Source organism: Aotus nancymaae, unplaced genomic scaffold (genome assembly GCF_030222135.1).
Source record: "Aotus nancymaae isolate 86718 unplaced genomic scaffold, 86718_ANA_hifiasm-v0.15.2.pri h1tg000062l, whole genome shotgun sequence".
Lineage (NCBI taxonomy): Eukaryota > Metazoa > Chordata > Mammalia > Primates > Aotidae > Aotus > Aotus nancymaae.
Window position 1 is genome coordinate 11443865 of NW_026988476.1, and position 576716 is coordinate 12020580.

A 576716-nucleotide genomic window follows, 5' to 3' on the forward strand; every position below is an offset into this window, starting at 1 on the left:
TCCTGGAAATGTTGTTTTATATTTTTCTATGTTTAGCATCTGGTACAAGAAAATTTTTAAAAATTGTCAGAAGAGACTTGAACTCTTGATTAAAATAAGATCATGGGTCCCTGAGAAACCTTACCTGGTTACTTATTTAATTAACATAATAATGAAACACTTAAAAATAAATATAGTATACAATAGGTGAAACATATTGTATTTTTTTTTTTTTAAACAAGATGATCAAGGCCTTAATGAAGTCATCACAAAAGACAGAAAAGTACTCTGTGAAAACAGTTTTTGCTATCTAGGCAGATTACAAAGAGAGTAAAGAACAAGCATTTGCTTTTAGGCATCCATCTAAATACCAGGAAACCAAGCTTATCATAATTGAGCACGTTATGCTAAAATTTTAACACATTTTACAGTTTGTTTTCAGAGTTGAGTATTATAAACCAAGGCAACTACAAACCACTTTTAAGTGTTGCCCTTCTTTATGGTTTTTAATATTCTAGAACAAAGTGACATGTTGAGGACAGCTCTTAGAACATGTCTGCCTAATAGCAGTACCACTGGGGACTGCTATTGTTATTTCTATGTAACTGTTACACTATTGCTGTTTTACAGGGCAAAATAGCAAAACAATTTAGAATGTTAGTATAAATTATAGGAAATAATTCATTAACTAAAAAGAGTTTTTAATGCAGAAGAAATACTTTTATTTGAAAGAAAACCACTCCACAAAAAAAGAAATAAATCACTCATGTAATGATTATTTGTAACCCATTGGCAGATTTTAGTTAACCAGTAAGAAGACATGCAACAGAAAATTAGTTTAAAAGGCTGTGATTTTTTTCCAGTCAGATTAACATTTGAATCATAGCTTGGTCATATGTGTGCCAGGAAGTATTAAGTGCATAAAATACAGGTAAAATACTATTACCTTGCTTAACACACAGTGAAATCTTAGTACACGTTTACTTAAATATTGAACATATAATTGTGTAGGTAGAGCCAATGTGCTGGGAACACTGAGGCTTCTGGAATAATAGCATAAACAAAGGGTTATTGACTATCCTATAATGTCCTAAACAATTAATAACATTGTAGCAAATATCTTTTAATATATACTTATACTAAAAACAAAAAAAAGTGTATAGCTCTTTATTTCTCTCATGTAAGGCAGGGAATAAAGCCAACATTTAATTTCTTAGAAGTGGTTTCCATGAGGCACTTTTAAAAGAAATCTGGAGGTACAGAATGTTCTTTCTATGCCAGTTTAATCTACTATATTGAACTAAGCCTAAATTGGATATATTTTACAGCAGGTAAATTAACTTTTCACATAGTAATAAAAAGTTCTATAAAAATATTCCCATTAAATACTTTCTATGTCCCCAGGAAACAGTAAACTTACCTTCTCTTAAACTACCAAATTAAATTGGTAGAAACTCTATGAGTTGACAGTGACCAACTCTGTAGAGCTGTTGACTTAAGCCAATTACATTTGGGAGTACATGTATTAAAAATGATGATTTTAAGAGTGAATGCTCTTAAATAACTCCCCCTGACATAATTCAGTGATATGTTAAACTCTATGCCAAGGCCACCTCTAAGTCAGGGCAATAAAATTATATGAATCACTGAAAATATATTTATCTTGATATTATCTGTGGAGGCAGAAGAAATGGAGTCAATTCCCATAATCAAAAAACAGTTTAAAATGGCTAATATAGTCTTTCAACATTTGGCTTTGTTCTACACTAAATTAAGATATGATGTTATGCAAGGAAATAATTCCTTCTGTTCAGAGTACAGTAAGCTAAATATTTAAAGGAATAGAAGAGAATATTTAAATTATTTTTATATCATGTAAATTTTATAATTATTCATGTATAAATAATATTTATGTTTAGTTATTTTCTTCAGTAGTCCTTTTAGAAAGGAATCTGATTTAACTTTTCCTTAATAACCTATTGTTTCTAAAAGAGATATTTCTGCTTTCTCACATTCTTGAAATAAACCAATCACTATTCTTGAAGAAGTACAAGTGATTAATTTCCACCATCATCTTTATAACCATAATTTTTTAAATCTTGAGAATATTTTCTTCATACCTGACTATAAGATATTCTCAAATTTCAAATAAAAATTCTGACTGCAAAAAATCTAATATAAATCTTGGGCACTCGACGTCAGATTTTGTGTAATGAATTTGTATACAAAGTATTTTAAATATCTAGGTAAATATATCAATACCTTTAACTCTTACTGAATGTATGCTAATAGCTATAAAATACTCCAAATGTTAATGAATATTTTTCTCTTAATTTCCTTAACTGTAAATAAAACACATTTTCATAGTGTATTATAGTATTGCATGTGGTTCCTTATTGTTCCTATACAAATATAATTTATTTTATAAAACAAACATGTTCCTGGAAAGTAAAATAACTTTCAAAAATGAAATATTTTAAATAATGTTTGAAATTCATTAATTATATGCATAGTACAGTAAATTTGTGGGTGAAATAGGTGATTGTTATGTAGATAAAATATTTCAAACCAATGTTTGTGCTTTAAAATTTCTTATTTTTAGATAAAGAGAAAAACAGTGCTTACAGTTGAGAACACTTATATAGTTCTCAGATTGTAAGTTGTAAATCTTTTGAGATTTTTAATGCCTTATAATAATCGTGTAAAAGTGGTGTTCATTTAGCTTCTAAGTACATTTTTCCAAAATGTACTAAGAATGCCTAGATTGACAGATTGGTTTATTAGCAAGGCACAATAATAAAATATTTGATGAGTACTATGCTTCATTATCTAAGTTGACATCAAATCATATCTGTGATGATGTATCCTAGATTTCCTAATGTATAAATTATGTGCATATGTGTGTGTACATATTTTCAAAGTAAACTAACTTTCAAATTAGGTTTTAAAAATTAAAATCAATAGGAAAAATTGAATTTAAATGATTATGGTATAGCATATATGTTGATTAATCTGTTTTATGTAAGGAGACCTCTAAAATTCAGGAAGTGGAACAAAACAAGAAAACAAAATTGGTTACTACATAATATAGTTGTTGTGATATTTAATGTATTTACTCCTTCTATGGGCCTTTAGAAAACTATGCCAATATGCTAAAGAAAAGATTTTCAGCTAACCAATTAGGCAACCCTAGAAACCTTGCTTCACTTCTTTTTTTAAAAAAATTATTTATCATACTTTAAGTTCTGAGGTACATGTGCAGATTATGCAGGTTTGTTACATAGGTATACACGTGCCATGGTGGTGGTTTGCTGTCTCCATCACCCTGTCATCTACATTAGGTACCTCAATTTCCTCAACTGTAAATGCAAAATTATGATAATCAGACTTATACATTTGCTATGAAAATTAAATAAATCATGCATTTAAAACCGTTATCCTAGAACCTAGCAAGTTTTAGGTACTCTCTAAGTATTTTTTGTTTCTTTTTCTGTTGGTTGTTATATAATAAGTAGAAAACATGAAGACTCACTCTGAGACTTTTCTGGTTATTTTTTAAACAGAAATGCTCAATTTGTACCAATACAAATACATCATGTAAAAAAAATATCTAGTAGTTGATAGTCCATTTGGGAAATGACTGTCAAAGTTAAAGTCATAACTGGTGGTCAAGAAAAACAGAATATCTGTTAACAATTATGATAATGATGACTACTAAGCCCATTTATTGAATATATGATTCTTAACTTTTCAATCTTGATTTTATTTTCAGAACTTTGTGTCTCTATTTGAACACAATAAATCAGTTGTTTTCACCAACTTGATTATGTGATTTTGCAAGCCCAGATAAAAATAACTTGCCTAAATTTACATAGTTTTGCTAAGCTATCTCAGTCAAGACAAAATCTCAGAGACTACCTTTCAGTATTTTATTTGGAGAAGAATTATCTCATGAAATGTAAAAACAGAAATACAAAAGAAAGCAATATTGAGAAAGGCTATATTTAAAAATTTCGAGAGACAGAGGCAAGTATTTGTCTGGACTGATGACTGCTGGTATCACATACCAAATTAGTTTCCTTGTTTGCTGGTGCACTGGAGTGCGTATATTGGAATATCTCCAAATTTCACACAAAAACATATCCTTGAATATATAACAATATTTAATAATATTAAAAGTAGAGTACTTTTCCCAAATTTCTCATCTTTTTTATACTGAATTTGGTGTGATACAATATTTTGTAACATGTTTGTAACCTGTCATTACTACCTGAGCTCTGCCTCCTGTCAGATCAGCAGCAACATTAGATTCTCACAGAAGTGGGAACACTGTTGTGAACTGTGCATGTGAGAGATATAGGTTGCACACTCCTTATGAGAATCTAACTAATGCATAACGACCTGAGATGAAACAGTTTCATCCCCAAATCGTCTCCCAACTACCCTGTCTCATGGAAAAACTGTCTTTCACAAAACTGGTTCCTGATACCTAAAGATTGGGGACCACTGACCCAGAAGCCGGAAAAGCCAAGAAATGAATGCTTCCATAGAGCCCCAATAAGGATACCTTGTTGCTGACACCTACTGAGACACATTCTGTACTTCTGAATTACAAAACTATACAGTGATAAATTAGTGTTGTTTAAGTCATGAAGTTTGTAGTAACTTATTACAATAGCCTCAGTAAATTAATACAGTCATTTGTTGCTTAAAGATGGGGATACATTGTGAGAAATGCATTAGGCAATTTTACTGTTGTACAAACTTCATAGAGTGAGTACTCACACAAACCTAGATGGTAGCGCCTACTACACACCTAGGTTATATGGTACAGCTTGTTGCTCCACGGCTGCAAACCTGTACAGCATATTACTACTAAATACTATAGGCAATCGTGACACAATGGTCACACTTCAATGACTAAACATATCTACCATTAAAAGGGTACAATAAAATATGATATTATAATCTTATGGAACCAACATTGTATGTGCTGTCTGTTGTTGATTGAAACATCATTATGCAGTGAATGACTTTACAGTCTTCTTCACAGAAATATTTACATTTTCATTCAGCAAGTATTTCACATGTTATATCCATCCTTAGGTTTCATATAGTCTTTGCTATATTAAGAATTATGAATTTCCTACCAGTTATTGTTGAGCTATATTTGTTTCTCAATATATTATTGAGCTGTTTTTTTATCCTTTCCTATTTCTATTTGGTAATACAAGGCATTTTAAAAAATGAACACAATATTTAGATTAATAAGGGTAATCACTTTCTAATTTTACAAGAATCAGAATTATTTATATGCATTTTCTTTTTACAGTTTGATTAAAGCAGGGCCATTACAACCTTAGGAACCTGGGATTCATGTAACAGTGGGGGTCACTTATACTTCTAAGATACTGCCTTTAGTTTGCAGTTTGTCTGGGATGCAGTACAGGAAGAAAGCATGATGAGGTCATAGTAATAATAGCATCTTAACAATGTAAGAAGACAACCATAAGGTAACCAGCAAGAAAAGAGAAGCTGGCTGTGTTCTCAGGGGTCTCATGAATGTCATCATCTTATTGAACTTTCTAAGATAGGGGTTCTGACTGTAATCATTGTCAGCTGACTAAGTGTAGCTACTCTATAATTTCTCTAAAGAAGGGACTTTAAGGACAGCTGGAGTCTATGGGAATATCTTTAGGCTGAAATTTATATGACAAGAACACTGATTTTAACTGGACTTTATTATTTTGAAGATGACTAGGATCAAAAATTCTGAAGACTAAGCAACAAACAAAAACAACCCCCCCAACAAGCTAACCCTGGTTATAATCATAGATAAAACATCTTGAACTGTTAAGTTGAGAATGGGTTGCCTGCTTAGACTTAGATTCAAATTTATTAGTCCCATACATCTGATTTTAAAACTAAATAATACATCTTTTGTTGCCAGTATACAGAACAGAGTTGTCTGGTTTCAGTCAAATCTTGATAGTTTGAGACCCTTCTGTCTTTTCAAGATGACTTTGCCTTACCAATATTTTGATAATTCAGTTTTAACTCTCAGAGCAATTTGAGCAATTTTACTCCCCTTATTTTTATTTCTTAGAAGAAAATATGGTAGCTCCTATATAACAACTGCAAGTTTCTTTTAGTAAGCTAATATCGCAAAGTCATGAGTCCAATTATTTCTTTTCATCTAGTCTTTAAAACCAGCAGAAGTTGGCTTGACCACCAAATGACATTACATCTCAGGTATGTTTTTTACAGAGGAATGGTTCAGGGAAGATTTGATGGCAAGTAAACAAGGTAGCATTGACAAAGTAAGCTGCTGGTGTTCAAATCTCATATATCCAATTACTTAGGAAATACCTCAACATCTCTTCAAACTGTGCTACTGTCCCATTCCCATGGCCACGACATGGTTCAGGCCTCATTATTTCTTAGCTAGATTAATACGTCAACCTTCTAATTGGCATTCCCTGTCATCAATCTTATCCCTCCTCCAATCTACCTTCCTATGGTTACAGAGTAATCTTTCCTCAACAGGAAATGCAATGACATCCCTTCTCTGTTAAAAATTCTCCAAAGCCTGCAAGAGAAAAATCCAGATTCTAAACCATGTTGTATAATTCCTGTGTCACACAGTAACCCCAATAAGTCACTATATAACCTTAGTATACACAATTCTTGAAATTATTTAATTACTCTGAGTTTCTGCAAAGTATCTTGCTTTCTTTTGTTTGTTTGTTTGACCTTCATAGTTTTTTCACTCACTATCTGGACTATCACTTTTTTCCAAACTCTCCAGACTCATCTGTGATAACACCTTTTTCTTGTTTGGACCTTTCTCTTCCCTTATGTTTACTTTATCTGTCATAGGCCTTATCACAGTTATGTATTTATTTGTTAACTATTCTGCCTAGTTTGATTACAACATCTTTGTTAGTAGAAGCTTTACTTTCAGCTTCAAGGGAGTATCAGGCTTATTTTCTTTATTTTGGAATTAATGAAGAGATCCATGAATATACAAGATTCTAAAAAATTTATCAAAACCACAAAATCAAAGTGGTTTCCTGTATTTTGGATACTTGTATTCTCAAAAACATTCTCCTTCCTTGAGGTCCCAACAAGATGGCAGACATTAGTTTGGAGAGATTGGATTCTAGAAAGAAATAAATCCCAGTATTTCACTAGCATAATACAATAGGAACTTGTTTATTGTGACAGTCTTAGTTGAGTGGTCAAGATGAAGACGTGATTCTCCTTCATCTAGTGATCTAGGAACTCAAGTTCCTTCCATTTTGTGGCATGCCTCTACTAGGAAAACACAATTATGTGCAGAAAGCTAGTGGAAGGGGAATGAGATGAAGAAGTAATGTGTTAGGTGTCAAGAAGCCAAAAACTGGGTTACATCACTACTAGTCACATTTTAGTCCCACTGTGTGATTAAAGAATTCCACACAGCTGTACTTAACTCCAAACGAGGCTGTTAAACTTACACTTCTATGCCCGGGGATAGGAGATCAATTTTGGTGCATAGTATTGCATCTCTCATACGAGGACAAACAGCCATTTTGATGCTAGCTGGTTGTTTTGCCTGTTAGTTGATGCAGTTTCTTCATTCTGTCAATGCTCTTTACCATTTGGTACATTTTTGGAGTGGCTGGTACTGGTTGTTCCTTTCCTTGTTTAGTGCTTCTTTCAGGAGTTCTTGTAAAGCAGGCCTGGTGGTCATGAAATCTCTGAGTAATTTCTTGTTTGTAAAGGTTTTTATTTCTCCTTTGCTTATGAAACTTAGTTTGGCTGGATATGAAATCCTAGGTTGAAAGTTCTTTTCTTTAAGGATGTTGAATATTGGCGCCTACTCTCTTCTGGCTTATAGGGTTTCTTCTGAGAGATCCGCTGTGAATCTGATGGGCTTCCCTTTGTGGGTGACCTGACCTTTCTCTCTGGCTGCCCTTAGCATTTTCTCTTTCATTTCAGCCCTGGTGAATCTGCCGATTATGTGCCTTTGGGTTGCTCTTCTTGAGGAACATCTTTGGGTGTTTTCTGTATTTACTGGACTTGAATATTGGCCTGCCTTGCTAGGTTGGGGAAGTTTTCCTGGATAATATCCTGAAGAGTGTTTTCCAGCTTGGATTCATTCTCTCCATCACATTCAGGTACACCTATCAAACATAGATTAGGTCTTTTCACATAATCCCGTATTTCTTGAAGGCTTTGTTCATTTCTTTTCACTCTTCTTTCTCTAATCTTGCCTTCTCATTTTATTTCATTGAGTTGATTTTTGACCTCTGATATCCTTTCTTCTGCTTGGCCAATTCAGCTACTGAAACTTGTGTATGCTTCGCAAAGTTCTCGTGTTGTGTTTTTCAGCTCCATCGATTCATTTATGTTCTTCTCTAAGCTGTTTATTCTCATTAGCATTTCATCAAACCTTTTTTCAAGGTTCTTAGTTTCTTTGCATTGGGTTAGAACATGTTCTTTTAGCTCAGGGATGTTTCTAATTACCCACCTTCTGAAGCCTGTTTCTGTCAATTCATCAGACTCATTCTCCATCCAGCTTTGTTCCCTTGCTGGTAAGGAGTTGTGATTCCTTGGAAGAGGAGAGATGTTCTGGTTTTGGGTGTTTTCATACTTTTTGTGCTGGTTTCTTCCCATCTTTGTGGATTTATTTACCTGTGGTCTTTGTAGTTGGTGACTTTGAGATGGGGTCCCTGGGTGGATGACCTGTTTGTTAATGATGAAGTTATTTCTTTCTATTTCTTAGTTTTCCTTCTAACAGTCAGACCCCTCTGTTGTACGGCTACTGGAGGTCCACTCCAAACCCCGCTTGCCTGGGGCTCACCTGCAGTGGCTGCAGAATAGTGAGGGTTGCTGCCAGTTCTTCTGCTATCTTTGTCCCAGAAGGATACCTGCCAGATGTGAGTCTGAGCTCTTCTTTATGAGGTGACTCTGGATATATGGGGGTCGGGGAACTGCTTGAGGAGACAGTCTCTCCTTTATAGGAGCTCATGTGCTGTGCTGTGAGCTCCATTGTTCCATTCAGAGCTGCTGGGCAGGTACGTTTAAGAGAAATGCAAATCAAAACTACATTGAGATACCATGTCACGCCAGTTAGAATGGCGATCATTAAAAAATCTGGAGACAACACATGCTGGAGAAGATGTGGAGAAATAGGAACACTTTTACACTGTTGGTGGGAGTGTAAATTAGTTCAACCACTGTGGAAGACAGTGTGGTGATTCCTCAAGGACCTAGAAATAGAAATTCTATTTGACCCAGCAATCCCATTACTGGGTATATATCCATAGGATTCTAAATCATTCTATTATAAGGATACATGTACACGAATGTTCATTGCAGCACTGTTTACAATAGCAAAGACTTGGAACCAACTCAAATGCCCATCGATGATAGACTGGACAGGGAAAATGTGGCACATATACACCATGGAATATTACGCAGCCATAAAAAACGATGAGTTTGTGTCCTTTGTAGGGACATAGATAAACCTGGAAACCATCATTCTCAGCAAACTGACATAAGAACAGAAAATCAAACACCACATGTTCTCACTCATAGGTGGGTGTTGAACAATGAGAACACATGGACACAGGGAGGGGAGCATCACACACTGTGGTCTGTTGGGGGGAAATAGGGGAGGGACAGTAGGGGGGTGGGGAGTTGGGGCGGGATAACATGGGGAGAAATGTCAGATATAGGTGATGGGGAGGAAGGCAGCAAACCACATTGCCATGTATGTACCTATGCAATGATCTTGCATGTTCTTCACATGTACCCCAAAACCTAAAACGCGATAAAATACATATTAAAAAAAAAAAAGCAAACAAACAAAATAAAAGAGGACAAATTGTTATTACTCATATACCCTACTCATTTGCAGTTTTCTACCCCCTTTCTTTTAAAGTGTGTATCTCAAATAGCATGGGCTTCCAATCCGTGTTCTTGATCAAAGCCCAGGTTTTCCCTAATGGTTCCTAGAATTCACATATACTTGTTTTGTAAGTGTACATTTCTTGTTGGTCGCCTATCACTTCTTATTCTGAAAGTTTGCCTCAGGTTCATTTATGACTTTGGATTATCTTGTGCTGTCTTGTACTCTTTATTTGAGTGAGAATAAGGAAGGTATGCTATCTTCCAAGTGATCATTAAATATGTGTTATATGGTACAAAATTTTCATGAAATTTTTGCTATACTGGGAGAAAAGTATAGCAGAGTATAGTAACCAGTTTCAACAAACATCATCACCACTATCATCACCAATAAAATTTGTGGAGCCTATCCATCTTTACTGACAGCCAGTTATCTAGGTCTCTCCTATATTTTGGGGTCCTATGAGTACCTTTCAAGTGCTTGCTTTTCCTTGAATCCCTTTATCCATTTAGATTTTCAAGGCAACAAACTACAAAACATCAGCATAAAACTAGAACTTATTTTCTTTAATATGTAAATCAATCCAACACAATTAAGCTGTCCTAAGATCAGTGTACCTTGAGACAGAATCCTCTTCTATTACAGAATGTTGAATGGCTACAGTAGGGGTTTTTGTTGTTATTGTTGTTGTTTTTAGTTTTTCTACTGTTCTTACAGTGCTGGAAGTTTATTGTGAAACTATAACTCTATTGTGAATTGGAAGGAGAATTTGTTCTACTGCTATGTGATTGTCATAGTCTACTGTTCTTTCAATTATGAGATAGGTAGTAAACTCCATAAGTCAGGTCCTTTAAAAGTGTTGCTCAGTCAGCAATTTTATCAAGTGATCTGCTCTTCCTCTCTAATTTCTTTCCGTTTACATTATGAAAAATGAGCCCTAAACTCATTTATTATGGCGCTAGTATGAATGATAATTCCATTTTTCAGGGTTCTTATTATTTATCTCAAAATTTAGGAATTTCTCTTGTTCCCTGCTTTTACTGTTCGCTTTTCAGCTAGTGCAACATTACCCAATACAGACATCTATAGCTTTTGTATTGGAAGGCTTCATTTCTGAAGCAAAGGACATGGTATAAAAAATGGAAAGTTGACCAAAAATAATAAGGAAACAATCAAAGCAACCAAAATAACACAATTGTTCTTCTTTAGCCACTGTCCTTAAAATTCTATATGGCAAGCATAGAAGATTCATGGTCCATCAGTACATTATGACACATTTCAAGCAATGATTTCAAGACTACGCAACACAGACATTTTCTCTCTACCAGTCAATAATATTTTGGGTTGCTGTGAGCTCCAGGAAATGGATTATCATAGACACCTCACCTCTTTGATTATCAGAATTAATTGTGCTATTCTGATATGCCCTCTTATATAGCATCAGAGAGAGTAATGCTCCCTCAAGAATATAAAAGTCAGATTTCTATTCTTTATGTAGAAAAATACATGTTAGGGGTATTGCATACACTGTGAAGCAAGAGTTAATTTTCACAGTAGAAGAGAACCTGAATCATAGTCATTAATGGCCTTAGATAAATATTGAAAAATAGTTCTAAGCCATGTTCCCCTTTGTCATGCCTATCACATTCCTTTTCTTGTTTACTTATACTTGGAGGGATTTGTGCATGTATATATATGTGATTGTGTTCACCATGGATATCTGTGGCAGGGTAGCTGCTGTGCCAGTTAATACTCTTTTGTAATCTTAACCATTCAGTTTTGCAAGAGAATACTTTGTGACACAGTGGTTTAAATATAGGCCCCTTTACCCCCTTATTTAGTCTACATTTCTGATACTTTCCTTAAAAAAAATTACATGTGTCATGTCCTCTATTTCCTGCAGACTTTCTCATGCTTTCTTGCTTTCTTTCTTCCCTCTCTCTTTTTCTGACCATCCATACTTCTCTTAGTTTCTCTTCCTTGCCTTGAGAGAATGAAGGGGATAATTATTAAGAGGAGCAAAATATGTAATTGGTTCAATGATCATGATTCTCATAATTCTTTTATTTTTCTATTTTTTCCTTAATATTTTTGACCTTTTTGTCAAGTGGCAGAGATAAAATATAATTTCAGTAAATTTCCTAAGACTAAGAGATGTTAATGATGCCTATATTCTTGCATCTATGATTACATTTTTACTGTGATATTTCCATAAACCTAGAAAAACAAATATCTAGTATCAGCAGTTAATATTTTTAACTTAATATTTGAAACAATTTTTTTATTACCCAATTTTACTTTAAAATAAATTTTAATACTGAAGTGTATTATAGTAAAAGTCATTTTTGAAGTTAGGAGCCAATTTCATGATTTCATTATTTTATAGTAATACTTTTAACAACTTTAGAAATAATTAGTGGCTTTTCTTAGAGATATAAAAACTACTGGAAAAGGAAAGTTAACTTTTTCTTTATATAATCTTATATACAAATATTGAATTCTTGGGATACTTCAAAGAGAATACTAAAAAACATTAAAAAATAAAAACATACATAAGACTATATAAACATATAAATTGAATTATTTATTTATTATTAAGAAAACAACACAATTTTACTTTTAGATAAATACACAACAAAGAAAGGATGCTAAAAGACCTAAGTCCTGGCACTAGTGATGTAAACTTTGTGGATTTCAGTATTCTGCATGTCTGTAGTGCATGTGAGGGTGGGATACGTGGTATACATAGGAGGGTCATAAGTGATGTGGGTGTGATATATTTATATGTTGTGCATATGTGTATGATATAGGTTGCTATGTGGTATGTTGTGGGAGTGGTTGTGTGTGTAGTGTGAGTTTGGTGTATGTATATGTGCATTTTTGTTTATGTGTCTAATATGTGTATGTCTGGCCATGGTATGTTAGTATGTATATATACATGTTCTATATATACCCACACCTATTGTGCAGCAAGCTTAACAGCTTTAGCGATTTGTCACTTTTGATAAAACATAGCTGTTATATTTGCATGTCTGTGATGGGTAGAAAATACAATCACAGTCAGAGGAAGACTAGAACATCAGAGATAATGTGAGTATTGCATCATTGCCCCTCTTACTGCTTGGTGAAATGACCTTTTCTGTGTCTTAATGTCAAGCCATGTCCTCAGCCATTTTTTCGCCTGCATGCACTGCACACTTTTTATTCTGTCCTGCCCAGGCACCTCTCTCAAATGCCTAGTTTTGCCTACAGGGAAGGTTGTACCTATCATATTAATAGATGAGAATAATGCTAGAAAGCCAGGAAATACTGAACAAGTGTGATATAAGAACAAGAGTTACGGTGAGGAAATATGCAGGTAAACACTAATAATTAAAGATAAAAATAAATTGTGCTGATAGCAGGAAAAATATGTTCCACACTAGCTTCAAAAATAAACATGAATAACTACATGTTATGTGATGATTTTGGCATTATGTAACTGATTTAGTAAAATAGCTGGCTTAAAGTAACAACAGATTGAACTTTACAATGAGCTAATTATTAGTGAGAGGAAATAACAGTTGTGCAGTAAAAACTTCCATGAAAGTGTTCCCCTCAAAAAGGAAAGGAAGCATTATGATCTATCAAAAAACAATTTAAGTTAAAAAATATACCTTTATTTCTTTTTTTGCGGGGGGAAATGGAGTCTCGCGCTGTCACTAGGCTGGAGTGCAGTGGCACGATCTCGGCTCACTGCAACTTCCACCTCCAAGGTTCAAGTGATTCTCCTGCCTGGGACTACAGGCGAGTGCCACCACGTCCAGCTAATTTTTGTATTTTTAGTAGAGATGGGATTTCATCATATTGGCCAGGATAGTCTCTATCTCTTGACTTTGTGATCCACCCACCTTGGCCTCCCAAAGTGCTGGGATTACAGGTGTGAGCCACTGCATCTTACCATCAAATATACCATTTTTAAAGGTCTTGACTACAGGTATTTTTAAGTGAACCATATTTTTTTCCAACATTCTAATGCATCTTAATTTTCACTTAAGCAAAAAAATAAAAAACAAAAAAACAAAGTTGATTAATGCTTGAAATTTTCTATATAAAATGGTCTTGGCTTACTAGTGGTTATAGTAATAATTATTAAAACCAAAAACATTTAACATCACATAAAACTTTTATATTTGTTAGGAAGGGGAGTTAACATCCAGAATCTAATTCTGATTTTTATGAAAGAGTCCACTAGAGCTAAGTTAGCTAATGATATAAATGTATATTTATTTCTTTTTGATTAATGAGTCAGGACGGTGAATAGCAAATCAAAATTATTAATGTCATAGACTTAAATTGTAAGGACTATTAATATTTGTGAACAGGAGAAATAAACCATTTGATGGAGAAAGAATCTTGAGGGTAGTTTAATCATTCCCCCTCCCAATCTTTTTAATGTAGAGGGAATACCTGCTATTAATATTTCCAAGTTCTATCACTCTGAGTACAAATTTGGTCACATTTACAATATCTCACAGCTTGATACTCTACGTTAGAGACTTCCACTGTTCACCCATGACTTCCATTGCAGTTAAATGAAGCCATGTGACTAGAATTGGCAAAGATTTCTGAATGGAAATAATGTGTCATTCAGGGCCAAAGCTTTTGATTACTGGTTGGAGACCAGCTAGCACTCTTTCTCTTCCAAGTAGACGGAGGAGACAGCAGACTTCAGATGGAGCACTTATAAAGTAGTGGAAACTTCATTAGCCTCGATTGCTGAGTTGCTGCAAAAAGAATGGTTTCCCTGGAAAGCTGCTTAGGAGCCTCGGACAACTTTACAAAAACTAAAAATGATTTTGCAGTTGTTTACTACCTCAGTATATCATCTAGGTTTTCTTGACTAATAAATGTTCCATGTCTCCTATCTTGACCAGAAAGTATTTCAGGCATTTTTTAGAATTTCAAAGTGTGTCTAGAATATTATACTTCTTTTGAAACAGTTTTGATTTTTATCTAACCACACATGGTGGGATGGAAGTCCTTGAGGGCAAATTCTGCAACTTATATCCTTTTGCCAACTTTGAGAATGCGTTTTCTCAATATATTCAACTGCATCTGTTAATCTGGGCTTGTTAAGCATCCCTAATACCTGTGACTAAGGCAGGAAGTTTGATCAGATGTCACTGCTTCTTATACTACACCAAAAATGGGGAAAGACATCTGCCAAAATGAATGCCTTATATCCCAAGGTTTTATAGCTTCAGTGAGAAGACAAATGAAAGGAAGTGATTTGGGTTCATTTACCTATACTTGTCTTTAATGTAAATATAAATTTTAGGTAATTTATTGAGGCAGAACTTTTTCCATAAAATGACAATGCTCTCCTCATATCCTTCAGTAATTAGCTGAGAAACATATCACAAAGTGGCTTGTGGCCTGAAGTGCTGCAGCTACTAGTTGAAAAGTTGTTTTAGAGTCTCCAGAATCTTATGTGTCTGCAAATCATTTCACTTAACTCTTTGAGCTGCAGCTTGAGTGCTTCCTATAGCAATCTTCTGCACCATTCACACCTCTTGTGATTTTCTTACTAAGAATGATGTTCTTTTGGGTACTACTCAAATAAGTAGCTTGAGGCCTTCATTTTGTAGCTTGCCAGATTAAATTATCTACAGTTTACTTGTTCTGGGATCCAGATATAATTATCATACATTTTGATGACTAGAACTTTTAGATACCTGGCTCCAAGTCAAAAGCCTATGTGTGATCTTTCAGATCTCACTACAGGTAATTCCAAAGACCTTCTCTGGAAAACCTCATGAAGGAAAGCTGCCTTCCTTGCACCAGGCTTGGTACACAGCCAGTGCATTGCAGTCTCCCAGAGTTGCAGTCAAAGACTCAAGCTACCTGCCCACCTCAAGCCAGACGTGCTCATACCATATATAAGCATTGCTACCTCAAGAACCTCATCTCTGAGGCCTTTGTTTTTTCAGCCAGACACCTCCACTGAGGTACTTTTCAGGCAACTTTGCCTATACTTCCTTACTGGGGGCACTTGACTGAGATAGTTTGTGTCACACTGACTCAGTATTTTTCCAGTCCTAGGTCTCCCCCTCTAAGTTTGCTCAGCCACCCAGGTCCATAAAACTGCCAAAGGATTTTGTTCAGGGCTCCTCCACAGTGATATTTCTCATGCCTGAACGGCATGCCATCTGTGTGATCCATGCCTCAGATAAAACTAAAACATTTGGAATATTATACTTATATTTTTCTTTGACCCTTGCCTCCATCATCACAGTGAATGCATAAAATTTGATTGTTATTTTACTTTACTTCACTGTCCTAATTAACCAACTTGACACCTGGCAGCTCAGCAAACTTTTTCAAATGTTTTCTTCTAACTTTTCTTTTTTAGTGATACAAAACAAATAGGCTGGTTGGGTTTGGAAAGAGGAGGACTGAATGCTCCACCATTTTCACTGTTTCTTTATCCTCTCCCTTACTGCTTCTGCAAGAAGAGGACAAAACAATGACAACAACAAAAAAACTCACACACAAATAGAAAGAGCCAGTAGTTACATTCCTCATGATCAAAACAGCAAATCCCTACAGAATAACAGAGTGCAAATAACTATACTGATTATACATACAAAGACTTCTACATGCCAATCAGAGCATCAATTGTAATCTTGGCATTTGCTGAGAATTCACTAGTGTATGCAGTTTCTTTGTGAATCTCATCAGTTAACCATTTAAATTTGGGTGAGTATTTTTCATCAAAAGACTCTGTTTCTAAAATTACTAGGCCAGAATTGTTTATCATATCTAGCTAAAATCAGCTTTACTCTATTGGGACTCTGTAAATAGATGCATACATTAACAAATTCAGGTGAAACTGAATGATAGGCTAAAGAAATATTAAACCTGTGAAGAAAGTGTATCGCAATCACAAATATATTGGGTAGGTTTATATTCAAAGACAAAGGAGGTTCTTGGAGGTAGCAGGGTGAGATCTGAATGCATGTTTCTGGGAATGTTTGGTTCAATTTCCATGTTACTAATGTACCAACATTAGTAAACAAAACATGACTTACATTTAAGTAATATTTTTAAAATGAATGGATGAAAGAAGAAAATTGGTATATATTGAAACTATAATAGCCTAATATAAATATGTCTCTTAGAACTGACATTTTTTTCTTGACATAAAGATCATTCTCTATTGTTCCTCTGAAATGATTAGAAAATATTGAAATGTAAAACACCATTTCCATATCAAGAAATGTGGCTTTATTATGGGATCTTAAATTAAAAGATAGGTAGGGCCGGGCATGGTGGCTCATGCCTGTAATCTCAGCACTTTGGGAGGCCAACAGGCAGATTACAAGGTCAGGAGATCCATACCATCCTGACCAACATGGTGAAACCTCATCTCTATGATAAATTAATAAATACATACATACATACATGCATACATAAAAAGAAAGATAATAAGACATTATTTGGTATGAAAATATTTGCAAAATTGGTTCAAAAAAGGCAATATAATAACATTTAAAATGTGTAGAAAACACATATTGATGGCTGGAATTATACTCCATTTATCTCTTTAAAGAAATAAGATGATTAATACCAGAATAAATAATAAAAGTTTTCTCAACTAGATGTATTCAAATAGACTATCTACTTTCAAATGTCAATTGTGATAGGAACCAAATCCTAAATAAATGAACAAAACCCCTACATTTTTGAGCATTACTTTCTCTAAAGATATGTAACAACCCCAAATTCCTATTGAAGACATATTCTAAAAACAACATGCTTAACTTGAATGTAGACATTTTGGAGGATCAACATAGAGACACAATACATATTGTACTGTGAAACACATACATCTTGGTTTCTTCTTCTTTTTTTTTTTTTTAACAGATGGAGTCTTGCTCTGTTGCCCAGACTGGAGTGCAGTGGCATGATCTTAACTCACTGCAACCTCCACCTCCCAGGTTGAAGGGCTTCTCCTGCCTCAGCCTCCTTAGTAGCTGGGACTACAGACATGTGCCACCACCACTTGAACTCCTGACCTCAGGTAATCCGCCAGCCTGAGCATCTTGAAGTGCTGGGATTAAAGTTGTGAGCCACCGCACCTGGCCTCACAGCATCTTGGTTTATTATTCTAAAAGAGAAATAAGAATATGGCTGAAACAAAAATAAGTAGCCAAGCATAACAGCATCTCTAAAGCTTAAAAAACAAAGATGAATAGGTCAAGCGAAAGATAAAAACAAAAAAGAAAGAATAATTATATTTTTTCAAGTAATAGAAGAAAATGAGAACATTGAAGAGATAAATTATACCAGCTAAATGAAATTATAAAGATCAAAATCCCCTGATAAGGCTGATTGACCGCGCAAACACACACACACACACACACACACAGACACACACACACACGTGTCAACGTATGAAAGCCACATAACAATAAAAATATTCACCAGTTTCTGAAATAACTTTAATGCTGTGGCAAATCTCTTTGAGAATGCTCAGTTGATTATTAAAGAAATAAATCTTTTAAAAATTAACTCACAGTTCACATATAAAAAATTTGCAAATTTTGTGGAATTATGTTTTATAAGCAATATGCTTTTAACCAAAAATTATAAATTTGATAAGCCAATCACTTGATTGACACTGTATTCTGAATTCATTGCCAGATAGACGATATTATTTTTTTCATCCAAGCATCTCATGCTTTATTATGATAAATTTGTTTTTCCAACTTTTTGTATGACAATTGAAAAATGCCAATTTTGTAATTGGAAAGCAAGCCTATAATCTAAGAGGTAGCATTCATCTTTGTTTAGCTCAGTGCTTCATAGTAAACTTTTCTGGTATCACATAACTCCTGTGGTCCATTTCATGTACTTTTAATTTTACCTCTCTCCAGGGCATTAGATCACATGTCTGACCTGAGTAATAACTGCAATGAAAAATATTCATATGATCCAAAAACTATGTGAAGGCACAATCCAGTAAGAACTCACCTCATAATGTATGACACACTTACTGTTCCCTGCTCCCTGCTGATATTAGGTGTTGGAATGCTGTGAAACCTACTGGTGTCCCCATATGCCATCGGAATGTGCAAGGAAAATAGTGTCCTATTGCACAAACCACTGATCAATGTGAAATGAAACCTAGCATATAAAAAAGTATTTTCCTCCTTCCCTGGAATAGACTGTCCTAAGAAGCATCCATTTATATTTACTAAAGGAAGATGATCCTGATATTTAAGCAATTAGTTATATTAAATTGGTGCAAAGGTTTTTGCCATTTTACTTTTGCACTAACCTAATACTCGACAAAAAGCAGATTTGTAAAACTCCCTTGTTATTTTTCCTGTTTTACTTCCTTTTTTCTCCATTTCCTGTTCTCTAGGACTCACAACTCTATGGAGTTGTGAGGCTTTCTTGGCCTCAGATGCTACTGACATAGAAAGTAAGGCCAAGGTACTTGGAACCAGGATTACTCTAGAAAGTAGCCGCTGTGGATAAGATCTGAGGCTAGATTATTATGCACAGTGGTATAATGGACATTGGCAAGGCATGAGAGGGCAGAATTGCGGGGAATGAAGGAGAAAAAATTACCTATTGGTTACAATGTACCCTATTCAGGTGACAGTTACACTAAAAGTTCAGACTTCACCATTGTGTAATTCATCTATGTAACCAAAAACCACTTATACCCTTAGGTCTACTAAAATAAAAATGAAATTAATATGCAAGCAAAATTATTTATGAGTATGGCAATTAGAACCTTATCTCTGGTAGCAAGTGAGGTGGTGATAATACTTTTTATGTAGCAACTTTAATATTATCAAGGCTTTAACTTAAAGTTGATTGAGACAGAATACAGTTGCTAGGTATGCTATTAGGAAATGCTATGGGCATGGCATCTGGAAGATATTATAGCAATGATATCAAAGTATAAATCTGGATGGTTGCAGTTATAAATATTGGAAACTTTGGGAAAATTAAATAGAGGGCCCAGGATAACCAACTGTCAATGCTAAGAAATTATAAAACTCTGAATTACAGTGGAATATGTGAAAGGCAAAATGTGATGAAAAATTATTTTGATGATCTAATTGTACATTTGGAAGAGACTAAATGCATATCTCTCAAATCTGAGGAACATGTGGGTTTATAAGCCTGACAATCTAGTAACCTGAAACTTATGGGAAGAAAGAAGAAAAAAAAGAAATTATGATGTGAAGGGTCTTGAGGAAAATCATAAAACTGACCTTTTCTATCCCAACCAATATAATAATCAGAAACAGCATTGCTGTGCATTAGATTCCCAAAACTTATTTATCTTATAACTGAAAGTTTGTATTTTTTGATCAACATCTCTTCATTTCGCCCATCCTTCAGCTCCTGGTAACTACCATTCTGCTCTCTGCTTCTATGAGCTCCACAATTTTAGATTTCACATATAAGTAAGATTATGCATATTTGTCTTTCTGTGTCTGGCTTATTTCACTTAGCATAATGCCCTCCAGATTCATCTATTTTACTGCAAATGGCAGGATTTTCTTTATTTATGGCTAAATGAATACTATTCAAAAATGTAATATTAAAAAAGAAACAGCATTGCCAAGAAGGAAAGAATTTAGAGATTAGTGCTACCAATAAACTAAATATATCTTGAATAATAGAGGTAGACTACCATCAAAATAACCAGGTGATTGCCCTAATTACAGCTGCATTTTGAATTTTTATTGGAGCAAATAAAACACAAAACTTCTACTTCTTTATATATGGTCAATGATATGGTAAAAAATTTCTCAAACCTAATCAATGGAGAGGATCAAGTTGAATTTGCATCTACATGTTAAAGACAGTGATGCATAATCAATATTATATATAGATAATTTGCTTTTAAATTATCTAGCAAAGGACAGGGATTATTGAGTGCTCAGTGGAGTGAGAGTTTTATTGTTTTACTTTTAAATAAAACATTTGTCTTTTCTAATTTCATGGTGTCATGAAGGCCCCCTTTTTATTATTTCTTGACGGAAAGTTGTTTATTAGATTTCCATAGAACTTCCATAGTTATAGCCACATATAGAACCATGAGTAAAATTGAATTTTAATTTACTTCAAGAACCTCTGGGTTTAGTTTTCTTTAAAGCTATTTCAATAGATTTTACCCCATTCAAAAACATTTTTTAGAATTAAACAAAGATCTTTATGTATATTATTAACTATCACAATGGTAATCATCCTTTTTTAAGCAGTTACAACTACTAAAGGTATTGCTGTGAATATGTTGATATGATTTAAAGTCTTCTTTACTAGTCACATTTGGCACACTAGAGAAGTATCCTATTAATTAGTTAAGCAACCTGTTTAATTATTTACTTATCTTTCCTCAATTGTACTTCTTATTTTTAAAGTTTAAGTGACTATGAATGTACACCTGTGGGAGAAATGAAAGGCAAAAATATTTCAGCCTTAAAAACATATTGATGGTAAGAAAAGCACAATGAATAAAAAAGAAACATCAATTTTAAAATATCTGGGTTAAATTTGGGGCCCAAACATTTTATATCTTTGAAACTTAGGGAAAATTACTTTATCTCCCTGAAAGCTGGCTTTCTTATCTATAAAAAGAGATATACCTATAACATAAATTAGTTATATGGAATAAACAAAAAGGCATGTAGAACATATAAAATTGAAAACTTCTTCAGCATCAGCTTTAAATTGGCTATGATAATTTATAATTTTTTAAAAATATTTATCTGACCGTAGCTATGGTAGCGGTGAGCAACCGGTCATTACACTCCAGCGTGGGCACGAAGAGTGAAAGTCCATCTTCCCCAACCAAAAAAAAAAAAAAAAAAGTGATAGAAAATGAGCTTTTGTATCTCCTTTTCAAACTGTCATTTATTTCCACCAAAGAGCCAGAGTCAGTTTTTTAAAATAATATAATGCATAGGTCTTACCCTTCTGCCATCCAAAACTCCCCCAAAGTCCCCTACATGGCAGTTTAGCTGACATACAAACTCAATCCTCCACCTCTGAGACCCTGATTCCTCGAAGCATCTTTTACCATGCTCTCTCTTACCAACTCACTCCCTAGCTTTAGCCTGACTACCCATTCTGTGTCTCTGAGTCATGACAGCCCCTTTCTTGCCCCAAAGTCTTACACTGTGGTCTTTCCTACTCAAGGAATTATCTTCTTTTCCAAGTTTATCCAGAACTCTGATCAAGTATCAATTTCTTAGAAAGATCTTCCCTAAGGACTCTATCTTTTTACCTTACTTTTTAAAACATGGATAGCACTAATTCATTATTTAAAATCATTTTATGTATTTATGTGTTTACTTGTTCACTATCTTTTGACAAAAAAAAAACTTTCAGTTTTTGTTCACATCTTTATTTGCACAGTAAAGACTGTGCCTAGAAAATAGTACATATGCAATACATATTTGTTGAAATAATGTTTAGATATAGAAGTATCAATTTAACTTTTGTAACTAATTATGTTTATAGAAAGATTCAACAATGTAAAGGTTAAATTAATTTTCAAGTTTTGAGATCCAAATAAGAATTAGCTACTAAGATTCTTTTCTTGATCAAATTTGAGTCAGGCTCTTCTAAGCCCTCTTTTTGAGGCCTTGACTTTGGGCTCTGTCCTTAGCCTACTTAGTCCGGTTTTAGCCTCTGCTACGTCGGTTTAACAAAAATCCCTCACCCTTGAGACTGACCAAATTCTAACATAGACCTCAGCAGCTATGGCTACTTGATATAGGACAGTCTGGTATCATTTGAGGGGAAACACACATATACATATACATATATATATGTATGTGTGTGTATATATATATGTGTGTGTGTGTGTGTATATATATATATGTATATATATATGGTATATCATGTTTTTAAAAGTTAATTTCCCTGAGGTAAAAAAACAAGTCTAGATTGCTACCTCTTACACAAAAATTTAGTTGAATCAGAAACCTAAATGTGAAAAACAAAATGTTGTAAAAATTACAAAAAAAATTTGGAGAACAACTTTATGACACTGAGATAGAGAAGTCTTTCCTAATAAAGAAATCACACACACACACACACACACACACACACACACACACACACGCCATAATGGAGACAATAGATAAATTCAGCAACAACAAAATTAAAAACCTTTGTAAAGAAAAGACTATAAAAAGTCAACAGATAAGCAACAGTATAAAAAAAATTTTGCAATCCATAGCAATGAGATTAATTTTCAGGATGCCTAGATATCAATAAAGAAAAAAAAAGCAACAATAAACCCAGTATGGAAAAATGGTAAAGAATGTGCACAGGAGATTCATAAGACAGGACATGAGAATAGAAAATAATAACACCTGATTTTAAATGAATATATTTTTAGACCAAGTCATAATTATCAATCATTCTTCAGCTTGCTTAACTGTATTTTTATCAAGCAAAGAATAGCAGACCCCACCCTCACACCCAGCCGAAGTGCTCACTGTAGCAGGAGAGTGCCTTGTCTTTCAACCCTTGTCCTTTAGATCCTTTCTCAATGGTCTATGGCTCAGACCCACAGGATAATTAGCTGACAATTTAAGTTCAACTTTGTGGGTTAATTAGCTGATGGTTGAAATTACTGACTGACTTTTACTTCAACTAAAATTATCACAGGTATGTGTGTTCCCTAGCCTAAAGTAATTTCACAAGGACATTTTCAAAGATAAAAGAAAGAGAACCACCATTTATTCTGATATTTATGGAAGTGAGTTGCTGAGTATAATGATAATTTGTACAAATGTGTTAGTCTCTTCCCCCTTCTAATAGTTCTATTATCTACTGGGATACCAACTGAATATTAAAATTAGGAAATATTTTCATCCATACTAAAAAATGGAGATAAGTAGCAGCCTTTTGCTGGAAAAATCAAATTATATGTGTGTGTGTATATATATACACACACACACATACACACACATATATATATTTGTAAATTTCTTTTTCAGAATTGATCATAATGAAGAAAGTGTGACTTAAACAAAACTTGCTGTGAAGGCACAGCTTGTCTATAGGTTAAATGAAAGAACCACAATTTCAGTAATCTTCCCTAACCTGAAAACCAAGACAGAATGCAGGACAGTCAGGAGGTGTATCTGATTAGAACAAGTTACTTTCTAAAGTACACTAGGTTAAAGGCCACTCAATTTTTTATAAATGGCCTATTCTGGTTTAGACAGACATACTACAGTCAATACTATTGCTCACATCCAATGAAGAAGAAACTGCCAGACAAAAGGCAGCATTACCCCAAATAACTGCTGGCTACTACTGGAAACTAGGGAAGAACATTTCTGGTTTTACTTCAGCCTCAAAATAAGTGTCATGGCTGCCTTGGCTTATGCCACATTCCTTATCTGCTGCTATGGTTGCTCTGAACACTAAACAAGCAAATTCAAATAATGACAACTCTGATCTCTTCTCTTTCACGGAAGCTTAAAAGAATTGATCAGATTTACAAACTCTTATCTCAGTACTGGCTAAGACTAGTCTTGTTAAGGATGGTCAACAGGAAAAGTCTACCAAATTTAAAAAGTTTATGTGAATAATCAGAAAATGCTCTTTCTTATGTAATAAACCTACTGCAAACTTGTAGGAAAAGATTGTATAAAACATTTGACTTGTGATCACAGCAAGGTAAGAGGGCATGTCTTCTATGCCACTAGACTTGGAAGTTGTAAGTTATTCTGAAAGTAATTATTAAAGCAAGAAAAATTGTTTTGCATATTGAATAATTTATGAAAATTGTTTTGCATGTTGAAAATATTTTACTACAAATAGTATAATGGTATAAAACTAATGGATACCTCAACAAATTCTGGTGTGAATTTTGAATTTTAAGAATTAAGAAATAATCCCATAAAGAGCCAGAGCAACCAATCAAAACATAAAAGCATTTTGCCCTGCTGCTTCTCAACAAGTATAAAGGTCCACAACAGAGAGGTGTGTATAATAATGAAAATAACATTCAGAAAAACTCTGTTTCCCTTCTTGCCTGTGAATAACTGCTGCTGAAAGGTAGAGCATGGTTTCTTTTTTCTTTTGTGATGGAGTCTCGCTTTGTCACCCAGGCTGGATTGCAGTGGTGGTATCTCGGCTCACTGCAACCTCTGTCCCCCAGGTTTAAGTGATTCTCCTGCCTCAGCCTCCTGAGTAGCTGGGATTAGAGGTATGCACATCATGCCTGGCTAATTTTTGTATTTGTAGCAGAGATAGAGTTTCGACATGTTGACCAGGCTGGTCTTGAACTCAACGCCTCAGGTGATCCACCCACCTTAGCCTCCAAAAGTACTGGGTTAAAGGCATGAGCCACTATGCCCAGCCTGTTTTCTAAAGTTATAGTTTGTCAGTGGCAGAGTTCAGATGAAGTTCTCTGTCTTCAAAGTCTGGATTGTTGACTACTGCATTTCTCAGAGTTCTGTGTGAGGAAGATTGAGAATCAAAAATCCAATCTTCAGTAAATTGTTCTTCCAATTCAAACACAGAAAAATATATTTACATAATACCGTATTTCACAATTAAACTTCTCACACAGACTTTTGGATTAAAAAATGCAGACAATTAATCAAAATAAGTGTTCAGGAATGGAGATGTCAGGGTTTAATAATGACAGTGATTAAGAAAAAAAATTATAAACATTGCAAGATATAACGTAAATCCTAAATTAATCATTGCTAAATTTTAATGTAAATATCAGAGCAACTTCTTTGAGAAAAATTGCAGTCAAAATTAATAAAATTATTCTACATCTAAAAATTGAAATTAGATTTAATACAAAAGTTAAATGGAAGAAGTAAAGGAGAAAGGAATCAGTATGCTACACTTTTTGGAAAATAGATATAGCTTGAATTTTATTAAAAAATTTAAGTTCAAATATGTTCTTATTAATTACAGGTAATCACTAGTAGAGACAAATACAAATGTATACCTTTTAAATCAAAGATGGAGAAAAAAATAATATAATATGTTGGGGAAATGTCTATAATAAAATATTGTAAAAAATGTGCACTCTGTGATTTTATTTTTGGTTGCCTTTTCCTTATACTTTTCACATTATCTAAAATAAATTTTATCAAATTTTGAGTACAAAAAATATGTTAAATGATAGATTGCAAAAACAAGAGACTCAATTTAGTCAACTAAAACAGAAATTTAGAAAATGAAACAAAAAAAAAACAAGGGAGAAAGGAATGTGGGAAGGAATGTGTTCAATAGTTTATTTTGTTTTTTTGTTTTTTTTTTTTGAGACGGAGTTTCGCTCTTGATACCCAGGCTGGAGTGCAATGGCGCGATCTCGGCTCACCGCAACCTCCGCCTCCTGGGCTCAGGCAATTCTCCTGCCTCAGCCTCCTGAGTAGCTGGGATTACAGGCACGCGCCACCGTGCCCAGCTAATTTTTTGTATTAGTAGAGACGGGGTTTCACCATGTTGACCAGGATGGTCTCGATCTCTTGACCTCGTGATCCACCCGCCTCGGCCTCCCAAAGTGCTGGGATTACAGGCTTGAGCCACCGCGCCTGGCCGTTTATTTTGTTTTATATGAAAACTTCATGTCAACCTCTAAGGACAAATGAAAATTAAAAAGAAAAAGCTTCATAATTCCTGATAATAGTAAGTCTTCTCTCCTTATTATTTTAAACATTTAATTTAGGATATTTGTAAGTACTTTCTTTTCTCTTTGAAATGTATATAAATCTTTTTCAAAACTAGATAGGTCTTTGTGTCAGCTTTATGACCCAGGGATGTCTTTCTCAAAGATCTGAGAGCCATCTCTTTGACATGTAAAAATAAAGGAAGATAGCAGCCCAATCTCCAACTTTTTGTGGGAAGGCAGGAGCCTAACTTTAGTGCCCTTACTCCAAATTTTAAAACTACCTTCTGCCATAAAGAAATGACAAGATTGTTTCTCCAGAAAAAAAAAAGGCAATTAGCTAGCTTGGATGGTCCCCCTAATTACCAGGTAAAGTGAGGATGAGCTATGTGGACAAATGATGCTGTCAAGTCATCTTACTTGAGGACTAGTTAATGCTTATCTTACAAAGACGTTACATTATCTGCTTCTCTATATAAAAAGATGAGATTTCTTTCTGTCTTTGCAATTTCTTAGCAGATTGCCTGTACTGAGCATCACATTCTGATTTGATCTTATCTGGTAGTAAAAGAATTTTCCTTCTTACTACTTTTGTGGAGAGAATTTTTGGGCTGGGAGAATGTGTTATTTTTAATTATATTTTCCCAGCAACCCATAGCACTTCATCTGAATTATGAGTTTCAGGATAGTATCTCCTTTCTTTCTCTCTTCCTCTATGTCTGAGCAAATAATATATTAATTGATCTCTATTTAGTCAAGAAGAAATTTGAGTTGTAGAAAAAAAAAAAAAGAGATCCAAACAAAACTTTAGGTACTATTAATACATTACAAGCATTGCCTTATAAAGACTTCTAAGACATTCTTCCACAAAGTTCAGTCAAGCTCTAAATATGAAGTCTCTGATGCCTAGACATTCTTGAGATGATGAACAGTATGTGACTGCATACTTGAGTTTTAGAGCATTCATCTTCCTATCTTAAGGAATTTAGGAGTACAAGCTCTCTGGCAATCCAGAAAAAACATTGTCTGAATTCAATTTCTATGGACTTTTCTTATCTCTCTTAGACTGCTCTTCTTCTCAGACAAGGATCTCTTCTTTCTTTTTTAGGATCAGAGCCCTAGCAAAGGTTGATTGGGTTGACTTACTGTGTGTGTTTTCTTCCATAAGATATGTTTATATTGTTTAGACACACACCTGGGCTTATCTTTGTGAAAATTTAGAATACATTAATTCTAGGTCCTTCATGGAAGAACTAAATATTTGTCATTTATTCAAATGCCAACTGAAATTATTGATAATGAAAAGTTTGCTTGGCGCTCACAAAGAAATATATTAATCTAAAATATAAATACTGAAGAAACTTGCTTAGGAATAGAACTTGATGGCCCTGATTTTTTTGGGCAAATTTTTGGTGAAGCCACTCCTAATCCATATTGGGTCCCAGTACTCTAGATTAGCATTTCAAATGTTTCTCTTCCATCTCTTCCTTATGTCTAGGCACCTACCATTCTTGGAATCTATGTCTCAGATTGGATGAAAAATCGTGGCTCTAGATATTTTATCTAAGAACATATTCCAAACTACAGGGCTTATTTAAAAACACAGGGAATTGTGAAAGGTAAATTGCACTGAGGTACATTCAAACTCAATTATTACCTCACGAAGACTACTGAACATCCTGTTACAGGCATCTTTCAGAACATGTTATTCATTGCCAACAAATCAAAAATAACACCAGTATTAATTGTGCATTTTAAGAAGACTTACAGTCCCCATTTACTTGGAAGATCAGGTATCAAAAAAAAAAAAAAAGCTATGGTAGATTTAGTGGGTTATCACAAAATTGATCTATAAATCACAAAGCTGTAGTTTTGTTACTGTTGAATTAGGATCACAGTAAATATTAAATTAGCATCCCACAGAAATTCTGGGCGAAATGTATATGCATGCCTATGTGCACTGGAATGTGTATGTCTGTGGTCTGTGTGTGTGTGTTTGAGCCTATAATAAAGAAGATATCCTGGTATGCAAAACCAAGAACAAACTGCCAATAGAGCAGGAATGAACCCATTGCTGCTAGGGGACAGAAAGTGGGTAGGAGAGAAGAAGTTAAGTCATCTCCATTAACTAAAAGTCTTGCTCTCCAACTCTTCCAACCACTTGTTTCTTTGCAGAAGAGTGGAGATCTTAGACTTTAAAGCCAATACAGAAAACACAGATAGACTCTCAAACTTCATAAGAAAACTATTAACTGGGACCCTCAAGGGAGGAATAATTGGTAAAAGAAAAAAATCAGATACAATATGGATTAGACAAAATTGTGGAAATCTATTCAGGGGAGAATGCTTTTCTGTATTTACTTAGTCAGTCAACATTTTTGTAAAGGGCTTTGTGAACCATAAGATTTCTGTCCTGACTTCTTAACTCTATCGCTGCAGTGCTAAAACAGCCAAAGACAATGTGTAAATATGGGTGTGGCTATGTCCTGTAGGGCTAAGGGCCCCACAGGGTTGTGGAGTGTCCCTTATGCTGTGCTGAGGCGCAGGATCCGAGAAATAAAGAGACAGAACACAGAAGTACAAGGAAAATGCAGCTGGGCTCAGAGGGGCACACCTATAAGTGGAAACAGGTGAGGCCTTGAATGTCCAGAAGTGTCTGTATTTGTTGGGTACAAGTTAGGGGGCAGGGTAGTGAATGAAGTCATCTTTAAGGATAGTGATAGGATCGTGAGCAATAAAACAAGGAGTCCACCCCCATTAGGTCACCTAGGCTAAGAGGTAGATAGTACACAGCAAGGGGTCCACCCCCATTAGGTCTTCAAGGCAAGGAGGTGGGACGTGTGCAGCAAGAGGTCCACCCCCATTAGGTTACCGATGCATGGAGGTGGGCCGTGCGCAGTGAAGAGAGTGCAGTGTGGAATACCTCTGTCTATGGGCATGCTACTCCTAAGCGTATCTATAGGAGAAAGCTTAAGTCACACAGCAGTGACAGAGCTGTCAGGGTCTACTGCCACCTGCTGGCAGCTTCCAATTTGTTCTATAGGAGGATGCTTTTGAGCTAGCACAGTAACAAGAGCTGATAAAGTTCACAGTCACCAAAGCGCCATTATCCAGAGGGATTTTGAGCCCTCAGATGCTTGAGGGATTGCCAGTTTGAGGGCAGCCTTCCACAAGAACTGGAGCAAGGTCCTACAATCCTTTATTAGGAGAAGTGGCTCTTGCCCCAAGCCTGCCATACAGCGGGTAGCTTTATAATACTGAACGCTGCCACCTGGGCCATGGATTCTTGTTCTGGTATAACTGTTTTTCCCTTAAATCATGCTCTGCACTGTATTTGCTCCAGACATTCCTCCAACTCTAAGCTGCTTATTCCTTAATTCATGCTCTGTACTGTGTCTACTTTAGGCATTCCTCTGATTATGAACTAAGATATAGTTATATATATTAGTTATTTCCACATATATAGTTTCCATATATATAGTTATATATATTAGTTTTATATATATATATATTTCCACATACATAGTTTCCATATATACAGTTATATATATTAGTTATTTCCACATATATATATATGTGGAAATAACTGAGTGGTAAGATATTCTGTTTTTTGTAGAAAGTGATTTATTTAGAGAGAGAGAAACAGGAGAAGGAGAGAGAAAGAAACAGCTAACTTTCACACTGAGTGAGAGAATCCAGAAAGATGGAATCCAGGAGAGGAGAGCAGCTTCCACACTGAGTGGAAGGGAATAGAGATGGAGTTTAGGAGGGGAAGACAGGCTTCTGAGAGAGTGTGGAAGGGGACTCCAGAGGGAAAATCCAGGATAGAGAAAAACAGCTTCCACAAGAGTGTTCCTGGAAGGGGATCCAAACATGGAGTCCCGTGGTAAGGTATTCTTTAGGCACTCATTCTATGAACTATATATGATTATATATAGAGGATAATATAAAAGGAAATAACTGAATAGTGCCACTATTAATTGAGATATTTTTCAGGCACTAATTGTGCCAGGATTCTGCTTAGCTCTCCTTCCTCGGTGCCTATATGGGGGGTTACCCACATGTCCCAATAAACCTGTCTTTACAATAGCAGATGTTGGGTGGGATTTGACTCATGAATTCTAGCTTCTTTTTTCCTGTCCTACATCGAGATTAAACTAAATATCTCAACTGGGAATTAAAAATCCATGGTGTTGATTTTTTTTCCTCATACCAGGAATGTTAGGGAGACAAAAAACTTCAGACCTCACTGCTGCAATTGGTTCTAAGGCCATAAATAGTAATTGTCATCACCTTCTTCTACCACACACTCTAGACTCCTTCTTTTTTTCTTAGTACCTGTGCTGTTTCACTATGTGGCATTTCCAAAGGCGTGACCTAGCCCCTTATAACTCAAAGGTCTGAGTTCCTGGGTACCATACCCCTATCAAATCATGTACCCACACTTGTCCATTTACAGATAAGTGGAGAAAGAAGCTACAAAAATAGGACCCTGTAAATGACCTGAGCACCAAAAATATTCCTCCCTGTCCCCATTGTGAGGTGGCATCTTACTTCTCATCATGATCAAAGTCAATTACTTCCACAGTGTAGTAGCTCCTTTCTGTGCTTATTTTTCTACCACTGCAACAAGACCCACATGAATGGACGGAAGCTTAAGCTCTATGTTAAGCAGGATTCTTATTTTTCTCACTTTCCCCAAGAAAAGTGTTATCCATTTGAGAGCCAGCATCGTTAGGGCCATTGATCCTAAGGAGTAGGAGTACAAGTCATCTGTGTTGGTTTCTGAAAGCAATGGTGACTAGGGATACTTCTACTTCTATGATCTCATTTTAAGATCCAGGTATTCTACTTAGTAACACAACAACATATAATGAGGATCATTTAAGATGGACATTGTACCCTGAAGCCTAATACACCATTCTCAGAGGGTGTTATCTCCAAGCTGGTACCTAGGCTACAGTTGAAAGATGCCGCTCTAATTCTCTAGTTGATGGCAATTTCAGAATGATGCTGTATGTGGTAGGATCAATGCTTCCCATGGCAATGAGTCCACTGCCACTATAGTGGGAAGAATCTGGGTTTCTACTTGGCCTTTTGAAGAACCAGTGTGAAGGTTCTGTCAAATGCTATGTCCATTATAATTACACCACATTGACACTGGGAAATGACAACTGGGGTACTATGTGGGGAGCCTGCAGCTAAATTAAGGTTCTGGTACCAGAATAGATAGCAACCCTACCCTAACAGAAAACAAAGGGAAAATAGGCATAGGTGTTTACAATGTGCCTTTCAGGGGATACTTCTTTTACCTAGTGCACAGCCTAATGCCTAGTTGTCCTACATGAGACCAGGGGTCCTTCAAGTGCAAAATGTGTTCATACTGATAGATGCCCTTGTAGCTCTTATCTTACCCATGTTCAGTTTTATCTGCATGACTATTGCTTTGTTATTGGGAGAGCACAATGTTATCGGTGTTCTCAGTAATGAAGAATTGGAGGAGATTCCTGGGAAACTGCCTGGGGCAGTGCCTAGTTCAGATGGAGCACAAATTTAATACATCACCACAATAAGGAATAAGTTCAAAGGTGTTTACTTACAAATCCTGGGCAAGCAAGATGTAATTAGTTAGGAGGACATTCCTCCATTTCTAGGTCACTCAAAGCAGGAATAAAGAGGCAGCAGGCAGAAGGAGAGAGACAGCGTGCTCGTGAGCACATGCACATAGCAACTAGCAGTATACACGAGGGAATAAACTATGGGTCACTTTAAATTTGTGGGCAAGTGCCTGAAAACTTAAAGGAAATGGAAACCTGATGGCTCAGTCTGCTAGGTGAAAGAGATGCCACTAAGTCTTATCTCTGGCCACTGGCTTGAACCATTTGGGTGGGAGGGTTGAAGGATAAACAGAGAGATCCATGACCCAACTGCCTTGGAAGTTAGGGGTGAGGAGAAGGCTGTCTATGAGGAAGTGGTCCCTTACTAGATGACAAATCTTTTGGCTGCTTGATCTTAGACGTTTCACCCCAAGAACTGTGAGAAATAAATTTCTTTTGTTTATAGACCACTTAGTCTCTGGTATTTTGTTACAGCAGCTGAAACAGACTAAGACACTTTGCATCAAATAGCCTTCCAAACCCTACATGTTTTTGCTTTTTAAAAAGAATATAACTACCCAATAAAATAACCATATGGCCCTTTGTAGGAAGACGGGAACTCACTACTGCAAATGCTCCCTGTGGTGGTGCATGTTTTTTTCTCATGAGGTCTCAACCTCTCATTCAGTCACTGATTTCTAAGTCACTGATTTTCTGAACAGATTCAGTTCAGAAAAGTGGGTAATGGACATGTGAAATGTGAGTTAGTTTGGGAAGGCTTGCATCAACCTTTTGCTCATTCATTCTTGATCCTTTCTGTATATATAGAATATGTATGCAGAATCAATATACAGAGAACACACATAATCTATATGTACAGAAAAAATCAAGAATAGATGAGCAGAAGGCTGAGAGAAGCCTTGTGTTTTTGTGTGTGCTTGTGTGTATATACACGTTTAAATGTACATGTATTCTAGGCATATGAATGTATACATGTTCATATTTCTCTGTACATGTGTAGAAAAGATCAAGAACATATTTCATATTTGTGTACATAGATATACATACATATGTATGTCTGAAGACAAATACATATATAGAGATACAGAAAGATAGATATATAAATATAAATAGATATAGATGAAATAGCTAGATTGAGATATATTGATACAGATATTATTACTGGCTTCCAACATACTGCCCCTATGAATATTATATTCTCTATGTAAGTTTCAAAGATCCCTATAAGTCAGGACTTCCTTGCTGCCATTCATATATGCTACTTACAGTTACATCCACATTGTTCTGATGAATATATGCTCTCACTTGGCCCAACAATTCTGAAATCCTGTTATCTCTGTTGTTACTAGAGAGCCCAATTGTTTTATAGCATTTCTTATTATTACCCTAGCCTATAGACGATGACACCACTTAGCTTCTCAATAATGCTTGTGCTTCTTTTATCATGTCATTTATCACTAACTTGGTAAATGGAATGCCCTCCTGCCTTCATATAGAATATAATGAGCTGGGGACATTTTGGTCCTATACTGTACACTTATTCTAGCATGCAGAATTCTCTGAGCTTTTTCTCTTCCTCCAAAGGTCATAGCAGATCTGGCATTATTTAATGTGTGCTGTCACTTTTATACGCCCCCAGGATCCATCCAGTTTGTGTATTACAGCATTCTCCCGGGTCCTTGCCAAGATGTTAAATACTATGTCACAGAAAAGAGCCCCATATGTTTAACTCACAATGTAAGAAAAATCTCAACATAACTCAAATGGGGAACAAACTTTCTCTCATCTAGGAAGAAGTAGCTTTTATTTGTTTGTTTGATCCAGGCCACTCAAGATCTATTGTTGGGCTTGTTCTCCCAGTTTCTGCTGGTAATGTTAGCTAGGCCCTAGAGTTTATTTAGTATGTTTCCCCTCTCTACCTTTAATAGGAACAGAAATACTCTAGTTAAATTATGCAATTTCCCCTAGCTGTAGGAACCTGGAGGTTCAAGTATCTGAAGTACATATACCTAGTATCCCTACCCCAAATCTCACATATAACCACTTCCCTCTCAGGTCTCTGACTTGCTTAGGCTAAATAATAAGGTTTCTTTGAAATTCTGCCACTCCTAAAATTAATATTCAGCTCTGTTTGCTATCCAGATGTAGGAGAGAAGTCTTTTGCAATGCTGCCAAGGAAGCACTCTCACACTTTGCATGAAAATATGCCAATCTGAAAGAACATACAAATAATAAAATGTGAGTAAAAACTTAAAAACACTGATGTTTGTCATTGACACAGAGATAAGAAAAAGGAACTCATATGCTTTATGTTATAAATTATATATAAAAATATAAATTGGTAAAACACTTGAATAGAAACTTGGGGCTTAGTAATGCATTAGCTTTGATTATTATTCAGCAAATATTATTTCCCCTTCCCTTCTAACCTCCATAGAAAGAGTATCTTTCACCATGACTTCAGTATTGAGCTTGACCAATGAATTTCTGTAGTCAGTAAGATGTTGTCAAATGAGTCATAAGCATAGACTTTAAATGTGCTTTCCCTCTAGTGTTCCTTCCTTTTACCATAAGAAGAACATGCCTTAGGTAGCTGCTGATCCGACAAGGATAAAAGACACATAAGGATGACTTTGACCCAATCCTCAGCTTAAAGCAAAGTCTAGCCAAATGATTACGTGAACATCAACCAAGTTGCCTACATATAAGTGAAAAGTAAATGTCTTCTCCCACATGCCACTAAATTTTGCAGTGATTTGTTATATACATCTTTACTGTGGTAATGGATGATTGATACAACATCTTAATTAGAAGATGATCATATTCCATGACCCAGGATTTCATATATTATGATAAAATTAAAACTTCAGCTGGATTAAATTTAAAGGAGTTTAATTGAGCAATGAACAATTCGCAAATTAGGTAACCCCCAGAAGTTCACAGAGACTCCAGCACAGAAGATTTATACATAGAAAAAGGGAAATGACGTACAGAAATTGGAAGTGAGGTACAGAATGGCTGGTTACATCTCAGTGTATGCCTTATTTGAACACAGTTTGAACACTTAGCAGTGTATAAATGTTGGAAGTATGGCCACTGAGATTGATCAAGAGTTAGCTGTTGTTACAGGTGCATGCTCCTAAGTTAGGTTATAAGCCTTGTCTGATTGTTAAGCTAGGTTACAGTTCACAAGGACTCAAATACAGAAGCATGAAGTTCTTCTCAGGTCATATTTAGTTTGCTTTAACAGTGTCTATCCTGGACAAATTCTCATACATGTGTGTAAGGAGATGTAAAATTATGAAAATTATGTTCATGGCAGTACTATTTGTACTGCAGAAACTGCCTCACCCACATATTTAATATTTTTTAGGCCATATCTCCTTTTGAAATGTGTTAGCCACCCAGCCTTAACTTAGAAGGTTTTAACATTGTCCTGACCCTGGGTAATGTGACCATACTTTTTTTGTCTTTCAGTCTCATAAGTCAATGCTGTTAACTATACTTTTAAAAATTGATTGTCATCTCATGAATTCATAAATCTAGCCACATTTTAGTATTTCCATAACTTTATGGCATGCTGTAAATGTTATTTGAGCAATTTCTGATGTGGTCTCCTGTATAATTGGTGAATTTCCTCTTCCTTTTTCTGGATATACACTATTTTTGAATTATTAATATTGATCTCATGGCCAACTGCACTTTGTTCAGCTCAAGCCTGAACAAAGCTTATGTAACACATGTATTTTCTTTATAAGGCACTTCACAGCCTTCTTGTGCTTAAAATCTAGACAGCCAGCCTGTCCAGTACTATGCTTAAGAGGCATTTTCAAAAGCAAAAAAAAAAAAATCAACAAAATAACCAAAAATGCAAAAATGTTCTAGTAAATAAACTATAAAAATGACACGTATTTATAGTATGAGAACCAAAAGAAGAAAATAGAATGAGTGTCACCTTGTTCAACATCAACTAGAAACAGGCTCATTGGGTACTTAAAACTTCTTGTGCTTCTATGCAATTCTGTGAATGAGCATGAAAATCTAGTGAGTATCAATTGTGACATTACAATTCAGCAAGAGGACAAATTAACAAATATGCATTCTGTGAAAATAATAAGGATTAGCTATATTTAATTACACTAGAATGCACATATATGCGTGGAACGATATCATAAAACTTCAGGATAGTGCTTAAGTCTATCAAGGAAGGAGGTAAAAAGGATGTTTATGTGGGTCTTAGTTTTATCTGTAACATTTCATTTGTTAATAGAGAAAAAGTTTTCAAACAAATATTGTAAAATCCTGTCTCTATAATCTCTAATGAGTATAATTATTTTTGTACTCTTTTCTCTAGTTTTAAAATATTTGAAATACTTTTAACATTACATGTTAAACTTTAAGGACATTAACAAATTCTATTTGCAAAAAAAAATTTTTTTTTAATAATAAAAAGTTTCATGGGAAATGGAAACTTAACCCAGGCTGTCAGTTTTGGCACAGAAGGGAGACTTTGAAATATCTATTGGTTGAAGCACAAATCTGGCAAGTGAAGTTACAAAGGCTTAGATCTCCACTGTTTACTAAAAGGGTCTCTTTCAATGTATTTAGAAAATTGTTCAATTGTTGTAATTTTCAATACATATTTGGCTGTGAGATATTAGCATTCGTAATATTCAGTGACTTAAAATTTAATTTTATTAAAATATCGTAAGAAGGCCTATAAGGCAATCTCCAATTATTGGTAGCCTGCTCTTCATACATATCCCCAGTATTGGACCAGCTCTAAAATGGTGACTTCCTATTCCTTAGCAACATCAATTTCTTTCTTTCCTGCATATGCTATCCAAATAGAATGCCTGCTATTTTTCTTGGACAAGTGGTAACCCACAATTACTGATTAAATACTCTGAGGACCAGTATGGTTTTAGTTACTGCTTCTTCCACACAGATGATTGCAATACTTTATTATGAACTCCCTGAGGAAAAATAACTTTTTTTTTTAAGCATTATACCAAAACTATCTGGACGTTGACCACTATGGCTACAAATAATATTTATAACCCAATCTGCACAAGTTCAATAAAGACTATGATTATTGTCAGCAATCAGAAACTGCATCTTCTAGCTGTAGTGTAGTATCAAACATGGCAGGAACATTGCTTAAATGAAGCAGTGAGAAATTTCAAAAGGTGTAAAACAGATTCTCATCATCCTCCTTATTGCTTAAACATTATTTATTAACCATATTGAGACCAATTTATATGAGTCTCTATCTGTTAATAGAGAAAACAAATATTTGTTTTTATTATCTATTTGTTTACAAATAACATATCAGTATAAGTCATTTGCATGCATTATGTATTGATAATTGTATAAAAAGAAATTTGGCCTCACTCAAAGAGATATCTGACATTTTTTCTGGCTCCCAGAAGGTAAAGGCTAAAGCATTGGAATTTCTCCAGTGTTAAGAGTTTCCATGTTATTTCTGATGAGTTGCTGACATCATACCTAATAGTTGTTGTTAACAAAGTGGCTTGGGGGGTGCTGGACACAAATGATAGCCTTAGGGTAGGGGCTAGCCATGCCAGAAAGACTAACCAAAGGAAAGAATTAGAATGGAGCTTTTGGTCATGCAATATCATTCCACCTCTGGGAAGAGAGGGAGATGGAGACTGAGTTACATCATGTGAACAATCATGCTTAAGTAATGAAGTCACAATAAAAACTTTGAACACTGAAGCTTGTATGAGCTTCCAGGTTGGCAATGCTCTATGCTTATTTTCACATACTAATACTGAAGCATAATGTGTCCTGAAGATAAAGAAAACTTTCTGTTTGGAACCTTCCCAGACTCTGTGCTTTGTGTTTCTTCCCTTGACTAATTTTATCGTATCTTTCTCTGTAATAAACATGACCATAAATATAATAGTGTTCTGTGAGTCTTTAGTGAATTACTGAAACTGAGGGCAGACTTGTTTGTCTGCAGAAATGTCCTCTTATATCAAAGTTTGGCAAACTTTGAAATAATGATATATTGTTTTCTAGAAGAAGGTTTTATCTGAACAGAAAGCTAACATGTTAGTTTTCTGACAATTGGGAGAGAAGGGCTACAGATCAACTATTTCAAACCAAAATATATCTTATTGTATATATTCAAATATTTAAGAAGTTTATAATTAGTAAATTTATTTATAATAAGACATCTTATTTATATTTGTTGGTATATACTTTCCAAAAGTACATCCAGGATTGTTGTAAAAGAATGTTGCCCAAAGTGATACGCTCTCTACAAGGATATATTACGCATATGTTGTTTAAGTTGGGACAACATTGGATTATCTCTGACTTAAAAATCTTTCTGAGTAAAACCATTTCAGCAATGTTAAGTGGAAAGAACTTGAGTGTCAATTGCTCATCTCTTTATATATGGGAACAGATTCAAAACAATCATCTAAAAATAATCAAAGCTTGTTTTATAACTATGTACCAAGCTTACCTCAGACTAAGAGAAAAAATGCTTCTATTGTGGTATATATCTTAGTGAGTCACCTTGTCTTACCTTAAAATCAAAACAAAATAGTGTGGAGCAGCAGACATTGGAGATTCTGTGGAAGGATAAACGGGGGTGAAGGATGAGAAATTACATAATGCATATAATGTATGCTATTCAGGTGTTGATTACATTAAAAGCCCATACACTGAAAGCCCAATATATCCATATAATAAACTACACTTTTATGCCTAAAATGTATATAAAAATAAATAAATATCATGATAGCCAACCTACTTTCAGTTTGATTGCTTGCTCAAGGGTACATATGTGTGCAACTGGTACTATGGAATAATTATTTCCAGGTATCCATTAGTGAGTATGATTTTCAGCTACCAATAATCAAAGAAAATTTCAGTTAATAAAAGTATTATTTTTTTCATTATTCATATTATATAAAATATATGTATCACAACTGTCCTTTTGGTATTCTAAAATATTTCTTATATCAAGCCATACTCACAAAGAATAGGACACTGTGACAGAGACTACTTATTCTCTGCTAATCATTCTACCCAGTCACCAAACAAAAAAGAAAAAGAAAAAAAAAAAACTAAACAACCATGGTTATTATCTGGACACATCACTCCCCAGGATAAATATTATATGTCTTATTCCTTTAGCTCTAGATGTGCCTGTGTGATAGAGGCTTCTTAATGGCAGCCTTGAAAGAATAGAACAGGGCTAAGGACATGAATAGAAAGTTCTCAAAAGAAGATATACAAATGGCCAACAAATATATGAGAAAATCCTCAACATCACTAACGATAAGTGGATACAGTGATCAGAGAACACGTCTAGACTGCTGGTGGGAATGTAAACTAGTATAGCTGCTATGAAAAACAGCATTGAGAGTCCTTAAAGAACTAAAAATATAACCACCATTTGATCCAGCAATCCCACTACTGGATATCTGTTCCATGTGGGAAATGCACTAGGGGTGAAGAAAAGGCACACACACAATACCTTTAAGGGTAAACAACGTTTATCCTATGTAAATGGCAATGCAGATATAATAAGCAAATGATATAATAAGCAGATGATACAATAAGCAAGTTGCAGTGGGAAGAGGAGAAGGGAAAAGATATTTACACTCACCAGACTATGGAGGATTCATCACCAGACTGGGAAGCAACAGCCTGGGCTCCAGAGTTGGCCACTCATCCATGCACAGACAAGGAGAGGTGTCATGAACCTTTGGCATGGTCTGGGACTTTACCTCTTTTTGTAATAAGTTGTTTGGCATGAGATCCAGTCATGGTGGCCCTTCGTACTGGGCTCAAGAAACACAAAAAGGTCAACTTGTTTTTTGCCATCGTCTATTTTTTTCTTTTTTTACAATAACAAACGTATAGGAATAGATTGAAATAGAGATATCTTTAAAACAGTGTTAGATGAATGCTTCAAGGGGCTCACACCACCTATTCTGGTACTTGGTGACCATGGTTTTTGTCCATGTTCATTTGAGTTCAAATTTTATATTTAACTTTTCCTCCTCAGTTAAATATATCAACCCCAAGAAAAAGAAGTCATGATTTGAAAAGGATACTTGTACACACATGTTTATAGTAGCACAATTCACAAGTGAAAACTTGTGAAGCCAACTCAAATGAATTTTTGGGTTTATTCATCAATCAATGAATAAAGAAACTGTAATATATATATATGTGTGTGTATATATATATGTGTGTATATATATATACACACACACTATGTATTATGTATTCATAGTATATATACTGAGTAGTATTCTATAGCATATATAAATATTAGCATTATTTATATAATATAATATAAATATTATATTATAAATATAAAAATATATTTTATATTTAAAAATATAATTATATTTTTTATATAATTATATATAAATATATTTATATAAAAATATATAAATATATTATATTTATATAATATAATATAAATTTTATATTATAAATATAAAAATATTATATAATAAAAATATATTATTTATATATATATATATAATATATATTAGGATTCCATAGCATATATATATATACTATATATAGTATAGTTATATACATATTAGTATTCCACAGCATATATATATACACTACTAACATATATATATACACACACACACACACACACACACACACACACACACACACAATGGAATACTACTCAGCCATAAAAAAGAATGAATTAGCAGCATTTACAATAAGCTGGATGAGACTGCAGACTATTATTCTTAGTGCAGTAACTCAGAAATGGAAAACCAAACATTGTATGTTCTCACTGATATGTGGGAGTTAAGCTATGAGGATGTAAAGGCGTAAGAATGATATAATGGGCTTTGAGGACTTGTGGGGAAGAGTTAGGGGGTGAGATAACAAATATGGTGCAGCGCATACTGTTCAGGTGATGGGTGCACCAGAATCTCACAAATCACCAATAAAGAACTTACTCATGTAACCAAATGCCACTGGTAAAACAATAACTTACAGAAAAATTAAATTAAAAACAACAACAACAAAAAATAGAACAGTTACCTTGGCATACAAGGACACAAGCCTGCAGTCAAAGACAGGAATAAGATGTTGCCATCTCACCCAAGCCTCTTTAATCATATGGTTTCCAAAGACACTCTAATGATTTGGAGGAGATGAGTACTGGGATGGAGCTGAGCATGGTCTGTAAGGAAAGAACCAATCTTCAGACTCAACCTACATCTAGGCAAGATCGCTAGCTTTTATTAGTTATATATATCCCCAAAACTAAGTTGTCAAAGAATTACTTTCACAGAAAATCAGTCTTGGCTTGCAAATGCCAGTATTTGTTTAGTCCCTAAAGTTAGTAGGAATAACACTCCCAGTCTTCCCAGCCCCTACCCTACCACCATACCCACAATAATTGCATCAGCAGGATGCTGGCTAGGAATTTTGCAGTCCTCAAAAAGAACATTTTTAACACAGTTAACTTAAGATATGACCATGAAAAAATCAATAAGGAAGAACTTCCCAGGGAGTTATGGATTGCCAGGTAAGCTAGCCAAGAAATTTGTATTTTATAATTCATATATGTTAAGATTTGATCATTATTATAGACATATAAGTACTATACGTTTCTCATTATGCTTTTTCCCAAATTAGAATATCATGATTATCTTGTGTGTTCATGCATTTGGGGGTGGGTAAACTATGCCCCAAGGACAAATCTGACTTGCTGTATTGTGTGTGTGTGTGTGTAAGTATGGCTTTATTGGAACACAGCCATGCCCATTCATTTTGTCTCTGGCTGCTTTCACCCTTCAGTGGCCATTGAATAATTATGACAGAGACAATAGGAGGGGCCTGCAGCACTGAAACTATTTACCATCTGGCCCTTTGCAAAAAAAGATTGGTGACCTCTGGTTTATATTATCATTTTATATCGAGCATGTTAAGGCCAAATGAGTTGTTTCTAGACTAATCATAGCTGTATCATACTGAAAGGATAAGATTGTACATTCACTGGAGTATAAGAGAAAAATCCATTCTTTCTTCTTTCTATGAAAAGCAGAAACTTTTATACAGATATCTACACTGCATATTTTTGGATCCCTGAAAAAACATAGTTTTCTTCAATCATCCTTTTTAGTAATAAAATCTATTTATGTTAAGGGTTCTTGTAATAAATAGTCCTATGAGGTTTTTACTGCATATTATAAAGATATTATTGAGTTTTAAAATTTATTATGTTATATCATATTGCATATTCATTCTTCCCAAGAGAAATAATCATGGTGCCTAAGGATATTAAAAATCTTCTCAGAAGTTTGTTTTTATCTCACAAATATAATAAATTATATAAATGATATTAACTTTGCCCTTTTTTCAAATTGAAATTTAAATGACAAATTTATACTTCACTTTTGGTGAATTGGTAAATTCTGAAATTTAAAAGCACTCCAAAAGTCCATGATACAGTAATTTTTAATATTGCTGAAACTGCTGAAATATATGTCATTAGGCTGAGATAGGCTAAAAGAACGTCCACAGCTAGAGAGGAAGCCTACCCTAACACCTGACACCCAGCTTTCAATCCAGTTTTCTTCTTGTATTTACATAGGCAATAACTCATAAAAATAAAAATAAAATTGGATTTTTACAGGTGAAAAAATACCCAGATCTATGGCATTCAAAAACATATATAGTCATTTAATAAAATAGGTTTATGGAGTTTTATCACCACTGCAAAAGTTGCCCAATAATAGTGATAGAATTTTAGTACAACTTGAAAAGGCAAGTAACTGGTCCTTTGAAATTGTGTAGTCTCAGGAAACATGGGATTATTTGAAAAGGTTCTTCACATTTTTGAAAGCACAAGAAAGAAAAGAGCATTGGTATTTCTTTCTGACTAGGGAAAAATATTTAGCAAAGAAGGGGTATAACCAGAAGAAGAGACAGCAACAGTAATGAAACTCAACCTAGTTTTAAAGCAAGATGCCTATGAAAGGGGAATATCACATTTAACCAAGTACATACTCATTCTTCCATTGTGGCAATGTGGAATGTTTGCGCTCTGCCTAATCTATAGTCGTGCTAATCAAAATCATGACAAAAAAAAAAAAAAAAAAAAAAAACAGAGAAATCTTTTTCTTCCATTAAAATTCTTGAAAGAATTTTAATGTTTAAATTCTTTTAATATCCCATTAAAATTATTGCATCATGGCACAACTTATTTTAACATGATTTCACAGTTATATGTGTGCTAAGGTGGCAATTCACAAATGTAAGTTTTTGAAAAGACTGTAAGTGATTTTCCTTATGAATGTCAGAATTCTACTCAGGTTGCTTTTGCCAAAGTCACCTAAATTGAAAAGATCCCTAGCTAACTGGCATAGCTTCGCCATATCCAGTCTTTAAATGGTTTCATTTCAGCAATATCGCTGAAATCCAGCTGGCTCATACCCCAATTATAATAAAAATCCAAAGTGTTGCTAATTGGCTAGAGAACGGAATTTGAAATTCTGACAGGAAATATTTCCTCACCCTCGATTGAGAAAAGCAGTGCACAGATGGTCAAGGTGATGCACATTCATGTGCCCTTAAAGATTTATTTCTTTTCAATTTTTTGTTGAAATAGTGCTTAATTAAAAAAAAAAAAGGAAGCTCATCTTTAATCTCTGGTTTAAAGTGTGCTCATTGTTAACTCCTATTATAATTTAAGTTTTTAACGGATTCACTCACCCTTGCCTGCCTGTAGTTTAGATTACTGCATGCAATTCCAATTCTACCACAAGCAAAAGTTTCTATGGCAATTATAATTATTTCTGAGGACAAGAACACTGAGGTCACATCACATCAGAACTTTCTGCCCTGTACTGATACCGATCAAATTCTGAAAATAATTTAAGGTTTTGGTCCTTAGCCCTAGGGCACAAAACTTGATAGAATGTAGCAATTTCAGAAATCTTATCATGTTCGACACCACATTACTCACAGCAACTATTTTCAACAAGCAGTCTGTGGTATTGATCCTAAAACTGAAATAGACAAGATTCTAGGTCAGAATAATCCTTTAAAATCAATGGAATTGTAGAAATTAGTTTGAAAAATTCTATCAGGACATTAGAACATTCTCAAAGAACTTGGCAACAATTTAGCAGGTTTATTATTTCACTTATTTCTCAAAATATTCTTCAAGCCATAATTGTATGAAGTTCTCTCTCCAATTTTCAAACTATTTTAATTTCTCAAAGGCCCGTCCTCTATTCACTCAGCCTAATTCTCCACATCTTTATCACTTACTTGACAAAAAATCAAATGCCAAATATCAGGAACACCTTTGTCTGGTGTTCTTCTACCCAATTATGTCTGTATTTGCAAGTAACAACTCACTCAAAATTGTTTAAGTGGCAAGCTGTTTATTTAAAAATTAGCCTTATTTTTCTAATTCAATGCCTATTTCTTTTATCTGTTCCTTTCCATTTCCTTTCTCTTTTTCCTCTCTCAACAGTGGAACATAAAAAAAAAAGCAAGTAACTGTAAAATAAAATTAGATTTAGAACAAAACTAAAAATAAGGACAGCAAACAAACAGAGAGAACCTGAGGTCACAGTCGCCTGGGTAAGAGGTAGTCACCCTTACTAATCCATGAGACTATGTGCTTCAGACCAAACTGATCCATCCCAGAGAGTGGATCTCGATTAGTTGTAACCAATGTCTTGAGATATTACCATGAAAAGTGTACCTGGTGGCTCCTGGGAAGTTTTACTCACTCTTAAACAAAAGATGAAAAAGGAGGAAAAGATGGTTTCTGTTTATATCAGTCATAATATGTTCAGAGAAGCAGAGCCATACCCATTCCTGATTTCTTTTCAGTTGGGAGTAAGCAGGAGGAGTAGGAGATTCAACAAACTAAAAGTAGAAAAGAACTTCTTCAATATGATGAAAGATATCTACAAAAAAACTACATATTACATCATGTTTAATGCTGAAATAATGAATGTGCTCTCCCTAAAATTGAGAACAAGGCAAGAATGTCCCTTTTACCACTTTTATTCTACATTGTACTAGAGATTCTCTCCAGAGCTATTAGTCAAGAAAACAAAAGTTATGCAGATTGGATTAAAACTGTTTTTATCCTTCTTGTTCCACAGGAACAAGAAGACATGTTCCTGTGTGTAGGAAGTACACCCATACTAGAACTAATAAATATGCTTAGGAAAATTGTAGGAAACAAGATTCATACACAAAATAAATGAAAGTTTTCACCTTGAAAACTAAAAATATTTGTTTAGAGAAAATAAAAAGGATCTAAAGGAAATGAGAATTATTCCATGTTCATGAAATGGAAGACTCTGCTTGATTACAACAAAAATTCTCCCCAAAAGATTCACTGCAGATGTTTTTGCCAAAATTGATAATCTGTTTCTAGAACGTGTATGAAAAAGCAAAGGACTCAGAAAAGTAAAAACAAGTTTGAAAAAAGAATTAAGTTGGAGGATTTTCCCTCCTTATTCTCAAAAATTACTGGGAATCTACACTAATCAGGATAGTATGGAGTAAGAATAGATACACAGGTCAATGGAATAAAATTGGCACTCCTGAAATAAATCTTTATATTTCTGGTCAATTGATTTTCAACCAAGATTCAAATTCGTTGAAAGAAGAATAACATTTTCAATAAATGGTGCCTTTCTCTACCTCTCCTAGTTTAGAATTAGTTTCTTATATTCTATATTTTGGTGATAGTCTTCTATAGTTTATTATTATTTACCAGAAACAGACTCTAATACATTTTGAATACCTATTGTTTTTAATTCTTGGTTTCTAAAAATCCTTGATTTGATTGAGAGCTTCTTGAAAACTCCACCCTACAATTTCCTGTGAAAGTTTAGCAGATGTGCCTAAGTACATTTTTAATAGAATATGGGAGGAAATACTGGTCAGGACTTTTTTTCTTTTCTTATTTGGAGATAGAGTGTCACTCTGTTGCCCAGGTTGGAGTGCAGTGTCACAATCTCTGCTCACTGCCACTTCTGCCTCTCAGGTTCAAGTGATTCTCATGCTTTAGCCTTCTAGGTAGCTGGGATTACAGGCATGTGCCACTGTACCTGGCTAATTTTAGTGTTTTTAGTAGAGTCTGGGTTTCACCATGTTGGCCAGGCTGGTCTCGAACTTCTGGCCTCAAGTGATCCACCTGCTTTGGCCTCCAAAAGTGCTAAGATTACAGGTGTGAGCCACCATGCCCAACCTAGGTCAGGACTTCTAAAAAAGCTTTCTTTAAAAAGGGGTCTGAGTTAAGTGGGAGGCCATTTTGCTCTTGACACTTCTTACTAGCTTTCTTAATTGTCTTGATGTCTTGCAATTGGCCATGATGGGAGAAGGTGCAATCACTGACTTCCAATGAAGTGCAAAATATAACAGGAGAAAAAGTCTAGATTTCTGATGACAATATGGAGCTGCCATCTTTGCCCTAGACAGCCATCCTGTTGTTTTATTTTATATGATAGAAAATAAATCTCTAACATGTTTAAGTCAGTCATTTTGGATTTATGTTACCAGAAGCCAAACATAATTTCTAGTAACACTAAGCAAACTTTACTTTTAGTTACTAGCCTCACACCCCTTTCCAAAAGTTACTTAAAACAAGTGAAATCTAATCATCTTCATCCTTTATTGTAAGGTGTGGTTATCTTTAACCTTACTTAAACATATTTTTGGCGCCTTGTTTTATTAAGCTCACAAAATAGATTTCTTAATATTGCTTTATAACTCGATATTTATTTCAGTTTATTTGAATTTGTTTTCTTGTTTGTTAAAATGGCTTATATCTAAAAGACAGGCAATAACAAATGCTGGTGAGGATGTGGAGAAAATGGTACTCTGGTACTGTATTAGTGGGAATGTAAATTAGTAAAATCACTATGGATAATAGTTTGGAGGTTCCTTAGGAAACTAAATATTGTGCTACCATATGAACTAGCAATTCCACTACTGGGTATATAACCAAAAGAAAGGAAATCAGTTTATCATTTCTTCTTGACCTCAGATCTATCTTATGATTCATTGCCTTTCTTACCGAAGCTCATTCTTTAAAACTTTTTGCTGTGCATCTGTGGACAGTATACTCAGTTTTTATTTCAGCAAATGTTGATCTAGTTTGTGAAAGACAGATAGCTTGGGACTTGATTCAAAGTTGAACTTTTCATCTGTACTTTTAGGATATTATGTTACTTTTCTTTTTTTTTTTTTTACTTGGTGCTTTTCTATCTTCTATTATTTCACTTGAAAAGTCTGCCTCCAGTATAATTTTCTGTCCTTGGAAAATGATCTGCTGATCCTCTCTTCATTATTGAATTCACAGATTTTATCAATTCTGAAATGTCCTTAACCATTCCCTGTATTTTTTATTTTTGAAAATGGCTATTTAACTCTGTCCACCAAATCTATTAAGCTCCCTGCCATGTTTTGGATTTGATTTTCTCTCTGTTCTGTATTCCAAGAAGATTCTTCATGGAGTTCTTTCTTCAAGTTTCCAAATGTTATGTTTACCTATTCATAATCAATCAATTAACACATTCATTGTACTGTCTAATTTTACTTTTTTTCAGATTATCCTAGAAATGTGGATAAAGAGGCGTAAGCCATCGTGCCAGCTGTTATTTTTGTACTGTTGTTTCTCCTGATTTTCACTCATTGTTGGTTGTTTCTTTCTATGTTATATACAAGGGTACTTTAAACGAATAGAGGATTTTGAGAAAGGTGAATAGAGAATGGTCTACAAGTAATCATAAGAGGCACTTATAGCCCCTTCAAGATCCTGTGTATATTGATTGTGAAAAAAAATATGTTAAAACTATTGCTATGTGAGATGACTAATGGGCAAGAAGTGTCTCCAGGGGAAATCTAGGCTTCATTTAGAGAAAAGGAAGAAGCAAACATTCAGGGAAGAAGTAAGGGTATGGGAAAAATGTTGTACACATTATTAGGTCCAACCGGCACAATAGAGGCATTTACCAGAAGAGGGACAGCTTGGTAAGTGACTGAATCAGATCAGCAGATATATAGAGAAGTATGGGTATAAGTGAGTAACAAATAAGAATTTGCTGTATGCCAGCCATGATCTCCATTTATTTCTCCCAACACTTATGTGACAGATACCTCGTCCCCATTTTGCAGATGAAGATGTAAAGCACTGGAAGTTTAACTGCCCTCAGTTATAAGTAAGTTTGTCCTATCCTCACTTTGCCTGGTGTCTATTTTCTCCTTCCTTGTGCTTTCTAACAGTCTATGATGTATAGCTCCAGGTAACACAGGACTTAAACCTCAGTTTACCCAAGGTATGATAAATTTCTTATAGCTCCTGAGGTATGTTATTTTTTTAAAATACACAAGAACAGAAAATCAAACACCACATGTTCTCACTCATAGGTGGGTGTTGAACAATGAGAACACATGGACACAGGGAGGGGAGCACTATACACTGGAGTCTGTTGGGGGGGAGAGGGGGGGATAGAGGGGGGTGGGGAGTTGGGGAGGGATAGCATGGGGAGAAATGCCAGATATAGGTGAAGGGGAGGAAGGCAGCAAATCACACTGCCACATATGTACCTATGCAACAACCTTGCATGTTTTTCACATGTACCCCAAAACCTAAAATGCAATAAAAAAAAAATAATAAAACATAAGTGCTCTGTGAGACCCAGATATTTTCTTCTCAGCACTGAATGTTACTATAAGCTTGTTGGTCTCTGCTCAAGGGTTTTCACTGGTCACAAGAGTGTAACCGCCCAATGGATTCACCTTGCCAGCTGCCTAGACAGAACTGATTTATCAAGATGGGAATTGCAATGGAGAAAGAGTAATTCATGTAGAGCCCACTGTTGGGGAGACCAGAGTTTTATTATTATTCAAATCAGTCTCCCGAGCATTCAGGAATCAGAGATTTTAAGGATAATTTGGCAAGTATGGGCTCGGAAAGTGAGGAGTACAGATTGGTCGGGTTGAAGATTAAATCATAAGGGGTCGAAGTGAATTCTTCTTGCTGATTTCTATTCCCAGGTGGGTGGAGCCAGTTCCAGGTGGTGTCATCTACTGCACTGGAATTCAGGGTCTGCAAAGTATCTCAAGCACTGATCTTAGGTTTTATAGTGGTGATGTTATTCCCAGAAGAAACTGGGGAGGTTCAGACTGTTGCAGCCAGAGCCTGCATGGCCCCTAAACCAAAATTTGTTAGTCCTACAAAGGCAGACTGGTCCACAGGCAAGAAAAGGTTTTTCAGTAAAGAGGTATTATCCATTTTGTTTCAGAGTTTAAAATATAAACTAAATTCCTTCCCAAGGCTAATTTGGCCTTTACCAAGGAATGAACGAAAACAGTTTAGAGATTAGAAGGAAGATGGGATCCTTTAGGTCTGATCTCTTTCACTGACATAATTTCCTCACTTATAATTTTGCAAAGGTGGTTTCAAGAGCATGCTTACTTTCATACAGAGCAGGCTGTACTTGCCAGGAATTAACACTTTCAGGAGTATCCGTCAATCAAAGATGAACAGAAATTGGTGGATTGTTGGGAAAAGCAGCAAAGGAGAAAGGACTTACAGAGTGCCTACATAAATTGGTTATGATAACATATAAACATGGAATAACAATCTGTAGAAGGCTGCAGGAGACCTCTGAAGAGGAAGGCCTCTCTATGCCTCATGTTCCAGTGCAGGGTGACCTAGACTCGGTTACCATAAACATTGTGCTCAGGACATAAACCCCCTTCATAGCACTATGACATAGCCAGACTTGTAGGATCCTTGGAAGGCCCAAGTTCCACCAGCTGTTCATAGATAATAAGTTAAAGACAACCACATGTTCTTGTTTTGTGAAACTCCCAAACCGCCACTGTTATCAATCTTTAGGACGACACACCAGTTCCAGCTCACTGATTCACTTCCAGCTCACTGATTCACCCCACCATCACTCCACCCCTACCCTATAGATCAAAGTGATTGTAATCAATAAATAGAGTGGATGATCAGAGCTCGGGGCTTTCACTGCCTCCTCCAGAGTAATAAGTGACGGCCCCCTGGTCCCACTGTCTCTCTTAATCTGTCTTTTTCTCATTCCTTTGTCACCACTGAACTTGGGGTACCCACGGGTGATGTAGGGCTGGCTCCCTACAGTGGATAAATATAGCAGAATATTTGCTTACCAACGGGGCCAAATATTTCCCACATGTCCCAGTGGAATTTAACCAAAGTTGGGCATATTAGCTGCCTGCTTAGTAATATGCCTTGTACTGGTCTCCATACTTCCCTAATCCCATCTTGTTCAACTACCAGTGCTTGATGGAATGACCTCAAATAATCTACCTAAATTTAAATTCTTGTTTCAGACCGGGCATGGTGGGTCATGCCTGTAATCCCAGCACTTTGGGAGGCCAAGGTAGGTGGATCACCTGAGGTCAGGAGTTCAAGACCAGCCTGACCAACATGGCAAAACCCCATCTCTACTAAAAATACAAAAATTAGTCAGGTGTAGTGGTGGGCACCTGTAATTTTAGCTTCTCCATAGGCTGAGATATGAGAATCTTTTGTACCCAGGAGGGGAGGTTGCAGTGAACCAAGATTGTGCCACCACACTTTGGCATGGGCAACAGAGAATCCCTCTCAAAATAAATAAATAAGTAAAATAAATCCTTGTTTCAGAGTCTTCTTGTGGGAAAAAAAAAGTACAAGTCAAATAATGTTTAAGATTTTATTTCATCATTTGGTTACTGCTTGAGATTGAATACTATTCTCTACAGATATTCTCATTTATAACTAGACCTTAAGCTCTTCTTTCTTATGCATGAGATATTTCTGATTGGTCACATTTTAGGAGAATAAGATTTATGTGTTAAAAATGTTTTCCCACAAAAGTGTAACAATGCATCCTCAAATGGAGTATGTGGACTGAATGAGGATATCAGCCTTGACCAAATGAAATAAAAGTCACAGGTCCTCTTCCATATTTTCTTGTCTACATAGACCTACAGAGACTATTAAATGAGCTATGCATTCAATAATAATGTTTTGAATTTGTAAATTATCTTTTCATTCCACATTGAATTTTGGCAGTGATATTTTAAGTATAGATACAGATAAATAGTTATTAGATATTTGAAGGTGGTGTGGGATATTTAATAAAGAAAAAAGTCAGATTAAATGGAAAAAATTGAAAGCATTCCCCTTAAGTATGCTAACAGGACAACAATGTCACTCTCACCACTCCTATTTAACATAGCAATGTCATCTACCTATCACCTGGTTGCCCCCTTCCCCACTTTGAGTTGTCCAACATTTGCTTCAAGTTGTCCTGCCTTTCTAGATTAACAACTGTTCATCATACATATGTTGATTGATGTCTCATGTCTCTCTAAAATGTACAAACCAAGCTGTTCTCTGACCACCTTGGGCACATGTCATCATCACCTCCTGATCTGTGTCATGGGCACACATCCTTAACTTTGGCAAAGTAAGCTTCCTAAACTGACTGAGACCTGACTCAGATTTTTTGGGGTTCACACTTAAAATAACCATACTGCCCAAAGCAATGTACAGATTTAAGACAATTTCTATCAAATTACCAATGTCATTTTCACAGAATTAGAAAAAAAAAATCCTAAAGTGTATATGGAATCAAAAACAGAGCCCAAATAGCCAAGCAATCTTAAGCAAAAACAACACACCTGAAGGAATCACATTACTTGACTTCGAATTATACTACAGGCTATAGTAAATAAAACAGCATGGTACTGGTACCAAACTAGACACACAGATCGATGTGGCATGATAAAGAACATAGAAGTAAAGTCACATATCCACAAGCAACTGACCTCTGACAAAGTCAATACAAATAAACAAATGGAAAAAGGACACTATTTAATAAATGGTGCTGAGAAAGTTGGCTAACCAATTCTCTATACAGAAGAATGAAACTGGACTCCAATCTCTCATCACATACAAAAATTAACTGAAGATGGATTAAAGACTTAAACATAAGACCTGAAACTATTAAAATTCTAGAAGAAAACCTAGGAAAAGTTATTCTGAGTATTGACCTGGGCAAAGAACTTAAAACTAAGACCCCAAAAGCAAATGCAATTAAAACAAAAATAGATAAATGAGACTTAACTTATCTAAAAAACTTGTACACAACCAAAGAAATAAGAGTCAACAGACAACCTAAAGAATAGGAGAAAATATTTTCAAATTATGCCTCTGACAAAGAACTAATAATATCTGAATCTGCAAGAAACTCAGACAACTCAACAAGAAAACAACAACCCCAGCAAAAAGTGGGCAAAGGACATAAAAAGATATTTTTTCAAAAGAAGCCATACAAGCAGCCCACAAACATATGAAAAGATGCTCAACATCACTAATAATCAGAAAAATGCAAATAAAAATCACAATAGTTACAGCAGATAGCTAGTCAGACAGGAACAGAGCAGTAGAGGTCTCCCCTCAACTCTAGCCCCACACACACTGAGAGTATTAGGTGACCATCAGGTGATGGTCAGGCAGTTATTAACTATCTCTCTGAAATAATATTTGATTACAGCCAGCACCAGGGCAAGGCAGTCTCCCAATAGACAGAAACACCTGAAGTTTGTGATCAGCAGTTTCCAGACAAGATCTCAGGATCTGGGTGAGTGGGCTCACACATAGGAACTAAGAGGCAAAATGGTAGCGTTTTAGTGGTATATGACCTCCTAGGGACATTCAGCTGGTAAAGGAAGAATGTCTCAAGTAAGCATGCTTACAACTCCAGTAAACACTGCACATGCAGCCCCTCCCAAGTGCTGGCAGGCCACTACACATGCAGACAGCCCACCCCAAGAGAAGAATCAGGGAAAAGGGATGCAATATCCCGGAAGTATGCCAACACATAAAACACCAAGTCAGAAGGTCAAACCCTGCACTTGGCTTTCAAGTCACCTACTTGGCCCTCTTCCAAGTGTTTCCTTCCTTCCTTCTTTCCTTTCTTCCTTCCTTCCCTGCCTCCCTCCCTCCCTCTCTTCCTTCCTTCCTTTTGTTCCTTCTCTAAAGCTTTTTAATACATTTTTACTCCTGCTCTAAAACTTGCCTCAGTCTCTACTTCTGCCTTACGCTCCTCAGTCAAATTCTTTCTTCTGAGGAGGTAAGAATTGAAGTTGCTGCAGACCTGTACAAATTCACTGCTGGTAACACAATGACATATCATCTAACACCAGTCAGAATGACTATTACTAAAAAGTCAAAAAACAACAGATATTGGTGTAGGTACAAATAAAAGGGAACACTTATACACAGTTGGTGGGAATGAAAATTAGTTCAACCTCTATGGAAAACATTATGGTATGGAGATTTCTCAAAAAACTCAAAATAGAACTAGCAATCCCACTACTGAGTATCTACACCCCAAAATAAACCATTATATATAAAAAGGTACCTGCAACTTGTACGTTTATTGCAGCACTATTCACAATAGCAAAGTCACAGAAACAACTTAAGTGTCCATCAATGATTGATTGGATAAAGAAAACCTGGTGGATATACAACATAGAATACTATGCAGCCATGAAAAATAATGAAATCATTTCCTTTGCAGTAACATGGATGGAACTGGAGGCCATTATCCTAAGTGAAGTAACACAGAAACAGATAATCAAATACCACATATTCTCACTTATAAGTGGGAGCTAAACAATGGGTACACATGGATATAAACATGGAAATAATGGACATTGGAGATTCCAAAAGTAGGGAGGGTGGGAAGGGGTAAGGACTGAAAACGTACCTATTGGGTACAATTTCCATATTTGTATGATGCATACACTGGAAGCCCTAACCCCAACATCACACAATATATCCACCATGTAACATACTTGTACCTGTACCTTCGAATCTAAAATAAAATACAATTTTAAAAAAGAGAAAAGAAAAATGTCAGGTTTAGTTTTCTTTCTTTATATTAATTAGGTAATACAATATTTGATGGACTCAAATATAATTGAAAATAATTCATGGATGTTTTATATTGAAATATTCAAGTATTTCCATGTTTATTATAATCAAAAAATGCATTTTAGAAATAAATATGAATGCAGTAATTTTGAGGATTAAGTATTTTCTCTTGTCCAATGTTTAGTTCACTCAAAATTATGTTCATTAAACAATTTTATCACAGCTTTCCTGATGCATGACTCTGGGCACATCAATTTTCTTGTGCCTAGAGTCATGCATCAGGAAAATTGTGATGAAATTATTTAATGGACATAATATTGAGTAAAATAAATATAGCCTTTCTGCTCTAATTTAATTTTATAAAGCCATTATAGTCACTTTAAAAAATTGTATACACATGGATTAATGCTTTTACTCTCTAATAACTTCCCATTGTACTTAAAATAACCCAAACTCCTTATTAATTTATGATACTTTTCATAATGGTGCTTTTCTTATATCCCCAACAGATTTCAAGCTATGCTTCACACCGTAACCTGTTCTGGCCATGTGGCCTTCTCTCAGGTCCTTTACTATCCAGTCTCTTATGCACCTCAGGTCTGCACTGCATGGAGTGTTTCCTTGGACAGTGATCATGTCAGGAAATTTATTTAAGACATTTAAAAAGCAGTAAAAGGCAGTTCTCTAACTGAAACAGTAAGGAGTGCTGGTGTTAAAATAATCACCATAATTTGTTTGAAGAGGCCTATTTTCTACTGGTTAATAGTTATCTCAGGAAAGAAGCTTTAGGCTTGTTAAGATCTGTAGTACTTTTATCTGTGACTATAAAGAACATTTGTGTTTTTAGTTGGGAATTATCTGTAGTATTTCTTTGCAAGTTTTGTCATATATTTTCATTTCTCTGTAGGGAAAAACAGGTTCAAATTTATGCAATTTTAGATTCCTTTCAAGTGATTTATTTCTCCATATTCCAATTATTTTGTTATTTCATAGACACTCAGGCTAATATTTAATATAACTACCAGATCACTAAATTTAGCACTAGTTATCCCAAATTAAGCAGAATAGAGTGATCTTTTATATCATAATCATTATTACCAAGTTACCCATGGCAATAAAATACATTATCATTTTGAAAAAATAATTTAGCAATATTTCAATTTGTATATTTTTATACACCTATTACCTTGACCTATAAAATAGAGCCTGGAATTAAATGTTTTACTATGTTTTTTTTTGCTGCAGTAAATGTTATTTTGAACAAGTCATGATTCTTACGATTTTCTCATATAAATGGTAATGAATGTTTTAAAATTTAAAGTGTCAGTGATAAGGCAAAGTGAAGACTGGTTAGATGAGTTTGTTGACTGCGCTATTAATGCACTATCTCTATTGATTTCAAATTATTTATATGGAAGCAGGTGGCTTCTGGTAAAAATAACTCAAAGAATAACTGTGATTGGTGCTGAGTCTGTCTGAAAAGAAAAAGGAATTCTGAATTGGTGTTGAGTAATAACAGATATGAAGAGATTAGTTTCCTTGGTCAAAGAGAAACTTCAAAAGTTAGGTATAGTACATAGGAAGAGAACATATGAGCCTCTGGGTGCAACATATACTCACAGAGAGACAGAGAAATCTGTGTCAAATTTAGGTAGTTCCTAACACTCTCTAGTAGCCAATGAACTTATAGGAAGTTCCCATGACAATGAAGCTTTCAGTTTAAGCGATATTTGGAGGTGCCCTTAGTTGTGTTGCAGAAAATTAAGAAAATTAACGTATGTTTAAAAGTAGGACAAAGTGCTACTGTGCTTAGCAGCATCAGCTCAACGGAGACAGGTCTGCCATTAAGTGTTCTTTTGCTCGGAAGCAGTCAACTAAGAATAAAACTGAATTTAGAATACTATAATCAGCTGGCTAGCCAATGTAGTGAGCAAAGGACAAAATGGGTCATGGAGTTTTTATAAGCACTCCTAAAAGTAATAGTTTTCAGACTGTGGGCTCAGAAATAGCGGCATCAACATCAACTTGGAACATTAGAAATATGAATTCTTGAACCCAACCCACACCTACTAAACTGAAACTCTGGGGATGGGATCCAACAATTTCACTCTTTGGGAAATGTGAATGAATACTAAGTTTCAGAAACATTGCCCCAGAAATCTCCCAAAAAAGAATATGAATTTGGAAACAAAAAAGACTGGATTTTTAGCAGCTAAGCACTATAATAGCTTTAAGTAAAAGCCAGTGAAACAGTTTCAAGTAATAGATTGATAAAATGTTGGCATTTGAGTTTTATACATTAATATAACTTTATTTAAATAAAGGGCTTGATTGAATTTGGGTTGCAGAAAGTTACTAAATTTTTTCAGTTAAATACATAATAATCAAATTACACTCTTTAAAATTTCTTTTAAAATAAGAAATAAACTACTTTAAAAAGATTGTGTTAAAAGTTCAAAAATAGCCAGAGACATATACCTAAAGTCTAATTTTATGTATCTACTAATGAATTCAACATCTCCCAAAATTTACTTAAACATTTTCTTATTTCTACAATAAATGTAGGTACCATAAAATCATGGTAGCTTAGTCATTAACTCTTTACTCAATCTAATTGCTGTTCAGAAAAAAAAAATTACTAATCTTTATCAATAAATGTATGATTTTAAACAGTCCCACAAATTAGCATTGTGTCTATTGCCCACATGAGATATCTTAATAATAGACTTTAGAGATGAACAGCTAAGTTTGTAATAATTGGTAAAAATTATGTGCCCTTGCAAATGGTTAGAATATAAAATTTGATGTTATTACAGTAAAATCAGAGTCAGCTGCAAAGTTTTATTGTAACAGTTGCCAAATTATCTCAGCTGTACACATTTTATACCATGAAGCCTCATTCAGATAAAATAGTGCTAGCATCTCTCCCTTTTGTGTACTAATCAATAGATAATCCAGCTAGAAATTTTTTAGCATCTCCATTTTCATCTTTCCTTCACTGTGATTTCTATTTTAAACAATAATTCAATAATTCAACTGATGCAAATAGTTTTACCCAAACACTACTATATCATTCCCTTTGAGTAAAGTGTCTGCTATACAATTTATTTAGTATAATAAAACTAAATACAAAGCTAAGAATTTAGCTATTTTTTTCTTAACCTAGAGTTTTAAGTAATTACAAGTATTTTGTAGAAGAATATAATTAATTCTTCTTTTTCCTATATACAATTATTAATACATTCTAATTTGATTTTTGGACTTTATAGACATTTCTACTTTAATAACACCACAATATCTATTATATTATCTGCATTGGAAATTTTAGATAATATTTTTAAGCTCTTCAATTTAAGTCTTAGATAATTTTGGAGAGTAATCATTTTTTTAAAAAGTGGAATACAGTATTTCATTTTTTATCATGGCCAAAAATCTGTACCTTACACAAGGCTGCATTCATTGTAAGGTTTAATACAATCAAGCATGAATAAAAATTACATACTACACATATAAAAATGTATCACTGTAATTATTTTGAATTTTACATGCTGACTCTAAATCTTGGATTAGTAACAGAGTAATGGCTTACACTGTCATCAATACCGTAAAAAAGAAGAACACAAAAACAATGATAAAGCAGTTTTTCTATCAGATTCTCCTGTATTTGGGCATTTTTGTCATCTAATTTTATAACATATAAAGATCAACCACTTGTATTGCTAAGTTGCCTGGAAAGATGGAACTTACAGAGTTACAGTGGAAAAAAACACATGAAAATGACAAATCTAAGGCTGGTCCAGTAATGCCATTAATTCAGTAAAAATTGCTGATAAAACATTCATGATAAGAAACCAAGTTGAGGATCAGAAACCTAGGCTTTTACTAAATTTATTGTCCACTTTTGAGTTGGTCATATTTTAAAAAAATCTGAAAGTTCCTTTGGTAATGTCTATAATCACCAAATGCAATAAATGTAGCTATATAATTCTATATCCAACACAGTGCTAAGTAGTGTCATGTAACATCTCTAGAAAACGTATTTTCTGGTTGATTGTATTTTTGGATCATCTTGGAGCCTCTGATATATTTGAATTAATGAATCAACATTCAAAAATTATGCTCCCAAACAGTTTTCTTCATTATGTCTTCAATCTGACACAAGGGAATGCCATGTAGGAACCTAACATGACATGTAGGGGATGTTAAAATAGTGACCTGATTACTTAATTCATATTATCATTTCACTAGGGAGCCATCAGTCTCATAGATTAAATAAAAATAAATTGGAAAAAGAACCCACTCTTTTTGGTTGCCAACAGAAAGATTGCTTCCTTTTTAATTGTGTTCAATTGTCTTTGTCCTCAGGGACCATGCATTGAAAATATAAAAGAAAATATTTAGTTATTGATGAAAGAATAATAATTTGGTAATTTCTCATAGAAAAAAGCATTAAAACTGTGGTTATACAAAATCATTTTTCTGTCTATGAAGTTTTCAGATTTAAGATTCTAAATCCCAGTGGCATAATGTTTTAGAGTCCTCATTTAGAAAGAGGAAACTGAAAAAATTTGAAGCATATTTATGCTAACAGGATTTTCTGATCTCCCAGAAGTCAGGTAGAGCTACCATGAGTGATGATATCTAGGTTATCTTCACAGCATAGCTTTTTTTTCTATCAGAATAATTTGGGCAAGGAATCAGAAAGCTGGATTTGTAACCTCAAAAGAGTAAAATTGCCTTACAATAAAATAACAATAAATTAGATCATTTTTTCTTTCACTGTATGAATTTGTTACTATTGTTATGTGCCTGGTTTTAAATAAAAATATAGGCAGTTGTGGAATTGCTGATCCCATAAGGAGTTTCTGGTAATAATAAATAAAAGGAATAATTTTTATTTTTATTTTTTTATATTGTACTTTAGATCCTGTGGTACATGTGCAGATCATGCAAGATTGTTGCACAGGTATATTCATGGCAAGGTGGTTTGCTGCCACCATCCCCCCATCACCTATACCTGACATTTCTCCCCACATTACCCTCTATCCCTCCCCTAGCCTCCACCAATGAACCCCAGTGTGTGATGCTCCCCTCTCTGTGTCCATGCGTTCTCATTGCTTAACACTCATCTGTGAGTGAGAACATGCGGTGTTTGATTTTCTGCTCTATGTCAGTTTGCTGACATGACATATAAATTGACTCATACTAAATACCAAACCATCATGAGAATAATGGTTTCCAGATTCATTCATGTCCCAACAAAGGACACAAACTCATTCTTTTTAAGTAAATATCTATATGTAAGTCTAGCTGTATAATTTATAAAATAACCATTTATATTTAAAATTCACATACTTTCACCACAGTATTCTCATCAGAAGACTGTTGGAAAAAGATGTAAGTTAGTCATCAAAATAAAATCTTTATCTAAAAGCAGGATAAAACTCTATGTTCTTAAACAATAGTTTTTATACCTTAAGTGAAGCCAACCTAGTTTTTAAAAGAATTATTTATACTTTAAATGAACTGTACTTAAGTCTTTACATTTAATTTCAAAACTTAAATGATTTCATATGCACCTGTAATTCACTATGTATCATAGATTTGTTGTAGCACAGAGTTTATGTCTCTGTGCTTTTTCCCTATATTTGGTTCAGCACATAATTAAAAAAACATTCAGTTGGACCATTGGGTTAGATATTATTGCTTGTCTTCCCAAATAAAATTATTTGATCTGTTACTCAGACTTTGTAGATATCCAGAACAGGCTCATAGCCTTCATGAGGAATGTGACTGACCACACACCTATCTTTTTCTAAGTCACTACTTGATAAACTTTCATGCAGTTTGTTTAAAAGGGGCTGTCCCTGTCACTCCTTTTCACCAGAATACCACTTAAAACTTGGAGAAGGAGAAAATAGCATACTCATTACATTATATGCTATAAGAACCTTTCACATAGGTGTTATCATTATTTTAATTTTTTTTTACAAAATGAAACTGAAGCTTAGAGAGTTGAAGTGAATTGAGCAATGTCACAGAGCTTCTACATAGAACATAATAAGTCTGTTAACCTACCACTATCTGGAAACAAATTGCATGTTCTTGTAAATAACTACTTGGCTTTACACAAAGTTAACTCTCTGATCATTGGCATGAACTATAATTTTATCTAATCTGTCTAAATTACAATTGCTCTGAAGATGCTTCTCCATAAAACTACCTTGGTATCATCAACAAATACGTGATTCTCTCAGATTCCAATATAGCAATTAACATATAACAAAGCTGTTTACTTAAATAGTTTCAATGTATGTGACACTTTAAGAAAATCTAATTGAATTCTGGATTACTTTAGTTGTACAGAAATTCCCCTCATGGTTATTTACTAAATGGAAATGAAATCATTTTCACGAACAAATCTGTGTAAGAGCATTGAAATCAGCATTATTTGTATTAGACAAAACTAGAACTAATCCAAATAACAATAAAGAAGAGAATGATTAAACAAAGGGTTTTATCTTTACATAATAAGATAATATTCCACATAAAAAGATAAAATTTCTGAAACAACAGCAATACCTATGATATAGCTTGGCTCTGTGTCCCCACCCGAATCTTATCTCAAACTGTAATCCCCACATTAGGGAAGGACCTGGTGGGAGGTGATTGGATCATGGTGGGTGGGGTGTGGTTCCCATGCTGTTCTCGTGATAGTGTGTGAGTTCTTAAGAGATCTGATGATTTTAAGGTGTGGTCCTTTCTGCCTTGCTCTCTCTCTCCTCCCTCTATGTAAGACATATCTTTCTTTTCATTTGCCTTCTGCCATAATTGTAAGTTTCCTGAGGCCTCCCTAGCCATGCATAACTGAGTCAGTTAAACCTCTTGTTTATACGTTACCCAATTTTAGGGAGTTCTTTATAGCAATGTGAAAATGGACTAATACAATGTATAAATCTCAAAATATCATGTTGTGCAACGTAAGTCAAGCACACACACAAGTATTTAGTATGAGTCAATTTATATGTACTTTACATATTCAATTTATATGTAGTTCATTGCCCTGACAATAATGGTTTAGGTCTTTGGAGCGTAATGGTAACCAGAAAGAGACACAGAATGTCAGGATAAGAGAAATATTCTATGTCTTGATCTTTGGATTATGGTTACATAGCTGTATACATTTGTGAAAGCTAATCAAGCTATACATTTAAAATCTATGAATTTAACTATGTTTTTAACATACCTCAATAAAAATTCCAACTTATTTAATAATCAATTAATGTGTCCATCTGGGTACCCTAATGCTCACTTTATCTATAATATTTCTCATTAGTCAAAGAAAAAAAGTTAAACATCTATATTAGGTTTGAGGGTTTCAATTATTCATATGACTCACTAATATAATAATCTGATAATTTTATCATTGTTTGTTAGATTCATCATTTAATGGTACTGAAAAAATTTTCAAAGTAGCAAAAAAGCCATGTTAAGTCTTCTTACATGTCACAATTGAATTCTAGGCAGCTATACTGATCCTTTAAGCAACTTTTGCTACTTATTCTTTTGAATAAACAGCTTTAAATATATTGGAGCAGATCATAGAGTTCATTGATCCCTGACTCAGTTCTGGGAAGCAAATAAGAAAGGCTTCGTATTAAGGCAAATATTTTGATCACATTACTTACCAAATGCATTGTGATGCAGCCTTGCTTAAAGTTTGTGGATTACTATTTTTCCAAATGAAAAACCAAGTCACTCAGAAGAAACCTTTCCAGAGGAATGCTATCACAACAATTTTGGAAATTGTTAATGGTTTTCAACAGAGGAAGGTAACACAGACTGTGTATTTTACTAGGTTGTTTTCTAGTCGCAGAGAAAGATAATACATGACTGTGAAAAGGAATTATCTGACCTTACCTATCAACCAAATAATTTATTTATCTATAGCTTGTAAAATATTTTATGATATACAAATATAGATGCATAGTTGCCATCTTCAAAAAGGATCTTGTCTGATAAAAGTTCTTATAGAATATTTTAGCATTGAGATTTTTACTTTTCTTTACTACAAGAAGTTGAATAAGGCTGAATATTTTTGCTTTACTTTGTTAGTTGATGGCATTGGCAAAAATGGATGTGATAACGATTAGAATTTGTAAGATTCTCAGGAGTGGTATTGCTGTTATTTAATTTCTTTTCAGAGGATTTTGCTCCTAGCATAATTTTTCTCTTACTGTTTCATGATGATAATAGAGTTTTGTAGTTCTGATTTTTATAAAGTATGTCTGTGTCCCTATCTATCTATCTGTCTATTTATCTATGAATCTATCCATCATTCGTTCATCCATCCCTCCACACATACACACACATACATAAACACACACACCATGCATTGCATATTGTGCTATGGAATCATTATACAGATGCTTTGAAATTCTAGAATGGTTTAATTCCTAAGTAGATTTCAGGTTATGCTATTTATTAAAGCTTTTGTATTCTGTGGATGATGAACTAATTTAATCTGACACACTGCCTGGGATATGTAAAGAGGGTGGTAAAAAACTAAATAAGAATAAATAAAGTAATTGGCATACATGATAAATAATTTGTCATACATTAAATTTCATTTCAATTATCATTAAATAAGCATCTTTAACACAAATTAAATTCAAAAGATAATCAATTGAACGCTAGGTTAGGTACCGTTAGCAGTAAGTTGAGATTACAAGAAAATTCTTAACTTCAGGAAACTATATATTAAATAAAGATATGCCTCAAATAAGAATACGAAATATCTTCATTTTATTAAATAATAATTGTTTATTTAAAATGCACATTGAGTGCATATACAATGTGCAATGTATGTACGGTATACACAATGTAAATTATACCAGGTTCTGAAGCATCAACAGTAAGTTGGATAATTTTTTTTTTCCTAGAGAAGCTTTTATGGTAGAGGAGACAGCCAGATAAATTAGAAAGTACAATGTAATGTGGCAAATGCTCAGATGAGGCTCTTTATTCTAAGTATGCAGAAAATGCTGAGTGAATTATAGAAAAAACACCTAAACAAGTCTAGGCCAATCGAGGGCCATAGAAGTCTTTCCCAGGTAAAGGGATGTTTAGGGTTGAGTCAGAAATTCTAGATGAAAGCAATGAGGAATAATAAGAGTTTCAGTCAGCGAGAATGACATAAGAAATGTCTCAAATTTTAGATAAAAGAGAAACACATTTGTAGAACCTCAAGTGTAGGTTGAGCAGAAGAACACCTATGAAGAAACTTATAGACATTCTAATAAGTTTGCTTTTATACTTAAAATAGAGTGTCTTGGATGAGGTCTATGGGCATTTATAGAAGAAGCCAATTAACGATCCAGAAAGTCTTTATGTAGAAACTGAAGCTTAAGATAAGTCTTGAAATAATAATATTATTGACTGGCATAAATGAGAACAGAGAAAAAATTAGTTGTTTGGAAAAAAGCGAACAGCATTAAGAAAAGGAAGAAAATTCAAGGGTAGATTATGTTTGTCTCTTTCAATAGGATTATGACATATGGAAGAAGAGTGAAAAACAATGGTGAAAATGCATAAGATTTCATAGTATTTCCTGATTTAAAAAATACTTCTCTAACATAGTCTCTGACTGAGAAGAGGAAAAATAAAATTTTAAGACATGATTAAAATGATCTAGAATTTCATTTGTGTGATGGTTACACAGATGTATACATATTTCAATACTCATAAATGTGTACACTTTAAGATTATGAATTTGTCCCTAGGAAAAGTACCTCAAATTATAAATATATAAAGAAATGCTTATGTACATACATACAAATCAAGAGCAAACCCATGATTAAGGAAATAAAGTTGGTTTGTTTGATGGTTATCATTGCAACAATTTATGAAAAGAATATATATGCCTCTAGGGCATAAAAACATATTTTCTTAAAATAAAAATATTTTTTATCAAAGTGATAAATACTCAAAACTTCAAAAGCCAATTAACAGTAAGTCATATAACAAAAAATAGATCACTCAGATATTTATAAGGAAGACAATCAGGATTGAAATTCACCTTTGAGAACCTGAAATGTCATATTCTGTCCACTATGTCATAATTACTATCTGGTCAACAAATACTAAAAGTACCACAAGATTAGTCATGTCTTATTTTCTTTCAATCACAATTACAAAGTACCCTATAAAGATAAACCCATGAAAAAGACGTAAGTATAAATGAAAGACATATAAATATTTATATGACTAATGGCTAATTACTAATAACTCAGATGTAAAAATAGTTTTATTACAAATGTCCTATGCAATTCTGCAGATTCTATTTTATATGGAAAATACTATTATTATGGAATTTGAGTTCTACACATATGAATATATTTAAAATATACTTCACTATTGTGGTTGACAAAAAAATACAGAAAGACATCAATGGCTTGTTGAGAATGAGGTCAAGGGTTTTTCAATGTTATATTGTTTGCTAAAATGGGTTTATGTGGAAAAATAACTGAGACAAATGATTGTGATTTATTAACATTTGCCATATTAGTAGAAATAGGTCATTTAAAAAAAGCATCACATTTATGAAGAGGATGTACAGTTTCCCTCCTTCTGACAATCTGATGTTACCATAAATAAATACATCTATGTGTCTAGCTAACTATCACTTATAGAGGTTTATCCAGTTGTTTTTGCATATTTTCTCAATAGGTCTCTCAGAAGGGTGATTTGCAACCTGTAAATATGTGTGGAGCTTAACAAATGGCAGCATGCACTTAGGAAGTGGTTGGGTGAGTTAACTAGTTAATTAGCTAGATAAAACACAGGTACTAATGAGAAACTCTGATTATGGGATTATTAGCATGCAGATCAGATATTAGTGTTTTCTCCAGATCTAATAAATAATTGTGTGACCATATTCTCTAGCTTCTGGTAAACAAATCATAAAGTTGAATTGCCTTGAAAGGTAAACCAGAAAATCAACACTTAAAAGAAAAATCAAGGCTTTATTTCTTTGACAAATGTGATTTATAAAGGATCCTTATTTTAAATGTTCAAATAGGTCTCTCAGCATATACACTTATGTATAATAATCACCTAACCAAGAGCCATCTTTTAAAAACAAAAATTAGACATACTTGATAGCAAACAGAGAAAAGATTCTATTCAACATACACCATTGAGCAAACCTCAATCTCTCAGCAAAAATTGAAAATTGAAAGTGCATGAACCATAGCTATTAGGCTTTCATAAACCCAGTAAGTGTCATTATTGGGCTATTTAGGTGCTTTCTGTAATATATTAAATATTGTAATTGAAAGAGTAAAAGACAGATAGTCCTACTCATTCCCTTTAATATTAGATAGAATAATAATCTGAGGCTTTTCTGTGTCATAAGCAATCCATTAAAGGTTATAGAGAAATTGAAGGTCAATGAATAATGAAAAATATATCCATATAAACAGATGGAAAAACCTGGTAAAATAAAATAGTAACAAATAATACTAAAATATTTAGCTTTTGCTTTGTACATGAAATGTAAATTTAGAAAAATTATATAAATTGGATTTTAAAAATCAAGCACATAATTTTAAATGCATTAGGGGAGATGGCTTTGGAAAATAACACCACTCTGAAAGCCTGTAGAAAATGAGAACTTTTTCATAAACAAATGCTCTGAACCTTCCTACTCCCATCTATAGTTCATGTGCTTAAGAATAGAATATTCCTAACAAAGACACTATGAGGAATAATAGTAGTATCTGCAATATAAAAATCATTCATATTCAGTCTTATAAATGGGTTCCAAAGAATTCCTTAAATCAAGAAGTGTTACACTCATTTGATTTACAAAGTGTTTTTGTTTGTTTGTTTGTTTGTTTGTGTTTTAGGAGTACATATTTTACAACAAACAAAGCACTATTGTATGTAGTTTTCTGGAAGTAAAACTCTTCATTTTACAAAATTTAGGAAATGTCTTCTATGCATAACCAATTAATTTTGTGTGCTATATATGAATGAGATGGAAAATTTCATGAGCAGAAAGTACTATCACTAAATTATTATTTAAAAATACACAATGTATAGAAGTTGTTCTGTACTGTTTCTTAATGTTTCTACCAAGTCAACCTTAAATGGTCATATCTTAGCTCCCTTTCTTTATCTCCTCATGAAAATATTTGTTCATTTTACACATCTCTACTCAACCAATACTCTCCTATCAAAAAATAGGTATAATTTGAGTTTGTCATTGGAAAGGTTTTTAGGATTCATTTTTCTGGGTCAAATATCTCCAGGATAAAACAACCTTTTGCTTGTTTATATGGACTACATCTGAAGTTGATGCATACTTTAACAGAGTGTGTCGACTCTTTCTCCTGCATGGTTGAAGATGGGCTTTTGAAAATGGGAGAGGAAAAAAGGATAGAGATAGGAATTGGAATAAGTGTTCTTGTCACTTAATTGCAGTCATTGTGTACATGAAAGTGACTTGGAAGTGGTGAGTGGAATATTCAAGTTGGTTCAACCAAGACCAGAGATAGATATGTAACTAAATAATTAAAATTCAATTTGAGTAATTAAAATTCAAATTGTATTTACTGTTCTATGAGAATAGTAAATACAATTTATGAAAGGTCATTTTTTATTTGGAATGAGCTTCTGCACTAGAATCCAAAAGATCAAACCAAAATGGAGTCACTCATGCTAAAAGTTCCAAGTCATTAAGCTGAAATTAAGTTCTTGTTCTGACCTTCTGAGAAATCAAGAGAGACATGATAGCCAAATCCCCAAACAGACCAGTTTTAGCCAGAATGATAAATACCTCTGCTTTAACACTTACAACGAGAGTAACCCAAGATAGCCTGATGCTAACCAGTCAGCTTTTTATATTAGGTTGTTTCCTTGTCCCTGTTCAAGTTACCTTATAAAGACTGTTCTGCTAGGCCTAATGGAACACCTTTCAATTTTTTATAGATGGAGTGTTACCAGATTTATGAATCACTGATAAAAGACAATTACATTCTTAAACTCAGTTTGTTGAAATTTTGTTTTTTGCAAAGAAGCAGTACTGTGCAGGATCATCCCTACTATGAAGGACTAATGAAAACTTTAGGGGTTCTTGAACCAACCCTGAAGTACCCATGATCTGAGATAGTGAAGAGCAAAGTCATGACACTTCTAAATACAGAATATACATAAGATTACTAAAAAAAAAAAAAATTGATACACATATTGATCACTGAAATTGAATCCAAAAGACAATAAATATGGAAGAAAAATTCATCCATCCTATATGTATTTTCCAGAAAATCATGTGTCCTTACCAAGCAGCATCTACACAGCCAGCTCCACAGCATAAGAACTGCTCCCTATGGTGAGCATTTCTACTGTCTCCAGTCTTTCATCCTTACCTCCTGTTCTAAGTCCATTTAAAACAGAAGCTTCATGTAATCAAATCCAGGAGTGAATAGATATGATCATTAGACCATTCTAGAGATAGTTTACAGAGCATTAAACACTCAAGTTCAAGGACTACCTGGATTTAGGTTTGGCTCTGGTACTTGCTAGCCAAGTAACTTGGCAAGTTATTTAATCAGACTGTGCCACATTTCCTTCATTACCTAGTTCCTAGAATTGCTATTCCTAGAAAAATCAAAAGACTGTTTGTACCATTGTACACATGATACAATTTAGACCACCGTACTAAGTCTTTGAAGGTTTTAGTACAATGTATGATACATAGCTTTTATTATTTTAGAGCATTTGATGCAATAATTAGAAAATATGACCAATTTCCCAAATAAGGACCTGCCTAATTTATGATACTTAAACCATCTTTGTAGAAAATTACTATTTCTATTCTCCATGGCAAGGGAAAAACATTTAGTTCAGTTAATTGAAAAATGGCTATAAATTATTAAGATAAAAATCTGACAGAAAAAGATTCAAAATTCTCCCCAATGTGACACTCTTCACTGTGTTACCTCATCTATCAGAACACTACCACTGTACTGTATTGGCTTGAAGTGAAATTTCTAGAAAATTCTAGAGGTAACAGGAGTTCCTTGATGAGCTCAGTCATTGTAGCTCACTTTTAGTTCATGTCCACAGATTCAAAGTCAATACAAGCTACAAAGTATCTTATGCACATTTTTATACAAGGTCGAGATTACAAAAACTGACTGAATATTTATCAAAGCTAAAGATGTCTGCCAGTTGCTGTATTTTTGGGGTGAGAAATTAATGATTATGATTTGGCAAGGAGAAAATTGGCAAAGACTTCTGATATAGTTTGGATCTCTGTCCCTGTCCCAATCTCATGTTGAATTGTAATCTGCCACGCTGGAGGTGGGGCCTGGTGGGAGGTGTTTGAGTCATGGGGGCGTATCCCTCATGGGTTGATGCTGTCTTTGTAAGTTCTTCCAAGATCTGGTCATATAAAAGTGTGTCTCCCCCGCACCCCATGTCACTTGTTTCTGCTTTTGCCATATAACATGCTTCCTCCCCTTTCACTTTATACCATGATTGAGAGCTTTTGAGGCTAGAAGGTAAGCTGATGCCAGCACTATATTTCCTGTAAAGCCTGCAGAACCATTAGCCAATTTAACCTCTTTTCTTTATACATCACCTAGTCTCAGTTATTTCTTTATTGCAATTCAAGAACAGCCTAACACAAGTTTAATAGTAATGCCTAATAAACCAATAGAAATATATTTGGGTGGAAATGTGAAACTTATTCTTTAAAAGAATGGCATATACTAAAATCTAGATTAATTTTTAGGATCATCTATGCAGTTCCTTAAACTAAACAAAGCTACAAAGTTTGTGAGCCCCATTCAAAGGGAATGTATTAAATATGTAAGGCAAATAGCACAGTCAGTGGTGTGTTGCAAGATTTTAAAAAATGCAATCTCACTTCTAACAAATACATCTAATCTTTCCTTTAAGCATTAAAATAAAAGATTTAGGTAAAGCAAAGATTTATTAACGGTCAAAAAATATGTAACTCAGGAATAACCAACAGAAATCTTTGTTTAGTAGAAAAAATTCTACAAGACTGGTTATAAACTGAAAGTAGTGGAGTGAAAGAGAACATTTCTGATAGCTGTAAATGGTTGTATGTAACTTCTATATCTGTCTCTAAGGAAACAACCATTGCTTTAAATGCACATGGGACCTCCAAATACATAGATGTTCAATAGCTTGATACTGTTCAGTACATCACTAGTTTTAGTTAAACCATTGTGCTGTAGATTCCAATCTGCTGTTTAACTCAAAAGTAAATTTTTAATTTCAGATATTGCATTATTTAGTTATAAAATCTCTACATAGTTCTTTTTATGTTTCTAATTGTCTAAGATTATTATCTTCCCTCAGTCTTTTAACTTTACTTGTAAGTCCTTGAAAATACATTTAAGAACTATTTTCTGAAGATCTTATCTGCTTATTCCAATATCTGAGTCATCTTGTGTGTTTTTCTTCTGACCTTTTTACTATTGTTGGTTATGGTTATATTTTCCTTCTTTTTGTGAGTGATATTTTTTATTGTATGCTTTATATTGTGACTAATATACTTTAGAGAGCCCAGTTTATTGTCTTTCTTTAAAGGATATTAAATTTTAAGTTACAATACTTGTAAACTGTGTGATCTTTTGGACCTTTTTTCTTTTCTATACCGTCTGTTTCAGTTTTGCTCTTAAATCATATAGTTTACACAAAGACACAACACATTTTCCTAAGGTGTACCTTTTCTGGACTTTCAGCTGAATTGCCAAGATGCTCCTCAAGGTCTCTCTATATTCTGACTGGGTCACAATTTCAATGTATTTTATTTTATGTGATCTCTTATATGTCCATTTGAGTCTTTTGTTTTGTTTTGTCTTTATATTTATTTATTATACTTTCAGTTCTGGGGTACATGTGCAGAACGTGCAGGTATACATGTGCCATGGTGGTTTGCTGCATCCATCAGCCTGTCACCTACATTAGGTATTTCTCCTAGTGCTATCCCTCCCCATTTCCCCCAACCTCTGTGATCCCTCCGCTAGCCCCCATCCCCCAACAGGCCCCCGTGTGTGATGTTCCCCTCCCTGTGTCCATGTGATCTCATTGTTCAACACCCACTTATGAGTGAGAACATGCAGTGTTTGGTTTTCTGTTCTTGTGTCAGTTTGCTGAGAATGATGGTTTCCAGCTTCATCCGTGTCCCTCCAAAGGACATGAACTCATCCTTTTTAATGGCTTCATAGTATTCATGGTGTATATGGAATTTTCTTTATCCAGTTTATCATTGATGGGCATGTGGTTAGTTCAAAGTCTTTGCTATTGTGAATAGTGCCACCATAAACATATCTGTGCATGCGTCTTTATAAAAGAATGATTTATAATCCTTTGGGTATATACCCAGTAATGGGATTGCTGGGTCAAATAGAATTTCTATTTCTAGATCTTTAAGGAATTGCCACACTGTCTTTCACAATGGTTAAACTAATTTATACTCCCACCAACAGTGTAAAAGCATTCCTGTTTCTCCACATCCTCTCCAGCATCTTTTGTCTCCTGATTTTTTAATGATCGCCATTCTAACTGGTGTGAGATGGTATCTCCATGTGGTTTTAATTTGCATTTTTCCAATTACCAGTGATAATGATCTTTTTTTCATATGTTTGTTGGCCCCATAAATGTCTTCTTTTGAAAAGTGTCTGTTCATATCATTTGCCTACTTTTTGATGGGGTCGTTTGTTATTTTCTTGAAAATCTATTTAAGTTCTTTATAGATTCTGGATAATAGCCCCCTATCAGACAGGTAGATTACAAAAATTTTTTTCCATCTGTTGGTTGCCAGTTCACTCTAATGATCGTTTCTTTTACTGTGCAGAAGCTCTTAAGTTTAATTAGATCCCATTTGTCACTTTTGGCTTTTATGGCCATTGCTTTTGGTGTTTTAGTTATAAAGTCATTGCCTATGCCTATGTAACGGTGTTGCCTAGGTTTTCTTCTAGGATAACACTGGGAGAAATTCCTGATGTAGGCAATGGGAGGGATGGAGACAGCAAACCACCATGGCATGTATGTACCTATGCATGTGCACATGTACCCCAGAACCCAAAGTACAATAAAAATAATAATAAAAAAATTTTTAAAAATCAGAATTTTACATCACTGTCTGTAATATAATGCTTATGAATGTTTATTTCAGATATTTTCTCAGTTCTATTATAGTTAACCATGGAAGCATAATTTTAATATGCTTATTACATATATGTAATATAATAAGGTTAATATTCATATTCCAATTATGCTTCCATGGTTAACAACAACAAATGGCACTTTCTGCATCATAGCCAGAACTTTTAAAAATATATTTATTTATTAACCATTGAATTAATCTTATTAAAAAAGTAGGCCTTTAAATTGTAATATTTAAAAATGTAATTTAAAGATCTAAAACTATATGAAAACTTTATTACACAAAATTTATAATAAAAATACAATATTAAAGATTAAAATCCAGGAAAATGTCAAACCAATGGAATGTCAGGATGATAGTCTTAAGTAAACACTTTATGAGTATATAAGGATATATTGCAAACTAAAGAGAGGGAAATTTCAAAGATATTTCCGAGGTTTTTAGCTTGTGCAACTAAAGTTTTCATCATGACATTTATTTATGTGAGCAATTTTAAAAGCAGAACCCATGTGTGTTATTGTTTCTTGACATTGTCATGTGTGGTTATAATTGCTTAAATTCCCAGAATTACTGCAGCCTTTTTGCTACAAAACTCATCAGAGTCAAAGTCTCTCAGATTTTCTTAAATCTGAAGAACACCCAAAGTCCTGATATACAATGTATCCAACTCTTTATTTTGATTTTTGGTTGTTTGACGTCATAAAGTTTATTGCTTATAGCTAAAAACATTTTTGCTTGACAAGAGTTCTCTAGTCATTGCTTTGTGTCCACCAGACCAGGAGCTATAGATCTGCTCTTGGTGCTTAGGTTCTGCCTGGATTAACCCATGTTTGATAAATATTTTCTCTGGAATATTGTCACATAATAACCAAGGCTGGAAACTAATAAGTAACTTTACTGATATAATAGTTTGCAATGAGTTCTTGCAAATACATTTACCCAAGCAAAGACTATGGTTATCTGTGAAACACTGCTCACCTATCAACAATTTTTATCAAGATTTACCTCAAGATCCCCATCTCACTTTTTCCAACAATCCTCACCTCTCATGTCACAAACGTTGCCCAGTCCCAGAGAGTTTTCCACATTGAATGACCCAGCTTAAGAACATAAGCCCAAACTTCAAACCTTGATAAGCACCCTTCGGTCCATTTAGTCCTTTTGGGATATTACCAGAATTAATCAAGGTGGTGTTTTTCCCTTGCTTCTGTACATTAAATAATCAGTAGATTTCTCTGGTGGTATTTCAGGGGGCAAATAGTCTTAGAGGGCCCACTGAGATAAAGACTGGCATACTCACTACTACAGCAAAATCTCTCACCATGTAAATAGTATACTTATCAGGATATCATTGAATTTATAAATTTAGGGTTTCTCAGTCCTAAGACAAGTATCCATAGGAAATCATCCACATTGAGGCTGAGCTCTGATTACTTTTTTTTAGCCTCCAAAATTGCAAATTTATCTTGTATTCTTGGAATTAGGACTCCTTTTTTAGAGATCCTTAGATTATTTTACCATATTTGAAAATAATTTTTCTTGGTATTCATTTTTCCTGTTACTATGGAAGTTAGTAACTTTTCTGTTTGTCTGCCTGTCCCTGTTTCCTTCTATTGTGAGTCTATAAGAGCAAATCCTAGAGTGGAAGATAGGAAGATAGTTCTGGTAAATACATCTCTGGAACTAATCTTACAGACTGACTGGTAATAGTCTCTTCTAGACTTCTTTCATTATTGGATAGGTACATCTACCAAAATTTATGAAAACTTTCCTCAATCTTATCTTGTTTTGTGAAAGTCTAGTTAAAAGAAATATCTCATCTGAAAATTTCTTGTCTATCAGAATTTGCAGATTTATTTGGTCTGCAACACAAAATGGCTAGTCATTAGGTGGTAACCCACATATAAAATGCATACAAGATGTGACTGAATATTGCTAGACTCTCGTGGATTTATCTTAGCCTAAGGACACAATTTCTTCAGCACAGACTCCTGCTTTTTGTGCTATAAGACTCACTTTTGTGTTTATATTTCTAAATGGTATAATTTCATGAAGAAGAATTTACAATTATAGTGGTCACTTTAGAAAGGAAAATGAAGCAAAAGATGAGCAAACTTCCAAACATTCAATAGTCTGAAATTTTTGTATGAAGAAACTTCCAAAAGAAATCAAGATTCCATATTTTATCCTGAAGTGATTCATTGACCAAGCCAACTTAAAAAGATAAAAAACTTAAATCTCTTTCTCTGTGTATGCACTAAGGAAAGGCCACTCGAGCACACAGTGAGAAGCTGACAATCTCCAAGCCAGAAGGAGAGCCTTTACCAGGAACCTAATTGGTGACACCTGGATCGAGGTTTCCCAACCTCCAGGAATGTGAGAATACATTTCTGTTTAAGCTCTCTAGTCTAGTGTTTTGGTATGGCAGCCCAAGATGATTATTAATGCACTTTGCTACTCTCTTTTTATTACCATCAGGGGGAAGCTAATAGTAGCTTTTGTTTGTAAACTATGTTCTAAAGAAAGTTATTAGAAACCTTTCTAGAAAAACCAAAATCTAATCTCTTTAGCTCATAGGTCATACCTTAAGACTGAAACAGAAAAATTTCAAATTGTACCACTAAACTAGAAGTCTATTCAGCCATAGAAAAGTGTTGCTTTTCAGAAGCACATATCAGCAGAAATGGTAACTTCATTCATTTATCAGAGTTTGCCATTTGGCTAGTGATAGAAGAATCAACACATAAATTGGTAGCAACAAACTTTTGTGGAAGTACCTAATTTTGGAATGCTTAGGAAACAGTGAGGGTTCTTGACATTATCTAGGAAAGCTAATTTAAATGGTTAACAATTAAATAATTTTTTTTTCTTAGAATCTTCTTAGGAAGTAATAGAACACTTTGCAAAGTATTCTTTTATATATAAAGTTCTTTTATAAGAACTTTTATGCACAGTTCTTCATACTAGCTATCTAAGAAGATAGCTAGTATAAAGGTAGGAATGCATATATAAAAGGAAAGTAGGGAGGCTAAAGGAAATGCCCAAGCTGATCAGCGTGACAGGCAGGCAGTTGTTCCTAACATCCTGTCCCTCACTACATCTCAAATCAAAAGACCAAAACTTTGGAAAAGTTCAATGAGGCTATATAGAGTGCTAGTGATCTAGATTCAGAAATTTTTTTTTTTCAAACAGTCTGATTGCAATTTACATGATGATAATTTCTGGCACTTTCAAAATAGCTGCTGAATAGTACCAAAGTAACCCAAAAGAAATCATCCAAAATTTTAAATAAAATTGCCTACCAAATAAAATACAAATTGGACAATAGACTCAATGAGTATTGGTGGGGAACATTATAAAATTTGCTGAGTAAGTCTCTGGTGCCTGATTCACCCATCACGAGTATAATCTTGCAAAATGATAAAAACAAGGCACTAGCAAGATGCCAGGATTCTAGGTAACTTTAAAATTTCCAAACTGTTTCATAAAACTAACCCTAAATAGTTTTGAATACATCCCTGTCATTGTCTGCTGAGCCTCAGGATAGAGTGACAATTTTCCTTGCCAGAAAGCTACCCAGCAAACATCTGCACTCTGATCATAGCAAATAAATAAATAAATAAAAACTTAAATTTGTGTTTCACTGAGATGGTTATTAACAGCTTTGTAATAACTTTGCAATAACAAACTCAGAAACTTTGCTTCCTTATTACCCTCAATCACTGCAAAACGTAAGAGAATTGAATTCCCAAACTAAAATCAGCAAAGCTCAGAGATCCTCAAACTTTCATGTCATAAAGTAAAGCTATGGGCTTTAACAGCCAACTCAACTTCTGGAGTTAATTGACTCTTCCCTCATCATTAAATAATAGACCAACTCAATCCAAACATGGATGAATACTGAAAAACAATACATTACATATATTAATATTGGTTATATGAATACCATACAAGTAATATACCATATCTGATCAGCTTTTCTTCAACATCCTGCCAAACAACTCTTACATGACTTAAAGCTCGAAGACCTAGTCTTCTAGAAAAATGCAGATAAATACAGCTCCTGAAACACAGTTGAAAGGACCACATCAGGTAATGTCAACTAGTAGGATAACACTCCAGAAAGTTAATCCTTGGGTTCATATTTTTCAATATAAGAAACGGAAACCTTTCTCAGATTACTGGAAAACTGTCTCAACCAAACATCTCAAGCTGAAGATTTTAGTGATTGCTCAGAAGCAGATGATCTTTGGAAAGGAGATAGTGTGAAAAAAGAAAAAAGTCCTACAGAAATTAGATTGACATGAATTGAGCCACAGATTACCAGGTTTCAAGTAACATGTATGTGTTCTCTATTTTTACATCTTTTTTTTTTCCTTTTTATTGATTTAATGTCTTGAACTACAGCTTCTCTTACAATCAATTAAAGCACAAAACCAAATCAAATAATGGATTTATACTTCCTTTCTAAAAAAATTTATTTATTATACTTTCAGTTCTGGGGTTCATGTGCAGAATGTGCAGGTTTGTTTCACAGGTATACACGTACCATAGTGGTTTGTTGCATCTATCACTCCATCATCTACGTTAGGTATTTCTCCTAATGCTATTCCTCTGCTATCCCCTTACCCCCAGCTATTCCTCCCCTAGCCCCCCAGCCACCGACAGGCCTCAGTGTGTGATGTATACTTACTTTCTTTTAGAGTTCTTCTTTCCTTTTTAGGATTTACCTAAAAGAAAGGTGATATACATCTCTCTTTCTTTGGTACAAAGTCTGTTTTAATAAATGAGTTTACTTCTCAGGTAATTGAATTTACCTCAAATATGATTTTCAATTTTAAAATACACAGTAATAGGCCAGACATGTCATACCAGAAAAGAGAGGTTGCTATCTCCACTGAGATAACACTTGATACCTTTGAAACTTTGTAGACCTTAAAACTGAAGTTTCACGGAAATGGAGATTAGAAAGTATCCTTTGAAAATGTTGTCATCGTGGAAGCTTTCTTACTTTACAGACCTTACAAAGAAGTTCTTTACAAAGAAGTTCTCCCTATTTAAACTCAATCTCATGTTCTTTTGCTTCAATGTACCTACTTGGTAATCACTGTACTATTAGTCTCATCACTTGTGGACAGTACGCTTCTTGGTGACAACCAATCTATATAATACGATTTATTAATTCCATTGGAGTATTTTGGCTGAAATTAGATTATTGTGTATTTCCACCATCACTACCATTAACTGGTATTAGCTTTGTTCCACAAAAGTCTGTCATTCCACAAAAGCCTATTGGTTAAACTTTACAAGGAGATCAGTAATTTATTTTCTCAATAAATTGATGTGTGCATTCAATTTATTGTTTCACTTAGAGTTTGCTTTATCCCACCAACTTTCCACTCCTATCAAAGCAGCCCTTAAGATAATTTAATTTAAAAAAGAGAAAAATTTCCTATTTGAAACTCTGAAACATACCCCCTGAAAAGGAATTTTTTGTTAACTTTTCTGTATTGTATGTCCTTTATTTAATGCTTACAATCATCTGAAAATTGGAAAAAATAATTCTATGTGAAATTTTCATGGGAGGCATTTCACTAAGAGCACAAATTTTCCTGTCCTTGAAACCTGTGACCTTGAATAGGTTATGTTTCAAAAGAGAGGACTCCTAAATACAATATCAGCCTTTCAAGGTAAAATATAGGTGTTCTTCAGTGAAGAATGTTGTACCTAATTCTTGGATACTTTCTTGTATTATTAATATTAGTAAAAGATTGAAAAGTAAACAAAGAAATCAGGAAAATGGATAATTTGACTAACATCCCTATATTGTTTTCCTCTGGGAATTGGAAATGTGGACATGCTAAGTCTACTAACTGAAAGTACAAAGCAAACTGTAATAATAACAATAATCCTTTTCTTAGAATCTGTCTGTATTATTTAGCTTGATTTCATTTTTTTGGGCAAATGTGGACATGCTAGTCTGCTAATTGAGAGTACAAAGTGAACTGTAATAATAATAATCCCTTCCTTAGAATCGGTCTGTATTATTTAGCTTGGACGGCAATAACAAAATATCATAGGCTAGGTAAATTAATTGGCAGAAATTTATTTTCTGACCATTCTGGAGGCTGGTAAGGCCAAAGTCAAGGTACTGGCAGATTTGGTTATTTGTGAGGGCCCTCTTTTTGTCTTGTAGATAGCCACCTTCTCATTGTGTCTTCACATGGCCTTTCCTGGGTGCATGCTCGTGAATAGAGAAAGATCTCTTCCTCTCCACTAATTCCATCTTAAGGACCCCTCACTCATGACCTAATATAAACCTAATTACCTTCCACAGGTTCCACCTTCTAATCCCATTACATTGAGTATTAGGGTTTCAGCACATGAATTTTGAGGGAACACAAGCATTCAGACCATAGCAGTTACAGTTGTCAAAATGTTTTTGTCCAGAAGTTGTCCTATAAAATGATCCAATAAATAATTATTGAGAGAAAAAAATGACAGCAAGAGAGAGAGAGAAAGAAAAATAGAGAAAATAGAAATAACTTGATAATATTAAAGATTAAAAGAGCTGCTTTCTAAAACAATCCACAATCATAATTCTTCAGTCCTACAGCACATTATCCAAAAATCAGTAGCAGTAATGTAGTTAAAACCAATAGCCTACTTTTCGTACCTTCTATTTTCTTTAGTATCAGTTAATCCTGAGTACTACCCTTCCCAATTCCAGTGTTCTGGTGGAGTTATCATTCACTGTGCCAGGAAACAGGCCAATCAAATTCTCTCCCTCCATAGAATTTTAATCTCAGTCATCATGGCAAAAAGACAGGAAGGCTTTCGGCTTCTCCTTCTAACATCAATATGGAAACTAGTCATCGGCTCCTGACTTGCAATCTGGGTTATCCTGACTGCTATACAGGTTTTCCAAACTTTTTTAAACAAAATTTTTTGTAATCCCTAGTGTCTGATAATAAATTTGTTATAATTTAGCTTGAGTTAGATTCTGTTACTTGTGAAAGGCTCCTCATTGATTTCATATTAGCATGTGTGCACCAACATATGCTCATTCTCAAAGCCTTTCTATGCTCTGAATTCGTTTCTGAAAAAGAAAAGGGAAACAGTTCCAAGCCGCATTAGGCTTAGTGAATTGTATCAGCAGCTGCAGACCAAAGGGTTCTCTTTAATATTCTAAGAGCATACAGAAAGCTACTACAAAAGGCTCCAGGTTTTCAGCCACACCCCAAAACCTAGAATGATAATACCAGTCACAGTATCATTTTCAGATGCAAAGGGGACAAAGTCTTTTATTATTAATGTCTTTCTCATATCCTATTCTTAAAGAAAATCTATGATTAGAAATTCCTGGCAGACTAAATCCTACCCTGATCAACTCCTCACCCTCTAAAGCTGCACCCAGCCATAAATGAAGATAGAAAATGGCTGACTCAATAGAGCCCTCGTAGACCATCAGAGCTATAAATATTAATTCCATAAGGAAACTTGGAGGAAGGGAAAAAAAATCAATGACTAGCAATGGAGAGAAAAATCAGGTCTGGGGAATTGGCTAAGGAGGTTAACTACTTAAATTATCAATTTATGTGAAGAGCAATGACAATAACCATTAAAAAGGCTTTAGGCTAGCTATTCAAATAGAATTATTATTATTTAAATCCTCTCTCAGTCTACAGCCTTCTATAACTACTTCTAAACATAATCACAACTAGCATATGACCCAGTGCAGTTAATGCTTGTTGAAAGCATAGGTATAGGTTAGTGCTATGTTTTCACTTTTTGCTTCTTATATTTCCACAGCCTGGTTCTTTTTAAGTCTGGCCTAAAGTTTTTTCAAACTTTGGGCCTCAGGGTCTGTGCTAATTTACATAAAGGTATGAAGAAAAAATACTTCCTAAAATTTCTGTGTAGAAATTGAAAGACTTCTATGAAATGCACTAGTTAAATTTGGTGATAGATTCTTTTTTTTAGCCATCTGGTTTAATTCTGCAAAATGCAATGTGGTCTTCATGAAAAAAATAAGAAATGAAAATTCCAGAGGGGATTGTTTTTTAATAAGAAAATATGAAAAGTTGACAGATTTTGAAGAGTTCCCTATAAAAAGAACCCTTGATATATATATTAGGGCTCACTACAACCTCTGACTCACTGGTTCAAGCAATTCTCCTGCCTCAGCCTCCCGAGTAGTTGTTATTACAGGTACTCACCACCATGCCTAGCTAATTTTTGTATTTTCAGGAGAGATGGAGTTTCACCATGTTGACCAGGAAAAAAGATCCTTAATATATTGTATTAACTGTTTTGCTTACATTGAAGTACATAAATGATTGCATATATGATTAAGTAGAAAAGTACTCATAGATGTTCTAGCTAATCTGACTTTAATAGCTATTTCCTTAATCAGAGTTATAAAGGCTAATTTAGTTCTTACAATCTTCCCATTTCAAAGCAATTAATATCATACTAAAAATGTTTAAGAACAAAGTTGTCTACCTTAGAAAGCTTCAAAAATGTATAACTTATTTCTGTGCTTTTTGTATATGATAGTCAAATAAATAGGTTATTAAATCTATTGTAATCTATTAAGTCTAACAAAAACAGAACAATAGTTAAAAACTAGTAAGTTTCATTGCTTACTAGTTCTTTCTAGTTACTTTTCTTCTGAGACCTTCTTTCTCAGGATTCTAAGCAGTAGGATATGCAGTCAATACAATATTATTTAAACAACTTATTTGCATATTCCATATCACCACATAATATGTGGGAAAGAAATAGCATTCTAAGAGAACCATAAAAGTCCATTTTATTTGACTGAATGTTTGCATTTATTTTCTTTGTGATTTATTCTCTTAGCGTATTTCTATTTTATTGTTTATAATAGTAAACAACATGCAAGCAAGAAAAAAAAGAACAGCTTTGACTAAATCTTTCTCTGAACTGGTTCATGTAAAAATGGCTTATTTATGTAGCTTGTATGACAGAGGGAATTTCTTATGAGAGACTATGGGGATCTTAATGATTTTTCACATAGCCTCATTCAATCTCGTAAATAATAAAGGCAATTACATTGGATGTTATTTTATTTTATTGTTTCTTTAAAAACATGAACTGTTATCATAATGCTATAGTTTTTGATGCAAGATAAATTTTCATACTGCCCAATTATAAAATATTAGACAGCACAAAAGTACCTGACTTCTATTAGCAGATATGTTTTTAACCAGAATCAGTTCATTTCAACTAGTTTATACACCATCACCCCTGACAAAGACTTTCTTTTTGTTCAAACTAAATCAGGTTCTTCTGAGCTGTCTTCTCAATTAGACCTGTTTTTGGTAAATACTGCTCTATTAGTTTAGCAAGAACCCCTATCCTTTATTTCTGATCACTTGCGCCTGCCTTTAATAAGAATCCCCTTACCCTTGATGTCTCCTCTTAATGATTTCTCATCCTCTAATTCCCTCACTCTGGTCCTTGGCTATGAATCCCCAGTCTGTCTTTGCTTTATTTGGAGCTGGATTTACGTTCTCTTCCTTGTTACAGTAGAATTGACTTCTATTACAATAGTCCCGGTTAGAGCCTTCTTTACTCTTTTAATGTGTCAGAATAATTTTTTTCTTTAATACCATAGATGTCTGTTTTTCTCTTCTAATGAATAGTCGGATTACTGACATTACTTAAAGTTCTTGTGAGAAAAGGAGGCATTGGTTCTCACAGTTGTTAAGTGGTAGAACTTCCTCTCCTGCTATTTTAGCTTAGGATGAGAATTTGGGATTACTTTACCAAAAATTTAGAGACATCAAATACATGACTCAACTGATCTAGCATAGGATTATTAGACAGGCTTGAATGCCTAGATAATAAAAGGATAGTTAATACCAAGGGAGAGTATTGAAAGTTAAAATATAAACAAATCACATACAAAGAAACCAATAGTCACCTGATATGGGTACTATGAACCAGAGAACCAAAGAGACTGAAATGCATGTTTCTTCAAAAATTGAGAGTAGGGAAGTCAATTAATAGCTTCATTTCTTGTACTATAGACGTTTCCCTCTTTTTTCTTCTTCCCACCTGTTTTACACATAATTATAAGTATCCCTCACCACCACCACCCCTCAAATGAATCTCTCAATTCTCTAGTTTCAGTTTTTTTCTCTTCTCATTCACATACAAGACTTATGAAATAAAAATTCCCAGTTTTTATTTTTACACCACTTATTTACTCTACCTCAAACCACTGGACTGTGTTCTGCCACCACTAATTCGTTGAAACTGTTCTTACCAAGTTCACTAGTTCTTCCTTCCAAATACATTGAATGTCTTTGAGTTCTTATCCTACTTGCTATCTCATTTTATAATGCTGACAACTCTCTTATTTTAGGAATGTACTTTTGGCATCTATCGACACTGGTTCTTTTTATCATATTCTAGTCAAGGCTTTTTAATCTCCTTTGCAACTCCTTCCTCCTAAGATTATCCCTTAAATAGCCCATGAATTTTCCCCAGGTTTCAGCCATCAGCTGCCTTCTTTTCTTATCGTGTACACTTTCTGTGAGTATCCTCCATCATCCTGTATGATTTAACTGCAATCATTAAGCTGACAACACTCATATCTTTTTTTCAACAGGCCTTATATCACACCTGAAAATCAAAACTATATATCTATCTGTCTGTTGATGTAGTTACTTTTCAGATTCGCCTACCAAAGACAGTAACCTTTCAAATACAACTTTCAAATACATATTCCAGTGTAACTGATTATCCATGGGGAATAGTTACCTTAGTTATCCAGGGAGAGTCCTACAACTATAACAGCTTTGACTTTCAATAATGAAAAGCAGCCACTGCCTATCTGAAGAAAAAAAAAAAAGATGGAGAAATAAACATGAATTCAGGAAATAAATATCTAAACTTTACTTTCCTCTTACTCTCTGATTATTTACTGGTGCTTGCCATTGACTAAATCTAACTGGGATCCAAAGGGCAAGGTAGCTTGCTGATGCAATCTCTAAGGTTAAAGCTTCCCCAGTCACAAAGCAGAATGAAGCAGAGTGCATGCAGTGTGGGTCTGGAGAGTGAATCAGGAAGTATCTAGCAGAGTCCAGTACTTTTACCTGATGGTACCTATTCTTGTCATTTGTCTGAATAAACATTTCAACTCTGCAAGAAAACAAACAAAAACAAACAAACAAGAAGCATGGCCGGGGCAGCTGCTGCCTGTCAGCCTTGTACTCCATAAAGTAAAATGGGGGCACAATACCTGGTATCATCAATCCTCCTTTGTAAGCACTTTGAACAGTACAGCATGATGTCATTTTGAATTTGTGGGGATTAGCAGGAAATCAGAACTAGCATCTGTGGTCCTCCTGAAAGTCTCCTCCTTTCCCTTTCTCCAGTGCACAGTCATCCTAGTAAATGAAAAAACCATATATATATGGTTTTTTCCCCTTGATTTTGTTGCAGGTCCTTACTCAAAGCACTCTGTTCTTCTAGTTGTTCAAAGGGCTTCAAGTCTGTGAACAAACACAAAAAAACTCAGCAATAATCCTTAAATCTCCATTATGGTGACTCGAGTTAGGTGTCTGTCTACCAAATAAATGTACCAACACTTCCATCAAGGTGAGCCTAATTCTCCTCCTGTTAGTTTTAGGCTATATTTAGTGACTCCATTTGTAATGAAAACGTGGTAGAACTGATAAAGTATAACTTCAAAGACTAGATCATCAAAGACATTTTGGTTTCCTCCTTGCTGACTTTCTCAGATTATTCCTTCTAGGGAAGTCAGCTGTCATGTCATGACAGAAACTCAGGCAACCTATAGAGATTTCCGTGTGTCAGGAACTGAAGCCTACTGTCAATAGTCAAGTAGGCAAGCTATCTTGGAAGTGGATTCTCCAGCCTCAGTCAGGCCTTCGGATGAATGCATTCCTGACTGATGTGTTCACAGTAACTTGATGAGAGACCTGGAAACTAGAGCCATGCAGATAAGCTGCTCCTACATATGACCCTCAAAAATTATGAGTTAATAAACATGTAATTTTAAGCTGCTAAACACTGGGGTAATATGTAATGTATGTCACAAAATATAATCAATAATCAATACATCTATATAAGTCAACTATTACTGTTCCTTTTGGGGGATCTCATGATCAATTTGTCAGTGCCAAAAATCCCAACAAATCAAAATAGTCTACTATTCTGTTCCTATGGCTTATTTTAATAACTGTATTGTCTCCATCTATTTTTATCCCTATAGGTCTCATTATTTCCATTAAGATGAGGGCATACCCCATAGTCAACTCTAGCTTACCAGGAAAGCCACCACAGTACTCATCAAGGACCCTTGATGACTGCTTTTTATAATAGCCTAACAAAGAGAGTATTTTCTGGTATCTACTGAAGAGTATACTGAAGGAGTAGTTAAGCAATTTGCTCATAATCTATTCAAAAATTATCATCTTCCTAAGCATTCAGATTATTTTCCAGAATGACAGTGGAACATCTACTCTTTTATCCTCATTATCTCTGAGACTACCAATCAGTCCAGGCATCAATTAATCAATTCAGTGGATTATTAATACTACATCCAACTGCTCAAGCTACTGTATTAAGTCCTGAATCCCAGGTGAGGATACCCATGAATTTGACTCCGTCTAATCTAATATTTCAATCTTTTTCATCTCCTTCCCATAGAATTCATCACTATATACATTGCTTATATTAGTTTTCCAGGGTTGCTGTAACAAAGTATCAAAAACTGAGTGGCTTAAAATAACAAAAATTTATTTTCTCACAGCTCTAAAAACTAAAAGTCCAAAATAAAGGCGTTGGCAGAGCGGATTTTCTCTGATGCCTCTAGGGGAAAGTGCTTCTTTGTGTCTTAGTTTCTGAGATTTGCTCTAATTCTTACTGTTCCTTGGCTTTTAGATGCATCCTGCCAGTCTTGTGGCCATCTTCTATCACTCTGTCTTTACTTTATCTTTCCTCTGTGCATGGTTGGCTTTTTTGGTTCAAATTTCCTCTTTTTATAAAAATAACCAGTCATATCATATTAGGACCCACTCTTAACGACTTCATTTTAACTTGATTACTTCTGTGAAGACCCAATTTTCAAATATAACATTCTGAGGTACTGAGGGTTAGAACTTCAACATATCGTTTTTGAGGGATGGGTCACAATAAACCCATAACACTCTCCAGCCTCCTTCCAATACAAATTGATAAAGTCCCTTGTCTTTTCACTGTATCTGAAATCATCCCAGGCAATACCTTCCCATACAGTTCTGGTGCTTTGCTTTTGTCCATGCTGGGTTTAATTCTCTTGAACCTGGAGGAGGTGAAGATTGCGTTCTGAGAAAAAATTGGAATTCTCTTGTGAGACAAATAAGATAGCTAAGATTTTTAAGGAAAGAGAGGAGTAGGTTGCTCCCTCTATTAGCAAGAAGAATTCAAGGATATTTTGAATTCCAAACTTCTCAGCCAATTCTGTGGTGGCCCACACATTCCTTTCCCAGGTATCCTGCACAATTTAAATTTCCATCAGAAATGCCTGAGTTTCTATTACTTTACTCCCTAAAACTAGGCATTGCCCTTGTTTAATCTGAATCATTTTGGTGAACTTGCAGTGGTTTCACATTGTAACTTTAATCTGTATTTTCTTGATGTCTAATGAAATTTGATGAGTTTTCTTATATTTTTGACTACATAAATATTCTTTTATTCCTATTTAAAGTTCTTGCCAATATTTTTATTTAGTAATTTCTGACTTTCTCTTACTAATTATAGAAGTTCTTATTAGGTATTTCAATGTAATTTCTTACATGGTGGCTTGAATTTTCACTTTCTAAATGGTGTCTTCAGATATATAAAGTTTTTCTTTTAATCTTAGTCTAATTTGTAAATTTTTTTAGTGCTTATTACTTTTTATAAAGTGTTAAATAAATTTTTACTTATATCAATGTAATTAAGAAACTTCTTATTGTATTCTGATAAATGTATTATTTTTCAACCTGAAGACCATTTGTTTAGGGGAGAGTGTGAAATGATGTTAATTTTTAATTAATTAATTTACTGTTTTATACGAAATTACTTAAACTTGTCCTTAGTTGTTTGCTATTTTCTGTGACTATTATAAAAATGCCCATCGATGATAAACTGGACAAGGAAAATATGGCACATATACACCATGGAATACTATGCAGCCATAAAAAATGATGAGTTCATGTCCTTTATAGGGACATGGATGAATCTGGAAACCATCATTCTCAACAAACTGACACAAGAACAGAAAATCAAACACCACATGTTCTCACTCATAGGAGGGTGTTGAACAATGAGAGCACATGGACACAGGGAGGGGAGCACCACACATTGGGGTCTATTGCGGGGGTTATGGTAGGGACAGCAGGGGGTGGAGAGGTTGGGGAGAGATAATATGGGGAGAAATGCCAGATATAGGTGACAGGGGGATGGAGGCAGCAAACCGCCTTGCCATGTATGTACCTATGCAACAATCCTGCATGATCTGCACATGTACCCCAGAACCTAAAATACAAAAAAAAAAAAAAATTAAAAACAAAAGCATTTAAAAAGTTTTCTAGAAAAAAACAATACAACAATCTCATTATCATGATGAGAAAACCCAGGCAGAGTTTACTTCAAGCAAGTTATTTAAGGCCATACAATTACTTAGTATAGTGTATCCAAGAGTCACTCCCAAGTATTATAATTCTTCCTGTGCATAGTTTTCTTCATTACCATGTCATATCTGAAATATTATTTTAAATTTTGCCATATCAGATTTATACTGCTACATATAAACCATAACTCAATGATTCTTAATCCTGACTGGGACCAGTGCCCTATCCTGCTGTGGCTGAGCTGGTACCCAAGATGCAAGACAGAGCCCTCTCCATTCTTCTCTATCTGCTCTTAAGTGGAAGAAAGGAGTCTTTTTTAGAGCCACCAGCTGTGCAGCCTGGGGGTTAGGGGGTGGGTGATGCTAGCACTTCCTTAGCCACTCAGATGGTGTTTCAGTAGGTGGCATGCCTTGCCAGTCTAGTCTCTAGGCTTGGTTCAGCACTGGGATGTGCCTAAGAGTTGCAATCCTTATGGCCTACACTGCCTTTCAAGTTTCCTTAGAGACAAAGAGAATTGTAGCCTTCAGTGACAAGATTTGTCGGAACTCAAGTTTGGATCATTGGGCTAGACGATTCTCCTCTGGCTAGGTCTGGTTTAAATGCTCCCTCCATGAAAGATCATCAGTTGAGTTTGGCCCAGTCTTCCTTGCAGCTCCTCCAACAGGATCAAAGGGACTCTCCACACCACACTGCTGCTGTCAAGAGATGGGAGTGGTGAGAATTGTGGCCAGGGGGTTCAGGGGTGGCTGGAGGTCAAGGTCAGTGGAGCCTCCTATTCCTCCATCTTGCTCTACCTACCCTCTCTCATTTTTTACTTTCTTTTCCATTGATCACTTCTTCTTATTTTTTTTCCATTGGTGTTGAAAACTAATTTTAATGATTATCTTTGCAATTTTAACCTACACCTTGAATAATCAAAATCCAATATGAATTGATAATTTACTCTCTTCTCAAATAATTTAAGGAACACTAAACACTTTAACCCAATTCTCCTCCTTTTGAATTATTTGACATTATTTCCATGCTTTATTCTATGTATGTCTAAAATTCAACAGGATATTTTGTCATTTATTTACTCAACATTTTTTTAGATTTACTCATTTTGTTTTATTCCTTCCTGCATTTCTAAATTTTCATTTTAATTTTTGTGGGTATATAGGTGTGTATATTTATAAGGTACGTAATGTTTTTCAAAACATTAAAAATGGAGCCACTATATGATCCAGCAATCCCATGGCTGGGTATATACCCAAAAGAAAAAAAAAATATCAGTATATCAAAGAGATACCTGTACTTCCATGATTTTTGAACTTTCATCTTTGATTATGTTTCTTCTGCCTGAAGAATCTTTCTTTGTCTTTTGTTTAATGTGTCTCATGGTAATAAAGTTTCTCAGTTTTCTCTTATCTGAAATTAATTTTAATTCAATTAATTCTTGAGATTTTTTTGAAGATAATGTGATTTATTTTTCCCTCTGTGGTGGCTTTTAATCATTTCTGTTTATCTTTTTTTCTCAGCAATTTTAATGAATGTGGTAAGCAGTATTCTAAGAAGACTCTATCTTTCCTAGTCCCTGGTATACAAACACATTCTCTCAGTCAGTTAAACACTCAGCCAGGGACTCCTGTGAATCATTTTGCAAATGTAATTAAGATATCATATTAGCTGATTTCTTATTTGTTGATTACATTAGTTATAAATTAGTTGACTATTAGGTAGGGAGTTTATCCAGGTGGCTCTGACCTAATTAGAGCCCCTTAAAAACAGTGAACCCCTTAAAAGCAGAGTTTTCTCCAGCTGGTAGTGGAACAGGAAGTCAGAGATTTAAAGCACCACAAATGTTTGGTACGCTATTGTTTTCTTAAAAATGGAGGAACCCATGTGACAAGAAATATGGGTAGCCTTTGGAGAGCACCTCCCAGCTGGCAGCCAGCAAGGAAACAAAAGACCTCATTCAGTCCTACTATCACAAGAAAACCAACAAAAAGAATGAGCTTAGGCGCTTACTTTCCTTAGAACCCTCAGACAAACACCCAGCTCAACAGACACCGTGATTCCCATCACCTTGTGATGCCTAGAATAGAGAACCCGGCTGCACAGAACTGTGAACTAGGAAATAGTTATGATTTTAAGTTGTCAAATCTGTGATGCCACAATAGAAAGTCAATACAGCATAAGGTTCCTACATTAGGTTTTTTTTTTTTTTCTTTTAGACGGAGGTTCCCTTTGTTGCCCAGGCTGGAGTTCATTGGTGCAATCTCTGCTCGCTGCAACCTCCACCTCCCAGGTTCAAGGGATACTCCTGCCTCAGCCTCCCGAGTATTGGGATTATAGGCGCCCACCACTACGCCCAGCTAATTTTTTTTTTTTTTTTTTTTTGAGACGGAGTTTTGCTCCATGCCCAGGCCGGAGTGCAATGGTACAATCTCGGCTCACTGCAACCTCCACCTCCTGTTTTCAAGCGATTCTCCTGCCTCAGCCTCCCGAGTAGCAGGGATGACAGGCATATGCCACCACGACTGGCTAATTTTTGTATTTTTAGTAGTGATGGGGTTTCACCATGTTGGTCAGGCTGGTCTGGAACTCCTGACCTCGTGATCCACCCACGTTGGCCTCCCAAAGTGTTGAGATTACAGGAGTAAGCCACAGCGCCCAGCCTGTTAGGTTTTCTTTACAATTTTTCTGCTTAGAATTTGTTGAGGTTGCTGCATCTGAAGTACAATGTCTTTTAATGTTTTTTTTTTTTTTTTAAAAAAAAGAACAGGCATTATATTTTACATATTATTTCTTCTGCCTACTTTTTTTATCTTTCTGGTTTTCAGGATAATGTATATTAGATCTTTACCTTGTACCTTCTATGTCTCTTTTTTCCTTCTAGTTTTAAAACATTTTTCCCTGTACTTTATTCTTGATATTTTCTTGTGACTTATTTCATTTCCATGTATACAATCTTCTGTTTAGTCAATCCATTTGATTCTTTATTTGAGTAATGAATTTGCCAACTTTAGAATTTCTATCTTTTTATGTTTTCCAGTTTTATGCTTATATTCTTATTCTTGTCTTTTATTCTATTAAGCACAGTACATTCAGTTACCTGAAGAGTATGTGAAGTGGCCATTATCTCTTCCCCTATGTATTTGTTTCAATTGTTAGTTTTTTTCATTATCTAATGTTTACTGTGTTATGTGATTTTTGTTTTGGTTTGGTTTGGTTTTTCCCTCTTATCTCTTTGTTGGTCTGGTAATTTTTGTATGTGTGTCCAATATTTGTTTTTAAATATTTGTAGAAATAATTTTGAGAACTAGAATATTATCTTTTTCCATTACATATTTTTGTGTACTTTCTTGAGGAACCTGTTAATGTCTATAATTAGGATTATCTTTGTGTAACCCCCTAGATTTATATGTAAAAGCATATAGGTTACAGGAAATTATTCTGGTTTACTCCTAGTCTCAGATTACAATTTTTTATGTTCTCATCCTAAAGCCAGGTAGATCCACCAGCCATTCCTTCACCTTTGATAGACCCTGGACATCAATTTCTGTCACTTTAGTTTTTCAAAATCCTCAAAAGGGTCTCTCAGCCTCTTGCCTTCTGAATTACTCAGTCCAGCAACTATGACAAAACCCTCAATCTGGTTTAAACTTCTTGGTTCTTTCCCTTTCACCCAATTCTAATCCAGTATTTTTACTATTTATTAGTTCGCCAGTACTATCAAACAGATGACTTTAGTAATTGCATTTGTCAGGATTCTCTAGAAAAACGGAATAAGTAGGATGTAGATAGATAGGTATTTATTATAAGGATTGATTCATGTCATTACAGAGGATGAGAAATCCCAAGATCTCTAGGGTGAATAGGCAAGTCAGAGACCCAGGGGAGCAGAAACTATAGTTCCAGTATGAGCCCAAAGGCCTGAAAACCAGGAGATCCAATGTTGTGGTTCCAGTTCATTCCACTTTGACAGCTGGCACACTTGAAACTCAAGAGGAACCAAGATTTTATTTCAAGTGTGAATGTAGAGAAAAGCTAATGTCTCAGTCCAAAAGCAGTGAAGCAGGAAAAATTTTCTCTTACTCAGGAAAGAGTCAGCCTTTTAGTTCTATTCTGGCCTTCAGCAGATTGCATGAGACCCACCCACATTAGGGAGAACAATCTGCTTTACTCTAACAATTTAAGTATTAATCTCATTCAAAAACAGTCTCATGGGAACACCTAGAATAACATCTGATCAAATATGCCTAAATATCTGAGCACTCCATAGGTCAGTCAAGTACCCATTATTTAATCATCACAATAATTTTCCTAAGTTTTCTTTCTGTACTTGAATCCAAAAGTAAACATGATTTAAATTTAAGCTGGTATTTCTGTGCTTATGCAATATAATCCAATTTTTTTAGTATGTGAAGTTTGGAACAAATCTGACCCTAGTGAATTACTCTGACTTTTCATTAATAATCCTACTTACACCATGGCCACTGCTCAATGCTTGGTTTTTCTCCATATTCCATGCAATTTTACAATGTATTGTCATTGTTAAATATTCTGCTGTCTAACAAGAAGAAAGAATATTCCACCTTTTTAGCCTGACAAAAGTCTACTTACTCTATAAGGTCTCTTTCTCAATTGTTGCCCCATTTATAGAAATGTTCTTCAGTCCTCTCAAGCCCAGAGAAGAAATATCATTTTCCTTTCTTTTCATGTTACACATTTAGGGTGTATGTGTAACATGTTATGTCACACACACATATGTATATAATGAAACATAAAAATAATAAATGATCATCTGCTAGTTTTCTACTCAGTTATAAATGAGACCACTATCAATCCATTGAAACTATATATTGCTCTTATCTTATTTCATATCACTCTTGCCCTAGAGATAATCACTCTGACTTTCTTATTCATCTTTTTCTTGATTTATTGTTGTTTTTTTCTAAGTTTCTAGCCTTATATCATGCATTTATTTTAAACTATCTTACTTAATATTATGTTTATAACATAGCACTATAATTGTACATATAGCTGAAGTTGATTTATTTTCTCTACTGTATAGTTTTTCATGGTGATGAAACAGTACAATTCATTTGTCTAACTTCTTGTTAATGAAGATTTCACTGACATGACCTGAGTTTTAATATTAAACACATGGGTGCAGGATATTCTGGTATACATCCAGCAAATCTTGGTTTAGAATATTCTGGATACAAGAGATTCTCCTATGAAGGACTTTATCTAGAGTTTATTGTGAGAATTGAAATTGTTAGGTCTTAGTGTAAACAGGTGTTCAATTTTAGATAGCAGCCAATTATTTTAGATTATTGTCCTAGTTCACACTCACACATGAACCAAATAAGTTTCCATTGTTTGAAATAAAGCTCAGAGTTATAAGAAAAAATGAGCACTCAGACAAAAGATTTCTCAGCAAAGCAAATTTAATTCTGTGTAGAAGGGTGCCTCTCATAGGGCTCATTGCCACAAGAGCACCCTGAACAAAGAAAAGTGAAGCTTTTATTCCTAATGTGATTCCTGCCTTTGTGTCCTTCCTTATTGCCTTGGTTGGACTGCACAATCTAAACTAGACCTGATTTGCTAAACATTTAAGCTTTCTTAGATAAGGTGGATGCATGATGGTAGAGGGCAGAGGAGGAAAGGGTGCTCTGTGGTGGACTAGAGAGCCAGTCCTTTCCCAAATAGGGAAAGGAATGTGAGCTGAGTCTGTGGCATGCCTGGGCATGTTGTAAAATCAGAAAGAAAAAAAAGGAGAAGAAAGTGGGGTGGCTACTTGGAATTAAAGAATAAAAGGTTGAGCAGTCTGTTTGAGGAGAAACCTTGCCATAACTCACATCATTATTTTATATCATAATCAACATTGGTATTTTCAAAGTTTTAAACTTTTACCAATCTGGATCATGAGAATAGGAACATCTTGTATTAATTTCTCTTGATCTAATTACTAACAAAGTTAAATATCTTTTCATATGCTCACTCAGAAGTTGTTTCCTCTTTCTAAAATTGCCGTTTTTAATCTTTTGCCAATGTATCTAAAGCTTTAAATTATTTTTCTGTTGATTTACGAGTTCCTTTTATATTTTTGTACCAAGCATTTATCATTTCTATGCATTGCAGATATTTTATCCTGCTTTGTAGCTTATGTTTTTAGAGTCTTTGTGGTATGTTACTTAGAACAGAATTTTAGTTTTCCAGTGTGTTCTAAATTAACCATCATTTTATATTTAGCACTTCTGTGATTAGTAAATTCTTATGCATCCTGAGGTCATGAAGTTATTTTTTAAATATTTTATTCTATTTTCTTTAATTTCCTCATCTATTTTCCCTATATATTTGTTAAATCTCAAAAAAGGTTTGTTCATTTTAATTAAGAAACAAATTTACTTTTTTCTATGGTTTGGTTAATTTATCAGCACCATTACCTGAATGGAACTTCCTTTCCTCAGTCATCTACCATGTCTGTTGTATATTAGGTTTCTAGCTATGCCTAGGTTTGTCTAGGCTTTCTATTTTGTTTTGCTTATGCTAAAACTTCATGGCCTTTACTTGAGGTTTTAATAGGCATAAATATTGAAAGATATCTGGTAAACATGGCAAATCTTCCACCTTATTCTTCTTCAGGAGAATCTTGGTTCTTCTTAGGCCTTCGCTTTTAAATATCAATACTTAAAATCAACTAAATAAATTTCTTAGAAACTTTGTGGGATAGTGATTTAAAATCAGGCCGGGCGCGGTGGCTCACGCCTGTAATCCCAGCACTTTGGGAGGCCAAGGCGGGTGGATCACGAAGTCAAGAGATGGAGACCATCCTGGTCAACATGGTGAAACCCCGTCTCTACTAAAAATGCAAAAAATTAGCTGGGCATGGTGGCGCGTGCCTGTAATCCCAGCTACTCGGGAGGCTGAGGCAGGAGAATTGCCTGAACCCAGGAGGCGGATGTTGCGGTGAGCCGAGATCGCGCCATTGCACTCCAGCCTGGGTAACGAGAGCGAAACTCCGTCTCAAAAAAAAAAAAAAAAAAAAGTCATGGCAGACACAGTGTATCAACCAAATAGTCCCTATACTCTCTGCTATGGTCAGAATATTTTTGTTCCCACAAAAGTCATACCTTGAAACCAATCCCCAAGGTAATGTTATTAAAGGACAGGGCCTTTGGGAAGTAATTAGACCTTGAGGGGAAAGTCCTCATGAAAGAGATTAGTTCCCTTTATAAAAGGAACCAAACCCTTGAGAGCTCTGTACTTCTTCTACCATGTGAATACACAGCTGGAAGGCACCATCTATAAACTGGAAAAAAGACCCTCACCAGACACTGAATCTAACTTGATCTTGAACTTCCCAGCTTCCAGAATGATGAGTACATTTCTGTTGTATATAAGCTACCTGGTTTATAGAATATTGTTATAGCAGCCCGAATGGACTAAGATACTCTCATATTAGGGAGCAGTGGGGGGTCTATAAGAGAAAGTATTGCTTGATAGTTCTGGATGAAGTATTTGAGAGTGGGTGTGATTTCTCCACATTCCCTCTTCCCCAGACTTAGTGACAGGTTTTGTGTGGGAGATGGAAGAGTGTTACAAGATGGAGAGAGTTTGAATTCTTAAGGATGAGATTAGGAGGATGATTTTACTCTATTGGGATAAAACTCTTCTCCATTGGCCTCTTCCATTTTTGCATTTTTGAAGAGCATAGGCATTGATTTCCTTTGTCTGGATTATGTTTCCAAGGACTATGTATGGCCAACAACATTGGAGGACAGACAGGCTTATTCTCCGTATAAGATTCAGGTTTTCTAAGCTCATGATTCCTCCCTGTAATGCAGCCCCCTTAGTATGAGATACCGCCTGGCCCTCTTTGAATTTTCCTGGAGAATTGAGGCAATAGGAACTAAGCAAACATGATGTGCATGCTGCTTGCTGTCATGAGGAATAAAGTTCATTATTTCTGATGCATCGGGCTAATTTATAGCTTGCATGTAGGGTAAAATATGAAACCCTTGATGCTCTTGACCTACTGAATTCAATAGTATATGATGAAGTAGTAAATATTTATTGTGTTAAGACACTGGAATTTGGGGGATTTTTATGTTACTTCTGAAAGCTTACCCCAACCTGATATAAAATAGCATGAAATCCGATTTTGTTTTCCCCTTGCGAAATTTATTTATCTTGTCTTTCTGTACTGCTTAGGGTCTCTAGTATGGTGCTAAATAAAAGTGGGACAGTAGGTACACTTTTTCATAATTCTAAGAAGATTGCTTATAAAATTCCTCCATTAAAATAATATGTGCTATAGGTTTTAATAGGTTTCTTAGCAAGTGAATGGTATTTTCTTCTAATTTTAAGATATTTTTATCATAAAAGGTTATTGCAGTTTATCAGACTCTTTTAAAGCTCCCATTGATATGACTATACATGTTTTATCCTTTGATATGTTACATATGTTTCAATGTTAAATGACCTTTGCATCCTAGGACAAAACCAATTATGTCATGATGCACTATCATTTATGTACATCAATGGATTTGTTTTGATTATAATTTGTTTGGATCGTTTCATAAATATTCATGAATAAAATTTGTTAGCACAAAATTGTTTGTCTATCTTTTGCAGAATAATGATGGCTTCTTAAGCTAGGACAATATCTGATTCATTTTTTATCTTCAATACTTATATTTTACTAATAAACTTTTTTTAAAATGCACAATTGAGCAATTATATTCTAATGCAGAAATGAACTCATATAGGTTTGCAGTATTCTTAACTTTAAATGAGATAGCAAATATTCATCAAATTTCTGTAGTGACTTTTCCAATTCTCTATTCACTCAAACCACAGAGATGAAATAATTGTAACACCTGACCATACTAGACTTTTTAAATTCTACCTCCAAAATCTTATTGTAATATCTGCATTTTGTCGATTTCCATTCTCCCACTAACATAGAATAACTCACTATCACCTCCTACTCGGGCTATTGTAAATGTATTCAGATTGGCTTCTCTAATTTTTAATTTTTTTCATCCCCCAATCCATTACCTCATACAGTAAAAAGTCAAAGTGATCTTAATAAAAGACTAGTAAAATTTTTATCCCTCCATACCCCACTTAAAACCTGTCAATTGTTTTCCCTACACTTGGGAATAACTTCTTAAATATTACCTGACCATTAATTCACTACCTACCTGCGTAATCTCTTATCTACTTCTGCCACCTCTTCTCAGATGTCGCTTGTCTAGTTCACTACCTGACAGACACACTGACTCACTTTCAATTAAAATATAGCATTTCTACTGCAGCACTTCCCCCTTGGCTCTTTGCTTAGCAGACAGACTAATGCTTCAAACCTTAGATTCCTCTTTAGATTTCTAGGTCCAAACTAGCATGCTCTCTTTTTTTTCTGAATTTTGTTATTATAAGTATTTGTATTTGCACATATCTAATTTTCTAGTATTTTTTCTGTGCTTACATGATTGATGTCATAAATATAGAACGCATGTCTATTTTGCCTATCATTGTGTATTCAGTTTATAGCTGAATGACTTGAAGTTTTATATTGTCAATATATTTTGTGAATGAAAGAACATATAACATATGTTATATAACTGTTCATTAGTTTTGCTCTAGTTATTTCTCTTTAAAGATAGACCAACCAGCAAACAACTGAAAATAATGTTTTGCTACTTATGAAGATACAATTTGTAAATGATACCCGAAAGCTAAATAGAGAATTGACTAACTGAAATTCATTAAAATTTGTGAATGTAGAAACTAAGCTACATTAATAAATGCAGAGTATTTACACAATATAAATGTAGCAGATGTCTCTCCTATGGTCTAAGCTTTATTGGCAGCCCAATCTGGATATATCTGGGAATAACTGGCACATGCCCAGCTGAATCTCTTTTCACGAATAATTTAAGATTTGGGGTGAGATAACTCAATCTATTTGTTAAAGAATTGCTCAGATGAACTTGACTTAATGTCAAATTTTTAGTCTTAAACAGGGCCAGGTGACTTTGAAGAAAACATGGTGCCTGACATTTAAATTTGTCTCTCGGTCCTGACCTCTTACATGGAAAGACCAGCCTCATACTGTTATATTTGAAAATTTAAAGTCTTCTATTAAAATTTTTACATTTCTATTTTAAACACAGATTTGGTTATTCTCCTGCAGTGTGCATTATCAAATGCAGGCCAGGAGACAGAGAAGACAAATCAACTAGGGAGACAGGACCATAGCACGAACACAGAGCTTCTACTCTCCCACCTCCTGCAGTCCCAGGCTAACTCATAGATCAGGTATGTAGAGACTGGACAGCTGCATGGTCTTGCCAGAGTTAAATGGAGTTCACTTTTTGGTTTTAGCCTGGAGGTGCATACTACTACAATTTTTTTTAGATGAGGGCTCACGCTGTCATCCAGGCTGGAGTGCAGTGGTGCCATCATGGCTCACTGCAGCCTCAACATCCCAGGCCCAAGTGATCCTCCCAGCTAAGCCTCCCAAGTAACTGGTTCCACAGACACATGATACCATGCTTGGCTAATTTTTGTATTTTTGTAGAAACAGAATTTCACCATCTTGGCCAACTGGTCTTTAACTCCTAGGCTCAAGCAATCCATCCACTGCAGCCTTCCAAAGTTCTAGGATTACAGGTGTGAGCCATCTTACTCAGCATAGAAAATTGTGTGAAACAAAAAAATTTAATCATAACATGTCTCCATCTCCTCAGCCACCTTCCCTCATCCCTTATCCCTCTGATTTGACTACTCATTATATTCCTCAACTCCCTATAATCAGCAATCAGTTACACCTCACTTGTTTATAGATGATGATCTTTTCTTACATGACCAAATCTCAGATTGCTCATGACTATAAAGTTCTCCCAAATTGGAAACTACTTTATCCCTGAAGGCTGCAATGAATGAAGGAAGGAAACCACAAAGCTTGCCTGACAACTTGGTGGTTTATGTAAAATACAGTGGATCCAAATAATCCACCAGTGAGCAGGTAGGAGCCATGGCAAAAAGCAATAGGTTTGGTGTGCCTTAGGACCATGATCTGTCTATGTCCAGTGGGGCTGGGGAAAAGTATTGAAATAAAACCAAAGTTGCCACATCATTACTGAGAATAGTCTGTGACCACATGTTAAACAGCCTTCAGAGAATCCAGAAAATATTAAAGGTGGAATGAAGAAAGGAAGCAAAATGTGAATTCTATGTAAATAAATATGTATAACTATATCAACCACAGTTATAAGAGAAATAACATTAGCTGTAGTTTTATATAGAATAGTTTTTCATGGTTTCATATATTTTTTAAAATTTAATCTGCTTATATTTAATTATGTTTTAACTTAATTAAGATTATTTTATCATTAAAAGGGATATACACATATTAATATTTAATAAAAAATATTTTAAATCTCCAATATACAATCTTGAATATTTCCCCACTTTAGAGATAAAAGGAAAAGCTTGTCATTGCTGTTGAAAAAATGAGTTAATCAGGGAGGAAACAGCTAAGCAGCTGAGTCTATGGAGGTACGGAGGGCCTTTTTGTAAGGTTAATGCAATGTTATCAAAAATGAGTAACACTCTGGTGACAGGCAGTCTGAAAGAATATTCGGAGACTGACAGTTGGTACTAGAAATGAAATATCTATGAACTGGCAAAGCTGGGTTCAATCAGAAGGTATATATTGCTAAAGTGGTTACTTAAATGAAATCTATCTAAAGTAAGGGGCTTGTAGGTTTGCTATAGAGAAAAGGGAAAAAAGAATGGTTGAACATGTGCTGTGAACAGAGTGACTGAATAGAATTCTAAAAACGTATTATGATACTCTGCCAATACTTTACCAATCAAGTCAGATTTTGTGGACAAATATTTTATTTAATAGTTAGAGAGTTTATTTGTTGTCTTAGTCCATTTGTGCTGCTATAACAAAATACCATGGACTCGGTAGCTTATAAAGAACAGAAATTTATTTCTTACACTTCTGGAGGCTGAGAAGTCCAAGATGGAGGCAGATTTGGTACCTGATGAGGACCCACTTTCTGGATCACAGTTGGTAGTGGCTCCTTCTTTTTGTGTCCTTATATGGTAAATAGGAAGCTCTGGTCTCTTCCGCTTTTTATAAGGTCAGTAATCCCATTCCTGAGGGCTCCACTCTTATGACCTAATCACCTCTCTATTGCCCCTCTTCCTAATACCATCACATTGGGAATTACATTTCAACATATAAATTTTAGGGGGATACAAATATTCAATCCATAACACTCATTAACATTTGATGATGCCCTTTCAACAAATTCAGCAAATTAGGTGCTAGTTTATACATAATTCTTATTAAAAATAAATGAAATACAGTCCCATTTCCTCCTCCCCAATCTTATTATACGTAGTTACTTAACAGACCACTTTATTAAAGTAGTTTATATTTGTTCCTAGTTGGTATCATCATATGGAGCTGAAAATAGGAAATAGTCTCAGAAAATATCGAAAACAATAATAAATCTATAGGACAGATTATCAATTCCCAAGATATTTTTATGTAAATAATTATTCTTAATAATTCTTTAGTAATTGAGAGAAATGAGCACTTAACTCAGTAGTTTTGTCCTACAAAGCAGTAGTGGATAGTAGACTGAGTTATAATAACTCCCTTCCACCAATTTCCTGTATGTCAAGACTTTGTCCATAAAATGTCAAGTCACCCCTTCTTCCATTTTGATAAACCTGCCTGAACATACAAAATCTCAAAGTGTAAATAGAAAGGAATTCAATTCTTACACATTTTTGAAAAGAAAAATTGGTTATTTAAAATCTCATGGTAATACATGGTAAGCTAAGGCAGAAGATAGAAATACAGATAAAGAAGTTTTGATAAGGCTATGAGGAATTTTCAAGTGGAAATAGAATAATTATACTTTCTATCTGAATTGCAAGGTGGAGACTTTTCTATGCCAAATGTGTGAATCATATGGGAGAGTAATATGCATACTAAACTAAAATTTAAGAATCCCAAACCACATTCTAGTTAATTAAAAATAAGCAGATCTCCACATTCTAATCAGATGCAAACAGAAGCAAGGATTCAAAGATACAATGTGTATGTTAAGTGTCTTCTCTTCCATGCACACCAGAAGTATGGAGAATCCTAATAGGGATCGAGGCAACTTCTTTCCAGATGTTGAAGCAATGTTCTTCATTTTAGGGGTTCATTCACATATGATCCCAAATGAGAAGGATATCACTGAACACTCTAAGTCTAATTGGGTGATAGCCACTAGCTTCACAGCCTCAATAACATAAACTAGGGCTATTTATCAAGACATTGCTGAAACTTGAATCACTTCTAGAATGTTGGTAGCTCATAGATGAGAAAATGGATATGTAGTTTCAACAAAGAAGTTGTAAATGCAGGAATATTCCAAGTACTCTGAGGAATCTGCACAAGAAACATCAACTGAAAAATGGCAAGACAGATGTTTAATACTTTGACCACAGCCTGCTAAATTTTCTTCCATAATTTAAAATCATTTATTTATGAAATGTCCAGACACTATCCATTGATTATTTTGCTATTTTTTTCAGCTACTGTGCAGGTTAGCTTTTGTAAGAAGAAAACAGACATTAAGAAGAGAGAACACAAGATAGGCAAATATTGAATTATTTGACACATTATAGTAAACATTTCATGCTTATAATATCAATTTGGTTTTTTAAAAAGCACCGCCACCCCACAGACTTCCCAGTATATACATCCTTCCTCTTAAACTGTTAAGATCCAATTGATGTTTTTGTGTATGTGTGTATGTTTACAGTCAAGGGACCCCAAAAATACCAATATTAAGAATTTTGAATATTAGGAATAGAAATAATTCTATTTCATAATTAAGATTTTAACTTAGAAAAATGACTTCAAAATTAGAGAAATATTCCAAGGATGGTAAACAAAAATCAAAGAGAAAAATACTTAAAGGAGAGATCCAGTCAACTTTGATGAATTAGACTTCTACATCTCAAAGGCAAATGTTTTAAGAATCAGGTAGATAATACTCAGGTGAAACAAACAAGGTGAAGAGTATAGAAAATGGACAGTGTGGGAAGAGGCAGCCTAGTATGGTGAATTCAAAAGAACTTATCTCATTCAAAAGAGGCAAATTGGCTCCAATGAATTTTAACTGTGCACAAATAAAAAATCACTGTTATCCCCTTCTAATTTTTCAGTATAATTTATGACATAAATTTTCATATAAAATGTCAAGATTTAAAATATTGGCTTTAAAAAGTGAGCACTCTGCAGCCCAATTCAAACAATTTTCTGAGCCAAATTTTGCCCTTGGGCCATAGTTTGTTACCTCTACATGAAAATGAAGACACGCAACAAGATAAATAACTAATGCATCTAGCGCCTACCTAGGTGATGGTTTGATAGGTGCAGCGAACCATCATGGCACATATTCACCTATGTAACAAACTTGCAAGTTCTGTACTTGTATCCTGGAACTTTAAATAAAATAAAATTTGAAAAAATATTTTGATAGACTTGCTTAATGTAGGGTTGTCACAAATCTTCAACTTGTAAAAATCACAGTATCTGCAAAGTACAATAAAGTGCAATGAAACAAAAACAAAGGAAAAAGAAAATGGAGGCATACAAACCCATTTAGAGAAAAACTGAAGTAAGATGAGTACAAATCCTTAAGACTAATCAAAGACAAATGGATATAAATAATAATGAATCCAAAATTAACTTGTAATGGAATAACATAAACTGTAGCCATCAGCAGTAAATGTACATTCTTAATATTTTCTTTTGTTGTATCTACAAATATTTTAATACACAATACACAATAATATAAATATTTCTTTAATATGAAAATATTAAACACTTTATACATGTAACCATTTTTATTTTACTATTAGCAAGTCACAAGGATAGATCAGAGAATCTGCTTATATGTTCTGAAAACTGTTTTTAGTCAGTTACAACTATGTTATTCTCTCAAGAATCTTGTAACAGCATATTTGAAAAGAAGATTTTAAATAGTCTTTCTCTCATGATTAATTACTATTAGCATCTAAACTGGAATATATAACTCCCTTCATAAACCACCAAAGATTTGAATCAATATCTTAAAATTGCAACTATTAGAGAAATCCCTTTAATATTAACAGTTTAATTATAAAGGCTATTTCATAGTAATTTTGAACTTATTTTACCTATACCATTTTGTTTAATCCTCAAAACTATTGCATGTTCATGATATGATTATAAATAAATTGAGTTATGAATTAATAAATGAGTTCTCTAAATTAAAAAACTAGGGCTTAATTTAAAGTTTCTGACTGCCACTATTTTTGTAATATTTCACAATTCTATGAAGCCCACTTGAAGACTCTGAAGTTACATATAGGATTATGTGGTAATGCAAGACAAAAAGAATGAGTGTTCATAAGTCATTTGCATTTATTGTCTAGCATAATATTTAAACATCAACACTGAATCCTCTTCAGATATAGACAAAGTATAAATAATAAATACATATATTAATAAATAATGTTCTATAACAGGAATTGAAGGGATTTAGGAAGGCAAGTTGTATGTAAAAAATTGCATGAGGCCAAAGGAACACATAATATCTGTCATAGATAAAGGCATTTTGATGAGAAAAACCATTGTTGGAATGTAATTGTTATCTTGGCTTTGTAACGCCCTGTACCTCATCACTTCAATACTAAAGAGAAAGTTCATGTGGAAATAAGAGGCAATAGAGCACTGCAGGGAATTTTAATGAGCTAGTGATTAATTCCAATCTGTCTGAGCTTTGAACCAATCCAGAAATAACATGAGAAGTAAGGCAGAAGGAGACCATATATCATCTCAATTACTGATAAGGAATGTGACATTATTTTAAGATAATTTGGTCCCCCCACCCCAGGTCCTGCCCCCAAAATAGAATTAGACTAACTTACTCCCTAAACCTGTTGTACTAGACCAGGCTAGGGCCAGTCCCTATTTTTAGGAACTTTGCTCCTTACATTCTTTTGAACATGGAGAAAAGAATAAAACATGCTTCCCACAGGTAGCTCACTCCAAGGAAAAGGAGTGAGATTACATCATTTTCACCGAGGAGGGCGGGAGGGAGTGAATAAGAAGGTCCAAAAGTAGTAAACTATAATCTCCTACCACATGAAGTGAAAATTAAATTTGGGAAGGAATCCCTTCTGAGACACTCTAGTGGGGCCTGAGGTACAAATTACGATGAAGCCAAGAAAAGTGGGAAAGAGCAGAACAAAAGCTTAGGGTGTATCCACAGCATATAGAAGGAACACTGACATGTCTCCTTTTAGTTTTGATAAAATTGTCCTCCAAGCATTAAACTATAGATTCAAAAGGCAATTGATCAATTGAAGGTATTCAACTGTCCTCAGTGGGGAAGAAAACCTTCCAAGCTAGGTCATAAAAAGTATTGCAAAGTATTCCTTGGTCTTTTGCATCACTCCTTTTTGGGGCAAGCCAGTTACCATGCTGTGTAAACACTGAAGCACCACCATTGAAGGACTTGCATGGAGAGAAATTGAGATCCCCACTCAACTAGCAAGTCCCACAATCCCAGCCATGCATATGAGTTACACCAGCAGTTGACATTAAATGACAATCTCACAAGACACCCTCAGGTTAAATCTCTCTGCTGACCCAATCTCAAGTTCCACAGGAATCATGAGAAATAATAAATGACTATTATGATTTAAGCCATGAAATTGTAGAGTGATTTTTAATGCAGCATTAGATAACTAATATGGATTAATATAGTTTTCTAACATATACTTCCTCTCAGTTGTAGGTAGCTACTATTTAATAACTTAAAAAATAGTCTCACCTGTAATCCAAGCACTTTGAGAGGCCAAGGCAGGTGGATTGCCTGATCTCAGGAGTTCGAGACCAGACTGGGCAACAAACACAGTGAAACCCTGTCTCTACCAAAATACCAAAAATTAGCCAGGTGTGGTAGCGGGTGCCTGTAGTCCCAGCTACTCAGGAGGCCAAGGCAGGGGAAGGAGAATTGCTTGAACCCGGGAGGCGGAGGTTGCAGTGAGCTGAGATCGTGCTACTTCACTCCAGCCTAGGTGACACAGCAAGACTCTGTCTCCAAAAAAAAGTACAACTTTACACAGCAAATATTCTAAACTATATATGCATATAGATGTGAATAAAAATATATAAATTGATTTAATCATCAAACCTACTGTTACCTCCATCTTATAAATGTAGACTCGGAGGTACAGACAGTAATTTGGCCAAGATCATACAGGTAGAAATTATCAGAACTGGGATACATTTTCTTAACCACTAGGCTATATTACCTCTCTGTTCACATAAAGGAAGAAATAAGTCAATGTCTTTGAGCCTAGGACAGAGTGGAGAACTCACAATGCTAAATGTTCCCTTTCTACCGTCTTTGCATATAACCACCTGAACTCACCTAGCAGTACCCAAATTATTCTCAAAATACACATACTTTTGATGTACCAGGACTGACAGAGGAGGGACACAGTGGAGGGAGATTACTAATTATTCCCAATTATACCAGATGGCTACAGAGAGGAGGACAGGAAGAATCTGAAAGGCGAAGACAAACTTTTCTTCCACAATGTCAAAATGTGATCTTGACACATGAAAGAGAAGGCTATTGTACTGACTTTCATTATATTCAGTTTCCAACCTCATGACTCCTCTACACTTGGTCACTCAGTGATTCAGCAAGAGATTGGCTTCTTGAAATGGGTGGTTAATCTTTTCAAGCTTTGTATTTTTGCATTTCTATTTATAAATCTGGCCTACAGCATTTTGAGAGTCACAACCCAGAAAACAGAGAACCTTAATTTTAATTATTTGGTAATATTCTCAGGCATAGTTGGCTTTTTTGACAAAAATGAAAGTTTGGTTAAATTAGCAAACTGTGAAAAGAGCTGTCATATTAACCACTTACCGTTACCTAAACATCTTCTTTAATGTCATATAAAATGTGCATATGCAATTTCTGCCAAAATGAAAAAACATGAAGCAAGTTATTCATCTTTTTAAAAAATCAACATCAGTATTTATAATTAAGCATGAGCATGTCCCCTATGATAATGATTGAAATCCCAACTCTGTTCATTTTACCATAAGAAGAATGAATCAAGAATAATGCATATTTTATAATCTTATTTTATTCTTTAAAATAATCTATCTTTAAAAAGCAATATAATTGTAAATTCTACAGACCTAGATTAAAAATCCAATTCCATCATTTATTACTTTGAGTTAAACACCATGTGTAGCTGTTATTGTTAATAACTGTTTACTCCCTTCCTATTAGAGGATTACATTCCCAATGATTCCTAACAGTTGTATTGCCTAGTGTAGGAAAAGTATAAATGCCTACATTGACACTGAGCTTGACCATGTGACTTGCTTTGGCCAATGGAATGAGCAGATACGACATTTGCCAAGTTTGAGCAGATGCTTCAAAAGTTATTTTTACAAGATAACTTGCTCTTTCCCCTCTTAAATGAGAATTGCATGTTCCAAATAGAGGCTGATTGTTCATACTGGGCCCTTGAATAAGCAGTTGGCTCACACATGAACATATAATGTGAATTTAAAAAATCATTCTTATTGGAAGTCATTGAGTGTGTGTTTTAAACACATGAACACATGTGGTAAGAAATATACATTACTTTATTCTCTTTATCAAAGGTTAATAATAACCTCAGTCTTAGCATCACCCTAAGCATTAAATACATGTTCAGGAAATGGTAGATAATCTACCTGAAAACTCATATATGGCCTTCAGAAAAAAATACAGTGACTCAAGTAAAGAATTGTTATTTTGGGCCGGGCGCGGTGACTCAAGCCTGTAATCCCAGCACTTTGAGAGGCTGAGGTGGGTGGATCACGAGGTCAAGAGATCGAGACCATCCTGGTCAACATGGTGAAACCCCGTCTCTACCAAAAATACAAAAATTAGCCGGGCATGGTGGCGCGTGCTTGTAATCCCAGCCGGAGGCGGAGGCAGGAGAATTGCCTGAACCCAGGAGGCGGAGGTTGCGGTGAGCCGAGATCGCGCCATTGCACTCCAGCCTGGGTAAGAAGAGCGAAACTCCGTCTCAAAAAAAAAAAAATTGTTATTTTATTTGGTGTGAGATTGCTATGATTTTGAAAGATAGCTTGAGTGTATACACATGAATTCTAATTCTGGCCCTGCCACTAACCTTTATCATTGATTCTCTTTGTGCATCAGTTGTCACATATATGAGATGAAGGCAATAATACCAATCTTACCTACCATCACTGTTAGTGAATGGCATAAGTGAGAGGGCAGATGATAAACTTCTGAGAGAAGCCCTGCTGTAGAGGAGAAAGCATGGATTTAAGTAATGTTATTCCTTCTAAATTTGAGGTCCGATTCCACTTTTTAGAAATGGTATTAAAATAAGTAAGTCACAGCATCTATGAGTCAATAAATTTATTTATCTAAACACGGGGCTGTTGACTCACAGGTTGAGTCAAATGAGATGATGTGATTTATTATGTAAATATGAATTATTGACCTTATTGTTAATACAACACTTAATTCTAGTGTCTTAAAGTAAACATGTTGATCTGTTTTTATACCACTATCATACTGTTTCTGTTACTATAGCCTTGCAGTATAATTTGAGGTTGGGTAAATATAGTGACTCTAAGTTTTTTCTTTTTGCTTAGGATTACTTAGGCTATTTGGGCATTTTTTACTTCCATGTGGATTTTAGGATATTATTTTTTATTCTGTGAAAAATGAAATTATTATTCTTATAGGAATTATTTTAAAACTCTATATTCCTTTGGGCAGTATGGTTATGTTAACAATATTAATTCTTTCAATCTATAAGTATGTGATGTTTTTCTATTTGTGTCATCTACAGTTTGTTTTATCAGTGTTTTGTAGTGTCTTTCATGGAAATCTTTCACCTTCTTGGTTAAATATATTCCAGTAATAAAGCCACACATAGCCAACTGATCTTTGACAAAGTTGACAGGAACATACATTGCAGAAAGGACACCCTTTTCAATAAATGGTACTGAGAATATTGAACAGTCATATGCAGAAGAATAAAATTCAAATCTTATCTTTTTCACCATATGCAAAAATCAACTCAATATGGATTAAAGTCTTAAATGTAAAACTTGAAACTATAAATATCCTAGAAGAAAACCTAGGGAAAGCTCTTCTTGACATTAACATAATCAAAGAATTCATATATTTATTGCAGCACTATTTACAATATCAAAGACATGGAACCAACCCCAATGCCCATGAATGCTAGACCGGATAAAGAAAACATGGTACATATACACCATGGAATACTATGCATCCTTAACAAGGAATGAGATCATGTCTTTTTCAGAAACATGGATGGAGCTGGAAGCCATCATTCTCAGCAAACTAACACAGAAACAGAAAACCAAACACCACATGTTCTCACTCATAAGTGGGAGTTGAACAATGAGAACACATGGACACAGGGAGGGAAACAACACACATCAGGGCCAGTTGGTGGGTGGGGAGAGAGGAGAGGAAGAGCATTATGACAAATAGGTAATGCATGCAGGGCTGACAACATAGATGATGTATTGATAGGTGTAGCAAACCACCGTGGCACACATATACCTATGTAAGAAACCTACACATTCTGTACTTGTATCCCAGAACTGAAAGTAAAATTTTTACAAAAAGAAAAAAAAGAAAGTTATGCATTTATTCAATAAAGCAAGTACCATGCATACACTTAATCAGTATTTTGAACATTTTAATTGTCTGTATCCACTCATCCTTTCCCAACTACTCATCCAACCTGAAATCGAACTAAATCTGGATCCTGATGCTTTGTATTATGGGTGTTCCCACCCATCCTCCTCAGCCCCACACATCTATTACAATGTTCTAATTTCTTTGTGGATTTCAATAATAGTTTTCCTGGCACACGAATTAAGCACCTGCTGATATGAACAATTCCATTAGCACTCAGCCAAACAAAAATATTTAATAGTGACATTATGGTCCTCATATTAGAACATAACCAATAATTTTATCATCTTCTTACTAACTTGTAATTGGCAACTTAATCCATTATTTAGCTATAAGTAGAGAAAATCAGTGTTCATAATAATCTCCAAATCATATTTGAAGTATTATAAAGTTTTAAGTGTGATTTCTATTCACAATTAGTTGGAATTGTGTAAAGCTGTAATAAAAATAGTTTACTATTTTGGACCATGTATACATCTTGAATACAATTGATTATAAAGTGAAAATTTCGGTAATCAAAAGCTGTTTTTATCAAAAGCAATCATAAAGAAAAAATAAATTCCAGACTAATTTTTATTTAATCTAACCTACTTAGCCCCTTTGTGTTGCCAGACTACCACACATTTCTCTATAAGAACAAGTATGTGATGGTAAAGTTTAAAAACACAGTGTTCTGTTATCTTTTACACCTTCCTCCACTACACACACACACACACACACACACACACACATTCTACACTCTAGAGACAAGGTGGGTGTCAAAAAATTAAGTGATAATCATTCATATTTTCCAAGAAATATACTTTCATTTGACCAAAGACATTGTATTATTTTGAGCTTTCTATTGTCTTTATCACCTATCCACCCTCAACTATTTTCATCAAAACTGAAAGCCAAACTAGATCTGGATCCAGGTGCTTGGTATTATGGGTTTTGTGTGTGACATTTTTCTTTCTTTTTCCTGACTATTACAAAGCTCTAATTCACTGTGGATTTCAATGAGAGATTTCTTGGCACAGAAAAGAAGCACCTGCTGATTTTCTGCTTTATCAAGAAGCACTGCTGCTTTATCAAGAGTGAGGAGAGGTAAACTGCAAGATGAATCTGATTATCAGTGCACCCATAGTACATAATTAAGAAGTTTCCCTTCACTTAGACACACGTTCATTTATACAGTCAATGAATATCTATTGAATATCCAAAAGGAAAAGGTGCTAGGTACTGAGATAGTCAATGAAACATACGTGCCATTCACAAACTTCAGCAAATCCAATGAATATTATAAGAACTTTATTTAAATATGAGGGAGTGGGGACATCAAGTTGAGTAGCATGATTCTTTCTGTTAAATGGTTTGCAATCTAGTGCAAATGGAATTTTGTGGAAGTAAAAGCCAGGACAAGGAGTAATGCAAATTAATAATAAATGTAATAAAAGGAGAAATGTGGTATCATACTAAAGAAGAAGTTAAGAAATTTAAGCTCAGAAATAAGTGAGAGTAATTGTTTTGAATTGATGATTACTATTATTACTTCAAAAGATAATTGAGGAAGCAGTATATAAGTTAAATAACAGATAAGAAAGATTGCTCAGTAGAGGAGAAATAATACAGAGAAGATGTAGAAAGGATATAACATGTTATCAGACGTAAGAAGGGATGGAATTCTATATGCATGCTCTGAGTTTGTGTGTACACACAGACATTCACATCACTGTCTCCTAAAGAGCATGTCATAGCGAAGTGATTACCAGCTCTAACAGGTGGGTTCAAGTTCCAGCTCCTTTACTCACTGACTGTATAACTTTGGCAAGTGGTCATTTTATTCCTCTCATGCAATCTCAAGTTTAGAGGCATATTATAAGAATTAAATATCATAATGCATGAAAGTGCTAGGTTCAATCCTTCATGAGGTCAATATTCAAAAAGTTTTTTAAAAATAGTCTGTTCCATAATCAAAAACTAGAATACAACTTTAGAGAAGTAATTATTGATAGGATTGTTGTGTCATTTTAGTATTGTCTTACTAGGAATACTGAATAGATGAAGTGGAAATTTTTTTTCTCTCTTCCTATTTTGAAACAATAAAATAATAGTAAATTAAGGCCTTTAAGGAATCTAATTAGACATAATCTCCATTTTCTGTTAAAAGTTATTGTCTACCATATATTTAGGTTGCCTGGAAGTTATGTAGGCAAAATCTCCAAGGACAGCCTCATCTCAGTCATCCCACTTGCTGGAACTCGGCAGCATTTGACGCCATCAGGCTGTTTGGAATCCCCACTCATGTTTAGTTCTTAAAGGACTTTATTTTAGTTCACTTTCTACTTTCTTGACGACTCTTTCTCTGCATTCCTTTTTGAGGACTTTTCCTCCTCTCCTGCCTTCAGGGAGAACTTTTTTCAGATTTCTCTAACCTTTTTTGTAAGGTAATTATAAGATAATTACCCTTACCTTACACCTTGCAATCTCTCTCTCTCTCCATAGATAGATGATAGATCGATCGATCAATAGATAGATACATATAGCTATATTCACTCTCTCTCCTCCCCATATAAACAGCTATATCCCTTTATGATAATCTCCAAATTGTATTTCAAGTATTATAAAGTTTTAGATATACCTGTTTATATGGGGGAAGGGAGAGAGAGAATATAATCTGTATATGAGTGAAGAGGGACAATATATCTTTAAAAACTCAATTATATATATATTTATATATACACACACATGTATATTAAAGATGTAATATATATAATCTTAGAAAATTCATTCCCTCTAGTAAATTAAATTGTTATGCCTATGAGAATGATTTCCAAACCTTATCTCCAGTTGTTACTTTTTCCTCAGTACCCTCATTTATCAAGTGCCTATTAGACTTGACCATTTAAAGGTCCTTACTCCTGCCACTTCAGTATGTCCAAAGGGCAATTTATGTCTTTCTCGGAAACAAAGTTTTCATTGGATTCTCTTTTGATTTATAGTTCCACCTTTCTTCCATGCTAAAAATACGAAAATTGTCTTTTCCATTTATTTGTAATGTTCTTAAATTTTATCACATAGACACTTCATTCCCATTGCTACCACTATAATTCAAAAGCCTGTCACTTTACACATGAATATTGCCTTAGCATAATGAATTTTCTGTTTGTCTCTAGACTCTCCATAAAATTAAATTTGATCAGGAATTCTTTTTCACATCTACCTCAATGTCAGTATAGTCTTGGTACACATCTTGGACAACTATAAAATCCAAAACTGAGAACACACTAAACACAATATTCTGCCTAGGTCTTTTGTTAAATGACAAAAAGTGGTTCTCCAAGGGTATCACTGGCTGTGAAAGCCAGCAGCTTTGCTCGTGGAAAAGGAGCACATAAACTGATGTAGAAGAAGAAAAACCTAGCAATGCTTTCTGTAAGAGAGCGATCTTGGTGAGAAGCAAATGGCTCTCTTATATACAGGATTTTCCTGTTAATAATCTGACTTTCCCCATTTGCTTCTCACCAAGATCACTCTCTTACAGAAGGCAGTGCTAATCTCTCCATATATCCCTGGCTGACCAGGAGTCTGCATGTATGTGCAAGATAAATGCAAGAGGGCCTAGCAGAAAATAAAAGCCAGGGTAGATTTGAAGATGACTGAGCTTTGAAATGTGCTCCCAGCCCACACTAAGGTCCAGTAAGGGGTAGAAGCCTTCCTCTTTGAGGTGTTTGAAGACAACATATGATCATTTACTGTATGACCACTAAGCTAGGCAAAAACTGCAACAACCTCCTGGAAAACCAACGAAAAATGATTGAAAGTATTAAAAAAATATTAAGCAGAGGCATCAGTGGCTGCACACCATGGAGACAGGTAGATACTGCAAATTTAGTCTGAGTAAGTTATTAACACCAACCAACCAACATAACTAAATAAAAATTAAAAATCTCAGGAGAGCCGGGCGCAGTGGCTCACGCCTGTAATCCCAGCACTTTGGGAGGCCGAGGCGGGTGGATCACGAGGTCAAGAGATCGAGACCATCCTGGTCGACATGGTGAAACCCATCTCTACTAAAAATACAAAAAATTAGCTGGGCATGGTGGCACGTGCCTGTAATCCCAGCTACTCAGGAGGCTGAGGCAGGAGAATTGCCTGAACCCAGGAGGCGGAGGTTGCGGTGAGCTGAGATCGCGCCATTGCACTCCAGCCTGGGTAACAAGAGCGAAACTCTGTCTCAAAAAAAAAAAAAAAAAAAAAAAAAAAAAAAAAAAATCTCAGGAGAAAGTCCAGAGTTGCTAAAATATATTTTCAAAAATATGCAGGTTAAAAAATGTTAAGAGATATGCAATTAATTCTGAAGGCCTTCTCCAGCCTCTTTATATTATCTTCTCAGATAGTCTCATTAATTCCTAAAGTTTGTAACCAATATGCTGATAATAGATCATTAAGAATGAGTATTCTCAACAGATATTCACAACCAACTGATTGTCATGTCTGTCTCTTAACCAGTCCTGTTTTAAGGCTTCTAAACCAGCAAACGTCTGAAGTTTTTCATATTCTAAATTACATTCTAATATCTAAGATGAGCTTGTAATTTATCTGTTGTCAAATATTTTGCCTCATAATGAATGCAGAGAACCTAATACTCAAGTTCTTACATCCACTTTGGCCTAATGGTGCTTGTAAATAATGCATTTGCATAATGAGCAATATTTATAAAAGCCAATTACTTCTAATATGTATGACCTTTTGGCATCAAGTATGCTAATAACCTTTGAAATGTTGACTAGATTACATAGTGCCAAAACAAAACTTAGGTATAATAGGAACCAGGCTCCTTGTATATATAAGAATGAAGGTTAGTTTCTATTTTGGCTGCACTTTTAAAGAGGTGTTAATTAAGATATGTGATTTGAATTGAAAATGCTGGTGAATTTTCAAATAGAATGCATTAAAAATGAATTATGTTGAAATGACTACAACAGGTTGCAAGAGCCTTACTTTTACAAAATAATTTCTAATGAAATACAATTAACTTGTAACATAAATACTGAGATTCAGATATTTTCAAAGTGTTAATCCTCTAAAGTTGCTATACGGTTTATATTTATAGACAGAAGATTTTGCAGTTTTTTTGTTATGTCGTATGTACTTAATATAAATAAATATTAATAATAATAATAAATAAGGTTAAATTTTAACTTTTTTTAAAATGGCCATGACAGGTATCCTCAAACACTTAATTCACTTTTTTTTGTTATGTTATAAAATGAATCTATTTCATCTAAATACTGGTAGATTTATAGGTCATTCTATTAAAGCACTTTAGTTTCTGTATATTACATTTTAATTTGCTTATTTAAAACTATATATGCTTTAATATGGCAGCTTAGCCATAATGAGTTAATATAATAGAGCCATAGAACTGATTGTGTTTTGTAGCAACAAAATAATAATGCAAAATATACTGGAATCTGATTTCTGCTCACTGCCGTGTTCTATCCTACTTGAATTATTTAGAGATCCAAATTCAATTCTCCAAAACACAAATAACATTCAATTGCTTACCAAATTATTTTCAACTTTGATAACATTACCACAGGTCTGCTCTGATATATTAGCTCTAACCCTAGACAAAATCACCTAAGTAGAATTAGTTATTTTGAGTAATTAATTCACTTAGATTTTCAACTCTATATTCACCTTTTAGTGACCTTGTACTAAACACTAAATTCGTAACGTAAGCATTAAGAATTACTCAGTGATTATTTAGGTCTACTCGCTGGCCCTTAGTCATGGAATCCATGCAGTTATTTCATCTCCTTTTATCAATCTTTTTTTGTAACTTTCTTTTATTTTATTCCTAAATTATTATTTATATTCAATTTTCTCAACATTTTGTTTTTGTCAACTAATGTGACAAAATAATTGTAATAATTTAATTTTTAAAAATACAGAATGTGCAAGCCTACTAGGAGATTAAAAATACTACCTAAAGTAGTTTATACATTCAATGCTATCCCCATCAAGCTACCATTTACTTTCTTCACAGAATTGGAAAAAAACAACTTAAGTTTCATATGGAACCAAAAAAGAGCCCACATAGCCAAGACAATTCTAAGAAAAAAAAAAAGTTGGAGGCATCATGCTACCTGACTTCAAACTATACTACAAGGCTACAGTAATCAAAACAGCATGCTACTGGTACCAAAACAGAGATATAGACCAATGGTACAGAACAGAGGCCTCAGAAATAATGCCACACATCTACAACCATCTGATCTTTGACAAACCTGACAAAAATAAATAATGAGGAAAGGATTCCCTATTCAATAAATCGTGTTGGGAAAACTGGCTAGCCATATGCAGAAAGCTGAAACTGGATCCCTTCCTTGCATTTTATATAAAAATTAACTCCAGATGGATTAAAGATTTAAATGTAAGAACTAACATCATAGAAACCCTAGAAGAAAACCTAGGCAGTACTATTCAGAACATAGGCAGGGCAAGGACTTCACAACTAAAACACCAAAAGCAATGGCAACAAAAGTCAAAATAGGCAAATGGGATATAATTAAACTAAAGAGCTTCTGCACAGCTCTTTAGTTTAATTAGAGTGTACTGTTCACAAAAGCAAAGACTTGGAACCAACCCAATGTCCATCAATGATAGATTGGATAAAGGTGGCAGATATACACCGTGGAATACTATGCAGCCATAAAAAAGAATGACTTCATGTCCTTTGCAGGGACATGGATGAAGATGGAAACCATCATTGTCAGTAGACTGACACAAGAATAGAAAACCAAACACCACTTGTTCTCACTCATAAGTGGGTAGAGAACAATGAGAACACATGGACAGAGGGAGGGGAACATCACACACTGGGGCTTGTTGGGGGGTAGGTGGGTAGATCGGGGATAGCAGGAGAGTGAGGGGCTAGGGGAGGGATAGCATTAGGAGAAATACCTAATGTAGATGAAGGGTGATGGATGCAGCAAACCACTATGGCACGTGTATACCTATGCAACAAACCTGAACATTCTGCACATGTACCCCAGAACTTAAAGTATATTAAAAAAAAAAGTGGAAAAAAAACATAAATGTAATTTTACTTTCTCAAGGCTGATGAAGTCTAGTAGGTGAGCTGCAAGTATACAAGGTAACGTATAATAAGTGCTGTAAGTATCAAAGTTGATGATGCTCCTGAGATTGGACCTTATTTATTATTTTATGATTCAGTGATAATTATTGCTCAGATATTTTTACATGGAAGTAAATATTGGTAAAATGATTTTTCCTCTGAGTCGCCTGGAAAGGTGTCATAAAAAATTTGTTATTTACTCTTTGCTCTAAAGAAAGGCTAAAATTTCTATTGGTTGGTGCAAAAGTAATTGCAGTTTTTGCTATTAAAGTAATGGTAAAACCACAGTTATTTTTGTACCAATCTAATATAAATATAAAAGAAGTATGAAATAGTTCAGAATAAGCTGAAGGGAAATCATTATTTAAAAAATGAAATAAAATTTCTAAATAAAATCATGCAATGTCTATATTGAAAAATAATGAGAAGTCTCAGAAATAAGATTAGAACATTCTGTGCATTGAAACATGAAAATGTGTACTCAGGCAGGGTGAGCTGAGTCCATATAGAGCAAGAAAGCCTTATCATGAAAAAATTGTTACTGTAAGCATATTAGTAGAAATACTGTTTAACAAAGTAGCATAAAAACCATGACATAGTCCATCAGAAGAAGTAGATAAAGTATGACAGTTAGTGCCACACATTTGTATACAACCCCACAGACATTTAATGATCTGGACTGTGAGTTTGAAAGATAGAGTTTAAATACTACTATGGGCATGCTCCTTGACAATGAGAGATAGAAATTTTTGGAAGGAGATTATAAAAAAGATAAATGTAGGGCAAGACATGATTTTAGGCCAATAAATATTTAGGTAAATTGACTTTTTAAACAGTTTTAACATAGCCTGAAATCGCCATCTTTCATTTAATACATTTATGTATAATGTCAAACTCCCTCCGTTTGTAATTATTCTCCATATCCTGACTTTTTAGCAAGGCTTTGTTTTTGATAATAGTCAAAACATCTTTGTAGAATGTGCTGAAAATTATAAACTATCTCAATCAAATACAGTATGTGATATGATAGTAATTTTATCTTTGCCCCAAATATTTTCTTGCTCATTTTTCAGTTTCATAACCCTTTAGATTGCTTCTCCAACTTTTTATGCTTGAGGTTAGTAGGTTGAAATGCTGCAGAGACACCTAACTTATAACTCAAAGCCTGAAACCTATATTATACTCTCTCAAACAGATCAAACATCTGTAAAAATACAGTTAAAGGAAAAGGGGGGGAAATGGGTCAAACATTTTGTGTTGGTACTATTTTCAGTGGAAACATTCTTATTACTTAAAACCTGTGAACAGAAGTTAGCTATCAATTCTACAAGAGTCACTCATGACTAACAAAACACCAAGATCATCCCACAGTACATGATGCGTTCTACCTTGGTGTTAGTGAGCACTCACAATTAGTAGACATTAGACTCTGAAGGCCACCTTATGGACTGCACACTCCTCCCTAATCTCTCAAGCTCTATCCTCATTTCCTAAAGTTTTCTCCATGCACATATCAACACACAAAAAATCTTTTCTCTATATTTTCTTCCTTTTTAAACTTTTATATTAAAATATAATCTAATATAGAAAACATAAATAAATGTCTAAGTACAACTTCTGAGTAAACTGTTCAGTTAATTTTCACAAACTGAACACACCCTTGTAATCAGCATCTGGATAAAACAGAATATTCCAACATCCGGAAAAGAAACATGTTGAAAAGAAACATTTTTAGAAATGAAAAATAGGTATGTTAACTGAAATGAAGGTGAGAAAGGTAATGCTTTTCCCACGTATATGCACATGCTGACTCTACAATATACCATTTCAAAAAAAATGGGTTCACAGAAGACTTTCCAAGGGATTCATGTGTTATTGTTTAAGAGCTTTTGTCTTAATAATGATTTGGAGACATGTTGAATTAAAGCTAGTCCAACAAGTTTACTGCATAGGAGATCTTCACAAATTCAGACCTCAGGGACTACTCCCTGTTGGTTCTCAAGTCAGGAGAGAAATGAGAAAAATACTTCCTGTCTATTCTTATAATTATTTTTTTCGACTTGGAGAGAACTCAGTGTAAATTGTGGCATCTCCATCTTTTACGCTTTTTTCCCCAGGAGAGTGATTCATCAATTGATAAATTTGGGACAAATGAGTTAGACATGCTAACATGAGTTCTGCCCTTATAAACTGCCTTGAGAGTGAGCTACCTACAAGGAGCAAGCAGAGTTGGCTTCATAAATGTCTCACCTGTGTGGCCATATAGAACTTATTACTGAGAAGAGCCCTCCTTGGTTTAATGTTCTACTGTTGCCATCTTGAAATTCTTAATAATTTTATCTTTAAACTGTATTATGGAAATAAAGTCCAATAGGAAAATGGAGCACACTTAGAAGTAGAGTAGATAAATGCAATATATACATCTACCATTTTTTGCTGCTTCGTTAGCATAGGGTGTTCATAATGCCCCATGAACAAAGTATTTCTGTGGAACCACCATGCATGGGATTTAAAGATATTCAAAAGGAGTTCAAGGTAAGTCTGTTACATCTCAGACTGAAAAAGTGGGAGTGCTGACAACCTGGAGAGACCACGTTTTCCATTCAAATCAGAATTTGATTCTAATGCAGAAATAAGACGATGGTGTTTTCAGAAGCATGGACGACCAAGAGAGTTTTCATATACTTTATTACTCGTGTTACTTCTGCATTAGCCAACCACTACACTGAAATGATGACATAGAAGGAAGGGGGAGAAATAGAGAAATCCTTGTTTTTTTTTTTTTTTTACTTTCAACCATTCCCTACTCATCAGTAGACCAAAGGCAAAGTGTTGTTTAAATGGGTATATATCAAGAAGTGAAATAAAAACAGTTGAGTTAGTTTTGTGCATCATTTACATGGTTGCAATAAGAACAAAATACATAGGTTGTATATAAACTACAAAATACAGATTGAGTAATCGTGGCAATTCTGCTAATGAGTTAAATTCTCTTATGGTTTCATTTAAAACTGCCATTGCACAATATAATATTGAGCAGTAAAATTAATGCTAATAATTTAAAATTTTAATTTTCATTTAATTAGAATGACATTAACTAGCAAATAAAAATGTCCTAATTGGGAAAGAGAGATCATGAAAGAAAGAAAATAATCTTTTTAATGTTTTAATACATTTTCCAGCTTACTAAAGAAGTGGCCCCACATTTTCACTTTGTGCCGGGCACCACATAGTATGTTGCTCACTCTAGAGGCAAGCATTCTCCCCTGATCCTCAGGGACTGGATCTAACTCTCCAGCAGGGGAAGCCTGCTGTTATGACCGGGTAGATAACTCTACCTACTTCTTGGGTTTCATCAGTAAGCCATTTGGCTCTCACACTGATCTGCATTTCCTAACCTCACTTCTATGAATAATAAAGGTGATATTTGGGATTTTTCTACTACTTTTTGTTTTATTTTTCAACATCTGAATGTAGGAAGATACACAGATGTATCTGATATCCAGTCTAATTTTGGACTACATTACATCCATAACTCAGGAAATCTGAGTAAAATCTGTAGATTGTAGCAATGTCAATGCCCTAATGCTGAAGTTGTACTGCTTGGAAATTGAGTAGAGTATACCTGGGACATCCCTGTACATTCTTTTGAAACTTCATATGAGTCTATAATTATTTCTTAATAAAAAGCAAAAATTATAGTAATTTTAAATGTACTAATTTTATTTTAATTAAACTACTTTATGCTGGCTATTGCCTGAAAAAATGATAATGTTAATAATATTTAATAATAACAGTTAATATTGACCAAGTTTACTACATACCAACTATTATCTTAAGACAGAACATGGTACAGGTAATATTTAAGTAGTAGGTTTTCCATAAAGATTTGAATAAATACATGAATTAAAGGTAAGTAAGTTACAATATTCGAGGCTATCAAGGAGGTAAGAAATTACTATAGTATTATAGCCAGTGAAAAGAACAATATTACAAAATGAGTTTTGTTTTTAATGGCTGGAGGGAATTAGTAACATTAGACTTCAGTATAAAACTTGAACTATTAATTTAGTGCTCTGCTATAGTACAGTTTTTCCAAAGCTCTAATATAACTTTGATTAAACTGCAACCATCTTCCAGGAGTATGAATTTCCAATTAAAAAGTCAGCATTAGCCATTTCTTTTGGTTTATAAAGAACATCACAATGACTCACGAAACCTAATATTTAGATAACTGCTTCTATTTTAAAGCAGGATAGCCAATCTCTGCATCCAGAAAAGGCAACTCTTCAGTGAAGGCAATATTGGAAAACTAATATTAAAGTTAATCACTTGGTAGTTATTTTAAAAGATTATTCCATGAAGTATGAATTTATATGCTGATAGGCAAATAAAATTCAATTGTTGGCTCATGGTACATGTTTGTACATTTGGGAAAACCAAGGTGTTTAAAAGAAGTCAAATTTTCAGTCAATATTTAGAGAAAGATCTTCATTACTAGGCAGAATTCAGATTATGCTGTGATATAATAATCTTTTAATTTTAATTGAGATTCACTTTGATTATTGCCAATCCAGTTATATTCTTTCTACTAACTCAAGATCCTCTATTATGTGCCATCCCCACCTATCTACAAATGAGTTTTTAAATGCTGCACCCTGTATATCTATTCCTTCAAACATGGCATCTCAGTACTTTTCCATGTGATTTTCATTACAGTGATTTTGTTTGGAGCATTCACTCCACCCACATACCTTTTTCTCTTTATTATACCTAGTAAAATCTGCCTATGCTTTAAAATCCAGCTCAGCAAAAACAGTTTATAGGTATAATCACTTATGTGCCAGGCATTGTGCCGATATCCAAATTACCACTTACAGTGTGGTGGGTACAATTATTATTCTTACTTTCCAAATGAGGAGATCTAGGACTCGGAAATGTAAAGTAATGCCCAAAACTTCAATAGTAGGATGCTATGCATTTGGATTACATAAGAATTCTGGCTACCTAGCCACAGAGACTATATGAAGAGGCCCTGAGACTACAGAGAAAGGCAGAGAGGTCCAATCATCATACTCACCAAGGCTTTAGGCACATAAGAGAAATTGACTTTTTTAAAAATCAAGACCAGAGCAGCTGCTCACTAAGCCAGTCAATGTCCCATGGAGATGTTTAACTTTTTAGCTGGGCTTCGTCCAAATTCCTGACTCATAATATTATAAGATATAAGAAAACATAAATTCCAAGAGAATTAAACATCAAGCCAGTCCTCTAAACTAGCATGATAGACTATAGTCACATTCAAGGCTCATTTTCTTAATTATTTAAATTATTCATTTCATTGGGGAGGAGGTATGAGATAATTAACAATAACCCTTAGTAACAAATATCCTAATATTTCAGCAAAATATTTCAGTTCATTAATTTCTGTCTCTTGTCTGGAATCCTATATTAGTTGTAGTCTAGAATGCACAATTCTATGTTTAATTTTTAATCCATCATTTTTTCAATGGTTTTCAAACCTAAAAGATTAGAAACTCTTCTGCAGTATCCTTGAAAAGCACTCTGAATATAATTTGCATTACTTCATACTTTTGAGTCCTAACACCATTTTGACTTTCCTAATAGATTCTGTCATAAATGGTGCTATCCAGAGAACTAAAGGCATTTATTTTGAAAACCTGTTGGTGTAAAATTCATAGACAAAGTCAAATTTAGAAGTCAATTTAGAAGTTTTATTTCAAAGGTAACAATATCCCAAACTAGCTCCTAATTTTATCTTTCCCATTTTCTGCCTCTAGTTATTTTCACCTTCCTTTTATCTTTAAGAAAATATTTTTATTACCCAGTTATTTTTTAATGGCAGCTTCTTTAATTAGTGTATACAATAGCCTAAATAGGAAATTAGAAAAATATTGCTTAGCATGACAATAACATTAATATGCTAAAGCACACAACACTAACTACATAGAACCTCATTAGCAATACATGGAGTACTTGATACCTACATAGGTGCCAATAATATCTATTCCTGCCTATCCCAGAGCCTGAAATAACACTTTATGGAGTTGATCTTTCAATTTCTGAATGCCGTTCAAGCACCAAGAATTTTGTTCTGGTGATTTTTTTAAAAAAAATTAATTTCTTTGAACTTTTCTGATGTTATGAAGCGGAATGTTTATGTGTCAAGTGGTTGTACTTAGTGGGATTCAGAAATAGGGGCACAGAGTTATCTGTGGGTGGTGAAAGTTCCTTCACCACCAGGAATATTGATCCACAGCTCCAGTTTTAGGTAAGCCAGAGAATAACTACACACATATCAAAATCTACCTGACATCCTAAACTAAAATACTAGGGAAGATTGTCTAAACCATTATTAACAAGTCCAGCTAGATGCTAAGAGCATAGATTTAAAAATAAGACTGGGAGAGAGATCCAAGATGGCTGATCACTAGCAGGTCGGGCTCGTAGCTCCCAGTGAAAGCGAAGAGAACGAGAGGACGCCACACTTTCAGATGAATTTTTGTTGCTCATGGACCAAGAGATTCCCAGCGGAGGAGCCGCATGGGTTGCCAGGGCGACTTTTGTGGCTGGCGCGGCAGTTTTGCTGGCGCCTCAGCGCCGCAGTTCTTGGTGCAGAGTCCAGAGATTCCCAGGCAGAAAAGCACCATCAATCTTAACACCGCTGTTTTGGCCAGTGCAGTGGATTGCTCAGATTTCGGCACTGGGAATCAACAAGTTGGATGCCCACTCAGAGACCTACTTAGAAAGTCGGTAATTACAAAGATGACAGAGGGATAAATATATAATGAAGGGAAGAAACCAGCCTAAAAAGGCAGAGAATACTCAAAATCAGAATGCCTCTCCCTCTACAAGGGATCGCAGTTCCTCATCAGCAACTGAACAAGGCTTAATGGAGAACGAGTGTGTTCCATTATCAGAAGCAGGTTTCAAAAGGTGGGTGATAAGAAATTTCTGTGAATTAAAAGAACTTGTTCTAACCCAATGCAAAGAAACTAAGAACCTTGAAAAAAGGTTTGACGAAATGCTAACGAGAATGGACAATTTAGAGAGGAATATAAGTGAATTGATGGAGCTGAAAAACACAACATGAGAACTTCGCGAAGTATGCACAAGTTTAAACAGTCAAATTGGTCAAGCAGAAGAAAGGATATCAGGTGTTGAGGACCAGCTTAGTGAAATGAAATGAGAAGACAAGATTGGAGAAAAAAGGATAAAAAGGAATGAGCAAAGTCTCCAGGAAATATGGGACTATGTGAAAAGACCTAATTTACGTTTGATAGGTGTACTTGAATGTGACGAAGAGAATGAATCCAAGTTGGAAAATACTCTTCAGGATATCATTCAGGAAAATTTTCCCAACCTGGCAAGGCAGGGTAATATTCAACTCCAGGTAATACAGAGAACACCACAAAGATATTCTTCAAGAAGACCAACCCCAAGGCACATAATAGCCAGATTTATTAGGGTGGAAATGAAGGAGAAACTACTAAGGGCAGCCAGAGAGAAGGGTCAGGTTACCCACAAAGGGAAACCTATCAGACTTACAGCAGATCTCTCAGCAGAAACCCTACAAGCCAGAAAAGAGTGGGGACCAATATTTAACATCCTTAAAGAAAAGAACTTTCAACCCAGAATTTCATATCTAGCCAAACTAAGCTTAACAAGTGAAAAAAATTAAATCTTTTGCGTACAAGCAAGTACTTAGAGACTTCGCCACCACCAGGCCTGCTTTACAAGAGCTTCTGAAAGAAGCACTATACATATAAAGGAACAACCAATATCAGCCTTTCCAAAAATATATCAAAAAGCAAAGAGCATCAACACAATGAAAAATTTACACCAACTAATTGGCAAAACAGCCAGCTAGCATCAAATGGCAGTATTAAACTCATATATATTCAAATTGGATAAAAAGCCAAAACCCATCAGTATGCTGCATCCAGACCCATTTCACATGCAATGATGTACAAAGACTCAAAACAAAGAGAAGGAGGAAGATTTACCAACCAGAGAGTAAAAATAAACAAATAAATAAAAAGCAGGAGATGCAATTCTTGCCTCTGATAAAATAGACCTTAAAGCAACAAAGATCAAAAAAGGCAAAGAAGGACATTACATAATGGCAAAAGGATCAATGTAACAAGAAGAGCTAACGATTCTATAGATCAATGAGACAGAAAATTAACAAGGACATACAGGACTTGAACTCAGACCCGAAACAAGTAAACTTAATAAACATTTATAGAACTCTCCACTTCAAATACACAAAACATACATTACCACCTCACACCTATTCCAAAAGTGACTACATAATTGGAAGTAAATCACTCCTCAGTAATTGCATAGCATTTCATAGGTTTAAATGAAATATTGGTTGGCTGCTTGTTTGTTATTTTCTTCCCTTATTCCTTCCTGTCTACATCATTAAGTATAATTATTGGTACAAAAGAGGTTTTCAATACCCATTTCTAAACTGCATTCTAGCCTGGGCAAGAAAGCAATACTCCCATTCTCTCTCTCTCTTTCTCTTCCTTTTTCTTCCTCTTCTTCATTCTTTTTTTTTCTTTCTTTATTTCTTCCTTTTTTAATAAATAAATAAATAAATAAATAAATAAATAAAAATAAGACTGACTTATGCTGGAATCCCAACTTTGTTACTCACTGTCTATAATATTCTGAGACTCAGTTTTCTCACTTGTAAACTAGAGTGATACTGAGACCTACCATTCATTTATTACAAAAGAAAGGTATTTATTGAGTATGTGTTACATGGAGAACATTATATACTTAAGATACCAGTAAACACCTTGGACAAAATACATAGCACTTACATTCTTTCAAGAGAAACAGATGATATAAAGAAGACAGAAGTGATATGAAAAAAAAATAAGCAGAGAAAATCATTAGAGGCTGCTGAGAAAACAGAGTATTAAAATTGTAAGAAGGCCTGTAACCCTCAAAACTTTGGGAGACCGAGGCGGGTGAATCACTTGAGGTCAGGAGTTCAAGACCAGCCCAGGTAATGTGGTGAAATGCCATCTCTACTAAAAATATAAAAATTAGCCAGGTGTGGTAGCACATACCTGTACTTCCAGCTACTCAGGGGGCTGAGGCAGGAGAATTGCTTCAATGCGGGAGGTGAAGGTTGCAGTGAGCCAAGATAGCACTACTGCACTCCAGCCTGGGTGACAGAGCAAGACTCTGTCTAAAAAAAAAAATTAAACTGGTGTTAAAGCCCATATTGAGAATGTAACATTGACATTTGAACCACCTGGAAGGAGGTAAGAGAGAGCACCACTGCACTTCTTTATTAAGAAACAAAACAAAAACTACATGCTAGCTGGAAAGAACAGTAAGTGTAAAGATTCAGAGGTGGAAGGTTTGAGCATTCTATTGCTGAGCACTAGCAGGCAGGAGTACAGTGAATAGAGGAAAAGGGGATCCACACACACTTTTGCTGTCAAGCAGTCCCTATAAATTTTATTTTTCAAAAATAAGTGTCAAAAAACAACATTTTGACAAATTGAATTTAATGATCAAATTGGCTGTTCTAAATAATCCATGAGTCAGGTAGCATCCCATCTATAAAGTTGAATCGTGCTCCTGTGAGATGAACAGAGAGGATAAGCGTTACAAACAGAAAAGGTTGAAGAAAGCAAAAACAGGGAACAGAAAGGAGATTAGCCCTTTCAAAGTTCCTTTCCTTAGAGGACTAAGGCAGAGGGGATCTTCTTATCATGCAGACTCATATTGGCTGGGCTCCTTTTGATTGTTTGCTGTATCTCTCCTGTTTTTTGGAAAACTGGCCAATATCTAAGTCATATTTCATTACATGGCACCAAGCACAAGTGACTCTTAAGGTTTGGTCTGATGTCTTTGGACCTTGTGCAGGATCTCAGTTCAAGACAATGACTTCCCATAAATTTTATTTAACATAATTAAAACAAACACAAATAATAGGGGAAAAAACATTTTGAAAAAACTCAAGAATAACATATTGAAGTTTCAGAAAAATAATATATTGTTTTATTTACCTTAATACACATAATTTCAATATATTTTAACATGTCTGAAATTAGGACTCAACTAACAATATGTTAAGAAATTTTATGTTATAACTTAATTTGCAGTATTTTTTTCTCTTTTAGTTATAAAAAATGATGCATCATATAATTAACTATTGTAGATTCAATAAAATATGACAGCTATGAAAATTACTTGAAAAATAGCAGAGATAAAAAATTTAGAAAATTTTTACATTTTTAGTGAAAGGTGAGAGTCTCAATTTCTGGGAACATACACACACACATAAAAAAACAGGCAAAAGGACATAAAAGTTTGAGCTAAAATATATATATATATAATGACACAAACCAAAAAGAAAAGAGATAGAATGGAACAAAATGATCACAAGGAAATCTGTATTTCATTATGAAAATTAAATGCCTCCCTGGGGATGGTAAGGATTGGAATAACTATGGCACAGTGATGAGGATAAATTTGAAAAGCTACCCTTTTCCTAGAACAGCAGAAAAGAGCAAAGAGATAAAACTAATAAACCAGGAGGTGATAGATATGATGAAACAACATGGAAGCCTAACAGTAGATGTTCCTCAGGGTAAAAAATATGCAGAACAGGAACAAAAGCATTAATCAGAAGTAAAACTGGAAATAAATATTATTCATCTGAAAATGATACAGATAGGCTGGGCGCAGTGGCTCACGTCTGTAATCCCAGCACTTTGGGAGGCTGAGGCACGAGGATCACTTGAGGTCAGGAGTAGGAGACCAGCATGCCCAATATGGCCAAATCTCAACTCTAAAATACAAAAATTAGCTGGGCATGGTGGTGGCCACCTGTAATCCTAGCTACTTGGGAGACTGAAACATGAAAATTGCTTGAACTCAGGAGGCGGAGTCTGCAAGGAGCTAAGATCATGCCACTGCACTCCAGCCTTGCGGACAGAGTGAGACTCCATCTCAAAGAACAAAAACAGAACAAAAAGGAAATGATACAAATATATAAAAAGAATAATTTAACCATTTGTCTAGAACACAAGACAAGATTTTAGAAGAAAAAGAACTACATGTACTCAGTAAAGAAAAGACATAAAGGAAGTAAAACTGGATTATTAATATATAAACACACACCAGGAAAATGCCTGCTTTTTTTCTGCATTGGTAAATGCTTGAAATTAAAGCAACAATGAATAAAAAAAATTTAAGGAAAAATATGTTCGCCTAAGAATTTCATACTCAGACTAACTGTATTTCCAATGTGAAGGCTGAAACACTCCTTCCAATCAGATGATATCTGTTCTGGGTGCTTTTGTTATGCTCATAATGAAAGCCAATCCTACCCTCAGTAGAATGACTATACTTGAAAATTTTGTCAAAATATAATCTTGAACCTGTTTTCACTCAAGAAATTTAAAATACTTGATTGTAACAAGCAATATTTATGGAGAACTTTCTGTAGGATACACCTTCCAATTTCAGTGCCAAATATTCCTCAAGTTGTGTTCATGTGAAGATAAATATCCTCAGAATTATTAATAGAGAAATATAAAGGGAATTTTCTGTGATAAAATGTCAGGAACACACTAAGCTCCCATAAGATAAAAAAAAAAAATTATCTTCCACAAGACTCCTCAGAGCCTTATAACAAACTAAGGTGACTTGTACATCTGTGAGAGCAATATAAGTGTGTAGCATTCAAATGTATCCACTTCTGCATCCTCAAAACACCCACAAATCACTTGTCATGATTTCACATGATGTCAGTATTCCACAAACCATAATTTGTGAAATGTCATTTGAGATACTTTTAAAATTAATTCCTGCAAAAGCCATGTTTGTTTCCATCAGTGCAGTCTATTTTGGGAGACATAAAAATTTTAAGTATGAAACTCTTGGTCATATCAACTTTGTTGCACAGAATTGTCATCTTTTACAAAACCACAGGAGAAATGTTTCACTTGCGTTGATGTGAAGAGTAGTCGTGTTTCTCCTAAGAAACAAATCATTTGTTTATTTTGGTTGCTGTGAACCACATAATGTACTGAGTGTTCCTTTTGATGTTGGCTGCCAAAAAGGTTACAGAAAGAAAACAAACAAAAAACAAGAACACTGTGGTCAGCTTCTCTGGGTTGTGTAAAGAGGAAAGGTACAAACAAGAAAGGGAACAGTAGGCTCAGTGCAGTGGCTCACATTTGTAATCCCACACTTTAGGAGGCTTAGACGGTAAGATCTCTTGAACCTAGGAGTTCAAGACCAGCCCAGGCAACATGGTGAAACCCTGTCTCTATTAAAAACACACAAAAAATTAGCTGGGCATGGTAGTGCATGCCTATAGTCCTAGCTAAATGGGAGGCTAAGATGGGAGGATGGTTTGAAACTGGGAAGTTGAGGCCGCAGTGAACCAAGATTGTGCCACGGCACTACAGCCTGAGCGATGAGAGTGAGACCCTGTCTCAAAAGAAAGGGAACAGTAGCACAATGATGGGGCATGACAATGTCTGCTACCCAGATCTAGCCTTATTTCTGGACTTTGCCCTTTAAGTCCTTCTGGAGTGGTACAGAAAAGCTTCAGAAGCTTTTTCCAAGAGGAATCTTGTGAGACTCTGGCTATAAGCAATGCTGCTCTGGACCCAGGTGCCAATGGGAAACACATATTAGGAGACAATATTTATCCTGCCATTTGTGCTCCAACACACTGAGGATGGAGTGTACTTACTTTTTTGCAGTTACAGTAGGCTAAGTGTTGTACTAGAGAAAGACACCTTCTTCCCAAAGGGACAGTAGTAGCTGGCACAGCAAAGCACTAGTGGAGACAGCAAAGTTGCAGCCTGGTAAAAGAAAACATTGTCTTAAAGCATGTCCATCCTCAACATTGAGACATATGGAACCTCCAGGAATGCATGAGAAGAAATTCTTAGGGACACTAGTTCCTGCACTTATGACAGTGAGTGCTAAATAAAACTGTGAAATTTGCATGCAAATGCTAATGTTAGTGTATCTGTGCCCTTAGAGTGGTGGTGTTTTGGATTATTTGGGCTCTTTATTTAGTAGCTTTAACACTAGCTTGAATTTCCTACTCTTATTTTGTTTAACTCCACTTTTTTACATTAAAAAGTTTAATATTCTGATATTATTATACACTTTTTCTTAAGCAAAATTAAATATTTCTTAAAATAAGATAGTACCAAAAAATGATTAAGTAATTTATATTTTAAAGTAGAAGCTCAAATGAACAATAAACATGTTATGCAAAAAAGTTTTGTGGTAGACCAAGTAATGATCCCCCCAAAGATGTCCACTTTCTACTTGTATCTATGAATATGTTGTCTTACATGGGAAAAGGAACTCTACAGATATGATTAAGTTAAGGATCTTAAAATGGAAGATTATCCTGGATATATCAAGTAGGACCAACATAATCACAATGGTGCTTATAAGACAGAAGGTGGAAATAAATGAGTCATGAAAGGAGATATTATGGTGCAAGCAGAAATCAGAGAGATGCAGCCACTAGCCAAGAGATACAGGCAGGCCCTAGAAGCTGGAAGAAGCATTGAACAGATTCTCTCTTAAGAGCCTCTAAAAAGAATGCAACTCTGCAGAAGCTCTGATGATTTTTGTGCTGCAAGAGCCATTCTGAACCTCTGACTTCCAGAAATGTTAAGACCTTAAATGTACATTATTATATAATACTATATCTGTGGAAATTTGTTACAGCATCAGTAGGAGTACAGTACAAGACTTTATTGAGAAACACTTTATTTCTACCAAATTGCCTTTTTCCCCTAGGTAACACTAATTTTTAATAAAGTTCAGTAAAAATAATATGCACCACTGGTAAAGTATAAACTGAAACATTTCCAGAAGTGAGCAGCATAGACAAAGGTCTAAATCCTTTAAATAATTTTAATATTTTGATCAGGTAAATAAATATCAGTAATTTAATATGAGAAAATAATTAGATATGTATATAAATACCTTTACACAGTGCTGTGTGTTCAAACATTACATATGCTGAAAATAGATCAACTTAAATGGCTTAGACAAACTTTGCTGTATCCATGCAAAGAAATATATTACACAGTTGTCAATTGCATTAAATGCCAAGGGAAAGAGATAGACACCTAAGTTATGTATATTATATCTCTGATATAAAATATAACTAAAAATCAATAATTGTGAAAGAAAAATATTAATAGGAAATATATTAATATAACTTATTTTTGAATGAGATGTGTGATGTGTATTTTTGCCTTTACATCATCCTGATTTTTTTCATTTTTTCCTGAAGAGTTAATACATTACTTCCATAATCATGAAAAGTAAATATGAAATGTATATTTAACATGTTTTTATGAGGAAATTCAATAAGTAAAGCATACTGTCACTGCTATGCTGGAAGTGAATGTTGTAAGCCCAGAATCCTCACAATAAGACAACATCATTCTGTTAACTGGTGGTTGGAAGCCTATTGGCTGGTATGTCTGTGAATTCAATTGTTAATCATTTTTAATATTAAAAAATCTTTTTAAATGTAATCTAAATTATTGTTATAATTTTAAAAATTAACTAAGGTGCCAGGATTTGTGAATCATCACCATAGGGTTAACAATAAGAAGCTGTATGACCTTTAGTTCTTTCCTTTAATTTCTGGAATACAATCTTCTCACCTAAAAAACAAATACGTTTCACTAGGTGATTAGTCAATTAATTTATGGTTTTCCAATTGTGACTCTTGAAGGATCTAAAATATTTATGGCACATACCCCTTCCGAGATGAAACTGCTGTTGCTCTAATATTCCTGCCTAAATCTTAATAATCTTCCCCATAAATTACTCTGTAATCCTTTTTCACTCTTTACATGCCTTCACGTCTCTTCTAGTAGATTAAATAAGGATGTCTTTTCCACTGTGAGCAGGTATATTCAAACCTACCTAAAACGTCAAGGAAGCTGAGAGGCCAAAGAAAGGAACTGACAAGTCAAATTTCTCAGAAAGAAGCATTTAATAGGGGCTTATGAACAGAAGCAAGGTCTCGGCAGTGAGAAGGTGGTTCCCGTACCAACCTCCAGAAAGTATTCTTTATATAGCAAACTTTTTTGGTAAAATATGTGCAACTGGTCATGCCTTAGACCCTTTTGTGAAACTCTTGATTGCTGAGGAAGTTAGGTAGCTTCTTTATGAGGGATTATCTATGCTACAGTCATTGTTTTTTGGCCTTGCTGCAGGAATACCTTGTTAGCAGGAGTCGAACATCAGTCATTATATCTGCTTAATTTCAAGTTCACATCACTCCTGCCGTGCAACAGGCTGTTTTACTACGGTTCCTTTATTGATATACATTATTTTATTTATTCACATTCATTCAGCAAGAGTTAGCTATATGCTCAATGAAGTTATTTGTAGGTTATAATATACCATTTGAAAAAACAAATTAATGTTTGCAGAACAAGTCAATTTTCAATTGGAAATTGTGTTAGGCCAGTGAAAAAAATAAATTCATCTCTCAATTATCAAATATATAAGTATACATAAGTATGAAATTAAGTATTATAAAATTCCTGTGCAGATCCTTGCTTGCTACCAAAATAGGTAAGTGCATTTCTATGTACTTTTCGGAAAAAAAAAAAAGTGTAATTATATAATGAAGGGAAATTTGAAAATATTTTTCTGGAAAATTGTTAAAAAGTAACTGAACGTAATAGAAAACTGGACAGATGTTCTTAAGAATGTTTTCAAAATCCAGTAAGAAAACTATTATTCTAGAAAGAAAACTTGCTGTGCTACTAGATATCATTTTTAGTATATTGAACAAATAGATATTTCAGACTATAAGGAAAGCAGGGCCTTTTTTACCTCTATCGATTTGATGAAATGATGTTCATATCTAGTCTAAATAGTTCCATAGAAGGTCACAAAAAGAATACCCAGGAAGAGAAAGTATAAAGAAAATAACAAAAATCAGTGCTTGAAATTGTAGACACTTTATTGTAATCCCCAAAATATTATTAAATTAGATATTTTAATTCATTTTCCTTGCCATCTTATTAATCTTTGCAGACAATTGGGCATATAATCAATAAAATATTCCTAGGTGCAAGTTCACTTAAAATTGGCTGCAGTGTTTTATGCTTTTGAGATCATAACTCTAGGCTATTACCTTTTCTCATAAAAAGTCAGCTTTCAATGAAATCCAGCAGAGAAAATATGTATGCCTGGGGGTAGAATACTTTTCACCCTTATAGGCACTCAAATCGAATCTTTTTTACTCACCATCTATTGTTCATACTGCCATCATAAATTTTAAAGATTCACAAATTCACTTTTCAAATGAAACAATGACCATTTTTCTACTGAAATCCCTCAATAGGTCCCAACAGCAGGCACCATATTCCACATTTTCTGCAATCATTCTACGTATATGATTTTCTTGAGATGGGAAACAAACTTCACAGTAGAGAAAATAAATACTGTTCTACTTTTAGTTTGGCTTTTCAGGAGAATGTAATGTAAGAGGTACAGGTTCAGCCTACGAATGTACAAGACAAAAAAATATTTGTACGGTGCTTTCCAATGCAAACGAAAGGCAACAAAAATTTGGAGAATAGGACATTATGCCCAAAGATAAATAAAGGATTTATTCACAAAAAGGGAAAGCATTAAACCGGGTTTTATAGGAAATGAATAAGCCTGAGAGGATTTTTATCTCTAAAGACAGTATCATGGGTCTTGTATAGGACAGTGTGCAACTGGATTTAAGGATGACAATGGGATGGAAGACAGAAGTCTAGAGTCACAGTAAGGGAGAACAAAGGCCATCAGTTCCTGAAAGATGAGTATAGTTGGTATGAAGTACAGGAAATTAATAAATTCAATACGAGAAAACTTTTTAAAAATTTAAAACATTGTCTCCTCAAGCACACCAGTTGAATTGTCAGACAGGTTTTAATATTAACTAACTTTCCTGAAAAATAAAATGGAGATTTAAAGGGAGATAATAAAGCTACTATTATGATACATTTTAATTTTCATATTGAACTGTAAAAGATTATGGGTATGTCACCAATATTAATTGAAAAGCAGAGATACTTTTTTAAAGCAATCCTATTTTTAAGTTTAAATTTCAATATGTTGATTAATAACTGAATAAATAAATGGATAAATACATAAGAAAAAATCCTAGTATACATTTAAAATTATCTTAGCTCTTATTATTCTTTAAAAAGGGAAAACACAATCACAATTAGATTCTCAGACTCACAGTCCCCTAAATAATTTCCTCTGTTCTAATTGAGGCAAAAAATGTATTTTATTTATTCCTTTGCATATACTTGCAAGTGTGTTAGCTGGAATACTATATTTAAGCATGTACAATTACCAATTTGCTTACCAGTTACTATTGAAAATAACCAATTCTAAGCTTTTGGCTTCTTCAGTATCTTAGCTTAAACCAAATCTATGTGGTAGACCAGTATCCCATCACACTGTCTATTTTTCTTCTATTGCAATGATTTCCTTAAATCATTTTAATTTAGATTTTCTCTTTCATTCTTGTGGCTGCCACCTCTCAGAAGCCCTTTACTAAAGGTCTGGCTTATCTATCTCTCTGCTTTCAGGATATGCTTCCCCATTGAATCTTTCTTCCCTTCCTGCCCACCAAACCATCACCATTGTCTCTAAAGTCTTGCAAATAATCATTTCTCAAAAAATATTTTTTTAGATCAAAGACTGTTTAGTAAGAGGTAGTTCTCTATTCACAAATCCAAAACTGTTATATTTTTAAAGGCTTTTATTAACCTCAATTACTTTTACAGCAACCTAATACATTTGTTTATTACCTTTTCACCCAAATTTATTTTTTCACACCTTCTCAGCGTACTTATCCCATTTTAGCCAGGCTTACCTCTTCATTGTTTCTCAAATTTCCGTAGACATTCCATTGGCATTTGTGCCTTTATGATTTTGTTTTTGTTTTTGTTATTTTTTAAATGTTTCACTCTTTCCCAAATCTGTCTCCCAACTCTTTGGAATGTCTTTCTTTATCCTTCCTACATAACACAGTGGTGTTTATTGTTTAACATCTAAATAAAATTTCATTACTAAAGATTATAATCAGTCTCTTAGACATATGAATACCAATTGCATGTTAAATTATATAGTTTTGTACTTCACTATTTTCTGATTTGGTAAGTATACAACACCAAAAAGCATTTTGCTTTATTTCAAGTACAAGCATATAAAGACTCATCCAAAATAGGTATGCACTGTTCTTAGTGAATGGTTTACCCATACAAACTTATTAGATGTATTCACAAAGATAGGCTCTAATAACCATGAATGAAGTCAAGGTTTCTCCTCTACCTGTCATTCTCTTATAACCCCACCCTCTTTCTTAACCCATGCATCTCTGACATCTTCATAACAAAGAACTCAGAACTTCCCTGAGTGTTCTCTTTTTTTCTAACACTTGATATGTTTTCTTGGTGAGTCACTTCCTCTGTACCTATAACTCAACATATTCTTCCTTTCTACATTCTTCATAATTTTCATTCTTCTCTTATTACCTTCTTCATCTTCTGTCTCTGACCTGAAATTTTCTAGGGGCCTGCTGGTTCTCTGTGCTTTGGCAGAGTCAAGTGGTTTGTGAGGTATGTCTGCAGGTGGTCTGTTGATGTCGAGGGCAAAAGGCAAAGGATACCTAGGAAGCAGGAAAGTGTTGCTGTGGGTGGTGTGCATCTATTGTGGCACCTGCAGCCTAGATATTTTTGCCCTGCAGATGGCTGTGGGCACCGTCTATTTCACAGTGCCCCAATTGGTCTCCTTCCTGTGTTTGTCCCAGTAGCTGGCCCAACCAACTAGTTTTGTCCCAAAACTTCTGCACCTAGATCACCGGGCTGTTTGATGTTCTAGGCCACAGGGCTACCTTAGGCAAAGGCTGTGGATGGCAAACAAGCTACATCCTTCCTGAACCAGTCTTACCAAGGGAAGTACACCCAGCTCCTGGGCTGGCCCATGAACCCATGCCTCACTCTTCCCAGTGCACCAAGAGTGGGGGCTTCTCCCCAATTTGAGCTCCAGCCACAAATCTCAGCTCCATATTCCAGAGCTGAGGGATTGGGAACAGTCCTCACACCCCAAAGGATTGGGACCAGTCCTACAGTTTTGTCCTCTGGCTGCTCAGAGTCAAATACCAGTTGTGCTGGGGGGCTGAAGTACTCCCAGGTCACTGGCAAAGCATCTAGTTGGGAAAGTAGAGGCAGTGCTGTGGTATGCCCTTGTGGGAGCAGCCAGATGGGGTACTTTGGAGGGGCCAGTTGACAAATGGGACAAAGGTTGGATGCACATGCACCCTGGTTCCACAGGAAAAAGAGCCCTGCTATCAAGAGGGCTGGCAGTCAAGAGGGACTGGAATCCAGCCTTAGGGAATGGGTGCCTATGGTCACATTTTGCTCCAGTTGCTCCTCACACAAAACCATCTGGGCTCCACACAGGCCCCAGCTTTGTCTCTACCTGTTCTCTGAGCAGTTCCCCCTGCCAATTCAAATGTCTATGGGTGTTGTAGAGTCTCCTGTGGTAGACTCCCTGAGGCCCACAGTGGGAGTGTGTTGCCCTTCAGTTTCTTCACTTATCCCTTTTTAAGGAATTGCTCAGGGCTGGAAGCTGGTCCTGACACATGGCAACTCTGCATGCTTCCTAGCTTCCTGAAGCATCTACCTCAGTGTCTGCATTACCTCTCCATTGACTTTCAGTGCTTTTTCTCAAAACATCTCTTCAAAGTGTGAAGGTTTACTTGGTGTTTTGGTTTCTTAGGATTAGAGAAGTGCTTCCTGGCTATCTAGTTGCCCATCTTTTGCCCCCACCTCTGAACCTTGCTTTCATTGCCTACTTCAAAAATAAGGTAGGGTAAAGCAGAGTTTCATAACAATTGCTGTTCCTGGATTGTCAACCCAGAGCACTAGGATCGTGAAGTGAGGATATAGATATTACTATTAGATGTAATTAAAATTTAACTACCTTGAATCATAGTTAATTGTGAAAAATAAAATAAAAAGTGAAAATTTCAATGTCTATCGTGAGTTTCACTTTTCTGAACTGCCTCACAATGGGATAGATTTTTTCAGCCGGCATCATCTTTTTCTTAGTGCATGACTGTTATTGACTCTTCCTGATCAATGAGCCCTCTTAGAAGGCTCACATGACTCTCAGAGAATTCAAATACTACTGTTGCTGTAAGAGTACTGCTTCTCCAAGTGAAGTATTCCCAAGTTTTGTGAGAAGATGTGGGCTGAGATCTCCCAGAAGAAGGTATAATTATGTTACGTAAAACATCAGGTGGCTTTACAACATTTCAACTGTGCTAATTTTTGGTATCTATGTATATAATCTTAGCTCTTTACCACTCAACCTGAAATAAGCAGCATCTGTTCTAAGTGCTAAGAACAGGTCAGTAGAAGGGATCACTTCTTCACATGAGCTCCGTTCCTTTTCTCCCCAGGAGCAGATGACTCTTTCTGGGAGTTAACCTCTTCTACCTAAGTCATCAGGATAGTTCATATCCTATTATATACTATTCTATAATGTTTCCTCAGCTTAAGTCTCAGCATTATTTGCTATTAGGATGAGAAATCAAATACTTATGCTGTGTCTGATGTCAAGCCACTTCAAATTTACTGCATACCACATTGGGAAAAACACCTGCCTTTATAACCTATTCAGCCATTGCCTCACACTTAAAGGTGTCTCAGACTATTCAATATACCTGGTTTATTTCATAGAAGTGATTGTCATAATTTTACAGGATAAATGGAAAGGTTACAATGATACAAGAGTTGTCTTAGAGTTCTTAGATTTTATAGTTAACACCAATGCCTTCAGAAAAAAATGTAGCTATGGAGAATCAGAGCTTATAAGCTCTCATCTTACATTTACATTAACTCTTACATTTTACATAAATTTTCGAAGTAGTGTCAGATAGAATATTACCATTTTTTGGTCAATTTATTTTGCAGAGATACTGGGATACGAAGAACTGAAATTTTTGCCATACTTCTTTCAAATAGAAAGTTAGTTGTGTAACATGTATACCTATGTAACAAACCTGCATGTTCAGCACATGCATCCCAGATCATAAGCTCAAATAAAAAATAAATAGATAAATAATTAAATAAGAAAGAATTGTTTCAGAACCAGAAGTTCTCTTTACTGAAAATTGTCATGTTCATATTTTTTCACACATTACTGCATGATATAGCAACATTTTATATAAAAACATTGTGCATATTAGTAAAAACACCTCTTTTTCATACCCTCTATAATAATCACTGCATAAACAAACTATTCACCATCAAAAAAAAAAATACAAGGTAAGTAAATACCAAATGATCATTTCCATAGATGCAGAAAAAGATTTGATAATTTTAATATACATTCAGGATTTAAAAAAGTAAAAAATCTCAACAAAATAGGTACAGAAGGAAATTTCCTCAACATAGGCCATTTATAAAAACCTCATAGCTAATATTACAAACATAAGAAAGCTAGTTGCATAACAAGGCAATATTGTCACATGGAAAATAAAGAGTGACATAATGGTGCTTTTAAAATACTTTAATGTATTTATTTATTTTGAGTCAGGCTATGAGACTGGCTAATTTTTGCATTTTTGCTAGAGACGGGGTTTCATGTGTTGTCAAGGCTGGTCTCTAACTCCTGGGCTCAAACCATGAACACTCTTCGGCCTCCCAAAGTGTTGGGAGTACAGGTGTGAGCCACTGTGCACAGCCCTTTTTATTTCTTTCTAGTTATTAAATGTTTAACTCTCACATAGACCTAAAAGAGCAGAGTAATGTCTTGGGCATTTCCTCCATAGACTTCAATTTTCAGTACTTCCAAAGCCTGCAATTGATGCTCAGTATGACTTGTATTATTCTTTTGTTCCTCTTATCCATTTGTTCACAAAGTAATTATTTAAGCACTGAAAGGAAGACATAGTACTCTCCTCATGGAGGGGATCAGAAAATAATTCAGTGCATTCAGTGCTCTGCTAGAAGAAAGCACCCAGGGCTAAGAGACTACTTAGAAGAACATTTAGCCCTCATTTGAGAGGTGTGAGCAGTCAGGGAAGGTTTCTTAGACATAATAGTTGGGCATATACCTAAAGTCTAAATAAGAGTTGGAGAAATAATCAAAGGAAATAAGAAGGATATTTTAGTTAAAATAAGTGGCGTGACCAAGATCCAGAGGAGAAATTAATGGATCAGGGGGAAGCAAAGTCTATGTTCAGAAGATTTGGAACATAGCATACAAAATAAAGTGATGAGATAGTTGTGAGCAGGGGATGTAGGGGAACAATAATCAGACACTTCTTTTTCCCTGTCTCCCACTCAGTTCCAGGTCAGAAATCCAAGGTCAATTTTCCACAGTATTTTTGCTCCAGTCTTGTTCTGTGGTTTATTTCTTTTGAGTAGTCCTGTTAAAGCATTTTATAATTTTATTTTAAAAACTTTTTAATTTTTTAAAAATAAATTTTGTTTCTATTTATGGCATACTACATGATGTTCTAAGATATATGTGTGTATATATATATACTATATAATATATAGTATATATATTATATATACTGTATAGTATATAGTAAATTGTATTTAATAAATTATATTATATATTATATATAATATATTTTACTATATATTTAAATATAATTTATTAAATTTAATTATATTTATTTAATAAATATATTTATATAATATATATACTAAATATATATAGTAAAGATATATATTATATCTACACATATATATTTACCATATATACATATATATATAACTATATATTATATAATATATAATATATAATATATATTATTATATATTAGTATTATATATATTACTATATACAATATTATAATATATCAGATATCCTAAATTTGTTCAGATATCCTAAATTTGATAAACATATTTCATAAGTAGGAATAGGGTAGAAACCACAGGTGAGTATATACTGGAGCAGGATTTATTAACCTTGGCACTGTTCAACATTTTGGACCAGACAACTGTTGTGGCAGACATCCAAACATCCTGTGTGCTATAGAATGTCTAGCAGCATCTCTGGCCTTTACTTACTTAGTGCCAGTGTCACTTCACCCCCTACCCAAGTCACAACAATAAAAATGTCCCCAGACATTTCAGAAGTCTCCTGCGGGGGCAAAATCACCCCGTATTTGAGAATCACTGTGCTGGACTTTAGTAGGTATTTAAATGCCTAAGAAGTCACTCTTTTCCTTAAGGAACCTGTTGTCTGGTAGAAGAAATATTTACTAAAAACTTATTTTAGTTCACCTAATTGAAATCAGTTTGTGATTAGTATAAGCAGAGAAATTTCAGCAAAATTTTATAAAAATTTGGTAAAATAATTCAGAGGAAAAGCAAGTAAGAAGAAAAATCAGTAAATATTCTATAAAGGAAGTGAAGTGTGACTGTAGACTTGAAAGATGAGTAGACAAAAAAAGGTATAAGGAGACTGAAAAAACAATAGCACACACAAAGGCTGAGCAACATGAAAGTTAAGTAAGTATTTGAGAAATAGTGAAAATCCTTGATACTTTAGGGTAAGTTACGGATTAGGAGACCGGAAGATAGACCAAGGGCATATTTTGGAAGATCCTCAAGTCTAAGATAAGAAATTGGACTTTTTTTTCTCCATCAAGCACTAAACTGCTACTATGTTAAAACATACTGGCATAATATTTGTTTTATGAATATAATTTTTAATTGTAAAAAGTATATTTTATGATAATATTACAATAAAACCATATTTTCAAAGCCATAGCCAAGGTTGATGATGGTTTCATCAAATGGCAGGTCACACATCTCCAGTGGAATGAGTAGCTTCACGAACATTAGCCACATAAGCAATCCGATTCCCCATCATGATTTCTCCTTCTCTGCTTTCCTAATGAAAAGATGACTGCTTCAAATAACAAAGGCTGAAAATTATCTACAAGATTTTTATGACATGTAACAAGTAAACAAAATATAAATATAAATTTAAATAAAGACTCTGATTGCAATAGACTCTGTAGAAATACTTTGGGGTGATGAATCTAGCCAGCAACTAAATTAGGGTTGGCTCTTGTCTGTGAATAGCATAGAGAGCTACTTGTATCCTCCCAGCAATGACTCCCATTCTCAATGAGCATAAACAATGTTTTGGCTGTATGCACTGTGCTTGGATTTGGATAATATTTTGATAATCAAGTAATCAAAAAGATTTTATTTAGCACTATTCTGCTATGGGTCTTTAAAAAGCCAAGTAAACCATTTTTGTTAATGAAGTATTGTTCACAAGTGAATCTAAATAAGCCAAATAGTATTCTTTTGATTTAATTTGAAGGAAAGTGGTATATGAACAAAACAGTGAAATGAAAAATGTTGTAATAAATGTAGCTTTAAATGTTTCATCTGCATTATTTATACCCCTGCTTTTAAAAATAACTTATAAGTCTATTCTGCCTTTTCTTTTTCTATCATATTTTATTGCCAGAAAATTTTTTAAATTATAATCTAATGGGTAGAGATAGAAAATAATCAAAGAAAAAGCTAAATATCAGCATGTTAGTAAGTGATGAGTGATATGAAGAAAAGCAAAGTAGAGCTAAAGTGTAGGGTATACTGCTGGGAGATGGAAAAGAAGTGAGATCAGTGAAGTCTTTACAGCAAAGATATGAGGGAAGGGAGCCATCCACATGACTATATGATGATGATCCCTTTCCTCACCTATTATAACAGTGACAACCAACAGTCCTGTAACAAAAGACAGGTTAACAAGAGAAAAGAATGACAAATTTATTTAATCAAAGTTTTATGTGATATGGAAATCTTCAGAAATGAAGACCCAAAGACCCAGGGAAAACTGTCAATTTTTATTCTTAGCTTCAATAAAGAATGAAAAGCCATATAGAAATGTGATTGAGAAAAGGATACATCTAATGGTAGCAGTTTGGGGAGGAGAACCTGGTAAGGCCTGTCCATTCAGATGCTTTATGACCTCTCTGTGTGGCGTTTCTTCCTGCTAATAGGGTATAGGACCCCTCTGGAATTAGGGTCTTAAAACCTACTATCGGAATGGGAAAAAATTTTTGCAGCTTACCCATCTGACAAAGGGCTGATATCCAGAATTTACAAAGAATTAAAACAGATTTACAAGAAGAAAACAAACAAGCCCATTCAAAAGTGGGCGAAGGATATGAACAGATACTTTACAAAAGAAGACATACATGAGGCCAGCAAACATATGAAAAAATGCTCATCATCACTGGTCATTAGAGAAATGCAAATCAAAACTACACTGAGATACCACCTCACGCCAGTTAGAATGGCAATCATTAAAAAATCTGGAGACAACAGATGCTGGATAGGATGCGGAGAAATAGGAACACTTTTACACTGTTGATGGGAGTGTAAATTAGTTCAACCATTGTGCAAGACAGTGTGGCAATTTCTCAAGGACCTAGAAATAGAAATTCCATATGACCCAGCAATCCCATTACTGAGTATATATCCAAAGGATTATAAATCGTTCTACTGTAAGGACACATGCATACAAATGTTCATTGCAGCACAGTTTACAATAGCAAAGACCTGGAACCAACCCAAATGCCCATCGATGATAGACTGGACAGGAAAAATGTGGCACATATACACCATGGAATATTATGCAGCCATCAAAAACGATGAGTTCGCATCCTTTGTAGGGACATGGATGAACCTGGAAACCATCATTCTCAGCAAACTGACACAAGAACACAAAATCAAACACCACAAGTTCTCACTCATAGGTGGGTGTTGAACAATGAGAACACATGGACACAGGGAGGGGAGCACTACACACTGGGGTCTGTTGGGGGGAAATAGGGGAGGGACAGCGGGGGGTGGGAAGTTGGGGAGAGATAGCATGGGAAGAAATGTCACATATAGGTGAAGGGGAGGAAGGCAGCAAATCACACTGCCATGTATGCATCTATGCAATAATCTTGCATGTTCTTCACATGTACCCCCAAACCTAAAATGCAATAAAAAAGGTAAAATATTATATTAAAAACAAAAAAAATATTACTATCAGACAGGGTAAGTCAGACAATTTCTCTGCGGGCAAATTCTACACAGGAAGGCAGGAGAAAGTGCATATTTCTAGGTTTTATGGCTTGCTTTGGGAAAGAGGGGTTCTAGTTTCTATCACTCACCTTAGAAAATAATAATTCTGGTTTTTATGACTCACTTTTGGAGGGTGTCAGTAAGAGGGGCAGGAAACAAGAAAGCAGAAAAAGGGTGGAGACAGACTTTGATTATGAAACTGTTTCTGAAGTCTTCCAATCTCCTTCAGTTCAAAGAAGTAAGCATGTCAAAGCCTCACACTTTTGTATATCATTTTCTGAGCCCCAACAATAATAGAGTGTTTACAGGCAGAACTAGCAGATGCAAAGACCTGTGGTAGCAGGTGTGTTATATTTGAGGAAAAACAAGGAGGAGTAGTAAAAACAGTTTTTTAACTACTTTGTACTATTTTAAAAGTGCTTTGTACTATTTTAATAGGGGCTCGATAAATATTTGTTGAATCACTCCAGTGTGTTAGATAGAGTGCAGGCAGGATTTGAAGGAAAGATTGTAGGAGATAGAGCAGAGAAGTTCCAGAAGGACCTTGTCAGGTATTCTAGAAACTATGGCTTTCAGTCTGAGATAAATGAGAAGCCATTACAGGATTTGAGGAAGGAAAGTGACAGGATCTGGCTTGTTTTATTAGGACCTTCTAGTTTGAGTTTTCAGAGACTTAAGAAGAAAATAGCAGAAGCCGGGAGAGAAATGATTTTGGATCAAAATAGTAAAAGTGGATGTCATAGAAATGGCCAAATTCTGTATATGCTTTGAGGCTGCAAATTGTAGCACTTGTGACAGATTTATGGGTGTGATTTTTTAAAAAGGAAGAGTAAAGGAGGATCCCAGGAATCTTCCCTGAGCATCTGTATAAAAGGAATTAAAGTTTTGGAAATGGAGAAGATTATGAAAAGAATAGGTGGAGAAAAGTTGTGAAATAAGGAATTCATCTGAGAATGTGATGTTTGAAATGCATATTAGAAACTGCATAGAATTAAATAGACAATTGGAAATGCAATGCTGCTGTTGAACTAGAAGTCTGGAATTGTGTGCTCTTAACATAAATGATGCCCATGTGCAGTGGTTTATGCCTGCAATCCCAGCACTTTGGGAAGCCAAGGTAGGTGGGTCACTTGAAGCCAGGAGTTCAAGACCAGCCTGGCTAACATAGTAAAATCTTGTCTCTACCACAAATGCATTGTTTAGCCAGGCGCGGTGGTGTACACCTGTCATACCAGCTAATCGGGAGCCTAAGGCACAAGAATCGCTTGAACGTAGAGGTGGAAGTTGCAATGAGCTGAGATCCCTCCACTGCACTCCAGCCTGAGTAACAGAGTAACCCTGTCTCAAAGCAAACAAACAGACGAACACACAAACAAAACCCCCAAAACATGAATGATGTTTAAAGCCATATAATGAGATTATTAAGAGAGTGAGGATAAAAGAGAACTGTCAGCCACTGAGCCCTGGGCACACCAATATTCCTTCACAGGAACATGAGGAGGAATTCATAAATAAGACTAGGGAAAAATGGTCAATGAAGTATGAGAAGAACCAGAAGAGAACTATATGAAGAAGGAAAAAGTGATAAAGTCAATAGATTAACAAGATGAGGACTAGTAGGTTGAGAACTAGGAATTGATATAACAGCCATTGGTGATTTTGACAAAATCTGTTTCATTGTGGTTGTGAGAAAAAACAAAAGGCCTAGTTCAAGACGTTTCAACACTGAATGAGAGGAATTATAAATAATAAAACTAAAGAAATCTTTTAATAAATTTTGCTTTAAAATTAGCAAGGTGATAGGGTGGTATCTGGAAAGATATGTGTATTCAATGTTTTTGTTCATTAATATAGATAGTATTACATCATGTTTGAATGATCATGAGAATAACTCAATTGGAGTGGAAAATTTGATGTTGCAGAATACAGAGGGGGTCCATTGTCCATTGCTAAAGCTTAATCCTTGAGTGGATGAGAGCTGATATGACTTAATGAAGGGTGGTTCTTAAATATAAATGCTCTTAAATAAAAATATAACAAAAAGGAAGACAGAAAATATGACTATATTAGATAATGAGATATGGGAATGTGTATGAATAATTTCCTTTCTTCCATTTTCTCAGTGAAACAGGAAGCAAAATAAATATAGGGAGTCAGCACGAGGAAGGAAGAAGCACAAAGTAGGATTTAGAAGAGAGAGGCAAAATAGTAGTCTGAGAGTGGGAGCAATAAAAAAATAAGAAGTATATTAGACTTCCTAGGCAGCATTAAAGGCCAAACAGGTAGTACATTGTCCATTGATTTAAAATGAGACCAGTGGGCATGATTACGTCCTTTTCTCTGACCATGTTTGCTGCCTGATATGAACGAGGAGGAGAGCTAAGCATAACAAGGATTTTGAGTGAGGAGTTGTAATGAGTAAACAATATATTCTATGTGACATACATTCACACAGAAGTAACCTCAAAGTAAAAAATACCAGGCCATATACACATATATGTTTAAAAGGAAAATAGAATCTACTAACCTTAAGGTTAAAAATAACAAACTAACCACTCTTCTTTTGGCCACAAAATCCAAAATAATCAGATTTAAAATAATGTATACTTTATATATACATGCAGGCACTGACATTTAAATGATTGTCTTTTTAGCACAAGTCAATTCCCACCCCCCTACTTGTCTTTCTCTACTCAAACCTCTTCTCTACCTGCCCCCAGAATTTTATTTATTTACTTATGATGGGGAAATAAATGGTGCCTAGATCCTGATCAGACATCAAGAGTGATCCTTATATTTTCATATCTGATAACTACAACTACTTCTAGTGTGAGTTGTTTTCTTCATTTAAAGGGAGACATACAACAAAGTACCATTCTATTTAATTGGGCACATAGTCACTGTTCATACAACATTTAAAATAATACTTTCTAATAGGAGCCATCTATGCCAAACCCACACCACATTATACTGAATGGGCCAAAACTTGAAGCATTCCCCTTGAAAACCAGAACAAGACAAGGATAACCAGCCTATTCAACTTAGTATTGGAATTCCTGGCCAGAGAAATCAGGCAAGAGAAATAAATAAAAGACATTCAAATAGGATGAGAGGAAGTCAAAAATAAGACAAGAGGAAATCAAACTGTGTCTGTTGGAGGACAATATGATCTGTACATAGAAAACCCCATAGTCTCTGCCCAAAAGCTCCTTAATCTGATAAACAACTTCGACAAAATTTCAAGATACAAAATTAAGGTACAGAAGTCAGTAACATTTCTATAAATGAACAACATCCAAACTAAGAGTCAAATAAAGATGCAATCTCATTCACAATTGTTATAAAAGAATACAATACATTTCTGCACATTGCTGGCCAGTTTTCCCAACATCATTTATTAAACATGGAGTCCTTTCCCCATTGCTTGTTTTTGCTGGGTTTGTCAAAGATCAGATGGTTGTAGATGTTAACTCCAGATGGATCAAAGATTTAAACATAAAACCTAACACCATAAAAACACTAGAAGAAAACATAGGCAAAACCATCCAGGATATAGGCATAGGCAAGGACTTCATGACTAAAACACCAAAAGCAATGGCAATAAAAGCCAGGATAGACAAATGGGATCTAATTAAATTCCAGAGCTTCTGTACAGCAAAAGAAACCATCATTAGAGTGAATCGACAACCAACAGAATGGGAAAAAATTTTTGCAATCTACCTATCTGACAAAGGGCTAATATCCAGAATCTACAAAGAACTAAAACAGATATACCTATCTGACAAAGGGCTAATATCCAGAATCTACAAAGAAATACAAACAACTACAAACAACTCCATTCAAAAGTGGGCAAAGGATATGAACAGACACTTTTCAAAAGAGGACATATAAGAAGAGGCCAACAAACATATGAAAAAATGCTCATCATCACTGGTCATTAGAGAAATGCAAATCAAAACCACACTGAGATATCATCTCACGCCAGTTAGAATGATGATCATTAAAAAATCAGGAGACAACAGATGCTGGAGAGGATGTGGAGAAATAGGAACACTCTTACACAGTTGGTGGGAGTGTAAATTAGTTCAACCATTGTGGAAGACAGTGTGGCGATTTCTCAAGGAGCTAGAAATAGAAATTCCATTTGACCCAGCAATCCCACTATTGGGTATATACCCAAAGAACTATAAATTGTTCTACTATAAAGACACACACACACATATGTTCATTGCAGCCGTGTGTACAATAGCAAAGACCTGGAACCAACTCAAATGCCCATCAATGATAGACTGGACAAAGAAAATGTGGTACATATACACCATAGAATACTATGCAGCCATAAAAAACAATGAGTTCATGTCCTTTGTAGGGACTTGGATGAATCTGGAAACCATTGTTCTCAGCAGACTGACCCAAGAACAGAAAGCCAAGCACCATATGTTCTCACTCATAGGTGGGTGTTGAACAACAAGAACACGTGGACTCAGGGAGAGGAACATAACAAACAGGGGACAGTTGCAGGGGTAGGGGAGAGACAATGGGGGTTGGGGAGGGAGGCAGGGGTGGGGAGGGATAACATGGGGAGAAATGCCAGATATAGTATGCACCTAAAGTAAAATAAATACATTATAAAAAACAAAAAAGGAAAAAAAAATAATACAATACCTAGGAATACAGCTAACCAGGGAGGTGAAAGATCTCTACAATGAAATCAGAGATGAAACAAACAAATGAAAAAGTATTCCATGCTCATGAATAGGAAGAACTGGCATTGTTAAAATGCCCAAAGCAGTTTAAAACTTCAATGCTATTCCTATCAAACTACCAATGACATTCATTGCAAAATTTGAAAAAAAAAAACTAGCCTCCAATTCAAATGGAACCCCAAAAATAATGCCTAAATAACCAAGGCAATTCTAAACAGAAAAAGAACAAAGCTGGAGGCATCACACTACCTGACATGCAACTATACACAAAGTGACAATAACCAAAACAGCATGGTACTGGTACAAAAACAGGCACATAAACCAATGGGACAAAACTGGGAGCCCAGAAATGATGCTGCACACCTACACCCATCTGATCTTTGAAGAAACTGACAAAAACAAGCAATAGGGAAAGGAGTCTTTATACAATAAATGGTGCTGGGATAACTGGCTGGTCATATGCAAAAGGTTGAAACTGAAGCTCATCTTTACACCATATGCAAGCATCAACTCAAAATAAATTACAGACTTCAACATAAAAACCTAGAACTATAAAAAGCATAAAATCCCTGGACAATAACCTAGGGAATATCATTCTGGACATAGACCCTGGTAAAGATTTTATGATGAAAATGCCAAGAGCAATTGCAACACAAAACTGAAACATATGACTTAATTAAACTAAAGAGCTGTACTGCAGACACGTAGAGAAAACAGACAACCTACAGAATGGGAGAAAATATTTGCAAACTGCATCTGGCAAAGGTCTAATATCCAGACTCTATAAGGAACTTAAAGAAGTTAACAAGCAAAAAAAAAATCCATTAAAAAGTGGGCAAAAGACATGAAGACACTTTTCAAAAGAAGACATTTATGCAGCAAACAAGCATATGAAAATATCCTCAACCTGATTAATCATTCAAGGAATACAAATCAAAGCCACAGTGAATTATCATCTCCCACCCATCAGAATAGCTATTTTTAAAAGGTCAAACAATAAAAAATGCTGGTGAGGTTGCAGAGAAAAGGGAATGCTTATACCCTGCTGGTAGAAATGTAAATTAGTTCGGCCTCTGTGAGAAGCAATCTAAAGATTTCTCAAATAACCTAAAACAGAATTATCATTTGACCCAGTAATCTTATTGCATATATACCCAAAGAAATATAATTTTTACCATAAAGGAACATGCATGCATATATTCAACACAGCACTATCCACAATAGCAGAGACATGGAATCAACTAAATACCCATCAATGGCAGACTGGTAAGGAAAATTGTTAAGTATACACCATGGAATACTATGTAGACATCAAAAAGAATGAGATTGTATCCTTTGCAGCAACATGGATGGAGCTGGATACTATTATCCTAGGCAAAACATCACAGGAAGAGAAAACAAAATATCACATATTCTCACTTATAAGTGGGAGCTAAATACTGAGTACACATGTACACAAAAAAGGGAACAACAGACACCATAACCGACTTGAGAGTGGAGGGTCGGAGGAGAGTGGGGATCATAAAACTACCTATCGAGTACTATGCGTATTACCTGGGGGATGAAGTAATGTGTACACCAAACCCCTGTGACACACAATTTATCTTATAACAAATTCGAACATGTACCTCTGAATCTAAAATTAAAGTTAAAAAAAAAAGAAGGTAAGAATAATGTTGACTGAAGTCAGTGATCACTGTCTACTCAGCTGAAGAGAAATGGTAAATGGTAACCATAAAATGGGACTCTGGGTCTTCTAGGGTTGGAAATCTTGGAATAACAGATGGCTTGAAAGGAAGGAATGAAGAGAGTAACAGAGTAACAGAATAAGGGAGAGTGAGAAAGATGAAGGGAGGAAAAAACATTGGAGCTAACATATGGGAACTAACTCATAAGAATCTTCTCAAACACTAAAAGTCATGATTCACCTAAATCAACTGTTCCTTAGTTCTCCCTCTCTAGCTTTCATGTATTTACTCAATAAAGAAATCAAGTTCCTCCTATAATCCAGAAAATAAAATAAAATTAATATTTTTCTATCTCCAATAGCTAAGTTGCAAAATAGACTAAAGCCTACATTCTAAAAAATAATTAATCCTGATAAACAAAACAAAACAAAATAAAAATGACCTTTTCACAATTGGTTTTCATTGACTGGTTGAAATAGTAATTTTGTGAAGATTTTGACTGGTTTCTTTGCAGCAATGTGAGTGTGCCAAGAATGTGGCAGAAACTCTTCTCATTTGAAACAAACAATGTCTTAGAAAGAAAAGCAGGATTTCCTGCTAGAAATACATTTTTGAAAGACATTTTTGTTAATTGAAGTTTTTTCAAATATATTAGAGGCAATTTAGATATTTTGGAGCAAAATGTTTCATTATTATTCTCATCACAAACATTGATATAAAAAAGGGAAGCATTCAGCCATGAGCTGTGCAAAATTTAAAATGATTTAAATAATCCAAGTCCATGCTTTTTAGTACCAAAACAATTTGAGGTTCTGGCTATATTCACAAACTCTTTGGATCACTATTAGAGTATAAGCTATTTTAAGAAAAATGAGTTGAATAATTTGCATACTGCAACTGGCATTCAAAGATGAACCTTGAAGTTTTCTGAGACAGTAAGAAGACTCGAGTTATTATTTGAGCTTACCATAAATTGGCAGTGCAAAACAGAGAAACAAGGTAACATGTCTGTGTTTCTTTCTACCTCCGTACTTAATGTGTAAAATAAATAAGGCAATTATGAAAGCATCTTCTAAATGATAAAGGACCACTTAACTATACAAAATCAAAATTAATCTTTAGTTCCTCTTGATTAGACATTCTGTTTAGAGCTTGTTAATTATGTAAAAATGAACAATAATTTAATGTTTATATTGTTAATTATAAACATTTGAACAACAATGTAATGTTCAATCTATAATGCACCTCATTTTGACTTTAAGGAAGCATCACATGGCATACTTCTAAGTCCATTGCAGAGATATTCTTTTGTACCTCTCTTTATTTGTCTTATTGTCCCCTGCAATCTGGCACTAAGAAGTCATCTGGATTGGGATTACATAGCAGTGAACGAATAAACAATAGAGCTTTAGAAATAGTTAAAGCAGAAGATGACTTTGATCTTAGAATATTAAGACAAATGCTGCCATTACTATTAATATTTTGTTGTCAAATTCTTCTTAGTGTAATCTTAGGTATTTTGAAGGGATATTCTATAGGGAAGTTAATTGTCAAAAGGAACACACAACCTTAATATGGGCTATTATTAGATCTCATAATTGTGGCTTTCCAATGAAACATATTGTCCCCAACTGCAGAACTTTGAGTTGGAGGGTCACGGGCCAAATCACTAAGTTCTGTCTTAATCCATTTTTGTTCCATAGTCTGTGCTTTTCATCTGGCTCCTCACTATCTCAGTGTGTGCTTAAAGGTCTGGCCAAAACTTGATTATTCAAGCAATGGGGAAGGATTTTCTAGTCTCACACCTGCTCTAACATACACAGTCACCTTACTAAACAGATTGGAGGTGGAACTAGGAGGGCAGAGGACAGAGGTAGATCATTGGATGGGAGGCTAGATAGGTAAAATTTTAGTGAAGATATTTGTGGGAAATGTTTTATATATGATAACAAAATGGCTTAATGAAAATAGCACTAATGCCTTATTCTCCTGTTATTTCTGTTAATAAGAAATTATAAAGAAAGTCTTTACAAGAAAAGTCATATGGTAGATTTGTTTCCAGTGGGAAATAATTATAGGACAGGATTTTTAAGAAAAGACAAGAACAAGTTTAAAAAAGCATATTGATGTAATTAACTTTGCCTAAACGTCTTTTTTGCTTATTTTTGTGTTTTTAGGTTTTCTTCTTTTCATAAAAACCCTTCGGAAAGAACAGTGTTGTAAATTCCCCTGTGCTTTTGCTAGATGGCATTTTCTTTGTCAGCCTTTATTGTTCACCTGTCCTCTGCCTTATATCATTTTTACACAATTTCCCTTATTTTTCCTACTTTGTATTGTTACTATATCATTCTTATTAGATGTTAATCTGAATAACTACATAATTTTTCCTATATTGAACATATCAAGATAAAGCAGACAGGGTGAGCATGATCAGGAAACCAGGTGAATAAAATGAACAAAATGAAGGACACCAATTGGTTTGGTGTTAGAATGCCAAGAAAAAGAGAAGGTGAGAGATTAGTTTTTATGTCAGTAAATAGCCTGGTAGGTTTCTGAATACCGGGCAAATTGCCAGAGGACTCTGAGGGCCAGATCTGTGGTCTGACCCCAATGATAACGGTAATGGCTGTATTTGTTTTATTATATAATTTGATACCATAATGGTAAACTACATATAGGAGATAAGAGGACAAGGAGGATGTTCATACCTATTGGTCCTATTTAAAAAAAAAAAAGGACCAATATCTAGGAAGACTTTCAGAGTGTTAAGAGGACTAATTTGCTTGTCTTGCACTATGGACTGCTTTCTTTCTTTTTTTTTTTTTTTATTACACTTTAAGTTCTAGGGTACATGTGCAGAATGTGCAGGTTTGTTACATAGGTATACATGAGCCATGGTGGTTTGCAATAGTTCCTCTCACCCTATGGTAATCATTCCTTTCCCACTCTTGCAACAGTCTTCAAATAAACCTCCTTATCTAAGTCTAGAATTGTTTTTTTTTTTTTTTGATACTAGGAAAAGAACAATATTAGAGAACACATACATACATCTGTACAGAGGAATAAATGGTTCTGTTATTTATAGGATAGTGAAGAATTAGCCTAAGCAGAGCAAAAGAGTATATTTTGCAGAATACAGGGAAATATTATATGAGTAACCTGAAATAGCCTGACTTTGATTCATTGTCAAGCTGAATAATCATAACCAACAGCTGTAGTAAAGACACTGTCATCTATAATGCATTGAGTGTTTACACTGTGCCAAGTGAATTATGTGCTTATGAGGAGTGGCAGAATATGACATCCCAAAATATGCCACTTTGACATAAGGATTAATTCAAGCTAATAGCACTTGAAAAACAGCAGATGAAGAAGAACATGCTAATTTCTCCATTTCTTCCTGAAAAAGGGAGAGGGAGGTGGAAATACTCCTGTGTGAATGATGTCCTCCCTGTACCAGGAGAAAAGAAACATCCTTCAATGGGGAGTCATAGTCAAGATTATTCCGTGCAAACATTGTTAAAATAATTCTTATCATCATTTAGCCTCCTCACACAATTTTGTTACTTTTCCACCATAGCCTCGCTTTTTTCAACCTAATACAAAAGTGCATAGTTTTGCAATTTCTTCAGGTCTTCATTTCCTTATGAGTGTTCCCATGTCAAGTAAAACTTACATGAAATGCAAATACTTTTGTTCTATTAATTTGTCGTATGTCAACTTGATTCTTGGGCCCAGCTGGGACCCCAGAGGGTAAAGGTAAAGTTTTGCCTCTCCTATAGTTACCTTCTTTAAACTTAACATGAGCCCTGTTAATTACACACCACTTACTATAGACTGAATTTGTTTCTGTACCAAATCTAAATTTCAAAGCCCTAACTCCTAATGTGACTGTATTGGAAGATAGAGCCAATAAAGAGATAATAAAGATTAAGTTAGATCATAAGGGAAGGGTCTATAGGACTGGTATCTTTACAAGAAGAGAAAGAGACAACAGAAATCTCTCTCTTCTTCTGCATGCATACAGCAGAAAGTCCATGAGAGGACACAATGAGAAGTTGGCTGTATGCAAGCCAGGCAAAAAGCTCCCACCAGAAACCACTCTGATGGCATCTTGATCTGGTGCTTCTGGCCTCCAGAACTGTGAGAAAATACATTTCTGTTGTTTAAGCTACCCCATCAGTAGTATTTTGATATGACAGCCTGAGCTAATACCCTGGTATTATCCTCATTTTTAAAATGCAGAAATTGGAGCATAAAGAGTAAGTCCTTTGGCTGGTAAATACAGATCTGGTATTCAAACTCTATGATGGCAAAGGCTGGTTCTTAAACCACTCTGCTGATTTCTATCAATGAGTGGGAGGTGCCAACAGTGCTAGTGAGATTTCGGTGGAAGGGGTCAGGCAAAAACTGACCAACAACTTAACAAGACATATCAAGTCTCAGAAAGGTATATAGATAAGGTTAACTTAGAGTGCTTTAACTCCAGATTCTTTGCTCCTATAACCCAGATCAGGGTGACTAGATATAGGACAGGGTGATGATGATACAGATACAGCAAGAAAAATGTTGTGTATCAAAAACACTTTTAATTTTAAAGCAATGCAAGGCACTTATTGGAAAATGTTCAATAATATTTTAGTGGAAAGTTAACATACTTATCCATGTTGTCTCAGGCCTCAGGGTCATTCATGCCTTTAATTTAATATAATTCCATGGCATTTTCAATACATACTTATTCCTTAATTGTTTCTACTAAGCTGGGTTCCATTGGCTTCCATCACATAACACTGTATTACAGACATTATTCCAGGGTATTGTTTTCAAACCTACCAGATATTTGTTAGCTGTTTTCTCATATTGTATTTATCATATTATGTGTTATAGCTTACTTAATTTGAGATCTATCAATGGGTCTTTAGACTATTTTAAATTTTTCTTTTTTATAACTGATGAATGCAAATTCTAGAATTAAAGAAAACAAAATGCCTTTTAAAAATGTGTGTATAAATCCAAGCATACGTTTGTGCAATCTTATAAGAATTTATTCTAAGATTTTGAGGTGTAAACTTTCTAGGTTTAAGTGTTATATATATTTTAAATTGAGATAGAAATTGCCAAATCACTGTTTAAAAATCGATAAGCTTTATTGCTCACTAATAAGAAATGAAATGCTAATAATCCTTGGAAACATCAAATTTAGTCAATTGTTTACATTTTATTTTTCTTATATATGTAATAAGAAATGTATGATTTGTAAGAACATGTAATTGAAATAAAGAACCTGCTTTGTGGACTACTTAATTGGCCTTGTTTATAAAAAGGTATGGGAGCATGAAGTGAAAACTAAAAGTATCCTGAGCCTAGTCTCAGAATTAATCTCTGTGAATGGTTTTGACACTCTTTGTGTAATGAGTAGTGTTCAGCTTTTTTATTTACAATATCCTGGATATCCCTTAGTATTATTAGCACACTATTTTAAAAACATGAGGAGTATTTAGCTGAATATTTTTACAATATTGCATTCAGTCAGCTTTGTACTGGTAAATATTAAAGTTGTTTGCTATTTTTATAAAACCATAATATACATTCTTGTGTATAACATCTTTGAGCACTTTTGTGAGTATACCTATAAGATAATGAGAGATTATAAATGAGGGGAAAAAAGACTGACTCAGTGATGATAAACATAGTTTTGCACAAAAAGGGGCAACAATCAGACCACACAAATGTGATGTTAGATAAGTAAAAGGAAAGAGATGGAAAACTTTGGTGCACGGTACATGCAAACCAATATTTAGTTTGGTAAATGGTAATATGCTACAAAATGTATAATCATAATTTTTCTTGAAACCAAGCCTTTAATGCAACAAATATCATTCCTCATTTTAAGAACAAATGTTAATCAAACTCATGAAGGAAGGAATGTGTTTATGCAGAAATTCATATTGGAAGATATAACTGTCACTCAGACCAAAAAGCATTTGCCCATACAGCAGCCCAGAGACTGAGGGGCTTGCCCTGGCTCACAGCCATATTGGTAGTAAAGCAGATTAATTTTTGGCAAAAATTTATGTGGTACAGTGTTATTTTGACATATATATAGATTGCTGAGCAGTCAAGGTTTAAGGTATCCATCACCTGAATAACATACATTGTACCCATTAAGTAATTTTTCATCATCCATTCTCTCCCATTCTATTACCTTTCCTAGTCTCCCTTGTTTCCCATTGTCATGCCACTCTCTAAATTTGAATCCAGGCTGACCAATCCCAGAATCTTCCCTCTTTGGTACCATACTATACCACAGCAAAGAGGAAAGGTTGTCAAAAACAAGATAGACAGTATTCTTAGAAAACCTAATGCCCTGTCTGAAAATGTTACCAAGACAAGAATACAAGCATTGGGAATAAGGCAGATGCCCAGCTGTGAGAAACTGGAGAGATCTTTTTATACCCAGTCTTGTATTAATATGCTTCAAAGTGGAATTCCAGAGAACTACACCTGCATATGGAGGTCAATGGGCCTCCGAAAATATGAATGTTATATTTGCTGAATATAAGCAAGCCTTGAAAGCACTATACTTATTTAGAGAAAAATTTGCATTAGCAAATTTTAATCAATGTAAGAATAAAATATTGTAATAAAATTGCACAAGCAACATTGGTCATATTTCAGGCATTAAATATATATTTATTAAAATGTTTTATTATTTTATAAAGTTGTACACATTTAATAACACACTATGCTAGAAGTAGAATTTTAAAACATTTTATTAACTCACTGGAAACTATAAAATTTGCAAGATTTTCACATTAAATAATGGTAAATAGAAATATGAAACTTTTTAAAGTCATAACTATTGCTAACCCATAAATGAAATAGAATATTTAAATGTCACCCTTGTTGGGAAAACTAAACCAGACTAAACAAAAAATCACTGAATAATAAGTGTATTCATCTTAATATGTGTAAAGTTCTAAGCAATCACAGAATTTAAAAAAAATGTATCCAACCACCAAGTTCTATGTTACTGTGCTTCCAGACTTCACTATATATTAGATATGTATTTTATTAGTAGAGAATATAACAACTACTGACTTCAAGTATGACTGACTCTCATTAATGGAGGAGAGGAGAGATACCATAAGCCATTACTGTGTGTCTATTACAATGGAAGAATGTACTTTACACCACTGTACAAATAGAAACCTGAGTTTGTGTTTGTATATGTTTTTACAGTCAAGGAGTAAAATAATTATCTCATTTTAATGAAATGTAATTTTCACTATCCTGTCCCACAAATGAGTTCATAAAATGATGTCAGACATTCTTGTTTTGAAAAGAAATTTATCATACAATTCCCTTAAAGAAATGTGCTTGCTAGTACATTTTAAACACTTTTTTCCAGTTTACTAAAAAGTAAGCACAGTTGAATTATGAGACATTTGAAATCAAGTTATGGTAATAATATAATGATCTTTATGTATATATCAAACTGTTTCTACAAACTGCAAGTGAAGAAGAAGATTTTCATAAGCCTGTAAAGGGAAATTTATAATTTCCAGAGGGAAAAATGTGAATAACTTCTCCTCCTGTGGAATAATCAAAAAGAAAGATTTCTCCATGTTGTAACTCCAAATATTATTATTCTGGATCCAGAAGCTATACATTTTAATTAGAGGAAATACTATGTAATTTATTTGAGGTCAATCAAAGTTTGGTGAACTACTAAGAAGCACATATTGCATTTTACAGTGGTTAAGAACACAGATGTCAGTTTGCTGAGAATGATGGCTTCCAGACACAAGAACAGAAAATCAAACACCGCATGTTCTCATTCATAGGCGGGTGTTGGACAATCAGAACACATGGACACAAGGAGGGGAGCACTACACACTGAGGTCTGCTGGGGGGAAATAGGGGAGGGACAGCTGGGGGTGGGGAGTTCGGGAGAGATAGCATGGGGAGAAATGCCAGATATAGGTGAAGGGGAGGAAGGCAGCAAATCACACTGCCACGTGTGTACCTATGCAACAATCTTGCATGTTCTTCACATGTACCCCAAAACCTAAAATGCAATAAAAAAACACATACATTAAAAAAAAAAAAGAACACAGATGTCAGTCTATGTGGGCTGGGATCAGACATTTAACCAGCTGTGTGACTTCAGCAAATTCCTGGGAATTCAGTTCCTTCATAATTGTGCTTTAGTTTCCTCATCTGTAAAACAAAGATTAATACTAATATTAATAAAAATTCCTTAGCAGCATTAGAAGATTGTGGGTTAATTTATGCAAAGCACCTAGAATAGTGTCTAGAACATAGTAGGTGCTATGTAAAGATTAGCTGTTGTTATTAGTTTTGTTGAACTATATAAAGTAAGATTTTTCTGTTTAACAAGCTTATCATCTAGCATGTGTTAGGCTAGCTTAAAGAGTACCAGGAAGAAGTATCATTGTAGGGTGATAAGTACTAAAATTGGATAGCTTCATAGTGTCTCATATCTTGTTTTACAGGTAGGATGCTAGACATCATCAAAGATATAATTTAATAGTTATAAACCTCCTCATAAATATACTTGCCTGTGATAAGATATCTTTGTCAAAGTTATTTGCCCTTGAGCATTTTCTTAGACTCAGATATAATTGAATTTTCTCTTTGCAAGGCTTTGGAGAGTTCCACATAGAAAAGCACTAGTAGAATGTATAGTGTCACCAGCAACCAGTTGCTATACAGCTAATTTAAGAGGTGAGCATATCAGAGATTGATAGAGTCTATTGCCTACAAATAATAAGACATTATGTGATTACTAATGCCATTCATCTGTAGTTTTTCTCCAGTCTACAAAATATCAATGCTTTAATATTTAATGTTGGAGACAATACTTATGAAAATCAAATAATCTAAATGATATTTTCTAATTTTTATTTTTAAGGCCACAACTGTGCCAAACACCTAATCTTAAGCCTTGCCAAGCCTTTTAACTTTTTAGGGAAGTTGGTTAGATATTTAGGAGTGGACTGCTCCCTATATAAGTATAATTGTATAAGTATCTCTGCAATTGCTTTTAAGCTTTTTCCCCTAGGAAAAAATGGAAAATACGTTATTATTATTGTTAATTAAAATGCATAACTGACAATGTATAGTGTTATTCAGGATTCTTAGGAGGACAGTCCTCTTTCTTTCTTTTTCTTTCTTTCTTACTTTTCTTTCTTTCTCTTTTTCTTTCTCCTTCCTTCCTTCCTTCCTTCCTTGCTTCCTTCCTTCCTTCCTTCCTCTCCCTCTCTCTCTCTTTCTTTCTTTTCGACAGAGTCTAGCTCTGTTGTGCAGGTTGCAGTGCAGTGACACAATCTCAGCTCACTGCAAACTCCACCGCCCGAGTTCAAGTGATTCTCCCACCTCAACCTCCCGAGTAGCTGGAATTGATTACAGGCTCACCACCACGCCCAGATAATTTTTGTATTTTTAGTAGAGAGTTTCATCATGTTGGCCAGGCTGGTCTTGAACTCCTGACCTCAAGTGATTCGTCCACCTTTGCCTCTCAGTGTGCTGGGATTACAGGCGTGAGCCACCGTCCTCAGACAAGTATTCTCTTTCTAAATCCTAAACAATAAAATCATTTTTTTTTTAAATCAAGTATTTATCTTTTCTTTTAAGCTGCAGCATTTTTTTCCTGATAATACAACTTATTCAAGTTCTGGTCATCACCCTCTTACAACAATTAAGACTGTCCCTAGAGACTTCAGATTTTTCAATCCCTGAAGGAGTTCTGTGTGTAGAATAGACCAAATATCTACATCCATGCACATCATGAAATTGCAATTAAAGTCAGAATTATGCCCTAGAAATCTAGTCAGCAAGGATCTAAATCATATCTTTTGGCAAACATAAAACAGGTAACTTAAAACTCTTAAGGAATCATGATACACTAGCTAGGAAATGACTCAAGAAGCACAAAGACGTGGGAACCTACACTGAAGAGGGACCCTACATTGAAGAGGTCACAAGAAATTTGATTGAAATTGTTAAGAGATGCCGAATGAGGAGCAGATCCTCAGACTGCTAAGGAGTAACTACTCATGGAAATACAAAAGGAAGAGGTAAACAGCAAATGAGGGAGAACTCTAGAAGAAAACCATATTCTCTGCTTACTTTTCACCTGCTATATATGTAAATAGCAACAAAGTGAAGAGTCTCTGTGCTTTAGAACTCTTAGATTTCTTTCATAATAAATAACAATGTGAAAACTTCTCAATTAAAAATTGTAAGATAAAATATGTACCCAGAAAGGGCAGTTCATTAATGGCATTATCTTTATTCTGAGATGAAAATCTTGTCACTCTCATGCAGAGGAAAATGACTCCTGATAGCCTCAGAGACATCAGGTTTACAACATTCTGTGTCTCCCATAAGAGCTTTGAAGAATGATAGTGTTTTCAGATGAAAACTCAAGAATAAGTAAAATTAATTCTTCTCATGAGGGAGGTTGAAATTTTCTTTTTCTTCTTTATAGAATCTAAAGCTAAATAAATCTAAATTCAGTAGGAGTTTCTGTGAGTGTGTATGTATAATTACACAATTTTAGATCTAAAATGGTTATATTTTGGTCTTTTTATATTTTTCTAAAGATCATGTCTAGATATAATATTTCTACTAACCCCAAATTCACAGTTAATTATACATTATTTTATGTAATTCTCTATGTATCCTCCTTTGTACTTAGAAGGATGGTAGAGCAAAATGATAGCATTATTGAAAGTCAAGAAAGTTATCTGTTCCTCCTCATTTGTTTGATTTTCTGAATGTCATCTTTATTCTTTATACATATATTACACTAAGCACTAACTCAGTATGCCAGCTACTACATAAAATGCTTTAGAAACATTGTGTCATTTACTTTTCATGATAATTCTAAGACTTCGGTACTATCATTATATCCAATTTTCAAGTAGGGAAACTGAGATTAAGTAACTTGCTTAAGAATATGTCACATAGACAGTAATTGATGATAGCCAGGTTGACATCAGAGGTCACATGCTTAATCAATACAGAGTCTGCCCTTTCAAAACAAGAAAGGCCTTTCTATGAAGACTTCCTGTATTCTGGTGCCTTGAAGCCTCAATTCAAATAACATTCTTCAATTTATGTCCATTTTAATTCTTATGATGAGTCTATAAATACTGTTTTACAAAAGTGATCCCATAACTGTTCTCTATGCATATATCTGGTGCAGAATTTAAGGGGTGAAGTTACTCCATAAAAGATATTAGTCCTGGTGTTCATCTTGTATATGTTGTAACTTACATATAAAGAAAAGGCACCTCTCTTAGCTTTATTCTGAGTGTCCCTTTGTTAGTTCTATCTAGAGTCTGTGCTCCTCACAAACAGCTCAACATCACTGGTGAATCCATATTAATCAGTTATGATAGAAGAGCTGGTCAATATAGTTTGAGGGCAGGCAGCCTTGTTCCTGAGATCTGTTCATCTGTTTACATGGTTTGGAATTTCAGATACTTCTCCAAGTCTCTCAGTGTCAGTTTTATCTGTTATCATATTATATCTGATTTAATTTATGCATTGAATTAAATGGTCATGCTATGCAGTGACCACAAGCCTGCCAGTGATCGCTGTCTAGATCAGGGAAATGCACACAGACTCTGCTCCTCCTGCTAAAGCTCTGAGTACTACCTCATACAAAAGTGTGTGCCCACACTGTGGACTTGAGCCTCACTTTTACTGAGAGGATTTATGCAACCACACCCTTCTTGTACTCCCTCCTTGTTCCTCCAATTCTTTTAATATGCTTTTCCCTTTTCTGTCTTCCCTTAGTCCCTTTCATCAATTATGTGTCTATACTAAGCATATCTTTATTATTCTCTGTCCTTGATTGGTACTCAGATTTACCTTATTTTTCATGTCCATAAACCACATTAAAATTTATTTTATTTGCTGCTTTCTCTTAAAAGAGTACCTAACAAAGATATGTTACTCAATGAATATTAACTTATATTATTATTTTACTTCCACCCATTCCAGACCCTGGAAAGGTGTAGGGTCTAAGATTTTCTCTGAAATTGCCAGTGCTGTGTAGTCTAGCTCAAGTATCTCCCCTCTCTCTCACCTGAACATGAGTGTTTTGGGGATGGGGGAAAATAGGGAGAAGTGGATCTAAAGCTTTTTTAAAAATCTCCAATTACTTCAGACTCATATGGAACTGCTTACTAGCATGTGAAGATACTGTGTATATTAGTTAATTCTCACACTGCTATAAAGAATGACTCAAGACTGGGTACCTTATAAAGGAAAGAGGTTTAATTGACTCACAGTCTCACAAGCCTGGGGAGGCCTCAAGAAACTTACAATCATGGCAGAAGGGGAAGCAAACACCTCATTTTTCACGTGGTGGCAGGAAGGAGAAGTTCCAAGGAAAGGTGGGAAAGCCCCTTATAAAACTGTTAGATCTCATGAGAACTCACTCACTATCACAAGAACAGCATGGGTGTAACTGCCTCCATGATTCAATTACCTCCCATCAGGTTCATCCCAGGACACACTGGGTTTATGAGAACTACAATTCAACATGAGATTTGGTTAGGGACGTGGCCAAACCATATTAACGTATAAATTCCTACCATAGCTTCTCTGGTCTTGTGCTCATATTTGCCTTCCAACTTGATTTTCTGTTCATAAAACAGAACCTACCACTTCCCAAACTCTTCCCTATCCACTCTACACCTTAATGTTATTTTTCTTTAGACTCCTAAAGATGATCCACTTAAGTTGTCTTTTGTCTGATTACCACTTTTGTGGCAGACAAAGGTAAGCCTCTGTTTCCAATTTTAGCTCTCTTGAGGACCCCATCTATCTAATGGGATAAATGTACTGAAGCACACATACGCAAAAGCACATACTCAGGTTTGCACAGCAATGAATGAAAATTTTTACCTTTAATCCAGAATAACTAATCAGAATATAAGACCATATAGTACATTAAATCAGAATGAATAAACAAAGCCCAAACTTACAACTGTATCATAATAAAATCGTGCATGTTTAAAACAATCCCAGCATATGGACTGTTCAATTAGAGTTTTTGATGGTAAAATTTATTCTAAATAAAACCTCACCTGCATGCTGTACCTCTTCTACATAAGAATTGGAGAAAACTATTCATATCCTGCACCCGAGTTATACAGAAAACCTACAGGAAAACAAGAGTGCAAACACATGTGATTAAATACAAAAGAGTAGAATGAAACCTCAGGTGGCTATGATTTCTGCTGTTATTTTAGCTCTCCATTCTCCTGTACATCATATATCATTAGGGGGCAAAAATCACATAATAACAAATTACTAGCCTTATGCTCAAAGTTCTTAGACAATGCATATTAGGGGAACATCTATAGCTATTCTGAGCATACAAAATAATTAAACCAAACAGAAAGGTTATCATGTTGCGTTTACAAATTTTGATAACTAGTGGCCGTGTGGTACTCATGTCTGTGACTCTGGAGAGCAAATTTAGGTTCAGCCATGTGGCAGCTCCTGCCGGTGCTAATCAGGAGAGCTGCTGTAACTAAAACTGAAGTGAAAGTTGCAGCTGCCTGGGAGACGATTTTCATTCAAGCTGCCTGCCAGTGGCAATGCAGAATCCAGACTAGATTTTAGAAACAAAATGTGACACTTGCAAGGTACTTGGACACAGTATTTATAATTTTCTAATGGTGGCATTTTGTTTTTTCATCATGAATAGAAATAAAATCTTTAAGCAATTATTGACATAAAAGTTACCCTATAACAAACTGGCTAAATGTGAACATTTCCAAATTTTCTTGTAATACGTATGTTTGCTTTGCCATTAAATATAGATGTGTTTAGCATTTAAAATTAATTAAAGATCTAGACAAAGACTAGAGAATAATTCTGAATTGTGTTAATGAAAGTGTGGATTACTTTTTTCTTCTTTTGCTTTATTAAAATATGGTCATATCACTTTATCACAATGAAATTAATGTAAGTGATGACATACATTTTGGTTCATTTAAGGACAAAGGTTAATCTTGAGTTAATGTGTGTATATGTGTGCATGTATACACACTCAATACTCTGCATTTATCCTTGGTTTAAAAAAACAGAGCTCTATTTATGTAATTATTTCTAGTATGACAACATAGTTAAAGAAAAAATGACTTTCAGGAAACCTCTAATGTCTATAAGTCAGAATGTTTATCACTGTTAATAGATTTATTAAATAGTATTATCTTAACTATGTTATTATTAGTCTGTTGATTCTGGATGATGAGCTATAAAATAATCTCTATGTAAGACTTAAGTTTTATTGAGACAAATTTGATTCTTAGAAAGTAGGTCAATAACATGAAGACATGCAGTAGTATTTTCCAAGGGAAATAACGTGAAGATGAGTCACATAAGCTCTGTATTACAACATTGGTATTTGGCCTCAGACTAAAAGAAACATTCTCTTCTCTCCATTGCTATATCTCAACAAATATAATATTTCTTTCATCGCATGCATGTCTTACTTTATTTTTTTAAATAAGTGAATATATAGAGAGAAATAATTAAGACATGTCTTAGTACAAAACTATTTCATGCCATCTTGCCTCCAGGCACTTTCCTAGCTTGTTGGATATTCTTTCTATGCCTTTCATAGTATCCAATAGGACTTCACAATTGTGCCACATCTTTGCCATATACTATGTACTTAATAAATATTAGTTTACTAAATGAATCATTCTAGTTTTTACTACTATAACTGAAAGTAATTCAACCTGTTATCCTTAACTGGCTGTAATCCAGACAGCAGAAAGTCTGGATATTTGAAAGATTTTGAAGTAGTGGAAATTAAATATCTGAAAATGTATGATTGCTAACCAAAAAAAATAGATTGTTATTAAGAGCATACATTTATAATAGTATTTTTAAAGATAATCATAATAAAATGGCTCTTATTTTAGTCATTAGGATCTAAAATTGTTATGTTCTGAGCATCCAAAAGAAAAAATGAAATTAATCCACAAAAATCATGAAAGGAAACACCAAGAAAGTAGGATGAGGTTTTTAGAAACCTCTCATATTGCCACAAAATAGTGCCAGGTAAGGGCATTACTGCCTTAGACCATATGAACACCTTTACTTGTTTTTCAAACACAGAAATGCACTGGTGTCTATAATGAATTACTCTCCAGGTAATATAAGTTTTAGAGGAGGCATATGTTTTGAAAGAAAAAGAAAGAAAGAAAGTCTAGAAAGAAAGAAAGAAAGAAAGAAAAAGAAAGAAAGAAAGAAACTGCTTGACAATATGAAGCTGCCAAAATGCTGTAGAACTTGCCTCTCTCTATGGATGAATTTGCCACCTCTGCTTTCAGGTGCCAAATGATAAATTCTGAATGTTTATGTATAATTTCAATATATGTGTGTAATGAGTGAATGTAAACACAGGGGTTGCTCAATTCAATTACTGTTAAAGTTCTTATAAAATGCTAGTCATAATATCAATTCTTCTACTTCAATCCAAGAATAATTCCTTTAGCTTAATGCTTAGTGCACAACAACTGTCCCTGAATTAGTAGTTTATCTCCCAGTTCCAGGAATCCATGCTGTCATTTAGAACAGAGTTTCCTAATGCAATATCCAGAGTGCCTTTGTCAACAGCACATTTGTTTCAGCTTTTATTACTCTTTCTATATTTCTCCATATGGGTTCAATCCAGGTGCATTATTATGTAATCTGAAACATAATTATAAACTAAAGTTTTTGTAGTTTAAAATCATTATCCTCTCAGCTGAGACTAAGGGAGTGAGTAATGTGAGAGTGAAAGAGGGTCAGTTCATGCATCACCTCTCAAAATATATCTGACATAGCTGCATTTTCTGTACATGCCAAAGACTTGCTGTTCATGAAAATCCATGCTTACAAACTGCTTCCTTAAACTGTATATGAGTTTCTGTATGCATCTCTTATCATATAAATTCATGTAAGAAAGTGAGTAGACTTTTCACATGCATGCTTAAATTACTTTTTAAAGTATATGAAAAAAAAAATCATTTCCTAACCTGAAGGAATATGAGTGTCAATTTTGTGGATATTTGGATTAGGAATCATTTACTAGGAATAGTTATAACAGGAGTCCATGAAATTTATAGGTATAGATGCCCAAACTCCACCACCTATGTAGGCTCTGATGTAATGTTGAGAAGCATCAAACCATCTGTAATTGTTTAATAATCTACAAGTTAGTATTTAAATTTCAAAATCTATTTGATTTAAAAATACTATTTTAAGTAGGATCTCTTATGTGCACTATTAATATATTTAATAGTAAATATATTAAATGTGAATATCAGTAAGAGATGGAGGAGAAAGGAATGAAACTAATTAAGATGATAATACATACTTGGCAATAGGTTAAATGTGAAAGTTTTCCATTTATATACACCTATACTCTGCTAACCCTAACTTGTGTACATATGTAACAGCTGAAGAGATTTCTGCTGGCTATAATATCCTAACCTCAAAAATAAATTGCTTTTTTGTAGATGAGGTAACTAGCAATGATTGTCATTATATGTGAACTTTAATATCTGAAAAATCCTCACAGGAACTTCATGCCATTAATTATGAAAACGTGTTGAATTCTTGACTTTAAATATCAGCAAATGAATTTTGTACATTATTAATACTTCAAATATGCAATAATCTCCCAATACACTAATTCCTACACATACATAAGCAACCATTACAATTGGGAATATTTTTTAAAAAGAAGTCTAATTAATTATTTCTACTTTAGGCATAACATTTTTTTCAGTAATATAACTGTAGTACTTAGCCCATTATCATTTTACTAAAGTTGAGGCTGCAAAGTTTTAAGCAAAATTAAAACAAGTCTCTGTTCCCTTAAAAAAACAGAGAAATCTTAGAAATTTTAACAAATTTTTTATTTTAGTAAGAAAGAGCGGTGTACTATATTTTGTTTAGCATTGTGGATATTGTTACATAAAATACAAAGAAAACTTCTACAACTAGAATGATGGAAGAATGGAGTAAGAAAAAAAGAAAAAAGAGTTACAATTTAAAATTTAATTACGAGAAATCATGTAAACATAGCAGAGATAATCAGTGCTTCTTCAATGAATAAAAGACAAGAGAAGTATGTATAAATCTTCTTTTCTTTCTTTACCAGCTACTCAAAATTCCCTTCCTTCATCCAACACTTCAGCTTACATTTTTTTTGATTATCTACTTGGGATGGATACTAGATGATTGAAAGCTCTACTCTTAAGAAATCTGAATCCTTAGTTGGCCTGTCTACATTCTTCTTCTAATATTTACCAGTGATGGTCACATAAATGAAAAACCTCAGGGGCTGCCCTAGATTCTATTCACACTCTTCCCTGCCCCTATTCTCTGGCATCATGTTACTTTCTCCTCGATAGTAAACACCATAACCTCAGTCAACACCTTATACTCCTATTGTGTCTGTTTACTTAAGAACATACAGAGGCTGATATGAGCAGTTTTCCTTGGACACTTGGAAATTACAATCTCTAAACCAACTAATTCCCAAGTAATAGAAATGAAAACAGTTTTGTTGTTGTTGTTGTTGATGTTGTTGTTGTTGTTGTTGCCGATAGGTCATGATATATATGAATGAGAGGTACCACCTCTATTTCTGCCTTTTGTTTTCAAACTTATGTAATGTATGGGGAAAGAAATATTTTATATTGCTCACTGGCTTGGAGCGCATACCACACACTGCTAGAGGGTACCCCAGTATTGACAAGGTACTGTCTCTTAACTGTTTCCACATTAAGCCTTCAAGCAGTCAGTCCAGTTTTCTTTATGTCTAGTGACTTCTAGCTGATGGAGAACCTTATAGCAACAGTGAATTATCTGAACATTTGTCAATCATTTCACTTTGTTTACTACAGAATGAGCCAGTTTTAGAAAGTAGTATTTTATGAAACATCATGACATTGTATAAGCAGTCAGAAATTCAAAAGATGATTCTAGATGAAATATGATGAAAAAATAATTCAAATTTATACTATTTGTATTTTCACATGAGAACAAAAGACTAGCTCAAGCAAGTGGGGCTAATGTAATCAAACTTTCACCTGTAGCTTGCAGTGCATGTCCTTTCAAGGCAGCATCCCATTTGGTGGCTCAATATTGGTTGTTCCTGTTAGAAAGGCAGGCACTTAGCTGGAGCATTAGCTACATTAATCTCGTGAGAAATGTTGGTATTGAGTCCATGAATAGCCTCCAGTTTTAGAATGGTGTTTTTGTGGCCCTATTAAAAAGCACTGAATGGGCAAGTTATTTTTGCTTTACTTATTTTAGGACATATGGGTGGGAATATTTATGTAATATACAAATATTATTAAATTGTGGGTATAGGTCCATTACTAGTGGTCCACCCAAATATCTCTTCCATAAATCTTCTCATAATTTCTCCTGTTTTGTTTTTAATTCTATGCAACCCAACTTCCATGTATTCTCATAAAGCAATATAAATTTTAATTTTGGGCCATCTCTAATTTTAAGCAATGCAGGCAACAGGATTCACTACTTGATGTTCTGCATACTGGAACAGTTCTTTCCTGAGTGCTTCTCAGGGGCCTACCTGAGTGAGACTACAGCAATGTCCATTTGGCTGGCCAGCATATGATGCTGGATCCATGCTCCAATATTTTGCTACTTTGTCAAGATATCTTAGGAAATGCTATATAAGATCACCATTTTGGAGTAAGACGGAGAACCACTGTAGAATTAGACATACCTAGAATGTGACTTAAAAATCCAACGAAGTGGAAATCATGTTACTCAGGTATAATTTGTTACTCTCATGACTTTGAACCTGGAATGACTGCTCTAGTGTAGTCTACTTGATGTGAAATCCAGGAAAAGGTGATTTTTCAGAGATATAATTAGATAGGCAGGCAGACAGTTGTCATTGCATTGTCTGGACATAGTTTTCATTGCATTGTTTCCTCCAGTTATGGAGAAAAATTATATAGGCCACAATTCTAGTTCCTAGAGAGCCACGTCTGAAAAGTAGAACAATAATATCCAAAAATTTACTCTATAAAAACAGTGAGAACAAATATAAAAGCTGTCAAAATCCACAAATTTTGGTATCAACCTTTTTGGAACTCTAGAAATTAAAGACTTGCAACAATATAGAGAGCTTATTTTATTTATTTATTTATTTATTTTGAGACGGGAGTTTCACTCTTGTTACCCAGGCTGTAGTGCAATGGCACGATCTCGGCTCACCGCAACCTCCACCTCCTGGGTTCAGGCAATTCTCCTGCCTCAGCCTCCTGAGTAGCTGGGATTACAGGCACGTGCCACCACGCCCAGCTAATTTTTTGTATTTTTAGTAGAGACAGGGTTTCACCATGTTGACCAGGATGGTCTCGATCTCTTGACCTCGTGATCCACCCGCCTCGGCCTCCCAAAGTGCTGGGATTACAGGCGTGAGCTACCGCGCCCGGCCGAGAGCTTATTTTTAATAGCTTAATCTCAACAAGAATAGTGAGCTGTATGTTTTATGCCTTATTCCAATCTTCTTCCTCCTGAAATCTATAGTAGCCTTGAAAACTAACAGCCAGAGAAATTACAAAATTTGTGTAAAGTCATCACTTGGAAACTTGAAGGGAACAAAATAAGATTAGAGCACTCCAAAATTCCAGATCATAGTTGTTATTTGACTTATCTGGCATCTCACTAAAATTCTTCTGTAACCCCAGCACTTTGGGAGGCACAGGCGGGTGGATCACAAGGTCAAGAGATCGAGACCATCCTGGTCAACATGGTGAAACCCCCGTCTCTACTAAAAATACAAAAAATTAGCTGGGCATGGTGGCGCGTGCCTGTAATCCCAGCTACTCAGGAGGCTGAGGCAGGAGAATTGCCTGAACCCAGGAGGCGGAGGTTGCGGTGAGCCGAGATCGCGTCATTGCACTCCAGCCTGGGTAACAAGAGCGAAACTCCGTCTCAACAACAACAACAAAAAATTCTTCATTCTCAGGGCTTGTCTACATTTGATGTAACTGAGGGATTCCTCTGCACGAGTAGTTATATCCTCAAGAACAATTAGTGGAACTTGTTTGTCATCATAGCTGCTTGGATAGCATTACCAGTTGGAGATAATAAGAGGCTGATCAAAAAATTTAAAAGAATATACTGGAGAATAACATGTCCACAAGGGGGCTTTCAAAACTCCAACAAATTCCTGGTGATATGGTTTGGCTCTGTGTCCTCACCTAAATCTTATGCCAAATTGTAATCCCCACATGTCAGGAGAGGGACCTGGTGGGAGGTCATTGGATCATGGGGACAGATTTTCCGCATGCTCTTTTTATGATAATGAATGAGTTCTCACTAGATCTGATGGTTTAAAAGTATGGCACTTCTGTCCCCTCTTCTCTATCTCCTGCCACCATGTAAAATATGCCCTATTTCCCCTTCGCCTTCCACCATGATTGTATGTTTCCTCATTGTGTGTTCCCCAGCCATGAGGAACTGTAAGTCAGGTAAACCTCTTTTCTTTATAAATTACCCAATTACAGGTAGTTCTTTATAGCAGTGTGAAAATGGACTAATACACCTAGGAATCTAAAAAGCACATACTTGTTCAAGGCTGTGCACATACTAATGAAAGACCTGAGAAGGTGCTAATCTCTAACCCTTAGCTGACCTTGAGGGTCTGCACAAGTAGAAAGTGAAGACCAAGTCAGAGTTGTCAACTGCCTTCTACAGCATTGGAGATGTGTTTCCAATATAAACACATCACTCCTAAGCAATATCTGGCACATTCAAATTGGTTCAAGCTATTGAAGGAAATCTCCTATTCAATCATTAGCTGAGCACTAACTGAAGCAAGCAGAGACTTGGCTAACAAATGTGACAAAGAATACTTAATCTACAGAGTTTGTCCAGAAAAGTAACTAAACAATCAAACAGTAACAATAACAACCTCCAGAGTAGGAAGGGAGGTGATCTGATTTTCAGAGTTGAAACATCATATTATATAAAATGTCCAGTAAAACAAACAAACAAAAAACACAACTATGAGATATGCAAAGGAACAAGATAATATGAGCCATAAACAGGAATAAAAGCAACCAATAGATACCACTCCCAAGAAAGCCTAGATGTTGAACTTAGTGAAGACTTTAAATTAGTCATTTAAAATATATTCATGGAACCAAAGGAAACCAAGTTTCAAGAACTAAAGGAAAATATGAAATAAATTTCTTATCAAATAGAAGATATAAATAAAGAGATAAAAATTTAAAACATGACTAAATAGAAATTCTGGAATTGAAAATACAATAACTGAGATTTTAAAATTCAGTAGAGAGGATCAATGGCATATTTTAGCAAGCAAAAGAAAGAATTCACAATTTCAAAAATAGTTTAATTGAGATTATTCATTTTAAGGAAATGAAAAAAAGTATGAAGAAAAATTAACAGAGCTTTAGAGACTTGTTTGACACCATAAATTACACTAACATATAATGGGAAATTTTAAAAGAAAGGAAAGAAGGAAGAAATATTTGAATACATAACAGCTAAAAACTCCCCAAATTTAATTGATCTGCACAGCTAAGATTAAAGAACACCAAGCTGGATAAATTAGTATATTCACATGTAAACATATCATAATCAAAGCTTTGGAAGGCAAGTACAAAGAGAAACCCTTGAAAGTAGCTTAAAAAAGGACTTCACATATATACTCAATAATATTGACATCAGAAACCATAGAGGCCAGAAGGCAGTGGAAGGACATATTCAAAGTTCCAAAAGAAGAGACTGCCAGTCCAAGCATTCTATCTTCTGCAAAACTATTCTTCAAAATCAAAGACAAATTAAGACATTCCAAGATAAAAATAGAGTGTGTCACTAACAGATGAGCCCCAGGAGGAAGTTTGTTAGGCTTGAGTAAAAGCAAACTAAATATTAACTTGAATTTAAAAACAATAAAGTGAAAAGAAATTGTACTGGTAAATCTAAATATACAGGTAAGCAGATAGTATACATGTAGATTTTCTTTGCAATTGTTTTGTTTTACTTTCTGATTCAAGGCACAATTGTGTAAAGCAATATTTTGAAAACATTGTTCATGGGCTCATAATCCATAGACATGTAATTCATATGAGAATAATTATACAAAGGAGGAGGAGAAGAAGAACTATATTGTAACAATTTTTTTAATATGTCATCTCAATTAATTCAGCATTAATCTGATCTAGATTTGCAACTGATACATAAATTGTAACTACCAAGATAACCACTAAGAAAATGACATGAAAACACCTAGTATGAGAAACACCTAAAGCATTAAGATATACAATTAAAACAAGGCAGTTTAACAATTAATTAGATCAACAATAATTGATTTAAAGATCAACCATAGTAACACACTGAAATAATCACTTTACTATGTTGGTGTTTACCTTTTGATATGGTTTGACTCTCTGTCCCCACCCAAAATCTCATCTCAAATTGCAGATGTCATGTGTCAAGGGAGGGACAAGGTGGAGGTAATTGGATTATAGGGTGTTTTTCCACCATGCTGTTCTCATGATAGTGATTGAATTCTCATGACATCTGATGGTTTTATAAGTGTTTAACAATTATTTTTTCACACTCTCTCTTGCCTTGGCCACATAAGATGGCCTGCTTCCTCTTCTGCCATGTTTGTAAGTTTCTAACCATGAGGGACTGTAGTTCAATTAAACCTCTTATCTTGATAAATTATCCAGTCTCAGGTATTCATTTATAGCAGTGTGAAAATGAACTAATACACCTCTTTAATCTTTTTAAAAAATGTCCACATGTATTTATGTACACTTATTTATTTTAATTTAACATTTTTGGCATCAGTTTGATATTTGAAGTATGAGGCAGAAAAGTTTTAAACATGTTTTCTGCATAAAGTGAATTCTATATTTATACACATAGAAACTGATATTTTATATTACATATAATTAAAGATGTATATGGATTCATGGCATATGCTCATTTATGTTAAACATATAAAATATTTTTAAATAATTGCTTATGATTTGGTAATTGAGCAATGAACCTTAAAATTAAATCGCATACATGTTTGAATATTCTTATGATTTAAAGAGCTACCAATAGTATACATGATATTACTTGTCATTTCCCTAAATAAGTTGTATTCATTTAAAAACTATTTAAGCAATTCTTTAACCACAAAGTTTTAAAAGTATATTAATAAACAAATGTTGAAACAATTAAATTAAAATTAAAAATTTTTAAATAAAATGCTCCATTGAAATGCTTTTGGTTTGTGGGCATATGCAAATTGGTTTGGAGAAGTTTTTCTCTCAGCATTCCCTTCACATGGGGATTTATGTGATGTTTGTTTTCAGTAAGCAGGAGAAAAATGAAAAAGCTATTTCAGAACCTGATTTGATTGCTTTGAAAACAAACAACATACTTTTTTCTAGTAGTTTTGGCTTTGGGCTAATTGCTCTTCCCTTCACATATCTCTACATATGTATATGTGTGTTTTTTTACTTTTTCTATTGTCAAGGTAGACTTAATAGGTCATGGGAAAAACTTTCTTGATTTACTTCTTCCTTTTGAGAGGTATTTTCTTCTCTATATTTTCTTGTCTTTCTCTCTGAAGTCTCATTTTAGGCTTTTCATGTTGAGGAGTTAATAAGGCATGTGACAGATAATTTTGATACTTTTCAACTTTTAAGTGGTCTTATCTAATGATCCGATTATAGAAATGATGTGTCCTTATTGCAATTCTGCCCCTAAGAAAACTATATTATATCCAGAGAGCCATATCATACACTTATCCATTCATTGTCAATCCCGTTACCTATAAAATAGTGACGGGGGGGCGGGAGGGGGGGAAAGCCCTTGTTGAATGAAAGCACTTTGAGTTAAATTTTTTTAAAAGTGAAGGAATGTACATAATTAATTTTAAGGATTTAAAAATATAAGATATATACACTCATGCCATCAGTAATTGCTAACTTTAACATCAATGCTTATTCTTGAAATACATGTATCCAGGTTATCTCTTATGTTATTTTTCTACATAAAAATAATAGCTAATGTTAATTGAACACTTAATATTCACTAAGCACTATTCTAGGTCCTTTGCCTGTGTCAATTTATTTAATATTCATAATAACCTGTTAAATAGGTTTTATTGGGGAAGATATTTAGGTAGAGAGGGATTAAATAATCTGCTGCAGAATTTGAACTCAAACAACCTAATGGCAAACAAAGCCTGCAATTTTAACCTCTATGATATTGTTAAGTATGAAAAATTATCGATGAGAAAAATTCATTTAGGAAGAAAGATGGCTAATGTCTTTCCTAGTATAGAAAAGATAGACATATATGTAGTAACATGTGTCTATCTTTTGTATACAAGGAAAGATACTATACCTTTATACTAGTAAAGATATAGATATTTGCTTAGACTAATTTAATTTAGTGGAAGTCCAAGTTCCTCTGATGATTAAAGTTCTATTCACCATAATATAGTAACTTGGGATGAGGGTTGGAAGTAGACATTTGTCAAACATATTCTTGTGGCTGGTTAATTTAAAAGTGGATGTTAAAAACCTAAGTCTGAATTTTTTAAGTTGATTTTTTAGTGATTTAACAAAATGCAGTGTAATCTATATAAACAAACAAAAGGCAATGCTTTATTAAATATTTTAAAAATATATTAGTTAAACTTATTTTTATATTTTTATGAAAGAATGAAAAGTATGGCTCATTAAGATGTATAATAGAATAATATTTGTGGTTGGGTCAGAGACCTTCATGACTAAAGCAATAATTTATAAATTTAGGATGAATTTATACTTTTTCTAAAGACTGAAGAAAAACAATAATAACAGAACAACAACAAAAAGCCAAAACCATATACCATGATCTTTTATTAATACTAAATTTCATTGAAGTACACTTTAACAGTACATACTTATTGTATGTCAAATACTCTCCTATGAGTTCTAAAATATAACCTTACTCATCTTTATACCCATTGTGTGGTGGCTGTTGTAACCTGCATGCTTCAGATGAAGAAACTTAGAGAAATTAAACTACTTACCCAAAGTCATACCACTGAGATGTGACAGACACTGAAAATAAAATATAGGTTATAATTTCAACGCCTATGATCCTAACCACTACTTTGTCTTGTGTATCTTAGGCTTTTAAAATTGTCATCAGTTCTCTCTCTCTCTCTCTCTTTCACACACACGAGACACTGATTTACACTCAACAACTCTAATCACGCAATTGATAATAAAATATAATAAAATTTCCATTACTTTCATTTATAGCATTCAAGTCTTACAAAACTCAGACATTCAGATATGTTTCTAAAGTTTTTGCAGTTGTACAAAAGCATTGAATATATATTAGACCCATGCCTTACATAATTGCATAAGATTTGTAAGAAATATATTTTTAAAAAAGAATGCTAATGAACTCTAGGTAGTTTTTAGTGTCTGTAAGGTATAAAAACAAAGTACAAGCATAATAATGCTAATAACTTGTAGTGGTGCTTTTTATGCCAGTTCTTTTAAGTTAGAGATCAAATTTTGTGCTGAGTGAAATTTTAAAGATCATCTAGTCTATGTTACTGATAAGGAAACTATAGCTCAGAGATATTATGTGACCTTCCAAAGCCACAGAGCCAGATGGCAGCAGAGTTTGAATAATCTCAACATCCCAACTGTCAGATCAGTTTCTCTTCACTATTTATATAAATAGTTGAACATGGTTTCTACACATGGCTTATATGAATTACCTGACTAATAATATTTTAAACAATAGCTGTTAGTAAAAACAGGCACAATCTAAGTCTCTAAGTATATATATAACATCTTATTAAAGGGTCAGATAATCCAGGGGCATTATTATAAAGCTAACTTAATATTCAGCTAATGGAAAAGTTATATTACTCTACAGTCTCTCTCTCTCTCTCTCTCTCTCTCTATATATATAATATGATATATAACTTATATTTGTTATAATTTTATATATAACATCTATGATATATAATTTATATATCTAGTAAACCAAGACTTTATATATAGTTAGATATTTGTTATTTATCATATATTATATATTATATGTATATATACACACATATATATATATATATATAGAGAGAGAGAGAGAGACTGTAGAGTAATATAACTTTTCCATTAGCTGCATATTAAATATTGACTGCTTATGAGTAGGTTTTTAACTCTATTTAGAATGCCTCTAGGTTATAATTTATGAGTTAATATTTTTGTCTCAACATTCATCCTGTAGGATTAAAAAAAAATCCTCTACTTCTGTTTTTCCAACTTGGATTTACTCAAGTTTAATACATTATTCTTCTTGGTTATCTTTAAGAGGAATTAAGAGACTTGATGGATCTATCAGGGTTTTCAGGGGAAACATAACTAAATAACAACAGAACATTTATTTTTATACATACACATATTTTTACACTGTTCAGATAAACAAATTTTCTTCTGTAAAGCCTAGGAAGTCTTAGTCCAAAAAATAGAATGTTAAGCAATAGATACTGATGTTATAGAAATAATGGATACTTCGTTTTATACATATTCCTAGTAAACCAAGATTTTATAGTTGTAGTAATTGAAGCACTTTTAAAAACACAATTTCATTAGACTATAACCAGCTAAAATATCATTTACAAATGTTTGGGTCATCATTTTTACTACAAATGGTTTTAATCGAAAGAAAATGCTTAGAGGAATGGAACTGACCAGCATTTTCTATAATGCAACAGCTCCCCCATCTTATAGACAAAAGAATGTAAGCTAGAATTCTTTTTTTGATATATAATATTAACAAGCGCTATATTATGTTGAGTTAATTATATTTTCTTTTCTTAAGCTAAGTTGGACTTGATATATTTTCTTTTCTCTTGTAAAAAGACAAGTCTTGCCATGGATATACACATTCCAGAAGTATCTGTTATATGTACATAATCTTCTGAGAAGGTAAGAATTCATCTAGAACACTGAAGATGATAGCTCAGTCACTGAGATATTTAAAATTCATGTTATAAGGATGAATAAATACAGTATCCTGGATAGTCTGAGATTTTTGTGCATTTTCTGAGAAAATACGTTTTTCCATTTATCTTTTTGTATACTTTCAAGTGATGTGTTTCTTTTTGCAGTCTTTTGTAAAGTTTCTTATATTTTGGTCATTTAATTACAGTATTTAGAGATTTCTCTTCAAAATTAGTTTGACTCAATATTTGAGCAAATATTTATTCTCCATTTTTAGTCTTGATAAAAGCTAAAGATAATACTTAAGCAATTTACCTCAGATCTCCTTTATAATGATTACACAAATAATCCAATTAAAAATCCTAAAAGTTATTTACTCAAGACAACTCAGGTGAAAGGATTATTTTTGACATTCTAGAAACATTGTACTGCATCTTTATAAATTAATATTTCTGAGACAATTTTTCCATAATATACAAATTAAAATTTCTTACTCTTAAAAGTTCAATCAGACCCCATATACTACAGAGATTTTCTGTATTATATAGTATAAAACAAACACAAATGATATGAGAGCTAGGAAAAAAATGCCCACCACATATAATGAATGATTTATATGTATAAATTAAAGTATATATATACATATATATAAAGTATAATAAATAAATTAAAGGAGAATTACAGATATTTTTCATTTTACAATGTAGGTGCTTAGCCCACCAAATGTAAAGCAATTTTTTTGAAAACTCACATTTTAACACTGTCAACATTAATATGATTCCATTTTGAAAAACCCCCCACCTTGCCCCCACATCATCACCACCAAGATTTCTTGAGAGCATTTGGCAGATAATATATTGGCCAAAGTTCCTGAATATTTGATAGAGCCGTATGAAGACACTTTTAGAACGTTGTAGCCAGTGGTATACTGATTACAGCTTGTTGACTAGCTGAAACCAGTTATGCATATTTCTTCCCAAATCTGTATTCACTGACCTGATTTTCACCACGTCCATGTCGACATCTATTGTTTTCTGACTTTTTAATTGTGGCGATTCTTGCAGGAGTAAGGTGGAATCTCATTGTGCTTTTAATTTGCATTTCCCTGGTGATTAGCGATGTTGAATTTTTTTAATGTTAGTTGGCTCTTTCTATATCTTCTTTTGAGAATTGTCTATTCATGTCCTTTGCCCACTTTTTAATGGGATTTTTATTTTTTGCTGACTTGTTTGAGTTCCTTGTAAATTCTGGATACTAGTTTTTTGTCAGGTGCATAGTTTGTGAATATTTTCTCCAACTTTGTGGGTTGTCTGTTTAGTCTTCTTATTATTTATTTGGTGTGCAGCAGCTTTTTTGTTAAAGTCCCATTTATTTATTTTTGTTTTTGTTCCATTTTCTTTTGGTGTCTTAGTCATGAATTCTTTGCCTAAGCCAACATTTAGAAAAGTTTTTCTGGTATTATCTTCTAGAATTTTCATGGTTTCAGGTCTTATCTTTAAGTCTTTGATCCATCTTGAGATCATTTTTGTATAAGGTGAGAGATGTGGATCCAGTATCATCTTCTACATGTGGCTAACCATCTTTCCCAGCACAATTTGCTGAAAACAGTATCCTTTCCTTAATGTATGTTTCTTTGCTGCAAAAGAAAAAATACTTAGAAATATACTTAATCAAGGAAGTGAAAGATCTCTACAAGAAAAACTACAAAAAAAAACTACTGAAAGAAATCATAGATAATACAAACAAATGGAAACACATCCCAAGATCATGGATAGAAAGAAAGGATATTGTGAAAATGACCATACTACCCAAAGCAATCTACAGATTAATGCAATTCTGATCAGAATACCATCATCATTCTTCACAGAACCCCTCCCAAAAAAAATCCTAAAATACATGTGCAACAAAAAATGAGCATAATAGCCAAAGCAATACTAAACAAAAAAAAAAACAAATTTGGAGGCATCACATTACCAATTATGCTACAAGGCCATAGTAATGAAAACAGCATGGCACTGGTATAAAAATAGGCATGTAAAACAATGGAACAGAACAGAGAACCCAGAAATAAAGCCAAATACTTACACACAACTGATCTTTGACAAAGCATATAAAAACAAGATGTGCTTTATAATTCAAAAAAAAAATGAAAATTGTTTAATATTTAAATGAATGTAATATAAATTTGGAATATCTGTTTTTAATCAATTGGTCCTTTTTGGTCCTTTTACTATTTATTATAGGTAAGTTTTAGCCTTAAAGATAGTGGTTCTCAAAATATAAGCAGCACAGAATTACCTGGAAGGCTTGTTAAAAGAGATTCCTGAGTTTCTAGTCCAGTAGATCTTGGGTAGATCTGAGAATCTGCACTTCTAAAAATATGCCATTCTAAGGATCACACTTTGTGAAGTGCTGCTTTAAAAGTGCAAATCTTCTAAGTACTGACTTTGTCGATGTTAACCATCCTGACACTGACAGATCACGCAAATCTTTGAAATATGAATGCTAGTTAATAAACCTCAGTACCTTTTAGAAGTATAATTAAAATCTAATTGAGGTTATTACTCTCAACTAGTTGACCAACATAATGGAAAACACAAAGAGCTCAGATTGTATTAAAAATAAATCGGATATTTTCTGAAATTCAGCAAGTCAAACAATCATTCTGAATTTGCGATTTCCTGTATTATAAAATAATACTCCAATAATGTTAACATTTATCCATAAAGTATTTGTCCTTGGAATCAAAGTGTTTGTTTGTACTGTTAGAAGAAAAAGCTATACCTATCCAAAGTCTAGAAAATATTGTAGTAGTTGGTTAGGGGAAACCACAGTGTGCTTGAACTGCTTTGTTTTATTCTGTTAGTTTTTAAATTGAATTTTTTTATTGTGTTTTGTCATTTAGTTTTTTAAAATAGTTGTTGACTACTAATTTGTTCATAGATTTTACTTACACAGTTTGTTATAATAATACATCTATCAAGGACCTTTATGCCTCAAAAGTAAGACATTTAAATAATTTTACTACATTCCATCATCCTAAATTTAATTTAACATATCAGTAAGAAAAGTCATACAACAGTAAATGGAAATATTTATGAAAGAGCTTGTACAAGACAATATGTACCAGCCTCTGTTATTCTTCTAGAAAGAAGTGTTCTTTCTGCTTGGAGTTAAATCTCTGCTAGATACCCCACTAACTCCTAAGGTATCTTGCTTCAGCAATTTATTTACTCTTGTCTTAGTTCCTTTGTGTTGCCATAACAAAATACCGTAAACTGACATACTATTGTTACATTATAAACGATGTACTATTGATTTCTCACAGTTCTGGAGACTGGGAAGTCCAAGATCAAGGTCCCAGCAGATTTATTGTTCAGTGAAGTTTGTTTTTTTTTTTTTTCATAGATAGAGACCTCATTGTGTTCTCAGATGATAGAAGGAACAAAGAAATTTTTTCATATTTGAGTTTTCTTTTGAAAGAGCACAAATCGCATTCATGAGGTTCTGCCCTCATGACCTAATCACTTCCCAAAAGGCTTAGCTCTTAATACCATCTACTATAATTTGAATGTGATTTGTCTGCACCAAAACTAATGTTGAAATTTAATTGCCAAAATAATAATATTGGAAGGTGGGATCTGGTGGGAGCTATTTGGGTCATGGTGGTGAATCCCTCATGAATAGATTAATACCATCACATGGGAGTCATATTTCATTCTTGAGAAAGTAGATTAGTTACTTTGAGAGCAGGTTGTTATAAATCAAGTTTCCTTCTCATGTTTGGTCTGTTCACACACATCCACTAACCTTTCCACTTTTGCACCATGTCTTGATGCTGCACATTGCCCTACAGAAGTCAAGCAGATCCCAGCACGATGCTCTTGAGCTTTCCAGTCACCAGTATCATGAGCTAAACAAACCTCTTTTCTTCATAAGTAACCCAGTCTTAGGTATTCTGTTATAGCAACAACAAACTAAGGCAACATCAATGTGGGGGTTAGAATATTAACATAACAAATTTGAGGGGAACGCAAACATTTATGGTATAGTAATTCTCTTTTCTGTATTTTTATCTTTTATTTCTTGATAAGACTTGACAAATCCTTCAGCCCCATCCATCTGCACTTAAGTCTTCTCATTTGGATGAATGATTCATAATCTTGTCTTTGATTTCTTATCTATCATTTCTTTCTTCCCCACAATGAGGAGGACCTGGCCTCTGTTCCCATCACTCCATTGAGAGTGTTTTGCTAACATCATCAGTGATGCTCTATAAATCTTCTCACTTTACTTTTTATGTGACAAATATCCATCAATTTTTAATACTGTTTGCCAATCTGTTTCTTGAAATTCTTTATATCCTTGCTTTTCTTGATGTCATTATCATCTGTCAATTGAATTATATTGCTTTTCAACTTATTTTCATTATTTTAAAAATTAATTCCTTGGCTCTCTTTTACCTCTGGTTTCCATAAGTCAAATGTTTAATTCGCTAACTCTCATTTAGTTCCATGGTTTTAATAATCATCTATAAGTTAATAATTTTCCAACTGTATCTCTATCCCAGATTGCTCCCCTGTACTCAATTTATATATACAAGTGCCTCCTGATAATTTTTTTTAGAAAAACACATCTTAAAAGGGAATTAGTTCTACTTACCCAAATTCGCTTTCTTTCCACATCCATATATCGGTGTACCAAAGACCACAAAATGTTCTTTCTAGGGTTTGAAGTTGGAACATAGACAAAATGTGGTATTAGCAGTGGGTGATAGGAAAGTTATGTGAGATGATCATATATGAATCATATGCTCTGATGATCAAACAAGATAAAAGTATATCTGAAGAAAAGGTTCAAAAAACCCAATCTAGAGCTGCAGAAATGAGACACTGTGAAAATAAATATAGATATTTTCCCTGGTTCCTCAGATCACTTTAGTTCTTTTGTACAACCTTTTCTTGGATTACCTAAGATAGTCCTTATAGTTCTAGTAAATTCTGCTTGAGATAACTGGGAGTAAACCCTATCTCTTTAATAGTGATCTAATTAGACATTAGACCCTATGAATACTAACTTCTTATAAACTTTAAAATCTAATCTTTCCACCTCAATTGATGGTCATACCATCTTATTTGCTGCTGAAACTACTTTGATTTTCCTTTAGGAAGGCTTTTTTGTTGTTGTCTATTCATCTTTAGACATACCTCCATCTTCCATACTACTGCAGGACTATTTCTTCTAAATTAGAAATGTATATTTATTATTCTGCATGAAACCATTTACTACCTCCCCACTGATTATTAGATAAAGTAAATCTCCTTGGCAAGGCACACAAATCACTCTACATCTAAAACCAGGCCTCAAAATAATAACATCATACTATAATAAATGGACAAAAGCTTGAAGCATTCCTCTTGAAAACTGCAACAAGATAAGAATGCCCTCTCTCACCACTCCTAATATTGGTGCAATATCACATTTTCTTTATCTAGCATATCAGCTAAATGATAAGAACACATGGACATACTGAGGAGAACAACACACACTGGGGACTTTTGTAAGGTGGAGAGTGGGAGGGGGATCAGTATGGAGGATCAGGAAAATAACTAATGAGTATTAGACTTCATTAGGTGATGAAATAATCTGTACTGCAAACTCCCATGACAAGTTTACCTATGTAACAGACCAGACATGTCCCCTGAACTTAAAAAACATTAAAAAAAAACCAAAAAACGCCAACATAGTATCGGAATTCCTGACCAGAGCAATCAGGCAAGGGAAAGAAACAAAGGGCATCCAAATAGAAGGAGAGGAAGTCAAACTATCCCTTTTTGAAGATGAAATGATCCTATATCTAGAAAATCCCATAGCCTCAGCCCAATATCTTCTTAATCTGATAAACCATCTCAACAAAGTCTCAAGATACAAAATCAGTGTGCAAAAATCACTAGCATTCCTATAAATGAACAGTAAAGCTGAGAGCCAAATCAGGAGTGTATTCCCATTCACAATTGCCACATAAAGAATAAAATACCCAGGAATACAGCTAACTAGGGATGTGAAAGATCTCTACAAGGAAAACTACAAAACACTGCTCAGAGAAATCAGAGATGACACAAACAAATGGAAAAACATTTCATGCTCTTGAGTAGGAAGAATAAATATCATAAAATGCCCAAAAAGATTTATAGATTCAATGCTATTCCTATTAAACTACCATTGCAATTTTTCAAATAACTTGAAAATATTAAAATTCACATGGAATCAAAAAAGAGCCTGAATAGCTAAGGCATTTCTAAGCAAAAAGAACAGGCTGGAGGCATCATGCTACTCAACTTCAAACTGTAATACAAGGCTACAGTAACCAAAATAGCATGGTACTGGTACAGAAAGACACATAGACCAATAGAAGAGAATAGAGACCCCCAAAATAAGGCTGCACACTACAACTGTCTGATCTTCAACAAACTTGATAAAAAAACAGCAATGGGGAAAGGATTCCCTATTAGATAAACAGTGCTGGGATAACTGGTTAGCCGTATGCAGAAGATTGAAACTGAACACCTTCCTTATATCATACGCAAAAATTAACTCAAGAGGGATTAAATCCTTAACTGCAAAACCCAAAATTATAAAAGCCCCAGAAGAAAACCTAAGCAATATATTCAGGACATAGGTATGTACAAAGATTTTGTGATGAAGATGTCAAAAACAAATGCAACAGAAGTAAAAATTGACAAATGGGATCTTATTAGATTACAGAGCTTCTGCACAGAGCAAAGAAACTATCAACAGAGTAAACAGATAACCTGCAGAATGGGAGAAAAATTTTGCAAACTATGGATCTGATGAAGGTCTAATATTCAGCACTTCAAGAAACTTAAACAAATTTACAAGAAAAAATAATCTCATCAAAAAAATGGGCAAAGGATATGAACAGACACTTTTCAAAAGAAGATATACATGTGGCCAACAATCATATGATAAAAAGCTCAACATCATTTATCATTAGAGAAATGCAAATCAAAACCACAATGACACTATCTCATACCAGTCAGAATTGTTATTATTAAATAGTCAAAAAATAACAGATATTGTTGATATTGTGGAGGAAAAGAAATGCTTATACACTGCTGGTGGAAGTGTAAATTAGTTCAACCGTTGTGAAAGACAGTGCACCAATTTCTCAAAGACCTAAGATACAAATATCATTTGATACAGCAATTTCATTACTGGTTATATACCCAAAGGAATAGAAATAATTATATTATAGAGACACATGCATATGTATATTCATTGCTGCACCATTCACAGTAACAAAGGCATCAACCTAAATGTCCACCAACAGTAGACTGGATGAAGAAAATGTGGTACATATACACTATGGAATGGTACACAGCCATAAAAATGAAAGAGATCATGTCTTTTGCAGGAACATGGTTGGAAGTGGAGGTCATTATCCTTAGCAAACTAATTCAAGAATGGAAAACCAAATACTGCATGTTCTCATTTATAAGTGAGAGCTAAATGATGAGAACACATGGACACATAAAGGGCAAGAACAGACACCTGGGCCCATCAGAGAGAGAAGGGTTGGAGGAGGGAGAAGTTCAGGAAAAATAACCAATATGTACTAGTCTTAACGCTTGGGTGATGACATAATCTGTACAACAAACTCCCATGACATAAGTTTACCTATGTAACACACCTGCCCATGTATCCCTGAACTTAAAATAAAAGTTAAAACACACACACACACACACACACACACACACACACACAGAAGTGTCTAACCTCATATTATCCACAGTGCTTACTGCCTAGTATGTTTGCATTTGGTTCATGTCATTCTTGCTGCCTAAAATATCCTTTTCTACCTTACTGCGTGGGTCCTTCCTACTTATATTTTCAGACCCAACTGAAGTATCTACTTTTGCAAACCTTCCCTGATCTGCCATATAGTTTATTACTTCTTTTTTTTGTAATACACACACAGAAACACACTCACACTCTCACTCACATACCCATTTATTCTACTCTATTTCATTTATTTGTGTCTTTTTGCTTTCATTCCAGAATATGAAGTCATTGTTGATGGAAAACAACACTTCATTATTTATCTAGCACTGATTTGTTTATTATGATCTGCCTATACTTAGAGAGTGATAGGTTTAATCCAACGTACAGCTAGGTTTCAGGATCCTAACAAATAGCCACTTGCCTATATTTTAATCCATAATCCAATTCACTTCATCTTCAAGAAATAGTACAATTTAAAAATTATTATAATTCATACTGCACTTCATTTAATTGTGAAGGAACTCATAAACTCTGCCTTGTTCAGATTAATGATTCTCTTCACCGCACTTAAATTGTGACACATATTACTATGTTTACTTAGAACTATTATTTATCTTTTCCTACTCAAATTCCATAAGTATTTTTAAAACAAACTTCTTTTTTCTAAATGTGGGTGAATCTCTCCTCATCACAAGGAATCTCATTAATATGCTTTGGAGAGCAGAGAAAAGGAGTTAGTATAGTCTAGTTGATTTATTCCTTTCTCTACTGTTCTCCAAGCTTACAGTCTTTGGGCATCAGTTTTGTTTTGTTTTGTTTTGCTTTTGTTTTATTAAAAATAGCAGTTAAAATACCTAATCTAAAAATTCCTTTCTAATTTTAAATTTTATTCTTGGGAAATTCAAGCATTTTCAAATATGAATGAATGGAGTAATTTATAAAGTAATTATTACTGACCTTCATGCACTCATATTAATGTTTAAAGGCATATATTACTTTTTGTATGAGCATAAATAAAAAATGCAATCAATCATGTATTTATTTGACAGGCCTGGGGCAGTTACTGGATGCTGTTAAGATTTACACTACAGTTGCAAGAAAAGTGTCCCGCACTTTCTGTCTGTCTGATTGTGATAGCTAAGATTAAATGAGGTAGGACAGGAATTCCAGAAACATGGCTGGGAGGGAGATAATGTTTATGACACAGAAATAATCTTGTAAACAGTAAATATTTTTTTTTAATCCCAATAAAGGAATCTAAAATTTGAATTAAACATATATTTATAAATTATTTTCTTCTTCCTAGGCTGCAAATATCAGCAAAACATTTTGATTATAGTAATATACATATAAATCACAGGGGCTATATGTTAAATTAATAATAAATGTCAATTATGTCATTATAATTTTGACTAAATCAGAGATATCGTACAACTAAATGTCAGATTTGATAAAGTACTTATTCAGTTGGAGTTAAACTTAATAGATTGTGTACCAAGATTGTTTCATGATTAGTCCATGCTTATAAAGTCTGAAACAGAACCACCACTGTCAGAAACAGAATATGGAATAATCAATTGCTTTTTTTAACATGATTGCTAAATTTAAAAGACTTCTTATTGTCTTGGATTGCAGTTTCTTAAAGTCAGGTATTCTGTTTCACTTATTATACAGTTATTAGTTTAGAACAAATAAAACATAAACATATTTTCAAATAAATATGATCTACCTCTATTGAACAACATGCTCCATGTAACTTTTATGTATAAAAACATATGGATCTAGTTAATATTCAAATCAAAAAGGAGAAATTTAGGCAGGTGTTTGATATCACAAAACAAATGGTTAAAAAAAGCCTGGCACATTATCTTATGCATTGCAACACTTAAGAGATGAAATAATAAATACTAAATTTGAAAAGACAAAACAAAAATTTAAGGATTCTTTGTACTGACTACGTTTTAAAAAAGTGATCACCTTATACAAATGTAGTCTACATAGAATATGAGACTGAATTTACAGACTGGGTTAGAGCTGAAACTACAGACATATGTCACTATATTGTGGATTATGTTCCTTCATTTTTTTTCCCAAAGTTTAACAACTTTGTTTAAATCTGGGTTTTGTTTTTCATGGGCTGCACTCATTAATGTCACTTAAAAAAAGCAAATGAGCCCCAGTGAGAGAGATTTTACACCTAAAAGTCAAAACAAAACACAATCAAGAAAGTGTCCAAGACTTTAAACATTTCAAAAAACAGAAAAATATTTTTAAGGGAAGCATTATTAGCTTTCAAAGAGTAGTTGCTACTTGAAGTAAATATTTGCTCTATGATTATAAAATTTCCTTGCATAGTTTTACAAAAAAAGAATGTTTTCACATTTACCTAAACCAGTGTAGGCATGGCCACTCTACATATATATTTTTTCTTCTTTGACATTTAAAATTTCTTGGTAAGTTTCAACTGGCGTATTCTCTGCAATGTTTTCCAGAAACTTCTTTCATAACTTTTCAAAGAGGTACTCTCCTATTTCTCCAATGCCAAGAGAGTCAGTCTGATGCAGCGTAGGCAAGCCCTGAAGTTGGGCTAAGCCAGCCAGGGTTCTTAGCTTTGCCCAGGGAAGAATTCAAGGGCAAGCCAGAGGTAGAAAACAGCTTTATTGAGAAGGCAGGGTTACAGCTCCAGAGGTGCTGCTGCTTCCTGACTGCTCCTGCAGGGCTACCCCGCACTTAGTAGGCAGAGGGTAGCAGCTCAGGGCAGTTTAGCAGTCACATTTATATACACTTTTAATAACATGTCAAATAAGGATCTTTTTACCAAGGGTAAATCAGAAGTTTTTAAGTAACAAAAGCAAGAAAGAGAAGCTAGTTGCATATTATAAAGGCAGAACACAATAAGCAGTAATGAGTTGAAGAGGTTGAGAAATCCATCTCATAGCTCACTGGCAATTTTCTAAATGAATGAGTAAGTGTAGTACTACTGAATCCAATCAAAATTTCCAAGATGAGTCCACTAGAAAAAGAAACTGCCTTATTCTAGTTCACTGCCTCACGTAAGTGTCTATTTCAAAATTAGTAAAATTTTTATTTTTTACATTATTTTCACATTTTAGAAAAAGTTAAGATTTAAAATTGCATCTCACCATTCACCAAATTGAAAAATAAAACCTTAATGTGTTATAAAGATCCACTATATGTGCCTAGGGATAGGTGCATGTTTTTCATAATACTACTTGTCTTTTTAATAAATCATTCATTTACCTTCATCTTATTAAAAGTATAACCATCTCTGTGGAGTATAAGACAATGTTTCTGAAAATACAGAGTTTAAGTTTAAATAAAGCATTTTTAGATAACATACAGAGAACAGTTTATGTAGTACTCAGTAACCACTAACTTAGAATTTACCTTTATTATTTGCTTTTTCCTTTCTAGATAAATATTGTGATTTTTAATGTGAAAGAAAACTGGAGAGTGATAATATGTCTTAGTAAGTGAAGTCACTATCAGGAGGTACCAAATCCTAAAGCATACTGTTATGAAAATGAATGAATGAATAAATGTAATGCTAATGTTTTTACACTTTAGGCTACATTCTTTAGTATAAAAGAAAAACAAAATAGTTTTGAAATTTTTCAGCCAGAAAATGTAGCAACTCCTCAAATTTGTAAAATTATAAAAGGTAACTGATCAATGCTGGACACACAAATTTGAAAACAATATAGAAAAGACTATAATGCCATATTATTTTTCACAGTGATATCCCATGCAATTTCTCTTATTCACTATTGTTGATAATAAAACTATTATAAAATATATAATGAGTTCCCATAATCAGTGTCACATTTTTTAGCAATATAATTTTTATTTTAAAATATTCTGTTATATTACAAAATGTTAAAATACATCAAGTCAAATACAAAATAAAATGATAATTTGTTTTTGCATATCCAAGCAGAAATAAAATATATAATTTTATAGCTCAAATTAATAATTTATTAAATTAGTAGTTTAATGTTGACAATAGACAAATTTACTTTAAATAAAGAGGAAAAATACTGTATAGCAATATAACACAGTTTAAAAACTATTAGTTACATTTTCTACAAATATAAATGTTAATGTTTAATAAATGGATGGTAATAATTTAAAATCTTCATACAGGTGTTTCACAAACTACCTCCCAAGGCAGTCTGAATAAATGTGGGAAAAATAAACCAGAAACCAAGTGCAGTAGAGAAGCTATTATTGGAGTTAATAGGAGGTGGTTCCAGAGGTCTCACAAAAGAACACACTTGGGCTTGATAACAAATTGTAGTTGTGAAATAAAAACAAGATCATAATGTAACAACTAATTTGTTGGTCTATTAACCTCTACTAGATGGTAAGCTCTATTATGAGGGACAAAGGTCAAGAGAATTACGTTCAGTCTTCTTTCTCCAGTGCCTAGTGCAAAGCACTGTCTATAACAAGGCATTCAATGAATTTACATGGAATGACAAAACTGCAAGCAGAGAAATAAAGGCCACTGTGTAGAGAAAGACGTTTGGTGCTAAAGAGTCACAGAAAGAATTCCCATTCATTGCAGAAGTCACAGCCACTAAGAGCTGAGATATAAATCTGAAAGAACTTTGACACCAAGCTAGCCAGAAGGTTGCAGTCAGGTAAAGGACCAGGAATACTCTGGAAGTCAAACATGAGTAAAGAAAAGAACAGTAAATCAGTCTTCTCTCTAAAGAAGCCATGATTAAAAAGGGAAAGGAAAAAGAGCCAGTAAAGAGATTAAAAGGCAAATGACCTAATCATGTTTCAGAAATGTGTTAAAAAATGATTGATCTAAAATAAATTATCTGATTTCATGTAGATAAAACTTATCACATGTCAGTTATTTTAATGAAAAACATCTTTAATAAAATAAATGAAAATTAAATCTTCCTTCTAAATCTATGGGGGCTTGTAAGAAAGTCCAACCATGTGGTTACAACTACGTGAGAATGTCACAGTACTGCCCACTTGTGGTCACCTGCCTGAAATTCAAGGACAGATTTTGAAGCTGAATAATTAAGAAACTGAATCTGCTTCAACCTTGACGACAGATTCAGTTTTCTAATTTGGCACTGGAGGCCATTATCCTTAGCAAACCGATACAGGAACAGGAAACCAAATACTGCATGTTCTCATTTACATGCGGGAGCTAAATGATAAGAACACATGGACGCATAGAGGGAAACACATACACTGGGGCTTTTGGGAGGATGAAAGGTGGGAGGAGTGAAAGAATCAGGAAAAATAACTAATGGGTACTAGGCTTAATGCCTGGGTGATGAAATGATCTGTACGAGAACTCCCAAGACACAAGTGTACCTATGTAACAAACCTGCACATATGCATCTGAATGTAAAAGTTAAAAGCCGGGCACGGTGGCTTACGCCTGCAATCCCAGCACTTTGGGAGGCCTAGGCAGGTAGATCACCTGAGGTCGGGAGTTCGAGACCAGCGTGGCCAACATGGTGAAACCCCATCTCTACTAAAAATACAGAAAATTAGCTGGGCATGGTGGCAGATGCCTGTAATCCCAGATACTCTGGAGGCTGGGGCAGGAGAATCACTTGGACCAGGGAGGTGTAGGTTGCAGTGAGGTGAGATCACACCACTGCACTCCTGCCTGGGCAATGAGAGCAAAAACTTTGTCATAAATAAATAAATAAAATTAAAAAAAGAAAACCTGTAAAACTAAAGCTAAAAAGCCAAACCTTTGTTATATAATTGTACATAGATGTACTTGACAGCAATAACTCAAACATACCCTGAGAAGGTTCCTATGGTGCAAGAAGAATGTTTGTATGGAATTCTGACCTAAGAAATTCAGGAGTGGCTAACCTGGAGATTCACTCCTTAACTCTGAAGGACACCTGAACCCCTAGCCCTTCCCTTGGAACACAGGCCATAAAGGTGACTGAAGAGGTCGGGCACAGTGGTTGACACCTGTAATCCCAGCACTTTGGGAGGCTGAGGTGGGCGGTTCATGAGGTTAGGAGTTCCAGACCAGCCAGGCTGACATGGTGAAACCCCACCTTGACTACAAATACAAAAATTGGATGGGCATGGTGGTGGGCACCTATAATCCCAGCTGCTCCGCAGGCTGAGGCAGAAGAATCACTTGAACCCGGGAGGCAAAGGTTGCAGTGAGCTGAGATCATGCCACTGCACTCCCGTCTGGGCAACAGAGCAAGACTCCATCTCAGAAAAGAACAAAAAAAGGGGGACTGAGGACCTTTGTTTTGGGTAAAATGGAGATTGCTAGCTAGAGATGGTCCTAAGTGAAAATGCTATATATGTTGTATGCTTTTGATAAACAGTAGCAGTTTTCCTGTCCAGCCCACCACTCCCGGACCAAATTGTGTATCACTTCTCAATAAATGCTGTGTCTGATTCACTGGCTCTGGGACTCTCCTTCCACCTCTCAGACAGGGTGTCATCCCTATTGAAGTCAATAGGGGTCCTGCAAAACAATAGTTCTTAATCAGACTTTTAACATAAGTGTATTGAAAAACTGAATTCCACAGACATTCAAACAACTTATTACTTCTACCTAATATGATTTGGTGTGCCTACTTGTACTCCTAAATCAAGTCATAACCACAATTATTCTGATGTTTTATTTTTAAGATAATTGCTTTACAACTAGATTCATTTTAGAAAACAGTTTTCAATATCTAGTGGACAACTTTCTGAAATGCTATCTATATATACATACACATAAATTTTAAAAATGTTTCTTTCAAAGGTTAAAGCTAGGTGTAAATAATTTTCAATAGCATTATCAAAATACAACAAAAAGGAAAATATAAGATATAATACTATCCTTATTATTCAATTTGGCATATAAGGCTAAGAATGATTGAGGTACCAATACTTCCCATATATATTAATGCGCTTTTCTAGAAAGTCCACTTTTTAGAAGTTAAGTTGGCTTCATATTCCTGGTGTAGATGGCTTAGTCATTCACACTTTAGCTTAAATTAGTCTGATATAATTTATTTTTTCCTAGAAGCTCAATTAGATCTATCTACTGTGACTTAATGGGAGTTTTGACAAGAAGCAGAAATTGTAATAGCATAGAATTCTTTGGGTTAGATAGTCCTTCATAGCATGATGCATTTTGGGGCTCTTGGGTAACTAAATAGGAGCAGCAGACAAATATGAGCTGACATCAACATATAAGCAAAGAAGCAAGAAAAAATATGAATGGAGATGAAAGATAAAACTTACTTCTAATATTCAGTATGGTTTAAGAATTGTCCTTCCTCTATAGCAATGCTTATCTCTGAAATCATTCCTTTCCTTCAAGCTCTCTCAAAAACTCTCTGCTAAGGATATAATCTTTAAAACACATTGTATTTGTGTTTTAAAACATTAGGTTCAAAAATCATTTTTCTTAGTAAAATAAATGTCCACTTTCATCCAATAATTTATTGGGTTCCTAGTGCTAGTTCCAATTTTCATCAAGTAGACCTTGATAGTTGACTATTATCATGATCTATAAAGGTTAAAATGTACAACAGAGATTCAGAAAGAAAGGAGAGAAAATGTGTTTTATATAAATCACGTTTAAAACATCAAGAAACAATAAAATGAGAAAAAGAATTTCTGTAACTCGAAAGAAGATTAAATACAAAATACATTTGATTTTGCTGTTGTTTCAGTGAGGAATCTGTTTATCTATGTATCCCAGAAACATGTTAGGTCTTCAACTCTGTTTTGAAATCAGTTGAAATGTATTTTTGGTGAGATCTAGTTACCAAAATACACTGTATTCTAGTACTTTAAGGTCAGTTAAAACATTTGAAACATGCTCCTAAAATAAGCACGCTTCTTTTTACATTTCAAAACTACATAGATTAAGAAACAAAACTTCGATGTTTGGATTTCATTTATTCTGTTTAACTCATTTTTTGCAAATGATAGCCTTTCATTTCAAAACCTAGTGTTTCCTTGTTGTTTCTTCATAGCAATTCCCAGTTTTGAACTGTCAGAGAACTTAATATATTATATTACATTATATTAGTAAAAATAATCAAAGGCTTATAACTCAGTAGCGATTTTTCACCCAGGGAATTTGAAGGTAAGGTATTTCTAATTTATAATAAGCTTCTTCAATTATATATAAAACAAATTAATGAATTAAATGATAACTTACCACATGGTTTAATCCACATAATAAAATTCATGAGATGTGCAAACTAATTAATACCATTTATAAAAAAGTAGATCATAACTTTTTCTATCTTAAAAAGAAACTCAAATATTAAATAATAATATAAACAGAATCTCAGGTTATCTTTTGATATTCATCACTTTAACTGGAAAACATTCACATTTCCATTAATTACCTGAAATCTTGGATATTCTGGGAAAATAGGGAGCCCAACACTTATTGCCATTGGTCCTTAGAAAATGAGCTGGAAGAACAAGAAAGCTGACATTATTTTAAAAGTGATTTGGGATATACAGCAAATCAGGGAACACATTAACAAAGTAAGGCAGATATTCTATAGAGGTAAAGAGTTAAATCTAAATTATTTATGAAAAAATATTTCTCTTTAAATGTTAATGTTTAAAGGAACCCTATTCTACAAGGAACTTGTTCGAACTCTTGAAAGTATGCCAACCTCAGAGTGGCTAATAACGATAGTTTTATGAAAAACTAGAACTTGTTCTTGCAAACATCCTAGTTTTTGATCTGCTGGGGAATAAAATGTAAAGAAACAATAACAACAAAACTTTGCTAGCTCTGACATCACTGGGAAAGAACATTCCGGTCTCTCTTGAGGTCTTGCCATTTTCTAGCAACAATCACCAAACAAAATAGAAGCTTCCTCGTCATCTCTCTTTGAAAATTCTAATCAGCTTGTGTAGAAGGGAAAAGAGCAAATGCTGAATCTGGAGAGTGAAAGTTATCTGGCTTTAGCAGAGATCATTGAGATGAAACGGGGAAAGTAGAGGAAAGCACTTTCAAATAAAATGCATGATATTCAGAAAGGCTACAAGAAACGGAAAGAAGGTGTTTTCCTGGGCCTGCCAGGACTTGTAACTTGAAAGAACAATGAAAAGGTAAGCATAATTACTCCCAGCAGTAAGGAAACGTTGATTTCATCTTTCTCAAGCTCACACACACACACACACACACACACACACTTCTAGTATATTTGAACTTTGTCTTGTCCCAACTCCTGACTTCTTACAGCTGGCTCAGTATATCCCTACCCTACCTCAGTCTGGACGCCACAAAAAAGAAACACAAAAAGTTATTCAGCCCAGTGATGCAAGGTCTTTGGATTTCTCATTCAACATTTTATACTTTGATCCCCTGAGGGAACAGAAAATCCTAATGCTTAGACTTTCATTGGTTCCTATCAGCTCAAATGGAAAGGTTGGCAAATGGGACAATCCTGAAGAAAAAGGAGTCACCCCCACGTTCTAAAGTACTTGGAAATGCTCGCTGGGATCTGCTTGTACTCCAGGCTGGTGCAACTCCATCGCCCTCCAGTGAAGTCCCAGAAGCGATCAAGTTTAAAGTGAAAGGAGGATGGAAGCATTTTTTCTCCCTGTGCCTCCGGAGTCTGTGGCTTCAGTTTGCTGCAGATTCTCTCCGTGGACTTCTCAGAAACTTCAATTTTCCACTTCGAGGGACAGAAAGCTACAAGGAAAACGCTGATGGCTTTAGTGGAGACTCTCCTGGAAGTCAGTGGTGTCCTTTGGTTTATCTGTCCGTGGAGTCCCTTTGGTTTATTTCTTTGGTCTTGCTGCGCAGTCCCCAAGCTGCGCAGAATTTGGCTCTCCAACTTGCCGACTTGGATCCTGAACTTCCTAAGCTCCCGCGGAGACCCTGGAGCCCCGGATCTGGCGCCGCTCGGCGACCTGGAGGGGGGCTGTGCGGCTGGAAGTGCAGTCCCCGGAGCCGCGCTTCTCTGGAACAAAGCAGTCAGACGTGGCTTGAATGGATTCCTAAGCCCAGGATTGGACTGGGAGCATCAGGGGCAGAGACGGGGAGCAGAGGAAAGAAAGATGTGAGCAGCTGCCACCTAAAGCACTTTTCGGGTTCTTCCCGGAGATAGCTGTGTGGGTCTTCCTTACGCATGGGTGCACGTGTGCGCGCTTGGGATGAGCCCATGGTTGTGCTCGAGTATACGCGCGCTTGTGCACCTGCAGGGCAAAGGTAATGCCTGGCAGAGCTCTTTTTGGAATAAAATGAAAGAGCTCCCTATCCACCGAGGCCATCAGCGTGAGCCTTTGCCAAGTAGGCCAGAAGAAGTCCTTGTTAGCCAGCTTCCCTTTGCAACTTCCTACTCTTCCATAGCCTTTGGGTACAAACTGGTGTCTGGGCTGGTTAGGATCAGAGCTGAGAGCGAAGGTGCGTGCAGTGTCTGAAGACCACGTGCTGGTGAACCCACAACGAAAAACGGAAGGGTTTCAGGATTCTAGCAGAAAGGAACAGCAAGATTTCACTAAGGAGTTCTTAGAAGAAAGCATTAACTTTGCTTACTGGCTTTTTCCAGGCTGGAGGAAGTGGGGCTAGGGTCGGGGAGAGAAGCACTGGGAGTCTTGTCGGAGTCTCAAGCAAAACCAGGCGAGGGCTCCGGGCAGATCCACTCCCACAGGGCCCTGTCTAACCTCCTTTCCAGTCGCACCTCTCTTCTGCTTTAGACCCTGCGTCTGTGCCGGTGACCTTAGAGACCAGGTCTGGCTTATGAGGACTGTTAGGTTCCCTTTCTGCCCTTGACATACTAAAATGGGACCAGCTGCAGTATTCGTAATGTCTGATGCTGAACTGAGTTGATTCCCAAATGTAAATGTTCTTTTCAGACTCTGCTCCTATCTGATTAGTAAGCAAATCACCACCCACAACTAAGGGGACAGCGGAAGCCTGCCTCAGATGACTGAAACCCCTAAGTCAGTAGCGCTCCTCAAAATTTCCGGCGGGTTATAGCTAATGACTTTTCCCACCGCCCTAAGAAGCGGAAGCTTGACTCAGCGACGATTTTCTATCCAGTAACCGCGAGGAAGTGGGCGATCAGCAAATTGCCCTTTTGTAGGAGGCTGGGGACGCCCCTGGAAGTTCGCCTTCATCCTCCAGGTTTTCTGCCTTTCCCTTCCCCCTTCCTGCAACGCCCCCGCGCCTCCTCAGCCTGGGGATTTCCCGGCGCTTCGCCGGCCCTCTCCGCGTCCCGGGATAAATCGGTTTAGAACACGTCTAGCTAGGAGACGCGAGGGCTGAGAGCAGCTGAGGGGCCCGGGCCAGGGTCTCGCAGACTCTCGGGGTCTGGCCAACGCGGCCGCTCCCGTCACTGCGGCGCGGGCCGAGCTCACGGCCGCGCGCCCGCCGCCGCCGCCGCCGCCGCCGCCTCCATGCTGCAGCGCGGGGCTCAGTTCCACTCGGCCAGGAGGCCGCGGTTGCCAACACGCGCCGCCTTGGGAAGCCCGGCTTCCCGGCCCGCCCGGGCAGCGGCCGCCACCCCAGACCTCAGCTGCTCGCCTAGCGCCTGAACTGCGGACTCGCCCCAGCGCGGTGGCCAGCGGGCGGGGCGCTGTGTGCAGCCGCGCGCAGGGAAGCGGTGAGCGTGTGCAGAGAGCTGCCCCAGCCGAGGACTATGTATGTGTGCGTGTGTTTGCGCGTGTTTTTCCTTCTTCCCTTGAGGGTGTGAATTGTTTTGCAGCTGGCTGCTCCCTTAGGATTCTTGACTTTGGGGAGCTCTGGGCTGTGAGCACAACCCACCCATATAATCCATTTTGCACGGTCGGTTATATCAGGGAAAAAAAAGCGCAACTGAACGGGGGTGGGGCAGACCGACGAAACCTTCTGGAAACATACACACACTCACAGGAGAGATGAAAAATTGAAAGACTTGAGAAGACTTTGATAACCTCCCTGCTGGCCCTTCTGTTTTCCGGAAAGACCCTGGATGTTGGCTACCTTTTCAAGTCATCTTGGCATGTCTCTAGTGTTTTGTAAGCCGCTTTCCAGCTAGCTGCCTGTGTGTGTGCGCGCGAGTGTGTACGCGCGCGCCTATCTGATGCATTTGACTGTCTTTTATCCAACTGCCCAGAATGTGTTAACTCGGCGATGCCCCTTCATGCCCGGGTTCTTGCAGAGCTCTGAGGACGCCCGGACCCATTTTCCTGGCTGGATTTGGAGCAGCTGCTGGGCTGTGGACCCAGGTGTGTGGATCACTTTGCCCAGAAGCTTGGAAAGCGCCAGTATTAACCGGCTTCCAGGTACATCACAAGGTCAAGAGAGGGTCTTGCAGCCCTCTTGTTTCCGTGTATCCACACCTACTCGTCTTGACCAGAAGGATATTTACATTTTGGTCGACAGCATTTGAAGCCAAAAGTTCAGCCCTTCGAGCTGGTTTGCTATACAAAAAGAAAAAAAAAAGGTAATGAGGATTGCTTATCAAACTGCCTAACATAATCCTCACTCTTCCGCAGCCTTTTCCCGGCTCCCTCCTCCCCACCAAAATGTCACCAGCTCTTGAATTACGTGGATTCGGGTTGGAGGAGAACTTGAAGGAAACGTGATTAAAGGGCTATGCGAGAACGCTCTCTTTGCTGCCCGCGGTCCGGTGGGCTTCGAAGCCACTCGTGAGAAGGACTGCTTTCCTCCGTGCTGCCTTCCTCCCCATGCAGTGTTGGGTGTGAGTGTGCAAGTGTGAGTGCAAGTGCGCGCGCCTGGGTACGAGTGTGTGTGAGTGTGAGCGTGTCTGTGTGTGCGTGCGCGGCCGCCCTGCCTCTGCCCGCTCCCCAGGCGCGGAGCCGCGGGTTTCATGGGGCGATTGCCGCGGATCCCCCACCCAGCGCGACCTGCGGGCAGCGGCGGCAGTGGCAGGAGCCGCCTTTCCGACTCCCTAGGATGCGGGTGCTGAGCAAAGGGCAGCGAAGTGACGAGCGAGACCCGCGTACGACTGTGAAAGCCACCTGGAGCCACCTTGTCGGGATTGTACCTGCAGGCAGAAAGTCTTCCTACGACCGTCTTTTCCCCTAGAGGCACCAGGTAACAAGCCAACGACGATGCGCCTCACCCAATTTCCTTCTGATCTTGTTTCTAGTGTCTTATCTGCATTGCAGCCTACTTTACTTATTAATGTTTTGAAAATCATTGGGAAGGGTTGGGTATCCAAGGGCGCCTGCTCTGTGATTTTGTAATACAATTTCTAGTAGGTGAAATATAAATCTATATCTGAGCACTTAATCTAGTAGTGGATGCTGTGGGAATATGGATGTGCTCCACCCTGAGGATATTTTTTGAGAGCTAGGCGTGTGGAACCTGTCTGAAGACGCCAGAGATCAAAATTCTGTGTTTCCTTCAGGCTATGGTTGCCACGGACCATTTGGTACCCAACCCTCTCCAGATTGTGAAGTGTGAGTGGGTGTTTGGTTTTCACCCATCATTTAAGCCAAAGATGTTTTTTACACTTTTCTACCTCTGGTGCCAGGTTGTTTTCCTTTCCTTGTTGTGGAGGAGCTTCCCAGATCTTTTCAGTAGTTGTAAATTACGCATCTGGAGACTTTGACTGGAAATGGAGTTTTCTTGGAACTTGGTTTGCATGAAAGAGAATATATTGCCACGGGTGTGAGTCTTGAGATATGGTGTTTAATTGCCAGGGCGTGCTTTTATGTAGCAGGATAAATCCATGAAAGAAGTCATTTTTATATCTAGCAGAACCAGGCTAAAACGATAGCCACCACCCAACATCCTCTCCAGCTGTATTGTCTCCGTCACGGAGAGGAGCCCCTGTGCGCGCGCGTGTGTGTGTGTTTTGCTTTGTCTCTGTATAATAGGTATTTTGATTTTTTTTTTTTTCTGATGCCTTGATTTACAAGGAGCAGGTTGGATTTGCTACTGCCTAATTAACATATTGGGTCTGATGTGTTAAAAGGAGATTCCCAGGGCAGGCTGAAGCGCAACAAATTTAGTTAACTTACAAAGCCCCTTACCCTAGCGCCTTTTCCCCCTGAATTCCCTTTCGTCTCATCTCAGCACCCGCCCCCAACGGAAAATTTCACTCCCTTCTTGAAGACATTAGAATTAACAAGATAAAGCACTTCCAAAGTAGTCTCATCAATGTTTTATTCCGTAGTGAAGACGGTCTGAATAATTTAGCTAAGGAGTGTTCGTTTGTCTCCCGCCTTTGGGAGCTGCTTACTGGCTACATTCAGCGGAGGATTTTGCCCAGCCAAGCTCAGGGTGCCTTGCTCCGAGAGGCAGTGACAGGGGCTGCTGGGGCGCGGGGGCTCTCTTTGCTAAAGCCGCTTAGGAAGTGTAGGGGCGCTGCCTGATTTTCCTCCACTCGCTGCGTTTCCATAGATATCCATATGATGGCATTTGCAGACTTCGAGCTGACCGATAGCTGCTCTGCTTGTCCCTGCGCGCTGACGTCCCCAGCTCCTCCTCGAGTCTGGGCTCCGCTGCTGCTGCAGCCCTCGCAGGCTGGGGGTGCTGCAAGGCCGTGAATTCAGCGGGCTTTGGGGGGCTGGGCTCTGCCACTGCAACTGGCAGGTCGGCTTTAACACTTTTTTGGGGCGGGGCAGAAGAGCTCAGCGGACCCCCTGGCAGGCAGCAAGCGGATCTTGGCCGGGGTGGCCGCCTGGATGTGAGAGGAGGGAGATGCCCACAGCCACAGAGGAGCGTGGAGGGCGGTGGTGTCCTGCCTTTGCCTGCAAAATCCTCTCTCTCTCTCTTTCTCTGTCTCTCTCTCTCTTTCTCCGTCTGTCTCTCTCTTTCTCTCCCCACCCTCCATGAATATTCAAGAATATGGAAGGAAAGCTCGCTATGAAAATGTCCTGATATTCAAATACTGCATGATTTATCAGGATTAAAATCCTGAAGCTAAGTGTGTGTTTCCTGGATCATTTGTTCTTCTTTCTCCCCTTCCTTCTTGCTCTTCTGGGTTTGATCAGGTCATTTATACCCGTTTTGTTTCCAGTCGAAACACCTCTGTAAAGTCAACTAACCTTCCTCCCCCACCTGGTACCCAATAAACGTGAAAGAGGAGGACAGGAGGGCCACTCTTCAGATTTGCTTTGTGACTTCAAGCTCCAGGGGGAACCAAGGAATGATACAGAAGATATCTCGACTTCAACAGAACTTCATCCTGTGAGAACCAATGAAAAAAGAGAGAAATTGACTAGATTAATGAAATAAATAACAGATAATTGGTAATAAATTTAAAAAGGATTTTTTCCTCATATCTTCTCTTTTTTTAATTTTTCCCTTTTAGTGAATTTACTTCTAATCCTCCTATCACTCAGAAAATCTTAAACAAATCTGATTTGCTTATTCTAAACGTCTGACAATGATACATCTTTGTCCCCCTCCCCAAATTGCCCCAGAATACTATTGCGACAGTATTGATATCATACTTACAATATTTGTTAGCAAGTAAGTCATACCTATCTAGAGAGTGCCCAAGAAAAAAGAAATGCTGGTGAATATAGGTACTTGGAAAATAAGGTGTTTTCACCACCTCCCACCTCATTTCACTTTCTTCTGGCCTTTTCCCACTAAGGATTCCATCTTTTGCAGGTTAAGTTTTGTTCTTCCACCCTCAGCCTCAGGGAAGGCAAAGCAAATGCGTTAAAATGGATGCTGAATGCTCAGAAACCTAAACATAGATGATGGTGTGATGCACGCTTGAAAATGTCACTCATTGGTGCAGATTAGAGTTAGGTTAAAGATCATAACTAGAGCTCCTAATACAAGGTTGCATGGACAGAAGTTCCTAAAGTGGGGGAAAAGATTTCTGCTGCCTTTTTCTTCTCCCTTTTCTGGGAAAATGGAAAGGGTACAAGTTACTTTGAAAATCTGAGTCCACTGTCCTTGTTAAGAATTGTCTTTAGACAGAGCTGGCTTCACTCACTGGCCTGGCTCACTGATGAGCTAACACTGTCAGATATTGATAGGAAATTTCCAACAAAAAGCCTCCATCTTTGTAAGCCCTCTTTTAGTCATTATTAATAGGGACAGAACAATAGAGTATCTATAAGAACAGGCATAAGCAGATAGGTGGAAAGAAGTTGTCGCTTGATTCCTGTGCCCTGGATCATTTCTTTTAGTCATTTTTTTCCCTTTCTCTTTTCAAGAGGAGAATGACCTTGAACACCAGCCTTCTGTTCTTTCACACATCTCTCTCCTTCCCTCATAGAGGTAATGTGTATATGAACACACACACCTTGTTTTTGAAATATGAGATTCCTGTGCTGGTGTTTTGGGAGAAGTTCATAAAGGTTTAGTTCTGACTGATACCAGCCAGAAGTGATTTCTTTCTTTTTTCTCAAGAGGGGATAGCAAGAGCTGTAGTTACCTGTGGGAGAATTCCCCACCCTATTCCCTCTTCAGTTATTTCTGTCTCCTCTGTCATTAAATGGATTCTGGGTGTGAAAGCAGTATCTGGTTATGACATTGGTGTTTAAATGATCATCATATGTCATATCATGTTTTATCGCCCTTTCTTTCATCTTTTCATAAATGACTGTCATTTTCCTTTGTCCATTTAAATCAGTGATCTGGTTCTTGCTGTTTGAAGCACTTTTGGCTTAGTAGTTTTGCTGAGTTTTCTTGCTGGTGAAATTGAGATCTTGCTTTCTGCTGATCTATTGCTGTGTTGTTACATGGTTGGGATGAGATGCTCACAAATATCTAACAATATTCCTGCCTCTACATGAAACTACTACATGATATCTACTAAATTATTTATTTAAAAATAAATTTATCATGAGATTGCTAATAAGTATTATTGCCAATTTTGAGGTTGGAAAAAGGAAGCTACCAGAAACTTCCTAAAGGCTTAACTGGCTAACCTATTAGCTTATTGCAGTGATTTTTATTTTCTGTTTACTTACAAATGTAACATTTTGACTTTATCTTCAGGATTTTGTATATAGTATAAGAATTTTATGTTTTATGTATTATTGAAGAGTAAAACTAGAAATTTGGACCTTATAGGTGTGTGAGCCCCTAGAATAAATAACTGGAAGATAATTTTACTAAATTATTCCAATGATACACATGTGCATACTCTGCCTTGTTCACCAAGCCTTGAGAGTGAGACTACTTATTCTGATTCTAGAGCCCACATTTTTATTCCCCTGGCATCCTTCAATAATTGAGGACTATTTAGAACCTAAGGCTGTATAATTTGTTCATTACATGGTATGTGCATGGTGAAATTAAGAAGTATTATGTTCATAATTATTGAGGCTATTCCCTTTAGAGGTGAACCATTTTTATTATGCTCTACCAACATAAATTGTATGTTATTATGAAAATCCCAGTTTCATATAACAGAAGATAGAAATATAAGAATGTAATTCAAATATAGCCAGTGCTACTTTTAAGCTTTTTCATCATGTTGCTGTGAAAGATACTGTGTTGACAAAATGATTGTTACTAAACATAATTTATTTTTATTTAAAAAATTTACATGACATAATTTAATGCTAATTATGAAGTTAGTTAATAAGTAATAAAAATTTCAATGGAATTACATGCTTATATAACTGTACTGTCATTTCACTGATTTCAAGTAAACAACATGAAAAGGATTTATTGTCTAAACTATAAACTAAATTTGTAATATTTCTCAGAAATTGGTTTTTATAGCCAATGTTTGTTAAGTTACATGGTCACATTGGCAGGAAAATTTCAATAGACAAATTTTGTACTTCTTAGAAAATATGTCCTTCTTTGGGCATATACCTAGTAATGGGATTTCTGGGTCAAATGGTATTTCTGGTTCTAGGTCTTTGAGGAATCGCTACACTGTCTTCCAGAATGGCTGAACAAATTTACATTCTCACCATGGCACATGTTTACCTATGTAACAAACCTGAACATCCTGCACATATATCCCAGAACTTAAAATAAAATAAGAAAATATATCTTTTTACAGAATAAATCTGTCAAAACTTAAAACTCACACTGTTCTTGCATTTTCTTTGTGGGAACATATATATAATGTATTGCTCTAAAATATCTTCCAAGAAATATTTCAAAAAGGTATTATGATCCTTGTGGAAAACAATTATAGAATTTTTGTAGAAAATTGAATCTATTTTAGATTTTACAATAAAAAAGACACTAGAAAAGTAGCAATATGATAAATGATTAAGGTTTTAGCATACTTTTAACAAACTCTGAGAGCAGTTTCTGAATTCTTAGAGAAAAACAAAAAAAGCCCTAATTCATTCAATAGATGCTGAATCAGAAATAGTATATTTAATCAGGAATGGAAGCCTAAACAATGCTGTTTTTCTCAGTCTATTTTCACTCCACCCTGTGCTGCTCTTTTGAGGAAGTGCTAAAGAGCCTTGAAGGACGACCTTCAGTTTCTTTCTTGATTGCAGTCTTCATTTTGACTCCTTATTTTCTATCTTTAAGTAGGTTTTTCATGGATTTTAGTGGTATCATCTCCCAAGTTATAAAATATTTGCATTCAAGTGATTTACTAGTAGGGACATATTAACTACATTCTATGAAACTTAACTTTCTCTTATCTCTTTTGGAAGTATAAGATGTGGTACTTTTCTTATTAATTAGTTCTCCTTTTATTATTTTTTTCATGGTGTGAATATTTGTTAAGTTTTTGAATGATTTATTTGCACTTGTTTTTATTAGTGATTAGTCATTTGTATAACAGCATTAAAATATTTATAATTTATATGGCAGCATTGATCACTACATGAGTAGTACATATGCTTTATTTTATGTAGATAGATATCTTGATATTATTAATATTCACAGATATTTGAATTTGGAATCCCACACTCAATAAAAATAGCCCCAACTTTAAATGAAAAGTTTAAAGTCATTTTTAGGAATTATTTAGGATATTTGCTATGTATTGACTGTTCAAATGTCAGGCTCTTTAGCTGTCTGTAACTGGACATTGGGTCCTGACCTCAATAACTTATTTTCTTAGTAACATGCAAAATAGAAACAAATACAGAAGGTTGAAAGTAATTTATTAACTGAAACTTTTAGTTCTATTTTGGTGTTCTGTGCTTTGTAGTAGGGAAGAGAGAAGAAATTAAGAAATCATGGCTGTGTTTTATAGGGATTGTATTGTGCAGTAGTTAGAAAAAGGAAGTATGGGATTCTACCATCCTTCGTCTCAGCCCTGTATAACCTTGAACAAGTCTTTGAACTTCTCTGAGCATCAGAATCCTCATCTAGGAAATGGGGCTAGTAACATGACTTATGCAATCAGGCTGTCTGGAGGTTTCAGTGATACAGTTCATTAGGTACCTGATTGTTATTATCATTATCACCATTACCATGATCACTTCATCATTAGCTAGCATGAGCATGATTAGGGAAACCATAAAGGAGGTGATAATTGTATGGCTTCAAAAGCTCACCAGACCAGGAGTCATATTCTTCAAGAACCAGGCAGAAGATGTAAAGCAGAAAATCTTGCTGAGTTTAATAAATCATAGGGTATATCTTTAATACACTGGAGAGTGCATGACTTACCCAAAGATGTTCACATTTATATTCACTTTAATCTCTGGTGGACGTGGCATTCGGCAACTTGTTAGTTCTCCTGACATATATATTCAGTCTTGAATTTTTTAAAGCATCTCTGCCAGGTGGTCATCTTGACTAAGCTTCAGTAACTTTAGTGATTCGAAACTCACTCCAATTAAAATAGATTATTTCATTATTATATAAATGTATTATAATTTTCTCCTTTAACTTGAGCCAAAACTCTGGCACCTTGTAGCTTCTAATTATTTTTAACATGGTAGAAGGAGGCACACAAGTCTAATTCCTAATGATAGCACTTCAAGTGTTTGCACTGAGTTCCTTGAAATTTCCAACCCACAATTGCTGTGCTTGTGACTAAACATATCTTGGCCCGAAACTGGTTTGGGACAGTTTTCAATGTATCATGATTTCAAGTACTTTTTCCTTGAATTGTCATTAAATATTAGCTATTATTGGTCTTCATCATCACCTTCTTCTGGAAGGTTTTCACTTATTATCCAGCTTTTCACTGAAGCATGCCAACAACCCACATGGGTAGACTACTATGGAGTTAAGCAGGACCATTACTTTCTTGCTTTTGGAGCAGAGAAAGCAAGAAAATGCTGTTAACGCCCCAGCTTGCACTCATTTTAGATGTTACAATTTGATCAATGTTTTCTTTCCTGCTGAGACTTAGCAAGACATTGGAGTTCTTAACATATAGAACCCTTTTTTTAAAAAAATTAAAAATTATTTAAAAACATTTCTATGGGTAAGTAGTAGGTGTATATATTTCTGGGGTACATAAGATGTTTTGATACAGCCATGCAATGTGAAATAAGCACATCATGGAGAATGGGGTATCCATCCTCTCAAGCATTTATCTTTTGAATGACAATCAAATTAAACATTTTAAGTATACCTCTTCAAGATGTGACAAATGGTCTATCCAAGTTTGATCACAGGATTAAACGTATTGCTATTATGAGTCTTGACACTTCAAACATTTCAGATCATATGATTTACTCATGATGACCAAGTTACTTAAATTTTTCCACTAAATAGTGAGAGAAAATTCACTAACATATTTTAATGTTATTGTTCATAATAAATATGAACAACAATGAAATGGAGCAACACAAGAAGAGTAAATTTTCACCTTACGCTAAAATGATTGGCTGACTGCATCGTGATCTCTCTGTTCTAAACAAGAATGACTCAAGCCCTTTCTTTAATTCCTTTAACCAACATTTATTTGGCATTTAATGCATACTTAGATTTTCTGGTAACCATTTCTCCTTTGAGTCACAGAAGCCAAAATAGCATAGATGCCACTCTAGAAAAGTTGCAATCTAGAGTGAGAAATAAATATTATTTCAGAGAGTAGCCCTTGTCCTGAATCAGTCTTGATGACATTCTCACACCTTTTCCTCTAATGCTCTTGATCTCTAGAGTATTTACCAAATTAATATTTGTTACCTCCTCTATTATTTAATAAAATTGATGATTAAGCTCCTAGCAGTTTCCTCAGCCTCTATATCAGGTTATCTAATTTCTAAAAAAGGGGGAAAATAATGTAAACACAGAAGAAAATGACATGTAAACTTTCTTGACTAAGTATCCTTGTAGAATGAGTCTTTTGGTTATCCATATTATCCATAGTCTTGAATGTTTTCTCTTTAGGCATCCTTTTTAAAAATTATTAAAAGTTTTACATTTAATGTGAATTCAAATAGTTGTCAAGATCAACATAACACATCAAAACATAATTATTTTCTTAATGACTCATTTATTGTATATGTTAGTGATTGCAGACGACCCTTGGGGACCAATCCAAGACATGTTTAAGGCAGTTTATAAAGTTGCCCCTTCCTTTATCCTTTCTGTCTTTACTGTAAAGTGTTTCTTTGATTTTCTTTGCTCTTATATAGCTATTTTTTTTTTATCAATGTACTTGCTTTCCTTTTAAACTTACTAATAGGAACTTAGTAGGAAAATAATAAGATTTCTAGTTATGTTGGTAAAATAAGAACCTGAAGCTGAATAAAAGTCTAAGGCTTCATCCTCTGAGACAAGCACATGAGCTTTCCATGTATTTGATGAGGACAGCACTGAAAGATGCTAATATAAGTTGGATAATATATAGTGGATGATGATGGTGATCATCATCAGCATCATCTTCATAATATTCTGAGAAGGTGGTCTTTTCCTGGCGCTGTAGATTTCTACCTTTCTCTACTCTATGCAATAACCCTACAACTTTTTCATGATTGTCTCCATTTTTTAGAGGAATGTATTGTGGCGCAGGGTGGTTAATTTGCTTGTCCATGATTATACAGTTAAGATGATAGGGCTAGACTTAAATTCAAACATTTTTTATTCTAAAGAAGATGCTCTGTTGGCTACACCTAGGGGATTTCCCTTTTCTCCTACTGCTTATGGCTGTTTTTCATTGATTGTTACAAAAAACACATTTTTAATCTTCTGCAAGAATGATGAGCATCCTCTGAACATATATCCTATTTTTTGTTTCTCATGTGGTTATGGTACTCTATAAAGTGCCATGTCTTATATCTGGATGTGTATAAAAACACTTTATCCACTAGGAAATTCTGTAGTTGTTTGTATTTAGAAGGTGTTTGCATCCTGAGTCTGGGATATACATACATACTAAGACTTTTTGATAAAATAGACTGTGCCATTTTGGGTGATTTGCTCTTTAATTTTCAGTTCCCATCTGCAGGAGTGACTGGCAAACCATTTAAATGGATTGGTATGCTGTAAGTAATAAATACATTTTCAGGTTAACATGTTTCCTAGTGCTGAAGAATCAGAACATACTGCAATATCGGGATGGGGTAAAACTTACAGATCATTCTGTCCATCATTAACATCCTGGCATTTGTCTCACCATGCTCTACCTTCCACTCACCTCTTCTTTTGCTGTGTTATTTGTGTAGACTGCGGTTGATGCTCTTAAGGAGTGCTTCAGGTGTTAACTCCTGTTACCTTTTCCCTTTGGGAGAGGGCCAAAAAGAAGGCACTTGATAAACTCAATTTCTGAGTTTGAATCACTGCTATTATTTCCATGACAGAGGGGCTTGATGATGGGCAGTCAAATTCTGGGCTTAATTCTAGATAGACCTGTTTTCAGGACAAATCTTTTCCAGAATAAGCCCTCTGATGTTTTCTTATCTGTAAGCTATGTTTTTATCTCTTGAGGTGAAGTCAAAATGGCCACTGACTTATTGCAGTGCTTCTCATCAAGAATAGATGTGTGTTTCTCTTCCTTTTGAATCTGGGCTGGCCTTTTTACTTGCTTTGAACAACAGGGATTGCAGAAGTGATGTGGTATAATTTTCAAGCCTAATCCTCCAGAGACCATGTAGCTTCTAGTCTTGTTCTTCTGAAAAGATGTTACCATTATGTGAAGAAACGTGGATTTCTCTGCTGAGGACAAGTGGCCTGTCCAACAGCCAGCTCCAATGGCCAGACATTCACACATAGTTGAACCCCCAGATAACTGTAGTCACAAGATTGACCCCAGGTGAGACCAGCAGAAGAACTAACCAGCTGAAGCCAGCCCAAATTGCTGACCCACAAGTCATAAACAAAAATAAATGGTTGTTACTTTGAGACACAAAATTATGGAATCAGAATAGACAACTGAGACACCTATCTTAGGTTCTGAGACATAGCCAACCACCATACCTCTTTGAAAGAAGAGCCTGGCTCTCTTTTTTAAAAAAATACTTTCAACAAATATTTGTAAAATATCTACTATAGCTAAGCATGATGCCACTCAGTCCATGGATTCATATATTTTTGAGGCAGAATATATTCTTTTCTTACATCTTTGGAAATGTTTGCTGATTTCTCAGTGGGTAACTTTTTCTATGATATTTCCTAACACGTACATGATAAGTAATTTTGATTTGTCTAATTTATAATGTAGTGACTTATCATTGCATTAGAGAAGCTTCTCTGAAAAAGTTGTCCTCTTGTGCTAGGAATCATACTATTCACCTAAAACCCAATGGAAAAATTGGCTTTTTTTTTTTTTCCTCCAGGATGCATTTGGGCTTGTTTTAGTTCAGTGAGGTATTTTGCCATTTCTCCAAGATTTCATTTTATCTTCTAATTATATTTTGGTGATTCATATTTACTATTCATTTCTTCTGCAAATTAAACCTAGACTGCATAGTTACTTTATTCTGGGCCTTGATATATACCTCCTTTTGTTTAATAATATTCTAATTTATGGATCAAACTACAGGAATTTGACATACTGTTACAGGTATAATAAAGTACAGGGCATAGGTCATGGGGCGTTAAAATGATAATTTCATAACTTTCTGATTATTATTTGTTGGCAAAAAATACATAATTAAAATGAGCATATTTGACTTCAGTGTTTGTATTTTTAGTAAAAGAGATAATTTGTGAAAGGGTACGTGAAAATGCATGTCACATTCACTTAAATATTTTCTTCAAAGGTATTTTTCTTCAAAAGTATTTTGTAATTATGGATCGAAAGCCTCCCTGGATTATGTTGAATATAAAATATTTCATATATATTTTCTTTTCGGTACTTCTTAGTGTGATCTTAGAGTCTAATGTAATATAGGTAATGTATGTTATGCTTTTTATTTGAAATTTCCACTAGTAAATTCTAAAATAACAAGTTCCATATGCCATAAATGGCAATATATGTATACTGCAATGTGTGTACGTATGTATATACACACACATACACACTACATGAACTTTGTATATTGCATACAGTACATAAACACTGATTTTCTTAGCATATTCCTCAGTTTCCTTATCTGTAGAATGGGGCTAATGTTGGTGACCATCCCAAAGGCTGTTGTGGGGAGTCAGTGAAATAATGTATGCCCAGCAACTCACACATCGACTGACAAGTAACGGAATGCTCAAACATCACTAGCAATTATTATATATCTAAAGTGAGAAAATTACAATTGAATATGAAGAATAATTGCAAATATTTTTATGCATAACATGATGACTCTTTTCCAAAAATACATCTGTTAGACTGTAGTATTTGGCCTTATTAGATTCTCAGCTTTCAAGTCTATTTCCAGTTTATTCTATGGAGACATAGGACAAAGGAATCTTATAAAATAATATCAAGGCGGTAATTTTCCTTGAATATTGATAAAGAAACTAAAAAAATAATTAAAATAAAAGCAAAGTTTTCTACAGATCTATAGTAACTAAACATTTTTACACTAACTGGGATAATATTTTAAAAGCAATGTTTCAATTAATGTTTGGTCTTTGGAACATGGTTCTAATAGGCAGGACAAATCCAGGTTGCTTGGGGTTTTAAAGTAATACAATTTGGGAAATACTTTAAAGAAAAAAATATGTAAAGTTACAAACACAAAATGTAGGTTAAAGTGTCTTGGAAGGGGCTTGTGTATACAATTGGTTTTGTGGTATATGTGACCCTCTTATTAAGGACATGTTTGAAGAACTGAGGAGAGATGAGTAACTTGATTTTGTTTTCTATTTGGGAAAATTGACCATATAGTAGTTTAGACTAATTTGTGTAACTCTTTTTCCCATTGATGTCTATCTCTTTAATAGTTATATTTCTTTGTTAAATTGAAAATTAAAATATTGTTTAAGTAGCTATGTGAGTGTATGACTGTTGCACTAATTATTTTATTGGGATCAAAATAAATGGACAAATTAATATGTGTAATTAATGGCCAAATTTTCCCAATAATGTTGGGAAAAGCAATTTTTTTTCAATTCTAAGTGTTATCTATACCATTATATTTTGAAAACATGGAATAAATTATTGTCTCTATTGTCTTCCTATGTTAAACAAAGGAAGCAGATTCAAGGACAATTTAAAACCAAGATAGGAAGTTTAAGTGAAAGATATCACTCTTGGTATAAAGTGTGTATTCAGGAGGTGCTGGTCAAATACATGAATTGATACATCAATAAATAAATATTGATTTTTGAATGTGGCTAAAAAGCACTAGAATTTATTTGTATGTACCAATAAAAGGAAACTAATTTCATTTTTTATAGTCATTACCTCTATATTGGTGTTTATACTTTTAATGATAGTATTTTGTAACATTTGGAATACACAAAAAAGGAAAGGATCCTAATTTTTGAAATATGAAACACCTTTGAAAAACAATGTCATATCATTCTGAAGATTTATTTCTATACTCTGTGTCCCTATATCCCCTGTGTGAAATACAATCTATATTGGGAATGAGAAGTTAGTATCAAGTCTCTCAAACTGATTCAAAGCCCATAACACAAAACTTTCTTGAACGGGGTAATCGGTATAGTAGGATTATTAGTGACTCTTAAGTGTGTAAGCTGAATTTAAATAGAGTTAGCACTCACTGTCGCCGAATTGGTGCTATCAATAGTAATTTGAAGATATGCTTTGTCATTTTAAACTGAAATGATAAATTGGCTATATAGTAGTACAAGGAGGAGTTGACACCTACAGGTGAACAATGTGTAAAAGAGTGAGTCAGATGGAATCATATGATTGTTCCAAACTTGTTGGGGTTCAGGTTCTGTAACTTGCATGTAACAGAATATTTTTGGTTTCAGCATCTAGAATTAAGGCTGAAAAATAGGGTTGTATCACTTAAAATTCATTTAGCAGGAAGTAAAAAATGCAACCCAAATTGTCTCAGCATCAAAGGAATTTTTTTGTTCAGACAACCAATTTCAGGATTATCTTCAGGCATAGCTTGACTCAATATATAAAAAGCTGAAAAATCTGGATCCAACTTTCAGCTCTAATTTCTTTCCATAGTTTCCTTTCCCAGATTTGGAAAGGTGGGTCAGTGTCACTTTGCATCATAACAACACCATGTCCAAAGGCAGATGGAGAAAGACCATGAAAGAAAGGAAGGGAGAGAGAAAGTGGAAGACAGAAATCGATTCCTAACAGTCATAACAAAGATCCTTAAATTGATTATTTTCAGCCCTAGTTGTTTGACTTGGGGCATGTTACCATTTCTGAACTTGGTTGGGAAGAATCAATGCATTATTTGATATATTTAACCCTTCCTTCTTCTTGTCCTCTCTTTCTCTTTCCATCCGTGTCTATTTTCCTTTCTTTCAGAAATAGTTTATCTGAGAAGCCACTTTTCTGTCCCTCATGTGAAATTCAAAAGCCAGTATACCATTAGTGAACTTTTAATATTTTGGCTTGGTAAATAATGTTTCCTGGTTTAAGATTTCTTATCATGCTTTGTTATTTTAGGGAAACAAATGGAAAATTGTCAAGCCACAGTGTTGCAGTAAAATATTAGAAATGGCTGGATCTAATAGAATTTTATAAATAAAATTGCATCTATTTTTCATTGAGAAGCTCACAACTGTAATATCTGTATAAGCTAAACTTTGTCTTAATATCATAAAAGAGTAAAGGAAGGGAGGCCGGGCATGGTGGCTCACACCTATAATCCCAGCACTTTGGGAGGCCTAGGCGGGCGGATCACGAGGTCAGGGGTTTGAGACCAGCTTGACTAACATGGCGAAAACCCCATTTCTACTAAAAATACAAAAATTAGCTGGGCATGGTGTGCACACCTGTAATCTCAGCTACTTAGGAGGCCAGGGTAGGAGAATTGTTTTAACCCAGGAGCAGAGGTTAGAGTGAGCCAAGATTGCACCATTGCACTCCAGCCTGGGAGACAGAAACAGACATCATCTCAAAAGGAAAAAAAAAAGAGTCAAGAGCCATATACATGTATGAATATACAAATAATTTCAAATAAGCTTATCTATTTATATCAAATACTGAATATTAATATGCATGCTATATATTGTACCATTCATAATTACCATGCCTTAAAATAAGATTACAAATAAATTATAAGCAACAAGGTTGTGGAAATATAATCATCTTTTATTCATTTTAAAATGAAATAAAGCATAGTAAAATTATACAAGAGAATATGACAATGGCTGCACTTAAATATAATTTTTCTTTAAAGTCTTAAGTAACTTCTTTTTCTTTTTGATAGAGATCATACAAGTACTGAATAATTATTATAGCTTTATATTTGTTATCATGATTTATTTTTAAATAATCTGAAATATGGAATTATCCATTGTGATTTATCCAAGTCATACTCTTTTTTGATAGGGATAAGTCTATATTTTCTTATCAACTGCCTTTTAGCTTTGTACTATAATTTAATTTTAAGCTTATAGGAGACAAAAATAAACTCAGTTTTAAATGAGTTATGATCTACCATATTTTGTATTGATTTCTGGTAGGAAATAATAAACCTTTGACCTGGTGAGGGCTAGGTCAGTTTGAGAGCCTCTGTTTCAGCATAAGGTCAGCTCTGCTGTTAAAGCTCAGCTTTCCAACCTACTAAAGGGTCATTAATTTTCTCTCAGGACCACAGCATTTCTACAATCATTGAATAAAGAATTCCAGCAAACCACCACCATGACACATGTGTACAGACGTAACAAACCTGCATGATCTGCACATGTACCCCAGAACTTAAAGTATAATAAATACATTTTTTAAAAATTTCCCATTTGATAAATAAAGCAGCCAAAATTAACCTCCTGTGTTAACTTTGTGTTCCCACCTGAATCTAATCTTGATTTGTAGTCCCTATATCTGCCTCCTTTTGAAGAAAGTGCCTTGATTCCCCTTCGCCTTCTACTATGATTTTAAGTTTCCCAAGGCCTCCCCAGCCATGCTACACTGTAAGTCAATTAAACTCTTTTCTTTTAAAAATTACTAGTCTTGGGCAGTTCTTTATAGCAGTATGAAAATGGACTAAAAACATTGGGATTTAAAAAAAATTATCTGTGTTTGAGTTCCCAAGTGGAGTGTCAGCAAAGTAATCAAACCCACCTGTGTTTTATAAGCGACTCAAACATAGTTCAGTTACTTGTTTATGCAGTCTATATTAAGTGGTTTTAAGATGATTAGTTTTAATAATAAGTTTTCAGTGTCTTTGCTATAAAGCTGTGTGAGAACATTAGAAATATGTAGCCCTCTCTAGTCTTAATTGAAAATTGTAGGGCACTATCAACTCACGTTGTTATTATTATGTTTTAATTGCACTAGGCAGTCTTAAAGTCTAACACATTCTTTAAAAGTTGTATATTTATTTCATTTCAGCTTGCTTCAATATTGTGGAGATGGAAATCTGAAAGTCCCCTTTTCATAGTCATTTTTTGGTCAGAGTACTCTAAAATTTATTAACTAATTATGGTGAAATCACAGCTCAGCATTCCATTTGGGAGGAAGTTGCTGGCAGCCTGTGAAGAAAATAATGCAGTGTGGTTAACTAATGTTCTTGTTTCCTCTAGTGTAATGTAACTAGTTTAATAAATTATATATGCTACAATAATTTCCTGAATTATCAAGAAGGAAAAGGTTCCTAGGCCTTTACAAATAAGATATTTCAGAGTCAAATACCTTGAGCTTCAGAAATTCAGATTTTGAAATAACCACTCTTCCTAACTTTAGCGTGAGTAGCACGTAATTCATATATTTCACTAGATAAACATAATTTGAAATATTTAATATTTTAAGTATAGTCCAACACATTATACTTTTAGTCATTTTAATCAATGTGGACTGAAATTTCAATGACTGGTTAATTTTCCTGCAATTTATTCTTTTGTGAAAGTTTCATTGCTATTTAATTAAAATCAACAATAGGTTGTTCATAATTATGAACAAAAAGAATATATTGTAATGTAATATTATATCATTTGTAGCCTCTTCAAATAATTCTTCAGAGAAGAGAAACATTTAACTAGAAGGTTAACAGCAAAAGTAGCATATGGCAAAAAGCAGAAAAATAGAGTCTTTTCCAATTTGGATAGAGAACATTTACTGTATGATTCTGCAGGGAATCTGCAAAGTGCTCTATAGACTCGCTTTTAATTGAGATAACCCTGAGTTTCTTGAAATGTAACCAGGACAGACTAAAGTAACATTTTGATTAAGCAATGTTGAATTATGAAATACTATTACTCTATATTACTGCTGGGAACCTTAATTGGAGTGCAGGGTCTGACTAAAAGCAACAAAGGTAACTAAGCAAAAACAAAGAAGGACAAATTCTGAATCATGCTTTTTTTTTTTTTATCAGTTTCTTCACAGTTTACCCCCATGGGTACACGTATGCACATACACATTTACAAGATTTATAAATTTTCTCATTCCCTTCCTTTGTTCCTCTATTTGGATTAAATAAAGACTGTCCCTCATGTTCCTTTTTTTTTCCCTATCTTATTTGCAAAAGTTGACTATTTTCAGATAAAATATCCTACTCATAGGCAGTCAATTGCCAGTTTAATTTTTAATGAAGCAGCTTTAAAGCTATGCTTTTTTCTAGTATTTTTATTCATGTTTTTCTAAGATACAGATTGCTTTATTATCTTCATCATGATTAATGAATGTTTAAAGATAGATAATGAATGAAAGAGGATAGTACAATTATAGTCTGCTGTTCTTCATATAGTACCCTGTGTTGTACTCCAACATTGATATGGTTTAGTTTTCTGTTCCTACCCAGAGCTCACCTTGAATTGTAATTACACCCATTTGTCAAAAGCAGGACCAGCTGGAGTTAATTGAATCCTGGGGGCAGTTTCCCCTGTGCTGTTCTTGTGATAGTGGATGAGTTCTCACGAGATTCATTGGCTTTATAAGCAGCTCCCCCTGTGCTGGGTACTCATTCTTTCTCCTGCTATGAGGCAGGAGGTGAAGAGGTACCTTCTGCCGTAACTGTAAGTTTCCTGAGGCCTCCCCAGCGATGCAAAACTGTGAGTCAATTAAACTTCTTTTTTTTATAAATTACCAAGTATCAGTTATTTCTTCATAGCAGCATGAGAATGGACTAGTACAACCTCATTAGAAGTAATAGTATACAGGTGTGGCACTGGAATTATTGCATAGATACAGTTGAACAGGTAAACTGTAATTACAAGAAAGTTTATTGTTCTGTGACAATAGAAAATAGCATAGGCTGGCCTTTAATGATCATTTTTAAAAGTAATTTTTAACTTTATTTGTCCTATAATAATTTCTATTAAAATGTATATTTTTATTATGAATTTTTACATGCACAAGGTAAAAAATGTCAAGTATAACAGCAAAAATACATTTAAAAATTAAACAATTGTATACAACCTAAGTATTCATCAATGGTGTGCAGGTTTCTTAACACTCTTATTCTGCTGTTTAATGAAATGAAATAGGTCTATTTTGGTAATACAGTAAGTTGCTGAAAATACCTGGTTACATAAGAATGAAAGCCATTGTGGGTATAATGTTTCTTTGTGTAAAAACATATGTGCACACACATATTCAGATATACATAAATGCACATTTATGAATTTACATTTTCTGGAGGGATACCTAGGCAAAATAATAGATGGTAGTACTTTATAGGGTGGGAGGTTCTAGGGTAGGAGGGTCAAATGATATGCAGCTTTATCTTTTTTATAGAGTTTGACACTTTTTACCTTGTTCATGTAAAAATTCATAGTAATATAAACAAATATATGTTTTAATAGAGATTATTATTGTAGGTCAAATAGAGTTAAATATGAGTATTTTCAAATGATGATTGAAGGTCAGTACATGCTACTCATTGTACTATTAAATATGTATGTGCCAACTAAAGCATCAGTGATATTTGCAAATTTATTTTCTATAAATAAATTGTAGAAATTTAGCAATCATACTTGTCTACAATGTAATTCATGCTATGTACAACAGATGATATGCCTGGCTACTAATGGGAATTTCACTAAAAGTGTGAAACACCAAAAATACCATTTTTTTTGAGAACTTTTGCTGTGACTTAAAATGTAATTTTATGAAGGAGAGGGAGTACCTGTAGAACATGAACATTTAATTTAATTAAAGTAATGCTAAACTTTTGACTTATGTGATAAAGGATATGTCATTCTGGGGCTCTAGTTATATGTCCTTGGTCTTAAGTTTACAGAGACAGGAATGTTGACTGTATAGTGCATCTCTATGTCTGGCGTTGGCACAATGTTCACTATGTATATTAATGATTACATCATTAAGTTAATATCAAATATTTTGTTCTAAAATTTTAACATAATTTTAAGATTATGTATGTTTGAATAATACAACTCTGTATTCTAATTTACTCTAATTTATTAGACAAATGAAAAGGATAAAAGGTTCTGCTAAGATGCTATTCTAGAAAATTAATAATAGAAAAAAACACTGAATTCCATATTAACCAAGATAAACGTTTTATTTGGGTTTTGTACAGAAGAATGAAGCTACACTTTTGAAAACTATTTTATCTCATATTTGACAGAAATGTGTTTGCATCAATACATATTCCTAGAACAGAAGAAATACTCAAATCTTGTCTCTCCTCTGTACATTTTCATATAAACTTGATCAATAGTATAAAAGGATACTTTTCACATTTAACTTTCACAGCAGAACTCTAAGGAGGTTAGCTTTTAAAGACTAATCTTCAAACTTTTTATTCAGATATAATTCACATAAAAATAATTCATTATTTTAACATGTACAATTTAGTGGTGTTTATTATAATTACAAGGTTGTGCAGCTAATATCACCATCTATTTTAAAATGTTTTCATTATCCACTCTATATTTGATAAGAGTCACTCCCAATTCCCCCTCTCAGGAGGTCATTTCTGGGAAACAAGCAACAAGCAAAAGAAAAGCAAACACACATGCACAAACATTAAACTTTATAAAAAGTTCGTTTTCCCAAGGGCCTTTTAGAAAACTTTTAGGTAACTAAACCATTTTTGAAGCATCCCTCTAGGTAGTTTTGTCAAGTGGTTTGATTTTGCCAGATTCTTATTTATTAGCAGCTGTAGAGTTGAGTCTAGGAGTTATCCAACAAAATTCTCATTGACTTCATGAAATCCTAACCTTTCTAAATGAAATTTCCATTCCACTTTTCTAACACTATGTTTATGTTTGTAATGCAAAAGTGATGACAAAGGAGTTGACAACATGGTCAACGATATGGCTTTCTCTATGTTGATTTATTCATGTGTCCATTTTTCTGTACTGGTATATAAGGTGAAGAGACATTTGAATAGGGCCAATTATATACATGAGTAATTCCTTAGTGAATATTGTAGTGACAATTTTCTGCTGTAAGCAATCTTATTATTTCAGAGGCTCCAATAAAGAATACTAGGTTTAAAGCCCCTTTGCATATCACTTGAAATTGTTTACATTTTTTTTTCTGTCTTGAGAAACAGTGAAATGTACTTAGTTTCCATTTGTGCAATTGATACTTGAGGGAATTCATTTTATTTATTGCAGCTAAGGAAATTTGCATTTTCTTAGTATTTATTATTCTAGGTTTTAGTGACATTTGACTGATAGGTACTTTTGAGGATGCTGAGTTAATGTTTTGTTTGTTTTCACAACTGCTATTGTAATATGTGGCACAAACTCTAGGAAGAGACTGTTCTGTAAAGGTTAAGCTAATCTGATTATTCAACAATGAGTTCTTAAATCTTCTCTATAATTTTAAGTTTCTTTTCCCTATCGTTTATTCTTAACAATATCTTGCTTTTTTCTCACTGAACTATCAGTGAAGTCATTCATCAGAGGAGGCAAAAATAAAAGATTTCTATCTTTAGGCTGGTCCTCCTTTTCTCTTGTCAAGTTTTGCATCTTTTACTCATTGATTTATTAATTCAGCAAATATTTATTGCTAAATGTCTTCCTGTGCCGTAAAGAGTGATAGTATCTAAAGACTCAGCAACGGTGTGATACCTCATGTCTACAAATAAATTTAATAACTAGCCAGGTGTGGTGGCATGCATCTGTAGTTCTAGCTACTTAGGAGGCTGAGGTGGGAGGATCGCTGGAGCACAGGAGGGCCCGGTTGCAGCAAGCCATGATTGTGTCACTGAACCCCAGCCTCAGCAATAGAATAAGACCCTGCCTCAAAATAAACAAATAAAAACTTAGCAGTAAACAAGAGAGAGATGATTGTTGTCCTGGTCGAATGTACAGATTACAAGGGAATCAGATTCCCAATAATTCGTAGATTCAGTGTATTGAGCACCAATCTGATGTCTGATATGGATAGTAGCACTGAAGATATAGAATGAATTTGCACATGTGAGGACTGTGATAAGACAGGTAACTTAGTGTGTCCTGGAAATGTGTAAGGTGACATCTCAACATCAGACTCAGTTTCTTTTTTTTTTTTTAATTTATTTATTATACTTTAAGTTTTATGGTACATGTGCAGATTATGCAGGTTTGTTACATAGGTATACATGTGCCATGGTGGTGGTTTGCTGCATCCATTGCTCCGTCATCATCTACATTAGGTATTTCTCCTAATGCTATCCCTCCCCAATACCCCGACTCCCTCCTATTCCTCCCCTAGCCCCCCACCTCCCAGGCCCCGGTGTATGATGTTCCCCTCCCTGTGTCCATGTGTTCTCATTGTTCAACACCCACTTATGGGTGAGAACATGCGGTGTTTGGTTTTCTGTTTTTATGTCAGTTTGCTAAAAATGATGGTTTCTAGTTTCATCCATGTCTCTGCAAAGGACATGAACTCATCCGTTTTTATGGCTACTTAGACTCAATTTCTTTTGTGTCTTCTGTCAGTGCATTCTACATGAGGTACGAAGATGGTGCATGTTGGACTCGCTGTATATGTCAGGTCTGCCATTCTGACTCTCCTAACTTCCCATTTACTGCGTAAACTATTGAAATCCAGTTGTTGGGCTAGATTCATCACCAGCAGCTTTTAAAAAGTAGATATTTGCAGATATTTATAGATCTTTAAAGGTGTTGAAGATGCCATATGTCTGTGTATTTGCAAAAAATACATTCTGCAGTTATAAGTTCTGGGGATTTTCCCACTTTTTATTGTACATCATGTATACTGCTCTGGCTCAAGTGCCTGGTTGAGAATGTCTTTAAAGAGTGTTCTTCATTAATCAAAAACTTACTACCCTAAGGTTGTTTCTTGTATTGTATCATCAGGTAATTTATCCAACAACAGGAGCCTGGGATTATACTGTTCAACCAACTTCATACTTACTTATTTGTGGGCTACATGTCTCTGCATCTTTATGGACTTGAAAGAGTTTTCTTTACTTATTTGTAAAATAATTTCATTGTTTTGCTTCATTTCACTCTCTTCAACACACTTAGATATTCAGAGTTTCCTGTATTTATTTAGGTTACACAAATACCATTTTATTTCTCTGAATGAAATTTCCTAATTGTATAGTCAGTGTAGCTGATACAAATATTGTCCAAAGATTACTAAGTTGGTTGTAGTTCTCTAAACACACTAAGCTGTTTCATGTTTTGGTGTCTTTGCTTTTGCTCTTCATTCTGCTAAAATGTCATTTTCATCATAACTAGTTATTCAACAGGATTTCCAAAATCTCCTTTGGAAGGAAGCATTCCAAAGTACTTCAAAGTCGAAGTCAGTGTCATGTGTCTTAGTTCCCATACTGCACTCAAATCATATGTACTGGTGAGACCACAGGTGAGTTTCTTCAAAGTAGCTTCATAAGTTGCAGAATCAGTTTCAGGATCTTTGAGAAGTTGTTTTTCTGAGACCTTTACTTTTTTTATGTAGTGGCTGTTTTGTATCAGCATTATTTCATTGTCACACACATTATATTTAAATCATTTATCTTTCTATTTACATATGAGACAGGTACTAATATCTTTGAGGACATGATATATTTAGCTTATTTTAATTATTTTATGCCAGCACTTAGAAAAGTGTTTAAAATATTATCAACATGAAGCATTCAGTTATGTGTAAAGGCATTAATGATGTCATAAAACATAGGTGACAGTTTTCTTAGAGATTTTCTCTGAGCCTATTAATGTTAAGCAAAGGATTTACCATAGAGTAATATCTGGAAAAAACTTGTATCAATAAAGAAATAATAGGAAGAGCTAGGAAGGACCTATATACTTGTTAAATAAAATTAAAGGAAAATATTCCTCTGAATTAAATCACTTTAGGGCAAAGACTATTTTTCAGATATGTAGATACCTTTCTGAACTGGTAGGTGGATCATGTAAATTCAATGAACACTGTTAATATTTATTGTTTCAAAAGTATAATGTGAATTGATCCTTTATAGGGGTTTCTGAAGACTGCTTTTGAGAAATGCATGGCCTTAGAAAACATGTTCTTGTATTACATGCTTCTCATTTGTTTAATATCAATCCTTATTATTTGCTTAGAACTTCTAATTTTCTGTTGTATATTATATACTCTACTTATTATTTATTTGTTGTAAATTTAGATGTGCAGTAACAAAACGTTGAGTATAATTTCATTTCTTTAAGAGCATTGCTCTTTTGTATTATATACTTTTGAGTGAAAATAAATGGGAAAAGATAATTTTCTTTTACTTTATCATTTAATACGTATCACTTTATCATTTGATATGTAAACTTTATCATTTAATACGTATCATTCTACTCAGATTTTAATTGGTAATTTGAAAAGTCTTTTATATATGATTAGAAATTATATTTTCTTGAGAGTTTCCTTTGATATATATATTAGTTCTTTATCATTTTGTTAATTATCATTTATATTAAAGGTATTTTCTTTTAATTAAATGAATTTAACTGGAAGACTTAGAAATTATAATCTGGAAATCTTTTTTGACTTACCAACTGTTGGAGTGAATTAGGTTGGAATGGCTTATATAAAGCTCTGGACTCTCTTCTTATAATCTTCCCTCTTTTAATTCATACTGTATACTCCTGCAAGATAAATCTTCCTAAAGTGCTTCAGTTAAGTAATTTCCCTACTCAAAAACCTCTAGAGGTCCCTCATTGCTTATTAAATTAAACTCAAACTTGCTCTCTGACATTCATAGCCCTCCAAACCCCAATACAATCCAGCCCTAGTCTCAACTATTACTATTCCTCTGTTTACACTGTTCACAATAATAAGACTGAATTATTGGCTTCCACAGACTCTATTTTATTTTTTTCCACTCTGTGTATTTTCCTGAGCTTGTTCTTCCTGGAACACTTGCTCCAGTATCATTTCATCCTTCACAGCTGATCCTTCACAGTCCATCTCAGAAAACCAAGCCACTCCTGATTTATTTATTCAACAAGTGTGTACCTTCCCAGGTGTTAGTCAAGTGTACTGTGACTAAAAAGGACAAAAATCCCTATTATCCAGGGCTTACTTTTTAGCTGGGGAGATAGATAATAAATGAAAAAACATATAAAAAAATAAAGATTTAAATGTATAAAATATGAAGTGATGAGAACTGTGAAGGAAAATAGTGAATATAAGATATCAAATGTGGCTTTTGAGAGGAAGAGCTGACGCTTTATTGAGAGTGATCAGGAACATGCCATCTCAGATGAGAAAATATTTTTCAGAGATGCCTACTGAGAGAAAGAATAAGTCATGAGGATATCCAGAAGAATAGAGCCTGAAGGAGGAGTGAGTTCAAGAACCTTGGGACAGAAGCAAGCTTGGCATGGTTATAAAATAGCCAAAGGGCACATATGGCTAAAGAGAAATGAGTGAGCAGAAGAGTCACTGAAGTCAGAGAGGAGTAAGTCCTGGGGACCAGTCAAAAGACTTTGGCTTTCATTATGAAAGAGATCAGAAGCCACGGAGAGTTTTGAGCAGAGACATGACCTGAAATGGCTTATATTGTAAAGGCTTGCTCTGGCTGCTGCCCTTGAATAGCCTCTGAGGACACAAAGGAAAAACAAAGGAGGACTAAAGGCTATGCTAATCCAGACTTTCTTTGCTATTTCATAGTTAACAAAGTATAGAATTTGTAGTCAGACTTGATTTCAAATTCCATAACTTTGGGCAAATAATTTAGACCCTATGAATCTCATTGTCTTCATCTGTAAACAGAAATCCCAAGGTTTTAGACTTATTTTCAGAATGCAGGTTAAAACAAAATGACAGTCTTAAACACAATACCTGTTACATAATATGGCATAACAAATGACTGCTATTATGATGTCCATGTTATGTAGATGTTCAGATTAAATTATTCAACAGATAAGAATAAAAATACAGCACGATAATATATATAAAACAAATAGCTGAATATTATAACTAATAAATTACTATGAAAATCAGTTTCAACTCAAAATGTTAAAAAATTTCACCATTTAATTTGTCAATATTATAATTTGATTATAGACTTTTGTAGATGACATTCATTTTCATTTTTAATAATTAGTTGCATTCATTTCTTGTCACTTAGTTTTAAATGCCTTAGCAGATACATTTAAATAACTTTGAAAAATGTTGGATAATCTGTTCAGGATCACTTTTAGATACTGGTTTAACATAGGCCAGTGTTTAGTGAAATAATCCACAAACATCAGTTGCAAGCAGACTTGATGTCGGTGCCTGTTTTGTCTAAATAGAAGTTTTAGGATCAGGTCCAATTCCATAAAAATTATTACAATTACAACATTATGTGTGACAAAGTAAATTAAGGTATTCTTTGTTCAATTACATTTTTAAAAACATCAAACAAAAATATTTTCTGTAAATGTTGCCTTCTCTAGAAAATTTTTTAAAAATAGTATAAAACAAAACTGTTTAAATGCAATTATGTGCACACTTAAAATAATGTTATAGACCCTATCTTCCTCATACACAAATATTTCTATGTATGTTTTTTCCCCTATGCCTTATAGCAATCCAAATAAAAAAATACTAGATACCAGTTAGTGTGACTCAACTGCATTTTTCCCTAGAGATATGGAATGAAGTAGTAAAAAATCAAATCTTTTGTAATATATTTCAAAATTATCAGTCCTACTGAATTATTTTCATATAATTATATTATTAACATTTGCTTTGCCTCTATTATGAGTTATTCTCATTAGCTTTTACTTTCCTTCAGTGTCACAGGATTCTTCATAGTACAGCTACTGTTATAAAATAGACTTGTGCTATGTAATAGTTCTCAGTAAAACTGGGCTCAGTTTGTGAAGTGTATGCATCATAATGATCTTCCACTACACTTAATTTTAGATCTGTATGAATCACCGATGAGCCTATCTTTTCCTAAATTAGATCTTTCAGCATCTTCTATTAATATATTGGAAGCCATACTCCTTTTTGAATAGTAGCCAAAAATATGTCACTATGTTAGGAAGTTCTTCTAGTGAAGGAATCATCCAGAGATAGATAGCCCTCTGTCTAATGTAGTTTCTCCCCATGGAGTCTCCTGATGTTCAAAAAGCCATAAAGGCAAATAGCTTAATATAGAGAAAGGACATGCAGTGCTGTTGGCTAGACACGAGATCTTCTGTACTTCAACAGTAAAAATAAAATAGTGGAATCATGTAATTTGGTAATCAAAGAAGGATTTTGTAATTCTCCCTGATACACCATCTGGATAGACATAGGTCCTGAAAAGTTGAAGTATGAAACTTTCTTTTAGGGCTTAGTTAGCTATAATATATCTTGTAAACTGACTCTAAGACCTGTATGTTCCAAAGTATACTAAAGACCCTCTGCTTAAATTGAGTGATAAAGATCTGATTACCTTTAAGCTGTAGGATTTAGGTCTGTTTTAATTTGTATCATTTTCAGTTTTGATTTCTTTTTGGCATATTGAAAATCATTTGACAGTTAAGTTCATCTTTTACATACATTGGATCAACACTGTTTTAAATTATTCTTAAATATAGTGTATAATACAAAAAATGCATTTTTATAGTCCCCTGAGAAATAATTCCCTCCATAGCTGTAAGTTGCTCTCAGATAACAATTATAAGAGAAGGGCATGTTGAAGTATTTATAATTTTAGAACTTAGAGAAACATCGTTTTTGATTTATAGTGAAACTGGAACATATTACTCTCCAATACATTATATTTTGTCAATAAACCATGCTGATGACTAAGCATTGACCTAGATATATATATATCCTTCAAAATGAAGAAAAGTTGGAATGTGACCTTGTATTTCCTTAATGTTTCTTAGTTTTAATACATTATTTTTAAAACATAAATAAGTTTATGTATTCACAGTCCTCTGTGTTGTCTAGTACATATAATTTATCTGAAACTTTATAAACCAAAGAACCCAAATACTCAAGTGTCATGATTTTGAGTCCAGTTTTAAAAGTTAATACATGCAGTCAAAAGTCAAGTTGAAATGTCTAATCCCTTATGTAAATTCAATGATTTAACAAAGATTTGCCTATGTGTCAGAATATACTATGCAGCATAATGTAAGTGATTGAAAAATAGGGAAGGCATAATATTTGTTTTTAAGAAAGTTTTTATACCCTTGAGAACTATGACAACCTCACTTTTGATTCTAATCAAAGCAGAATACTAAGTGTGCAGGAAGAGACTACTGTGTTTATGGGGTTTAATGAAAGAAAAATAAGATCAAGTTGTTAGAAAACCAGAAAAATATCTCCAAGAAGGAGGCACCTGAGATTGTCCTTGAAGAAATCGTTGGATTACAGGGGTTTGAAAATAGATGCAGGTATTTTAGAATAAGAAAGCAATATGAATAAAACAACAATAGCTGAGGTCCAAATGATGTTTACCTATAAGGAGCAGTCTCAGTATTGCTTGAGTATATGACATAAATAGGATATTCATGCATATTTTTTCTTTTTCCAAATCTATTTTGCTTCTATGTAGGTATAACACAAGGTGTCATTATTAGATCCAGAATCTGCTCATATTAGTCTCTAATTCTTAAAGACCTCCATTCTAAATTTGCACACTTTACCCTTATCCTGTTATCCCAGCAGAGCAGTAAGGATTAGAATTATTATATTTACCCCTGTTTGGGGTCTATTTCAGTCAAGCCCAGAACTGACTGAGTAGACTCCATGTTAATGGGAAAAAAACACCTGAAATATTATAAAGGTAAGGAATTCATATTAGGTTTTCATGGCATTTGGGGGCCTGTGAGGTTTACTGTTGGGAAATTATATTGTTGGAACGTATAAGTATAATCAGATATTGGTTCAACTGATGAGTAAGAGAAATATGTGAGGCAATGAGACTGACTAAAAGTCAGTTAAAACATTCTGGGTGGAGGCAATGAGGAAATGCATCACGGAGTTGGTATTGTAAATGGAAATAAACATATGGCTCAGTGAGCTTCAGTTTACTTCCATTAGAATTTAGTAATTAGGAGTTCTAAAATTAGGAATTAAACATTTTCATTTTTGTTATCATGGAGATTAATAATGAACTCTCTTTTAATCTCAAACTTTTGGTCTGAAAGAGGAGTTAATTTTATGAATCTCTTGGACTGTTCCTTACTACGGATATTTAGTATGGCTTGCAGGCCCCTCAGCACCAGTTACATTGTTTAGGCCAGATAGAAAGTAGGTTCTTAGGATATGGGCTTCAGTAGGAGGTGTGGAGCAGGTTTACTGTGCACTGGTTACCAACTTGTCTGAGTCCAATAAGACAGAACACACTCATATGCAGCAAACTACATGAAGTGGGTTTATTACTTACAGATAAGCAATAAGGGAAAAAAGAAGCCTAGCATCTCATATGGGCTCATTTCTCAAGGTTCAACAAAGCTTCATAGGGCAGATTGAGTTTTGACTGTACAGATCCCACTTGCACCACAGCTGAGGGACCTCAAAAGCAGACTGCCTTAAGTTATATATCTCAGGGGCAGCGTGAATCACTGAGTAAATCTTTGGAGGATATTCTGCTTCCAGAAGAGTGAGATGCTAAGCCTTGGATGTTGCAGGCAATTCCTTTCTAACTCAAGATGTTGCATTCCACAAGAGGGACAAGAACAAGGCTTTAACTGTGTCATACACCTTCTCCCTATCTCAGGATATTCCATTTCCAGCTCATTCTGTAGATATGCTTGAGAACTATAAGCAAGAAAGAATGGAGAATTGGGTTAGTTCAAAGTCACCCAGAGAACTTTCTTGTAGGAGGCCCTATCCTAGTCAAGCTGTTTAATTTCATAACTGTAACTAGGGAGAGTTGTTCTCTTTCTTGTGCTCCCATCATCTTGCAATCAACCATTTACATGGTTTTCAGCTTGATATGTTGAGATATATTATTTTAATTTAGTGATTTAAACAAATTAAAACTACTAGAATCAAGCAAGGGAGGGAAGCAGATATTTTTTGTTCCTTTTTCCAAATCTGCATTGCTCGTATGTTGGTGTAAATCAAGGGCTCTTTATTAAATCCAGACTCTTTCTATACGAGTGTTTAATTCTTAAAGAGCTCCATTCTGAATTTGCACACTTTATCCTTATCCTGTCATCACAGCCAGTAGTTGGAATTGGAATGATTCTATTCACTCATGTCTGGGGTCTATTTCAGTCAAACCCAGAACTGACTGGGTGGATCCATATTATTCTTTGGCTCTGAGCTCTGTACCGTATTTGGAGGTTATTAATATCATAGGTTGCTTATAGATAAGTGAATTTTGCAGCTTGTGTCTAAGGATAAGCCTCAAAAATATGAGATCTTATTGATTTGCATTTTTATTAAGCACCTGGGATATGATCGCATTTTTTGCAATTTGAGGGTATCTTTAGGACCTGTTTGACAAGATTAGATTGTCATGTCAATTCAGCACCTTGAACAGTTCCTCTGTGCCCTTGGGCTCCACTGCAGATGTCTAGATAGCTTTCCAGGTTTTGCTTCAAATTCCACTTTCTGCTTAATCCCTTGGATTTAATATAAAAACCTTCTCTTATTTCCAGGCCCATCTTGCCTGTTGCAGCAACACCAGATCCTCTTGGTTATCACCTTTTGTGACTGAACCACACCACCCATAAGACTGCTGTGACATCCTAAATGCATGCTGTAGTATGAGAGTAAACTATTTATATGGATAACAGGACCCTAATTACTCAGCTCATAGAAATTATGTACCCTGAAGACTTTGGCATCTCTAGGATTTCTGCCATTAGTAGTGAGGACTTTGAAAATGTCAATATATTTTCAGGTGACATAAGATATAACTTTTTCCTCCTAATTAAAAAGATAGAGGGTTAGAAACCAAGAATGGCCCTACCAAGAGCTGTGCAATTCTTCTTAGAATGCAATGAAAGCATCTCTCTAGTGTCAATAATCAATTCTATATTGTCAGGGGGACCGCTGTGTGTACCAAGGAATTACTGAAGGATAGCCCTTCTCATTCTTGCTTGAATATAATTTTAGGGAATTAATGATGAAAACAATTTAGTGAAGAAAAAATGGACTGTGAACATGTCATATAACTTTCTATTGCTAAATGAGCAAAAGACATTTAAAAAATCTGATTTACCAACTTTCTAGCTTGTAACTCTCCTAGTATTGTGTATTGATTCTGCTTACTGAAATTCATGTTCTGTGAGAGAAAAATTTTAGTTCTTTAATAAAATAATTCTAGCCAATTCAATGAATAGATGTATTTTAAAATTAATGTCACCTAGTATGATAATGTATAGTTTTTAAGAACATAAACTAAGTTATGCAATGTATAAACACATATAAATTTTATAAAGCTTAGAAATCATGATAATTAAATGTGTTAACATCTCATATATTTTTATTAGAATTTCAAAAATATGCTTCTAGAGATACAATATCGGTGATAAAGCAGACATGTTTCAAATATAGACAGAAGTAATTTATATTTGTACATAACTTTGGCATCTGTTAGAAAACATTTATTTAACCCTTACAAAAATGCTGTGAGGTAGAAAAGTTTAATGTCATTATATTTACAGTAAAGAGAAGAAACTTGTCCAATAAAACATACCTGAAAAGAGACAGAAATGGAGCTAGAGTCTTATGACTCCTAGTATTAGTTTGTCTCTATTGAAATGCTCAAATTATATATTATGTATATATATATATTATGTGCATATATATATGTGTATATATATACACACACATATATATATATTATGTGTGTATATATATATACACACACATATATATGTATATATTTAGGTTCTGGCTTAATTATATACAAACTATTTATATATATTTAGTTATATAACTAAAGACAGAGCCCACGAACCATTTGCTCAATAGTAAGAATCTGTTGTGTTCCTTCTTTTGGCCAAGTATCTTGCAAGGCACAGGGAGCACAACGTTAATGAGCAGGTTTTCCCTCAAAGGATGGACAGTCTGATCAATACACTAATTTAGAATTCACAGACACAAGGAATAATTTATCTCTTTAACAGTATGATGCAGACTTCTCTTTTCCCCTACAATGTTATTGATTGACCAAAGAAAAGCTCATGGTTTTAGATCAACTTGTTTTATTTGCAGGTTAAGTGGAAGTTCTCATTGAAAGAGAACTCTTCCAATCGTGCCATTGCATTCCAAGAACTGGGCACCTAGATTCCACTTTTGCCTTGTTATTAACGTGATGTGCAACTTTGAGAGTATTATTTAACCTTTTTAGTTATTAGTTTGTTCATTTATGAAACAATCAAAATAAAACTTGACCTACCTACCTCACAGGATTGATGTGAGGAAGAAAAATATGATTTTATAGGTAAAATCAAAATTGAAAAATGTAGGAAGATTGAACAGATACAAGGTAACAATGTTTAATTCTGGATTGTATGGAGCAATTATTATCAAATAACTAGAGTTATAATAAAAACTGTTACATTGATGGTATCCAGCACATTTTTATCTTTACTTTTATTAATTTAAATTAACTAATCTTTTTATTTATTGAGATGTGATCTTGATTCATTGCCCAGGCTACAGTGTAGTAGTACAATCATAGTTCACTGTAGCTTGACCTTCCTCAAGTGAACCTCCTACCTCAGCCTCCAGAGTAACTGGGACTACAGATGCATGCCAACATGACTGGCTAATTTTTATTCGTTTATTTTGTTGTAGAGCTTGGATCTCCCTATATTGCACAGGCTGGTCTCAAACTCCTGGGTATAAGCAATCCTTTTGACTGGGCCTCTCTCAAAGTATTGGGATTACAGGTGTGAGCTACTGTGCTCGGCCCATATTCATTAATTGGGCCATATCTCTGGGATCCTGAGGGAAAAGTAAACTTAGGTGATGAAAGTATCAGAGGTTAAAACATATTTTATTGTCCCTCTGAAGACCCTGACAATCCAAATAAGCTTTGTCAATATGGATTTATAGGCTGGGGTAGATTGGAGTGCCACTTTTGCTTTGCCTTAGGCTGTTCATGTAAAACATACACTTTTTATGCCAAACCAACTGGGGACAAGTTATTGTTAGAAACATGTAATGATTTCAGAGTTTCAGAACAGTAATGGACATCAAAGAACTATATATTTGTGTAGTTCTATATGGAAGGCAAAACTCTAATTTTGGATAAGCAAAGTGAGGATGGATTTCCATTCTCAAATGGTTTCTATCATGAACTTTTTATATTACATTGTACTTGTGTTTATATCTTTGAAGGAGAAATACACAGGAAAGTTCAGGACACTGTGGAGCCGGAGTCACATGGAGCACTCATAAAAAATTAAATGCCCTCAGCATTCACAGAAGTAGGTCATTTCATTCTTAATTAAATTTATATATCATAGTCACTGATTAACTTGTACCTGGATATTAGATACATCTGAGCCTTCCTTATTGGCAAAACTATTGTACAAATAAATATATTGTACATACAAAACTATAAAAAGTAGTATCTAGTTAAAAGATTATCCAAGAAGTTTCTTCCTCAAGTTTTATTGCCCTTTATCCCATATTTCATAATTTCACGCTTCTGTCTTGCATATTTCTGGGATTCTCTATCTAAATGACCTATTTTTATCTTTGGTTGCTTATATCAGCAAAAGATGGGAAAACTCAGGTCTAAATAGAATAAAGAGGGCATTACTTTAACAACTATATGTGAATCCCTGGTGTTAGAATTTCAAGGATGAGTATTTAAAGAAATGTCACAAAAACCTTGATGTTTTTCAAAGATGTAGAAAGCCTGAATAGACAAGTAATAAAAAAAAAATTCACACTCTCTAAAGTGCAAATTACATGTACTGTGGGCAGATAAACCCCTCCTAATGTAAAAACCACAGCATAGTAACTTGAGACATATTTGATCATTCCCGGAGACAGGAAGATCTCTTTAGACGGCATTTGAAAACATTTTTCTGAAAGTCTAAAAGGACATTGGATGGGTCATATAAAATATTAACTATGAATTCAGGTATTAAATTAGAGCACTCTACAGAAATGAGAATGCATTTAGTGGTGGATTTCATAAAATGGATGAAAGAAGTGAATTCATGTTTCTCTTTCATCATCATTAAGACAGTTTCACCCATACCATTTTTTTTTATTACTGCTGGTTGGATGGGAAGACTAATATTTTGGTTAATTTACGTTCCAAAGTTTAGCTATTTTATGATAACATATTGTTCAATATTTTGAAACACCATCCTATAGTAATAACATTACTATTTCCCCATTTTACATAAGCATCAGTACTTTTAGCATTAAATGGCTTTTCTGTAAATTTCTATACACATATTTGCAGTTTGCTTGGGAAGATAATCAATAAGAAATTCAATGCCAAAGTGCTTTTTAAATTCCATAAATATACTGCCAAAGTAATGGTTATCAAATCCATGGTGTCCCAATCCAGATATTAGCATTGTTCCTTGTGGTTTGATACGGTTTTATGATTTAAATTTTAAATATTTTGAAAGATGAAGGGTAATTGTACTGAAACATCAGAAAATGAAGTTTTGAAAATTTATTATAGTCACACAAATCAACTGATTTCCCTTTGTTTTTATAGTGCAAAAATATTTCTTTTTTGAAAATGAGTACATCAGCATAAAAGCCTCTTAAGCAAGAAAAATGTATATTGATCACTATAAGTGCATTTCTGTAATATCTTGAAGTTATTGAAATTGACCCTAAACTGTGTTCTATTTCTGACAATGGATCCTTTTCATGTGTTATTTATTGATTTACAGCTTAATAGAGATCCAAAAGTAATTTTTGTTATGAAAAACACATGGAAGACCTTGTCTTACTATTTGAATTTGTTTGTAGCTTTAAGAAAACGTCAAACACATTATACTCAATATAAGAGCTAACAGATTAACCAACATAATTCTTATAACACTTTATCCTTCAATAATATATTGAAATAAATACGCATACTGAATCATCTATAGGACTGCAAAGTACAACCTGGCTAGTACACATGTGGAGAAAATAGATTCTAGAGTAAAAGGTTGTTTATGTTATAACCTAAATTCTACTCTTTCTCAGATTTACTATATCATCACTTTGCACCTCACAATTTCCATTTGGAAAATAGTGATAACATTAGTCTTCCTCTAGCTCAATGGCTGTTATGAAAATACAGGAAGCAGCATATGTGAACAGTTCACAGAGCTTTCAAAGAAAGCTGCTTTGTGGATTGAGGCAATGTATAGGTCAACTTTCATGACTGAGCAGGTGTTTCCTCACTGATATTTAGATTCTCCCATTCTAAGGGCAAAATGGGATGCCTGCCAAAAGGCATGGATTATCATGAAGTACTGGCATAGATTCTAGGACCTGACCCCTGACTCCTGCTTCTGCATTCCTAGTGACCTGGATTAAATGAAGACTGCCAGCATGGATTGACGGAAAGGCAATACATGTCAATGATTCATGGGCTTCCATTTGCTACTTCAGACTGTCTTTTCCCTCCCCTCCCCTCCCCCCGCACTCTCTCTCACTCTCTCTTTCTTTCTTTTCTTTAACATCTTGAACTGTAAACCGCTAAAGAAGATGTTCAGTTGTTTTATATAATATTGTACACAATGTAACATAGAGGTTTTAAATGCTAAAAATTAGAGACACACAGTTAGCTGGTTAAATGCAAATAATTTGTTATACCTGTATACTGTTACTTCATACCTCATTGTCACAATTTATACCATATATCTTAGCACAAGTAATAAAAATGAGATTAAGAGCTTTACATAATCAGTGTGAGACAGTCATACTGAATACAGTATTAAAAATTCATCTTAACTGATTCATAATTCAGAAGCAGAATACAGCATTTAGGAAAATTATATATTTTTGATTCCCCCCCATATTTTGTTGGTAAACTAATTGAAGATTACATAGATAGATGTTCTATTATTCTTTTATAAAATAGATAAAGAGAAAAAGGTGTAAATAGGAATTAAAAACATTCTTAATTCCATTACATTTTTCCGAACAGTTTGAGTGAATAAAGATAACTAAGCAACATCAGCAGAAGTTAAATAGTCAAAACCAATGGAATGTTGAATACATATTAGTGTAATTAAAGTTATACATTTTTACATATGCAATATCCTGTGGGGATATTGAAGTGAAAAATATTTTGGAATGATTTCCTTTCAGGGAGTATTTTTGAAATGAACCCCCTTCCCCCCACAACACACATATCTGCTTGGCACACAAACCACATATATTAGCTTGTAAGTGTTCTTGTGTATTTGAAAATCATTGTCTTTGCTCCTTGGGTTGATTCAAGATTCTGGCTCTATCTTCAGTAGCTCCCATGATGCGCTGTAAAATGTAACTTTAATACCATTATTTCACATTCATCTATAAACTGTTTTTCCTGGACACAGTCTCTCCCCACTGGCATGCACATGAAAGTGCACACACACACATACTTCCTATTTAAAGCTATTCACTATTACTCCTGTATATTCATTAACTCTCTGCTTTCAATGCTCTGATTTTCTTATCATTCTCTGTACATGAAACCATATTTCCCTCTCTGTGCCTATGCTCATGTTTTTCCTTACCATAAGACACTACCCTTCCTAATCTCTGTAAGTCTCAAAGTGAATCCTTTACTGAATGTGTCCTAACTAATCTTTCTGTACTCAGAAAGAGTGCACTGTAAGCAATGCAGTTTAGTAGGTTACCTTTATATAACATATGGTGATATAAAAATAAATTACTATTTTTTTTTTATTGCATTTTAGGTTTTGGGGTACATGTGAAAAACATGCAAGGTTGTTGCATAGGTGCATACGTGGCAGTATGATTTGCAAAAATAAATTACTATTGTTGAAGGTTGAAATGAAAAGTAATTAGAATGCTTTTTCCTGTTAGAAGTCATGGTTGAAAAATAAAAATTTGTTTTTTTTTATGTTTGTTTCTATACTATATAGTGGTTGCTTTATTTTGCCAACACCCAAGGATTTTAAAGTTAATAGATGCATTGAGATTGAAAAGTTTTATAAAATGACTATAATCAGTTTTGATAATTTAGATATTTCATGTGTGGATCCAAGATTCCTAATGGATTTTAAATCATCTGTATTTACAACATGCATGTAGGCAGAATTCAAGAGTTATAAATTGGTCATTGAATTTATTAGATAATGTCTTACATATTTAAGAACATAGGATGAAGACCATTTATGTTGCTTTCAATAACTGTTTAAATCTATCATGCATTTAAGAATTTAATTGCAAGCTGCTGTTTAATGTTTCTATAGCATAATATTGGAAAATTATACACATATCCTACTTTACTTAATATGCTTTCAGTTTTGTTATTTTTCATAAACCATATACCATGCAGTGTGGCAGGGTTGGGTAAGGAGATAGTCTGAGTGGGGTGTGTGTGTGTGTGTGTGTGTGTGTGTGTGTGTGTGTACTAGCAGAGGTTGAATTAAACCCTGTGATATAAAAGGGAACAAGGTTTATCCTAAGAAAATGTATAAAGATCTTTCTTTAGGATATATTTTATGTCCTTCCCCTGTGTCCTCCAACTTTCAGGCACTTCATTATTTGCTAGTTTAATTCTCCAACGTTGAGGATCAGAACAGATGGATGCAGAAATTCTGGGAGAATCTTGGCTGAAGATGTGGGTTTCTCTTCTGCAAAGAACACAAGATCAGAGAATCTTTAAAATGAGATGGGAATAAATTTCAGGGATCATATTTGACATTCTAAATTAAAACATGATTTCTTTTTTATGGTCTAAAAGCAGCTGTCTAGTTCCTTTAGAACAACCACAGTAAGGTGACTAAAGCATAATTGTTAAGAGCTTTTGGTATGGATTAGTCCAACTGGGTCTGTCTGTTCTACCTCTCCTAGCTCACTGGGCTTAGCAATTTTTATGCTTCGGTTGCTTCAACTATAAAATGAAGTTAGTAATAATACTTATCTTACAGAGTGGTTGAGGGGATTACAAGAGATGATGTATTTAAAGTATAACATAGTGCTTGGAAGGAAACCGTCAATGACTAGTAGCAATTTTATCTGTTTTTTGATTGATTGATTGAGATGGAATCTCACTGTGTCACCCAGGCTGGAGCACAGTGGCACAATTTCCACTCACTGCAACCTCTGCCTCTCAGGTTCAAATGATCCTCCTGTCTCAGCCTCCCTCGTAGCTGGGATTACAAGCATGCATCACCACACCCAGCTAATTTCTTTATTTTTAATAGAGATGGAGTTTCACTATGTTGGCTAGGCTGATTTCAAACTCCTGACCTCAGGTGATCCACGCACCTTGGCCTCCCAAAGTGCTGAGCTTATAGACCTGAGCCACTGCACCCAGCTAGTAATTATTTTTATATGGTTACATTTTTGAGAGTTTGTTAAAAAATTTCTTTCCTCACATTTGAAGTCTCAAACTAGAATCTTGTTATTCCTACGTGTTAGAAGAGTTTATGCCTTGTAGATGGTATGCAAAAGGACTGTCTCTCTCAAATGGGAGCCATTATAAGCATTTAAGGTAACATCTTTCTCCAAGTATTTTATTTTTGAAACTAACATAATCAGTTGTTTCACCTTTTCATAGGCCATGATTCATCTTTCTGACTATTCTCCTTTGGGAATTGAGCATGTGTTAATGTTATCCTAGAAATTAAATGCAGTATTCCCTGTGGATTGGAAGGGCATAGTCAAGTAGAAATTCTGCATACTCCTTTCTGTGTAATGTGCTTTTGGTGATGTAGGCTCTATTCTTATTATTTTGGGGCTACAATTTCTTGTTAAGTTGAGGCAGTTACAAATTAGGCTTTGAGCAGCATCATGAAAATTTAGCTTTCAGTCAACTCAAAGTCTGAAATGATTTTAAAATTGTTTTATTGTATTTCATATTTTAGTTGACATAATTTTACATGTTTTGGGGGTATACAGTGGTGTTTCAATACATATCATGTATAGTGATCAGATCAGGTAAGTAGAATATTCATCATCTCAAATATCTTTTTTTTGTGTTGGAAACATTCAACATCCTTCTTTTAGCTATTTGAAACTATAATATGTTATTGTTAATTTTAATCATCCTATAGTTCTATGGAACACTAGAAGTTATTCCTTCTATCCAGCATAATTTGTAACCTTTAATGAAATGATTTTAATCTCCTATCCAATTGATTGGATGCTGTTGTGTTTCATCATGTATATTTGTCTTTGTTTTAACTGATGTTTTTAAGTCTTATTACAGAAATTTCTCTCTGTTCCTATAAAAACAATTTCAGCCCCTGGTACCATCCTGTCTATTGCTGGGCTAGAGCAAACTTTGCCTCCTTTCTTGGTGAGGATATTCAACATGGAAGGAGAAATGATGCTCCCAGATGAGGGAGAAGTCTCAGGAACACAAACTCCTTTTCTGTATTCCATTTCCTAGAATCACTTATCCTTATAGTTAACTCTCAAAATGCCTCCTTTATCCTTGACAAGATAACACGAAATATCTTTCTATTAATTATGCCCTAATAAGCTTGCAGCATCATCTTACTTAGATTTTGTTTTTACTTTTTTCATTTTACATTAGTGTATCCTCATATTTGTAATAAATTTTATTCAATTTAGTATATTTATTAAGCATTCATGCTGTGCAGGACAGGGCTCACTGCTATTATGGGGATCTCTTTCCTCACAAAGCTCTGTTGATACTGGCCATGGATCTCCAGAAAATTTCTAGAGCCATCTTTCAAAGTACAAGTATGCGTGAGAATAGTCTTCCTAACAGCCTTCAAGTCTAAATCATCTTTGAGTCAGATCAAGCCACAGTCTGTGTGTTTCATCTTTAGTGTATCTAAATTGAGGCAAGTGTGGAGAGTATTCAGAGAATACCAGAGAGTTCTTTTGTTTTCCAGGCATCTATGAGAAAGTAAAATTTGGTGAAAAATTTTGGAAGACTAAATGTTTATATGACACCTTTATTGGTATGTATCCATTTATTCACCTAACATTAGCTCCAAGTCTTATCAAGTTCCCCTGGTGTTTACATTGTTAGTGTTTAACCAGTAACTCCTCTCATCCTTTTGATGTGATTTAGGTATTTGGATAACATACATAGATTTTGATTCTACATATTCTAACATTTTTTCAGATGTCACCAATCACCATACCACAGAAACAATATGACAAATGCCTACTCCTTGTCTAGACCCCATGTAATGGAGACCCAGCCTCTGCTTATCTGGGAAAGCAAATCAGTCATGAAATGCCATCCAAAGAAGTTTGGGCATTTTTTAATAAATATTTTATGTCATGAAGGAATTTAGGCAAGAAAAAACATGACTAGTAAAATCATATGGATAGCAGGATATAGAAGACAAGATATAGCACATCAGGAGATTTTTGTAGTGGGCATGAGGCTGATTCTGAAGAAGCCATGCAGCAGTACAATATGTAAGTGTCGGTAACTGAAAAGGGCAGAGAAATGGAGGAAGGAGTTATGTTAGTTGGAGGTCATAATATGATTTTTAATTATACTTTTAACAAGGATAAGAAAGGTTGATGGATATGGCCTATCAGGAGGATAATGAGTTGAGGTTTGGGCATGTACTTTGAGTTGTACATGGGATAAGAACAGAGATTCAACACTTAACAAAAGAAGAGAGCCCAAATCTGGACCAAGAGGAGACTTGAGAGTCATCTAGTTTTTGAGGTGATTAGATGGAGGAACTAATTAGTTGGGAAAAAACTGAGAGGACTAAACCAAGATAGTGGGGAATGTGATGATAAATTTTAAATAACAGGAGAGATAATATCTAAACTCAGGTAATTTTAAGAAGAATAAAGATTGCATAGGCAAATAGATGTTATTATAGTAATAGTTAAAAAGAATATGGTCAATTTAATATTTTCAGGCAGTATATATCTATGTAACCCTATACTAACATAGCTACATGGATATCTTTTTATATGGCTTTCATCTGTTGTTCAATATTATACTTTTAGACGTAACATATAAGCAACATCAGCATTTTGCTTAGTGGGAAATGACCAAATCTGTTATTGTTACAGTAAAACAATATAATAATTCTTTTTACCACCCATAATATTTTACATGGTTCTGGAATGGAATTTACCATTATTGTTTAAAATGGTTCTTGAGGTGTTCAAGAAAAAAAATAGATATTGGAAATGAAAAGTTGTATTTAATATTATTTCCAGATTATTTTGTCAACCCAGAAATCTTCCAAATCAATAAATATATTCAAAATCATGAGAATTGGGATAATGTGCCTGGTGAGAATATAACCATATACAGTTCAATAGCTTGCTTTAAATAATTGGCAATAATCTTAGCCTAGGTAACCAAGTGAGACACCTGTCTCTAAAAAATAAAAATAAATAAAAATTGGCAGGTGCCAATTGAAAAATAAAATGATTGTATCATCAAAATACTTTAAAACAAACAAAAAAATGCTCAGGATTAAGCTTAATAAGATATATATATAAACTTTATAATAAAACTATAAGTACTTCTGAGAGAAATTTAATAAGACAAATTGCATTAACAAATCTCTTGCATGTGATGACTCTATATTTTAAACACGCAACTTTCCCAAAACTCTTTAATGTATTTATTAAAATCCGCCTCCTCTGCACTCCTCCTTCCCCTTAGAGTGGCATCCTTTTTTTTGAATATAATGAAATAATTCTCAATTGTATTTGAAGCATAAACCTTCAACTGAAAGTATAAATCATAAAAATTATGGTAGAGAGAAATAATATTATAGAACCTGCCCTGTAAACTTCTATCATGTAACTGAAAACATGTGTAATTAAATATTGGTGAAAAGTTGACAGGTAATATAATGAGAATGAAATATTTTTAAAGAAGAAAGCACCAGTCAGCATATCAATTTAGTTTTCAGGCTACAATTTTTATAATATTGAGAAAAGGATAAATTATTTAATAATATTGTAATAGTTTTAAGTTCAGAAAAGCACTTAAGGAAATATCACCATGGATAAAAATAAGTGTTCAAATATTTAATATTTAGCTGTTAAGATACTGTAATAAATGGTGTAAATATAATACATTTTACATTTGTGACAAAGCTTATTTCCTTGGCTATGCTTGAGTCAGGCTTCTGAATCTTCTGCTAGGCCCGTCTGTGCACTTTATCGTAAAATTCAGTTTCAGCAAAGAACCCTGCTTAGTCAGTTTAGCAAGAATCCCCCATCCTTAATATCTTATCATCTTTGATATTTGATCAGGTTTCTCATCCTTCACATCACCAAATAATACCTGATAACCCTGGTCTATCTTCGCAAAAATCTTGTTAGGTGCCCTTAACCAGAATTCACCTTACCCCTGATGTTTCCTCTTGGTAGTTTTCAATTCACTGAACTCCACACTGCTCCTGGGCTATAAATTCCTACTTCACCCTACTGTATTTGGAGTAGAGCGCAGCCACCCTCCCCCATTGCAAGACTCTGTTGCAGTAGTCCCTATTCCCATGGTGATGTTATGAATAAAATATTTCTTATCGGGATTAAATAAGTATCATAGAATATATATATTTTTAACATTGATAGTGCTCAAAGGCAATAATAATTGAGAAAAAAATGTAAATATTTCATTGTTTAAGCATTTTGTTTTGCTTTTGTAGTTAAAAGAAATGAAAACAAAGTCAATAAACAAATGATATACTGGTAAAAGATATTTGCAACACAGGCCTGGTGCAATGGCTCATACCCATAATCCCAACATTTTGGGAGGCAGAGTCGGGTGGATTACTTGAGGTCAGGAGTTCAAGACCAGCCTGGCCAATGTAGTGAAACCCTATATCTACAAAACTAAAAGAAATAAAAATTAAAAAAAGATACTTGTAACATAGATGAGAGATAGATGTTTAATTTACCTATAATATTAATATAAATTGCCACTATTAAAAAGTCCAATGAATATAAGGTGATTTGTAATGGGTGAAATTATTGAGGTCTATCAGAGTGAAAATATAATTAAATTTGTTACCAATTAAAGGTGTGCTTCAGTGACAACAAATCTGTAAGCAAATGAAAATTTACATGAACTCTTTGTTGAAGGATAAATTGATAGAACCTTTCTAAGAAGTGACCTGACAGTATGTATAAAACTTAAATATTAGTAAGCCTTTAATTGAGAAAATCTACATTGAGAAATCTCTTTAAAGGAAATGATTGAAAAATTACATATTTGTGTATATTTATAAAGAATAAAAAAGAGGAAAACATATTGAAGTATTTTTGTCATAGTTAAGTTAAACTACATTGCTACACATATTAGAATGTGGTATAGCCATCAAATACTTAAATCAGCATGTTCACTAATATGCTCTTAAGGAAAAGTAGACATGATAGACTACATATGTAACGCAATCTCATTAAGCAAAAAAGAGAGAGAGAGGGATGGAGGGAGGGAGAGGGAGAGGAATGTGGCTTTTATGCAATGACTAAAAAGATACATATCAAAATCTTACAAAAAAGATACTGAGTCTAAAAATTCATTTTCTTCTTTGTACTTTTCTATAAATAAAATAAGCATGTTTTAAATTGAAGTTGGAAAAAGATAAAGCTATTTCTAAGTATTGTCTCATATACTTAGACATGAAGACAACAGATATATTATGTGCTCAAGCTCATAGAAAGGGAGGAAATTGTGTATATTATTTGCTGTCACAGCACTCTCATGGGATTTTTAACAACCACAAACAATTTTAGCTTTAACTTTAATGAACATTTAAATTATGATACAATAATGCCTGGTCACTCTGCTAACCTGAAATGGTCGTTCTCTAACTCTGGAGTTTTCTGTGACAAATACTGAATCTCAAAATGAGAACACTCTCAAGATGTGCTTCTGAGATGGTCCCCAAGAAAATGTCTGTGAGTTAAAAATGGAAAAACAAGATTAAATTTTGACATGTACACTCCCAGAAAGAACTTGAGATGGAAAACAAAAACAAAAACCTTTCACATTTATTACCAGGTATTTGTAGTGTAGGTAATTCTTTTAACGATTCTTTAATTTCTCCATGTAAGTATGTATCTGATAAGTCTGGGAAATGGTGTTGGAATTATCCACCATTTAGAAAGAATTAAAATAGACATCCAAACATTAATGTGAATCCTATCACTTTTGTTGCAAAGTAGTTCATTCCAAAAAGTGTAACTGAGCCACAAATTTTACTAAGCAAAACATATTATGTTGGATGATTCCTATTTCAGCTATTTTCATTTGCCAGAGCTAACAAGCTTATTTGCAAAGACTATATGGCTCAAACAACAGAAATTTGCATTTTCACAATTCTAGAGGCTAGAAGTTCAAGATTAAAGTGCCAGCAGGGTTGGTTTCTTCTGAGGCCTCTTTCCTTGGCTTGTAAATGGCTTTCTTCTCTCTATGTCTTAATATGTCTGTCTTATCATCTCTACTTCTTACAAGAATACCAGTCACATTGGATTAAGATCCATTCTAGTAACTTCATTTTAAATTAATTATCTTTTTTAAAGACCCCATTTTCAAATAGAGTCACATTCTGGAGTACTAGAGATTAGGACTTCGACATACAAATTTGAAGGGGGGCACAACCAAATTGTAGGAATGAATAATAGATGTATAGATGAATGAATGAGCCTTTATAATATTGAAATTGTTTTTAATATATTAGATTAAGAAATAAGCATAAAATATTAATATATACATTATCTGAAAATGAGTGATGATAATCTTTTCAACATCATATTTTTATGTTGTAGCATGCTGACAATATTATATCATTTCTGTGATATTCCTAGAAGTGTAAAATGTAAGAAAAAATTTTGGAGCAAGATGTATTTATTTTTGTGATATGTAATCATTGTTAAATCAATAAGTCAGTTATCAAATAATTATAGAGTAGTGTAGGCACTGTTCTCATTACTTGAAATAATGGTAAACAAAGGAGATTGAGCCCTTGTCTTCAAAAGGTTCACAAACAAATGGGAGTATAGTACATAAATGTGCAAGCCAATCAATAAAATAAGTTTAGCATTTAATATTCTACAAGGAAAATAATAAAATGGAAAAATCTGACAAAGAGTAACAGGCTGGTGTCTACTAGGACCAGGGAAGTTCTCCTTCAGCAGATGAGCTGGAATTTATGACCTACCTGATGAGTAGGCTTTTTAGGCAAAAATAGCAAGAGCAAATTCCCTTAAAATACAATTTTCCTGTCTTTAGGTCTTTGAGGAATTGCTACAGTGTCTTCCAAAATGATTGAACCAATTTATAGTCCCATCAACAATGTATTTCTGACCTTAGACTTGTTTGATAATTTATTTCGGATTAGATCCAAGTTGAACATTTTTGGTTAGGTCACTACTTAGGTGTTGTGTTCTGCCATGGGCATTGCATTAAGAAAATTATTGTATTAGTTTCTCTGATATTGGTGATCTTACATGCAATTATGTTGTTAAGGTGGTATTTGACTGATTTCTCCCATGAAAAGCTACCTTACCCCTTTGTCATTAACAAGTAAGCTGTGAGGTCATATTTTAGGAATGTGTGAAAATGCTGTTCCCCAAGTTTATAGGCTTTTGAAGAATCTTAAATGAAATAAGCATTAAAATGTCACGGCAAGGTATATATTTTCTAATTTGACTGTTCCTATGCCATTATTCTCTTCTGCACTACCTATGTCTCTTTGTTTTGTTTTCTACCTTTCACCCTTCACTAATTCCTCCCTCCCTTCCTCTCTTTCTTCCTCCCTTCTTTCTCGTTTCCCTCTTTTCTCTAATAGGATGATCACTGGGTACTCATGAATTTGGTGTGCTATACCCACTATAATCCTAGTTTTTTGTTTTTTGTTTTTTCCTGTAAATTCCATTATGTTAAAGATTGTATGGTGGGGTCTACTGGATATCAGACACATTTTTGGGTGGTAGGCCAATATACTTACTTCACAGAGTTGATCTGAAGAAAGCATATAGAATGATGTCCTGCACATTATACTTACTACATATATATGTATTTTTGACGTAACTCCATCAATTTTTGAACACTTTTAAATTTTCTGACATGACAAGCCCCATTTTGTCCTCTCCCTGACCCAGTCTTGTTATCAGCTATGTCTCCCAAGAATTCTAGTTCTTTTTAATGGGAAATGTATTTAGAGAACCAAGGGGCACTAGGTTTTGCAGTGTCTTTTTAACAGCAGCCTTATAAAAACAAGTAGAAAATAGGGAGGGTTGGGTCTTCTCAGTACTGATATTGTAGTAGCATAGGTATTTTTGGTCACAGATTTATTTTTAGAGATATACCGCATGCACAGTAGTATAGTTATGGTTAGCTGCATGCGCTCTGCAACCACATGGCACGGGTTTTCTTCAATATCTGCCATTCTATACTTTTGTGATTCACATAAGTTACTCTGTCTCTGGAGGCCACTGCCTGTGTCTCTTCATTTCTAAAAGAGATATACTATAGTGCCTGCCTTCTTTGGGTTAATTCAATCCTTTGTTCAACATGTTTATGTGACATATACTGGCATGGTATGTCACATATGTATGTGACATATGCTGGTATGTGACATATACTCTATGTGCTATGCACAAGACAAACTGTCTATGGGGCTTCATTAGTGTCAGGGAGATAGACTCCCCTCCTTTCCAAACAAACAAACAAATAAAATACATGTACAGCTGCTAATAGATTCTAGGGAAAAATGAATCTGGCTCAGGATGGGAAGCTGTTAGAAGGGTTATTATTTGTTATTATTTTATATAGACTAGTAGGAGAAGTCCTAACTAATAATATTGGAACAGAGACCTGAAGCAGATTAGAGACTAAATTATGAGAATTCTAAAAGAGAAAACAGCAAGCATACACCCCTTAGAAAGAAGCATGTCTAGAATGATTCAGGACAAGCAGCTCGATTAGTGGAGCTGGACCAAAGAGAGGTCTGGTCAAGATGTGCAAGTGAAGAGATCATGGAGGGCCTCTTGGAACTTTGTTAAGGCTTGTACTCTGTGTAGGATGGGAAACCATTAGAATACTTTGGGAATAATAGTTACACCAGCTGACATGGTTTAAAGAGATTATTCTGGTTTTGGGTTAGGGAATAGATGTAGGGGCCTGCTTAGGAAAAAAAAAAAAAACAGAGGGGTTTGGAGGCTATTGAAGTAATTCTGGTAAGAGAAGACAGAGGTGTGAGGCAGGCAGTGGGAAGTGGTTAAATTCTACATGTATTTTGAATCTGGAGACCACAGGATTTGTTAATGGGTTAGGTGTATAGTGTAGGAAAATGAAAGAAATCAAGGATGAGCTCACAGTTTTGAGGTCTGTTGTTGAGACTATGATCAGGATTACATAGTTAGTTCATAAAAAGCGTATTAAATTATGCCTAGCACATAATAAGTGCTCAATAAATATTAGCATTTAATATTTTTAAATGCTTATCAGTTATTTTACACTTTTATACTTTTATATATTGTTTTAATGCTTTTGACTTCTAGATTTCAAGTTGAGTGTAACCTTAATGCCATTTCCTTTCAGTGATAACCATCTAACTATATAAACTTGAGTAATGTAGTAATCTTAGTGCCATTGCCTTGGACTGAAATTGGCATATAGCTCACTTACTACGTAGCTATGGGCAAATCACTAATCTCGCAATTTCATCTGCTCTGAAATGAGGATAATGATATTTACCTCCTAAGGCTATTATGAAAATTTAAAAAATCCAGATTCAAAAATGAAAGTCACTGCAAAGTATGAGTTATTGCAATTTTTATTGTTGCCTACACTCTGAGAAGGCTCTTTATGCTAATCCTACCCACTTAAAGGCATGAAAGAAATGAATTTGAATACATTAGTTATTCACACCGAATTTTATTCTTGTTTGATAATATTTGAATCTTTTCCTTGGTGAGATTTGTTTTTATATTTCACAGTTTGAGATTTATAAGCAGCTTTATTGAACCACTTTTTAAAGATTTGATGAATTCAACTCTTCCAATCAGGATGACTATGGGGCCCAAGAAGGGAGTGTAGGGGAGGGGAACAATTTAGAGGCTCTGTCTAGGGCATTAAGCTTAAGTATGCTTCGTACCTTTGTGTACTTTAGATACTTCTAGAGTACAGTTATCAAACACATTGTTATGATGCAAATGCTGAGCAAATCAATGTCTTATAATGACTGGAACATAGAAAGCATTTCCTTTATGAGGGAGGAAGAGCCTTGATCACTTATGTAAAACTTGAGAAGGCTGAGTGACTGAAAGTATAATATTATTTTATGTCAATTATTATATTCGTATTGAGACTGAAGGTTGGAACAATTCTATATGTTTTTCCTCAGCCAGATGGGAATACATAGCATTATCTGACTCATTTTAAAGTAAAAACCCTTATCCTCAACCATTAAGTTATGTTTCTTAGGCAGATATTATTATTTGTAATTTATAGAAAGGGGAATTGAGATCAAGAAAGACTAAGTTATAGGATCATTTGTTTGCAAGGAAAAGAAATGGAATACAACTTTGTTTTCCAGCCTTTTGTCTATAACTTTCTTCTATGTTTCTAATCTATGTGTTTTGCATTATGAAATGCTGGTCATTTAGGTAAAATGATTTTCCTAATTGGCAGAAGAAAGGTTGCTATTTCAGCTTTTATATTTATTGATAAAAGTTTTATGGAGAAGTGTGCTATATTTTCATTTAATTTTATACACAAGATGGATACAGGATAATTTTAACATCTTGTTCTCAATAAAAGTTTGGAGGACACCTGTATATTTATACTGTCCATTTCGGTTTTATCTTGAATGACGTAAAAGCGAGTGGAAGATTCCCTTGGTTGTCACTGGAATTAATACTCTGCTCTGACCCATCTCAGAAGGACATCAGAAAGGCAACATTTTAAAATTAGTCTCTACAAAAATAGTTATTGCATTTGATAGGAAACTCATAAGGTAATTTGGAAAATTTCTTTGTAACTAAGACAAATGCCTTTTAAAACCTTTTGATTTTAGACACCTTTATAATATTTGGGAAATATTTAAAACCATTTAAAGCATTTTAGGACTTTTGACTTGTTAGGTACCTTTGTGATCATATGATAAAACCAAACTTACCTGTATACCCATAGTCATTGTAAAAGCTTTCTTATTAAAAGCATGAAATGATTTAATAAAAGGAATCCTATGGAATTGCTGGTGAATCTTAAATATGTTTGGCATAAGGAATATTCCTGCTTTCTCTTACATAGAGACTGGAATTGTTTCAATAAGGTAAAAGAGCTTGTTGAAAACCAGTTTAGGAGAAAAAAGGAAGGAAAAAAAAAACCTCTGACCTATACCAACATTTTTCAAGCCTTTATTATTAAATTCATGTGCATTCTACTTGTTTACAAAGCTCTAAATAATCAAACATTTAAAAACTATGATTAAAGGGATGAAAACATTTTTCTTAAATCTTGTAGCTAAAATGTTATTTATTGAAGGTCACATGCTGAAAGGGTAAGTCATATTACAGGAATCAGTAAATCCTTTTGGTCTCAATGCAGACAATAGCTTTTGTATTTGTTATTTAAACAAGATATTGGAAACACATTTGTCAGGAAAGGTTGACCTTGCAAAAACACCTGACTAATTTTCCAATGAAGAGGGACTGGCATTTTTATTCATAGGACTGTAAAGGGAAAATTAAGCTATAATTTTACATGATACATTTCTGATTAGAGTGTGATTGGCACTTACACCACTCCTTGAATCATGACTTAATTAATACATGGAACTTTGTCCAGGGAAAGTGATGAATAATAATTCATTGATGCTTTAGACCTTCACTTCTTACTTTCTTGAAAGTAATCTCTGTGAACTTGTAATATATTTTTCAAGTTATTTTTGTTTCCATCTGTAACATTTATTTCTCATATATCAAATTTTCTTATATATAAATAAGAAAAACTTATAATGGAAATAGTAAAAGTTTTACCTATATAGCCAATTATATGTAATTATCATGTTAAAAGGTTAAATTACATCTACTTTGAAATTTTTTAGCATATTTTTCCCATATACCTTAAAGTAATATAAAATTTTTCTCACTGATTAGTTTTCTTCTTGAAGAAGTGAAAATATATTTATTTACTTTTAATTAATATTAACTATGACACTCAATATGATATATCAATAGTCATTACATTTTAATATGTGTAATTTTTATTAACTAAATTGTTGATTCCTAATAATAGATCTGTGGATCAAAGCTACTTTATCGAATTTATCATAACTGCAGTTTCACTTATTTAACTCATTATCTCATTCCTTAGCTGTTCTCTTTTTCTCCTTGCCTCTCTGTATGCTGTATGCTAGCCCCTGTAACTTCCTTTAGCTCTCTTACGACCATCTTTTTTTTTTTTTTTTTTTTTTTTTTGAGATGGAATCTTGCTCTGTTTCCCAGGCTGGAATGCAATGGCACAATCTTGGTTCACTGCAACATCAGCCTCTTGGGTTTAAACAATTCTCCTGCCTCAGCCTCCCAAGTAGCTGAGATTACAGGCACCCACCAGCATGCCCAGCTAATTTTTGTATTTTTAGTAGAGAGGGTGTTTTCCCATGTTGGCCAGGCTGGTCTTGAACTATTGAACTCAGGTGATTCACCCACCTTGCCCTCCCAAAAGGCTGAGATTACAGGTGTGAGTCACCACACCCAGCCATATGATCAACTCTTATATTTTAGCGCTTCTATTTAGACCCCAAACCATGCTGGATCAAAATGTTTGAACATTTTCAGATTGTAGTTATGTGCTGGAATACAATTGTATCTTGGTCCACAAACCTGAATTTCCCATTCCTAACGTCAGAAAACATGCTGTTTTAGTCTACGTGGCTGTGCCAGCATTTTCTGTGCACATTCCGTAGACTGGCTAGCAGAGGATTTTAAACAGTTATCCCTTTATTGTAAACATTGGGAACAGTTTGTTTTTCGTGTATATTTCAACCACTTAAATACATCAGTGGTTCTGAAATGATAGATGAATAAGTATCTTGGAGTACTTGTAAAGATACTGATTGTTGGCTGAAAATTCCAATTCAGTAAGTATTGGGTGTGACTTGGGAAACTACAGTATTAGTCAGAACCTCAAGTGATTCTGATGCATGTGGCCCATGGATCACTCTCTGTAATGTATATTCTCTTTAAATGTATATAACATTTTATTTTTTATGAACTATTTAGAATGAGAAGCTAAATAAATTAAGATACTTTGGCCAACTTCAAAGAGTCATCACTGTTTTTCATCTACCTGATTTCAGTTTAATAGCTATATCTCCAATCTTGGATTTATTGTCCTTGTATCTTTCGTACCCTTGCATGACTTGGAATTATTGTTATTCATTCTTATGAGTTACAAATAATAGACACTAATTTCATATGGGTCAAAAGAAAATTTACTTGCATGTATAGTACTTGTTCTTTCAACTTATCAACACAAAAAATACTTTAGACATTAAAGAGATATTGTAGACAACTTATTTCTAATCCCTTGTTCCTAATTGAAACTAAAATCTCCTCTTATTAAAATATTTGTTCATGAAACATAAGCTAATCACTGGTATTGTCACTAGTAGAAGATAGGTCTCTTAATCTCACTAAGAACTCTTCTCATTCAAGCAATAGTTTTCAAATTTTGCTATTCACAAAAATCACTCAGGATGTTTTTCAAAATGAATATGCCTGAGTTCAACCTCAGAAATAATGCTGTAGTAAAGAAGCATATACATCTATCTTGTTAGCAACCTTCAAGTGTGATTTGAATATAAGTGGTTCAAGGACTACATTTTGTGAAATAGTGTACAATATTCTGTTAGAAGGGTTGAAGACTTAAATAAATAAATAAATAAAACTAAGGTCAAGTAACTAAGAATGAAGTCATTTAGCTGGGCTCTATGACAGGCCCTAGGGCTAATACACACAGTCCTTATGATTTAAGAAGCCCACTGATTAGAGGTGGTAACATAAGCAAATCAATAATTTATCATATTAGGTGATGTGGAGCACAGAGAGAGGAGCCTCCAGTAGTGGAGGATGTCAATAAGGCCATCGAGAAAAGCATACCAGGGAAGGTGACCCTAGTGGCAGGAGCAGAATGTGGGGAAGGGTACTCTAGGCATCTTTGAGAGTAATTTGTGGGAAAAAATAAAGCAACAATAAATCTAAACAGTGAAAAATTTGCAATAAGAGAAAGCATGACATAAGAAATTATTAATAGAAGTTAATACACGCTCTTAGCACTGATTATAAGCATTCGGTGACTACTTATCATTATTTGAATTACTTATTTCAGCAGTGGGCTGAAAAGAGAAGAGTATTCCATGAAAGGCATTGACGAGAAGGGGTAGGATTTACTGAAGCTTCAGACTGAGCAGCAAGCAAAAATTTAGGGTAGGTAGTGTCGGTAACTCTCTTTTATGAACTCACAGATAATAGGGCCAGCTTTATTCAAGGGTCTGGGCCTGAGCCTGAGCCTCTGGGGAGATGAAATTTCAAGGAGGGATCATTAAGAGTATCAAATATTGTAGAAAGGTCAAATGTGAATAAGAGCTGAGACGTCTCCTTCATATTTGGTAGTTAGTTATTCATCATATTATTCCTAACCACCTACATCAGAATAATTTAGGAATGCTTATACATATTCAAATCCCTGCCTTCTAATTTGGGACTATTAAATTATAATCTCTGGAGTATGTGACTTGAGGATCTCCATTAAAAAAATAAGAGATTATTTTGTGCCCTGAACTTAAGAACCAGTTAACTAGAGAGCTAGATATATTTTGGTATGTGATAGGGCTACAACCAACTATAAAATTTTAAATAGTACAGATACAAGAAGAAATGAAGATAAAGCAAGTGCCAACAAGATTTGTCATGAAAGCAAGATAGGAGGATAATTAAAAATATGTCTCTGGGTCCACAGTCAAGCATTTATTGTGGTCCTGGAGTTGCAGCTGGGCATCAGGGCCACCAATCAGGAAAAGCATCTGTACAAAGAGCAGAGGGGAGTGTAAACTACCTGGAACCCACAAGGCATCTCTGCGGCTGTTTTTCATCACATCATAGTCTGTGAAACAATCTTCAGGGAGTGCTGACAGTGGTTTCACTTCTGCTTTCTAAATTTTGTGAAAATTCCACAATTTACTAACTCTAACCTGGGGAAGGGAATTCAAATTCTGCAACCAGCATCCCTAGTTTAACCAAGTTGGCATAGGACAATATACCCATCACTGATATTGCTATCCATCTTCTTTACATTGCATTTATAACTTAGAGTAGTTGCACATATGGTATGAAATTGTACCTAAGACATGTGAATCATAAGGGTGGTTTACCATCACTACTACTATAAATAAGTAGCATTTATTAGCTACTTAGGATCTGCCAAGAACTGTGGAAACTGTTTACATGCGGTTTAATCTAATTTTGTATTCATAGAAACATGAGAGGTGACTAATATTATTTTTCTAACATGTTTTTTTATTTAAAAAATACGAATTTGTTAGGCCAAGGGGCATAGCCAACTAATGTGCTGTTGAGAGTAGAATCAGTATTTCATGATTGATCTGAATATTGGTGAGAAGAATGATCAGAGTCCAGATAGCTGTTTATACTCCTTCCTTCTCAGAGAGGACTCACTTCCATCCTTCGAAGTCAGTAGGTTGACGTTTAACAGAAAAACCAACCAGAAGGTCACAGCTCACCAAAAAGGACTTCGAGGTGTAGAAAGAGCCTCACAGGACTGTAAGACCGGATAGGAGGTGAATTGTTTGATTGGTGTTTACAGAGGGAAATAAGTTTTCTAACCTTTATATTTACTAGGAACCCTTTGTTTAAGAATAGAGAGGAAAGAGTGCCTACCAAGATTTAGTTATTAGAAAAAAATAAGTGAGGATTACCTTGAATGGAGTCAAATTTTCCTTTGTGAAGACATTGCTCATATGTAAAGTAGCTGCTTGTGAGACTTACCTCACTTTTCATTTGCTAGCATATCCTGGCAGCCCATACTTAGTTGTGCATTGATAGCCTAGAGATAGTTTGGCCATGAATTTATTCTTCTGCACTCTGTAAACTGGTCTCTATGCTCACAAAAGGGAACACAGAGTTATGGACTTGGAGTTAGAAAATATGCAAAGAGTTGCTAGTTTCAGAAGCAAAAATAATAACATCAACTAATATAAAAATCAAATAAATAGTTCTTTGTAAATGAAAAACCTCTCATATTGGAGAGAGATAACTTGGTCAATACACATTAAGCACTAAAATAGGTTTATATCAGGTTACAATTATCGTGTTCACAGCATGAATCGCAATGTTTTCTGTTTCTTCTTCCCTCACTGATTTCCTACTTAATAGTCTCGAGTGTTATAAACATTCAATATATACCCTCTATCTCACCTTCCCTCATTCTCAGAAACATAACTGCAAAATTAAACTCTCTTTACAAGTGTTTGCAAATCGTGTAGGTGAGACACGAGGGAGTAAAAATTACAATAAGAATTTGCTCTCACAGGCGGTTGCTAAATTTTATGAGTGATGTATCTTTAACTTAAAATGCTATCAAGAATAGCTAATAAAAATCCATTGTTTAGATTTAAAACTGCTAAACGTATGCTACTTCCCCAATTATAAATGGTAACAGATCATACACAACATTGCTTAAATCAAATTTCAGTTGTCTGTGCCATCATTTTGTACATTTTTCCTTGTGACAATTTTTCTTGGTGGTATCTACTACTGACATTAATTGGTTTAAATCTCACCACTTCGAGAATTAACTAAGTCGTTATTTAAAAACTTGGGGGCATGGTAGCACTAAAGCATTCTAAAATTTCCTCTCTAGGCTGGGCACAAAGGCTCATGCCTGTAATCCCAGTGCTTTGCCATGCTGAGATGGGAGGATTGCTTGAGGACAGGAGCTTTAGGTTACAGTGAGCTATGATCATACTACTACACCATAGCCCACACAATTAAGTGAGACCCTGTCTATGAAAAATAACAAAAAAGTAGATAAAATTTCCTCTCTAATCCAATGACATAAAAAAGGCAAAAAATTATGCAATATACATTCAATCACAAAAATGATTATTTGTCTACTCTGAGAGAGTTCCTTAAAAATTCTTTTCTGATTAGCTTCTTTCTCCTAACATGTTGGTATTGATTTATTTGAGATATGGGCCACACAAATCAATACACAAGAAGACAAGTTGTATGTGATGACAGTAATTCTATCCACAGGATAACTGCCAAATGTCTGGGTACCAACGATTATATTTCAGCCAGTGGGTCAGCACATGATAATTTTTCAGTAAACCATTTTGCTTTCTTTACTTCTAAAATGATTCTTATATTCTTCAAAAAATATATTTTGCTTATTATATAAATATGATATGTATCCAAGACTAGAAAACTTGAAAATGTTCATTTTTGAATTTGGCTTCCTTTTCTGGCATTCTTTAAAAGAAAAAAAATGGTCTAATACTTCTAATGCTGTCTGGTTTCCAAAACTGTTTTATGCAAGAAGGTACTTATGGCCAGATATAAGACCAGTGATACACTTGCTGTAATGTTTTCCAGTGGAGAAATTTGTGCATGTGAAGGATGAAGAAAACAAAGAAAAAAAGTAACAAATTAGAGATTAGAAATTTCTTGAACAGGCTAACAAAGGAGAGATGAGAGGTAACATACAGATAATTTATAGAACAATGTAACTAGGTAAAATTTAGAAATGTCTACCCTCCATCCAGTGCAGGAAACTCACCTGGGCATTTTCTGCCAGCATTTAATGCATTCCTTTGATTCACAGCATTATTAAGCAGCAAAATACATTTTATATGGGTCAAAAATTACAATTATCATAGCTACAGTACAAATATAATAACAAGAGAGACATATTTGGGATTTTCAGCTCAAGAGCAAGTCAACTTTACTATCATAGTATCCTGCTTAGTTTTGTGTCTCTTACTGCTCTGAAAATTTTAACATAAATATACAAATTCTTATTTCAAAAGCTAGTACTGGGATAAAGTTGAAACTCTATACAGAGAAGAAAAGAGTATTTTCTAAAGTGCTCGCTTCAGTTTTAATGTCTATAACTGATAGATATTATTCACTTAAATTACAATAAGCATATATTTAGCCATTTCTAATTATAATTTAAATCCAATTATATTAGTATGTAAAATTATATTTCTTATATCTGTTTTGAGTTCTATTACGACTGAATGTTTCATAAAACTGAAGTTACCAACTTTGTTGTCAAGGAATATTTTGTGTCCATATTAGTTTTGTATTAGTTTATTGATATTTTATTTTAAACAAGAAGATTTCTTTCAGAGATTATTTCTCCTTTAAATTTTAATTAGCATTCTCTTCTTCACATAACAATTCATTTTACTAGCATTAATTAAAAGGTAGCTAGAAGCAACAGAAGTCACATATTTCAAGGGTTTTAAAAATTATGTTAACTGAATTTGTCTAGGTGCCTTTGAAATAAAACTAATCAGTGATGTGTATAACCTGTGCTTCTACTTTTTTCTCATTTTATTGTAGCTTTGAAGAGCACTTGTGGTTAAAAGATATTAACAACTGTTTGGAAGAGTTCCACAATTTAAAAATAATCTCAAAAAATTCTAGCCTTAGTGATAATTACTAGCATTATCCCCATTTTTCAGCAATGGAAATGGATATTTATAATGTTTAAAGTATCCTACACTGGGCAACACTATTCAGCAAAGATGATCCATCTTAGTGTTTAGCATTCTTGATGAATATTTCAAATCATGATGACTACTCCTGCTAAATGGCAAAATGAATCATGCTATAGATTTTTTGCATTTTTTTTCTTTAGTTTCTCAAGGCTATTTTTAACTAGGAAGCATGCAAGTTTCTGCGGAAGAAATCCAAGATAGAGTTAATTTTCAACTTATAAAAAAATTTCATATTTGGATTTCATTCTTTTAAGGTTTCAGTTTTGTGGTGAAGGCATTGTCCAAATAACAGAAATAAAAAGGCCAAGATAAAGTTTTTTCCTGTTACAATTTTTTTGCAGAATATGAAGTTCTTTGGATGAGCTCTTCAGCCATTTCTCACTGCCGAAAAGTGACAGAAAAGAGAGATGAGAAGTGCTAACTAGCTCTAAGGAGAGAAGGCTAAGCAATAGTGACAGTTAACTTAAATTGCAATAAATGGACTCTTCCTTCCATTTGACCCATATCAATTAACAATTTATTTTTGATATTTCTTTACAAGAATAGGAACATAATGACTATCTAAAATCATAGAGTTTTATATGATTTTTATTGTATTTCTATTTCTTATTTCACACTTTAAAATGTCTACAGTCTAACATTTTATTTTAACAATTAGAACTAAAGCTGTACTTAAGCTTTAAGAATTAGTAATGGTTTATACTTTTGGTTAAAACAAGACATAGAATTAGTGGGTAGTAAGGATCAATGTAAGCAAAATGATGAACTGTTAGTTTAGAGAAGAATGTTTATGGCTTCAATTTGCAACGTAGGCTATCACTCTTTGCTTTTCTCTTTCTTAACTCTACATTCCTAAGTTTCTCATGGGTATTTTTACTGCACACATCTAGATTGCAGTCAATTCTTGATAAAATCTGAGATAAAGCAACAGATTCATCCTATATTCAGCAAGGAAGATTTCTGATAAAGTAGTTATATTTTAGCAGTGCTGTCTAATACAGCAGCCACAGCCATATTTGCTATATCTAGCAATTGAATGTGCCTAGTATGATTGAGGAACTGAATTGTCAGTTCAGCTCCATAGGGTTAGTGGGTACTATGCTGGACAGGGAAATGTATAGCTCTAGTGCTCAGAAGAGGCTACTGGTGTCCATGCTCCTGCCCCTTTCCCGAATCTGTAGAGTGCTAATTCTTTGGTGAGGCTCATCAATCCCTGCCTCAATGCTGAATGTAAACATTCCTTTTTTCACTAGTGTCAGCCTATTCTGAAGGGGTGGACCTCTATCTATAACATTCTTTTATTGGCCATCATCCCTTAGTGGTCCCTGTAGCTTTGGAATGCTTGTGCCCTGTCTGCTTTCTCTGTCTTTTAATGAAGATTGGATCCGATTATTTCCAATCCTGAATCACATTGACAGTTATTAAGAATGGCTTCTGACAGTTTATAGTGATTTTTAATTAGTTATTTGTGATGCTTGTACATATAAATATTTTTCAGTGTGCAATGGGCATCTTGACTGTGCTCCTTAAGGCTGTATAGCTAAGGAGTGTATCCTATATCCCAGATTACCAAACCTGGTGAGGAAGCTGCTGTTCTTCATTTTGTTATTGCACAGCTGGATCGTGACTGGCTGTAGAACTTTTTGAAAGCTGAACCTTGTGCATCAGCTCCCTCACTTATAAAGTGGGGGCAATAATATCTTGCTCATTTGGCCACTCTAGAAATAAATGAGTTAATATAAGGGAGATGCTTAGAATAGTGATTGCTATGTAGATGTAGCCATTATTAACAATTTTACTGTAGTTTGAATCAGGTGATCCCATCAAAACTATTTGATTATTTGCACTTAACTCTTCATATTTATTATGTGTCCAAATATCACAACATAATTTTTATATTTATTTTTATAATATAGACTGAACATTTTGTAGGGAGAATTAGGAAAGAGATCATATTTATACATTCAATTTCAGGAACTTGAAATTTGCTTTCAACACTCAATTTTTATTCCAAGTTTCCTACTTTATAACTTTGGGCAATCAAATATATCCATGCTTTCTTTTTTTTTCTGCTTCACTCATTTTGCATCACCCCTCCTATCCCACATTACTACCTGTCTAATAAAAAATCCTGGGTCAGCAATATCCTCTTAGGAAGCAGTTTCAAAAAACATCTGCTATTGATTATACATGCTCTTATGGGTTTTAGCCACTACTCTATAAAACTTTAGAATTTTTCTGACAAAATACTGTCCCCAAGACTGCTTTTCACATCAGCTTATATAAGGATACATTTTTTTCATGTAATTCCCCATCTGTATTAGAGTTAGTAAGTCTCAGATTTGATATAAGTTTTTTTTATAATTGAGGTCTTTACTAAGAAAGCAGCGTTTACATAAGAATTGGATATCCTGAAGAATAATGAAGCCAAGAACCCCATGAGCTTATCTTCATTCAGTACTATGGATTTTATCTGTTGAACCTAGTTCTGGCTTTTATTCTTCTAAAAATTCTATTTAAGTACAAATGTATATGCATATATGTCTTGGTAATTCCTTATGTACTTAAGCAATTAGGATCTATATGAAGAAGAGAAGAAAAAGTAAAAAATCAGAATGAATAATCTTGGCAACTATGTAATAGAAATGTGTAATTTTGTTCATGAAGTCAAATGACTAATTTGTATATAGTGTTGTGAAAAATGGATAGCCAACTGGTGAAACAAAAGGGTTTATAGCTGAAACCATAAACTCAATATGAATAGGTAAAATATTTATATGTAAAATATGAAACCTTACTAATTAAGAGGAAAACATGAGGACATTTGTAACCTTGAAATTGAATATAACCACAACTCCAGTACCGGAACCCATATAAATCAGTTACTTTAGAAGTAATCTGTATAGCTAAATAAATAAATAAATATCAAAGGAAAGATGGAAAATTATTTGCAATTCATAACACAGAAAGAGATATGACTAAAATTTTCTAGAAGTCAAAAACCAGACAAAAATATTTAAACGAATACAAAAAGGACAGATATTTAATACAAGAAGATGCAAAATAGTTATTTCATGTAGAAAATTATATCTAACATTAGGATCCTATTAGAAATTCAAATTAAAGCAACAATGATTAAACTTTTTTTTTGAACTGTTTTTCTGTCTGTTGGATTGCTAAGCATCTGGAGGCTTCACACATACTATTGGCGTGGTTATCAGTAGCAAAACAACACTTTTATATGTTGCCTGTGGGAATGTAAACAGTACATCCCACATGTAGGACAATTTTGAAAGATATGTAATTATTAAAACAATATGTACACATTGACCTAGCCATTTCTTATTATAGGAATTTATTGCAATTCTATTGCTGCATATGCATAAAATAATGTTGGCATAAAAATTTTCACTTAGCATTATTTTAATATCAGAAATAATTTAAATTTCCATAGTGTTTGATGATTAAATCAATTAAAGTATCCTCATAAAATGGAATGCTCTCTGACTCTAATAATTGAAAAATGGAATAGAGAAGCTCGCTATATGGAAATGTGGAAAAGCATTCAAGCTATATAGTTAAGTGAAAAATATAATTTGTTATGCAGTATATAAAATATAATAACACAATGCAAAAATGTCTAATAAAATGTGTTCTACTATATGTACACACACACACACACACACACACACACACACACACAGATAACCTCTGGAAGGAAGAATATATATTATTACAGGTGATACATGACTATTAGTTATATGAGCATAGAGATGAGATGAAAACTTTTCACTGTATTATTTGTGTATGTTTTTGATTTAATACAGTTTAAATGTACTACATACTTAAAAATAAATGAATTGTAAAATGTTTAATTAGGAAAGTATTCCTTTGAGAATTTAAAATAAAAAATATATCTATGTAGCTTATCTTTCAAGCCACCTATAATATTAATTTTATTTATTATATGGGTAGAATAAACCTTTTGGCCCCTGAATTTAATTTTTTGGCAATTCATTTTTGGTTATATCCGGTTGAGTTATAAAATTGTAATTTCTCACTGAAATAGGTTCAGGATTTATCCATCATTTTTATTTTAATAGGTAGCAAAATAAGACCCAGGAAGATTACATTTGCATAATGTCAGAAAGCAAGGTATTAGAAAACATACTAAATTTTCTATTTTTTAACTTCCAGCCATTATTCCTTTAATGATGATGAATTCTATTACATTACACTATTATTTCTTATATGTTCTATTTCACTTTTAAAAGCTTCTGTTTTATTATTTTGTAAAAACCCTGAGCTGACTTTTCTTCAAGGACAAAAATGTTAGCAAAATAGAATGTGAAAATTTCAAACTAAGATATATTAACATCCATTTTTAGAGTAAATATTAATATTTAGAATATAGTATTAATATTTATTTTTCTTCTAATTTATTATTAGACTGCAAGAGTTATCCTTGTAGAGGAAATTTATTTTCTAGTATTAGAATTATTTGAAAATAGAATGCCTATCTGTCTACTTAACAATGTCATGAAAAGACAATAGTATCAATAAATTTTATAGTTTAAAAAGTAATTAAGTTCTCAATATCATAATCATTTAAGATGAGACTATGGATTTTTCTTTCTAAAGTTGAAATATAATGTTAATGAGAAACTAATCATTATCTTAATCTTAAAAGTGAAGAAGGGCAAAATACTAACATTTTCCTTTTTAAAATATTTTCCCCACATTCCTAACAATTTGTTTGCTGCTCTGACATCTTACCAGCTATTTAAGTTTGTCATCTTTATTTGTTTTCTCCAGGCTCCCTTCAAGCAATTAATCCTTATTTTCATTGCAGTACCGCTTTGAACAATTCACTACTTTCAAGCCAAGTGGTAAATTAAATCTTAAAATATCACTTTGTAGTATCACTTCCAAGCCCAAGACCTTTCAATTACTCACCACTGTGTGGAGGTGAGCTATTGAAAGTTCTTGGACTTGGAAGTGATACTGCAAAGTGATAAGTTTTTTTTTTTTAAAGGAGTTTCGCTCTTTTGGCACAGGCTGTAGCACCATGGTGTGATCTCGGCTAACGGCAACCTCCACCTCCTGGGTTCAAGCTATTCTTCTGCCTCTACCTACCGAGTAACTGGGATTACAGGAAGGTGCCACCATGCCAGGCTAATTTTGTATTTTTAGTAGAGAGGGGTTTCACCATGTTGACCAGGATGGTCTCGAAGTCCTGACTTCAGGTGATCCACCTTTCTTGGTCTCCAAAAGTGCTGGGATTACAAGCGTGAGCCACCGCGCTCAGCTGCAAGATCAAATAATTCATAGCCAAATCTTGATTCAATACCTATTTACTAAGCATCTAATCATATACAAAGTTACTCATACTTATTTACCTGATTCTTAATAGTCCTCTTTCCATAAGCCAGAAGTTTAATTTTTTTTTTTTTTTTTTTTTTTTTTGAGATGGAGTTTCGCTCTTGTTACCCAGGCTGGAGTGCAATGGCGCGATCTCGGCTCACCGCAACCTCCGCCTCCTGGGTTCAGGCAATTCTCCTGCCTCAGCCTCCTGAGTAGCTGAGATTACAGGCACGTGCCACCATGCCCAGCTAATTTTTTGTATTTTTAATAGAGAGGGGTTTCACTGTGTTGACCAGGCTGGTCTCAAAGTCCTGACTTCAGGTGATCCACCTTTCTTGGCCTCCAAAAGTGCTGGGATTACAGGCGTGAGCCACCGCGCCCGGCCCAGAAGTTTAATTTACATTCAAATTCTGGGTCTACTAGGTGATTGAGTGCAAGGATTTCTTTCCTAGATTCCTCCTTCTGTTTATTTGTAAAATTGGAATAATAAGCATTTTTTCTTATCTCACTAGATATTGTTAGGAATAAGTTAGGTTAACACATGTAAGTACATGCTTAAAAATACAATTGGCATTAGGAAATACTCTGAAATATTAGCTATTTTTATTACCATCTTTTTTGAAGTGTCAAAGTTGAGTCTGATTTCTCCCTTAGGTTCCTTTGTGTCTCGTGTAAGATACAATTCTTTCTTCTCTCTATTTATTAAAATTCTATTCTTTTTCCAGAACATAGTTCAAGTGCCTTCTTTCTGACACATACTTCTTTGTGGACTTCAACTAGATAGCTAATGGTATTGGACTAAAAATTATACTTAGCTTTTAATCAAATATTTCTTAGAAGTAGAGATTATGTTTTTAGCTCTTTAATTTCACCTAATGTCTGGGTGCTCAGGCTTCTGTTACAAATAGTCGATGAGAATTGATAAAGTAACAGATTCCTTATGTGTTATGTACCCGTTTCATGGACTCAAGTTTTAAAAAGCTATAACCTTTTATCTGTTTCATTATCTCAACCCAAATATCTTTCTATTTCTACATGAAACTCATTGAATCTCCCTTAAATACAGGAATTCTTACCCTGGAATTTGTGGGTGGGCTTTAAGAGGCATAGAAAGCCTCTGAAATTATCATAAATTTTTGGGTATGAAAATACATGTATTTTATGCCAGAGAAATGTTGGACACACAATAGTAGGTATTGTTTTAGTGATTTATTATTTTTATCTATGCCTTTTAAATAGGGACAAGACTAAGAATATTCAATGTAATCAACACTGGATATTTTATCATATTATATAAATATATCCTGTTTTTCTTATACTCCATGCTTATGAGAGTTCTACTATATTTTGTAAGTTAAATATATGGGATTGTTATGTTTTGTAATTGTATTTATTGCAAATGAGGACATAAAGGAATAAGCCTTTTTTCCCAGTCCCCATTTGACAAAATGAAATTTCCGCTTTACAGAAATTAATGGTGGTTAATTGACTTCCAACATAATGGAATAATGAGCTTTGCAGACCTCTCTGCAGCAAAACAATAATTTAACAAGTGAAAATTATAAAAGTAATCACCTAAAGCCTGTGAAAATTACCTAAAGGGCATACAGCAAACAGATAAACATTCATTTGAGAAAATCTATAATACCTTGATAAAAACAGTGAGAGACTGCTTTGAGTAATGACTTGCTTCATTATTACCCTACCATCACCAGCAGCTCCATGATACAGATGCTTTACCATAGGTATGACCTACCAAGAAGGGAAAGCTCTGTTTCCCCTACATCCAGTCTGGGGCTATGGTTTCACCCTGGGAGGGGCAGGGTGATAGTGTTTCTCATCATCCTCCTGCCAAATGTTGCAGAAGTTATATATCAGCAAATGTTCCCTCAAGGACTGTATCTTCTTTTTTGTATGTAGTCTCTTGAATGTCCCTCTCTCAAGCTTCTACAGCAGAAGTTTCACACTTCTGAAGAGGCAAGCTGAGGAGACCAGGGGCTACTTCCTCTTGTGGTGCCCACTGCCACTGCCCCTATGTGGGTCAAGAGTATTACCTTGAGAAAATCAGCAGTGGCCTATATGACTTTGCCTAGAAAAAAAGGCATACCTTTTTTTAAGCTTAGAAGCCACTGTTGAAGGATTTGACTTTGAAAAAGAGAATGGAGAACTCCTTACCTAAGAGTGTGTCAAGAACAGTGGACATCTTGGTTGAGAGAAACTAAGAGAAGGCCTGATGCTTTGATATGAGAAAAATGTCAAAGAAACAAAGAATTTAGTGATGGTGAGAACCACAGAAAGAGACAATAATCCTCCTAGGTTTTCAGTCAACTCTCGGGGTCTGGAGAATGTTGTGCATGTGTGCTAGGCAGCATCCACTAAGAGCAATTAGAAAAAAATGTGGAACAAACTCGAAAGCCTTCACCAACCTGCACACAAGACCTATAAATACAGGGCAAAACTGCTTCCTTACCCAAGGGTTTAAGTATAAAAACATGGATCTTGCACTATTGTACAAATAGGCTATTCTGCCCCAAGGGTGACTTCCAAGGGGATAGTCTTAAAAATATCGCAGAAATTCCTGTCGATGTGGAAGACTGTGCATGCTCAAGTTGTGCTTTTTTGGAAGCACTCAGAGAGGGATGAAGTATGCTACACATTTTGAGATCCTCACCAAATGTGGGATCATAAAGTGCAATAAAATATATATTTTAGAAAAAAGAGAAAAAAAAAAACCTTATTGATATGTGCTATCAGCCTGCACAACACACATGCATCCAGTGACAAAAGGTAAAAATGTAACTGGGAATTAAGCATAAGTTTTGACCATTAAGTGGCTTATGCCAATCCAGGAGCAAATCCTAGGTAGCCAAGCAAAAAAAAACTAAAAGCAAGGGTAAAAATAAGGTGAGAAAACAAGAGGAAAAAATCTAAGCAGAGATTTGAGAGGCTAAACATAGTTATGGAATTAGACTTTGAGAATTAGTTCAGTCAAGTAACTAAACAAACAAAATGGCCAAGCAGACAACAACTACTACCTGCAAGGGATGAATAATGAGAGTACTACAATCTGTTATCAAAATATCCAGTTTTAAACAAAGACAATCATAAAGCATTCAAAGAAAGAGGAAAATGTAACCCATACACACACACACATGCACACACACACAAATCAGGCAATAGAAACATCCTCTGAAGGGGCCCTATGGTGGAATTAGTAAATAAACGAACCAAAGCAACTATTATAATTATGTTTAAAGAACTAAGAGAAACCACACTTTAAAGAATCACAGTATGGTATAGTGGAAATGCCTCATGAAATAGAGAATATTAATAAAGAGATGCAACTTGTTTGAAAGAAGCAAATGGAAATTCTGAAGTCAAAATGTAAAATAAAACAAGAACTTCACTAGAGGTGCTTAACAGTAGATTTGAGTTTGTAGAAGAGAGAATCAGCAAGCTACAAGATAGATAATAGTTATGTGGTCCAATGAACACAAAAAATTCAATAAAGAAAAAAGAAGGAAATGTGAAGCACCATTAGATACACAACATATATGTATTAGGAGTACCAAAAGAAGAAGAGAGAGAATAGGATAGGAAAATATTCAAACAATGATTGAAAGTTCTCACATATTTTTTTTAAAAAGTGATCTACAAACCCAGGGAGTAAAATTAACACTAAGTGTGATAAATTCACAAAAGACCAAATGACAATGTAGACCTGACTATATTGATAATAAATTTAAATGTGAATGAATTAAGCAATCTAATGAAAATATTGTCAGCGATTATCATAATGATTTAAAAAGCAAACTGAAAAATTCAACTAAACACTATATATAAGAAGCACATTTCAAATTAGGTTAAAAGAGAAAGGATGGGAAAGCTATATCATACAAACAACAACTTAAAAGAGCTAGAGTGGATATACTAACATGTGATAAAGTACACTCACATATGTTATTAGTAATACTGAGGGACTTTTTATCATGTTAAAAATATCACTCCACCTGGAAGATACATATATATCATATATATTTCATATATTTTATATGATAATCACATAATGGTTGAAACCATCTGACATTTGATTACAATATATATACATCTAACAACAGAGCCTCAAATTTATTAAGCAAAAACTATAGAATTTCAGGGAGAAATAGACAATTCAACAGTAATAGTTGGATATTTCAATATCCCATTTTCAGTAATGGATATAACAATAAAAGATCAACAAAGAAATACAGACTTGGATGATATCATTTTCCCACTTCACCTAACAGACATTTATGGAACATGTTACCCAACAATGAAAGAATTTAAGTTCTTATAAAGTGCACATGAACAATTCCCAGTATATATAATATTTTAGGTAGATAAACTAGTCTCAATAAATTTAAAAGAGGAGAGGCAAAGCAAGATGATTGAATAGAAGCTTCCAAAAATCATCCCTGACCCCTGTAGGAACACCAAATTGAACTACTATCCACACAAAAAAGTACCTTCTAAGAACCAAAAATCATATGAGCAATCATGGTACTAGGTTTTAACTTCATATTACTGAAAGAGTCATTAAAACGGGTGGAAAAGATACCTACACACCCTTCCCCCATCCTCTTGCAATAGTCTCATGGCACAGAGAAAGAATCTGTGACCTTGGCGTAGGTAGACTATGGCAATCATGAGACTTTGCATTGGAACTCAGTGATTCTCTGTTATAGCAGAAAGCAACACCAGGCAGAAATCAGCTGGTACCTACGGAGGGAGCATTTACCCCATTTCCAGCCAGAGGGAAATCATCAATCCCAGTGGTTGGAACATGAGTTCTGGCAAGCCTCATCACGGGACTAAAGTACTGTTGGGTTTTAAATAAACTTGAAAGGTAGTCTAGGCCACAAGGACTGCAATTCCTGGGCAAGTTCTTGAGCTGTGCTGGGCTCAGAGCCAATGGACTTAGGGGTCATGTGACCCAGTGAAACGCAAGCCAGGGTGGCTAAGGGAGTTAATGGGATACCACTTTCCCAACGCCAGGCAACATAGCTAGCAGCTCTGGGAAAGACTCCTTCCTTCTGCTTGAAGAGAAGTGAGGGAAGAGTAAAGAGGATTTGTCTTGAAACCTGTATACCAGCTCAGTCACAGTAAGATGTGTCATCACGCAGAGTCCTGAGGCCCCTAGGTCTCATATGATATTTCTAGACAAATCCTGGGCCAGAAGGGAACCTGTTGTCTTTGAAGAGAATGGCCCAGTCCTAGCAGAATTCATCACCTTCTGATTAAAGAGCCCTTAGGCTGGGAATAATCAGCAGTGGTACCCAGGTAGTACTTGCCATGGCCTTGCGTGGGACTCAAGGATGTGCTAGCTTCAGATGTGACCCAGCACATTACCAGCAGTGGTGACTATGGAAAAGGGACTCTTTCTTCTTGAGAAAAGGAAAAGGAAGAGTAAAGAGGAGTTTTACTTAAAGCTTAGGTACCAGCTCGGCCCCAGTGGAGTAGAGCATCAAGCGGGCACTTGGAGTCCTCAATTCCAGGCCTTGGGTCTTGGATGGCATTTTTGGACCTTCTCTGGGACAGGGAAGAGACCACTCCCCTGAAGGGAGAGTCCCAGGTCTTGCAGCATTCCCCATAAGCTAACTAAAGAGCACTTTGTCCTTGAACTAACATCAGCAGTAGCCAGGCAGTAGTGGTAGAGGGCCTGGAGTGGTGGTGGACATGAGGAGAGACTCCACTGCCTATGGAAAGGGGAGGGGAGAATTGGAAAGACTTGACTTTTGTGGCTTGGGTGCTAGGTCAGCCTCAGTAGAATAGAATAAGAGGTAGGAGGTTTACAACTCCAAGCCCTGGATTCTGGACAACATCTCTGGACCTGCCTGGGACCAAAGGGAACTTGCCACCCTGAATGAAAGAACTCAAGTCCAGTTGGCTTTCTCATTTGCTGATTGTATAGCCCTGCAGCCTTGAACAAACAAAGGCGGCAGCCAGGCATTGGTCACCCTAGCCCTTGGGCCAGACCCAGTGCTGTGCTGGCTTCAGGTCTGACCCACTGCATTCCCAATGGTGGCAGCCAGAGCGGTGCTTGTGCCATACCTCCCTCAGCTCCATGCAGCTTGGAACATATAGAGAGAATGTGTTTGAGAGAAAGAAAGGGAAGAGAAAAAGAATCTTTGCCTGGTAATGCAGGGAATGCTTCCAGATCTTATCAAAGACCACAAAAGTAGTTCCTCTATGAGTTTCTAAGAGCCACAACATTGCTGAGCTTCAGGTGCCCCCTAATGTAAATATAGCTGCAGTGACCAAAAGCTTAGATCACAACATCCAATTCTCTTTGAATACCTGGAAAGCCATCCCAAGGACAGGTACAGGAAAGCCCAGACTGTGAAGGCTACGATAAATACCTAACTATTTAATTCCAGACACTGATGAAATTCAGGTCATCCTGGTAAACATAACCTCACTAAATGAACTAAATAAAGCACCAGGGACCAATCCTGAAGAGACGTAGATATGTGAACTTTCAGATACAGTATTCAAACTAGCTGCTTCAAGGAAGCTTAACAAAGTTTGAGATAACAAAGAGAAGGAATTCAGAATCATATCAGACAAATTTAAGAAAGAGATTGAAATAATTAAATAGAATCAATCAGAAATTCTGGAACTAAAAATGCAGTTGACATAATGAAGAATATATCACAGTCTCTTAACAGCCAAACTGATCAAGTAGAAACTGACTATCAAATCGATAGCGAGTTTGAAGACAGGCTATTTGAAAATATACAATCAGAAGAGACAAAAGAAATATAATTTTAAAAATGAAGCACACTTATTAGAAAGTAGCTTCAAAAAGGGAAATCTAAGAGTTACTGTCCTTAGAGAGGAGGTAGAGAAAAGGATAGGGTAGAAAGTTTATTCGAAGGGATGATAAAGGAGAACTTCCAAAACCTAGAAAAAGATAGCAATATTTAAGAACAAGCAGGTAATAGAACACTAGGTAGATTTAACCCAAATAAAACCACCTCAAGACATTTAATAATCAAATACCCAAAGATCAAGGATAAAGAAAAGATTTTACAAGGAACAAGAGAAAAGAAACAACATACAGTGGAATTCCACTGACTCTGACAGCAGAATTCTCAGTGGATACCTGACAGACCAGAGGAGAGTGGCATGATATATTTAAAGTTCTGAAGAAAAACAAAACAAAACACAACAAGCTTTTTATCTTATAATAGTATATCCAACAATAATATCCTTTGAATGTGAGGAAGAAACAAAGACTTCCCCAGATGAACAGAATTCCAAAGGGTTTAATAAATAACAAATGGATCCTATAAGAAATGCTGAAGGGAGTTCTTCAGACTGAAAGAAAAGGACATTAATGAGCAATAAGAAATAATCTAAAGGTAAAAAACTCACTGGTAAAAGTACACAGGAAAACAGAATATTAAAGCACTCTAACTGTATATATAAACCACTTTTTTTTTTTTTTAGATAGAGTCTCACTCTGTTACCTAGCCTGGAGTGCAGTGGTATGATGTCTGCTCATTGTAATCTCTGCCTTGAGAATTCAAGCAATTCCTCCTGCCTCAGCCTCCTGAGTAGCTGGGATTACAGGCACATGCCACCATGCCTGGCTAATTTTTGTATTTTTAGTAGATACGGGGTTTTACCATGTTGTCCAGGCTAGTCTAGAACTTCTGACCTCACGTGATCTGCCTGCCTTGGCCTCCCAATGTGTTGGGATTACAAGTGTGAGTTGTCACACCCAGCCTAAACTACTCTTATCATAAGTAAAAATACTAAACAACGAATCAAAAAAATAATGGCAACAACTTGTCAAGACATAGACAATGTAATAAGATACAAATAGAAACAACAAAACATTAAAACATGGGAGAACAAAGTTAAAACTTTAGAGTTTTTATTAGTTTTCTCTTTACTTGTTAGTTAATTTGGGGAGAAAAACTAGAAAAGCAAAGCCAAAATTAGTAGAAAAAAAGGAAATAATAAAGATCAGAATGGAAATAAATAAAACTGAAATGAAGAAAATAATGCAAAATATGAAGTTTATGTGTTTTTTTGAAAAGAATTTACAAATATTTAGCCAGACTAAGAAAAAAAAAGACCCAAATAAATAAAATCATAGATGAAAAGACAGTCATCATAACTGACAACAAAAATTCAGAGGATTATTAGAGTGGCTTTATGCTAATACATTGGAATCTAGAAGAAATGGACAAATTTCTAGACACCTACAACCTGCCAAGGTTCTTCCTGGTTCTTTCTGAACCAGAAGTAATTAAAAATTTGAACAGAACATAGTAAGTAACAATATTAAAGACATAATAAAAAAGTCTCCTGGAAAAGAAATGCTGGGGACCAGATAATTTCACTGCTGAATTTTCCCAGACATTTAAAGAAAACCTAATATTAATCCTTCTCAAACTATTCCAAAAAATGGAGATGGAGGAAATACTTCCAAACTCATTCTATGAGGCCAGTATTACCCTGATACAAAAACTAGGAAAAGACACATGAAATGTGTGTGTGTGTATATGTGTGTATATATATATATATACACGTATACCTGTGTGTGTGTGTGTGTGTGTGTGTGTATTACATAGATACATACATACATAAATAAAACTACAGGCCAATATTCCTATTGAATATTGATATGAAAATCCTCAACAAGTTTTAGCAAACCAAATTCAACAATATATAAAAAATATTATTCATTATGACTAAATGGGATTCATCCCTGGGATGCAAGGATTGTTCAGCATTTGCACACTAGTCAACATGATACATCATAACAATAGAATGAAGGAAAAAATCCATATGTTCATTTCAATTGATGAGGAGAAGACTTTGATAAAATTCAATATCTCTTTATGATAAAATCTCTCAAACAACTGGGTATAGAAGGAAGATACCTCAACACAATAAAAGCTGTGTATGGCAGACCAACACTAGTATCATACTGAATGGTGAAAAGTGTAAATGTTTCTTCTAACATCTGGAATGGGACAAAGATGTCCACTTTCACTACTGCTATTCAACATAGTATGGGGAGTCCTAGCTAGAGCAGACAAGAGGAAGATATAAAGCCCATCCAAATTGAACAGGAATAAGTCAAATTATCTTTGTTTACAAATGACATGATCTTGTATTTGGAAAAACCTAAAGATTCCACTAAAAACTATTAGAACTAATAAACTATTTCAGTAGGTTTCAGGATACAAAATCAACATATGAAAATCAGTAGCATTTCTATATGCCAACAGCAAACAGTCTGAAATTAAATCACCAAAGTAATCTCATTGACAATAGGTACAAATGGCATAACATACCTAGGAGGAAACTTAACCAGAGAAGTGAAAGATCTTTACAGTTAAAACTATAAAACCTTCATTAATGAAATTGAAGAGGATATACAAAAATAGATATTCTCTGCTCATAGATTGGAAGGATCAGTATTATTAAAATGTTCATACTGCCCACAGTAATCTATAGAGTCAATGCCAACCCCAAGCAAAATACCAATGGTATTCTTCACAGAAATAGAAAAAAACAATCCCCCAAATTATATGGAACCTCAGAAAACCCAGAATATCCAAAGCTGTCTTGAACAGAAATAATAAGTCTGGTGGAATCATATTACCTGACTTCAAATTGTACTATACATCTATAGTATCCCTAACAGCATGGTACAGAGACATAAAGCAGTGGAACAGAATAGAGACTCTAGAAACAATTCCATATGTCTACAGTGAGCTATTTTTGACCAAGGTGCCAGAAACATACAATGAGGAAAGGAAAGTCTTTTCAATAAATGTTGCTTTCAAAAGGTATCCATATGCAGAAAAATTAAAGTAGACCCATATTTCTTGCTGTATTATACAATGTTCAGACTGCTTTAAAGAACTGTGAAACACCGGGTAATTTATAAAAGAAAGAGATTTAATTGACACATTGTTCAGCATGGCTGAGAAAGCCTCAGGAAACTTACAATCATAGTATAAGGTGAAGGGGAAGTAAGGGACCTTCTTCATAAGGCAGCAGAAAGGACAATGAACACAGGAGGAGCTACCAAACTCTATGAAACCTTCATACCTTGTGGAAACTCACTATCACAAGTTCAGCATGCGGGAAACCACCTCCATGGTTGCGTTACCTCCATCTGGTCTTTCCCTTAACATGTGGGGATTATGGGGATTACAGTTCAAAAGGAGATTTTGGGTGGGGACACAGCCAAACCGTGTCACTTGCCATACAGAAAAAATCAAATAAAATGGCTTAAAAATTAAGACCTAAGATTATGGAACTAGTAAAATGAAGCACTGGGGAAACTCTCTAGGACATTGGAATGGGCAAATATTTCTTGAGTAATGCTCCACAAGCACAGGCAACAAAAGGAAAAATGGACAAATAAGATCATAATGAGTTAAAACGCTTCTGCACAGTGAAGGAAACAGTCAACAAAGTGAAGGGATAACCCAGGGAATGGGAGAAAATGTTTGAAAACTATCCATCTGACAGGTCATTAATAACCAGAATATATAAGTAGCTCAAATGACTCTGTAGGGAAATATCTAAAACCTGATTTTAAAAGGGAAAAACACCTAATAGATATTTTTCAAAGGAAGACATACAAATAGCAAACTGGTATGTGTAAAGGTGCTAGGCATTATTGATCATCAGGGAAATACAAATCAAAACCACAATGAGATACTATCTTGCCCAAGTTAAAATGCTTTATATCCAAAAGGCAAGAACAAATGTGGTGAGGATGTGGAGAAAAGGGAACCCTCATACACTGTTGATAGGAAGGTAAATTAACACAAGAACTATGGAGAACAGTTTGGAAGTTCCCCAAAAAAACTAAAAATAGAACTACTATATTATTCATCAGTCTCATTGCTGGGTATATACCCAAAAGAAAGGAAGTCAGTTTTTGAAGAGTTATCTGCACCCCCATAGTTATTGAAGCACTACACACAATAGCCAAGATTTTAAAGCAATCTACATGCCTATCAACAGAGAAATGGATAAAGAAAATGTGTTGCCTTTGCTGTGCTGAAGCTCTTTAGTTTAGTTAGATCCTATTCTCAATTGTGGCTTTTGCTGCAATTGCTTTTAGCATTTTTGTCATGAAATCTTTACCCATGCCTATGTCCTGAATGGTATTGCCTAGGTTTTTTCTAGGGTTTTTATGGTTTTGGGTTTTACATTTAGGTCTCTAATCCATCTTGAGTCAATTTTTGTAAAACCTATAAGGAATGGATCCAGTTTCAGTTTTCTGCATATGGCTAGCCAGTTTTTCCAGCACCATTTACTGAATAAGAGATCCTTTCCCCATTGTTTGTTTTTGTCAAGTTTGTCAAATATCAGATGATTGTTGATGTGTGGTTTTATTTCTGAGGTCTCTGTTCTGCTCCATTAGTCTATATATCTGTTTTGGTGCCACTACCATGCTGTCTCGGTTACAGTAGCCTTGTAGTATGGTTTGAAGTCAGGTAGCATGATGCCTCCAGTTTTGTTCTTTTTGCTTAGGGTTATCTTAGCTATATAGGGTCTTCTTTGATTGTATATGAAATTTAAAATAGTTTTTTTCTAGTCTGTGAAGAATGTTAATGGTAGTTTTATGAAAATAACATCAAATCTATAAATTACTTTGGGCATTACAGCTGTTTTCATGATATTAGTTGGTCCTAAAAGGATTTTAAGATAATGCTATGGAAAGCATATACAAACAAATTAGATGACTTAGATGAAATAGATAAATTCCTAGAAAGACAGAAATTATTAAAATTAACTCAGGATGAAAATGAAGATTCTAATTAAGGTTATAACAAGTAAAATGATAAATTAGTATTTCTAAAATTACCCACCAAAAGGCTTGGGCCCCCAATAATACACTTTTGAACTATGGCAAACATTTAAAGAAAAATGAACACCAGCTTTTTACAAACTCTCTCATCAAAATAGGGTTTTAGAATTATCCTATCAAAGCCAAACAAAAACATTACAAGTAAATAAATTTTAAACTCTTCTTTATGAATACAGATGCCAAAATCTTGAACACAATACTTGCAAAAAAAAGTTGCAATATTTTTAAAAAGATTGTACTCCATAACAAAGTGATAGTCGTCACAGACGTGTAATTAACAGTTAAAAATTACCATCTCAATAAATGCAAAAGTAAATAAAGAAATAAACATTTTGGCCACTAAATAGATGAGTTCATGCCCTTTGGCTCATGCCTGTAATCTATCTCAGCACTTTGGGAGGTCAAATGGGTGGATCATTGAGGCTAGGAGTTTAAGATCAGCCTGGCCAACACGGTGAAATCTTATCTCTACTAAAACACAAAAAATTAGCCAGGTGTGGTGATGTGCACCTGTAGTCCCAGCTACTCAGGAGGCTAAGGGATGAGAATATCTTGCACCCCTGGGAGATGGAGGCTGCGCTGAGCCGCGATCTCACTACTGCACTCCAGCCTAGGTGACAGAGAAAGACTCTGTCTCAAAAAAAGTAAAAAGAAATCAGCATAAATCTAATGTCCTTTCAGGTTAAGTACCTTCCCCAAATAAGGAATAGAAGGGAATTTGCTTAAGCTAATAAAGGATATCTGTGAAAACCCACAGCTAAGTTTATATCTGTTGGTGAAAGAATAGTTTCCCTCCAAATCTGGTAAAACATTGGAAAATCCACTCTTTCTCTTTTTTTTCTGTTTATTTATTTATGTATTTGTTTGTTTGTTTGTTTGTTTTTATTATACTTTAAGTTCTGGGGTACATGTGCAGATCTTGCAGCATTGTTAACCTAGGTATATAACATGCCATGGTGGTTTGCTGCATCCAATCCCCCATCATCTACATTAGGTATTTCTCCTAATTTTATCCTAGCTCACCCACCCCCGAACAGGGCCTGCTGTGTGATGTTCCCCTCCCTGTGCCCATATGTATCATTGTTCAATACCCACTTTTGCATGAGAATATGCAGTGTCTGGTTTTTTGTTCTTGTGTCAGTTTGCTGAGAATGATGGTTTCCAGCTTCATCTATGTCCCTGCAAAGGACATGAACTCATCTATTTAGCACTGTATTAGAGATTCTAACTGGAGAAATTAGCTGAGAAAAAATAAATGAAAAACATCCAGATTGTTTATTTACCCTTAAATCAAACTTAGTAAGTTTCATTATTTAAACATTTTATCTTTTCCAGTTGATTGCTCATGTTTTGTGTGAACTCTTGTTTATATTTTTTATATTTTTAGATTCATTAGTGATAAGCCAATTTTCATTCCTGACACAGAATAAAAGAGATACACTTATGTTGTTTCTCTTTTATTTTTCATGTGTTTTATGCATTTAATCAATTTTATGTCTGTTTATAGAGGCAGATTTTGAGTTTGCTACTTTCTCTGTTGAACATTTATTTTCGATTTTATTAAATTTTGTCATTATTTATGTACTTTCTTCTGCCTAATTTTAAGTTTAATTTACTCTTAACATTTTTTTGATCTCTATACTTAAATAATTGTTTTTTAAAATAGTGTATTGTTATTTTGATAATATTCTATATTCAATTTGATATTTAGACATTTTGAAGTCACATTTACTTGTGTGGTTGATCTTTCATTGGTTGGTTCATTGTTTTGTTTTGATGAGAGAGGCTACAAAGTTTTGCTGGCCTCATAGAGGCTCATAAGAGAGTGTTCTTCATAAGGAAGCTTGTCACTATTTCCAAAGTCCTGGGAGAGTGTAAGTAATATTGAAACTTAAAGACCAGATAAAGGATACATAAAATCCAGCTGTGCACCTACCTGGACCTGGTACTGTTTTCAAAGGTAGTTCTTTACTCACATTTCTAGTATGTTCTAGGATTGTCAAAGCTTTAAGTTCATATATGAATCACTTGCAGATCTTATTAAGCTGTGGATTCGGATTCTGAAGTTTTGGCTTGAGCCTATTCTTCTGTACTTCTTTTTTTTTTATATTATACTTTAAGTTCTGGGGTACATGTGCAGATTATGCAGGATTGTTACATAGGTATATACATGCTATGGTGGTTTGCTGCATCAAATAATTGATTTTTTAAATCATTTTCCCATTCTGACATGGGCTTTCAAGCTACAAACTTCCTGATACAATTAATTAACATCTATTCCATATATTTTAAATTTTCATCAGCATTTATATTAAAATATTTTATAACTTTCATTAAGCCATCACATTTTACCTATGAATTCTATACATGTATATTTGGAACTTTTAGTTATCTGTTATTATTTCTAACTCTACTGTTGTCAGAAAACAAATACTTTGTGATTTCAATGCTTAATAATATTTAGAGGCCCATCTCTGGTCACTCTTGCTAACTTCCCATATGTATTTGAAAAGAATGTTTATGTTATTGGTGCAATGTGTGTATACATATGTATACACACACACACACACACATATACATATGCAAGTCAATTTATATGTAACGTTTAACAATTTTAGTCATAGTTTAGAGACATTAAAACACACAGTTTTTAAATGGTCAGTTTGGCCATTTTTAAACAATTATATACTTTATTTAACCACTGCACAATTCAACATATAAAACAATTTTATATTTTCAGTTTCCTCATTCCACTTTCCAGATTATCCCTACTCCTTACCATTCCCAGAGACTAATACTTTCTGATGTCTAACACTATGGATTAGTTTTCCTTGTTTTTGCCTAGTTTTGAATTAAATACAAATAATCATCAACATTTTTGAGTTTCATCAGTATTAGTGCATATATCAGTAGTTTGCTCATTTTCATTGCTAGATAATGTTTTGTGGTGTTATTATACCGTAATTTGTTTAACCATTCTTTTGTCAATGGATATTTGTGTTATTTTTCAAGAAAGGCTTCTTGTGGATAAGATTGATGTGAACATATTTTCTCCAATGTTTTCATGTATATATGTTTGCAGTTGTCTTGAACAAATACCTGGGAGAAGAAATGTTGAATGTAGGGTAGATGTATATTAAAAATTGTGAGAAACTGGTAATAATTTTTCAAAGTATCTGTGCCATTTTATACTCCCAACTTACACAAATTTTACAAGTGATATGGTTCCATATCATTGCCAATATTTATTACTATTTGTCATTATTTTTCTTTATATTTTAGCTATTCTTGGAAAAATCCTGTCTTCTTGTTGTTGTTGTTTAGTTTTATTGTTGTTTTATGTGAGTCCTTTATAGTTCTGGATATGTACCCCTCAATAAAGATATGTGTGTGTGTGTGTGTATATATATATAAATATTATATATGTGTGTATATATATAAATATTATATATATATGTATGTATATATGGCATTTTCTTCTTTTTTATAAATTATACTTTTAAGTCCTGGTATAAGTGCAGAACATGCAGATTTTCTTACATAGGTACACACATGCTATAGTGGTTTGCTGCACCCGTCAACCTGTCATATACATTAGGTGTTTCTCCTAATGCTATCCCTCCCTCAGCTCCCCACCCCACGTGTGATGTTCCCCTTCCTGTATCCATGTGTTCTCATTGTTCAACTCCCACTTATAAGTGAGAATATGCTGTGTTTGGTTTTCTCTTCTTGTGATAGTTTGCTGAGAATGATAGTTTCCAGCTTCATCCATCTCCCTGCAAAGAACATGAACTCATTCTTTTTTATGGCTGCATAGTATTCCATGGTATATATGCCATATATTCTTTATCCAGTCTATCATTGTTAGGCATTTGGGTTGGTTCCAAGTCTTTGCTATTGTGAACAGTGCCACAATAAACATACATGTGCATGTGTCTTTATAGTAGAATGACTTATAATCCTTTGGGTATATACCCAGTAATGAGATTGCTGAGTCTAATGGTATTTCTAGTTCTAGATCCTTGAGGAATCACCACACTGTCTTCCAGAATAGTTGAACTAATTTACACTCCCACCAACAGGGTAAAATCATTCCTCTCCAGCATCTGTTGTTTCCTTTTTAATTTTACTTTAAGTTCTGGGATACATGTGCAGATCTTGCAGGATTGTTACATAGGTATATACTTGCCATGCTGGTTTGCTGCCTCCATCCCCCTGTAACCTACATTAGATATTTCTCCTAATGTTATCCCTCCCTAATCTCCCCACCCCCAGCCCCCTAGCCCCTAATAGGCCCCAGTGTGTGATGTTCCCCTCCCTTTGTCCATGTATTCTCATTGTTGAGCACCCAATTATGAGTGAAAACATGGTGTTTAGTTTTCTGTTCTTGTGTCAGTTTGCTGCTAATGATGGTTTCCAGATTCAATCATGTCCCTACACTTTTTAATGATCACCATTCTAACTGGTGTGAGATGGTATCTCATTGTGGTTTTGATTTACATTTATCTAACCATCAGTGATGATGAGCTTTTATTCATATATTTGTTGACTGCATACATGTCTTCTTTTGAGAAGTTTCTGTTCATATCCTTTGCCCACTTTTTGATGGATTTGTTTTTTTTTTGTTTTGTTTTGTTTTGTAAATTTGTTTACATTCCTTGTAAAATCTGGGTATTAGCCTTTTGTCAGATGGATAGATTGCAAAAGCTTTCTCTAATTCTATATGTTGCCTGTTCACTCTGAAGATAGTTTCTTTTGCTGTGCAGACACTCTTTAGCTTAATTAGATCCCATTTGTCTATTTTGGCTTTTGTTGCCATTGTTTTTGGTGTTTTAGCCATGAAGTCTTTGCCTTTGTCTATGTTCTGAATGGTACTGCCTAGGTTTTCTTCTAGGATTTGTATGGTTTTAGGTCTTACGTTTAAGTCTTTAATCCATCTTGAGTTAATTTTTGTATAAGGTGTAAGAAAGGGATCCAGTTCTAGCTGTCTGCATATGGCTAGCCAGTATTCCCAACACCATTTATTAAATAGGAAATTCTTTCCCCATTGCTTGTTTTTGTCAGGTTTGTCAAAGATCAGATGGTTGTAGATGTGTGGTGTTATTTCTGAGGCTAAAAAGGAGAAGTCAATGCCTGGACAGGCTGAATCTCTTGTTGAGAGCTAATGCAGCTGGTGACTTGATGTTGAAGTCAGTGTTTATTTACCATTCTGCAAATCCTAAAACCATTAAGAATTGTGTTATATCTACTCTAACTATAATTTATAAATAGAATAACAAAGCCTAGATGGTATCACATTTATTTAAAGCATATTTTACTGAATATTTAAACCCAGTATTCATACCTACTGCTCAGAAAAAAGGGTTCCTTTCAAAATATTACTGCTCATTGACAATACAACTAATCATCCAAGAGCTCTGATGGAGATGTGCAAGGAAATTAATGTTGTTTTCATGCCTGCTAACAACAACATGCAGTTCATGAATCAACAAGTAATTTCAAACTTTGTCTCATTATTTTATATCTGTATTTCATAAGACTGTTGCTGACATAGATAATGATTTCTCTGATGGATCTAGGCAAAATAAATTAAAAATCTTCTGGAAAAGATTCACCATTCTAGATGTCATTAAGAATATTAATGATTCATTGAAGGAGGTCAAAATACAACTTGACACCCATTTGGAAGAAGTTGATTCCAACTCTAATGGACAACTTTGAGAAGTTCAAGACTTCAGTGGAGGAAGAAACTGAAGATCTGATGGAAATAGCAGGAGAAATATAATTAAAAGTGGAGCCTGAAAATGTGACTGAATTGCTGCAATTGCATGCTAAAGCTTGAATGGATGTGGGGCTGCTTCTTATGGATGATCAAAGAAAGTGGTCTTTTCAGATGAAAAGTATTCCTGATGAAGATACTGTCAACATTGTTGAAATGACAATGGATATAGAATGTTACATAAACTTAGTTGATAAAGCAGTGGCAAGGTTTGAGAGGATTGATTCCATTTTTTAAAGAAGTTCTGTTGGTAAAATTTTATCAAGCTGAGAAATCTTTTGTAAATCCCAAGAGCCAAATGATGTGGCAAAATTCATTATTGTCTTAGTTTCAGAAATTGCCACAGCCACTCTATCCTTCAGCAGCTACCTCCTTGATCAGTCTCCAGTCATCACAATAAAGGCAAACCCTCCACCAGCAAAAAATATATGACTCACTGAAAGATCAGGTTATTGTTAGTATTTTTAGCAAAAAAGTATTTTTTAACTAAGTTGTGTGTTTGGTTCTCCTAGACATAATGCTGTTACATAATGCTATTACACTTAATAGACCATATACAGTATAGTGTAAATATATGTATATGTACTGTATAACCAAAAAGTGTTCATATGACTTGCTTTATTGTGATATCCACTTCATTGCAGTGGTCTGGAACCAAACCCACAATATCTTTGTGGTATGCCTGGATATACCACATTTTCTGTATCTATTCATCTGTTTCAATATCTTGCCTATTGTGAATAATGCTGCAATCAATGTGGAAGTGCAAATATCCCATAGGCATGTTAATATCTATTCATTTTGATATATTCCCAGTGCAATTGCTGGATTATATAGTAGTTCTAAGTTTAGTTTTTTTGAGGAAACTCCATACCATTTTCCTCAATGGATGTCCTAATTTATATTCCCATTAATGGTGTACGAGGAATCCCTTTTTCCTGCCTTCTTGCCAACACTTCTTATCTTTCATCTTTTTGAGAAAAACCATTCTAATTGGTATGAGATAACATCTCATTGTGGTTTCAATTCGCATTTCTCTAGTGATTAATGATGCCAAGCATGTTTCATGAACCTGTAGGCCGTTCGTATGTCAGATTTTGAGAAGTTTTCACCACGTTGCCCATAGTTTAATCAGGTTATTTGTTTTTTAATGACACGTCTGCCTTGCATCCCTGGAGTAAACCACAGTAATATAACTCAATTCAACGTAATATTTTGTATGTAGTTTTTGTGTCTTTCAATTGTTAATCTGCACTTTTGGTATTAGTAGTATTTTTGTTAGGTTTTGGTATGCGAGTTATGATAACCTAAAATCTGTTAAGTATACTTTTCTTCAGTATTTTCTAATGTAATTTTCATAGACATTATTATTTATTTCTTATAGATAGGTTTGATAAATTCACATATGAAGCCATCTGGGCATAGAATTTTATTTGTAGGAAGATTTTTCTATCCTTGCTTGAGGTTTGTCAATTGTATTAATATTTTCAAGAAATTAAAGTTTGCTTTTTAATGTTTTAAATTACTTTCTTTTGTTTCAAAAATAATACAATGTTACTATGTTTGCTTTACAAATCAATAAAGATTATTCAAATCAGAAGTGGAAGTTCTTTTAATAATTTTGTTTCAGTAGTTTATAATTACTGTTAGACATGTGTTAAAATATGCCATCATAATCATGGATTTGTCTGTTTCTTCTTTGAGTTCCATCAATTTTTGATTAAACATTTTGTGACTGTCTTATTTAAAACAGAGATTTTGTTAATTTTAATATCTTTCATGTGAATTGACTCATCCATGTTAAATCTACCATTTCATTAAGAGTTTTTGTCCTAAACTATATTAACCATGATGTGAATATAGCCTCACTGCTCTTTTTTTTAATTGGAGGAGGGTTTCTTTTTTCCTGTTTATTTTCAACATTCCTATATCCTCCTATTGAGGTATGACTATTACAAATAGCATATACTAGTTTTGTAAAGAATGTCTTTGTATTTTAAATGAAATAATGGTCTGTTTACATTTTATGTAATTGATTAATATATTTATACAATTTTAATTTATATTATAGATATAGTGATTTATTAAAATATTTTTAGAAATTAAAAAATATGATGAGAGTCATAGAAGAATTAGGCTGTGTCACCGATGAAGGCAAGGGATGAGGTAGAGAAATCAGTTAGGAAACTATTACAATTAATACGTTTGAGATGCTGCTATCCTGAAGAATTATAGAGACTGGGGGAAAAATGAACAGAATCCTGCAAATGAAGGGGATAGTTGTAAATATTTTATTTTGAAAAGGAAAGGGCTATAGATTTATACTTAGATGCTGGACAAATTTAAGAAACGTGTAAAGCAGCAAAATCCTATTAAAATATAGGGAAAGAATCAGAGATTACAGGAGAACCTGGATATTATACATTCAGAAATCCTTCTTCTTGGACTAGATGATTAATATTACCAAATATGATAAAGCCTTCTTATTTTTAAAGTGTGATCCTAGAACAAGCAACATTGACTTTCTCTAGGAGCTTGTTTAAAATGTGAAATTTAGGCACTGCTCCAGGCATGCTGTATCAGATTTTACATTAAATAATTGCCAAATGATCTTTTTTGCACATTAAATTTGAGCAGTGTATGGAACAGTGGTTCTCTAACTTATTTGCATATTAGTATCATCTGGGGAGCCTTTAGAAATCCCATTGCCTGGGCCATACCCTAGACCAAATTGGAGTCTGTGGGTTTGGCACTCAGGCATCTGTATGTTTAAAGCTCCCCAGGTGGTTCTCTCGTGCAGCCAAGGGTGAGATCCAGTGCTGTAAGCACATAGAAGAGAACAAAGCAAAACTAGACAATTAATATGAAGTGGTGAGGATTTTAGATAATGGATTCTAGTCTGTTCTTTCTTTGAGAGATAATCGTTTATTCTCTATAAATCAATTTTATTTTTGTATATTTAAAAATTGTATTTAGCAAATATTCCCTTTCAGATCTAAAATTATGTGATTTTTCTGTGAATGGTTTGTAAATTAGGAGATACTTGGCAAATATAATAATGGGTGATAATTATTGGTATAGGATTGATTTGGAAATGTGTGGTAAGAAACTGTGCTTACTACAACTGTTCAGAAATTGAGTGAGCAGTTGTGATCAGAAAAATTAATTATATCAGAAACAGAAGAGCAATCAAAGTTGGTTTGCAGAAATAAAACTAGATAAGCCAATAAATTTATGAGAGTATAAGTTGAGGTCAGTTTGAGAAAAGACAAAACAGGCAAAGTACAGGACAGACTTGCAGATTTTTTTTTTCATTTTTATCACCACAAAAGCGAGAAGAACTTGATCAGTGCTTCTTGAACATTAATGTACAGAGGAATTGCCTGGAAGTTATTATTAAAATGAGGATTCTGACCTTGTAGGTCTCTGTGGTAGGTAATGAAATTCTGCTTTTTAAATAAGCTTCTAGGTGATGAAAGGCTGTTTCCATGGGGGCCATACTACTGCAGCAAGGAGCTGGAATTGTTATTGATACCAGTAGAGCAAAGGTCTTGCTGCTCATGCATTTTTCTTAGTTGCCTTAATAACTGCCCATTTTCAAGATAAGACACAACTTATAAAATTCAAATGAAAATGAGATAAACTTCAGTGAGAGATAGAACAACATGTTAAAGGGTTATGTGGAAGGAGTTTTGGGGGAGGAATTCCTGTAGTTTATAAAGATAAGACTACTTGAGGAAGAATTTGATTCCTCTTTAAAAAGATTAATAGAACTTAAAAGCTTAGGAACATCTAGTGTACAGCAGGACTGTTTTATCTGCAGCTGTCTTTGGTCATAGTCAATATAAAACTCCACATGCTTCACAAATGCATTTACTCATCTGTTTATGTGACACTAACACTCCATGGAAGAGAGTGTTACAGGGAACAGGATTATTGAGTCATCACCAGACACTACTCAGGAAATGACATTCACATTACATGGAGATATCATCAACAGAAAAATTGAAAGGGTATGTATTCAGGGAGCATTGAAAGAAATACAATACAAACATTAAAGTTGGAAGTAAAGCATGCAGGGAGAAAAAGACCAGTTTTTCTGTTTCAAGGATGAACAACTAAAACTGATTAGGGAAAGTGTGTAAGAGGGCTCTTTCATCTTGAGAGAACAGGAGCAGGGGATAGCTGCCAAGAATGAGAAAAAGAAATGAAGATTTACAACTCAGGAAAAAATAGTCAGTAAAACATTACTAAGGAGCTTTTAAAGCAGCATGAAGATCCTGTTTGCTACTAGACACATGAATTTGTGGTGGGTAAGGTACATAGCATTGTGCTGCAGCCCAGGGAAGGTAATGGAGAAGTAGATGATTGTGTGTAGTAAGGGACTTGTGACCACTGTTGATAGTAGCAAAGAACATAATTACAGAGGGGCAGTGAGGGTTACATGATGATAGCTGACCATCAGTGTTAGGAGAAGCACAGGTAGCTAGAAAGGAACAAATGAAATGAGTCAATTAGAAGAAACTTTAGTTTGAAATTTTTGATGAATGTAAAGAGGAAAAAACGGACTACTTTGTGAGACCTGAAGGCAAGAAAATATCTGAAGTTTTGGGTTTTTAATATGCCATGTGATGACACGTTACAAGGCCTGGTTATATGAAATATAAATGACTGATAGAGAGTGAATATGATCATCAATAGCATGAGGAGAGAAGATTTTTACTTTTTAAAAAACAGAATGATATGGGGTTTCGCAATGTATTATTAGAGGTAGTATAGATGTCCACAAGCGTAGGCCAAAAAAAAAAAAAGAGAAAACAAGAAACAAAACATGCAAACCAGTTGGTGAACTTGTCGAGTAGGGAGAAATGGATCCTAGTTTGAGGATTTGAAAAGAGGGATATAATCATAATATCATAGAGTAATAGGGTTGGGAAGAAACTTAGAGCTAATGTTGTACAATACTATAACCTATAGATGAGGAAGCTCATAATCAGGAGAGGAAATATCTTGTCCAGAAACACCTGTCACTTAGGTAATGGTTGGGACTAGAAGATGAGGTAGTTAACCTTCCTTCTTCTTGGTAGTAGTAAAGATGATGGCTGTGGTATTAATGATTTTGACCATAGTGGTGTAGGCATACATACCAAGAGCTTATTAAATAAGACAACTTTGTTCCTAGCTAAAACAAAATGGAAAGGTAAATGATTGTTTAGCTCTAATGTTCCCTCCAGAATGTTAGCTCTGTAAGGACAGGGGTTGTTCATCTCTTATTTCTTTCTTGATAACATCTCTGATTGAGTTAGTACTATATATTTTCAGAATACATGAATATCCACATTTTTTAAAATTTAGAATGTGTTTATCAGTTAGATGCTATTGTAGAACTATGAGTCTGCTAAAGGAAATGTTGTTTTATGAAACATTTATCACTCCAAGCGTTCACTAAGTATCCACAGACCATCAGAATACATAACACTTACTGAGCTCCTACTACGAACCAAATGCTGTACATACATTATTTTTCAATCGTCATAATAACTCTTGAAAGTAATTATTATTATAACATTAGGGACCTAAGCTTGTATTTAAACTGTCAATTTCTTACTGCTACGGCTCAGACCAAAAATACATAGTGAACTTATTGGGAAGACATTACAAAAGATAATTTCTGTTTGGTAAAGACTCTATTGGGACAGAATGCCTCTTTAAACAGAGAATATGCCAGGCCAAAATGGGTTCATCACAAAGCATTGATTAATAAGGGGATGTTTCTGATTTGGTAGATAAAACCTGTCCCTGTCCCCATCATACCTGCATGAATATAGGTGTGTTTTATGGCCAGAGAAAAAGGCTGCTGCAATAAATGCTGTAATACACAGGGAAATGTAGAATGTGATAGCAAGAGAAACTCCACCATCTCATTTGACAGAGATCACCAAGAAGATTCATTGTTAAGAAGGCTCAGGGTGATTGATGGTGACAGCATCATGGATATCAAAGGGAAAAGTGGAGACAAGCACTACTCTGAAAGTTGTGAACTTTTAAACTTGGCTGATGGATCAACAGCATTAGTATCACCTAGAAACATTTCAGAAAAGCAGAAACTCAAGTCCCACCCCTGATTTACTATTTGGAATCTGCATTTGAACAAGTTCCCCATCCTAAAGTATGAGAAGCACTGGTAGGTAGTGCTTTGGCTAAGCAGATAGTTGGAGCAGAACTTCCTGGAACAGTGGCAATATTAGAAACAGCAGACTTGCCCAGGACTAACCACAGGACTTATTCTGAAGATCCTGTACTGATTTGGTGATGAATACATATCCTATGTGAACAAATGAGAGAGAATTTAAATAAAATCTTGCTAATGTTATTAGCATGACTCCATCTGAAAATACAAGTTAGCGAAGCCTAGAGAAATTGAGGTTTTGTCTATTTTACAAATGAAGACACCAAGACTCAAAGAATTTAAGTAGCTTGCTCAAGGTGACATATACAGGAAATCCATGAAGTGACATACAAGGATGCTGAAGTGAAATACAGTTCACACTTTCGTGTCACTGGAACAGTACATTGTGTACTTTTTTATAATTCTGGTTATAATTAAAGGAGAGTCTATTGAAGGACCCAGTGTGATTCTTCTTGTTGGTGGTGATGGTTTTGTTTGTTTTTTAGAGACAGAATCTTGCTATTTCACCCAGGGTGGAGTGTAGTGGCACAATCATAGCTTATTACACTCTTAAATTCCAGGACTCCAGGGATTTTCCTGCCTCAACCTCCCGAATAGCTTGGTCTGCAAGAGTGTGTCACTGCACCAGCTAATTTTTATTTTTATTTTTGTAGAGATGGGGTTTTGTTGTATTGCACAAGCTGATCTTGAACACCTGACCTCATGCCATCTTCCTCATGGGCCTCCCAAAGCTCTGGGACTAAAGGCATGAGCCACTCCACCCAGAATCAATGTGTTTTATAAGCATAATCACACTAGTTTCCACAGTACTCTCTGGAGAGATGAATATACACTACTACTTAAACAATATATATTTTCTATCTCTGTTGAGAGGGAGAAAGAACTTGGTGAAGTAGTACTCAACCCTCTCCTTAGGCTAAACTAGTTCAAAGTGTATATTTGCCTGTATCTGTTTAAACAATGGCATCCCTGTATCACTTTCAAATTCTAATGTCTGACAATTATTAAAAGATCCTTTTAGATCTCCTGGTAAAAATGAAAGAGGAAAGAAATGAAATTTCAGGTTTTATAAAATAGGAATATTTTAAGACTGCCATGCAGCTATCAAAGTCTGAGGATAATGTCTATATTTATCTATAAATGGAATATCATTGTTTAGTTAATTAGCAATTAAACAATTTGATTAATTTAATTACTCCAGTTAATTTTTCAGCCTTTTAAATATAGTGATATTTGATAATGAGTTCTAATTTACATACCATGTGCATATGTTATAAGGACAGATATAGTAAAATTAATGGTTTCCTCAAAAATAGCTTTTTCTTGGAAGAGAATGTTTCTATAAACAAGCATTGGAATTTTTCCTCATTTTTTTTCCTGAACAATCAAAATATTCTCCAGACCCGTGAAGTGAAAACATTTTGTCTGCTTGTAAAAAACTGCATTAATTATTCCATTCTATTTAATCAGTTTTCTCAGTTTTTTTTTTTTTTAAACTTATTCCATTAAACAGAATGGCCTTCAAAGCAATGACATGTAAGGCAGTGTTTTTTTCCACAACAAAAGTGTTTTTTTTTTCTTAATTATACTTTAAGTTCTGGGGTACATGTGTAGATCATGCAGGATTGTTACATAGGTATACACAAGCCATAGTGGTTTGCTACATCCATCCGCCCATCACCTACATTAGGTATTTCTCCCAATGTTATCCTTCCCCAATCCCCCACACCTGGCAATCCCTCCCTTAGCCCCCACACTGCCCAACAGGCCCCAGTGTGTGATGTTCCCCTCCCTGTGTCCATGTGTTCTCATTGTTCAACACCCACTTATGAGTGAGAACATGCGGTGTTTGGTTTTCTGTTCTTGTGTCAGTTTGCTGATAATGATGGTTTCCAGCTTCATCTGTGTCCCTGCAAAGGACATGAACTCATCCATTTTTATAGCTGCATAGTATTCCATGGTGTATATGTACCACATTTTCTTTGTCCAGACTATCATTGATGGGCATTTGGGTTGGTTCCAAGTCTTTGCTATTGTAAACAGTGCTGCAATGGACATATGTGTGCATGTGTCTTTATAATAGAATGATTTATAATCCTTGGGTATATACCCAGTGATGGGATTGCTGGGTCAGATGGTATTTCTAGTTCTAGATCCTTGAGGAATCACCACACTGTCTTCCACAATGGTTGCACTAATTTACACTTCCACCAACAGTGTAAACGTGTTCCTATTTCTCCACATCCTCTCCAGCATCTGTCTCCAAATTTTTTAATGAGTGCCATTCTAACAGGTGTGAGATGGTATCTGTAATTTTGATTTGTATTTCTCTAATGACCAGTGATGATGAGCATTTTTTCATATGTTTGTTGGCTGCAGAAAGGTGTGTGTTCATACCCTTCACCCACTTTTTGATGCAGTTTTTTCTTGTAAATTTGTTTCATTTCTTTGCAGATTCTGCATATTACCCCTTTGTCAGATGGGTAGCTTGCAAAATTTTTTTCCCATTCTGTTGGTGGGTGGTTCACTGTATGATTATTTCTTTTGCTGTGCAGAAGCTCTTAAGTTAATTAGATCCCATTTGTCTATTTTGGCTTTTGTTGCCATTGCTTTTGGTGTTTTAGTCATGAAGATTTTGCCTATACCTATGTCCTGAATGGTATTACCTAGGTTTTCTTCTAGGGTTTTTATGGTGTTAGGTCTTATGTTTACATCTTTAATCCTTCTGGAGTTAATATTTGTATAAGGTGTAAGGAAGGGGTCCAGTTTCAGCTTTCTGAAAGTGGCTAGCCAGTTTTCCCAACACAATTTATTAAATAGGGAATCCTTTCACCATTGCTTGTTTCTGTCAGGTTTGTCAAAAATCAGATGGTTATAGATGTGTGGCATTAATTCCAAGGTCTCTGTTCTGTTCCATTTGTCTATATACCTATTTTGGTACCAGTACCATGCTGTTTTTATTACTGTATCCTTAAGTATAGTTTGAAGTCAGGTAGTGTGATGCCTCTAGCTTTCTTCTTTTTGCTTAGGATTGTTTTGGCTCTACAAGCTCTTTTTTGGTTCCATATGACGTTTAAGGTGTTTTTTTCCCAGTTCTACAAAGAAGGTCAATGGTAGCTTGATGGGGATAGCATTAAATCTATCAATTACTTTGGGCATTATGGCCATTTTCATGATATTGATTCTTTCTAACCATAAGCATGGAATGTTTTCCCACCTGTTTGTGTCCTCTGTTATTTCCTTTAGCAGCAGTTTTTAGTTCTTCTTGAAGAGTTCCTTCAATTCCCTTGTTCATTGTATTCCTAAGTATTTTATTCTCTTTATAGCAATTGTGAAAAAAAAGTGATTTTATTAAAAAGGTTGCCACACACAACAGTTTTTCCTCCTTGCTGTCTTTCTTTTGGGAGAATAACTATTTATAAATAATTGGCTACAATAACGTGCATATTTCTCAGAATAAATGCCCCAGATTTGTTGATCATTTCGTGGTAACCCTTTGAAAATCAGCACGTTTGACTCCGAAGATGATAGTGTCAAGTGGTATAATAGATGTAAGTGTTTTATCAGTACTATCATTACAGTTTTGTATCACACCTTGATAGTGTAGAAGTTTTTCTTTGGGGACTTTGACTTTCATGTAACTTCTTTTTATGGGACTTAATGCTCATATTTAACATGTCAAGCAGAGCATAAGGATGGAGAGATTCTTCAGAACTCTGTGTCTGACTTGCTTGTCACTCCAATCTAGTTAGCTCACGAGAATTTTTTACCCTGTTAATATGACATTCTACATTGTAGATTCAAGGTGATCGTATCTCCACAGAAAGAGGCTGAAAGAAAATAAATTTTTTAAAACAAGTGTGTGGGCTAACAGTGGCCAAAATAGACCTTTAATAATGACTACTGGATTGTGCTTATTTGAATTTAAATGAATGCTTTTTTATCTCTAAATATATTTCTCTAAGTATGGAGGCCATCTTTAGATATCAGCAGCCAGAGCTGTAGTTTGGGGAATTATTTGTAACTTCCAGTGTAGCCATATGATTTCCCTTTCTCTCTTTTCTCTGGCATTGTCTCATCACCTAGGTATTTTACCTCTGGTCTCATATTGGTAGTACCGAGCCTAAAATGACAATTTCACCTCCATTTTCTAGTCTCATTGTTTTGTGTGTGTGTGTGTGTGTGTGTGTGTGTGTGTGAGTGATAGAGTGATATGGGGGTCTTGCTATGTTGCCCAGGCTGGAGTGCATTGGCTATTCACAGACGCAATCATAGTGTACCACAGTCTTGAACTCCTGGGCTCAAGCCATCCTCCTGCCTCAGCCTCCCAAGCAGGTGGAACTACAGATGCATGCCACCATATATGGATAGACTTATTGTTATACTTGACATTATTTTTCCTATTCACATGTCCAAAATATATTGTCACTATATTGTACATTGCAGAAGTGTTTCTTAACCTTTGTATTCTTTTTGATAGTGAAGGATCATATCACTTTCCTATTTTAGTTCCTTAGTTATATATACAACAGGAAATAAATGTCTTTTAAAAATATTTTGGGAGAGGAAATAAAGAAGAAACCTATTATGTTAGCTGGAATATATTATACATCTATGGAGAAATAAGCTTACTGTAAGTAATTAGGTTTCTGGATTCTACCTGCTCATCTTTCAAATGCTCTTAAAGAATAGAAGATTAATATGAGATACAGTTTATTGAAGCTATGTATGTAGGCTAGTCAGCTATATTACTCGTCCATTAATTATAAGGATAAGTTATTATGTGGCTTGACTAGTTAACTTGTTTGTTTCTAGAAGCATTTAAATACCAGAATGTACCATTTTTCAGAAGGAGAGAGAAACAATTTTTCATATAAATTAAGTAATATAATTGCAGATGAGCCTCAAAATGTATTTGGTGAAAATGAAAAAAAAATCCAAAAACTAAATGATGTAGCACACTACTCTGTGCAGTTCTATGGCCCCAGTTGTTTTGTTAGAGACTACAAAGATACTGAAGTGACATGAATACTAATGTTATCACAGCTGCTGGTCCTCAAAGTACCTTGTTCGAGGTGGTGAAAATTCTTTAGGCAAATAATGTAATTTTTGAATTGTTTTGAAATGATACTATTGCAATTTGAAGTTATGGACCATATAGAAAAAATACATATTATTTTGCATTATAAAATATTTTTAGTAATCATTGTGAAATAACCGTTAATATTTTAGTGATTACTCTTATGTTATACACACATATACATGAGTGTGTATACACACACAGACATAATTATGATAAGATCATGTAAGACTGCATAGACTGTTTTATGATGGGGTAATACAGTTTTATTTTCTTTTTCTTCTTTGTCCAGCTCTTCTACTCTTTATCTGTATCATACTCTATCCCTACCCAAGGTAATGTTTATGGTTTAATGTCTCATTATGTTCGTATGTCATTTATATGGTATATTATATATAATTTATATACTTATAGTAAATGATATTTATATAGTTTATACAATATCTGTTTTACTTTTCTCTGCAATACAAAGGTGTTTCATATCTCTCAAACACACCCATACCCTTCACTTACACATTTTATCACTGTTCACTTTTGTAAACTTGTGATAATAATATACACATTAGTCATTTAAGCATACCTTGTGGAAATCCTGCCAACTTGACTACTGTACCTCCAATTTCTTCCTTTATATTCCATCATAATAAATCTGTTATAATTGATTCAACCATATGCACATTGATATCACTTATGCTGTTTGTTTATTTTTACTACTACAAATATGCTATAAAAAATTCCTGTACTTTTTTTTTGACACAGAGTTTCCTTAGCTCTTGTTGCCCAGGTTGGAGTACAATGGTGCAATCTCAGCTCACAGCAACCTTTGTCTACTGGGTTCAAATGATTCTCCTGCCTCAGCCTCCCAAGTAGCTGGGATTATCGGCATGCACCACCATGCCCAGCTAATTTTGTATTTAGAGTAGAGATGGTGTTTCTCCATGTTGGTCAGTCTGGTCTCAAACTCCTAACCACAGATGATGTCTGCTGCAGCCTCCCAAAGTCCTGGGATTATAGGCATGAGCCACCACACCCAGCTGTTCCTGTACTTTACCTTAAAATTTTTAGTACTTCTTATTTTTCTTCAAGGGAATAGATTCCCAGGAGAGGACTTATTGAGTCAAATATTCTGTTCATATTGTCAGCTTGATTTTTAAAAAGCTTACAAAAATCCACATTCCCTTATGCATATGTGAGTATGTCTTTTCATCTAGTCTATCAGTAGTTATTATCAGTCATTTAAATTTATATTAGTCTATCTGGTGGATGTTGTTTAATATCTTAGTGTTGATTTAATTTGATATTGAGCATCTTTTTATGTGTTTGTGGCCTTTTGTTTTGCTTTCATTTGAATTTTCTTTTCTTTTTGTTAAGTAGATCTAGATTTAGCTGCCTTAAATAAAACACTCTAAATAATAGTATGTAAAGCCATATAGAAAGATAAGTCTCTGTTATAAAAGACATCTCCAGGTTAGCAGTGCACATATTGGTGGCTTTCTACTATAACCTGGTTCCTGGGTCCAGTCTGTGTTTTGCTGTGCTTAGCATCTTCTTCTTGATCCACGATTATGGGCTAGAACTTTAACCATTAACTCTACATCCCCGGCATTGGCATCTGAAGTCAGGAGGAGGAGAAAGAAGTGCTCTTGCTCCTTTTCTTTAAAATAAAACTTCCTTAAAAGCACATATTTGTTCTGCCTGCCTATATAGTATTAACTGGAAGGTAGGTACTACCACAAATAGTTACAATATAGTTTGTGAAATGTAGTATTTTACAGTGTTGGCAGAAGGCTGCCTTAAATGCAAGTTTCTCTTACTAAGATGGAAGGCAACAATATATATTAGGAGGTCAGAGGCATTCTCTGCCCCTCGTATCCTTTTCCTATATTACTATTGAATTATTTGTCTTATTTATTAAATTTTGGGCACTACCTGCTACTGTCAAATCTTTTTCCTCTAAGTTTTCTGTTATGATTAATAATTCTTCCCCAGTCATTGAATGAATATGATAATATCATGTTTCTAAGATTATATATTGCTTTCTTTTGTATATTTAGTCAATCCGTGTATATTTTTTACAAATAATGTGATGAAAGGATTTAAATTAGGTTTCATCTGTGTAGATATTAGGTATATCAGCATTAATAAATGATGAAACTCATCATCCTTTACTTACTGAATTGAAATATGACCCTTGCCGTTTACTTTACTTTTATATATCCTAAAATATACTTCTGGACTTTTATCTATTTTCTATTATTCTGTTAGTATAATACTAATTTAAACTAAATATTTTCAAGTGTTAGCAAACTAGAGTGCATTGACAAATCCAACCCCCTGCTTGATGTTTGTAAATAAAATTTTACTGGAATTTACCCATATATGTTCATTTGCATATCATCTGTGGGTGCTTTTGGGCTACATTGGTAAAGCTCAATGGTTAGGTATAGTCACAAAGACTGAAATGTTAACTGTTAGTTCCTTTACACAAAAGTTTTTTGACTCCTAAATGACTAATTAACAAGGGTAGGTATTGACCTCATTAAAAGATGTTCAAAAACCATATACCTGCTAATGTTTAAATATCAATACATGTTAACTGTTTTGAGCAATGAATAAGATAACATATATATGCCAATACAAATTAGACTATTAACAAATTATCCAAACCAATTTTTTGACATTAAAAAAGATGATGAATTAAGTACCAAAATGTACAGTAAAGTATTTCATATTAGTACTTTTATTCCCGTATTCATGCAATTGCCACTTTTGGGAAAACATTTCTCATAGGGATTATATCATATTGCATATTAAATATTTTTGTTATTTTGGTTACAGGAAACTTTAAACATACATTTAAAAATATAAAAAACAGTATAATAAATGTCCAAGTACACATTACCCACCTTCAATAATTATCACCAAATGGCTAACCTTATTCATTCATCTGCCTATTCTCATTCAAAAACCTAAAATGTCTAACTCCAGCATTGTATTATTTCATCTGTAAATGTTTGGGCATGCATTACTAAGGATTAGTAACTTTTAAAAACAAATCTGCAATACTCTTGTCAGGCCTAAAAAGCTACTATAACTTTATTAATATAATCAAATATCTAATCACTGTTTGAATTTCCATATTTGCTTCACAAAGGTTCTTTTCATGACTGTTTTCTTCTAATCAACATTCAAATGAGTTTCAAGAATTACAATTAATTGGTGTTTTTGAAGTATCTTCAAGTCTATCAATTTTCATTTCCCACCTCTCTTGCCAGGAATTCCTGCTTTGTTCTATATTGATATCTCCCATTATGGATTTTGGTGAATTCCTTTTTAAAAAAAAAAACATTTTGTTGCTGATTGTATTTCCTGTAGACTAGTAGCTAGATACAAGATACAGAGGCTTGATAAGATTTAGATTCGCATATTTTAATCAATATTCTTCATAGATAGGGTTTAGTACTTCCAACTGTTTTTATCAGGAGGTACATTGTGTCTGGTTTATCTTAAGAATTGAGCTTTCACGTATTGGGAGCCTGACACATGTGTTAAACACTTATCCATCTGGTGTTCCCTAATGATATTTTCAGCATTATTGAGAGTCATTATTCATTAGGATTTGAAAGTGGTGATATTCTAGGTTTATCCTTCTTTCTTTATTTCTTAGCTATAAATCTGCTAGAAAGTAAAACTCATACCAATTGTTTGTTCCTATTAGGTACAGTTCATAATAACTGTATGTTTGAGTATTTTCCTTTGTTTTCAGGTTTTCATAAAGCTTGTTTTCCTAGCACTCGACAAACATAATCAGTACTTTTTATTTTATTTTATATCTTTTGGATGATTGCTTGTTATATACCACTATGATGAAATTACCACAAATTTGGCTAGTGAAAGCTTCCTTTGGTTGCTCCCTAAATTCTTTTGATTAGAACTCAGAAGACTTCCTTGCTTATATGGTAAAATGAGATGATCTAACTTCCCTTGTATATTTTTGGAATCAGACTTGGAATTGTATTGTATTTTTGAGGACTAGAACTTGAAATCACTTCTCATTTTTCACATTGTTTATTAAAGATGTTGACAGGGAAATACTTCATATATTTATCTTCCCATTCATTAATTCCTATTTTTAAAAATATTTTGCTGTAAATATTTTCCTAGTCATATGTTAAGCCTATTGAATATCTTACCTGCTAGTCCTTTCTATAGCATTAACTGTGATGTGGAATTTCTCTTTGTATGTAAACAATGTCACTGTATGTCTTCCATCTTAATTTATCTGTAGTATTTCATTTACTTGAATCTTCCTGGAATTTTATTACCATTTTTGGAACATATAGCCAAAAATTCAAAATAACGTAATAGGAAATATAAAATATAACATAAACTTATTTTGACTTACTATTTTATCAATAGTAAAATATAGATTTGTCTCAACTTTACCTAAACAGAAAAATATAATATTTTACTCCAATATAAAAATTGAAAGAAAATAAAATGTATTGCAGCCTAAGTGACTTTACTATAGATGTAAATATTCCTAAAGAAATAAACAAACACCATCAAATAAAAAGGATCAAACAATAATATTGAAATCCAGTGTCTGTATTCAGGTTTTTTTTCTCTGAGCACAGACTAACTGGAGTGTTTCATATTTAATTATTACCTATTCTAAACTCAAATATAAAGATTGCATATATTGTTGTGTTTTTTTAAAAATAATATGTCTCATAATTTACAGCAGTTGACTGCAGATCAAGGTTGTTTATAGGCAAAAATTTTAAAGCAATAATATGAATGTATTGAATTATTAATTTGTGTTCCAATAGAATACTGCATAAAAGTATCAATATATTTTCTTTGAAATTAGTATAAAACAGTTTTAGATATTGACCAAGATTCTCAGTCTCCAAACATTTTAAAAGGACCACAAATTAATGAAATATTTTTAGGGGGTATATTGCATGACATATGAAAGTTACTTCAGGAATTATTTTTTAAAAGCATTTAACATATTTTTTCTTAGTCTCTTGAAATAGCTAATGTGGTTATATCTTTTCAAATATGTATTCAGTAGAGGATTTCCTGTTAATGTAGATGTGTTTCTTGTTAATGTAGAGTAACAACATAAGATACTGTTTTATGAAGATAATAATAGTTCATTTTGTTATTACTAATAAGATTTCTTGATCTACTTTAGACCGAAAAGTGATAAAGCATAAATTAAAGCATATTTTAAAATGCTGATGAATTTTTTTCATCTGACTTGAACATTTAGATACTCAATAATTTGATGATTCCACTCTGAAAATAACAGTTGAGACTATGTATTTAAATTATATCCAGGAGTTTCTCTCTGTCAAGAAAGAAGACCAGATATCCTGAACAAACATCTTACTGAAAAGAGGAAAAAATAGTCTTAAATAGGCAATACATATGTACACACACACACACATGCACACATATTTGCAGGAAACTAATGGATATGGACTAAAGCGTAAAAGGCAAGTGAAAATGGGAAGCTAGAGTGGTAAGAAACTTATAAAGTAGTTATAGAAGGTTTTGAGCTTATCTTGTTTGATGGGTACATTGTGCAGAGGATAGGGTACAAAGCCAGGGTACATGTAGATGAGTGTCCTATGAGTTGCCAACCCTGGATAGTAACATCTTATTGAATCAGAGAGATAGGAAAAATGCTCTCCATAGGAGAGAACAAGCAAACATTTCTGCCTTGAACTCAGCACAGAGGACATATGTATATATCTCTTGATAATTCAAAATCTCGCCATCAGGATAGATTTTAAATAACTGTAAAAGTAAATTACAGTTTAAGATTATTTGGAACCATTAGTACAGAATATTCAGGTTCCAAATCTATTCTAGATTTTTATTTAGTCCCAGGTTTGTAGTGCTTAATGGAAAGCTTGCAGAAGCAATCACAATTTCTTTCTTAAAAAAAACCTCCTTAAATAGAATATTAAGTTTCACAGATTACATCATTTACATCATTAATGTAAAAATCACAGGAATACCTCTGAAAATGTGGAAAAAAGGCATTATGAATAAGACAATAAAATCAAGCAGAAGTCACAGAAAACAAAATTAGAGTCTCCGTGTTCTCAGATTTTGGAATGATAATGTTGGAATATAAAACCTGTGTGTGTGTGTGTGTGTGTGTGTGTGTGTGTGTGTGTGTGTGTACACATCTATCTGAATCAAAAAGATGTTTAGGAATAGTATACTATGAAAAATTGCCATGAGGATTAGGAAAAGAACTAAATGATATTTCATGAAATGAAAAATAAGGTTGTAATTAAAAATCTACCCAACAGCAAATTAGACACACTAGAAGAAACAATTGTTGAAGTTAACAAGAACTGAAGAAATGATACAACAAGCAGTGGAGATAATATCAGGGAATATACAAGAGAGATTGAGAGATATGAGGGACAGCTCAAGATAATCTAATATATGTCAAAACAGTCTTATAAACAGATCAGGTATATCACTTAAAAATTATGTTGTCTTTCAAGACAGCATTAAAAACTCTGTAAGGTTTATAATTTGCATTAAGGAAAAGATTTGGGCTAGGTACAGTGGCTTACATCTATAATCTCAGCACCTTGGAAGGCTGAGGTAGAAGGACTGCTTGAGGCCACGAGTTCGGGTCCAGCTTAAGCAACATAGTGAGACCCCATCTCTATGAAATAGAAAAAATAAAAGGTAAAATGTTATGAATTTTGAGTTAGTTTTATTCCTAGATATCTTCTACTAAAATTGATCCATGGATTAAATGTCATTTCAAACAAAATTATAATAGGTTTTGTTATATAACTTGGCAATTATAAAATTAATATAGAAGAGAAAGGATCAAAAAGAGCCAAGACATATTTTTAAAAAATGAACAGGTTTAGGTCTTCTACCAAATCACAATAATTTTTATATAACCTAAGCAAGTAAGAGAACGTGGTTACTATGAACTTTGCATAAGACATCTTTAAACAGGTTATTTTAAGCTGATAACAGCTTAAATTTGATCTCATACCCAAACTTTCCACTTTTGCTGCTCCTCCCATTTTGAAGTTTAAAAGAATAGATTTAAAATTTTTTCACCAAAAAAGATAAATAAGTGTGGTGAAGAATATGTAATTAGCTTGACTTAATCTTGTACATCACATTTACTTTACATATATTACATATATATATATTTTTTCCATGAAAATAAAATAAAATAAAACAAATGTAAAGAGAAATATAATTTATAAAAGGCAAATAACAGCATGTGGTATTAGCAAGGAGATATTCATGGAAGGGTCTGATTAAAAAAGAGAGCATCTACAAACAAATCTATGCAAATATGAAAGCTATATATCAGAGAAGTGTCTTTTCAGATTAGTGGGAAAGAATGGATTATTAATAAAGCTGTAGAACTAGCTACTGAATATGCATGTGAAAATATTTGAAAATGACTACAGTAATCCCAAATCAATTCCAGCTAAAGACTTAAATGTGCTAAAAACGTCTGTTTGTAATTTCAATGTAAATAGTGAGAGAGTCTTTATAAGGGAAAATTTTAAGCAACACATTAACAATAATAAAGAAAAATGTGCAAACCATGGAGAACAATATTGAGGAATTAGACTCTTATACAATTCAGATTTTTAAATCATACCTTTGATAAAGTACATAAAGTACAAAGACAATCTATGAACTTGTCTTTTAAATTGAAGATATATGTAGCACATAAAATGGAAAATAATTAGTATTCTTTATATAATCTAAAATCTCCAGAATCTCAGTGTAAAGTAGTTAAAAGGCATAAAGGGATATTTGCCAAAAGAGTAAAGAGAAATGATCAACAAACCTATACAAGTACTTTCAATGTTACTGGTAATCAGAAAATTACAAATTAAGAACAAAGTGAGGTACCATTTCAAATCTACCATACTGGCAAACTGTTAATCATTTATAATCAAGTTAGAGTGTATAGAAAACAATAATTTTGCCTGCTGATAAGAAGTAAATCGATACAATCTCTTCCTGAAATAATTTGTCATTATCTTGTAAAGTTGAGTATGTTGTAAAAATGTAACATTTCCAGATGAATTTTTCTTAATGTGAGAAAGAAAAGAAGAATGTTCATGCCTATATTTCCTGTAGCAACAAAAACAATCAAATGTCTACTGTCAGAGCAATTAATATGTAAATTGAGTTGTATTTTTAAAAGGGAATACTATACAGCAGTTAAAATGAAATGTAACTGCATAAATATGCAAAACTAAGTAACATAAGAGAAATGGCATTAATGTTGTGTATCTTTTGTATGGCAATTATATCTCAATAAATTAAGGACACAAAGAAATGGAAAACATAAGATTTAAAAAGTGCTTACTTTAAGTGGATGGGATATAGAAATTAAGGGAACAGAGGCTGGAGAAACAATTATCATCCTCTTCAGTTGATATGTAGAAGGTTACTTTTTTCTTTTTCTCTTGTCTGCTCACATAAATTTGATCATGCTTCTTCTCAAGGACTTACAATAAATCATGAGCTTTGCCTTAATGAATCAACATACTATTAATTTATTTACCCTCAATGCACAAAATATAATACTTGACATATAATTATCATACAAGAATTGTTACTGAACTAATATAATAATCCTTTATTGTTTCAAAATTATACATGGTTAACAAAATCAGATTGTTTTTTCATTTTACTATAATAAACTAGTAATCTTTTACTATAATAAGAACTAATTTAATTGAACAGACTTGTGGTATTTTCTAATGTATAGAGGACATTGGGATTTTAGATTTTTTTAGTCTAAGATTCTAAAAATCAGCTGGGTGTGATGGCTTATGCCTGTAATCTCAACACTTTGGGGGGCCAAGGTAGGCAAATTGCTTGAGCCCAGGAGTTCAAGACCAGCCTGGGCACATGGCAAAACCCCATCTCTACAAATAATACAAAAACTAGCTGGGAGTTTTGGCACACACCTGTAGTCCCAGCTACTCAGGAGGTTGAGGCAGGAGTATTGCTTGAACACAGGAGGTTATGACTGCAATGAGGCGTAATGATGCCACTGCACTCCAGCTTGGGTGACAAAGTAAGACCCTATCTTAAAAAAAAAAAAGATGCTGAGATGCTGAAAGTCATTATGACTTTTTAGATGTTTTCATTTCAACAGTTCTCGGCAACATAGTCCTCAAACTTTCAAAAACATAAACTGCTAAAGGGTTATATAAAATATTGGTGGTGGAAGATATGCAGAGGCAGGCAGATTTCCAAGATCTTAATATCCATAAGTAACATATTCATGAATTAAATGAATTTTTATAGTAAGGAATATGGTCGTAGAGAGAAAATTGAAACAAATTGGAGAAAAAGCGTCTTAAAAATCTAGTGCTTTCTCTAATGCATAGCACTGCAATACCATTCTGAAATGATTTTGTTTAAAAATCAAAGAGGAATTCTTCTTCAAGACCACCTCTTTGGCATTATTTTATTTTTGTTCTTGTATCCTTCCTTTGTATGGAGTCATCAGAAATTCTATCATTTCATCCAATAATGTGGAATGTTTAACATTTTGAAGAGTTTTTAATTAGGTTTATAATATAGAACATTCTATGGTTCCACATGAAACGTCAGAATTCCAGCTCTGCCTCTGTGTTCTTTTTAAACCTCTTCCTTTAACAAAAATACCTCATGTGGAATCTAACATCAACCTTAATATTCAGATGGACACTTTTTTCAGAAGCAAAGGAGGTTGCTGCCTCTGTGCCTTTGTTTATTTTCTGCTGCTATAACAGAATACCATAGACCGGGTTATTTATAAAGAAAAGAACTTTATTTGGCTCACATTTCTGGGGATTGGGAAGTACAGGAGTAAGATCAAATGCAAGACAGAGAGAAAATTAAGGCAAACTCATCCTTTTATCAGGGGTCCAAATCTCATGATAAATAACCCACTCCTGCAATAACAGTATTAGTCCATTCATGAGGGCTGAGCCCAGTTACCACTTAAAGGCCTCACATCTTGATACTGTTTGTATTAGTCCATTTTCACACTGCCTGATAAAGATATACCTGAAACTGGGCAATTTGCAAAGGAAAGAGGTTTAATTAGACTTACAGTTCCACATGACTGGGGAGGCCTCACAATCATGGTGGAAGGCTGGGAGTAGCAAGTAACACCTTACATGGATGGCAGCAGGCAAAGAGAGAGCTTGATGCAAGGGAACCCCTCTTTTTAAAACCATTAGATCTTATGAGACTTACTATCAGGAGGACAGCATAGGAAAGACCTGCCTCCATGATTCACCTCCTACCTGGTCCCTCCCACAACACGTGGGATTTCAAGATGAGATCTGGGTGGGTACAAATAAATCATATCATCCTGCCCCGGCCCCTCCCAAATCTCATATCCTCACATTTCCAAACCAATAATGCCTTCCCAACAGTCCCCCAAAGTCTTAACTAATTTCAGCATTAACTCAAAAGTCCACAGTCCAAAGTCTCATCTGAGACAAGTCCCCCAGCCTATGAGCCTGTAACATCAAAATCTAGTTAATTACTTCCTAGACACAATGAGGGAGGGTACAGACATTGGGTAAATACAGCTATTCCAAATGGGAGAAATTGGCCAAAACAAAGTTTGCCCAAGCTTGAAATCAAGCAAGGCAGTCAAATCTTAAAGCTCCAAAATGACCTCCTTTGACTCCCTGTCTCACATCCAGGTCATACTGATGCAAGAGGTGGGTTACCACTGTCTCGGGCAGCTCCGGCCCTGTGGCTTTGCAGGGTACAGTCTATTTCCTGTCTGCTTCCACAGGCTGGCCTTGAGTGTCTGCAGCTTTTTCAGGTGCACAGTGCAAGCTGTTGGTGGATCTATCATTTGGTAGTCTGGAATACAGAGGCCCTCTTCTCACAGCTCCACTAGGTGGTGCCCCAAAAGGGACTCTGTGTGGGGGCTCTGCTTGGGCAGTGTGGAAGGGAAGTGGATCCATGTTAAAATTCCTGAGTCTATCTGACCTTTGCTGAAGCTCATTCTCACCACAGCTTCCACTTTTGTTGACCAGTAATTCTTCTTATTGTTTTAAGTGAGTTAAAGTTGGGTATTCTATAATTTATGATCAGATCCATCTTAAGGGTTGCCTTAGTTTTTATCATTAAGTGTCTATACTGTGTTAAATCTTGAGGTTGACATTTTACATATTTTATAATTCTAGTGAACATTGGTAAAGGCAAATTCTCTCCATCTCGGCAGTCCTACAAATTTCCCCCAAAAGGAAAGTCTTTTTCCTGGTTTCTTCAGTCTCAAACCTCTTATTTATTTTAGAGGAGAGTGATAGGCCAAAAGTTACTAGACATGTTTTAGACCATTTATATTATAAATCCTATATCCATGGGCTACTCTTCACTATGGAATAAAAGTATACTTCTCATTGTTTGTTTTGTTCTTAGCTTAAGTTATCTCTCCAAAACCAAGACAGAAAGTATCCACTATTAGCATCTTGTTGTACAATATAGATACAATGTAACGATATTGTAATGCATGAGGTGGAAAAATAACTGGACTCAAGTAAAATAATTGGCTATGGTCTTGGATCTTCTCGTATTGACTAAGTGACTTTAGAGAAGTTACTTGACATTTCTAAGCCTTAGCTTCCTCATCTGTCAAAACAAAATACCCTATCCGTTATCTTTTTTTTAATGCTTGATAAATAGATTCACAATAATATGATTGTGGGATGTAACTATAGACTATGCACTTCTCTGTCTTGCAATTTAAAATATCACCAGTACAAGTGATGATTGAGCTTATTGAAATTAGCCAACCATATCATTAAGTGTCATATTAAGTACCTGCTCTCTGATTTGTTTGACATGGATTAAAAAGGGCAGAGAAATATCTCTTTAGCTACTAGCAGGCAGAAATTCTAGTTATTATAACCATTTTAAGTCTATATTTTACATGTACTTACCTATTATTCATGTATTTTAAATGAAAACATAAGATTCTTCACTTTTAGAATTTACATATTTTGAATTAGTTTCTCATGACACATGCGTATGGGAAAACTCTCCTTGCAGACAACATAGTTCCCTCAGACTCATCTCACTTCTTCCTGACTGCATATTTATTTAGATGATTGGCCAAAACTCCACATCTTGGCCCTGATTCATCTAAGCTAAAGCTAAGCTAAATCTCACCTGTCTTGTTAGCCATTGGCTCAGAAACTCTGCTTTTAACACTTTAGTGATAGACATTCCACTGGTGAGAGGTACTGCTTTATAGATATCTCTGTATGGGCATTAATAGGGATGGAAGTTTATTTTTCAGAGTTAGAAAGAGGCATTTGCCACCTCACTTGCAGCAAATAGGAATGAAGAAGCCCGTTCTAGCTTCCTCTTGTGACTATAGTATAGAAAGCCATCATAGAACCATAGGAGGATGCAATCTTAAGAGGAAGCTGAACACTCTGGACTACAGAGTACCAGAAAAGAAAGATCCAGGGTCTTTCATGACTTTTGAGAACTTTCCTTTCTCTGGATGTCTAGAGTTGTCAGCCAGTGGGATCTTTGTATTTAATTAACATGCAAAACACAAAAAGAGGCCCCATCTATAGGAGTGTGTTCTTTTCATTATTTTACTCCCATCCTGGCTGTGGGTACTCAAATCATTGAAAAGGGGCTTATATATCTATTTATTGAAATATAATGTCTTATTTGTTCCATTTAGGCTTTCCATTTTAGCAAAAGTAGTAGATTTTAAGTAAGTGGTTTATTATTTTTAAACTGATAACTTATATGATATATTTTAAATATAAAATGGATGACTATGGCATCCATTTATACTCATATTGGGTGGTATTTTAATATCTGTTATACATAATGTGTATTTTTTTTTTTATTGCATTTTAGGTTTTGGGGTACATGTGAAGAACATGCAAGGTTGTTGCACAGGTGCACACCTGGCAGTATGATTTGCTGCCTCCCTCCCCTTCACCTATATCTGGCATTTCTCCCCATGCTATCCCTCCCCAACTCCCCACCCCCCCACTATCCCCCCTCCCCCCAACAGACCCCCGTGTATAGTGCTCCCCTCCCTGTGTCCATGTGTTCTCCTTGTTCAACACCCGCCTATGAGTGAGAACATGTGGTGTTTGATTTTGTGTTCTTGTGTCAGTTTGCTGAGAATGATGTTTTCCAGGTTCATCCATGTCCCTACGAAGGATGTGAACTCCTCGTTTTTAATGGCTGCATAATATTCCATGGTGTATATGTGCCACATTTTTCCTGTCCAGTCTATCATCGATGGGCATTTGGGCTGGTTCCAGGTCTTTGCTATTGTAAACTGTGCTGCAATGAACATTCGTGTGCATGTGTCCTTATAGTAGAACGATTTATAATCCTTTGGATATATGCCCAGTAATGGGATTGCTGGGTCAAATGGAATTTCTATTTCTAGGTCCTTGAGGAATCGCCACACTGTTTTCCACAGTGGTTGAACTAATTTACACTCCCACCAACAGTGTAAAAGTGTTCCTATTTCTCCACATAATGTGTATTTTAAGAAGTTGCTGTTGAAATTTATACTATTATAAAGGCTATTATTGCAAGTCACCTACATAGCAACCTTTATTTCTTACTACTGTTTTGACTATGCCAAAACTTAACCCACTTAGTAATCTCATAACCTTCAGATTACCTCTAATGCAACTTCACTGTGTTCTGTCCAATCACGTTCTTGTTTCCAACGTAGCTAAGTATTTTTCAAATCATTTTACTCTTTTCATCTTTTAAGATTTTGATATAGACAACAAAATTTTGATATATTTTGAGATGCGTGTGTGTGTGTGTGTGTGTGTGTGTGTGTATCTGAACTTTCCATAGAGAGAAACATAGATATCTTTCTCTATTTATATTGATTTACTTAATAATTTTAACTTTCATTTTAGATTCAAGGGGTACATGTGTAGGTTTGTCACATGGGTATATTGTATGATGCTGAGGTTTGGGAAATGAATGATCTTGTCACGTAACTAGTGACTATTGTACTCAATCGTTAGTTTATCCCCCATCCATCCCTCTCCATTCTAGTAGTCCCCAATGTCTATTATTCCTATCTTAATGTCCATGAGTACCTAATGTTTAGCTCTCACTTACAAATAGAACATGTGGTATTTGGTTTTCTGTTCTTGCATTAATTTACTTAGGATAATGGTATCTAGCTCCACTCATGTTGCCACAAAGGACATGATTTCATTTTTTTTAAGGCTGCATCGTATTCCATGATGTATATGTGCCACATTTTCTTTATCCAATCCACAGTTGATGAGAACCTAGGTTGATTCCATGTCTTTGCTGTTATGAATCAAACAGCAGTGAATATAAGAGTGCATGTGTCTTTTTGGCAGAATGATTTATTTTCTTTTGGGTGTATACCCAGTAATGCAATTTCTAGGTTAGATAATTAATTAATTTGAGATATTTCTAACTTTTCAGTGTAGTTATTTAGAGTTATAAACTTTCTGCTTAACACAGCTTTCACTGCATCTCAGATATTTTTGTTTGTTGTGTCTCTGTTTTCATTTATTTCAAAGAATTATGTTTTCTGCTTCATTTTCTGAGTCATTGGCATACCACCTTACATTAATTCTCTCATTTATGCTCTATTACCACTTTAACAAGGTGGCTAGAGTTAGGATTCACATTTTAGGTGTGGCAAACTTGAGGCTTAAACATTTTGCCATTATCCTTAAGTGACATTGCTCGTAAGAGGAGATCTCAGGATGAGAACATGGGGCTATGTGACTTTGAAGCCCTTGCTTTAACTCTTAGATTTTATGCTTCACATTTGCTTGCATGGCTTCATCTGCTGTTTGGAGAGAGTTGACATTTCACTGCATCTTGATTCACAAGTTTAATTTCTACATATCATGTGGTAGTTAGATCAGGCTTAGAGAGATATCTTCCTGTCTCTTTTAACCCTTACTGGATATTGTCCACTGCACGGCAGATGGAAGCTAGTCATCTGTCTGAAAACTAAAAGCCAGAAGTCATTCTTAATTCCATAGTCATTGTACCATATTTTTAGGGACAGAACATTTCTTTAACTTATACATCTTGTACCCTCAACCAAATCTGTTTTTCAGGAGTTGGTCAATATTTGCCAGAATTACTATAAATTGCCACATATGTGTAACGTTTCCAGAGTGCTTCTGATCAAATAATATTTCTCAGTCTCCACTAAACCAGATTGCTTTACTTCTTGAAGTCTTTTACAATCTTCCAGGATGTGTATATTTGCTTCGTAGTATATATAGATTCCTGAATACAGAAGGCATGCTCTTTTCTGGAGTAGCCAGTATTTATTTTTACCTCTCCAATTTTATATATCTTTGCTTTCTCTTATACTAAGGTAAAAAAACATGTTGGAAAATGTTACTGTTCAAAGCATTTACCTCTTATCTCCTAAATAGGAAATTATGATTCAGTTGGTTTAATTTATCATCAGTTATTTATTTGGTAGTATTTTTCCTCATTATTAAGAATGTTTGCTGTCAGAAAACTAAGCATGTACTATCAAGTATGATTGATGATCATAATACATTAATTGGATAAAAGGGAAAATATTACTTAAGTAGCTTGGTCTGCTATTGACCATAGGACTGTTTGTATTTGGAGCTCAAAAGTAGGATGCATAGTCTTTGTTCCTTCATTTTTTTTTTTCATTAGGTATGCCCTAATTATACTATCTGGTAAACCTGGTTGTTCAGAGGCATCCAGGGAACTTTCATATTCTTTGTCTTTCCTATAAAGTGCCTTTATTTTTCCTTTCCAATTTGTGTCAACTAAAATTTTCTTAAGTTTTAATTTGGTGGAATTTAATCTTTGTTAAATAACAAATATATTGTGTGAAATGTAACTCTTGCTAAACTGCATCAGAGGAAGTAACACACATGCATCCTTTTAGGACACTCTACAAATAATAACCAAAATAATGTTTATAATGCATGAATTTCCATAGGGGCATTATGATGCTGAAACCAAAGGCCAATGTGCCTCTGAAACCACATTTGAACAGTAGCCTGTTCTACTTAGTCATACCTACTCCATGAACAAAATAATGGTTACTTTATTTTTTCTTTCTTTCTTTTTTTTTTTTACTTTTTAATGGTCACAGAAATCTGTCACTTTGAAACAACATTTTCTCTGTTACAGGAGCTTCAAAAGTATAAAGCACGTCATTCATTAAAGTTAAACTACCAAAATATGTAAATATACATATTTAGTAGCATAGGCAATATTTTAATGATCATTGATAGATATTTAGTAATAAGACTAAATCAACATAATGCTTGCCAGAGCAATATAGAAATATAGTAAGAGTGTGAACAGACAATAGGCTATAATTGTATGTATATATTAACGTTTTATGTAAAATTATTTAAGTTTCTATACCACTTACTTTTTTGTTTCTTACCCTTAATGTGAATTACATTCCAAAATGAGGTCGTAACATCTTGGTGTTTTATAAAACCTGTGCACTATGTGATTAATTAGTGCTTATACATAGATGAGACACTTCCATTTTAAGATGGAACCACCACTGACCTTTCACAGTGACAAAACTTTTTACTAATCATTTATTTGAGGGTAATGACTTCACACATGTGTGGAAGAATATAATCTCAATGTTGGAAACTAAAAGTCATTTGTAAGTTAAAGCCATGAACTATTTACTGGCAACTATCTTAAATGACAGTTAGTATTAAAACCAGTGCTTTATAAACATCAAATCAGCAATTGCGGTAAAACAGCCAAAGTCAGCCAGGCCTGGTTGCTCACAGTTGTAATCTTAGCACTTTGGGAGGCAGAGGCAGAGGCTTGCTTCAGCCCAGTAGTTCGAGACCAGCCTGGGCAGCAAAGCAAAAAAAAAAAAAAAAAAAAAAAATTAACCAGTCATGGTGCACACGTGTGTAGAACTAGCTGTTCAGGAGTCTGAGCAGGGAGGATTGCTTGAGCCTAAGAGTTTGAGGCTGCAGTCAGGTATGATTCTGCCACTTCCCTCCTACATAGATGAAAGAGTGAGACACTGTGTCTAAAATAAAATAAATATATTTAAAAAATGAAATAGTCAAAATCATCAAGTATTATGTATAATACAAAATAATAAGAGCAATAATAAAACAAATAGAAACGATATCAGCAAAACATTTGATCTTGAGTCTGAAATGTATGAATCTTAGTTCTGGCAATACCTTTGGCAGAATATGTGGCTTTGAGCCAAAATACTTTTATTTTCTGCATTTATAAAATATTCCAACTATGAAAGTTAGGTGAGTATTGAGCATGAAGTAGGGTGGTATGGGATTACTAAATTGCTAAATAGTCTCAAATGAAAATGCCCTCTCACATTTGAGTGTAAATTCTCCAGAGAGATCAGTTGCAGATGGGATAAAATTTGTCTGCTTTGTTTTCATGACACTACACTAACATACACTCATGCTTATTTTCAGGTCTTTCGGGTCTCTGCTCATTCAGTGGGAAAATTCTGTTGATGATTTTAGCAGTATCACTCCTTTGTGTGTGGGGTTTTCCAAAATCTAAAGGGTTGTACTTCACTTTGGGCAATCTTCCATTAGCCATATTTATTGGATAAACTTTCAGGGTCAGCAATCACTAAAAGCACATGGAGACAAAGTTAGTTGGTGTTGCTTCTGTTTGAAGAAAACACAAATAAAGTGGGCTATAACTATCTCTTTTTAGAGTTACAGACTAACAACTTAAAAAAGAATATATAATCCAGAGAAGAAAAGACTAAATATAATTGCTCAGCAAAAAAGTTTGTGTGTCTGAATCTCCTATAGATAGATCATCTTAATGAGTCCAAAGACTCTCAAGGGAAAATAAAAACCCACACATCTCTGTCTATCCATTTCAAAAATGACAGAAATCTTTTAACTATGAAAAATAAAGCAAATTGAAACCATCCCTCTTTCGCTTTTAATAAAACAAGAGTGAAGGATACTGCATAATCTTCATGAATGTTTGTAAATCCTTTAATTAACTCTCAGATTTCTTTTGTAATTAAGATTAGAATCTATTCAATACTAACTTTCTCTCCTAATTCTTTATCATTAAGAGAATCCATCAAGTCTACAAAATTGGGAAAGATTCCAAATTTTATAGCTGCCTTCTATCTTGAAGCCAAAACATTTTATGAGTCTCTTGGTTCTAATGTTTTTAACTCAGTTGAGTGTCTGAGCATTTTAGATGAGAGACGTTTTTATCACTTTGACAAAAATGGCATCTTTAATTTCAATGGTTCCATCAAAAATTGATCAAGCATGTTGTTTTTTTCAGGCCTTTTAGAAATGAATTCACTAACCAACAATTTTAAAGGTTCATCCATTTTTGTTTAAAAACTCCCCTTCAGCTCAATACATGAATTAACTATTTATTCACAGATGGTAGCTTTTAAAAGTAATTCTGAATTGTGGTTTGAAACCCAGAACCAAGGTTTCCAATGATAAGCTCAGGTTTTGCTGAAATGAGCAATGATTTTAATCAATCATTCAGTCACACCATCTGATATGGTTTGGACATTTGTCCTCTCCAAAACTCATGTTGAAATGTGATTCGCAATGTTGGAGGTGGAGCTTTGTGGGAAGTGGTTGGATTAGGGGGGCAGATCTCTCATGAATGGCTTAGCACCATCACTTTGGTGATGGATAAGTTATTGCTCAGTTCACACAAGAGTTGGTTATTTTAAAAAGTGTAGCACCTCCCTCATTTCTCTCTTGCTCCCACTCTTGCCATATGACATATCTCCTCCCTGCTTCACCTTCCATCATGACTATAAGCTTCTGGAAGCCTGCAATAGAAGTAGATGCCAGCACCATACTTCCAATACAACCTGTAGAACCATGAGCCAACTAAACCTTCTTTCTTTATAAATTATAAATTTATTTATGAATTCACTCATCTCAGGTATTCCTCTATAGTAACACAAACAGACTAATACAACATTATAGTATTATTTGTCCTCATTTTTATAAACAATAGTTTCCTATTATATACAGGAAATAATATATTATTTTGAGTAAATGGTTTTGCAATTTCAATAATTTCTTACCTTTTAAAAGTAATTCTTGTACATATTTTGATATCTTAATTCTTGTACATATTTTGGTATCTCAAGTTGTTCTATGGAAGACATTTTAAAAAATGGAAGTTTTGTGTTTTTTTATTTTCACACCTCTTTTAAACTGAATATGTCCAAGTTATTGTATTCTGTAAGTATATTTATTTCTTTTAAAAAAATTCAAATATTTAGCAATGATTTTGGAGTTTTAAATATTTTTAAATATACATGATTATTAGGGGAAAATTTAAGAAAGTAACACTTCGTTGTCAATTAAATGAAGAATAATTTATTTAAAGAGATGGTTTACTGGAAGACTTAATATTAAAAATTTTGAGGTGAAACTAAATCATATATAAACTGCAACTTAAAATATGAGAAATAATATTCTGTATAAAGTCTATACCTGTTTGTTCAAAATTCTGTTTCTGGTATTTTAACATAGCAATTGTTTTTCTGTTCATAATAAAGATGAAAGTGTGTATTCCAAATTATCAGTTATTTATTTTCTCATTATGGATGCAAATAAAACCATAGCCAAAAATAGACAGACTGCTTTTAAATGGCTGTCTTCTAATTTTCACCTTGTATTGCAAAGATGATATAAAGTACTAATTAAACTGTGTTATTTAAAAATATATAAATGTCCTTATAATTTACCACCACTTCAGTAAATATCAAACAAAACAACCATATCTCTATTCCTTTCTAGTCTTTGATAATATGAAGACTTACTTTATCAAAGTTGCTACATTTTAAACACTTTAGTGGCTTGTAAGTAACACTTTGCTAGATTTAGAATATGATGGACTTGCAAGAAGATGCATATTGTTTTATATTACAGGGAGCCTAAAATGTGATTTACAAACCATACTTAAGAATCTAGAAAGGATTTCCACAGGAAATGTAGTTTGAGCATGAACTTGATGTTTAGAAGCAGTTATAAAAAAGGCATAGATAATATTTTGTGATTTATTTAAGCTTAACATTGTCAGTTTTGTACATTATATAGTTTTCTTTTTTAATGATATATAGTGTTCTAGTCATCTCTATTTTACATAACCATTTTTCTGTTTTACAACCTTGTTTTTTTTTCAATCCTTTAATTTGCCATTATACATATGTCTAATAGAATATATATATATATATATCTGTATGTTTTGTATTAAAGCCACAAAAATTGTATGGTTTTGTTAACAAAAGATGAGAGTTTTTTTAAAAACAATAGTTAGGGAATTTGAAGTTGCCTTACCTTTCTCTGATCATTGGTAACATCTTACTTTATATCTGTATATGTATATGTTAATTGAATGAAATGCTCTCATCTGCCTATTTGATGGGTAGTATCCAATGGAGTGGTCTGTAAAAAAATGGACTTTTGGCATCTAGATGTTTATTTTTAAAAAGGGAAGGAAATTTTGTATTTATATAGTTTAAGAGTCTTAATATCTAAGATGTTTAATAATGCAATGTTAATTAATTTTCCCATAGACAATGACAACAATGACAAAAAACTGTTAAGTTAATTGAGTCTAGGACCAAAGCCTCATCACACACCAACTCTAGGTCTCTGTCATCCTATTTTCCTTTTGCCCATGGTTGAAATTATCTAAATCACTTGGGTTTTTAATTTAGATTATATTTTCAGATCATATGAATTTAGGGAATTATTTTTTTTCTATAAGTTTGCATCCAGTATCTGAAGGGCTCCCTCTCTCTTTCAAAATTTGTCACAAACTTACCAGAATTGATATTTTCAAAGGTAAGTCCCATTATTGGCTACCATCTGTGTTCTCCAGTCTCTTTTGCTAACTCTTCACTGATATTATCTTATTTAGTTTTCTTGTAAAATATGTGAGATGAGATAATTGGTACTTAGGTAAAATGATCTCTAATAATCATAAAGCTAATAAATGATAGAGTCAAATTTTAAAATATCACTCTTTCTAGCATAGTTATATTTTACAGTCTTATGTGAGACAGATTTATGTGGAGTTGCATTCTTGCTATTTCCACCATCCTACTCTAAAATTATCATCTATACCTTGCACTATGGAAATCATCCCCTAACTGATTATCTGCCTCAATTTTGGCCATCATTAGCCAGAAAAATATATGAAAAATATAAATTTGGTCATGTAATCCTTTCTCGATGTTTCTTTATCTCCTTCAGATATTTGAGCTAAATTTACTTGATAAGGAGGAGTTAGCTAGGCAAAAAAGAGGAATTAGGATATTCCAAATTGGCCTGTGCAGACGCCTCACATATCCAAAAGGCAAGTTTGCCGGAAGATTTGCAAGTATAATGAGAGATTTGAAGTCATTTTTAAAAGTATATATTTTAGCAGGTGATTCTGGAATGATGACATAGTGGGAAGCACCAGAAATCTGTCTCCTCACCAGAAGTCTGTCTCCTCATTGAGACAACAATTTTACTTTCAGAATATGTCTGATATAACTGTACTGAAATTCTGAAGCTTATTGAAGTCTTGAAACTTCTGAAAGAAGGATTGGACAGTAAATTGTGGTTAATTTTGATCCTCCAGTTCAGCTATCCATCCCCTGCACACAGTTCCAGAGCAGCCAGCTGTGTACATGCTCCTGGAGAAGCATGCACAAAGCTTGGGGAAGCCAGAATGTACAAAACGGACTTTGTCAACTATCAGTATCTGTGCTCTGCTCATTGATTGCTGCTTTTGATAATTATAAAGAGGCAATGGCCATTATTGTTGCAACAACCCCCATTGTTGTAAGTTTTTCTCCTTCTGGCTGAGGTGACTTCAAGGGGATTTAAGAGGTTGTTGCCTTGTTCCCACCTTTGTTTTTGCCTTTGTATCATTTTGGGAGTCAGACATTGATAAATAAAATATTAAAAGAAACTTCATATATTAGGTAAATTAAAAAGTCACCACAGTTGCTAAGAGGAAACTACAGGCACAAATAAGACATGGAAAGACCTTAAGTTTACATTTCAGGCCAACTCTGCAACAGAGACAGCCCAAAACATTCAAAACAAAATACACAAACAAAAAAGAAAGACGGGAACAAACACTGTGGAAAAGGGAGATTCTAATATTCTAGGGTTAATATATCATTAGATTCAAATGTATAGTTTTCAGCAAAATGTATAAGCAAACAAAGAAACAAGAAAAAATGAGACATTAAAGAAAAAAATAAACTAACAGAAACAATTTCTGATAGTGAATCTACTAGACAAAAAATAAAATAAAATATCTGTATTAAAAATGCTGAAAGAATTAAACACCTGGAGAAAGTCAACACATTATATGTGAATGAAGTAAAAAAAATCAATGAATTTATAGGAAACCTAAGGAGAAACAAAAAGTATAGCTAAAAATACAAGTTGGCAGTTGATCTGCCAGCCTCAGCCTCCCCAAAGTGCTGGAATTACAGGCATGAGCCACTGAGCCCAGCCTGGGTTTATACATGTTTATATTTGCTATAACTTATTGATGAATTGACTTTTTATTGTTATATAATGACTTTTTTTTTATAGTTTTCAACTTAAAAGTCTATTTTATCTGCTATAAGTATAGCTACCTTGCTCTCTTTTGTTTCAATTGGTATAGAATATCTTTTTCCATTCTGTTATTTTCAGTGGCTATATGTGCAAAGAGGTGAAGTAAGCCTCTTATAGGCAGTATACAATGAAGTCTTGTCTTTTTTTAAAAAAAAAAAATCCACTCAGTCTCTTTATGTCTTTCAGTTGTAGAATTAAACTCATTTACATTCAAAGTAGTTGCTAATAGGTAAGAACTTAATTATGCCATTTGTTCATCATATTCTGGTTAGTTTGTAGGTTGTTTGTTCCTCTCTTCCTTTCTTGCAGTCTGCATTTTGATGAATTTCTGTAGCAGTAATATTATCCCTTGACTTGCCCTACCCCCCGACAGACCCTGGTGTGTAATGTTCTCTTCCCTGTGTCCATATGTTCTCATTGTTCAACTCCCACTTATGAGTGAGAACATGTGGTATTTGTTCTTCTATTCCTGTGTTAGTTTGCTGCAAATGAGTGTTTCCAGCTTCATCCATATTTCTGCAAAGGACATGAACTTATTCTTTTTTATGGCTGCATAGTATTCCATAGTATATATGCATGACATTTTCTACTATGGCTGCATAGTATTCCATGGTGTATATGTGCCACATTTTCTTTATCCAGTCTGTCCTTGATGGGCATTTGAGTTGGTTACAGGTCTTTGCTTGTGAATAAACATACATGTGCATCTGTCTTTATAGTAGAATGATTTATAATCCTGGGGGTATATACCCAGTAATGGGATTGCTGGGTCAAATGGTATTTATGCTTCTAGATCTTTGAGGAATCACCACACTGTCTTCCACAATGATTGAACTAATAGATGCTTCCACCAACATTGTAAAATCGTTCCTATTTTTCCACATCATTTTCATCATCTGTTGTTTCCTGACTTTTTAAAGATCACCATTCTAACTGGCATCAGATGGCATCTCATTGTGGTTTTGATTTGCATTTCTATAATGACTGGTGATGATGAGCTTTTTCTTTACATGTGTGTTTGCTGCATAAGTATCTTCTTTTGAGAAGTGTCTGCTCATATTTTTTTCCCACTTTTTGATGGAGTTTTTTTTTTTTTTTTTCTTGTAAATTTGTTTAAGTTCCTTGTAGATTCTGGATATGAGCCCTTTGTCATATGGATAGATTGCAAAATTTTTCTCCCATTCTGTAGGTTGCCTGTTCACTCTAATGATAGGTACTTTTGCTGTGCAGAAGCTCTTTATAGACTCCTAGCCAGACTAATAAAGAAGAAAAGAGAGAATAGTCAAATTGACACAATAAGAAATAATAAATGATCAGGGATATCACCACTGATCCCATAGAAATATAAACTACACTCAAAGAATACTATAAACATCTCTATGCAAATAAACTAGGAAATCTAGAGGAAATGGATAAATTCCTGGACACATACACCCTCCCAAGAATAAACCAGAAAGAAGCCAAATCCCTGACTATATCAATAACACGTTCTGAAATTGAGGCTGTAATTAATAGCCTACCAACCAAAAGAAGCCCAGGACCAGAGAGATTCACAGCCGAAGTCTACCAGAGTTACAAAGAGGAGCTGGTATCATTCCTTCTGAAACTATTCCGAATGATAGAAAAACAGGGATTCCTCCCTAACTCGTTTTATGAGGCTAGCATCATTGTGATACCAAAACCTGGCAGAGACCCAACAAAAAATAAAACTTCAGGCCAATATCCCTGATAAACTTCTATGTGAAAATCCTCAATAAAATACTGGCAAAGCAAACCCAGCAGCCCATTGAAAATATTATCCACCACCATCAAGTCGACTTCATCCCTGGGATGCAAGGCTGGTTCAACATATGTAAATAATAAATGTAATCCATCATATAAACAGAACTAATGACAAAAACCACATGATTATCTTAATAGATGCAGAAAAGACCTTCAATAAAATTCAACTCGTCTTTATACTAAAATCACTCAATAAACTAGGTATTGATGGAATATATCTCGGAATAATACGAGCTATTTTTGACAAACCCCCAGTCAATCATACTGAATGGGCAAAAGCTGGAAGCATTCCCTTTGAAAACCGTCACAAGACAAGGATGCCCTCTCTCACCACTCCTATTCAACATAGTATTGGAAGTTCTGCCAGGGAAATTGGGCAAGAGAAAGGAATAAAGGGTATTTAAATAGGAGGAAAGGAAGTCAAATTATCTCTGCTTTCAGATGACATGATTGTATATTTATGAAACTCCATTGTGTTAGCCCATAAACTCCTTAAGCTGATAAACGACTTCAGCAAAGTCTCAGGATACAAAATCAATGTGCAAAAATCACAAGCATTCCTGTACACCAATGATAGACAAACAGCCAAATCTTGAGTGAAGTCAAATTCAATATTGCTTCAAAGAGAATAAAATATCTAGGAATACAACTTACAAGGATGTGAAAAATCACAAGCATTCCTATGCACTAATGATAGACAAACAGCCAAATCTTGAGTGAACTCCAATTCAAAATTGCTTCAAAGAGAATAAAATATCTAGGAATACAACTTACAAGGATGTAATACAACTTACAACTCTTCAAGGAGAACTAACAAACCTCTGCTCAAGCAAATAAGAGAAGACACAAAGAGATGGAAAAGATTCCAAGCTCATGGATAGGAAGAATCAATATTGTGAAAAAGTCCATACTGCCCAAAGTGATTTAGAGATTCAACGCTATTCCCATCAAGGTACCATTGATTTTCTTCACAGAATTAGAAAAAAAATGACTTTAAATTTCATATGGAACCAAGCTGAGCCCATATAGCCAAGACAATCTTAAGCAAAAAGAACAAAGCTAGAGATCTCTAACAAAGCTGCCTGACTTCAAATTATACTACAGGGCTACAGTAACCAAAACAGCATGTATACATCTCGTACAAAAACAGATGTATAAACCAATGGAACAGAACAGAGGCCTCAGAAATAACACCACACATCTACAACCACCTGATCTTTGACAAAGCTGACAAAAACAAGCAATAGGGAAATGATGCCCTATTTAATAAATTGTGCTGGGGAAACTGGCTAGCCATATGCAGAAAACTAAAACTGGACTGTTTCCTTACTCCTTAATCAAAAATTAAGCAAAGATGGATTAAAGACTTAAACTTAAGACCTAAAACCATAAAAACCCTAGAAGAAAACCTAGGCAATACCATTCAGGACATAGGCATGGGCAAAGACTTCATGACTTAAGAAACAAAAGCAATGGCAACAAAAGCCAAAATTAACAAATGGGATCTAAGCTCTTTATTTTTAAATGACAGGATGCTGTGTATAGAATTATTGGTCAGAAGTTGTTTTCTTTTTTCTTTCATTTTTTGAAATATATCATTCAATTATCTTCTGGCTTATAAGCTTTCTACTGAAAAATCCAATGATAGTCTTTTCAAGATCTATTATATTGTATACATTAAGTAGCTTTCCTCTGATAACTTTCAGAGTCCAGACTGCTCATCATTACATGATGGAATCTCTAATTGCTTTCAATATTCTTCCTTTAACTTTTGACAATTTGATTATAATATGTCTTAATGTAGGTTGATTTATATTCAAACTATTATATGTTCACTGAGCTTTATATATCTGTATTTCCCAGATATGGGGAATTTTCTAAACTATTGTTTAGAACAAATGAATGTAACAGGTATTATAGAACATTTCATCTAACAGCAGTGAAATGCATATTCTTCTCAAGTATGCACAGAACATTCTCTGCTATAGATCATATGTTAGTCTACAAGTCAATTCTTAACAAATTTAAGAAGAAAGAAATTATATTGAATATCTTTTATAATTAAAATCACAGAAAACTAGAAACCAATAATAGAAGTAGGCTGAACATAGTAGCTCATAACATAATCCCAGCACTTTGGGAACCTAAACTGGGTAGACTGCTTGAGCTCAGGGGTTTGAGACCAGCCTGGGCAACATGGTGAAAAACCATCTCCACGAAACTACAAAAATTAGCCAGGCATGGTGGTATGTGCCTGTAGTCTTAGTCATTTGGGGGACTGGGGTGGGAGTATTGCTTGAGCTTGGCTCATCAAGGCTGCAGTAAGCTATCATCACACCACTGCACTTCCAGCCTGGGTGACAGAACCAGACACTGTGTCAATAATAATAATAATAATAATAATAATAATAATAATATCATCATCATCATCTTTGAAAACTCACAAATATGTGGAAACTAGATAATATCCTTCTGAATGACCCATAGGTCAGAGGAGACATTAAAAGAAAAACTAAAAAATATCTTGAGACAAGGAAAAATGGAAACAAAATATATCAAAATTTATGGGATATGGCAAAAGCGATCCTTAGAGGGAAATTTATAATAATAAACACCTACATCAAAGAAGAAGAAAGATCTCAAGCAATTTAATGTTATTCCTCAAGGAACTAGAACAAAAAAGAACAAAGTAAACCCAAACTTAGTGGAAGGAAGTAAATAACAAAGATCAGAGTAGTAAGAAACAGAAGAAATAGTAGAAAAACAATATAAAATATAAATGAAACTAAAATTTGTTTTTTCTTAAATATAAAATTGACAAACCATTAGCTAGACTAACAAGGACAAAGAGAAAGAAGACTCAAATAAAATCCAAATGGAAGGAATCGTTATAACTGTTACCACAGAAATGCAAGGGACCTGAAGATTATCACACTATAGAATAAAAAATGAATAACCCAGAAAAATAAATCCATTCCTAGAAACATGCAATGTACCACAATGAATAAAAAAAAATAGAAAATCTGAACAGAATCGTAATGAGTAAGGAGATTGAATCAGCAGTTAAAAAAAAACAAAAACTCTTCCAAAAATAAAGCCCAGGACATGATAACTTCACTGCCAAATCTACCAAACACTTAAATAACTAATATCAGTCCTCAAGATTATCCAGAAAATTGAAAAGGAGGGAATACTTCAAAATTTATTTTACAAGCCAAACATTACCCTCCTATTAAAGCCATACAAGGACACTACAAGAAAAGAAAAAAACAGGCCAATATCCCTGATAAATATGGAGCACAAATCCTCAACAAAACTAGCAAACCAAATTCAAAAGCACATAAAATACTTATTATCTATGATCAAAAGGGATTCATTCCACAAGAGAAAGGATGGCTCAATGCACATAAGTCAATAAATGAGTTATATTGTATTAACAAAATCAAGAACAAAAACCATATGATACAGAAAAAAAAAACAACACATTTTCTTGATAGGTACAGAAAAAAACATTTGACTACATTTAACATCTCATCATGATAAAAGCTCTCAATAAATAGGTATTGAAATAATGTACCTGTACATAATAAAAGACATATATGACAAGCCCACAGTTAACATCATGTTACACAGTGAAAAGTTAAAAGCTTTTCTTCTAAGATTAGGAACTAGAAAAGGATGCTCACCTTAATCACTTCTATTCGTTATAGCATTGGAAGTCCTAGCTAGAACAACTAGATTAGAGAAAAGAAATGAAAGGCATCCATAAAGGAAAAAAAGAATTAAAATTTTCAGTGCAAATTGAAATTGTCATCAGGTTTGCTGATGACATGATTTTATTGTAGAAACCCTAAAGGGTTTATCAAAGACCTATTAGAACTGATTAGTAAATTTAATAAAGTTGTAGGTTATGGAAACAAAATTTAAAAATTTCGCTATTTCCATAAACTAACAACAACCCATCCAAAAAAAAATTAAGAAAATAATTCCATTCCCAATAGCATTCAAAAATAAAATTGAATAATCACTACAATGAAAACTATAATAAATTGGTGAAAGAAGTCGAAGAACACACAAGTAAATAAAAAGATAGCTCATGTTCATAGATTAAAAAATATTATTTTAGGCCGGGCGCGGTGGCTCATGCCTGTAACTCCAGCACTTTGGGAGGCCGAGGCGGGTGGATCACGAGGTCAAGTGATCGAGACCATCCTGGTCAACATGGTGAAATCCCATCTCTACTAAAAATACAAAAACTTAGCTGGGCATGGTGGCGCGTGCCTGTAATCCCAGCTACTCAGGAGGCTGAGACAGGAGAATTGCCTGAACTCAGGAGGCGGAGGTTGCGGTGAGCCGAGATCGCGCCATTGCACTCCAGTCTGGGTAACAAGAGCGGAAACTCCGTCTCAAAAAAAAAAAAAAAAAAAAAAAGAAAGAAAAAAATATTATTTTAAAAATGTACATACTACCCAAAGCAACCTACAGATTTAATGCAATCTCTATCAGAATTTCAATTTGTTTTTCATAGAAATAGAATAAAACAGTCTAAAGAAAAAAAAAAAAACCTGAATAGGCAAAGCAATTGAGCAAAAAGAATAAAGTGGGATGCATAAAATTCCCTGATTTCCACATGGATTCAAACAGCGTGGTATTGGCATGAAAGAAGATATATTGATGAATGGAAAATAATAAAAAGCACAGAAGCAAACCTGACTATATAAGGTCAATTGATTTTCCACAAAGATACAATGAAGAAAAGACAATCACTTCAATAAATGGTGTTGACAAAACTGTATTATCCACATTCAGAAGCATGAAATTGGACTGTTCTCATATACCATATGTGAGAATTAATTCAAAATGAGTAAAAGACTTAAATGAAAGAATGAATCAATAAATCTACTAGAAGAAAATGTGGGGTAAAAAGCTTCATAATTTTGGTCTGGACAAGGATTGTTGAGATGGAACTTCAAAAGCACAGATAAGAAAAGCAAAATTAGATAGATGATAGTGCATCTAACTAAAAAGCTTTCATATAGCATATACAACAATTTACAAAGTGGAGAGATAGCCCACAAATTTAGATAAAATATTTTTAAATGTATATATGATAAGGGGCTAAAATCCCAAATATATAAGAAACTCAAGTAATACATTAGCAAAAAGAAAAAAAAAAAGAAAAAACCTAATTTAGTAATGGACAAAGAATATGAGCAGATATTTCTTAAAAGAAGACATGTGAATAACCAGGAGATATATGAAAAAAAATGTTCAATGTCTCTAATCATCAGGAAAATGAAAAATGAAACCACAATGAGATATCACCTCACACCTGTTAGAATGGCTACTATAAAAAATGATAAGTGTTGGTTAGACAACAAGTGTTGACAAGGAAGGGACCCTTTGTAAGCTGTTGGTGCCAATCTAAATTAATATAATCATTTTGCAGAATAGTAAGGAGATTTCCAAAACTGAAGCTAGATTCCATATGACTCAGAAATCTAACTTGTGGGTATATAGCCAATGAATCTGAAATCAGTATGTGTACGAGATATCTGTACTCTCTTGTTTATTTCAGAATTATTCACAGTAGCCACAATATGGAAGCAACCTGACTTTATTAAAAGATTAATGGATAAAGAAAATGTGGTGTGTATATACACACATGCACACAGTAGAATACTATATAGCCTTAAAAACAAGAAAATTTTTTTCATTCACAACAAGTGAGTTCTGGCTGAATTCACTTAGCAGAAATTCCTCACAAACTGGAGGAATTTCTACTAAGTGAATTCAGCCAGATAGAGAAAGACAAATATTTTATGATCTCTTTTATATGTGGTATCTGAAGAACTTGATTATCACCCTACTGACTCAGGTCCCAACTTCAGCTGCACTTCTTTCATCTCTGCAGTTGTGGCAGGAAGGTGAGCTGGAGTGACTATTTGACTGGGGCTGGAGCCCAGCTGGGGTTGGGGCAACAGTAGCAACCCCCAGGGGTGGGGCCTGTGGGACCATGAAAAGTCAAGAAGGACATTCCCCAAGAAGAGCCAGAGCCAAGAAGAGACAAACATGAGTGGTGTACTACACAGGAATGCTCCAACATGGGAATAAATTTGATTTATCCCAAGACATAAACGAACCTTTCAAGTTCAAAATTGGTGAACAGGACTCATCAATGATTTTGAGGAGTACATAGTGCAAATTAGCTTGGGAAAGAAGGTGAAGCTGACCTGCATACCTGATGTGGCACATGGAGCCCCAGGCTACTCTAGTGTCATCCCTCCTAGTGCTACCCTGTCTTTGACATGGAACTGCTCAACTTAGAGGGAAGGCAGGAAGGAAATCAAGGTGGCTGGAGATGGCTGCTGCTCACCCTCCTAGCCTTCTCTTCAACTTGGTTGGCTTCTGCTGTTTGGGGCTCTTGATCAGTGTGCTAACCTCATTGTCCCATGGCATGATCCATTCTTTCTGCCCAAGTTGCTGTGTATGTGTTCATTATTGTTCATTCATATCCTTGCTTGAGAAAACTTCGATTGTGTTGAAACATTTCAGGTTGTGCATGTTTTTGTTAGACATGGTCTAGCCATTCCTGGTCACAGAAAATAGATGTCTTGTTTGCAAAATCTACACTGCCCTACCTACATGCAAGGTGATCAGACATTAAATATACATGGTGTATGCTAGGGACTTGAGCCAGTTACCTTTGCTGTCACTTTCTATCTTATAAATTCTGTTGGCTGCTCACTTAAACAATGTCTACTTTAGAAATGATATGTAAAATAAAGATGCAGTGCTTGACCAAAAATTAAATCAATAAAATAAAATTAAAAATTAAAAATTTGATCTCATAGAATCAAAAGTAGAAAGGTGGTTACCAGAGTCTAGGGAAGGATGAGGAAAATGAAGATGTTGATTAAAGGGGACAAAGTTCCAGTTTTTATTGGAGGAATAAGTTTTAGTGTTATATTCCACTGCATGGTAACTACAATTAGTAGGAATATATTGCATATTTGAAAATTGCTAAAATAAGAAATTTTTATGTCCTTACCACAAAAACTATGACAAATTATTAAGGCAGTAGATATGTTAATTAGATTAATTGGCTCTCTGTACATTGTATACATAAATCAAAACATCACATTTTACTCCATCAATATATACAATTATTATTTGTGAATCAAACATAAATTAATAAAATTTAAAAAGAAATATATTAGTTTATGTTTCTGGAAAAAATGTATGAAGGTATAATTTTGTGACAACAGCTAAAAGTGGTGGGGATGGAACTGTCAAAGGAGTAGAGATTTTGTATATTACTGAAGTTAAGCTGGAATAATATCAGAGTCTTATAATGGAGGGATGTTAAATTTAATCATCTGGTAACTACAAATAAAATACTAAAGAATATACACAAAAGAAAATGAGAAAGATACTGGGTGCAGTAGCTCGTAATTCCAGCACTTTGGAAGACCAAGGTGAATGAATTGCTTGAGCCCAGGAGTTTGAGACCAGCCAAGGCAACATGGCAAAAATCTCCTCTCTAGAGAAAATACAAAATTTAGCTAAGCATGGTGGTGACATGAACTTGTAGTCCTAGTTACTCAGGAGGCTGAGGCAGGAGTATTATGCAAGCCCAGGAGGTTGAAGCTGCAGTGAGCTTGTATCATGTCACTGCACTCCCAGCCTGGGTGACAGAATGAGGCCCCTGTCTCAAATAAATGAAAAAAAAATAATTAAATAATACATAAGTAAATTTAAACACAAAAGAAGATGGTAATGTAGGAAATGAGGAGCAAATATTCTATTATACATATGGAAAACAAATAGCAACATGACTGAAGTAAGTCCCACCTTATCAGTAATCACTTTAAATGTATACAGATTAAACACTCCAATCCAAAGACAGAGATTGGTCAAACACATTAAGAAACACACATGAACAGCATAATTCAAATATATGCTGTTCATAAGAGACTCAGTTTGGATCCAGAGACACCAAGAGGTTGAAAATAAAAATATGCAAAAATATATTTCATACTAATATTAACAAAAATGAAGCTGGGATAGCTATAGTAATATCAGACAAAATAAACTTTAAATTTATAAAGCTTACAAGAGAATAACAAAGGCATTATATATTAATAAAAGTTGAGCAAGAGCAATAGAGCAAGAAGATAAAACAGTTTTTAAGATTTACACATGTAGTAATCCACCGTAAAAATATAAGATAAAAACTGACAGAATTGAGGGAAAAATAGACAGTTCTAGATAATAGTTGGATACTTCAATACTTCACTCTCAATAATGGATAGAACAACTAAACAGAAGACAAAAACATAGAGGATTTAATCAGCAAAATAAGGCAATCAGATCTGACAGATAATACACAGAACACTCTACCCAACAACAACAAAATTCACATTCTTTTGAAGTTCACCCAAGACATTTTTCAGGATAGACCATAAGCTACAGATTAAGACTCTATACATTTTTTTTTTTTTTTTTTTTAAGACGAGGTTTCACCATGTTGGTCAGGCTGGTCTTGAACTCCCAACCTCACGTGATCCGCCTGCCTTGGTCTCCAAAGTGCTTGGATTACAGGCGTGAGCCACCATGCCCGGCCAAGACTCTATACATTTTAAAAGATTTATATCACATTAAATATTCACTCTGATGACAACAGAACAAAGTTACAAATACCAAAAGAAAAGCTAAAAATACCATGAATTTGTGGAAATTAAATAATACATATTTATGGAAATTAAATAATAGGAATGGGTCAAAAAAATCACAAGGGTAATTAGAAAATACTTAGCAATGAATGAAAACAAAATCATAAGCTATCAAAACTTGTGGTACTCAATGAAAGCAGGGCTAACTGGAAAACTTTTAGCTATAAATGCTTACATTTAAAAATAAGAAAGCTCTTCACTGAACAATTCAACTTTACAATTTCTGGAACTAGAAAAAGAGGACCAAATTAAACTCAAAAAAATAGCAAAAGAAAAAAATAATAAAGATTAGAACGGAGATCAATGAAATAAATAATAGTAAAATAAGAGAGCATCATTTAAACATTCATTGATTTAATGATGAATTGCATAAAAAGTGTGGTACATATACACTACAGAATATTATGCAGCTATTGTATTCCATGGTGTATATAGAGATGTTGTATTTTGTGGGAACATGAATGGAGCTGGAGGCTACTATCCTTAACAAACTAATACAGGAACAGAAAACAAAGTACTGCATGTTCTCACCTGTAAGTGTGAGAGAAATGATATGACCTTATGGACACAAAGAAAGGGGTCTACTTGAAGGGGAGGAGGAGAGGAGAAGAAAGAACACTATTGAATATTGGGCTTAATACCTGGGTGGTGAAATAATATGTACCATTAACTCCCATGGCACGTTTACCTGTGTAATGAACTTTCACATGTGCCTCCAAACCTAAAATAAAAGTTAAGGTTCATTAATTAGATGAGAAGATTTTCATCCTAACGTTGAATGTTCATAATCACTAAATCAATGCCAGAATTAAAAATAGGGTTACTGATGTGAGTTAGAAAACTAGCACATATTTAAATAAAATATCAAAAATGGTAACTTTTAGCTAGCATCAATAGGGAACCATGCACATTTTGAAACTGTCTCTCTAACTTTTACTTCTGTATTAAAACATATTTTCTGTTTGGCTCATTCATTTTGATATAAGTTTAAACATATATTGCCCTTAGCTCCAAAATAAACTAGAAATATTGTGCATAAGTGATTTTACAATTTGGTCTCTATAAATTACATTTCCATTTTGTTTCTTATTGTTTACATCCTTTGTAATGTTATTAGCTTTATTCTTTCTTAACATGATATAGTTGAAATTTCTTGACTCTGAGTAACTTTTCATACACACACACACACACACACACACAGAGGTATAACAGAAAGAGATTCTATAGTTTGTTGTTTTACCTGCCAGCAAATAGTGGCATAGACTTGTGCAAGAGCTATCATCTTTGAGCCTTGAAAATAAGAGCAAATGATAATTGTGATACTTGCTTTGTAATATTATTTCAAAGGTCACATAAAATAATGTCTGTAAAAAAGCTTTGAAAATGATAAAGTACTTACATGAAATATTAAAATTTGCTTTCATTTTACTGTGATCTCACTACATACGCAACATTATTTAGCTAATGCATTTGTATTAGTCCATTTTCAAACTGTTATAAAGATATTACCTAAGATTGGGTAATTTATAAACAAAGGAGATTTAATTGGCACAGTTTTGCATTGCTGGGGAGGCCTCAGAAAACTTACAATCTTGGCGTAAGACAAAGTGGAAGCAGGCACCATTTTCACAAGGTTGCAGGAGAGAACACACAGGGGAAACTGCCACTTTTAAAACCATCAGATCTTGTGAGAACCCCCTCACTATTATGAGAAGAGCATATGGGAAACTGCTCCAATGATCACCTCCCACCAGGGCCCTCCCTCAACATGTGGGGATTACAACTGAAGATGAGATTTGAGTGGGGATACGGAGCCAAACTTATCAGCATGTAATCTCTCTAGAGAAGAAAATCAAATTATGCTCTTGCTAATAAAGTTCAGAGTTAATAGCACTTACGGTAAAATGCAAATGCACATATATTTAGAGCTATACATGGAGTTACAGTTTCCTTGGTCATACCTCAAAATCACAGATTAGAACATATTGAAAAAAAAATAACTGAAATTTTAATCCCTCCACATATGAATATTTTCCTTTCTTCCAATGCACATATGTATTGACTTAAGAATGTGCTTCTAGATATGTTCAAGGAGATGAGATAAATATTCACACTTACGTTTAGTTTTCAATGTTTATCACAATCGCATTATAAGTTCACTGGTGATACAATACAGTCAGTTTGTCTTTGAGCATAGGGTTAGCCTAACCCTAAGTATCTTACTAAAGTCAGTCTCACAGGATATTAGCATTAGACAGAATCCTCAGGGCCATCTCATCCAAACTTAAGTCCTATACAAGAATGCCATTTTTGGTACCCATATAGAATGAGCCTTTCAGAAATCAATTCACTCACTTTCTTCAGGGTGGTTCATACTAATATGGGAGTATCCTAATAGTACATTCTTAGTGTAAAAGTAGAGCTCCCATGCAACTTTTATTCTTTCCAAATTATGCTTTCAAATTTCATTTAAAGATATTTTATCTTAGCAGGGCGCGGTGGCTCACACCTGTAATCCTAACACTTTGGGAGGCTGAGGCGGGTAGATCACGAGGTCAAGAGATCGAGACCATCCTGGTCACCATGCTGAAACCCCGTCTCTACCAAAAATACAAAAAAATAGCTGGGCATGGTGGCACGCGCCTCTAATCCCAGCTACTCAGGAGGCTGAGGCAGGAGAATTACCTGAACCCAGGAGGCAGAGGTTGCGGTGAGCCGAGATTGTGCCATTGCACTCCAGCCTGGGCAACAAGAGCGAAACTCCATCTCAAAAAAAAAAAAAAAAAAAAAAAAAAAAAATTATCTTTATCATATCTCTTTCTCAAGCTAAAATTTCCAGGGTTTTCCAACCATTTATTAGTTGCAATGCTGGACACAGAGTTTCCTTGTGTCTCCAGGCATGTTTCACCAGAATTCATAATGGGATGCATCGTATTCCAGATGTGGTTTGATAAGGATAAAATATTTCTATATAACTATTAAGCTCGTTGTTTTGGATATGTCTTTCCTATGAATGAATGCTGAGACTGCAGTCCTGAAACTATTGACCATTAAAGATCATAGAGACAATTAATCCCTTATGTGTATTTCATATAAACTACTTTAAAGACGTATCCCTCACGTGTACTTTAACAGTTAAGTTTCTAAATCTAAGCATCTTTACTTTGGCTTTACTATATTTCATTTTGACAGTCTTGGCCCATTCATTAAACCTATGGAGACATTTTTAAATCCCAGTTTTACGTCAGTCACAGATTTATGGATTTAACAAATAACGTTTCTTATGTCATTTAAGTCGGTGTTAAAATGCTGAACAAGAAAACACCAAGGACAGCAGGGTTATGGTCTAGTAAAATAATGTATCAGAAAATGGTTTGCAAACATTATTTTGTATTCATCTTTAGTTCTTCATTCTTCCTTCTGTCTTTTATACATGACATTTTATAACTGACCTTAGGGAAAATTCATCCTGCATAGCTTTTCCAGTTTAACTTTCTTTCCAATGATCTCTGTATCAAAATAATTTCTAATTGGATCATATAATTTTCACTTTTAAAATATTATTTTATTTGAGTTATTTTTTACTTTTAGAAACTTTCTCTTCAAGAGGTGACTTACTTGAATGTTTTTTAGTATGTGACTTTTCTTCATTTGCAGTTAAAATTTATTTATTGTATGTAGGTGAAGGTGCTAGAGGCTGCCAGGCATACAATTATTTGTATTATATTCCTGGACCTCAAAGAGCTTACAGGCCAGTAAGAAATCTAAGACATGTGATGTACCATTACAGTGGTACATTTCCTCTCACTTCTAATCTCTTAGTTCTTCCCTGTCATTGTAATGTGTTTTTAAATCCTCCTGACAAAAAAAGGTACTTATAATGCTTGTAGATATTTCTTACACCCATATTGCTTTTCAGAATATTTGTAGTTCTTCTAAACTCCCATACTCCATGTGGTCCTTAGTTTTTCTGAGTTTATTCCAAAATCGTATCTAACCAACTATGAATCTAATTTTCAGTTGCTCAATAGTTTCCCAGGACTTGTAGTCACAAATACAACCCACTGACTTTAATATTTATGTTCTAGTATTCTTAACAGTGACCATTATAAAGTATATTCTCTTTCAGCCTCTTTACACACACACACACACACACACACACACACATAAAACACCAGAAATCAGCATTTTATTTTATCTTATAGGCTAATAAAGGGAAATGCAATTAGGCAAGAGCAGGTAGAGACTCTGTTTAACACCAGTCCAGCAGTGTACTTAGTAGTTGGTCATTTTACCACATCACATACCTGGGACAAAATAAAATCTCCGTGCCTTACTATAATGCCATTGATGTGGTCTGGTACCCAAAGCAAACAGCAATTCAGTACTTTTCATTGACTGATGGATTTATATTTTTTTTCTAGTTTTCTGTGAGACACACTATATTTCAAATGTGGTTTAATAAGGACAAATAATTCACTGTGACAATTAAACTTGTTGTTCTAGATATTCCTCTTTTAGTAAAGTGCTAAGATTACAGTCCTGCAACTGTTGACACTTAAGGCTCACAAAAGGCAAATGATGCACTATTATATGTAGATTTGCATGCAGTTGTGGAAATAATACAGAGGGATTCCCACATATCTTATACTTGGTTTAATATCTTGCATAACTGTAGTACAATATCACAATCAAGAAACTGACATTCATACAACCCGCTGACCTTATCAGAGTTTTATTAATTTTACATATACTTGCATTTGCTTTCATTTAGTTTTCTAAATTTTATCACATATGTAGGTATACATGAACACAGTCAAAATACAGAACAGTTCAATTAATATGATACATTCTGCTACACTTGTATAGCCACAATGAATTCTCTCTCTAATCCCGAAATAAATAAACAAACATATATTTATTAATATTTAGAGACAGGGTCTTACTCTGTTGCCTAGGCTGGACTTGATCTGCTGGGCTCAAGCATTCTTCCCACCTCAGCCTTCCAAAGCAGCTGGGATTACAGGCATGTGCCACTGTGCCTAGCTTCTATTATATCTAATTTTAAACGAATAAAGTACTCATGTGTTACTTGTATTATGAATATTAATAAACAAATGGAACATGCTCTTTCTCATTTGCACATTAAAAATTGATCTGGCTTCTAAAAATTTACACATGAATCAGAATTCTGAAGAGAGGACATAATGTAATATAAATGTTTTAAAATTCTACTGAAATGTGTTTCTTAAAATGTGTATGTTTATAAAATGTACAGTATTATGATTTCTTTATGAAGTAATTTCTGATTTAGCAGGCAACAGAGGAGGTCTTGGAGGAAGGGAGGAATAAAGGAAGGAAAGATGGGAGAGAAAGGGAGGAAAGGATGGGAGAGGGAGAGGGAGAAAGGAAAGAAGGGAATCAGGGAGGGATAGAAAGAAGAGGACACAGGGACAGAAGGGACACAGAGGAGAGGAGAGAAAGAGTGAAGGTGAAAACTGGTAGATGTAAAGGGTCTAAATAAGGGGATTATATCATAGAACAAAATGGTTAGGGATCAGACGGAGATAAAATATCCAGGAATACGCTAATATGGAGGTTTGCTGTTATCTAATAATCAGCTAAAATGATGTTCACAGTAAGCTCCAATGTCCATTTGGATTAATAAAGACTTGCCACCTTATCCTGATATGAATTGTAATTGGCCTCCTGAGGGAAGGATTGATAAGAAGCCAAAAATTATGTAAAACAAATTTGAAATAGAGAAATTATTGATTTATATAAAACATTTTTTCAGGTTACAGTACTTGGGTACATATGCATACATACACAGGTGTGAGCATGTGTGTAATATATCAAATAACATTCACAGTGACACTGTGATGTAGGTATTATAATCATTTAAATACTAAGGAACAAAACGTTTATAAGTTGTTAATACTGAAGAAGAAGAGAGAGAGGGAGCAGGAAAAAAGAGAGGAAGGTAGGAAAGAAGAGGGAGGGAAGGAAGACATGGCGGATACAGGTGAAAAGAAAGAAGGGAGTGAGGGAAGAAAGAAGTATATGTAGATTAAAAAGTAATAATTATTCTATTGATAGGCACAAACTGATATTCTGTTTTACTTGAAGAATAGCATTACCAAAGAGATAAACTAACATACATATTAGTGTGGCCATAATATCTGTCTGCTGACTTTTGCCAAACCACGAAGAGCAACAAGGCTGTTTTATTTTACTTTTCCCTATAGTCCAAAGAACAGAGCAAGACTGACATTTACATTGCCAGAGCAGACCATGAGCTAGCAAGTGAAGAAGCCAAAGGACCACTCTCTCATTTCACCAAGGGATGAAGATGTGCCAAAGCTGTCTTTGGGGAAAAACAGTTTATAGCACTTTGAATTTCTGATAAATGTCAAGAAAAATTTTAGCAGAGTAAATTTAAATTGTGAAGTTATTATTTGAACTATTTTGTTACTATTTTGGATTGTTTTGATTCTTTCATTTGTCAGAATATTGTTGTGCAATTAAAAGTACTTTGATAGCTCTGGGGTTTTCATCTGGGCCTGCTCTTATTTTTCTTTTGTTTATTTTTCATAGGAATTTTACAATCACTATCTAATAAACAGAAATTTTGTAATTAAATTAAATTGTAATAATGGCTTTTGGTTTTCACTGAATCAATTATTAATTTAGTATCTGCTTTTTTTCATGGTAAAAATCTATTATTTCAAACTATCACTATGAAACATAGTGAATGAGTCAGTTCTTTAAAAACAATGAAAAGCAAGCACAACCTCTACTCACCTTCTGTCTTTATACCCTGAAAAAAAACCCCTTCACTTAGGTTGTAGCTTACTCAAATACAGTATCCCTTAATGCTATTTTCTGTGGGTTGTTAACAGGAAATTATAAATTCAGTAATAAAATTTTTAGGTCAGCAAGATTTATGCTTTATTTAACTGCGGAACTCTTGCTATTAGAGGAAAGGAATGATTAGTTGTTCTCATTTACAATGTGACATTTACATTAAGCAATAAATGCTCTAGTAGTGTATGAATTTATTTGTCGTATGATCTTGGATGTGTGTAATAATCTGTAAATATTTTCCTGTAGCAAAGGATATGGTGCTACATTTTTTCCAATAACAAATGCATTTTCATATTCAATCATTGCCTCTAAATTAATTTTTAAAGTAGGTTTAGCAATATTAATAGTGAGGCAAGCATGTTTTAATAATAGTGTCTATAGGAATTTCTGAATAATTATACTTTTAAAAAACTTATTAATATGGTATGATTTTCCATTTTTTTGTTTGTGTTCCAAATTAGTTTTCAAGTCATTTGTCTTAATAAAATAGCATTTCCTATCTTATAACCTCAGTTTTGGAGTAGTCCACTAAACATAATGGCTATATTATGTCAATGAATATATTATTACATAATTATTAAATAAGTAATTGAATGAACTTCAGTGAAATAATATTGTTCAATTGTTTGTATATTTTACAACAGCTGGTTTTTTGCATCATGTAGGCCAAAATATTTGGATAACTGTTTAGTTTTTAATCATTTTTAACACAAGGTAAATATAACTAAAGACAAATATAGAACATCTCACTCCTTGTTTATTTTGTATTATTAGGAATTCTAGAGATAAATGATTGGTAATTATACGATTTGATGGATTCATAATTGTTCAAATGTTATGAATATTTAAAATGAAGGGAAGATGTGAAATGATACTCTCGTGTCTTCAAATATTTCACGGATTTTCAATGGGTCAACATTTTAGGAAGAATTTTGTAAGAGAAACAAAATTGTTGCAATGCCTATAATGTATAAGGTATCATGATTAGTACTTTCACATACATTGTATCTTGAAATAATTACAGCTTTTTGTAACTGTTTTCATTTTGAAAGAGAAAAGTAAGCAATATGGTCATAGTTGTGATTTTAGTCTTTGTCTAGAAGACTTTAAAGTACTACCTTTGTTGATTGTAAAGTTCTTATCAATGTATATGTTAAGGCAATTCATGAATACTTAGTCAAGTTATCCTAGAGGATAAAAAAGTATCATTGGGTGCTGGGGAGGTGATGATTCTCACTTTTAAATACATATTTTCTAACACATTTTAGAATGTTGCCCATTTTTTCTACGTTCTTTCAGAGTTTAGTATTGGCACCTTATGTGGCTTGGCTGTATCCTCACCCAAATCTCATCTTCAATTGTAGCTCCCGTAATACCCACATGTCATGTACTGGGAGGGAAACAATGAGAGGTAATTGAATCATGGGGACAGGTCTTTCCCATGCTGTTCTGGTGATAGTGAATAAGTCATATGAGATCTAATGGTTTTATAAAGGGGAGTTCCCCTGCCTGCCACTGTGTAAGATATCCCTTTGCTCTTCCTTCATCCTCTGATATGATTGCGAGTCCTCTCAGTCCTTTATCAATTACCTAGTCTCAGGTATGTCTTTATTAGCAGCATGAAAACAGACTAATACAGCATCCGTGATAATTGTTGGAGGAAGAACTATATTTATTTTTATTTATTTATTTATTATAATTTAAGTTCTGGAGTACATGTGTAGAATATGAAGGTTTGGTACATAGGTATACATGTACTATGGGAGTTTGCTGCATCCATCCCCGCATCATCTACATTAGATATTTTCCCTAATACTATCCCTCCCCAGTGCCTCCACCCCCTGCTATCCCTTCCCTATCCCCATCCCTCAACAGGCCTCAGTGTGTGATGTTCCCCTCCCTGTGTCCATGTGTTCTCATTGTTCAACACTCATGAGTGAGAACATATGGTATATAGTTTTCTGTTCCTGCGTCAGTTTGCTGAGAATGATGGTTTCCAGCTTCATCCATGTTCCTGCAAAGGACATGCACTCATCCTTTTTTTATAGCTGTATGGTGATGCCATTACTGGATATATGCCCAAAAGATTATAAATCATTCTATTATAAAGACACATGCACAAGTATGTTTATTGTGGCAGTGTTCACAATAGCAAAGTCTTGGAACCAATCCAAATGCCCATCAATGATACTGGATAAAGAAAATCTGGCAGATATACACCATGGAATGCTAGGGAGAACTATATTTCTTGGAAATACATGTACATAAACAATAACAGATGCTGAATTTTCTAGACTATGCTAAGATGGTAACAACTTGCAACTAAGAAATTGACCATAATAATTTATAGGATGTTCCATTTCAACATACTATCAAGAAAGAATGAAAATCCTTGTATGGTAACACTAGAAAAATGTAGCATTAGAATCTCAAATCTGAACTTTCTCACTTTGATCATTGCATTGACCAAAATATATGGACTAAAAAATGTCTTTATTATAGAATACTTAGTGATTTTTCTGAAAATTTCACTTACACTATGAGATATGAGACATTTCATAGAGTGAGATAGCCCTAGGTGAGAGTCCTCACTTTGGTATTTAGCTGTATGACCTTGCCCAAGGTTAGTAGATCTTTCTTTCTCCTTGCATTTTTGTAGCACTGAAATAGAAATAAGTATTTACTTCGTTTGATTCTTAAGAGAATTGATTAAGTTAGCACATATTTTATGGTAGCTGGCACATAGTAAGTGCCTAATAAAAGTTATTATTACACAAAAGGAAATGCTGTTCTCATTAGTAATATGACTATACAGGCACTAAATTTTCTCTGGGGAATGAGAATTTAGGTTGGAATTTAAACTGTTACTATGCTTTTTACACTAAAATAAAGACATTGAAGTACTATTTTGGTCAACAGTATATTTTTAGGGGGAGTTATGGTGATACTGTGAGGCATTTCTATTTTGCTGCCATAATGAAATAATATAAAATGTAATTATAGAATTCAGATTTATTTTTTGTAATACATCTTTACTACAAAGAAGGAAACATGATCAGAACTGCAGGAACAATGAAGTGTTTTAGCCTACACAGTTTATGTAGCAGTATATTGTGCCTGTATTTACTGATATGTGTTCAGAATACATATATATGAATATATATGCAGAATACATATATATTCATATAAGTATGTATATATGAACATTTATTATATTATTTTCATAACAACAAAATCCCAGAAACTTGCACTTTTTCAATTGGGATAGTTTACAAGCAGATTATGCATATGGTAGATGTGCACTGATGGAATGGATGGATTCTTGCTAGAAGACAGAAATTGAATGATCTTAAAGCTGTTAAAGAAACAGGGCACAACAGAGCAAATGATTCTGATATATGTACAAAAATTTACACATGCACGCATGCACGCGCACACACACACACACGATTTCTGAAAGAATGTTCTATAATGTAAAATTGGTTTTCTCCTAGGAGGATATCTTACTTTGGAAGGAGATGTACTTTTGGATTTCTGATATTTTTATGCATATATGAATGTGAAAATTAGCTTAAAATATATTCATGGAAGGAAATAAATGAAAAGGCAAACAATTGCTGTATCAACGTGGTTGTCTTATGATTGATTTATATTTGTATGTGTGTATGTGGTCTGTCCTAATTATTCTGAAATGCTATAATAAACATAAATTTCAAAAAGATTCAGCACTGATTGACAGATTTAGATAAATGATTGAAATATAGAAGTTATAATTTAATTATTTAATGGTACAATTAATTTGTTTATTAATTTTTAGTATTTCTGACAATGTCAGTATTAAATTAAGCAATAGCTTAATTTTCCTCTTTAAATAAATTTTTAATATTGAGTATCTTAACACAATATAATCAGTCTTTTTAATTTTGACTCTATAAGATCATTCATATATCTTTACAAATGGAGGCAGCAGAAATAATATACTAAACTCAAGTTTTTGTTGTTTCACCTTAGGTCTGTTTTTTATTATTATGATTTGGAAATTCATTATCTCTCACTTTTACTTCTGCAGACAAAAAAAGTCATAGTTAAAGTCAAATTACAATGCTTTTATTCATTTCAAGAACAGTTTTACAGCTCGGCCTATTTCTGCATTAAAAATATCAGTGGTTTGCCGGGCATGGTGGCTCACACCTGTTATTCCCTATATATTGGGAGGCAGAGGCAGGCAGATCACAAAGTCAGGAGTTTGAGACCAGCCTGGCCATCATAATGAAACCCTGTATCTACTAAAAAAAACAAATAGAAAAAAAAAAATACAACAATGAGCAGGGCATAGTGTCACACGACTGTGGTCCCAGCTACTCTGGAGGGAGGCTGAAGCAGGCGAATTGCTTGAACCAGGGAGGTGGAGGTTGTAGTGAGCCAAAATCATGCCACTGCACTTTAGCCTGGATGACAGAGCAAGACTCCATCTCAAAAAAAAAAAAAAGTGGTTGAATATCAGTTGGTACTATTACGTAGATCTTATAGGAAAGAAAGTTAAATGTCGTGTCTCATAGAGCCAAGTTAACTGTGCTTTAGAGGAAAATGAAAAGCTCAGAAAGGTAGAAATCAGAAATCAATAATCTTCTGACATAAAGTTAAAAAATAAATGACATGCCTATGTATTTCTTTCATAGACATATATGTTACAATAGACAGATATTCTCCTTTGAATAAAATACAGGAAAAACAAAAAAAAATCAGTGGTTTAATATCAATTTGTACTATTACATAGATCTATTAGCTTCATCAGGGTGGGGGTTTTTCAGGTTCATTCACTGCTATATCCTAAGTGTCATGTGCCTGTTAAACAGTAGGTGATGCTTAAATATGTGTTAATTTATGCAGTGTTTTAACGTTAGACTGCAAGTTGAATTAATTTAAATATGATGAAATTGAGCTATGGAGATTATGATTAGTTAAATTATCCTGTTTTGATAAGAAAGCTTATTTCAAAAAGGAAAGGAGAATGCTAATATATTTATTGAAATCACAATATGTTGCACATTCCACTGGAAAGCTTTGTCATGCTAATATATTTAAATCCTATTGTATGATAGTCCTGCTATAATTTGAGATTGATCACCGAGTTAACAATCACTATATTGTTCAAAGATAGTTCATAAGCATTTTTTGATACACTCTTTTTTTGTGCTTGCCTCCTTTGAAGAATCCCTGTAAGCATTCAGCCAGGTGTTGAGAAGATATGTAGCAGCTGAGAACCCATCTTTTGACACCATCCTTAGAAACCCGCTTTGGAGATGCTTTCACTCTGTCCGTCTTCTGCAGCAGCCAGGCAGAGTGCTGACTCCTTCACAGCAGTGAGGAACTCTTCAGGCTCCAGAAGTAAGTTGATTGCACTCAGTTCAATCATTGTCAATCGGTTTAAAACACTTAAGGGAAGAAAACTAAAAATCTTGTTAACTTATATACAAATTAAACCTAGTATTATTCATCACTGATTATCTTGTTTCTTTTTTGAGTCATATATTTCTGGAGATGAAATGTCCACCATTTTTTGTGTTAATAACCTATATCCTTATGGAATTTTCTGGTTTTTCTTTCAGGATTTGTGTTTCACATGCATTGTCATAATTGATACTAACAACCGTAAGGCCTGGACAAGGAATAGATTAAAATAACAATGTTTACAAATGAATAAAAAGGTTCAAAATGGCCAAGTATTTTATCAAATTTGTTTGGCTAATAAATTATGAAACCGAAATACAATTTCTGGTTTTCTAATTTTTAAAAAATGAGTGCTGTGATGTTGTGATGGTTGTGATGACCGGCACTATATGGAGGGTAATGGGCTGGTGCCAGAAAGAACACTTTTCCTGATTGGTTGGTTTATTGAATGACATATTATCTGGGTCATTCAAGAAGCGTTTATGGAAGCCTTTAAATGTGCAGACTAGAAAAACAAAAGAAAATGAAAATCATATATAGGAAAATGAATTAAAATCAGGGGACATGAAGAGTCTGTAAAATGCATAACACAATGTACTGCATAGTACCGCAAAACAAATTCCCAGCCATAAATTTATGTATGGGTTTTCTAACTTCTAGATAAATCAGGTAAATGCATTAGTTTTAAAAGATTATTTATGATCATAAGATTTGAAAATAAAGACAGCATCTCAGGAAAAGTTTAGACTTCCCTTGTTCATACTTTTGGGCCTGTTGTTTTGCTATGTTTCTAGTTTAACCTTATGTTTGAGGCATGTTTTTTCTTCTCCTAAATACTTAACGTAGGCATTTCTTGTTGCTCTTGGGGATATATTTATATCACAATGTCACTGCACAGAAAATTCATTGTAGGTGCACTTTTATAAAGAGCAAAAGTTTGATATAGCTGAAGTTGTCTATCAGTGATTGGATGCTTGGCAATTAAAATTTTCTTGAAGTGAACAGGTAAGAGATAATAAATCCACTTTTACTTTGCAATATATTATACGTCAATGTGCAACATAAATGTATGTTAATAGAAGAATATAAAAAACTTTAGTTAAGAGTTTATATCTGAATCATGATGTTACTAATTACATAAGATTTAAAATAGGCAGCCAGTATGTTGTCGCTAGTATGCTCAAAGTGGTGTAGAAGGACTACTTTCAAGATACATACAAAAATAACGTATCTAGACTATACTGAGGTTAATATTGTAACTGTGATGGTAGTATAAAATGATGAATCTGAGTATGCAGATTCATTCAAAACATTATTTTAGTGTAGGTTTTTTTTCTCCTTATATTTTATTACTTGGTACTTCTTTTGTGCATGATTTATTCATTTATTTTAGGAATTGCTTTTGTTGCTTTTCTTCTTTAGCTTTTCATTAAATGAAGCAACTTGAGAAATGCAGTCTAAATTTTCTGTGATTTACATTTCTTAAGGAGACAGAGGAAATCACCCTGGCCAAGCCTGAGGTGATTTTATATACTGCGAAAATATAAAAATGAATAGTTTCTTTCTCTATGGCAACCCCACAAGAAACTCCTGAGATTTTATCTTCCGAAACAATTATTTAATTAATGATTTTAGTTTTATTTTGTTTTCCACTGGTGAGGCTTTTTCTAGATAAAAGCATTTACTTCACGAAAGCTGTTAGCAAAGAAACTATATTAGCTGATAGAGTCTCTAGTGTAAATCACAAAACTAAGCAAATTCAAACACATTTTCATTTACTAATTGCCAAAATCAAGGCCAAAGGATTTTCTTAATTAACCTGGAAATTAAAGGCTAACCAGAAATAATTTATATATTGAAAAAGACTCTTCCAAGTTAATGCTTGATTCAGTTTTTTCAATTAGCAGTCCATTAGTGTGGAGAAGTAGTACCTCCTTTTCTCTATTTTTTCTTTGGAGTAACATTAGGTTAAAGTCTCGCATGAAATAAATCACCCTGAAAAAAACAGAAAGTAAAAACACATTCCTAATTAGTTCCTCCAACTTCAAATAGCTCATTGAAAATTCATAGCACATCCATTAAAATCCCTTTAAAAATAAATGGAATACCAGGAACTTTCTTAGAGTGAAATAGTGAATGGAGTAGTAGTAGTAAAATAATGATGCAATGGAATATCCACTTGTGATTAAGGCAGGACAGCTGAGGTGGTAATGGCTGCGATTATGATTATTTTTCTCACTGTGGCATTTTCAATTAGTCTTGGACAATAGAAGAGTACTTTCGTCTGTTTCTCTATTTGTTCTCACTTGACAAAAGTATTGATGAATTTAAACAATGCATAATCATGTCTTAACAGCAAATGTGCCTGTAGGTACATGCTTTTGCAAATACATATGTATGTGTGTGTATTTAGGTGCATGTATGTGCATGTATATATTTATGTATATATGTGTGTATATATGTGTGCATATATATAAAGATAATTTAGTATATACATAATGATTATAATCATTCTACAAAGCTAATATGCCTTTTAAATATTAAGGTATCCTTAATGACATTAAATATATAATATTTAAGGGATGCTTTTATTTTTCTGAAATGAAGTCTCTTATATTTAAAGGTTGTAAATGATCACCTTTTGTGACACTATTTGAAAGTGGCTTAACTAGCTATCACAATAATGGTCAACATATTATCATTTGACAATTTCTAATACTCTTTACTAAACATTAATTTATTTGCTATGTATGCCATCTCTGTGAGTGAATTTTTCATTTGTCTATTTTCTCAACCATGTGTTAGTCCGTTTTTGCATGACTATAAGGAAATAGCCAAGGCTGGATAATTTAGAAAGAAAAGAGATTTAACTGTCTCAGGAACTGTGGTGCCAACATCTGCTTCTGGTGAGAGCCCCAGGAAGGTAATCATTATGACAAAAGACAAAGGGGGAGCAGGCACATGACATGGAGGGTGGGGAGCAGGAGAGAAAGTGGGGAGGTGCTGTACTCTTTTTAATGACCAGATCTCACATGAACTGACTGACTGGCAACTTACTCATCACCAAGGAACCATTCGTGAATTATCTACCCCCATGATCTAATACCTCTCACTAAGCCCTGCCACCCATGATGGTGATTACATTTTAACATGAAATTTGGAGGGGATAAACATCCAAACCTTGTCATTCCATCCCTGGCCCCCAAAATCACATGTTCTCACACTGCAAAATAAAATTATCACTTGCCAATAGGCCCCAAGAGCTTTTAATCATTCCAACATTAAGTCTGAAGTCCTAAATCTCATCTGAGACTCATCTCCTTCCACCTATGGGCCTGTAAGATGAAAATGAGTTATTTGCTCCCAAAATACAATGGTGGTACCAGCACTGGGTAAGCATTAACATTCCAAAAGGGAGAAACTGGCAAAAAGAAAGGGATAATAGGCCCCATACAACTCTGAAACCCAGTAGGGCAGGCATTAAATCTAAAAGCTCTTATATAATCTTTGACTCCATGTTCCACATCATGTTGTGAAGGATGGGCTTCCAAGGACTTGGGTAGCCCTGCCCCTGTGGTTTTGCAGGACACAGCTCACAGAGCTGATCTCACAGGTTGGAGTTGTATGCTGTGGCTTTTCTGAGCAGAGGATTCAAGCTGCCAGTGAATCTACCACTCTGGGATCTGGAAGACAATGGCTTCCATCCCACAGCTCCACTAGGCAATGTCCTAGTGGAGACGCTGTATGGGGTCTCCCTGCTTTCCCTCAGCATTGCCCTGGTAGAGTTTCTCTGTGAGAAGCTCCACTCCTGTGGCAAGCTTCTGCTTGGGCTCCCAGGCTTTCCTATATATCCTCTGAACTCTAGGTGGTAGCCAACAAGGCCCCTTTACTCTTGCATTCTGAGCATCTGTAGATAAACAACATGTGGAAACTACCAACGCTTATGGCTTCTACTTTCTGGAGCTGTGTCTTGAGCTGTATTTGGGCTCCTTTGAGCCGTGACTGTAGCTGAAGCAGCAAGTATATAGGGAGCAATACCCCAATGCTGCTCAGGGCAGTGGGGGCTTAGGCCTGGTCCCTAAAACCATTCTATTCTCCTGGGCCTCTGGGCCCAGATCTCCTTGTCCAGAGGCCCAGGAGAATAGAAAGGTTTCAGGACCAGGCTCAGTCTTAAAGATCTCTGAAATCCTTTCAAGGCATTTTCCCTATTGTCTTGGATGTCAGCACTTGGCTTCCTTCCAGTCATGCACACCTGTCTAGAACATGGTTGCTCTATAGGTTGTTTACATTCTTTCTCTGTCACTTGGCCAGTTTGCAAATTTTCCAAGCCTTTATCCTCTGCTTCCCTTTAAAGTATACATTCCAACTGTAAATAATTTATTTGCTCCTGTATCTAATTTAGGCTGTTAAAAGGAACCATGTCACTTCTTGAACATTTTGCTGCTTATAACTTTTTTCAGCAAGACACCCTAAGTCATCACTTTTAATTTTAAACTTTTACAGATCCCTGGAACCTGGATGCAATGCAGCCAAGTTATTTTCTAGGGCGTAACAGGGAGGACCTTTACTTCGCTTCCCAGTAACTTTCTCATTTCCATCTGAGACCTTGTCAGTGTGGTCTTCACCATCCCTCTCTGTCTGCATTTTGATCACAACCATTTAACCAGTCTTTAAGAATTCTAAACTTTCCCTCATCTTTCTATCTTCTTCTGAGATCTCCAAAGTCTTCCAAACTCTGCCTATTACCCAATTCCAAAGCCACTTTCACATTTTCAGTTATCTTTATAGCAATGTCCCACTACTTAATACCAATTATCTGTGTTAGTTCATTTTTTAATCACTTTAAAGAAATGCCTCAGGCTGGAAAATGTATAAAGAAGAAAGGATTAATTGGCTCATGATTCTCTAGATTATAGGAAGTATGGTTTCAGCATCTGCTTTTGGTGAGGGCCTCAGGAACTTACAATCATGGGAGAAAATGAAGCAGGAGACAAAGGGTCACATGCTGATAGTGGGAACAAGAGAGCAAGCAGGGAGATGCCACCTCTTTTTAAACAACCAAGTCTTGTATGAACTAAGAACTCACTCATCACCAAGGAGATGGCACTAAGCTATTGGTGAGAAATCCACCCTCATGATCCAAACACCTCCCACTAGGCTTCATTTCCAACACTGGGGATTACATTTCAACATAAGTTTTAAAGGAGACAAACATGCAAACCAAAGCAAATCTGAGATATTTTTTCATGGTTAATATCTTTAGGTATATACGTGTATGCTTGAAATCATCCTATAAAATATGATCCACAAAACATACAGATACAAAATAAAGATTATCAATAGAACAAAAACAATATGCTACCTATGAATGCTTATCTAGTTACATGAATTAAGTTCAATTAGTTTCAATGCTATCAAAAGTTATAACAAATTAAACATGTTAGGTTATGCAGTATTCACTTTACAAAGAAGGAAGAATAAAAAATTCTCAAAGAACAAAACATTCTTTATAATGGCTCTCACAAATTTGTATAGTATAGACCTTGATACTCGATTCCAAATCATTATATCTAATTACCTACATACCTTAAATTTAACTTGTGGAAAGCTAACCTCTTGGTTATCTTGCCATATACAGTCTTCTGGTATTTTTGAGCTCAGTATATGGCTCACCATTTACCAGTAAAATTCGGAATCATTTTGTCATTTCTCTCAATCTTTCATTCCACAAAAACAATTCATCACCTAATCTGGTAAGATTTACCTACAAAGAAAATTCTAATATTCATCTACTTTTCCCTCTTTTCACCATCATTATGCTAACCTTGACTACCTTGATTTCTCACCTAGACTACCCAAAGAGCCTCCTAAATTATCTACCTTAACTAGTTAGGTATCTATTCTATTTCCCATACACAGAGTGAGCTTACAAAACACGAAATGAGATGTCATCACCTCATTAAAGACCATAATTCTTAGACTAAAGACAAAGTTATTTAACATGGCTTACAATGTTGTACACAGTTTAACACTTTTCTAAATGCCCCCAAGTTGTCCCCCATCATGCACTTCTTCTTGCATTCAAGGCACAAAGACCTTTCTGTTCTTCTTCACATAATGTCACTTCCTACCAAGGTCTTTACACGTGTCTGTTTCTCTCTGAGCCACTCACTTTTTTTGCCTAGTATCTCATTGGGTAATCTTTCTGAAGGAAGTTTCATTGGTCAGCCAAAGGAGATTTGCTCTTTCTACTATATGGTCTCATAGCATCATATAACTATATTTCATTATAATTTTATGTTTCGTTGTTCAGTTGTCTTATTAATATTGTCTTCTCCTCCAGAATGTAAACACTGCAAGATCAGAATGAACATCAATTTTGCTCAACATTAAAATGCCCTTTTTATTATTTTTGTATATAATCACAGGCATAGAGTATTTATCTCTCTCTGTGTGTGTCTCTTTCTTTTTCTGTCTCTCTCCAGATTAATGCGACTGAAATTTTTGTGTAAAAAATAATTACAGACTTGGTGGGGAGGTAAGGCAGTATACTACAGAAATAACTACCATATGATAAACAGTGAGGAAAAGCTACAAATAGTCATGTGAATTCAGTGGAAAAGGAGATTACTTTCATCTGAGATAATGCAAATATGCTTATTAGAAGTAGAATTTTTCTGGCCTTCAGAGATAGGCTTCAGCATTATACTATTGTGGTTAATATGCTGATGTATTGTCTCTTTTAAATAAAATTCTAAAAACTAGATGCAGAGTCTTTCTGAAAGCTCATAAATACTGACACAACAGCTAAAAATGTCTTAGCTGACAGTTACTTGATATAGAGGAGTCTCCACTGTCTCTGCCTGCTGTTAATGTTGGTCTTTAGGTTGCTAACACTGTGGTTCTTACTGTGAAGTGTCCAGGGAAGAAGTCTGAATAAATGCTCTGCTTTATAAGATAATGATTAGTTTACATTTAGGACCAGGAGAGATTTATGTTATTTGGAGAGTACTCTTGGCAACGAACATTAGATGCATGACAACAATCTTAATTGCAAAGCATTGGCTATGAAAACCAATGGAAACAATCCAATTTGTACTGACTCAATGTAAGGTTATTAACTCAGTTATTGTGATGAGCAATCTATTTTCTGAATGTGCAGTTGATCTCCATATACCACTACCGACTATACTATGGAGTATTTTAACACATGTTAAATTTAGAATTTCTTTGTAAACTGAGGCATCTCTCATCAATATTAAACAGAATATTGGAGCCTTTACAGCAAGAAAAACATTGGCAGACGACACAAAGGCTTCTTTTAGGATAATTCGTGATTTACTATGGGAAAAAATTAGCAGATTGGAAGAATTGTGTATTGATTATAAATGCTAACATCATATTACTAACGATTTGTAATATGAAATTAATAAAACAACAAAATTTAATGTTGGAACTACATGAAAAATTGTATGAAAAAAGCAGGAATTTTATAGACATAGGATTATCAGGTGAAAACATTAATAGCGTAAGAAAATCTAGACTTGATTTTGAAAAGTATTAACTTAGATGTCACAGTGATCATAGATGTCACTTTGATCATACAGTTTTCACAAATAAGTATTTAATAGTTAGAATATTTAAGAATCCCAATGAGGCAGAAAAGATTATGACAGAGAGGATTCATAAAGCACACCTATTGGGAATGCTGACATGTAGGCAATATATAGATTGGCAAACAACAACCTCTTTCATCACTCCTGATTACATTGTAAGGCTGGATAATGACTGTGATCTTGCAGGGAGGTAGCTTGATCTTACATGTACAACTAACCTTACCTTTGGACTCTTAGGAATAATCAAGGATAACTGACTTAACATAAAAACACATTTCCCCTGAAGTAATACAATAAAAGACCAAGCACATTAGATGTGACAATTAGGTGAAAGATCGGGTGCTACTTTGTAAGCAGCTATTTTTTATAAGGTGATTTTTCGTCTTAAACCCAGGGAATCCTAAATCCATAATAAGAATCTGGCTTTCTTTTTGACAACTGGCATGCAATTATGGATTACTATGCTAAATCTTCAAGCCTTAACATACTGTTTAATATCTGGAAACAAATAACTTTTTAATACCTGCTTACTTATTTATGTCTTCAAGATGGAGTTCCATTACAGGCAAGTGAGCATCTCTTAGATTATTTCAATACCTACTGCAGTAATGATTTCAACACAGAAATCATCTACAATAGAAAAACTCCATTCATTATTTATGAAGTGACAGAATGATAGGGAAAACCTTTTTATAATGAGAATCTTTTACTTAAAAGAGGAGACTGAAGGGAAAATATTCACAAATAAAATTATATGTAATTTTAAATTAATGTTCTCATTTTATCAAGGTTATATTATGAGGCATTTTTCAACATTTCTTACATGCATCCTGCAATAAGACAGCAGGTGATCAAAATTTTAGGTCAGGTTTACTAAAAAGTGATTCCAAATGTAACAATTATACTGATAATAGTAGTGGACTTATGACTTTCATGGAATTTCTTTATGTAGTTATATGCAAACACTCCAGTCTGGAAATTGGTAAGCCAAAATGTGTCACAAAGTAGTGATTCCAGCAAACAACCAACATTGGAATCACTTCTTGGATTTGTGGTTCTATATTTATCATAACATACATTTATCATAACATCTCTTTTGAAAGTTAATAGAGATATTGTTTACATTTTTAGTGTATTTTATGGGAAGTTTTATATTGGTAATCCTGATTTCTAAATATTTGGGAGCAAAACACATATAAGTAACTTCTTGTTTAGTTGCACAAGGGTACTCATGTCAAGGGATCTATGCTGCCTCAATATGAAAAGTAATGATAGACAAGGAAGGTATTGAGGAAAATGTCAAGTAAGAATCTTTTAGTCGTCACATGAATGTCCCCATTTTGGTGTCTTCTGAGTGTATTCCTGGGTCTTATTTGGTGTGGGTTTATGGGCATTCTGGTGCTTACCTATGAAAATAACCCAGAGATAGTTTTTAAATATAATGACACAGTTATCATTTCATATATTGTATGGATGCCTTAATTTAGTATATTTTAATGTCAGCTTTTGTGAAACAATTTTATATTTAATAACTTGTCTTTAATTTTAAGGGAAAGTCCAGTGAGAGTGACAGTCCTTTTTACAAAGAGGAATTTTCATAAAGGACTCAACATTTTAGGGAAAGGATTATCTCAGAAACTCTTTACCAAGATAACAAGCTTTCATTTAATGTGGTGAAATTATCAATGATTTATTTTGGGCTGTGTGTGTGTGTGATTTTTGTTGTGCCTTGTTTAAGCTACCTTTCTCTGCTACTGAAGAAGTAAAGATATTTCCTTATGCATTCTTTTAATATTTTAAAAGTTTCTTTTCACATTTTTTTGTGTAATGTAGAAATTAAGGTGGATTTGTAGTACAGTTCAGTTCCATTTTATTTTTGCCATACTGATAACCAATTGTCTCATATTGTTTATTGAATAATTTATCCTTTACATGTTGAAGTGGAATTCTAGCACTGCCATGTACAGTTTTCATAGATAAATGGATATATCTTGACTTTTCTATTTATTACATTGTTATATTCATCATCTCTGCACAAATACTATACTGTAATGTATTTATCCTATTTGTAATATGTCTCAATAGATTGTGAAATAAATAACTTCTTCCATTCCTCTTTAAAATTGCCTTGCCTAATGTTGGGTTTTTATTCTTTATCTTTCTATTTTAAATTTAGGAGTAGACAAGTTTGGTGAAAAATTGGAGTCACATGTAATTTTCATTTTAGTTGAGTAGAAATATTTTATTTTCTATTTTTAAATAATTATTATATTTATCAATGTTCTTTTTTAGGTCCTATACTAAATTTTTATAAACATCTTGAATTTCTATTATATTTCTTCACAAATGATGCTTTTTGTGTTTTTGTGTATGGGTTTTTAAAGTATTATATTTTTTAATTGATTTTTCTGAACAGTAATGTTGCTTTTATTCATTATCTCTTCTGAGCAACTATGATAAAGTCTAACTAGTTTTAGTAGTTTTTGTTTGTTATTCCAGTTACATATTTGTAGTTATAATATCCATGAAAATAGCATTATTAAATTTTCCTTATTTTTTTATCATCTAATTGAGCAGGCTAGGAGCTCTATTACAATGATAAATGCAAATGGTGATTAAGGCCATTCTTATAATTTCCATGGCTTTAAAAATGCTACTTTTTGTATTTGCCGTAGTGTCTGACATTTGCTTTATAAATCATTTTATAGTGAGTAACAACTTGAGATATATACACTCTCAAACTGCAGAAACACAATTGTCCGTTTTATTATCTTCTTCATAATAACATTATGGAGTTTCTATTGCAGTAATCAGTTTTAATTTTTAGTGGGTAAGGATGATGAAACTAACCAAACCTTAACTCTGTTTCTAACTCAGTCTTCAAGATAGTAATTCTTCCCCACTTACGTTGCAGACAGGATTAAAGTACCATTAAGAAGATTCATGGGATACTTTTTTTGGGGGGGCAGTGAAATGGGAGGATTATATTTTTGAATACTTCAAGATTTGATAATTTTTTTAACAATATTTTTTCCAGGCTCAGACTAATGTCCCTCCTCAACTATTTCCCAGAAAACTATTTTGGCATATTTAAATATGTAATATTTACAATAACTGAAAATAAAAATTTGATTCCCAGGCTGAATCTAGAAGCAAATAAGATTTTTTAAAATAAATGAGCAATTAGGCATATATTTCATAATTGGATAGAATTTGAAACAGCATGACTCTTCATTTATACCTGAAGGATTGGGGCCATCAAAAGATTAATTTACCTGAGCTTATGCAGACAATTTGTGTAACTGGCTTATCTTCTTCTAGGCTATAACTTTAAAAATATAAAGTAATTTGGGGAATATTTTATTGCTTTACAGGTAAAATTTCTTGGTTTTCTTTCCCAGTTTATTTCTTTGATTATCATTGCTTTCTATATTGCCATCTGCTCCCATGCACAGGTTGTTATTTTTATCCCATGATTATGGTTTAATATTTTAGTTAATTAATGTGTTATTATTTTTGCAACATTTAATGAAGAAAGGTATAGAAAAATTATATAACTTCAATTAATAACTCCAATGTGAAAAACTATGGAGCTATCACTCAGTTCAATAAATAGAACATTGTTATTACCCCTCTCTGCCTCTGTCTGCAATATCATCCTTCTTCACTAAAGCTAAGAGTTGTTTAATGATCCAAGCTATATAAGAGTCATTTCTTTTTTTTAATTTATGGTTATTATAAAGTACATGTGAATTGTTGTGCATGTGCACAGATTTCCACATAAGAATCTTGTACATATTTTGTTAAGTTTGTACTCATTTATTAATGGCAGGAGTTTTTTAATCAATTCCCTGGAATTTTCTATGCAGACAGACATGTAATCTGTGAACAAAGATAGTTTTATTTCTTACTTCTTGATCTGTACAACTTTCATTCCCTTTTCATTTCTTATTGTACTATTCAGAATTCCAGTATACTGTTGAATAGGAATGCTGAGAGGGAACATTCTTATATTGTTGTTGATTTTAGAGGGAAGGCATCTAGTTTCACACTATAGGGTATATATTAGCTGTAGTTATTTTGTAAGTGTTCTTTGTCAAGTTGAAGTTTTCCTCTCTTTCTAGTTGACTGATAATTATTGTTATATAAAGATACTAGATTTTGTCAAATGCTTGTTCTAAATCAATTGGTATGTTTTTTTTTTTTTTTCTTTAGCTTGTGATGGATTGCACTGATTTTAAAATTTTAAATTAGCTTTACATAAATCTTATTTCATCATGGTATATAATTTTTCCTGCATTGTTTGTTTGATTTGCTAATATGTTATTAGGAACTTTTGGATCTAAGTTAAGTAGACCTATTGGTCTACAGTTTTCCATTCTTATAATGTCTTTATTTGTTTTTATTATTGGGCTAATGCTGTCCACATAGAATGAGTTAAGAAGTGATTCCTTGACTTCTGTTTCTGTTAGAATTTGTAGAGAACCAATATAATTTCCCCTTACATGTTTTGTAGAATTTGCAAGTGGAATAGTCTGGGCATGGTGTATTTTTTTAAGTTATTCATGAAACATTTATCATTAACTCAATATTCATTAACAGATAAAGGGATATTCAGATTATCTGACTCTCTTGGTGTGAGTTTCAGTAGTTTTATTTCAAGGAATTGATCCATTATTTCCAGTTTATCAAATTTGTCTGCATAGATTTATTCATAATATTATTTTATTGTCATTCAAATACAAATTGAATCAGTAATGTCAACTCCTCTTTCATTTCTGATATAGTAATTATCTCTTTTTCTTTTCTTGGTTATTCTGGCTAGAAGTTTATAAATGTTACTGATCTTTTCAAACACTAGATTTTCTTGTTTTCCATTTATTGTACTCTGCTTAATTATTACTGTTAATTTTCTTCAGCTTTGTTTATGTTTATGTTGCTTATTTTTCTCTAGGCTCCTAAAAGTAGAAAGATTATTGAATTTATATATTTTCTAATATATGCATTAAATGCTATAAATGTCCCCATAAGCAGTGCTTTTACTGTATCTCACTGCTTTTGTTATGTTTTAAGTTTTATTTCAAAATTTTTTTAAGTTTTCTTGAGACTTTGACTTGTGCATTATTTAGAAGTATATTTCTGATTCCAAATGTTTTCATATTTTTAAGCTATCTTTGTCATTAATTTAATTACATTTATTTCCGTAATCATCTAAGAACATAATATTTTTTCTATCCTTATATACTTCCCTTTGCATTTCTGTGAGTTTTTGCCGCACATCTTTTTTTTTTTTTTTAACTGTGAATATATTTCTTATTTAGTCATTTTGTTTACAATTGAAACTCTGGGAATTCAAAATTAACATCCTTGCCTGTGGGCTTCTTATAGACACCAGAAAAAGTTTCAACCTTGTGTTCCACATTGTTCTGCTGTGCTTTGTCCAAATGAACCTTTATGAGACAGCTGCCATTCAGTTTCATGAGGATTCTCTTGCCCACAATTTCGCTTGGGAAGATCAACTCCTCAAGGATTGCATCATGCACAGCTGTCAAAGTATGGCTCCTGAGATGCTTTTGCTTATTTTTTGTATGGCTTTTTCAAGTTGGCTTAGGCAGAATTCTCCTCTGAGCAATAAAGGCAACATGCTTCCCACTGAACTTTTTCTCCAATTCGCGTACTAGCCCGACTTGGAATTTCTGGAAATATTTTAGTTGAGGAACGGGAACAAAGATTATGATAGCTTTCCGACCACCACCAACTTCAATTTCCTTGGCTGCCATAATATTCAGCTCCCTGAGCTGAGCCTTGAGGTCCGAGTTCATCCCTAGCTCCAGAAGAGCCTGGGAGATGCCGGACTCGAACTCATCTGGCTTCTCGCCATTGGGCTTCACGATCTTGGCGCTAGAACCGAACATGGCTTTCTTCTTGGTGAGTGCCGGCTTAGGAAAAGACCCAAATCTGCCTCACATCTTTTATTGCTCTCTTCCATGAATTTATGCTAAGGATTGTTATGTCTTCCTGAAGAATTGACACTTCTCTTTACTAAATGTTCCTCTCTATTTTTAATAACTTGTATTGCTCTGAGGTCAGCTTTGTCTGAAATTGATACAGCTACTTCAGCTTTCTTTTGATTAGTGTTAGTATGCTCTGTATTTCTTTATCCCTTTAGTTTTAAGAATAGGGAAAATATTTTACCCGACCTTGTACCATTTCCGAGAAAGGATTTCCACCCACTTGAGCCAACCTTAGACTTTACTTTTTCTTCCTCACTTTCTTTATGCCAATTGAGACTCTGACTTATCATTTTTTTTTTCTCCTGAAACAACATTTTTAACATTTTTTGCAGGGCATGTGTGCTTGTGAGGAATTTCCTTAGTTCAAAGGACGAGTGTGGTGGTTCATGCATGTAAGCACAGCACTTTGGGAGGCTGAAACAGTAGGATTGCTTGAGCTCAGGAGATCAAAACCAGCCTGGGCAAGGAAGTGAGACCTAATTTCTTCAAATAATAATAATAATAAAAATAGCAGGATGTATGGCACCTGCCTATAGACCCGGCTACGAGGGAGGCTGATGTGGTAGGATCACTTGAGCATGGGAGTTTGAGACTGCAGTGAGCCATGATCATGCCACTGTAGTGAGACCCTGTCTCAAAAGAAAGGAAAAGGAGAGGGGGAGGGAGGAGGAGGAGGAGGAGGGGAAGGGAGAGGGGGAGGGGGATCTTACGTTTTTATTTTATTTGAGAAAGCCCTATTTTTTATTTTTTGCTTTTTGGAGGAAAAAATGTTGCATTTTATGTATTCTGTTCTGCATTTTTGTTGTTGTTGTTGTTACATGAATCCTGATGAGAAGCCCAATGCAATTCATATCCTTGCTCTGTAAGTAAAGTGCTTTTCCCTTCTGATTTGTCTGAAGATTTTCACTTTCTAATTTAAATATTGTCTAATTGTATGATTTTTGGCATTTGTACTGTGTGATGTTTCTCTGAGCTTCCTGGATCTGTAGGTTAGTGTTTGTCTTTAATTTTTAAAAATCCTTGGCCATTATTATTTCAAATATTTCTCTACTCCATTATCCTTGTCTTTTCCTTTTATTGTTTCAAACATTTTGAATGTTTAAACTTTTGAAATTGTTTTACAGCCCTTGGATATTCTGTTCTTTATTATTTTTTTAAATCTTTTTTTTTTCCTCTGGTATTTTAATTTGGGGAGTTTCTACTGACATCTCTCAAACTTGGTAAGTCTTTCCTTAGACCAGTTTACTGTTGAGCCCAACAAGTCATTTTTCCTTTCTGTTATAATATTTTAATTTTTAACCTTTCTTTTGATTCTTTCTTATAGTTGCCATTTCTCTGTTTACATTGTCATCTGCTCTTGCATAATGTCTTTTTTAGAGCTCTTAACATATTAATCATAGTTATTTTAAATGCCCTCTTTGATAACTGTAAAACCTGAGTCATATCTGCATCTTGTTGTGATGTTTGCTTTGTCTCTTTAAACTGTTTTACTTGCCTGTTGCGATACCTTGAAATTTTTTGTTGAACTTCAGACATGTGGCATTGGGTGATAGAATTGAATTAAATAGGCTTTTAATTTGAGGATTTATGTTAATTTGGCTGGAGATGGACATTGTTTAGCATTTGCTCTATTTGAAGGTGCCAGAGATTGTAAATTGTTTTAGTGTACTTACTTTTATCTTTCTTCTTACTGTTGGACTTCTCTAAGTATTTCTCCTCAGAAAGTGTCTGTGTCTTACAGCTCTTTCACCTGAAATCCTTTCTTACTACATTGGAGCCTTGTTGCAATGGTAGTAATGTGGGATAGGAGTCTTCTGCAATCTTGTGACTGAATCTGTCTTTTAGTGAGCTATATCTCTTGGCTATAACCTTTACAAGTGATCCTGTGGTGATATAGCTTTTTTGTTTTTTGTGTTTCTATTAGATGAATCAGGAAGTCTAATGTTGGCTCAAGTGGGTGGAAATCCTTTCTCGGAGATGGTACAAGGTCTGGTAAAATCATTTCCTTTGGCAAATAGGACTTCCTTGTGGAGAAAAATCTGGGTATATTTCAGAATGGTTACTTTTCCCCTTTCCCTGCCAGAAGCATGTGGGGATTTTTCTTGTCTATGAGATTATGGTGGGTTTATGGAGTAAAATACAAGAATATAGGGGGATACTTTCTAACTACACCCTCTAAGCCTTTCTCACTCTCAGTCTCATCTTTCAGCAAATCACCAAAACTTCCATATAAATATTCTTTTGTGTGACTCTAGCAGCTACTGCTTCAGGTAAGTAGGATGTCTTCTATATCTATCTGGATGTGCCTGAGTCTCCGGATTTCATATTGGCAGTTTTTCTTGTATCTTCATTTCTCTGATGGGTCTATGAAAAGTCACTGGTATTTTGTTTGGCTTTTTATTATTGTAAGGCCTTAAATGACAGCATCCAAATTATTTTACGTGTTTCAGCTAAAACCTTATCAATCATTTTTGGTGGCCATTCTGGTTGGTAGTTTAGAGGTTTTAATTTTGACTAATATGGCTGTCAGTTTCACTAATGACTGATGAACTCCAGTAATTTTTTGCATGCTGCTTGTCCTTTTAGATATCTTTGTAGTGCAGTACCTCTTTAAAACTTTTTACACATGCTTTAACAAAAGGGATTCTGTTATTTTTTCACTAATTTAAAAGTTCCTTATATATTCTTTACATAACTCCTTTGTAAATTATACATGTTATAAATATCATTGTCATGTATTATTCTGAAGATTACTCTTTTAGTATCATAATAGTTATTTTTGATTAATAGAGGTTCTTACTTTTAATGTAGTACCATTTATTAATCTTTTTCTAACTTTCAGTTTATGATTTTTGTGTTATAAGAAAAGTTTCATAGTCTCCAAATCATGAATATACTATTTAACGCTACTTTCCATAAGCTTATTTTACCTTTCATATTTTCATGTCCATAAACATTGGCTTATATATAAGGAGCTGTGTAGGATTTAAGACTTTTTCTTAATCAATAACTAATTGATCTAGAATTCTATCAATGCCAAATATTTTTTACACCACTGCTATGCTCTACCACTTTTATTTAAAATTATTTATAATAGATACTTGATATATTCCGAATGTGTCAGAGTATAGCAGTGAAGTGAATGAAGGTAGTGGTTTTTGACATTTTATTAAATGACTGTATTTTGTTACATTTGTATCTACACCACGCTTATAATTAGTGTATCTTTATAATAAATGTTGATATAGGATAGTGCCAATTCTCCAACATTGTTGTATTTCCAAATTTTCCTGGGTTTTCATGACCTTTTTAAAATTTTCTTTCTTTTCTTTTAGAAACACAGTAGTCATTTAAGTTAACCCTCATACTCATGTTGCCCTTTATTCCTTCTTCTATGTCTTTCTTCTGTTGCTTATTATTTTCTTCATCTGAAGGACTCTCTTTGAAATTTCCTTTATTGTAGGTAGGTAGACTGCTGACATAGTTTTTACTTTTGTTTATCTGAAAATGTTTTCATTTTTTCTTCATCTGTCTAAATATATTTTGAAGCCTCTTTAATAGTTAAATGCACATTTAGTATTACCATGTTCTCTAGAAGAAACTGACCTATTGATCATCATGAAATACATCTCTTAATCTCTGAAAATATTCTTTCTTTTGAAATCTATTTCAAATAATATGAATATAGCCACTCTAGCTTTGTTTTGAGTCTTATTTGAATAAGGTAGCTCTATCATTATTTTATATTATTTGCACTTTTTAGTTTAAAGTGTCTTTCTTTTAGTGGACATATTGTTAGATCTTGCTATTTTATTCAATTTGATAGTTTCTGCCTTTTCATTGCAGTGTACAGATCACTTATAATTCATGCAATTATTGAGATGATTGGTTTTAATTTTCCATTTTGTTATTTTTGTTTTATTTGTCCCTATATCTTTGGTTCATTTTTCTCCTCTTTTCTTGCATTCTTTAAAATAATTGAATATTTTTATGGTTATATTTTATTTTCTCTGTTGGATTATATACTTACACTTCTTTATTTATTTTTTTATTTTGCTCCAGTATTTATAAACCTTTACCTTACCAAAGCTTACCTTTAAATGTTATTATACCATATCATATTTGGCAGCAGTTCTCAAACTTTTTGGTACCAGGGACTGATTTCATGGAAGATGATTTTTCCATGGATGGGATGGAGGTGGCTTTGGAATGATTCAAACACTTTACATTCATTCTGATAGGGTTATTATTTTTATTTTAAATAGGCAATCACATTTTAAAGAGGCAGACAATGGGGAAAATATTACCCAGGAGATATTTATCATTTCTGTGACTTCATTCTGTTTTCATATTTCTTTTGCCTAAAAAAGTTCTTTTAACATTTCCAGTAGCATAAGTCCATAGGTGATGAATTTCTTGGTTTTTGTTTTTTCAAAAAGTATTTAATTTAGAATTATTTTTATATACACTAATTTAATCTTTTTTCTTTCAGTACTTTAAAGATGTTTTTCAACTGTCTTCTTTCTTAAATAGTTTCTGAAAACAGCGTACATCCAGACTTACCTATGTTCTTCTATAAGTAGTGTGTATGTTTTTCTAGCTGTGTTTGACTTTCCTCTTTTTAACTTTTTTTGTCTGTTTCTTTGCAGAAAGTTGATTATACTATGGCTTGGTGTAGTTTTTAAGATTCCTTTTGCTTGGGATTTGTTGAACATTTTGCATCTTATGGGGTTATGCTTTTTTAAAAATCATCTTTGGAAATTTTAGCCATTGATGCTTCAAATTTCTTTCTTCATGTCCTTATTTTTCTAGGATTCCAGTGACATATGTTAAACTGCCCTAATGTCTCACAGGACACTGATGCACCATACCTTCCCTTTTTCTTCATTTTTGTTTTTGTTCATTTCATTGTTTTGTAGTTAGTATATTTGTACTTTATTTTAGGCAGTTTCTGTCACTAAGTTTTGACGTTCTTCAAACCATTCTTCAACAGTGTCTAATCTGCTATAAATACTATTTTATTTTGTATATTGAATTTCTTATATCTCCAGGTTTTATTTGATATGTTTTATACATATTTCATCTCCTTCCTCATCATGGTCATGAATTCCTCTAAATTTTTGATCATGTGGAGTATCTTTAAAGCTATCTTAGTATCTTCATTTGCTAATTCTATTATCATTTTCATTTCTGCATTTTCTTCTATTGATTGACTTCTTCTAAATGGGGTAATATTTTCTTGCTTTTTTGCATTCCTGGTAATTTTAGCTGGATACCAGACATAATGAATTTTAAGTTATTGGTTGCTGCATTCAGGGGACTCCTGTGCAGATCTTAGGAGCTCTCTCTATGCATCTTCCTCCTCTCTGATATCTGCAGCTCTCTGAACTCTGATCATTATTCACCCAACCAAACCAAACTTCTAGATTCTATTTGAGTCACTCCTTCCTGTGCTTTAATACGACCTGAAAACTGCCTCCAAACAGAAAATTGAAGGAGTTTTAGGGATAATGTCATTGCTACTCTTTTTTTTAGCAATTATAATTCTGTGTCAATTTTTGTCTCATGTTTGAAATATATAGCACTTTTGGTCTATTTTTTCTAGTGGCTTGAGAAATGGGATAGGTAGATCAGTCTCTTCACATAGGTAGAAGCAGAACTCTCTATTTTTACCTTGATTTTCAAAGTATATTTTACTGGGTATGGCATTATAACTTCATAAATACTTCATTTCATTTCCTTGTTGTCTAGTTTATGTTTTTTATTTGTTTTGTCTTTGAAGGAATATAACTTTTTTTCTATTGCTATTTGTATTTTCTCTTTGTAGTTTTTCATCAGTTTTTTATTTTATTTTTTAATGACACAACACATTCTGTACTGAATGTTTATGTCTCCTCCAAACCCGTATGTGGAAACCCTAACCCCCAGTGTGATGATGTTTGGACCTGTGCCCTTTGGGAGGTAATTCAGGTTAGATGAAGTCTGGAGGGTGGACTCTACTGATGGAATTGTTGCCCTTATAAGAAAAGATACCAGAGAGCTTGCTTTGTCTCTCCTTCTACCATGTGAGAATATAGTGAGAAGGCAGCTGTCTGCAAACCAGGAAAAGAGCCCTCACCAGAACTCAACCCTACCAGCACCCTGTTCTTGGTTTTTCAGCCTCCAGAACTGTGAGAAAATACAAATAAATTTATGTTGTATGAGCTGCTCAGTCTGTGGTATTTTATTATGTGAGCCCAAGCAGAGTTATATTATTTAATTTATTGTGCTACAATTCATAGACTTAGTTGAATCTATTTCACGATACCGCCTAACAGCTTTAAGTGCTGTTCACTATATCTTTGAATATTGATTTTTTCCATTACATGGAAGTTAATTCTTCTGCCACTTCAATTACATGTATGGCAGATTCATTCACCATGTTCCTCTGATCTTTTAATTCTCATTTCTGTTTTTTTATTCTTATTCTTCTTAAAGTTTCATCTGCATTATTTTCTCCCAATTGTGTGAGGCCCGAATATGGCATAAGTATTGTTTCAAGTTGAATGCAATTGGGAAGAAGCAGAAGCAGGACAGCTCTCTGTCTTTCCTTTATTTACGTAAAAGAGGGGTATAAATTTAAAAAGACAAAAGACATTCCATCTCCTTTCACCTCCAAGGAGAACAAAGAGTAATCCCTGAAAACAACTATAGACAGCTGTTTACTTGGAGATAGCACCAAAGGAATCTACTTTAACATATTTTACTAACTAGCCTTTATCTACTGTTTATTTGCTTTTTAACGATTTATTGTCTCTAGATACTCAAAGTCCTTTTCTTCGACTTGTGCCTTTTCTAATAATTAACTGTTCTTTGTTTGAGATGATACCTAAGCTATAATTCAAGGACAACTTTTTTAGAATTATTCATTTCCCGGGTATTTCCCATGTGCACATAAGTGAAATATACACCTTAATATACTTCTGTTTTCTTTTCTCTAGTTAACATGGAATTACAGAAGTCTGTTCCAACTAAGAACTTGTAAGAGTTGAGAAAAAATTATTTTTTTCTCCTATACTATTTTCCTTTTTTTTTTTTTTATTATACTTTAAGTTCTGGGGTACATATGCAGATCGTGCAGGTTTGTTACGTAGGTATACATGTGCCATGGTAGTGGTTTGCTGCATCCATTGCCCCATCATCTACATTAGGTGTTTCTCCTAATGCTATTCCTCCCCAATCTCCCCACCCCCGATATTCTTCCTGTAGCCCCCCCACCCGCCAGGTCCCAGTGTGTGATGTTCCTCTCCCTGTGTCTGTGTGTTCTCATTGTTCAACACCCACTTATAAGTGAGAACATGTGTTTAGTTTTCTGTTCTTGTGTCAGTTTTTTAAGAATGGTGGTTTCCAGATTCATCCATGTCCCTGTGAAGGACATGAACTCACCTTTTTTTATGGCTGCAATAGTATTCCATAGTGTATATGTGCCACATTTTCTTTATCTAGTCTATCATTGATGGGCATTTGGTTGGTTCCAAGTCTTTGCTATTATGAACAGTGCTGCAATAAACAGACATGTGCATGTGTCTTTACAATAGAATGGTTTATAATCCTTTGGGCATATCATAAACCCAGTAATGGGATTGCTGGGTCAAATGGTATTTCTATTTCTAGATTCTTTCAGAATCACCACACTGTCTTCCACAATGGTTGAACTTATTTACACTCCCACCAACAGTGTAAAAGTGTTGCTATTTCTCCACATCCTCTCCAGCATCCATCTGTTGTCTCCTGATTTTTTAATGATCTCCATTCTAACTGGCATGAGATGGGATCTCAATGTGGTTTTGATTTGCATTTTTCTAATGACCAGTGATGATGAGCTTTTTTTCACATGTTTGTTGGCTGCATAAATGTCTTCTTTTGAGAAGTGTCTGTTCATATCCCTTGCCCACTTTTTGATGGACTTGTTTTTTTCTTATAAATCTGTTTTATTTCTTTGTAGATTCTGGGTATTATATTAGCCCTTTGTCTTATGAGTAGATTGCAAAAATTTTTTCCCTTTCTATTGGTTGCTGGGGTACTCTATTGATAGTTTTTTTTGTTTTTGTTTTTTTTTGTTTTTGCTGTGCAGAAGCTCTTAAATTTAATTAGATCCCATATGTCTATTTTGGCTTTTGTTGCCATTGCTTTTGGTGTTTTAGTCATTAAGTCTTTGCCCATGCCTATGTCCTGGATGGTATTGCCTAGTTTTTCTGCTAGAGTGTTTATGGTGTTAGGCCTTATGTTTAAATCTTTAATCCATCTAGAGATAATTTTTCTTTAAAAATATCTAATCTCCTACTGAACCCATTTATTGAGTTTAAAATCTGAGTTCTAATAATTGATGTTTGAAATTTCTAAATATGTTATATTTTCTTCCAGCATTCTAAATTTGTCATTTAATTTCTAGCTTATATTAATCAAATTTATTTTAAAGTCCATGTCTGGTAAGTGATAAGTTAAATATTTTCTTGTCTTTTACATGTTTTGGTATTACATCCATTACTTCTTTCTATGCAGTCAAATGTTACCTTTCATTTCATTGATTTTTGTAAAAAATTTGTTCCAACTATGAGATATGAAAAATTATGGAAATAATTTCAGTATATGGATAATACTTAGTAGATTAGATCACATGGAGACTTTACCTTTGCTAAAAAAGGGCAAGTAAGCTGGAGGCTGTTCACTTGAATCTAACTAGAATTTAATGGATACAGACCTAGACATCAGTCATTTTGAGGACTAGCCTATTTGTGATGCACACATACCCTTTGGAGTAGCCCATTTTTATTTCAGTCAAGATTCTGGCATTTCTGCATAGGTTACTCTACCTGGAAAGTCCCAAACTCCTCTTTACTGTTCTTCTAGACCTAAGGGACTCTCAAAAGATATGCTCTGCATCTTAGCCTCTCACTCACTTCTATTTCACTACAGAATCTTCATTTGTATCTAGGATTATGTGTGCTGTTCTTTTCTAATTTTAATTTTGCCCATCATTTTTTCTGCATCTAGTAAGATAAACATAATGATTTTATAATGTTTAACTGGCTCTGTATTACTGGGATAAATATTTATTGGTGAGGATATGGTTTTTTTTATATTTTTTGACTGGTTTTCTCATATTTTCATAAACAATTTACATCTGAGTTTATGAGTGATTTTTCAGGAAGTATCCTTTTTTCTATTCTCAAGGTTATGCTGCTTCATAAAATGCTCTGGGGACTTTTCCTTTTTCTGACTTTTTTTTTAGGAGTGCTTGTTTATAATTGAAATTATTTATTCTTTGAAAGCTTTGTCAAATTTAACAGAAAAGACATCCTAGCCTGGAATTTTCATTGTAGAAGATGTAGTATTATATATTCTATTTCTTTGACAATTAAAGGACTATTCAGGTTTTCCATTACCATTTAACCTAGTTTTGAGAGGTACTTTTTCTAGGAATTTATACTTCAAAGCTAAATTTTAAAATTTATTGTTATTTACTTGTGCATAATCAACTTTATTATTGCATCTGCATTTTCTGTGGTAGTGTTCTCTTTTTCATTCCTGATGGAATTTCTGTTTGAGTCTTATTGTTTTCTTAATCTCACCAGTGTTTTATAAACCATTTGTTTGTTTTGTCCTTTAAAAGTATCACTAATGACATTGTTGATATTTTCTCGGGTATGTTTGTTTTCTATTCAATTAATTTCAGTTCTTATCAAGTTATTTCCTTCCTGTTACTCCCATGACTTATTTTAATGTATTTTTTTCTAACTTCTTATGATTTTTTTTCTGCTAATTAATGTTTGGTCTTCTTTAATATACAGGTAAGGCTAATTTTGTTTCTTTTAAGGGCTGATTTAGTTGCAATACATAATATTGATATGTAGTATTTAATGACCATTCAGTTTAAAATATGTTCTGATTTATACAAAAGAAGTTTATTTTTCAATGGATCATTTAGGAAAGTTTCTTATCTTTTAACAGTTATTACTAATTTAAAGCTTAATTCATTTCAGTAGGGAACCATGGCCTTTATTATTTCAGATTGAAATATGTTTAGACAATGCCTTTTGAACTAGTTTCAGTCAAATTTTTAAATAAGCTTTTAGCATATGATATGACTATCGTATAATTGTTGGGTATTATGTACTATACCTTCAGCTATTAATTATGTGACTATATCCTTTATATATTTAATGGCTTTTTTCTTTTTAATCTATCAGTAACAGAGATATATGTGTTAAAATATCCAGCTATTGTTTTGGATTTACCTATTTCTCCTCATAGTATGACAGAGTTTTACTCTATATATTTTGTGGCTATGCTATTTGGTGATTAAAGATAGTGTTTATTTATGTTAAAAATTTTAGCATGATAAACCCAAATCACCTGTATATTGTTTTTTCCTTAAAATACTAATCTGATTAACTTTTTTTTTTTAAAAAAAAGTCTTTTGGAAACTATTCTTATTTTATTGAAATTATAGTTTTGATGCTTAGTGCACTGTGGATTATAAAATAAATACATCAACAATAACCTGGAGGCAAGGTGATAGAAGATCTGCTGTGGTATCCTTTTCCCTACAAATGCAGAGGATCAGTCAGCATCAGTGGAAGATTTCAGATATAGTTAGCTATCTGTCTTCTGAGCGTAATGAATGTACTTGCTTCTAAGGAGTGACCGATTATGTCTGATAAAAAAGTATGATTAATAGGAAGTAATAGGTAACAATGACTCAATTTTTTCCATATGATGTATTTTATCAAAGTAGACTGCTATTTATTTCCCTTAACTTTGCACCAAATATTTACTCATTTCTGATACAGGAAGTAAAAATTTCAAGACCTGAAAGTACTTAGGTTGATAGTTTTTGTCACAATCATGTCATTTTTAGAAATGTTTCCTGATAACAGTATCACTGATTAACTGTTCAGTTTTTACTGATAAAAGTGTCTTTGATGATACTGTGTTTCCATTAAGAGGATTATTCCATCTCAACTTTCAGGTAATACTGCTGCAAGATATGAGATAATATCTATGATCTATCCTTTATTCAAAGATGTGGCTATTCTGAAAATTTATGCTAGATAAGCCTTTTGAATATCACTATCAACTAAGAAGTAATTACTGTGGAGTCTTTGAATATGAAACATCACATAAGCAATACAGTTCCTTTACTTTGGCTATCCAATATGATAGAATAAAAATTTGTTTTACTTTTGCAGCAAATACGATTAATTTGATTGTGCTCCAAAATCATATGTAAAGCACACCAAGCACACAGGCTGGATATAAGTCAAAATGCACTCTGCACTCTGACATACCAAACTCCTAGGTCCAATAATGCATGTGTATTCTGTTTTCGAAATAGATCTTTTCCAATAAAATTTTATAATATTGTAACTTTTGGAATATAATTTTACTAGAAAACATTGTTTATTTTCTCACCTCATGGTGTAACCTTTGTTGTCTCTAATGCTTAAATATTCATTCAAGAGACCCATAAGTCCACTGCCTCCTGGTAGGGTGACACTACAATTTATTGTCCAAACTGAGACACTTTTACCTGGAAAAATGCTAATCCAAAGAGCATAGTGGGGTCCACAGTTATCAACAGGGACTGCCCCAGACATAACTATTATATACAATCATCCTACTCCTAGGGGAAAAAATAGAACTAAATAGGCACACTGCCTAAGGATGATCACACGAATGAGGAACATGGATCAAGCACAAAGGAAGATCAGTAACTAACTACTTTCTAGCCAGAGATTTTTGCTAAGTTCCTATCCTGGATATTCAGTTATTTTGGAGGTTCATCCACTTGTCTGTCCTAAATGTTCCTTACATGCAATATATCTGAAATTAAATTCATCTTTGAAAATCTACTATCCTGTCTTTATATTCCTTTGCCACATACAGAAACAAGGGAATTATTATAAATTCGTCCTCTCCCCTACTTCCATAATTATTCTGTCACCAACTTCATAGATTTTATTTATTATTATCTTTCTTTTTTCCAGTGTCTTGGTTCTTCCCATATCAACTCATATTTATAAACATGGCCCCTCTTAAATGATATTCTTGCTTACAGTCTACCTCTCTAACATTATTGCCAGAGTTTATATCTATATGATAGTTTTTTAAGTAATGAAAGTAATAGCTCCAAAGAGCGTTCCAGAAATTTTGCTTTTTACATTCTAGGATCTGCTACATTTATTCATTATTATATATTTCATCCATACTTCCATTTGACTATTTCTTCTTCCTGTGTATATGCTTTGTAATAATACTGAACTGTTCATAACCCCTGTCTAAAATATAATATTTCAATACCTTCTGTACCTGAAAATATGACATTTTATTCTTGTAAACTATTCTTCATTTTTTGATCTAATTTCTACTATATTTTAAAAATTAAGTTTAAATATTACCTCCTCTAAGACCTTTCTGAATTGTTAAATTTACACTTGTATTTTCATTGCATGTTTTACTAGTTTTATCTTGGCAATTAGTATACTTCATTCTAAGAGTTGTTCTATTTAGCTCTCTCCTCAACAGGACTGTAGCCTTCATAAGCAGGATAAACAGTGTTTATTTCATAGAATATATCCACTGCCTAGCAATGTAAGAGTTAATGGAAGAAAGTCATTTTATGATTTCATAAGTGCATAAAGGAATATAGAAAAGCACAATGTGGGAAAAGTTCAAGATGAGCTTAGATGTGAGGGTACAGACATCAATAAGTGAAGGTACCTTTCACGCGATGATTGTGCGCTGGTAGATAAAATAAATCTGTATATAGTTAATCATAAGAATATACAGTTCATACTAGTCAGAAATTGTAGAATATGCACTTTGAATTCAAGAATTTTTCTAGAATCAGTTAAGCAATGCGGCATATTAAAAGAGGTATAATCTGCTTCAAAATTGTAGAGTTTTTTGGTTCCACATTTGTTAATTGTGTAATGTGGTCATATCTTCCCAAGATGCACAGTTATTGAAAACTTTAATTATAAATATTTAAATATATATGTGTGTAGGTATGTATATATACAAATATAGAGTGATGCTATGCATGCCATGTATTCTAATTATGCATACACATACACATATATGTTTGGTATATGCACTATATGTTCTTATAAGTGGGTTATAAATGTTTGGCAGCTAGGTAGGTTAAAATTTATGTTTTAGAATATTTATTAAAATGTTCAGGCTTAAAACCCTGTCATCGTCATGGGATTTGTATTTGTGGGCTTTACAGATCCTTTTTATCTTAGGAATGGGCATAATGCAAATAATACACAATTTTATTCTTGTACATAAAATTAATTTGATACTTTCTAAAAACAAAAACAATAAAATATTTTTCAAAAATAAAAAAATTAATTTTAAGCTCATAATGTTCTTTATGTTTTGTGAATTCATAAATCTGAGTAATTCTTTGAATAAAAAAAGCTTTTGTAATTGCCTGTTAAAGATTGATATTATAATTTTACTAAAAACATCATTTTGCTTCATAATAGTCATGTGATTATTGTAGAGAAAGCATAAAATTAGGAAACGTAAGTCATTCACAAACTTATTATTTAGATATTACCACTGTTAAACTGTTTTTCCAATGGCTGTCCTACATTCTGTAATTTAATAAGCTTAGTGCATGTGAATACGTATGATAGATAAGCAAATAGGTTGAAATTATATTTTTTATAGAGTTTCAGATTTTTATAGAGTTTCAGATTTTTAAACTAAGTAAATGTTTCACAAGCATTTCCTCTATATTAGTCTTCCAAAATATGCTTTTAAAAAGCCTGGGTAATGTTTTGTTATTTGTGTATACCTTAGCAAATGTATCCTTTGTTGTATTTTTTATAGTTTTATATTATGAGTACTTTAATATAACACAATTTTTGTTTGCATCTTATTATATTAATGATTAATTAGGGATCATTTTATTATGTACTGCTATATCAAAGTATATTAATTCTACAATACTACATATTATAGAATTCCTCATGAATCTCCTATCTTATTGCTCTGTTTAACAACCTCAAAAGCATGGCAGCATTTTTGCCCATCTGATGGTTTTATTTCTTCCTTTGGGTATGTTTACTAAATAGGCACCCCTAAATATTTTTTCAACTGCCTGTTGAAGATAATAATTCTTTAGTATTTTTTTCATGTCTTCAACCATTAAAGGTTTTAAATATTTTCTAGCATTTGCTTAGATTTTTTATTTCTAATTGTATATTCTATTTGTATCCTTTACTTATATTAAAAATTAAATTGCCTTTAAATTGATTAGTAAGAATATTTATCTTGTGTACTTTCTGCTGGCATTTTCCTACTTGGTTACCAATATTATTTTGAAGAATTTTTAATCTATCAAATCTTAAGTATATATTAATCAAATATTTTAGTGGTTTTTAATGTCTTATGCATAGAAAGTTTCTTTTCACAGTGAGAACAGATAGTCAACTGTTTTTCTTTACCATATTTATATGGTCTTTGGAATTATTTATCTATTTGGGAGTTAATTTTTCTGAATACTATGAAATATGATACCCAAGCTGGATTTTTTTTCTCAGTATTTAGACAGCTTTCTGATTGCCATTTGTTTGTGAATATAATCATTCCTATTTTGTGAAAATTTTTAAAATTCTACACCTAAGTTTAGTCACTGGAATATATTTCTGTTTATCAACTTGGCAAATCTTTTGATACTGTTGCTCTATTTTAAATGTAAATAGCTTTATAAAATTATTTAATATCTTATTGGAAAAGTGCTATGTCCTTATTCTATTTCTTTCCTAAAGTTTCTTAGGTAAATGGAACTATTTTTTTCCCTTGTTAGAATTTGCTAAATTTCCATCCAGAGAAAAAGTTTTGGATTTTACACGTTTAAATGGTATTATATAAAATAATCAAAGTTTTTACATATTTATGTGTGTATGTATATGTGTATGCATATACCTATCTACCCATCTGTCCATCTATCTGTCTGTTCTTCTTTGAGACAACTAACAACCCAGTGATACTTATTTGCTCCATTCAGACTATTACTTCATTTTACTTTTTAAATATTTCTTACAAGAAAGTCTCTAATTTACTTGATATACCATACACATACTGCTTGATAATTTTACATTTTACTGTCTTTGGATTTCTTGTTTTTAAAAATTTCTTGGTTTTGTCTTTTTAATTGTCACTCTTATTTTATTATTTAGGGTTTCATACCTTTATTATTGATTATTAAAATAGTACAAAAATATAAATGTCCCATTATTTGCACAGATGTTTTCCTCTTGGAACTATCTCTATCCTTGCTTTAACTTAGACTTATTGCTCTCTAGACATACTCCAAACTGTTATCCTCAGACCACCCTTAATTACTCACCTCATTAGATCATGGCATCAACTTATTTCTTGGTGCATAGGATTTATTCTCATTTGAATTAATCATTTTATTGTAGCCATCTTCAGATACTTTATGAGACAATTTGGAGGAGTAAATCTTGTTGAGGTTTTCCAGGTCTGAAAATATTCTTACTTAATTTTGTAGTTTGGCCTACTGGCATTGTTATACTTTTTGCTAATGTCAGTGTTGCTGATTAGAGTCCAAGATTCACAGTGTGTGTCTTCTCTTTTGCCTCTCTAGAAAATTTAAGAACTTATGTTTGACTTATCGATTCATCCACTAAATAGTTGCTGTGTGCTGGCTATGGTTCTATGTTGTGTTCTTAAGACAGAGCAGTGTGCAAAGTAGACAAAATTCCTGCTCTTACATAGTTTACCATAGAGCTGGCAGAGAAAGACTAGCAATTTCCTAATGATTAGATCCATGAATGTATCTTTTTAAATTCATTGTGTTAGACATCTTAACCAACAGGAATTATCTTGTATTACTTTGTAATGACTGAATTCACTTTTTTCCCTGAAACATAGTCTCATTAGAGGTAAAAGTTTTATAGTAATCTTTTGCAACTTATGCCTTTTATCATGTTTTCCTTTGTTGTGTTCTGAAATTTGATTCAGTTTCACTTTTCACATAATCCTATAAAATTTCTTCTATTTTAACATTTTTGACATTTTTATTTTATGCCATGTCATTTTTGTCTCTGATCATTTATTATAGTGTTACATTATTTTCTATCCTTGTAATCTATATTTTAATCTTTCTGAGGCCACTCTAGTTGAGTTTTTTGTGTGTGTGTGTGTGGTGTGTGCTCTTTTTTCATTTTACCTATTATTACTCTTTCTTTGCTTTTTGTTTTAACTTGGTCTCTGATTTTCCTTAGATAGCATGGAAAACTTAGTTCTATGTTTAAACTTTAAAATAGAGTATAAATCCAATTGGGAGCACTGTGCATAATCTAAGCTAATTGGCTAGTGAACTTAGCTCACAGACAAGTACATAGATTGCTGGTTGTTGCACTGAGCCAAGGGATCACTAAAGGTCAGAATATGAAGACCTTTGCTGCAGTGTACAAATAACCAAAAGTCTGCTCTAATTCCTCTAAGGGAGTTCATTATGTTTGTTTTTTAAGGAAAATCTTTTCAACTTTTTGCCTGAAAATTTGGAAGCTGGATTGCCGTCAGGCATTATGTGCACAGCAACATGCGTGTATTGAAGTGGCTCACTGCTGATTCAAATACAAACTTGACGATTAACAGCACTGTTGTCTACTGCACATTTCACTTCTCCTTTCTCTCATGCCTAGAGTTTCTAGGTACAGTGAATTTTTCTGCTGTTCTGAAACATTGCTTGCTTCCATCTTCCATTACTATAACCTCTCTTCTACAAGTTCTACAAATCTGATTTGTAGACATTTGAACTCTTTCATCAGCTTTTTTTCTTCTATTTTTTAATATATTTTTCTGCTGATGGCTTCAGACTGGTTTTCCTCATCATTGTGGATGGTAGGGTATGTGAGGAGATAAATGCATTTGGTGGCATTCTCTGTCCTTTGGAATTGGAAGTTGAGGAAGTATGGCTCTTGCTGCTGTTTTTGCCATTGTCATTGTATCACTTATAGGTGATGGGTGGTATTTGGTATTTGTGTCCTAAAAATCCTCTTTATAAATAGTATAATTGATAAAAATGATATCTAAGGCTATGAATTAGAGTCAATGGAAAGGAAAGGAATGGAAAAGAAAGGAAAGGAAACATTTATTAGTGATCAATTATTTGTAAGATGGTGGACTAAATATTTTTACTTAAATGAATAACTCCCCTGTTATAACAAATATAATTATCATCAGCTAATATTTCTAAAGGACACTTCCAAAATTTTGACACCTTATGAATGTACCATGTGAGTCACTTAAAATTTCAAGTTGCATCACATCCTATAATTATTTGCATGTTTACCTTCATTTATCTTAAATTGGAGGATTTTAAATGGCAGGATTTATGTTTGGTTGATATTGTTGTTTTTAAAAATAATGACCACAATGAAACCAAAAGAAATTATTAGCAAATGTCCTTAAGTTAAAGCTAAATAGTATTCTACTTCCTCAAGTATAAGTAAACTAAAATTGGTAAAAGTGAGAAATTTGCATTAACATATAGGTTATCAACACGTATACTTTTGTTTTAGATAAATAATGCATTCCAACTTCTTAATATAAATATTTTATTATAATTGAATGAATGTATTCAATAATTAAGCAAAAATATATGAATAATTTTTTGTGTAACAAGTACATTGATAGTAGAGATATAGACAAAAAAGCCATAATTACTTTATTTAACATGAGTTTCCCTGTGCTCTATGTAAATATGAGATACAAACTAAAGTCAATAATTCCTAACAAATGAAATAATATATTTTAAAAAATTAAATGCAGAATAATACATGGCAAATCAGAGGAAAATATATATAATAAAAAAGTAAATCTAGATTCTATGTCTCTCCTAATTCATAAAATATTCCCCTAGAGAAAAAAAAAAACTGCAGTGTCTCTTCAAGGAAAATATAAAAATTAATAGTAATGCCCAAGCACTTTAAAGGAAGAGGCAAATTTGTCTTTAAAAATGTATTAGCTCTAGAGAGCAGGACCATGAAGGAACAGATGTAAGGCTTAAGGACTGCTTTACTTGTGAGTTAGATAAAAAGACTGGATATACATATGAATTATTTGTACTTTTCAACAATCCTGTGGCAAAATTAATGGGACACTCTTGTTTATATAATGGCAATATCATTCTATATCTAACAATATCAGAGTTATATATATTACCTAATATACATGTGAAAAGATTGGTAAAGGAGTAGAAAAAAACTGATTTTGGAACCTGGTATAATTTAAATTTAGTTTCCAGCACTTCACACTAAATGATGTGTATATTTGCACAAAAGTATTCAACCGCTCAGTATCTGCATATAAAAAATGAAAGAGCAATCCACCCTTAAAACTGTTACAAGGATTAAGTACATTTATAAAGCACTTAATCTGTGTATCCAACTAATGATTGGGATGCAATTAATGACAAATAAAATCTTGCAGATTTTAATTCAGTAGTAATGTAGAACTTTTAGTCATAACACATATCTACAAGGAAACAAACTACATATATCTTAGACAAAAGTCATTGATCTTATACTTTAAGTGTTCTTTTCCAGTACCACTGACAGACAGTTACTCCAGAGTAAAGGTTTTCAGTGCTCCATCATTGTTCCTCCATTTTTCTAGTTCTCTCTTATACCTGTTTACTTCTCTACAAAAAGAATCCTTGAGGAGCTTGAATCTCACAGCATGTGCCCATTATCCCAGACGTTGGGGCACTGAAGCACCATACAGATTGTGTTGGGGATGGTAAAGAGCTTTTATCTCACCATGCCAACTCTGAGTGATTGGTAGTAACTGCATAAATCGTTCTTCTGAGAATGAAAGAATGCCTTAAAACCTGCAGGATAAAAGCAGCAAGTTCCACAGAGTGGGAGGGACGAATCACATCTTATTTACTGGTTCCTTGACATCCCAAGGGGGTCTTCAGGTTGAGGTACACCTGCAAAGGGGTGTTCACAAGGAACTGGGAAGGACCTCAATGAGAGTTAAGAAGCAGAAAGAAGAATGGACTCTAAATTTCCAGAATATGAGAGTTGAGAACATCTTATGGTGGAGAAATTAGATGAGATAAAATGGGGTTAAGGTGGAAATATTTTGCGACTGATGTAATGCAACTTTCCATCCCCTTTGAGTCATCTCTCAGTAGTTTTAAAGTGTCAACAGTCAACCTTAATATTGTCAGAGAAAACCAGAGCTGGACAAAGTTAAAGCAGTAAATACAGATTTTACTTGGGGACTATTCCAATAATGGAAAATAAACCTAAGTATAAATATGGGTTCAAGTCAGAATACAGCAAAGACAAGTGCGGGTTTATACTCAAGGAGCAGGTTGTCAGGGATGGGAGTTGGGAGACGGAAAATTGTTAAGAGAAAACATCAGGGGAAGGGAGGATTCAGGCTAAACTAATTTGTCAGGATTCTTGCTGAAGGCAGGCCAGTGTGATCAGAAACGAAGTGTGGGAGATGCAGAATTCCATGAGATATGAGGGTAAGGGATCCTTCCTAAACTGATTTAGCAGGATTCTTACTAAAACTAGGCAACGCAAAGACAAACACAAAACCCAAAGGTCGAGTTGTAGTTGAGAAAATAGTTTAGAGGAGCCAGAAAATGTTTTGCCAAGAAAGTCTATCACCATAGAATAATTTAATAGGCTAGGATGAAATTTTCTTGGCGCAGAGTTTTTTGGTGCTTAAATTTTACATGCAAACTGAAAATCTTTGCTTCCAGTTAAGGAAATTCTAGGCTAAAATCATAGTAAAGATGACATTCATAGGCAGAACTCTTTTTTTCCTTTTCTGTAACTTTAGACTCCAAAAATATTACTTACTCAGGATTTAAATTGTTTAATAGAGAGTAGGAAGTGGGATGAATATATCTTAAGAAGGTTGAAGAATTACTGGACAATGAAATGGTGGCAGTAAACAGAAATGAAAGGGAATTGAAAAGACAAAAGGGAACTAAAGACAAATTACAAGACCCTTTATTCAGGATAATCCGTTTCTATTCATGTCTTCTGTATATGGAAAATAAATTTAAAAGTTTCTTGTGTTTTATTTAATAATACAAGTTGCCTTAGTGTTGGTTATCAAGTCAAAGTGAAAATTTCAATATATTGACCTATACCTCCCCAAACAAACAAAACAGAGTACTATAAAGATATTAGTGGTTTTCAAGTATGTAATTATTTATATGTAAAATCAGATGTTAATAAATCATAGCAGATATAAATTATCACCAGAACAAATAATATATTTCAGTATTTTTCATTAAGATTCTTTTGATAGCCAATGGATATGCAGTTTTTAAATTTTATGTATATTATTTTTCAAAACTTCATATGGTACCTGCAGTAATTGGTTTAGAAAAACTAATTGAACCCACTGAACAGTGCATTTATGTGCATATACCTTTTGTTTGTTTATTTGTTTTTCAGACAGGGTCACACTCTGTCACGCAGGCTAGAAGACAGTGGTGTAATCATACTTTACTGCAGCCTCAAGCTTTTGGGCTGAAACAATCCTCCAGTCCCAGTCTCCTGAGTAGCTAGGACTACAACTGCACCCCTTTGTGCCAGGATAATTTTTTTTTAATTTTGTAGAGATGGGTCATTACTTTGTCGCCTATGCTAATTTTGAACTCAAGCAATTGTCCTTCCTTGATTTCTCAAAACAATGGGATTACAGGGATGAGCCACCACACCTGGCCAAATACAGTTTTAGTTGTGTTTTTGTTTTAGAACATTTTTATCATGATATGTTTATAATAGTAACTGGAACATAGCAAGTTCTCAAAATGTAACTGCCCAGTGGATTCTTCTTGCCTGCTGTCCAGATAGAACTGATTTATCAAAACAGAGGAAGTGCAGTGGAGAAAGAGTTTTGCACATGTAGAGCCAGTTAAACAGAAAACCAGAGTTTTTTATTTTGTTTTTTTGAGATGAAATCTCACTTTGTCGCCCAGGCAGGAGTGCAGTGGTGTGATCTCAGCTCACTGCAACATTTGCCTTCCAGGTTCAAGTGATTCTCCTACCTCAGTCTCCCGAGTAGCTGGGATTGCAGGTGCACACCACCACACCTGGCTAATTTTTGTATTTTTAGTAGAGGCAGAGTTTCACCATGTTGGCCAGGCTGGTCTCAAACTCCTGACCTCAAGTGATCTGTCTACATCAGCCTCCCAAAGTGCTGGGATTACAGTCATGAGCCACTTTGCCCGGCCCAGAGTTTTATTATTACTCAAATCAGCCTGCCCGAAAATTTGGAGACTAGGGTTTTTCAAAGATAGCTTGACAAAGAGGAGGTTGCCTAGACAATGAGTTTGATGATTGGTTGGGATGCAATCATAGGGGTGTAGAAAATGGTCCTAGTATGCTGAGTCCACTTCTGGGCAGGGGCCACAGAACAAGTTGGCAGATCCTGGTGAAGCCATTCCATCAACAGAAATGCAAAAGTCTGGCCAGGTGCAGTGGCTCACGCCTGTAATCCCAGAACTTTGGGAGGCCTATGTGGGTGGATCAGGAGGTCAAGAATTCAAGACCAGTCTGGCCAAGATAGTGAAACTCCCTCTCTACCAAGAATACACAAAATTAACTGGGTGTGGTGGCATGTGCTTGTTGTCCCAGTTACTCAGGAGGCTGAGGAAGGAGAATCGTGTGAACCCGAGAGGCAGAGGTTGCAGTGAACTGAAATCGCACAATTGCACTCCAGACTGGGCGATATTGTGAGTCCGTCTCAAAAAAAAAAAAAAAAAGCAAAAGCCTGAAAAGACATCTCAAAGGCCAATCTTAGGTTCTACAACAGTGATATTACCTACAGGAGTAATTGGGGAAGTTGCAAATCTTGTGAACTTCGGAATAATGGCTGCTAATCATTTATGTTTACATCTTGGCAGAATTCAGGTTCAACTCATCCTCCTAACCTGGTGGTCTTTCATTAGTTTTACAAAGTTGGTTCACTTTTGGGGGAGGACTGTTATCATTTAAACTACAAACAAAATTTATCCCAAAATTAGCTTGACCCAAGACCTGGAAAGACTAAGGGAAGTTTAGCAGTTAAAGGCAAGATGGAGGTTGGTTAGATCAGATCTCTTTCTCGGTCACAATTTTCTCAGTTATAATGTTTGCAAAGACAGTTTCAAAAACATATATGTTAAATGAATAAATAATTGACTTATTCTCTTAATTTATTTTCTACTTTTTAATTGCCTTATAATGTCCTGAACAGAAACTGATATTAGCTCTAATACCAATAATCTTTCAGAATAGAAATGTGCATTTCCTTTTTTTTTTTTTTGAAATGTCAGCTCATTAATTCTAGAAATTATCATTGTATTAGCTATCACTTGTAAATATCTTTAGGCCATTAGCGATGGTAATGGTTTTACTGCAGAAGGAATGAGGATGGAAGATCAATGTCAATCAAGAAGCAGATGGAGGATAACATTACTAAAATTAGCTACAGAAGAAAAGCAATAAATAGCATCTGTAATTTAAATAAAAATTTGATTACAGCAAAATTATACGCCTGCCTTGCTTTTGAAGCAAAGGTTTGGATGTCAGCGAATGTCTGAACATTTTTATCAGAAAAAATGTTGGCCAGATTGATTATTGTGAAAGTGAAAAATATCAGGAATATTAGATTTTTATTTTTATATATTGTAGAATAAAATATAGAAGAACAAGTATATCAATTATGCAGATTTGGATAATTGAAAGTCCTCACAAAACCCCTCAGGGCATACTTACATAGGTTTTATTTAAGTAGAGGATACAATAGAGCAGGAGGAAGAAAGTGAAGACAAATGTAGGAGCTGAGTGACTTCCTGGTGCAGCTCCTCAGGCTGTTTTTCTTTTTGGTTGTTACACAGCATACCTTTTTCATCAGATTATGAATTATCAAAGTATGTATGAGGAATCTCAGTCAAACAGGACCCAGGCATAAGTTTTCAGTGGAATCTTTGCCCACTGGTCTTGCAGACAGACCTACACATCTGAAGATGCAAATCTCCCCCACAAGAGACAAACTTGCAGTGCCAGTTCTGTTTGCTGGCTCCTGGCAACCATCTCAAAATATATCAAAGAAATATATTTTGGGATAAAATATTTTTATTTCTTTCACTAGCTCATCTTGGCCTTACTTTGAGGTTCAATATTAGACTTTCAGGAGTCTAAAATATAAGCCTAATGATACTTTAGTTAAACTGTAAGATAACCTTAACATTAACCTTGCTAAATTAGATAGGTACATATCTAGATCATTCTGGATAACTTAAGATCCTCAGAAACTCACTGCCTTCATTGTGTTCAGCATTCAGGGAATGCAGACGTATGAGCTATCTGGTCAGCCAAAGACTTTATTGCTTTGTTACGGAAAGGGCTAAAAAATATAAAGTGAAAAGTGTGTAATACAATCGTCTGGAATAATTTGCTGATGTTTTAGGCATAATCCAGAAGTAAAAGGATAGATAGTTTATTGCTATTTTATTGTACTTTACCATTAGAGAAAAGGAAGTTTTGTTTGCTAAAGTAAGCAGAATGATATTCCTAGAAGTGATAGCATTTAAGGTAGATTTTGAGTAACTAAAAGCCTTGCTGTGATTACATGTGATAATAATTATTCTGAGAACCTTTAAATAATAAACCATGGCCAAAGCCACATCCTTTATACTGTGAAAGTGAACCCAGATGTTGGTGGATGATGAAATTGGAACACGGTATGACTGAGGTTTGGCTATGGATTAGGGCTTGGGATTCATTTCAAATAAACTGAGTTCTGGGGGTAACCGTGCTAAGCAGATACCCTCCACAAATGAACAGGAAGTACACCTGCCTACTTGCTGTGCACAGACAGGCCTGAAGAAGCACACTGATCTCACTGGTGAAGAGCTCCATCAGCTTACTGTTGGCCTGGACAACTCCTTTTTTATGGAGACTAAACCTTTCAGTCAAAATTGCAGCAGCCTGGGAATCTAGAGCTTTTCTGAAGCCCTACCCCTAAAATACTAAATTAAAAGGCCCAAGTCTGAAAGCCAAGGTGCTACTCTAGAGAAGCAAGTACACTACTATCTTTTATTACTTACCTAGCACTTTCCAGAAAAGACTAAATTGCATGGCTGTTGAAGGAATTCATACCATCTAACCAGTCAAAAAATTAATATAAGAAGTAAAGAAATATGATACATGCTGTAAGAAGAATGTGTAATTCAAACATCCAGAATAATTTGCTGATATTTTTATGTATTATCCAGAAGTAAAAGGCTATCTATAGACTTTCTTTTCTACCTGTTGAAGAAATATGAACTGGTTAGAATTGCCAATTAGTTTAAAAGTAAAACCTTTTTTTTTTTTTTAGCAGTATGGCCATTTTTACAATATTGATTCTTCCTAACCATGAGCAGGGAATGTTTTTCCATCTGTTTGTGTCCTTTCTTATTTCCTTGAGCAGTGGTTTGTAGTTCTTGAAGAGGTCCTTCACATCCCTTGTTAGTTATATTCCTTGGTATTTAATTCTCTTTGTGGCAATTGTGAATGTCAGTTCACTCATGATTTGGCTCTTTGTCTATTATTGGTGTATATGAATACTTGTGATTTTTGCCCTTTGATTTTGTATCCTGAGACTTTGCGGAAGAGATTTTGGGCTGAGATGATGGAGTTTTCTAAATATACAATTATGTCGTCTAGAAATAGAGACAATTTAACTTCCTCTTTTCCTAAGTGAATACTCTTTATTTCTTTCTCTTGCCTGGTTGCCCTGACCAGAACTTTCAATACTATGTTGAATAGGAGTGGTGAGAGAGGGCATCCTTGTATTGTGCTCATTTTCAAAGGGAATGCTTCCAGTTTGTGCCCATTCAGTATGGTATTGGCTTTGGGTTTGTCATAAATAGCTCATATTATTTTGAGATGTGTTCCATGGATACCTAGTTTATTGAGGGTTTTTAGCATAAAGCTGTTGAATTTTGTCAAAGGCCTTCTCTGCATCTATTGAGAGAATTATGTGGTTTTTGGTTTTGGTGCTGTTTATGTGGTGGATTATGTTTATAGATTTGTGTATGTTGAACCAGTCTTGTATCCCAGGGATGAAGCAGACTTGATCTTGATGGATAAGCTTTTTGATGTGCTGTTGAATTTGGTTTGCCAGTAGTTTATTGAGGATTTTCGCATCAATGTTCATCATGGATATTGGCCTGAAATATTCTTTTTTAGTTTTGTCTTTGCCAGGTTTTGGAATCAGGATAATGTTGGTCTTATAAAATGAGTTATGGAAGATTCCCTCTTTTTCTATTGATTGGAATAGTTTCAGAAAAAATGGTATCAGCTCCTCTTTGTACGTCTGGCAGAATTCAGCTGTGAACCCATCTGGGTCCTGGACTTTCTTTGGTTGGTAGGCTGTAATTGCTGCCTCAATTTATTTTTAAAGCTGTGAATTTACATAGATGATTGAACTTTATGACATAATTGCAGGCCAATACACAGATTAACAGACTCCATTGTGGTTTACTTCAGTGACATTTATTACTCTAGAGATTTTAGAAAATCAGACCTAAGAAGTTGATCTTCACTAGATTTTGCCTGAAGAGCTATAAGTAATGATAAATTACTGTCTAATTGAGACTCCGCAAATTGCACCAAGTTTCCTGGCCTACCAGGAAGACCATAGCTACTTGGGAAGCTGGATGCTTGTTAAGACACAGAAGAAGTGCCAGTTTTTTGGTCAGAGCTTTGTAGGCTTTAGTTTCATATCTATTCTAAAAGCCTTGGTTGTAACTGTGGGCTTAACAAGCTTAGTAAAATTAGAAATATACTTAATACGACACCCAAGGTATTCTTGATTGGATAATTTTTCTGTCAGACCCTGATAAAACAGGAGAATAGTTTTCCATTGGCCTATGTAATATCTACATTGATATTAAAAAGAAAGACTAGAGTGAAAACAAAATACTATTTTAAAGGTATTATTTTAGTTTTCAAAAGCATTATATTGATGGTTAAGTTGTATTGTGAAGAAAGTATGAATATTTCATCTCTTTCTCATCAGAAAATAAAAACAAAATTAAGATATCAATAACACATCCAAACAACCTGCCAACCTTAGTGCAGCTTTTTCTGTACTGTCCTTCTTAGTCGAAAACACTCCTTCCAGTATGTAGCTAATGGAAAAGCCTTCAGGCAAGCATGAGGAAAAGCAGAAACTACATGTTGATAAGACTTAATGGTTGTGGGTATTTTTTATTAAAATAAAAATGATATCTGAATAAAGGATATAAAGCCTTCTATTAGATTAAAATACAGAATTATTTCATAAGGATTTTATCAGTGTTTTTCCTGAGGATGAGCATAATATAGACTGCAAGTGCTTAATAATAAAAATATAAATTGCTCAATTATAAAATGTGCAAATAATCTGAACAGACATTTCTCCTTAGAAAGTATAAAATACTCAATAAGTATATGAAATAAAATTTAAAATTATTAGCCATTAGAGAGGTGGAAATTCTAACTACAATAAAATAGCATTTCACATCCACTAAGATGACTACAATAAAAAGACAGACAATAACAAGTGTTAGTGAACATATGGAATAATCAGTATCCTCATATATTGCTGATGGGAGTGTAAAATATTGCAGCTACTTTGGATAACAGTTGGTAGTTTCCCAAACTGTTAAATATATGGCTAGATATAACCCAGAAATTCTTGCCTTGGTATACATGCTCAAGAGAGATGAAAACATACATCCACATATATACGTGTACACAAAAGTTCATGGTAGCACAATTCATAGTAGCCAAAAAATGGAAATGACTCAGGAAATGACTGTCAACTAATAAACCTATATATAAACATGGTATATATACACAATGAACTATTGTTCATTAATAAAAAGGAAGGAACTAATGATATGTACTACAAAGTGCATGAATCTTCATCATACTAAATGAAAGAAGCCAGTCAAAGAGACTCCATATTGTAAGATTCTATTTATATGAAATGTCCAGAATAGAAAAGTCTACAGAGAAAGAAGAATTAGTGCTTACCTAGGGCCTGGTGGGTAAGTTGGGAGGGCTTGAGAGAAGTAGGGAGTGAATGCTAATGGCCTTGAGGTTTCATTTTTGGGGTGATGAAAATGTTCTGCAATTGATTGTGATGGTGATTGTACAACTATGTGAGCACACTAGAACTCTTTGAATTGTATACTTTAAAAGGTTAAATTGTATTGTTATTGATTTATATTTCAATAAATCTGTTTAACATAATTACATAAATAAATATGGAGTATAAGATAATTCAAAGTAATTCTTTGTAGCAAAACATCTTTTAAACAGTCAGCACAATGCATGAAAAGTTATTCTGGTGAGTATGGAATATCTGCTATCTAGGACATGACACAGAAGGTAACCTTATTCTAAACTAATTAAATACTCTGGACTAATTTTTCATTTAACCAGAGATAAAACTGAGTTCTTACTTTACACAAATCCATATGTACTTGTATATATTCCAAAATTATATCAGATAATACATAGATTGTTTTAAAACAAAATGATCAAAATAGGTCTTCATTCTTTACAGAATTTGGATTTATTATATGTTAAAATGATTTTTAACTAGGAATTTCTATGAGTTCTTTTAAAGACTAGCATATTAACAATATTATAATTTTAGTTGCTTTATTTCCTGGGAATTGTGAGAATATCAGTTTCCATAAACTAATCAGAACAGAGCTCTTTTGTTTTAAGACATTTTTAATTTCTTAATACCTTCTGGGGGTAGAAAAATGTTTATACTTGACCAACGATCGACAAAGATTATTCTCAGTTACATATACAAAGGCACACAGAAAACTTGCAGTTTTATTCTATAATTTCAGTCAGAAGTATACATATAACGTCAGAAGTATACATATATATATATATATATATAATCTAGTCAATATTGAAAAAGATCTGTTTTATTTTCCATTAGATTTGAAGTATTTTCTTAATTATTTGTGGTCTCAAAAATAAAATAAAAGAGAATATCAGCTTGCATTTTCTGTCTTCTCTTACTTGACAGAAAATAGATGCTGATCATCTGGAAAGATAACCTAGGGGCCCTATCACCAAGCCAGATTCCCTGTCAGACCTGTTATCAACAAGATATAATGTTTCTTCTATGTACACAATAGACTCCAAACATACAAACTCTGCTTTGTCAAATATGCAGTCAGACTGGACTTGTCCTGGACATGTTTGTCCTTAACCTGCTTTTGGTATAACACACAGTCCCATAAACCAATTGATTTGGCTAAGAACAAGGAAGAAACACACACAAAATAAAAGGATGTAGTGAAGGAAAAAAAGCAAAATTAGTTAAAGGAAATGTCTATTGCTATTAAATTTAACTTTAAGAACACAATAATTTATATGCCTGGGCTTAAAGGGCCAATGAGGCAAACTTCTTAGACCACACAATTTAATTGGTCCCAGAGAACAGGTCTTTTTGTTTTTATTTTTGTTTCATTTCTGCCTCAGGACCTTTGCAGGGTGAGTCTTTTTGGACATCTAAGTGAGAATTCTAGAACTATCAAAGCAAAATTTTCAAAGGGGAGCAAGTGTCAAAGATTTACCTGAGTAATAATTGAGGGAGTCAACGGGATGGGAAAACTGGTTCCTAGTCATTATTCACTGCTTCTCAATGAACTATGTATTTCATACTTTATTCAGTGGTCCTAACTTTTCCTTTCCTGAAGTTACCTTTCCTACTTTCCCAATTTATTATAGTATCACTTGTCTGTGAATGCACAGTGCTCTGTCTCACCTACTCTAAATTTTGTAATACTGTTTTGCTTTGTTTGACAGAGATTATAATTATTTTTTTCCTTGAAAAAAATGGGTTAATACAATAAAATTTGTCAAGTAAAGTTTATATAATGAAACAGTGTTTTAAATGATTGCCTTCTCAGCAATATTTTATTTAGTATAGATCAAAATTCTTTCAGGAGAGAACAAGGCCTTGTAAGTAGTGGTGGAAAGTTTTATGAAGACAGTTATATTGTGTTAGATCTAGGAATGGGGTGGTGATTTGAAGAAGTAATCACCTTCTAGAATACAGAAAGGACATACACAGATTCAACTGAGGAAACTAAGTAGAAGGTGCTAACTGCATAGAAAACACATGTTGAAAGTGATGAGAAATAAGATAGGAAAGCTGTTTCCAATCCTTTGAAATGGCTGTATTCCTAATAGTGATATACAGAGACAATTTGAAGATGACTCTAAATACTAAACTACCCATTTTTAATATAGTCCACTCCAATCTGTTTTTAACTACGGAGAACAGTTACATTATCAATCTCATTCCTTTGTTTTTCCTTTGTATTATACATTAAGTTCTAGGATACATGCACAGAATGTGCAGGCTTGTTACATAGACATATATGTGCCATGGTGATACACTGCACCTATCAACCCATTGTCTACATTAGGTATTTCTCCTAATGCCACCCTTCCCTTGCTCCCTACACCCCAACAGGCCCCAGTGTGTGATGTTCCCCTCCCTGTGTCCATGCATTCTCATTCAGTGCCCACTTATGAGTGAGAACATGCAGTGTATGGTTTTCCATTCCTTTGTTAGTTTGCTGAGAATGATTGTTTCCAGCTTCATCCATATCCCTACAAAGGACATGAACTTCTTATTCTTTATGACTGCATAGTATTCCATGATGTATACATGCCACATTTTCTTTATTTAGTCTATCATTGATGGGCATTTGGGTTGGTTGCAAGTCTTTGCTATTGTGAATAGTGCTGCAATGAACATACATGTACATGTGTCTTTATAGTAGAATGATTTATAATCATTTGGGTATATACCCAGTGATGGGATTACTGGGTCAAATGGTATTTCTATTTCTAGATCCTTGAGGAATCACCACACTGTTTTCCACAATGGTTGAACTAATTTACACTCCTACCAACAGTGTAAAAGCATTCCTATTTCCCTCCATTCTCTCCAGCGTCTGTGGTTTCCTGACTTTAATTTCTCTAATGACCAGTGATGATGAGCTTTTTTTCATGTTTGTTGGCACATAAATGTCTTCTTTTGAAAAGTGTCTGTTCATATGCTTTGCCCACTTTTGAATGTTTTTTTTTCTTGTAAATTTCTTTAAGTTCCTTGTAGATTCTGGATATTAGCCCTTTGTCAGATGGATAGATTGCAAAAAATTTCTCCCATTCTGTAGGTTGCCTGTTTAATGATAGTTTCTTTCACCATGCAGAAGCTCTTTAATTTGTCAATTTTGGCTTTTGTTGCAATTGCTGTTGGTGTTTTAGTCATGAAGTCTTTGCCCATGCCTATTTCTTGCATGATACTGGATTTAGAAAGCCAATGTTTAGAGCATGTTTTCTAATTCTTTCTTATTATTACCTTATTATTCTGCCCTAAAATGGGCTACCCTTCATTATAATAGGTCTTTCTACTGACAATCAATAAATACTAATTGAACAATAGGTTTTAATTAAATTGTATGAAAGATCAATGGAATGAAGAACATAGTTCTTTCCCTAAAATAGCTTACAATGCTTTTAGAGACATAAAAAGTGCACATAGGGAACCATGTATGAAGATATTTATAGAACCTACTTAAATGGTAAATGTTGTTAGGCAACCCAGATGCACTAAAGGAAGTCGGCAACCAGGGAATAAATCAGTGGGGACCCAAATAGACTAGGAAAGACAACCCTATTATGAATCACATACTGACTGAGCTTAATGTTTGCATTTCACAAAATGGAACATTTTAACAATCTTAGGAGCCAAATTTTTCCTGTTTCTCAGATGATTAAATCAACACTCAGAATCAATATTGCTCAAGGAGTGTGTGTCAAAAACCCTCAGAAATTTGATCTTTCTGACTCTCCATTCCTAGCTGCCTTCCTTTGATTAAGTTTCTTCCTAACTTAAAAACTGTGAGAACCTATTAGTTTGTGATCTGGAATTTGTAGTAGTGATGGGATTCTAGAAGAGAGGGGAAGGTAACAAAGAGGACATTTCAACAACCTGAAGTTGACATTTGCATCATGAGTCTTCTTTTTCATTTTACAAAGGAGAAAAATCAGTGCTATGTTTTCCTAGGTTTGAGGAGTTTTTAATGTAGCCTGTAATTTATTCTGCCAAATAATCCAAGAGGAAGGACACAGTCTTTATTTCCATCCCCAGGTTATTAGAAACTGGACCAGCTTTAGTCCTAAATATCACCACACATTAAACTCTGATGGTTGGCGAACAATTTCTTTAATAAAAATATAACATGGCAGTATAGACTTGGAATACCTGAATTTAGTATCCTCAATCTTTACTGTGCTCATTCAGGGCTCAAACTTTAGAGTCTTGGCTAGTCTCATATTCATCTCATTCCTTCTATATGGACAGACCACAGACTACTTAATACTGGGCTCCTCCTTGTATCTGGCCAATCCTGCTGCCTTAGGTGAATTTGAGAGAAGTAAATAAAGCACTATGCAATGAACTCTATGTATTATTATTATATTCATGAAAACCCTAGGAGGGAAGTTTTATTATTCTTATGCCATTTTACAAATGAAAGCTAGACAGAGTTCTTAGTCATTGTGCAAGTACTTCTTGCCTCTTAACTGCTATATCTAATTCTTAACTTTAGCCACCTTATGTGATTCCAACATAGAGAATGATAATGTGTAGTCCTCTAGATTGGGCAGAAATATGGCAGGTGCTTGGATTCCTGTCTACCCTGTCTACAAAGATTGGTAGTACCCAGTTTTCTCCTTAATTTCTTGACATAGAGAATTTGAGTTTATGTCTTAAACTCATATTCTGTAGAAAGAAGCATCAATTTATTCTGTTACTGTACTGTTGGGCCTATTTCTTGAGTATTCATCCTGGTCCAGCCTTGTTAGGTTAAGAGAAGCTTTGTGTTCTTCCTGGGACTATCTACACAATTCTTGCTTCTAATTACTGCTCCCCTCTGCTTTGTATTTTGTCACAAAGCATGTCCTTTTTATTGTTGGGTATATACTAAACAGATGAAAAGATTGGGAGACATCTATAGTGTTGGGTGGTGCTTTATATCCTCTGGTATTTTTCGAACTTTGTCTAGTTTTAAATTTTCTATAGCTTGAAAATGATATACCTAAGTATAGTGTTTTGGACATATGTACTGCTTGTTTTTCTCTGAGCTTCGTGGATCTGTGATTCGGTGTCTAAACATAATTTGGGAAAAATTTCAGTCATTGTGGTTTAAATCTTTACTATTTTTATTTTCTTTTTTATTCTTTTTCTATAATTCTTATGACATGTTTTATACCATTTGTAATTATTTATCAGTTTGGGGATATTTTATTCCTTTGTAACGTATTTTTTTTCTCTTAGCTTTTTAATGTGGGAAGTTTCTTTTTGAGATAACCTCAAGCTCAGATTCTTTCCTCTGCTGTGTCCAGTCATTGACAAGCCCATGAAGGTAATTATTTGTTTCTGTTGCAGTGTTTTGAATCTCTAGCATCTATGTGTGTTTCTGTATTAAAATAATTATATTTCTGCTTACATTGTCTCTGTTTTTGAATGCCGCCTGTCCATTAGAGCTCTCAGCATTTTAATCATAGCTGTTTTAATTGCCAGGCTGAGAATTCCAACATACCTGCAATTTGAGTCGTAGTCTGCTACTTGATCTGTCTCTTCATATATATATATATATATATATATATATATATATATAGCCTTTTAGTTAGCTTTGTACTTTTTTCTTGATAACTGGACATGATGTGTGAGATAAACAGAACTGCTATAAATAGACTATTAGTGACCTGGTGGTGAGGGATAGGGTGGAGAAGCATTCTCCAATCCTATGAGTAGAACTGTCTCTTAAGAGCTTGTAACTCTGAACTCAGAGCTTCAAACAAGCTTCTTAGTTCACCTCCACCACTCTGTAGGATGGGGTAACTAGAGGGGTCTGCAGTTGGGTATATCCTTTCCTCCAGGTCACTTAGACTCTGATGAAACTTAGAGGTTAGGATTTAGTTAAATTGCCTGTCCTGAGAGCACACCTTATTAGAAGAGCAGAATGTCTGACACATTACAAAAGGTTTATTTTCATCCTTCTCCTGCTGGAAGCACTGAGATTTTCTTCCACTAGTTACTACGAGAACCTAGACAAGCTCCTGGAGGTAAAACACAAACATGTGAGGGTCCCTGATGCCTAGATCTCTTTGGTGTTTTTAATTCTCAAACTTCATGCTGAGCCTCCAGAATTTTGTCGGTTATAGCGCAGGTTTTCCTATCTTGATAGTGGTTCCCTCTGAGGTTTATGGGCTTGGATTTCTGCTCCAGCAAGCTGTGATTCTCTGCATCCCGTCATGCAACCAGAAATTCAAGGCCATTTTGATTCTAAATACTTTTCTATGACTTAATTTTCCTCTGAGTATTTTGGAATATTCACATGTACTTAATTTTATTTCCTTTAGTTCTGGAAATGTTAAATTATTATATATATACTTATTTCCTCCTCTCTGTTTCTACTATTCTTTATTTCAAAAAATCACACTAACTGAATATTAATTCTCTGGGTCTTAGTGTTTTACTGTTTTATTCTTCTTTTTCTGTTTAGCATTCATTGCCATTTCATTCTACTTCCTGGATGAGATACTTGACTGTATCTTCATCACTTCTTTTACTTATCTTTAAATTTTATCTATTGTAATTCATGGTAATATTTTTTCCAGTTTGCTTTTTATATAGATTTCAATTTTGGTGTGTGAATAAACTTAAACAGGGAACAAGGTTCTTAATAACAGTGGCTTTTAATGGGGGATTTAAAAAAATCTCACTATTTTCTTTAGAGACCATTACCAAAACTTTATTTTGGTTTAGTAATTAAATATAATCTATTTATATATAGTCATAAATATATATGTGTATATTTTTTTATTTACATCCCTTTCTTTAAAGTGATATATGCCATCACATTGCCAATATTTCTTAAGTTCTGTAAAGGTTAATTAGCTATAGTATTGTAATCTTTCAAGTGTGTTGTGGCTACTTCTCTTGTTTCAGTTGTAACTAATGTATTGGAATATCTACTGTTATCTCTCCAAAAATTTGTATCTCTTTGTATTAATTCTTTATTTCCTTTCTTTACCATAATTAAAAAAAATAGATTTAGGAGCACAGCGAAGTTTTATTACATGGATATGTTTCCAATTGATGAAGTCTGAGCTTTTAGTGAATCCATCACCTGGTTAGTGTACATTGTACTCAATAGATAATTTCTCATCCTTCACACCCCTCTTAAATCTCCCACATTTTTAGGTGTCCAGTATCTATTAATCCATTCTGTACGTCCATGTGCACTCATGGTTTATCTCCCACTTATAAGTGAGAATATGTGGTATTTGGCTGTGTTTCTGAGTTATTTTACTTAGGAGAATAGCCTCCGGTTCTGTCCATATTGCTTCAAATTGCATGATTTTATTCTTTTGTATTCCATAGTATAAACATATTACATTTTAATCTAATCATCAATTGGTGGACACTTAGTTTGTCTTTGCTACAGTAAATAGTGCTGTGATAAACATACGAGTGCAGGTGTCACTTTTATATGATGATTTACTTTCCTTTGGGTACCTATCCAGTAGTGGAATTGTTGGATCAAACAGTAGTTCAATTTTTAGTTGCTAGAGAAATTTTTGTATTGTTTTCCTTAGAGGTTGTACTAATTTATCTCATCAATAGTGTATGTATAAGTGTTCCCTTTACAGTCACATTAACATCTGTTGATTTTGATTTTTTAATAATAACCATTCTGATTCATGCAAGATGTTATCTCATTGTGGTTTTAATTTGCATTTCTCTGATGACTAGTATATTAGTCCATTCTTGCATTGCTATAAAGAAATACCTGAGACTGGGCAATTTATAAAGAAAATAGGTTTAATTGGTCACAGTTCTGCAGACTATCCAGGAAGCATGGCAGCATCTACTTCTGGGGAGGTCTCAGGGAGCTTTTACTCATGGCAGAAAGCAATGTGGGAGCAGGCATCTCATGGCCAGAGCAAGAAGAAGAGAGAGAGAGATCAACTGCCACACACTTTTAAACAACCAGATATCATGAGAACTCACTATTATCACGAGAGCACCAAGGGCAATGGTGTTAAACCAGGAAAAACCACCTTCATGATCCAATCACCTTCCACCAGGCCCCTCCTCCAACAATAGGGATTACAATTCTACATGAGATTTGGGTGGGGACACAGATCTGAACCATATTACCATATTAACTATCGATGTTGAGCTTTTTTTCATATGTTTGTTGGCCACCTGCATGTCTTTTTTTGAAAAATGTCCACTTTTTAATAGGGCTATTTGCTTTTTTCTTGCTGATTTCTTTGGCTTTCTTGTAGATGCTGGAAATTAGTTGTTAGTTGAAAGCATAGTTTGCTGAATGCAAATATTTTCTCCCATTCTGTAGGTTGTCTGATACTCTGTTGATTATTTATTTTGCTGTGCAGAAGGTTTTTAGTTTCAGACTCATTTATCTATTTTTGTTTTTGTACCATTTGTTTTTGAGGTCTTAGTCATAAATTATTTTCCTAGGCCAAACCCCATAGTTTTTCCTAGGTTTTCTTCTAGGATTTTTATAGTTTCAGGTCTTATATTTAAATCTTTAATCTATCTTGCATTAAATTTTGAATATGATGAGAGATATGGGTCCAGTTTTTATTCTTCTGCATGTGGCTGTCCCATTATCCTAGCACCATTTATTGAATAGATTCCTTTTTCCATGGTATATTTGTGTTGACTTTATTGATAACCAGTTAGTTGTAGATATTGGCTTTATTTCTGAGTCTCTGTTCTGTTCTATTGATCCATGTGTCTGTTTTTATAACAATACCATACTGTTTTGGTTACTGTAGTCTAGTAGTATAATTTAAAGTTAGATAACATGATGCCTCCAACTTTGCTCTTTTTGCTTAGAATTGCTTTAGCTATTCAGGCTCTTTTTTGGTTCCATGTGAATATTAGTTGTTTTTTAATTCTGTGAACATTCATATTGATCATTTCAGAAGAATTTCATTGGATCTATATATTGCTTTGGGTAGTATAGTCATCTCAACAATATTGATTCTTCCATTCCATGAGCATGGAATACATTTCCACTTGTTTGTGTCATCTACAATTTTCTTCATTAGTATTTTACAGTTTTAATTTTACAGATCCTTCTCCTCCTGGGTTAAATATATTCTGAAATATTTTATTTTTCATAGCTATTATAAACGGAATTGAGTTATTGATTTAGTTCTCAGCTTGATTGTCATTGGTGTATAGACATGCTACTGAATTTTGTATGTTGGTTTGCATTATAAAACTTAAGTCAATTTTCAAATGTTGAAGTCTTTGAGAAGAATCTAGGTTTTCAAGGTATACAATTATATCATCAACAAATGGAGACAAATTGAGTTTCTCCTTTCCAATATGGATGTTTTTATTTTTTTCTTGCCTGATTACTCTTGCTAGGTTTTCCAGTACATTGTAAAAAAGAAGTGATGAAAGTAGGCATCTTTGTTTTATTCCAGTTCTCAGAGGGAATCCTTTTAGTTTTTCCCTATTCAGTGTGATATTGGCTATGCTTTGCCATATATAGCTCTTATTATTTTGAAGTATGTTTCTTCCATGCCTGGTTTGTTGAAATTTTTTTATCATGAAGGGATATTAAATTTAATTGAATACTTTCTTTGAATCTATTGAAATGATTATATGATGCTTGTTATTAATTCTGTTTATGTGTTGAATCACATTTATTGATTTGCATATATTGAATTATCCTGGAGTAAAACCCAGTTAATCATAATGTAATAACTTTTCGATGTGCTTGTTGGATTTGGTTTGCTAGTATTTTGTTTAGAATTTTTGTGTTTATGTCCATCAGGGATACCAGCCTGTAGTATTTTGTTTTTTGTTGTGCCATTGCCTGGCTTTAGCATCAAGATGATATTAGCTTTGTAGAATGAGTTACAAAGAATTCCCTCCTTTCTGAATTTTTGGAACAGTTTCAGTAGAATTTGTACCAGTTCTTTGTACATCTGTAGAAATCAGCTGTTAATCCATCTGCTCCTGGGCCTTTTATTGGGGTGAAAGGAGATATTTTTTAAATTACTGATTTCATCTTACTACTCATTATTTGTCTGTTCAAGGTTTATATTTCTTTCTGTTTCAATTCTGGGAGATTGAATGTTTCCAGGAATTTATCAATTTCCTCTAGCTTTTCTAGTTTGTGCATGTAGAGATGCTCACAGTAGTCTCTGATCTTTTTAGTTTCTGTTGTATGAATTGCACTGTCGCTTTTTTCAATTTTGATTATGCTTGTTTGAATCTTCTCCATTTTTTTCTAGGTTGATCTAGCTAGCAGCCTAGAGATTTTGTTTATCTTTTTAAATAAGAAACTTTTTATTTTGTGATTATTTGTACTTTTTAATCTCAATTTTATTGAATTATTCTCTGTTCTTTGTTATATCTTTTCTTTGCTAGCTTTGGGCTTGGTATGTTCTTATTTATCTATTTCTTTGAGGTGTAATGTGAGCTTGTTATCTTGTGATCTTTTCTATCCTTTTAATGTAAGCATTTATCACTATAAACATCCCTCTTCCACTGATTTTGCCATACCCCAAAGGTTTTGGTTGTGTTTCTATTTTCATTTGTTTCGATTTTTTTCCCCATCATTTCTTATTTATTTATTTATTTATATTTTAAGTTCTTGGATACATGTGCAGAACATGCAGTTCTGCCACATAAACTATCAATAAACTAGGTATTGATGAAACATATCTCAAAATAATAAAAGCTATTTACGATAAACCAACAGCCAATATCATACTGAATGAGCAAAAACTGGAAGCATTCCCTTTGAAATCTGGGAAGGGACAAGGATGCCCTCTTTCACCACTCCTATTTAACATAGTATTGGAAGTTGTAGCCAGAGCAATCAGGCAAGGAAAACAAATAAAGTGTATTCAATTAGGAAAGGAGGAAGTCAAACTGTCTCTATTTGCAGATGACATGATTGTATATTTAGAAGACCCCATTGTCTCAGCCCCAAATCTCCTTAAACTGATAAGCAACTTCAGAAAGTCTCAGGATACAAAATCAATGTGCAAAAATCACAAGCATTCCTATACACCAAAACCAAACTAACAGATAGCCAAATCATGAGCAAACTCACATTCATAATTGCTACAAAGAGAATAAAATACCTAGGAATACAACTAACAAAGGATGTAAAGGACTTCTTCAAGAACTACAAACCACTTCAAGGAAATAAGAGAGGACACAAACAGGATGCAAAAACATCCCATGCTCATGGTTAGGAAGAATCAATATCGTGAAAATGGCCATACTGCCCAAAGAAATTTACAGATTCAATGCTATCCCCATCAGGCGACCTATGACCGTCTTCACAGAACTGGAAAAAACCACCTTGAACTTCATATGGAACCAAAAGTGAACCCACATAGCCAAGACAATCCTAAGCAAAAAGAACAAAGCTGGAGGCATCATGCTACCTGACTTCAAACTATACTGCAAGGCTACAGTAATCAATATAGCATGGTACTGGTACCAAAACAGAGATATAAACCAATGGAACAGAACAGAGGCCTCAGAGGCAATGCCACATATCTACAACCATCTGATCTTTGACAAACCTCACAAAAACAAGCAATGGGGAAAGGATTCCCTGTTTAATAAATGATGTTGGGAAAATTGGCTAGCCATGTGCAGAAAGCATAAACTGGACCTCTTCCTGAAACATTACTCTAAAATTAACTAACTGCAGATGGATTAAAGACTTAAACATAAGCTCTAACACCATAAAAACCCAAGAAGAAAACCTAGGCAAAACCATTCAGGACATAGGCATAGGCAAGGACTTCATGACTAAAACACCAAAAGCACTGGCAACAAAAGCCAAAATAGACAAATGGGATCTAATTAAACTTCAGAGTTTCTGTACAGCAAAAGAAGCTATCATTAGAGTGAACTAGCAACCAACAGAATGGGAAAAAATTTTTGCAATCTTCCCATCTGACAAAGGGTTAATATCCAGAATCTACAAAGAACTAAAACAGATTTACAAGAAAAACAAACAAAGAAACAACCCCATTCAAAAGTGGGTGAGGGACATGAACAGACACTTTTCAAAAGAAGACATATATGATACAAACAAACATATGAAAAAATGTTCATCATCACTGGTCATTAGAGAAATGCAAATCAAAACCACATTGAGATACCATCTCACACCAGTTAGAATGGCGATCATTAAAAAATCTGGAGACAACAGCTGCTGGAGAGGATGTGGAGAAATAGGAACACTTTTACACTGTTTTTGGGAGGGTAAATTAGTTCAACTATTGTGGAAGACAGTGTTGCAATTTCTTAAGGACCTAGAAATAGAAATTACATTTGACCAAGGAATCCCATTACTGGGTATATATCCAAAGGATTATGAATCATTCTATTATAAAGACACATGCACACGCATGTTCATCATGGCACTGTTTACAATAGTAAAGACCTGGAACCAACCCAAATGCCCATCAATGATAGACTGGACAAGGAAAATGTGGCACACATATACCATGGAGTACTATGCAGCCATAAAAAACAATGAGTTCATGTCCTTTGTAGGGATATGGATGAATCTGGAAACCGTCATTTTCAGGAAACTGACACAAGAACAGAAAATCAAACATCGCATGTTCTCACTCATAGGCAGGTGTTGAACAATGAGTACACATGGATGAGAGGAGGGGAGCATCACATACTGGGGTCTGTTGGCGGGGAATAGGGGAGGGACAGTGGGGGTTAGGGAGGTTGGGGAGGGGAAATGCCAGATGTGGGTGAGAGGGGGATGGAGGCAGCAAGCCACATTCCCATGTGTTACCTATGCAGCAATCTTGCATGTTTTGCATATGTTCCCCAGAACCTAAAGTGCAATTATATATATATATGAAAAGAAGAAACTTTGGGAAAAGATGGATATGTCTCTTTCAGTTTTTTATATTTTCTTCTCCATTTTGTAATTGATGCAAAGATCATATAGGAGCAGGTTGTTTCAATCTACTTTTTTTATAGTGGTGATCGTTTCTCTAGGTATTGATTTCTAAGTTTTATTTCACTGTGGTCCAAGAAGCTGGTTGATATGATTTTGATTTTTTAAAATGTGTTGATACTTGGTTTTGGCTGAATATATGGTCTACTTTGTCAAATGCTATATATGCTAATGAAAAAATGTATATTCCATTGTTGGGAAAAATGTTCTGTAAAGGTCTGTTAGGCCTATTTGGTCTAGAGTCCAATTTAAGTACTTTGTTAGTTTTTTGCTTTGATCTCCATAGTGCTGTCCATAGGTGTTGAAGTCCACCACTATTATTGTATTGCTTTCAATATTTTTTTTAGGTCTCGTAACATTTGTTTATGAATCCGGATGCTCTGGTATTGGTTGCATGTATATTTAGGGTTGTTAGATCTTTTTGTTGCATTGATCTTTTTATCATTATATAATTATCTTCTGTGTCTTATTTTAATGTTGTCGATTTAAGTCTATTTTGTCTATTATCAGTATAGCACCTCCTGCTCAGTTTTGGTTTCCACATGTATGACATATTTTTTCCACCTCTACATTAAGTCTATAAATGTCATTACTAGTTATGTGAGTTTCTTGTAAGTACCATATGGTTGGATCTTTTTTAAAAAAATCCATTCTGCTAATATATATATTCTAAGTGGAGTATTTAGTTTATATTCAAGGTTAATATTTATTTGCGACTTATTGTTTCTGTCATAACGATAAGTGTTACCTAGTTGTTTTGTACTTTATATGTATATGTGCTTTATAAGACCTGTGAGTTTTCTACTTTCATGTGTTTTTATGACAGTGATATTAACCTTTGATTTCCACACTTTGACGTCCTTTGATCTTTTCTTGTAGGGCCAATCTAACTGTGATGAATTCCCTTAGCATTCGCTTTTTTGGGAGACTATATCTCCTTCATTTATGAAACTTAGTTTAGAAGGATACAAAACTCTTGGCTGTTTTATTTATATATATACATATATATGTGTGTGTGTGTGTGTGTATGGATGTATGGCTATATATATATATATAGACTGAAAATAGGACCCTAATCTCTTCAGACTTGTAAGATTTCTGCTAAGAAGGCCACTGTTAGTCTTTTGGGATTTCTTTTATAGGTAATTGGATCCTTATGTGTTACTGTTTTAGGACTTCTTTCACATTCCGTTTAGAAAGTCTAGTGACTATGTGCCTTGGCGAAGTTTGTCTTGCAATGTATTTTTCAGTAGGTTTTTGAGCTGCCTGTATCTTGATATTTAAATCTGTAGTGGCTCTAGTGAATCGTTTTCAATTATTCTCTCAAATAGGGAATATTTGAGGAAAACCTCAAATAAGTTTTCTAGACATTTTACTTTTTCTTTTTCTCTCTCAGAAATATCCATGACTCATAGGTTTGAACATTTTACATAATTCTTTATTTCGCAAATGCTTTGTTCATTTTTAAAAATTATCTTTAAGTGAGTTAATTCAAAAGACCTGTCTCTGAGTTCTGAAATAATTTATTTTGTTTGGTCTAGCCTATTCTTAAAGCTTTCAACTATATTTTGTAATTCCTTCAATGAATGTTTTATTTTCAGAAACTTTCTTCATTTTAAAAAATCTTTTTAGTGATTTTTTTAATGTGTATATTGATTTTTTTTCTGATTTCTTCGTGTTAGTTTTCAACTTTCTCTCTGATTTCGTTGAACTTCCTTACAAGACGTATTTTGAATTATGTATTTGGCATTTCAGAATTTCCATTTCTGTTAGAATTAATTGCTAGAGAGCTGGTGTGATTATTTAGAGGTGTTGTAACATCCTGTTTTTTCACACTTCCAGAATCTTTACACTGTGTCTTCTTACCTGGATACTCTGTCACTTGTTAGGTTTGCATTTATGTTTGCTCAGGTGGTTCCTCCTTCCTCCCAAAGGGTGTGATTATAATGTATGTTGTATATTGTCATTTTGCTTTGATTCTGGCTTTCAGGGGGCTAAGGCTCAGTATGAGTTCCTTGGTTGTAGATAGCTTCGGTATAGTGACCTTCTCAAATCTTGGTTGTAGTAGTGATGAACTTGGTTGTATGAGCAGGCTCACTGCCTTCCACAAGTTTGGAGTTGTGGAAGTCTCAGGAAGCTTTTCTCATGTTCCAGTGCTGTTCAGTTTTGTTAGCAAGTTTTTTTTTTTGTTTTTTGTTTTTTTTTGGTTTATGTAGTTTTACCTCCAGGCCAGCAAGTGAAGCTTATGGGTAAAAGCTGTAGCAGAAGCAAATGGGTATACTGTTCCATCTTTGTTTACCAGAAGGACCTCTCTGTTGTCTCAGGCAGTGGGGGTGTTCTGGGGAATGCATGCCTGGTGCCCTGAGTTTCCTGCTTAGCCTTGTAGAGGGAGACAAAGCTGCTCTCAGATGTCACAATTATAAGTACTGCCCCTTTTGGAAGTGGGATATGGAACCTGTGGTGAAATGCACTGTGGTCTCTGCAGGGGAAGAAGGGGCTGCACTAGCTCCAAATCCCGGGCAAACAAAAACAGCATCCACCTCCCTGTCATATCCCTGTCCTGAGATTCATGACTCTCCTTTCAGAGAGATATTGCCATTTATTTCCATGCTGCAATGCAGCTAATAGCTGTGGAAAATGCCTGTCCCACAGCTATCTTCTGTAATGGCCTCTGGGCAGGAGGCATTTTCTCAGCCCAGAACAGATAGCTCTGCAGCTCACCTAATCCCTGCTGCAGGAACTCTGCTGCTTCATGTAGAAAGGGGGAAGGACCCTACCCTCTGCTTAAGCCCTGGCCCAATGGGAACATTGCCAGTGTGGGTGCTGTCACCTTTCATATCCCTGGAATGGCCATCCACAGAAGCTTTTGAACCAAGCCCCTGGGGAAGAAACCCTAGTGGGTTGGGAGAGGAAAAAGTCCCCCTCTCCATTTTTATGCAAAGTACTGGTAGTGCCTGGCTGCTGGACCAGAACCACACTCCTCCGTTTCAGAGTCCAGAGCAATACTCACATCTCTGCCGGAAGGAGAATAGTTATCTTCAGTTCACATGCAGGGAGCTCTTGGCACAGGAGAATATGCATTCTGGATTTTGGTTTCCTTCTTCCCAAGGGACACTCATCTTGGAATGCTGCACTCAGTCTTTTTTTTCCCCAAAGAACTGTCTGCCCCTAGGGTCAGACTACCAGTAATTATGCAGTTCCCTTGGCTCCCATTGGCCCTTTGTGGCCACTGTAGTCTGAGCGGGTGTTGACATCTATCTCCAGGGATCAGGTGATATGGATACACTAGGGTTGACATTTCCTGGTCATGACAGTGGTCCATAATGGATGCATACTCAGTATAGTGCCTGCCACCTCCTCTTGGGTCTAGGGAGAGGGTGAGTTATCCTTTGTCAGCTGGCAGCTCAGTGCAGTGCACTTAAGAAGTTCTCAAACCGCCGCCCACACCAGTGCTTCGGTGTATGAGGGCAGAGGAGCTCTCCAGCAGTTTGGAAACCAGCAGTCTGCTGCAGGGATTTGGTGAGCCCAAAATAACTCCACCTACCTTTTCCATAGGACTCCAAGTTCTTCAGAGTTCCATCTCTGCCAAACTCCTGCTTCCTCCTTTCTGAGCACCCCATTTTCTTCCTGTGAGTCTTCTATTAAGCTCCAGCATTCTCCTTTCAACATTTAATTCAAGTTATGATATTCATCTGTAGCATTGATGATTCTTTCTGAGAACTGGCATCAGATATCCCTAGTCATCAATCATGAAATGGTCCCACTGCCATCATTTAAAAAGGATTTTGTGAGGTGGAGTGTGGAGAGAGGAAATTCTTTTTAGAATTCACAGTAACTCACACTAACTCACTTTACAACCCCTCAGAGGTTGCTCATTACATTATGAAGATTATGTAGATACTTCAAAAGTTACTTTCTGCTTTTTAAATTAGCCTTATGCCATACTCGCCTTTCACATGAAGTCCCAATTATGGTTAACTTCCTTTAGTTCTTCAAATGTCATCCATGTCTTTCTTATATTTGATCTTTTCTCATGCTGTACTTTTAATTTGAAATGCTCTTCTTTTCTTTCTTAACCAGGAATACCGGGTCTTCATTCTTACCAAATTTTAGATGTCATTTCATCAGAAAAGTGATTTACCATAACTGTCCCTGCTGTTAGTTTCAACATCTGCCTTGGGATACTATAGAAAATCCCAAATCTCTCTGTTGGTCCAATATATATTCAATAATAACTAAGAAATGTTTTGATGTTGGTTGACTATATACGTCATTATAGTGGGTTTATTCTTGTCACGCCAATCATAAAGCAGCGTGGATTATTGACTAGAAGCATGAAACCGGAGGCCAGCTTGTGTGGGTTTCAGTACCAGCTCAGCCAGTGCCTACTCATGTGCCTTTGGACATGTTATTTAACTAAATGTATAAGTTTCTTCAGCTATAATATGGGAAAATCATAGTACATAAGTACTATGGTTTTTAAAAATGAGATTAGCTAATATACATGTTTGATAGCATATACGTTTGATATGTTGCAAGAGTTTTATAAATGTTGTTTTAATAAGTAATTATTTTGATTCACATTGAGTTAAACAGTGTGATCAAATCAATCCAACTTTGCAAAGGTAATTTTTAATCATCTCATAAGTAACCTCAGAAATATGAATTAGCCTTACCTTACCTAATTCAAAAATCTGAAATTACAGCACTTATAATTAGAACAAAATTATCTATATCTAAGGGACAGAAATTAATTAAGGTTAATATCAAGTTTATTATTGTTGAATGGCATATAGTTTGTTTCTTTTCACAATTATGAAGGTGAGGATCATTTAGAGCTTTCTTTTTTATATCAACATACTGGCACTTTACATAACATAAAAGCATAGCTATTAAAACATAAGCTTATGATGGCAATTGCATTTCTCAGCTGCTCAAAAAGATCTGTATATTTATTTCTAATTTTCAAGAAGAAGTAAATGATAGGCAGTGCTGGAATATAAATTTGAATGCATAAGAATAAAGATAGAAATATACTTCAAAAGTTATTTCTTGAATTACTTGGAAACATTTACATTTGGTAAGTGTATATTTTTATGAGCTAGAGAAAATATCAAGCCAGATACATTGCAAAATAATCAAAGCAAAATGTATCAAAGGGAAATTAAAAAATGAAAAAATTGAATGGCACATTCACTAACCATTCCCTGACATTCTAGGCACCATCTGATCTTGTTTTACTTGACATAAATTCCAAAAACTATCACAACAAAACCATAGACCTTACGCTTTTTTAACCAATTAACACAAAATTAATTATATTTAAATAAGATTATTATATCTTTCCAAACTTAAAATTAAGAACTATTTGTTTTGATAATTTTTTGTTTGTTTATAATTGTCTGAAGTACCAACACATTTTATTTCTTATATGCTTCTAAATTTGGGAACCAGTTCTAGTTTACAACTTTCTGTTCTCTTACTTTACTTTAGCTGTGTATGGAAGCATAACAGACATGATCTTCCTTAACAATTGCCTTGATCATGTGCTTTTAGTCTCAAAAGTATCAACTGTTACCCTTCAGACTTGCACTTGCTTCAAGGTTGTGCTTAATGGTGAGTATTTGGTTCCTGTCACAAGGGAACTATATCTGTTCACAATAAAAAGAAGTATGTATCGTATCACGAAACTGAAGTAAGTTAAAGGGAAATAGTTAGGTCAGCTTTTCCAGTGAGAAACTTTATGTCAGTAGAACAGACAGTACATTTTAGATTTTAGAGATGGAGAAAACCTTTCAGACTCAATATAGTTCTTCTATTTATTTTTTATCTAAATACAACTTCTGCTTTGCTTATTTCTGTTATTATATGATATTAATAAAGTGTGTTTTCTCAAAAATAATTTTTATAGATCAATATTTGAAATTCAAACAAATCATCTATTTTGTAGGCATCAGATTAGCTAGAGAGGGTAGTGGTGCTAGGAAAATCAAGTTTGTTTGCATTCTTCACAGTTTCTAACCTAAAGCAAACAGATCAAGTCCTTAATGAAAAATGTTGCATTCTAAATAAATGGTTCCTTAACAAGCACATCCAAATCAGCATGTTAATACCGAACTCAAGATCTTTTTCTGAAATCGATTCCTTTTTCCACACTTTTTTCCATATAGTATTTCTCAAATCAGAAATCTGGTAGTCCTTTATGGTAACTGTCCATTTGTTTACCTATTCAAACTTAATGGGAATATAAGTCCTATTGATTCTCCACCAGAATTAACTCCCAATCTCTTCACTAAATCTCAGGCTTGATTGTCAACACTGTGATAGTCAGGGACACGACCATTTCTCTCTTTGAGTAATAATATTATACCTTTCTCCAACCCAGAGTAACTACCGGATCATTTTTCTTAAAGTTGAAAATGCTTACCATGCTTCATTTTATGACCTCTCTAGACTTACTTCATGCCATTTCCTTACAACAGGCACCAGATTCATGATCCTTTTTCAGTTGTTCTAAGCTCTAAACATTTCCTAATATGGGACATTACACATAATGTCTTCTTATAATAATATTCCCTCTCTCTTCATTTATCCTTCTCCCACATTTTATGACTCAACCATTACTCATTTATTAGCTTAAATTTTATTTCCTCAGAAAACCTTCTTACTTCTCTGATAATAAAATCACTCCTAGTTTTGTAATCCTGGAGTACTCTGCTTCTTCTTTCTATTAGTCATTTGCATAATTACATGTTTAATATTTGTCATCTCCACCTCCACCATACTCTGCCTTCTGTAAAAACAAAAAGACTCATTTTGTTACATTTCCTCACAAATAATATAAAACCAAAACCCACAAATGAATTTTTAAAGATAATTACATTAAATTCCAATATTTACAAAAGAGCCACAGAGATCATAAGTATTCAAAGCCACAAATAAGTCATATCTTCCCATTGATTTATTTTTTAAAGTATATTTCATTAAAATATTGGTTTTTAAATAAAATTTATGATGAGATGAGCAATTTCAGACAAATCATCCACACTATCTGCTAATCTATCTATGTGATTGACCCTATCTTGAATGAGGTAAGTTATAAATCATATTTTCCAGGTCTATTAATGATTGTTTTCCTCTTGATTTTTCTTTTTTTTCTGAATTAATCTGATTATTGCTGTCTTCCTAACAAAAAATGAATTTCATTGGTGATTTCAAATACATCTTTATTTATATAATTTTTTTCATTAAGTGATTATATTCATTTGTTCATTTCAAATATTACATATTTATGTGCTTTTAAACTTTTTATTAAACTATTTTTTTTACTAAACCAATATTTTTTGAAATTTAGATTTCCACACCTCTTTTTAGTAATAATTTCTTTAAATTTCTTCCTTAACATTTATACAACCATTTTTTTCTTTTCTCAAATTATTTCTTTGGCTCTTTTTAAGTGCATTTACTTGAATGCTTAGTTCATCTATATTTTGTTCATTATTAATTATGAAATCATTTAGAGCTTTGGATTTATTTCTAATTGTATCTCTTAATACATAAATTAACTTTTGACTTTATTCATCTTCTATTTTTAAAATGTGGATTTCATTTTATTTTAGATCATACAGTTATTTTAACTTGTATTAACTTACACATCTTTGGTTTATATTTCTTGTGTTTATGGCTGTCTTTATTCAATTATGTTAGAGTTATGTAGCTCACACAACTTTTCATGATGGTGGTGGTTGTTGATATGGCAAAATTTCTCTTTCTGGCTTATTTCATAATCAATATTCATATGTAATGATATTCATATATTTTGTTTTCTAACTTAACTTTCAAAAGTATGATCCTTAAAAGTCAAAGCTTAATCTATTAAATACTATTATTATATTTAACAGGTTTTCCTTATGTTTCCCATCAAATTTACCTTTGATTTCAATACTGCCGTTTGATATATTGAATATTGTGAAAGATTTATCTTTAGTGTACCTCATATGTTAATAAATACACCCTTCTATATTAGTCAGTGTGGATTAGGAAAGCAGAACTACTATAAGTTTTGAAGAATAAAGAATGAATTACAGGAAATGAAATCCAGAAATAGCACTTGTAGAGTCAGAGAAGAGTTTGTAACTAGCACTCCTGCAGTACTGGCTCAGGTAGATAAATCTGAGCTGCAGGGAAGCTGGGGATGCCGACTTGCCACAGGGGAACCATAAAGGGAAGGTGATAGAGATGTGTGGAAGGCTGTTGCTGCTGTCTCCTGGTGGGCCTACTGGTCAGCAGTGTCAGCAGTTGGAAAGAACTGGCCATGGAACAAGGGAAGCCAGGACAAGCTGCAACCTGCCAGCTCCTCTGAGTTGTCCCTTTCCTCATCTGACTGCAACAGCCTTCAGAGATTAGTAGCAGTTACTTCATTTCTCTCTCACACATCTCACAAAAGTTTCTCTTTAGGCAATCACTTTATACTAGAAATTCTGGGAAACATCGTTCCAGCTTACAGCTTTATACAGTCTGTAGCCACTATATTGTCCACTCTTGAAAACTTGGCATTTATATTTCATTTTCTTAATCATCTATTTATTTTGAACAAAGTGATTTTAAAAGCCCGTGCAGCTGTCCCTTATACAAATGAAAACATGCTAACCTTCTCCCCATAAGAGAATACAAAGAGGATACATATCACTTTACCCATCTTTTAATAATGTATAGTTTTTTTTACTATAGGAGTCACACCATTCTTTGATAGCTTGTAACTTAAATACTGAAATATACCTTAATCACTGCTAACACATTTTATAAATAGGAGAATGAGTAAAGCATAATAATTTTGCATGTATAATGTTTGCTTATACATACATAGACATATACACACATTCTATACATACCATACATATACTCTATGCATATATACATGCTACACATATATAATATAAATATACAATGTATGCAATATGTAGTATATACACACAATGTATATTGTACACTTATATACATATATGTGTGTATGTGTGTTTATGTTTGTATGTATATACACATATTTCTCTCTCTCTTTCTATGTGTATATATATATATGCTTCCTACATGCTAGAGAAAAAAGGACTGTTACCATATGAGTATTTCTTCCAGAACTGAATATACACATATACAAATATTAATATATTAATATGTTATAAAATTTTGTATTTACAACTACCACAGTCCTTGTTCTCTGTAACTAATCATATGGTTCAAGGTAGCATTTGCCTCTTCCTTCTTACCTTATGTATTTCATTTTCCTTTGCTCTTGTGTTAGTACATGAAATATCACAGACTAAGTGACTTCAACAACACACTTTTCTTTATTTATTACAATTCTGGAGGCTAGGAAGTTTCAGGTGCCCACTAGTTCAGTTTCTGGTGAGAGCCCTCTTATTGGCTTAAAGATACTGCCTTCTCCATGTCCTCACATAGAAGAGAGAGAGAAAAAAAAAACTCGACCTTTTTTCTCTTCCTCTTCTTATAAAGCCACTAATCACATCACGAGTACCCCAGCCCCATCATCTCATCGAACTCTAATTACCTCTCCAGACCCCATCTTCAATATAAAAGGTATATCTTCAATATAAAAGGTATTCTTCAAATGCCATCACTTTGGAGGTTAGGGATTCAAATATAGGAATTTGGAGAAGAGACACAATCCAGTCCACAGCAGTCCTCATCAAGCATCTCAGCAAGTCAGGGGTTATTGTCTAGTGTGGTGACCCAGACCATTATTCTGGAACAAATTTTTATTTCTGAATTGTCTGTGACATTTCTAGTGTTGCTTGTATTGAGTTGTTGACATTTTTCACTGGCTAATCACAGAATGTAAAAGTACTAAGAGGTTTCCAAGAGTTAGCTCCATTCCAGAATACCTTTTATGTTTTAAAGTAGCAATACAATGTTGGGTCACGGGCCTAAGGAGCACAAAGTGACCAGTGGCATTTCATTTTTCAGCTTAATGAAACATTGTTATACCCCTAAGTGGAAATATGCCTCCCTTCGGAACTAAGATTCTTATGCTAGTGGAGCACAGATTTGCAATAATGAGAAGCAGATTTTTCACTAGAGGGTCATTAGGGGTAATCATGAGAGGAGCTGTTCATCTTTGCACAACGTGTCTTCTGGACTTAACGCTGGTTGTAATGCATTAACCTTATATTGGTTATGGGTGCACCAAAAATTAGTCCATTTTTTCAGAACACGTATCTGGACATCTCACATCTTGTAAAGCATTGCCCTAGCCCCACAATGCATTACCACACCATTGCTGATTTTTCAAAATGCCATTCTACTTTTCTCTTCTGTGAGCTCTTTCAGGATAATGGTAGATATAGTAACTTCCAAGTGTGTGAGCTCATTGTCATACATTATTTTATTTAATCTAAGATGTTGATTTTAACAGAAATATTGTGGAAAGGGAAGGCAAATCTGTATCCACAATAAATATATATTCCCATGAGAGCAACATGCAGCCTTTTCTGTTTTAGATGTGGTCCGATGGTCCGATATATTCAACCTGTCACCAGGTAGCTGGCTTCTCCCTTTCAGGGAATCATGCCATATTAGGGGTTCAGTATTGATCTCTGCTGTTGACAGTTTGCCCATTCAGTAATTTCTCTAGACAGATAAGCCCCGATAAGTAGAAATTTACACTGATAAGCTCTATCATAACTGCATTACAGCTATTATGACTTTTTTTTACGAGCCCATTGATAAGAATGGAAGTAGTCACAGAAAGAAGTTGATTAGCCATCCACAATAAAAGTCAGTTTATCTACCTGATTGTTAGGATCCTCTGCTGAGGTGCCTGTGTGAGACGCATTCACAGAGGACACAAATTTCTTCATTCTCTGGATTCATTCAGAGAAGTCTAGCCACATCCTCCTTCTGTAGAATCTCTTGTTACCAATTTTCCCATCATATTCTTTCAAATCTTTAACCATCCAACAAAAATATCAGCTACTACCCATGAGTTACAGAAAATCCACACCTCAGTTTATCTCTTTCTAAGCAAAGTTACAACCAGGTACACTGCTCAAAGTCCTGCCTACTGGGGAGATTTTCCTTCATCATTGTCTTTCAAGGTCACTCCTATGTGATGATGTTTTAATGTTACAGCTGTTGTTATTCATGTTTGTCAAAGAACATTTAGTGCACCTCTTTGAACAAGATGTCTGTATTCAATATTGGCTTTTGGGCAATACCTAATTTATTATTTGCCTTTTCTACTATCTTAACTTTGTCAAGTTATTTTTTCATATGCCATCCATCTCCTGGTTTCTCCTTTTCCTTGGCATAAATCTCCTGGTAGGGAGAAAGTTGCTCAGATTCTCCAAATTAGTCTCTTTCTTTTGAACTACTGATTCTCTAGGAATAATTAACAGGATGAAGTTGTGTCAGTATTTACTTATTATTGAGAATCTGACAACTAAAGTGATTTTTGTACAGCAGTCTATGCCCCAGATATGTGAGGGGATAATATTTTGCATGAGTTTATAAATTGCTTATTTTAGTGCAGTGGTGTCCTGCTTTCCAGGGAAAGCAAGGAAGAGCAAGAGAACATGTTTATTTGTATGTCAGTGTGGCTTGTACTTGCCTCCAGATCTACATTGTGAGCTAAGGGTGTCAGTGAGATTACAGGGGAGGTATGTGCCACTTTTTCTTTAGAAAAAAGATATTGCACATTCAGGGATGCTCAGTGTTTTTAGGTTTCATTTTGGTCTCAGTTTGCACAATAATTAGCTAAAAGTCTTAAATATCTTTTGCAATGTTTTCTGTTACCTTCTAAGTTTATTCTTCTGTTTTATTTGCATGTATTGGATTATTCATTTTTTCAATTATTTTCTTGCACTCAGGTCATTTCATTTGGTTTTTTTAGAGCTAAACTCAAGGGCTCAAATCACCATATTGAATGAAATCTGTATTTACTTTTTGAACCCGACTACACTTAGAGCATTTGATCCTATTAACATTCACATGTCCTCATAGTCTAGCAAAATCTGCTGTATGCTAATTATATAACTTATTTTAATTAAATCTTTATTTCACCTTAACATTTCATAAGGCACACTCTCTATATCTTCATCTAATTACTTGATAATCATGTTAAGTAGTATAAAGGGACTGATATTTTTGTTTTTTTTTTTTTTTTGTCATTTTGTTTGTTTTGTTTTGTTTTTGAGATGGGTTATCACACTGTCACCCAGGATGGAGTGCAGTGGCACAATCATGGCTCAATGAAGCCTCAACTTCCCAGGACTCAAGAAATCTTCCCACTTCAGCCTTTGAGTAGCTGGGACTACAGGCATGTGCCACTATACCTGGCTGATTTTTGCATTTTTTGTGAAGATGAAGTTTCGTCATATTGCCCAGGCTGGTCTTGTACTTCTGTGCTCAAGCAGTCCTCCTACCTTGGCGTCCCAAAGTACTAGGATTACAGTCATGAGCCACCACACTCAGCCTGGGACTGATATTTGAAAGTTAGTCTCCAGTGAATTTCAGAAGAAATTGAAAAATATAAAATAGAAGAGAATCTTAGAAGCCCGAAGAATGAAAGCGACATTTATTCATCATTATATATTGTTTTTCTTGAATATAATGACTTTAAAAACAAAAACAAAGTGTGGTATAAATTTAAACAGAAAATTATATCAAAGTTTTCAAATGTTCTGTTAGTAACGAGAGAGAGAGAGAGAGAGAGAGAGAGAGAGAATCGAGTAATTGAGTCGAGTAATTGAGGCCAGGATTGTTAAACATATAGGACATAATTTTTACAAACCAGATGGATGGGTTGGTCATGATAAATAAATAAATACTTACTACTGTATTTCACTGCTTGTCTGTGCTACTTTGGCTACAGGCTAAAAACATGGAATGCTTTCTCTTTTGCCTAAGGACACAAAATTGTGCAGTAAACAAAAGTTCAAATAAACCTTTGGTCCGAACAATTTGAGCAGATACTTATGTTTGGAAATAGAACACTTGTCAAGTACTTTGAAGTCAAATAGACCTCATTACTTCCAGTAGGGTTAAATGTAGTCAAGGGAGCATCGAAAACTAATGAGTGAGATACATGGTGAAACTCTGTCTCTACAAAAAGTACAAAAATTAGTTGGGCATGGTGGTGTGCACCTACAGTACAGCTACCTGGGAGGCTGAGGTAGGCGGATCCCTTGAGCCTGGGAGGTCGAGGTTGCAGTACCACCATGGTTACGTAACTGCACTCCAGCCTGGTGTGATGGAGTGAGTAAGATCCTGTCTCGAAACAAAAAAACTGATGAGTTAATAAATGAGGTAGAGAGACAAAGATTCTGGAAATGTAGATAAAAACTTTGGAGTTTATTTTAAAGTAATAATTCCAGATGAAAACAGTCATTCATCAATGAAGAACATGCAAACCAAAAATGATTTTAATCAGGATAGAAAGTTTTCTTTTTTTTTAAACCTTCGAAAATGTGGCTTTCAACTGTCCTCAGAATTCACTATAATGCAAATACTGTAATAGTCCCGTCTTGTAAAGAGAGAACTTTCAAGATGAGCTCAGAAATTATATGATCCTCCACCTTTGAAAAATACCACGAAGGATATAAAAATCCCTTATGATTAAATTCTGCTTACTTGGACTCAGGGGAAAGAAGAATAGTGTATGTTTCCATGAACTCAGACTTTAGTTTCAGCTTTTGCATCCTATTTAAAGTATGAATTGTCACGCTTCCACTATTCTGAGAACATGAATATCTCTGGAAAAATGGGGAAGTATTCTTTGACAAAGTTTTCAAATATGTGCTGTGGAAAAGGAGACACCTTTTACTTTGACAGTCTTAGCAAATAAAGATTATGTATCTACCAACAAAACAAACTCGCTTGAAATGCATGAATTGCACATACTTGATATACATATATACACATGTCACTAGGCATGTGTATGTTTAGACATATGTATATATAATATATGCATGTGTACTTATGTGTCTGCTAATATGCATGTATAAATTTGTTATAATGTATGAATGTTTATGTTTGTTACAGGATGCTACAAGAAACTTTATGTTGGCTTTGATTTGGGGAGTGGGGCCCAAGGCTGAGGATAAAAAGAATCTAAGTACACTCATGTCCTGAAGTGATCCAGCAACAACTGGATCAAATATCACCAAGTTTTTGCTAATTGACACAGTCTTTGGCCCTGTGGAATTTGTAGTACTTATTCTGTGAGTCAGTTCCTTGTCTTCAGTATGAGTGTATGACTACACCTAAACAGATTTATTCAGAGAAATAGGAATGCCTCCCAGAGTGGCATTTTATTCCCTCTCCTTGGTTGCCCTTTGCCTCCTTGTTGGGTATCTTAATAGTCAGATATTTTTTTTTTCAGTGTGTTCATTCCTAAGGAGTTAGGAGGACAGTGGCAGCAAGACACAGAGAGGGAATGACAAAGAATCAGAGTGTAGTTCCCCGATTTGACAGGGCCGGGACGGGTGAATTTTATTTGAGCCTTTTGGTTACTTGACTAAGCTTGGGTGGTTTTGCCAGTTTCTCCCTCCCCACACAGGGAGATTGCTCCAGAGGAAAGAAGGTCAAGCTAGAACCTCTGGAAGATTGCAAGCTGAAAAAGGTTGAGTCCAGTTGGTTTCCCAAATCAGTAGACTGGGAAGTTGGAGGTGCTAAAGGGATTTTGAAGAATTCTATCTCACGCACACACATTCCACAAAAAAAGAAAAAAGAAGCCAGCATTTGAATAAATCTCAGTTACATCAAGAGCATCAGCAGTCAAGTTAGTGTTAAAGGAACAGCCTGTCTCCATACCGGAAGTTAAGAAAAATTGGCATTTGTTTTCCCTGCCCTCCACTCTGCCCCTGTGGCGAAATGCTAGACTTAGTATAGGGCACTGGAGAAAGATGCAGAAGGACAGAATCTACTTCCATTGGCTTCTTAGTCCCCTTACTCTGTCCTGAGATGTTGCGTGGAGAGAGCTGTGAATCAGAAATGAATTCATAGTATAAGCCGGAAGTACTAAATTTTATTAACTAAAAGCAACCTGTCAGCTGTACAATCTGGCCAAAGTAACAACCCACTTTAGTGACAAATATACATTTACATAAAGTCGTAAATAGGGAATGATATTTGCTGTATAAAGATGGAGAAGGTAGGCCAGCAAGGGGAAAAAGGACCATTTTTTTTAGTTATTCTGCCAGAGGCACTTTTAAAAACTGTATTTCCTGCATGTGCAAGCTCTCTGTCTTGTAGAAGAATTACTCTGTTTAAAGAGTGGCTGCTTTAAAATAGCTAAAATAATTTATCTGGGAGTTTGTAAAATGATATTCAGCTTTGAAGCTTGTAATGCAAACCAAGAAAAGCTAACTGCTGGCATAATTCTAATTTAATTCTCTCTTATGGACCAATTTGTCAAAAATATAACTCATTGTAAATGTAGGAATTGTGTGTGCTTGTGCTTATGAACAGACACAACATTAACATACCCACATGAGACTATTTTTAGTATCTGGAAAAAATTGTGCATCACCTAAAAAGGATGTAGAGCCAAATTTATGTGTTTTTTTTTTTTACATTGTAAAGTACACTAAATGTTGTAAAAAGGATATAAGTGTGCTTATCATTAGTGTAATATCAATGTAATACTATTTTTTAACATCTACAAAACACCAATATGCACTGTGTTATTCTATTCTGTGTTATTTATTACTAAGGCTACAACAAAGAAAAGACTTTGTTCTGACATATTGTTTTTCTTCTTTGATGATCCTTCACGTAATATATAAACTTGTATGAGATTTTAATGTTAAACAGTTTATTTTGGGAAGTCTATGATCATGGCATAGGCAATACTTGGTATCACATTCCCAAGGGAGATGCTAATGAAGTGGGACTGCATGGAATTGGAAAAGAGCTGCAATCCTGGAAGAGAGATCCGATGCTCTTCTTTCCTCCAGCAGCCTTCTATAGTATCTGCCTGCACTATATAACCTAGTTATGAAGTTGTTTCCAATTTCTGCATTTATGGCTATAAACAGAGGAATCTTAAGCAGAAATAAGAAGTGTGAGAACAATGTTTATCATTGTCCTAGCAGAGAGGTCTTATGTCTTACCCTGTTCTCCTTGAGGTTTTGAAAGAAACTCAGATGCGGGTGGAGGAAGTAAAGAAATAAAGGCAAAAATAATTAAATGAAACAATTATTTCTAGAAATAATATAGTACGATTTTGAAAAAGTCATTAAATAATGAGGGTCTTAGATATGAATGAATATTTAACAGGCTTGTAAGAAAATTAAACTTAGCCTGTCTTAGACTGATGTGGGAATGTTGACTAGAAAATTGATAGTGCTAAAATTATTGGTGGCCGTGAATGTGCAGGGTTTTCTTGACTCACTGCCACTACACATATGACCAAAGTTATTATTTATTTTAAGGAGAGTAAAAGGAAAGCAATTTTCAAGATACTGCAGCCTCTTTTTCCTTTTCTTCCTTGTGGATAGGGAGAATGGCTATTGGAGAATGTCATTTTGTTGTTGCTTATGCTATGTGCCTTTCTGGTCTTCAGGTTACAATATTGAATTGTGTCTGTCTCCTCTCAATGACTTTGGTAGCCTGAGACAGTCTATTCTGTCTACTACTGAACAGAGTTTTAATTTCATAAGTTGATCACAATGTCATACGTTTTCATAATTTCTATGATTTCAGACAGCTCTGTTTACTATAGCTATCTCCCCTTTACATATGTAAACAAAATAATTCTCAGAGTAGAAATCAAAGTGGGCAAATTTACTGAGTATTTGAACAAATGTGATGTCCTAGTCGAGTTGCTTTTGACTGACCATAAGAGTAGTTTTTTTTTGGTTTGTTTTTTTTTTAAAGAAGGGACTTCTTTCTGAAAGATGAAATGGTTTCAAATATATTGTTGGCATTCGGAAGTGCATATTTGATTTTTAAGATAGTGTAATAACAAAAACAATAATTTCAATATGATAACTGCATGATCAGTCTGTATACTAGCTCTGTTTTTACATTCACCTAATTATACTTATTGCCAGTCCTTGCAACCTGCTAGCAGCTATCTTATTTTTTGCCTGATGCTTTCCATGCAAGCAACCCCAGGTATTTTCTCAAAAAATATACATTCTGGGAGAAAGGGCTACATGCTCAAGCTAAATATGAACCGTTTTTTTCTTTATAACAATAATAGCTGTAAAATGTGTGGGAAAGACATAGCTCAACTCACCAAAGCTATTTCTGTGGAGGGACCTTGAAAATGATCAGCTTTTTCTTCCTGATCTAAATGCCTGGGAACCTACTGCTATACCCTTGCTGAGGTCTTTTGATTGAACTCCCCTGGCTTTAGCTAATTCAATTTCTAACCAGCAGGTATTGCTACAGCATGCTGTGTGCACATATTCATAGCTTTGATAATACAGAGGGGAACAGCCAAAGAATCACCAAATCAAGACAAGCATGCTGTTTGTGCTATAAATAGTCACATTATCCTGGCATTCTGTTTCTTCTTAATTCCTCCTCTCTTTTATTCATCCATATAATCCCAATCTGTAAATTTAATTTAATGATTATTTGGAAGAATAATTTGGATGTGTTCAATAACTATGAAAGGCAACTTGGGAATTTGCATTAATTATAGAAGATCATTCTTGCTAGACAGAATTATCTAGTCACTTAATAAATAATCCACAATGTCCTAAAAGATGTAGAAAAATCAGTCTGGTAGGTGGATTATATGACCTTCAAGGAGTTGCAAAATATTTATGTATTTTTTTTCTTACCAATGTAAGCCTATCAGTGTTACAAAGGACTTCAAGAAGTAAGTATGTAGATTAATGACTATATATCTCTAAATGCCTTAGTTCTCTTATAAAATAAATTAATACAAATACTATTAGTGAATGGTATTCTGTAGTTATTTTCAAAACAGCTATTTCTGAAAGATATTTAGGCAACAGTGCCATGGAGTGACTTCTGTTATTATTTAATCAAATCTATTAAATATTTTAGTATTATAATATGCACAAAACATCAAAATTACAGAAGTAGAATGTGAAATGTTTTATTGATGCTTAAGTGCAATTTAAAATAGCCTTTTACAATTATAAGAACTCTGGTGTACCTCTCCTGGCATAAATATTTTCTGTGTACATCAATAATGAATATTCTTTTTTCCCCTCATCCCTTAAGTAGGGAAAATTGTAACCTTGCCATTATATTATTTTATAGGCCAGTTGAGAGAGCCAAAAGAGCCGTATCCTTCAGATGACTGGAAGGCAACTAAAATAATTTTAAGAGAACAACATTGTTTTTTAAGGTTAATACAGTTAGCTCTTGTTGATATTAAATGATTTAATCATGTGGTGCCTATTTGTTTTATAAGCCTGAGATATAATTATTTTTTGATTCAACTAAAATATGAATCTACAAAAGGACTCTAAGTATTTTACTTTTTTTGGTTATACAAATGCACAGAATCAATGTATGTATTACTTATTTTAGTAGTCAGAATTTGAATTTTATTTAAAAATATTAGTATTCAAGAGATCTGTGTATAACCCAGAACCGACAATCAATAATAGTAGGGTATGTATCTGTAGCATTGTGGAAACAAACAATTTTCCTCTAAAATAGCAATTATGTAAATATATAAATAATACATAAATATGTAACTAAATACATAAATAGGGTACTAAAAATAAATCAGTGACCCTATTGTCACATTTTAATATATTTTACAGGCAATTATAGAAAATATATAAGGACATTATTATCTCTTACTATCCTAATTAGAAAACCTGAATATGAAAAAGAAATTTCTGGAATTATACTTTATATAGCAGAAAAGTAAAACTATTTCACTGGATAAAAATAGCTAGTTCTAAAGTTAGGGGTCTAGAGATACATTGCCTTGTTTTCCCCTTGGAATTAGTTTATTTCTTTCTTTCTTTTTTCTTTTTTTTTTTTTTTGTGTGTGTGTGTGTGTGTGTGTGTACTTTGGGCTCTGGGGTACATGTACACATCCTGCATCCTGCAGGATTGTTACATAGGTACATACATGCCATGGTGGTTTGCTGTCTCCATCCACCCCTCTCCCTGTTGCCTACATCAGGCATTTCTCCCTGTGTTATCCCTCCCCATCCCCCCAACACTGTCCCTCCCCTCTCCTCCCCTCCATCCTCCTACCCAGTCCTGTCAGTATTGTTCCCTTCCCTGTGCCCAAGTGTTCTCATTGTTCATCACCCGCCCATGAGTGAAAACATGCAGTGTTTGGTTTTCTGTTCTTGTGTCAGTTTGCTAAGAATGATGGTTTCTAGATTCATCCATGTCTCTACAAAGGACACAAACTCATCATTTTTTATGGCTGCATAGTATTCCACGGTGTATATGTGCCGCATTTTCTTTATCCACTCTATCATCAATGGGTATTTGGGTTGGTTCCAGGTCTTTGCTATCGTAAACAGCACCGCAAAGAACATACGTGTGCATGTGTCTTTATAATAGAACAATTTATAATCCTTTGGGTATATAACCAGTAATGGGATTGCTGGGTCAAATGGAAATTCTATTTCTAGATCCTTGAGGAATTGCCACACTGTCTTCCACAATGGTTGAACTAATTTACACTCCCACCAACAGTGTAAAAGTGTTCCTATTTCTCCACATCCTCTCCAGCATCTGTTGTCTCCAGGTTTTTTAATGATCACCATTCTAACTGGCATGAGATGGTATCTCAATGTGGTTTTGATTTGCATTTCTCTAATGACCAATGATGATGAGCATTTTTTCATATGTTTGTTGGCCACATATATGTATTTTTTTGAAAAGTGTCTGTTCATATCCTTTGCCCACTTTTGAATGGATTTGTTTGTTTTTTTTTTCTTGTAAATCTGCTTCAGCTCTTTGTAGATTCTGGATATTAGCCGTTTGTCAGATGGGTAGATTGCAAAAATTTTTTCCCATTCTTTTGGTTACTGGTTCACTCTAATGATTGTTTCTTCTGCTGTGAGAAGCTCTTAAGTTTAATTAGGTCCCATTTGTCAATTTTGGCTTTTGTTGCCAATACTTTTGGTGTTTTAGTCATGAAGTCCTTGCCTGTGCTATGTCCTGAATGGTGTTGCCTAGGTTTTCTTCTAGGGTTTTTATAGGGTTAGTTCTTATATTTAAATCTTTAATTCATCTGGAGTTAATTTTTGCATAAGATGCAAGAAAGAGGTCCAGTTTGAGCTTTCTGCATATGGCTAGCCAGTTTTCCCAACACCATTTATTAAACAGGGAATCCTTTCCCCATTGCTTGTTTTAAATATCACTGGTTTAAGTATGTTTGTATGTGTATTTGTTACATAAATTCTTGTAGATGGCATTAGATGGTTTGGTCCATTTTGTATATGATTTCTTCTACTCAGTGAAATAGTTCATGCTTTGCATATGTCAGTAATTTATTATTGTTACACTTGTGTACTATTCCATTGCATGAATGTTTCAGATTTTCTTGATGAATCCTCTTCTTGATGGTCTCACATGTTTTTATCCAGTTTGAGGCTATTATGAATAAAGTGCTTTGAAAATTCTTATGCTATTGTAGGTTTGTACACTCATTATTTGTGAGTATACTAAATATAGATTTTCTGTTCACAGGGTAGGAAGGTGTGCTGGGAGAATCTCGTATCAGCCCATTGGGTATGCTTATTAAATGTTTGGGTGTTTTGTGGGTTAGTTTTTACACATGGACGTTATACAAAATTAGATTATATAAATTTATATAATTATTGTGTAATTATTATATAATTATATAAAATTATATAATAATTATGTAAATATATATAATTTTATCAATATAATTTAAATAAATCATATCAAAACTAAAGGTAATAAATTATCAAAACTCACTATGCCCCAATTATTTCACTATATTTTACCATTATCGATACTATCAATGTTATTTATGTCTTTTATATGAGGATGGTGGAAATGCTGTGTAAATGTGTGTTATAATACAAATTCCCCCCAGCTTTCTATTCGGTGATTTCACAATGAATATGGTAGGATTAATTATACCACACAATTTGATATATGCTACAGGCAAGAGCTGGGTTTGTTGTTTTTGGCTTTTCCAGGCATAAGAAAATGCTGAAGAAGATTTTACTCATGCAGGTTAAAGTTAAACATTTGTTGCATTTGTAGATACTACATTTAGATTCTCACAAAAATGAAAAAATACTGTTTCAGTATTCAAAAACTATTATCTAAGTCAGAAAATAAGTTGTATACATCATTAAAGAAACAGTGACAGGCATCTTTGTTGGTTATATTTGCTTTGCTGATTAATGTACACCTAAATAACAACAAATAGTTGTGTTAAAAGTACACTTGAGTAATTGCAACCGTAAGTTGGATGCAGGTACTTAAAACAGTGTTGCGTTAAAACATGTTAGTTGTATATAATTTACAACAAATAGAATTTTGTATTTTATTAGTATTTGTACATTAAAAGCTATACTTTAATTATATCATTAAAATTTATAATAACTATATATACGCTTATTTGGATTGTAAGCATTAAATACACTGATACATTTATTTTCAGAGTGCTGGTTGTTAAATATTTCCCATATCACACACAACTTTAAAAATAGTTAATTTGAAACAAAGTGCTAAAGGCTTTATTCAGTGGCTGTATAACATTTTGTTACCATGAGAAATGTATGAATGTGTTAATTAATCTACATCTTCTCTAATATTTTATATTGTTGGTGCTGTAAATTGTAGTTATTTTGGTGTTTTGGATATTTTAATGCAGTTTTAAGTATGTTTCCTGTGATTTAAACGTTACCTAATGAAATTATGTTGAACACCTATTTGTATTTCATTGGCAGTACTTCTTGAATGAAGTATTTGATCAAGGCCTTTGCCCATTCGAACATATTTTATCTTTTTAGTTTGTTATCAGTGTGTCAGTGTTTTATATGTTATTCATATCATTTCTTTATTGGATATAGGTGTATAAAATTTTTCTCCCATTCTATAGCTTGTTAAAAACTTTCTTTTTTCTGTTTTTGTTGTTGTTGTTTTGTTCTGTTTTGTTTTTAGATACTGAGTCTAACTCTGTCACCTAGGATGGAGCGCAGTAACAAACTCCCAAAGTAGCTAGCTGGTACTGCAGGCATACCATCATGCCCAGCTAATTTATACATTTTTCTGTAGAGATGAGATCTCACCTTGGTTCCCAGGCTGATCTTGAACTCCTGGCCTAAGTGATCCTCTGGCCTTGGGCTCTCAAAGTGCTGGGATTACAGACGTGAGAAAAACTTTCTTAATGATATCCTTCATAAGCAGAACTTTTAAATCTGATAAAATTTTATTTACCGATTATTTATTTAATGGTTACTGACTTTCTGTGTCCTGTAGCCTTATACCTTTGGCTACCCTTCTGTTATAAAAACTTGTCTTCTGCGTTTTTCTCTAGAAACTTTGTAGGAGTTTATTTTTAGTGAATGATGCAATTCAAATCAGTCTTCATGTATGTTGTGAGTAGCACTCCACTGAGATTCATTTACCATAAGGATATAGTGTTGCTCCAATGCCATTTACCAAAAAGTCCTTCTTTTTATTCATAATACTTTCTTGCCTACATATACACATATATCAACACAAAATCCACTTATATCTGAATATATGGTCCGTGTATGTAATCACCTCATGAGAATGGATTTTACAAACTTGAAAGAAATCAAATTAATCACAAAGGAAAGATATAAAAGATAAACATGCATGTTCATAGAGAAGTAACAATATAGAAAATCAGATATGGAAAGATATTTGCAACAGCTGACACATAAAGATAAAATTCTAATGGCCACTGTTATACAAATAGCTTATGCAAAGTAGTAAATATACATGAAAGGGCCAATAGCTATTAGAACAATGGAAGTGAATAGTTACTTAATCAGGGGAAAAACAGATAAAAATCTCATGAACAATTTTTGGTTATGCTAACAATTAAATAAATGGAAAGGATAACAATGTCACAATTCAGCTCTCAAATGAATATTTTAAAAATACACAATTCACAATAATTTTGAAGTTGTGGTAAGATGGGAATTCTTAGAACCTCCTGATTAATTTAAAAAGCAGTCCAACATTTTAAAGGACAGTTTAGTGATATAAATATCACATCTTTTACCACATTACACTGACACTGATTACTATATACACATAACCATGGTATGTTATTAATTCGACTCTCTGGAAAAAATAAAGCCTGGATTTGTAGCATTTGCCAATGTTTATGATATAAGTACTCCCACCATGGTCAGTTTCAAGCTATTAACAGTTTAACAATCCACTCACAGAATTTCACAGTTATCTCTTGCAAGAAAATTCAAGCCAGAACAAGGATTCCACTATACATAGTATTTTTTAAAAAGTCATTTTCATATATCAGTGAATTGTTAAACAAGAGATTAAATTAGAAATCTGTCTGATATAATTATTTTAAGAAGAAATAGATTTGAATATGGCTTATTTTCCACATGTGAAATGTAAAATTAAAAGATTTTGGCTTTATGGAGGCCAATTTGTCAATAAGTATCAAATCTAAAGACATGCTTGTATTTTAATACAGAAATTCTACCTCTAGATTATCCTAAGAAAATAAAAATGAACATGCATGATTTTTTTCTAACACTAGGCTCATTGAAATATTACCTATTTTTAGCAACTGCTGGGGGGAAACATGAGTAGATAATAAATATTTTAATCCAATTATGGTTAAGCTAGATGATACATTAATAAGCATGCATTATATAAAATATTTCAAAATACTATTTAAAGGGTGTGACAAAATTATTGCAGGATACATATTGGAAAAGGAGGCAACCAAACAGCATGCATAGTCATTTTTATGTTTTGTTTTGTTTTTTCTGAGACAGAGTTTCGCTCTTGTTACCCAGGCTGGAGTGCAATGGCGCGATCTCAGCTCACTGCAACCTCCGCCTCCTGGGTTCAAGCAATTCTCCTGCCTCAGTCTCCCAAGTAGCTGGGACTACAGGCACACGACCATGCCCAGCTAATTTTTGTATTTTTAGTAGAGATAGGGTTTCACCATGTTAACCAGGATGATCTCGATCTCTTGAACTCGTGATCCACCTGCCTCGGCCTCCTAAAGTGCTGGGATTATAGGCGTGAGCCACTGTGCTCGGCCGATGCATAGTCTTATATTAGAAAAGATTGTATGCATTTAATAGATTATATCTGCATTTATTGTGTTAGTCATATGTATTTAGAAAACAGTGTGTATATCATATACCATACAATATAACTGCTATATTTTGTCTGCTGTATGCATCGATAGTTACATATTTGCATGATGTATCTAAACAAAAGCATTCTTCATTCTATGTGAAGATTGTAAATTTTTTTCTTTCTTTGTTCTTGTTTTTCTCTATTCTCTCAATTGTCTACATCATCTCCTTGGAAACTGCAAGGTATTCTATAATTTTAAATCTGACATCTAATTTTGACATATATAAATGTGAAGAGAGGACCTAGTTCTTTTCTAGGGTATCATATAATGTAATTTTATATTTTAAGATTATTAGGTGCAACTAGCAACAGATAATAATTTCATTAGTTCTCAACAATAAAAAAGTTGAATACTAGCCAACAGTAAGAGTATTAAAATAGCTCATATATATATTTGTGGGAGGGTATAACTGCTGTAAATTCATGTATTCCTATATAAAGCGAAAGTATTTAGTGCCAGCTGTTTCTGAAAATTAGTTAATTAAGTAATAAATAAGAGGGACATTTTCCCTGCATTCCAGAGCTAAAACTAATAGGCAAGTTTGAATCTCAAGAGATTAACACTTGGTGAAGTATTTGTTTCAGAAAGATAACCACTGTATTTTGAAGCAATTTCATAGCCCCTTCTATAACTGTTGTATAATTAGCAAGATGTACAGGTGACCATGTGTCTGGTTGCATGGCAGTCAATGCAATCTTGAAATTTTGAAATCCAGCAAACTAAAAATTGTGTCCATACATTGCTAGTGTGTATCTCAATTGGTACAAAAATATTGGATAACTATTTCCAGAATTTTCCAAAGGTGTGTATATGTATACACACACATACATACACACACCACACACTTTCCCATCTGACAATTTTAATCCTAGGTATGAACTCAACATATATTTGCATATATTTACAAAATGAGAAGAATGATTATAGTAGCCCTATTTGAAATCATCAAAAACTAGAAAAATTCTTCAGCAATACAATCCAAGAAGACATTTTGCTATAAATATATAATGTAATAATTTATAGCAATGAAAGTAAAACAATACAACATGGATTAACTTCATAAACTATTGAGGGAAAGCAGTCACATGTGAAAACATACATAGTATATAATTTCATATACACACCGTTCAAAAACTAACAAAAAAACTGGAATTTCTATTTCTTAATTTGGATGCTAGTTACAGAAATATGTTTATGTGGAAATTTGTTTTGTCACATTTATATTTTCTGCACTTTCCTATATGTATGTTTCTATAGAATAGAAGTCTGATATGGATCTCACTTACCTAAACTCCAGGTGTCAGCAGTGCTGTGCTCCTTTCTGTAAGATACAGAAGAGAATCTCTTTATTCTGATTGTTAGTTAGAATCCATTTATTGAGGTTGTAATGACGCTGATCCCTATTTCCTTGCCGGCTGACAGGTTGGGGGCTATTCCTAGCATCTCATGTCACCCACGTTCTTGGTCTATGGTCCTTTCCTGCAACTTCAAAGTGACAATGTTGGGCCCAGTACCTTCATGCTTCCTATAACTTTACTTCCATCTGCAAACTTCTCTTTTCTGTGTAAAGTAACATTCATAGGTTCTGGGGACTAGGGCTTGGACATCTTTGGAGGTGAAATTTTTCTGCCTACCATGAGATTAGACTTCAAGATAAAACCTTTCTGTGAATTGTTTTTAAAAGCATGTCAAGGAAGAACTAATTCAAGAGTAATTTATTATTATTATTATTATTTTTGAGACAGAATCTCGTTCTGTCGCCAGGCGCCAGGCTGGAGTGCAGTGGCACGATCTTGGCTCACTGCAACCTCCACCTGCCGGGGTTCAAGCAATTCTCCTGCCTCAGCCTCCCTAGTAGCTGGTACTACAGATGTGTGCCACCACGTCCAGCTAATTTTTGTATTTTTCAGTAGAGATGGGGTTTCCACCATGTTGGCCAGGATGGTCTCGATCTCTTGACCTCGTGATCCGCCCGCCTTGGCCACCCAAAGTTCTGGGATTACAGGCGTGAGCCACCGTGCCCGGCCCAAGAGTAATTATTTATATTTTTTAATTATACTTTAAGTTCTAAGGTACATGTGCAGAACGTGCAGGTTTGTTACATAGGCATACACATGCCATGGTGGTTTGTTACACCCATCAACCCGTCGTCTACTTTAGGTATTTCTATTTTCTTTAGCGCCCTCAGTGGGACCCATACTCTTTGCTTTCCTGCAACTTGTGGTTAATAAACTACCTGAGATCATTCAAGATTTCTGTTAAAAGTGAGCTAGTCCTCCTACAAAAATGTTTAATTAAGCATCGAAACCTGACTGCTATATTCCTTCATGGGGACTCATAGTATGGCATTAATATGGAAAGACTGACATATTCTGCAGTAAAGAAATTTACTTAATTTACTTGCCTGCATTGACCCAGTGTTACCAAAATATAGTTGGAATTTTTCAAAAATATTCTCTAAAAGCTCCTAACATCATGCATAAGAAATGTTTTTTCCTGGTCTTAAAATAGAACATAACTCAAAATTTTATAATTATATCATGTGGTTAGTATCTTTCTTTGTCCTGCTTTTTTACAAATAATACTTTTGATTGCTCTCACTATATTTTAATTGTTTATAAGTGCTTTTTTTCCCAGAATTATTATCCTTCTTTCTGAGGAGAAAATCAAAGCAATGTTTCCAAATTTCCAGAGCTGGTAATTGGTAGAATAAGAAGATTTTTTAAAAATTTTAACATAAAGGAGAAATTTAGTGAATTATTTTCATCTTGTACACAAAGTTGTAATTTTAATGCTTTTCACAGCCATGCTGAAAAAATTGTAATTAGATAAAAATGAAAGGAACATAAATTTCTCCAAAGGAATTTTTCGTGTCATTATACATAAACTTAATGAGGAAGTTTCAAACACTTTCTAATGATCATAAGTTACCAAGAAAATAAAAGATTAAATTTGTACACATATTGATCTATACATAAAATACATGCAAAAATGATGTAAAAACCTTACGCATTTTACTTTGACCTCTGTCCTCAAATATTTGCACGGGGCAGAAGCTTTTCTTATGTATAAATGACTGTGACTTTATTTAAAATATGAAAGGAAGAACCTCAGTTTAATCACAGTATTTTAAAAATCCTTTCCCAATATTAAAGGATCATTACCAAAATATAGCACCATAATACAAATATTGATGGGAGAGGGTATTCACATCATGCAGAATTAATAATAAAAAAAAACACTGAAAACCCATGTCAATATCGTAGAATAAGAGGTTGATAACAGCTTTAGCTGTCCTCATACAGAGCAAGAAAAAAGTGAAATAATTTAAACTAACTCCAATTGAGTTATACAATTGGAGTTATGGCTAACACATAAATCTCCTCTGCATTAATTTTATTTTTCCTGTTCGTCAGCAGTAGGAATTAGAGTGTGAATAATGAAGAGGACTTCAGGTTGTGTTTAGACTGTAAGAAAGTCCTTATCAACCTTCAGCTGTTGATCATGGGATCAAGACAAGAAATACTTTATGAACTGGGAAATTCTAAAACACTTAGAGCATGGTTTTGCTGTAGAATTGGAAGCTTATGAAATAAGCTTCATGGAAGCTTATACATGAGCATCTCATAGATTACCAGGACTGACTGGCTGCAAATCATATCTCTCCTGGTTTATTCAGTTCCCCATGGAGCCCCTGAATCCAAGGTAGTAGCAGAGTACACCATTCAACAGGCTTCTTGTGCCTGTATTGTGGAATTAGTCCTGGGTTTAATTCAGTGAGCCTGAGAATAAAGACTGCTGTAACCCTTGCTTTGGAATATTTCCTTTTTTTTTTTTTTATTGCATTTTAGGTTTTGGGGTACATGTGAAAAACATGCAAGGTTGTTGCATAGGTGCATACGTGGCAGTGTGATTTGCTGCCTTCCTCCTCTTCACCCATATCTGGCATTTCTCCCCATGCTATCCCTCCCCAACTCCCCACCCCCCCGCTGTCCCCCCCACTCCCCCACAACAGACCCCCGTGTATAGTGCTCCCCTCCCTGTGTCCATGTGATCTCCTTGTTCAACACCCGCCTATGAGTGAGAACATGTGGTGTTTGATTTTGTGTTCTTGTGTCAGTTTGCTGAGAATGATGGTTTCCAGGTTCATCCATGTCCCTACAAAGGACGCGAACTCCTCGTTTTTAATGGCTGCATAATATTCCATGGTGTATATGTGCCACATTTTTCCTGTCCAGTCTATCATCGATGGGCATTTGGGTTGGTTCCAGGTCTTTGCTATTGTAAACTGTGCTGCAATGAACATTCGTGTGCATGTGTCCTTATAGTAGAATGATTTATAATCCTTTGGATATATGCCCAGTAATGGGATTGCTGGGTCAAATGGAATTTCTATTTCTAGGTCCTTGAGGAATCGCCACACTGTTTTCCACAGTGGTTGAACTAATTTACACTCCCACCAACAGTGTAAAAGTGTTCCTATTTCTCCACATCCTCTCCAGCATCTATTTTCTCCAGATTTTTTAATGATCGCCATTCTAACTGGCGTGAGATGGTATCTCAATGTAGTTTTGATTTGCATTTCTCTAATGACCAGTGATGATGAGCATTTTTTCATATGTTTGTTGGCCTCCTGTATGTCTTCTTTTATAAAGTATCTGTTCATATCCTTCGCCCATTTTTGAATGGGCGTGTCTGTTTTTTTCTTGTAAATCTTTTTTAGCTCGTAAATTCTGGATATCAGCCCTTTGTCAGACGGGTAGGCTGCAAAAATTTTTTCCCATTCTGTTGGTTGCCGATTCACTCTATTGACTGTTTCTTTTGCCGTGCAGAAGCTGTGGAGTTTGATTAGGTCCCATTTGTCTATTTTGGCTTTTGTTGCCAATGCTTTTGGTGTTTTGGTCATAAAGTCCTTGCCTACGCCTATGTCCTGAATGGTTTTGCCTAGGTTTCCTTCTAGTGATTTTATGGTGTTAGGTCTTATGTTTAAGTCTTTAATCCATCTGGAGTCAATTTTAGTGTAAGGTGTCAGGAAGGGGTCGAGTTTCTGCTTTCTGCATATGGCTAGCCAGTTTTCCCAACACCACTTATTGAACAGGGAATTCTTTCCCCATTGCTTGTTTTTATCAGGTTTGTCAAAGATCGGGTGGTTGTAGATATGTTGCTTTGGAATATTTCTAGGGTTAAGTTTATAGGAAGATTTTTTTGAAGTTAAAGATTTGGGAAGTGTGAGGATGTCACTTTTACAGGTGGTCTCTGTATCATTCAAATATGATTATTACAGTAATATCATAATATCAGCAAAGTTAAGATAAATATCCAGTTATTTAACAGCTGAATTCACACATATTTGACACAAGAATCAACTTGCATTGATGTGATCTACATTTATGCCCCTAAAGAGTCAGTATTAAGAAATGGTGACATGCGATTCTATACATTCTTACACTAAAAAGTAACAAATTTTACTTCTATTAACTATTAGAAAATCTTATGTTATTAACCCCTCTTTCATAGAAGGAGGCAATTCAATGCTATTATTTCCAAAAAAAAGTCCAGCAATTTATTTTATAAAATATTGCTCTACTTTTGAGAAGAAGAAGATCTTAACCCTTCCTTAGGTCTTCAGCTTTATCTTCCCAAACTGTCTTCCACTCTGGTGAAATTTTTAATCTAACACACAATTTTGACTGTCTTGTTTAAAACATTTCAACACATTTTTATAGGTAGCATCCAATTTGCTAAGTGTGGTTAAGAAAAAAGGCAGGGCCTCTTTTCAGACTCTGCCAGACTGCGCTACAAGCACAGGTACACCTCCTTGTGAACATCCATTTGCTCACCTGCTTCTTCATACCTTCTTACCTTTCTATATATTATCCTACTCTCTCTGTTCCAATTGATTATTTAAATTTAAAAAACCACCTCAAGCATCACCATGTCTGTGAAGATTTCTCTGTCTCCTTTAGGTGGAATCACGTGCTCTTGCCTCTGGAGGGTGGTTTTAGTTAATGCATTGGCTCAAAGGGTGTGAATTTAGTTAATACATTGGCTCAAAGGGAAGTTGTGTGTAACTTTTATAAGTTTGAAAATAGTTTTCTATTTTTTTATACTTTAAGTTCTGGGGTACATGTGCACAATGTGCCGGTTTGTTACACAGTTCTACACGTGCCATGGTGGTTTACTGCACCCATCAACCCATCATCTACATTAGGTATTTCTCCTAATGCTATCCCTCCCTCTGCCCCTCCTGTCCATCTTCCCTTGTGAAATTCTAAATTACTTTAATTATTTGCCCCTGATAAATAAGTATTATATATTTACTTAAAATATGAGATTTTTTAATAGTGATTAGTCAACTTTGTTAAAATAAAACACATTTATGAAAAATATTTTATCATACTAAATTTGCAGTTATTTGTATGACATATCCACCACTTCCCAAAATTAGATGATGAACTTTTCAAGGATTGTGATAGAAACAATGACTTACTTAGGTTTTGGTCTTCAGCTCCAAGGACTATACATGCACATAATACATGTACTATACCTGCATGTACTATAAATAAATACACATGATATACTATACATACATGTATACGTGCATGTATAGTCCTTGGAACTGAACATGCATAGTACATTTACATACATGCATAAGTAGAGTACATGTAGGTAATACAGGTATGTACATAATACATGTCTGATACATATACAATAAATGCTTATTAAAGGTCTGACTAAAGAGTGGTTAATAAAAGTGATTGAGGTAAATAAGGACAAGGCTGAGAAGTGTAGAGATGATAAATCCAGTGACATAAATCTGCTTCAAAAATGAATGAATTGTTTGATTAACTTCTGCATCTAAAACACATAGTCACTTTCAAAAAAGAAAAAAAAAGTCTGTATTTAAGGACCAATGTTGACACTTCATACTTACTATTACAACCGAGTTATTAAAATATCATAGATCTGTGGATATTATGGGATTGCATACCACTCCAATGTATTTATTCTCATTAAAGTGAGAATAAAAAGAGAGAGAAAGTGAAATAGCATATTAAAAAGAATAACAGTTTAATGTCTCTGTGATAATTATAGATGGTATTTTCTTTATTTGTTGAATTAATTTCAATGAGTAATTTCAATTTCATTACCTTTATATGACCTCAGTCTGCTATAGGATCATCAGCTGGCCATTATTTTTGCAGTACATTGCAGTACAGTACCATAGTCAGTCCTCTTTCTTACACAGGACACCCTCCATACCAGAGACTATTTCCTGAAAGTTACATCTTGGCAAAACAATTTATAAGTTTGTTATTCAAATGTAATTGTAGTATTTCAGGAAAAATACAGGTTACTAAAGGATTCCTGAATGACAATATCTAAATGTCTTTTCAGTTAACAAGTGGGTAAGAAAAATGTCCATCATTTTTGCCAAAAGGTCTAGTAATAATAAATAAACTATTGAAAGGTGCATAACATATTATCTTATGCATTTGCCTTTCTTGCTGAAATACAATTAATATAATTTCAAATAGATAAGTGTTTCATTGATAACAATATCATAGTGCACCATATTTACTACTCCAAGGAAAAGTTATAATAATTCATTCTACTTTGGTGTCTCTTCTGCCTATAATTAAACTGTGGAAATTGGCACCTGAACACACATACTATATATATTGTGTAAAACAATGAAACTAGGAAACAATTCTTAGAGACTTTTCAGACTTACAATACTAACATGTGAATTATATTCTGATATATTACTACCCAGTTTACATGCAAAGCATTTTAAATATGATTATTACAGTAATATCATAATATACTGATTCCAAAGCTAATTCTCACTTCAAATATAACAGCCAATGAGTAAAGCTGGGCTTTTGATTATGTTACATATGATGTTTTGATATTTGCATAAAATACTTATGTAAAGTTTCCTTAATACGGAACACAATTCTGTGAAAAATTAAAAAACATTTCTAAAGGTACTTTTTTATGTAAATTAATTTAAATTAAACAGGTACATCTGTTCAATGTGAAAACTTATGACAGTTTCATTTTTCTGAAGTTGTTCAAAACAGGGTTATTTAATATAAATACCGTAAATGTAATTTTTAGTTTAATTTCCATAAACAGGTTGGGTGGCTTAAAGTACCAAATGTCATACCAAAGCTTATTTTAAAACATCAGTTTACATTACATAGGCAGTTTGTTAGTATTGCATATTTCAGTCCAAACATTTGACAGTCTCAGGCCTTTTCCCATAATGAATAAACCAATATTGATGGGTCTGTGGCACATAAGAAAAATCAGAAATTGGGCTGTTTTATTAATGATCAAACTTTAGTAAAGAAACCATACCACTATTGATGTATATGTTCTTGCAGTGATAATCCTTGCTCTAAATTAACGCAGGAAAATAAAGAGAATCTTTGTGGAAGCCACAACATCTTTATTTCCAGCTTAGTTCACATTACATTTTCTTTCCTAATGAAAATCGTGCTTATAGCTATACGCCTTTAAATTGCTATTTACTATAAATGATCATAATTAATGTACCATTTTCATTTTCTTCTTTTAACATGTTAAAAAGAAAAAAAGTTGCTAATGCAATCCTGTAAGAAAATACCCTGTGAACAAGATCAAATTATGTTACTTCACTCTCAGATGTTGGCAAATAACATAATCAAATGAATCTATACTTCTGTATTTTTGCATTTTGAATCAAAGATTCATTTGTAAAGGAAGAAAACTTTCTAATTTATCACTACCATCAACATCAATGCAACATTATTAATAATCTATGAAAAAAGCATGTAATGCACATTTTCCTTTTATATATTTATTTATTTTCACTTGCTCCCAGGTAGTTCAAAATTAAATTTGTTCTCTATCCTTGATCCAAGTGAACATTAAAATATCTAAAGCTAATTATGAAAGGCATTCACACTGTCAGATACTACATATTGACATAAAGCTTTGTTGCTCCAATTTCTGCTGCCTATCTTCTTTTTGATATGCTTTTTTTCTGAGCTCTGTAGTTATTTTGTCTTTTTTGAAAACCAGTGTTTCAGCTTTGCACTAATTTTATCCATTAAGTTATAAGGCCCTTGCCAAAACTTTAATCTCTTAAGCTCACAGGTTTTCAAAAACTTCTATGCTATCCTTCTTTCAGAGATTATTGCTCCATTGAATAAAACTACCTGACTCATGAAACTATATGCATATTTTCTTTTTCACGTATGAAATATCACATTGTGACATGTAGCATGAATCTGATCTTACACCTTGTCACATTCCAGCAAGATGCTTCGAATTGAGGGGTTTTTTTTCTTTGCGACTAAACTAATTTTTGCATTTTCTTGTTGCCAGTTTGTCCCATTATAAGATAATTTAAACACATTAATATGTCTCTTATCTACAGATACTATCTTTAATGCAAACTCAGTATTAGTCTTAGAAGAAAGATATGGAACTCACAGGCATAAAAAGTAGTAGCTAATGTATTTATAAAGCTGATGTAGTAGCATGCTTAAATTTACTACCTCCAAATTTAAAAATGAGGATGGCCTATTAAATATTTTCAAAAATTAGAATCCATTTAAATTTTTCAAATAAATTGTTTGCCTTGTGTGAGAGAACAATGCGTATTTTAGTCATTAATTTATATAACAAGTGCTACTTTAGAGCTAATAGTTCTCAGCTCTCTTCTGGATACAATAAATGGAATATTGTTGTAGACAGCAAAGAGACCAAGTAGTGGGAAATTAAATACTTCAAGCAAAAGATATTGGGGTCTTGGTCTGAAGAACTGACAATAGACATCAAGTTTTAATTGTGGAGATTTAGGATATATTTGATTATAGAATAAGACTTACCTGTGAATTGGATGTTGCAGCATGGGAAAGGTAAAACCACAATAGTAACTCTTAAGTGGACTTTTTCGTCCCTGAGATGAGGAAAATAAGGTTGTAGGGAGTAGGTTCCTTGGGTTAAATTAGGTTTCCATTTTGGATATTTTATATTTGAGATATTTATTAAACATCTAAATATAGATGCCAAGAAGCATATAGATATAAGTTCTGGAACTCAGAGGGGAAGTCAAGACAAGAGATATATTTGGAGAAAATAACATTATAGGAATTATTTAAAACCATCAGGAATGGTGAGATCACTTTGAGTAAGAATATAGATAAGAATAGAAGCTTGAAGAAGTACTGGATTCTGGTGTTATAGCAACATTTAGATAGCAGATAGAGAAATACACGACTGAGGATAGTGTTGGTGTTAGTTAGAACAGCAGTTATAGCAACAACTATAATTTATTGTGTTCTTTTTCTAAATCAATCAGTATTCTAAGCATTTTACACTATTTTAGAAAACTTTTAATTCTCATGACAACCATATATTTGTGTGCACTATTATCACTTTCATTTGACATAAGGGGAAAGTAAGATATGAAAGAGTGACTTATCTGGGTTGAAGGGTTTATTTTTTCGTGTATGTTTGTTTAATAAGAAGGCAACAGAACACATTTGTGTGCTATTAGAAATGGCCTAGTAGAGAATGAGAAATTGTTGATGTAGGAAAGAAAGAGAATTAACCACCCAAGCTATGCCCTTGAGAATCTAGAAAAAAAGAAAATTCAGAATCCAAAGCTCAAAAAAATAGGTTCGTCTTGGAGTAAATTAATGTAATTGGAGGAAAAAATAAAATGAGTAAATGTACCATGTGTTGAAAATGTGCAGTTTATGCATGGGAAGATGAGGAGCTCCCTTTGATTACTTCTGTTTGTTTTTGTTATTGTTTTTAAAGAGAGAATCAAAGGAGATTGATTTGTGGAGGAGAGCGTAATTATCTTGTAGGGTTTAAACTCAATACCCTTTACAAATTCACATCTCTGGTTGATAAGACAAATGCTTCATAAATAGTATGCACTTAAATGTATCTATGGCATGAGTCATCTGTTGGGAAGGAAACTTGACTGCAGAAAGCGGGGTAAGACATCAATTTGTTAAATGCTCCAGATGAAGGCTAAAATTCTATCAAACTTAAAAACATCTGCATTTAGACCCAGTGATCATAAAAGGTTTCATGGAGAAAAACATGTTTTAGTGGACACTTGTAGAATGAGTGGAATTTTCATGGGCCAGATTTTGAGTAAAGAGTATTCCAGGCTGGGCCCAGTGGCTCACGCCTGTAATTATAGCACTTTTGGAGGCTGAGGCTGGCAGACTACCTGAGGACAGGAGTTCGAGACCAGCCTGGCCAACATCATGCAACACCGTCTCTACTAAAAATACAAAAAATTAGCCAGGCATGGTGGCGAGCACTTGTAATCCCAGCTACTCAGGAGGCTGAGACAGGTCAATTGCTTGAACCCAGGAGGCGGAAGTTTCAGTGAGCTGAGATCATGCCACTGTACTCCAGCCTAGGTGGCAGAGCAAGACTTCATCTCAAAAAATAAAACAAACAAATAAAAAAGAATATTCTAGATGGATGTAGCAAGGCATGGTGAGGCAAGGCATGATCAGAGGTAATAAAGCTGAACTGGCTTAAACGTAGGTTGAATAAAGTTAAAATAGTAGGATATAACTCATATAGATATTAGGGCCAGATTGTAAAGGACTTTGAATATCACGCTGTGTATAGATTCATTATGTAATAAACTGGGGGACATGGGAGGTTTTCAGCAGTAGAGTGATGAGACAAATATATTTGGAAGTAGATAATGAGCCTTACTGTTTTGTAATTTGGTATGTATGATATTTTGATACCACTGAACATATCTAGCTACACTTGAGGGTGACATATTTTTTTCCTTCTATTATCTTTTCTATTCCAAGCCTAGGGCAGCACTTGAGGACACTGCTCTTTTAAACAGTTGGGCAAGAATGTCCTAGTTACAGGGGTGTATTTTTGTCAGTTAAAATATAGCTAAATATTTTAACCACTTAGCATCCCTGGCACATTTCCACTCGGAAAAATGTAACTCCAAAAGTGTTCTTGCCTACTAAGAAAACTCTTGATGACTACTGCTAGCAAGCTGCATAAACATTTCTATAAATGTTTAACGAGTCCTACTGGCTTAAAATAAATTTTTGATTCACCTATAAGAATCCAAACATAACTTTCAGTAAAACAGATGTTTTCACTGCAAAACTGTTTTACCTCTTAGGATCTAACCAAATGAAATATTTATTTTGTGAAATTATGTATCACTGTAGACTGTTGTCTCTTAGTGTATAGAGACCTTGTAGATACAACTTAAATAATCATCAATAATTATTTTTTAAAAGTCTTTAACAAATCAACCTGTTACCTTTTTTGTTTCCTCTTTTAGTGCCCTAATATCTAGGCATTTTGATACAGTTAATTTTATGCTATAAAGGAGTTGCGTTTAACATGAATGAGTAGTCAAATTTCCGCAGTCTTTTCATGAGAGGAATGTGGCATGTATACACAAAGACACTGTCTCTCTTTGTTTTTTTTCTTTCAGCACATACAGCAAATGGACTGTCTTTGTGAAACTACTGACCATGTTTAGTGATCCAGACAATAAACAAAGGGAATCATCTTCTATAAACATGATCAAAATTTAGATACTAAATGTGTAATTTTAACCTGATTCATCTATGCAGTTAGCAGATAGTCCTTGAATATATGCTATCAATTTGCCTTTGTTATATGTTCTACACATAGAAATGTAGATAATGCATAGCCTTTTCCTTCAAGGAACTTCTTTCTCCAATAGAGAAAGACATTTAAATAGTGGATAGCCCTTTCCTTCAAGGAGTTAAAGCCCTAGTGGAGGCAATAATAGAAAAAACAAAACAAAATAAAACAAAAAAAACCTATGGGGCATGTTTACTTCCTTGAATGTGAGCATTTCAAACTTTCACTTTCTGAACCATTTATTGAACATGTTTTGATCACGCAATACATGTAAGGATTTGAACTTGCCAAGTTTTGTTAATATTTTGTAATTCTTTCCTAATTATTAATGACCAATAGTAGCACTTACTATGTATAAAGTCTTTAAGAATTTAGTGTTATTTATTTTCACAATTAATTTAAGTGAATGTTAACCTTATTATTGTTGTTTTGTAGATAAAATCCAAGAAAAAATCATTTTGTAACATTCAAGCTCCTACAGCTTTCAGTGGCAGAGCTATGCTTTGATGGAGCCCAAATAATTTGGCCTGGATCTCAACAATTTTAACTAGTTTAATAATACTGTTTCCCTGGAAACAGAAAACAGAGAGATACCATTCATTTTGTTATTTATATGATAAAATATTTAGGAAATAAATAGAATAATATAACTCACAGAAACTGTCTTCTTATGATTTATTTCTGTAGTATATATGCTATTTATTTTTTCTGCCTTCATGTAAGCAAGGTTATTTACAGTTGATGGTACTGCTATTTATAATTCTGTTTTTTCTAGTGGGTGTGATTCATCTTTTTATTCATTTATTCATTCATTCTTAAGTCCCACATCCTGAACACTGTGGTAGAACCTGTACTACCTGTACAGTGATAAAAAATGTACAATACACACGCTCTGTACTTGTTCATCACACAGTTTGGAGAGAGACAGGAAGCTGAAAACAAATTACTATGTAGTCTTCCAAGTTCTCTTATAGAAGTCTCTAAAAATGTTATGAGATGATAAGAAGATAGCAATTTATTCTCAGGAGGAATATTAGTGAAGACCTCATAGAGATGAGAACATTTATGCTGAAACATGAAGTTTGAAAATGAGTCCAAAGGAGAAGGGAAAAGAGATAGTTCCACTGGATGTGAAATAAAAGAGCTGAAATGATTGGGAAAAGATTAAGTTGGCCCTGGTGAATGGGATGTAGAGTTCCAACAGGGAATGTTGAAAGATAAGGGGAATATAATACATTAGAGCCAAATTGGAGAAAGTTTAATCTTATCTTATACATTTACAAATATTATTATATTAAGAGATGACATTGTGAGTTTTTAATTTCAAACATTAACTTATGGAGCCCACTGTAGGAAGAATAGACTGGAGGAGAGGAAAAAAATTGCAAATAAATACACATTCAGGAACATTATGTTCACGTGACGTTAGCTTTTCCCTGGGCAGCATCCTTGCTCACTAACCCAGGAGCTATGCTAAACCTTTACTGCTCTCTTCAAGCACCACCCAGTTATTGACACCTTCATGTAAAGTTTGCAGAATGAGTCCCCTTTTCGCCAAGATAAAAAGACCTTTAGACATGCATTCTCTCAAATACCTCTTTCCAGTAAAAATTTTCTCTGATTCTACCCATAACACATCTTTTATTTCCCTGCCTGCCAATCAGGATTATGTTCTCAATTTCATCAGCTCTTGGCCTCACAGAGGCCTTGCTCTATCATGTTTCTTTTTCTGTCACACACTTATTTTTTTTCTCCTTTGGTACTTTTCCTCAGCCTTGTATGGGACTGTACGATGCTAAGAACTAAACCAAGAAAAACAAAGTAAACCTCTTCCTTTGATCCCGCATGTTTCTCTTATCTTTGTCCTCTCAGTCTTATCTTCAAAGCAGAATCTTCAGAGCACTCCGAAGAAACTCACTTTCACCACACTCTGTCCTTGCATGGTTTTACTCTGTCCAATGCACACTGTTTTGTCTCCACCACTACGCATACACAAAATCATGAACTATTGACCCTGAACTTGAGTGGATATTTCTCAATCACAATGTTTGGGCTCTCCAGGCATTTCCTCTGGCTTACTCTTCCTAGAACTCTCCACTATCCCTACTTTGTAGCATTGTTCTTTAGTTTTCCTTCCAAATGTTTCCCATACAAATTCTGCCCTAGAGTAATGGTCTATAAGGTCTTAATAATTATGTAAATTAAGAGAAAAATCATTTGGGTGGCAGGATATTACACAGTAGTGTTTTGGAAAATATAAATAGCTGGCTGGTGGTTGGCAGAGAAACCCTGATTTGTAGCATTTGTGAATTTCTATGGTGTAATTATTTCCACCATGGCCAATATCAAGCTACCTTTGTCAGGTGAACCAGCTCACATCATTCCTGAAAATTTAATAGTCTCTTATGTGCCTCTGAGAGCCATCTTCATTATACTACTGGATTCAGAAACTTTCTGGCTACCTGTCATGAAAAATCAGATTATATTTAGGACTAATTTGACATAGAAAGCAGTTCTAAATGATTTCCTTAGCCCCAGAATCTTATTCACTTTCCAAGTTCCCTGTCTACAAATTCAACTATCTCCAAATAAGACTCTGCAGGTAAAACCATAGCCATTTGCACCTTTTTGAGAGGAAGTAACCTCATGAGGAAAGGCCATTAACTCTAATGTTTGGTGAGGTTGTAACACTTTCTTTATTGTAAAAAGTAGGCAGTGGTTAAACTCTTTCTTGCCTCACACCAAACATTACAAATATCTATTGTGTAACCCAGAGGGGGAAGCATTCAGCGGTCACTGTGCCTACTTATAACCATATTTAGGGAGTGCTATAAATGAGTTCAAATGCTGGAAGAAGCTTTATTCAACAAAAGTTTTCTAACTCAGGACAGAAGATATTCAACCATTCTCCAAATATATAAAAATTCATGAACATTCTGGCACACATTAATTAAGAGAAAAGCTGCAGTTTTAACATTTCTTTCTGTTCATCTTGAAAATTTTAATATTATACCTTTTTAAAAATTACTGTTATGTATTAATACTCTCTCACAGTTGTCATCCTATTGAAAACATCATGTTCCCCTTATTTATGCCAGGTTTCTTATATGTAATAATCAAGCATCTATCACATCAGTCACTATACCCCTCCTCCTAAACTGGGTTTTTGAGACAGCGTGGTTCACAGACATATATATATATATGGAGTATACTTGGAGATGATGTGGCCATCATAAGATCCTATGATTAACTTTCATCCAAATATTCTGGACTTGGTTCCAAGAACAATGGGTCCAAATAGTTTTTGCTGCCATCATCACTTTAGGACAATGCTAGCTATCCAGAAGAAAAGTAAAGTCCAGAATTCCTACTATAATCCAGAAAGATAACAAAATAAAACAAACAAAAACATTCCAGGATATTTAAAAGCATAATAAGGTACTCAGCATAAAAAATAAAAATATTTTCATACTTTATCCACACAGCAATAAACAAGAAAATGTTGCTTTTATTTTATTTCATTTGCTTTATTTAAAAAATAATTATAAATATTTCAAACACTAAAGGATTTTAGAAAGTGAAAGTATTTCTCTTTTTTAATCTAATCTTAGTTTTGTTTTGGATTTATATTCTTTTAGATATCTTCTAATATAAACAAAAATAAATATAACCAACATACAATATTTGTAATATACATGGGTTCATCAAAGTAGACTATTCTGAAGCTAATTATTTTTCATTTAACACATTATCATGGACATAATTATATAGTATACACAGTATATATTTTTTCTACTGGCTCATGGCATACTTCTATGTTATATTTAACCAAGTTGTTGAAACTGCTATTTAAAAATTAAAAGAGGAAGGAGAATGTTTCCTTTACATTTTCATCTAAGTTCGGATAAGTAACAAAATGACCCTGATTTGCCTCCATTGGCTTACATGTCTGCCCCTGTGTTCAGGGCAGAAAGGCAGAGAATTGTAATGAGTTATTTCCTTCCCCAGAATTACCTGGAGTGATAGAGGCAGTTCTCCTGCAGACATGGGTGTTCTTCAGTAGATGAAGGAGAAAGGAATACTTAGAAACTGAAAGCTACAGACAGCCACCACAAAATGAAGACTCTGCAAATTTAAATGAACTGAAATGCATTTAAGGAATAATGCACTTTCAAAAAATACTTTAAAGCCAACTATTCCGATATTGTTCTTATAAGAAAAGTAATTCTGCTTAAAGTCCAATATAGGATTACTTGTTGCATTTATTTCTCCAGTTTTATTAGTCTCTATCTGAAACAGTTCTTCAGAATGTCATTAATGTTTATAAATTTTTAATTTGTTATATTATGTCCCAGATTTCCTTGCTATAAAGTAACTATATTTCTCTTTTGAGTTAGTGATTGTGAGGAGATATTTTGAGACTCTAAAAATGCCCTATTTTTCATCAAAATTAGACCCACCATTTTAACATTGGATTACGCCTGAATCAGTAATTACTATGGTCTTTGTCAAATGGTGGTTTTACTAGCTCTATTATTGTTTCTTCACTTATTCGTTGCCATTCTATTACTATAAAGACCATTTCTTTCCCTACTACTTGCTTATATATTTAGTTATATCTATCACTATTGACTGATGAATTTTAATACATTGCTATCTTGTATTTTGATGTTAAAATAAAAAATGCCTGTAACTCACTTTGAGCAGCAGGATTTTGAAAACTTTATTTTAGCAAATATTATGCTGCATTCAGTGTGTCTACATATCTCTGTATTTCCAATGTCTGATAAAATGCTTCGATAGTAGTAGTGATCAGCAAACCTTTTTTAGATGAATAGAAGGCTGCAACAGCTCTCATGTGAGTTACTTTAATTTTAAAGGTTTTATTGAAGTAGTGTGTAATATGCAGAAGGGTGCAAAAAGTAAATGTGCAGCTCCATTAATTATAACAAAATGAATGTTTATGTAAACACCACCCTGGTCAAGAAAAAGACTATTGCCAACAACCCAGACACTCCCCTCATACCCTGCCTATTGATATGGTTTGACTCTGCATCTCCACTCAAATCTCATCTCAAATTGTAATCCCCATGTGCTGAGGGAGGGATCTGGTGTGAGGTGATTGGATCATGTGGGCGGTTTCTTTCATGCTGTTCTTGTGATAGTGAGTGAGTTCTCACCAGATCTGATGGTTTAAAAAATTTGGCAGTACCTGCCCCCTACCCCCCAACCCTGCTAGTTCGCTATTTCTCTCTCTCCTGCTGTCATGTAAGACATGCCATGCTTTACCTTCCACAGTGTTTCCTGAGACCTCTTCAGCCATGCAGAACTGTGAGTCAATTAAACCTCTTTTCTTTATAAATTATTCAGTCTTAGGTAGTTCTTTATAGCAGTATGAATGGACTAATATGTCCATCTTTTCCTTTCAGAATAACCAAACCAAAGCAAACAAAATAAAACCCACTATCTTGAGTTCTACATTATTATTAATTTAGCTTGTTTTTACAAATTATACAGTAGAATCACCCAGTACTTTATCTATGTGATTTTATTTACCCAGTGTTACTCTTGAGATATTCATCTATATTTTTGTGTATTAAAAGAGATTTGATTAATTTTTTCTTATATAGTGCTCAATTATATGAATTCCAACATTTATGAACATTTCAGTTTCTTCTTTTTTTTCATGATTGCATATAATGCTGATAAGAACATTCCCATACGTATCTCTTAGTGTCTATGAGCATGCACTGGTGTTGGATGTATGCCAGGTGTGGAAAGGCTGGATCATAATTTATACATACATATTCAACATTAAGTAGAAAATGCCAAATTATGATTGTGCAATTTACAGACAGAATATGAGAGTAGCTGTTGCTCTATCTATAATTGAAAACTTTTTTTTGGTGAGGGTTCATTGATGGATATATATATATATGTGTGTGTGTAGTAGTAAAACACAGCTATTTTATTCTGTATTTTCTTGATGACTAGTAAGTTTGACTATCTCTTTATATGTATATTGGCCTTTTGGTAATCACTTTTAGTGAAGTGCTTATGTAAGTCTCTTCTTAATCAGTCTTACTACTGGGTAGTAAATTCTAATAGTTATCTTGAATAATATTTTTGTTTGTGATCTTTCCTATTTTATATTTGCTTTCGACTTCAATAATTTCTCTTCTTGTGTTTATTATACTGTTCTACTTCCTTAGACTCAATTTGTTGTTCCCTTTAAAACATTTGAAGATTGATGGTTAGTCATTGCTTTTCAGCCTTTCTTATTTTCCAAAAAATGTCTTTAACATTGACCTATTTGTGATTTTAGTTGTATCTCTATATATATTTGATATATAGAGTTTTCATCATCTTTTAATTCAGAATGTTTTCTAATCTATGCTATGATTTCTCTTTCTCTTTTGACCGATTGGTTATTTAGAGTTCACGGGCCAATTTCTACACAAATGCATATTTCACAGACATGTTTTTCTTATTACTTTCTAGTTTAATTGCACTGTAGTCTAAACAACTACTCTGAAAATACAGTCCTTTGAAATTTTATAGGCTAGTTTTAATTTAAAAAACGTTTTTAAAAAAATTTTATCTGTGTTAAAATGTGTATTTTGCAGTTGATACAGTCATTTATATAAATGTATATATAACATTTTTACTAACGCAACTAGTTAACCATGATTTTCAACTATTCTATATTCTTGCAGATCATTTTTAGTTTACATTGTCATATACTCGAAGGATGGAGTATTAAATTATATCTGGTTTTGACTTTATTCATATTGCTTTATGCATTTGAATGTTGTTCAAACCAAATAGTTTTATAATATGTATATCTTCCTGTTGAAGTATGTCTTTTTTACTCTAGATAAATGCTTTTAAATTTAAAGTCTATGTTTTATAATATTAAAGTTATACCTGTTTTCTTTTGGTTAGAGTTTGTATGTCAAAGTTTATTTATATTTCATTTTCAGTATTTCTATATTTCAATATTTTATATTTGTCTTCTGTAAGCAATATAAGGTTAATATTTTTAATGCAATGAGAAAAACTGTCTTTTAACTGGAATATGTGTTACTTTGCAAGGGCTTCTGTGACAAAATACCATAAGTGGATAGCTTAAATAAAAGACACTCTTTGTCCTGCATTTCTGGAAGCTACAAGTCCAAGATCACGGTATTGGAAGGATTCCTTCCTTTGGAGAGTTGTGACAGAGAATCTCTTCTAGGCCTCTTACCTAGCTTCTGTAGATTTGATGGCAACCTTTGGTATTGTTTGGCTTGTAGAAGCATCACCCTTATCTCCGTCTTCATCATCACATGGTGTTCTCCCTGTTTGTCTGTCTTCATATGTCCCCTTTTTATATGGACATGACCCATATGGGATTAGGAGCCCACCCTACTCCATTATGACTTTATCTTAACTATTTACATCTGCAGTAACCTTATAACCAAATAAGGTCACATTCTGAGGTACTGGAAGTTTAGGACGTCAACATAAGAATTTTTGGAGGAACACAATTTAAGCCATAACAGTGGGTATATAGTCCATCTATATTTCATCAAGATACTGATGTATTTTGGTTTATATATACTATATTGGTATTTACATTCCATTTCTCTGGTCTATTATACTTTCTTTTATTTTATTTCCTTTTCTGGTTATTTTTCCCTTGGGATAATGAAGAGCTTTTTCTATGATTTTCATTTTTTTCCTCCATGAGGCATTACCTTGTACCTTATTTCTTATTATTTTATAATATATACCCTTAATTTATTACAGCATAACTAATTTAGTTATTTTGCCACTTTTGAGGCAGCAAACAACATAACATTAAAAATAACTTATTTGTTTTGATAGAATTTTACTTTTCTATTTAAAAATATTGTTTATCATTATTTTTGAAAAGTTTTATTGAATTATAATTCATGGTGCCATACAATATACTCATTTAAGCTGTGCAATCTAGTGGTATTTAGGGTATTTACAGAGTTGTGCAATGATTACCATAATCACATTTTATAACACTTTTGTCACCCCATAAAAAACCCATACTCATCAGAGCAACTCCTCATGCCCCATCCTCAACCCCATATAACCATGACTCTACTTTTTATCTTTATGAATTTATTGATTGTGGATATTGCATATAAATGGAATTGTATCATATGCAGTACTTTTTGACTGGCTGTTTTTATTCATTATGATTTCCAGGTTCACTTGTGGTATTGCATATATCAGTACTGCATTATTTTTATTGCCAAATAATATGGTATTTTGTGAATATATGCCAAGTTTTATTAATCCATTCTTCTGCTGTTAGACATTTGGATTGTTTCCACATTTTTACCATATTGAGTAATAGTACTCTCACACTTTTTGTACAAGTTTTTGTGTCACCAGATTTTTATTTCTCTGGTGTATAATTAGGAATGGAAATGCTGGGTCATATGGTAACCAGCATAATTAGGAATGGAAATGCTGGGTCATATGATATATTGCCTATATCAGTACTGCATTATTTTTATTGCCAAATAATATGGTATTTTGTGAATATGCCAAGTTTTATTAATCCATCCTTCTGCTGTTAGACATTTGGATTGTTTCCATATTTTTACCATAATGAGTAATAGTACTCTCACATTTTTTGTACAAGTTTTTGTGTCACCAGATTTTTATTTCTCTGGTGTATAATTAGGAATGGAAATGCTGGGTCATATGGTAACCATATATTTAACATTTTAAGCAATTATATTTAACTAGTTACAAGGTGGCTACACATTTTTGCACTTCCAAAAGCAATGTATGAGGATATTCATTTCATTACATGTTCACCAGCACTTGTTTATTTTCATTTTTTGTCTTTCTCTTTGGCTATAACCATACTAATGTGTAAAGTGATATCTCATTATTGTCTTTTTTTACATTCCCTTGATATGTAACATTGTTTTCATGGAATTATGAGTGATTTGTATATCTTATTTGGAGAAATGTCTATTTAAATTATTTGCCTAATCATAATCAGGTTGTCTTCCTATTATTAAGTTGTAAAAAGTATTTATATGTTCTTGAATACCAGACCCTCATCATAAGTATGATTTTCAAGTACTTTTCCCATCTTGTAAGTTGTCATTTCATTTTCTTTATGGAGTCATTTGATACACAAAAGGTTTAAATTTTGATGACATCGATTACCCATTTTGCTTCATTTATTATTTGGGATTTTGTGGCATATCTACAAAACTACTCCCAATTTCAAGGTCACAGCAATTTACACCTCTGTTTATTTCTAGAATTTTTATAGGTTTAGATGTTACATTTGGATCTATGAGTTACATTTGGTATATGGTAAGGGTAGTGGGTTAATTCTACATCATCCATCTTTCTTCCTGCCTGGGAATTCTGACAATTATAGATTGTGTTTACAGGCTTTCTTGTACTAAGAAAGAGAACATAGAGAACACACCTTTGAAGGAGTTTCTCATCTTCTGTAGGCTCAGGGCAGTTATGGCTGAGGAACAAGTCTAGGTTACCATTAAAACAGCTGCAGAGATACTGCCACTATTAAATCCTCTACTCTTGGGTCTCTTAGGATGAGATAAAATAACTGGCAGAAAAGAAATTTGACTTTAGTGTTAGTCCACACTGGTGTTAATGCTTAATGTGTACCTCATCACAGTTGCTTCTCAGGTCACAGCAGATCTCCATATTAGATCCTGCTTATGTATTTTATCTCCATCAGATCTCTGTCATTCGTTCAGTGAGAAAATTGCTGAAAAAAATCTCCTCATTCAGACTTTTTATTTTTGTCACTTCACACCTTTTCTCACTTCCTTTCTACCCTCCCTCATATCTTCCTTCTTTGTCTTATGCTACCGGGGTATATTTTTTCATTTCTTTTTTGTCTCTGTTTGCCATGATTGCAAAAAGAAATTTTATGTGTGTGTGTTGGGGGTGGGGTGGGGTGTGGATATCTTCCAGAAAATCAGATGGAAATTGTAGGACAGATCTCCTAACTCCTAGAAATCATAAATGTTTTCACTTTATATTTATAGATATATTTCACCTATATTCACTATAGATTTGCTATCCATATGTATGTATTTGTTTTTGTACTTTTTTCTCTAGGCCACAATTTTTTAATCACCTCTTCTATGACAGAAAAGCAAACAAAAACAGCAGCAAACTAGGTGGGATAGGATATAGCCAAAAAGTTTCCTCAAGACCTAGGCCTTCAAAAACTCATAAAAATTAACTTTTCTTTAGTTCTTTTTGCATTTTCTCTAGGTTTTGACTACCTATTGAATAATAGATGCCAAGGTTCTAACTATTTGGCCAGTGGAAAGAATTAACAGTGGAATATGTAAAGAACTAGAACCGTAGGACAAAAAGTTACCATATTGAGTAGTATTTTAAATTATCATGCTCCTTCAAGCTTAGCACCAACACAAATAAAGCAATAAATGAATGGTGGTAGCCAGACTATTACTACTTCTAATTTTAGTAGTGATAATAGTGTTCGTTGTCTTTATTCATCTAACAAAATCTGAATAAGTGCTTAAAACTTGGCTTCTCCAAAGTGTACATAAATATGAGTCCCTGTTCTCCAACAATCCATCCCCAACTGATGCATGGCACAAATGGAATATATGCATGAAATGTCTTTAGAAGGCATCCTTCTGTTCCCTAACTCCTTCCACTGTGTTAGTAGCATCCAATTAGACAAAATGAAAAGAAGCATTTGAATACAGGTTATTATTAGTCACAGGACACATCAAATACTTTTCAATATTTTAAGCCATTTAAAGTATTTTTTGTGAAATGCATTATTCATACTGAAAAGTTCACAAAACAGACATGTCAGTACAATGAGTAATAATAAATTGACTGCCATGCAGCCTGCTTCTCAATGTAGAAATTGAACATGCCAATACCCTCAAATTCTATATGTCCCATGGAAACCACGTTCCCTCCATTCACTGGCAAATAAACATAATCCACACATTTATGTTAATCACTTAATTTGCTTTTAGTTATGATTCTATCACCATTTAACTATGTCCTTACTTTTGAAATGTATATAGAAATAGAGTCTAGAATATTCACTCATTTGTGTCTTTCTTTTGTCAACATTATGCTTATAAGCAACATGTTACTGCTGGAGCAGTAGTTATTCATTTCCATTGCTTTATGTATAATTGTTCACTCCAATTTATAGCTCTATTCTATTCTGAGTGGCCAGCTTGGTTGTTTCCAGTTTGACATGATCACAAATGACACTGCTGAAAGGAAAACATTTTTTGTATGTCTTCTGAGCACCTGTACAACACCACAGGTCTGTTAGGAAGTCTCTAATTTCATGGTCAGAAAAAGCTCTCAGGACAAAATTGTCTTTAAGAAATAACTTACCTCTATGGCATCTTGTGTTTCCTAAATGTCAATCTGTTACTTCTCATCATGTTAACTTTATGCAGCTTAAAGAAAAGCTTTTTATTAGTATTTTATTCAGCTTAAAAAGGTATCCAAATTATCTAGTCTGACATTGTTGAAATAAAAATTATATCAAGTATTATTTTAGTTTAACTTTTTACATAATTGTATTAGTCTGTTTTCATGCTGCTGATAAAGACATAGACAAGACTGGGTAATTCATAAAGAAAAAGTGATTTAATGAACTCATAGCCCCACATGGCTGGAGATGCATCACAATCATGGTGGAAGGCAAAAGGCTCATCTTATATGGTGGCAGACAAGAGAGAGCTTGTGCAGGGAAACTCCCTTTCATCAGATCTCATGAGACTTATTCAGTATGATGAGAACAGCACAGGAAAGACTCACCCCTATGATTCAATTACCTCATATTATAAAACATGGGAATTGTGGGAGCTACAATTTAAGATAACATTTGTGTAAGGACACAGCTAAGCCATATCAATAATTGTGACCATGGTGCACAGTTGACTTTTAGCTAAATTTTTTAATCTAAATATTTTGTATTTGTTTACTGTGGCTGTTAAATTAATAAAGACTGAGGCCTTAAAACAGAACACATGTATTATCTCCAGTTGCCATGGAGTAGATATCTAAACACATCTTAGCTGGGTCTTCTGTTTCAGGCTATAATAAATATATTGGACTGGTTGAATTATCATTTGGAGACTTAACTAGCGAAGAACTCAGTTCCAAGCTCCTTCAGGTTGTTGGTAAAATTCATTTTCCCACTACTGTAAAATTATGACAGTTGGTTTTTCAAAGCTATCAATTAAGAGAGGGAATCTTCTGCTTGGAGTCTCTAACTTTAGGAAAAACCTAGACCTTCCTTCAAAGGAAGGTCTAGTGTTGGCCCAATATGACATTCCCCCAAGGTAACTGTATTAGTTTGTTTTCCTGCTGCTAATAAAGAAATACTGCAGACTGGATAATTTATAGAGGAAAGAGGTTTAATTGACTCACAGGTTCACGTGGCTAGAGAGATCTCATAATCATGGTGGAAGGTGAATGAGGAGCAAAGTCAATTTTACATGGCAGCCCCAACTGGGTCCCTCCCACAACACATGGGGATTATTACAATTCAAGGTAAGATTTGGGTGTGAGCACAGAGTCAAACCATATCAATAACTCTCTTTTTATTAACTCAAAGTCAAATAATTAGGAGTTGTACATAAATCTGCAAACCTCCTTTATCTCCTGACATTTAATGTTGTTTAGAAGTTGTAGCTTTTAACTACATTCAATGAAATAAGCTTACACAAATGCGTATACATCAGGGAGCAGCAATAACAGGGACGTCTTACATTTATGCCAGCACACATTGTAACTCATGTTTCCTTATTCTTTGTAACTCTCAAAGATTTTTCATGACTGTTTTATATTATAACCTATCAGGTGTATTATAATTCACTTAAATACTAGATTATCAGTGATTATCAGTACATATTTAGGTTGTATATGTCAGTTTTTAAGGTTTGAAAAATTCCAATCATAGCTGATAAATATTTAGGCCTTGATATTCTCAGCTAGAAATAAGTGTTTATAAACTGGAAAAAATGAGGAATGGGACATTATTTAATTATCATCTGATTCTGTTTTTAAAACCCTAGAGACAAACAGTAGATTCTAGATTTATCTCATTTAAAAAATGCTTGGTGTCAATAGCCTTCCCAATTGAAAACTGAAAAAATAATGGTCAATTCAAAAATAATTATTATTTTGTATAATGACAAATAACAGTAAAAATACTCCCAAACTTATGCAATAGGGTGATGTCAATAAATTTCAAATAGCACGTACTAATTGTCTGCAAACCAGCCGTATCCATCCATCATATCCTTCAAGGTTTTTCTACTCACAAATTTTATTTAATACCTGTATCCTGTTTAATTCAACATCTCTCCAACCCTGATTTAAACCACAAAGTTACTTTCAAAAATAGATTATCCCAATTCATTTATTATCTCCTATCACATTCCAACTTCTTTTTTTTCTACATTCTAATTAATATTACTCTATCTACTCTTTTATCCAAGCTAAAGTTGACGACATTAGCCAACACTTGTACTTCCTCCACATATTTAACCAACAACCAGATTAGAAAGATTTTCTTTTTCAATTTTCCATTCTTATAGTTAGGGACTACTTGTAGGCTCAATGACTGTTTTTTTTTTTTTTTTAATAAGAATTTCTTTTTTTTTTTTTTTTTTTTTTCAGTGTAAAAATGTGTTTATTCACAACCATTTGTGAATTACAATTTGTTACCATTCCTTCAAAAAAGTCTTTATGAACAAAAAGCCAAGAAAAATTACAATAGTAGCTTATGCCAAACCAAAAATATACATCTGATGTATACAAACTTTAAAAAGCATTAACACAGGCAATGTGAATATAGATTACCTTAAAAATATTTCCAAGACACAGCTACAACTTAAATTATGTTAAGACAGATATAAATAATAGCATTACTTAGTTAGCTTGAAATAATAATCTCGCCTAACTATCTAACTTACTATCAAGAAATGCCTCAGAGACTGAATTAACAGTGCCTGTCTGCTGATAGATGACAGATGTAGGCTAAATGTGTTTACTCACTTTAATCATCATGTAATATTTGTTTTTAGCAATTTCATTATAGCTTAGAGTTATACCTGTAAAAAACTTCTCAATTAGTAGATGACTTTTATAGTTCTGACTAATCACTAATGTGGATGATTTAATATTAAAAGAATCCAAGTTAGTTTTAACTTTTTAAAAAATTTACAGAAAAGATGTACACACAAAAATTATCTAAATTATCTATAGACATGTAGAATTGAATGCATGCTATGTTTCTTTCTAATCATTTTAGCCTATTTATATTTGATGCTTTAATGATTTAGAATCATACTGTAACCAATTCAGATTAGTTTGGCTATAAATAACAGACTTTTCAAAATAACGTGTTGGAGAGTAATCCTAGACTGGTAGAGCAAATTCAAGGCAATTAGGAATGACTCCTTATCATCCTTGCTCGCAGCTCTCATCTTCAAGGTCACCTTAATGTCCAAGTTTGCTGCTGGAGTTCCAGACGTCTTATCCAAATTGTAATTTGAAAGAAGGCAAACAGCACAGGAAAAGTAGAGCAGATCCCATCTCAGTTGTCTTCTTGTAAGCAGCCTGCTCTGAAGTTCTCAACATTTTTGTTTATGTATCATTGGAAGGCACCATTTACATGATTATACATACTGCAAAAGAAGCTATAAAACAAACTTTATTCTGGTCAATGCAACAGGTAGAAATTAGGTTATTCTTCTAAAGAAGGGACAAGTGGATATTGGAAATGCAACTAGTACTTTCTCATACACATGACACAGACACATGTGTGCACACAGATATTTGTACAGATTTGCATACACAAAAAAGTATATACGAGTTTATTCTGTTTTTTGACAGAGCATCCACTTCTTTATGTTCATAAATATTTTAATAGTTCGATTTAAAATTCACTGAGGTGATGTAGCATTGTTCACCCCAAAATTGGTAATAGGCTGTTTCCATGTTGTTAATGTTCTTGCTTACTATACTGCTGCAATAATGACTGCTGCTGCTGCTGCTGCTGCTTATGGGGAATCTCTTCTGGGCCAGGCATTCTGTTAAACAGTTCATATTTACATTCGGTGAATAAAACCACTTCTTGCTCCTGTTTTCAGGCATAGTGCAGGATTTGAAGGAAACACAAACTCAAATCACAGAAACACAATTAATGTGGAGTTTACTTAAATTTTTCTTTAGGAGTGGAAGAGGAGAATGTACTTCCCAAAATACAATAAAATGTATTAACTACTCTTAAACCCCCATTTTCCTAAAGCAGAAGAGAGAGAGAGAAGAGAGAGAGAGAGAGAAAGAGACACACATTGCTTTCAGTGATATAAAATCTTCCATATGGTGTTAGTTTGTCAAAATATTTCTGTCGGAGCACTGCTGGAACTTTCCACCCACACACATACTTAGTATTCAAACCTTCGGTAAATTCACTTTTCTTCCTTCTATATGTGTATATGCCTTTCTTCTTCCACTTTTCATGTTAACAGAGTCTCAGCTATTCAATTTGATTTTCTGATAGAGATAACTAGGCTACCTCAATGCCCACAAAAATATGAAGAGAAATTTTTTTCTGAAGAATTTTCCATATTTCTAGATGACTGAATCCTGTCATACAGCATCTCTGTACTGATGATTATCCTTTCTGCATTGCTTTACTACTGTGCTGCTTTAATTGATGCACAGCACAACAGAGTCAATATAACCACAGGGACTTCAGTTACAAGAAATGTTAAGTAACCTAGGGAAACGGAAATACAATGGATAGTAATTCCATTACTGGGTACATACCCAGAGAATTATAAATTGTTCTATTATAAAGACACATGCACACGTATGTTCATTGTGGCACTGTTTACAACGGCAAAGACCTGGAACCAACCCAAATGTCCATCATCGATGGACTGGATAAAGAAAATGTGGCACATATACACCATGGAATGCTATGCAGCCATAAAATACGATGAGTTTGTGTCCTTCATAGGGACATGGATGAATCTGGAAACCATCATTCTCAGCAAACTGACAAAAGAACAGAAAACCAAACACCGTATGTTATCACTCATAGACAGGTGTTGAACAATTAGAACGTGTGGAAACAGGGAGGGGAGCATCACACACTGCAGTCAGTAGGCAGGGGGCTGGGGAGGGACAGCTGGGTGGGGAGGATGTAGAGGGATAATGAGGGGAGAAATATCTGATATAGGTGATGGGGGAATGAAGGCAGCAAACCACCTTGCCATGTATGTACCTATGCAACAATCCTGCATGATCTGCACATGTACCCCAGAACCTAAATTACAATTAAAAAAATTAAGAATAATAAAAAAAAAGAAATACAATGGATAGTATGACATCTCTATGGCTCAGAGATTCACCTTTCAGAATTTCAAGGAAAAACTGGATAAAGTAATAAATCACTTATTAGATTTGAAACACCAGTTAATAGCATTCGGATTTGTATTATAACCTTTTTTATGTCCTTTCACGTTGTCATACATCAAGGTGAATTCTGGGAAAGAGGCTGCCATATTCTTGGAAATCGGAAGAAAATAGGGGTCATCTACTGTGCTGAGATAGCAGGATGATAATTTCATTGCATTTCACATTTGTGACAATGTTCAAGGTGTGAACCTTTTTTAATTCCTGTGACCATTGAAGTATAATTATCCTGCAATGAGATGCAATAGAAAGAGAACCTGGTGCATTAATTTAGATTGGAAACTTAGATACCTAATAATGTCTTCTGACCTTCACTGACATTCAGATTCCTGATTATTCAATGATTTAGAACCCAAGATACTTTTACTCTGATGCTTTTCAAAAGGCACAGATATGTTGAGGCAAACGTCTTCAGGTTTGACATTGATAGGGAGCAACAGGACAATATCACAGCAACAATATACTGTGTAACTGAAATGTAGCATCTCTGCTTATTTATCTGAACCACATACCTACCCACATTTTATATAGAATATTGTTCTTTGCTATACTTTATTGAGTCCTTTCTCCTTTTCATCATAGTGCACTTTAATTTATCAAGTAGAGGAATTTGGCTATTTTTGTTTTATTGTACCTACAAAAGCAATGCCCTGGGGAATGTACCTTTCACTAATGAGTGGATAATCAAATTATTTATCTACACAGATAGATTAGTTCATTCTCACACTGCTAATACAGACATACCCAAGACTGGGTAAGTTATAAAGAAAAGAAGTTTAACTGATTTACAGTTTAGCAGGACTAGAAAGGCCTCAGAGAACTTACAATTATTGTGAAAGTAGAAGCAAACATGTCCTTCTTCACATGGCAGTAGCAAGGAGACGTGCCAAGCAAAAGGAGAAAAAGCCCCTTATAAAATCATCAGATCTCATGATAACTCACGCACTATCACAAAAACAGCATGAGGGTAACTGCCCCCATGATTGAATTACTCCCCACTGAGTCCCTCCTATGACACATAGGGATTGTGCGAACTGCAAATTGAGATGAGAGTTGGGTGGGGACAAAGTCAAACCGTATGAGCAAATAACCGTCTACTCCCCAGATTAATTGTATTTACTTCCTAGAGGTGCTACTGTTTTAATTAATTAAAGTTTTAAATATAAAATTGTCTTCCTCTTTTCTACACACATCACTCCCCTTTCCCAATTATTTCCCACTTATTTCTGAACATGCATAGGAAATGCTCGTGATCAACAGAATTTCATTTTAGGGAACCATTGCCACCTGTGCCAGCTGACTCAACTCCAAACTACTGTTGTTCCAGCACTGTAGGGAATTTTCACAGCCTCTTAGCACTGGCCTTTTCTAGGCTGCTTTTTCTTCCCAAGCAATTTTCTGCAATAAAGAATACATTTACCTTCACAGTTCCTAGTAGTATTTATTCGTAGGATCCATGGATTCTCAGTGTGACATAGTGTCTCTGAAGGGAGACTTTTGAGTAGGCAAGATAGGTGACAACTCAAGCCATAGAAATGAAAGAATACTGAGATTTCTTTATATACAGAAATCACTTTCCCTTTTGTGAGGTGGAATGTATACACCTGCAAGAACACTTAGCATTCTGAATTAAAGTATTTGGATGATTTCAGTCATGTCTTCACTTACCAAAGAAAAATGAACGACTATAGTTAAGTGTATCATTTTGGTTGCCTTCCAAGTTGTTCTGATGTCTTTACTGTGTGAAAGAAAATAGTCTTTAGGCTCCCACACTCACAACGCCAAAGGGAAAGTTAAGCTTGGAAACTGAGTCATGCAATACTGTCTTCCTTTTGTTTCCAGAAAGAGCTGTTATTTCACAACCCTGTGTCCTGACTTCATACGTAAATCAGGCTCCCACAATAGGTCATATATTTACCCAGCTGGCCTCCCTCACAAATTGCTCATGAGGAAATTCCTTGTAAGCTACTAAATCTTTCAGCATATGTATTTCAAGATACGTATGTGCCTGTATGTGTACATATAAGGGAGATATCCCCTCCTATAAACTAGCCCTAAACTCAAGTTCTGTTTAAACTCACCCTGACTATGTCAATTAGCAGCTTATCTTTACAGGTGCAGGACAAGAACAGACCAGAAATCATTCCTCCATCTACCCAGAGAAAAATGCATAATTGACTTTTTCTCTATTCTATTTGTTCATGTTTTCTATATTTTGTGTAAAATGTAGATATACTGACAACAAGAGGAATGCATAATTGACTTTTTGCTTTACTCTCTTTCATGTGTAAAATGTAGATTTACTGAGCATTAATCAGAGTATCACAAGCATGTGACCATTTGCCTTACTACCTACCTGCCCTCTCTTTTTTCAGCTTGCTCATTCTCCTTTAACTATTCAAGTTTCCAAAACCTCTTGGGAAAAAGTACACATTACAGATGCTCCTGGATCTTGTGTTTTTCCCAGATGCATCCTCAAATGTAGGCTAAATAAACCTCTATCAATGGAGACCCTTGTCATAGTCACTTTGGGGTTAACAACAATAATCTGCTAGCATCTTTAAAATATAATTTGATTGTAAAGAGAGACAAGGACAATAAAGGAGTAAATGATGAATGTAAAGTGTCATTGTTTACAATGTGAGAATTAACAGTCTTTTATGTGAAAGTGCAGCATAATCAGAAAAACAATGCAAATAATATTTACCACTGGAAACCTAACATACTATGAAAAACATGGGTTTGAGAAATAGATCTCTCTTTCTTAAAACTACCTTTTTGTTTACTTTCTATACAACCCTGAGAGTATTGCTTAGATTTTGTAACTTCAATTTTATCATATAAAGTGGAATAAAGTAACTATATGTAGTTGGGCAAGTATTAAATAGAATTTGGTATAAGTACATAGTATAGCAAGTCCGTTTTAGCTTTCTAATGTAAGCTAACAAAATTAATTTGTATTGAATAAGTTTATTTTTATTTTGTTTTATTTTAGTCAGGGTCTCATTCTGTTGCACAGGCTGGAGTGCAGTGGCATGATGAAAGCTCACTGAAGCCTCGAACTCCTGGACTCAAGCTATCCTGCCGCTTCAGGTTCCAGAGTACCTGGGATGACAGGTGCAGGCTACTATGCCTTGATAATAAATTTTCAAAAGGACATAAAACATATTTTTATGTAGCCTTCATCTCAATTTTAGAAAGCAATGAATTTCTGGAATATTTGCATATCTACAAGTTAGAGAGGCATGATCAGGACACATTTTCCACTCAGTCAATTAACTTAATTATTAATTATCAGTATGTTAAGCTGTTTCCTCATATATAAAATAAAGAAATCATTACTTACTTTATCTTCAATGAATGATAACTTATTTTAAAAATTATTTGGCTTGTATAAGTAATTGGTCACTTATCTGTAGTTAATTTATGTAAGTAATGTGTGTGTAATTTGTGTCATGTTAAAAATACATATAAATACACACACACATGTTGAGAACAAAAACTGCAGGATGCTATATTAAGAACTCAGAAACCCATTAGGACTATGCATATTTAAAAATCAAGGTATAACAAGTAAACATTTTTGTAGTCGGCCATCTATTTTAATTGTTTACATACCTGTTTTACACAGATCCTAACTCTCTAAGTTTGGCAGATTCCAGCATTGCACACTGTATATGTTGCAGTTGCTAAATACATCTTTCTGAAAATATTAATGAAAGGACAAATGAATGGATGTGTGTGAGAATTTTAAAAATTTATTTTCAGTGTACTTAGCAATATTACTAGTAACTGTTATAATAATATACTAAAATATAATTGTTCCAAGTTATATCTGTCATATTTTGAGGCCTGAATTTTAGAGGCTCAATAATAATATTCTTAGTATATATTTTAGTGGAGAATGCAGTTAAAATATTATCATTTATAGTATCTCTAGGAAAAAATGACAGAAAACCAAAAATATTTGAAATAAAACTATCAAAGGCATTTCAATAACTAAGCTGTATTATAAAATATCCTTTACAATACTGTAGCCATTTAACACATCCCACAACAACTCATCAATATCAACAGATATTAACATTTGCCACCAGACATTAGTGGAGATGAAGGAGCACTAATTGAATTGATAGAGTTCTATTGAATAATGGCAAGATAGCCAGCTACGAAGGAACCCAATAGCTTTCCTTTAACTCAACATATAAATTGCTACCATATTGGTTTCTGCAGGAAATAGATTATATTCTTGTTGGTTGTAAAATCTAGATTTGTTTTTATATTTCATCCTGGTTCCCAAATAACTATTGATACTTTCGAGCATATGTCATTTAATAGCCATGATGGAACGATGGATATAGTAATGGGAAATCATTTTTCAGTTTGTGTGTAATAGACTCTTCTATGTCTGAACAGAATTTGCTTCAAATAACATATAATGAAGAAATACATAAATATTATTTAAAGGGCTACAACTGCATCACTATTTGCTGAGTTATAGTTCCACTCAAATATTTAACAAAAACCTGTCTGTGTTCCTTACATTTAACTATTTAGAGAAAGCAATAGAAAGATAGTGCTTGAGATGGTTTTACTTAACTAGATTAAAAATAAGGATAGTGTCCTTCATATTTATGAATTCTTAAATTATTAATTCCAGCAAAGCATGAAAGCTATTCTGATCTTCCATTCACATTGATTTTTTTCAAGTGGTTATGTATTAGCATAATAAATATGTCAAGAATCAGATTGTGAATTGTAGAAAATGAAAACTATGCTTCTTTATATGAGACCTTACCTTTTATTTTTTATAAACTTTGAAATCTTCACTTTGTCCAAATCACTTGGGAAAACTCATTAATCACAATTTATATGTTTTTTTTTTTTTTTTTTTTTTTTTTTTTTTTTTTCCCGAAACGGAGTTTCACTCTTGTATTACCCATGCTGGAGTGCAATGGCGCGATCTCGGCTCACTGCAACCTCCACCTCCCGGGTTCAAGCAATTCTCCTGCCTCAGCCTCCCGAGTAGCTGGGACTACAGGCACGCTCCACTGTGCCCAGCTAATTTTTTGTATTTTTAGTAGAGACAGGGTTTCACCATGTTGACCAGGATGGTCTCGATCTCTTGACCTCGTAATCCACCCGCCTCGGCCTCCCAAAGTGCTGGGATTGCAGGCGTGAGCCACCGCACCCGGCGATCTTTTTTCATTACTCAGAGGTCTCAAACAGGAAACAGACTTGAGAGAATGGTCCAGACTTTACTCTACACTTACTCTTACTTTCCAAATCACCGTATCTGTAGTGATTGTATATATGTTGCCTGATAAAAAGTAAATCAGGCTATGTAATAGGAAATCTAATTTAAGTTGCAATGAAATTACATCTTTGAACATATATGACAAAGCTAAGAAGACTTATGTTCCTAAAATATGATTAAGTTTCGATTAACTACAGATAATGTGCCCTTTTATATATTCTTCCTTTGGAACAGATATTTAGAAACATAATGGAAAATCCCTCTTACCTTTTTAAAAAAATTTAATCAGCTACTCACAATTACTAAAAAGCGGCAAGAACAGCATGAAGAATTTCTGTATACCCTTTACCCGGATTCCCAAATACTCACGGATGTGGATTTAAAAACTACCGCAATAATTCAAGCACGACAACATTTGCTTTCCTCATCTTCTCCTTGTCTTCCTTCTTTCTGTTTCTCTCTCTTTCTATATATGTATTTACATAGATGATTATATATAAAATTATATATTATGTATTTAAATTGTATACATAACTCTTCATATACTATATATTTAAATTATGATAGATATGTGGACATACAGACCTCCACCTTGATCTGGAATTACCTTTATGAGAAGATTTTGATTTTGAATTCAGTTTCCTTAACAAATGTGATATTGTTTATATTTTCTATCTATCTCATTTTCTATGCATTTTCTTATATTAGTAGTTTGGTAATTTGCATTTTACAGTTAATTTGTCCATTTCATCTAATTTATTGAGTATATGTATTGATATGACAAGGGATTTGCATTGTCTTATTCTCCTCATTGGCAATTTTTGGTTTCTCTTATTTTTTCTTAATTATCTTACAGGGATGGGTCAATTTTATCAATCTTTTCTAAAAAATGCCTTTTGACTTTATGTATTTTTTCTGTTTTTTTTTTTTTTTTGGTCTGATTTCTATTTTATTAATTTCTGCTGATTTTAATAGTTTCATTTCTTCTATTTACTCTGGTTTCTATTTTCTAGCTTCTTAGATATCAAGCTTAGATAACTGATTTTAAACCATGTTTTCTTTCTAATATATTTAGTCTGAACTACCATAACAATTCAAGCACACTACTTTTTTATACCATAAATTGTGTTATACTTTAATTTCATGTTTGTTCTGTCAAAATATGAGTTATTTGTTCATATGTTTTTCTTTGATCCATAGGATTTTTAATTTCTAAACATGATATAATTTCTTAAATATTTTGTCTTTATTGATTTATGATAAAATACCATGTGGACAGAAAATGTTTTGGGTAATTTAAATTATTTTATATACTTTGAGAATTAAAGCCCATTTTACAGATAGTCTTGCTAAAGTTCCATGAGAATCTAGAAAGAATGTGTATTCTGTATTTATTGAAGTTGCATTTTATAATTGTAAGTTAGGTTAGGTTTGATGATAGTGCTGTGCAAAGCTTTTTTAGCTACTGCCTTCTCTTTTTTTTTTTTTGTCAGCTTATTCTATCAATTACTGAGAGAGAAGAGTTTGTTTCTCCAATTGTAACTGGATTTTTTTTAAATCCCTTTTTTTCTGTCATGTGTCATTTCATGTATTTTGAAGATCTCTTGGTAAGTGCATGTGCATTCACTGTTTTCATGGTTTCCTGATGAATTTATTCTTTTTCTCTATAAAATGCCTATATTTATCTCTGATATACTCTTTGCCTTTTTCTAATTTATAGCCACACCAGCTTTTTATGCTCAATGTTTTAATGGCATATCTTTTTGAGCCTTTTAGTTGTCCATATCTTTATTTTCAAAGTTTATTTTTCTAAATGCTTCAGGGATGGCCTGGCTATTTTAGGCAGAATAATAATCTTTGCCTTTAATTTTTGCATCCCAGTTGTGTTTAAAGTTTTTGATATAGTTTAAGATTAAATGTATTACCTTGGCAACAATTTTCTTTTTTCCCAGTGGGTTCATTGTTTCTCTTTTCCTTCTGTACTGGTGAACTTCTTTTGTTATATCTTGCACAGAATATCTGAGATAAATTTTTCTTAGATCTTGCTTAGCTGTGAATAATTTTTTTATGCATTTTGAAGAATACTGTTATTGGATATAAAATTCTAGGATATAGGATTTTTTCTTATACATTTTAAATGTATTATTCCATTTCTTTTGACCTTAATTCTTTATAATAATAATTCAGTTATAAATTATACAGTTATTCTCCACATATGCAATACCTTTTCCTCTGCCTCTTTTAATAATTTTTTCTCATTAATGTTTGATTTTCAGCAATTTGTTCTTTTGTGTACAGGTGTCTATCTGCTGCATTAGTCTTTTTATATTATCAATGCCATCAACTCTGGAATCTTTTTAGATATTTTTCCTTCTACTATTTATTCTGCCCTATTCTCCCTTTCTTTTGGAGAGGGATTGAAATTATGATTATATTAGTGTCATTTAAATATTTTGCACTCAAATCTAATACTTTTTGTTCTGTTTCTTCAGGCTTTTTTAAAATCTGAATTTAGATTTTTTTCATTAACTTGTCTTTAAGTACATTTATACTTTCTTCTGCTGTGCCTAATCTTCTGTTAATAAGATATTTTCATATTTTAGATCATATACATTTAAAAATTGTTTTTCCCATCTCCTAAAATTTTCCATCAAATTATGCATGATGTCCATCTTTTCCTGTAGACACTTTAGAATTTTTATTATAGTAATTTTATGCTCCCCGTGGTAATTGTAATATCTGGGGTGTCTCTGGGTCTGTATCTATTAATGACTTCGTTTTTAATGTTGGTCACTTTTTCTTGCTTCTTCAAGTTCATATGTGAATTCTCACCTGTTTGGGAATTTCCTATTTAGTAAAACCTGACATCTGTGCCCTATAGTGGTTTTGCAGATCTATCTCTATTTTACAGATGAATCTTTTGATTTCCAAATTTCTGGAGGCCTCATCATCCTACTGTATAGCTCTGGGGCCACATTTGTTGGTGGCCTAGGAGATTTTTTTGATCTCGAATATCACCCTTAGTATTTTTCTTTTCTTTTCTTTTCTTTTCTTTTTTAACTCTTTGCTGTAGCTACCCCATAGTCTACGAAGGGAGATATCATTTAGGAAGGATTTTTCAGCTGCCCAGTGTCACCCTAGGCATTTTGTGGTTAAAATCAGAAATATCTGTATGGAGATGAAGAGGGCTGAGCTCTCCCACCCCTCCGTCAGTCCTGATAGGTGAAATTCGTGAGTGACTGTATTTTTCTTACAGTTCCTCTGTGTCTTTCCCATTCTTTCCAAGCTGAAAAGCAGGGTTGCCTGAAAGACTTCTTTCAATTTTCCTTTCCCTCCTCAATTTTTTCTGAAAAAAAAAAAAAAAAAAAAGGCACATCTGGGAGAAATTTCTCTACTCTTTTTCTAATCCCATATTTTTAAAATAACATCCCTGTTACTTAATGAAGGTGATGAGAATGAGATAGGTGTTAATACTTTCTCACTGCTGCTATTGGGGCTCTTGTGGATTCTATTTTGTTATATCCACCCGCAAACACATTCTTAAATGTTTGGTAAGATGTAGGTGGGTTTCATTTTTATCCCAAGTTATGTCGAATAGGAAGTGCTAGTTTCTTTTCTGTTGGAGGAAGTAGAGCAGCAGCTATGTATTTCCTCCCTTTTATCAAGGACTGTCACTTCCGGAAGTTAGGTTCTTTATATTTCTTTGTATTTCAAATGTTATAATGTTACTATTTTTTAAAATATGATTTATAGCTTATCCAGCTTATTTTGTTTGTTTAGGGTGACAATAATGATTTCTTACTACTTTCTATATTTATTCCAGAAATAGTTTTTATAGACATAATAAAACACAACAAAAATATTGCATACATATCTACAGATGTATCATTTCTGTTTTTCTTCATCTATTTATAACGTTTCAACTTTGTTCCATCGCATATAATTTTCTTCAGCCTAAAGACACTATCCTTTACATTTTTATATAAGTGCAGGTTTGCTAGTGAAGAAACTCTGTTTCTCTGTTTTCATGTTTTATAAAAGTATAATCCCACCTAGGCTGGTAGGTTTTCCTTTCTTCATGCAGCACTTAGAAGATGTTTTTCATTATCTTCCATCTCACTTTATTTACAATGGGAAGTCAGTGAGGAGTCAGCAGTTACTTTTGTTTTGTTTAGCTTACCTTATTGTAATCTGTCTTATATCTATGTCTGCATTTAAGATTATTTTTCCTCTGGTTATCTGCAATTTGACAATGATATGTCTTCGTATGGTTTCATTGTGTTGTCCTAGAATTTATAGATTGGTATTTTTTTATAACATTCAACAAATTATTTGCTTTTATTTCTTTAAATATATTTCTGCCTAACAGCATCCTTCTGATACTGCAATTATGTGTATGTTTGACTTCTTAATACCATTTCACAGGTCACTGGATTTTTGCTTACTTTCCTTTCATCACTTTTCATCAGTATTTCAGGATGGTTTGTGCCTATTACCCTGCCCCCACTTACATAGATTACCAGAGCTCTTATTCAATAACTCTCTCTTCTCTGGTACGCCATCCCACAAATTCAAGCCACCTGAGACTCTCTGCTCTTTGTATTTTCAGTTTAACAAGAGTGTTCATATTTTGCCTTGTTTCCCCTTTTTGTGCTGTGATTTGGAAAATGTTTCTGAGTAATTATAGAATTTGTTTTTTAACTCACTATCTCAAGGATCACAGTTCTGTATTTAATCGTTTCCAATGTCTAACACTTGTTGTTCTATATATTTTTTAAATTTTATTTGTTAATGCTTATTTTGGAAACACTAGTTTAATGCAAGTTGACAATGAACAGAAGATTCTATCTTTATTTGTTGATAATGATAATTTTCATTAACTAGAACCACATTTCCTATGGCATCCAATAGGTGTTTTGCTGGATACCTATTAACCTCAGTAGGTAAGGATTCAGGTTCAAGAGGCCAAGGACAAGACCCAGAGCCAGCAAATGAGACATGGGGTTTGATTAGTGGATTACATACAGAGAAGTGTCCAGTGGTGGCAGGCTAGACAACATATCTCCCTTGTGTACAGTCCAGTGGCAGCAGGCTGGGCAGGAAAACCACGACTGCTTGCAATTTATATAGCATTTAACACCATCCCCTTAAGGATCTCCACCTGGAAGCCTCTATTTAACCCCAAATTCAGGGACCTCAATCCCCTGTGCATCCCATGTTCCATTTGACAGGCTGGAGGCTCAAAAGTTTCTCATAGACAAAGAATGAATCTCCAGATTGGCCATTCCTGGATTCCCTAGCTCAGGACACACATTCAGGTGCATGTAATCTGAGGTCATTCTAAGGGTATGTTTAAGTTATTGCTATCAGGGGCTTTTACCCTACAAAATGCATCAAATAATTAAGTCATAAGGTATGCTTTAATTAGAAAACTAGGCATGATATTTCCAGGATGACTTAATATTTCATATTTATATTGTTTTAAAGATGTATGATTTTCTTTTCTTTCTTTTCTTTTCTTTTCTTTTTTTTTTTTGAGATGGAGTCTTGCTCTGTTGCCAGGCTGGAGCACAGTGGCGCAGTCTCAGCTCACTGCAATCTTCGCCTCTTGGGTTCAAGTGATTCTTCTGCCTCAGCCTCCCAAGTAGCTGGGACTACAGGTGCATGCCTAATGCCCGGCTAATTTTGTTTTTTTAGTAGAGATGGGATTTCACTATGTTGGCCAGGATGGTCTCGATCTCTTGACCTCGTGATCCACCCGCCTCGGCCTCCCAAAGTGCTGCAAGATGTATGATTTTCTACAGCTATTTTCTCTCATGGTTTTAAAACTTCATGTAATGGGCTGAGTAAGGTAGTTCATGCCTTTTATACTTGAGCTCAGGAGTTTGAGCCCTGTCTCCAAAAAAACAAAAACACAAATAGCCAAGGGTGGTGGCACTTATCAGTAGTCCCAGCTGCTAAGAAGGTTGAGGTGGAAGGATCACTTGAGCTGGGGAGATCAAGGCTGCAAAAAGCCATGATTGCACCATTGCACTCCAGCCTCCAGCTTGGGTGACAGTGCAAAAGTTTGTCTCAAAAAAAAGAAAGAAAAAAAAAAAAAGAAAACTTGATGCAATGCATGAGAACTTTCCCCTTAATCACATGTATGCTATTATTTTTATTTTTGAAGATTGATTTCAATACCATAAACTCAAGATCAAACAGAAAAATGAAAATTGTCAAAATGTTAATTTGTTATATTTGGATACATGTAAACTTATTGAGATTTTAAAAGAAGGATAACAATATGATACCTTTTAGAACATACTGTTAAGTGAAAGCACTGGTGGCTGCTTTTCAGAACGTATCTTTAAAAATCCACGTTTATAACTAATAAAGTATTTTAACATTTAGGAAACTTGGTGCTATTGTGGAAGACTTTCAACCTTGTTATATCTGAGAATACAATTTTTGTATTTCCAGTTAAGATGTGAAGGTGGGCTGGCACAGTGGATCATGCCTGTAATCCCAGCAATTTGGGAGGCTGAGGCAGGTGGATCACCTGAGGTCAGGAGTTTGAAACCAGCCTGGCCAACATGATGAATCCTGTCTCTACTAAAAATACAAAAATTAGCTGGGCATGGTGGTTGGAGCCTGTAATCCCAGGTACTCAAGGAGACTGAATGATAATCACTTGAACCCAAGAGGCAGAGGTTTCAGTGAGTCAAGATCACTCCAACCTGGGCATCAAAGCAAGACTTGTCTCAAAATAAAAAAAATAAAAAAATAAAAATGTGAAGGCTGATCTATGCCAAGACAGTTTGTAAAGATGAAAAAAAATTAAACAAGAATTTGTTACCTTCAAAGGTCATTCTGCAAGCTAACAAATATTGTCCTTTATTGTTTCCTTTTAGGCTACTGAATTGACCTGCTTACAAATCTTTAAATATACTTTAATTTTTAAAATATCTTTATGTAAAACAAATGTCCTTTAGAGTCTAGGGGATGTTTTCCTGAACTCCCAGGCCTACAGTCTGAGCTGGATATCTCTTTAGTTCACCCATGGAGTACCCTGGACATACTTCAACAATGGCCCTTAATTTACAGAATTATAAAAATCCTTTGACTTTTTTGTTTTTCCCACTTGATTTTAAATCCCATGAAACTATCGATGATATATTATTCATCCCTAGTGTCCATTATAGACTCTACTACAGAATAAATTAATATTTGTTAAGTAAACAAGTGAAATTATTTCTTGTTCCAGATTGCATACAAATATTATTCTAGTAGAAATATGAATATGAATTAAATCATTGGATGCTAACATTCTACTTTGTGTCTTCTGTTACAGGCTCTTAAATCTGATCTACAATGGAAAAAATTCTTTTTTATCTGTTTTTCATTGGCATAGCAGTGAAAGCTCAGATCTGTCCAAAGCGTTGTGTCTGTCAGATTTTGTCTCCTAATCTTGCAACCCTTTGTGCCAAGAAAGGGCTTTTATTTGTTCCACCAAACATTGACAGAAGAACTGTGGAACTGCGGTTGGCAGACAATTTTGTTACAAATATTAAAAGGAAAGATTTTGCCAATATGACCAGCTTGGTGGACCTGACTCTATCCAGGAATACAATAAGTTTTATTACACCTCATGCTTTCGCTGACCTACGAAATTTGAGGGCTTTGCATTTGAATAGCAACAGATTGACTAAAATTACAAATGATATGTTCAGTGGTCTTTCCAATCTTCATCATTTGATATTAAACAACAATCAGCTGACTTTAATTTCCTCTACAGCATTTGATGATGTCTTCGCCCTTGAGGAGCTGGATCTGTCCTATAATAATCTAGAAACCATCCCTTGGGATGCTGTTGAGAAGATGGTTAGCTTGCATACCCTCAGTTTGGATCACAATATGATTGATAACATCCCTAAGGGGACCTTCTCCCATTTGCACAAGATGACTCGGTTAGATGTGACATCAAATAAATTGCAGAAGCTACCACCTGACCCTCTCTTCCAGCGAGCTCAGGTACTAGCAACCTCAGGAATCATAAGCCCATCTACTTTTGCATTAAGTTTTGGTGGAAACCCTCTGCATTGCAATTGTGAATTGTTGTGGTTGAGGCGTCTGTCCAGAGAAGATGACTTAGAGACCTGTGCTTCTCCTCCACTTTTAACTGGCCGCTACTTTTGGTCAATTCCTGAAGAAGAGTTTTTGTGTGAGCCTCCTCTCATTACTCGTCATACACATGAGATGAGAGTCCTGGAGGGACAAAGGGCAACACTGAGGTGCAAAGCCAGGGGAGACCCTGAGCCTGCAATTCACTGGATTTCTCCCGAAGGGAAGCTTATTTCAAATGCAACAAGATCTCTGGTGTATGATAATGGAACACTTGACATTCTTATAACAACTGTAAAGGATACAGGTGCTTTTACCTGCATTGCTTCCAATCCTGCTGGGGAAGCAACACAAATAGTGGATCTTCATATAATTAAGCTCCCTCACTTACTAAACAGTACAAACCATATCCATGAGCCTGATCCTGGTTCTTCAGATATCTCCACTTCTACCAAGTCAGGGTCTAATACGAGCAGTAGTAATGGTGATACAAAATTGAGTCAAGATAAAATTGTGGTGGCAGAAGCTACATCATCAACAGCACTACTTAAATTTAATTTTCAAAGAAATATCCCTGGAATACGTATGTTTCAAATCCAGTACAACGGTACTTATGATGACACCCTTGTTTACAGGTAAGAAAAATTAAGCAAATTTGTATACTTGCCATGCCTCTTAGTGTAGAACTTGTTAATGTACTACTGATTTTTTTTAATTGGCAGTGCTGTTCTGTGTTGTAATTTCATATTTTAAAGTGCATAGTGTAAGCCTTGAAAAAGGTGGTAATACAGGTGGGGAGATATTTTGAATGATATTAATTTTAGAGAGTTCTAATTTATATTTAATATTATGCTTACTTACTTTTTTTCCCCCTCATCTAAGAGATGTGACTATCAGAGAACAAGACTGATTTATTATAAAAATTCAAAAACATACCAGAACTTACACATCCACATGAGTGTTCTTTCCTTCAAGGAAGTCACGTTGGGAGGCTATACCATTATCCCAATGATGCTGCCATTGCTCAAAGCACTTTTGGAGTTATCTTTAGAACCTTCGTCATACTATTTTGAATATCCTCAGTGGTGGCAAATCTTCGTCTTTTGAGGGTGAATTTGAATTTTGGAAACAAGCAAAAGCCATTTGGAGTCAAGTCTTGTCAATAAGGTGGGTGATCAAGATGGATATTGCCATTTTTGGTCAAAAATAGGATGTAACTATAAAATAATGAGACTGATTTTTGAGTGATTAAGGGGTGTGTGTGTGTGTGTGTGTGTGTGTGTGTGTGTGGTCATGTTGTCTCATGTGTACTGGTTCTTAAGACAGTTCCAAAAAGAAACCTTATAAATAATTTGAGCAGTGAAAGTATCACTGGAATTAGGTATATAACCTCCAAGTAAGGATGATGATGGAGAATTTGCACCTGCTAAAGAATTTCTGGTATGTTTTTCTAAAGTTCAGCCTCATTGATTTATAGTCACATCTTGTCCAATTTTCAGTTAAAAATACACATTTTTACCCTTTCATATAATTCCACTTGTGAGAGACTATTATTACCCCTGGGAAATGATGGAAAACCATAGCTTTGAAAGATATATATTTATTTATTTATTTATTTTCTGTTTAAGATAGTCAGAAATCAGACCAGCTCAGTTCCTATGTTCCCAGGTGAATTATTTAATATAATTTTATTTTCATTCCTGTATGGAAATGAGAGTAATTAAGAAAAATGCATAGACTAGTAGGCAAAATTAAACCTATCCTAGCTAGTCATGTGACCTGTTCTGGGGAGGATTCTGCCTGACTGAGTTTCAATTCCTGATGATTACAAGGAAGAAATTAAACTAAAGTTCTCTAATACCCTTCCATCACTAAATATATGGTAATGTGGACTATGATACATATATATTAGCTTAAAGTAATTTTCTCTTGTCATACCAGGCTCTTCACATAACCCATGGGCTATTGTCAATGACAAATAACCCTCCTCACCCCTCACTTTTCTGTAGCTATTGGATATTCTATATATTTTAAACATTAGCTCTGTGAAGTAAGCCAGGTTTTATTTTCCAAATTCCAGAATTTTAATCCTGCTATGACAAGTAAAATTCTGTGTAACCTTGAAGAAATTACTTCAATCCATGACCTTAACTTTTTGTCATTTGTAAAATAGTGATAATGCCTGTCTCATAAGATAATTGTAAAAATTAAATTTTAATGTATACAAGATGCTTCGTAATGCCTGTTATTTATTTTTAAGTTAGGTCATATTCTGTTGCAACTGAAGAAAACAGTGGAAAACAGACATCAACAAGAAACTTTTAGAATGTAGTTGATTCAGAGATGTCTATAAACTCTTTTTTAAAATTAATTAATTAGTTTATTTATTTATTTTGAGACACAGTCTCGCTCTGTCACCCAGGCTGGAATGCAATGGCACCATCTTGGCTCACTGCAACCTTTTTCCTGGGTTCAAACAATTCTCCTATCTCAACCTCCTGAGTAGCTGGTACTACAGATATCTGCCACCACTCCCGGCTAATTTTTATATTTTTGGTAAAAACGGGGTTTCACTAAATTGGTCAGACTGGTCTCAAACTCCTGACCTCAGGTGATCCACTCGCCTCGGCCTCCCAAAGTGCTGGGATTACAGGTGTGAGCCACTGTGCCTCGCCTAAACTCTTATACTTCATTAAATGTGCTCTGATGGAAATTGGCGGTAGCATACTGTGAGATGAGGGATTTATGCTCTGGCCAACAGCCTTGCTTGCTCATGTTTCTAGGGTAATATTACTTACATATTTTCATTATGCCCATTTATAGATTAAAACATAATGGGTCCAAGTGATGATGGCACTAAAAAAGAATTAGATTTGTAAAGAAAATATTTTCATCTTAGTAATAATCTTCATTATTAAATATATATGTACTGGGGACACTTTCATTTTACTGGTTTGAGAAATAAATGCTATGAAATGCATTTCTATTCTGATTTCTAATGTGATTGTCAACATTTACCCTTCCTTCAAATTGGCTTTTAGTCATAGAGGTGTTGTAAGTGCTAAATGGATTTATTTAGTAGTCAGATAATGTCATAGTCACACCTTTCAAAAGTAATTTGTCATAAATGATTTTTTAGCAGTGTTTTTTATTAGGAGTCCTCCTTTGCCAAGCAATATAATTAGTAAGCTTGTCAAGGCCTGGTCCAGGCACCATTAATATAGTGCAGACCCTGACAATGACTTTTAGCCATTTTAACTGGGTAAATATGAGATTAGATAATTTTCCAACAATCCATATGTTATAAATATGCTTATCTTAATGAATACTAAAACGACACCAAACTAAAGTCATAATGACTTTGTGTGTATATGTTTTGTTTTGTTTTCAATATTAACACAAATTCCATTGTCCCTCAGAATGATACCTCCTACGAGCAAAACTTTTCTGGTCAATAATCTGGCTGCCGGAACTATGTATGACTTATGTGTCTTGGCCATATACGATGATGGCATCACTTCCCTCACTGCCACAAGAGTCGTGGGTTGCATCCAGTTTACTACGGAACAGGATTATGTGCGTTGCCATTTCATGCAGTCCCAATTTTTGGGAGGCACCATGATTATTATTATTGGTGGAATAATTGTAGCATCTGTGCTGGTATTCATCATCATTCTGATGATCCGGTATAAGGTTTGCAACAATAATGGGCAACACAAGGTCACCAAGGTTAGCAATGTTTATTCTCAAACTAATGGGGCTCAGATACAAGGCTGCAGTGTAACGCTGCCCCAGTCTGTGTCCAAACAAGCTGTGGGACACGAAGAGAATGCCCAGTGTTGTAAAGCTGCCACTGACAACGTGATTCAATCTTCAGAAACTTGTTCGAGTCAGGACTCCTCTACCACTACCTCTGCTTTGCCTCCTTCCTGGACTTCAAGCACTTCTGTGTCCCAAAAGCAGAAAAGAAAGACTGGCCCAAAGCCAAGTACCGAACCACAGAATGAAGCTGGCACAAATGTTGAGTCCCAAAACACTAACAGGAACAACTCAACTGCCTTGCAGTTAGCTAGCCGACCTCCCGATTCTGTCAGAGAGGGGCCCACATCTAAAAGAGCACATACAAAGCCAAGTAAGTTTCTCACTTTGCCTGCTGAGAGATCCAGAGCAAGGCACGAGTACTCCCTCAATGGAGAATTAAAGGAATACTATTGCTATATTAACTCACCGAACACATGTGGACTGTTTTCTAAAAGAAGCATGTCTATGAATGGGATGTTTATTCAGTCTGACTGTTCTGATGGTCATAGTGGAAAAGCAACTCTCAAATTCTGAGGGGCTACTGGAAAGCTCTGTGTCATTTATTATTTCTTTTTCATGAAAAATCATTTTGAGAACTCACATAGAAAATTGGAATTTGCAATTCCAATGCTGTCTATAAATAAACCTTCTCAGGTACAGTATATATATACATATATAACTGTATATATGTATGTATGTATATGTATACTGGAAGGAAACATAAATAAAATGGATGAGGGAAAAAGCATGACATAGCAGCAGTGCCTTTCCCTATTCTAGGACTAGCAACAGCAGATTAAAAAATAAACATTGTTACAGAAAAAGTAAGCATTGCATAAAAATGATATGTTCTCCAATTTTACCAAGGGCCATCTATGGATAATTGATATTTTTTAATAAGTAGGCTGTATATTTTCTTTCAATGGTAATAGTGTTGCCTTTGTTTTTAGGGAAATGTTGTAGAACAACTTTATGTTGCTAAATTATTTAAAATAAAATATTCAATTAGTATACCGAGATAATGTTAAAATAAGTTCCCTTCTAAACAACATCCTTGGTTCAGGTGCCTTAATGGTTCTAAGATATTTCTCCTCCATGACACAGCTTTTTCAGTGGAAAGGAGAAAAAAAGTACAATATATTTTGGATTCATCAACACTCTAATAATATGAAGGTGTTTTCATTCATTTAATACACATTTTCTGAATGAGTTTTATATTGTTCTTAATGCAAGATAAGAGAGAGACAAACACAGAAGACTGCCTTTATCAAAGGAGTGTTTATTTTTATCAGCAAGTACAATTTAAAAACTTCTAATGGTGTTCTCATTATATTTATAAGTCATTGCTCATTAAGCAGATAGTGGTGTTTTCCCTTCTGCACTATAGTTTTGCATTTGAATGTTTTTCTTTTAAAGTAAATGTGTTTTCTATTTTAACCAAAAACTGTGATAAATTCAACTAGAAATCCTGTCAATTAGTGGGAATACATCATTTTTTAAAACAAGATTTTAAATATAGTAGAAACTAATATTGCTCCTGGATAAGGTAGAATTCTTGGAAATTTCCTGAAATCGAGGTCTATAGATAAATGTTTCTATTCATTCCTTGAAAAACTTAATTATATGCTACCTTAATGATGTTTTATTAAAGATCTGTAAACAGGGTTAACATCAAAAAGGTTTCGTTTTATTTTGTTTTGAGAATAAGTCTCATGTGAGAACTTAGACCAATTCCTTTCCACAAAATAAATGACATTTTAACTGTGATATCATAAGATAAGTACTTTACTATCTTTATATTAACCACTCCTTGGGAGTAAGTTTAGCACACAGTGAAAGTTTATTAACTTTTTCAGATCACTTGAAATACCACTTAAGACACAAGTGAGGAATGTTGGATTGTTAATTTCCTTCTGTTAGAAGCATTTACAACAATTTCAGTTACTTTTAACTTGACAGGGCCACATCTTCTCATACGCAATGTATTGTGATGGCATTCAGTAGCATGTAAGATTAAAGCCGTTAGAGATTACTTTCAGTACCAGTGTTGAAAATAATTATCCAGTGGGCTTTTATTTATTTAGGTGTTTACTAAATCCCTTCTCTGTCCTACTTCTGTTTCTCAAATGTTTGCCTTTCACATTTGCAAGGTGTGATCACCCTTCACTGCTCAGTTATGTATTTCTTTTAAGGAATAGATGAGATCACATGTGGTAATAGTTTGTGAAATCAAAAGCAGCACTCAGAGTGAAATATGTTTTCAGCACCATTAATGTAGTAATGCTCTAATTCCACCTAAATATTTTTAATTAACATCAATTGCAAAAATTCATATTTTTAATGAACATCAATTACACAATTCAACACAAAGGTGTTGATTAGTAGAAGCTAACTAAATTTACCCTTCTTAGATTTATCAGCCTAGTATTAAAGAATATTGAACATACAAATGCTTTTAAGACTTAAAGAAATGAATCCCCAAATAATTTCTGGAATTATGAAGGTTGTAAGAATGCTCTGAAATCAGGCAACATTAGCAAGGTTAACATATGTACTCTAAGTTACTGATGAACTTTTTATTTTCCAGTATTTTTAAAAGAAAATTTCCTACTTATGTTTCTAATGAAACTTTGATTACATATCTTATATTTCTCATAGACATTTAAAACTACGTGATATTTAACCATATGAGATTTATTTTGTTTGACTAACACCATTGAAAATAATTTAATGTTATTTAATATATTTTTAGCATGACCATTTTTACAATATTTAAACCAAATGCTTGAATACTTGTTCTTAAAAATGATAGAAAGGTGAATATGTGGCCTAGATTTTGCCCTTCAAAAAGTCTATATTTTGAGAGATTAACAAAAGACTGGATTATCAAGAGGGTCACTTTTTTGTATTTGTTTATAAACATATGAAGACATTTTTGCTTAAAGTAATTGCACTGTGAAGTGATTGAAAAGTAAGTCTATGGAAAAGTTTGGAATGATATTACCTATCATGATATCTGAAACACAATTGTTGCTTAGATGAATAAATGAGTAAATAAGTAGATAAATAAATATGGATAGGGAGGAGGGTGTGGAAATAAGAATTTTCATTAATTAGATTTGTGATCTAAATATTATATTACCGTAAGCAACAAATTCTCTGTCCTTTTCTTGTTTTCCTTTCTGTCATTTATTATTGTATTCCTCGTTTAACCAGTCATCTGTATGAAGCATGTGGTTTGCTGTTTGTTGTGTCTGGCCATATTATGTTTTTTCCTTTTTGTCATTTTACATTCTAGTTTCAGCTTGTTCAATGTGAGAAACAAACACAGTAATGTGTTTGTCATTATGCATATTTTAAATGACATTTACTTCAAATATTTTTTAATTGCATTCCTGCATTATTTTTGTTCCTTTTGAATAATTGTCCCTCAATTGAAAACACAAAACTATTATTACAGAAGTGTCATAAATGGATAATGAAGCATCTAAAGCACCTAAAACTTTTAAGAAGCAGTATATTTTAGTTTGAAGGACATTATTTATTTTAGTCTAAAAATATATGAATACATAAGTAAATAAAGTACAATTTAAAGAAGAAACAGTGACCGGGTACAGTGGCTCACACCTGTAATCCCAGCATTTTGAGAGCCCAAGAGGAGCAGATCACTTGAGGTCAGGAGTTCAAGACCAGTCTGGCCAACATGGTGAAACCCTGTCACTAGCAAAAACACAAAAAACTTAGCTAGGCACATGGTGGCGGGAGTCTGTAGTCCCGGCTACTCGGGAGGCTGAGGTAGGAGAATTGTTTGAGCCCAGGAGGTGGAGGTTGTAGTGAGCCAAGATCCCCCAACTGCATTTCGGCCTGGGCGACAGAGCAAGACTCCATCTCCAAAGAGAAGACGAAAAAAAGTAAATAAATGAATAAATAAATTAGACACAGTAACACCCGAACTGTGGCCAATTTATTTCCTTTTTTTTTCTAACCATTACAGGAGTCAGTGGAGGTCTCAGTAAGTTGTTTCATGCTTTAAAACAGTGATTTTTACCTGCTTTGTAGATATATTTTACTTAAAATTTTGGAATGTAAGTTTTGAACGAGTCTAAGAAATCTCTAAACGTAACAACTGTAATCTTTGAAAGATGCATACTTTCTCCACAAATTTGTAAAGAATTAAAAAACATAAATGTGTTCCATTTGTCTCCAGAAATATTTTTCTTTTTGTTTTATAAAGTACTTTTTCTTCTATTAAAAGTACTTGCACTCATATGAATTTTACTATTTTATTTGCTTGTAGTTTTGAAAAGAAACTATATCATTCATAAAGCTAAAATTTTTAGAAGTTACCCTAAAATTTACATCAATTGCCTTTTAGTTCCTAAATTTTGTTATGGGTAATAAATTTAAGGATTTTTTTAATTCCAGGAGTTTTAAAAAATCCTTAAATATAAAGGATCATCTTATAGGTACAATTGTGAACCTATGAGACATTTCTTAAGAAGATAGCAAACACAAGCCATTGTCTTCTCAGCATAGTTGATTTCCAATTGCATTTTATAATGCTAACAAAACACTGTTCATTTATGTTAGATAGAATGAAGACTATCTGCTGTCTTTCCCTTGCTCAGCCTTCCCCTGTTTCAAGAACAGTCCAGTTATTTTATTTTAACAATGTATGCTTCTGTGTGAGTGTGAAATGTTTTGAGGAAAGGGCTTCTGCGCAGCAGTGGATTGTGTATGGAAAGGATACTTTTCTGATCCTCTTATGTTGCCAATAATAACACTTTACCTTAGAATGTTAGTGACATTTGATGAAATTTATAGACAAGAAATATATCATTTAAAAATTGGCATTAAGAAAAGAGTAAATGATTAAAATCAGTATTTGAATTTTTACTTTCAAAGGGCAGATTACTCAGTCTTTTTCTTCCCATGCTAGATAAATACACAATGGGATTATGAATAAAATTAGTTTGCTCATATCTTTCTTATTTATTCATTTATTATTATGTTTTCCCACAGAAATAATCAATTCTTGTAGCAGTATACAGAAGACCACTTAAAATATAAAAAGAGTGGTAAACATATTGTGATCGAGCCATCCTAAAAATGTGGTGTTATCTGAAGTGGCATATAGAAAGTAACAATTTATAACCAGGAATATATTTAAGTAGTAAATTACCTCATTAAGGTAATGGTAATGCATTGGGAAATTCATCAAATTACACATGGAGTCAATATAACAATGTAATCACTGATTACTTTGATAAGTGTAATGGTACACTTAAAATGATTGTCTTCTGATTACGTTCAGCTCTTTCAAAGTCAAAATTTGGGATCTAAAGTTAACATTGAATAAATATATACATCATATATATTTGTATAAATATATATGTGCTCAACAAATATCTGGCTGTATATATACTATATAGACATATAACTATCTATACTCATAATATTAATCAGCTAAAATCATAATTTTATGTCCTGCAATATAAATTAAATTGCAATTACATGAAAAAATATAGATTTAAATGGGCTGGCTATCAGAGAACTTCTTCCAGAAAAACTGTAAAAATTATACCTGTTACTTATTAGATAACAATAGAATATAAAGTACAAATTTAATTTTATGCATTTTTAATGATAACCACCTCTATAACCTAATTTCATCCATTTCAAACTTGGTGACTGTTATGTTCATGAAGTCTAAAAACAAAATATTTTCAAATTCATTCAGGAAAAAGCCATGCTGGCACCTTCATTTAAAGTATTTGTGTTTGGAAGTGGTTGTACATTTAATTTTACCTGACACATAGGCTATGTACATATTATGTTCTGCTCTAGAATATGTCTAATAAATAATTATTTGAGTAAAGTCAGGAGCTTATGAAATATACTATGTTGGCTGTTGGCTCTACCATAATACAATTGTGTAATCATTTTTTCATCTATAATGTGAACATGTCCTATTATTGCTTTTATGTAAAATCTAATCTCCAATGGCCATTGTATATTTACATGAATATCTATGCTGAAGGTTTTGTAAAAAACAATTTGTCTCAGTCTCGTGACACTCACCTGTGAATCCTAAGAAGGATTTAACGTTTACTCCTAGTTTTCTCTCATGTGTGGATTCTCAATGATTAGATTTGCTTGAGAAGAAGACATTTTGGAAAGAAATAGAATGTGTACTGCACAGGTTTATGTAATGGTATTAAACATTTATAGGCAATTGGAACCTACATATAAATATTTAAAGGAAGAATGTTTGTATTTAGAATGTTAGTGTCTTACACAAAGATGAACAGGTATTTGTTAAAACATGAGCTATTATTTGGGGAGTGGGTACTGAATGATGGTTAATATCATAAATGATTATTTTATACTATATATGGTGAACATAGTTAAACTATATTTTCTGCTTTGAATTCTTTTTTCCTTGATGATTTTTGGATATTAATCATATGAATCTATATGGTTGAAATGCCAACTGTGAATAGGGAAAATGAACAGAAACTTGATTATCTTATTGAACCCTGTCAGGAAAAGCAAATCCATACTGAAAATCACTCATTTTAGTTATTAGAGTAACATTTTTGAAAATTCTATATTTAAGCATTAGGAATAAGAAAGTAGTCATAGAGAACTGAAATATTATAAAAGTCAATTGCAATTAACCCATGAACTGGTAAGTTTTTTTAAAAAAAACTTTAGATGAATCTTTGTTAATTCTTGGTATAAAGTCCTACCAAGATTTCAGTAAGAAGTTTTTTGAATCTATTTCTTTAAAATATGAATGGTTTATGACAATGAACATTTTATTCCCAGATGCTTTGCTGACTAATGTTGACCAGATTGTCCAGGAAACACAGGTGAGATTCTTATTACCTGTAACATACTTCAACACTTAAGTAGGTATACACTTTTAGTAAGTTAATTTTAAGTAATTGGTTTGTTAATTTGTGTAGCTTGTTGAAATTTTCTTTTAGAATTTACTTACAGTGTTCAACAGTGTAGACTGAAGTTTAGTTTGGTTAAGTGAATTTACAATTTCTAAATTCAGAGATATTTTGGGTTAACTAAACATCTCTGATTTGTCCTCTAAGAAATAAAGTTAATACTAATAATGCATACAACTTTGGAATTACTCTTGTAGTCATACATGATGTAATATGCAGTTCTACAAATATTTCCAAATGTGAAGACAGTACTTTGATAAGAATGTGTTTACTCCTATCCATGACCTCCATATCCTAATAAGAGCTGAGATGACACATGCCTCATTAAAAACAGACGAACAGAAATGTTTCAATGTTATCTAAAATGAATGAAGCCTCTTTAAAATGGAGCAAAAGACTACATATGAAATATTCATGGTATTCCTTTGTCAGTAACCAATTATTCTTCTTGAGTGTTTTTTTTCTTATGTTTGAAATGAGTATTTGATTCTTGAATTTTAATTGGACTGGAGAGTGTGTTTCCAGAGCAGAGCAGCACTTTAGCAATCTGTTCAAACAGCTGGAAGCATCAGCCATTTGCTTGAGGTTTGGCACACACACACACACAAAATCTGCTTTTAACAGATCTAAAAAGGGTCATTGATTTATTTGCTGGTAGTAAAAATAGGGTCTTGGTTTTTAACATTTTATATTTAAAAGAAAAATAACTTTGTCAATTTTCAGGGTCTTCCCTAATGAATTCCATCCACAAATCAAAATATTTTCATGCATCATTTCTTTACTGAATTTAGAATTCCATTCTTATGTTGCAAAAAAGAGCAGATGGCTCATTGGAAACAATCAATAGCACAATGTCTGGCACATGCTTTGTGTTCTGTTGCGTGCAGTGAATTGACCTGCATGAAGGTGTCTTGTTTCTCCATCACCCCTTTTTTTTCAGTCTCAATTTTAGCCTCTTTTCTCATTTCTCTTTCCCTGTCTCTACCCATCACTCTCTGTTCCTCTTTCTCTTGCTCTCTTTCATTTTTAAAGTTCATTTATCATGTAACTTTAATAAATCATATGCAACCACCCTGAAATTTAAGATACCCTTAGATAGGGATTAGAAGAAGGTGATTAATCTATAAGAAACACAAGCCAAAATGGTACTAAATGTTGTATTAAAATTTGGAAGCAGGTGCGTAAATGTCTAAGTAATTTTTCAATTATCAGTTTAAAGAATTTCCTAAAAATTCACATTTGAAAGGGCATATTGTATATAATTATGCATGTTTTTATTTTTCTATATTATTAGAAATTGAATTTAGAGATAATTTCTTTGTACCACTAGATATAGCACAAAATTTACCAATGTGATACATACATAAGGCTTTTAATAATGACTATTTTAAAGTGATTAGTATTACAAAAAGTTAAGAAAATATCATTAAAAATAATGGCTGTCATAATATTATACAAAACTTCGCTTCCTACTTAGGCTACCTTGTTCCTCCTTCTATAAATATTAGCAAGTAAAACAAACCCAAAGACAAATAATAGTTTTAAGGATACATCCTTCACTTATTAACCAGCTCCTTGCTAACTTTCTATTATTAGATTTAAGTTACTGTATGACCCCCTGGTAACTATTGTTGATCCTTGGTAAAATGATTTGTGCTGCAGTAGGCCTGTGTATACCACTGTGAGCAGATCAAACAGTGATGCCTCTACTGACGACAGTGTGTGACCTGTGTGTTTTTAGCTATCTCATAGCCTTTCACATTGTCATTGTGTGAATGAACTGAGGTGGAGAGCAGGCAGAGACACTTTGTGATTGCAAATTTTTAGTTCTGGGTTTTCTGTAGCCAATCATACTGAGGTACCTGTTAAGATGAATTTTTTTCTAAGCATAGAGAATTAAAACACTTATTTCATTTCCATTATTCATAACATGCCCCATGCCAATTTTCTTTTTTAGAAGCCTTTTGGAATGTTTATAGAAATAGAGTGGCCTTGAAATATAATATAATTCTTTTATAATATAATCATAAAATTTTAATGACACTAAAATGAATTGAGAGCAAAGGGGAAAGGAATTATTGATAAATTTTTTGAGAAACATATGCTTTCATATACATGAGTACAACTTTTTTCTCTTTTCCATTCAAAGACAACTACATGTTTTCAACTTTCTATTTGGGGATTATAAAATGCATGGCACAAATGCATCATGAAATAGAGATGAGTTTATTAAATATTCTATATTAAAATGCTGATGTAGAATATCTTTATATAAATTTGTGATAAAGTTATTAAAGTATATTAAAGGTTATTTTGGTAACTTTATGTGAAGGTAGGTAAAATACTGCAAAGATATTTTATTTAAGAAAATATTTCAAAATAATTGATAACCTGAATAGTGAAATTGATTTTAGCAAAAATAGTTTTGGAAAGTTAACAAGAAAGGCACCATATATGTGAAGATTGTTAAGGGACCAGTGTATATCTTACTTGTAATAAAAAAGAATTACCTTGATAAAAGCTACTGAAATATAGATATCATTATCATACATCACCTGGAATATACTAAGAAAAACATTGCAAAATCACTGTGAAATGTAATGGTATATATTGCTAAATTATTCATTATTTGGATCATAGCACAGCTCATATTGGTAAAATTGGATATCAACAGTTTTTCCTTTTTATATTGATGTACTCCCTTTGATATAAAATGATGTTATGATACTATACCAAATGTCAAGTTAGAAAAAGGAATAACATAGTAAAAGTTGCAATATACCTAGAAGGAAAGTGACAGTGGACAAAATAACTAATTAAAGTTTTTAAGTTATAAATAGTTCCAGGGGGCTGGGCGCGGTGGCTCACGCCTGTAATCCCAGCACTTTGGGAGACCGAGGCGGGTGGATCACGAGGCCAAGAGATCGAGACCATCCTGGTCAACATCGTGAAACCCTGTCTCTACTAAAATTCCAAAAAATTAGCTGGGCATGGTGGCACGTGCCTGTAATCCCAGCTACTCAGGAGGCTGAGGCAGGAGAATTGCCTGAACCCAGGAGGCGGAGGTTGCGGTGAGCCGAGATCGCGCCATTGCACTCCAGACTGGGTAGCAAGAGCGAAACTCCGTCTCAAAAAAAAAATAAATAAAATAAATAAATAAATAAATAGTTCCAGGATAGCAAACTTTAATTTAGTATCAAGTTAATAATTTTATAAGCTCATATATCTTAAAGATTTACTTAAATTTCACATTAAATAATACTATTAACAAACTATGAAATATAAATGCTACTAATTTTGAATATTAGCAAACAGCAAAAATTTTGTAAACTATGAAGTTTGTGTGCCTTGAAGATGTAGCAATATTAAATTATTAAACAATTTGGAGCCAAATAAAAACTGGTATTTGATAGAAGATCCAAAATAACACTTTTTAATTTACTTATCAATAGGCAGCTCCTATAGCAATTCTATAAATATCTAAACATAAAACAAAAAATTACAAGAGTATTAAACAATAAAAATAATTCAGACTAAATACGGTGCAAATGTTACAAAAACTAAAAACAATCAAGTTTTAGTAGGTTTAGGATGTTTTGTCTATTGTCCTAATTTAATAGTGAGTGATATGATGCAAAAAACTGTGGATAGTCTTATTAACAATACTAAAAAATAAATAGGAAATGTAAGCTATCAGAACATTAAGAGAAGAAAAAAATGAATCAATGTGGGAAAACATTTATCACTGCCCTTATTCTGAATGTAATTAAGAACTGAGAGATTCTGATGTTTTATAGCTAGGATTACTAAACAAGGAAACGACTTCTAAACATTGCTGACTCAAAGGTTCTCCCCCTTTTTTAAAATTTGATTTAGCGTTCAAATACATGTGTTAAAAGCATGCTTTACTACAAAAATTGCCTAATGTTTCCTACATATGTGTTTATTCTATAACTCTTATTTAAAAAATTTACTTGTAAAGAATCATAGAAACCTCCTCCTGCAGAAGCAAATATTTTTCATTGATCACTCTCACCTGGAAACATATTGAAAGCATATTTACATCATACATAAAATTTGCTTTTCTCTTTGGCTCTTATTTTATGTATTTTTCTAACCTTGTGTTTTTCTATATTTTTAACAATGTTGCTGTGTATTTATAACCAACATTAGCTTTTTATCAATTTATATATTAATTATCTAAAAAACTGTACTCATCTGTAACAGAGATTTTATGGCAAAGTTTACATTATTGCTTGATAGTAAATATGGAATAATCACAAGTCAAATTTATTAAAATCAGGAAGTAATTATCTTAAAGGCCTGTGCAAGCAATCAGAGAATAAGCTATAGCTCTTGTGCAAAGCTTCACGTGCACACACACACACACACACACACACAAATGCATACATATTTTATTGGTCAGAATACAGCAAATACTGCTTAAGAAATTTTATTTAAGGCATTTTCAGTATAAATGCAAACTACCCAACTATTTCTAACTTAACTGCCAAACAGCATAACTAATGTTTTACTGTGTTCATTGTAAAGATAAAAATATTGGCCAAACACAAGGAAAATTTATATGTTAGTGCCAATTTCCACGTAGAGTTATCAGCGTTAATTATTTTCCATTTTCATCAGGAGCAGACTTCATTAGACATATCTTAAATCAATGAAGACTGAGAACACAGAGGAAAAGTATTTTCACAGTTGTATGTTTAATATTTTTGTAAAATAATTTTTATGTTACTTTCTTTCAAAATCATGTTTAATTCAACTAGGGAGTGCCTTTAAGAGTTATTGTGAGTTTTCCATTTATTTTGTTTTGTGGGTGAAAAACTTAGTTAAGATGAATAATTTACTAACATTAAATGTATAATCAAATATTTGTAAAGTTTTAATATCGTACACATTTTCTAGCAGAATATTTTTTTAAATTTAGGTTTTAGAAGTGTTGAACAAATTTGACCTAATATATTTGCATTTTAAAAACCAGTATAAATGTTCGTTAAAATTTGAGTAGCATGCATTAATAACTGCAATTACTATTTATTAATTTTTTATCTTACCTTGAAATTATATATGTGAAAATCAAAGCAAGAGAAAATGCCATTTTACAATGTGGCTTTGACTTTACATTATCATCTAGGCTTCACACACTTAGATTTTTAAAAAAGATACTTTTATATAGTCACCGATTTGAAGTCACCAAGCAACATTTTATATGTTTATATGCATGTTTAGATAGTTTTCATGGGTGTGTGTTGTATTTCACGGCAATAAACTCCTGCCTGGGTGCTTACAGTTCAGTAACTTTTAGATTGGTAGCACAATGATCTTATTAGCTATGTGTTTTCTTTCTTTTTTTTTTTTCCTTTTCCTTTTTCTTTTATTTCAGAGGCTGGAGTTAATCTGAAGAGCACCACTTCTCCTCTCCCTCCTGAAAAAAATTGCCACTGATATTTTTACTGGATAAAATTCAAAAATGTTTCAATTCACAAAGGCTAATTGTTGAACTGGTGTCGTAGAAGAAATTGTCTACAGGAGCCGAGGTGAAAGTCTCTGATGCTGGCGGAACTGGCTCCATCAGACCATGGTTCATCCTCTTTTAAAACCAAATTTTTTTTTCTTCTGGCCTACAAGTATTTTTTATTTTTAAGAAAGAGAAAAAGCCTACATTGACATCAAGTTCTGTATCAATCCATCTTACATTGCCATCCATGATTTAACAGACTGTAGAATCTTGAATAATCTATATCACTTTAACAAATAAATGTTTTACTATGACAGAATTTGCACATTGCCTGATTTGTGAAAGCACACATTGCTTCAAATGTGAGTGGTGAAATAATTATTGCAAGAACTAATAATACTGTTTTACATGTAGGCAGTGCAAAAACCTTGAGAGATTACAAGCAGAGCAGTATAGCTATTTAAGCAAATTTATACTTATTTTATGCCTCATTATAGGACAGAAAATGATAAAGGCTCTCTTCTCCTAGTAAAACTTCCAAAATGATCAAGATAGGAATATTACAATTAATCCAGATTGATTTGTTGCTTTTCTAGAGAGCCAGTTCAAAAGAGGTTTTAATAATTACAAGCCGTATGTTTCATCATAAGTGCACATTTCTCTAATTTTGCACAAGTTCTGGGTAAGAACAAAGAATATGCATCTGACTTAATACCAGCACATGTAGAAGTGGGTGATTTTTGATGGCTAGTATAGGGGGATGCAGTCATATTTAAGCAATATCCAAGATAAGCATTTAAGAGCTGCTCCTGGTGTGAAGCAGGCCTGAGCTGTGGGAATTTGGCTAGTTACTCATGCACAGTAATCTTCCATGTTGTCGTAGAATAGATATTTGCATAAAATTTGAAAGCATGTACATTTATCACAATACATGGCAAAGCAATAAGTTACAAAAAAATTTCATGGTAGCATTGTTACTTCCAATTGAATTCAGATTCTCTATTATAGATTATATCTCTATTCCTTGGTAATTCTGATAGTTATCATTGAGACCAGTATGTAGTTTTTTTAAGTTCAAAACAGAAAAGCTAGAAAACTGTTTGCCTTTTAAGAAATTCAGGTTAATCCGTTAATTATTCCACATTTGGAATATTACAAATATCCCCTCATCTAATGAGTATTTTCAGGACATTAGCTATTAGAGAACACTTGGAAGTTGTGCTCAGGACAATGGACAAAGATTGTTTGCATGCATACACACACACATACACACACACTATCTGACACACACAATACAAGACTGAAACAGAAGTTACAAGTTTGAATTGAATTTTTGTAGTTACATTTTGTAGTCGTGACATTGGGCAATTTACCTAATTCTCTGTTTCTTGACAATTTTAATACCCTGGAACAATTTTGCTTATGGGTGTGTGTGCATATGCATACATAAATGTGTATGATAATTAAAATGATACAGAATGAACATTATGCATTGCCTCTGCAAATCCTTTTCTGTTATATACAACTTTTCTCCTAATACACATGTGTAAAAAGAGAGTCAGGAACAGGAATGGCTTTCCTGGATCTCAGCTCAAGGTGACATTTTCAGTTCTCTTGTTTCCTCAAGGACATTTTCCTGTTTATTCTTACGTTCCTCCCACTCCTTTGGAGCTGATTCTTTGCTTTCTTGATGGTGATAATAGCACAGTGTTGTGCATAGCCTGTACTTTCATCTACTTCTTCATTCATTTAGGATATTTATGCTATTGTTTTCCAAGGAACAGATTGTTAGTGACTTAGAACAAAAGTTAATCACTTCAAGTCTTTACACTGCATCCCCTACTCCTAAATCCCAAACTTCCATTTATACATACATTCAATCAAAAATTACTCAGACACCCATAACGTAGATATTTCCTTTCTTTAATGTTGTTTATGAGGAACATTAGGCACAGACTCTGATTCTCAAGGTATGCAAGAATCAATTGTTTTTATGGAATGATATTTACTTCTTATATTAAGGAGATTAAGAGAACATAGGTGTATACCCATAACTAAATGAGATTAATGATCACTTACAAATAAAGTTCTACAAAAACATAAAGTTCTACAAAAAAGTGGCATAATTGTATTTTAAAAATAAGAGCAATTTGTTTTAGCTGTGAATATTGTAAGATACAGGAATGAGCTAATCTATGGTAACAAGTCTCAGTGATAATGTTAATGGACATAGATTGTAAACCATTTATATCATTCCTTTTACTCTACATTCCTGGGCAATTTTGGAAGTAATCAAGCTGCTAAAACATGTAAGTATAAATACATACAGCTTATTGTATATCTAATGCATAGCATATTGTAAAACACGCACAAGAATTTCAAATAAATGTGTTTTGAATGCAATAGAGGTATAGGTTAAGGAGGTGTGAAAGTAGACTGAAAAGTATAAGTTCCTCTTTTGAAAATCTAAAATAGTGATTTTTAAAATTTGGAGTAATCTGTAGAACTAAAGGGTGGTAATAAAGAACTGTTATGTTAAAAGGAATAACACACATGGAAATAAAACTAAAATAACTTTTTTTTTTATGTGTAATTTTGTAGCTCTGCAACTAGGTTTTTTACAAGTTTTAACTGACAGTGAAGTCACAAAACATCCCTTTTTATATATATGAAATGTTTTAAGACACTTTTAAAAAATTTTTTCTAAAATATACTCAGAAACTCAGGTTATTTCTTCACTCTGTTGTACTTGTTCCAGAAAGTTATTCATTTTATTTTTTTAATATTTCCAAAATATATTCATACAGACATTTTATAGATCTAATAGTTTATTATTCTGTGCACACGAGTGTATGGAGATATAAGAATCTATTTTAAAATGCAAATGAGGTGCACATTTTTGTGTACAAAAGTAAAAATGTAAAAGTATAGTACCAATAAAAGTCCCCAGCACCTGATTGTTTTATTTAATACAAAATTACAATATATAGGGAGGCTATCTACACTAATTTTTTAAAAGAAGATTTTACTGTGGAAAATATATAACATAAAATTTGACATTTTAGCAGTTTTAAGTGTACAAGCCAATAGTGTTAATTACATTCATAACGTTGTGCACTCATCACCCTCTATTTTAAATATTTCTTAAAAACCACTTAAAATATTTCTGTATGACCCAAATACAAACTCTGTACCCATGTAGCAAATAATACTCATTCCTTCTCTCTCCCAGTCTTTAATAAACTCTGATCTACTTTTTTTCTCTGATATGCTTATTCTAGATATTTCATGTAAGTGCATTCATACAATATTTGCCCTCTCATGTCTAATTTATTCCACTTCTTGTAATATTTCCAAGGCTCACCCATGTTGAAGTATGCCTCAGATCTTCACCTCCCCTTATGATGTAATAATATTTTATGTATCACATTTTGTTTATCCACTCATCTTTTGATGAATACTTTTGTTGTTTCCACCTTTGGCAACTGCAATAATGCTGCAATGCTGCATTGAACATCAGTGTACAGGTACCTATTTTAGTTTGTTTTTTTTAATTCTTCTGGTTATATATCTAGCAGTGGAATTGCTAGGTCAAATGATGAGTTTAATTTTGAGTTTTTTGTTAAGTTGTTTTGAGGAAGTGTCAATGTGTTTTATACCATAGCTATACCATTTTAGATCTATTCCACTAATTTGTGTGAGTGTTAAGGTTTCAGTTTCTCTAAATTTTTAATTTTTTTATTGTTTTTTGTTTTGATTTGCATTTTCCTAATAATGAATTATATTTAGCACTATTATATGTGCTTATTGATCATTTGTATATATTCTTTTGAGAAATGTCTACTCAACATTTTGCCCATTTAAAAATTGTGTTGACTTTTGGTTGTTATTTATATATTCAGGATATGAGTCCTTTATCAGATATATGATTAGCAAATACTTTTCCCATTTTGTATATTGTCTTCTTACATTCTTAATAATATAGTTTGATGATTTTTTTTAATTTTTATGAGTCTGATTGTATTTTTTTTCTTTTGTTTCTATAATTTTGGTGTCATATTTAAGAACCTATTTCCCAATTCAAGGTCATGAAGATTTACCCCTGTGTTTTCCTGTAAGGGTTGTACAGGTTACGTGCACAAGTCAATGGTGATCACATTTAGGTGATCGATTAGTTTTGGGTAAATTTTTGTAAATAGTGTGAGGTAGAGGTCCAACTTTATTTTTTAAATGTGAAAATGCAGTTGTCCCAGCACTGTCTGTTGAAGATATTGTTATTTTACCATTTAGTTTGACAGCCCTAACAAAAATTAATTGGTCAACAATGTAAGGGTTATTTCTTGGATCTCTATTGCATTCCATTGGAATGTATTATGGTGTTTTGAATATTGTAGATTTTTAAGTCTTGAAATCAGGAATTGTGAGTCCACTAACTTCGTTCTCTTTCAAGATTGTTTTGTCTAGTCAAGGCACATGACACTTCCATATTCATTTGAAGTTTAGCTTTTTCATTTTGGCAACAAATCTGTTGGAATTTTTATAGAGACTGTATTGAATCTGTACATTGCTTTGGGTAGTATTAACATGGCAATATTAAAACTTCCAATCCATGAATGTTGGATGTCTTTCCATTTGTTTGTGTCATTATAAATTTTTTCAATAAGGTTTTCCTGCTATTTAGAAACACATTCAGCCATGTTCCAGGGTACAAGATCACATGTAAAATCATGTCAAATCATGTGATCTTGTACCCCGGAACATGGCTGAATGAGTTGAATATCTCTAACAGCTTTCTTGTCAATTCTTGGGGAATTCCGTTGTGTAGGATTATGTCATCTGTGAATAGAAATAGTTTGCTTTTCCTTTTCCAATTTGGATGCCTTTTATTTCCTTTTCTTGTCTAATTTCTCTGGCTAGAAGTCCAGTAGAATGTTAAACAGCAGTGGTAAAAAATTGATATCTCTTTGTCTTGCTATTAATATTAAACAAATGTTTTCATATTTCATGGTGAATATGATGTAAACTGTAGATTTTTCATAAATGATCTTTGCCATGTTAAGGAAGTTCCCTTTTGGTGTGGTTTTCTAGTGTTTTCATCATGAAGGATTTTTGGATTTTATGAAATGGCTTTTTGGCATTGAGATTATCATATGTGCTTTGTCTTCCTTTATTATATTGTCTTGTATTGTATTCATTGATTTTAGATGATTTTTGATCTGTAATTACCATAGCATTCTTGGGATGAATCTTACTTAGTCATTGTATATTATCCTTTCACTATACTGTTGCACTTCTTTTGCTAGTATTCTGTTGTGGATTTGTATATATATAAATATATATATATAGCTTTTTCATATATATATGTATATATATGGCTATCGCAGATACACATGCACTCACGCACACACACACACACATATATAGTATATGTATAAAAAAGGTATTGGTGCAGTTTTATTTTCTTGTGATGTATTTATCTAGCTTTGATATCAGGACAATTTTGGCCCCATAGAACGGGTTTAGAACTGTTTCCTCTCTTCTGTTTATTTTCTTTAACAGCCCAAGTACAACTGATACAGTTTTCTTTAAGAGTTTGGTGGAATTCTCCAGTGAAGCCATCTGGTCCTGGCATGTCTTTTTACAAAGATTTTTGAATTAGTGATTCAAGGTATTTACTGTTATAGTACTGCTGAGATTTTCTGTCTTCTCTTGAGTCAGTTAGGTAATTTTTGTGTTTCTAGGAATTTCTGAATTTCATTTAGGCTATCTAATTTGCTTGTGGTTTGTAATATTTTCTCTTTTTTGTTATTTAGTTTTTATTTTATAATCATAAACTTAACTCAACTCTGCAATCCAGGTAGGCATGAAAGAGAAAAAGGAAAACATGGAGCCCAAAAGGAACTGCAGTGAGAGCACAAAGAGTCAAGGATACTGCAAGCAAGTGGGGCAAAGGGGTGTAATTCTTTTTGTTTTTTTAAGGTCAGTTCTATTACTGATTGTAGTATATTAAAGCCTTCAACAATTATTGTAGAATTGTCCATTTATTTGTTGTTACATAAAAGTTTATAATTGTTATGTTTCTTGATAAAGTTACCTTTTTATGTATTTGTATTTTTGGACACAATATTTGTGTCCAGCATATTACTGGGTGATTTTTCTTACCAATTCTACCAATCTCTGGGTTTTGTTTGTTTTACTCTTGAAAAGATTCCATGCAATATTGTTTATATCTGGCATTTTTTCACATGGTTATATTCTCTTTAGTGGAAACTAGAAAAACTTGGTCTTCCATTCTCTATTCAACCATAAGATATCTTGGCATAAACTACTCAGTACATTGATGTCAATGAGCAACCTGAGAAAATAAATCATGAAAGAGGAAAAACAAAAAACAATGACATATCCAGAACCTCCACATTCAAGAGCCCTTGACTACCAATAGAGTTTATGTAATCACCAAATTATGAAATTTTTTTTTAAATTAGGACTTTTCAGTAAGTTATATCTTGTATCACTGCAGCTATCAGTAAGCAGGACAGAGGAACATTCATAGTGTTGATACTCAAAAATCTAATTTTACATTTATGTTCAAATATAAAATATTAATTAGATATTTTACATTCTGTTTTCATGATGTCTTTAATCTCTGTTTCTCTGACTGATGAATTTGATCAATTTACATTTGAAATAATTACTGATAAGGATATAGTTACTTCTCTCATTTTGCTATGTGTTTTCTTATATGTCTTATACTTTGTTTGCCTCTTATTTCCTTCATTATTGCCTTCTTTTACATTTAGTTAATTATTGATGATGAATCGTTTTTATCCTCTTGATATTTCCTCCATGTATATTCTATGAATATTTTCTTTGTGTTTATGATGGGGGTTATATTTATCATAGTAAATGCATAAAAACATAATTTGAATTGACACGACTAAATTTCAATAGCATACAAAATTTCTACTCCTAAACAGTTCAATCTTTCATTTTATGTTCTAGTCAAAATCTACAGCTTTATACCTTGTGTGTCCAGTAACATAAGTTTATAAATATTTGTATGCATTTCTTTTTTATGTGTTTTTTAAGAAATACAAAGTAGAGTGACAAAAAATCCAGTAATATTAGCTTTTTATTGTTCTATATATTTACTTTTACTAATACCTTTACTTACATGATTTTGAAACATGATCAAGTGTCCTTTCATTTCAATTAGAAGGATTCTCTTTAGCTTTTCCTCTAGTACAGATCTGGTGGTAACACAGTCTTCTATCCTTTTATAAGAAAATGTGAGAATTTCTGAATACCTCTTTTAATTTTAAGTACAATTTTGCTGGATATAGAATTTTTGTTGACTTTTTAAAATCAAATAAGATTCTTTTATAATAAAAGAATGTCAGCATGTCAGCATTTTAATGCTCTTCCCTTGTCTCCTTACCACCATAATTTCTGATTACATTTGGGCTACGAATCTTACTGCAGATCCCTTGTTAGTGACCAGTTTCTTTTCTCTTGTTGTTTTCAAGATCCTCTCTTTGTCTTTGGCTTTCAGTGTATGAAATGTGTCTAAATGTAGGTATAATTGAATTTTTCCACTTTGAAGTTTGTTGAACTTTTTAGATTTGTGAATTCAAGTATTTCATTAAAATTGGTTAAGTATGAGAATTGGGAAGTTGAATATTCTTTATATACTATTTCTACCACTTTTCCTTTGTCTTCTCTGAGACTTAGATAATACATATGTTATATCCACTTGATGGTTTTCTACAGGCCCTTTAGGTTCTGTTCACTTTTCTTTCGTTTTATTTTTGTTTCTCAAACCCAGTACTTCATCTGTCCCATGTTTAAGTCCATGCTGGTTTTTCTCTGCTTCATTAAATCTGTTGTTGAACCCTCAGGTGAATTTTTTATTTCGGTTACTATAATTTTAGTTCAATAGCTTTCATTGTATTCTCTGTTACAATTTCTGTTTTTACTGATATCACATTTTTTTCATACATCTTTTTTCTGTTTTTGTTTTTTGTAGTTCTCTATATTTTCCCTTAGCTTTTTAAACATATTTAAACAGTTGTTTAAAAATATTTTTCCACTACGTGTGATGCCTGAATTCCTCTGATATGGTTTATTTCAATTTATTTTTCATTTTCCTTTTTACTCATTCCTATTACTTTATATGTCTTGTGGGTTTTTGTTGAAAATTAGACATTTACATATTATAGTGACTCTGGAAATCAAACTCTATTCCGTCCCTAAGGTTTGCTACATTTTTAATTGTTGAAGGATGTGCCAGTCTATTTGTTTAGTTACTTTTGCAAACTATTTTTGCCAAAACGTTTTCCTTGTTTTTTGTGACCATAAAAGTACCTGTTCATTCAGCTAATGTCTTACTAATGTTTTGACAGATATTTCCTTAAACTCTAGGGGCTAAAATAAAGATAAAGCAAAAATCAAAGCACAGCAAATAAAATATTAGAATATAATTACAGAAGAAAAAATCTTTAGTATTTGCAGACTGTCTCTGTGCTGTGGCATTCTTTCGTCATTTAGCTAGACTTGCACTGAGCCTTGGCATCAGTCCAGGGTAGAAACAGAGTTTTCTCTGTTCATTTATTAACATGTGTCTTGCCTTGGTCATGTGCTTGGCTTTATAAATTCCGCTGTATATACAAGTGCTTTTAAAAATCCTAATTTTCCAAAGAATTTCTTTCTAGATCTTAAGCAGTCTATTTTATGTCTCAACTGTAGTCTTTTACCTCAAGCATCTGTTTGTTTGCCTTGCTGCAATTTTAAGCAATGCCTGTTTCTTTAGCCTGAGATCCAAAACAGAGATGACTGTTTTGCATGAGTCCTTCAAGTAGTCCACAGATGCAATAGAACAGACATATAAAATAATTTGTGAACAAGATCGATTTGGCTTTCTTCAGAACCAGGGACCAGAGTTCTGAACTGGGTACACAGGCTGCTCCTGCTTTGAGACTGGTGTTATGCTGGTGAAAAGATTGGACAAGGCAAGTAAAAATGCCACAAATGCCTTTCTACCATCTTAAGTTGCAGCTTTCTTATTTTAGCATCCATTGGGTTGCTGTAAATCTTTGACTATTTACCAGAGTTGTGTCAAAGTTGGTTTTGACAATTTCTGTGGGGTAACAAGAGCTTGGAGCTGCCTACTCTGCTGATATCACTCTATAATGTTTTTGTTTTGTTTTATCTTGATGAGTATTTTAGTAATGGAAAGAAGAAACCTTTTGATCATGATGTAAATAAGGTTGTTTATACAATCTTAGAGTGTTTTTATTTTTAAATGTTTTCAATATCACATAATTGTTTAGTGAATGAATTTACTTTGAGTTCACTAGCCTTATTTGTTTAGTGTAAATTTGTCATATGTGTTTCACTTACTTTTTGCCCAAGTTATCAATGGCTCCTCTTTTATTATTTAGTGACCGTGATTTTTTATTTTTCTTTTTATATTTAAAATCCAGTTCCAGGACCTAGCATCTATCACTTGCCTGTGTCTCCTTCACTAACCCATATACCAGCCTTTATGTAATTAATATATTACTAACTTCTGTACCCTTACTCCCACAAAACAGAATTCCCAAATGCCACCAAATTGAATCACCAGTAAATACATTTTTCTCTATGTAGGTTAATAACATTTGTTTATTTCACCCTATGATGATAGTACCCCTTTGATGACTAAAAATTAAAAATGACCACAAAAATTTAAACTTAAATCCTTTGCAAAAGAATATATTATTTATCCATATGCATAAATTATTCACAACTTCCATAAAACAGCTTATGTGTGAATTCATGTACAAGTCAACAATTAATACTCTATGTTATTATAGCATACATGCAAGTCAATTCAGACTCACCAGGTATCTTTGGATACATTACTTTAAACTGTTTTGTTGTTGTTGTTGTTGTTTGTTTTCAAGGAAAAGGAGCACAGGGTGTCCCTATAATGAAATAAAATAGCATTGCATAACCCTTAGGGCATTTAAGACATGCAAAATTCTAGAAAAATGAAAGCAATAGAGTGGATCAAAATTATCTTTCCAGCTCAAGTTAATAAAATTGGTGCATTAAAAGTCTTAAGTTATCGCATTTAACAATTTAGACATAAAATGTTAACTGAGTGCATTTTGAAACATTTTTTGAATGAATTTCTCAGTGGAGTGGCTTACAAAATGTTCTTGAGAATCTCCAATTCCTAAAAGGTATTTATTGTATTTTAAATGGAATATTTCAAAATGTATGACTTCTTTTTATCAGACATTTTCAATTCTGTAACTATTTTTCAGCATTTAATATGGCCTGGGTATGATACTCTATTGTGAATACAGAGATAGTAGATTCAAGGACCTCCCAAATGTTGATATCTATATGGTATTTAAATGCGTGGACCCACATGTTTACATCATAATTAACGTTGTTATATCATTTAGGACCACAACTCTATGGAAGCAGAGTACAAAACAATGCAATGACCACTGAACAAGACAGATGAAAAAACATTTGTGCAGTGGTGCTACTTAAGATGCGTCAGGTTTAATAAAATCCTCAAATCATAATTCTAATTATAGAAACACAAGATTCTATAATTAGAATCCTAATTCTAATTGCATTTTAAATCCTGGCTTAGTGTTTTACCACATCAACTCAAACTACCTTTCTTGAGCTCTATACACCATGTACCCTTGTGTTATTTATAGAAATTTGTATCTTCTTCTCCTTAAAATTCATTTGATATCAGGCATTATTTCCTATTAAATTTTGGAACTTCTACAATGCTTAGTTTGTTGTTGCAAATACACAAGACAGATAATATATAGTTGATATATAAATACATTGTAACTGTAGCTATATACAGAATGAACCAAGGAATGGCAAATTTGGAGTCAGCTATGAGAATGTGCAAGACTTTCTGTGATGACATTAGGGTAATAGCTAACAGAGAGAAGCTGAAATAACATACAGAAAGTATCAATAAAACCTGCATTTTCATATTCTGACCTTTGAATATATAACATGAGTTTATATCAAGTCAATGTAATGGGCATCATAGAAAATTTGGTTCCTAGACTAAAAGAGCTTATTTTGATGGGAATAAATACATACGGAAATGGAAAATTTTAATACAAGACATGATATATGCACAATAGTAAGCTTAATAGATACACTGTAAGAAACAAGGAGAAACACATGATTGTAAATGATTACATGTTTCTGAGTTTGGTATTTGAGAATATAGTGATTAATGCCAAGACTAATGGCAAAGATGAGTAGTATACATTGTTCTTTCCATTTTACCATGCATGATTTTAAGTTTTATAATGATAGCAACAGGAACTTAGAGCTTTGAGAGTGAGGAAATGTATGTATCTCTGAATATAAATTAAACTAAAATTTAAACCATCATTCTTGGGTGCTTAGTCACCCTTCTCTTGCTCTTCTCTACGAAAGAAACTTATTTTCTATCCTGAATGTACTGAAGAGTAAGCACACAACAGTCTTATCTAGCATCTGCTCTATTATTAATTTATTCAAATACTTTTCTTGATTAGGCTTTCAAAATTACTCTCTTCTCTATGATGGCTGCCCTACTGAGCTAAAGGGTTTGAGTCAGTGAATTAATCGATATAGCCTTAGCTAAAACTGGTTGTATACATTTCTTTACTTTTAATTATTTGTGAGTTTCCTTGTCCTATGCTTTTTATTTATTTCTGTTGTTAGTCTTTATTTACTGTTTTACTCTTTTTTGTGTGTATGTGAGACAGAGTCTCACTCTGTCACCAGGCTGGACTGTAGTGGCGTGATCTGAGCTCACTGCGACCTCTGCCTCCCAGGTTCAAGCGACTCTCCTGCCTCAGCCTCCCGAGTAGCTGGGATTACAGGCACGTGCCACCACACCGTGCTAATTTTTGCATTTTTAGTAGAGACAGAGTTTCACCATCTTGGCCAGGATGCTCTTGATCTCTTGACCTTATGATCTGCCCTCCTCAGCCTCCCAAAGTGCTGGGATTACAGGCCTGAGACACCATGCCCGGCCAACTTTTTTTAAAATCAGTAAAAATAAATTATCATTGTGAAATGAAAATAAATCTAAGTTTATTTTAAGAACCTCAATAATAGATTTTTTTCCATTAATTTCTTGTTGGCACCGTTAATGTGTTTTGCTGTTTCTTCTAGTGACTCACTGGCAAGTGCTGGAATAAATAGTACTCAAGAATTAGAACACTATTTTTGTTTATTTTTATCTTTATAATTTCCAAATGTATAGAAAAAAATGAAAATTATAATAATTATTATTTAGATGCAAATAAATATCATTTTTATCCCTAGGCCTGTGATTCAAAAATCACTTTTCTTGTTTACGTAGTCAGTGAACACTCTAATCCTTCTTTGGGCAGATTCTGTGAAATAGCACAACTTGATCATTCTAAATTCTAGTTCTATGGTCCAATGGTTCTATTACTTTCCCCACTCTCTTTTAAGAATGAATAGCACAGTGTAAGCAAACTCTTTTGTCAAGAGTCTTTTCAATGCATTTTTTAATGACATCAAATGTTCTCTAAAACAACATTTCTCAATGACAGCTGGATTGTCTCAGAAATTAGTCTATTCTTGGCTTTTCCCACTCCCTCAGCAAATTGTGTGTCAATACTGAGTATCTCAACAGTTTACATTCTCTACCTCAATACATACATGATTCTAGTTTAGGTGTCAGAGAATAAAACTCTGGGAAACTTTGGAAATTCAGTTAAAAGCAGTTGGTCTTCATCAAGAGTGATTTTTAAATTATCTTTATTATTTGGATTGACTAATGGTACATAAATGCAAGAATGACATGAATATTTTATGGAAGTTGATGATTTGTTTCTGACAAAGTCAGCTAAAACTTTCTTCACTATATTACCTGAGAAGTTAAATGTTTTCTTTAAATATGTTTTCATTATTTAAAATGAAATGTTTCTTTCCTTTTTTGGGGGGAGTGAGAAAATTAAATATTTTTCTCTTTTTTTTTGAGATGGAATCTTGTTTTGCTGCCCAGACTGCATTGCAGTGGTGCGATCTCGGCTCATTACAACCTGCACCTCCTGGACTTCAGGATCTAGCGATTCTCCTGCCTCAGCCTTCTGAGTAGCTGGGATTACAGTCACATTCCAACATGCCCTGCTAATTTCTGTATTTTTTTAGTAGAGTGGGGGTTTCAGCATGTTGGCCAGGCTGGTCTTGAAATCCTGACCTCATGATCCACCCACCTCAGCCTCCCAAAGTGCTGGGATTACAGGCATGAGCCACCACATCAGCCCAAAATGTTTATTTTCAAATAAATGAGAAAGTATTTTTATTATATTTCACTGTTCTTAGTGACACCATTTCATATTACATTAATTTACAGTTTGGAGGCCTTTTCTACACTACAAAAATTTTCTTTTGAAATGACACTGTTAAACTTTGCAATACATGCAGTTCTTTTATTATCATTTTTACTGACCACTCTTTTGCTAAATTGATGTAAGTTGTCAGAATAAATAGTTGCTCTGTTTAATTATATAGTTTTAATATTCTTGTAAATTAAACTGGAATGACAAAAATTAATTTTATCTCTAAAAATCTTTATTATAGTGCCTCTATCACTATTCTGAATGTTAGCTTATAAGAGGAGTATATGGAAGTAGCATTAATGTTTTCTAAAGGAAAAAATAACAAGTAAGTCATTATAATTGTCTTTCTTACCATTTCAAATTTCCTGAGACTTCAAAATGTGACCAAAATTGTGATTAATATAAGACTTGATGCAAAGGAAAAGAGAAAATCTTCATTAAAAATTCAGGAATAGATTAATGATAATAGTTATCTTTAGTTCATTGAAATGGTCAAATTATTCTAATATTTTTCTTTTCAATCAATAAAGATACATAATACTAACTTTATTATGTAACATTTTAGTGCTCTGGATTTGTATAAAATAAACCCCCGCAAGTTGCATTCCAGAAGCAACTAGATGCTTGATCAAACAACATTTTAATGGATCTAGTGTATTAAATTTATGTATTTAATTAGCAACAGTGGTAATCTATCCAGGGCAGTTTCTTTCTAGGAATCCTTCGAAATTAGAAGCAAGATAAAATATTAGATAATTGATCAATTCAATTATTTAATGTAGGTAAATGTGACAAACTTCTTATCTTTGCCCAGAGTTCTGGCTATTTAAATTCTGAGAAATATCTAATGCCAACACTAGATTTTGTTGTCTTTCATCTTTTCAACCCTTATTCTATTTCTTTACATGGTGTGGTCTTCATGTAATGTTCTACAATTATATTTTTTACCAACCTTAATACCTATAAAATTATCTTTAAATTATTCTACTTACTCTATTTTTGAATTATGTTTATATATTCAACTACATTATCAAATTTTATCTCAAGATATTTAACATTAATTACACATGAGTTAATTCTCTATTTCTTAGTTGTCTATATGATTCTCTTTTGGTGTTGACTGTTTTGTAAGTCTATTAGTGTTATGGTCCTCATAATTAATTGTTTTGCTATTGTTAATATTTCTTCTAATTTAACAATAATCCAAAAATAAGCATAGGCGACAGATGAAGTATATGAAACAAAGTACATTAAGCAATAACAGTTACAACAATATGCAAAGGCCATCTAGAAAAAATAAATGAAAATCAAATATTGGCTGTCAAAATTAAACAAATTAATACTACAATTGAGGCCTTAGGCAGAGAGGACTGGAAGGAAATTGGAGCTATGGTGTTAAGTACATAAATTCCAGGACCAGAGAGGTAGATGTGGAAAGAGGTGCTACATTAAAGAAAATTTTGAAGTCTGAATCTATAGAAAAGATTTACTGATTTAAAGTGGAATCTAAGGGCCAGTAGAGAGTGGAAAACTTGTCAGAATTTCCTAAATGGAAAAATTGATGAATACAAAAAAGAACATGGTAAGGAAGATATGAGATGCATTTTTAGATCCAAGACAGCTTTTAGTAAATGACACTAATGTTCTGAGAAGAGATAGTCCATTTTTAATAGTCAGGAGGCTAAGCACGGTATGAAAGAGAATAAAGAATGGTGATTAATTTCCAAAGGGCAGCAGCATAATGGCACAGGATTCTTTGAGGTGGAAGCAGTAAAAGAGGGCATTATGAAGTTAAAATAGAGATAAATTTCACATGCCTCTCTGTCTTCTAGAGGTGTTTCTGGCATTCAGATAGCAGTAGATATTTTATATTTCTAAATTTTGTTAAATCTTACAGTTTCTTTTCTGCACGTGGCCAAAGGGTGGTGCCTAGAATGAAAACAATTAAAGTTAGGTTGAAGCAAATTCCCCAGTTAAAAATACTCAGTGTAATATAATCCGTCTATTTCAAAGCTAATTATTTTGGCTATTGGTTAATTGACTTATTTTCCAGAATCAAAAAACAGGGGAATTATTAACATTGTTGAGACTATAAAGACTTCCAACTCTCCATTATAGCCACTACCCCATATTTTGATGACCTTTGACACCCCAGAAATAATTTATAAAGCTTTAAAATCTATGGTGTAAGATTTCATGTTTCAAACTAAGACTCAAGTAAATGAGAGCAGTAGCTACTTTATTGAGCAAATACAAATTGATTTTAGTTGTAAGTGTGGTCCAAATCACTTAGCTTGAATTATTTAAGCATCATCTATAAATGTATTCCATAGTAAATTACAACTGAAACCTTCATCTTCAAAAGTAGAATGTTTTATATAAGACTTAGAAATTCTAGATTCACTGTGAGGAGCTGACACAACACTGTCTTCCCTAGTTTGGATGGAAAGCTTTATTCAGCCTGAGATAGCTGATAATGTGATTTAGAAGACATATGTAAATTTCTATAATCTCTAACATTATAATTCTGTAATATTAAATTTGTTTCTCTTGGAAATAATGCATTTATCTAGTTCTTATTATTAATAGTTCTTATTATAGACTTATTCTCATTGATTCTCATGGCCCTGATTAGAAACTGTTAAGTAGGCAAGTTTATCTCAGAGGCTCTCTCATCCTTGGAAAATCCCTCAAATCCCACTAGATGGCACCTTGCTAAGGTTCTTGCCAGTGCTCTCTGGCGGATTAAAATTTCTCTGTGGGAGGGAACACAAGGTTACAATCTGTTGAAAGCACAGACAGGAGGCTGTGGTTTTGATAGAACTTTACATAAGATTTAGACTATTTTAATTGTTTCAAAAAACAAATATGGAACTATTACAGATCAAGCCGTATTCTGTTGCCACTGCCATCTCCTTGAAAGACTAAGCTCACTTAGGAGGTAGATAATAAATGTCTTGTTTTTCTAAACAAATAATCATGAAGTTTGCTTTTGAGATTTGAAACTGCCTGGCAAATTCAGTAAAAGTTTTACTCAAACTTACGTGGCCTTATAGAGACTGCTTTAAATTACATCTAACAATATTTGTATATAGATTAGATCCCAGTGGTAGGTTTAATTGAACTTAACCTTCTCATTAGTCACCAAATATTAAGCGATCAGCTCAGGAAAAGAGCTGTTATGTTAATTTAGAAGTATTAAACTGCTTATAATTAGCCCAAGACTGAATGGATGGAGAAAATAGACATCCATGTACAACACATTTTTTGGATCTCTTAGAGAATGGTTTTCAGATAGAACAAACTTTAAATCAAAGTCCAAATGCAAAAACTCACTATCATAAAAGAGTCTGAAAGGGTTTAAGAATTCAAAGTTACTAACTTAAAAATCAAGAGGAAAGAAAAAGCCTGGTGGTCAACTACTTATTTTATTTTTAAATAAAGCATACATACTTTCTCATATGAAGAACTTGTGACCACTATATGGTCAAAACCAGGCAGATAATTTACTAAATCAAGCACATGATTAAAAGCTCATATAAATGTGTGCATAATATAGAGTTGGCAATAAATATTGTTTGGATAAATAAATAATATGAGTGGAAATAAGCTATCAAAATTGTAAGGGAACACCATTACTTGTTTGTAGATTTTTCAAATCATCAAAATAGCTTTTCTCCTTAAACACTGAACTTACATTAATCAGGCATGTGCCTAAAGACCAACTGAAAAAAATCAACTATTATTATTATTTTAATTTACTTATATGACATAATACCAGACAATTTCATTTTAAGTAACTTTACCAGGTTCTTGATTGAATTAAATTATAATCTATCCAATTAAAGTCTTCATTATTATATTTATAAATACAAATCTGTGCACTCAGTAAGAATTTTACTTAATTATCTTTAAATACAGGTGTAAGTGTAAGAAAGTACCAAACATGTACCTCAAGCCCTGGCGACCTTTTTTCTTACAGGTGGATTGTTACATTAATGCTGTAGAATAACTCTGAAAAATATTTAAGAAATCTGTAACACAGAAAATAGGTAGCATCATCCAAAGGTAAGCATTATATTATTAAAATAAAAAAGCACTATTCTTTCTGCTACTATTTCTACTAAAACTAATATAGGAAATAGTACCACTAATAATAAATTTATTTAAAATTGCATACTTGCTATATGGAAGGCACAATTTCTGTCATATTAAGTTCATTAATGAATCACACTCATATTATACAAACTATAAGTTAGATATACATTTTTCTCATATTTTGAAAAGGTGAATGAAAGTCTTAATAGCCTAAATAACTGTCCCAGAATGACCCAGCTCACAAGTATCTGAAGCACAATTCAAACTCCAAACCTCCCACTGTACCTGTCACTCTCAATCCATATCCCTTGTTACAAAATTTAATATAGTATCTCCAAGACAAAATAGTATTAGAGCAATGACACTATGATATTTGACTAGTAAATATACTGTGTGAAGAATCTACTTTAAAAAAAATTGTCACAATAGGCAGTTATTTTATTTCAAAATTAGTTTCAGTATAACTTTATGTAGTTATGAAAAATGCATTGGGGACTTACTGTTTTGTATGTATCCTTCTATTTAATTTCACAACACTGGATTTAGGTTTGATTATTGTTATTTTATAGATGATAAAACTGAAGCTCAGCTCTGTCAAGAAAGGGCCCAGGTCACTCTGTTTGTAAGTGTTAAAGTCATAAACTCACTTGTATTTTCCTCCCAAACACATACAAATCTTCTCATATGTGTATATACATTTTTATGTCTCTGTGGGTGTGTATACATGTATATATGTATACCAGAAATGGCTAGTGATATCATTAGAATCAATTAGGAGCAGTTCAAATGACTGTCCACAACCTGTACTTGTTTAACCTGTTTGGCCTTCCAGAATCAAGTGTGTCCGCGCTACAAGGAATGGCACTGCAAGGAACAATTGGGGAGCCCAAGGAGGTGATGTACAGGTGTGGCTAATTTATGGGATGCTCTTTCCTATTCTCTCATTTGTCAGCAAGATGTCCCTGTTACACATGAGGGAAGGCTTCCTGATCTTCCAAACTTGTTGTTACAAACACTATTATGAACACAACACTTAATCAAGATTGTCGTGAACATTGACTTGTGAGTGGAACATCTGACATGTGCTGCACATCTACAGTGTGCTGAATGTGGAGCCCTGTGCCTTTTAAGCCTAACTGGGCTAAGCGACCCTTTTCATTCTTGACTGCAATCTGCATTCCTACATCTCTCTATCCTTTGCTCTGGTTGGCCTGGCTAAAGGAAGCACCTCTACTCCACCACCATCTGGGCCTTTCCTAAACCTTGTTACCTGAGAGCCATTCTCAATCTGCAGAACTTCCAGGGCAACACCTTAACTCAACTTCCTCCCCACCCTGTACCCTCCAGACATCAAAAAGAAGCCTTCAGGAGTCCCTGCAGAACCCAAACGGGCCCTCTCCAGTCTTTCCCCCTCCCTGATGCTGTGAAAAGCACAGACTAAACGTTTATCACTCTCAAAAATATCATATATATATATGAACACATATAATATAAATACTTTTTTCTTTTTACCGCACATGATATAGCACCCTGTTCACCTCTTGGATAAATAAATCATAATTATCATTCCCTTCTTTTAAATACTCTGAAAATACAATATAAAATGTTACATAAAATGCATTTTTTGACATATAAATGCCTTATAATTAATCAAAATGTATTCCTGTCTATCGTATTAAGGTTTTTTTTCTTTTTGTGTGTGGTATAAACACAACTATGAGAAATTCTTACAACTCTTTCTAGTCATAAAAGGGCATTGCTATTTTGAAGACTTTAGTGCATATGAACAATGTGGCATTGAGAAATATTGGATTAAGTTGTCTCACCACCAGCATTGCCTGGAAGTGGCTATCTCTCCAAGTACCATCACTAACATCCGGAATTATCATTAAAGAAAAGAAAGTCTCATCAATTTCTAGTCTTGAAAATATATCAATTATGTAGGTAAATCCTTGAGTGATAGAGTTGTCATTTTTTACATGTTTGTTGGTTTCTATACATAGTCCTATATTCTTATAGAGACAACCATTATTGTTCATTGAGAACTATTAAACATATCAATAACTCATCCTTATATATACTGACATATTTTCCAAGCTTGTCATTTATCTAGTTTCATATAATATTTGCAAATTATATGTAGTTAAATATATACTTTATTTTCTGGGTGGTTCTTTTCAGTATTTTTTATTTGTTTTTATGCTTAGAAAGTTTTTCACTATTTTGATAATATTCACTAATATTTCCTTTACATTGTTATATTATTTAGAATTTATTTGTTGTTTTAAATTTCAACTCTATCTGAAATAAATCTTTGTTATATGTTATATGCTAGAATTGATTTTTAATATTTTAAATTTTTAAATTTTTAATTTGTACTAATTATTGAATAATGTCTATATTCTTTATATATTTTCTTTATTATCCTTTAGAAAGTACATTCTGTATACACACAGACATACAAACACAAACAGTGTTCCCACAGAATCTATTATATCAATTTGACTGATGCTACATCAGTTTTTCTATTAGTAGGCCAAATTATTTAACACATATACAATGCATGTACTACAGCACGTTCTTCTAGAACTCTTGTTTTCCATTTATATTTTTAAAAATTATTTTATTTTGTTCTTAATGAACTAATAAAAGAATTGAGGGAGAAAAAGTATCTATACATTTAAATCTTACTATTTAAGAATATGATGTGATTTATTCACATCTTCTCTTTTGTCTCTGAGTTAAGATTTATAATTTTTGTCTTATATATCTGTATATTTCTTATTAAATATAAGGGCAACTCTTAAAAATGAAAAGGGTGTTATTTTTCTATTTTTTTCTGTGTTCTCTCTAGCTTGATGATCACTCAACTTGAATTGCAAGGTCGTTTCTGCAAGGGTCTCTCTCAGTTGCACAGCAGTGAACCGTGGTTAAGGTCCTGTCCTTGGAACCCAAAATGTCTAAATTTGCAAACCCATCTTACCACTAACCTGTGTGCCCAAGAAAGAAAGTTAAGATCTTTTTACCTCTGTTTCCTCAGTTATTAAGTAGATTTAATTAACAAAAAAATTTGAGGTTTCTTGAGAAATAGAAATAAGTTAATAACAGTAGAATCCTTAAAAAGTGCCAAACCATTGTTAAGTGCTCAATTATAACCCCTAATCTTTTTAAGTGCTCAAATATAGGATGTAAACTATTATTAATAGCATTATATAGTACTGCTAAACTAAGATGAGAATATTCATTTAATTGGAAAGTCAGTATGCTGAAGAAATGAAGCAGTGATACAACCAATGTGCTTGAGATCAGTCAAATTAATTAACTGAATTATGTAGTCATCAGAGTCTGTGAGACATCCAAATTTTATTATTCCTGTCAAAACAAGTCAAAGCATCATTTTATTATGGTGAAAAGACCTATGACAGCCAAAGAAGCATAATCTATAATGACACTTATTTTACCAAAGTTAAAAAGTTTATTCATTATGATTATAATGATTTTTGCATTACTCATATATATTTCTGTTCAATAAGTTAAATGAAAAGTATATGCCTTTTGAGTAATACGTAAAATTAGTAGAACACGTGTTTTAATGTATCTTCATAAATTTTATGTTATTAAAAATATAATATTTTGAGTAATGACATAAACAGCTTTAAGGTGAAGTAATCTGGGATTTATTATATTACTTATAAAAGATTTTAATCAATAAATATTTTTTCTTGATTCTGGAAAAATGGTGGACTAAGAAAATCTACATGTCCTTCAGCTAAAAGACCTAGACTTGCTTAAATATAACAATTAATATAATTATTCACATTAATAACAAGAATAATTAGAAAATGTAAAGTTGGCAGAAATAAAAAAAAATTAGAATGTTAAACACAGGAGCCACTGTTGAGACTGCAACCTCAAACTGCCTTGGGAGAGGTGATGTAATAAATATCAGACTATGTTATGTAAAAACTTGGTGTTCATAGACATACAATCACAAGTTAAAAGACTTTGAGTCTGAACCAAACCCAGAGCAACAAATGAAACTGCATAAAACATAATGCTTGAAAGACTACATCAGCACGAAAGGAAGAACCAGAAAATGCCTGCCTATGTGTTACAGGCAAAAGAAAATATCTTTGTTTCTTCCTGGTTTGAGGGACAGTTGATGGGGCCTAGTGGTGGTGTTTCCTGAGCAGCTGAAACTGTGAGTTTCAGAATTCTTGTGGGTGGAAAATTTCCAAGTGAAGAAAATATTAAAAAATGGTGCCAGGATAGTATTATCAGGTCAGCTTCTGGCTAAGGCGAGCAGAAAATCCTGGGAAAGGCAAAATGGCCTTAAACAAGAATAAATAAATAAATAAACACATATCTTTACACATTTAGTAAAACTACAAAACAATATTTGCAAAAAGATAACTACAAAAGGAGAAAAAAATCACTAAATTTTAAACAAAAGAACATTTATTGGATTTATATTTAGGTATCTTAACCTCAAATATAGGCCAAAGACAATAGAATAATATCATCAAAGTGATCAGTAAAAAATGTCAACCCAATTTCTATATCTCATTCAACTAACATGTGAGAATAAGGGCAAAAACAATTTTATTTTTATTTTTTTCGGGAAAAAATATTCTATCATTCACTCATAGAAAAGTGATATAAATCCAGTTGAGAGAATGCTAGAAGCAACATTACACAATTGTTAAGTAAATGAGTAAATCTGAACAATCGTAAACTATGAAAAATGGTAATGATGATATTTACCAATTGGTAATAAATAGATATAATAACAAGAAAGGATTGGGCTGATGATAAGTAAGACATTCTAACTTAGTATTATTCAGAAAAAGGCTAGTAGAGAAACTTTCAGGTCTGGGTGCAGTGGCTCACACCTATAGTAACAGGTTTTGGAGGTTGAGAGGAGAGGACTCGTAGTAACAGGTTTTGGAGCTTGAGCCTAGGCACTCGAGATTACAGTGAGCTCTGACTGTGCCACTGTACTCCAGCCTCAGCAACAGAGGTAGACCCAGTCTCTAAAAACAAACAAACAATAAGAAAGTAATTTCTAATGTCCAAAAAGTTGTATAAATGTAAACCTAACTGCCAAAAATATAAGAGGAATTAATAAAATATGGAGTGAACCTGACAAATAAAACTAGCAAGCAGAAAAAGCAAACAATGAATAGGTATATCAAATTTTTTTTTTTTTTTTTTTGAAACGGAGTTTCGCTCTTGTTACCCAGGCTGGTGTGCAATGGTGTGATCTCGGCTCACCGCAACCTCCGCCTCCTGGGTTCAAGCAATTCTCCTGCCTCAGCCTCCTGAGTAGCTGGGACTACAGGCGTGCGCCACCATGCCCAGCTAATTTTTGTATTTTTTAGTAGAGACGGGGTTTCACCTTGTTGACCAGGATGGTCTCGATCTCTTAACCTCGTGATCCACCCGCCTCGGCCTCCCAAAGTGCTGGGATTATAGGCGTGAGCCACCGCGCCCGGCGGTATATCAAATTTAAAGTTGAAACTAAGTTACTAGAAATTATCAATATATGTATATATGTATGTATAATAATACATGCTACTTATATTATGTAATCATAATATATATCACTGCATATTATTTACTATACATATGCTTACAAATAAAGAATAGAAAAGATAATTAAAATATTGAATATACAAAATATATACACATATAATTGCATGTAAATACATTTACATATTAACTAGTGTATCTGATACGTGTGCACAAATTGGTAATAAAAAGGATAATTACTGATAATATTCCTGTGGTTCCACAGAAAGATAAAACTGCTCTAAGCCTTTATATCCCTACAAACAAATAATTAAAATTATAAAGCAAACATTTCAACATTAACAAGTGGACATCAAAAGCTTCACAATCACATTGAAGATTTTAATATGTAATTTGCACAAGAGAAAAATAAAAGAGACAAAAATAAGCAACCATATGATATATTTTAATTAACATACTTAGAAAATTTGACTTAAGAACATATGCAGAAACACTTTTTAAAGACATTCATGGAATACTTAGAAATATTGACCGTGTATTAAGCCACAAAAGAAATCTCAGCAGCGTCTTAGCAAAGAAATCTGTTATCACATACAATTATTAGAACTTAATAATGAAGATATAAGACTCAGCATATTGCTTTTAGAAATTTAAAAATTACCAGAAAATGTCATTAAAATGATATGACAAATTAGTCACATGGACACAAAAACACCATACTGCTATATTTCTAAAATTTGGCTAAAAGAGAATTTTGAAGAAAATGTTTTGGTACATATTTATATATTAGAAAGGAAGAAAAACTGGATATTAATGTGCACAACTACAAGTTTCATGAAGAAAAAGAAATTGATAGAAAGCTGTAGAAGGTGACTAATATATGTAATTTTTGAATTTAATTAAGTTAAAAAGTATAAAATATTAGTGACAAGAAAATCATTTATTTTGTAAATGTAATTCATCCAAAAAAAGTCCTCTGGTATGAGTGATCAACAAATATGAGGAACATTATACATTCTGTATACATATGAAATTTAAAATGTAATGCATTAATACTGTAAATAAATTATATGTTCTTAAAGTTGAACTGTAAATAAATTATATGTTCTTAAAGTTGAAATTTTAAATCAGGATAACATTCACAAAATATAATAAGCTACACTGACACAATAAGTATAACAAAAAGAAAACAGACCTGCAATCATTTGTACACATGAACCACACATCAATTTTTAGGAAAACTCTATTAAATATTCAGGAAATGGATTATCAATATTATACAAATTGTTTCAAATGCTGGAACAAGATGGAACTAACTCACCTATTTTTATCGTTTAGGAATAATCTCTCACTGTATACAAAAATGAACTCAAAATGTATTGAAGACTTAAATGTAAGATCTGAATCTATGAAACTACCAGAAGAAAACATTGGGGAAAACACTACAGGACATTGGTCTGGGCAAAGTTTTTTCAGTAAGACCTCAAAAGCATAGGCAGCACAAATAACAATATACAAATGGATTTCATCAAGCTAAAAGCTTCTACACAGCAAAGGAATTATTAGCAAAGTGAAGAGATGGCCTACAGAATGAAGAAAATGTTTGCAAACTATACATCTGATAAGGGATTAATAAATGAAATACATTTGGAACAAAAATCTTGATAGCATAAAAACATACAATCCAATTTAAAATGGACCAATGACCTCAATAGATATTTCTCAGAAGAAGACATAAAATGGCTAACAGTTATCTGAAAAAATGCTCTACATCACAAATCATTAGGAAAATGCAAATCAAAACCACAGTGAGATATCATCAGACCCTAGTTAAAATGGCTATTATCAGAAAGATAATGACTAAGAGATGCTGGTGAGGATGCAGCAAAAGGGCAACTGAGGTTGGTTATTAGGTATAAAAATACAGGTGAGATAGTGTCCAGTAGCACAATAAGATACTATAGTTAACAATAATTTATTGCATATTTTAAAAATACCTAGAAGAGAAGACTTAAAATGTTTCAACACAAAGAAATAATACATCCTTGAGTTGATGGATATCCTAATTACCCTGATTTGATCATTACACATTGTATGCATGTATCAAAATATATCCATGTACCCCAGAAATATGTACAATTATTATGTATCAACATAAAAGAAAAATATTAATAACAGTATCTGATGAGGAGAGAGCTATACATGAAGAAAATTACAGACCAATGTCAACCATGAATACTGACGTCACAAAAACCTAAACATACATTGTCTTTATTTTATTTTATTATTTTTTTTAAGAAAAACCCCACCTTCATACACACAGATACACACAGCTATGATGTAATAAACTTTGTACTAGAAGTTTCAGCTAGTGTACAAAACCCAAAAAGATAAACTGAGACAAATTATCACTCTGTCATTATTAACAGATGTATTTTCCACACAGAACACTCAACACATGCTATAGAAATATTATTTCAGCTTATAATTAATTGTAAAACATTTGCTGCTTATAAGAACAATATATGAAAAAAAGTGATGAAATACAGTTACACAACAAAATAAATGTCATCAGTCTTTGGGTCCTGGTGTTATAAAAATATTAAGAAAAGATTTTGGTATTGTTTAATCTTTAAGTTAACTATGATTTGTTTAAAGATTTTACTTTACATATTTCTATTAGTATTCATGACATTGTTAGTCCTGTTTATAATGTAACAATTATTTATCTTTAAATAAAGTATTCCATGTTTCATGTTATGAAAGGTTAAGCTCAAATCAAACTAGGGTTTATCTTTTTTATGTAAATCATAAAAATTGATCACACTTCTTATTGATTTTATAGGTTATGTTTACATTTGTGTTTCTTAAGATAATGTTGTAATAATGTTCATTAATTAATATATTAATAACCCCTCCTGATCTGGAAGTTATTTGATTGATTTAATTTAGGTTCTAACACTGTTCCCATCTTTAAAATGATTTTGCAAACATTGAAATCTCATAAAATTTTTAAAATTGCACTTAAAAACATACAAACTTTATTGTCTTAACCACTGTTAAGTAAGTACATAACAGTAGTGTTGACTATATGCACGTTGTTATTCAACAAGTCTCATCAATTTTAAAAACAATTTATTGTGGAAACAACTGGCAACCCACTAAGTCACAGGTGAGTTTAACTAAATTTCTTGTATAACCTGTCAAGTGGACTCCTAATGCTTTGGTAGATATAGTCTTAGAATCTGGTTTTCCCTCTTCAAATTTAAAGAGTGATAGCTATAATGAAATCACCTTAAACTTCCCATTGATTTATGCCTCTTTGCTTTAGTCACTTTTTAAAAAATCGCTTCTATTTTATTTGAGGACACCTTTGCCTTTATTTTCTCAGTTACACTATTAAACTGTGAAATATATGTACAAATCATATATCATTTAAAATGTTATATATTATTCGGTAGAATTAGATCCATATAAAGAAAAACATCGCATTTGTAATTGACCAATAAAAACTAAAAACGGATATTACTTTGGAAATAAGATTGTGATTAATCTAAGGAATACAAAAAGTAGTGTATTTAGGTTAGGGAGACTATTATTTGTCTTACAGATATAAATTTGCCTTAATATTTACACTTTTATATCTGCTATGAAAACTAGAATTCTGTATTATACATGAATTTTGCATGCCTAAGTCGTTGTCATTTGGCGTTCATTGTTAATATAAGAACCACTGTATACACTGCAGAGCAAGTTTTACTTTTATTATTTAATGTATAAAATCCTTTCAAAACACTTCAAGGGAATTCTAAAATCTTCTAATACTTTTCACTAAAGATAAATATGAACAATATTTCATATTAATGTAATGAAAAAGTTTGATTTTTACATAGTGAAAAATTGAGGGAATTTTGATTGAAATAAATAGTTAGAGAAAACAAGTATAAAATTCCTTCCAATTGTTGTATTACAGTTATACTGATTGGGTAAATGGCTAAATAGTAAGTTAAAAATAACTAAAGAATACCTAGAATGCTGAGTTAGAAGCATTTTCTTTTTATCTTACTTTAGGGCTATACTATATCCAGCATTTCTCCCCATGTTATCCCTCCCCACACTCCACACCCCCCACTGTCCCTCCCCTAACCCCCCCAACTGTCCCCAGTGTGTGATGTTCCCCTCCCTGAGTCCATGTGTTCTCATTGTTCAACACCCACCTATGAGTGAGAACATGCGGTGTTTGGTTTTCTGTTCTTGTGTCAGTTTGCTGAGAATGATGGCTTCCAGATTCATCCAAGTCCCTACAAAGGACACAAACATAGAAGAATTTTCATGGCTTTATACTCCACCCTAAAATGTGGGAAAGATATACTACTTTTTGTGTTGAAATGGTCTTAAGTGCTTCAAAGTGATGTTTCAAAAAATATTACCCACAACATTGAGTCTTTGTTTCCTCATGCCTTTGAAATTTCTTATTGAAATAAAATTGACATAAGCCAGCAAGTTACTATTTGAATGGCAATTTTCCATCTGTAAGCCAATAAAGATAGAGTTGAATTAAATTTAGCTTCTGGAAGAAATTATGGGAATAGAATTTTCCAATATTAAATGTGACAGTGAATTATCCAATAACGTCCATTAACAGTCAGCTGATTACTAAATTGTCCCTGTAATGATGGTACTCTTGCCAACATGTCATTTAGTGTCAGCTTTGGTCAAGTTGGAGAATAAATAGAAAGCACACAACTACTTTGACCTTTTCAAGATCAAAAGGCATTTTGACATTCTTTAAACCATTTTAATGATAGCAGCTCTCTACTAATTGAATAAACCCTAATAAAAAGAGCATAATCTATTTGGGTATTTTTAAGATGGTTAATATATCTTTTATTATATGCTGTGTACTACAAGAAAGCTGATACGTTATTGAAGAAGATAATATATATGTCATAGAGGAAAATGGGAAACAACTTGGAAAAAAAATTTCAAAAGGAAGTATAAGTGTTTAATTGACTGCATGAAAATAATAGACAATGAAAAGTCAAGGTTCCCACGTCTCCTTTTGGGAGGCTCAGGATTTTACTTGTAGGTTTTTTACTTAGTATTATTCTGTTGTTTATGATATTTCAATTAATTTTTTTATCTATTAAAAGCATCTCTCTTTTTAAGGAGAAAATGTGATTTCATTCTAGGTGCATGAATTAATTTTTAGAGAAAAAGGCCAAGGAAAAGATTCTACCTGCTTAAAATGGGGCATAATTAGCTACAGGAAAGCAGCTTAAAACCAGAAAAAAAAAAAAAAAAAAAAAAAACAGTGCAGCAATTGCAGGCTCTATTGCTTATTCCTGTTAGGAACAGTGATCATTAGTAAATGATTTGGCCACGAAATTCCATTATAAAACTTGGTGCTGAGCAATCAGGTATTATTTACTGTGGATGGCAACAGGGGATGAGGTTTTCAACAATGTGGCAGATGGAAATTTGAAAACCATTATAGTCAGGAAGAGTAAAATTGTGGCTTCTTATAGTAATCATAACTCACCCACAGGTGCAGTCTGTGATGATGCAAATTCCATGATTATTGCCTTCAAATTTTTCAAATAAATGTTTTCTTTCTATAAAGTTTTTACTCACATTTTTATGTGTGAATATACACATATATCCAAAATATCTCTATGTCTATCTCTATTCATGTATATAATGTAGCAAATTTAAGTTTCTTCACCTTGTGAAACAATTTTTCATGTTTAATGTAATAATAAAATCAATTGTTATAGCAATTCAAAATATGAAGCTGAAAATGGCATGCATACATCATATCTTTCCCCAAGTATTCTTGCATCACTATCAGAAAAAGCAGCATACCATTGTTATTACTATGACTACTACTACTAATGAAAATAATAATAAAAGCCACAAAACACATATTAATCTCCAAAAAATACAGTATTAAAATATTTACCCCACTATCCATAAAAGTAAAATTCAAAAAGACTGTGAAAAATAATAATGTACCTAAATATAGTGATGCTCCAATGACAATGATTAATTTTCTGGTTTTATAAATATTTTCTACTGTTTGATATATGGTAAAACAAGGGATAATATGACAAACTAAAGAGATTATTAAGAAAGTAACTCTTTTACAGCAGAAATAATGTACTGTATGATTGAGCTAAGACTATATTATGTTCAGTTATGTCAATTTCTCGTAACAAGTACACATTACATTAAGGATTAGAAAATATGGTGATTGATAATTTGAGTCACATTAATCAGAAAATTAACCATTTACTGTTTTCTTTTTCACTGGTTTATTATTTTGTTCTAACTTTTTTGAGGCTTCATTTTAAGAAAAATGTACCACAAGAAATAATCACACCTATGCCAACAATCGCTTCCTTTTTTTTTTTCTTCATAAACACGATTTACAAATGTTATTCCTGGAAGATCTAATGAGTACTTGTTATAAGAAATTGACACGTATGAAGATGTAAATATAAAGTCCTAAAGTTGTTCTGAGGTAACTTAGTAGATGTTTTTGTAATATGTACCACTTTTATTATTTCTTTTCTGTAAAGAAAAATTCCAACTTTTCTGTTCTTTTAATTTTCAAAAGCAGAAAACTCTAATCTTCCAGATGTTTCTTTTGACTTATTTTATCTTTGACAGATTTCTTCACTGAATCATCACAAATCTAGTACTAATTATTTGGATATTCATATTTTCTTTTTCATTATAGGTAATGAGTTATGATCACTGCAAAACCAGCAGCTTATTTTTAGTTTATTATGTCCATAGTATTTTCTTTAAAGTTGGGGGGATAGAATAGTCTGATAACACTCTATTAGTATCAGAAAAAGTAAAATATCTGAAGATATTCTGAGATGGGATTCTTCCTTTATTAAAAAGAAGTTGGGGCCGGGCGCGGTGACTCACGCCTGTAATCCCAGCACTTTGGGAGGCCGAGGTGGGTGGATCACGAGGTCAAGAGATTGAGACCATCCTGGTCAACATGGTGAAACCCCGTCTCTACTAAAAATACAAAAATTAGCTGGGCATGGTGGCACGTGCCTGTAATCCCAGCTACTCAGGAGGCTGAGGCAGGAGAATTGCTTGAACCCAGGAGGCGGAGGTTGCGGTGAGCCGAGATCGCGCCATTGCACTCCAGCCTGGGTAATAAGAGCGAAACTCCGTCTCAAAAAAAAAAAAAAAAAAAAATTCGCTGGGCATGGTGGCATGCGCCTGTAGTCCCAGCTACTCAGGAGGCTGAGGCAGGAGAATTGCCTGAACCCAGGAGGCGGAGGTTGCGGTGAGCCGAGATCGCGCCATTGCACTCCAGCCTGGGCAACAAGAGCGAAACTCCGTCTTAAAAAAAAAAAAAAAAAAAAAAAATTAGGTACATTGTATTCTTTCTGTGTTAATAATGACTTGCATTAAAGCATTTGGAAGCATTGCTGATTAAATAAATGCATTTTAAATACATCTGTACTTCTTTTTTCTATATGGATTTTTTTGTTTTGTTTTGTTTTTTTGAGACTCAGTCTCACTCTGTTGCCCAGGCTGGAGTGCAGTGGCATGATCTTGGTTCACTGCCACCTCTGACTCCCAGGTTCAAGTGATTCTGTGCCTCAGCCTCCTGAGTAGCTGGGATTATGGACATGCACCACCACACCCAGCTAATTTTTGTATTTTAGTACAGACAGGGTTTCACTATGTTCGCTGGGTTGGTCCTGAACTCCTGATTTCAGATGACTCACCCTCTTTGGCCTCCCAAAGTACTTGGATTACAGGCATGAGCCACTACGCCCAACCTGTTTTTCTATTTATATATATTCTGAGGCAATGGTTGAATAGATGTATAAGCGAGGTTTTCTCAGTGGCAAGATTGTCTAAAAGGTCACAAATAGTAGAGTATATGTGATCCAGAAACCTAAACAAGAATTCTATGATGGGAAAGAATCCGGGAGATGCTTGAGTGTTAACAATGCTGTGTAGTAGGAAAGCAAAGTACAGTCAATTACTTCAGGGAAAAATTGCAATTATTACTTGCATTTCATTAGCTGCCATTTGTATCCTATTTAGAAAAGAGAAAGAGGACAACAAAGGAATTCATTTCCCTTACCTTGCTTTCTAGTATTTATGGTTATCACCCTAGAATCTCACATTTCTGGAGTTACTTGGAAAAAACCTTGGGGTTTTCATCAAACTCCTATTATAATGCAAGTTATATCAGTGCTGAGCAGCTTGTTTATTCCTGATGATATCTCATGTAAGCCCCTGCTTGTGTACCTGGTACTTACCAGTGATTTGTGCTTTAGGCTGCTGAAGAAAAGATATAACACTCTGCTGTGGAAACTGGGAAAATCACTCTCCCTTCAACTTGATAAGCAATACCAGGATTGACGAATTTGTGTCACAAGCTATATAAAAAAGGAGGCAGTAATTATTATTTTTTAATTAAGAGAAGATCTTGGAAACAAATAGTAGAAAAAGGATAATGTCTTGGTTGTGACAGAAATAAAATTAATAAATATTAAGACATTAAATATAGCTATTAGATAACAAATTTCCTGAAGCATAAAGAAAAATAAACTGTGTTTAGTTTTAGATCAATCTCAGCACAATCATGAAATATATCTTCCATTTGAATCTTTTATTTAAAGTTTGAACAGAGGAATGGGTGTCTGACCTCCAAATGAGAAATATTAACAAAAGAGTGTGGGACTGCTGAAAAAAAAGTTTCCGGAACCCAGCTTTTCAATTGTGAGTAGTATTTGCCTCATTAGATCATAGAATTCAAGTGAAAGTATATTATATGCTTCATTTAATACATATCATGACACACAAATTTACTTAATATGCATTGTTTTCTTCTAATTCTCCTTAATCTCTTCTATTCTCTTTTTAAATCAAATGTTTGCATAACTGCATTAAGGAAAGTGGTTATTTGTATATAACCAGAAGAACATTGGCATGCAATATAAAAACAGTAAAGTTAAGGCAACTATGCCTCTTTAAAGGTGCTATACATTTCCCAGCTTCTCTCTGTTTCCTCTGATCTCACACAAATACACGATTCAGCTGAGAACTCCATGAAATTATTTTTATCTTACTAAAATTACTTATTACACATCAGAGACCTTCAAGTAGTTATTGTAAATTAATTGAATTGATCCTCTCTGAAATACAAAAGCAATTTTAGGAACCCATTCATTAAGATGTTACTCTAAGACAATACGAGAGGACTTATAAAAGTTTGTGGAAAAAAGAATTACGAGGTAAAAATAAAAACCATAAACTTTATTTTTCAACATAACTTGATCAAGGTCAAGATACTTTTGTAAGTGATAATATCAGCCATTTGGTTCCTTCCTAAATTATTGAGGGTTCTGGGAATTTAACCATGTCAATGCAGTATCTTTACATTATTAACTGAAGAAAACTTGGTGCCCTTTAAAGTGTTTTTTTTTTTTTTCTTTAAGATTAGGAAACGAAAAGAAGTCAGAAGGAGCCAAATCAGGACTCTAAGGTAGATACTTAATCTTTTCCCATAGAAAATCTCAGAAAATTGCCCTTGTTTAATGAGAGTAATGAGTTGGCACATTGTCATGGTGGAGAAGGACTCTAGTGAGGTTCTCTTGGGCATTTTTCTACTAAAGCTTTTGGCTAACCCTCTTAAAACGCTCTTGTAACAAGGAGATGTTATTGTTCTTTGGCCTTCCAGAAAGTCTACAAACAAAATGACTTGACATCCCAGAAAACCATTGTCATCATCTTTGCTCTTGGCCGGTTCACTTTTGCTTTCAATTGACTACTTCCACCTCCATGTAGCTGTTACTTTGATTTTGCTTTGTCCTCAGGAGCTTACTGGTAAAGTCATGTTTCATATCCTGTTACAATTCTTCAAAAATGTCTTTGGGAACTGAATCCCACTTCTTTAAAATTTGCATTGAAAGCTCTGCTCTTGTTTGCAGCTGATCTGGGCACAACAGTTTTAACATCCATTGAGTGCAAAGTTTGCTCAACTTTAATTTTTCAGTCAAAATTGTGTATACTAACCCAGTTGAGATGTCTAAGGTGTTGGCTATAATTTCTGCTACTAATCATCAGTCCTGTTCAATTAGGGCACAAACAAGATGAATTTATTCCTTGCAAATTGATGTGGATGGTCTGCCTCTGTGGGTTTAATCTTCAACATCATCTCATCCCTTCTTAAGACAAGTTATTCATCTGTAAACTGCTGATTTCTTTGGGGCGTTTCCTCACAAACATTTTGTAAAGCATCATGATTTACCATTCTTCCACCCAAGCTTCACCGTAAGTTTGATATTTGTTCTTGCTTCAATTTATGCAGAATTCGTGTTGCTCTGATAGGAGCTCTTTGCAAACTGATGTCTTGTCCTTCTTAATGCTTCAAACTACATCCTGTTCAGACATGTTATAACAAGTTAGTGTGAGTTTAATGCAAAAAGATTGAAAGTCATGCAGAGTTCCTATGTGTTTTCCATAATGTTTTTGAAGTCACCTTGAATTACATACTAAAGACTAAGACAAAATTTTTGCAGCACATTTATATCAATAAAATTTGTTTTTTAATTAAAAAATAATTGTTGCTATATTATATATGACAAAATATTAAGCTATCAGAGCTGATGAATATAGAGACATATAGCTAACGAAGGGTAGAAGTAGTGTTAAGAAGGAAAGATATTTTAAACATTAGATTATAGTAACATGAAGTGTTAACATAGCAAAATAATCAGCTGAAACTGAATCATCATTCTCTTAATTGTATGTTACATGGATTTGTATATAATCCTGTGTCTTGTATTTAATTTGTATATAATTCAAGAGTGAAGCACTTTCTTTTTTTTCCCCTCAAAAATGACACTGGTTCTAAACAATGGAGAAGGTAACATATTTTTTAAACAATTCTTCTGGAGTTATGATTCTCAGCAGTAGAGACTACTCTATATATTAATTTTTAGAAATAAACTGTATTTAAATAATCATGAAAAGATTTAGAAATTATGCCCATAAAATAACTATAAAGACTGAAATTTAAGAATATCTCAAAATTAGATGATATATGCAAGTCTGATCATATAAAGAAAATGGATTTATTTAATTTGAGGTATTTGAAATGTAAAAAGATCTCCAGATACATTGTGAATGAAGGTTTTCTTTCTCAATGAGAGATGAGAATAAATTGGCTTAAACCCTGTATGGAGGATTTCTGGCATGATACAAATGATAAAGAATATCTAGGTCAAACAGCCATTAAGCACAAAAAGGTACTCACCAAGAGAGTTTGTGAAATTTTTTAAAATAACTTTAGCACATCTTCTTCATTAAATGATAGCCTTGTTACATAAAACTATTGAAAAAAATGAGTTAAATAACTCTTTGTATGCCTTGAACAGCTCAAGTATATGCACTATTTTAAAATGCTCATCTTTTATTAGCACATATATAGAAACTGTGCAACAATTTCAATAGTTTAGATATGTATCAATATATAATTAATTCATGCAAATATAAGCAGATAAACAGTAGAGCTAAAGGTAGTATAGTCAGGGTTGAAATTCCTCATCAAATAAGACTATACATCTATTTTTTACAGAACCATCCCTTCCCCAGAACTTTACAAAATTGGCTCTCCTCGGTATTAGGGAACATCTAACGCTCTTTTGGTTAATACACACACATAGATAGACCTTGGAAATAAATGCAATAAACGACTAACAAGAAAGTGGTTTTACTATTGAATATTATGTAATAACTAGTATTTTCATTATTTTGCCTTTTTTAGTTTGGTGTTTTGAGTCCATCAAAATAATGTCAGAGTAAATAATCACTGTATGTGGTTGCTTCAACTTACTTGTTTACCTATTTAATGTTTAGAAATGCATGAATTTACTGACTGCAATGCAGAACAACCTTCGAATCAGGCATAAACATGGCTTACAGGAATGAAGTTCTTGGCCTTTTTCTCTGAGCAGATTTCCCTAAAATCACTCATATGTCTGTGGAACAGTATCATGAATATATATATAGTATCGTGTGTGTGTGTGTGTGTGTGTGTGTGTGTATGTGTGCGTGTTTGTTTTAATATCTCTCTGAGATAACTAATCATATCTTCTTTCAAAACTGGAACAAAGTCAAACAGATATCTTGAATCACAATTAATGTATTGGAAGGCATTTTGTGCTGTAATAAACACAATTTTACAAGCATTATGTAAAGAAAAAGATGCAGACATCTGAGAAATTCTTACATAAGAAGCATTGCTTTAAACATGCTTCTTAGATCATGTACCTGAAAGGATTTCAAATCAGTAGCTGTATACTTCAGAATCCCAGTTTGCAGTAAAGCAACATTTACTCAGTGGTCATGAGATCATGGCTACTACTATGCAGTGTCTTCATTCTTGATGTGGCAAGACTTTGTTCAATAAGACAAAATTCAATATTGGCCTTTTAACATGAATTATGATGTAATTGTTTTTATTTGTAATTCCTAAGTCATATGTTGCAATTTTAATAGTAGGAAAGGGTATTTGTTTTTCATTTTGAAGCAGAATAATAAAACTAGGAACAACAGTTCACTAGTTGACTCTTCTCATGCAGCTTCAGGCAGTAATGAGTGAATCAATATGTTATGGTCATATTGGTCACTGGGGACTGCAGGGTGCATTAGAAATGCATCACGTGATGTTTTAGCAAGGCAGTTTCCATTAATGTCAATGAAAGTTATATTACTGAAATTTCACAATACGATTTAAAAGTATACTTTACAGAGAGCATGTTTTAAGGAGATGCAGCTAGCCACAAAAAAATAATTTTGTCAGCTTTTTGTTATAGTTTTAAATTAATGCTAGTATTTTTTTTCAGGCTCTATGTTTTTAAACTCTAAAAGCTCAGTGGATAGTGGCAATTGATAGTAAACAGCATATAATAATAGTATGTAGATAAAAATTTATACTAAGAACAAGTCCTAGTCAAAATCATTGTGTAGAGTTGCACCTTATCTGACTCCTAATTTTGCATATCAAAATAAAAAATATACAAACACAGCTTAAACCAAAAATTTTAGGTACCTCATCATAAGTGTTGTCTGACGTGGTTCCTTAATTTTTTAATATTATGAAGGGAAAAGATGGAATTAATTAAGCATAGAGAAAACTATATACTGTTTATAAGTCTTTGAAATATATATTATATTTCTGACAATACAGAGTAATTTATAACTATGAATGCAATGGGATATACTGTTAAGTTTTAGTCCATCTCCTCTGTTGTTAGTAACTTAAGGTTATCAGTCAGTTACACAGCATATTAGGATCTGTCTCTGTTCACCTTGGTTTTTAACTAATGCTCTTATGGAAACATCTAAGTCAGATAGCTCATTTTCATATAGGCATTAGTATCGAAGGCCAGGATGCATCTTCCATACGTGACACTATGTAACTCTATCGGCTTGAACACATTTTTGATTTTCTCTGTGCAAATTTTCTAATTTGAAAAATGTAAACAATGGTAGTTCTTGCATCCCAGGTAGAGAATTAGATGCATTAATATAGGTTATGTCTCGAAATAGTGCCTAAACAGGTGTTGAAAATGAGGACACATGGACACAGGGAGGGGAGTATCACACAATGGGGTCTGTTGGGGGTGGCTAGAGGAGGGCCAGTGGGGGCTGGGGAGGTTGGGGAGATATAACATGGAGAGAAATGCCAGATATAGGTGACAGGGGGATGGAGGCAGCAAACCACCTTGCCATGTATGTACCTATATAACAATCCTGCATGATATGCACATGTACCCCAGAACCTTAAGTATAATAAAAAAGTGCCTAAATTATTATAGTGCTAAATAAATATTAATTATTATCAATGTTATATCATTACTTATTTTCCCTTCCTGCTCCTCTTCTTTATGGCCCTACAACTAAACAAAGAAGGTAGTGATTGATTTATTTGTGAGACTGAAAGTTTGTTTTTAAAAGAATGCAACTATCTATTTGACTATTGTAATTATTATTTTGATATTTTTGTCATTGTTCAACTCTAAGTAAATGCCAAAATGCTAGATTTAAGTCTACTTGAAATATAGATAAGCTTATCCATGTTTTTCCAATGGTAATGCCTCAAAATGTTTCTGTAGTATTTTATGCAAACCTCTTACTATATATATGCACACACACATGTATTTCTTTTGACTATGGAAGGAAATGGTATATAAACCTCATTGGTGTTATACACAAGAAGATTATCTTAGTTGAGTTGTTACCAGGGACACACTACCTCATTATTCTGAAACCACTTAGAATAATGTAATGTCTAGCATTCTAGTATCTAACAGTGGTAAATTGTACATACTTGCTGCCTCATTGAAATGTTCTTGTCTATTTTTACATACTTATATATAATATATATGAAATATAAATATATCCATATATAAGAAAATTCAAATATGTATATTTGAAATATTTTAAGAGACAGGCTGCCACTCTATCACTGAGGCTGTAGTTGCACAATCACAGTTCACTGCAGCCTCAAACTCCTGGGCTCAAATTATTCTCCTGCCCCAGCTTCTTCAGTAGCTGGGGCTACAGGTGTGCACCAACACACTGAGCTATTTTCTAGTAATTTAAATGGCTGTAACATGAACACCTGACTGTGAAGTTCAGAAAGAGGACAATACTTGGCTCGAGGTAGCCTCTGGAATATCTTAACTGAGCAGTAGAACAAGAAGTTTACTGCTTCCTTGAATTGAGCTGTCCAAAGGCACCAATATCTAGGTAGCAATGAATGTTCTCAAAGATCAAGCTGCTCCAAGCCTTTACAATATGACTGAAGGGCATGCATATCACCAGTCCTTCTTGGGACTTTTATATGTATCAACAAAGTGGAAATACCACATGCATAGTAACAGGTTACTTTACTTTTTTGATTCATTTTCTCCTGATGATTGTCCATTTTGCCATTTCATCTGACACTTAAGTGTTATAATTGAGAAATTGATAATCATGTTACTTACTAACCTGAAGTACCAGGGATGTTTGTACAGACAGTATTTCTACTGCTCTAAAAATGACCTCTATCATCATTCCTACTCTTTCTACTTTTCATTTACTATCCCAGGATTTTCAAAGTCATTTTTTCCGAAAACTCTCTAACTACCTCAATGGCCACAACTGTTGTTTGTTATTCTCTTTAGCCTCAATTTTAACTTTGAGTGGAAGAGAGATATAAAATCACTTTTCTGCTGATTTTATTAGTTTTTCCATTTTCCTCCCATGTTTGCATGTTGTAATCATTATGACACAATTATATTAAGATTGAATCTTTTACAAAGTACATGCAGTTATGAAATGCAAAATGTAATCATTGGGGCCCATTTCAGATGAAATTCATTTTCATCTATTCATTTTTTACTTGTTTGATTTTTTTGTTTGGGTACCTATTTAATACTTAGCAGTTGCGACACAGGCATTCTCTCTAAGAAGATGATTTCAGATGCACGATTCCTCAGGTAAGCCTCACTCAGTGCTAATCACTGCATAGACTCAATCCTTTTATAAAAAATGAAAATCGTAAGTGAATATAATTTTTTGGAAAAAACTACTGCACATTAGCAACTGAATACTAAATATTAGTAAAATAGTATTTATTCTTCTCTCTAAACCCACCACAGAGAAAATTAAAAAGCCTTGTTTATATAACCCAACTTTAGAGAAAATTAAAAAGCCTTGTTTATATAACCCAACCTAGAAAATAATGGTGCAAAATATTTCACTTTTGGACAAAACATCTTGTTCCCAACAGTGTAGTTAGGGGGCATGTATCATTCAACCAAAAATCCACTGAGCTATCTTCATGCTCAAAGAACTGGTACAATTGCATTTCTTCCAAGGTGAGTCACTTAGTCTTGTACCACATGATACCACTTTGATTTTCCAATGGAGCCCATAAAAGAGATTGATTCCTATCCTTGGTCATTTTTGCCTTCTTTGCTGTATGTGGGGTTGTGTAACATGAGCTCTTTCCTTGGTGGCTAGTCTGATCTATTGCTCATCACCAGGCTCCAGAGACCTAGAAAACCAAATTGCTCCTATAGCAAGCACCCTACAATTACTCAGGCTATAGACCTAACAAACTGCATTGCTCCCCAGGTGGCTTTCTTGTGCCTCATTCTTTCTGCTATTAGGCCTTTTGCTGTTCCAGGAATCCAGGAGATTGAGCATGAACCTCTCCAGAGTCATCAGATCATTGCAAAGCTGAATTATATTCAGTGTGTATCCAGAGATATGGTTATCAAAAGTTGCTACGAGTACTTTATGAAACTCATAGATTTTATAATTGTCAATTTATATATATTGAGCTTCTACCAAGAGTGAGTCAATATCTACTAGATAAAAATATTTATCAAAGCAGCATTCATTTTCAGGTTGCAAACATTCTAAGAAGATGAAACGAAAGTACATGTAAATATGAATGTTTTTAAAACAAAATGCCTATGGTTTCATAAAAGTTAAAGCCCATTTTGGTTTAGAGTTTTCAGTAAATTTTTTTATAACTTCTGATGTTTCTTTAACTATTTTGGAATTTGTTAAACAACTCCTTATGTACTCAATCATTTAAATTTGTGTTGTTCTTTTTATAAAACAATTCTATATAGATAATGGCAAATGATATACCTTTCTCAGTGAGTATTTTTATTATTAAATATAACATTTGATAATTTTAATGGGATATAGTTAGGGATTATAAGTAAAGCTTCAATAAATTTTGATTTATTCTAATTAATAAAGTGCTATATAATTATGCATAAAATAATATTGAGAATAAAATCCTTAGAAGCATGAATCGGTTTATATACAGGAATGAAGATATTTAGTATGCAAGAAGATATATTAGAGTTTCATTAATTAATTGCCTATGATTTATAGTAATTTCCTTATCCTTTTGCCATTTTTAGATTTGTTTCTGTTTGGACTTCTGTTTCTGTAACATTTTACTCTTTCTGAGGGAATATGGGAAGCATTGGTTAAATTTTCACTGCATGGTTTCTATAAGTGATAACAATAAAATATATTTACCAGGACAGTGAGGACTTTTGGAGAAAAAATAGTCTATCATTAAAAAATGTATTGCTTCAAGAAATTGTAAAGTGATGACTGAAATACATTAATAAGTAATCAAAAGGATTATTTTAGTCACAGAGGCTTGGAGACTGGAGCTTATGGGTATGTTGGAGAATAAACAATCTGACAGAAAACAATGTTTGGCAATTAGAGTAAATATTTTGAAATATTAACTATTGATTATTTTTATCACTTTCTAAACCTTCTGAGAAGTTAGACATAACATAGAGTAAACTTTGGGCCAGGCGAGGTGGCTCATGTCTGTAATCCCAGCACTTCGGTAAGCTGAGGCGGTTGGATCACGAGGTCAAGAGATTGAGACCATCCTGGCCAACATGGTGAAACCCTGTGTCTACTATAAATACAAAACTTAGCCGAGCATGGTGGTGGGTGCCTATAATCCCAGCTACTCGGGAGGCCAAGGCAGGAGAATCACTTGAACCTGGGAGGCAGAGGTTGCAGTGAGCTGAGATCCTGCCACTGCACTCCAGCCTGGCAACAGACTGAGACTCTGTCTCAAAATAAAAAATAATAAAATAAAATGAACTTTTGATATCTCTATTAAATGTTCACAAAATTGTATTCTGTTTGCATACTAGAGTTGAGAACGTATTAAGTTAATATATACCTAGCTATTAGATTGTGGAAACTTATCACTTCTTTTTCCCAGGTGAAGAATGGTTGCCAGTAATTGGTTATCAGAATAAAAATGAATACATTTTGCTAATCAGCCTGGATCTTTGAAGCTGGTATTTTTGCTAAATACTGTGTAAACCACTCAGTGTCATAGTATTTGAGATAATAATAATGATAAAAATAATACAAGTTTTTACTATATTTAAATGAATACCTTATTTAGGTAAATTTTTGCATAAGTTAAAGAGGCTAATTCTTAGATATAGACATATTTTGAGATTAAAGTAATATAATGTAACTTAAAATTGTGTTTAGCAAAAGGATTTATTGTGAGGTCTTTGGCATAAATTCAGAACCATTAAACTGACTTATAAGGTCTAATAGAGAAGGACATTCCCTTGAATAGCCTTTCCTCACTTTTTGATTTCAGCTGAATACTTCTCTGGAAATTAGTACTGTATTGGTTAATTAAGCTCTTAATCTGGTGGATGGGCCACGGACTAATATTTCTGACTAAAACTCTGAACCATTTTTACTTTAATTGGAGCATTCTCCTTTAAATGAATTAAATGATAAAAGTTGTGACCTGTTAGCTTCTCTTGTAAATCTGAATTTATCCAAAAATGAGGCTTTTTCTTCTGTTATAAGCCAATGAGAAAACAATGTTTGAGACAAATAATGGTAAGTTTTTAGCTCATTAAAAGCTCTGCTCCTTTAATATTTAACACCCCAAATATACTTACTATATTCTTTAAGTGAACTTGTTCTTTCCAAAATTCTAATTAAAACGTATTACCTTTATTAATGGTCAAAATGACTTTGTTATTTTTAGTACAAATATATTTTTAAATATAGCATTTCAAAAGAGTGCTCTTCACACATATTTTTTAAATGAATGTGAGTAGATAAATAACAGGACATTTGAAGTTGTTTAGTTCCATCCACTTAAAGCTTGTTCCCATTAAGACTCTTACAACAGAAGTGATGGGTCCCAAAATACTTACTTTAACGGAGTAAAACAACCGACTGACAAACATCTTTCTTCTCTTTTCACAGTTCTTATAAACATAATTCTTCATTGCTGAAAAAGGAAGAGCTTGGTTAGAATGTGAGTGATTCAGCACATAGGATTACCTATGAAGTAGAGGTGGAGGTCATGGTGATACTGGGGCAGTGCGTAATGCATATGCTCTTTCAATTTCTCTTAAGTAATGTCTTCTTGGCAAGAAACTATGTTATGGAGGGTAAATGGAGTGGGACAAATGTTTTAAGATATAATTACGCACCTCTATTAATAAATAAGATAGAAGTAATAATATTACTTCTATCTTATTTATTAATATTAATATTAATAGAAGTAATAATTATACTTATATAAAGAAGATAGAAGTAATAATATTACTTCTATCTTATTTATTAATATTAATATTTGCTGTAGTACAATAATAGCTCCTCAAGGCAAACGCAGAGACAGGCAACAGGGAGATACAGCTGACAAAGCACTATTACCGCATCCATTCCGGTAATATTGTACAACTCAGAAGAACACAGTTTTATAGTTCTATAAAGAGAAAAAAAAGGAGAAAACGTTTGCCAGTTGGGCTCTTGTGAAGTGGAATCCAAGGAAATTAATGTGCAGGAGAAATACTGGTGTGATCTGCAGATAACCTGTGGAAGGGAAGGCAAGGCGTCAGGATTGTAAAGAGAAAGACATCAAGTGCCAATGTACTCATAGTAAATGGGATGCTCCTTCAGAAATCTCCCCAGTGGGAACAAAATATTAGATGCAGGCCACGGTGACAGGGAGGACTGGTATTTGGTAGCGTGGTTTCCTCTGGCTGAAGGAATCTCCAAGGGGGCTGACAACTGAGCTGTCTGCCGGCAGCACTCGCAGCAGCTGGGTAGATAAACGCTTCATTTCTGAAAAAGGAGCAAGAATGGAATATGCTTTTGTATTGGAAAAGCATTTCAATTTTTTTCTGTCATCTGTTTCTCCTCTCTCTGCCTCTATCAATCAATTCATCTTGCATTTAGCTGCCAAATAAATATTCATGTCTTTATGAAACTAGAAGGTTTCCTAAATGCATTTTGAATCCAGTTTTGTTTCCATTGTCTCCTTTGGTCTGCCTTTTCTTCCATTATATGTTTATCCCATTGTTGTTTCCTCCATAAAAAAGTATCTGTTATAAAAATTAATGTATCTCCTCTCTAATCCTGGAACACAAATGCTCATTATGGGCTCTTCATCACTTCACATGCCCTTTCCTCACAGCCAGTGTCTTCCTTGGCTTACCAGGTTCAGTTCTGGCTCTGTTTCTTCCATGAATTATTTTCTGCCAGGTTTCCCTGATTTCTTTTTCCCTGGCCTGAATTCACTTACATTCTCTGCTATATAATAAAGTATTTAAATTTTACAAATAGAATAGAGTTTTTTACTAGGTGACTAAAAAAAACTCATGGAGTATAGGCACCATCTTTTGTTTTGTTTAGTTTTCTATCTCAATTGCTAGCAAACTTCTGGGTCTATTGAGGATGCTTAAAAACATTTGTTATTTGTTGGATTGAGTTATGTTGTGTATTTTCCAGTAGCATTGATATGCTGTAGTATTATTGCCCATCCCCTAAATTCCCAGATCACTTTTTCTATTTCTCTGTTATTTTCATAGACACTAATCTTCTAGTTATTTGTATACTATGTCTTTATATATCTTTAAATATTTTGTAAGCAACTTAAGGGAGCCCATTAGTTATTTCCTCACCCCCCTATTCAATCACAAATATTTCCAGTGATTTTCATGAAGAAGCCCCAGAAAACTCATTCATAGAATGGTCTAACATTAATGGAATTTAAAGAGGGACATTAAGGCTAGAAAGGAATTATTATTTGGAGGAAATGAAAAATAATTTACCATTATGAGCTTGTTGCTTTTAACTAATTACTGCTCTTTTGGAGAAAAAGATACTTTTGTCCCAATCATCATCAGGACTATATTATATTTCAGTAACAGAATATCAAGAATTATGCTCATAATCTTTTTCATATGGCCTTAAATATTCATGAAGACACAAACCATGTGTCCACCTAACAAGTTAGATGACTTAATAAATTTGCTAGTTAATTTCCTATGTGAATACACTATTTTCCTTATTTTGTTTATATTTCTGAACTAAAATCATATTATATAAAGCTTTTTCTATTCATAGATTAAAAAGTAATAATCTGCTTTTTGTTGTTGGTTTTACCAAGCAGTGAAATCACTGTGACATCTACAAGTATATATACAGAACTATCTCTGCCTCCAGGGTTTTTCTAAAAATCACTTACAATTTTTTTGTTTAACCATGAATTTGTAATCAAATACACTATTAATTTGTCATATAAATTATTAGGTTTGTTAAAAAGTAATTGTGGTTTTTTCCATTTCTTTTGCACCAACCTGTAATATATCTGAGTACAAAGAAGATAAAATAAAACTCATTCATTTAAAAAAAAATCACTAGGGAAAATAAAGACTTAGGCTCAGTGTTATCATTAACCCATTTTCATTTCCAGATTAGGTTTCATAATTTTTCTATTATATTTATTTTACAAATTCATTATATTTATATAAAAAGAGGAAAAAAATTACCATATATGTAATAAAAAGGTAGAGAATACAGGAAATATAAAAAGCAGAGAAACAGTTAAATTTATCCTAGGCCCTATCACTGGTTTAAAAGCCTCATCCACATAAGTTATTTCTTTTTTCTCTTTAATGATGCATAGTTTAATTATCTTGCACATTGAATTGTAAAGCTTGGAAATTCCTCATTCTATATAAATTGTCCTTTTTTCCCCTTTAGATTTGGACATGTAGAACATAGTCAACTAACTCAGAGCTGTGAAAAATATGTCCAAAGCTAACATCTAGGCAAACTGCCTAAGATTTCATCCTTCTGCATACTTAATAGGGATAAATAATTCAATCCTGTGTACATCTGAGGTAGATAATAAAACTGTCCCTGAATATATATATATATTTACTCTTTCTTGTTGCCATGCCTTTTGGCATGGTATTTTCTAGTACCTTCCCTACCTATATGGGCTTGGTCATTTCACTAACTTAACTAATGAAATAAGGTGCAAGTGACATTATGCTGGTACTAAGCCAAGTCCTTGAATATTTTTACTTGTTCTCCTACATTTATTTCATTGCCTTAAGAAATGCATTGGCTGATTAAAATAATAATAAAATTATGTCCTTTGCAGCAATATGGATTTAGCTGGAGGTCATCATCCCAAATGAATTAACATAGGAACAGAAAACCAAATACTGCATGTTTTCACTTAAATGTGAGAGCTAAACTTTGGGTATATGTGGACATAAAGATAAGAACAATAGACACAGGGGACTACTAGAGAAGGAAGCAGGGAGGAGAGTAATAACTGAAAAACTACCTATAAGGGTACTGTGCTCACTACCTGGGTGACAGGATGATTTATACTTCAAACCTCAGTGTCATGCAATATACTCACGGAACAAACCTACACATGTACCCCCGAATGTAAAATACAAGTTTAAATTGTATATAAAAAGAAATTCACTGGCTGGCTACTGGAAGATGAGAAACACGTGGAGAAGGGTTGAGTTGCCCCAGTTATCCCAGCAGATACTCAGGTACGTAAGTCACCTCAGCCAAAATAAAAACGATCTTCCACTTATGGCTACTCTTAGTTGTTAACCCAGAGATTCATATAAGTTCAATACATGCTTATAAGTGTATATCAATGAAATTTTGTGAATGTTATGCAATATTGCTGTGGCAATAAATATACTTTCAGTGCTACTGTGAAAGATTGTATCCTCCATTGCCATCCCTAGGGGACATGATTTAACTTTGGCCATAACTGAATTCTATTTACTGCGAAATGTTTACAGTGGAGTATTAGCCTATATGTTTCTTTAGAACTTCTAATATTTCAAATGTCTTTCAAGCATTCATTTTTAGCTTTCAAAGTAGAAAGTCACAATATTTTACTGTAGATTCACAGGAAGCTGTTCTCTAAGAGCCAAACTTTTAGAGTAGTAGCCTTCAAATTTTTAACCACATATATCTAAAAGAATTTTGGAACACTGTACTTCTGTCCTTTTAGGGTGACAGCTAAAGATTTTTATCCTAAGGTTAAATACATTTATTATTCATAAGAGATGAAAAACATTAGCTATTTTATTTTAAAATTTGAAATAACTTACTAATTAAAATCATAATAAATACTCTATATTTTTAAAGTTTAACTACCTAATTGAATAAAACAAATATAAAAATGTATCAGTCCATGCTCACATTACTATATATATATATATATCTGAGGCTGGGTAGTTTATAAAGAAAAGAGATTTAATTGGCTCATGTTTCTGCAGGCTGCACAAGAAACAGCAGCATCTGCTTCTGGGGAGACCCCAGGAAACTTACTATTGTGGCAGAGGGTGGAGGAGCAGCAGGCATGTCAGTTGGACAAAGCAGGAGCAAGAGAGTTAAGTTGGTAATAGATTTCCTTTTGTGTCACTTGGAGAAAGCAGGAGCAAGAGAGAGGAGGGGGTGGGGCCACACACTTTTATCTCATGAGAACTCATTATTGCGAAGTTAATACCAAGTGGATGGTACTAAATAATTCATGAGAAAACCACCCCCATGACCCAATCACCTTCCACCAGGTCACACCTCCCACAACGTAGATTAAAATTCAACATGAGATTTGGGTGGGACACAGGTCCAAACCATATTATATATTTTGGCTAATAAAACTTGCAGAGTTCAGTAGTCCTGCAAAATGTATACATTATTAATTATTCAATATAGGAGTATCAGTAACATATGCTCTGGCTATTCTAAATTCAATTTTTAGGCGTAGATCAAAATATATCTAATATAAAACACTGTGTGTGTTTGTATTGATAGTGTGTGTTTTTGTGTATGTGTGTAAAGAGAAAAAATATATTAAGGTTTAAGACAGCTTTGATTAAAGATTAAAGGAGAATTCTCTGTATTCTGTAATATGTGTATCCATTTGCTTGACATCCTTAAGTTTTATAAACCTTGGGTTAATAAACATTATTAAGATTTAGGGTCAGAAAAAGGTGTGCCTGTAATTGTGTATACTGAGAGCAGATTATGTGAATTTAGATTTGTTTTCAGATCAATTTTTTAAAAGGCATATATGAGTATGAGAATCTAGGAATTAATTCCATTGAAACTACTGGTGCATGCCAATCTGATAGAAAATCTTTATGTACCCCAGGGACCAGATTGAAAGACTTTTCATTGAGAAAAGACCGAAAAAGTGTCACCACAGTTTCTTAAGCAATACAGGCATTCAATAAAGTTGCCTGAGTGAGTGACTCTGAATGCAATGCATAGAATAAGAAAATTGGTGATTGGGTGTTAAATAAGCAACCAAGTGCTAAGATATTCAAAGAAGAGAGATAAAAACATGTAAACGTGTTAAATAGCATATCATATAAAAAATATATTTTTGCATACCAAATATTTGTGAATGCATTTCTAAGTGTTCAATATTTATGAATGGCTATGAGATTGAAAGCTGCTTCAGGACAGAAGCTGTGTGTTACTTATCTTTGCTTTTTCTCAGTAAAGCACTAGTTGCTGACCCAAAAATTGTTTCAATTCAAATCAATTAAATTCAATGCTAGGCAGAATGCCTAGTTGTTAAAAAAAAGTAGGCTTTGCCCCAACTTACCTGTGTCTAAGTCTCAGTTTTTCCATTTAGTATGTGTGTAACTTTGGGCAAGTTGTTTAATATCTCTGTACCTTAGTTTTCTCATCTGTGAAATGGGTTGCGTAATGGTACTTATAATACTTCACTCAGTTACTACTGGCTCATGTAAATGATATCAAATCATACCTCCTGCATACTTCACACTTTACAAATGTTAGGTATCTTTATTTAATTAAGCTGTGTTTCCTGAAGTCATCGATATAAATTTTACCTACAAAAGTAGAAAATTTTGTATTTTCCTTCTCTATTGATTAAATATTTCCTAATAAGTGCCCACATCCATGTGTAATTATCCATTCACTGAGTTAAAGGGCAATGACAATTGAGCATATACTGTTGAAATGTTAATGCATATTTTAGCAGTCTGTTGATCCTCTGCAAAGTTCCAAATAAGTTGGCAATAGATTTCCTTTTGTGTCTTTTCAATGAAGACTGGAATTTGAATATCTGTCATATATTAATTTGGTTGTTGAAAGAAAAGAGATTGTTAGGAAATAATAAAGAGAAGAAAACTGATTATTTTCTAAACTTCTTAAAAGCTTGCCATCGTTATCATTACCATCACCAACAAGAATATAGACACTGACAATTATACATTTTTAGGTGATCATAAAATTTGTGGAAATATTTTCAATATATCTAATAAATAGAAAGTTTATTCCTCGAAAAAAATTCCAATTCCAGGAAATCTTAATTCAACATCATTTTACAGTTAACTAGAACATTCTCTTAAATACCATGAAACTTTAAAATGAAAACCAAAACCTTATTCTTTAAATTTTTACTGTCATTTAGATCAAATCTTTAACATACTAATCAAAACAATTGTTTAATGTCCTGAATATATACTTACAAATCTATTATTTTACAAGGTGCAAGTATGAAACACACTTATGTGCTATTATATAAGCTCTGAAAAGTATTTTTGCCTTACAATTAATGCAAAAGTTTGTAGTAAATTATCCATTATGAGTACTTTCATAATATATACTATGTTCTTGTTAATAATATAATTATTTCATATATCTTTGGGAAATTTAATCAAAGTTATGAAGCTGTGCTGTATATAAACACATTTTGCTATGCAATTTGTAAATGAAAACTCCTAATTTTAAAGAACACCTACAATTTTTATAATGAATCTTCACTTACCTGGACTCTCACTGAAAGAAAAGTCTGTAAAAACCATGATAAATAATTCAGTTTTTCATAGACTTTCTGCTTAGAACATTTTGTAACTACATCAGTTAAAAATTAATTCTAATCCTAAATGCCATTTTCCCTCCAGCAGTATTATGGGCTGTGTGTTTTGATACCACACTAAGAATGCAAATTGCCCAGATCATAGCATATCTGCCACAGAACACTCAAAAAGCAATCTTGTCTTAAATCCGATTGATCTTATATTTGTTTTTGTATAACCTCTTTATGAAGGAGAAAAAGATCATTTCATTTACTCATTTAGTTATTCATTCAGCAAATATTTATTTAGGATCTGCCATGTAACAGACACTGTTAGCTTCAATAAAGTCGTTGTTTTCATGAAGCTTATGGTATTGTGAATATAGATAAAATCAGATACTTTAATATATTGTGGTACACAAGCTACGATTTTTAAGTGCCTTTTTATTTAACAAGAAGTTCAGTATCCTATTCCTCAGAGTTATTGGCATTGTCTTTAGTCTTAATTACCATTAATACCAATATTCTTGCTCCTGTCACTTCTTTATAAATTGTGATACCACTAGAGGATTGACACACACAACTCAGAGCCTGTAAGCAAATGATAAACTGTAGACAATTTTGCTATTTTATCTAAATTAGTCACCTTTATATCAAACACTAAAATGCAAATCAACTACAACTACATATCTATCCTTTTTCTCTGTCAGAAAAATATTTTCCTGAGAATTATCAAATCTTCATTTGCATATTTCACAAGTAGCTGAAATCATGTAACATCTCTGATTAACTCCTAAAATTCGATACCATGTAGAGAATAACTTGCCTATGGTGATAGTGAGAATAGTGTCAAGTTCATGAGCTGGAGCATACAAATCTAACTTTCAAGTTGAATTTCATATCAGGAAGTCCTTGGGAAATGTGTTACTATGCAATCTAAAGATATCAAATTATATATACAGCAAACTCTCTGTGTTACTAGGGAGGAAATGTTTTTCAATTCCATACATAAACTAGAGTGTGCAATCCATATGCAATACACTAGCAGAATACAGAGAATGGTTCAATACACACTAATATTTTTTACAATACTAGATTATATTAGACTTCCTGAATGCTTACATCTTGTTCTACCCCTGCTGGATTTGATGAAATCAATTGCCATAGATTTACCTTGATAAAATGATATTATATGCTAAAGAAATGATGTTTAGAAAATTGCTTTTACTCCAAGTAGAAACTCCACATATATTTATTTTATTATAAGTGTCAAACATATATGTTTTCATTTAGTGGCTTATATCTTTATTTTCTTATGGTGGCAATTAATTGGTATGAGTTATTAATTTGACAGTGTCAAATGATCAATATTCATTTCTATGGTCACACCTGATGTGTCTGGTTAAGCTATGCTTTCTATTCCCCAAGTCAAAGGAAAAATCTGTAACCTTAAAAAGAATCTTTCTTTTCTAATTTATGACATAAAGTTATATATTGCCATACAATTTCATAAAAATTCTTTCATGGGTTTTTTATGTCAATAATCATTTGTCCCATCACTTATTAAATTGTCCATTCTTTTCCAAAGACCTATATTGACTCTTCTGTGGTATATTAATAACTTATATGTATATAAGTTATTATATATAAATACATACATATATGTGGATATGCTTTTGGCTTTCTGCTCTATGCCATTAATTTCTTCATCACCGTGTCAGTACCTTACAATATATTATTGTAATGTCTTCAGTTTGTAAGACCTTTGTTTATCCTAGGTCAAATATACTCACTCTATTGATTTTTATCATAAATATCTTGGATATTCTTGGTTTTTTGGACTTTCATAAAAATTTAAGTTTTAAGTTATCAAGTCAATAATAACTTTGTTCGGATGTTGGTTAGAATTACAATGACTGTATAAATTTGGGTAGAATTGACATCTTCGTGAAGTTAATACAATCTCTGCAAACATGATTCCTTTGTACTTCCTTAATATTTTTAATTAAAAACTTTATAAATTTTTTCTTTCTTTTGTACATTTAATCCTAGAGAACTACCTCATGTTCTCCCCTTTAAATTTTTACTGTTCGTTTACTTTATTTGTGAAAATGTGCTTTCTAAACTTCTGGTACAATGTTTAATAGAATAAATGATCATAATGTGATTTTAATACAGGTATGCCCGCTTTACTTTGGTTAGGATTTTGTAAGTGAGACTGAGAATCTATACTTTCAACTAAAAAATTTAGTATATTTACTATATAAGAATAGGATAAATATATTCAATTGGCTTATGAATATATTTGATATTATTTCTATCAAATAATTTGGGAGTTGTCATTATTTTAGATTTTATCAAATTCATAATTTTTTAAAATTTAGGTTTTTATTGTTGTGTTTGGCCTCATTCTCATTTTTGCTGTTCAGTTTTTTGAAAGGTTTATATTTCTATTTTCATGCTATCAGCCATTAATTTGTAACAACACAATTAAACATTTAAAGTTGAGTAATATCTTTGCATTAATTTGAAATACACTATGTGCTGTAATATTGATTATCTCATCATTGTTATTCCACCTCTCAAACTTCTATTTATTTTTTATTCTGTAAATTAAACATGATTATTGATATATACAGTCAAGTTTTGCTTAGATTTAACTACAGTTTTGCAGTTTTCATTATGTATTTGTTCTTTTTGCTTATCAGAACTTTATTTTTTAATACATTCTTAGGAAATTTTGTTAATGAGAGTATCTTGAGAGTAATAGATTTGAGTTTATTTATATAAAATGTTTTTATTTCACAATCCCTCTTGTAAAAGAATTTACTTGACATAATAATTCTAGTTTGACAATTATTTTCTCATAGGTCAGTGTAGAAATTGTTTTCTGTCATCTACCACTGTTGACATAGTTATAATTGTCAATGTAGTTCCCTTCAAATACTCTTATTTTTTTCTTTTTCTATATCTACTTCAAGACTCTTGTCTTCAGTTTGGCTATGGCATAGATTTATTTTCATTTTTGGTTTGTATTTCTTGTAGTTACAGACAATAAAAATCTTTGTTGCTTAATCTACTCTGAATAATTCTCAGCTGTTGTTTCTTTTAAGACTTTTTTTACACTTTACTTTAGGTGTATACTATATCTGGCACTTCTCCCCATGTTATCTCTCCCTCCCCTCCCCTCCCTCCTCACCCTCTGCTGTCTCTCCCCTTGCCCCCAGTGTGTGATGCTCCTTTCCCTGAGTCCATGTGTTCTCATTATTCAACACCCACCTATGAGTGAGAACATGCAGTGTTTGGCTTTCTGTTCTTGTGTCAGTTTGCTGAGAATGATGGTTTCCAGATTCATCCAAGTCCCTACAAAGGACACGAACTCATCATTTTTTATGGCTGCATAGTATTCCATGGTGTACATGTATCACATTTTCTTTGTCCAGTCTATCATTGATGGGCATCTGGGTTGGTTCCAGGTCTTTGCTATTGTAAACAGTGCCACCATGAACATAGGTGTGCATGTGTCTTTATAATAGAACTATTTATAATCCTTTGGGTATATACCCACTAACTGGATTTGCTGGATCAAGTGGAATTTCTATTTCTAGATCCTTGAGGAATCGCCACACTGTCTCCCACAATGGTTGAACTAATTTACACTCCCACCAACGGTGGAAAAGTGTTCCTGTTTCTCCACATCCTCTCCAACATCTGTTGTCTCCTGATTTTTTAATGATTGTCATTCTAACTGGTGTGAGATGATATCTCAATGTGGTTTCGATTTGCATTTCTCTAATGACCAATCATAATGATCATTTTTTCATAGGTTTGTTGGCCTCAAAAATGTCTTCTTTTGAAAAGTGTCTGTTCATATCCTTCACCCACTTTTGGATGGGTTTTTTTGTTTGTTTCTTGTAAATCTGTTTTAGTTATTTGTAGATTCTGGATATCAGCCCTTTGTCAGATGGGTAGATTGCAAAAAATTTTTTTCCTATTCTGTTGGTTGCTGGTATTTGAGATTTTTTCTAACATTTTGATGTGGAAACTCAGTGCTATGAATTTCTCTGTTATCATTGCCCTAGTTGTGTCCCAGATGTTCTGGTATGTTGTATCTTTGTTCTCATTAGTTTCAAAGAACTTTTTGATTTCTGCCTTCATTTTGTTAATTACTCAAAAGTAATTCAGAAGCATGTTGCTTAATTTTCATGTAATTGCATGTTTTGGGGCAATTTTTAAAATCTTTACTCCTATTTTTATTGCACTGTTGTCCAGGAATGTGTTTGGTATGATTTCAGTTTCTTTTCATTTGCTGAGGATTGTTTTATGTCCAATTGTGTGGTTGATTTTACAGCATGTGCCATGTAGTGATAAAAAGAATATACATTCTATTGTTTTTGGGTGGAGAGTTCTGCAGAAGTCTGTCAGATCCCATTTGGTCTGATGTTGAATTCAGTTCTTGAATATGTTTGATAATTTTCTACCTTGATGATCTGTTTAATACTGTCAGTGGGGTGTTGAAGTCTCCCACTATTATTGTTTGGGAGTCTATGTCTCTTGGTAGGTATTTAAGAACTTGCCTGAAGAATCTGAGTGGTACTGTGTTGGGAGTATACATATTTAGGATACTTAGGTCTTCTTGTTAAACTGAACCCTTTACCATTATGTAATGCCCTTTGTCTGTTTTCCATTTGCATGGTAGATTTTCCTCCATCTTTTTATTTTGAGCCTATTGATCATTAAGTGTGAGATGTATCTCTTAAAGACAGCAACCCATGTATCTTACTTTTTTTTTCCAACTTGCCACTCTGTGATTTTTTAAATGGGACATTTAGCCCATTTACATTCAAGGTTAGTATTGATATGTGTGGATTTGATTCTGTCATTGTGTCAGTTATTATGCTGGCTTGTTTGTGTTGCTTTATGATGTCACTTGTCTGTGTATTTAAATTTGTTTTTGTATTAGCTTTTAACAGTCTTTCTTTTCTATATTTAGTCATCCTTTCAAGATCTCTTATAAGGCAGGTCTGGTGGTAATGAACTCCTCCAGCATTTGCTCATCAACAGGATCTTATTTCTCCTTTGCTGAGGGAGCTTCATTTGGCTGGTTATGAAATTCTTGGTTGAATGTATTTTTCTTTAAGAATGTTGAATATAGGCCCCCAGTCTCTTCTGGCTTGTAGAGTTTCAGCTGAAGGTCCACTGTTAGCCTAAAGGGGTTCCCTTTGTAGGTGACCTACCCTTTCATTCTAGCTGCCTTTAACATGCTTTCTTTCATTTCAACCTTGCAAAAATCTGATGATAATGTGCCTTAGGGATAATCTTCTTGTGCAGAATCTTGCAGGAGTTATCTGTATTTTGTGAATTTGACTGTTGGCCTCTCTAGTAAGGACTGGGAACTTTTCTGGATGATATTTTGAAATATGTTTTCCAAGTTGTTTGCTTTCTCCCCCTCTCTTTCAGGGATGTCAGTGATTTGTAGATTTGTCCTCTCTACATAATCCTATACTTCTCAGAGTTTTCGTTAATTCCTTTTTTGTTCTTTTATCTTTATTTTTTCTGGCTGTCTTATTTCAGAGATTCAGTTTTCAAGTTCTGAGATTTTCTTCCTCAGCTTGGTCTATTCTGCTGTTAATACTCATGATTGTACTGTAAAATTCTTGTATTACATTTTTCAGCACAATACAACAATTTCACAATCCACTCAGAAATTGTATTGTGAAGATCCAGTAGGTTCTTTTTTATACTATTTTGTCCTTCAGCTCCTTTATTGTTTTATTGTGATTTTTAGTTTCCTTGGATTGGGTTTTGCCATTCTCCTGAATTCAATAATCTTCATTCCTATTCCTATTCTAAATTCTATTTTTGTCATTTCAGACAGCTCAGCCTGGTTAAGATATCTTATTGGATAGCTTATGCAGTCGTCTGAAGGACATACAACACTCTGGCCATTTGAATTACTGGAGTTCTTGCATTGTTTTTTTCTCATCTCTGCATGTAGGTATTCCTTTAACTGCAGTATAGAGTACAGTCAGTACTCATTTTCTGGATTTTTTTTTCCACAGGGCTGAGGTTTTTGGCAAGATCTTTATTTGAAACTAACTTCTTGTATTTGGTTCCATAGGTGAGTGTGTTAGCAAAGTATTTTTAGTGTTGAAGCTTTGGAGTGTAATTTGGTTGACAGCTTTTAGGCATATTGGTCAGTTAGTAGACTCTTACTTGATTATGTGGCTCCCTTATGCTTCCTCACACTTGCAGCCGCGTTCCCTCTAAATGCTTTGTAAGTGTGGCCTCCTCTCCCTTTGAGTTCTGGGTGTAGATCATTATTTGGGACTCCTGGGTTTTCCACTGCAGCTCTGGGGTAATCTCAGGGTTTATGTTATCTCAGTGTTACGTTTCTCCCCAGTCTTGGAAGCAGCAGGAAAGGAGACCTTAGTAGTGGTTGTGACTAAGTTTCTTTTGCTTGTCTCCTGGAGGCTCCACCCGAGGGAGATACAGGTCAGCAATTGCTCAGTCCAATCAGCCCAGGATGGAGGTCTGTGATGTGTGCCCAAGCCAGAGGTTCCCTGTCTGGTAATGGACATGGTGCATGGGTGTGACCCATGGGAGACAGACTGGCTTTTTCACCTTTGATTGACGGCAACTTGTTGGAGGTATGAATGAAACATTTGGGGTCTTTGCTCTTTCATTAGTCCAAAGGTATCAAGGGGAGGTCAACTGCAGAGGCAGTGACAGAGAGGCTTTCACTTGTTCCTGGGGGCTCTGTCCAGGAAATTGCCAAGTTTCTACTGTCTTGATAGCCTCAGTGAGGGGGGGTGGCTGGAGGCCCAGGCCTGGAGGACTTTCCCAGTGAGGAGATGTGAGAATGAGCACCCACATAACAGTCTGACCACTTTTCTGTGAGGCTGCTGCAGTATGCTGGGGGTTCACGCCAGTCCCTGGTCACCTGATATTTTCCAGCACCTTTAGGTATTAACATTGGAGGCTGCGAAACAGTAAAGGTAGTGACCTGAGCCACTCTCTGGGAGCTCTATCCCAGGGAAGTATGGACCTGTTGTTGGCCAGAATGCAACTGTAGAAGATGGCTGGAGACCCCGGTTGGGTCACCCAGTGAGGTGGAATGGGATCAGGGACCCACTTTAAACAGCAGTCCAGGTTACCATATAGCAGCAGTGCTGTGCAGGGCATCCACTCCAATCCTAGGATGTCTTGGACTCTCAAATCCAAAGATTGAAATGCCCAAACAGCCAAGATGATGTTCCAGTCCCCTTTCTGGGAGCTCCTTACCAGGAAGGTTGAAACGTCTGTCAGCCCGTGAACACCGGCAGGTTTATCTGGAGACCTCAGTTGGGAGGTCCTACCCAGTAAGGAGGACTGGCATTGGGGACTGGCTTTAAAAAGCAGTCTGGCCACTTTTTTGTAGAGCAGCTGTGCTGTGCTGGAGGTCTACTTCAGCACCTGGTTGCCGTGAACTCTCCAAAGTCTGAAGGCTAGAGCAAGTAAGTTACACAACGAAGATGGCATCCTGCCCCTCCCTCTGGGAGCTCTGTCCCAAGGAGGTTTGACACTTCTGTCGGCCAGGGAACTCTGAGAAGGTTAGCTGTATACCCCTGATGATTGGTCCCACCCAGTGAGGAGGAACAGAATCAGGGACCCGATTGAAAAAACTCTTCTGGTCATGTTTTCTTAGAATAGCTGTGCAAGGGTCTCTGAAGCCCCAAAGCTGGAATGGCTAAGTCAGTCAAACTGCAAAGATGATGAGCCACACCTCCACCTAGGAACTCCATCTCAGGGAGGTGCAATACTGTTACTAATGGCTGGCTGGAATTCCAAGCTAGTGGGTCTTACCCTGTGAAGTGCTGTAGAAGTGGGACCTGCAGACTTTCTGCTTAGCAACCTGGATTCAGTCCCTTTTTAAGGATTATGTATGGGTTCTAACCTCCTGCTTTGCCAGAGTTGCAGCTGCTTTTGCTGGAAAGCCTGTGAAGCCTAGCTATCTAAGGATCCTGGCTCTCTATGTGTGCCTGGGTAGCTGCTCTGCCAAAAGTCTACATAGTTCTGTATGTCAGACTGAAGGCTCTGGTAGAGTGGGTTCACAAGGGGATCTTCTTTCACAAGGGGATCTTCTGACCCAAGAGCTGTAAAGATGCATGGGAAAAGTGCAGGTTCCCAGAGTTGAATATTCACTCACTGCTTCCCTTGGTAGGAGGGGTTCCCCTGACTCCACCTCACTCTCAGGTGGGCCATCATCCTCCGTGCTTTTCTCCCTTCTCACTGGGTCAGGTTGTTTCCTTGATTAGTACCAACGCACGTACCTGGATGTTGCAATTGAAAGTTCTGTATTTACTTGCTCTCCGTTTCTCTCCTCACAGACTGTTTTTTCCTTGTCATTACTATCTAAACAATTATCTATACAGCTATTTACATGATGTTTACATTGTATTAGGCGTTTTAAATAATCTGGAGATGATTTAAAATATATGGGAGGATGTGCGTAGGTTATATGTAAATACTATGCCATTTTCTATTAAGGACTTGAGCATCATGGATTTTGATACCTGTGGGAGGTCCCAGAATTAGTTTCCAAGGGATACTGAGGGCCTACAGAATATACAAAATATATACATGCATGTATATATACATATAGATGTGTGTGTGTGTGTGTTGACAATTCTACCTGAACTTATCATATGAGCTGTTAGCAAAGTAATAACATTCTTAGAAATGAGAACAGATTAACTTGTACATTAAATTTCAGAGTATTTTATTATTACACTCAGAAACCATCCTTATTGTAAAGGATATATATTAGATGGAGTTTTCTAGTTAACCAGGAAAATACTCCATCGCCTAAATCTGCAGTCCCCATCACAGTGTTTTTGTCCCGCATTCCCATTTCAATTATCCACTTTGGGGCACTATAGATAAAGAGAATGCAAGACACCCCAAACTTATTAAAAATCAGGCAGGATACTTGGCTTCTATAACACTCCACTTTACTGAAGCATTTCTATTTTATAAAATAAAATATATTTTCATTTCTTTATAGAAAGTATGTCAAGTTCAGCATTAAGGTAAATTAAGACAAAAAGGATTTGACTGGCAAGCTCTTTATAAGTTTAATTGGCCATGTATTAATAATCTATGATCTCAGAGTTGATTATTATACTGATACAAACATGGGTTCGGACGGGGAGAAATTCACACACATTTTTTTAGCTCAAATATTACACAATCTTTACTAAAATTTTTCTCAAATATTCATTTTAATTGCAATTGTACATTAATAAGGCAGTCAAATAGAGGTGTCAGTAGATAAATTTAGGCAGAAATGTTACATCTGTAAGACAAGTGAGAGCAAACACTGATTAATTTGTATGCTGGCCTTTCTTTATTTTCCCTTACTTCACTCCATATAAGTTAGAATGACCTACTAAAGAAAAATGTCTTCAGCCCTTACCTTAGACTCAGCTACAGAATCACATTAAAGGTAGCTATGGAGGTGAGAATAAAGTGTGCATTTTTACTGTATTTGCAATAAAAATGTAGATTCTTTAAGGCCTTTTAGGGAATGCAACATGTCTAATAAAACCTGGATTCTTTAAAAGTTGTGAATTGTTTCCAAACATCACATAAATACCAGAGATAACGAGAAAAGGGTGGACAGAGAATCCTTCAGACAGAAGGCAATATTGCAAGATTTAAAAAGTCTAGCAGTCTTCTCTATGTTATGATTTGAAAGTTTTAAAAAACCTTGAATATATAAAATTAAAAAAAGTGGTAGGGAACTCATATTATAAAAAGATGAATCGATTTACTTAAGGTAGCTTACATTCAGAAAATAAAAATGAAGTCTCCAAACAACCAATCTCATGCTTAATTCAATCCATCATGTTCAGAATAGGTGAAATGCTATGTAACTCGGGGTCATGGAAACTTTCAGAGTAGATATTTCATAAAACAATTTTCATAAAATGAGCTTTTCCAGCATACTCACAGGTGTGTAATAACATTTTCTTTTGATCTTTAATTCATTTATTTCACTTTCTCCTCAGTTGATTTAAAGTAGAACTTTAATAGTTAGTTGAAAACTCTTGGAGAAGACTGTTCATTACCTAATTTTATATTCTCTTGAGCACATGGCCTTGTCTAAGAAGGAGCATAAGTAAGTACGGATGTAGATGAAATTTGATCGGCCATGAGGTAACTGCAGAATTGATTTTGACTATAAATGTTTTATGATTCACTTCTAATAATACTAAAAGAATATCCTAAAAATAAGCACACTGATCTAATTACAGTTTGTCCCAAAGGAGGATAGATGCTTCATATGTAAAAATAAATCTATCATTCACTATCTAATTATAGATTGTTGTTACCACTGAAGTAACCAAATTTCTATAATTTTATTTTTAATATAGAAACTCTCTTTGTAATAGAAGATATACATTAATATATGTAATATTAATGTATTACTAATATATAATATAATTACATGACACATATTAAAATGTGTATTATGTAAATATGTATATTTTTATATAAACTATGATTAGGGGAATTATTGTATGACAGGATATGTGTTAGTCATTGTATTTAATTTAAAAATTCATAACTATTAGTTTTGAAAAATAGTTTTTCAATTATGAGAGCTCTGCTCATGAAAACATCAGTTCCATCTAGCCCTTCAGTCTAAACGTTATGAGATTCATAGATTAGAATAAGAAACTAAGGTCACATAGAGTTCATGAATGTATAACTATTGAGATATACAGAAATAAATACAAATAAATAAAACCTAAAATTATTGAACAAATATATATTATTATAACAACTATTGAGAAAATATTGCCAAATAAAAAATTGGAATCAAGTCCTGAAAACTTTCATGACAAAATATCTGATAGGATATATCAAGAATGATTTTTGATAAAATCCCTCTTTAGCATATTAATCTTGTCCCTTTAATTTATATTAATTCTTATCTCATTCCAACGAAATTTTTTAAATTATACCCAAATTGTTCATGTATAATGCTATTTTTGTATACAGCTCTGTCCACCAAGTTAGTTATAATAGGAGAGTTAAAACAATACATATGATTAATATAATACTGTAATCTGAGCAATTCAGTTTAAGAAATTGTAATTAGATTTCTTTTGGCAAAAAATGACATATTGCATTAATATGCATATTGTTTAAAATCAAAACTACTTTATTCTAACGCTTCCTTCTGTAAAGTTAATATGAATAAAAATGGTGAGCTAATGGGGTTGAAAAAAGTTTACTTGCATTTCCCCACTGAATTCTACCCAGAACTCTGTAGCGTGTTTCCCCTCCCTTATGCAAAACAGTTTTTACAGCTAAAATCAAAGAAAACAGCTGATCATATACTTGAAAGAGTATTCTTTTGAAAATTAGAAAATAGAGATTTGTGTTAGGTTTATTTTGCTAATAGCCATTTTAGTTATATTTTGACCCAGAGGCTCATAAATTTGCTTGAGGTTTACATACCTTCTTGGTTATCATTAATCCTTTGTGTAGAGGTCTGTACTTGACCAAAAATCTAACGGTTCTCTTGTGATCTGATTAGCCTCTATAGTTCAAAGTGAGGTGCTTCTACCACACTTTGCGTAGGAGATTCTTTGCCTAGCCATCTCCCCCTACTGGCCACACCTGTGGTTGCAACAATGTTTTTTGTTCAATGCCACTTTTGTCAGTATTTAAGATGTTCTTACTCTTCCTTGCTTTCTGTTATCTATCGTCCCGCTATATTATTTTCACAGTGAATATACAACATATGGGAATTAATTTATTATGTCTAACTTCATGGGTCTCAAAGCTAAGAGTTTTCATCAATAATATTCTTTTGGAATAATTATTGTCATTCCCAAATTCTCTAAATATCCATGTGTACTTGACTGGGATTCTAACCATATGAATACTGAAATCTGCCTCTAGATGTTCATCAATACGCCCTCAGTCTCTGAAGCTGCCTTTGATGCTGGCTTGATATCATCACTGTATCTTACTAAAGTCACAACTATGTCTGAGTCTTCAGTACTGAGTGGAAAGTTGCTGGTCCTTAGTTCTCTGCTTGCTGTTCTTGTTTATTTTGCATCTGAATCTGCAGTGATCTATCTGAGTCTTCAGTCATGCTTCACTGTCACTCATACTGTTGCAGTCACTTTCTGATAGAGACATAGTTAATACAGGCCAGTGCTTTGTCTACCTTTGGGTAAATAGAGGGGATTTCTTCCAATTGTCTTATTCTGTAGAACAATCCTAAACCATTTGACCTTTAAAGTTTCTATATGCCCATGATTTTTTGAGGTTAAACTACATTCTTGTTAGAAATGCCAACCAGAAGTTTAACAGGGCTGTCTTAAATCACTGTTGGCTTTAATTATAACACTTCCCCTCTTTAGGGCTCAGGAGTGAACATATCCCATTTCTAGAAGTAGTCCCAGAATAATCAGTTCTACATGTGTTACTTTTAGGGTCAAGTCACATGACCTATGACCTGTCCCCATGCATATCTATGTGAATGTGATAAACTTCATGTATTAATGATAATTCTTGAATAAAAAGCAAACCAATAGGATATACAAACACACTGTATGTATACAAGAGGAGATATGCATATAATATATATATATACTAGGTAAATGGATAGATGGATGTATTCAGCATTACTCAGTGAAGTCAAATACACTATAAAGTGTCTCCGCAGGATCAAGCTGAGGTGTAATATTTATCTCAATGCTGACTTTTGTTTAGTTTCATCCTCTGTCCTATATCATTAACCTCACTTCCTTACTGATTTTCCTGGGAACAATTTCTTATTACATCACTTGCACAGCAATCATTGTCTTTTGATCTTCTTCTGAGAATTTCAACCTAAGAAAGTGTGGTATTTTTGGTAAGTCTCTTAACCTCTATGTCTCTTTGCCTTGGTTTTCTCCTATTTAATTGGAAGGGACCAGATGATCAATAAGCTACTGTGCAATAATGAGTAAGAGTTAAAGGTGTTTATGGCTTGTTGAGAGAATAATACTTGCCAAATAGCAAGAAGTTTTACCTAACGAAATTAACTCATATTTTCACCTATTTTTTTTTCTAGTGGTGGCTAGTGTAATTTTCTGTATTAATATCAGTTCTCCAGAACTTATAGGATATAAAAGAATATATAGAGAGTGTGACAGAAATAGAGAGAGTGCTATTTTAAGAAATTAGCTCATTTAATGTGGTGGCTGGCAAATTTGAAGTATGTAAGGGCAGGCAGGCCTACTGAATATTTAGGTAAGACTTGACTTTTTAGTCTTGAGTTAAAAAAACCCTTTCAGTACAAATAATCAGGCAGAAAACACAGGCAACTTTCTATGTTGCAGTCCTGAGGCATAATTGTTTCTCCTGCAGGAAATCTCAATCTTTGTTCTTAAGACCTTCCACTGATTGGATGAGACTCACCCACACTATAAAGGTAGTCTACTCAAAGTCTCCTGATTGTAAATGTTAATATAGTATCATCTAAAAAAATATTTCCCCTGCAACATACAGACCAGTGTTTGACCAAAGTTGAACAACCTAAACAAGTTGAAAGAGTATTATTCATTATATCTCTGAATATTTTTTTCTAAAGGCTAAATTTAAAACATCCCTTAAAAAAATAAATAAATAATTAAATAATTAAATAAATAAAACATCCCTTAAAGACCAGTAGACAAATTCTAGAAGCAGTTGAGATTAGTTGATGCAGTAAAGATCACTCAGACGTTCTAATGTCATTTCATATTTTACATTAACTGTCAAAACTTACATATTCTCAAGGAGGAAAAAAAAAATTACATAAAATGTGGCATGTCCAAAATTAGCTTCAGGACTTTGAAAATGAAGTTCTTTGCTTTTAATAATTTAAGGGTAAAATTTTGTAGATAAAACATGTTACTTCAGTAGCCCTTTATAATAGCACAGAAATACTACAAATATAAATAGGAAGGATTACCTTTGGGTAACCAGTTGAAATTTATCAACAAGGTTTTGGTTGGTATTTTTCTGGTTTACATTATTATGTGAACTACTTTAGACCTAGTCTAATTTTTACTAAATCTCTTTAAAATTCTATTTTACAGCTTTTTTTTTTTTTGGTTGTTAAAAATCTGCAAATAATAATTTTGATTTATTAAGTAATTTAAAACAAAGCCAGACAGATTTGTTTTAACTAATAAATAATATGGGTAACTGAAAACTAGCTAGAGGATTTATAAATAATTCCCTCAAAATGCATTTCTGAGAGTATAATTTAAGGAGTTTATAATTTGATATTACTATAGTTTTACTTTTGGCTATGTATAGCATCTGGTAATAGATTTTCCACTGACTTAAGAAGAAGATAAACACTTTCTTATTATGGCATATTTAGAAGAACAGAAGAATACAGAATTATGAGTAATTTTGTATGTCTCAAACTAGATTATATAATTAAAACCTTATAAAACCCATATGTATACATATATATTATATATGTATATTATTTAAGATGTATATGATATTGGAGAAGACAATTTACATCTCTAAATTCTTTTTTTCACTTATAAAATGAGGTGGCTGAAATCTCTTTCACTAATTATATTTTTCTAAATATCTTTCACCTTTTATAGACTTGTGAATCATTGTAAATTGTTCATTGACAGAAGTTTACATAAATTCTTTTTTCCAACTGATTTTTTTATATAAATGTGTCATATCTTGCTTTAAGTGCTAAATATGTGAAAATAGCACTTCATTTTGATACTATGAGATTATTGTTACTATGTATTTGGTTGAATGTCATCCAGGAATATTAGTAAGGACCACTCTGGCTGTTGTAACTAACGAACCCCGAAATTTTAATGGCTTGATACAATGCAAGTTTATTTGTTCCTCACTTAACAGTTCAATGATGGTTTGTTCCAGTTTAGCAGGCAGTTTTATAACATGTGAGGATTCTCTGAACCCAGATTGCTATCCACAATGTTTTGTAGACTTCAGTTTCCTGCCTGTGGAACTAAAAGAAGGAGATCATAGAGAAGGAACACCTGACTTTAAAACCAGGGACTAGCGCATATCAATTCAATTTATATTTCACTAGCTAGAACTGCCTAGACCTGGATGTCAAAGGGTCTTATAAATATAGTAGTTTTCTGAGAAACCAATTTCTAGCATGAACTGTGGTGTCTTCTTATTATCTGAAATGCTATAGATTTATATCAGTTATCATTATAATCCATTCCACTGGGCATTTGTGGAATAAGTCGATTATGAATTAAATGTTGCTCTGAATAAATATGGCTGTGTGTGTGCATGTGTGTGTGTGTGTGTGTGTGTGTGTGTGTGTACAGAAAGTCCTCACTTAATATCAATAGGTTCTTGGAAACTGTGACTTTACGAAACAATTTATAACAAAACCAATCTACCATAGGCTAATTGATGGTAAAAGGAAACCAGAATACCTGGAGAAAACTCAAGCAGACATGGGGAGAACATACAAATGACACACACAGTGGTCACATCCTGGAATCATTTTTTTTCTTATCAACATTATAAAAAATAATGTTTAACAAAATAGCATTATAAAGGACCTGCTGTATATATTTCTAATATGCAATAAATATATTTTAAGTAATTGTCTTGGAAAAACATTGTTTTAAGCAAGACAGTCTATAGATAATTTTTAAAATGTCTTGGGCTTTAGAAAAGGAAATTAACCTCCCAGCTAAATTACTGAGCTCAATTATCAAGTGCTATATTAGCTATATAAACCCTTGTACACACATACATGAAAATATATAAATAAACATATATGTATACATACTCCACAGCAAAGGAAGTAAATAATTCCAACTTACAGGTAAGGAAAGTTTTCCATTTATAAGTGACTTGAGACTGGATCTATGAATATATGATACTATAGATTGAAAATTTCAAGAAAAATTATCCATAAAAAGTAAATGTCTTAAGCATAGACAATCAAGGGCATGCTGTGTTTAAGAAAGTTATGAGTAAATTATTTATTAACTATTCCAGAGTATAACTAGATAAGGGTTTGGAGGTAAATAAGATTTAGGCTTTAGAAGAATTTTCATGTCATGGAGATTAATTTGCACTGTACTTGCTGGGAGCATCAAATAAAGTTTATAGTACAAGTAATACAATGTAACTAAAATATTCAGAAAATTAAACTGAGAAATGTGATTATCTTACTGCATAAATTATACAATTTTTAGTCTGAATTGCCAAACTCACTGTAATCTAAACCTAACTTTTATCAACTTGTTACCTCGGATTTTTAAAAATTTTCCTGAACTTATGTCATGCAAAGCTTCTCTGATATGTATCTCCATACGAAGCTATTTCTGGCTATTCCAGTTGTCTTGAGAGATTTCTCCTTTAAACTCTCATGGAATTGATTTCACCTATCTCTCATTCTCACATACAAGTTTATTTTTCCAATCAACATGTAGACATTTCCTACATGTGTGTTTTGTCCTGTGTTTGTTCTACTTTTGCTGCAAGATGAAAAGCACAAGATAACAAAGCATAGTTTTGTGTTGATTGATTGGTAAAGAACTTTCTGCTACACAAATGAAGTTGTTTAACTCAAGTAGGGGAGCTCTTGTCGACACAATTGCAAGAAAAAACTGAAAGCGTTTTCTGTAAAGATCACAATGTTTTTCTTATGTCAATAAGGGAACCTGATGGAAATATGGTTTCCTAAGTTCATCAAAGAACTTTCCAAGCACTTCAGAGGTTATTTTTTATAAAGAATGAACAGCTTTATTCTTTGAGATATTAATGGCTAGGCTCCTACTGTGTCTTCTGCTTGTATAGTCTCAGACTAAATTCTGTAGCAGTTGGACATTTTCTAATTAATCATTGTAGATTGAAAATAAATCTTTCTGAAGCATTAAGTGGATAGGGGAAGCCCTCAGGAAATATTTTTTCTATTAGAAAAATATCTGTTCTTCTTGTTCCTAATCTGTAAAATGGAAAAAAAATTCTCCAATTGTCCACAAAATTTCAGTGAATTTCTGCCCTGAAACAGAGCTCAGGGTCTCTGACCTAAATCTGGTAGCAATTTAGTGCGTTTTTTCCATGCTAACCCTAGGGTAAGCCTGAGTTTGAGCAAAACAAATAACCTGTCTTGTCATAGCTTTTCAATTTGGAACTTAAATAAAAACTGTACTTTATTATCCTTATTATAGTAGCATTGTCTCTGTCAGAGGAGTAAAGGATTAGTCACCTCCTCGTTATCGACCCAACTGTGCAAGTATCTCATAATGATACTGCCTACTTTGCCTTGGGGTATGATTTTATATTAGTTGGAAGGCTTTCAGCATTCTTCTTACTCACTTGCTTTTCTTGGGTGATTACAATAACATGCATAGTTTTAAATTATCAACCACAAGCTCAAAAATACTATTAATAATTTTATCTGTCTCCTGAGTGCCAGACTCATATTTTCAAATCTCAAATGAATGACACAAAGCAGCTCAAACTACAGTACTGAGCTTGTGTTTTTTTTTCTTCTCCCACAGAAGCAATTACTTTGCCTGTGTTTAGAATTTTGTTCAGTTGAACAACTATCCCTCCAGATCCCTATACCAAAAACCAGATCTTGCCGACCTCCTTAATCTCCTCAACTCCCATTCTCTCAATCTTTCTTATGATTATTTAGGTTCAGGCCCTCCAAATATCTCCTACAGACTATAGTGACATAGACTCACAACTATTCTTACTAACCTGGATCTTTTCCCTTGTCCCCACCTCCCGCTCATACTCCCCTCTGGCACCAGAAGGATCCACATATCCTTCTCCTGTGTGGAACCTTGAGTGGAGCCTCACTGGCTACAGAATAGAATGCAAGAAGCTCCTTACATTCTGCCTAGTCTCTTCAAGTCTCTGCAGTGTCTTGCCCCACACCACACTCACAGTGATTCTTCACTCCCATATCAAGATCTATAAAGTTTCTTCTGCTTACACAGCTGTTTCATTTCTTCCTATTTTGTAAATATGTTTTCCTCTTCCTATTGTGCATGATGTCTTGGTTAGTTGCTAAACCCCTATTCAAATTGTAATACCTTACTCACCTGACACACTGCTGAAGTTTCACTGGACTGCTTGCCAATGTAGTGCCTGACATGCCCTTCCCAACCTCTCTTTTCTATTTCTGTACCTTTATATAATTATAGCACAGATAAAATTAATTTGCAATATTTTTACAATTTTTTTCTACTAAGTATGGTCTTTGCATGCAGACACAGTGTATTGATAATTCTCTCGTGAGTAGTGCAGTATCTAACATATTTTACAGGCTTTTTAATTTATTTTCAAGCGTAGGTTATCCAATTAGATTTTTAGCAGATAAGTTAGCAAAACTTATATCCATTTTACAGATGGATGAGGATATAATGAGGATTTGTTGCATATCATATGGCTAAATAATAAATGCATTGGAAAATAAGCTGAAGGTTGAAAATAATAAAACAATATTCTGGGCAATTACACCAAATACGTTATTTAAAAAAAATTACATGTTAGGCTTTTTCACATGCTGACACTATGAAAACTAAAATTCAAAAATTAATACCTTTATTAAGTTATTTATTTTGACTACTGTGACAGACAAATGTGAGCTGCAGTATCCCTAAATGTTAAGAACATGGACTCAATAGTAGAACTTGCTTACTTAAATCCTGTTTGAGCACTTTCTGTCTGTGTGGCCTTGGGCAAGTAATTCAGTGTCTCTATAACTCAGTTAATTAATCTGTAAAGTCTGCCTCGTAGAATTGTTGTGAGGATTAAGTATGTTGATATAAGTACGATTTAAATACCTGGGGCATATTAGACAATTTATAAACATTGTGATTATTGTACTCTAAAATTAGGAAGCATCAATGAATCCTAGTGAATACACACACATATACATATATTTATATGACATGTGGGTTTATATATTACAAGAATTACAGAACTTCTTTTACCAAGGTTTTGAAGTTTGTGTGCTTAATCTGTTTGACTATTCTTAGTCTATATTCTCATTTACTAGTTGTATTAGTTCATGTTTATGCTGCTAATAAAGACATACTCGGGGCCGGGCGCAGTGGCTCACGCCTGTAATCCCAGCACTTTGGGAGGCCGAGGCTTTTGGATCACGAGGTCAAGAGATCGAGACCATCCTGGTCAACATGGTGAAACCCCGTCTCTACTAAAAATGCAAAAAATTAGCTGGGCATGGTGGCTCGTGCCTGTAGTCCCAGCTGCTCGGGAGGCTGAGGCAGGAGAATTGCCTGAACCCAGGAGGCGGAGGTTGCGGTGAGCCGAGATCGCGCCATTGCACTCCAGCCTGGGTAACGAGCGAAACTCTGTCTCAAAAAAAAAAAAAAAGACATACTCTAGACTAGATAATTTATGAAGGAAAGATATGTAATGAACTCACAGTTGCACATGGCTGGGGAGGTCTCATAATCATGTTAGAAGGCAAAGGAGAAGTAAAGGCACATCTTAAATGGCAATAGAACTTCCTTTATAAAGCCATCAGATCTCATGAAACTTATTCACTATCATAGAACAATACAGGATAGACCCACCCCATGATTCAATTACGTCTCATCTGGAGGACACATGAAAACTATGGAAACTACAATTCAAGCTGAGGTTTCGATGGGGACTCAGCAGGTCTTGACTCAGAATACTTACTTTGTTTACATGGAGCTCCTTGCTCAGCTGTAACCGTTTCATAAAATCCCTAAAAAACCATGGCTGTATAGAGTTGCTTTGAGAACACTTACTTAAGGAAATATTGCATTTTTAAGGGTGATAAATTAGGGGAAAGGCATTTTTAATAGAATTGATTAAATAGAAAATGTCTTTCTTTACATGATTTAACATTTCTAGGGTTTGGAAACATGTTGCATTTTGAGCTGGCTCATTTCACCAGTAGGTCCATGTGAGATTTAGAAACATTTTCTATAACAAGAAAAAGGTTAAATGGAATTATCAAGGACTTTAAATATGGTCAATCTGGGTTTGAAAACTAAATTGAGTACTTACAGTCTATGCCATATAAGCAAAGTAACATAACTTTTTGAGATTTAATTACATTTCAACTGCCACATAATAGGCATTATATAAATATTTATTTATCATCTTTTTAATTTACAGGAAGTTAAAAACAATTCTCTTTTTAACTTTTATCCATTAGTCCTTTTTAAGGTTGTTCAATATTAGTACTTTTCCCACATAAAGCCTTTCCTCTAAAATAAAGACCCAGAGTTTCTCAAGTATTTGTAACATTTTTCAACCTCTAGAATCTTATTCATTGTTCATACTTGTCTGAATGTGTTTCCTTTTATCTTAAAAATGGCAGATTCTGTAACTAAAACAATGACTTAGATATGGTGTGATCATAACAGACTATAAAAAAATTATCAGGTTATAGATGTTTATTTTTAATCAATAAAGAAAAATATTAAATCAAGAAATTTGCCTGTATGTTCAACTCATACTAGTGCTAACTAACATTGAATGAATATTAACTGAAACTCTGAAGCTGCTTTATGATTTTCTACCATAGTTTTCACTGCTGAGCCACATTTCTGTCCAGTCATTTTTGTACAATTAGTTTTCTGGACATAAGATATCCCTTGAGTAACCTTATAATTATTTTAATTAAATTCATCTTATTAAATTTGGCCCATCATTTGAATCTGTCAGGTTCTTGGAATGTGATTCTGTCATTATGACTCCCAAATTCATATAACAGATATTTTCTGAGTTTGCCTTGAATATTTTAATGCAAGTTATTAATTAAGTAGAAGAAAATAAAGCTCTGGAAACTTCTACCATCATCAACATGGGCATTGATTTCATATCAACATGGAAGCATCATCAGTTAAGCTGTCATCAATTTATCTAATTTCACAAATATAAATTAGAATTCAAAATGTAGAAATTCAAAAAAATTCTAAGTCTTTAATATTTGGATTTGGGAAAATATTGAAGTACTCTCTACTGTATTTTTCTTCCATTTATATTGAGAATAATGTCATACTAATATTGAGATTAAGTGGTCAGTATGTTTTAATGTTTATGCACTAACATTTCATTCTGGGTTGCATAATGCAGGCACTGAAAAGACTTGCTTTAGGACACTAAAGAATAATACGAAAGATCTAGTATTGCGACTTCTGTCTTATAATTTTAGGGTCTAAGACTCACTTGTGTAACTCCATGAAGTTTTTTAGCAACTGGATGGTTTAGTGTGCATGGCCTCTGCTTTCCCAGCATTATGGTCGGTCCTGGGAAACAAAATAAGTAAGCAGGATGTGGGCATTGATTTGGATTAAAAAGAGATAAATTGAGAGTATTGAGGGATATATTCCTCTAAGTCAGGGTCAAACCTAACTAATCCTTTCTGTCTTTCAAGGGACTTGACCACACAGTTTGGGTTTCTGAGATTCAGTGTCGCTTGTGCCACCTGCCTGGTTCTTGACATACTCTACTGCTTTCCTACCTCATGAACTGCCAGATTTTCTATTTCTTATTAAGAATCCGTCTGCTTTCTAACAGTACCTTTTATTTTTCTTTACATATGCTAATATCAGTAATTACATCTAAATTGATGTTTTAGTGGGCTGGGGAGTTACTCTTTGTTTATCTTTTCTGTGTTGCCTGTGACATCTTCCATTTGCTTAGTTTGAAGACCATCATCATTCTAAACATACCTACTTACACCTTTTTTTCTAGTAATTTTGAAAAATATAAGCTCATTGGAGAGATCACCATAGAATTACATAAATTTGATGAAGTAAAACTTTCTTTTTAACCTTTTTGAATTTGTTTGAGCCTGATTTTGAGGCTTATCTGCTACGTAACATTTTTTTGTGTCCCAGTATTCTGGAATTACTAAAGTTATCTTATAATTTTAGAATATTCAGGATTGGATTCTATCTTAAATGTGGCAAAATAGCATATTAGAACACAGCAAAAAAAGGTGGAAGTCTTTTAGATAATCAAGACATCACTAAATTACCTAAAGAAGCCACATGCTAATTTTTGCCACCATCACAAAACCTAAAAAGTTCTCTGATCTTTCATCACTAAATTGTGTATTCTTACTGACTTTTTTGCTTACTTGTTCAATATATTACTGAAAATAACAGTGTTAGCTTCCCTGCCTATCATTTCCGTATGGATTTCTCTATTTTTTCCTTTACACTTTATATATTTTAAAACTCTGTTATTAGATGTACACCTTTTAGGAATTGTTCTGCATTCTTGATGAATTCCTCTTTTACCATTATAAAATGCCCCTCTTATACCCTAAAAACATCCAGTGTACAGAGGCCAAAAAGCCTATGAGTCAACTCTGACATTTTAAACACATTTATTGCATATCCGACCCATGAAAATATAAACTTAACCTTCTAAATTATTTTGATTCTGTCCACTTCCCTTGATATTCATTTCCATCATTTAGTTTCTCATCTAACTGGTCTACTTTCATAAGTCTTGATTCTTTTAGAGTGATTTTAATCAAATCAAAAATATATTCCTCAGTTCAAAAAGTTTTCTTCATTATTTTCTATTGCTATTAACAACCTAAATCATTAATGTGGCCCTCTTTATCTTAAATATACAGCTATTTCTCCATTCTTCTGGCTCATCTAGTCATTTTTCCCTTTCTTTGCCTGCTTAAGACATGGTAGCCTTCTTTTTCTTCCTTCTAATCGAGTTCTCTGGTGTCATAGAATATTTCATTTCCCTTGTACATTTCATAACCTCTTTAGAGAAAAATTCTAACCTCTTTTACCTAGAAAATATAATCTACAAATCTCAATTCAAAAACCACTTCCCTAGGGAAGTTTTCCTAATCATCCATACCAAACCACATTATTCTATCTTATACTCTCTGTAGAGCCACGTATTTCTCACTCATCACACTTCCATAGTTGTAACTTAACATTTATTTTCGTGCTGTTTGAATAACAAATACCTATCTATCCTCACTAGTCAATGACTCGTGGTACATGAACAGATCTGTTTTTCTCACCAAAGTATTTACAGCTCTTGCTATGGATCGGGCAGACATTGGAAATCTAATTAATATTTGTTGAATAAACAAACTGAATGAATGAAGAATTATTTCTGAACATTTCTATACTGATTAACATAAAGCAAAATAAGTTTTGAGTTTATTTCAAATTTTTTTAGAGTAAAACAGCATGTTTTCCCACAAAATACTTGCTTTCCTTTCTAAATTAAGATGGCGTTTTATTTAGTACTGAAATAATTGCTCTTTTAAAGAGATAATGTAAAAAAAATTAACTAAACAAACTACAGCACTTTCCCTAATCTATACCTTCGTATGTTTTTGTAATAGTTCCGCAAGAACAAACTCGTTGTTATATTGTTGTCATTTCTAGGTTGTGCTACTACTAGTACTGAAAATATCAACTTAGTGCATTTTTGAAAACAATGATATTTAGTTTTTAGCTCTTATCACTACCATGAAAATTCTAAAAGTTCAATACTTTCCATAAGATATGTGGTTTGATTGACTTGTCACTTCATTCCTCTACGCATCCTGTGTGGTTAATGTCTAAGTATAAGCCAGATATAATTTATTTAGAAATTGTGATATTTAAGTTACTTAAAAATGTTGTTACTTCTTTTACAAGTATCTAAGGCAAGAAAAAGTTATGATATGGTGAACAGGAAGACAAAATTAAATATGTTTTTATTCTATATCCACATATGTGTATGCCTGTGTAAAAATAAATAAATAATGAAATATTCTTTAAATATGAAATGAGAAGCTAGGTTATGTGAATTAAATTAGATAATTCATGTATGTTATTAGGTTATTCTTTGTACAAAAGAGGTGCTTCATCAATATTAATGTTGACATTATCCTTATTATTGCTGTAATTACTATATCTGTTCTTATTTAACCTTTAAATTGCACCTCATCCTTCTTTTCATAAATGTTCCATATTACGATAAAAGGCTTTTAATGGCCTGAAATTACAACAGACCATTGCAGAGAGAAAATCTCTCTTGTTGATGTAATCCATCATGGTGAATATTTTGATGCCAAAGTTTCCTCAATCCACAAGAAGAAAAATTGAGGAGGGGTTGGTTGAATAACAAGCTTTCAACACAATACCATAAGTAAAACATGTGCTACATATAGAATGGCTAATTTATTTTGAATTAATTATTCTTTGCTCTGGTTGTCCTTTATTTTTACTATAAACTATATTTATTTAACTTCTTGCATGGTAGATAGCATAGAACAAATAATAGGTGAAAAGAAATATCTGTTGAATAAATGTGCTTGACAGTTGTGCAATAGTCCTGAATAATTGCATATGAAACAAATTATGTTTATCATAGAAATCTGTAATTTTGACAGTAGATTCCAAATGTATGCATTTAATGTATCTTAAATTATCATTATTTTTTATATTTTAAAATTTTATACAAAAAGACACTTTTAAATTACTTGGAGATTTTAGAACATGTATTTTAAAGGAATACTGCTATAATACATTTGTAGGATAAAGTTAATGCTACTTATATCCTTAACTGAATCAAACTAAATTCTGATAGTAGAGAACATATCTCATTTAATTTTACATCAAACTATCAAGCACACATTCCTCTATGCATGGTTGATTTTTTATTTGTTTGTTTAGATAATAATATTATTAATTCCTTATGTTTACCTTCTGCTAAATAGCAGATTTTCTAGAGATGGTGGTGTGACATAGAATCTTAAAGAGTAGGATGTAGCTTGACAATTGATGGTTAGGATGGAAAGAACTAGTGATGTGAGAGGGAGAATATGAACTATAAGAATTAGTAACCAAATCCAAAAATACATAGAAATGAGATGGCATTTTTAATAGTCACATATACCACATGCTGTTTGAATGAATACGCCTTAACATCCTTATCCATGCATAGAATGTATGTAATTCTTTGTTTCTTCTTTATTAGAAAAAAAATTCTTAAATATGAAAAATTACTTTTTCATCATAGACTTCTAAGTAGTATAGAGCTTATAGCATTCATGAGGAGTAAAAATCACACTAGAACAAGGTTTCTATTGTTTGTCTGAAATCATTTTTTAAAATACATGTATTGTTTGCATTCCTCTTATGGCCAGCTTACTTTCCATTCTTGAACGTGTTGAAGCCAGGTGATGTTTTGAATCCTTTAGTGAACATCCTTGCTGCACCTGTAGCTTCCCAACTTCCACAACCCTGACGCTGGCACATTGCAGTGATAACAATAATTCTGGACCATTTTTACTTTTTGAGGCACCTGACATATTAAAAAATATTAAAATGCCATAAAAGTGTCACTGTTCACATATTACAAGTAATGCTTAGCAAATCAAAAGGCAAAGACTGTCTTATAATCCCATTTATATATAATATTGATAATATAAAATATACACCTTCAAAAAATGAAAACCTTGGACACATTGCCTTTATGTCTACCTTCGCCTTAATCAGCTCTAACCATCACTTAAATGTCTCTTCCTTATAATGATAAAATAACTTATCTAATACACTACAGTTATTCAATTTAGTCTAATGCTGATATGTTTATAATGTATTTCTAATCACTTTTGGCTTTTTAAAAAATTAGTGATACAAAAGTATATATTCTTTTTGAACTTGATCTTTATATATATATATATATTAAGCATTTATACTTCTTATTGTCATGAAAATAATTCTGATCATAAATTATGTATAATAGCATAGAAAATTATAGACATAAAATTTAAACCTTTGCCAATTATTTTAAAATATAAAGATGTAAGAATGCTTATCATGTTCTGTTAATTATTTTTTTTGAGGATTGTAATAGATCCTATTAAAGAAAAACTAATGGCTTAGGATTAATTAAGTATTTTCCAATGTGGGAGAAGAGAAAAAGTAAAAATGTAAATTCAATTTACATATAAAAGAATTTCACAAATACATGGTTTGTCTCAAAATAGATATAATGTAAGAAAGAATGTAATCATGTGGTTGCCAAGAAAGACTGATGCAAAAACGAATTCTTAGCAAATAATAAAAAGGTGTAAAATATAGAATGTAATTTAACTCTGAAATATTAAACTACATGATTCTTAATGAATCAAGTAACTGTTTATGGGCAGAGTTATGTCTCCATAAAATTTGCATGTTTAAGTCTTAACTTCCAGTATCTGTGAATGTGACTAGTTTGGGAGAGGTAGTCTTTCAAGAGGTAATTAAATTGTTCTATTATAAAGACACGTGCACACGTATGTTGATTTTGGCACTGTTTACCATAGCAAAGACCTGGAACCAATCCAAATGTCTATCAATGGTAGACTGGATAAAGAAAACGTGGCACATATACACCATGGAATACGGAATACTATGCAGCCATAAAAAAGGATGAGTTCATGTCCTTTGTAGGGATATGGATAACTCTGGAAACCATCATTCTCAGCAAACTGACACAAGAACAGAAAAACAAACACTGTGTGTTCTCACTCGTAGGTGGGTGCTGAACAATGAGAACACATGGGCACAGGGAGGGGAACATCACACACTGGGGTCTGTTGGGGGGTGAGGGGCTAGGGAAGGGACAGCAGGTGGTGGGGAGGTCGGGGAGGGATAACATTGGGAGAAATGCCTGATGTAGGTGATGGGGGGATGGAGGCAGTGAACCACCATGGTATGTGTGTACCTGTGCAATAATCCTCCAAGATATGCACATGTACCCCAGAACTTAAAGTACAATAAAAAATATGTAAATATAAATAAATAAATAAGGGTGTACTTAGAGTTGGTCCTAGTCCAGCATGATGAGTGGCCTTATAAGACAAAATTAAGACATAAACAGGGATGGAGGAAAGGCTATGTGAGGACACAGGTAGAAAACAGCCATCTACAAGCTTAGAAGAGAGGCCTCAAAAAAAACCAACACTGCTGCTATCTGCCTTTAATTTTTTATTTTAGGTTTTGGAGTACATATGAAGGTTTGTTACACATATAAATACTTGCCATGGGGGTTTGTTGTACAGATTATTATATCAACCAGGTATTATCTCAGTACCCAATAGTTCTTGATCTTAGACTTCTAGCCTTCAAAACTGTGAAAAAATACATTTCTGTTGTTTAAGCCACTGTTGGAGGTACTTTGTTATAGGAACCCTAGTAAACAAATTCAGTGACAACAAATATAAAAGTTTAACATTTCTGTAGTTATGTTGTGTTAGAAATCCCCCAAATAACTGAGTATTTTGGTAACAAGATTTTCAATAAAACTATGTCATTGGTACATCAAAAACACTCCTAAACTACCCCATGGTAAATCACGAAAGGTCAAATACAGAGCTCAGAATGAACAAAATCCATGGGAATTGAAGCAGAATAAAACATTAATTTTTAATAAGTGGTTAACTAGAAATGTCTTACTTTTAATATTACTCATAATAATTGTTGAGAAAATTATGGGGATTGAATGATACACCATGTCTTCCTACAAAGATATTACAGTGACGATGATGATGATAGTGGTGGTGATATAACATGTTTGAACACCTATTATGTGGTAAGCAGTGCACCAAACACTTTATTGTCTCACTTAAAGAGAAAGGTGTTATTTTTCTTTTCCTTACTTTACCAAGACAAATCAAAGAGCTTAAGTGATTTATTTAAAGCCATGCTATTAGCAGCTTAAAAGTTGTTCCCACATTTTACTCTTAATCACTAGGATTTGCTCAAATAATAAATGCTGAACAATAAGAAATTACCCAAAAGGAATATAGGCATGTGTCACATAAGTAGACAGATCAAACTGTATACTGAAGAACATATGTTGCACTAATTTCATTCTTTATTTTGTAATATGTATTAATGAAATTAGACCTTGAATATTTCAATGTGTCTATATATTTATATGCATAATATTCTGTAACTTTTAATAATAAAATATGATATAATCACATATATTTGTCATTTCCAATTTATATAAAAATTTTATATTTTAATGACATGATTTTTTAATGTTTATTATTGTAAAAAGAATTAAAATTTGGTCAAATATTATGAGGCAAATATATGTAGCTATAAACATGTAGAACTTCCATGTTTCTTATCAGGAATAGCCACATTTTGACTTTTAATAGAAAGTCTTCATTTAAAACATAAAGCCATCCTTAAATTATGAAGACTACCTTCCCTTTATTTTCAAGTTACTTAATTTGGAAGAGTAACTTAAAGAAGCTGAAGGATATTGCTCTGAAACTCAAATGTATGCTGAATGAGACTTTGGCTAAGGATGTTCCATTGCAATAAAAGAGGCATAAAAAAATCTGGAAATTTTTAAGATATCAAGATAAACAAAAAATACACAGCAGTATTTTGGTTAATTTTCTTGATTATTGTTTAAACTTAGGGTGCAACTATCTACATTTTAAAAATTAACACCATTTAAATGCTCTGTTATTAATATGCCATTATTCTGTTATTACTGAGAACAGTTGAATGTTCTTCTACCCCCTCATTTTATTCCTTTAGTCATTTCCAACAATTTTAAAAATTAGACTTTCTTGTTTTCTTTTTTTATCTAGTTTACAACATTCAGGTTTATTCTCATACCATCTTTTATGCCAGGATCCAATTTGCATGTCATGATTGCCAAGGTAAAATATCATAAGATATTTATCTCCTGAACTTATAGTAGAAAAAGAACTTTGTTTATAGTCCATTACATTTTCTGTAACAGGAATTAGTGAAGAAAGAATTGTAAACAAATTTCTTATTTCTTAATCTGAGACAGAGAGATAATAATGTTTCTTATGTCAGCGACCATGTATGTTAAACTGCCAATATTTCAAAAGGAGTTTTTATAGTGTACAACTATGAAGTTCATAAATATCTAACATTGAGTATTTATTATGTGTTGTGTCCGGTACTGAGTATTTTACATGCAGTTTTCACTCTTCATAATAACCCTATGAAATACATTTTATTGTTTTACTTATTAAATGAATGATAACACTGAAGCATGGTACATAGTGATTGTGTATTGTAATCAAAAGAAGAAAAATTGGAGATTTTAACATAACCTGTTTGTTATTTCAGAACCAGAGCTTATAAGCACTATTAAGTGCTATTCCAAACTGTTAAGCATTACTTCATGTGTATGAGAGAGGGAGGAGGAGAGAGGGAGGAGGAGAGAGAGAGAGATTAAGAGAGAGAGACAGAGAGAGAGAGAGAGGGAGGAGGAGAGAGAGAGATTCAGAGAGAGAGACAGAGAGAGAGAGAGGGCGAAAGAGAGAGAGAGATCTGTGATTTACCTCACCATAAAATAAACTATTGCCTTGGATAGAATGAGAAAAAAGTGTCTTTCTTACATTCTCCTGCTTTTCCAGAAAGAACAGCGGTGGTGGAGGTTTGTGGTGGTTAGATTTATTAGCCTCGTTGACATCCCCTGCTGGGACTGAAATCAGAGTATCTTCAGATTTGATACTCTCCTATGGTGAGTCTCTAAAGTCGGCTATCTCTGAATGGGAGCATAATACGTAACTGCAGAGTTTAGTGTGTTTTTTGTTTGTTTGTTTGGTTGGTTGGTCGGTTGGTTTTGTTTTAGCAAAGCATGTTCCAAGACAAGCTTTTTTTCCAGTAGATGGCTACAGAATATTGAGGACAAATAGAGACATAACTTGACATAGAAGGAGGATTTTTTTAGATTTTAACTTTTTCTATATTCTCTACTAAAGAGCCCTTCTCTAGAGATGGAGACTGCACAGTCTAGCAAGCAAGGACAGGGCAGGCTTTCTTTCAACACAAGGAGATGGTGAACCATGGAGGTGCTTCTCATTTCTTCCTTATCACTACTAAAACCACAGAAATGGGTTTAGAGTGTGATTTCTAAGGGTAGACAAAACTTTTCATTTTATATTAACGGACTCGTTTAGGCTAGAAGTTGATAGAAAAAGGTGTTATTTTGATTATGTTCCTGAATTAAGATTTAATAGTACACCAACTCCTGAAAATGCTTACGTATAATGTAACAATAGCATTTTTACTGAATTTTATATCGATCCTGAGAGTTCAAAAGATTAAAATTTTATGTAAACATAGGAATTTATTTGTTCTTTTAGAGTTGTTTCAAATTCATCACACATTTAAGTTTGGTAAAGATTAACAGTAATAAGTGTTAAAAAGAGAAAGTATTAATAGCAGTTGACATTTTTTAATACGATGTCACTCCCAATATTTAATCATATCTCACATGGAAAAGAATAACAACAAATATGTGAAGATAGACAAATGAAAAATTAGACATAAACCTCAGCAGAAGGGTCATATCGTCAAAAGATGAACTCGTAGTTGGAAGAAAAAGAGGCAGTTTTCACATTTCCTGACAGAATTTGATTAATTCAAAAAACTTTTTCTCTGGTGCTTAGCTTCTCTGCACTCACACCGTCTGCCCATACTCAGCTTTGGTTTCTATGTCATGTAGGAAGTAATATCAAATGAGTTAATTCATTAAAAATGTTGACAAACATTGTACGTATAGGCACAGAGAAAGCACTCAGTAGCTGCCAGTTTTAAATATACTCAGACATAAATCATGTGTATTGAAGAGTCCCTTTAAAGTTTAAGATTTTAGTCTAGGTCTCTATGGTTAATAATAGAACTTACAAAATGCTCTGATGTTAATAGATACATTTAAATAGCACATCCTTGTAAAGCCTGCTTTAATTATTTCAACTAAAACTGAGGGTTTTTCTCAAAATTTATAAATTATTTGTAGTTTTTAAACACTATAGATTGGCTATCAATTTTGCTTAATTTTTCAAGCAATTAATTGAAGGCAGTGATCATGCCTTTCAGGAGTATGGCAAACATTATAGTGAAGGCTACTACTTGCTGATTGCCTCTTTATTGCCCATACATTGCTGCACCTCTAAATGTTGTTACCTTCTCATTTTACCTTTGAAATTCATAGCAAGGTACAATAGTCATAAACTCAATGAATTTTTATCACCTCCTTTATGTGAGGCTTTATGAAAAATGTTTTCGTCATTTACATTTAACTTATTTCTCAAAGAGACTATGTATAACAGTATATCCGCTTATCAGAAATTGAGATTAAAGGCTTTCCTTGCAGTCATGTAGATAGTAAGAGAATTTAGAATTCATTCTCCTCAGAACACAGCTGCAGTAGCAGTATTTTAGAATGGAGTAGCGTCATATTAGAATGTAGTGAAGTACTAAACAAAAGAGATCCATTATATTTATCCTAATTTATTCTATCAGGGCTCCTGTGGCCCCAAAGAATACTAAGTTGGTGTGCTTTTTCAAGAACTCAGTACTCCTTCTTATTGGGTGGAATAGTATTTAGCATTAGCTAAGTAATTAAAGTTAGGCAATGTATGTTAACATATTGTTAAAAACTTGTTTAATATATATTTCATGGATTTTCAATGTTCTTTTTTTTTTTTTAAGAGATTGGATTTTATATTGTCATTCAGGCTGGAGTGCAGTTTTGTGATCATAGCTCACTGCGGCCTAAACCTACAGGGCTCAAATGATCTTCCTGCTTCAGTTTCTTCAGTAACTAGAACTACAGGCACCTGCCACCACCTGTGGCTAATTTTTAAATTTTTTGTAGAGACTTACCCCGTTGCTCATGCTGATTTCCAACACCTGGCCTCAAGGGATCATCCTACATCTCAAAGTGCTGGGATTACAGGCATGAGACTGTTCCCATCTTCAATGTTCACATCTTTTAGAGAAGTGTGAAGTGTCTCTGTGTGTGTGTGTGTGTGTGTGTGTGTGTGTGTGTGTATGAAGTATTAGTTCATTCTTATACTGCTATGAAAAAAATACCCGAGACTGGGTAATTTATAAAGAATCAAGGTTTAATTGACTCACAGTTGTGTATGGCTGAGGAGGCCTCAGGAAACTTAGAGTCCTGGTGGAAGGCACCTCTTCACAGCGAGGCAGGAGAGAAAATAAGTGCTGATTGAAGGGGGAAGCCACTTGTAAAACTAAGAACATCAGCTCTCCTAAGAACTTGCTTGCTATCATGAGAACATCATGGTGGAAACCGTCCCTGTGATTCAGTTGTCTTCTGGTCCCACCCTTGACAAGTGAGAATTGTTACAATTCAAGGTAAGATTTGGGTGAGGCACAGAGCCAAACCATATCAATGTGTGTGTGTGTGTGTGTGTGTATTTTTCTATTTAAATATATCATAATTTGTATTTTCCTTGGTAGTAACTATCGTGGTCTCACTTAAATCACTCTATGTGCTATTAACATGTGTCATGTATTTATTTTTTGTGTGTCTGGTGGGAGAGGTTTTTTGCATGTTATATTTTCAGTTATATTCCATGAATATGTTTAAGTTCAGTCATGAAACAATAATTTTATAGTAATTTTTGGACATCACTAATCTTTTAGTGATCTACACCATGTGTAGAATCATCAGACTTACATCGCTAAATCTGTTTTCAGCACAAGCAAAATGGTAAAAATAATATTTTCTCATTAAGTGTGCTGCATGAGTGTATACTTGCCTTATACATTTATGTTAACATAACTGTACTTATTCATATCGACATTAAGCAATGCTTCTAGATGTTGATAAATATGGTCAACTCATTTCAAGACACTGCGCTATTGATGTCTGCAGATGTATGGTCTATACTACTTTTCATATTGTGGGTTCTTGTCATATTTGTGAGGTCTCTTCAAGATCGTAACCTCTGACTTGCCACTACTATTCTTGGAGATGCACAAGGAAGATTTGTCTAGACACAACTTGCCACTCCTAATGATATCATTGTCAGGGACCTCTGTGGGCCTTAAATGGCCTTTGGAAGAAAATGAAACATTTTTTAAATTTCACATGCTTTAGGGCATGGAGGCAAGGTGCTTTCTGTTTCTACTCATTCCTTGCTTTGAGTTGTCAGAAGGATCATGGGGCATGGGTAGGATGTGTTCTGTCTTCCAGGCTTTTCCTTGACCAAAACTTTTGAAGTAAAACACCTGGATTTTGAAATAATAAAAATACATAAATCAAAGTTCATTTTAGGTGCTGGGAAAGTGGAAACTGGCTTCTATCTCTAGAAGTTCACACTTAAATTATTTTGTTGATTCTAGATGACTGAGGAGAGCTTTCAATAACCAAGAATAATTTAATACGTAAATTTTAAAACCAAAAAAGCGGAATTTCTTTTCTATTTTTAAGTAGAGTCGGGCTATTTTCCCTCCTTCAAAATTACAGATGGAATTTTAGATAATGTTCTCATGAATGAAATGTATTCTGGTTTCAAAACACATCCAGAATGTTGTGAAGAAAAACATATGAATTTCCCTGACATTGCAGTGACAAGGCTTTACATTAAATCTTCATTTTCATCTTTCTTGAACCAAGTGTGGGAATACACAATCCTGAGGGGAATTTCATTTGCATGTTGTTGAACAGCTTTATGTCCTCAACTGGAGCACAGCAAAGTGCACTACAGGCCACCTGATTTTTTATGGCAGAAACTAAGATGGGAAGTTGAAAGGAGGGAAGCATTTTATTCCACTCCAGTTATTTGGTTAAAGTTCACTTTGAGAAACATGAAATGTCTCATTCAATATAATGTATGCAAATGGACCTATAGAAGATGATAGAAATCAGATGGCAAAGACTTTCCCAGATGTTGCAAATGAGAGTGAAGTGGTTCTGTATCAGGTTTGAGGGTAATGCCTCAAAGTACTGTTTAAGTGGCTAGAGATTGTATCACAGACATTGGCAGGTGTGGAGGAGGTTAAGGTTTTGCAATTAAAATTAAGAGGAAGGAGAATAATTTAACACAATATTAGAGGACTTTCATTTCTTGCAAATTAATTCTATTTTAATTTTCTTTCAAGTTGGAAAAGTGTATGATTATATGTATCATTGATAAATGAGGGGTTAAATATAAAGAGATTGTCCAAATAATTTAGCCTATAAAAGTTCTCTGCCCTGCAACATCCAGCTAATTCAAGCATAAGAGGAATGCTGACTGTCTTTAGCGTTATTCATTTGAATGACTGCTATGCTATCAGCTCAATTTTATTGCATTTAAATAGTAAAATAACAGATGTGACTGTTGTTTTGAAAACTGTAAAATGTGTATAATTTTAGTTGCTATTCTTATTGTTACTCTAAACCTATGTAAATTCTATATCCCTAATGTACATGCTTTGTATATTCTATTTCAGTCATGAATATATTGATTATTCAATTTGGCTACTAAATTAATACTTTGTCTTAGAGTTTTCCTTTCATGTGTTTGTGGGTTTATTAAGCTCTCTGAAGGACTTTTAATGATGCAGTTTCTGAATTCTTCACTATTATTTAATGCAAAGATGTCTATAAATTGATTTCCTAAAATTTGGCTGACTTTGACTCTCAGGAACCAATTTGGTCCCTTAATTATGTAAAAGTGGTTTATATTTTGAATCATTTTAAATGATTTTAATTTATTAGAGAAATCTAGCCACACAATTTGAAGGTTAATTAATTGAAAAGGGTTTAACAAAAAACAATGTAAATGCTGTATCATAGAATAACTTACCAGTATTTTTATTAGAGGTTCAATGATTTTAGCTGCCTCAATTATTTGCCTCTCTGTCTCAAAATACACATATGCCGATATATCTCAACTTAATATTTTTAGACATTATCTGGTAACTTTATGTTGGATTAAAAACTTACCTTTTTTTTTTTTTTTTTGAGGCGGAGTTTCGCTCGTTACCCAGGCTGGAGTGCAATGGTGCGACCTCGGCTCGCCGCAACCTCTGCCTCCTGGGTTCAGGCAATTCTCCTGCCTCAGCCTCCTAAGTAGCTGGAACAGGCACGCGCCACCATGTCCAGCTAATTTTTTGTATTTTTAGTAGAGACAGGGTTTCACCATGTTGACCAGGATGGTCTCGATCTCTTGATCCACCCGCCTCGGCTTCCCAAAGTGCTGGGATTACAGGCGTGAGCCACCGCGCCCGGCCACCTTTTTTTTAATTAGCGTACCATTTCTTTATGTTTTCCTTTTCCATTCTCACATCCTTGGATTAAATCAACAATGTTTAAATTAGTAAAAATTGATAAAATCATTCACAACTGAACCAAACGGTATATACATATATATGTGTATAAATATGAATATATATAAATGTATATTCACTGTTTTTCTTTTAAAATATTTTATTTTTCACAGCAATCTATTTTCTTAGAGTTACTGATTGATCAGTCCTGCATTTGCCTAATTTTTATAGACATTCTACTTTATTCATTCTAATAGCTCAACACATTTTTAAAATATTAGAAGTATAATTTTTAAATGTGCCAATGATTTAAATGCTGTATTAGTTCATTTTTTTCCCCTGCTAGTATGTCCCGTACCCTTGATTTTCTTATGCCTTCAGAGAAAAGCTCACTCTCTAGGCCAGAACTCTCATCTTGTGCATTCCTTTTGTCCCTGTCCTGTGATCGAAGTCAGATAAATATCTACTAAAGACAGGACCAACGGGACTAACTTCATGGGCATGCAACTTATGCAAAATCTCATGTCTTTTTCCTTTGTCAAAAATGACTTAATTTTGTCTGCTTCCTATTAAATGGCATATGGAAATTTTAAGAAATATTGTATAGAAACATTGTTTTCCAGACTCCAGTTTGTTTATAAAATTTAAGCTTGAAAATCTCTTGTTCTCCGAAACGTGAAGGCATTCATGCACCCTCTTCCAGTCTTCAGTATTGTTATTGCTAAGTGTGGCGTCAATTTCATACTCAGTCTTAATATTTGTGAACATTTTTTTCTCTGAGAGCTTTAGAATTTTCTCTTTATATTTGATGTTGTACACTTTTTTTCTATTCTAGGTTCATAAGCCTTTGCATTTATAGACATGTAAGTTTTAGTTGTAACAAATTTATATTATCCCCTTGAAATTATCTTGTCTTTCATTTTTCCCATGTGTTGGAGGTCAACTTTTCCAAATTATTCTCTAATTTTTTTCATTTTTCTTCTTATTTTCCATTGTTATATCAGTCTATTTTAAATGATTTTCTCTAGTTTATTTTCAATGCCTTTCCCAAATTTACAATTCCAGTTATTAATTTAATTTGTAAGAGTTATTTGTCTTTGCTGAACATTTATTTTACAGTGTAATGTTTTTCTTTCATTTATGAGACATAACTATCAGTCATTATAGTTTCTTAGTATAAATGAATCTTCCTTTTTTTAGTATTATTTTTCTTGGAGTTCCCTTTTGTTTGACTTTGGTTTCCCCTTCATTTCATGTAATAAGCTTTCTCAAATGGTTGCTCATTTTTAGATGTCTGTTGATACTTAGAACCAAGGCATGAAACAGCTGATTTGATACCTAGTCTTCATACTCAAGCCTGAGAGTCTTTTGACTCCAAGTTGATAATTTTTTCCCTTTGGTCATTCTTTTTCTGTAGAAAAGAAAATCTGGTCAGGACTACATAATTTGTGAGGTATAATACAAATAGGAAGTACAAGGCTTCTTGTTATAAAAAATATTAAGAATATCAAGATCTCAACAGCAGAACAATATACTTAGAGTGGGACCCTTCAAAGTGTGTAGCCCTATGTGAGGCTGCATAAATTGCTTGCATGTGAAGCTGGACTTCCCTCTCAGTAGTTACTTGCTTGATTTCCATTGTTCTGGAAACTGCAACCCTCTGTAGTAAAAAACTCTTGGCTATTTAGACTTATTGGAAACTATTCTAAGTGAAGTAACCGAGGAATGGAAAATCAAATACTTTATGTTCTCACTGATAAGTGGGAGCTAAGCTATGCAAAGGGATAGAATGATACAATGGACTTTGGGGACTTAGGGGGAAAAGGTTGGGGGACGAGGAATAAAGACAACAAATAAGGTGCAGTGTATACTGCTCGGGTGATGGGTGCACAAGGATTCACAAATCACCACTAAATCACGTACTTACATAACCAAATACCACTGTACCCCAATAACTTATGGAAAAATAGAATTAACATGCATATGTGCATAGTTACAATAAAAATAAAAATTAATTAATTCTTCATTTTTAAACCCCATGCCTCACTCCTAGTCTTTGATCTGTCTTTTCTTGTCCATTTATAAACCCTTTTTAAATTTCTCCTGAGAATAAAAATTATATATCCTGAGGGTAATGTGCTTCCTAAGAAAATGGCAAAAGGCTGGCACCACGTGTGCGTCCTCTCTGCACAAGACTTTAAACATATCACTGCCATTTTGGCCTTGTACCTTATATATTCATTCCTGGAACCTTTAGGTCTGGAGTCCTGTGACTATTTTCTGTGTTTTCTAAGTCCTCCAGCTCACTAACTTGACCTTCTAATGTTCATTAGTTACTACATAATTGTTGATATTGTGGGTAAAGAGAAAATGAGGTACAGCCAAAATTTTTACCAAATCTAAGCATGAAACAGAATAAGAATCAGGAGAAGTAACGTTGTTTAAAATGTGTACCACCTTTGTTGGGTGCTTAGCTTCTCTAAAGTCCCATTAATCTTAAACTTTTTAAATTTTATATAGCAGAAATAGCATTATGCCTGATATTTTAAAATATACACCTGTGAAGAGACTAAAATTATGCTTTTTTAAGTACCCATCTTGGACTCTTTATTGAGGTCCCATTAGATTGCTGTAACAGACCTTTCGGATACTACTGGGAAACTAATCATTGGGAACTTTTTACTTAATATCCAGGAATAAAATAGGGCATCAAATGTATACAATTACACTTTCCCATTTGATGGGGACACATGGTGGTGAACATAGATTAGAATGCCATTTATGTGTCACTTTGTCTAAAGTTTCCTTGGTATTAACTTGTTTTCTGCCTCCTTATAGAAATCACAAAATACCTCATCTTTATGCTAGGCATTTTCTTTATGTCTAGCATGTCCATCTTTCAATATTATTCTCCTAATAGTTTTTTTGTTTGTTTACAAATTGTCATGAAACTTCAACCCCACAAATGGCATGCGTTCAATGAACAATCATCACTGTTCCATTCTTGATGTCTTTTGATGTTAGCATAAGGACATAGCAAGGGAATTAAGAGTGCCAGCTTTGGTATTGGAAAGATTTGGGTCTGCGGTCCCAGCTTAGCACTTACTTGCATAGAAACTTTGAATAAATTATAAGTTTAGTCTAAGCCAAATGTTTTCAAAATTGGCTGCATATTAGAATTACCTAGGAGTTTTTAAATATTCAAATATACTTGCTCCAGATACAATAAATGATAACTTATTGGCCTGGAGTCCTGGCTTCATGCAGATTTCTCTTAGTGATACTAACAGGTATTAAAGGTGAGAACTGTTGCCTATAAGCCTCATTTTTCTCATCTTTAAAATGGTACCAGCTTTAAATAGCCAGTATTTTACGGTTATTTTAAGAATTAAATGTAGAAAATGCATGTAAAAAGCAGCACGATGCCTGGAACATTATAAATAATTCATCTCTCATTCCCTGGCTGAACTATAAATACAATTAAAGGAGAGATTATATCTTTCTTGTTCACTGTTTCCTGTATGACACATAGAAGCTACTTAAAAGTTATTTGTTGGTTCAGTGAATCACTTGTACTATCTTTTAGAGGGAAAAACATTCTACTGTTGACTTTTGTTCAGTCCCAAAGCCCCTTATTAAAAGTACTAAATAATTTTATTATTGATTATAAGAGAACCACCTTTTTTCTAAACCACTAGTCTTAGTTACTATTTCTTTAAGGTTGATACAGTACCCCAACCTAACATATCCCTGCATTATCACCCATAGTGCCTACAGAACTTTCTCTTTGATATTTTCCGTCATCTCTTTCATCCCTCCCTCTCTCTATTCTTCCTTCCATCTTAACTTCCTTTTATTGCTTCTTACCTTCTTTTATCTATTTTTTCTCTCCCCTTGTCCATCTCTTTTATATTTCTGTTGCTATCTCTTCATAGAAAACCTTTCTTAAAACTTTTGGTTGCAGAAGTCGCTCTACTCTTAACCCTGCCTGGCAGCAATCTGTCTATTCTGATCAGTTACCACTTACTACAGGGCAGGAGTCTTGAATTTGTGTACTGAGGTGCAACAGCCACCTCCCATGTACTTCAGTATTTCATATCAATAATTGACTGTCTATCTTTGCAACTGAGAAAAATTAAGGGTTGTAACTTCAACATTGACATTGTTTTCTTTGCATGCAGCCCATTGAATGCTTTTTATTACATAATTTTAGTGAATTTATTCCACATAGGGTCATTATCATGTATCAGGCTTTTTTATTCTTACTAAATAAGAAAGACATACACTTGGTCTGAGAGAAGGGCAAAAGTCTGGCAAATTCTCAAGCAAAAAAGCAGACTATTTGAATATAGTGTGACATATGCTGCTGGACAAATATAAAGAGCCCTCTTCATACAGTGCAGAGTGCACATGCAAGGTTCTTTCACTCAGTACTGGAGGCAGATCTGAAGGTCAGACCATCTGACCTGTGGTTAAACAGGAACATAGGAGTCAACGCCTACTTAACAGTAGGGAACAAAAGATATGAGAAGTGGCTCCGTATTACTGCAGTGAGAGGGAATTACTGAGAAGCGAGCCTGGAGATGTAAAAGGAAGCCAGATGTCAAGGAGATTGGGCATTATTCTTGGGGTTTCAAGGCAACCATTCAAAGTTAATTAAATAACTAGAATAATGGCATGATGGAATTTCCTTGAGAAAACAGATTTCCTTTTCAAGGATGAATCTAGAGTAGAAAAGGCAACTGAAAGTCATTCAAAGGAAATGCAGAAAAATAGGTTTAATAATGACATTATTTTTAAAACCAACCAAAGAATCACCTTTGATAACAATAGCTAAAATTTATCTTGTACATACTATATGCCACTCATTTTTATAAAAATCATGTACATGACGACCTCCACATAAGATAAATTCTACTATTATAGAATTATTATATTTTTTATGGTAGTTTAGGAATGAGTGGTAGTTTGCACAGATGTGAAAACCATGCCACCTGATTATTATTATCATTATTATGATAGTGTGAGAATGAGTGGTAGTTTGTACAGCTGTGAAAACCATGCCACTAGAGGTCAAACTTTACTCCACCATACTTTCAGTGTGATGTTGTACAAATTAATTGACACACCTACATACATGCACACATATTTGATACATTTTTTTGTGGCAGTTCAGGGCTTCTCCAACCCACCTCTGCTCCTTTTGCATGCAGTGGATTTTAGTGAGACAGTGAAAAGAAGTTATATATAATAGCAAGAGAAATGAATGTGAAGCAAATGAGAGAAATTATGAGTGATACAAAACCCTATAGCTTAATCAAAATACCAAGCAAACATCAAACAAAAAGAAAATCAAAGGAATGAATTATCTGCAAGCAGAGGTTCTGAAATTGGGAACAGGTTAAGTGGTAAATGACACAGGAGAAAGGAGATATGAATAGACAGATTTCCTGATGCCCTTTGTTGGTTAGGGGTACTTTATTTGAATTATAATACAATCCATGAAAATTCATGTGACTCTTTGGAATCCCATCCTCATCTCTTCCCAAATGTATGACCTTGAGCAGAAGCCTCAATGTCTCTTTGCCTCAATTGCCCACTCCAAACCTAGATAAATAATAGCATTGAACTCATTATACACTGTGAAGATTAAATGACTTAATAAATATAAAATAATGAAGCAGTGTTGGCATACAGTACCACCATATGTGTTATCTGTCATTATTATTATCATCATCATCATTAAAATATCCTTTGGATTTCATGTTTTGGCACATTTGTCCATTTTTGAGATTCATCTAACCCTAACCTTAAACTCTTAAAGAATTAGGGCCATAGGAAAGAGTTTACTATCTTCAACTGCTGAACCGTTCATGTTGTGTAACTTGCTAAAATCGAAGTATACTTTCAATGTCATTTATAGAAATCTTCTAAACTGTTAGTTAATGGTGCACAGGAGTGGACATCCTTTTTCTATGGAATACGGTGGTCATCTTCAGTGGACATGCTTGGAAAATGTAGTGACAGAAATGGATATTTCAAGGACAGTGCAGGGACTCAGTGTTCGTAATGTGAGAAATGAGCTTCATGCAGGAATATGGAAGGAATAGGCTCATGGATGGTGGTTTGTACCTTGTTATCAAACATAAAATGTAAAATGAATGTTTCCTTTTTTTTTCCTAGAGAAAAAAAGATCTCTGAGTGATGATTATGATATGACAAAAAGCTCAGACATTTTTCAGGTGGTTGAAACATGTTCTCGGGAAAGAAAAATGTGGGCTCCACATGGAACATCCTCAGGGAAAGATGAAGGAATAAAATGCCTTAGAGATTGAGATGCACAGCTGGATAATGCGGAGATAGATCATTTAAGTCAAACATGAGGTGAAAGCAGGAAAGGCTTTTGCGCCTGTGCTTGACTGGATGCTGAATTTCGAAAAAGTTTTCTTCAGGGCAGAGATTTTGTGGAAGCGTACTTTTTCATTACCCAATATAGAAAGGATAAAAGAACTCGCAGTTTTAGGAGATTAGATATACTTTTTTTTCCCCCAGTATTATCGCTTTTCTGGAAATAATTGACAGAAAGGCAAAGATCAAACTCATGCTTACATGAACAGCTTAGGGCCAAGAAAAAGATACCAAAGTTAGCACACGAAAAGACCTGATCTTCCACAAATTTAAGTACAAGAGAAGCAACCTGAGGTAAAACAACATCAGTTAAGCAAAACAAAACAAAAAGTAAGCTTGGGTAGCTAAGGTGAGGTCCCTGACCCACATTCACATCTTCATCCATAGGGGACAGTTAGCCATTGAGAGTTGATCTGACACAATTGTAGTCCTAGTGAAGACAGTGGTAGTAAAAACATTGAGCTTCAAATTAGGGAAGTTAGGTGAAGCTCTTCAGAATCAGGAAGTACCACTGGTGTCGGCTATTCTCTACTGTTACAGACAGGATAAGCAAGAACCAAGACATCTCCTCTTATTGTTGTAAAAGATGTAAACATCTTCTGAGTGATAGTGCCAGGAAACTGGCAAAGTCTCCAGACCGATGCCGGTAAAACCTGTGAGAATAAGACTTAACACTGAGTTTGAGCTGTGTTCCAGATGTCTCTGGCACTTTAACAAGGCTAGTGAAGGCTGAGTAAAAATCTGAGTAGGGGCCGGGCGCGGTGGCTCACGCCTGTAATCCCGGCACTTTGGGAGGCCGAGGCGGGTGGATCACGAGGTCAAGAGATCGAGACCATCCTGGTCAACATGGTGAAACCCCGTCTCTATTAAAAATACAAAAAATTAGCTGGGCACGGTGGTGCGTGCCTGTAATCCCAGCTACTCGGGAGGCTGAGGCAGGAGAATTGCCTGAACCCAGGAGGCGGAGGTTGCGGTGAGCCGAGATTGCACCATTGCACTCCAGCCTGGGTAACAAGAGCGACACTCCGTCTCAAAAAAAAAAAAAAAAAAAAAAAAAAAAAAAATCTGAGTAGGACCTCATGGAGACATTAATGCCAGGTGGTACTGGACAGTAATCAAGTTACTACCATTTCTAAGCACTGGAGTGGCTTTTGATCTATGTTTTTGTACAAAGTTGTAGTTATTTATATTGACTACAAACAAATTTCAAAACTCTGGAGAAAAGTTTGCTGAAATTGGATTTTTGCAAAGAGATTATGCAGACTATAAATTAATGGCATTTCTGCAAGAGTGAATCTACAATCAAAGGGTGATTGCACAGATAATCTATTTGTGATCTACTAAAATTTATTTTTTATGCTGCCCTCTATTTTGCCTATAGGACGGGAATAATCTTTTGAGACATACACTGAACCTTGTGAGAAATGCTGGCAAGCACTGTATACAGTTATCTGAGACATTTAAGGAATATTCGATTTTGATATTTTCTGAGCCCTTGTGTTTTTAAAAGGGTAGTTAGAAAATAAGAGTATGTTTCTATCTTTATAAGTGAGACATGATCTTAAAAAGGAAATAGGCTTGATAGGATAAAAATAACCCAAAAATTTGAGGAGTGCTGTAGAATGATTGCTTTCTGTAAGATCAATTTTTCTAAGGTGAGCATAATAAGAAGCTTTTAATTAATGTCATTAGCTTGTAGTGTGGTAGGTATTATGGGTCACTGAATACAGGAATACATAATAAATCTCTTAAAATTTGAATATATGTGGATAAACAATACTAAAAAAACAGACTAAGAGTGATCATCACATCGCCACAAGTCCAAGATGCATTGTACTGTTGTACAGCATGAATGGTTTCAGTCTTGCATTTAAAGAATAGGTGTAAGCAGACAAACATTGTTAAAAAAAAAAAAAAAGTAGCTTCTTTTCAGAAACCCAAAGGAGAAGTGGATAAAGCATATACATCTTAAAATCAACATGCATGCAACTGAATTTTGCTATTACCTCTCCAAAATGGCTCCCTTCACATGTTCATAGCTGTAAATGGTAACTATTATATTTTTTCAAGTCAGAACTTTAGATTGATTCTTCAGTCAGTGTTCTTTATTATTTCCCATTTCATTAGCAAAATCTATTTGACCTTTTTTTCAAAATTTATCCAAACTTGTAAGACCTCATACCACCTCCAGAACTTACCTGGATCCCTTCCACATCTACCTCACTCCTGGGTTATTCCAATACACTCCTATATGGTCTCCCTTGCCTCACCCTTTTTCATCACGCTATTCATTAGGATGTTTTGCTAACATCACTTCTTTTGGCACTGGTCATAGAGGAGGAATGTACTTCTCTACCCACTTAAGCTCAAGCATGGCCATGTGACTTGATTGGCCAGTGAAATGTGTAAGAATGGATATGCATGCTTTCTGGACTACTGCTTTAAGAACCAGAGTGACAGATGGAGCTTCCATAAGCCATTCACTAAGATTTCTGTTAGGAGACTAACTCTCTTGAGAATACTGGATACATTGGTAGAATAAGAGAAAAATAAATGTAGCCTTCAGCCACTGAGACTTTCAGGTTGGCAAACAGCTTAGTTTAGCCTATGTTACCTAAGAAAGGAATTGTTTCAGGAGGTACCAAAAAGCAAGACAGCAGCAACAAAATACCTGGCATTGGTTACGGTGAAGGGTGGCAGGTGTCAAGAAGATATCACTGGCAGCTGGAAGGATAGTGGTTCATGTTATGTAGTGGTAAACTTCTCACGTGGCAACATGGAAATTAAATGTTGTAACCATTGGATTTCTAGCTTCAGAAGATAGAATAAGAAAACATTAGTAGCTTGAGTTTCTTACTTTTGACTGCATTTTGACATGATATTTAAGGAAAGAGATAAAATAATTGATTTGCCACAAAAAATGAAAAGGATTAAAAGACAGTAAAATAATGTGGGAACTTGTAAATTCCCAGGTTTAATTAATTTCCATCTCTATCTAGTAAAAATAGAACTGTGAATGCCTTGAAAAAGCAAAAATTAATTGAAATTTAGCTTAGCAGCAGCAAGGGTCAAAACAAAAGTGTGGCTATCACATCACATTTAATAATCTCTGAATGGATTAATTTCTTACCTAGTAAATCCTTTCAGTTGAACAAGGAGACCTAGAGAAAAATACTGGGATGTGCCTTTCCCAAGATATATGTTGTTTATACCTGCAAAGAAGTCCAGAGAGAGGAGTATAAATCCAAAAAATTTGAGTGAGATTATTGGAACATGAAACTGACAGAAAACAAATAGGAAACAGATTATTTTAGCTTTAAGAGAATTGTGCTGTCAAAAGAACCTTCAACCTGTGAAACTGACTATTAGAGACTTAAAATAGTTCTTGGGCCCTGAACTTTCTAGAGGTAAGGAAGGCTTAGAAAGATACTCCTGTCTGAATGAGGCCACCTTTTCTTATATCCTCTTCAGACATATCCAATGAGGACAATGTAAAAAGAGAGATCAGAGCCCAGGACCCCTGAGAATTACAGGTTGGAGAGTGACTCTTAACCCTCACAATGTCTGCTCGGTGGGAGTGCAAAATTTCTATGATCAATGGCTTCTAGGTGGCCCTGCATTCTTCCCCTTCCAAATTAAGAATTTTTATTCCAATCTTTCTATTTCTCTTTCTTCAGACAAATGGCAGTGGAAGAGTGGAGAGGGGAATGATAATATAAATTATGGGTTTTTTTAAGGATCTATAATAAGAAGTGCCATATCTAGACTTCTGTAATCATTAGATTTTGTGCTTTTAAACTTTATATTGAATAATATTAACCTTATTGGATAGGACTTTTGACTTTTCTTCTGGAATAGGAAATTTTGATTTCAGAGAAAAAAGTAAACCCAACATTTGTGACTATAGGTGAAGAACATTGATCAGTTGGGGTGTTCAAAAATAGCTAGTTGTTGTTGTTAGGAAATTTTTACTATTAAAATTATCTAAATAGTTTGAATTCAAGCAAAGTCATGTGATTTTGCATGAACCAGTGCAATAAGAGCAGAATTGATGGTGTCACAGAAGCTTTAAGAGCCGATGTGTGTATTTTCTTTGTACCCTGCTGATGGAAGCATGTTCATTTGTTTAGACCCCTGAATCACTATTACGTACACAATCTCCTTTCTGACTAACAATGAAGATATAGAACAAATAAAAAATAGCTTCATGGTTGTAATCAACTGAAATTTTAGGATGTTTTCACTGCAGCATAACTTAGTTTATCCTAATTACTATTAACTGAAATTTTACTCACAACACAGAATACACAATGCTCATCTTAAAATATGACATTTTGTCCATCCTTCTTCATAAACCCCTCCAATGGCTCAAGGTAAATGAGAAAATCATAATATAAATTCTCTTTATGACAACATTCTGACCAAGTTTCCTTTGACTCTCCATTTCATTCTTTCCTGTGTAGACTTTTGTGCCCTTACTCTTATTTGCACTTGGTTAGAATAGTCTCTCTTGGCCTTTGCTGCTGTTTCTACCTAGAACAGTCTTACTCCAATTATACACATGAGTTTTTCTCTCATCTCCTTCATGTGTGCTGAAGTATCTCTTTATCTGTAAAACTTTCCTGACCATTTTTTATAAAGTAGCAATAACACCTGCTCTTATGTATTCATCTGAATTTAATTCCTTTTTCTCCATAACAGAACATGTCTTGATCCACATTTTACCACCTTTTCTTCCCACACCAATGTGCATCTCATAGAGTGAAGGCCTTTTGTGCATATATATGGATGCTTCAGCTTGAATCATTAAGCCTTACATTCAGTCCCTGTAAACCCCCGATCCCTTGGCCATCCTTAGGGAAAAAGGGCACACATAACATTTTTGGGAGAAAAAAATCCAGACAGGGAAGAGGCCAGAACAGGTACTAGAAACAAGATTGTATCATTTGTGCAAAGATTTCATTGACCTTAGGTATGCATTGTTTAGAAATGGGGGGTATGTTCTTTGTGTAGATGCAACCTCTGATCCTGCTACCTTTGTTTCTTATGTGGGCAAAAGGTAGGGAATTGGTCAGAGAAAGTCTAAAGTAGGACTTTCCATATCACAGGGTACAGGAAAATGGCCTCTCTTCCAAGTATAAGGGAAGTGTGGTGCCAATAAAGTTGATTTCTAGAGACTCTTCCACAATATGTTATCAGTAAGATCTGTGTGTTTTATAATCATAAACTCTTGCTGAGGTTGCAGCTCAGTAGGAGTGTTTAAGGCTTTAGGTAGTAGTGGAAAACAAAAATTGAGTATTTCAGGAGGTAGCAGATGGTTAAAGACAAAGAATTCTTTAGGAAAAGCAGGACATTTAATTTATTAAAGAGGTTTTTAATGAATAATTTGGAGCTTCATAAATGTGCAGCAAAGGCAATTGGTGCGGATTCAGAGACTGTTCTGTGCAAAATAGCTTTGGATCCTTGGGGAGGAAATGGAGGCCATCAATAAAGAGGGCATGGTTTTTCTAGCCCATGATGGTAGCAGAGGGTCAGAAAATTGTGTCAGTTGTACAGGAACTCTTCTGTGCACAATATTGTATACCATGATGTTCTACCTATAGATGAGGCACATCTTCCTGTAAACTTCTGAAATAGACATGCATTAACTTTTGTTTATTAAAAGAAGATATCCTGATGCTGGGTAATTTGTTGGTGCCAAAAACATTATTCTATTGCTTGTGTGCCTGAAATCCTCCAGAGGGACATGGCTATTAAAGGAAATGTGCTCTTTTAAAAAATGGAATATGACCCAGAAGATGCCAATTTTTTAATTGCTATAGAAACATTTTTGCATGCTTTGGATCATTCTCATCATATTCATGGAATCATTCAACTGAAAAGAATAGCAAAATTTTGTTAACCATGCAAGGAATTCTTTGATAATAAAATTAGAAGTAGAATTATTGGGTCTTCCAGTCTAGTAATTTTTAAATTTTAGGCTTCAGGGTACCATTTATTGAGGATGCCAGAGAGCTTTTGTTGATATGAGTTACATCTAGTGATATTTTCCAAGCTAGAAATTAAAATGGATATTTAAAAAATACATTTATTTAAGTGACATCAATGCATGTTAACATAGTTTAATAAAATATACCTATACTATAAAAATAAATAGAAATTAATATTGTATTTTCTTTAAAAAATCTTCATAATGTTTTGCTTAAGAAAATATTTGGGAATCTCAGATCTCTTGTGGTATATTCATCCTGTTGAATGCTATGTATCATGTAGTCTCTGAAAAAATATCACTGTGAAAACATGCAAGTTAAAAAGCAAATAACCTCTTAGTACTACTATAAAAATTGTTTTGACTTGTAGCACCCTTAAAGTTTCTCAGAGAACCTCAAGGGTTTCCAGACTACATTTAGAGAACCATTGTCCTAATTTTATGCATTTAATGACTTTAGAACTGCACTGCTCTATAAGGTTCCTAAGACCTATGTGTGTCTATTTAAATGTAAGTTAATTACAATTAAATAAAAATGTAAAATTTAGTTTCTTATTCTCACTAACCTCTTTTTAGGTGTACAACAGCTACACGTAGTTACTGGCTACTGTGTTGGGTAGCACAGAGATTAAGCATTTTTATCACTATAGAAAGTTAAGTTGAACAGCACTGCTCTACTCTTTATTTTCCTTCTTCTTCTTTTTTTTTTTTTTTCTGATGGAGTGTCGCCTTGTCACCTAGGCTGCAGTGCAATGGTGCAATCTTGGCAGTGCAATGGTGCAATCTTGGCTCACTTCAACGTCTGCCTCCTGGGTTCAAGCAATTCTCCTGCCTCAGCCTGCATAGTAGCTGGAATTACAGGTGCACACCATCATGCACAGCTAATTTTTTGTATCTTTAGTAGAAATGGGGATTCTATACCCATCTTCACCATGTTGGCCAGGTGGTATCGAACTCCTGACCTTGTGATCCACCTGCCTTGGCCTCCCAAAGTGCTGGGATTGCAGGTGTGAGCCACCGCACCCGGCCTATTTTTCTTGTTTTTAGGAGAGAGTCCTTCCTTTTGGTCAGTGTCTTAGTCCATTTTGGCCGCTGTTACAGAATACCATAAACCAGGTGGCTTTTAAATAACAGAAGTTTATTTATCACACCTGTGGAGGTTAGGAGGTCCAAGACCAAGGTGCCAGGAGATAAGTTATCTGATGGAGTCCTGTTTTGTAGTTCGTAGACAGCAGTTTTCCTGATGTAACCTCACTTGGTGGAATGGAAAGGGAATTCTCTTGAGTCTTTTTTTAATAGAGGAGCTAATTCCATTTGTGAGGCTTCCACTCTTATGACTTAATCAGCTCCCAAAGGTCTCATCTTTAAATATTATTATATTGGAGATTGGGTTGCAACATATGAATCCAATGGGACAAAAACATTCAGTTTAGAGCATTTCAAGAATAATCCTCTTTGATTCAGTGGTCTGCCTTCCAGGGCAACTGAGGTGGAAGTCTGCACTTCTGAACTTGCTGAAGCAGCAACCCTGCTCCCTCAGCTTTGCTGGTTAGGGCTTGGACCCTGACATAGTTTCGATGTATGTCCCTGCATAAATCTCATGTTGAATTGTAATGTCCAATGTTGGAGGTGGGTCTGGGTGGGAGGTGATTGGATCATGAAGGCAGATTTCTCATGAATAATTTAACACCACTCCACCTACTGTCTTCACCATAGTTAGTGAGTTCTCAAAAGATCTGGTCATTTAAACATGTGCACCTCACTTTCTTATTCCTGTTCTGGCCAAGTGATATGCCTGCTCCTGCTTTACCTTCCACCATGATTGTAATTTTCTTGAGGCCTCCACAGAAGCCCAGGAGATGCCACCATGTACAGCTTCCTGTACAGCCTGCAGTGCTGTGGGCCAATTAAACCTCTTTTTCTTTATAAATTGCCCAGTCTCAAGTATTTCTTTATAGCAATGTGAGAATAGACTAATATAGGTCTCCAAGGCCCTGGGCCTGGATTTTATACCCATGGTGGATCCCTCTCTGGGACCAGCTGTTCTCCAGGGATGGGATGCTAAGGCTGTGGGTCTTCCAGGAGGCCCTATTCTTTGAAACAGAAGTGAAGATAGCCACAGCCCCCTGCTCTTCTGGGTGTAGTCCATGGCACATGGGGTCCCATCAGAGCCACACCCAAGGTAGCTGAGGAGCACAGTGCTGGAGTGAGGGGAACAGAGCTCATAATTTGAGATAATGTCAAAGCAGAGTGTAGCAAAGTTCTACAGGTGCTGGTGACATGCCTCACCTCCCCATGCATCCCTCCAACCCCTGTTTAAAACCACTCTGACTATGGTGTTTACTATCTGGGCCCATGATAGTAGTAGCAGCTCTGAAGATCTCTGAATTGCCATTATTCGTTGTCTTAGCCAATAGCTCCTGGCTTCTGATTAAATGCTTGATGATCTTCTTTTTGAAGGTCCCTTAGCCACATCCTTAGTGCTCTCTCCAGAAGCAGCCTTTCTCATTTTTTTCAACACAGGTAGGCTGAGAATTTCCCAAATCTTCAAGCTGTGCTTCCCTCTTGATGAACAATTCCATGTTTAATTTGATTCTCTCTTCTCATATTTCACTATAGCTATCAGGAGAAACCAGGCCACTCCTTCAATATTTTTCTTATAAATGTCCTCATCCAAATATCTGATTTTATCTCTCACAAATTTTATCTTCCACAAACACTAGGACATGAACACAATTCAGCTAAGTTCTTTGTCACTTTATAATAAGTCTCACTTTTCCTCCAGTTTTTCAATAACAGTTTTTTTTTTTCATTTCCATGAGACCTCAAAAGAATATTATTTACACTCTGTATTCAGGTCATGGTTACTTAGGTATTCTCTAAGAACAGTAAGACTTTCTCTACATGCTCCTTTTTTCTTTCTGGACTTTCACTACAATCATTCTTAATGATGTATTAGTAATGTAGACTTTTTCTAGCATGAACTTCCAAACTTTTTCCCTCTCTACCCATTACCCAGTTTCAAAGCGACTTCTACATTTTTGGGTATTTGTGGTATTTGTTACAGAAGTACCCCACATCTCAGTATCAATTTCTGTCTTAGTACTTTGGGGTTGCTAAAACAGAATACCATATATTGGGTAACATATAAACAGCAGAAATTTACTTATTACAACTTTGGAGGCTGATTAATCCAAAATCAAAGTGCTAGAAGATTTGGTGTCTGAAGAGCATCCAGTTCTTGGTTCACAGTCAGCCATCTTCTTACTGTAATCTCACAGAGCAGAAGGGGCAAGAGAGTTCTCATGGATTTCTTTTATGGGAATATTATTCCCATTACTGAGAGCCCTGCCCTCTTGACCTAATTACCTCACAAAGACCTAATCTTGATTATATTACAGCATATGAATTTCAGAGGGATACAAACATTCAATTTAGCCTATAGCAACTGCCTCAATTTTTGAGCAAACAAGCAGCATGCAGATGTGAAATTTTTATTTTGTCCTACTCTGGGGAACTGCTGAGGGCAAAGAAACCTACAAACAGATTATTAGTAGGTATCATGCATTGCATAATATTAATAGGAACTATAACTCTCCAGTGGTGCTAAGGGCTATCCAGTGTTTCTTTAGCACACTCTGATAGAGCTAAATTAGCAGGCACCAATGTTTAGTGGTGGTTAAGTTAGATTTCTTACCAGTTATACCAAAATGCTGCTATAGATTATATATTTTAATATGTAAAATGTCTGTAAAAACTGAATTTACGACTGCCACTTATATTGAGAAAATAAGCATTGATTATTTTATTGGTGGGGCTGAAACATGACAGAATTATTCTTAACGTAGTTGATGGTGTTTTGCTTCTTTGACTGCCTTGATTTCCATGCTCTGATGATTTAGTTTATAACAATAAAAATCACCTTTTCCTTTATAAAAACATTTTTAAATAATTTGTTCGAACTATTTTCTTTCATTTTACTTTAACATTATTTATTGTATATAATGTCAGTATTGTGACTGGTTATGTTGCTGCGTTCTCTGTATTTCTGTTAGACTGTAAACGCTGAAAAGACAGGAACTTAGCACGTAGTTTGACATAGAGCATACACTTGTGTTGCTTGATGACTGATACATTTAGGTCTCTTAATGTAGTAGCTTAAGGCTAGCCTCCCCGTTTCTGTCACACCAGCTCATCATTCACTTTAGTTTTCTGTTTCCTGGCCCTTCTCTCTACCTTCCTAAATACTCCATTCAGAATTTCTTGCTCACCCCTTCTCAACATGAAATATTAGACACCTTTGATGAGCAGTGATTTGCCCAATTTCAAACCCTAGTGTTGCCAACAGTCAGCTATGAGCATTTGGGCAAGTCACTTATATTATCTGGGTCTAATTCCTGAATCTTAGATAATTTCTATCAAAAGTCAACTATAAAATTTTATAATTTACTGTTTTGTATTATATTATTGTGGCACATGCTAATTTCTAATTCTATTTGTTTGCTATTTTATAGCCCCCAAAAAATCACCAAGCCTAAATAACTGTTTCTGATTAATTAGTAGAGATTATATAGTTCCTGTTTAACTTCATAATTTATATGATACAGTTGCATCTATTAATGAAGAAGCTATATCACATAATGCCAATGTATTTTATGGTCACAGCCCTGTTACCAGAAATAGAAGTAATAAAGAAAGCAAGAAGATACCTATACATCTTCTTGTATGCTATAAGCACAACAGAAAAAGGGTAGAATAATATTTAATCATATTATCATTAAAAATATTTTTCGGCCAAAATGAAGAGGTCATGGTGCCCACTGGAACAGGAAAAACACAGAGACATAAAAGTCATGAGAGGATCTCCATGAAGAATATTTTCCAGACATACCTGTGTAAGGTAGACCAGAGTAGGGAATATCCTAGAATTTGAAGATGTTAGAACTTGGGCCATTCAGTTGCTGTAACTATCTGGATTATGTTCCTGAAACCCTAGCTTAGCTATTTCCTGGCGTTTGCCTTTTGGCTTGAAAACACCTTGATATAACCCCCTTTAATACTTTCCCTGGCTGCAGGAATGCTTAAAAGGATTCTATCAGACTTACCACTCAGAGATGAAACATTTGAAGTGCACTGTCTGGTTTAGATAATACATTGGCAGCAACTATTTTATTTCAAAGAAAAATCCATCTATTAACAAGTGAACATGACAGACAGAGTGACAGTGTTTCTCTGTGCTCAAAAGAGGTAGCTAAAGAAAAGGGAACTCTAGATATCCGAAGAAAAAAAACACCCCTGGGGAAGAAAAAAGAGCCCCCTGAGAATGCAAAAGGCCCACAAAATAGATCTGTCAGATCCTTTCAGACTTTGATGAAAGACACAGTGCTTGATATTAGGAAAAGTCTGAGCCAAAACAATTCTTCACCTTAGATGAATTCTAAACCCATCTAAAAAGAGAGATTAACACAAAAGGAAAAACGAACCAAAATTTGGAGATATATTCGATGAAGAATATTTTGCCAACTCCATAACTCATTCAGAATATAATTTACCTACCTCCAAATCACAGCTGAAGCAACAAAACCTAGGCATTGTGATATTTTTGTATTGTTAATCTGTATACACATACTATTGAATACCAACGTATCTTAGCAAGACCAGCATCAATATTAATGCATTTTTCTCAGAAGGTTTTTCCACAAATTTTAATAACATAATTTAGCAAACATTTACTGTTTGCTTTCTGTGTAGAGTAATATGTAGGTACTATCAGCGTTATCGTGGTGATTGACAAAGAACTTGTCTTCATAGGAGTTCCCGTTGAGTAGGGCAGCTATTATACAGAGGTAATGTGCCTGGACTTAAGTGGGCTGTATTTTTATTCCTGGACCTATAAAAGGTTATAATTAGCAGACTCCTAAACATATAATTAATTACAGGAACAATGGAAATTTATTTTAGTCTCTTTTGCCATCTTAAAGTTTCAAAACACATATGGATTGAGTATTCCTTATCTAAAACGCTTTGAGCCAGAAATGTTTCATATTTCAGATTTTTTGAATTTTTGAATATTTACATATACACAATGAGATATATTGGGAATGAAACCCAAAATTCATTTATGTTTCATGTATACCTTATACACATAGCCTGAAGGTGATTTTATAACATATTTTAAATATTTCTTGCATGAAACAAAGTTTGTATATACTGAACAGAAAGCAAAATTATTTGAACAGAAAGCAAAATTGTCATGTCTTAGTGACCCAAGTGGACAATATACGGCTGTGTGGCATCATCATCATTTCTGACTCTTAATTCATATGCTACTAATAAGGCATCGTTTATACTTATTCACACTTAACTACTTAATAGTACAAAATATAACATACCATTAATACAGTGAAAAAATATTTTCAGTGTAGCTAAATAACACGGTAGCATCACTAGAATACCTGTATTACCTGTCAAACAATAGCAATAACAAATAATGGCAGGCTTTCAGTCTCCACCTCTGACACTATGTTTTGAATAAGAGTTACTTAATTTTTTTTGTTTTAGATCAGGAGAAACATGAGAATCACTTGAGGGACCAGGAAGTGTTCCTCTAGAATTGAGGAGGCATTCTGCTGGACAGCTTTTTAAAATATTTCCTCTAGAATCATCTGCCTCATTCACAATGGTTTTACTCTTAAAAGTCTCTCTTTGATTTTATAAACTGACATTATTTCTTGTTGTGCTATAAATGCACAGTGCCCCTGTCCTTCTATAAGCCTGTCACACATCATCACCGTGTCATTTATGAGCACTTTTCCTTCACCATTAATATCATCTTTATCATCACTATTATTACTGTCACCTTGATTTATAACCATTTTGTCTATTTCACTATGAGTCAATGAATGAAAAACTGGAGCCTCGTATGGTTGCTAAAAACTTCAGTATCCACTTCCAGCTTACTGTTGGAGTTTAAGTTATATATGTATTTTAACTTACGAAAGGAGGTTACACATCATTTTTTTCTCACGTGACATAAGGAATCCTTCAAAGTCACCACCTTGTTTATTATTAACACCAAACATAGTAACAGACATTGTACCAGGTACACACCACTATGTCTTTAGTCATTGTGTACCAAGCATTGACAACAACATATAATGACATCCTGCATGGTAAATTCCTTTTGTAAACCCTCCATATTTTTACCTCTGTTTACTGCTGTCAGCATACTGTTCAAGAAAGTGTTCTTATATTTATTCTTCATTAATCTAAGGATACCCTGGCCACATGGCTGAATTAATGAAGTCACATTTGGGGAAAAGTACATGCCATACTTTTTTTATGACAATTTCAGCTGGAGGATGATCAGAACAGTTGTCAAGGAATAATAAAATCTTGCAGTTGTCATCCAGTCCCACTTTCCTGCAGGGAGCACAAGCTGCTGGTATAAAATGTTTGTGTAACCAATCAGAAAGCATGTCCCTGATGATACATGCCTTTGTTAGCATAATAATGGATTGGTAAGAAATTTACTCCTTGAAAACAGCAAGGACCGGGGTGTAAGATTTTGTTTGTGTGCCTGTTGCAAAAGCGTACTGCAGCACAGTTATTCTGTCGTTGGCAGTCTTAATTCCTGTAGTCACTGTCTTTCTGGTGCAATAATGTATTATAGACTTGTTCTGGCATCAGATTTTTATCAGCAATGACCTTTGCAAACTGGTCAACGAATTTCTCTGCTGCTTTATGATCACCACAGATACAGTAGGTGTTTTGTTACCACAAATCTTTAAAAATTTAATGTTGTCTTTTTTCTTAAATTTCTGTGATCAGCCTGTTGAATATTATAGTTCCCTTCAATTTTCAATTCATCATGATAGATATTTGCTAGTTTCATGATCAGCATACCGTGAAGTGGCATGTGTTCACAGTGATGCTGATGGATCCATTATTTCAATACAAGATTGAAATCTTCATTTTTAGCTTTATGCAGTATTTTTATTTAAATTTTCATTAATGTCTATCATGTTCTACATAAAACTTCAGCAGTTTATTCTTCTGTTTTTTTCAGGTCATATATGGTGGTCATCCTAACACTATACTCTTCTGTAATCCATTTCACACTTACACTCCAGTTTCTCCAAGAGCTTGGTTTTCCATGCTATAAATATAGATGCTTCCTTTTTTTCCTTACCACTCATACTTATAGGAGTATTTGCAGGCCTTTTTGAAATTTACAACAATGTCTTTATATTACAAAGCAGAAAATATGAAAAAAAACTCAAAAATTCACAGTGGGTCATGCACATAGGACTCAATCCCATGTATGGGGAACCTGCTATTGGTGCACCTGGCTTGCACATGTGCTGTTTATTTAACTTTATGGGTGTTCATGTGTGGGTAAATCTAGCATGTGTGGAAAAGATATATTGCAGTTGAAGTGGGTGGCAGGGTCTTTTGTGTGTGTGTGTGAATGCTAATAAACTATTTTGTGTCTGCCTTTGATTGCAACCTGGCACATGAGGTTGTCATGTTGAAAGTCAAGAAATTTCAGATTTGAGAATAAGTAAAATTTCAAATTTTCAGATGGAGGATGCTCAACCTTACCATATTATTAAGCATTTTCTTGGTAATTATCTACTTTTAACTAAAGAAATGGTAAAAAGAATAATTATTGCTTTATTTTTACTTTTTTATGAGTAATATTGACATTTTATAACACTGATTTCCCGAAAACACAACCTGTGGTAAGCTACTTCCCAAATACTCCATTGATTCTTTTTTCTTAATATTGACACTACTGTGTAGTCCTCACTCACAATGAATATTGATGGTCTATGTAACTATTGGAATATTGAAGAAATGAAGTATGTTTTCTGAGGCCAAGCTGAAATAGCTACCATGGCTTCTGTCCTGCTCTCTCATGGATCCCTGTCTCTAGAGAAAGCCCGTTGCGGTACTGTGAAAATATCCAACCAGCCGAAAGATAGATCCATATGGCAGTAACTAATGTCCATTGACAGCAGCCAGCATCTACTCACCAGCCATTGTGTAGTGAGCCATTCTTGGAACTGATTCCCCTAGCCTATTCAAACCTTCATATGACTGTAGTATGAACTGATACCTTCACTACAACCTCACAAGAAAATGTGTACAAACACCATGCAAATAAGCTCTCTGGAATTCTTGTCCCAGGGAAACTACATGATGAGAAAAATGTATTATTTGAAGCACCTAATTTTGGGGGTAATTTTTTATGTAGCAGTAGATAAATAACACAAAGTCTTAAACCATTTATTTACATCTCAAGCTAATGTAGACATTGTCTTTAATCAGACAGAAGTGTGATGCTGCAAATATTCAATTTCTTTTGGTTCAGTGGTATCAAGTGAGACATTCTTGACAACTATTTCAATCTCTCTAATAGCTGGCAAAAGCGCCAATTTCAGTTACATTTTTTCCTAGCTATTACCTTCCGAGGACTGCCAGTTAGGCTAACATTAGTTTATTATAAACAAATGTTGCTTTATTACACAGTTAAGCCTCTCAGACTCAGTGAAATATAAATTTTTTGTATCTGCTCTTTGCTCTAAATATAATGCATGATAAAGTAATACACAACTTTGGTTACTATAAAATGAAAGTGATGGAAGAGTATACCTAACCATAATGAAAACATCAAGAAAAATTTAGTCAAACACAAATGCAATTTGAACAAAGTAGACTATATTGTATTTAAAGAAAATGTATGAGCATATTTTATTTTCAAAAGGTTGGTGATGCCTTTTTAAAGGAATTATTACTATATTCCAATGTAATAAAAATTGAGATGAACTTTGTTTTCATGTTCTTATAAATCTATCTCAATTTTGAGCTTCTAAAGCCTATTTCTAACCTATACTATTCTCTGAATTTATATAGCATGTCTACAAGCTAAAACATAAATTTGTTTATAGCTTAAAAATTCATAAATGTCTTCAAAATCATTTACTGGTCACTTACTGTATCTTCGATATTCAATATTTAGTTACTACTTTGTAAGAATTATTTTTGTATGTGTGTCTGTAGCTTTTTTCTCACCAATCTGGGTTGTATGTTCCAAAAGGTATAATTTTGAAATTACACTTTGCTACCCTGAACTGATATAAGTGCTTAGAAAAGACAGAATATTTTAAATGGGTATTGTAAGTAAGTCATTTTGAATATTTTTCATAAATATATTTTTGTAAATTCAGTTTATTTTAATCAGTATAAACAAATTTATTTTTCAACAAAAATAAAAATGAAATATATAAAGCAGTAAAGATTTAACATATAAAATTTACCACTACACAAACATATTCTACTGATTTATGTTTGCAAGTGCTAACTTTGATAGAAAATTACAGCAAAATTCCCTTTTTCTTCAAATTATTCAGCTGTTTGTTTAATTTCTTCATTCTAGTGCGCATGTGTAGATGTGGCCTTAATCCCTAATGTTGGATGGCAAAAATATAATTTAGTCCCGCCGAAGCTAGTGAAGTGAGAGTTTATGCTCTATTATTCTCCAAAAGGTCTATTTATGTGCATTGCACTTCAATCCAAAGAATAAATTGCCATATGTTCAGAATTTTAGCACAGGTGAGCACAGTAAGACCAGCTGTTATTGCTCTAAATAATGATATCATGTAAATAAGAGAAAGTACTGATTGAAAATGAATGAACAAATGCCACCTTTTCAGATTAGAAAAAAAGGGTATTTGAAAAATAATGGCTATTGTAAAAAGTCCATTCATTACATATTCTTAACATTGTTTTATTACATACTTATCTAAGTTTAAGATCATGATTGCCCTCTGGCTTTTGTTGATTGGTTGGTTGCTTTGACTTTCACAAACCACTTTTATTTTAAATAGGATACATATTACGTATGTATATATGTGTATATGTGTATGTATATATGTGTATATGTGTGTGTGTGTATATATATATATATATATATATGAAATTTAAAAATAACAGTAATGCTACTGGCTCTGAAGGGATAGGTAAGCATACCAGTATAATGTAACAGAAAAATATAAATAATTTTTAATACAAATAAAAATTTTACATATGATAAGGTTAGCAACTCAAAAATTCAAATCACAGAGACAAATGTATATTGAATACTTTGTAGTAAATAGTTCTGGGGCAACTGGATAGCCATCTGAAAAAAGATTAAATTAGATCTGTGTCTTTCATAATACATAAGAATAAATTCCAAATTCATTAGATATGTGAGTGTTTAAAAAATTATTTATACAGGTATCAGAAGAAAGCATGGGTGAATGTGTACTTAACTAGGACCCAAATTCAAAGATTGTGAGAAAAATTGATAAATTTTTTGACATAAATTTTTAAAATATATGTGATAAAACAAAACACCACAAAGGCAGAAGACATCTGATAAGCTGAGAGAAAATATCATGTAAATAAAAAAGGTAAGAAGAATGAGAAATACAGAACCTCAAAGGCTAATATTATTACTGAGAAATCACTTTTAAAAAACCTAATATCATTAATATATAAAGAACTCTTAAATCTGAGAAGCAGAGGATCAAAAACATAGAAGAAAATGAGTAAAGTACAAGAAACATAAATCAATAGAAGTACATAAGTGAAACACAGGGCCTCAAAGACTAATATTATTACTGAAAAAGCACTTTAAACAGGCTAATATCATTAAAATACAAAGAACTTTTAAATCTGAGGAGCAAAAGATAAAAAACATAGAAGAAAATGAGTAAAGTGCATGAAAATACAAATCAGTAGAAGTACATACATGACCAGTAACATGAAAACATTTTCAAACTGTCATTATTATAGAACTATATATGAAAATAACACTGAAATATCATTTCTCACTTACAAAATAGCAAAAATTTTAAAAATATGACAATATTTTTATTGAGGAAATAGGCTATTTCATACATTGCTTAGAAGAATTCAAAATGATAGAACTTTTCTGAAGGGGAATTTGGCAATAGCTTAGAAATCCTCACATGCACTTACTTCTGACATAAGCAATTCCACGTCTAGGAATTTACTATGATAATATATCTTCAACAACATGAAAACAAACACAATCAAAGTTATTTATTGTAGCATTTTTTTGAATTTCAAAGAACTGTAAATAAGTTTCCATATATTGGATAGTACTTTGACTATAGTACTCCAGCCTGGGTAACAGCAGTAAGAATCTGTCTAAAAAAAAAAAGAAGAAAAGAAGAGAAAAAATAAAAATAATTATATATTGTGACCAAGTAAAATTTATCCCAGAGACGCAATGTTGGTTCAGTATTCTTAAAAGTAGGGACTATATAAACAGGCAAAAAAAGAGAAATCATATGATAATATATGAATATATAAATTTATGTGGAGATAGCACTGGACAAAATTCAATACTGATTCATTCATTCATTCATTCTAAAAACCATCAGAAAACTAGGATTGTAGGCAAATTTCCACAATTTCATGAAGAATATCTACCAAAAACTTATGAATTATTGCTGTTCCCCAAGTACCATAAGGCTGCCAACACTCTTGCTTAAGACATTCTGTTTAGCTTCTTAGCTTTGTGCATCATACAGCTTAGATCTCAGTAGAGATCTTGAAGGAAAAAGAAGAACACCCTTGGCTTAGTTGCCCTCTTCTCCTTTTCCATCATGATCCCGACACTTCAAGTCTCTCATTTTTGTCTCCTTATCGCTATGACACTTCCAAGGTTCTGTTTTTTCTGCCTCTTAGTAGAATCCCTTTTTCTAGGCTCATTGCCATATCTTCAGCTTCTTGCCTCATGCCTGGAATTTTGAATGCTCTCAGGAAAAACCAAATGGCTACAGGTTGTTGACTAAACTCTTTATGGTTCCCTCCCCTTCAAGATTCTTTGCCTGTAAGTTCTAGCAACGTCAAAGCCTTTCTCATATATTCAGAAATTCATTTATTAGTTTTTAATTATACTCAGCATTTCTAGCTGTTTTTGGAGGGAGCTTCCGCTTGCTGCAAGATATTTCATCTTAGCTAGAAGTGGGAGTCTCAAAGCAGAATTTCCTAAAAAGTAAAGAATTTATAATCTAGAAATGACATTGAGAAGTGAAGAAGACACTGACGCTGTGTTCTGATCCTGAAAACCTTGAACTGCTGGAGAACGATTAGCTTTTACTATAGTGTCACAAAGGAAAACTGAGTCAGTTTTTTCCTTTGCAGTGAAAAAGAAGGAACAGTCAACAATCACTCTAAAGAATTTTATAAAATGGACTTAAAGCAATGGTATGGCACATTGAACTATTTCTTCCCTGTGGCTCTGTTACATTTGGCTTGCTGCTTCCATGACTTTAGGTTAGTCCTAGTGTAGTTTATTCTCTCCACATTAAGAATAAATGGTTGCTTTTCTAGTTATAAACTAAACTACATATTGGGCATTTTAGATCCAGCATCAGAATTCCTGAATGCTCTCTTTATTCAAGAAGATTACATTTAATGAAAACAGTTTGTTGTTGAATTTGAGAAAAAAACAAAAAAATAAGAATTATGCTTTTTATAGATGAGAATGAATAATTTCTAAAAGGGAATTTTTTTTTATTTTTAAAGAAAGCTCTTCTTTAT

At 33.9% G+C, this 576716-nt stretch overlaps 1 protein-coding gene and 2 pseudogenes across 7 annotated transcripts; 1 reads left to right on the forward strand and 2 right to left on the reverse strand.

The window, feature by feature from the left end:
• Positions 1–147844: 147844 nt before the first annotated feature.
• Positions 147845–148277, reverse strand: LOC105729526 (ubiquitin-conjugating enzyme E2 D3-like; annotated as a pseudogene).
• Positions 148278–192853: 44576 nt separating this feature from the next.
• On the forward strand, positions 192854–467173 carry LRFN5 (leucine rich repeat and fibronectin type III domain containing 5). 7 transcript variants are annotated; one of them, XM_064365825.1, is made up of 6 exons: positions 192854–194513; positions 329598–329773; positions 449791–451195; positions 453980–454692; positions 461193–461236; positions 466725–467173. In XM_064365825.1, the coding sequence occupies exons 3-6, from the start codon at positions 449811–449813 to the stop codon at positions 466740–466742; spliced, it is 2160 nt and encodes a 719-aa protein (XP_064221895.1). In that variant the 5' UTR covers positions 192854–194513; positions 329598–329773; positions 449791–449810; the 3' UTR covers positions 466743–467173. The 7 variants fall into 7 exon arrangements, with proteins under 7 accessions (XP_064221895.1, XP_064221899.1, XP_064221896.1 ...); XM_012469386.3 differs by having other exon boundaries at positions 193087–193899; XM_064365829.1 differs by lacking the exon at positions 453980–454692.
• LOC105728823 (small ribosomal subunit protein eS7-like) lies at positions 342783–343367 on the reverse strand (annotated as a pseudogene).
• Positions 467174–576716: the final 109543 nt, after the last annotated feature.

Coding starts and splice junctions, on each gene's coding strand:
- LRFN5 (XM_064365825.1), top strand. CDS start 449,811: ATGGAAAAAATTCTTTTTTATCTGTTTTTCATTGGCATAGCAGTGAAA. Junction 451,196..453,979: donor GATGACACCCTTGTTTACAG/GTAAGAAAAATT, acceptor ATTGTCCCTCAG/AATGATACCTCCTACGAGCA. Junction 454,693..461,192: donor AAGAGCACATACAAAGCCAA/GTAAGTTTCTCA, acceptor TTTTATTCCCAG/ATGCTTTGCTGACTAATGTT.